Below are 576,716 nucleotides of genomic sequence, written 5' to 3' on the forward strand. Positions count from 1 at the left end.
TTTTTAAATGTTTCTTTAAAAAAATTCTTTACACAATGCAAATTATTGTTCCTAATAATCAACACTCATGCCAGACATCACATCACAAACTGGAAGGTGGTAAGATGTATTGTTTAAACCAGGCCTTATTTTTTTCCTGGGCATTACAAATGTATTCAGAACACAGCTGCAGCATGCAAAATTATGAGTCAATAAAGTGAGAACAGGGATAATAAATCCACTTGGCTGGTTGCTGGGGTTTTAGGGGGGGTGGTGTAAAAAGGGATCAAACAGCAGTTGGGGATACTTAACATAAAGTATTTGGGAAATTCTATTTTAATATAGGGAATGCAACCACTACATCATCCATTAGATGTCTTCTGATTATATGATTCTGAACAATGGCTGCCTTTTCCAGATATGTTTTGGAAGAATGGGCTGTTGCACCTATCTTTTAAACTGTTAGTCTGAGTCACAGTTTGACAGCTGGCTAAGTTACGAAGCTCTATGTAACAGACAGTTTAACTAACATTTTTGCTGAGGCACAATTAATTAATTTACATTAACTCTTCACATTCCCTACTGCAGGAAGATACTACTGCCCTTTCTTGAAACACTACTCATCAGAGTGTTTTCGGAAAGTGCTAATTTAAATGTCCTAATTTAAATGAGTAATGGCACTGGTAGTTAAATAAATAGTAAAATCAAATATTGAATAAAAGGCCAGCTTGACACACGATGACACACAACTGCAAAGGAAGGGAATGGTGGGTAGGCAAATGTACAGAAGCAACACATGAACCTACCTTTGATGCCATGACACCAAAGCCAATAAATATGGAAATCCTGAGGTCCACATCATGAAACTAAACATTCCTGAGCCATCATGTACAGCTCACTGGTATGCTGAAGAACTAAGTGTTCAGCTGTCCCGTTGATACTACAGTTGTGAATCCCATAACAGTTCAACATGAAACCCTTGTTGTACACTCCACTCTTCCACTTCCTTCCTTCTATGAATAAAAAATTCATTTTCCTTCTTTTGTCATCTCCTATTACACATTCCATGTGTAGTTGACCTAGACAGTAAAGCAAAGCATATCACTTCCATCTCCCACTGAATCTCTGATTTCCATGGAGGTGATAGATTTATCATTTGCCAGTCCCACCTTCTTGTTTTTCTGCTATGGACAAGCAGTGAGTGACTCCACAGTTAAGTTGACGACATACAGACACACACGCACACACTCGTGGGAATGCCTTTTTTTCTTTTTTCCATGAGGATTTTTTTCCTTTTTGCAAAAAAATGCAAGCAAAAGAAAAAAACAAGGTTTTCTATTGAAGGTACATCTCCTCTTCAATATGAAGACATTAACTGCATTGTTCTGGATCCCCCATGCAGTGGTCAGTGAAGTCCTTTGGTAACTGATGGAACATCTTTAAATACTAGTAGGTAGCTGTAGCTGTTGAAGAAAATTCCCCATGGGTTATGAACACAAAAGGGAAGTTGTGTGTGAGAAGGGCTCTGGAAGGAGAACTAAAGAAGAGAAGGAATATGATCACTGAAGATGGTTGTTCTGGGTTGCACCTCTGTTCTCCCCACTGGACCCTTTGACTACTGCTCACTGGTGGTGGGATTTAAGTCTCTTTTCTCCCAACACACATTGGTTTGTCTTCAGTTTTTTAAATATATGATTTATACATATTTATACATATTTATACACTGTTTCCCATGGCATCAGTAAGTGTGCTTCTGTTGGTGAGAAACGGAAGTTGCCACTTAAAAACAAGTCCCGCATATACTTTGTCTGTGGCTCCAAAAGTTCCCAGACAATAATCCAACCTTTGCAAACATCTCACTGTCTTGTCATCGTACCCTCCCCTCCCCCTTCCAACCCTCTGTTCAACCGTCTTTCCCCCCCATTCTTGTAAGAAGACATAGAGTGTCATGCCATTGAAGTTGGTGACTGGCTCATTTGCACTCTCATAGACTGCACGCTGTTCAGGATCTTCTTCTGGTGTCCAGCCAAGGTAACTCCTATTCTTAGAAGATCTCTGCAAAAGAGAAGAGACAGGATCATGAGTGCTGCAAAGAGGTTTATCCTGAAAACCTATTTTGGTTATTTAGTTGTGAGATGGCAAAATGTTGCAGCAGAAATTGCAGGCTGTTAACCCAAGAAGAGCAATCAGAACTGCTAAAAGACATGGAGTGAAATGTGTTTATGTTTATGATCCAAAAGCCACAACAAATATACACTTGAGTACAAAAGGACTAGGAAGTCTCTTTTCTTTTTCTTGAAGTGATTAATACTTCAGTTCTCTTGAGAAGATACAGTACCCTGTCTACAGTTGCAACAGCAGATATGTTGAGTAAAAACTTAAGGAGAAAATTCCCAGAGAAATAAAGACAGGTTGCTTACCTGTAACTGTGGATCTTTGAGTGGTCATCTGTGCATTCACACTCATGGGATAGAGCGCCTGTGCCGATCCGTGAATTGGTACCTAAAAAACCCGGGATTTTTTCGCGCTCGGCACCGACGGGCATGCGCAGGCGTCCCAGTGCGCATGCTTGCCGATGCCAGTGCAAGGATCCCGCCAGTTCCTTCCTGACCACTGGAAGCCCCTACTGGAGGGAGACCGTCAGCAGTGGGGAAGGAGGGCGGGTAGTGTGAATGCACAGATGACCACTCAAAGATCTACAGTTACAGGCAAGCAACCTGTCTTCTTCGTGGTCTCTGTGCTTCACACTCATGGGAGATTAGCAAACAAGACATACCTGGAGGCGGGAAGACGGTCAACCAGAAGAAACAGCTTGCAGCACTGCAGCTCCCAGACAAGTCCTCTGTTGAGCATGCAAGTCCAGCGCGTAGTGCTTCATAAAGGCATGTGGAGAGGACCAGGTGGCAGCCTTGCAAGTGTCCATCAGGGAAACGCCTTTCAGGAATGCCACTGACATCGCCATCACTCTTGTAGAGTGTCCGCGAATAGGCCCAGGTAACGGCTTCTTAGCCAACAAATAACACAGTTTAATAGTCTCAGTGAGCCATTTTGAAAGCCGCTGAGATGAGATTCTGGAACCTAACTTAAGAGCAGCATAAGAAACAAAAAGATGCTGGTCCTTACGAAAACTCTTGGAGCAACACAAATAAAACAATAAGGCACGCTTAACATCTAAAGCATGCAACCTACGTTCCTCATCCGAGGAAGGTGTAGGATAAAACGTGGGCAACCAAACTTCTAAGTTAAGGTGGAACTGAGAAACCACCTTGGGGAGAAAGGAAATATCAGGAGCTAAGGACACTCCAGACTCCTGAAAAGCTAAATATGGGTAGTCACAACGCATAGCTGTGAGCTCCCCTGCACGGCGTGCTGATGTGATGGCTACCAAAAAAGCAGTCTTCCAAGATAGGAGCTGTAATGAGCATGTGGCCATCGGCTCAAAAGGACGCCGAGTCAGCCTGTCCAACACTAGAGTCAAATCCCACAACTGTGGGGGTGATCTCGAAGGAGGATGAAGCCTAAGCAAACCCTTTAAAAATCTCTTAGAATGAGGGTGTGCAAAAACTGAATGCCCCTCCACTGGTTCATGGAATGCAGATATTGCTGCCAGATAAACTTTAATGGAGGAAAAAACAAGGCCAGCATCCACCAGAGATAACAAAAACTCAAAAATAACTGGGAGTCCCACCCTCTGAGGCGAAACTGTAGGATCAGCTAAAAACTGAAGAAACTTCCACCACTTCCTATCATAAGAAGCACGGGTAGACAGCTTCCTGCTATTCAGGAAAACGTGTTGGACTCTGCTGGAGAACTCACAGGGTCGATGAACCACGCTGTCAGCTTCAGCTGGGGCATGCTGTGATAGAATACATGACCGTCCTGAGCTGACAGAAGATCCGGTTCTGCTGGAAACTGGTAGAAGACCCCCCTCGCCAGTTGGCGCAAGATCAGGAACCAGTTCTGCCGAGGCCACCACGGAGTCACCAGGATGCAGCATGGTCTCTCTCTTGCGATCTTGTTGACCACCCTTGTCAATAGTGGCAGAGGTGGGAACAGATATAGGAACTGACCTTCCCACGGGAACAGCAGACCGTCTCCTAACGATTCTGGATCAGAGCCCCCTCTGGAGCAGAACAGAGGATGCTTCCGGTTCTTGGCTGTGGCAAAGACGTCCACCTGAGGATACCCCCAGAGCTGAAACATGGGTTGAAGGAAGCGCCACTGTATCTCCCACTCATGCGGGGAAGCCGCACCCCTGCTGAGAGAGTCTGCTTGCAGGTTGAGCACCACTGGGAGATGCGCAGCCTTCACAAAGATGTCATGGTCCAGGCACTCCGACCACAGTTCCAGTGCCAGCGCACAGAGCCATCGAGAAACTGTCCCTCCCTGTCTGTTGATGTAACACAGGGCAGTGGTATTGTCCGGAAGCAGAGTAACAACCTTCCCCGCCACCATGGGGTGGAAGGATCGAAGAGCAAAATGAACTGCCAGCAGTTCCAGGTAATTTATATGGCAATGAGTCAATTTCAAAGGCCAAGGGCCCCCCACACACAGAGCGTCCATGTGGGTGCCCCAACCCCATAAAGAGGCATCTGTTGTGATCATCACTGTTGGTACAGGCAGGTGGAAGGGACAAATGTTGTCCTTTGATTTCCACCACTGCAGTGTTTGAAGTGTCACAGGTGGAATTACAAACCTCTTTCGAGGCGAGTCCCTTAATGGTCGAAACTGATGAAGAAACCAAAGTTGTAGGCCTCTCATCCTCAGCTTCACAAAGATCAGCACGCTTATAGTCGCCACCATCAGCCCCAGCATCCGCTGCAGCTGCTGTGCCATGCCCCACTTTCGACTCTGCAGAAGTTCGACAAGGTTGATAATGTCCATCGCTCTCTGCTGAGGCAGGAAAGCGCGATGAAGGTTCGTATCCAGCAAAGCCCCTATGAACTGAACTGTCCGTGATGGAGTAAGGTGTGATTTCTCCAAATTGACCTGCATACCCAAGGTGTGAAGAAGACAAAGAGTGGTGGCAATATGGTTTGGCAAACTTTCCTTCGACTCCGCCACAAGGAGCCAATCGTCAATGTATGGAAAGACGACTATTGAAGCCGGAGGTGGGCAGCCACAATGCTCATCATCTTTGTGAACACCCAAGGTGCAGTGGACAGGCTGAATGGAAGGGCCTTGAACTGGAAGTGTTGAGAACCTACTGCAAACCGAAGGAAACGTCTGAACACAGGATGGATGCTGAAGTGGGCATCCTTGAGGTCCAGCATTGCCATCCAGTCCCCTTGGTTGATGAGGGGCAGAATTGTTTGCAGAGTGGACATTCTGAACTTCTGGTACAGAATAAACTTGTTCAGATTCCGAAGGTCCATGATTGGTCTCAAACCCCCGTCCCGCTTGGGAACCAGGAAGTAACGAGAATAGAAGCCTCCCTTCCTGGCCTCCACCGGGACCCATTCTATGGCGTGTTTCTGTAGGAGGTTGCTCATCTCTGCCAGCAAAGATGGGGAAGGGAGTGTGGTGATTACCACAGATTGGTTCGGAATCTGAGCAAAATCTATTTTGTAGCCTTCCGTGACGATGGAAAGCGCCCACCTGTCCGTAGAGATGGACTCCTAGGCCGACAGGAATGGGAGGAGGCGGATAGACAAAGAAATGGGGACGGTGACACGTGCTACCAGAAAGTCAAAGGCCCTGCTTTTGAGGGCGAGCACTCTTGGACTTGCCGGTAGTCTGTGCAGAAGCGTAGCGGTTTCTATTGTTGTCCCTGTATGGGGACCTACTCTCAGGTTGGGCAGAGCGAGGTCTCCACTGCTGTTCCGGGGAGAACTTTTGATATGGCTTCTTTGACCAAGGTTTGTTCCACTGTTTTGGTTTCGTAGCTCTGGAAGACATTGGGACACCCAGGTTCCTGGAAGTTTTTATGATTTTATCCATTTCCTGGAGTGCATTGTCAGTGGTCGAGCTGAAGAGGACTTCGCCCTCGAAGGGCAGATCTTCAAGGAAGGCCCTGGTGTCTTGCTGGAGGGCCATTGACCTGAACCAGGAGTGGCGGCGGAGGCAGACAGCAGAAGTGATGGTTCTTGCTGAGACGTCCACCATATGCTTTGCTGCAGCCAGTTGTTGTTTGGCTACAGCAAAGCCTTCCTTCTGCAACTTCTTTGCAGCAGACCTCTTCTCCTCACTCAGGGAAGACAAGAGGGGGGTAAGTTGTTCCCACGCTGAGTATTGGTATCTAGCCATGCACATAGCATAGTTAGATACCTTTACTCCCAGTGCCCCAGCAGAGTAAAACTTCCTCCCAACGTTGTCCAGCTTCTTTCCCTCCTTGTCTGGTGGAGAGGAGTGGGTCTTGTGGGCCTTTGACGAGGAGGATACGACCACTGAATTGGGCTTTGGATAATGAAGAGAAATTCAGCACCGGCCTCTTGGACGCGGTACATGTGGTCCAACCTTCTTGATGACACAGGTGTAGAAGCAGGCTTCGCCCAGGGCTCTTTCACCACCTTTAAGATGACCTTCGTAACAGGCAGGGCAACCATTGTAGATGTATCCCTCTGCATGATGTTGAATACGGTGTCATCTACAACGGGTTGCGGTTGTGTCACTGGGAGAGAGAGAGAGAGTGCCATCCTCTTAACCAGGTCCCCATACGACTTTAGATCCTCCGATGGTGAAATGGGAAGATCCTCAGCGGTATGAGACACTGGCGAAGGTTCCAAAGCCCTGTCTGGATCGTTGGTACCAACCTCGGAGTCCGACGATGAAGACTCTCTCCTCAAATAATGTTCCGAGAGCACCGGCGTTGACTCTCTGATGGGTGACCAGATCGACACCGACGACCTAGGCTGGACTTCCTCCACCACCACGCCGCGTCTTTCGGGCGGGATGGACATCAATGCCGATGGACACCGCCTAGAATGCTGGGAAAGCCTCGACATATGGGATGCCTCGGATTGCTGGTCCCAGTCTGCAAACTCCCGAGGGGGGTACCATTGGTACGGCAGGTATGGATAGGCATAGGGAGGCCACTGGTGCTGCTCCCATGGTGGAAACGGTGGGAAGCGGCGAGCTATGGTGGTCGGTTTCAGTTCTCTCTGACCTCTTGCCTGATCCAGCAGTGCCAACGGCTCCATTGGTGCTGACACCTCCATCTCCAAGACAGAGTCGCTCTCACTGTGACGCCTCGACCCCAAAGAATGGGAGCACTGAGTGAGGTCGATCTCTTGCTCCAATACTGATAGATGCAACTGCTGCAAAGCACAGCCTCTCGACACCGAAAGGCTATAATGTGGGGATGCCAAGATCTTCCTCGGAGGAACGGTCGACATTGATGTCGAAGCGTCATGAGAAGGAGAAGGAGTGCAGGACAATCTCTTTTACCACTTCTCCTTAGATTTCACCTTCTTCGGGGCGGATGATCGGGTCCCCGTGTCATCCCGACGCTTCTTAGCTGGGGTGTCCACTGACCCTTCAGAAGCTCACTTTGTGGAACGCCTGCGCTTGACTGGCATCTCGGTCCTGATCGGCAATGTATCGGTCGATGTGACCGTCAGGGCCGCGGCCTCTCCCATCGGTACCAACAGGCCCAATGCCATCTTTTGAGGACAAAGTGCCAACTCAACCAATGCAGCCGAAAGCCTTGCCACTCGATTCTTACGAGTTTGTTTGGAAAAACTCAGGCAGTGCGAGCAAGAATCCACACAATGTCCCTCGCCCAAACAAAGGAGACAGAGGGAATGGCCGTCGGGGGGGGGGCAATCTTCTTCCCACAGGAACAGCATCTCTTAAACCTGCCCCCCCCCCCAACGTCTTTCCATACACGCCAAGGAAAAAACCCACCCAGGAAAGTCTCTGAGGGGAAAAACGGGGGAAAACTGGGCCCTGAAGGGCAAGTCCAACAATTTTTTTTTTACAACACTAACTATCTAATAACTAACTAACTAACTACACTAAGAAAATAACAAACAGGCTATATACAACAAGAAAGGCAATCCTAAGATTACTTTACCGACCAGGGACACGAAAGGAGATCCTCTCAGCACAGCGGTCAGAAAGGAACTGGCGGAATCCTCACGCTGGTGCCAGCGAGCATGCGCACTGGGACGCCTGCACATGCCCGTTGGTGCCGAGCGCGAAAAAATCCCGGGCTTTTTAGGTACCGATTCGGGGATCGGCGCAGGCACTCTATCTCATGAGTGTGAAGCACAGAGACCACGAAGAAGAACCTGAATGATCAATCATATACACATGGTTATTCAGGATTTGGCCTGTTTTATTTTCTCATGGGAGACATTCCACAATATTTAGACTTAGTACATCTTAATAGCTATATGCAGGGGTCGTTCTGTAGAAAAATAGGTGGTGGAGCTCATCCAGAGCTTGTTATGCAGCTGCACATACTAGTCAATGGACAAGGAGGTGGAACTCTCAGAAAGGTTCAGGAGCTGTGCTCCTGTGAGCTCCCACTGAATTTGAGGCCTGGCTATATGGAGATCTGATGGTAGCAGTGGGTGAATATTGTGAAATAGAGGATGCTGTCCAAACAAGCTTTCACGGTGCATGAGTTTGACAAAGGTGGGCTGTGCATAAGGAACATATGGGAGCTTTGGAGTACCAGTGAATTCTGGAAGCAAGTGACCTCCTTTTCTGACATGTTCCTAGTACTAAAGATCTATTTTGTCCCCAAATTAAACAAATGGCTTCCTGAAAGTTTACAAAAGGTCCAGTTCCCTCTCCTCCTGACACTAAAGCCAATACCAGCCTATCAGTTAGCTGAGACTGAGGTTGAAATAAGAATGCACTACTTACTCTGATGTCATTTGTGCAACTAATTGAAGAGATGTGAATCCAGCAGTCAGAAAATTGTCTCTGTACTGGTTCATTTTGATGGCACTGAGCCAATCTTCTACTGAGGTAAAGGCAGTGAAATCAGGGATGGAGCGATCTAACAGTGGCTGAGAAGGCCTAGAGTATGACATAAACACAGAGTTAGGGAGGAGAACCCACTAGCTGTAAATCAAGATTAGAAAAAGAAAAGTAATACAAACAAAAACAAAACAAGGGTAATTGACAGTGCAATCTTCTGCAGTCACCCCAGTCTAAGCCCACTTAAATCAGTGACCTTGTGCAGCCTGTGCCTCTCCTGGCAGCAGGGCAGGAGCTGTGTGATTGTGGCAGCACACATCAAAGAACACTGGCTTTTGCAAAGTCAGGATACTGCTGTCCAAATTCCCAATGTGATCCCACCCAGTAACTAGTAGCTTTTGTTAACTGTAAATTACCTTTTGCTTCCTACTGTAGCTCAAGAGACACCTATTTAATGATTTGGTACGATGCAAATCCATTCAAATTTACTCATTTGATTAATTGGTTATAACCAAAGAAAGATGATGAACCAGCTATATATGGTTGTTATTTATTGTACTGTAGATACACATATAATCTATATATTGTTTTAATATTTTAACTGTATGAAATGTTTTATGAATGCTGTTACCCACTCTGTGCCCTGTGGAGGGAGGGCTATAAATTGAATGAATTAAATAAGTAAATATCTTTGGCTGGTTGGCAACCTTGTGCCAAATGCTGCCTTCAGGGGCTTAACTGCAGCCAAGCAAGTCAACTGGAAACTTACACAGCGGTGATGGTAGCCACAGTTTTGAGGCTTGCTGGGTTTCGGATCATTTTATCTAGGGTGTTAACTATTTCAGCAAAACGCGGTCGGGTGTTGCGGTCTTTCTGCCAGCAGTCTAACATTAGCTGATGGAGGGCAGCTGGACAGTCCATAGGAGGAGGCAGCCGATAGTCTTGCTCAATTGCATTAATTACCTACAAAAAGAAACGTATGTTGCATGTTAGAAAAATACAGATGCACAGAAAAACAATTCAGCAGGATTATGGAATTGGCCTTTTTTTTTTTTAAGGGCCAAAATTATATTTAATTTGAAGAAAAAACATCTCAATTTCTAATGGGCACAAATAAACTTTTTCATTGGAACCAATGGTAAGAGTGTGTGTATACATGACATAGGTACTTACCACTGATGCTAGGCATCTGTTCCTGTGCTCAGTATTGTTACGTCTGTTCATAATAAGCTTCTACTAAACAAAAATTTTGAGCAAAAGTGTATATGTCTGCACTCATTTACCATGTAAACAATCTAACGTTTTCATGCTGGAACAAATATGGCATTCTTTATCCACTGACTAGTCTCTAGCTTATGCAGTGTACACCAAGAATTTGATTTCACAAGTTAACTACAGATATGAGAAAGTATTTTTTGTTCACTTACTGCTCTGTGGGTGCAGAGGAAAGTGATGTGGGTGATCAGGGGCCTGAAGACCATGCCCTAGGAGGAAAGCCTGAGGGACTTGGGAATGTTCAGTCTGGAGAACCCGAGGCTGAGAGGGACATGACTGCTCTCTATAAGTATTTGAAGGGCTGGCACTCAGAGGAGGGCAGCCTGTTGGCGGCAGAGGATAGGACTCACAATAATGAGTTTAAATTAAGGACAGGAAGGTACCAGCTAGAAAAACTTTTACAGTAAGTTTTAGGGTTTTGTTTTTTTTTTACAATAAGTGTTATTCAACAGTGGAATCAGCTACATTGGGAACTGGTGAGCTCCCGCTCACACTTGTCAGGGATGCTCTAGGCCAGGGGTGTCAAACTCATTTGTTATGAGGGCCAGATCTGACATAAATGGGTCAGGCCAGGCCATTTGTGTCATAAAACGTAAAGTCAGGTAGTGGAGATGTAAAGTTTTCTAAACTTTATAAAGAACATAGACAAATACAATTAAATATATTTTACCAGTTTCTGGGTAAGCTTCAAGTTGGTGTGTCATCAGCACAAGGCCCCAGATGCAGAGGCATAATATAGTGGGTTCAAGGCAAGGAAGAGGCGAGGTGGTAGTGATCATAGCTCTTTATTAGGTACAGCATAGTATTGGGCTGCACGCTAAGACTAGAGAATTGGGCCAACGGGCCTAACTATGTGCAACTCAGGGTTCCCGTGCAAGCATGTTATTGGACCATTCAAACCAGCAGGGGGCTGTGATTGGAGCAGGGCAGCAGGGATTTGGATCCTACTGCCCATTGTTCCCAAGTCCCCAAGTACCGTCCTTCAGGCTCCAATGAGCCAGGCAGAAACACCATTACCTATACACATTAGCAGTTCACAGATACAACAAGAGGGAAATCCACATAGACAGACTGGAAAACCAAGAGAGCAGCACTGGGATGATGCCCCCATGTTTTCTAGAGTGGGAAGAAAACCCTTTCCCCAACCAGCTCTCATGGTCAATGTTCTGAGCCAGTCTAGGATTCATGAGAAAACATGAAACGGTTGGGCAGTGCAAGTTCCTCCCTCCCCCTCCCTAGTCTAGAGTGGCTCTCCAGAGTCTCAGGTTGAAGTCTTTCTTATAAGCCACAGCTTGGTTCTTTTAACTGGAGGTACCAGGGATAAAAACTGGAATTCTCTACATGCCAAGAAGAAGCTCTTCAGCTGAGCCCAAGGCCGGATCTGGTTGGGGGTGGTGCTTGCCGCAGGTGCCAATGGAGGGGGGCACCAAATTGGGTATGGAGTCCATTGTATTCTATGGGACCATAAGACAGAATGGCCCATAAGGGAGCACCATTTTTTAATTTTGCCCCCCCCCCCTCAAAAAACATGTCCTGGCTGAGCCACAATCCCCTCCCCCAATCTAGTCAACATTAATGAACCCAGCAAACAAAGAGAAAGAAACACACACTTCCCAGTGTAGCAAAAGGAAGCACGAAAGAGGCAAGGGGAAGGTAGAGCCAGTTACACCTAGGAGAGGAAAAGGCAGAAGAAGCCCAGTCCTCCCCCAAATAAAATAGAAACATGCACCCACTGTGGCAAAGCAAAGCACTGAGGAGGGAAGGAGAAGGCGGAGCCAGTTGCACCCAGGAGAGTCAAGAAGCCCAGCAAAAAAAGAAAGATATACCCCCACTGTAGCAAGGCAAAGCATAAAGGACATGGTGGGGAGGTGCAACCAGCAAAAAAGAAAACTAAACACACAACCCACTGTAGCAAGGCAAAGCACACAGGAGGGAAGAGGGAGCCAATTGCATTTGGGATAACCAAGGCAGAAGTCCAGAAAAATACACAAACTGTAGCAAGGCAAAGAATGGAGGAGCAAGAGGAGGTAAAACAAGTTGCACCTGGGAGAGTCAAGGCAGAAAAAGCCAGGCAAAAGGAGGGGGGGGGACCACAACCACTGTAGCCAGGGGTTATTTTGTAGAAAAATAGGTGGTGGAGCTTATTAGCATAACTAATTAGCATGTGCTGGGCCCCCCCCCCATCCAAAAGCAACCTGATACAAGAAAGGAGAGTTCCGAGCGAGCAAGGCATACTTGGGCTGCCTAGAGATCCAGCCAGCCCAAACAGGCCTCGCACGCCTGGGGTTCTCCTGGGCTGCCCCCCCCCCAGTCAAAAGGCCAGCAAGCCACCCACCACCCAAAATCACACAAGAAGTGGAGAAAGGGTAGCGTAGGCTTCTCCAGGGGTTAATGAGGGCTACTGGGGGTGTGGCAAAGCCCCAGGTGGCTGGCTGGCTGCCCGCTCTCCTAATCCAGGAATTATTATGCAGCCGCACCTACTATTCAATGGACACTAATACTAGGTGGGGGGGGGGAGGAGGGCTGTCAAAAAGATTCAGGAGCTATGCTCCTGTGAGCTTCTGCTGAATCTGAGGCCTGACTGTAGCAAAGCAAAGCACAAAGTGGCCAGTTGCAGTTAGGAAAGCAAAGGCAGAAGAAGCCCAGGCACACACCCCCCACACACCATAGAAATACCTACCTACTGTAGCAAGACAAAGCATGAAAGGGGCAAAGGGGAGCTGGAGCCAGCTGCATCTGGGAGAGCCAAGGCAGAAGAAGCCCAGCCCCCCTCCTCAAATAAAATAGAAACACCTACCCACTGTAGCAAGGCAGAGCACTGAGAAGGGAAAGAGAAGCAGACTCAAGCAGAAGAAGCCCAGCAAAAAATAAATAAATAAAAAGAAAAACCTACTGTAGCAAGGCAACACTGAGGAGGGGCGGGGAGGCATATCCAGCTGCACCTAGGAGACTCAAGGCAGAAGAGACCCAGCAAAAATTAGAAAGAATCACCCACCCACTATAGCAAGGCAAAGCATGGCGAAGGTAAGGGGAATGCGAAGCCAGCTGCACCAGGGAATATTGAGCCCAGCTTGTGGGCCATATTAAAGCCCTGGGTGGGCCAGTTCTGGTCCATGGGCCAGACTTTTGACACCCCTGCTCTGGGCTGATCCTGCATTGAGCATGGGGTTGGACTAGATGGGGTTGGAATAGTATACCAGATTCGTTACAAGGTGCTGGTTATTACCATTAAAGCCCTATATGGCCTAGGACCTATCAACCTTAGGGACCGTCTCTCCCCACATGTTCCCCAGAGAGTACTTAGATCTGGATCACAAAATCTGCTAGTAATCCCCAGACTGAAGGAGGCCCGACTGAAATCGACCATAGGGCCTTTTCAATTACAGCCCCCTGCTGGTGGAACCAGTTACCAGATGAAGTGAGGGCCTTGCGGAACCTTGGACAGTTCTGCAAGGCCTGCAAGACTTTCCTCTTCTGGTTAGCATACAACTGACTGGTGGAGGAAGAACTTCGGAGGAAACCCGTCACCATCAGATTAACACCAAATTAATAGACTGTTTCTGTTCCTTTGTCTTAACTGTCTTAATTGTTTTAACTACTGTAAATTATTTAATATATATTTTAATATTTATTAATGTTATTGTTCTATGCTTTTATATTGTAAGCCGCCCTGAGCCCACCTCGGTGCGGAGGGTGGGATATAAATCAAATAAATAAATAAATAGATGGCCTGTATGACCCCTTCCAACTCTGTGACTCTATGATAAAGCTTACTTATTAGAAACATTTTCCCTAACTTGCTTCCGGTTCTATAGGCAAAAGGTGCCCCTGTTACACTCTACTTACATTTTTAAAAAATTTCATATGAATCTCTATTGTTAGATTATATGTATTTTAAGCTGTTGAATCATTTGAATGTAGTGAATTCAGCACTGAACTCAACCAATGGATCGTTTGAGCTCCTCTGCTGATGAGCACACCCACCCTCTTTACTCTCAGAAGGGGATCCCTTTTTTCTGATGTTCTGCACACTAATGCCTTGGATGCAGGAGTAAAAGGAAACCATCTATCATGTGCAGGAGAAGCAAAGGAAGTGTTCTTGGCTCTGAAGGAAGCAGGGCACTCAGAGGTTAATTAGAGTGCAGATGCTTCAAGACAAAGGTAGTCCCTTCTCTGTTAGGCAGCCACCACTCTCATTATCTCTGCCTGTCATGCTGGAGTACAGGACTTGCTCGAGTCACTGCACCTGGCTCATAATCCTTCTGAACATTTTCAAAGGGCCTGCAAGATTCCTAGTACCCAATTACCAGCACACTGGCTTCGCTTCCCATTTCCTCTCCTTCTTTCATGCTGGAAACTCCTTCCTACTACAGAGGCTTCAAATAAAAAAGGCAAGTTGACATCTTGCAGCTAGCATTTCCTAGCTTTTCTTTAGAGCTCCAGGGAGAGGGAGATTGGAGTCCACAAACTCTACCCCTTCTGTCTTGCATAGGCAATAGTGGCTCAGGTAATTCTGGCCTCTCTCATCATCTCAGCTCTCAAGTTCGAGATAAGAAAGAAAACCTAACCTCCACTATCCTTTCTCCAATAGTATTAGGGATTCCCTGTACAAATTTCTGCCTCACCAAAACACTGGGCAAACCCCATTGTTACCTTTTATTTTTGCATATCTCAGTAATTCCTCTGAAGAGAAGTTTGGTGATTACTCATTTATTAAAATAGTTATACTCCCACCTTTCAATTAATTGAATCCACAAGGCAGCTAATCAAATTTTAAAACCACAATGCACATGTATGTTGATTTTTAAAGCAAAAGTTTGTGGAAGGGAAAATATCATGCTCTCTGTACTTTACTTATCCAGCATACAGTTGTGCTGCTTGCCCTGCTAGTAAATATATTTCTTCATTCAAAGTCCAGGTGTACAGTCTGCTATGAAAGTGGTAATGGATGTTTTCCCTTATTTTCTATGCTGTCAAAAGGGAAAGAGGCTATGCTGCTCCTGTGTACCTGAGTGGACAAGAGAATCCTCTTCTCTTTCTAAATCACTGGGGAGAAAAGGACAGGCCCCACCTTCCTATCCAGCACCTTTTTTCACCCCTGCAGAAGGAGTTCTGGGGCAACATTAACTCAAGAATGTGAGGTGGAGCCATGGCTCACTGGGATTTGTTGTTGTTGTTGTTCAGTCACACAGTTGAGTCCGACTCTTTGCAACCCATGGACGAAGTCATGCTAGGCCCTCCTGTCTTCCACCATCCTCCGAAGTCTGCTCAAATTCGTGTTTGTTACATCAGTAATGCTGTCCAGCCATCTCATCTTTTGCCGTCCCCTTCTTCTTTTGCCTTCTGTCTTTCCCAGCATCAGGGTCTTCTCCAGTGAGTGCTCCCTTCTCATTTGGTGGCCAAAGTATTTGAGCTTCAGCTTCAGCATCTGACCTTCCAGTGAACAGTCAGGGTTCATTTCCATTAGGACTGACTGATTTGATCTTCTTGCAGCCCAAGGGACTCTCAAGATTCTTCTCCAGCACCACAGCTCAAAAGCATCTATTTTTTTGTACTCGGCCTTCCTTACGGTCCAGCTCTCACAGCCATACATTACTACTGGGAATACCATCGCTTTGACTATCCGAACTTTTGTTGGCATGGTGATGTCTCTACTTTTCATTATACTGCCCAGGTTCACCATAGCTGTCCTCCCAAGGAGCAAACATCTTTTAATGTCATGGCTACAGTTACCATCTGCAGTGATCTTTGATCCCAGAAATGTGAAGTCTGTCACTGCTTCCATTTGCCATGATGTGATGGGGCCGGATGCCATGATCTTAGTTTTTTTGATGTTGAGTTTCAAGCCTACTTTTGTGCTCTCCTCTTTCACCCTCAACAAGAGGTTCTTTCTGCCATTAGAGTGGTATCATCTGCATATCTGAGGTTGTTGATGTTTTTCCCGGCAATCTCAATTCCAGCTTGTGCGTCATCCAGGCCAGCATTTTGCATGATGTACTCTGCAGATAAATTAAATAAGCAGGGTGACAATATACATCCTTGTCGAACTCCTTTTCCTATTCTAAACCAATCAGTTGTTCCATATCCCGTTCTGACCGTTGCTTCTTGACCCTTATACAGGTTTCTCAGGACACATGTGAGGTGGTCTGGTACTCCTATCTCTTTAAGGACACGCCACAGTTTGTTGTAATCCACACAATCAAAGGCTTTAGCATAATCAATGAAACAGAAATAGACGTTTTTCTGATACTCCCATGCCTTCTTCATAATCCAACGAATGTTGGCAATTTGATCTCTAGTTCCTCTACCTCTCTGAAACCCAGCTTGAACTTCTGGTAGTTCCTGATCTACATACTGCTGAAATCTAGCTTGCAGGATCTTTAACGTGACCTTGCTGGCATGCAAAATGAGTGCAATGGTGCGATAGTTTGAACATTCCTTGGCATTACCCTTCTTTGGGATTGGAATATAAATTGACTTTTTCCAATCCTGTGGCCACTGTTGTGTTTTCCAAATTTGTTGACATAATGTGTGCATCACTTTAGCAGCAGCATCTTTTAGGACTCTGAATAGCTCAGCTGGGATACCGTCATCTCTGTTCGCTTTGCTGTTAGTAATGCTTTCTAAGGCCCATTTGACTTCACGCTCCAGGATGTCTGGCTCAAGATCAGTGATTTCACTGTCATGGTTGTCAAGGACATTGAGATCCTTCTTGCATAATCTTCTGTGTATTCTTGCCACCTCTTCCTGATCTCGTCTGCTTCTGTTAGGTTCCTACCATTTTTGTCTTTTATCATGGCCATCTTTGCAGGAAACGTACCCTTGATTTCTCCAATTTTCTTGAAAAGATCTCTTGTCCTTCCCATTCTTTTATTTTCCTCTATTGTTTTGCACTGTTCCTTCAGGAAGGCCTCTTTATCTCTCCTTGCTGTTCTCTGAAAATCTGCATTCAGTTGGGTGAATTTTTCCTTTTCACCTTTTGCTTTCCTTTTTTCCTCAGCTATTTGTAAAGCCTCATCAGATAGTAACTGCTTTATACTGAATGCCATGGGTCCATCAAGGTCAGTACTGTCTACTCAAACTGGAGTTGGTTCTGCAGGATCTGAGGTAGAGGAATTTCACATCAATCATTGCCTGCTCCTTTTAACTGCATGCAGAAGCTCCCAGGTTTAATCTCCAGTAAAAAAAGGTTCAGGTACTAGGTGATGTGACCTTGTAGAGATATTGCCAGTTAGAGACAGCAGTACTGACCATGACTGACCAATGATCTAACTCAATATAAGGCAGCTCCATGTGTCCAGTATCATTTTGTAATACGGGGGAGAAGCTATGACTCAGTGGAAGAATCTCTGCTTTGCATGCAGCAGATCCCAGGTGCAATCCCCCCCCCCCCCAGCATCTCCAGTTAAAAAGACAAGGCAATAAGTGATGCCAAAGACCCCAGGAAAGCCATTACCACTCAGAGGAGATAATACTGAACTTTTGATGGACTGATGGTCTGATTATGTATAAGGCAGTTTCACATGTGTGAAATACGTTCTGCAGGTTAGCAGAATTCTCCTTAGAATTTGAAGTGAGATCATTGGTCAGGCAGGGACAGCAAAGAAAACTCTCACTTTATGAATAATGGAAAATATGGACTGAACATCCCTAGAATTCAAATGCTGCACTTTTTATTTTAGCAGATAAGGGCAGTTAACATCCTGTAACAGGACACAGGACAGAGTCACTATACAGTTACTGACCTATATTTAAAGACTGTCTGCAAGAACTCAACTTCAAACAGGAAGCTTCAGCAACAAGAACATAACAGCCAGTCCAGAGCATGCTAAGTAGGTAATATTACAGTCTGTGGAAGGAGAAGACCAGAGGAGTAAAGGCATACTCTGAATCCACACAATTTGCCTTCATTCTCACAACAGTCTACTAAATTAATGAACAAGAATTTATCTATACTAAACATAACCAAATTTATAACAGAGTGACAGAAAGAAAAATATGTGCAGGAGTGTACGGGAAACCCAGAGTGCTATGTAATTATCTCTGTGCTAGGTGAAGTAAAATGTGTTCCTGGATCCTAAGAAACACATTAATTCCCTTTAGGCTAATATGGTTGTTCTGGAGAAGGTCAGAGAGGCAGAGAACAACATACTAAAAAAGCTTACAAGAAGAGGAGGGGAAAGACTTTCAAGAGAGATCCCACTTCCATGATGAAAGCTCCTCAGTATCATGGGGAACAAAAGTCTTGGACACAAACATATTTGTAAAACTGGAAACAATGCCTCCTTGAAGGGGACTTACCTCTTAGGTGATAACTGCATCACCTAGCTCCAATAATATAGCTATTGGGAGGACAGAGATGAGGACTTAATAGTATAGTGGAACTTTCAATCATTAGGAACTTAGAGAAATGGACTTGTGATGGACCACAAGGTCAGTTGCCTGTCTGTTGCAAAGGATATAGACATCATATATTGTTTAGATAGGATAGTATCACAGGGAAGGAATAAATGAATATAGGCACCAATAACACTGGGAAATGTACGTATATACTCGAGTATAAGCCGACCCGAATATAAGCCGAGGCTTCTAATTTTACCCTAAAAATCTGGGAAAACTTATTGACTCGAGTATAAGCCTATGTGTGTGGTTGTGGGCTCCAGGTTGTGTCCAGGTTGTGGGCTTCCTGGCTGGATTTTCCTGGTCATTGGTGGAAACAGGATGCTGAACATGAGATGGATACTCCTTGATCCAGTGCGACTCTAAACAGTGCTACATTCTGCACTTGGAACACTGGCCCCCACACCCCCACAATGCCTAACAGCATTGCTCTTTACTCAAAGCTTCAGAGGAAAAAAGCCCCACCAAAGTCTTGCTGGAGAGTGGTCCTGATCAGCGTTCCCTCTAAGCTGCAAAGTCCTGTGAGCAAGAATTCTACTTTGTGAGCTACTGGCATTAAAGTTGTGAGCTACTGCATAAATGAGTGTGCTCTGGGGTAATACTTCCTGAGCTAAGACAAAAATGTGCGAGCCAGAGGCTAACTATCTGTGAACCAGCTCACGCTAACTCACCTTACAGGAAACACCAGTCCTGATCCTGGCTCACCAAAGGCTGAATATTTCCAGTTCTAAAATCTACATTATTATTATTATTTACACTTTTTTGAGGGGGGGGGGAGATAAAATTAGAACAGAAACAGAACAGACGCATACATGCCCTTGTTTTAGAGCAAGCCCTTCATGGGGAGGGGGTCTCCCATTTTTTGACTTGTAAAACGCATCAGCCTTCCCCCCTCCTCCTGATCCCTGTGACCCCCCTCCATTCCTGACCTGACGGGATGGCCGGTCGTCGGCCCGCCTCCCCCTCACGCTGCCTCGGCGTGCCTAACCGGTTCGCCTCTCCAACGCACCCAGGGTCTGGCAGTCCAACGCAGCCGCGTCGTCGCAGGCGCCCGGTCGGTCGGTTCCTCCGCCACAGACACCCGGGTCAATGCACGTCAGCACGTGCGCCAAACCCGCTCTGCTGGCCTCCCGCCCCCTCCCCTCCGCGCTTCCTGCCAGCGGCACAAAGACACCTTGATTGCTACGTTCCCCTGCCTCGCTCCGATAGGGGGAGGGCCTCCCCAGCCCGCTGATTTAGGCAACCTAGGCGCGTGCAGAGGGAGGAAAGGGAGGGAGGGAAAGGAGGGCCTCTTTTTTTCTGAATCAGCACGGCTCTCAATGGCACAGCAGCCGGGCGCCCCCCCCTTCTTTCCCTGCACCACACACACGTCATCCCCGACTTTCACGTTTGGGAACCCAGCGCAAGCATCTCCCCCCGACAGGGGAGGGAGGGAGGGGGGAGGCTTCTGCAGTAGGAAGCCGCCAGCTGCCCGAAGGAAGAGGGCATCAGCGCCTCCCCCGTCAGTGCCCCAGAGGGGGCGCGCGCACGAAGCCTCTCTCTTTCTCCCCCCCTCCCTCGCCGCCAAGGCCGGACCGGGGCGCTGCTGCCGAGCGCGGGGATGCGGCCACTGGGCGCACAACGCCACCGCCTCCTCCTCCTCCTGCTGCCCGCTGCCGCCTTCTGCTTCCTGCTGCTGCCCGTGGCACGTGGAGCAGCAGGAGAAGCCTCGAGCAGGCGAGGGTCGGACGCCGCTTCCCCCGCCCCGAGCTGGGACTGGCCGGAAGGTATGCGCGACGCTCCGGAGCCCTGCCGGGGAGGGGAGGCCGGATAGAATAGTGACTCGAGTATAAGCCGAGGAGGGGGTTTTTCTGCCCAAAATTTGGGCAGAAAAACTCGGCTTATACTCGAGTATATACGGTATATATTTTTACTCAGGGCTTTTTTTGTAGAAAATGCCCAGCAGAAACTCATTTGCATATTTGGCCATACCTCAATGTCAAGCCAGCCAGAACTGCATTCCTATGTGTTCTTGCTAAAAAAAAGAAAAGCCCAGTTTCTACTGCTCCTTAATCCAAAACTTCAGAAAAGCATCTGTTTTACACACCTAGAGAGACAGAGCTATAACACTGAAAGGTTTTAGATTTCCTAGGCACTTTTCATAAGAAGATGTCAGCACAAAATTAATGGTCTCCTCTTGAACCAAAATGAGTCAGCACAAAATTAATGGTCTCCTCTTGAACCAAAATGGAACTAGACTTCTGTTGCTCAAAATTAAGGCTGAATTAAAATGGGGAGAAATTTTGTGAAAAGCTTCATCTCCCCTTCCTTCCTGAAGCACCTCCCCCTTTGGTGACTTTTAGATGAAACCTGTTGCTTGGGGACACAAAGTTTGCTGATTCAGAAAAACAGCAGAAAGTATTGTTTTTAACTATGATCTAGCAGAAAGCATTCTTATTGTGTAGCTAAATCAAACTGATAAGATGTCATTAAGAAGTCTGTTCTAAATAAGGGAAATAGTTCCTGTCTTTCCCAATTTGGCTTCATGATGCTGTCACACAACCAAATCTGACTGGTTGCATGATGACATGATGTGATCACACTGGCTATGGGAACCCTGAGTGGCTGGAATTACTTCAGAAAGAAGTCTGTTACACTAAAGCTATAATTTGGTAGAAGATGAATGTATAAACAGTCTACAGAAATGGACCAAGGATGTGTGTGAAACTTTTCACCACCATGAAACTTCCCTCTGAAAATCTTATGTTTGGAAACTGAGCACCGTCCTACCTCAAATCAAAAACTTCACACAGCAATATTCATTTATGGAGACAGGGAGAACCACAGAATTTCTAGGAATCATCTTAGAATCCATAAAAATATTCTGTGCCCTCAAACTGAGAACAGGATAGACAGACATTCATTTAAAGAACAGGAGGAATAAAGGAGAGTATATAGCAAAAGTCACATGGTAAAAGACATAAATAATAAAATATATAGTTTATATGTTAGAAATATAAAACAGGGAAATGCTGTTCTTTGGAGCTGACCACAGGCATCTGACTGGCTGACTGAAAAATATGCTGGACCAGATGAATCCTCAGTGTGATACAGCAGGGCTCATCTTACACTACCTTGTACTTTATAATGGGAGACCCTAGATCAGTATACAAATCTTTGCTAAAGGACAAAGTGCATGCATCTGTGAGACTATAAAACTATCTTCCATTTACTAGCTCAGAAACAGAATATTGTTCCAGAAGAAATACACACAAGTGCTTGACCTTTTTCATATAAACAATTTTAGTGTGTGTGTGTGTGGGGGGGGGGGGGGTTGGAATTCAGAATGGAGTTAGCAATGATATTCAAGTGACTCTTCCTGCAAATGTAATTGCCATACTTGAACTTTGGCCTTGAAACTAAAATGCAAAGATATGATTGTTGTAGTCTAAGGAAAGATTCACACCACTCACATCTTGATTAGACATATCCCAATAAGGTCTTTCCCCAAAGGACATTACTTCCCACATGACAATGCCATAACTCCATACATCACTGGCAGAAGTGAACTTGCGGTACGCAATGGCCTCTGGAGCTGTCCACCTCACTGGAATCTTTCCACCCTGAAGCAGAAGGAAAGAGAAACATTAACTTTGAGTGGCCAAGTTCACCAACAGTCATTCTGAATAAAGTTTTGCTTAGTCCACCGTACATGCAACACATGCAATTTTCACACATGTTCAAATGTATCTTCTCTTATTGACACTAGCCTAATATGGCCCTGGAGGTCCCTTCCAACTCTATGATTCTATGACCCTCAGTGTTTCATTTCAGGCTGTGTTTGAGTGGCACAGCACAACCTGTTAGCAGAAAAGAACCTTGATCATTCTTGCCTTTACATTTCCAAACAGAAAGATTTTCAAATGTCTAACAGGTCCTAATGCTGGGGGAATTCTAAGAATCTTCATAAGTATCAGCTATTCCAGAAAGGACATAACAAGATCTGGCTGTCAAAATTCCACACAGTTTAGTACAGACTGGAGAAGATGATGTGGGAAGCAGGGAGGACCATGCAAATGTTGTCTCTGTCGTAGCTTCCCTGACCAAATCTAGGAACTGAGGATCTGAACATCTGGACCACAGGTCTGAACTTTATTTCTGTATTTGGGTGGTCAGTGGCACCAGAAGTGTGACAAGTATACTGAGTAGCCAAGCAGATAAGACAGACTCTCACCCTTGTCCTTGCTCTCTGTTATATGTAGGTTACTTATAATCCTAAATGGCTTTGCAGGTTCCACATTCTTCTGGTTCAATATAATGTGGTGGGAAACTGCAACTGAGGTATGTCCAAAAGGTTGTTTCATATGTTAAACAGTGGTTTTCTAGTGCCTGAACATATATGTATAGACATACAACTTTCTTATGTACCTCTTACTATGCACTTCTATGGATACATGTACACCAAATTAAAAACATGTGGCATAAAACTGAAGACCCTGCCAAGTTCCTTAAATAACAGCTCATGTTTCAACAGCTGCCCTTCTTGAATTCCTTTGCACGAATACCCAGGACAGTAGCCGTCAGTATTAATTTACCAGTATTACAAGGAAAACAGAGATTAAAGGTCCTTGAGTCATGATCAAAACCACCTACCCAAAGCTCTCATTGTTGCTGCCTTGTCCATCACACCTTCTGCATAAAGGATCCAACAACTTGGATTCAAGCAGGCAATTCAATGTCAGGCAATTCAATCTGGAGAGCTACCATTGGCCACCCCTGGCCTAGGGTTATCCTAATGCTTTGGGCTCACTGCAAATCCAGATGATGTTTTAAAAAGATGGGGGGGGGGAATTAACATATTTTCAGCCAAATTAGCTATTTTAGTGCAGCTATATTAAGCATGACAATTATTGGAATTTAGGTTTGCATTATAGATATGCCCAGCAGAACAGAGACCTCCATCTAATGCAGGGTGTCAAACATGCGGCCTGGAGGCCAAATCAAGCCCCTGGAAGTTCCTATCAGGACCCTGAGCAACTGGCTGTCATTTGCTTCCTTCTGCATAGCAGCTTGCTTTGCAAAGGCTTGCTCAATTGCACAGGAGCTACAGAGCAAAGCCTCTGTTTTCTCCATTGACTAAGGCTCCTCCCTTGAGGAGGAAGGGGGAGGCAGAGCTTGCTTTGCTAGGCTCTCTCAATCACACAGTATAGCAACTGGTCCCCTGGGGAAGGAAGGAAAGAGTCAGAGCTTCCTTTGCCCAGTTCCCTGGATCCCATGGGAGAAATACAAAGAAAGCATCTTTAAGACCAACAAGTACTAATGTTTTAAGCATGTATTAAGTTTTTAAAAAATCTTTGTGTTTTTGTCCTTTTTAAAGTTTATATTTCTGCTATCTAATCTTAAATAGGAACACACATGAAATGGCCCGACCCAATATGGCCCAGCCCAACAAGATCTCATTTATGTCAGATTCAGCCCTCATAACAAAATGAGTTTGACACTCCTGATCTATTGCTTTAGTTCAGGGATGGCTAGAAGGTCACTCAGGGGTGATCAATTCCTCTCCAAGCAATTAAAAGTAACTCTCCTTCCTATCAAGCTATATCATCAGCTTCTCTTCTCTTTTTCCATGTGAAAGAGGCACTCACATGTACACAACTATGCTGTGGATGAGAAAACCACAGCACCAGCATCCTTTCATAGCTGCTTCTCCTCCTCCTCCTTGATAAGTGCACCCTTGCTCTGGGTGATAAAAGAGTGTGCTATTGACTCTTTCCCCCCTTCATTAAAGCCACTGCACTTTTTCCAGAGGAAACAGAGCTAGCTCCAAGTTACCTTGTGAGGTAGGTTCAATTAAGAGCAAGTCACTGGCATGAGGTTATCCAGTGAACTTCAGGGCTCAGTTGAGATTTGAACCCTAACTTCCTCCTACCTATCCTGTTGTCTGAACCACTGTATCACACATGCCTGATTTACACAATGAACACGAGCATTGATAGTTATTCCAGCTATCTCTTAAATCTAAACAGTTGCTAAATTAACAAACTCTCATTCCCATGAATGCCAATGAACAGGCAAGTGTTTTGGAAAGGACAATGTGTTTCCCACAGAGAATATGTAGATGCTCTTTCACACTTCCTAGCCCCCCAAACAGTGACAACAGCAGCTGCTTCCATGCACTTTTTTTGCATATAAATGAGAAAGAATGGTCTTCAGGGTTTTGGCCTGCATGAAACTTTCTCACTTTTCCTGTTTTGTATTGGGAAACACGCTAACTCCCCCTGCTTCAGGCACCATGTCTGAAGGAAGATGGCAAGAAAAAGGTGAGAAAGTGGAGTTGCCCTTGGCACAGAGATAGTTGAGTGAGCATACCAGATGAAGAGCAACAGGTATTTCAGTCACTGAGTCTAAAATTAATTAACTTCAAATTCTGGGAAGTAACTTATATGGGTTCCCTTTGTCAGACTGCATAACATGTTTGCAGAGATACATATATGTGTGAGTACTTCTGATTAGGGATGTGCAAAAAACCCCAAAACTGGTAAAATCTGGACAGGGTTATTCAGGGGCAAGATATTCAGGAAGGCTGAATATCCCCAAATATCAGATTCGGCACCCGAATCTGATTCGGGAGATATCCAGCTATTCCCAAGTATATGGCTCCATTATAACCTATGGGTCACTGAAGTCAATGACAAAATAGGGTATAATGAATCGCAGCTGAGGGGGGCAGAGCATTTGAGAGAGAGGCCCCAAAATAACAGGCCAGTTGCAGGGGCCTCTCTCCCACAGAACCCTCAAGTTTCAAAAAGAATGGACCAGAGGGTCCAGTTCTAGGGGTACCCAAAAAAGCCCATTTCTCCCTGTGGTGGGGGGAAAAGCAATCAGTCACTTTCCCCACCGTAATAACAGTGGGAAAAGTGACTCTGGGGAGGAGGGGGTTTGAGGGAGAGGCCCCAAAATAGCAGGGCAGCTGCAGGGGCCTCTCTCCTACAGAACCCCAAAGTTCCAGTGGGGAGAGGCACCTGAAGTGCTTGGGAGAGGTGTAGATAATAGGCTTGGGTCTGTTAGCCTTTCCTTCATAATGCTCAGGAATATGGATTATCAGGAATCATAGCTGTTGATCAGCATGAGTATGATTATGCGATTGTGTATCTAGTGCAGCAGAGACTGCAGACAATTTTTGGTGATCCATGGACTGTCCCCAGGGCTCTTTGGATTACCCCTATTCTGTCCAGATACCAGCTTCCTGTTGAGTCCTGGATGGTATTTTTATTGTTAACAGATTTTGATCCAGAAATAACTCAGTCAGTTGCAAAATAGTTGGCAATAGTGATCTCTTTTAAATGCTGCTAAAATAAAACTAGCCACCTAGTGGGAAGGGCGGGATATAAATCTTAGATAAATAAAAAAAAAATAAAAAAAATATTTATCCTGCTGACCTTATGAGAAACTGTATAGATCCACGGTTATATTTTATTCAATGTATTTTAGACTTTTACGAGATGCATGTCTTTTATTGTTTTGGTAACTTTGCCTTTTTGCCTGTTCTGTCATGTTTTCTAACATTGTATTAAGAGCCCTGTAAGCTCTTGGAGAATTGGCTACATCAGGGGTGTGTGGTCTAATATGCAAACGAGTTCCTGCTACAAAAAAGCCCTCAATATATTGGTTTTATGCTCAAGACCTTTGATCATATAAGCTTAAAAATAAAGAAAAGGAGTTTCCTGGGAGTAAACCTCATCAATAGACTTATTTAGGACTGCTCTCTGGATAGTCAACTTCTTCCTACTGTTGCTGTGCTGTACTAGCAAGAACACTGAAGAACTGGCTGTATTTAGTTCACCCAGAGGCAGGCAAGCAGGATATCCCATATGTTTAACTGGGGGAAGGTGCACGATATCTCAACCCAATCCTGAGAAATCTTCTCAACCTGAAAAATCTTCTCAACAACAACAAAATCTGTTCAATGGACCTGACATTTATCACAAGGGTTAGCATGCATCTTCCTTGAGCTGTTCGTCTGTTCCTGGTTATTCTGCAACAAGAGGCATTACTCTGTACTGCTGCGTTACATTGCAGGAGAGAAGATACCAGGAAGGAAATAAGCAGCAGCCAGAGCATGTGCACTGTTAGAAAGCAATTATCTTGTTTCCATGTAAATGATTCATACCATAATTAAAACTAATGGGGGTGGAAGGGAAACATAGACAAAAAGTGTGACACTAACTTTGCTCTATTGGAACTACTGGCTCAATTTTTCAGTGGCTTTTCAATGATGCATGGCAAAACAGATTTGGTCTTTGTAATAAAATACCTATTTTAAATAACTGAAAAGGAGAAATTTGCTTAAAGGTTGTTTTCTTCTACCTTTTCCCCAGAGTGAGCTACGGACCTGCTATGGGAGGCAGTGATGTAATTGCAGGCAGTGCATCATTTCCCAGCTGCTGGGAAGACCATTTGTGGCATAAATTAACTGCAGAAATACAGATGAGAGAATCTGTTTTCTCTCCAGGAGTGGGAGAGGCCACTTTATGTCCAATTCAGGCAAGCAGTATTGGATATTTCAAAATTCACACTGATCTACTTAAATGGACCACAGTATGCAGCTTGGAGAAAACAGCAGAGTTCCCTGTTCAGCCATGGATGGCTGATTCAAAGATAGCTGCTTAGAGTCTCACTTGGTGAACAGTGATCTAGCTCTATTGACAATTCCATTGCTTAACATCAGGAGAGAACCAACTCTTCAGGACCACTGGAATTTATGTCATTTACATGAGCTGGCTGTGTGTGTGTGTTTGGTCTCAGACTTCCAACCTAGCATTCAGTTTCCAAGTGTACAGTGACATCAGTCATGTGCTTCATTTCAAGCTAGCCAATATAAATTCCAAGGAGTGCTCTTAAATCCTTTGAAGCAGGGACCATTTCTATCTGCTAACTGAACTAGTTAAAAGGCGTGTCTTGTAGGTCATTTGAAAGGAAGGCAGATGAAAGATTTAAGATGGGAAGGGAATTCTGGGGCTATTATAGATCTAAAGGGGTTCCAGGTTAGCAGGTTCTCTGACACAACCCATTAGGGTGCTTAAACTGCATTTTATCTTTCACATAAGATGTGATGTAGCGACTAGAATGTTGGATTATGATCAGAAAGACCTGGGTTCAAACCTCCATTCTGCTAGTGTCAGAAGCTGCTGAGATTCAAACTAACTGTCTCATAGGGCTAAACACCACACCAAGGATGTTTGTGCCAATTTCCTGTCTTCTCCTTTGCATAATGAAATTCCAGCAGGAAACATAATTGAGGATGCAGAATTCTGGCTGTAATATAAAACAACCACCAACCAGCTGCCATTTTATGGTATGAGGAACAAATCGGACAGGCCTAGAAAGTTTTCAGTTTTAAAAGGAACAAAATCAAAGTTTATTAATGATTAACATGGAGATATGGAGTTATAAATTTGAACACTGTACAAGCCAAGGAAGGAAATGGCTTACTACTATGTTACATTCTAAATCAAGATTGTTACCCTTAAAAATGGTTGTAATTCAACAACTCTTTCTCAGAATTGCATGGGATTAAATGACTAGTCTGATCTCTCATGCTATCTTTAATACACTCTCCCCTTCAGCTAACTCTTCAGCTATTCTCCAACTATTCTTTCCTTTAGCTATTCTCCAACTAATACTTTAAATGGTCAGAATCCAACCCCTGACAGACAAAATTAACTGTCAGTGCACATGTGTGCACGCACACACAACTTCTTCAGTTTTCCAGCATTCACTGATGTTCATTGAAATGAAAACTTTGCCATCTTCTGTAGTAAATCGCATAAGAGCCCTGCTAGACCAGAGCAATAGTCCATCTAGTCCAGCATCCTGTCTCACAGTGGCCAACCAGTTCCTATGGACAGCCATCAACAGGACACAGAGGCAAAGACCTTCCCTGATGTTGTCTCTTGGCACTGGGATTCAGAGGATTGGTGCTTCTGAATGTGGAGGTTCCCTTCAGCCACCATGGCTTGTAGACATTGATAGATTTATCCTCCATGAATCTATCCAGTCCCCTTTTAAAGTTGTCTATGCCTATATCCTTTGGCAGTAGATTCCACATTTTACTCTCTGCATAAAGCATTATTTTCTTTTACCTGTACTGCCCTTCAGCTTCATTGGATGCCCTTGAGTTCTAGTCTTTTGGGAGAGGGAGAAAAAATTCTCCTGGTCAACTTTCTCCTCCCCATGCATAATTTTATAAACCTCTATCATGTCACCCTTTAGTCAACTCTTTTCTAAACTGAAAAGCTATAGACTTTTCAGTCTTTCCTCATAGGGAAAGTGTTCCAAATAAGGGTGTGCAAAAAAAAAAAAAAATCCAGTAAAATCCAGATTTGGGAAGATATTTAGGAGGGCCAAATATCCCCAAATACCAGATTTGGCTATTCCCAAATATATGGGAGATAATTGGTTATTCCAAATATATGGGAGATAGTTGGTTATTTCCAAATATATGGGAGATAACTGGTTATTTCCAAATATATGGTCCCATAATATTCTATGGGCCATTGAAGTCAATGGCAAAATAGGGTATAGGAATTGTGCCTGGGGGTGGGAGGGTGTTTGATGTAGAGCCTCCAAATTTGCAGGATAGCTGCAGGAGCCTCTCCCAAACAGAACCTCCAAGTTTCAAAATGATTGGACAAGGGGGTCCAATTCCCACCACTGTTCTCTGTGGGCTATTGAAGTCAATGGCAAAGTAGGATATAATGAATGGCAGTTGGGGGGCATAGGGTTTGAAGGAGAGGCACCAAATTTTCAGGGCTGCTTCAAGTGCCTCTCCCCACCAGAACCCCCATGATCCAGAAAGATTGGACCAGAGGTTCCTATCCAAGGGACACCCAAAGAGAGTCATTGTTCCCTATAGTGGGAAAAACTACCTCAGGCAGCAGTCAGATTCTCCTAGAGGATCTCTGCAGTGGAAATTCAATTGTGGTGAGGGTGCCTGCTTACAAGAAGCATAATTGTGCTATATGCCCAGCAGAACAAGTGCCACTGTGGTAGTGGCAGTGCAATGCACAGGGCCTTAGTTTAAATTAGATAATCTCTGTGATTCACAAATTGGGGTAGGGGTTTTCTGCAGGGATTGCAGCACAGAACCAGTGCATTGAATGCACTAGTGCTAAGCAGCAGAGAAGAGGCATGGACTTTCTGCATGCAAAGCAGTTGCACAGCCCTACAGAACAAACACCTGTGGGGAATCCTTTAACACTAACTCAGCCTCCTTAGGTGCAGCTCAGTATATTACAGCAATATAACTTTCCTAGCAAAACAAGGTCTGCCCCCCAGCTGCCATTCATTATACCCTATTTTGCCATTGACTTCAATGGTCCATAAGGTATAATGGAGCCAAGTATCATCAAATCAGTATCTGGCGGCATTCAGCCAGCCATATTCAGCCCCTGAATAACATCAGACAAACTGATTTGGCTTTGTTCAGGGTTTAATACAGCCGAATCAGCTGTTATTTGGGGGTTTATTTGGTTCAGCTGAACCGAATGCAACTCTCTAATCATCTTGGTTGCCCTCCTCTGCTCTTGTTCCAGCACTGCAATGTCCTTTTTGAGTTACGGTGACCAGAACTTTACACAGCATTCCAAATGAGGCCACACCACAGATCTATACAAGGGCATCACAATATTGGCCATTTTATTCTCAGCCCCTTTCCTAATAATCCCTAACACAGTTTTGTGACATTTTCACTGAGCTCTCTACTATGACCCCAAGATCTTTTTGCCTCTTAATTTCAGCAAGATCAGACCTCATTAGCCTATACTTGGTGGGGATTTTTTTGTCCCAGTGTGCATCACCTTACACTTACCAACACCGAACATTATTTTCCACATTTTCAGCCACTCACCTAGTTTGAGGAGGTCCTCTTGGAGCTCTTAACAGACAGCCTTGGGTTTCACCATCCTGAATAATGTTGTGTCCTCTGCAAACCTGGCCACTTCACTACTCACCACTAGTTCCAGATGATTTATGAATCAATTAAATAGTACCAGCCCCAATACTGATCCTTGTGGGATCCCACTGCTTACTTTCCTCCATTGTGAGAACTGCCCATTGACTTCTACTCTTTGTTTTATGTCATTTAACCAATCCATAAGAGAACCCTTCCTCTTATCCCATGACTGCTAAGCTTACTCAGGGATCTTTGGTGAGATACCTTGTCAAAAGCTTTTTGAAAGTCTAGGTATATAAGAAGAGTTGGATTTATACCCCATTCACTTGGAGACTCGGAGTGATTTACAATCACTTTCTCTTCCTGTCTCTACAACAGACACTGTGTAAGGTAGATGGAGACGAGAGTGCTCTGAGAGAGCTGCTCTTAAGGGAACAGCTCTGAGAAAATTGTGACTGACCCAGGATCACACAGCTGCTGCATGTGGGGAATCAAACCTGGTTCTCCAGATTAGAGTCCACCACTCTTAACCACTACACCAAACTGGATCTGTAGAATCTGCTATCTTGGGTGGTTCTACCCCTGCCCCCCTCCCCTGCCCCCAAAAAGGTTAAAGAGGTATCAATCAGAGGTGCTTTAAGCATAGATTATTCTTACATAGAGCTAAGATGTCAAAACTAGATGATCCACCAGATTCTTTTCAAGTCCATGGTTGCTGTAATGCCTAAACTCTGTTAAGTAACAAAAGCTACTAGTAATCTATACTGATAAACTGCAGTACTTGCGGAACTTAGCTACAGAGCTCCACATTTCAGCAAGATATCCATCAGAGTCCTTTGAGCTAACTGTGAAACTAGAGTCTGCAAGGTACAATATGATCACAAGGTCAGCCAAGACCATACTGACTTGCTATAGTCATCTGCCAAGAAAAAAACAAGCTTCTCCCTAAATGAGAGAATTTATTGTAACAGCTGAACTGGACTGCCTGACTTTGATCCCATGCAGAGCTAATAAGATCCCAGGAGAATCAGTTTTGACAGGCAAAACCACATGGGGTAGGAAGGGCTAAACCCTCTTCTCCATACTGTGGCTCCAAACCAAATCAGAGGCCTTGATTAGGATTGTGCATTTGATTATATCTGAGCTGAAATTAAACCCAGAATTAGCTTTTTCAGGTTGTCTTGTGGATTTATGAAATGACCTCAAATTCTGTGAGTAATGAAAATTTATCTCCCAAAATTTCAGAATTGTTTTGGTTTCAGGGAGGCAAAGAACTAGGAAGAGAGGGAGAGAAGAATTTAAATTTTAAAAGGACTAGAAGCCTGCCTAATAGCTGATACTCAGGTAGACAGAGGCCCGGTCTACTGCCTTTGGGAATAAAAGTACCATTACTGTCTGAGTACTAGTGAGGCCAGGTCTACCCATATGAAATAACGGGGTACTTATTTCCAATGGCAGCTGCTGCAAGAAATCTCTCAACCCCACCTACCTTACAGGGTGTTTGTTGTGTGTGTGGGGGGGAGGGAAGGTAAAGGAGATTGTGACTGCTCTGAGACTCTGAGATTCAGAGTATAGGGTGGGATACAAATCCAATCCAGTATCTTCTTCTACCCAGTCATCAGTATTAGGTGGGGCTTCTAGAATCATAGGGATTAATAGAATTGTAGAGTTGGAGGGGACCTTCAGGGTCATTTAGTTCAACCCCCTGCACAGTGCAGAAAAATAACAAATACCTTCCCACACACACACACCAGTAACCCCAGATCCATGAGCAGAAGATAGCAAAAAACCTCCAGGTTCTCTGGCCAAACTGACCTGGAGAAAGTCCCTTTAAAATTTAAGAGATGGAGATGTTGACTAATAGCTGTCTGCTGAGGTCATCTTCTTCTCTCTCCCTCCCTGCTCCTACTGTCTCAAGGAGAGAACTGGAAAAATGGTCCCAAATTTGAGGGACTGGAGAAAAATCCCAAAATGGCAATGGGGGTTCAGAAACTTCAGGATAACAAAAATCTTGCCACTCCCAAAATCTGGACCTGAAATTAACATGAAAAATTTTGCCATGCACATCTCTCTCCCTGATTAACAGCAATTTAACTTTAAAAAGAACTGAAAAGATAGGATCATGGATCTTTCCACATAAGCTGGTTTGGTCTGTTTTGCTGTTATAACTCTCAAAAAGTGTGATCACTCTTATCTGATAGATTTTCATACAAATGGAGCATTTAAATTCTTCACTAAAAGGCTATAGTTGCTGTCTGAACCACACATTAAAACTTTTCCATGTACTTGTGGTGACGTCCTGCTCCCAACTTGTGTCATTATACCACTGAGAGGTGGCGTACACTGCAATAGGAGACCCTGGACTTAATGAGCTGTTGGCAAGCTCAGATGTGATAGAGGAGGAGTGCTATCTTAACATTAACATAAGATCCAGAAAGAGCACATTTCCAGTGTCTTCAAAATTTCATTTTTAGCTCAATGGCAGTGAGGTGGCTGTTATGATGAGCCTATCACATCCTGATCATGCATGCTATTTTGCTGTCCCCTTGAATTGCCATCTGCTATTGTCACCTGTTTTCTGGCAACAGTTTCTTAGGAGAGAGAGTTTTTTCTGTCCTCTTTACTTTTTTTGTCTTGCGTATTTAAAATTACATTTCTTCAGGAGCCAAGATTGTCTCTTAAAATATGAACGCCACTGGACCTGATTCTCATTATCTCCCACCCAATCATTTTGTGTAACAAACATCAGAATGAATGTTCACATCACTCCATTTTGTATGAAAACTAAAATGGGTGAGAATGTAATATTACTGCAGTTCTTATCACTGCTTGAATGTTAACTGTTAGAAATCACACAACTTCTCTTATCAGTCCACAGTAATTATTAAATGCAAAGAATGTGGTGGTACATACCAATGAACTGGTGTATGTTGGGTCCGAGGTATCATCTTGTAGGTAGCGTGAGAGTCCAAAGTCAGATACTTTGCAGACCAAGTTGCTGTTGACCAGTATATTCCTGGCTGCAAGATCTCGGTGGACATAATTCATTTCTGCAAGGTACTTCATACCAGCTGCAATCCCTCGTAGCATTCCCACTAACTGGATGACTGTGAACTGCCCATCATTTTGCTACATTTTGAAAGTGAAACACCAGAGTCAATATGTGTTCAGAGTTAACAAAGAACGCAGGCTCGGAAGAATCTGCTACAGGCTAGGAAGACATTTGACACAGGAAGGGCAATCTGGACAGATAGGGATGCTGAGGAATGATTCTAGGAGTTAGGGTAGCTCAGAGGCCATGGTTGAAAGAAGAGGTCAGAAGAGGCAGTAGGCTGACAAAGAAGGAACCTGAAGAAACCTCTGGTCAAGGAGAAACAGTCCTGAGATAAATGGCAAATAACATAAGGAGATGAAGAAAGGAAGTGGCAACAAAAAGCAGGATTTGTTCAAGGGCAGGAAAAACCCTGTAGTGGAGTCAGCAAGGGGATGGGAGGAGAGCTAACAATAACGAAGAGAGCTTTTGTGCTCAAAATCACAGCTGCTGAAATGTTGTAAAAGTTTGGAGGTTTGACAATCTTTCAATGCACGTTTACAGTGGGGCTTGACTTCTAATCAGCATTAGCTATTGTGAGCGTGGGATCCCAGTGTAATTGGCTTGGATCCTCTGACATCATTCCACTGGCACTTATCTCTGGCTACTGTGGGGGGCTTTCCTCCACTGCGCTGCTCATTTCCTTTGCCACTAGCACTTCTGTGAGTGCAAGATCAATGTTTCTCAAGCAGCCCTTATGCACACTGAAGGGTTAGTAGTAAAAAAGCAAGCCCTGCAGTGGAGGAAAGCCTCTGCAGTGGCTGGGAACACAAGGGGAATTATGTCACAGGACCCGAGCCATGGCCTTAGATTCATTAATTGAAGTAAAATGGTATGGATTTTGGCATGTAAGGCCTGATGTCTACAGGCAGCATTATCACGTGAGCTAATTCCTTGAATTACATTACTTTTTAAAAAGTTAACACTTACTCGTAGGAAGGAGTCCAATGCTCCATTTTCCATAAATTCTGTGATAATCATCACTGGTCGGCTTTTGGTGACCACCCCTTCCAGCCGAATGATGTTTGGATGATCGAACTGACCCATGATGCTGGCCTCACTCAAGAAATCCCGTCGCTGCTTTTCTGAGTAGCCAGCCTTTAATGTTTTAATAGCCACGTAGATTTCTCTCTTTCCAGGCAGTTTCAGGCGCCCTTTATATACTTCGCCAAACTCCCCTGTAATGGGACAGATACAAATCACAACTAATTTTGTCTAACCCAGCATTTTAAAGGGAAATGTCATGAATTAACAAACCACTCATTTGGGTGCCTGTAACAGCAAGGTGCTTTCTAAAATATTTAAAATAATCCTGGAAACCTATTTTTTTTTTTAAAAAAAATACCCACCCCTACGTAAGGTGGGCAGGTGAAACAGAGGATAAGGCCCTGGGGCCTTTATTAGCTGCCTAGAAGAGGATGGTTTTGGCAGGTTCAGGTTTTCCTGCCTCTTTAGTGCTAAGAGGTGACAAACTGTATTTACTGATTTTTCCCTGGCCTGTACAACTACAAAATATCTAGAAGTTCTGTCTTCGTTTCAACTTATTTTGCCTATCCAAGATGCCACAGAAAAAAAAATATTAAAGGCCTTTATTGAAAGGATGCTACCCTGACAGCTCTGTTTGTCTACTCTACATGCACACACATATCTTTGACAATTCATTAATCTGCATTGTACTCAATCAACAATTAATTAAACAGCATTAAACTTGATGGTGCAATTGTTACTTTTTAAAAAGGCATTGTAACACTGTGATCTTATGTATACTTAAGAGGAAGTAAAGCCCACTGAATTCAGTGAGATTTTTTTCCTGCCTGTTTTAGACCTTTTTTTCATGCCTGTTTTAGACCAGGCAAGCATGAAAAATTTAACTTTTCCAGGTGACAAAAGAGAAAGGCGAAAAAAGAGAAAGAAACAGAGGGCAGAAAAGTGTAAGTCTGTTTTTAAAGCACAGCAAAAGAGGCAGCTTGCTCTTGGAGCTTTTGTTCCCAGTCCTGGTGACCTACTATCTTCTTCTACCCTTTCTCAAAAAGTAAGAAAGGCACAGCTGTGCAGTGCTCAAAGGATTTGGTATGGTGACAGAAAGAGTGGAAGAGGAACAAAAGAGGCTTCCAGATAGCAGTTCCTCCAATGGATGCTGTGCCAACACAGGGAACATGCCAAAGAAGAGGCACTTCCTACTGGAAAGGTTGAAGCACTGATTGAGCTACCTTAGTGCCATCTTGCTGATGCTGCTGGTGCATTTTGAACTGGTAATTATCAGAATTGGGAATCAGCTTGCAGGAGATAAGCATACCAAACCAGCATGCCTGATCCTTGCAAACAGCTCCATCTGGAAGCACCCTTGGAAGAAAAAAAAGCAGATCTGAAGTACTGAAGGTACACAACAAGCAATGGATGCAAATGAGTTGGCTGTCACAGACATGCAACTGACTAGAAGAGGGCTTTAAAAAGCAGAGATGGATAAAAGTAGGGTTCAGACAAAATATGCATGGGGATAGGCCAAGGCAACAAGCAGATGTTAGTCTAACACCCATCCCTGATACAGACACCAGATGACACAACAATTGGTGTACAAAAGAGGTAGGCAGAAAGTAGGGTTGCCAGTCTCTCCTGGACCACCACCTAGGTAAAGAAAGCTGTACTGGGTGGACCCTGGCATTATACACCAGGGCACTCTTTATGTCTATAGTCAGGACAGTTTATGCCTTAATGATACCTTGAGCATGCTCGTTGGCTCTGTAAATTCAATGCACACTGGCAGACAACAAGGATTCTAGCAAATTCTAGATTGTACCATGTCTGCATCCAATATTGTGGAATCTTCCCCTAATAGTATCCCACCCCGCCGTGTTTCCCAAGTTTGTCTCTGAAATATCACCATATTGTTGATTGAAATCCCCAATTTTGTACTGTTTGTTTTTAAATATAACCACCAAGCCCTGATAATTTTGCTCAGTCTGGGGAGAGAGAAAGAATGTAACCAATTTCGCACCCATCCTACGCCACTCTGACGTTCCTCTTTTCAGCGTGGCATCCTTCTGATTTCCCACTATCTGCCCCAGGGCTTCAGCAAAGATTGGCATTTTTGCACGGCAAAGAGAAACTGGGTTTTAGCAGTTTCTCTTTGCCATGCAAAAATGCCAATGCAAGCTGAAGTCCCAGGGCAGATAGTGGGAAATCAGAAGGACCCCACACTGAAAAGAGGAACATCAGAGCAGCGTAGGGTGAGTACGAAATTGGTCTATATTGCTTGCTATTAACATACATTTAGTGGCAATTTGGTATTGTATTGTGACTGAGCAATACCTACAAAGCTGCTTTCTTCATGGGGATGGATCTCTGAGACATGGATCACCATAACTTGGTTAAGAGAACATGTGGGGCTAGTGATTTATGCAGGGCTTTTTTTGGTAGAAAAAGCCCAGCAGGAACTCATTTGCATATTAGGGCACACCCCCTGACACCAAGCCAGCCGGAACTGCATTCCTGTGTGTTCCTCCTAAAAAAAAAAAAGCCCTGGATTTATGTAAAATAAACATATTGAATGCTGTGATTGTCTACAACTGTTTTACGAAGCTTATTAGTATGAATAGCTAGAAATTCAGATGAAGGACATGAAGGCTTTTTCATCTGAAATCAGCTAACTGCTCTGAGAAAGTAAGATTCCTGCTATCGTAGACAGAGAGATGCCATAAACTAGGGAGCTATTGCCCTACCTATTTACTGTTAATTAAACCAGGGAGCACAACAATGTATTAAAGTGAGCCAATTAATTAAGAACAGACTCTTATATCACAGAAGATCTGGTTAGGCTTTCAGGAGGAAAAGTGTCAGTCCATTGTTAATTGAGCCAAATGAGCCTGAAAATTCAAAGTGGAAGAGGGAAGGAAGGAAAATGAAAAGGGGGGGGAGGAGAAGGAGAACAATGGCACTGAAAACCTTCCCAATGGGAAATGAGTCACACCTGCTCCAATGACTTCTTCAATCTTCACGAAAGACACATCAATTTCCTTGGCAAACTCACGAACAGCTTCATTGGGATCCTCGTAGGTAAAAGGGTCAATGTAGATCTTCATTCCTGGGGAGCCTTCTCATTTGAGAGAAGAGCCAGACAAACACAGGGAAAGAAAAAAATCATATTCATCTCTGGGAGGAGGCATCAACAGCATGTCTCCGTAAACCTTCTCCCTCTCCTGCCTGTCTTCACAATTATCTCCTTGTAGCTCCCCTATTCACTGTCCTTTTGATTTAGGGATGCTTTCAAATCTCTCTAATGCCCATTTCTTCCTGACATTCTGGAATTCTGGATTATGAGATTCTGAATTTGTAGATAGTACTGTTTATGAACAGTTTGCCACTCATGTCTTCCTGCCCCTACATTATCAATGCACATGTACTTTGATTAAAAAAAACTGCAAAAAACAAAACAATCTTTGTGTGGCTATATATACCAAGATTCTGTGTGTGTGCTACCAAGATGCAGAGTAAAGGTAGACTGATGCATTCACAAATTTGAGCATATCAAAGTTGCTTTTTTGCAGTGTTTCATTAATGTACATGAGCACACAGGTAATGTAGGAGGTAGAACGAACTGAAGGAAATTAAATCTCCAGCAACTTGCCTGTTACAATTCCAAAATTAATGTTAGAAATTCTGCTGGTGAGAGCAAAATTCAGGAGAATGAGAATATAGGACACAATACATATTCCAAACTGTAAAGGAACAGAATAAGAGAAACTCCTGATCCTCACATTATTCTCTACTTCTCAACTTTTCTCCTGCATTTCTCCTTGAGATTTAGAACATATTAGTTATAACTGGCAGATTGGGAGCAGACCATAGGTTGCACCCAGAAAGTGGGTGCACAGTGTTATTTATTGAAGTAGTAGCAAATCCATTAGCAGAAAAGTCAAGGAAAGAACTTCAGGTAGAGATCAATATTTATCAATCTGACACCTTTTCTGTGTAGGTCTGATTGCAAGGGTTAGACTGAGTAGCTGTGATAGCAGTGGAGTGCAGAGCAAAAAAATAAAGAGAATAGCAGCATGCTAGGAGGAGAAATGGAGTGGAGCAGAGAGACAGAGAGGGAAGAAAGAAGGAAACCACTTCAAAGAAAGTTTTCTCAGAAATACAAAAAGAAAAAAAAATCAAAAGGATTCAATCAGAGTAAAAGGAGATCATCACTGTGCCCTTCTGAAAGAGGAGGCACACACAAATAGATGAAAGACTTAAGAGAGTGGAGAAAGCCATTTGTCAGCTGTCCAGCATTCTAGGAGTCTTCCAGCTGATTCAGGCTGACCAGCCCTGTACCCTTTACTTAAATTCCTCCTCACACAGCTGTCTCTTTTTTTGAACTGAACATTCTACCCACAAGAGCAAAGTTACAAACCCAAACTATTTTGCTGGTTTTATGGCAAAGACAGTGGCAAGTTTATGATGCTTCCTGTCCATGCATAATTTAAGGAGGGTTTTTTGAAAAAATTACTCAACACACCTTAGCTCTGCAGCTGCTACTAAAATGACAGAATGCAGCAATTACAAACAAGTGAACATCCTAATGATAAAATACAGCCTCCATCATAAATTCTCCAGCTTTACTTTAGCCTTCTAAAAGTATTGCAAGGGCCCTTACAGCAGACTGCCAAAGTTTTACCAGACATAGTTGGGAATTTGTATGGTGCTGGAGGGAATTTGGGAGGCTGCCGGTAGGAATTAACTTTGGTAGAAACCTTGTTATTTCACTCATTAAATTTTAAGAGAAATCTCACACTCAGGAACTCAAATTGTATTGGTAGGAGTACTTCCTCCCATCTGGTGTACGTTAAAATCACAGTACCATGAATCTAACAACGACCACTCAAGTGCTATGCAATTGTGCTTTTCAGGTGGCGTCACCTGTTATAAAGGTGTCAGGGATGTTTCTGATTTGTGTCCACGTGGTATTCACGAGAAATGAGAAAGTCTCACGCGGCATATGCCTCTGGGGCCTTTTGTTGAAGGGTCATCCTATTACCTTGCTTGTCACACCCAGTAGCGTGCTGCTGTAGTTATGTTTGTAAAATCCAGAAGATTATAGCTGTAGTCCCCATTCCTTTGAGCATGAATGGAGGGGTTATGCTTATGCCCATGAAAATACAACCTGGCTCAGGTAGGGAAAGTGGCCCAAGACAGATAAAGTACCGTATGCATTATATTATATTTTCACCATTGACTTGGAAGTCAGAAGACCAAGCTTGTGTTCTTGACTCATTTAGGAACAAGAGTCTTCTGGTTCAGAGATATTCCCCTTATCTGAATAGCAGGTTCAGATAAAGAAATAAGGCATTCCTTCCCTTGTCTGAAGCTACTTTTCCACTGATCTTTGTACTGTAAACTAATTCCGGGAATGTTTGGTTGTGTACCTTCAACCAAATAATGGTATCATTATTTTGTTACTGAAAAAAACCAAAATATTGTGGATGATCTCTGTAATTAGCTTTTAGAATAAACTGTACATTTATTTTTTCACATATTAGCTATATGGGGAAAAATAGCACACGCTCTCTTTTCCCCTCCTATTATTCATTGTAGGCCACATCTTCCATCATCTCCCTCATTCAGGCCCAGATTTGTTCCCTCTCACCTTCCTTGTGTTTGAAATATTTTTTTTTAAATAGCAGAGGTCCTCTACTGCTCCTCCACCTCACCAGGTTATCTGGTCCTACCACCACCACAAGTGTTTATGCCAGAGACCCTTTGTTAAAAAACTCAAAAGTCAATATTATGCAGGTCTTATTTGACCAGGAGATATATGAATATAGAATTTAATGTTTCAGTCCTTATCTTCATAATTATTTCTGCTTCTTGAAATTTATGTAAACACACTGTACAGTTGCCAGATCTCAGGCTCTGACCCATGAACTCAAATTCTGAGCCTTAATCTCAGGGCCTCAGCGCAGCAGATGGAAGTGTCTGGGATGTTAAATAGCTAAGACAATTGATGGCTTCTTTTAAGACTTCTGTGCATGCCTGCTTGTGTCAAGTATTGAAATGTGCATTGGAGAGGAAAGGCAATCATCTGGCACTTAAGAGTTCAATGACATTTTATGCTTAGCAAATAGTTAATTTCCATGCCATTTTAATTGTCTTTTTTTTTTTAAATGAACTGGTGAATAGTGCCTCTACTCACAGCCATGTGATAGTGACTAGTCATATTTAAATGCATTGTACATTACTATTACTAGTAGGATGTGAAAGAACTATTAGTACTACTGTTCAATGTGACACCACTGGTTCTACCTCCTGACATAACCACCAGGCTCTGCCCCCTGAGGCTGGCAACTGTAGTCCTCAGCAAGGATGAAAGGTATACATCACAACTACTAGTGAAATAGGTTTCTAGTGTTGATATCCTGCATATGCCATTTCAGATTTTCAATTGCTGAAATTGGAGGAAGCTGTCTAGCCCATAAGCCAGGAAACAATTACTTACATGCCAATCTTAAGCATATTAACACAGAAGTAAGCCCAGCTAATGTCAATGGGACTTACATCCAGGTAAGTGTGTTTAGGACTGCAGCCTTAATTTCTATATAATTCAACTAATTAGAGACAAACAATACTCATTAGCTACTGAATTAATATAATTAACAGCTCCAGGGCATGTGATATATAAAGATCTCACTTGGAAATCCCAAGACTGGAGAGGAAGGAATATTGAACTATCATTTTATCTTAGGATATTTCCAGAAAGAGTGATTTTGCTTTGAGAGTCAGGAACAGTGATTCAGCATGCTTGACATCCACAAACCACATGGGAGTTTTGCATATCCCTGTACCAAGTGCTGCTTATTCTGATGGTGGGCCAAGTCTAGCAAATCAATGTGGGTGGCATTGTCCACAGCAGCTACTGCAGTGTAATCAGCTCCACCCCACATACAACCCTTGGTACCTCTTCCTTGAAGCTGCCCTGAGCCCACTTGCGGGGAGGACAGGATATAAATTTAATACAATACAAATAAAATAAATAAAAAAATAAGTATCCTTCTACTGCTTTTGGTTTGGCTCTGTAATAGTAAATCTACACACAGAGGAAATTGTTTTTCTGGATGCAGCCATAGGCATAACTGGGACCAGAGCTCTAGTCTTCCGCTGCCAGTGGTGAAGCTGCAAGGAAGCCATCTGTGCCTTGCCCAGTTCATAAATCTTTTTACAGCTTCATCACATACACTTTAACTGTTCCATAAATTCTTTTACAAGTGCAGCTGATGCTCTAGCAGGATTACAAAGGAATTTACAAGATCATAACCAAGGCTGGTTTACAGATTAGAAAAGCAAAACAAACATATAACACAGAAGGATCAAGCTGGGGGACACAATGACCTTGCACCTCATAACTGTAACCTTGGCTGGTCTAACATGGCTTTTCAGTGCTCAGCAACAGAGAATACCAGAGAGCAGACAGAAAGTGTTCACTGCATTAACAAATGGCTCGTTGCTCTTTACAAACATGAGGGAATTTGCTAGAGTTTAGAACCAGATGGTTTGACGTATTTGGAACAGCAGGTATGAAAGAGTAAAGATCACAGAACAGAGAGCCCATCCGATCAGTGATGGCAATAACATTTGAAGTTCACACAGAAGCCAGGGTGTGTATGCAATGTGAATCTCCCCAATTCAAAAAGTCTCATTGCACACTGAATCAGGCCCAGACCCCTTTGAATCCAGGTACGGCCCAAAGACTTTTCTGTACCTCAAATGTTGTATGCTTCTGCCTCTCCAGCGATGAAACAAACAAAATATACATCTCACCTATTCTGCTTCTCATTGTTTTCAGGGTCAATATCCTGAATCTTGCCCAAAAAAATTAGCAAAACTATGTTTGGCAACAGAAATTGAGTACAAATTCCCTGCCTGTGTGCATATGGGAGACAGTATTTGCACATAGCTCACTAGCACAGAGAGGCTGTATTCAGACGGGCAATTTGGGCAGACATATCCACCCCCACACCTGGATTAAAATGGTGCATTTACACATACACATCTGGGCCCCGCAATGCACTTACTTTTACCTTGCCGTCCAACATCTCTATGTTGCTTCAAAAAGTACCTCGTCACTTCCCTGGCACATTTCTGGCCTGTCTGAAAGGCCAGGATGCACCATGGAAATGCTCTGCAAGCACACAAGTGGTGTGGCTACGCCTTTGGGGCACAAACAGTCCATGCCTCTCTCAGCAGCTGGGTGTGCATCACCTGCTCAAGGCTGGGCACCTCAAACCGCGATGGCACATTTAAGGACTTCCCAGCAGCTTCCACATGGAGGCTTTTACAGAGGGTAGCCATGTTTGCCTGCAGTAGTATAGTTTGTTTTGTGTCCAGCAGCACTTTAGAGACCAACAAGATGCTTTCAAGAGTCAAGGATCACTTCGTCGGATCCTTTTCTGGTGAAAAGGGCTTTGACTCTCTAGCTTATATCCTGAAAACCTTATTGGTCTCTGCTGGACTTAAATCTAGCTGTTCCACATGGAGGCTGTAATGTTTCATCTGGCCTCAGCAATAGCATTCTTAAAAGGAAGCTGGTAACATTTTAGAGGGCAATCTGCTGGTAGGCTTAATGTGAGAGTTGTCATTTAGCTTGCAAACTGTAGATAATGCAGAAAAAAGGTGCCTACAGAAAACTTCCCTGTGGCTGCAGTCAGATGGGCAGTTTGGCCCAATATAGTTACTAGTCCCTAACAGATTAAAATGGGCACATTCACACAGCCACTTCTGGCAGCCATTCCCTAGTCATACCCTATTGTAAACCAAGTTGGATATGGAATAAATAGCCACCAGAGGAAGTCTGGTGCTTACGGATCCCCACATTCATCCCACCTTTCTGGATGTCTGAACTCCTCTCTTGTAAAGTCAAGCCATTTGGGAAGTCTGAAGCTTCCTTTCCATTCCTGCCTCTTTTTTTCTCTTTTGGATCAGGTAGCAATGTGTGCATAAGTGCATAATCGACCTGGCAGTAGTCATTCTGGATTGGGAGTACCCAGGGGAGTGGTTATGACAAATCCCCCCCCCCAAAAAAAACACCCCTCTCTCTTGTACTGCATCAGAGTTTCTGTTTGAGACCATTCAATGGCTGACACAAGGGTAAATGTACTAAAGTCAATGGGACTACTCTTGTGTAAACCTGCATTCCCCCCTCCCCCCGTTTATTCCAAGGAAGACAAGCAAAGAGAAGGAGGCTGAGAGGGGCCAGAGTACTTGGCAGAAAGATTGTGGCGCTGTCAAAAATGAATCAGAGTTTATGCATATGGGTGAAAGAAAAAAAAGGATGCCACAAGTTGACTTGATCGACCATGGGGCAAGTGTGTGGTGAAGCCAGTTCAGGGGGGAAATTAAAAACCAGTGCCTCCAGGTCCTGATGGCATATACCTGAGCATTCTTAGGAAACTCAAATGTGAAAATGCTTATCTACTAACAAGTATATGTAACCTACCACCAGTGTTTCCTCTAAGCTGAGTTAGCATGAGCTAGCTCACAGATTTTTAGCCTCCACCTCACACCTTTTTGTCTTAGCTCAGGAAAAATGGCCCCAGAGCACAATAATTTATGCAGTAGCTCACAACTTTAATGCTAATAGCTCACAAAGTAGAATTTTTGCTCACAAGACTACAGCTTAGAGGGAACACTGCTTACCACTACAATCAGCTACTATACCAGAAGACTGGAGAGTGGTAAATGTTACACTGATTTTTAAAAAGATGCCTAAAGGGGAATCAGGAAATTGCAGGCCAGTTAGTGCCTGATCTAACCTCCAGGTGGGTCCCCCAGAATTACAGCTCATCTCCAGGCAACAGGGTGGACTCTATGGCAATGTACCCCACTGAAGTTCCTGTCTTCCTCAGGCTCTACCCCCAAAACTCCAGGAGTTTCCCAATCTGGATCTGGAAACTCAACCCCCCATCTCCCACTACTGGCCAGAGGGTACCTGGCAACCCTATTCCGGGCAGATTAGTAGAAACATGTAGAGGAAGAAAGCACAAAGAGAGAAAATCAGCATGGCTTCTGCAAAGGAAGTCCTGCCTCACCAACCTTGTGGCATTCTTTGAGAAAGTGAACAAATATTTAGCTAACAGTGACCTGGTAAACATTATATACTTGGTCTTTCAAAACACTTTTGACAAGATACCTCACCAAACACTCCTGCATAAGATTCGCAGTCATGGGATAAGATAACTGGTGCTCTTATGGATTAAAAATTTGCTAAACAACAGAAAGCAGAGAACAGAACTAAATGAATGGTTCTCTCATGGAGGGAAGTAATCAGTGCAGTGCCACAAGGTTCAGTTTTGGTGCTATTTAATTTGTTCATAAATAGAACTGGGGGGTGAACTGTTTACTGGCCAAGTTTGCAGATGATACAAAATTCTTCTGGATGGTAACACCAAGCTCCAGAAGGATATCCACAGATGGGGTGAGTAGACAATGTGGCAAATGAAGTTCCATATCAGTAAGTATAAGGTGAAGCACTCTGCAACAAACTATCCCTACTGTAAATGGTAATGAAGTCTAAACTTGCTAAGACTTGCTTCGGCGGGGAGGGCGGGATATAAATATGAAAAATAAATAAATAAAGACTGAGAGGGCAAGAGACTTTGACTCAATGACAATGTTAGCCCAGTGTGCTGCAGCAGTGAAAAAAAGCAAACTCTATGCTGGGGATTATTAGGAAAGGGATTGAAAATAAAGAAGTGTAGTGTTCCTGTGTAGATCTATGATGTGGCCTCATGTAGAATATTGTGTGCAGTTCTAGTCATATGATGAGTCTGACCATGGATGTAAACTGTCTATAGCTCTGAATCTCACCACAGAGTTCTTGGATGAGTCAAGGAACATCTTTGCTGTGAAGGATTCATAAGGTGAGTTTGCTCCCCTTGCACTCTATAGTCACACTCCTAAGAAATGCTATAGATCTATTTATTTATTTAAACTGAGTTCTACCTAGTCTTTCTAGGATCCCCAAGGTGGTTTACACAGAATGAGACACAGCTGATTTGGAGATGCTTCCATCTCCTCTAACACAGCAAACATGCTGGGGTGGCATCCCACCCAATACTATCTCATTTAAGTCCTCCTGGCTGTTTCCATGCCCTTTCATCAAGTCTTACTCCTCTGGCTGATTACAATTGGATAGTCTGTTGTCAGGCTGTTTTTTATACCCTTCGCTCATGATGAGTGGTCTTTTTACTTGCTTGTGGCAGAGAGAAAGAAACCATATGGGGGGAGGCAGCCTTGCCTTAGGTGAAGTGCTGAATGATGGCACCTGATATCCAATATATCACAGACCTTGGTATCTCAGAAGATTTGGGGTGACCGGTCTCCTCTCTTCTTTGTGCCTACATGTTTCTTATATAGAACCTCCCTGGCATTTTCTGGCACAGTATTGCCACCTCCTGTACATATTTCCTTTCTCTCAGCTCCAACGGTTACAACAAATGAGACCCTCAGAGTTGTCAAACCCTCAAAATTGAATTCCAAATTCTCTCACATTTCCATTTATATAGCAAGCACAGGTACTTGAAGCATATATTGTCCCTTGCTGCTTAGTAAAAAAAAAAAACCTCCAATAAAAAGTTATGGTCTGTAAATGAAGTTTGTGAGCTTTCACTGAAATACCAGGGTTTTTTTATTTAGAAAGCTGATACCAGTGGAGCTTTATACCTGTAACTGTAAATTTTCTGTAATTTTAACAGTCCTTTTGTATAATCAATTGGTACAAATATGGCAGCATAGCATGACACTTACAGTGGAATCATATACAGAATTATTCCAGTCTAAATTCACTGCAGTCAATGGCTAGAGAAACTCTGCAGAGCATTACACTGTTAACCAATCAGAGTTTGAGCATATGTGTTTACACACTTCTTTTGAAACTGGCTGGGAAACACATAGTTATTATTTTCTGACCCAAACCCCCAAAAAGCTTAGAAACTGTCTAGGATGACAACTGCCGTCATCCCTATTATTTACATTGGTCTAAAAATGACTCAATTGATACTTGTGTTTTCAGTTTCATTTGCTTCTCTTTAAAAAAACAATCCAGAGATGTTTTGTCCAAAGTTAAAATTATGACAGTCTCAGGGCAATACAGCAAGGCAGGAAGTGCAGCAACAGCTAAATGTTTAACGTGACACCTTAATTTCCCCCCTTTGCAGCATACTTGTGGTAAATCTTTAATTCCATGGCTGCATGTTCATGATCCATCTATTTGAATTTCAATGAGTATGTTCTCTTCTAGACCTTAGGCTCACATTTTCTTTTTAAAGAAAGGGAAAGTCTGAGAGGCTTCTTTTCTAAAGTGCAAATTGGATTTCAGCTGCTCCCAATTTGGTTTTCTTCCACCTATCTCATTTCCTGCTTTGGCTGTGGTTTACTTAGGTATTGCTTCTGGCTGTAATCTGAAGAGCCCTAAAGAGCTGTGTGCATTTGTGTTGGAGATTTCCCCTGAAACACCTGGGAACTGTTGAATATAATTGTTTGCAGCTGGTACTGCATGCGCAGTAAGCATGTAAAGTATATGAAGGTGTAGGCAGATGAGGGTAGATGGGCAGTGATTACTCACTGGCCAAGATTGCTGCCTTGCTATTTTATTATCTTATTAACTTTCCTAATACAGATTATAAAGGCTTGTTTGCTGCTTTTTGCAAGAGTTCTGTTTGCATTCTGGGAAGGATCTGAATATGATCTGTTTATTAAGCTGATGAAAAGTCATTTGCTTATATTTCACTGTGACTAATGAATCTATACATTTTTAAAGGTGGAAGTTTTTAAAAAGGCAATTTGTAGACTGAAGAAAATAAAATGGGTTGTTTGTGGATTCCCACCAGGACTTTGTATTTGCCTGTCAATCAAACAATAGCAGGCATCCAAGCAGTTACTTTCCATAGTAATTCATGATGAGTTTCCATCCCTGGTGAGCTAAAGTCTACTTTCCAACCATTTTGGGGAGGGCTGTTTGCAGAAAGACTGACAAGGCTATAAAGTAAATAAGTGAATTAAGCACGGATGACAAAAATTTCCATATCCCCTGGATCTTCCATTTCTTGAATTATTTATTGGTTAAAAATAATACTAAATTCCACAAAGTTGCTCAAAAGCCCAACCTAAACAAAAACCAGGAGACCCAATTATCTGAGACTGAGGATTTTCTCCAGTGCTTTTTGAATCCTTGTTTTCTCCTGGGTTCCTTGATCTGTTCTTGATCTGCTCTACTGAACATATCTGAAGGAAATCTCCATTCTGATATACGCTTGAACTTTTCCTAGAACGATGCTTGCTTTTGCTTTAAGCTCCCAGGTGATATGTTCATAAGCACTATTCTCTATATTCCACTTTTTCAGGTCAAGGCACTTTTGGCTAACACTTCTAAAGTCAAAGGTATCTACAGCTTCCACAATATCAATGCTGTCCCCCACCCCAAAGATCTCACTTCTGTTGTCCATTTCCCCTGTCTCCCCTGTATGTCTTCCACTTCCACTTCTGCCTCTGAATCTGGTCTCTTTGTTTCATGACCTCTCCACATTGGACTGCAAACAATATTCCGTTTCCTAATCAAGTTCAACAGAAAACATTTGGATGGGGTTCCATCAACCTTTCCAGCTTGTCCCCAACTGTCCAGAGATTTCTTCATACTCACCTCGACCAGTGCTATAGTGCTGTAGCTTATCACTGTACACTGCCTCTTTACTGTAAGCTCGCTTCCTGGGAAAACAAAGTAAAAAATCTAGTTCAGTCAATGCCCACATAATATACTTTTACACAGACCTTATTGCCAAAATAGCATAAAGCTTGTTTACAGTATTGTAAACTGATATGATATTTGTTCAAAACCTTTTATATCTAATTCCTCTAATTAATGACAAATTACCTAAGTTACTCTGTATTTGGTTAACCCATGCCAGAAAGGTGTTCTGCAGTGTCTACCAGCATTGTTTCCTTTCTGTACTACAGTGGATGACTTTTGTTTTTCTGCCACCTTCCTATGACACTGTTCAAAACATCTCACTGAGGAAGGCACAACTGCTACCGCATTTAAACAATCATTACTGGGCAATATGGTGCGGATTTCTGCAGCTGTGTCAGGGATAACTTGGAAATCAGAATGCAACCTTTTAATTTGGTTTTAAATACCTTAGATTCACAGGTCAATGGAATAAGGTGGGGAGGGAGAATTCAAAGACAGGCCAATCTGGCACTATTCATGGCACCAAGATAGCCAACTATGGAATATTGTACTGCATGGAATACTCTGAACTTCCTTCCTCTACAAGGAAGCCATGATCTGTGTGATTTTAGCTCAGAAAGATCAAGATTGGTAGTCTGTCTAGCATTAGAAAAGAGCAAGAATCCAGTAGCACTTTGAAGTCTAACAAAATTTGTGGCAGGCTTTTAGCTTTCATAAAGAAGTAAGTAGTGAGTCATGAAACCTCATACCCTGCCACAAATTTTGTTAGTCTCTAAGGTGCTACTGGACTCTTGCTCTTTTCTACTAGCTCAGAAAGGATATAACAACTGGAAGGCATCAGACATACTGTTATCAGCTCTCTAGGAAAAGAGCTGAATACACTGACTTCAGAGTATCTTGCTACACATTGTTCTTTTGATCTGGCATCCTTTGTAAATGGAGAACACATACAAAATTCGGTCCTCACATTGTGCAAGAAAGTGTTTTCTAGCTGGAAAATTTCAACTACCAAATTCTTAGGACATTTTCTGTGCCACTATCAATCAGGTGTGGTGTAAATTCAATTCATCCAGCAAGGCCCTACTGTACAGCCATATAACATATACTTATGATGCAGCCTTACACCGAAAGAGTCCATCAATACAGTCTTATCCCAATGTCAGCAGCTCAGCAGGGTCTCAAGCAGATAAATATTTTTTCCTAACACTTCCTACCTGAAGACTCTTTCATTGAAGATATCAGAGATTGAACCTGGGACTTTCAGCATACAAGGTTTACACTCAATTAAAGAGCCACAACTCCTCCCCTTAGACAAGTCCATGGTCTTTACCCCCAAAAAATCCACATTTTGAAATGAAAAGGAAACACTAATTATATGTGGCAAACTGTACCTGCTGCAAACAATTGAAATAGCCACCAAGGAGACAATAAAGACAACTCCTGCAGCTGCAGACCCAGCAATCAATGGCAGTTGCTCTCTCAATTCTGACTTGTAGTCATCTGGAAAAGAACAAGAATTTTCATAATCTTCCTGCCTGCTTATAACAGCTCCCATCGCTAATTGTACATCTCTTCACTATAATTTGCACCCCATTATTCCTCCTAGAAGTTAAGAATGGCATAGATTGGACTATCCCTTTTAAATTTATTATTGATTATGTAGGTTAGGTTGAGAAATGGTGATTTCCCGACCCCACCCCCCGAGTTACCCATTGAGTTTCATGGTTCAGCAGGGATTTAAATCCAGGTTCCCTGGTCCAAATATGTCACTCCATCCTCTTACAGCCAGTTTCTGCCATCCTTGGAAAGCACTTTGCTGTTTAAGCCTCAGAAACACTTAATAGTTTATGACAACCCCACATCATCTGTTCATCTCAGACAGTCAGACAGTTTGAGGTACAATCCAGAGAAATGCTGGACATGCTGGAGTCCTGCAGAAATTAATGGGACTAAGGTCCCAAGCTAGACATTACAGGTGATACAAGTTGGAACATGGGGGCCCACCCTGACTTGTTGTCACATCTTAGAACTGTGTAGGTTACCTTAAAGTCACTCCATTGGTCCAGTGGACTGTGTGGCACTGTGAGGAGAGAAGACAACATGCTGTTTTTGTCAGCAAATAGCCATGGAGTCAGGGGCCTATTCGTCCATTTCTCTGGCTCCACATGTTCTTCCTCCTAACTTGCAGCACCTCACAATCCAATGGAATAATGGAGCAATTCTAAGGTAACCTTCAGAGTTCTTCCATACAACAGCAGTTCAGGATGGGCACCCACATCCTTACTTGTGTCTAGGGTTGCCCTGGCCACCAACAAGAGATAGGGGGTAGGATTGCCAGATCCAGGTTGGAAAACTCCTGGAAATTTAGGGATGGAGCCTGGGAAAGACAGAAACCTCAGAGGGTACAATGCCATAGGGTCCATCCTCCAAAGCATTCATTTTCTCCAAGGGAATTAATCTTTGTAGTCTGGAGATGAGTTATAATTCTAGGAAATTATACCAGGTCCCACCCAGAGGATAGTTTCTTATTCATGTCACACATAATGGATAGTTTGACCCTGAACTATACAGAAGGAATAAAGCCTTTTTATTTCAAGAAGACATGCCTAATATTCAAGAGGACATGCCTGTTGTTGTTGTTACCATTGCTACTACAAGGGCTGCCAAGTAGTAGCTAAAACATACAAGATAAAATTAAATTATAAAACCATTAAAGTCAACTCTCCTTCCAAACATTCCTCAAAACAATTTTAAAGTATTTTAAAAGTGGAGTTAAAATACATACAGAACAGTTAAAATATATTCAAAACAGTTAAAATACATACAAAACATAAAACATTGATTAGGAAGGAGGGATCACTGAGGGAATGCCAAACAAAACAAAAAAAGTCTTCACCAACAGTCAGAATGTGGCAACAGAAGGAGACAGACAACTCTCCCTGGCTAGAGAGTCCCAGAGCTTTGGTGTTATGATCTAGAATGCCTTCTCCTGGGTTGTCACCTGCCTGATCTCAGAAGCTGGGGCACCCAAAGCACAACCTCCAAAGATGACTGTAAAGGATTAGAAGATCTTTCAGGCATGTTCGTCCCAGAACACACAGGACTTTGAAGGTCAAGACCAGCACTTGAATTGTGCCTGGAAACAAATTGGAAGCCAGTGTAGGTGGGTTGACTGGAGTGATATGGTCTATACAGCCCCCTCGTCAACATCCTGACTGCAGCGTTCTGTACCAATTGAACTTTCCAAACATTTTCAAGGGTAGATGGCCATCTGACAGCAATGAAGATCCTGTGAATTTAGGGGGAGGTATTTGTGGGTTTCCTGCATTGTGCAGGGGGTTGGACTAGATGACCCTGGAGGTCCCTTCCAACTCTATGATTCTATGATTCTAAGGGTAGCCCTATGTAGAGCGCACTCCAGTAATCTAATATAGATGTAATTAGGGCATACACCACAGTGACAAGATATTTTCTATACAGGAAATACCATAGCTGACTAACCAGTAAAAGCTGGTAAAAGGCACTCTTGGCCACAACTGGCACCTACTTATTCAGCAGTAGGCCTGGGTCCAAGAATACCCCTAGACTATGGACCTGTTTCTTCAAGCGGAATGCAACCCCCTCAGGAATGACTGACACCATAAATCCCAGGTCAGACTTTCTGCTCACTAGTGGCACTTCCATCTTGTTGAAATTAAGCTTTTCTTTATTAGCCTGGATCCACTCCAAAACTGCCTCCAGGCACTGCTCCAAGGTTTCTACAGCCTTCCTGAGATTAGCCGGAAGTGTGAGATAGAGCTGAGTGTCATCCAAATATCGGTGACAACACAGTCCAAATCTCCAGATGGCCTCACCCAGCAGTTGGATATAGATGTTAAAGGCTAAGGGGATGGCGATGGATGTTAAAGGCCAAAGGCTAAGAGGCTGAACAGCAGTCCTCCAGCACCACTTTTTGAAACCTACGCTCTAGCAAGGACTAAAACCACCACAGAACGGTGCTTCCCAATCCCAGTCCGGAAAGATACCATGATCAATGGTATCAAAAGCTGCTCAGAGATTCTCCTTCTGCACATCTCTCAGGCACAAGTTATTCACCAGGCTGACCAAGCCTTTTTCAGTCCCATAACCAGGCCCAAAAACAGACTGGAAGGGATCTAAACAATTTGCTTCATCCATAGGGTTCCCAGCCTCCCACTGGGAGCAGGTTTTTCCCAAGTTCAGAGCCTCCAATCTGCTGGCACAGGATTGGCCAGAGGGGGAAACCCTCCCCTGACATGCATGGCGTGATGACATCACCCAGAAGTGACATAATCACACTGGGAATGTTGCCCAGGGACACTCTAGCATTTTGGCAAAAAACTCAATGGCACCAAAGAGGGTTTTTTACCAAAATGCTAGAGCGTTCCCATGCAATGTGCCCAGCGCAATTACATCACTTCTTGGTGATGTCATTGAGCCATGTGTGCAAAGCACACATGAGGAAAGTCCCCCTGCCAGCAGCCAGGTAAGACCTGGCAACCCTACATCCAGGAAGGCTTGTGTAAAGAAAATGGTTCCTTAAAAACATTAGTCATTTAAAAATCTTTGGTTCAGGCCTCAAATATGGCCTAGAGAGAGTTTCTAGAGATAGAAGAGACACAGCTAGCAAAGCAAGCTGGCCTTGTTATTCTTAGATAATACTCAGCTGTGTAGGGGAGTGAGTGCCTAGCACTAACTTCCAATTAACATATTCCAGCAAACTGAGGTCTATGGGTTTCACCTGTGAGAAAGGGGCTCAGACAAATCTGCGGTAAGTTTCATTTCTTTTCAACCTTGGCACATTACGCTATAGATCATTTGTCCAGCAACAGAGAGTTACATCACCTTTAAGGGTTTTCATTGGCTCTTCATGGCTGGAACCATGTTAGACCTTTATACATGAAGACAGGGTTTTTTTCAGTTCAGTGTGGTTGCTTGTGAGTGTACTACACACCATGTAGTTGCTTCAGGCAGCCATCTTGATTGCTGGCCAAACACCTTGTTGGCCCTAGCTGACTCTGGAGACAGAGCTGCTTGATGCTGAGAACCTTCAGCCTGAGATGGAATAACATCTGGTAACTTGGAATCATGTTATCACTGTAATAGGTAGTATAAGCAGATTGTATGCCTCAAACTTCCAAGTAAGTTGTTCACATGCTCAGACTGAATAAACTGAAAATATCCCACACAATGGGACTTTGGCACCCTGGCACCATCCAACCCTGTCACAGCTAATGTAGAGGACAAGGCAGAATATATATGAGAGATTTTATCTTCAAAGTGCTAAGCAAAATGGTCACAGCCAGCCATCAAGCATTCCACCTCCACATGCAGGCCAGATCCCAACAGGCCTCTGACCACCTGGAACAGCTCCACTGACCTATGCTGTACAGATGCAACGGTGGCAGAAACATTTCTTTGCTGTCAAGTATGTTTTAAAATAAGCTTTTGCTCATGTCCTATTGGATTCAGACCAAGTTTCCTCCACTCTCACTCTAGCCATCGCCCTTATCTTTTCATCACCTGAAGACCCTCAGTAAACTAAGGGGCTATCTGGGATCTAACACCTGAGAGAGGGTGCCTGCCCAGGAGCTACTGTATCAACCAGCTGGGTTGTCATTCCAGAGTTCAACCAGGATAGCAACAGCAGCACCAACAAAAAAAATCCCCTACAGTCATCAGAAAGCAATTTAGATCCATCCGGCTCTGGAGGCAGATAATCGCAATGGACACCTTCCCCCCCCCACACACACACACCTCTGCAGAGTCTTGGTATCCCTGTAAGACTAAACTCAAGCAGGCAGTGATCTGTCCAAGACAAAGGAACAGTCATCAATTCCTCTACCTTCAAATCTTTGCCAGCCACCCTCTGGTTTTCTTGATAAGCTGTTCAGATATAGGACACACTGTCTTTGTATATGTACAGTTTCTGCCACAATGGATCTGTTGACAGCATTAATTAAAAATAATAATTCCATTAACATTCTGACACTCAGTCAGTAATGCCCAACAGCTACACATAGCACACACACCATAGGCTTAAAATAAATTCATAAAATAGAAATATTTCACACCTACTTTTAATTTTCTTGTTCCCTATTTGCAGTTAATTGTTGGTAACCTGCTTTATCTCCTCCCTGATGCTTAAATCCTGAGAAAATTCTCATCTAGCAATCAATTATTATTTAATAATGCACAGTATCCATTCTTGTTAGGTTTCAATTAGCTGCTTGTATCTGACAGTTTTTCTCTGGGTCTGTCTAATTGTAAGTATTAGAAAAACTCATTTTTTGAAAATATCCTTCTATTCAGTCATGCAGTGTTTGTGCATGCTCCCCATTTCCTTATTCAATTACAATGCTTTGACATTAGATAAGGAAAATAGTCTCAACATAGTCTCCTGGTTAAAGCATTTAATGGAAGAAACCTCCCAGAAAGAGGGGGAAAGATATCAAACCAAAACTAGTGTAGAAATTAATACAGCTTGATCATATACTGAATTTACCTGAAATAAAGATGACCCTGAATGCAAGATGATCCCCATAATAAAATGCTATACACAAAATATTTTTATTACCATGCACACTTGGGTTCATATATAAGATGACTTTCTTTTTCTCAACGGCACATCTGGAGGAAAAACCCTACTCTTCCTTTTGGATAAGTATAGTAATAATTGAAATGAGACCTATTAAATACCCTGAATTTGGGAGGAAAACTTAACAGCCACTCAAATAGCCCCTTTGAGGGTTGCCAAGTGGAGTTGTGCTGCCAAGAGCACTTGGGAGGCATTCCAGGAGTGGACAGAGACATCGTTGATGCACTGACATGATTCATCTATGGTAAAATCAGCATCAAACCATGGACTTTTGCCCAAAAACCAGAGCATCACCCCCAGTGTCACCAACTCAATGGTGTCAGTTCTGTGTTACATCAGTATGTCAAGCTATTTGAGGGTGGGGTTTTTCCCACCAGCCAGCTGACCTACAGTGGGGTGGAGTATGAGAAAGCAGGGGATCCCTTGCCCAGACCTGGGGAATGGTAAGCCTAATTATGCCCTGCACCATGTTTCAAGCAATGCATACATTTAACTTAAGATCAGTGCTCTCATAAAATCACAGGAGTTAAAAAAATTATAGAGAAAGCTGCAATTGTGATCATGTTCTTAAATATAAACTAATTCACAACAGTGATAAGGCTCTGGACCTTCACATGTAGTGCCTTTGTCTTTCTAAACTGTAGTTTAGTAGAAGTTGGGAAAGGTGCACTATACTACATTCATGTAAAAATTCTCTGTACCGTTCAATAGCAGCTATTCTTGGAGGCAGGACTCGATGGATGACCATTCTGGCCCAGAGAGTCCATTGAGTCCCTATATCTTCCCAGTTTGCATGCAAACACTGAGAGCCCATTCATATGCAGAAAGCAAAACATTTTTAAAACAATCACTTAGACGCTCAGGGAGAAAACAGAGATAGGAGATTTCAACCAGATTAGTGCTCCAGCTGGCAATTAATCAAACATCTCTGTAAATCACCTGGCTCTCGCCACGCTACCCCACTGGGAGGTGAGGGTTTGGAGAGACAAGTTGATTTAATCCAATTACAGCTTGGAGGTTTGAAAGAAAAGTGCAACCTCCTTCTTCCTCTCAATCAGCTTTCATCCCCCATTCTTCCATCTCTTTTCTCTCACACTCACCATCCGTTAGTGTTTGGAAGCACATTTTCCCACTGTATTTCCCATAGCCAGCCACTGTCCGAGCCCGCACCTGTACCACATACACCATCCCTGGCCGCAGCCCATCGATCCGTGCTGTGTTGGTCTGGCTCTTGGCCATGGAAGAGTTGTACTCACTGTGGTCCTTCAGGGAACAGCAAATAAAGACAAAGTATTATGAAAAAGAAAGGAAACAACATTGCTTCCATCACTACTCCGTGTTGGCAGATCTTTAAAGCTACAGTGGCAATGAAGAACAATGATGCATTCATTACAGGGAGCATGCAAGTCAAGCTATTTTTGAAAACTTCCTGTTTAGCTCGATGCATGAGATGGAGGGGCATGATGACTGGTAACTACACTGTTCTATTATCTATTCAGTATCACAAAGATTCTGTATTGGCAAAAGGGGAGGAAGGGCTGGTGAAGTTGAGGCTTTTATGCAGAATCAAAGAGTACCTCTACTATATTTTCACCTATCTGCAATACTCCCCTCAGGATTTTTTTCCCTGTAACTATCTATGATATAACCTTCACATGTAATCAAAAAAGAAGTTAGTCATGTTGATAGCCTCCCTTTCAAAAATAAACACGGATAAATGAACACAAAGGGAACCTTTAGGTCTCCAAATAATTAAAAATAAGATGAAAATAAATCAAAAGCTTCACACACAAAAAGAACACAGCAGCAAATGGTTAGGTCTGCTGCTATATACCACATTAAAAAATAACTGGATGAGCATTTTTGTTTTGGTGGTCTATGGAGAAGCAATAGTTCTCTGGACAGTGATGAAGAATAAAAAAAAATCAATTCACCAAATATAGTACTAGCCTTTGAGGAGAGGAGTTATGTCACATTTGTTTGATTGTATCATTAAAGGTTGCCAACAGATGTCTGAGACACTGTACAACCACATTCTGCATTACATTTGCAACAGCAGTGAATGTTTTGACTGGGAGAGGATACAGACTATCGCATCTTGAGTGTTCAGAAAACGTGATATCCCTGCAACCAAAGTGCCCCCTAGAGTGAAAATGTATACTGTCTACAACAAAGGAAGAACAAATGTACATTTACAGTACAATCCTAAACAGACTTACACTGTGATCAGGATTGCACTGTTGGCATACAAAAATATGACTGCATAGGAAAGCTTTTAGCTGCAGAGTAACAAGTTCAGTATTCAGGGCATAGGGATTTTTGCTGGCCTGCCACCTTTCCTAAAGGGCAGCAGAAGCAAAGCTGGACACAAATCCACATACACAAGTTTACCACTTGAGAGGATACAATACAAAGTGATGACATACATGTGTGAAACAGCCATCGCAAACAAAATGCAGCAGGCGGAGCTTTCACATCACCTAACATCCCACGATGGCATTTTTCACAGGATGCAGTTCACACATTAAGTTGTGAGTCATCATGTGATGAGTCACTGAGCTGATCAAATGCATGTGTGAATTGGCCCTGTGGCCTACAAATATAGCTATCCCAATTGCCTACACTGCACTCAAAATAAAGACTCAAAAATAAACATAGGAGATAGGGGGCTGGGGTTATTTCAATATAAGAATTCAAATATTAATTGGAGGTATGAATGGGCATCTGTGTTCTAAATAGTTTCTCATTTCATTAGCAAATGTTCCATACCCTTCTTGAAATGTTGCCATGAGCTGCCTACAAAAAAAATCCTTTAGATGATCTTGCTGCTAAGATTTGCTGCTGAAAATGCAGGTTTTGACTAAAAAATGCAATTCAATATTTAACACTGTCATCAAATTTTCCTTTCACTCTCTGTTCCTAACCTCAACTCTGCTGTGATAACGGAGGGGAACTGTAAATAAACTTCCAGTTACAACAGCCCACTCCAGTGTTCTGACACAATGAAGACTGCATCAGGCATATGAGCCATCACGGTCTATTGTCTGTGTGACAAGGAAACCTGAAAAAACAATGCAGCTCTATCCATTGTTTTTGGCCTTCAGATTGCCATGTACCATTTCTTATACTTCATTTCCTAGAAAACTGTTTGACAGAAAACTGAAAGCAACAGTCAGTTGCCCAAGGTTACTACTGCTTGAATTTAGGACCCCCTGATATCTTAAGTTCTACTGGTTAGACCAGCATCACACTGAGTACCAACAACCCTCAGGCAGCTGCAGTAAATTTCTCCATATGTACCCATTTTTAACACAAACTTGGCTGGCTACCATTAGCATCTCTTGCATACATATGTTGATCTTTCCATATTCCATATGTTCTGTATCATATATTCCACACCATTCAGATATACTGGAAATTAAGGATTAATACAAATGTGACAATGCAAAGAGGTGCTTGCTGCTGGCCTCCCATATCTGTGTAGAGCATTTGCAGTGATAACCAATGCCAAGCATGGGCAACTAGTCTGCACAGTCACACTGCAATTGACACTTCCTTCTTGAAATTTGGCATTTGCTATCATTCACACTGTACCCCAGGGAGTCATGGGCAGAACTAGTTCTTAGCCTCAGCTACTGCAGTCTATGCTGGGTTCAATCTACCAAACTCTTACAAGATAATGAAACAGGAGTCATCTCTGGCTTTAGAAAGATATTACAGACACAGGAGAGTAGATCAGAGCTGACAAAGAATTTGCTATATGTCATCAAAGCTACCTCTGTCTGCAGGATGCCACTCCTAGCAAACTATTGACATCCGGAAACAATAATGCACAAATATGAGGAAATGAAACAAGTACACACAGCAAGCAGGAACCAATGGGGAGTCCCTGGCTGCAGTTATTTTCAACGTATTTTAAAACAACATGGCAGAAAAGTTTAGAGAAGTTTGGTATAGTAAGTCCCTTTCTGCCACAACTATATGAGGCAGGCAATTTAAAAGTAAGAGGATTAAAGAGGACAGATAAGGTGAGACTCTGGGTTCCCTGGTAGGGATGAGCATTCGGTTCGGCCGAACCGTATTTACAGCCGAATCACCACTGATTCGGCTGTATACGGAATAGGCTGCAGCCGATCCCCATAGGCGCCCATTATACGGCAGCCGAATACGGCTCGCCGTATACTTACGAATGGCTATTCGGAAGTATACGGCTGTCAATTCAAAAGGCGGGAAAGTAGCTTCTGCAGCCTCAAAGGAGCTGCTTGCCTACTTTCCCGCCTTTAGTTGCTTTTTCCCGCCTCTCCCATAGCCTCCCTGGGATCAGGGAGGGGGGGAGGGGTCAGAGGAGCCCCAGCAGCCAATCCAAAGCATGCATTTGCAAAATGCACTGCAAATGCATGCTTTGCAGGGCTTTTTAAGGAGTCTTCCTTCCTGGCTGGACTCCTACATTGCTGCTGTGTGTGAGAGATTGTGCTGCTGCTGGCTGGCCCTTGGCTTCAGCTGCTGCCTGCTGCTCTCTCATTCAGCCTTACCAGACTTCCCTGGACTAGAGAAGACAAGGTAAGACAATCTTGGGGTTCTTGTTTTTATTTATTGTTGGTAAAAGGACTTTTTAAGACTTAGAGTCCCTTTACTTATCCAGATTTGGGTGGTGGTGGGGTAGCTTATTTGGGGTTAGGGGGTTAGGGGTTTCTTCTTGGGGAGGGGGCCTGGGGTGGGGGGGTTGCCAATTTGCCCATATCTTAATTTAGTGAGAGGACTTTTAAAAGTGCAGTGTCCTTTTACTTCTCCTGATTTGGGTGGCTTGGATTTCTTGGGGTTAGGGTGAAGGGGTTTTTTTGGGGGGAGGGGTTGGCAAAGTTCCTGTATTGTTAAAAGTTAATTTTTTTACTGTTTTAAAAGTATTCAGTGTTTGATTTGTTGCTGCTGTGTTGTGCTGCTGCTGTTACTCTTCTCTTCGGGTTCTTGGGGGAGGGGTGCTGTTTGGCCTAATTTCCATTGTTTAAAAGGCCACTTTTGTCCCCCTTTTCCTGGTTCTGGTTTTAGGGGAGGGGGTGTTGTTGACTGATTTGGCCTGAGCTTTCTTATTGGTGAAAAGGCCATTTTTTAACACTTGAGTTGCTTGGCCTTTTCTCCTGTTGTCCCTTTTCTTGGTTTGGGGGTGGGGGTGGGGGTGTTGTTGACTTATTTGGCCTGAGCTTTCTTGTTGGTGAAAAGGCCACTTTTTAACACTTGGCCTTTTGTGATTCTGCTGGTTTTGTTTTGGTTTTTTTAAATTACCTCTGGTTGGTGTGGGGGTTGGCGAGGGTGTGTGTGGGCTGGGTCACTTTCTTGTTTTTATAGAGTAGATTGTGTGTTCTGTGGCAGGGAAGCTGGCACCTGGGTGAGAGACCCAGAACCAGCAGGCTTGTTGTGGTTGGCCAGCTCTCCCCGTGTTGTTTGGGGCAGGGCTGGAGAGCTGGCATCTGGGTTTGCTGTAGCCAGGTCTGCAGAGCAGACCTTGAGCAGATTGTGTTTTGTGTGGCAGTGACATTGGCAACTGGGTTTATATTGCTTCCAGGCCTGCAGGGTTCATAGAGTAGATAGAGGGATGTAGTGCATTTGGGTCCTATAGAGATTCTCTGATGTGGTTAGGTTTGGCTTTGGGTGCCCCAGGAATTGGACCCCCTGGTCCAATTTTTTTTGGCCTTGTGGGTTTTGTGTGGGACAGTGCCCTGAAGCTGCACAGCAGTTTGGGGGACTCTCCTCAAAACCCCCTGCTCCCCAGAGCCACTTTTCCCACGACAATTACAGTGAGGAAGTGGCTAATTGGGCTTTCCCCATCATTGTTGGCAATGGGCCTTTTGGGGAGCCCAAAGACAGGGACCCCCTGGCCCAATCTTTTTGGGGCTTGGGGGGTTGGAGGGGAGAGTCCCCTGCAGGTCCCCTGCAAATTTGGGGGCTCTCCCTCAAACCCCCTGCCCCCCAGTAGCCTCTAATTATGCCCTATGTTGCTATTGATTTCAATGGCCCATAGGGTATAATGATGGAATAGGGGCACCCTCTTTGGGTGCCCCTGGAATGGGATCCCCTGGCCCAATCTTTTTGGGACTTGGGGGGGTTGGAGGGGAGAGTCCCTGCAGGTCCCCTGCAAATTTGGGGGCTCTCCCTCAAACCCCCTCCCCTCCATGCGGCTTCAAATATACCCTATTTGCCATTGATTTCAATGGCCCATAGGGTATAATAGGGCCGTATATTCAGTCATAGCCGCGCATCTACCGTATATGCGGCTATTCTGAATGCGGTATTCAGGAGTGTACGGGGATTCTGAATTTTTTTCCCCCGTATACTTCCGAATCCGCGTAAAACCGAATTTTTTTTTTTGCACATCCCTATTCCCTGGCAGCAATAGCAGAATATAGTGACAGGCATGGAGTTAAGCACTACTGAAGGCTATATAATAAATCCCCCAAGGGAATTGTGTTCCAGGCACCACCATATGGCTAGATGGTACAGAACCCTGAAGGAACCAGTCCACAGAAGAGAGAAGTATCTGAGGCTTCTATTTTGACAGAATGAATATTTAACAGGCAAAAAAAAAAAGCCTTGTAGGGTGAACAGGAAGAATCCTGTGGTGTGATAAATCTGTACAGCAACGTAATTTAGCTGAAATCAGAAAAGTCAATAAAAAGAGTAACTAACTCCGTCTTACCCACCTCAGTGTCCAAAGGAAGGCTACAAGTTTAATTGGTATAGATTTTGGAAAAACATTTGGACTCTTTGCTAAGGAAAGTGCCTGGCTCAAATTTCATTGCAATCATTGGGTGCCTCCCCATTGACTTCAACCAGGTTTTGAATCAAATCAATACTAAACAGTACACAACACAATGGAAAAAGCAATGAGCTTCAGACCCCCAAGTCATGGCCCAGCCCAATTCCCTTCCCTCAAATACATTCAGGCTTACGGTGGCTGGTCTTGAGCCCATAGTGCTGCTAATCTCGGGGATGCAGATCCGGCTCACCTTCTCATAGTAACGGATCTCATAGTCCAGGATGATGCCATTGGGCTGTTCCGGCTGAGGCCATGACAGTGTGATGCTCCTCATGGTGGCACTTACCTGGTGCATGATGGGAACTGTGGAAGGAGCTATAGAGAAAGGAGGGAACAGGAAGTGCAAGAAAAGTGAAAATTAACTCAGGAAGAAAGGGTAAGAATACTCTGGTTAAAATAAAACACTGGGATAGGAGTAGGGGGAAGAAGGGGGCAGTGAGGGTGAGGGAGAAGAATTAATATTACATAAAATAATACAACTCTACAAAACAGCCAACAGTATTTATTATTTTATCTTATTTCATTAGATTTGTATCCCACCCTCCCTTTACGGGCTCAGTGTTTATTTGCACATATATGTGCAACAAACAACAAATAAGTGCAACAAACAAGATAATTTATTTCCATACTACAACAATAGGACAATGCTCAGACTTCCTTGTAAATGGTGCCAAGCCCACAACTGAAATTACCACAACACAGACTAGAGAATGTTAACATGAACATGACTGCCTGCCAATGTTATCTTGCTTTAACTCCCTCACTTACATGTGAGGTGAACATCTGATTGGATTGTCTAGATATTTTCTGTTTAAATTTGTCTTGAGCACTATGCCAAGGAGCTTTGTGACTACACAATAGACTACAAGACCCAGGTGTGCCTTGCTAAGAAGTCGCAAATTTGTGCTGCAGTTTGCAAGTGGTTTTACATTTGTGTCATCATGAAAATTATCCAGTATCCTAAATAAAATGTGATTTGATTTAGTATGTTTATTTGCACTTATATTTTATAAAGAAAGTACCCCATGTTTATTTTATGTTCTAATAGTAACAAATATTTGAACTGAAATATTTGATGGGGGAATAATATGTTTTAAATATTATATCAAAACAAATTCAAAGCTTTATGTAGAAAGTAACTTTATTAAATAATGCTTGTAAACATTTGATGAAAATATAGCATGCACTCCCCTTACATTACTTCAGTTTGAGAGGAAAAAATGCGCTGAAAAATGTTGACACATGAATTTTAGTACACACAAAGTGCATAGTGCATCTTATGCTGTGGATGTAGTTATCCATTTATTTATTTCATCAGAATTTAATTTTCATCCACAGAGATCACCGGGGTACCTTATCACTTGTATTTCTTGCATTATTTGCCTTGCCCTTTGTCTTCTCATAAACTTGTGGGGAGTGGGGTCTGCCACAAAGTGAAGTTTGGAGATTTTAAGAATGCAAATTCAGGGTTCAAACACACAAGAGGAAGACACATATTACTCCATCCATAAAATACAAATTCCAGGTTTGTAGCCTCAATTTACATCAAAGCTGTGCACAGACAGGAGAGGATCATTAATCCTTCAACCTCCAGTCTATTTGCTATTTGAAACTGGGCTATTTCCTTTGTTATTAGCATTTTAAAAGAAAAAATACAGCCTTTCTCTTTAAAATTGTAATAGCAAACCAGGGATTCCAGTTCAAACAACAGAACTGAATGGATGTTGAAAGGTTGAACACCCTCTCCATTCCCTGCCTGGCTCTGACGCAACCTTTGCATGAGACTACAATTTGCATTTTATTAATGGAACAAGACACACAATATTTGTCTGTCTGAGCCCTCAGAAATAATGTTTGTTTCATAATTTCTATCTTGCTTCATTCAGCAAACCTATTTGAGGCAGCTTACAGACAAATTAAAAACAACACAAACAACACTGGCATATTAAAATCACTTTAAAAATATTATCCATAGAAAACGTTGGTAAACAAATTTTTTTTAATGGCGTGCAAAAGTTAGTACACTTAACAGCAGCAAAACATCTGTGGGGAGTTGTATAATCAAGGTGCCAGCAAAGAAAAAGCCCTGTCTTCAGTGGCCAGCTATTTTCTTTCAGATGAAGCTGGCACATGGAGGAGGAGTTCATATGATGCCTGCAGTAATTAGGCAGGTTCATAGGGGAATAAGTGGTCCTTCAAATAGCCTGGGCACAACAACACCTGTTCATAATCTTGCTGATTGTTTTTCAACTAGTTGAAGCTTCTGAATAGGCAGTTTAGATGTGATTAATGTATGGATAGCGGTGATCAAATCACCTTTTTAAAAAGACCAGTTCACAAGTTACAATGAATGTAAGTATAGCCTTTATGTCTGTGCATTAGGGATAGGCACAGACCCACAAACGAACCCCTGTTTGAGCGCAAACTGGGCATGAACCTTCAAACCAGGAGTTCTGGAGAACATGCCTCCCACGAACCCTCCATGAACCTCCACAGAGGTTTGAGGAGGGTTTGTGAGGGCTCTGAAGGCATTTAAATACCTTTGGAGTCCTACCAGGTGAACTCTAAAAGGCATTTAAATGCCATTGGAGCCCACCAACAGCACTGTGACCTGAACTGAATGAGCACCAAAGAGATTTAAATGCGTTTGTGGGGGTTGGGCCAGCCTGACTGAGCTCCAAGAGTGAGCTTCAAAGGCCTTCTATAGGCCTCTGGAACCCACTCCCAGGTGGAGCCTGTCCATATATGGGCACATAAGGCCTATAAAAGCCTTCAGAGATCACCCTCAGAGCTCTGTCAGGCTGGCCTGACTCTCATTCAGGATGGGGCCAAACTCTTGAACCTGATGAATTATGAACCAGTTCATCCAATGGAGAATTTCATCGGAGGTTTGGAGTTCATGAAAACTCTGAACCGTGAACCTCCAAACAAACCTCCATTTTCCTGGTTCATGCCCATTTCTAATGTGCATACATATAGTTGTAAGAAAGAGCTAACATGCATTTGTTTTACAAATGAAACCAGGGATCAGAACCCGAATAAATGTGAGATTTCAATCACACATTCAGCTGTACAAGTACTGAAAATAACATGTGCGTTACTCAACATATATATCAAGAAAAATCAAGTATACAATGTAACAGATTGTATGTGCATTCACTGTAACTTGTAAATAGGTCTTAGGAAGGGCCACAGGTTGGATCCAGACTAAACTTTTCACTGATGCAAGGGACTCTGTCAGTGGAAGAAAACATTCCTCCCCCCTCCCTGCTCAGTGAAGCTCACTTATCTCCCCTAAAAGCTGTTCCTGGGAGATTGGGTGAAGACTTTGAGAGAATGGTAAAAGTGATATATACTGACCAACAAGCAAGACTTTGTATTAACGCAGACTTGACAGAGAAAATGGTAATTAGTAAAGGAACAAGACAAGGGTGCCTTCTATTCCCATTGATATTTACAATGACTTTAGAGATATTGCTTATGCAAATCCAAGAAGACAAGGAGAGAGAGGGTCTGAAATTGAAAGGTTTTTCTTACAAATACAGAGCTTTTGCAGATGATGTAATGTTTATAAATGAAAACCCGACTCAAGTTACACTGTTGCTGCTTCAAAAAATTAAAGAATATGGTGAACTGGCAGGTTTTTATGTGAACAAAGAAAAGTAAAAAATTCTGTGTAAAAATATGTCAAAGAGTAAACAGGCAGAATTACAAAATTTAACAAAATGTGAAGTGGTTTCTAAAGTAAAATATTTAGGAGTAGAAATCACAACAAAAAATATTGATTTATACAAAAATAATTATGAAAAGCTCTGGCGGAAAATTGATGGAGATTTATTAAAATGGAATAGGCTGAACCTGTCTATACTGGGTAGGATATCGGCAATTAAGATGAATGTATTACCAAGGATCGTGTTCTTGTTCCAGACAATTCCAATAGTGAAAGAAGATAAACAATTTAATAAATGGCAGAGGAAACTTTCAGAATTCATATGGGCTGGCAAGAAACCAAGAATTAAAATGAAGATATTGACTGATGCAAAAGAAAGGGGAGGTTTTCAAGTGCCGGATTTAAAATTATATCATGATGCAGTTTGTTTAGTATGAATAAAGGAATGGATAATGCTATTAAATAAAAAATTATTAACATTAGAAGGCCATGGAAATACTTTTGGTTGGCATGCATACTTGTGCTATGGGAAAAGTAAGATGGATGGTTTTTTCTCACATCATTATATAAGAAGTAATTTGTTAAAGATGTGGTTGAAATACAAGAAATATGGTGATGAGAGGAAACCGCTTTGGATTGTGCTGACAGAAGTAATAAAGTTATATTCTGATATTGAGAAAGGAAAACGGATAACATACAAACAATTGCTAAAAATACAAGGCGGCAAGGTGGAATTAAAATCAGTGGAAGAATTGGATTATAAATATAATTGGTTTCAATTGCAACAAATTAAAAGTCTGCTTGAACAGGATATTAGAAATGAAGGAATAAGACAGGATCAAACTGAACTGGATAGAATGCTATTTGGCGATAATGAAAACATGATTTCAAAGGTATATAAATTATTATTGAAGTGGTCTACAGAGGATGAAGTGATTAAATCTCAAATGTTAAAGTGGGAAATTAACATAAAGATATTCAGATGGAACAATAGGAATATTTATGGAAGAACTCTATGAAAATATCGACATGTAACAATATTTGAAAAAACTGTTTTAAAATGTTATACAGATGGTATATGACTCCTAAGAAACTTTTGAAAATAAATAACCAGATGTCTGATCGATGCTGGAAATGTAAAAAACATGAAGGATCTTTCTATCACATATGGTGGACTTGTGAAAAGGCTATACAATTTTGGCAAATGATTCAGCAAGAAATCTCAAAGATTTTGGGTTACAATATAAAGAAAGCACCCGAAATCTTTTTGTTGGGATTACAAATGGAAAGTTTTCTGAAACAAGACAGAACATTGCTTTGGTACATGCTTTCAGCTACATGGACATTATATGCGCAGTTGTGGAAGCAAAATAAACTACCAGAAAAATGGGACTGGATTATGAAAGTTATGCATTGGAGCGAAATGGACAAACTTACTAGAACTTTAAAAGAATTTGATATAGATAAGTATAACAAGGAATGGGAGAAATTTCAAAAGTATGTTGAAAAACAGTGGAAGGTGAAAGGACATTTGGTGATTTTTAACAATGGTTAATTTTTTTATTTTTTTAATGCAAAGTGGTAACTATAGATAAAGTAGAATTATGGAAATATACAGTGTTCTTTGCATATAAGGATTGGGCTTAATGGACGATAATTAAGATAGATAACACCAAAAATTAAGTATAGTAATATTATAAATAGACTATTAATTAAGATAGAAAATAATAGTAATAAGTAATTTTGTTCTTATTTGTATTTTATTATAGTTATAAGTGTTTTTAAAAGGTTCTTAAAGGGTTAATATTACCGTTTATTCTTTTTATATTTTAAGTTGAATGTACCGGGGAAGTCACAAAAATGGGGGAGGGAGATGGGAAATGTGATGCAATATGTTTGATGTTTATTTTTGAATGATTATTGATTAATGTTGCTGAATAATAAAAATTGTTTTACTCACAAAAGCTGTTCCTGGGCACAGGGACCTCAGAAATAGCATGAGATGCAAACTGGGGATTTGCAGCAGGAAGGGGCAATTAGTGAAAATTACTCACCTTCTATTAACAGAAAATTTAGTCTGGATTCTAGTTTACAACTGGTAAGCCAGTCCAATTAAGCCAAAGTTGTAACATGCCACAGACAAGATCAGACTCTCTAGTAGAAAATATTGGTCCAATATCATCCCCATCATTAACCCAATCTTTCTCAGAAGCGGACCCTCACCCACAACAGGCTGTATGCTCAGTCCCAGTTTTGGTGCAGAACTGACCAACTGCATCTCAATCTTGTCTGAATTGTGCTTCAATTTGTTGTCCTTCATCCACCCCATTAACTTTCTGTAAATCTCAGACAACCTCTCCCAGTGGTTCTTAGTAGATGTTGAATAGTATGGAAAATGCAATAGTGCAGGGGTGGCCAATGGTAACTTTCCAGATTTTTTTGCCTACAACTCCCATCAGTCCCAGCCATTGGCCATGCTGTCTGGGGCTGATGGGAGTTGTAGGCAAAAACATCTGGAGAGCTACTGTTGGCCACCCCTGCAATAGTGTCTTGAGTAACTCCGTAAAATAACTGTCATACTCCAATCAATATCCACCACCACCACCTTATGCTGTCATTCAGCAAGACAGGAATGAAACCAGTTTAGCATGTTGCCTCTGATACCAACCTCTTCCATCCTGTACAAATAGATATTTTGGTATCAAGGGCTGGTGAGCCTGTCAAGCCTGTCCAAATGTCCATGCGCCCTGGGATCAAAGGCTGGTGAGAGGTCTAGGAGAATCTGCAGGATTGCAGTTCCACTGTCTCTTTCCTGGCAAAAGTCCATCAGAGCAACCAAGGCAGTTTCTGATCCATTCGTCCTCCAATGAGCCTAGCTAATTTTGTTTTCAGTCCTTGAGATCACTTCAAAATAGATGCCAATGACTCTGCAGATGCAAACAGCAGGCCACATATCCTACTGGCAGTTTGAAATAGTTGACTTTAAGTGTGGTTTCTTATGCATTTTATATGTTTACACTTTATGCCACCTTGAGTGCCAGTAAGCAGAAAAGTGGATGATAAACATTACAAACAAACAAATATCTTCTACATCTAATGCATCTAGCTGCACAAGTGTAAAGGTCCTTGAGCAATAAACACCATTTTGCCAATGTAGTAGCGAAAACGCTCACGTGGAACAACATTCTCCAAAAACTGTGGTACAACTTGGGGTGTGTTTGCTACAACACTTAGCTGCTCAGCTTTGGGACTGGTGTATAGTACTGCAAAATACATGCTTCTGTGTGGCTCAACAGTCCCCATTTCCACAAACTCAATGTCCAACTCAATACAACAATAAGAACCATCATGTATGTATTAAACCCACTCTGACCTACTGGCCACCTACGCTATGCCACATTGCTCCCTTGCACCTCTGACTGCAAGCTGTTCTTCTTTGTGATTATAGAAAGGTCACTGAAAACAGAAAGTTGCCCATCCACAAAGACATAGCTGATGTGGGCCTATGCAGACTAATGTTCTAACACCCAGCAGTAGGATTTGCACAAATCCTGCAATCACAAATTTTCAATCTACCGAATGAATGGTTGTGAACATGGGTAAAATCAGTTCAATCCATATCTGATTAACACTAAGGAATGGCCTGCAGAATTTGACTTGCCACATAAAGCATGGAAGATGGCTAATAGAACACAGACAGGCTTTGGCAGTTGTTCAAACCTGTTGTTTGAATGGAACAAAATACCAGGACCTGAATGAGATTGTGGTGCAGCCCACCAAGCTATTTTCTATCTGCCACAGGAATGTGAGTGTTGTGCCTTCCAGGGTGATGTGATGGAGCTCTTTGCACTCTCGCCAGCTGCGACTGAGTGGATGGAAAATTTAGATATTAGTATTTAGTGGTATTATTATATGTTTCCTGTGTGTAACTCTGGCATATGATAATGATATTAACTAGTGTAAAGAAGGAACAAACAATGAGCAATTCTGTCCTTGACAAGTAATGAGGCAGCTGTGACCATGAAGGATACATTTCTCTGATAACAAAAGATTTAATTTCACGATGACACAAATGTAAAACCACTTGCAAACTGCAGCACAAATTTGTGACTTCTTACCAAGGCACACCTGGGTCTTGTAGTCTACTATGTAGTCACAAAGCTCCTTGGCATAGTGCTCAAGACAAATTTAAACAGAAAATATCTAGACAATCCAATCAGATGTTCACCTCACATGTAAGTGAGGGAGTTAAAGCAAGATAACATTGGCAGGCAGTCATGTTCATGTTAACATTCTCAATATCTCTACTTTCTGACACCGCTGTCCCAAGTTTAATGCCACTGGCCATGAAAAGCACTATTGAGCAATGTTACAGGAAAATCACAGGATAGAATAAGTAACTGTTTTCCTACAGCTACTCCCATTTAGCAGGGAGCAAATAGCAGGGAGCCTGCAATGGAGCCAGTGTTCCCAGCAAAGCACCCCTCCCTTTGCTGTGGTGATAAAGTTTCCCCTTATTTAATTGCTGTTTGAAGAACATTATTGCAGCAAGAGGAATGAAATGGAAACAGTATGTAAATAATAAAGTTTTAATATTTTAAAAGCTAGTTGTTTTTAATTAGAGTTTAACATTCCTGGGGACTCTTTATCAAAAGGAAGCAATACAGGCCCATCTGCAGAATGAATAAACAAGTTCCGAGATGGTTTCACTGGCAGAGCATCCCATCCTGCAATTCTTGAATGAGGACAACAGCTCCCTTAGAACTCTGCTGAAGTTTCAGGGGGTCCATTTTTCATACAGAGAAGTGCCCTTTGGGGGACAAAGTTATTTGCTCCCTTATACAAAATTAACTTTTGCTGCAAAGCAGTGATCCATTCCTTTCTCCAACTTTGGCAAAGCCCTGGTGGGGGCGGCAGGGGAATATCCTGCTGTGGATTGCTTTATTCCACAGCCAGTTACCACTTTAAAGGAATGGTCCACAGTGTAAAGTGCAGGATGGTCTTCCCCTGTCTCCTGAGAAAATGCTTTCCAAGAGAGTTGTGAAGAATAGCACCGGGTACAGTGATGTGGGCTGCTTAATTTAAAATGGCTGTTGCAATCATTTTTAAAGGAGGCACTGTGGTCAACACAACCCTCCTCCTCTCTTGGAAAATAATCTACAGTCAATAAAGGGATGGGATCATACTGCCCACATTATTGTCAAGAAGGAGCAAACAGATGTCCTCCTTTAAAGCGGATGCTGCATTTTAACTTGTTTGTGTGCATGTTCTTGAAAGAATGCCAAGACAGGGTCCTAATTTTGCAGAGGCAAAAATGTTCCACAAAAAGGGACTTAGCCCCAGCTACTCTACACAATTCTTTACAAGGTAAGAGTGGCGGCTTGTGTGACAATTCACACAACCAAACATGATGAGAAAATTCTGAATTCATATGGGCAGTTTGGCATTCGCTGGGGTAATATATGACGGCTTTAACGTGCCAGATTCATACTTTAATCTCTGTGTGTTGCTCCCTAATGCGATAATATCAATAATAACTTTCCATAATTTTTCAACAGCACAGCAAAAATGAATTGAGTTCTTGAATGGGCCCATGGGGAAGCCACCATATGACCACTACACTATGTGTCAGTCTCTGCATAGATCTAATCAACTAAAGCAGGGGTGGCCAATGGTAGCTCTCCAGATGTATTTTGCCTATAACTTCCATCAGCCCCAGCCATTGGCCATGCTGGCTGGGGCTGATGGGAGTTGTAGGCAAAAAACATCTGGAGAGCTACCATTGGCCACCCCTGAACTAATGATGATTCAGTTGTCCGAACTGATCCTCAAAAGATTCAAAGGAAGATTCAAATGGAAGAAGGGCTACTGACAGCAAGAATTAAAGGGACTAAATTCAAAGGACCTGCTCTTCCTGTGCATCCCTGGAGCCAAGCTTCATTTTATATTACTTGTTTAATGGTATTTGGATTGGTTATGGTTGGCGGGGGTGGTGGAGACATTTGTGGAGGCTCTCAGCAGCTCTGAATAGGAAGGGAGTAAATGCTAGTTAAATCTAGGATGTGGTGTCTTGGTATCACTCAAAATTCATGGAAAATTTACATAGAAAAGGTACATACTGATTCAATCACTACAACAAACTCCCTAAATATCACACCCCTTAGGGGAAAGGGTGTTTATGTGGGGGGAGGGGCAGGTGAGATCTTAGGTAGCATATGAAGCAGCTGTTTGCAGCTCTCTCTCTCCTGTTGGCCATACTTTCAATTTTGTTTGAAAACAAACTAAGGCATATATAGATATATGTTTCAGTTTCCTCAGTTTGTCATACAATATTATATGTTAACAAAGTCATGAATTATACATTTTATGCCCTTAAACCAGTAAAATAAGTTTAGGCTTGATAAAGTAAATATACCACATATTTAAATTTCCACCACATTTTCCATTTTCAAAAACCTTCAGACTTTCCATAAAGTGTGTGTCTATTGAGGAACAGCTTTGCCTGGCAATACAAAATCTGTACACGAGTCACAGAGAATATATGGACAGGTAATAAGGAGAAGAAAGCTACACCAAGATGGGACATATCTGAGCACCCTTTGCAGGCAATCTGTTGGAACATCTTCAGTCTCTGCAGAAGATCAGCAAAATAAGGACCCATGAATTTCTCATCTCTCCTGCCCCACTTCTGGTTGGCAAACTCTCCCTGGTTTAACACACTTTGACCACTCAAAATCCTGATGATAATTTGTGCTGTGCTGGGTTGACTGCATGGTGAAGGCAACTATATGCTGTGTATAAGGCCAGCATTACATCAGCTGGATTCCCATTTGTGTCTAGGCCCAATTAAAAGTGCAAATTTGGACCTTTGATGCCTTGTTGTTCTGTAGTGGCAGGGGTCGTTTTGTAGAAAGATAGGTGGTAGAGCTCAGTTGCATAACTCATTAGCATATGCCGCTGCTCCCCAGAAAAAAGGCAGCCCTATGCAAGAAAGGAGAGCCATGGGTGAGTGAAGCCTGCTTGGGCTGGCTAGAGATCCAGCCAGCCCAAGCAGGCCTCGCTCACCTGGGGTTCTCTTGCTTCCCCCAGTCAAAAGGCCAGCAAGCCACTCACTGCCCAAAATCACATAAGTGGAGAAAGAGTGGCATGGGCTTCTCCAGGAATTAATGAGGGCTGTTGGGGGTGTGGCAAAGCCCCTGGATGCTGGCTGGCTGGCTGCCCACTCTCCTAATCCAGGGATTGTTATGCAGCTGCACCTATTATTTAATGGACAAGGTAGGTGGGGAAGAGGAGGGGGAACTCTCAGAAAGGTTCAGGAGCTGTGCTCCTGTGAGCTCCTTCTGAATCTGAGGATGAATCTGAGGCCTATCTCCCCCAGATTAAACAATAATTTCAGTCCAAAGCACCTGACTGCCTCTACCAGTATTTATCTTAGGGTTACCAGACCCTCCCCCTCAAGTGGAGGTTGGGATCCCCTGCCATCAGGCCCTACTCCCAAATGCCAATTAGCTGGCCAGAGGGGGGGCTTACCAGGAGAGGGTCTAGGCCTTGTTGGTGGTGTCACACAGGAAGTGACATCATCATGCCAGTAACATTAAGGTATTTGGACAAAAACTCTATGGTAAAAACCAGTTTTACCATAGAGTTTTTGCCCAAATATCAGTATCACCCAAACATTGCTTGTGTGATGCTGCCACTTCCTGTGTGACACTGACAAAGAGGCCTGCACCTTTCTCTTTCTCCTCATAAATCCCCCCTGCCGCTGCCAGTTGCCTGGAGGGACCTGGCAACCTGCTCAGGTCCTGAGATCATTTGGATGTGGGGAGGGGATGCTGAAGTAACCTGATACTTCAGAAGTGCAATTAGCAGGGATCCACAGGAGGATCTTCATTAAGACTGATCTGTTGAGCTTGAGGTTTTAATTTTAGGTTGTTTTCCTGACTCTAATTATTCTTTGGAAGACAATGGATGTGATACAGCTATCTGATTTGAGCTGACAACTTGGCCCGACTCTGTTCTTACCATGTTTACTAGAATGGATTGTGTCTCACTCTGAGCCAGAGAATTACTGACGTCATCTCTGAATCTGCCTCCTGCATTTACTTTAGAGTTCCTGTTGGGAAGTCCACACAGAACCAAGGCAATATAACTTGCGCTTCATTAAACAAGTTAATTTCCTGTCTGGTCCTCCTGAGACATCAAAGTGTGGCATTTTAAAGCCCACTGAAGCATGTGGTGAGGGCTCTGCAGAGACTAATCCTTGGAGTCTCCTAAACGCTCTACTCCACATGTGTCTTTGGAACTCACTGTCTCCCAGGTCCCTGGTGAGTAGTGGTGCCAGCCTGTTAATTTAATGGTGCACAGAACAATGCTACTTATTGACAGTCAATTGCCTCTTCACCAGTACAGAGCAATGTGTTGTACAAGTGAAAGAGATGCTGATGATGACTGATTTCAAATGGGATTGCTGATCTAATGATATAAGATTCTTGAGCTGACCTTGTTACAGTTGAGATACCACTTGTGCTGGAGAATGACAATTGTCTGATTTGGCTTAAATTAAATGGTTTGAATGTCCCTTTTCTAGAAGAAATTCCCCTTTTTAATTTTAAAACCTGCTTTTGTCATTATACATTACTGAACAAATAAATGGATGCAGACTGATTTATCCTCATCAAGAAGATTTCTTCAAGCATGGAAGGCAAACACCTGAGAGCAGTTCTGCATTATATAAACAAATGAAGCCTGCCAGCATATTAGCTGTGCTCTCATTCCACTGACCATACACAGTCATTTAAGTAGAAAGATCAAAAGAAAGCGTTCAGGTCACACACTGAGGATCCGACTCCTACATTACATGGTTTGCAGTGAACATATATAAAGGGGCAAAGGGTCTGGTGGGAGATTTTGAGCCTAGAAGCAATCAGTGGAAGGAGGGTTTTGAGCCTGTTCCCTCATCCCCCTACTTGAAATGTTCTCCCAATCAGGAGAACAGCGGAGACAGGAAAGGGTTGCAGGTAACTTTTCAACATTTCAGACAGAAGCTCTGTTTAATAGGATGACTTTAAAAATGAATGTATTATGCCATAGTGGCAGCTGCTGCTGAAGTAACTTTTGAAAAATCTACAAAGGCAATCAAAACTCCAACAGCCAGTCAGAAGCCCTACTGGGCAACAAACCCACCTGGCCCTGAAAATTTTCTAAAAACACTTTGCGAGCATCAGGAAGGGTGCCAGTGGGTGTCATGCTATTCATGGGCACCATGTTGCAGACCCTTGCATTATGGCTTCAGCAACCTTATCAATCTGAGCCTAGATCAGTATACACAGTAGGGTTACCCCAGAAACCTCACCCATAGGCAATAGTGGTTCTGTCTTCAATTCTCTTAAAACTGTCTTCAGATCTAATAAACTGAGAATGGATTCTCCAAGATGTCTCCAATATATCATTATGTCACATTGAATTTATTAGTTTGTAATCTAAAGTATGATTTGATTCAGATGTCACTTTGAAGTCATGGTTTAATTAAACTAATTATGGTTGGTGAGGTTGCCTGAATATGAGCCATCTCACTAACACTGTACAATTAGGGTACATCAAGCCAGGATCTGAAACTGCAGTTTCAAATCGGTTAATTAACCACAACTAGTTGTAATGGAAAATTTCCAGAAAAATTGAAACCACTGGGGAAACCACATTCTTTTCCAGGGGTTTTGTACAAAAAGGGAATTTTGAGGTCAAATGGTAATATATGTAATACTAACCTTCTTATCAACCCAACCTTTATATTTTTAACAACATAAAAAGCATTATTTAGAACCTGCAGTGTGATTCTAATAAGAGTTATACACTAAAGCAATAGGCTTGGAAAGGTATAAATTCCGCTTAGAATGGCACTGTGAATTAGCAAATAAAATTGCACTGTTTGGCATATTTAAATGATTTTGTTTTCTACAAACAAAATTGTGAGCATATCCAATGGGGTGGGGGTGGGGGATGGTAGTATCATCAGATCTTAGAAACTAAGCGGGGTTGAGACTTGGTTGGGAGACAAGCAAGGAAGACTCTGCAAAGTATGGCAATGGCAAACCACCCATACCTTTCACTTGTCTTGTAAGCACCTTGCTGGGGTTGCCATAAGACAATCACAATTTGTTGACACTTATTAGCTGCAAAGCCCTATGCTACCAAAACACATATCTTTGGTTAAGTTTAGTAAGCAGTCCTGAGATACAATTTTAAATTCTGGGTTTTATGTTTTTAATGAATTTGATTTTATATTTTTATCAATGTTGTAAGCTGGCTTGAGTTCTGTAAGGAAGAAAGGCAGCTAACCAATGTTTTAAATAAACAAATGAAATAGGTTTTGGCCCCCAAAAAATCCGAAATTAGAAAACAAAAATGTAAAAATCTTATACCATCACAACAGAACTAATGGTATATTTGACTACTAAGTTAAACTCTGTAACACTGTAAACACTCAGCAGTATGTTATTATAATATAAACTATAGAATTTTTTGTTGTGGGCTTTTAAATAATAACTATATTCTTTCTTTATGTTTACAGCATATATAAGAATTATTATTCTCTAATGCTATAGACCAGGGGTGTTGAAGTTATTTGTTATGAGGGCCAGATCTGACATAAATTTATATTTCAAACTTAAAATATGCTTAAAACGTTAACTCTCATTGGTTTTAAAGGTGCTTTCTTTGTATTTCTCCCATGGGATCCAGGGAACTGGAGCTCTGGCTCTTTCCTTCCTTCCCCAGGGGACTGGGGAGGGAGGAGCCTAAGCCAATAGAAGGAAGAGAGGCTTGGCTCAGTAGCTCTGCTACTGAGAGAGAACCTGGCAAAACAAGCTATTCTTCCCCCCTTCCTCCCCAGGGGAGGAGCCTCAGCCAATGGAGAAAAGAGGTTTTGCTCTGTAGCTCCTGTGCAATTGAGCAAGCCTTGCAAAGCAAGCTGTTATGTAGAAGGAAGTAAGATATAGGGAGAATAATAATAATAATAATAACTTTTTATTTCTATCCCGCCCTCCCCGCCGGGGCAGCTCAGGGCGGCTCACAACATAAAATACATTATACATCAATTTACTTATAAAATCACAGTTAAAACAATTTACAAATTATTAAAATTAACAATAACAATATCAACATGGTGCTAAGCGTTAGATCTTCAGCAGAATTCAGTAATTAAAAGCATTTTCGATGGCACTTCCCGGTTTATCATTGGTTGAAGGCTATTTTGAAGAGGTGGGTCTTACAGGCCCTAGTAGATGACAGCCAGTTGCTTGGGGGCCTGATAGGAGCCCTCTGAGGGCCTGATTTGCCCCCCAAATTGCATGTTTGATACCCCTGCTCTACATGGTCTTACATTAAAATATGCAAACCAAACATTTTGAGTGAATAAAGTCTTATCTTAAAAAACATTTTACTCATTCTGAAAGAAAATATATCTCACGGGAAGCTCTCCCCAATTACTCCTCCAAATTTCCAGTTTAATGGAGGAAAATAATTCAAGGGAGGTGGAACCTTGAATTTGTCCGGTATTTTTTTCCTTCTGGTCCCACACATCTCTATTTAGTTCTCTTTTGTTCACCATTGGTGCCTTCATCACAATGCAGCGGTGGGTGGGGGGCACAGGCAATTAAACCAACAGTTGTCATGACTTAAATAAGTCATGGTTTATTAAATTAAAATAAACCATCGTTTCATGCTAGGTCTGAAATGACTGTAAGTATATCATGTTATACAGGGGATAGAGAAAAAAGTCCCTCCATGGAGGTGAATGTTGTTGTTATGTCGCTCTGCCTGCTTTGGGTCAGGCAGCCAGGAGGTGTTCAGGAATTCACTTAGTGAGATGCCGCTGCTGCTTTCCAGCGGGTGATGTTGACAGTCCAGCATTGCCTTTGTTTATACAGCACATTTAATCCTAGGTTTTTACTTTTTAAAAATCTTTCCACATCCGCTCAGAGAAGATGATAATTTCCCAAAATTAAACACTTAGCTTGATTGCTGTTTTGTTAATTGCCACATTCACATTCCTCCCCACCCCGGTGCTCCTGTCTGTTTAACATGGATAATGCTGCAAAGATGATCGGCATCAAAGTGGTGCGCAGGTGGACGGGCAGTAATACTGAGGCCACCTCATTCTTGCTCATTCAGATAGATTGCCCAGCATCCTTTGTTGCACAGAGCAAAATAATTACACTGAACAGATAATGGCTTTTCAAAACCACACAGATACACAGTCTGAAACAAGAATCAGGAGGAAGACATTTCCTTACCATACTAACACTGAGTGTGTAAAGAATCCTGCAAGATGGGGCTAAAACATTTTCTCGAGGTCTTTGTCACAGTGCCCTACTGCTACATTTTCATACACTTGCTCTGCATAAACATATGCACACCTCAAGTAGAGACTGCTACATGAGTGAAATGTGGGACAACTTTGTGTATATCAAAACCATCACTTTGGTGGCTTCCCAGTTTAACAATCTTAAAGACACTTTCCTGGGAGTAAATCCCATTGAACAGACCTACCTGAGATAAAACTATAAGCCTGCTCCTAAGATGTGGAGTATTTCCTAGCATAGGGTCCAAGCACCCTTGATGTCTTGCCCTTAGAAACTGATTCTGGTCCTAATAGAGCAGATGGCTTTGGCTCTGATGTACCACTGCTTCTGTCCCAGTTCTATGGCACACTGACAGAATAAAATCACCTCTGACTTCTGTTCACAGTATCTCCTTTTTGGCCCATGCAAGATACAGAGCAGAAGCCAGCACCTGGAACTAACTTTCTGACACATACACTTTTGCCTTTGCCCTCAGAACAATAAGCCTCAATGCCACAGTGCCATAAATTCATTATCACGATCAACATTTTCTGGGAGCATCCCTCCCTCCCCCTGCCTTAGAATGTTCCACTAACCGTTCCAAAAATCAGTATTTGAAGGTTTCTGCATAAAGGTCTACAACACTTGATACAATGGGATCTGCAGCCCTGTGTGCAAGCTCACTTAAATCAGAGTCCTTGGATTTAAGCCCATTTAATCCTAGAGAAGTCCACCAGCTGAAGCCAACTGACTGTGTTGTCTCAAATCCAAATGTTCTGGTTTAACTTCATTGAGGACTGGGCTGTTAAGCTTCTAAATCACACAAACAACTTGAAAAATCACTCCCATGGGCAATTGCTGTTATAATCTATTTGTTACAGTAAATTAGACATCCAGAAAGCTTAAAAGTAACCCATTCCCTAGCACTTCTGGCTTGAAACCAGATGTTCTACTTTTCTAATACAGGCAACTACTCATGATTATTTGATTTTGCAATGTATTGAGGGCATATATAATTAGCTACAGTCCCATCAGAATGACAGGGCCAAGAGCATCATTGATGATCCTGCAGTTCTCTCTTCCAGGAGAAGCCAATTTATGCCTCAGCCCTACACAATTATTTAGAAGTAAGTCAATCACTTCCTTTCTTTTAATCTCCTCTGCTGTTGCTGATCTTTCTGCCTGCCTTGATGACACTCCATGGTCACTGTGTGCTTGTGCTACATTTGCAAGGGAGTAAGAACTGTGTGGCTCTGCATAATGGCCCTCTGATGTCATCTCCCCTTCCCCCGTGCTGGCAGTTAGTTATCAGTATAGTGCTTCTAATGTCACAGAGGGCATAGAGCAGACTTGATCTAGATTGCTTTGTACTTAGAAGAATAGCAAAACCTCAGATATCAAACTGCCTAGCCATGAGTATTACATGCAAATTTCAATATCAACCTTGCAAGATCTTACCAAAATGTTATTCCAGTACAAGTTCTTGTGGGCTATGTCAGGATTGGGTTTTAGTTCACAATAACAAGTGGGTTTGGAAGGCAATGGCAAACCACCCCATAAAAAAGTCTGCCATGAAAATGTCGTGATGTGAAGTCACCTCAGAGTCGAAAATGACTGATGCTTGCACAGGGGACTACCCTTACTTTTTTAAGGTGCCACAAGACTCCTATTGATTTGGCTACCAGAGACTAACACAACTATCCCTCTAGAATAGCATGAAATTAAACTTCCTCTTATATGGCAGGTGAAATTACATCTTGTTATCTAACTCTCAGAGCCTTTCACAGGAAAGGGACAGAAATCTTTAGCTGATTATAACACAGGATTCAAGACCCTGTCCTTTAGACTCACGGCAGCAATTTGTGTCAGCAGACTGAGAGGACCATTTCAAGAATGAGCAGCAAATTTAGCAATTCATTCATTTGGCGGATGATATTTTAAATTCTACACTGTCAAGTAGCAAACTTAGCCAATGGATTGACATTCCTCAGGCTGTAATGGCAGATATTCTTTTTCTTACCAAGGCAAAGCAAAGGGTTCTGTTTCTTTGCAGTGACATGCAACCCTTTGCTTTCCCCTGCTTTTTGCAAGGACCTGCTGCTGGTGTGCTGTGTAGACAGCAAAGGTTCTGTGCCTCACCAAAGGATGATGAGGTGAGGTCACTCAGAGATAAAGAGCACAGGCAGGCTGACACAGCCCCCCCCCCAACAGCTCTCTCTTGCTTTCTTCCTCTTCCCCCCATCTGACACAGCCTTGCCTGGCCATTCTGCCTATTAGTCTTAAGTTTCCTGGCACGTGCTTGTTTAGAGTTTGTCCTAGTTCTCTCCTGGGGTATGAAGGTGGTTCCTAAGCCTGGAAAGGCTGAAGACTGCTAGATAGCAACAGATAAAATAATCAATATGAACAAAAACTGACAACACAATCCAGGGGTGGGGATAGTGGTCAGGAAGCTAATCACAATTCTCTTGAGCTAGTGCCAGAAGACACAGGCTCAGGGGCATGGCAGGAATTAGTCAGCTCCCTAGGTCACCCTGGCCTCGGAACACCCCCCCCCCCCAGTGTAAAGTTAAGGCACCCAAAAGTTCAGTGTATCCATAGGCACCTATTGTACAGAAAAAAACACAACACTACCCCCCCCCCCTACACAGGTGTAGGTTCAGCCACAAGCCCTGGTGAAGTACATGATGCAGACTATGTTCACAACCAATCACACCATTCCCAGCAATGTTCAACCCCCCTCCCCTGCAAATAGTCACAGCCTTTTCCTGCATTACATATAGATGAGCCAAGAGGCCCCATAGCTCAGATGACAGGGTGGACAGCATGGGACTCTGTCTCTAAGGTCTCCAACTTGCATACTTTTCACTCTGATGCTGAGGAATGCAAGACAGGCAGTTATCACCACAGAAGGAGCACTTAGCACTTACACCCAAGAGGAGAGAATTGCCATGTTCTGTGACTAACATGTCTCAGTTCACAATCCTGACAGGTACTCCACCTCTGGGGAAGCATACCAAAGCAACAACTATGCACTGAAAAGTAAGTGAAGGCAGGGCTCCAGGAAAGTGCTCCTGGAAGTGCAAGGAGGAAGGGGGATTCTGGCAGCTTCCTATTGGACTGTTAGCACAGTCGTGTGCCAGGACACACCCACCCACCGGGGGGTGGGGAGAACAGAATACAACTGTGCTCTGTGCATCTTCTGGCCAAGCAACAATGATTTAACAAATTGCTTTTTGGAGCTCACCGTGGCAGCAGAAACAGATGAGAAGATACAGTTGATGTGCAATCCACACTGTAGATCACTGCCATTTATATGGTTTTGCCATGAGCCATGCAGGGAATTCCCAACAAATGGGGTCCTCCCTCCATTGGGGAGGGAACCTCAGACCCTACTGGGCCCCCACCAGAATGGTGGAGTGGTCCAGACTCCAGATCATTCTGCCATTTGTTAACATTGCTTATGTCCCTGTTCAGCATCTGTGCAGATAATGATTCAACAGGGAGGAGTTCTGAAAGGATGACATTAACAGAGTAGTATGGACTGGCTGGAATGGCCAGTGGAGATCCTACCACTCTGCCATGGGGCTGCCATCCCACTGGTCCCAGTCCACTTCCTGAAGCATCTCAACTAAGGCAGCCATCTGTCTGGCAAGACCAGCCTGCTCATGGGCATACTGAGACCAGAGGCCCCATCTCCCCATGGCTTCCAGAGAAACTTGAGAAGGCACAGGGGCTGTATTGAGAGCCAGTTTGGTGTAGCGATTAAGAGAGTGGATTATAATCTGGGAGAACTAGGTTTGATCCCCATTCATCCACATGCAACTTCTGAGTGACCATGGGCCAGCCACAGTTCTCTCAGAGCTGTTCTCAAAAGAGTTCTCTCAGCCTCACCAATCTCACAGAGTGTCTGTTGTGGGAAGAGGAAGGGAAAGGAGATTGTAAACCACTCTGAGTGAAGGGCGGGTTATAAATCCAATCTGCTTCTTCTTTTTCTTCTTCCACTTCTTCTGGATAACTTGTTATTAGTTCCCTGATAAAGGTTAAAGTGATTTACAACTCTGTCCCTGTCTGTTTGTTATTCATTGGATGAGCCTTGCTCCTTCCTTGGACTGCTTCATAGCATGCCACTCTCTGTCTCCTTTGGTGATATTTTCCCCCTAGTGTTACCCAGAATGGTCTCTCCTTCACACATCTGAGTGGGTGAGCTCTGCTTCAGGGATGCTCATTACATTTCATTTCATTTCATTTTATTTGCTTTATATCCCGCTCTACCCCACCAAAGCGGGCTCAGGGCAGCTCACAACATAAAAATTCTAACAATAAAATTCAAGAATTAAAATACAATAATAATTTACATAATTAAAACGACTAATATATCAATCAGTCTCAGTGTGCTATCTTATAGTCTTCCGCCAGAATATTTCAATATTTCAATGGTAGGATAGGTGTTTTTAGTCTTCATGGCGCCACTGGGTCTCTGTTTTCTTTAGCTGCCAAACATAACACAATCCCATGGCACCTGAAAGAGTGATGACATGTAGTTCACTATAACCTTTAATGCATTGCAGCTAACCTTTTCAACAGACTGACATGGCTACCCCTCTGCAGTTCGCACTCCCTTCCCACTCACACACTCTATGGTGAGAGGAGCTGGGGGTGGTCCAAAGAGAGATGTCTCTGCTTTACCAAAGGCTTACGGAAAATGGGGTACAAGGCTGAGGTAAGGGATTGCGACAAGGTGCCTCAGCCAAAATGATAGATGTCTGGGGCTGTCCATCCAGCAAGGCTGTCTTGTTCACCCTTCTACAGTTTACAGGAGCAAAATGTCATCTCCAACACGTTTGCTTGTCTCTGGTCTCTACCCATGCGGAGAATCGAACACATGAGGCTGCCTCTTACTGAATTAGACCATGAGTCCATCAAGGTAAGTACTGTCTACTCAGGCTGGCTGTGGCTCTCCAGGTAGCAGTCTTTCATATCACCTACCCCTAGTTCCTTTTAACTAGAGGTGACAGGGATTGAACCTGAGAGCTTCTGCATGCCAAGTGGATGGTCTACCACTGAACCACAGGTCATGCTACCCCAGTGCCTTTTCACCAAGCCAAGCTTCTCTCTGCACTGTTCTCTGCCTGGCTCCATACAGCTGTTGATAACATCAGTTCTGCAGTAGTGCACCAAATGCCTGATGGCTTGGCTCTTTTGCACCTGTCTTCTCGGGCTACTAGTTAGATTGCTGATCTTGGGCGGGGGGGGGGCACACTGTAGATTAAAGCCTGACCTCTTTTTCTTCCATTCTTTTTCTTTATTTCAGGGGAAGGGGTTATGTGGATTGGGACAAAGATGATTGTGTGTAGGCAGCACTTCCCCTACCAGTTGGACCCTTGCCATGAGAACAGCTGGTCATCTTGTCTGTCATGGGGGTACCCTTCCCCTGCAGCCTGGGGGAGGGACACTCAGGCCACATGCCTCTGTTGGGGTTGTGATGTCAATTGGCGCTTCCTCCCTATCCTCTGGTGCTCAGTGGGGGGAACTGGGAGTGATGGTAAGAGGTAGGGGTCACACTGGCAGGAGGTGGTTCGCTGGGACTGTGTGTGTTACTCATAGGGATGTCAGTAGGTGCTGCTGCCTGGTTGGTGGGTGCTGCTGGGATTGCTATGGACTCTGGCATCCGCACTATAATGCCTGCACCTTGTAGAGGGGACAATACTGTTTTTTTCCCCTTGAAGAATGTTCATAACTATATGACTACTACCTCTGCCATTATGCTGTGAGCCATTGCCACAACTGCCTGCAGAACTGGGCTTTCCACATTCACATGACTGTCAAATACAAGCAAAACACATCTAAGTACTATTATTCTATTCTAGTCCTGGAAATGGAAGAATTCTTTCAACACAACTCTCACTTCAAACATAACTGTTTCTTATAAATATTCCATGGCTGAACTTTCTTTCATTGTAATATGTCAGAAAACAGCAACCAGAAAGTAAAATCATAGAGTTGGAAGGGGCCTCCAGGGTCATCTAGTCCAACCCCCCCGCACAATGCAGGAAATTCACAAGTACCTCCTCCTTACACGCACACACACACACACACACACAATCAGTGACCCCTGCTCCAAAACACAGAAGATGGCAAAAAAGAAAAAAAAGGGGGGGGGGCTCTCCAGGATTCCTGGCAAAACTGGCCTGGGAAAATATTGCTTCCTGATCCCAAAGTGGTCATTAGTATTTCCCTGGGCATGTAAGAAGGGGCTACAAGAACTAAGCACTGATACAACCCCCTTCTTGCCCTCCTTCTCATGATCTGCCTAATTCACATTGCTGTCAGATGGCTATCTAGTCTCTGTTTAAAAACCTCCAAAGAAGGACAGTCCATCACCTCCCAAGGAAGTCTGTTTCGCCGAGGAACCATTCTAACTGTATGGAAGTCCTTCCTAATGTTTAGTCGAAAACTCTTTTGATTTAATTTCAACCAGTTGGTTCTGGTCTGACCTTCTGGGGCAACAGAAAACAATTCTGCACCATCCTCTATATGACAGCTTTTCAGGTAATTGAAGATGGTGATCATATCACCTCTCAGTCATCTCCTCTCCAGGCTAAGCATACCCAGCTCCTTCAGCCTTTCCTCATAGGACTTGGTCTCCAGACCTCTCACCATCTTTGTTGCCCTCTTCTGGACATGTTCCAGCTTGTCTTGGACTTGGTGCCCAAAACTGAACACAATATTCTAGGTGAGGTCTAACCAAAGCAGAGTACAGTGATTCCATCACTTTGCATGATCAGGACACTATACTTCTGTTAATACAGCCCAAATTCACATTTGTCTTTTTTAGCTACTGCATCACACCCTAGATCCTTTTTGCACAAACTACTGCCAAGACAAGTCTCCCCTATCCTATAATTATGCATTGGATTTTTCCTATCTAAATGCAAAACTTTACATTTATCCCTATTAAAATTCATTTTTCCAGCCTGTCAAGATCATCCTGTATCCTATGTCTTCTACCACATTTGCTCCGCCTCCCAATTTAGTATCATCTGCAAATTTAATAAGCATTCCCTCTATTCCTTCATCCAAATAATTTATAAAGGTATTAAGTAAAACAGGTCCCGGGACAGATCCTTGAGGTACTCCACTTGTCACTCCTCTCCAAGAGGATGAGGAACCACTCACAAGTACTCTTTGGGTGGGAACTGTCAACCAGTTATATATCCACCTAACAGCAATAGGATCCAAACCACAGTTTACCAACTTGTCAACAAGAACAGTATGCGGAATCTTATCAAAAGCCTTACTGAAATCAAGGTAAACAATGTCTACAGCATTCCCTTGATCCAACAAGGTGGTAACTTTCTCAAAAAAAGATGGGGACAGCATTTGCCCGGCTCCAACCTTCTGGCACCTCAGCTGCTTTCCAAGAATTCTTAAAAATAATGGCCAGAGGCTCAGAAATTACATCCACAAGTTCTTTTAGTACCCTTGGATGCAGTTCATCTGGTCCTGAGGACTTAGTTTCAAAGAAACTAGGTATTTATGTACTACCCCAATGCAGTCCTAGGCTGCAACTCCCTTCCCTCATCATGTGTTCTGTTTTTGCCACATTGAGCACCTTTTCCCTCACAAGAGAAGACTGAGAAAAAGCAGAAATTGAGCAGTTCTGTCTTCTCTTTGCCACCTATTAGAATTTTACTTTGCTGTCCCAAGGTGCCTACCATGTCCTTGCTCTTTTTCTTACTTTGAACATAAGAAACAACAATTTTTGTTGTTGTTTGTAACCTTGCAGCATGATTGGAAGTGTTTAATATTGTGTTCATGCAGAATTTGTTTGACTTTACATAACCTGAATGTGCTAGCATGTTTGTTTGTATGTGATCCAATAGTACTAGTAATAATTGCAGCCAGCTGAGTTTGGTGGGCAAAAAAGTGAAATTTGCAAGAAAGCCTGGCTTACGCTCCTTCCAAAATGGCTCATGGGGTTCTTTGCACCTAGATCAAAAGGAGCATTGCAGCTTCTTCTTTTGACATCTTTGGAGCTGGGGCTAAAAACCTGCCTGCTCACAGAGGTATGTCAAGCAAAAAACATCATGCTGCGTGTGTGTGGGGGGGAAAGTGTGTGGATGCATCCTCAAACCTGAAAAAGCTTTGCTCCTTTTTTGCCAAGGAGGCAGAAGCTCACACTATATGAGTATTAAAGATATGTATGAGCCCCATGCAATAAATACAAAAATATCTGCCACAAAGGCAGAATTAGGTCAGCACTGAGCTTCTTGGAAAATCCCAACCAAAGTCTATGCAAAACTGATATGTAAAAGTACTGAAATGCATGGAGGCCTTTTAGCAAAAATCAAAATTAGGGATTGGCTTTAATGGTAAGGAGTGCAACAAATGCTCATTCACCCAGCAGATTATAGCAAAACATCAAGGCAGTAAGAAAAGTAACCTTTTCCAGCTTGGATGCCTTTTCCTGCAGGCTGTCCAAGGTGAGTGAGAGCAGCCTTCATAGCGAGCAGACCAACAGACACAATCTTTGTTTTTTGTTTTTGTTTTTTAAATAGATCAAGGCCACCTGAGTTCATTTACACTTAACCACTACACCAAACTGGAAAGCCAGTTTGGTGTAGTGGTTAAGTGTGTGGACTCTTATCTGGGAGAACCGGGTTTGATTCCCCACTTCTCCACTTGCACCTGCTGGAATGGCCTTGGGTCAGCCATAGCTCTGGCAGAGGTTGTCCTTGAAAGGGCAGCTGCTGTGAGAGCCCTCTCCAGCCCCACCCACCTCACAGGGTGTCTGTTGTGGGGGAGGAAGGTAAAGGAGATTGTGAGCCGCTCTGAGACTCTTCGGAGTGGAGGGCGGGATATAAATCCAATATCTTCTTCTTCTTCTTCAAGAAGCTTGTACTGAATTTTCAAGGTGCTATATTTTTTATAGTCCCATATACTCTTGGAGTAGGCCCAGTTTCCACCATTCCACAAAACACACCTTCCTGGCAAGTAGGCAAATTTGTGATTGTTGCAGAAGTTCTCAGGACCCTTTAAAAGAAGTGCCCAGGCTCAGAACATCCACAAAAGATAAAGAACTGAAGGGAGAGCTGAATGCACAAGCAATTAACTAGAAACTCAATGGGTGGAGAGGTATTTGGATGGCAAGATGGACAGATGGGGAGATAGCTGTTACAGAGGGATGAAAGAGAAAAATAATGTGAAGATGGATGGCTGGGTGAATGGGCAGACAGATGGTTAAGATAAGGATATTGATCAATTCTTATGAACCTGAGAAAGGCATCCAAGTTTGTTTCTGTTTAAAATGCTTAATTAGACTAATTAAAGAGAAGAGAATTGACACAAATACTATTTTTTCCCATGAACTTCCAACACACAATTTTCTCCATCATTTGTCATTACAGGCTGTCTGCTTTTCTCCTTCCCTCTCCCATGCATGATATTAATAAAGCCCCCTGCAGGTCTTGACTGCACACTCCCATTGCCAGACAGTCTATGGAGATATGGCTGCCTGTAATAACATGCTTTCCCCTGTTATTGTCTGTCCAGTCAGTGGCTCTTGCAGTTAGAGGTATATTACATGTTCAGGTCAGCAGTAAAACAAAAAAGAGTCCAACAAAATGAAACTCCTTAGGGATTGGTGACTGAAGCAGTGTCAAATCTGCACAATCTATTCTGCCTGCGCATTCTCATTAACCTCTCTTTAAATGCCTCTAGCACTCAGCACCCCATCTCAATCTGCTTAACGAAATACTGTTAACACTTGTATCAACCAGACAATATTTCATTTCATCTTTGTGCTCTCTCAAATAACACTTGCATCTTAATGCGCCAATAGTGTACACTAGATAATCACCAAGCATATCCCAATATGGTGCAAATAGATCAACTTTTAATAGTCATGACTTCATGATGGAAACAGGGAAGGAGACAAGTGTGTGGATGGACAGATGGAGAACAGAATGACTGATAGGCAGGCACAAAAGAAGCTTGTGAAACACCATTAAAATAACAAAGCAAAGGGTCTCTGGCACAAGGAGGAGGATGGGAAGAGCAGGGGTAGATGGGGCTCTGGGGAATGCGAGCACAGACAATAGACTATAGGGGTGTTTGACCTGTTCATGTTGAGGCCACTTCTAGGTCCTTTGCTTTCTGAGGGGAGGCAGCCACAGATGGATCGAGGAACAGATGGGCAGGTGGGTAAATGACTAAATGGAGAGAGGGAAAGAGGAGCAAGCAGGCAAAACACATAAAAGAGCATGGATACAAGTGGCAGGTTGGACTGTTCTTGGTTAGAGATAGAAGTGGCATTCAGGTGCAAACCTAACATGACAGCTTGACAGAATTCGTATCTGTACCATGCTTTTGTTGTGAATCCTCTCAGGGAAGTGGAATTTACAAAGGCTTCCCATTTTATATGTATCATACAAAGTGGAAATTATCATCTTCTTGCTGTAGTCAAGTCAAACTGATTGCCATCTATTGTTGCTGTCGCATGTCAATTTTTCCTTTCATTAAGTTTTAGGACAGGGTCACCACCTGCTTGCTAGGACTTCCCCACTATCCTCCTAGCTACACATATAGTACATGCACTTTACCGATCCATTGCCATCTGGTCTACCCACTCAAGCTCCATTATATCACCTCTCTGTTTTATCCAGGATTGCTCCTAGTTATTAAACATAAACCTGCGCAAAGAAGGTAAAGAGAAGACCAAAGGTTCCAAAAAGTTTAAAATGCAATCAGGAGTGAGTTTCCACTCCATTTGTACTTATTTTGGCAGAAGACAGAGAATAGGCTATAGAACTGAGGACACGGTCACCTGTATGTTAATAAATAATGTCCCCAAAACAGAGCTACTTAACAATTTGCAGTTTCCATTCTATAAATAAAAAGAGCACATAGAGTATAAAACAAACCCAGAAATCAACTAGTTTGGCCTTTAGGGTACTCTTTTACCCCACCCTCCAAAATGTATTGGTATTTAAAAAAAAAACAATGCTGGGAAGCATTTTAAGTGGTTTGGATATGTACAGTCCTTCCTGATAACCTAATAACCCTTCCAATAACCTGGCAAATGTCTACTTCACTGCTGAAATAACAAAGAGTGTTAGGAAATTATAAATATCAAATTATAAATATCAAATGTTTTCTGTCTCATGCAAATGTTTGCTTTCAGGATCAGGGTGTTTAAATATTTTGAAACAGTGTCTTTTGCCACCACAAACATATTGTAAAAAAAAAAATGGGATGCTTTTTGCACCTCAAGACACATCAGAATTTGGCTTGGGATATGAATATTCTCTAGAGTACTATTTGTGAAAGTTTTCACAAGCCCATCAATAGCATTAAAATCTCTTCTATATGATATTTGTGCTTTATGCCAATAAAGGCTGATGATAATGATGATGATATTGGTGCAATAATTGTAAACTTGTGCACCTCGTTCTGGCTTGCATCTAGCAGATTTTTGCATGTATTAGGGTCCACGTGCAAGCAGAAGTATGAAAATAAACATCCTCATGCTAGACCCTTGTACAGAGTGTAACTCAATTCATTGTTATGCTTTCACAAGATGTTGCACAAGCAATTTCTTGGTACTGTAAAATAAGAAGGGAAACAGCTAGTTGTTGTAGAAGATCTCACACAAGCAGAACAGTGTTTAAGTTTCAGGTTGGTAGCCGTGAGTAGTCAAACTACCTTATTATGCCATATACTAATTTGCTGCTCACCCTCTACCTGTATGTATGACTGGCACCAATGTTCCCTCTAAGCTGCAGAGTCTTATGAGCAAAAAATTTACTTTGTGAGCTACTGATATTAAAGTTGTGAGCTACTGCATAAATAATTGTGCACTGGGGTCATCCTTTTTGAACTAAGACAAAAATGTGTGAACTGAAGGCTAAAAATCTCTGAGCTAGCTCACACTAACTCAGCTTAGAGGAAACACTAATGGCAGCTTCCATTTCACTGTATCTGAAGAAGTGTGCATGCATACAAAAGCTTATACCTTGAATAAAACTTTGTTGGTCTTAAAGCTGGCACTCGACTAGTGCATAAGCCTGTTTACATTTTTGCTTGTGCACTTCCAGATCCAAGCTTTTGTCTCCTTTCAGCCAATGCTTCTGTTGTTATTTTATGGCCAAGGCTGTGTGACTGGCATGAGCTATTACTGAACAGTACTTGTGCCACCACTAGGGATACTAGCACAATCCCTCCCCCCTTCTGGTTTGGCTGGATCATCCTATGGCATTGAGATGACACTTAAGATTGATCCTGACATCAATCCTGAGTCTATATTCTTAGAAGAGATGAATCTACCAAAGAAAAGGCCTAGAGCAAACCTGTCCACAGTTCTATTTTCACTGTAAGCCTACAGGGCAAATGCCGGCACTGTCCATATTTATGAGGCTATTTAATTCTAACAGAGCCTTTTAAAATGCTGTACTTTTATCTGCAAGCTTAGCAAACTTTTTTTTCTGATGGGGAGACAATTTTAAAGAAGATCAGCAATAACATGTTAGAAAACTCATTCATCCTGTGCAATGAGCACACTACAGCAATGGAGAAGCGTTCAATGAATGTCACTGCTGGCCATGCTCCCAATTTAGTAAAAGCTACTATTAAGTAACCCTTTAATGATGTGTTCTTTTATTCTATGCCAATAAAAGTTTTGATTGATTGACTGACTGAACTTTTTTAAACTGGCATGACTCACATGGATTTGCCTACTCCTTCCAAACATTCTTAGCTGCACCTGAATTCTTGGACAAGATACCCACATAAATGGAGTTGGTACAATGTAATGGTTAACAGCATTAACTACAAGCACAGAATCCCCTATTCAAAACTCACTTCAGTCAAAAAACTCAGTGAGCATCCTCAGCAGGCAATTATCTGTCTGCTTTTAACCACTCCAGTATAAAGACATCGTAACAGTGGCATGCTTTACTGGGTTACTAAAAGGACTAATGAGACAATGTATATAAGGCATTTTGAATACTTTAGGAAAAAGCAATATCAGTTTCACACCAACAGACTATCCATTTCTTCATGATCATTTAAGTGAACGTGTCTAGGTACAGAAAAACCTGGCAAGAGGTATGGTCAGTAACACCCTGACCTGGACAACATGACCTAGCCAGATCTTGGAAGCTGAACAGGATCAGCCCTGTTTAGTATGTGGATGGGAGACCACCAGCGAATTTCAGAGTTGCTACATAGAGGCAGGCAATGGCAAAACAGGTCTCCTTGTGTTTTGCCTTATAAGCCCTGTGGGGTTTCCACAAGTCAACTATGTCTTGACGGTCAGTAACACATAGTAATGAATCAACCACATGTTTACATCAGAGTGACAAATGCAATTTCCTAAAGCACTGCTGTTCTTCTTTCTCCATGTCTGGAAGCGGATTACTTGGAAGGTCTCTGAAACTACTATTGGGAGACTTACCTGCTTGGTTGGTGGTGATGTTCACTGAGACATGCTGTGGTGGGAAAGGGCTTTTATTGGAGACTCCATTGACTGCTTGGATCTCAAAGGTATATGGCGTGTGGGCCCATAGATTGCTGATGAAGACCCGGGTTTCCGTGAGGCCCAGCTGCCTTGGCACAAACTCCACATTATCATCACAGCGGGAGCAGCTACGGCGATCAGAGCGACACTTCTTGCAAACAATGTTGTAGGTCACATCATCACGTCCGCCTGTCTCCCGAGGTGGATGCCATTCTAGTATAATCGATGTTTCATTGACAATGGAGATCACATTACGCGGTCCTGAAGGAACGCCTGTTGAAAAGCAATTGTAGATAAAGTCTTATGCAAGCAAATGTTTAGATATGATAAAACGTATAGTGTTTCTGAAATGCTGGCGTCTGAGATGAGAAAGTCTGGACTCCACAAATTTTGAAGCATCCTTTGTGATTGTCTAGTATAGTGCTCCTCTTTAAGTTCACTGGGGTGAAGGAAATTTTCCTCCTTCCTTGTGATTTTAAAGTTTCTTTACAGCATGAACTTGCACCCTCCTCCCAGCATTCTCTGGGGAAACATGACAGTCAGGTTTAGGCAGGGCTTTTTTGGTAGAAAAAGCCCAGCAGGAACTCATCTGCATATTAGGCCACACTCCTGGTGTCACCATTGTTCCTCATAGGGCTTCTTAATAGAAAGGTCCCAGCAGGAATTCATTTGCATATTAGGCCACACCTCCTGACACCAAGCCAGCAAGAACTGCATTCCTGCTCAAAAAAAGCCCTGGGTTTAGATCACACACAGTTTGAGTGATCATCTAAGCCAGGGGTGGTCAACGGTAGCTCTCCAGATATTTTTTTTTGCCTACAACTCCCATCAGCCCCAGCCATTGGCCGTGCTGGCTGGGGCTGATAAGAGTTGTAGGGAAAAAACATCTGGAGAGCTACTGTTGACCACCCCTGACCTAATTAATGAAAGACTTTCCCCACAGATCATAATGACTAGAGATTCTAGGGAGGTTTTTACCTTCTCCGGTAATATGGCCTGGATTTATTTATTAATTTTAGTTTTCCCCGAACCTATTTACTCAGCAGCTGGCATTCTGTCAAAATTTGAAATTTTCTTTTTAGGTGGTTAGGCTAATTATTATGTATGTTGATAGAATAGTAAGGATATTTCCGTCCTCTGTGTCTTGGCTCACTTATATGGACCACTGAGAACCATTTGTTCTGCAGGGACCTTAGTATCACACAGCACCTGCATTCTGTGTTTATATGGATTATTTAGCTTGGACTTTCAACTGTGGAGTTATAACTAGATGGTCTTTTGTCCCTTCAAGCTGTGATTCTACTAAATTATATCACCCCACTGTACCTCTCTGTGAAAGGCAACTTACACATGGTTTAATTTTTAAAGTCTTTCCTTCCTTGGCTTTATAGGCCCCTCTAGTTTGCTAAAGGTTTATGGGCTGTTGGATTTGGCTGTAGTTGCTAGAGGCCATCAAGTCACACAACACAATCCTCTCAGCTCTGTGAGGTCCCTGATTCTTTTTAATAGTCAGTCTGACAACCATAATCCCAGCTCGCATTTCCATATTCCCCAAACATTGCTGACATTACCCCTATAATTTCTGTCTTTATTTTCACAGGGCTGTCCAGAATATAGCTCTTGAGACCCATAAACTACCCCTAGCACCAAAGGTGTGGCTCCTGGGCAGTTCAAGAAACCAAACAGGAATGCAATTAAAAGAAAAGGCATATAATACCCTTCTTAAAAGGAAGGGAAGGGAGAGGGATGCAACAGCTGTCCTTCCAACCATTTCCCTCTTCCAGTTAAATGCTGAGGCTAAAGTATGGCTGAAAGAAAAAGAGATAAAGCCTTGTTTTATGTCCTAAAATATGGGGGAATACTGATAGTGGATTCTGACCATGAGACAGGTGTGAGAGTAGGAGAAACTAAAGGCAGGGAATGGGAGAAAGCTATGGAAAAGATTTAAAGGGAAAGGCAGCAGTAATGTGAAAGGGGACAGTGTGTCTTGTAGCTCCTGATTGGATGAAAATTATCTGAAGGGCGTCTGAAAGCTAACACTGAGTAGTAAAATATTTCTCTGTATAACACCAGGCATAAAGATTGTCTTAACCTTTCCTAAAGTCTTCTGACTCCAATAACTCAATATATTTCACTAAACACCACATTTCTTATTAAATTCTAGTTTTTATCAATACCTATTCTTCTACATTAACTAGTTGGAACCTACCATTTCTTTCCACAAATGGCTACTTTCCTCTGCTAACTTTCATTAAATGCTAGGGCTTCCAAGTACTGTCTGCATCTCAGTTCTGACATCATGTGGACAGAAGAAATCTGGTTTGTTGACATCTCATCAAGTCAGCCTCAGCCAATCTGTGTCGATAGCACTTTGCAGCGTGCTAGGATGAGAATTCAAGCTGCAAGTTTATGCTGTTGGAAATCTGCTATGCAAAGCTACACTCCATTGAAAGTCAAATCCAATCTGCAGGAATCATGTCATTTTAGACAAATAAAGCAGAGGTGACATAGTGCACATTTTACAATATTCCAAGAAGTATTATCATTGTTAGGGTGGAGGAACCCACTCCCCCACCCCTCCAGATACAGAACTAGTGGAAAATGTCAGAAACAGAACAGCTATTAACAGTTCAGTGTGTCAGCCAGAAAGGATGGATATTTAGTGGGGTCCTTCAAGGGTCTCCTTCTGCATCTGTTCTCTATACAGTTACTATTTATTAGCAACTTGGACACTGGAGTTCAGAGTATATATATCAAATCCATAGGCAGCAGCAACTTGCAAGTGCTTTGTAGGTTAAGTGCAACATTTTTATACATGAAAGAAACAGGGTTGAGATCAATTAATGGAGATTCAATACAAACAAAAAAAAAAGCCAGTGTGGGTCATGTTGGGAATAGGGTTGCCAACCCATTGTTGGGAAATTTCAGGAGATTTGGGGTGGGGGGAGCCTGGGGAGGTTTGGGGAGAGTGGGCCTCAGCATTGTATAATGCCATGGAGTCCACCCTCCAAAGAAGCATTCATTTTCTTTGGGGGAACTGGGGAGGGACGGTGGCTCAGTGGTAGAGCATCTGCTTGGGAAGCAGAAGGTCCCAGGTTCAATCCCTGGCATCTCCAAAAAAGGGTCCAGGCAAAAAGGTGTGAAAAACCTCAGCTTGAGACCCTGGAGAGCCGCTGCCAGTCTGAGAAGACAATACTGACTTTGATGGACTGAGGGTCTGATTCAGTATAAGGCAGCTTCATATGTTCATGTTCAACTGATTTCTGCCATCTAGAGATTAGTTGTAATTCCAGGAGATCATCAGGCCCCCACACGGAGGCTGGCAACCCTAGTTGAAAAGAGTGATAAAATGCAGACATATGCAACAGGGGGCAGCTGAGCAGGCAGCTGTGTCATCCAAGGCCAACTTATCCATTAGGCACAGTAGACACAGTGCCCATGATACTTTTAGGCAGGGCTTTTTTCTGGAAAAAGAGAAAAAGAAGAAGAAGAAATTGGATTTATATCCCACCCTATACTCTGAATCTCAGTCTCAGACTGGTCAAAATCGCCTTTACCTTCCCCCCCCTCCCCACACACACACATAACAAACACCCTGTGAGGTAGGTGGGGCTGAGAGCTCTTATAGCAGTTGCCCTTTCAAGGACAACTCATACAAGAGCTATGGCTAACCCAAGGCCATTCCAGCAGCTGCAAGTGGAGAAGTGGTGAATCAAACCCAGCTCTCCCAGATAAGAGTCTGCACACTTAACCACTAAACCAAACTGGCTCTCCAAACACCAAAAGAGGTGCTGGAACTCTCAAGAGGGAAATGAAGGAGAAACACATGGGTGCCCCTCATGAACTTTTAAATATTTTTTGAAAATTTTGCTTACACAAAAAGGTTCTGGAACTCCATTCTACCACATTCCTCCAATATAAAAGCTCTGCTTTTAGGGACCTACAAAAATGTTTTAATTTCTTTTAAAATCAGAAAGGAAAAAATGAACTTGTAGGGGTTGAAGGGTTTTTTTCTCACATAAAAAATGACATGTTTAAGTGCCCATGAAAATGTATTAAATTTGGTCTAAAACAGAAAAATGTCCAAGTATCTGAAGTTATATCAAAATAAGTTTTAATACTGATAGTATTATGGTGGGAGGGGCCCACAAAGGCAAAAGTGCCTAGGACCTATGAAAGTCATAATGCGCCCATGGTGCCATCAATTAAGATTTCAGGGTAACACCAAATGACAAATAGAATAAGTCAAGCATGTGGCACTGATACAAGCAAAGTAAACAGAAAAGTGGGCTAAAGTCTATTAACCAAACATAATAAACATTCAGTTTACGCAGAGCTATTGCTTCCTTCAAGCTTGAGTAGAGTAGCCACTAAAATGCTCAAAAGGATAACTGAGGCCAGAAATATTGCCTCTGGACAATTCCAAATCCTCCTCTAAAAATACTGGTAGTCATGTTGAAATCCACCACATTTTCAACAAATTCCTCTTTCTGGAACTTGACAACAACAACAACAAATTTTATTTGTATCCCGCCCTCCCCGCCGGAGCAGGCTCAGGGCCGCTAACAACATGGTTCAGAGTTAAATTATACAAGTAAATAAAACTACATTAAACATTATCAGCATTTAGTTAAAATCTGGTTAAGCTTTAAAATTAAATTAGTTAATTTTTAAAAGTGCTAGTGCTATGTTTACTTTTTCTGATGGCGGTTTCCTTCGCAATTTCCATTTTCATCAGGGAAGGCCAGTCTGAAGAGGAAGGTCTTGCAGGCCCTGCGGAACTGTTCTAGGTCCCGCAGGGCCCGCATTTCCTCTGGAAGTTGGTTCCATAGGCTCGGGGCTATAGAGGAGAAGGCCCGGTTACGGGTGCTTTGCAGCTTCACCTCTCTCGGTCCGGGGATAGTCAGCAGATTTTTCCCGGCTGACCTCAGTGCTCTCTGGGGTTCATATGAGGAAAGACGGTCCCTAAGGTAGACAGGTCCTCGACCATATAGGGCACTTGAACCTTTCTACCATTGGCATATGTAGATCAATGTGCACTACATATTGCTTCATAATCTACATTGATGTGATGTTTTAACCTATGTGCTCCAAACAACTATATTTCTCTTAGGATCTTAACACTGTTGTGTGACATCCTCAATCCTAATTTCACTAAATGGTGTGATACCACTTTTCCTGCCAAAATGATGCATGTTCATGTAAGAATGATAGATTTCAAAGCTTTAAGACTATCAATCAAATGATGGAGAACAATACTGAAAGAAAATGTAAATGTCACGCAAAAAGATGAAAAAAACTTTTTAAGAAAACAGCTTCTGTGAAAAGAGGGGAAGTGACTATGGAGCATGGAGGAAAAAGGAAAGATCATACAGTTGGGAACTGTGCTTTTTTGGATGGTGAAAAGTAGGGTCTGCACCTTGAAACACTGACATATGGTGAAATTACAGCTGACTCAATAATTTAAAAAAAATCAGAGCAACATTTACAATATTTTTTAAAAAAAAAACTTTTCAGGGCACAAGCTTTTGTAGGCTATTACCTACTTGATAAGATGCTAATGGAACTATAAAATGCAAGGTGGGGGAATCGGTGGAATGTTTATGTAGGAACTCCTCAAGGGATGTTCACTAAAAAGGATTATTAATGGCGAAGTTAATGTGCAAAAGCCGTATTACTCTCTACTCTTATGATGTGAAAAGAAACTGCAATCCCTGTTCTTAGCAAGTTCTGAACAAATTCCTGCTCCTCTATTTCATGTACCATACATCACTTGAAATCAGCTGTTTGAAGATATCTCCTCTCAGGCTTCTTATTTAATGGCATAAATCTGACATAAAGAATAATCATATCTTTAAAGCTGTTGAATGAATATTTTAACCTCCTATCATGGGTTGAACACAACATTTAGGTGGTGTGACAGCTCCAGGAATTTTAATGTAAGGACAAACCAGCAAGGTTGCTGAGTTCCTCGAGGAAAGTACATTCCTTGAACATGCTGACCAGTCTATTGAGATCAAGGAATATAATTAAGAGGCAAACGTTTCAGCACTTCGCTTGAAAAAAATGAATCCAATGCGGTTCTGCTGAAACGACCTACCTCTGCTCGAGCCCTTGAGGGTTTTTCGTCTGTTGTCCCCATTCCAAACGCCCCTCTTCCCTTCTCTCTCCCCTTTTCTTCATAATTACATTCAGAAAGGCACTTTGAGAGAGCTTCTCTGATCTGTTGCCATGGTTACTGCAGATGAAAGCATTTTGTTAAAATTGCTAGAAAAATGCTATCTTTTAACGAAAATTCCATTCCATTTCATTTTTTTTCCTGTCAGCACAGTTAAAGTATTTGTCATGAGCTATCTAGAAGCAAAAGGTTTTGCTGTGTACACAGTAGAGAGGTGATGTAACAAACGTGATGTCCTGAAGTAATGCAGTGCTTAAACTGTTATGTATGTGTGCACAGTAGCTCAGAGAATTTTGCAGAAGGCTTTATTCTAACTGGTTCAGGTGCTCCTGTGTCTTTGCACCTCATATCATCAACTGCACACATATTAGTGTATTGAGATTCTATCCAAATACAACCAAGCTCCCTGGTGCCTCCAGTCCCTTTCTTCAAGTCCTATTGTACTATAGTATCTCCTTCTTTTGTAGGTCACACCGCTCCCCTAAGAGCAGTACTTCATCAGGACACCTTTGGTCCTCTCATGTAAAACGTATGATATTCAGTCCCCATTACTGAGATCCAGCTTGCTGTAACGGCTAAGAGCGGTAGACTCTAACCTGCAGAACCAGGTTTGATTCTGCACCCTTCCACATGCATCCAGCTGGGTGACCTTCCTAAGTCACAAAGCTCTCTCAGCCCCACCTACCTCACAGGGTGTCTGTTGTGGGGAGAGGAAGGGAAGGTGATTGTAAACTGCTTCAAGACTCCTTTGGTTAATGAAGGGTGGGGTACAAAACCAACTATACTTTTTCTGTTCAGTCAGCTTCATTATCTCTTTGCTTGCTGGACTCTTCTCTGGGCCCCTATGACTGCACAGCTGCTTCACAAACAGTTAAGAGGATGCAGGCTGTGCCATGTCACTTCCTATTGCAACACTAATGCCAATATCATGTAAGCTTGATTGTATATATCTCGAGCCTCTGTTTTCTGCTTTCAAAGATTCAGCCTGAAGCAAGATTATTAAAAGTGATTCCATCAGCTATAGATCAGACTGTTTTACCATCAGGTTTGAGAGGCTGGTGGCAGACATTTGAGGTATAGGCATTAGCGCTCCATTGCCTTTCTTAACTTAATCTGGAGTATAAGTGTACTTTTGATAATTATTAGGTAGCTCAGTTTTTTAGCTAGTAAGTGGAAGTCATATAAAGTATATTTCCATGCTGCAACCAGAAGAGAGATAAGAACAACTGATGCTACTGTCAGATCCTGCTAAACAGAAATGGGAGCCCTTTGTGTCAGGTACTGCTTTCAGCCTCCTTATGGGTTCAGTCTACCAGAGTATTTCTTCTGACAGAAGAGGAGCAGTTTTAGCAAATCCAATCTGCAGAACCCCCCATCCTGTAGCAGATCTCCAACTCCCCTCTTATGGTGCTCATGGAGGTCCCATGACCCTGAGGAACAGCATTTCAGGTGGCATTTTGGGCTGCGGTGGGAAAAAGAGGAGGAGAAATCTCACTCTGGTTATGGATATTCAGTCACTGGAGATGTTGTGCATTGTATAGTCCTGTGTCTTTGTGACTGCTAGTCAAACCAGAGTATTGCAGACTGTTCCAGTTGAGCTTTTCCATCACAACCCATAATCTTCAAGTCAAGCTATCTGTTGTAAGGGGCAGTTATAATAAAACTCCCATAACTGCTGCCTGCTCTAAATCAAAGCAAATTGTCTGCTTGGTAGACCCCCAGATTCTCTCTTTGGGCTGTTGCCACCACCACACTACTGCCCTTCAGCCTGACTCTGCCTCCAGGCCCTGGACCTGTTATTCTTTCCCTCCCAAATGTATTTGTCCATCATTGGGCCTGACTAGTTCCAATGAAAAAGATGGCAAAATACCCATAACTTCAAAGAGATACAGGACTGAAGACCATGATTGGCATGGTTGTGGGAGAAGGAACTCATTCTGTTTTTTATAAATCCTTCTCTCTTATATGGAACAAACACACATTAATTCATCTCAGAGCAAATTTCAAATTCAGAATTATAAAAAGGGTAGGGTGAGAGGAAGTGATTTATAGCAGCATTTCTGACACTGTCATATAAAGCTGCTGTGGTCACACTTGGAACCACAGCAAAGATACAACAGATATGATATTTTTCCAGTGGGATTTTACTGCAATTTACCCTTCCCCTCATTTGTTGTCCACTCTTGATTTACTGGTGTAATACTGTCCAGCATGTGTAAGCACAATGCTAAAGCATAGCTAGAGGCAGAGGAGTCAACCTTCAATACATCAATGAACTCCTCCTAACAAGGATATGTTTAGGCTATTTAAGCTCAGGTAGGATCATGGTGTGAATGCAAATTAGAGCACAGTTCTGGAATATGCTTTAATACTAAACACTTATCCTTAAAGAGCAAGTTGCTATCTAAGAATGAGAGCATGGGATACAATATTTTAAATAAATATTTGCATCCCATAATGCACTTTCCTCCATGTCATGAAAGAGTCAGAATCTAAAACAAAGAACACACATGTAGGAGAAGAATGGGCTTTCAAATCAGAAGGTATAGCATACAATCCCCAGTGTCTTGTAAAGAAAACCATTAATAGCAGACTTTAAATCTTGGGACCTTGTTTGTCTTTCAACTAAACATCTTTAAAAAGAGAGAGAAAAATAAAAAGCCATAAAAATACAAGGCAGTGATCACAATAAATCATTTACTTCATCCTAATAATAGGACAGTGTTGGACTACTTCATACATTTAAAAGTTCCCTTATGGAACAGGAACTGTATGAGACCTGCACGTAGTTCATAATGTGGAATGATCACAGATGTGGGTTTTTTGGTGCTCCATCTGCCAGATTTTCCATCTGTCTCTATTTACCAGGGACAGTCCCTATTTTCTGACCCCCATCACTGGTAAACCACTGTTCCTGTTTGTCCCTATTTTTGCCTTTTAGAAAATGCCTTGTTAAAATGTCATTAGTGTGAGTAGCTAGAGTTGTAATTTTTGAGGATTTAGCTGCCTCTCCAGGGTCCCCTACAAGTTAAACCACTAAGAGAGAAGTAGATGCAACTTGCCATCTAGATGCATGGGCATGAACCACTAAAGTGTCGTGCAGCACACAATCTACCATATCATGACTGCCCCTGCAAGCATATATTTGGTACTGTTGCTATTGCACAGTAAATGAATCCACAAACAATATTCACTCTGGGTCTATATTTCAAAGTATCTCATATTTGCATTCTAATGTTGCTTTAAAGGTCCAGCTGTTGTGGATCTGCCTGGCTCAACCATTCCTGCAGTGGAAAATTCTAATAGTTTAAAAAAAATGTCCTTCTCCCACCAGAGGTTTCCACACTTGGGGACCTGTGCAAGGCTGCTAGCTGGCAGACATATACATGGTCCTGCAACTGCCATGTTGGGTGCTCTCTCTTCTACCTCTTTACTAACTGCACTCAGCAACCCCTTATTCTTTCATCTCAGCCCTTTATTTAAAAAGTGCCCTTTCTTGCAGACCTCTATCAGTCTCTGGAGCAACCTCTGTGCAAGTGGCTCTCCTCACGACCCCTTAGTATTTTCCCTTACTTACTTTCTTCACTGCCACCTCCCCTACATCCCCCTTCAATTCCTCCTTGTTGCCCTTCCTTCTCCTGATTTGAACAATAGCTGATCCCCAGCATCTTCACAACTAGGAAAAAAACTCCCTTTCTACAATTAGCTATATAGACATTGTCAGAGCTTTTTATCAAGGCAAAACCAGAACAGAATCTAGCAGATCACAACAGTTTGATTAGATCAGTAATGGGAGGGGGTGGAGAGAGAGAGAGAGGGAGAGAGAGGGAGAGAGAGAGAGAGAATGAATTTGTCTGGCTATAAAGTTTGCCCCGACATGCTGGAATGTGCTTTTACCAGTCAGATCAATAAGAACAGATGACTGAGTAGCTCTTACTATATAGCTTAGAAGAATGTACAGCATCCCACAGCAGAGTACCCTTAAATGGTTTATTTGGGATTCATACAGTCAAATTTCCATCTGATTCTTTTTTTTAGCATATGAAAGTTGACAGAACTCAGGGTATTTTTTAAATGGATGTGCACATGTTGACCTGGTCTTATAAACAGGTTTTATGCATCTGAGGTCAACTCCCCCTTTAAGAGACTTCTTTTCATGCTGTGTCAGTTATCTAGATAAGTGCTGAGTTATCCACATGACTAGCTCACTATGTGCAAATCCACTAAAGTCACATCAAATTCATGGAAAATGGTCCCTAATGAGATGCTACTATTGGCCTATTTTTCAGTAGCTGGCCTGTGAAATTCACAAAAGCGAAAAGAAAATTGTGCATATTGAGCCAGCTATGGAAATGCCATTCACACTCAACTGCAAAGCTCTACCTACCAGGGAATATACTGAAAAGGCAAAGACATGTTTTTATTACACCAGAGAACAGCAGCAGCACCCAAAGATACACAATACTAAATTTATTTACTCCTATGACACGTAACAACTTAGAAATTGAACAGCTGGCACCTCAAATTAGAACATTTTAAAATTAAGCTTTAACGAGAAGAAATAAAAATCAACAAATGGACTTTTTTATACAGTACTCCTCTTGTGAGGCATACTGTAAATCAGAGATATAACAAGAGGCAATAAAAACAGATTTATTTACTACTGCACTTTCCGCTATCAGTGATCAGGCAGGATATGGAAATTAATCTCTATTCCAGACACACATTAGACATCTCACATAACCATATGTGTATTGCTACCTAGAGAAGCATCACTGCAGAAGGGAGTATGCTGATGTGGAACTCTATAGAGGCAAGCTGCAATAAAGATCAGCCTCTTCCTTTGAGTTGCACAGAGACCCCACAGTGCAAGCCTAAGGACAGTAATCCCCATTGAGAGACACTTTTCTGGGAGTAATCTCCATTGAGCAGACCCAAGTAGGATTCTGAGGAGACCTGTTTAGGACAGCTCTTCCAGTAACCTCCTCACAGGAATAACACAGTTTTGCAAAATGTTATTTTCAGTAAAACTAAGCCAAGTACTGCTCAAAAACTGCCCCCATTTTCTTCCAAATGAAGATTCAAAAGGTAAAGTTAGAAATAAAACATTGAACACAACTTCTTAGGTAATCATAAAACACAAGGACTAGATAAGTTGAGAGTCCATCTTCAGCCCATAGACTCATAAGGCTGAAAAGGTATAGAAAGCCACTCAATCATTTCCCGAGCAGGATTATCAATATATAGCCACTGCTCCCCACAATCAACTTGAACATGATCTGGGAGAGAATGTACTGCCTAGCTCTCAAGATCCAAGTGCTCTAAACACATTAAGCAAAGAGATTTTCTACTATTATGATCACTGTCGCATCATTTTTATTCAGACAGCGGTCATAGCTAATGGGTCCACATGCAAATGAGTTCATAAGAACACATGGCCACAAATGGGCTGAAAGCTGTTCCAGTGTCACCAGCACAACATATCAATGCAACTCAAACCATGTTCAGTAACAGTTGCCATATCTTTGTTATTCAGACTAATTTCTGATTGTCATCATGGTGAAGGTGAAACTTGAACAACTAAATCAGAACAGGATGATCTCTCATAAGGGGGCCTTGCATTTCCACACCCTTTGCTTAGGTTTAACTGTACTTACTATAAATGCCATTTTTCTGTTGATCTGGAGACAAAGGATTAAGAATGCCTGGGAATTTCCATGACAACAAAAAGTGGCTGTCACAAGGGATTATGCCATATCATGTAGGGACAGCAGATAATTCTGAATGTCATCTACTAAACCCAATTAACAGGAAGAGTAATGGATCCATTGAAGTAAGACCAAACATTATTTAGAGATCTTTCACTGTACAGATTCTCAGAATAAGGGTTTGAGGCATGAATGTTTTCAGCAGTAAATGTTGTTTACTCACTGGTGCATGCAATCTCTGGTGGATCCGAATCAGCACGGTAATATCCATTGCGGCAAGTGCAGATGGGAGCAGCTTCTGATGTGGAACGACTGTTGGGGGGACATTGAGTGCAGATACCTGCACCTTGGTTTGCCTTGAACATCCCCGCTGGGCATGCTGGAATATCATGAAAAAAGGAAAAGAAACAGTCATTCATTTTTCATCAAAGTATACAGAGAAGATGAAAAAAGTCATATTTGGTTGCATTTTATCAATATACGTACTTTTATACAAAAAATTACAGCATTTAGAGCACAATCCTAAGGGGGAGGTGGAAAGTGTTTTGAGAGCAGACAATCCACTACGTTGGCGCAAGTATCATTTGCAATGGCGTAAGTTCAGCTCCGACATGGCAAAGGGGACTTACGTTGGTGTGGGGCTGCTGGAGCGCTGCCCTGCCCGAGAGCAGCAGCGCCTGAGGGCTGCCCCCAAGAATTGGCAGAAGTGTGGCACTCTACAGGCATTCATTGAAATCAAAAACAAAGGTTGCCCCCACCACCAGTGGAGCTCCAAACCCCTTAGGAAGTGGTGTAATTGCCTCACCAATCCCCTCACACCCCAGGCTGACGAGCCCCCTCTCCAGAGGCCAATGGTCATTCCCCCCTCCTAGAAATACGTCCACTCTGGTCTCACACAACTTAGTTGTAAGGGAAAGCTGTGTATGGCGAGAAGTTCTGTCAGGGAGCTCCCTGCCATGTGGACTTAGAGCGAGGGACAGGCATGTTGGTGACGGGCTCTTCATTGCGTGGTTGCTTTGACAGTATCTTTGACTTGCGAGGGGGAGAGCAAGGTCTCTCCCCTGGGGCTAACTGGTCTTGTTTCCAGGTCTCCACAGGTTCCTAGCTCCTGGAGGCTCAGCATGCAAGGACTGTTGCTCATGGGTGGGTAAGTGCAACTGTGCACCCCCACTGTCCTCCCCCTCCCCTCGCTCAAGACTGAGTGGTGTGGAAGCATCTCGAACCAGGCAGCGGGCTCAGGCCGGGGGCATTTGCTGGTCCCGCTTCCCTGTGCTGGCAGGGCATGGGGGGGGCATGCCTGGGAGGGTGGGCATACTTCGTTCTTGGGGGTGGGTGGGGAGAGGGCTATGAGCCACCACGCTGCCCCCACATGGCTGGACAGGAAAGGGGAGGTTGCTGCCTCTCAGCCTGGCTGGGCTGACAGCCTACCCAACCCCAAAGGGCTGTTGTGTGCAGGGCACAAAGGGATGCTGATGAAGTGGATGCATGCCCAGCGGCTTGTGCTCTGAGGCCCTTGGGGGAGGTGTTCCATGCATATGGCAGGGGGCATCAAGGCAACACAGGGGGTCTCTAGGTGGGTGGGGTGTCTGTTGGACTTGGTGGTCTGCTCACTCCCAGACACACATTCCAGCTGCTGTGTATGGTAGCGAACTCCTGCGCTTTGTGCTTTTTGTATGTCTGTGCATGCCTCTGCCCATCTGCCTGCCATTGGCAGAGTCTCTGACAGCAGGAGGGTGTGAGGGGATTGACGGCCTCTCAGACGCAGGCTTTCCACCCCCTCTCCTGGTCACATGTAACGGGCTGGCCAATCCCATAGTCCCACGCGACCCTGTCCCTTCCCTCCCCCTCGGCAGAGGGCCAATGGTGTGACATTCAATAGGTGACCTCAAAGTAGCTGTTTTATTGCAAAGGAACTTCAAGAACAGAATGGAAAGGAAAATTGCTGAATTACAAGTTATTACAACACCTGGAACAAACTTTTCTCTAGGACTGAACACGGATATTGGGTTTTTTAATTCTCATTACATACGCTAAACCCATTTTCACCAAATAGAGTTATACATCCACTGTATTATAATGTATTTCCTTTTTAAAGAAACAGAGTACTAGAATAATGTTTGTAATGTTAGCTACACATTAGAATAAATTAGGTGGACAGAAATATTTCTAAGAGAAAGATGTCAGTTTAACCCATGCTTGAGACGAGATGGAGCACAATAACAGACTAGAAATGTATTACTCTTTACAATTACGTAACCTTATGACACACTCTCACCTTCATTCTCCAATTCTGACATGTTTATTGCCTTTGCTGTTCCACCCCACCCTCACCCCGAAAAAAATGAACCCATTCAAATAATAACCAGACAAAGTTTGTCATTATTTTATTTTTTAAAAAACATTTCCTGCTACTTTGTATGCTAACTCACTACCCACTGCCTATATGTAGCACTGTTCACTGGGTTCCATTTCACTGTCCGACAAACTGAACATGCACACGAAAGGTTACACCCTGAATAAAACTTTGATGGTCTTAATGGTGCCACTGAACTGTCACTCTCTTCTATTAAGGTAACAAGAAATGGATTTCTGGAACTACTGGAAATATTGAAAACTGATAAGAAATTAGTAAAGAATTCATACGTGAAACTGTTGATCTTTTACCCAAGTTACATAAGTTGTCATTAAGATTGGTCTTTGTACTGGAGGAGTGAAAACCCAAAGCTGATTGTGAAGAGCTCCAGGAAGATCTTTCCTCCTGAGCAACAAATGAAGTTCAGTTTAGGTGCGTGCAAGTTGATGAACAGTGGTGCAAAAATCATTAACTGTTAAATAGATGCTGATGAGAGTTGGACAAAACTGAGAGAAACAGGTTGCTTACCTGTAAATGATGATCTTCGAGTGGTCACCTGTGCAGTCCCACACTTGGGTTTCATGCCCTGCATGGATCTTACCTTGGAGAATTCAAGAGCAGCGTCAGCATTTTCCTGTGGCAGGTCCTCCCCTCAGGCCTGGCTTGGAAGTGGTCAATGTGCATGACTGGGTCTGGGAGGAATGCCCACCTCCCACTCAGTTTCTTTTTCGCCACCGCCCTGTACACACCTTGTATACCTAGCACCAACCTCAGTGTCTGCTAAGTACATGAGGTCCGTACAGCGCGGTGGCAAAAAAGAAACTGAGTGGGAGGTAGGCCTTCCTCCCAGACCCAGTCATGTGCATTGACCACTTCCAGGCCGGGTCTGGGGGGAGGACCCGCCACAGGAAAATGCTGATGCTGCTCTTGAAATTTCCGAGGTCGGATCCATGCAGGGCATGAAACCCAAAGTAGGGACCACAAAGTAGAGATCTTGGAGCTGTAGTAGACAGTTCAATAAAAATGCTAACTCATTGTGCAGCAGAGGTTTAAAAAAAAATTAAATTCCTTGTTGGGGACTATGCTGGGGATTATAAGGAAAGGAACTGAAAATAGGGAAGTCAATATTGTAATGCCTTTGTGTAGTTCTATGGTTCAACCCCATTTGGAATACTGTATAAAGTTTGGGACTGTATATCAAGAGATACTGCAGAGCTGGGAAAATTCCAATCAAGATGAGTAAAGATTTGAACCACCTTTCCAATGAGGAAAGGTTAAATTGCATGAAGCTTTTCAGTTTAGAGAGAAGATGCCTCAGGGGAGTCAGTGCATGGTGGAGATTTATAAATAGATATGAGCATGAACTGGAAAAATGTGATTCAGTTCATGGTGTGCCCAGTTCATGAACCAGTGCACAAACTATAATGAACTTTTAGACATCCAATGAACTGGTTCATTTCATGAAATTTGTTAACTTGTACAATGCTCCTCTGGCCTGCTAGAGCATCAAACTCTCCAGCTGACTCTTCTCTACCTGCCTGCCAAGTTTGGTGAGGATTGGATTTACAGGATCCGAGTTACAGCCCCCCAAAGAAGGTGTCCCCAGGAACCTCTGTCTGGGGAAATACAGATGCAGGTTCAGGAGGTTCTTTTTTTTTTTTTGTCCGCCTTCTCCGTTTCCCCCCTACTCTTGTCAGTTTCAAATGACTCTTTGAGTGTCCCCCGCCTTTGCCTGGATTCCTTTGTGTTCCCATTTTCTTGCACAGAACTTGCAACCCCCCCCCCCGGGGGGGGTGGATTTCTTGTGTCACTGTGCTTTTGAGATTGGTTAGTCCTTTTATATTTGCATTGCCAGAATGATACTGGATTCTGCTGGACATTCTGTACAATGAGCTGGTTGTTCTGGTATTGCTAAATCCCCCCTCCCCCCAAACACACTTGAATTTTTTGTGACAATGTGCTTTAAGACTGATCAGTCCTTCTAAACTTGCACTGCCACAGTGGAAGTTTTTCTGCTGGGCATTCTGTACACTGAGCTGGTTGCACCAGGTTTGAAAAAATGTCCCTCCTGTATTTGTACTACAGGGATTCTATGGTTTGACATTAGTTCTCTTTACTTGCATTGTTGCAGTTACAGGAATCAATGGAAGGGCTCAGAAACAGGCTGTGACACTAAACTTACAAGAAACTCCTCCCCACCCCGCACTCGCCTTTTTTTTTAAGTTTGGTAAACATCCCAGTAGGCAGCCGTGTTGGTCTGAAGCAACAGAACAAAGCAGTATACAAGTGCACTTGTCTACTGCTTTGGTAAACATCTTAATTAAATGGGAACAGTTTGTCTGGGAATGTATCCATTCATGAACTGCAACAAACCTCTATGAACAGCTTTGAAGTTTGTGGGAAGTTTGTTCTGTTTGAGCTGTCACCAACTTGACCTTGCAAAGCACGAACAAGCCAAAATTCATCACAAATTTTAGAGAAAATGAATTACTTTTCCACTCAGTGACTATGAAATCGTGAGATTCACTGCCAGAGGATGCTGTGATGTCCATGTACATAATTTGCTTTAGAAAGGAATTAAGCAGATGTCTGGATCCACCAGCATCTACTAGCCATAGTGACTAAAGTAGGGGTGTCAAATGTTCAGCCTATCGGCCAGAACCAGCCTGCCCATGGCTTTAATCAGGCCCATGGGGCTCTTTTCTCTCCCCTCCTGTCTTCACCACTTGAAGCTTCAAGGCTGAGGAAGTTCCTTTATCTTTCAGTTTTCCCTGCCTTTCCTGCCTTGTCTTTGCAGGCTGCAGCACAGACAAAGCTGCAAAGAAAACATGGATCATTAAAGCTGCTGGGAGAACGTGGAGTGGATTTTCGATTAAGATCTCTGCCCAGATAGGGCCCAGGGACCTTGATAGAAGATCCATTCCACATTTTCCTTGAAGCTTTGTCTGTGCTGCAATGTGTTTCAATAGAGTTTCACTTTCAGTGTTCCTATATAGACAGCTGAAGCGCAGACTTCCTGGAGTTGTGTCCTTGTAAATCAAGGGTTGATGTTTTGAGTCAGTTTATCTCTGCTCAATGAACCTGACCTAGTGAGTTCTCTAACATGGGAATCTACAGCCAAAGGGCGATATTATACTGGATAGCCATTGCCAATCTGAGTAGACGGGGGGTGGGGGGGGAGCTTGCAATGCCATTTCATTGGGCGTTTTCGCACTGACCTTAATCAGAAGCGACGCCCCTCTTCACCGCACAGGATCGGCGCGGATTTCGCGCTAATTGCCGCGAAGCACCCGGAAGAGCCGGAAAGTCCCGCGGCTTTTGCGGCGCAAACAGAAACCGCCAAAAACCAGTTTCCATTTGCACCGCAAAAGCCGCGGGACTTTCCGGCTCTTCCGGGTGCTCCGTGGCAATTAGTGCGAAATCCGCGCCGATCCTGCGTGGTGAAGAGGGGCGTCGCTGCTGATTAAGGTCAGTGCGAAAACACCCTTTGTTTTCCCAGGCTCAGAGCATTTCATATTTTTAGTTTCTGCTGTGATCCTTTTCTTGATGTTTTATTTTAAAAATTGCATTGCCAAATTCCACCATCCCCCACCTTTCCATTTTAAACAAAATATTGCGAGAGTTTTAAGCATGTTTGTATTTTAAGTTGTATATTAAGCCGCCCTGAGCCTGCTTTGGTGGGGAGGGTGGGATATAAGGCTAATAAATCTAAATTTAATCTAAATCTAAAATATAGTATTTTTGTGTTTGTCTGTGTCCTTTATAAAGTTTATTTCTCCTAACAAATGAGTTGGACACCCCTGGACTAAAAGCAGCCACCACATTCAGAGGCAGTAAACATATGAACACCAGTGCTAGGAGGTGACATCAGAGGAAGGCCTTGGCTTCTATGCCCTGTTTGCTGACCATACTAGGCAATGGCCACTGTATTAAACAGCAGGCTTGGCTAGATGGTCTGATCCACCAGGGTGCTTCTTACATTCTTATCCAGTAGCAGTAATACTTCTCAGATATATTTGGTTTTCCAATGATCTTTTTAAAGTAATGAAATGAAATCATTCTTTATAAAGAAAATCTTTAAACATCTGATTAATTAGTTCTATTCTGATAGATGCTCACTGACATATAGGTATGGTTTGCTTAACATTTTCTATTTACTGCAGGTTGCCTACCTGTGCAACCCTAAGAAGAGTTATACCATTCCACTCCTATTGACTTCAGTGAACTTTGAAGAGTGTAACTATGTTTAGGATTGCACTGTAAGACTATTGCAGCTGTTTACCAGGCCTGATGTTTGGGCAATCCTATGACAGGTTGGTGGTGGGCAGACCAGTAAACATATTTTGTGGAATAGTAAATGTTTTGAGTACTGACCTACAAGGTTTGTAAAGAAGATCCATCGAAAGCTGTCCGTGGAGTCACACAAAGGATCACTAATTGCATGTGTTTGTTGAATCATCTATAACTCTGCAGATCTAGAAAGCTTTGGAGTCAGGGATCCACATCCATGTCAAATTGCTAATACCAGCCATAAACTTCAGGGCAGGATGAGTATTAAACAGCAGTGCACACAACACACATGTAATTATGTCACATTACATCAGGCTTGTGTCACAATATTCAACCACCTCTGCCCAGCAATAACTTGAAATTATTGCCAGTTATCACAACTCTAGTAGCCCACCACAAGTGGCAGCCCTAGTCCAGTTCTCTTAACACACAACTGCCTGCATCACAAAATGACATTGCTATTTTCAGTCTAATTGGCCCCTTTGACACATGAGCAACCCTTTTGCAGGCAAAATTTATTCAAGCCACTGGGATTCAGTGTTTTGAAGAAGCTGCTTCTAGGTTTCAAACTCCAAGATGCTAATGTGCAATGATATAGAGTGGGCCAAGGCAGCTGGGATATTTGTCTTAATGAGATGGGTGAACAGAAATGGGCTGTTGACATGAGTCCAGTGTGAAATCTTTGCATAATAGCTGGTTGTCTATGCAGCAGTATAAGGGTGGGGGATTTAGAAGCTGAAATATATTTATAAAGGTAAAATAAAGTTAAGCAGCATTAGTTTGACATGGAATTGTCTCATCTAATCATAATGATGAATGATGCGCCATTAAGGACAGGAAAAATCATACAGCTTACTCTCACTTACACAGTTCTTTTCCCTTTCATTGGTTGTGGGTATCTGATTTACATAATCACTGCATGGTAATGTGCTTTTGCATGTAGAATATTCCAGACTGTGTGACAGCAACCAAAATGGCTTATGAGATTTTTCCAATCCCTGTCATGACAGGTAAGTGCAGAAATTGCAAGGGGAGAGGGATAGAAAGAAGGGACAAGAAAACATCTCAGAGATTTCTACCTAGATTCATCCTAGTTCACTTTTGATTGTTTTCAGATCCATTTTCTTCATTTATTTGGAATGCCAGCGCATCAATGACAACAATATCCATAAGGGCCTTTTGATTATCTCCTTATAAACCCCATCCAGGGTTAATGCATTTCAAGGCCATCACCTCATAGCTTATTCAACCAGAAGCTACCAATTAATTCATAAATAGGAAACCTTCTCCAGTAAGAGGTATAATAATGCTTTAATCCTTGCCACTGTGAAGAGTCATTAATCAACCAGTTCTTTGTGGCTGACTATATGTACCTGCCCCCCTCCATCAATCAACAAAGAATTGCTCCCTCCAATATGGGTGTCAAAATGTGCAGTTAGAAGCTGAATTGGCTTTCCCCCCCCTCCCCTAAATCTTAGTTACTTACTTTGTGAAAACACACTTCATGGTTGCTGCAGAACAGATCTCAGGATTCCATTCCTGATAGCATGCGTAATTCAGTAGAAGCAAAAATAGGAAAGACCCTGCTGAGCTATCCAGAAGGGCAGAAAAGAACACTGACTGAAGTATTATGTAGAAAGAAAGAAAGCAGACTGTACATTTGTTATAGTAAGAAATAGAAAATCCAGACTGGAGACATGGAGAAGGAAAAAAGACAGGCCTTATTAATGCAGCCTGACTGAAAGCGCATCAATTCTCCAAATCCTTACTTGAGACACCCCCACAGTAATAGCTCAAAGACTCCTTTAGTGATTGAGATGAAACTGGTGACAAGGTAGACGGACATTATATTTGACAGCTTCAGGTGTTCTTTACCATATTTTGGCTTCCCAGTGTATTTGAGATGAGCTGCAGTAGATCATAGAAATTACTGACAAGTTCAACAGCTTCCAGATTGTGGTCAACCAAGAATACAGAGTAGAATGCACAAGTCTGTACTAAGAGCACTTTATATACTTTATCTCAGTGTTTCTTACTGTTAGTCCTGAACTCCCTCTCCCACCATTAAGGACTGTGATTCCCTGGCTCCTATGCCAGGCTTTCTATGGACATTCAGTTGCAATGGACTATAATCATTTTTGCTCTTATGCCAAACTCACTATGGACAATTAGTCTCACTGGTTTGCAAGCATTTGGACTCTGTGCCAGCCCCAATGTGGACATTTTCACTTGTATGGACTATGCAACAGTGCTTCCAGTCAGGCTTCAGCCAGCTTCCTGCCTGTGCCTGTTACTGTATGGCTATTTATGCCTGCCCCAATATGAGGACTCCAGAGTGCACTTCACAGACAAGTTGCTCAGCTGCAAAACAGAAACTGCACCCCTGTCATCCAGAAGACAGCACCAGAAGCAGCCCTGATAGAAGCCATGTTCCTGAGATGTCCCAAAAAGACAACACTCATTCCTGCAAACCGCCACGCAGAGGAGGTATCTCCAGCACATATTGTATTCCAGAGGCCAGCCATGCTTTAGAAATTTAAATGCAGAGACCAACGGTCAACAATAAGCTGCTGCAATATTTTTGCACTTAACAAAAGAATCTTCCTGTCACCCATCAGGACAAGCATCTTATGCAATAGAGTGAAGTTGAAGATGATCATAGGTCAACAGCTCTATTTGGCCATGTAGACCTCTTCCATTGTTTCAGTCAATAAGGCATGATTTGAGCAAAGGAGCACCAGAGGAAGAAGGAAACTTGTTCTTTCTTCTGCCAATTTTTTTACCATTCAAAATCACCCCTCCCCAAGCTGCTTCTTTGCCTGCAAGAAAATACTGATCTAGATAGCAAAAACTAAGTATTTGTTGCAGGCTAAATTCCTGCTCATGTCCTGCTCCGTTATTCTCACTCAGGTGAGAGGACTGGGACACAGTGCAAGTAGAAAAAGCAGAAGCTGAATTTTCTAGGAAGGAACAATCCCCAACTATTACTTATTTATTACTTATTACTTATTTTCTGTCAGCAGAAACTATGGTTTGCTTTTGCAGTCTTGGCTCTGCAGCCTCCAAAACACACAGGGTGGCCCATTCTGCTGTCTGAGAAGCCAGGCAGTAACCCTTACAACAAATATGATATAGGCAAGTAGCACCTGCTATTAAGATGGCTTAACTAACACCACTCAGTGTATTCATGGTTGACCTCTACAGGGGCTTGAAGCTCAGCTAGGGTGACCATAATGTCTGAAGGCCAGCCAGGGACACGTTGGGGGGGGGGGGAAGGTAGGGGTGCGCGCGCGCGAAGCGCGTTCGCCGGCGGAAACAGGAAGTGACGTCACTTCCGGTGACGCCATGCCACCACAGGGAACAGGAAGTGACATCACTTCCTGTGACATCATTTCCCCGCGTCACCTGCCGGAAATGGGAAGTGACATCACTTCCTGTGACATCATTTCCCCCAAATGACATCATTTCCCTGAAGCAGCCTGTCACTAATAACACAGGTCGAGATGCAGGACAGGAACCCGGAAGTGACCGACAGGCTGCTTCAGCGTGCCGCTGCGCCGGCCCCCTGGGCCCCACAACGATGGGACCGATGCCACAGGGACGGGCTCGAAACACTCTATAACCCCTCAAAAGAACAGCAGTCTAGCTCGCTTCCCCCGAGCCCTGCCGCCATAAGCCTCAAGGGGGCTCATTTTGCGGCATCTCCCGGCGGGAGGGTGGCACCCGCACGGGACACATATCAAATGAAAGAGGGGGCGCAGGGCTATCAGAAACAGCCGGCGGAGGGAGTCACGAGACCACCCCACTGGGGGATCCACACCCCGAAAGTGATGAAGGTGGCGCAGACAGAGCCAACAGAGCCAACAGGACAAAATAAATAGGCTGCATTATGCAGCACAGTTGAGAAAGTGCCTTATCCCATATACTGATGAAGTAAATACAGGATCTGAGAACAAAATTGCACCAGAAGACACAAACACAAAGCTCCCTTACACTGAATCAGTGCTTGGGTCCACCAAAGTCAGTATTATCTACTCCAGTCACAAACACAAAGCTCCCTTACACTGAATCAGTGCTTGGGTCCACCAAAGTCAGTATTGTCACATTAGAACATAAGAGAAGCCCTGTTGGATCAGGCCAGTGGCCCATCCAGTCCAACACTCTGCGTCACATAAGAACATAAGAGAAGCCCTGTTGCATCAGGCCAGTGGCCCCTCCAGTCCAACACTCTGTGTAACATAAGAATATAAGAGAAGCCCTGTTGCATCAGGCCAGTGGCCCCTCCAGTCCAACACTCTGTGTAACATAAGAATATAAGAGAAGCCCTGTTGCATCAGACCAATGGCCCCTCCAGTCCAACACTCTGTGCCACATAAAAATATAAGAGAAGCCCTGTTGCATCAGACCAATGGCTCATCCAGCCCACCACTCTGGTCACATAAGAACATAAGAGAAGCCCTGTTGCATCAGACCAATGGCTCATCCAGTCCACCACTCTGGTCACATAAGAACATAAGAGAAGCCCTGTTAGATCAGGCCAGTGGCCCCTCCAGTCCAACACTCTGTGTCACATAAGAACATAAGAGAAGCCCTGTTGGATCAGGCCAGTGGCCCCTCCAGTCCAACACTCTGTGCCACATAAGAATATAAGAGAAGCCCTGTTGCATCAGGCCAGTGGCCCCTCCAGTCCAACACTCTGTGCCACATAAAAATATAAGAGAAGCCCTGTTGCATCAGACCAATGGCTCATCCAGTCCACCACTCTGGTCACATAAGAACATAAGAGAAGCCCTGTTAGATCAGGCCAGTGGCCCCTCCAGTCCAACACTCTGTGTCACATAAGAACATAAGAGAAGCCCTGTTGGATCAGGCCAGTGGCCCCTCCAGTCCAACACTCTGTGTCACATAAGAACATAAGGAGGGAAGGAAGGGAGGAGGGAGGGAAGGGAAGGGAGGAAGGAAGGGAGGGAAGGAAGGAAGGAAGGAAGGAAGGGGGGAGGGAGGGAGGGAGGGAGGGAAGGAAGGAAGGAAGGAAGGAAGGAAGGAAGGAAGGAAGGAAGGAAGGAAGGAAGGAAGGAAGGAAGGAAGGAAGGAAGGAAGGAAGGAAGGAAGGAAGGAAGGAAGGAAGGAAGGAAGGGAGGAGGGAGGGAAGGAAGGAAGGAAGGAAGAGAAGGGAATGAGGGAAGGAAGGGAGGGAAGGAAGGTAGGAAGAAAGGAAGGAAGGGAGGGAAGAAAGGAAGGGAAGGGAGTGAGGGAAGGAAGGAAGGAAGGAAGGAAGGAAGGAAGGAGGGAGGGAGGGAGGGAGGGAAGGAAGGAAGGAAGGGAAGGGAGTGAGGGAAGGAAGGAAGGAAGGAAGGAAGGAAGGAAGGAAGGAAGGAAGGAAGGAAGGGAGGGAGGAGGGAGGGAAGAAAGGAAGGCCGCCCCCCACCCACCCCCGCTTTCGGCCCCCTTACCTGCTTCCAGGGCGGCGGAGAGTCCAGCGGCGGCGGCAGCGAGTCCTGTGGCGGCGGCCTCTCCTATGCTTCCCTGGCCTCCGCCGGGCCCCGCGCGCGGGCGGGGAGGCGGCGAGGGAGGGAGGGAGGGAGCTGCCGGCGCTGGCCTCTGGAGGCCTCCAGGGACCAGCGCCGGGCCTCTCTGCTACCGGCGCTGGCCTCTGGAGGCCTCCAGGGACCAGCGCCGGCTGCTCCGCGGCCTCCGCTGGTCGCTGGGGGCCCTCCAGAGACTCTGGAAGGCCCCCAGCGACCAGCGGAGGCTGCGGAGAGGCCGCGGAGCAGCCGGCGCTGGTCCCGGAAGGCCCTCCAGAGTCTCTGGAAGGCCTTCCGGGACCAGCGCCGGCTGCTCCGTGGCCTCTCCGCGGCCTTCGCTGGTCCCTGGAGGCCCTCCAGAGACTCTGGAGGGCCTCCAGGGACCAGCGGAGGCCGCGGAGAGGCCTTCGCTGGTCGGCGGTGGTCCCGGAAGGCCTTCCAGAGGCTCTGGAAGGCCTTCCGGAACCAGCGCCGGCTGCTCCGCGGCCTCTCCGCGGCCTCCGCTGGTCCCTGGAGGCCCTCCAGAGACCAGCGGAGGCCGCAGAGAGGCCTTCGCTGGTCGGCGCTGGTCCCGGAAGGCCCTCCAGAGTCTCTGGAAGGCCTTCCGGGACCAGCGCCGGCTGCTCTGCGGCCTCTCCGCGGCCTCCGCTGGTCCCTGGAGGCCCTCCAGAGACTCTGGAGGGCCTCCAGGGACCAGCGGAGGCCGCGGAGAGGCCTTCGCTGGTCGGCGGTGGTCCCGGAAGGCCTTCCAGAGGCTCTGGAAGGCCTTCCGGGACCAGCGCTGGCTGCTCCGCGGCCTCTCTGCGGCCTCCGCTGGTCCCTGGAGGCCCTCCAGAGACTCTGGAGGGCCTCCAGGGACCAGCGGAGGCCGCGGAGAGGCCTTCGCTGGTCGGCGGTGGTCCCGGAAGGCCTTCCAGAGGCTCTGGAAGGCCTTCCGGGGCCATCGCCGGCTGCTCCGCGGCCTCTGCCACCGGTGCCGGCCCCGCGCGCGGGCGGGGAAGGCGGCGAGTAAGGGAGGGAGCGTCCCTGCGCGTGCGCAGGGGCCGTGCGCAGGCGCAGGGACGCTCCCTCCCTCACTCGCCGCCTTCCCCGCCGGCGCCCGCGGCCCACCGCCTTCGGGGCTGGCTAAACCGGGACCTCTAAATGGTCCCGGTATAGCCAGCCCGGGAGGCGGGAATAGGGGGCCAGAACCGGGACATTCCCGGGCTCCTGGGACGGTCTGGCCACCCTAAGCTCAGCAGATGGGACTCCACAACCCACAACCCAACTGAAGACCGCCAATCTAAGGGTAAATGTGATGCAATCAGGGTGGATAAAAATCAATGTGGTTTTTTAGTGTTTTTTTTTAAATCAGATTTTTTAATTTAAATCGATTTTTTTTATTTAAATCAAATTTTTTAAAATTTAAATCGGATTTTTTAAAATTTAAATCGGATTTTTTAAATAAAATGCTCTTTGAGGAAAATATATTATCATCCAAAGGTTATTCCATCATGAAATAAGGATTAGTTTTTAATTCTGAAGCATAAGCCTGTATATTCATGCAATGTTTAAATTTTTTGGTAATAAATTATATTAATCCATTCACAATGTCATGCTCTTCCAGAGGTTTCTGTAAGATTACTGGGCAGTTTCTCTGTCTACAAAATATTATTACAGAACACAGATGCTTGTTTTTGCAGTTCTCAAAACTGTAATTTGTGTCTGCAGAGATCACATGCCTCTTCTACACAGCAAAAATGATATAAAATGAACAGAGTTGAGAAAAAGACCTTAATCTCATTGTTCTACAAACCTATGTACACAGAATCAACCCCTTAAGTGCGAAGTTTCAAAAATTTCAATGAATAGAAAAAGATTGCTTGGAGTGGAATAGATCTGCACAAGTAGGAACCTAAGTGCGAGGAGGGAGGGGCAAGCAGTAAAAATGAAAGTGAAACTTTTTGAGCAGAATACTCCACAAGTCTTTGGATCTTCTGTGTGTATAACCCAAGGTTTATCACATTATTCTTTCTCTGGAGGAGAAAACCTATGATGGCAGCAGGCCGTAAAAGAGACCCAGTTTGGAAACATTTTAATGAAGTTCCTCTATCTATTGGTAAGGCAGGCATGCATGCAAAATGCAAACACTACAACAAAGAGATGCAAGGCCTAGTGACCCAAATGAGACATCATCATTAGAAGTGCTATGATGAAGATGACAACAGAAACATGTTTGAACAGGCAGGATCTTCAGGTTGGTAAACATTTTTATTTAATCATATTTCTTAAAGAGTGCCTTGAATTGTCATGTTTGAGCAAATTATATTTCTTATTATTACTGCATATTACTGTCATTTTGATACAGTTATGAAGAAAAGTAAATATTCCTTTTTGGGCAGTGCTGCATGGCAATGAATACAATAAGCAGAATTTGTATAAATAATAAAATAACAGCATTGATTTTATTTGTTTAGGGGAATCCATCATCAACACTAAGGATTCTGGAAACTATCCACCTTCAAAATCACCATCCTCCTATCCACCTTCAAGATCACAGTTTCAGAGTTATCTATCCAGGATAGTGTTTCAGTTGCACCACATACATCATCATCAGACACCCGCAGTATATCACCTAAAAAAAGAAAAAAAAACCCTTCCCTCCTGGAACCACCATAGATAAGTTTTTTGATAAAAAACAGCAGATTAGAAAAACTTAATTGACAAAAAAATTGCCCAGTTTGTTTATGCAACAAATTCTTGTTTCCGTCTGACTGAAAACCAACACTTCATTAATATGGTTCAATCACTGAGACCAGGTTACAGTCCACCCAGCAGAGCAGATGTTGCAGGGAAACTGCTGGATAAAGTGTATGATAGAGAAATGGAGCAATGTATAACAGCTCTGGAGGGTAAAATTGTTAACCTAAGTCCTGATGGGTGGAGTAATGTCCACAATGATCCAGTTGTATGTGCTTGTATAACAACGGAAGAAGGGAAAGTCTTCCTTGCACAAACAATTGTTATGTCAGGAAATGCACACACAGCAGAATACTTACAACAACAACAATAATAATAATAATAAATTTATTTTTATATCCCGCCCTCCCCCGCCAAAGGCAGGCTCAGGGCGGCTAACACGACACGGTATACACCATGATTACAGTAAAATACAATATTACTGCAAAACAATTAAACAATTAAAATAGATAAAATTACATTCATAAATTAAGTTAAAATTAAATAGACAGACCATTGTAAATTATAAATTTCGGTGCTACAGTTCAAGCTATGTATAGGATGGCTAGATGATAGGATGGCAAGAAGTGACAGCAAAAGCTATAAAAAACCAAATGGGACAAGCACTGTCTCCAGCTCATTTTCTGGGAACTATTGTCAATATCCAGTACCAGGATCAAAACTTAAGTGTTGAGGAAGAGGAGTTAGCTGTGACATGGGTATCCAGCAATCATCCATCTGTATTGCCAACTTTAATAAACTTCAGAGCTAAGGGGGAACCATTCAAGAAATATATGTTTGCTGAAGATGTTTTAAAGAAAGTCACACCAGGAAACTGGTGGAAGTCACTTAAGCACTTGGATTTAGAGACTATTCAAATAATGATTTCACTTTTAACAGCAGTAGCTTCTTCTGCAGGCGTAGAAAGAATATTCCTTTGGACTCATTCATTCTAAATTGAGAAATCGTTTGGGACCCGACAAAGCAGGAAAGCTTGTTTTTCTTTTCCAGATTATGAACAAAGAAGAAGATGAAGATGACGAGTGAGCTAAAGAGGACAGTATTTAAGTTTTTCATGTGTAGGCTGGGCTAACTGTTTAAGTGTTTAAATATATATATATTTAACCACATCAGTTAACAAACATGGATGTTTAAGCAAACATATGGTATAACGTTATTCTTTTTGTTGAATAAAATGATTTAAATTATTATTATTAAGATGATTATTTTTCACCTTCCAATACAGTACAGCAGAAAAATTGTCCAAATATGAATGATTAATCTATTAAACTAGAGATAATTCACTTCATAATAATTTCATAATTACCTATAATGTGTTTTTAATACTATTAAAATCAATATTTTATATAACTGTAAAACTAATATGAACAACTGTTATTCTAAAAATGAAATAATCTAATTGTGAATATTAAGGTTATACCAGCAAAAATGAGTTTTTATGTAGAAAACTATGGTTTAAATCAAGTCTTACTGACTAGTGATGTAAGTCATGATAAATCAATTTGATTTAAATCAAATCCACCCTGGATGCAATGTTGCATTAAAACTGGATTCCATGGGGCATTCATTCCCAGATTGGCACTAGTGCCTATCATTCCCACTATTATTAAAGAGGTTGTCTTGTTTGCAGACACACAGAGCACCAATACAAGCTTAGGGAGACCGTGGCCTAAGAACCTGCTGACAGAAGGGACTCTGGAGCTTTTAAAGGATGAAAGTATTGTGTTTTTAAATAAAGCCAGAAATTAGGAAGAATTGATTTGGATGCACATATGCAGTTAGAAAATTCTAGAACAACACAGCTGAGGGCTGGGTATATACATGAATGTAAACCCAAACAAAGAGAGAGAGCGAGAGCACAGCCAGTGGGGGTAGGTTAGAAAAAGGGATGGGCGAGGGCCAGTTCATAAAATAAAGTCTGTAACAAATTTTGGCCGGTTTGTGGTTTGCAAACTGAAGTTTGTGGCAGGTCAACTGGCAGAAACTTTCCATGAACTTTCAAGCAGTTTGTGGCAGTTCATGAATGGATACATATCCAGACAGACTGTCTCTGCTCAAACAAAATGTTTACCAAAACTCAAGGCAAAATAACTTGGAGGGCATGTAGAGAGCATACACTCCTGAACCTGCACCTGTCATTTCCTCAGAAAACACTTTCCTGTGGACACCTTCTTTGGGGAGAACATAAATCAGACCCTATTAAACCAGTCCTCATCAAACCTGGAGAGCAGGTAAAGGAGAGTAAGCTAGAGATTCCCTATGAGTTTGGTGCCTCTAGCTTGCATAGGGTCTGTTATGTACACTCCTGAACTCCTGAACCTGTGCCTGTCATTTTCCTGGGGGCAGCCTGTAAATCCAATCCTCACCACATTTGGAGGGCAGGAAAAGGAGAGACAGTCAGAGATCCCTTCTGAGTATGGTGTTTCTAGCATCACGAGGGGCCATTCTACTGCATTATGAATCTCATTAACCTAACCAGGTCATTTGGCATCTAAAAGTTTGTGATGGTTTGTAGCTCTGGAATTGAACATACCACAAACTAAAAACTGAAATTAACCACATTTCCCCAGTCTGTGCCCACTCCTAATTTTAAAAGATTGAGGGCAAAGTAAGAATTTCTTTCAGTCTCCCTATACACTGTGGGAAAAACCTCCTCTCCTTCTTGCTGCAACCCCTTCCCTCACCATGTCCCAACACCATTATGATCTTGAGGTCCTTGAGGCAAGGGTGAGGGCAATAAGAGTAGCAAGCATTCCATTCAGTGAATCCCAAGAATTATAGTTCAGGTGAGTCAGACTGTCATTAGTTAATATAATCTTAAGGTTTTGTAGGTTCAAAACAAGAAACTCTCAAACATTAAGAATCTATACATTTCAAAAAAGCATTCATATAGATAATAATTTTGTACTAAGTCCCAAAATACCATAAAACAAAAAATGAGAAAAATATTATTTGCATGAACAAAAAAGTTTAACTTTTCATCCTCAGAAGACGGATGCAAAAGACTGGATTCAGTCCTTTCTTGAAAGAATCAAATCTGTCTCTTTCCCCAGCTCCTCCCTGTAGCCTCCCAAACACCATCTTTGAGGGTTTGAGAATCTTCAAGAACAGACTGGGATACAGTGGGAAGGAATGATGAAAGAAAGGGGAATTGGCAGATATCCTCCCATTGCTTGACAAAGAATGGAGCAAAAGTTCATACAAGAGGGGGTGGGAGATTTCTGACAACCTACTCTCCTTCTTGCTGCAGCCCCTTCCCTCATCATGTCCCAACACCATTGTGATCTTGAGGGGCCTTGAGGCATGGATTTTCTGGGGACATGAATGTGCTCTGTTTGTGGAAGAACAGAAGCCAACACATTATTATTGGAAAAGATTTTGAAAGGGGGGGGGTCTAAACTAAGATTCAGAACCCATAGATTGTCTACTGTTTCAATAAACAGAAAAAAGGTCATGTAGGCTGCACATTTCCAGGACAATGACAATGAAGCAAAGGATAAGCCTGATGCTGGAAAGATGTACAGGCAGATGACATTCTCTATTCAATTTGAATGTGACAGAATTCTGCATTGTTTACTAAGAAACAAGTAGAGTTACTAGAAGAGCTTCAGAGGTGGATGGGTTTTTTAAAACAGGAAAAGATCTATCTCCAGTTGAATTCTTCACTTTTAGAAATTCAGAAAACGTTTTTAATGTTTGAAAGAAAGGCTTTTAGTTGTTTGGTTTGTTTTTTAAATAGCAAACATTAAGAAAAGAAAGTTGAAAATTTTAATTGTTAGAGAGTACAAATGATGCAATTTTCAGCATAAAATATATATTACAGTTTTGTTTTAAACACAGCACATCTTGCATGGGATAAATAAAAACAGTTTAATTAAAAATGTCATATTTGACATATAAGAAAAATGGAACAGGAATTTAATAAAACAAAAAAGATGGGAACATTTTCTGACACAGGTTTCCATTTGGGTAAATTTAAGATCCATCTGAGTTTTATTTTTAGCCCCTTTGTGTGAAAGCACACCCACATGGAATCCATCTCCCACAGCCACATCACATCCTTAAGAAACATACTAAGTGTCTCATAAACAGTGCAGTGATTGAGATAATGGAAAGTGCCTCTTATCCCCTGTCTGCTGCATCAGGATATGAGGCATCTCCTCACAGCCAAGGGGAGGAAATTAACAAGAGCAAGCTGGAGCAACCACTTTGATGCAATTTCCTCGGGAGATAGTGGGCCATCTAATCTTTATTGGAGTCCTTTAACCTATAATTCAAAACACACACAGGTCTCTTGTTCTTCTAGTTATTTCAAATAGTAAAAAAGGACACAAAAATATCTATAATGAATGGGCATAAGCTCCATGTGAAGTTTTCTGGCAGGACAGATTGAGCTATTGCCACCAACTGTTTTTGAACATGGGCATTCTGGAAACTGCAATGTATACGAGGTAGTTCTCTGGCTTCATACATGCCTGGCACATAAACCTCTTTCCTCTAGAAAACACATTTCAAGCATTTGAAGTAATCTGCATGCAATATTGCAGTGAGTCTTAAAACACCTCTATATGGTTTGTCTGTATGATTTTCCTGGGGGAGGGAGAGGTCTGAGAGAATAATGGTTTGATTGACTGGCCAAACTGTGTTATGTGGGAGACTACGACCGATTTTCTGCTTGTTCCGGCATCGGAACTCTTTCCCCCCAATTTTGCACAAGCTGCTCCATGGCTACAACTTGGCCTGTGTCTCTTTCCCATAACAAGCAGAAACCATTTTTCAGAGGATCCTGCTTGCTGTGGGAAAGAGGCGGGCCAAGTCGCTGCAACGTGGCAGCTTATGTGAAATTGGACGGAAGCATCGGGGGAGGGGAGGAGAACTCTGACACCGGAACAAGCCTAGTGGGGAATCGGTCTGTGATTTCAAGTTCTAATATAAACATGAAAACCAGTAATGAAGACCCCAAATTGGATCAGGGCCACAATATTGGGGGAGGGGGGAGTGTCAGGTTGTACCTTTCTTCCTCAACACGGCTAGTAATAAGTCTGAGGAAAGGTGAAGATAAATAGCACAGGGAAAATCCACAAATCACAGTCCCAATTCAATTCACAGTATGTATTGTCAGAAAAGCTCTAAAGGAGGCAGTGATAAACTATCCTTCAAGAACACTTACTTGTGACATTTGTGTATAACTGGAGGTAAAGAATCCTTCACCAGCAGGGAAGTTTTCCTATATTACAGGATGTGCTGAAATCTTCCCAATAACTCTTAGTTTGGCCCTCCGTATTTCTGGCAGTAACATAAGCAAAACACAGCCACATATCCCTGCCACATATCCACAAAGACTAAACACATCACTAGTCTCTTCCCTCCCCATTTCTGAAAGAACTCAAAGTTGAACTTGTGGATCTTCTAACAAAAATCTGTAATCTTTCATTGAAATCTGCCTCCGTGGAAGGTAGCAAATGTCACCCCCATCTTTAAAAAGGGTTCCAGAGGAAATCCGGGAAATTACAGGCCAGTCAGTCTGACTTCAATACCGGGAAAGTTGGTAGAAACCATTATCAAGGACAGAATGAGTAGGCACATTGATGAACACGGGTTATTGAGGAAGACTCAGCATGGGTTCTGCAAGGGAAGATCTTGCCTCACTAACCTGTTACATTTCTTTGAGGGGGTGAACAAATATGTGGACAAAGGAGACCCGATAGATGTTGTTTACCTTGACTTCCAGAAACTGACCAAGAGAGATATCTTGGGGTCGTAGTAGATAACTCACTGAAAATGTCAAGACAGTTTGAGATTGCAATAAAAAGGCCAACGCCATGCTGGGAATTATTAGGAAGGTAATTGAAAACAAATCAGCCAGTATCATAATGCCCCTGTATAAATCGATGGTGCGGTCTCATTTGGGGTACTGTGTGCAGTTCTGGTCGCCGCACCTCAAAAAGGATATTATAGCATTGGAGAAAGTCCAGAAAAGGGCAACCAGAATGATTAAAAGGCTGGAGCACTTTCCCTATGAAGAAAGGTTGAAACGCTTAGGGCTCTTTAACTTGGAGAAACGTCGACTGCGGGGTGACATGATAGAGGTTTACAAGATAATGCATGGGATGGAGAAAGTAGAGAAAGAAGTACTTTTCTCCCTTTCTCACAATACAAGAACTTGTGGGCATTCGATGAAATTGCTGAGCAGACAGGTTAAAACGGATAAAAGGAAGTACTTCTTCACCCAAAAGGTGATTAACATGTGGAATTCACTGCCACAGGAGGTGGTGGTGGCCACAAGTATAGCCACCTTCAAGAGGGGTTTAAATAAAAATATGGAGCAGAAGTCCATCAGTGGCTATTAGCCACAGTGTGTGTGTATATATAAAAAATTTTGCCACTGTGTGACACAGAGTGTTGGACTGGATGGGCCGTTGGCCTGATCCAATATGGCTTCTCTTATGTTCTTATGTACACTCCATCTAATGCCAACAAAATAAAACACTGACTTTATATAACCTCTATGTTGCTAGACATTATGAACAACAGCTATTCTTAACAAAACATTGACAGAACTAGGGATGGACACAAACCAAGAAAATGGAGTTTCATCTCAGTTTTTTGGGCCTCCTGAACCTTCACAAACGTTTCTGTTTACTGAACTTGTTTGTTTCATGCAGTTCTTATTCTGCAGAATGCACCCCGCCCCCCCCCCCCCGGTAGGCTAGAGATGCAAAATTCGCAGTGAGTCTCCAGCTGACTCTCCTCTTCTACCAAAGGAAGATTGCCCCCCCTTTTCCAACCTGTGATCCTCAACTTCTGGGTCTCCTGGGGTCCCCATTTTTGGCTTGGTCTCATCTGCTGGCATCCCTCTGACTGCCCCACAGGCCAGTTTCCCAGAACTCCCACTGCTTCCATCAAAAGGAGATCACCCCCCTTTTCCTTCCAACCATGTGACCCTCAACTTTTGGGCCTCCTTTTTGGCCTGGCCTCATCTGCCAGCCTCCCTCTGAGTGCCCCATGGGTCATTTTCCCAAAGTTCCCACCGCTTCTTCAAAAAGGAGATTGTTTTCCCCTTTCTTCCCCAAGCCTCAGATTTCCGCCTCTTCTCTCTCTTGCACTGCTGCTGGCATTCAACCCTCCTCCACTTCTTCCTCTATCCAGCACATCTCCTTCTACCCCCCCCCCCCCTCCAGGCTCTTTCATGCTTTCATCAGAACATCAAGGTCCCACAAGGGCCACTTTTGTTTGGTGTTTGGAGAGCCACTACTAGTGTTTCAAGGACTGCAGAAGTCCACTCCTGTTGCTTTGATGCTGCACAGACTACCAACATGAACCTCTGTAAAAACCATGGAGGCTCACAAACTATGAAGCAAGCAACTTTCATGACAAATTTAGGTTTGTGATGAGGTTCATGCCCATACCTAGACAGAACCTGCCAAAGGGTTAACAAAAGTCCCTATTTTGAAAAATGGTGCTATTAAGTTCCCTACACTGTCTCTTCTGTTAGCAATCAAAAAGTCAAATACCAGCCAAAACCATTCATTTTCTTTTCCTTTCTGACTCTGGAATTTTTCTTCCATGGTTATTAAATTTATTTATTTTGGCTGCTATTCCTAATGGCAGGAAAGGAACAGTGCAACATAATAATACTGTGCCAAATGGGCTGGGATTAGAGAAATCAATAAAGATATTTAGGGCAATCAATTGGTCACTTGTCAGGCTGTTCCAACCTTTGCTTTTCAACATCTATAGATTCAGTTCCCAAAAGACAAAGTGTGGTAGCTCATGAACTGCAGGGACAAGTGATTTATGAAACCCTTTTGCACAGTCTCAACAATTATACTGTTATATGCTCCAAATTATCTTTTAACGTATGTGCTATCCATTTTATACTCATCCCCAAATGTAGTCTTCCAAAACTCACTGCAACAAATGCATGTAGTTACAGCAGAAACAATGATGCACAGGTATACACTTATGATGCAATGCTAAGCAAACTAATTATGGAGTCAGTTCAGATGAACTCAGTTATGGAAACTACTCAGCAGCCAAACCACATATGATACTACAGATCCAGGCTTGTATCTCCAGGCATCTGAACAAAAATCAGCTCAAGAAGCCTGATATGGATCAAGGCCATAGCAGGAGAAAAGGGGTTATTTCACTCTCCCCACCCCCACCCCTGCCACTCCTCAGTTGAAAATGTCCCTGCCCCAAATTACTTTGAAGCTCTGGTAGGGAAAACAGGTAGGCACAACACAGGTATCTCTCTCTTTCTCTAATAATACTTAAAGCACTGGGAGACATTTCAGACTGATGAAATAGCAGGTGAAGGAAATGTTTAAATTCCTTTGCGAAGGACTGAGCCCCCAATCCGTATTGGAAGGTTCAGGGCTAAACAACATATGTGGAGAACCAGCCACAGTACTTCAGGATTACGGGAAGTCTTGGCTCTAAGAGTCACTAAATGGCATCTCTGTCCAGGCCTCAAACACACCAACAGGAAACTTACTCCCCAGCACATAAGAAATAGAATGCAGTCTGTTTTCCCCTCGGAACCTCAAAGTAACAATGAAGACGCTTCTAGTCTTGAGAAATGATGGTGTGGAAGACTTAACCCTCACTTCCTCAATGCAGTAGCCCCAATCTAAATGATTATGCCCCATGAGTTTTCCCCAGTTCTGGAGTTGCCTACTTCCAAGTGAGGCCTGGAGACTCCTCAGAGTAGCAACTGACCTCCAGACTACAGAGATCAGTTCCCCCAGAAAAAAATGCTCCTTTGAAGGGAGGACTCTATGGCATTATACCTTGATGAGTCCCTTTCCCCAAAAAAATGTCTCCATCCTCAAGCTCTACCTTAAATCCCCAGAAATTTTCCAACCCAGAGTTGGCAACCATAAACTCAGCTCTGGGGATCTGAATATGGATTATAAATATCACATGACATTTTGAAGAAGGAAACATGTTTGAGATTATGTTGCATACAATTTTCTCTATGCATTTCTTCTTTAACCTTTCTATTCCAGATAAGCAGCCTGGCTGAACTTTTGAGCCAAAGCAGACAAGACACTGGGGAGATCTATAATCAGATCTTCCCAGTGCCTTCATAACCTGGACTACACAGCCAATTTTGGATCAGAGCTGCATTGGGAGAGGACAGGGGTTTTAACTCTTGAAGCCACATAGTTTTGCAAATCAAAACTGGGGTCCCCATACGTTAATGGAAGCAGATAGGCAAAAGGGGGGCAATCTTTCTCTACATATGGCCCTGACAGAAATTGGAGCTGTGCATGACTATAATGTACCTTTTAAAAAAAATTGTCCTTTTATTTCCCTTTCTGCTTGGTCACACACACCTAAGCAATCCTTGACACATGCTGAAACAAGGGATTTCCCACCAGCAACAACCCCCATCTACATCTCTTCCAATAAAGTAGTTTGTCCAATCTCCAGGTTTAATTCTATCAACTACTCAAGTGTTTGCAAGTAATTTATCTTCTCCGTTAGCTATCCCATCTTCTCTTCCTCTATTTTAAGACCACAGCCTCTTGCTCCTTCAGCTGTATAGGCTACCATTGGGCAGTCCTTCCCTTAAGTGTTCTGCCTTATCTTTTAATTCCCAAAGGTAGAAGCTTTTGTAATTTTCTTCTCATGGTCTTGTGCCTTGACAACACTACTGACCATCTTTTGAGCCAGAATTTGTCCGTTTCTTTCACACAATGTGCAGCCCAAATTCAGGTCAGGTTTAACCATTATGCATGCAGAATTCCATCTACACACATAGAGGAGGAGTGGGCATCGATATGCTGGTCTCACCCCACCTATGTGCAAATTGCTGGCTCAAGAGCACAGACAAGCAAGCAAGCACAGGAAGTGTACACACCTAGGCTTCCTCCTGTGGTTGGGAATGCTGCTTTTTTTAACAGTCCCATTCTTCGTGGGAGTGCCTATTTGTATATCCCTGCACATGTAGTCTTCACGATCATAGGCCAGTAACTCTGTATATATGGGGGCAGCACACTCATGTCCATTTCCCCTCTATACACATTGATATCAATCTGTGTAATGTCGGCTTCAAGCCCAGCAGTCTAGTGCCAAACACACACAAAATGACCACCCTGCTATTTTAGAGGGCTAATATAAAACAGGGTAGAATATTATTTCATGAATCCAGAATGTGATAGGGTGCAGTCAGACGTACCATTAGTAGTGACACAGTTCCGTCTTGCTGACGGATTAAGTATGTTCGTCCAGACATCCACATCAGGCAATCGAGCGTCATCCAGGGTCATCCCGGCTTGCTGCGGATCAATGCCGCATTAATTTGAAAGCGCAGAAAGTCTGGCCCTTTTCCAAAGAAGCGGCACAAGATCGGTTTTTTCCTGTTTGGACAGCTCATGCGTGATACTGCCCCTTGGAATGTTTACCACCCCTCCCACCTTTTTTAAAAAAAAGCCCCAGCAGACATGCACATTGCCAGATCATACGGGAATCTGAGGTGACGCTTCTGTTTCTCCAATCAACACAGGATTGGAGGGGGGTGGAATGTTATCCCACTCTTCAGAACAGGAAAAAAAAATCTTTTTTTCAATGTGGAGGATTTCCAGATATCATTGTCACTGCCAATTTCTAGGAAAGTAATTCCTGCAGTTCCCTGGTTTGAATCGGCAATGTCAATTCCGGAAACTCCCCCCCCCCCGGCCGCCTCTGAAGCATCGTTTGATTTCCCACCTCCAAACAGTTGGGCGTATGTTCAATGGACCTCCCTCTCCCAGAAATCACCATCTGATCACGCATGCGCCAAGAAAAAAGTGTGATAGTATTGGATGTCTGATCGCTCAACAACAGAATGAGTTGCATTCTTGGATGCTCGTCTGATCGGCCCTGCATCGAATCAATATTCAAATTTGAGTGCTACACACCCGCTTTTAATGCGACACGTGACCGCACTCATAGTGTATTTTATACTACATTTATGTTATGAAGGCAAAGCTGATTTCCTCTGCTTGCCAGCTGTGGCTGCTGGGCTCAGTTTTGCATTCTACTATGTGAGCAGGCTTGCCAGCAAGAGAGGACTATGCCAGTCTTTCATAGATCGATCTACTTTTTCAGAAAACTCCAGTAGGTGTAGTGGAAGTGAAGTGACAGCAGACTAGCACCAATGGTTGAACAATGCCAGCCTCACCTGCTGGTTTCTCTTCTGGAGAAAGTTGGCTTGGCACTGTTATTCCTCCTTAGCAAATGTCTGAGGGAAGTAGGGCTGTAGTATGCTGCACATATTTAGGCTGCTACAGCTTTTGAAATTGAGAGTAGCAAAGCTATCTAGCTGCATGTAGGATTGTCGCTAGCCTAGGTACTCACAGCTTTGCAGTTGGCTCCTGGTGGCTGCAGCCCTCTGTGCATTCGTCTAGAAATAAGAGCCAGTTTAGATGTAATTTGTCCCACAAGCAGGCCACAGAGACTGCTTACTTGTGGCAATGATGGATGCAGACAGAGGAACATTTAGAGGTCCTTTACTCTGTGTATGCTTGGTCCTTTAAAGTCTACTGTTTTGCCTAGAGCTGTAAATTAGACCTTTAACCAAAGGCTGCAACTGTCAGACATTTTGGGAACTTTTTTTGAGCTCTACATGGACAAACTATCAATCTGTTATATAAATCACTAGTACAGCTGTTTGTGTGCTCTAATGCAGTGTTTTCCATCCTCTCTGGTTGGGACCCAAAAACCTTTTAAAGTGGCTGCAAGGCCAGACATTCCAAGCAGGTGCACCTGCTCTTTGCATCACTCACTCTCATCTTCCTCCTTGCAAACTTCTCACATTCTGGCCTCTCCCCTCCTTTTGCAACAGTAAACAGAAAGGGGAAGCATTCTGGCAGCTTGTAATTTTATGGCTGTAAATAGCTGGAAGGAGTGGGGAAGGCTTCTCTGTTGTTAGGAGTGGAGAGTTGTTAGGAGCAGCTCAACAAATAGAAAAGCAAGAGGAAGAGAGAAAGAGGCACATGTGTGAGTGGACTCTGTCTTGGTGCTGCTCCTTCAAGGAACTGATCTCTGGCCTAGCCCCCTACAATGCTCTGCCTACTGTGAGAAATGTATGGCATGAAGACCCTCACTACCATCCCCTCTGCTGCATTTTTACACATTTCCTCAAATGGGTGCCCCCCTCCAGCCTGCCTCTTCAAACTCTGTTGTGCCCCAGCTGGCAGAGAAGTAGACAACAGAGAAAGGCCCAACACTCTCAAGTACTTGACCTCAGGGGGAGCCTTGTGAATTTTTTGCTCAGAAGAAGAGACGACTTTGTTGAAACTCCCCCCCCCCCCCCACATAAGCGACTTGTTGTATCGATGGACTTGGTTGGTCACTATAATGGAGACCTTTTAACACTCAAACAATCAGAAACATGTAGGTTAAATCTTTCCTCTTATCATAGTACAGGCGCTAATGGAGGTGGTTAAAGGTGGTGTAATGCTCAGTGCTAAGTAGTTTTGAGCAAACAGCTGTTGAGTCGCATCTACCCTCCCAGACGTGGTAGTTTTTATCTAAAGGTAACAAAACCATGCCTGCCTTCTAGGTTCAGAGAACCCCCTGCAAGGTACTGCCAACTGATGAATGAAGAATTAAGTCAAATGTGTCCTGGTGGTTACAAGAGTAGGTTTCTTAGAATCTTAGGGAGAAATAGAGAGCATAATGGAGATGAAGGGGGCTAGCATGTCTATATAAAAAGGGCATGTAGCTTGGGAAGTCATTTGCTTGGGGTAGCTGTGTCCTTTGTGCAATGTTTGCTGTATTTACAAAAACATTCAGTTGGCAACGGTAAAAACTGGAATGCTGCACTGGATTGATACTATGGTCATAGTTTGCCTACAAGTGCCAAAAAACCTTGGGCTAGCCCTGGATAGGTTACCATACCAAGTAAATTTGAACCAAAAAGCTTGTGAACCATTGCTGTAATAGGTAAGGCACAGTTAGCATCTTATTCACACCCTGCAGCAGCAGGACAGTTAAGGCTGTTTGCTCTTTGTTAGTCTTGGGTGCTACTAACAGGGCTGGTCAGAAGGAAGTACTGCAGATGGTTCACTGATATGCCATCCAAGGGGTCAAAGCAGAAATAAAGGGGGAGATAGTCCAGGGTTTAGCTTTCACTCCCAAAGCTGATTGGGAAGGGAACATAACCATTTTCCCACCATCAAATCAAAATCCATCCTCCCCAAGCTCTTTTTTTCTGGGAAGGGTGAGAAGCGTTAAAGAAGTTGGTTTTATGCCTGCTTTTCTCTAGACCAAGGAGTCTCAAAGTGGCTTACAAATGGTTTCCCCTCAGACTTCCGGGTTTGGAAAATGGCAAGCTGAGTTGTTTTCCCTAACGGGGGCAGGCTGGCACTTCTGTTCAGGGTAGTAAAAAGCAAATTAATGCCTTCTGCCTACATTTCTCAGCTAGAGAATTGTCCAAGATATGCACAGATACTTTGAGGAGACTTACCTTGGCTGAAAAGGAGTCCCGGGGGGGGGGGTGCTCCTTTGAGGCTTTGAGGGATCTCCAGAGAGAAGTTGCATATTCATCTTCTGCAGAAGTTTCCAGAGTCATCAATTTGGCATAAGCTCGACAGGATCCAAACCTTCTTTTACAATTTTAAACATCTAATCTACAAAGGACTGGTGTTGATTTGAATAAACTACAGAAAAAAGGTATTGATTGCTATCTCTACATTCCAGGACTAATTAAAGTTAAACAAAACAAAACAAAAGTAAAAGGTGGGAGTTGGAAATACTGAAAGCCTGAAAGGAGAAAAAGATAAGGAACTAAATTTGAACTTTGTAAACTTAAAAGACAGTGTTAAAAGAAGAAAGGAATTTATTGTTTAGTCTATCTGTGGTTGAGGAGGCAGACCCATCGTTACAGATCTGCAACGTTCACAGTTAACACAGGAAATACATCAGATATCGTCAGATGTCTCTACCAGTGATATGAGATTTGAAGGCAAGAAAAGCAGGAAGTATTGGAGGAAGAAGAAGGAAATCAACAAAGTAAACAGCCTATTCTAGGAATATAATACCAGAGAGAAACATCGGTGGCCATTGTTGTTGGGAGGACTAAGTTTTAACATTGTTTTTAAAGTGACTGGGACATTAAAGATTAGTGGAGTTAACAGATTTGGCAATTAAAAAATTACTACTGTTGGATAGTAGATAAGAAGATTTGAACTGGTAAAAGGGAAAAAAGAATTTTTTTTTAAAGTGAAGCAAAAGTTGTGACCACCATTTTGGGAGAAATAAAAGCTTTAAGCATTAATATCTGAGCCTGGGAGGCTCAGAGGACAGCGAAATTGGGTGCATTGGAAAGGGCAGGCTTCACTTTATCAAACCTGATGGTTCAAATTTAATTTGGTGAAATCAAAATTTTTGATCTTTTTTTACATGTCAGACTCGAAACAAACTCGTGCTAGGTCTGCTTCAATAGAGAAAATGCAAGCCCAATTAGATGCAATGGAAGCTAGGATAATGAAGGGGGTGAAAGAAATGATAACTGCCTCTAAAAAAGAAATAAGAAAGGATATTGAGGACGCAAAAAAAGAATTAAAAAAATAAATAGAGAATCTCAGAAATGACACTGTGGTAAAGAAAGTACAAGAAGTGGAAGAGAGAGTGAAAACACAAGACTCCACCTTGTTAAAATTACAAGAAAAAGTGACAATTCATGACTGCAAACTGATAGAAACTCAGATCCATCTGAGAGGTGTACCTGAAGATGAAGAATCAGACCTGAAAGAATACATAATAAAAATAATTGCAGAATTTTTGGAGAAAGATCCTGAAGGGAATAGAAATATGTATGACTCTATGTATAGAGTAAATTCACTCTATGCAAAAAAGAACAATCTGCCAAGAGATGTGGTCATAAGATTTATGACAAAAGAAATGGTGGGAAAGATCATGAATAAAAACTTTGAAAAGTCATTGATAGTGGGAGGCAGTAGAGTAAGAATTATGAAAGAACTGCCAAGACAAGTGCTAACTGATAGAAAGGCATATAAAAAATTGACAGAAAAATTACGTGACAATGGAATGAGGTACAGATGGATAATACCTGAAGGTTTGAGCTTTGAACTTCAAGGGAAAAGGATTACAATCACAAATGCACAGGAACTGCGTAGATTTTATGAAGAAAATAAAGAATTTGCACCATAATGGATTACAAATTGATATCTTGGAATGTAAATGGACTAAATTCACCACAAAAAAAGAAAGGCAACATTTTATTGGATAAAAAAACAAAATTGTAATATAGTATGTTTACAAGAAGTGCATATTAGACAAAAGGATTATAAATTTCTGTGGAATAAACAATTGGGACTAGAATTTTTTACATTGGCTGAACAGAAGAAGAGAGGAGTAGTCTTTTATATTAAACAAGAATTAGACCCAAAATTGGTATTTAAAGATAAAGATGGAAGGTATATAGCGGTAGAAATTACTTTTAATGCCAAACAAACGTTGTTGTTGGGACTTCATGCTCCAAATGGTGCTAAAGACATTTTCTTTAAAAATATTACACAACATCTTGATGAAGTAACCTATGAGCAAATTTTATTGATGGGGGACTTTAACAGAACAATTCAGAACACAATAGATAGATCTGAGAAGAAAAAAAATTATAAAGAAGGGAAATTGCCAAAGTCTTTTTTTGAATTGATTAAACAGGAGAGTTTGAAAGATATATAGAGGAAGTTTAATCCTTATGTACAGGACTATACCTTCTTTTCTGCTAGACATAGCTCTTTCTCTAGAATTGACATGTTGTAGGGTACTAAAGATTTGGGACATAACAAAGAAAATAGAGATATTACCTAAAATAGGAGCTGTTCATAACCCAATAATGTGGATTACAAAACTGTTGAAAAAGTCAAGAAGATGGAGATTAAATGAAGATTTACTACAAAATAAAGAAATAGTGACATCTCTAGAAAATGAAACCAAAGTGTACTTCTAAGTAAATGACAGAGAAGATATAGAATTTCAGATGGTATGGGGTGCCTACAAGGCAGTAATGAGAGGATTACTAATAACATTGAATAATAAAGACAAGAGAGCAAAAGATAAACAGATGTTGGACATTCAAAATGAAATTAAGAAAAAAGAAGGTGAATAAAGGAAAAGGCCAGGGAAAAAGAAAATTATAAAGGAGATTACAATATTGCAAGCACAAATGAGATATCTGTTAAATAAAGAATCGGAATGGAATTTGAAGAAATTAAAAAAGAAATCTTTTGAGGGAGCAAATAAACCTGGAAAATATTTGGCCTGGCAACTGAAGAAAAAGAGAGAAAGTAAAATTATTAATAAAATTGTGGCTGATGGAAGAGAGATGGTAGATCAAGAAGGAATAAAGAAAGAATTTTTTAATATTATGCTAAACTATTTAAAGGTGTTAAAGTAAAGAAGGAAAAGATGGAAGCGTATTTGCAGAAGATTAAAATAGCACCCTTAACTGATTATATGGAAAGTTTTGAATGATCCAATTGAAAAAAATAGAAATTGAAGTAGCAATTAATGCAATGAGAATTGGAAAGGCACCTGGACCAGATGGATTTATGGCAAAAAAATTTAAAACGTTTAGAGAAGAATTAATACCGAAACTTCAAAAATTAATGAATGTAATAAGAATAAATGGGAAATTACAAAATACATGGAAGGAAGCAGTAATTTCGTTGATTCCAAAGAAAGATAGAGATGTCACTAATGTAGAGAACTATAGACCAATCTCATTATTAAACAATGATTATAAGATATATACAAGAATCTTAGCAGAACGGCTTAAACAATATCTAATAAACTTTATAAAGGAAGGCCAAGCGGGTTTTCTCCCTAAAAGGCTAATAAGAGACAATATTAGAACTGTTGTAAATATTGTAGAATACTATGTAAGACATCCAGAGAAGGAAGTTGCATTATTCCTTGCGGACGCAGAGAAAGCTTTGATAATTTGAATTTGGACTTTATGTTTGCAGTAATGGAGAAAATAAAGTTTGGGGAAAACTTTATAAGAATGATAAAAGCAATTTATACTGAACAATGTGCAAGGTTATATATAAATGCAGATCTTACAGAAAAAATGACAATCAGCAAAGGTATAAGGCAAGGTTGTCCGATTTCACCATTGTTGTTTATAATGACTCTTGAAATCTTATTGCTGCAAATACAAGATGATGAAGAAATTGAAGGAATGAGAATTAAAGGATTTTCCTATAAATATAGAGCATTTGCAGATGATATAATGTTTATAAATGAAAATCCTATGCAATTAACATCTTTGTTGTTAGCCAAAATACAAGATTTTGGAGAACTGGCGGGACTTTATGTTAATAAAGAAAAGTCAAAAATTTTGTGTAAAAATATGCAAGTAAGTAAACAAAAGGAATTGCAGAGATTAACGGGATGTGAAGTTACCCCTAAAGTAAAATATTTGGGCGTGGAAATAACAATGAAGAATACTGATTTGTTTAAAAACAATTATGAAAAGTTATGGCGTAAAATGGACGAAGATATGATAAAACGGAACAAGCATAATTTGTCATTGCTGGGTAGAATAGCTGCAATTAAGATGAACATTTTGCGAGAATAATGTATTTGTTTCAAACTATTCCGATTGTGAAAGACAGTAAACAATTTAAGAAATGGCAAAGAAAGATTTCAGAATTTGTATGGGCCGGGAAAAAACCAAGGATTAAAATGAAAGTTTTAACAGATGCTAAAGAAAGAGGAGGATTTCAACTACCAGATTTAAGATTATATCATGAAGCAGTTTGTCTAGTGTGGATAAAAGATTGGGTGACGCTGTTGAATAAAAAACTTTTAACGTTGGAAGGTCATGGAAATAAATTCAGCTGGCACGCTTATATGTACTATGTAGGCTTCCCAATCCCAAGGTCCCAGAGGGGGATCCCCCGGTTTTACAGGCTTCCCCCCTCCCCCAGCCAGCTGGCCGGCGGGGGAAGCCCCGCCCCCAGAGCCATCATGCACCTCCATGAATGATTCCCATAGGGAATTATGGGGAATTGATCCGCGGGTATCGGGGGCTCTGGGGGGGGCTGTTTTTTGAGATAGAGGCACCAAATTTTCAGTATAGCATCTAGTGCCTCTCCCCAAAATACCTCCCAAGTTTCAAAAAGATTGGACCAGGGGGTCCAATTCTATGAGCCCCAAAAGAAGGTGCCCATATTCTTCATTATTTCCTATGGAAGGAAGGCATTTAAAAAATTGTGCAGTCCCTTGAAATGTGATGGCCAGAACTCCCTTGAAGTTCAATTATGCTTGTCACACCCTTGCTCTCAGCTCTGCCCCCAATGTCTCCTGGCTCCACCCCCAGAGACTCCTGGCTCCACCCCCAAAGTCCCCAGATATTTCTTAAATTGGACTTGGCAACCCTAGTACTATGGAAAGAAAAAGTCGGATGGTTTTTTTTCTCACCGTTATATAAGAAATACTAAATATTTGGATGAAGTACAAGAAATATGGCGATGAGAGAAAACCACTATGGATACTGCCAGCAGAAGTAATAAAAATAACAGCTGAGACAGGAGAGGATAAAGGGATGTCATATAATCAATTACTAAAAATACAAAGCAGTAAAATAGAATAGGAAACTGCTGAAGAGCTGAATAATAAATATGATTGGTTTCAAATGCAACAAATAAAAAGTTTGGTGGAAAGCAATGTTAAAACTGAAAGAATAAGACAAGAATAAACAGAAATGGAAAAAGTTCTGCTTGGAGATAATGAAAAATTAATTTCAAAAATCTATAAATTACTTTTAAAATGGTCTACAGAAGATGAAGTAGTGAAATCTCAAATGATTAAGTGGGCAATTAATGTAAATAAAGAAATACAGATGGACACATGGGAATATTTGTGGAAGAACTCTATGAAACTCTCAACATGTCAGAGTATTAAAGAAAATTGTTTTAAGATGATGCACAGATGGTATATGACTCCTAAAAAGTTGGCAAAGATGAACAATAAGATGCCAGATAGATGTTGGAAATGTAAAAAACATGAAGGTTCTTTCTACCATATGTGGTGGGCTTTTGAAAGAGCGAAAAAGTATTGGCAGATGATTCAACAAGAGATTTCTAAGATCTTGGGATACGAATTCAACAAAGTTGCAGAGACTTTTCTGTTGGGATTACAAATGGAAAAATTTCCAAAAGAAGATAGAACTTTAATCTGGTACTTGCTCTCAGCTGCTAGGACATTGTATGCACAGTTAACAAGAATCTTAAGAGACTATGATTTAGAAGTATTTAAGATAGAGTGGAAAAAGTTCAGAAGATACGTAGAAAAAGAGTGGAAAATAAAAGGACATTGGACAATTTTTGATAATAACTAAGTATAAGAGGGAGGAGGATATTAATTTTGGTTCTTATTAATTAAGGGTACCTTTAATATTAAGATTTTAAGTATATAACACCAGCGGGGGTCATGTAACGGGGGAGGGGTGGGTAGAAAGTAATATATGGGATAGATTAAAAACTAATCATTAATGATGTAAGAAATTGAAATTTATTACCATATGTTACTAATAAAATTGTTTGACACCACCTCCTCTTCCTGGGAGCAAGCTGGTGCTATGGCCCTTGAATGTGGAGAAAGGAAAAGGAAAAGTGGAGCAAGTGCAGCAAAAGCCCCCTGCCCAGGAAGGAAGGGAAGGTGATTGTAAACTGCTCTGAGACTCCTTCAGGTAGTGAAGGGCAGGGTATAAAATCAACTACTACTACTTCTACTCTCCCCAAAATAGTCACCTTGTGAGGCAGCTGGGGCTGGGAGAGTTCTGAGAGAACAGACGGCTTCATATGGAGGAGTGGAGAATCAAACCTGGCTCTCCAGATTAGAGTGGCTCTGTTGAGGATTACACCAAATTTACATAATAAGAATTAGACTGCTTCCTGTTTGGTTATTCCCCTTCCTTGCCTGCCTGCCCCTTTTAAAATTTATTTACAATACCTTTTTGCCACAAGGTGCTCAGGCTTTAAACAAAAACCCTTAAACATCAGAAAATCAAAAACAAATCCAAATAGATTACAATACCAAATCAGCATATTATTTTTCTCAATAAATAAACCAATCAGGAGGCTTGGTAAAACAAAAACAGTGTTTTGGAAAAGTCATAATGGAGCAGGAATTGCCTTGGGACGGAGATTCCACAGTAAAGGTTCCTTGTCCTTTGCCTCACTCTGGAGTCTGTACACTTGCTGCCCACTATCCACAATATGCCTTAACTGTAACTTCAGCCTGTCTTCACATTCAATACTCCCCTTACCTGCTAACTTCTCTGCTTTCTTTGCAAAAATAACTGATGCCTCCCTGAACCAGAGAAAAAGTTTAATAGTTTACTATATCATCATTATAGCACTGCAATACTGCAACTTTACAGCTCCTCGCTGTGACATTCATTGTGCAGATTACATTATGAAAGTTACTAAATACCATGCAGCAATTTGCCTGCTAGCCTGTTCGGAAGCCTCATCATAAAGAATTGAGCTACTCTTCTATGCAAAGCCTTCATACTCCCCTACATGTCAAGGTTGATGAAAAACAATCACAGAAGGGGGAAAAAAGCCAGTGGGGAGGACAGCAGGGGTACGGCAAGCCAATCCTCTTCCCCATATGGACAACTTGGTGACTCAGTTAATGGATTATGCTTGTTTATTTTTCATGACAATCTGAAAGACTCTTGTCAAAATAAATGAACAAAGTGCATTTTCTAACAGTGTATGCATTGGTTTCTGTTACTACTTAATTTGCTAATTTGCAAATTTCTCTAATCTGCAATGTGTCTCCATTATTATTACAAATTAGCATCTCTCTTACAGTCTGTCTACATTCCTCAGCAGTCTGAGTTGCATACATCATCTTTCACTTCCTGTCCTGAACTGTTTGACATCACTACTGAGGGATGTCAAAGCCTCTAGATTCTACTTGTACTAAGATGTAATATTTCTCTTCCTTCCCAAGGCCTGAGGCGGCACACTCCCTAAGTGGACTAGCACTAAGAAGCGCATCCTTTAACTAGTCACATGGCCACATGGTGAGAATGCTGTAAAACCTGGAAAAGAGGCTGAAGAGAGGCAAAAGAAACTGATCAAAGCTACAATGCCACTATTATCACATACATTTCATGTCAACGCTGGAACAAAGTTAACACTATAGTTATTATAGGTGAAGAAAGGTAACAGTGCTTCAGTAATAAGCCTGCTGCATCAGTACACTCACTGTGCTTGGCAAAACAGGAAACAGACTTCTTTCATGCGCTAAACTCAGGGGAGAGATATTCTTCCAGTTCTCAGCAGAAGCTGGATTTGGACAGTACTGATTAGCTAGTCTGAGTAACAGTCAGAAATTATCTTTTTCTTTCTTCACCCACCCACACTTTTCAAACTAGGGTTCTGCACGATGCAGAATGGATGACCCTTGTATCAATCCCAGAACCAATGTCCTCCTTCTCTGAACAAATTCTGAAGAGAACATGCCTGCTTTATCCTTGGACTCAGACAATTACTGCCCCTCCCCTTGTCACACATGAAACTGAGACTGAAGACTTGTCACAAGGAGGGCTTCCCCTTCAGTAGTTGTGCTGCTTCCATCTTGCTGTTCTCATGGCTGCTAGGCGCTCTGCCTTACCCAGGCAGCATGGAGTGCCGAAGGCAGAGAGAGGCCAAATCCCAGAGAGGTTTTCTTCCCTGTGACAAATAAAATAAGAACAAGAACTCTCTCCTCTTCACATGCTATTACAGCCTTTAGACTGCATTCTTACTACTACTCATACTATTCTCAGGCCCAATTTAAATATGGCATGGAGGAGCATCTTACTTTATATGCATCTAGATTTGCCAAGTCCAATTTAAGATATATCTGGGGACAATTCAAGATATATCTGGGGGGTGGAGCCGGGAGACTTTTACATTCCCTAAAATAAATAAGTAAAAAACAGCAGTGCAGTTCCCTTGAATACGGTCTTCATTTCCTCACGCCAACTAGCTGCACCTCCTCTGTACTCTCTCTCTCTCTCTCTCTCTCTCTCTCTCTCTCTCACACACACACACACACACACACACACACACACAGAGCAGCCAAAATAAACAGTTTGCAATCCCACATTTGTATGTTCTCACTAGGGCAATTTACTCACGAGTTGCTGAAGTTCCACGTTTTAAAAAATAACACAAAATTTCAGATTATCTTTTTTCTGTGCAAGATTATAAAACCGATGCAGTTTCTGGCCTCTTTCCTTTCCACCAGCATGTTGTTCTGCAGGCTCGCCCCACCCCCAGCCTGATCTAAGATTTAAAGGCACATGCACCATTCTAGAAAAAAAGCCATTCTTAAGCCTTCAAGGTTTGAAGGCACATGGGGGCTGTTGGGGCAGGGCTTCCCTCCTGCCAGCCAGCTGACTGAGGACCTGCAAAAGTGGGGGAACCCCTGCTGGGACCTGGGATTGGCAAGCCTATATGCATCCAGCATCTGATTGAAAATGAGCCCTCAGCTAGTACTAAATGGGCACTGCCAATTATAGGCCATGGGCTGAACAACAACACTACTGGCATGTTAACATTGCCTACAAAGCAAATAAGGGCCTGATTTTAATCAATGTTCAGATATATGCAACACCACACAGGTTAATTCTTCCAGTGAAATTAAGTATCATTCTCTCTTTTCACCATAAATTCATCAACTTTATTCCTCTTGTTGACTCCCCTTTTCCCTGTCATTCCATGTGGTAGCTAGAATTAGCCTTCCAATACTCTTATATATGTCCAGCTAGGATTAGCCTTCCAGTTTTCTAATATATGTTGTTTTCTCCTTCTTCTTTGAAAGCCTTCTAAGAACCCTGACCCTCACTGTAGCATTTCTGGACCCAAGGCCACAGATAAATGCTGCCAGATTGAGAAAAGTCAGAAAGCAGTGCTAATATGAGCAGCAACTATAATCCATTTTTTCCTCTAAATCAAATGATGCTAGGGAGAGTCAACAAATTATCAGGTTGTTTACCTCTGTAAAATATAAGGGAATATCACTAAATTGTAAATTCTATCACTACCTCTTCCCCTTCAGGCATCAATGTTATACAATAACAAAGTGAAATAATATAGAAAATAAAAAAAATCCATATACAAACACCATAAAAATATATTATTTATAAATATTATCTTCACCAGTTAGTATCATTACTTGCACTGTGCTCATCCTCCACTGATTTAACTCTAGTACTCATTCTGGAGGTTTGGACTTTCTATATTGGTTCATCGTGTATATTCATTGTGCACTCCTGTCAATGATCATATTTATGGCTGCCAGGTGAGGCTGACAAGCAGGTAGAGAATTTACCAGGAGATTCCAAGAAAGAGGAGGAAGGTTTTGGGAGAGGGAACTCCAAAGTGAGTTCTGAGTTCTGCTGTTGCATTAAAAAGGACAATGTTCTTTTTAAAATGCTTTTCCTCCATTAGAAATAAAAGAAGATGGAGGCACCTTCTTCGGGGGCTCAAATAATTGGACCCCTAGTCAGGGCCAGTGCTAGAGGTTCTGCTGCTCCAGGAAAGAGTCCCTCACCACTCCTGACTTCTACTCTCGCAGGGTGGAGACCCAGCTAGAAACTCCAGGCCCCTCAACACCACCTCACTCCCCCCTGTTGCAGTGAAGAAGAGATATGACATTTTGTTAATTCAACTAATATTTACACTGGGGCTCTGTGGAAATATTGCATACTTATAAGAGAGGAAGACTTCAAAACCACCAGCAAGTTCTAGATGTGGCGAGTTCTCTCCTCTTTTGGATTTATCTTGCCATGAGTGGTCTTGTCTCTTTTCAAAATTATTGAAGTCTTTATGACTCAAAACAAATCAACCTTTCTTATCTACAGAAGCTGCAGCTTGGAATTTAAAGTGGGACTGTTGGTCCTTTAAGAGACAGAAACCTGCGGAACAACGGAAGCTGTCGTTTGTGGATGGACTCTTTGTAGCTGGGTGTATATTATTTAACTTTGACTTTTTGTAATATAGGTACTTTGTTATCTTTCTAAAGTGTTGTCTTACTCCGGTGATTACTTTGCATTTACAGTATCATCTGGAGGTTGGCAATCCTAGTTCTAGAATATACTACGGTCATGTGGTCTTGGAGCAAAGCCACAAATTACCAATATCTTAACATATAAGCAAACATTCTAAACAGTAGATTCTGTCACTACAGTCATCAATGCTTATCTCTGTGCAATCTGCAGAACTTGCCATTACTTCTATTCCTGAGAGCCAGTTTGGTATTGTGGATAAGAATGCGGAGTGTAACCTGGGAGAACCGAGTTGGATTCCCCACTCCTCCACATAAAGCCCGCTGGCTGACCTTGGGTAAGTCACAGTTCTCACAGAGCTGTTCTCTCAAGAGCAGTTCTCGGAGAGCTCTCAGCCAGACCTACCTCACAGGGTGTCTGCTGTGGGGAGAGAAAGGGAAGGAGATTATAAACCACTCTGAGACTCCGAGTGAAGGGTGGGCTATAAATCCAATCTCTTCTTCTTTTCTCTTTTTCTTCTATTCCTGCCACTCCTTTCTCAGATACTATTTTTTGTCTTCTCTATCTGAGCTTCTACATCCAATTGGACAGAGCATTTCCACTGCACAGTGAAGACAACAAAGTAGTATGTGAGCTACTAATTACATCTAAAGTTACTCTTGGCCTGCCACAAAAATAGAACTTGTTCAATAGCCAGAGAGGTAAAATGACTCGGGGAACAGACATATTATCTAACTTTTCCAAATCAATATTACCCAGATAAAGAGTTGGCTTTGATACAGGCTTTGAGATGTACTGCTGTGCTGTCTGAAACTCCAGTCTGCTAAAACACAAGAAGGCAGCAAAAGAAAGCCCTGACATCTCAGAAGGTTAAGCAGTAGTCTAAACACCATCAAACAAATGGTCTGAGCATGAAGGACAGCTGCAACTTGACCATGAGTATCACATAATCGCCTATGCTATGGAAACATCAGCCACTCTGCAAAATGCCTTCACACAATGACAAAATGTCATACAACTGCTCAGACTAGAAAACCTGACAGAACATGAGAAAAAGCCTACCCTGTATACAATTACCATATATTCTTTTGCAAGGAGAATGTTCCTTTTGTGAGACAAAATATATCATGCAAATGAATCTGCAGTGTTTAGCTTGTAGATAATATTCTCACCACAAACAAAGGCAGCAGATTTTCTATTTTTATTAGCACTTTTTTGGGGGGGGGGGCGGGGGGGTGTTCCTTTAATCTCTTAAACAAAGTGTGCTGTAACCAAAAGGTTAAAGCAGCCTCACTTACATCTAACAATCCTTCTGCAATATCATTTGCTGTTTAAAGTGATTATTTTGGCAAGCCAGACTACAATAAGGAGACATTTAAATATGTACAACTTTCTATAAACAGCATTTAAAAAGTAAATGGGGGGGGGGGCGGGAGAGACGATGAAATTATAAATACATATGCTTACCCAAATTAGCAAATTAGTTTGTTTAGTGCAAAACAGCATCCAGACCAGATCGCAGAACTGTTTGTGGAAATATTTATTGATTCTTTTATTCCTCATGTTATGTATTTGATTATTCTTAAATCTTAATCCTTTATGATGTTATGGCACCTTGACCTTTCGGTTCTGTTTCTGTTACTGCAAACAGGAAGCTGCCTTGGGGGCTCCTATGCTGGGAGTTGGGGATATAATTACTTTGAATAATAAATAAAAACCCTAAGAGTGGCAGCTGTCATAATAATTTGCATGGCTTCATTGGATGCCTTTTGTCCACTTTTCACCTTAATCTGCACACTCCCCCAGAGATCATCAATTGAGTGGATTTTGACATTAATGTAACAGGGCCAGGTTAATACAAGCTATCTAACAGTGTTGAAAAGTTTTCACATAGATTCTTACTGTGGCTATGGACATAAATCTGTGGGCTAGCTGGATGTAGCAATGTGTAACCAATTTATAGGAACCTGCAAATGAAAAGCTTATAAATTGGTTATATGTCAATTCCACTCTCAAGTCCACTTGAAGGTCAAACTAGACCTGAGAGCAGCACCCATGCTTGCTTATTGGTCAGTTTGCTTGCTCATATAAATCTGGGGATGGGCAGGTCTGATTTTGATGCCAAAAAAGGCACAAGACTGAGGCAAGCAAAATCTTCCCTCCATTCTTCCTGCCTTACTACTCCATGGTCTATTGTTTCAAGCTCTTTCCTCCCAGCTCAGGCCAGTTCTAGTGAAGCTGAATCGGAGGGGGAAAGTGCTTGGTTTGCCAGAGCACAGGGTGTGGGAGGATTCAATTTCTTTTATCCACATGCCCCTTGAGAGGCAGAAAAAGCAAATCCACACTCACCCCAACTTTATATATGTGACCAAGCAGAAACATGAATTTAAAAAAAAATGGCGGACAGTATATCTACTTTGATCCTGACATGCAAGACCTTCAGCAAGTATGGGTGCAATTGCCAGTGCTGCTGTTGTGTTGACCTACGAGTATCCAGTGTATTGCTGACACTGGATTTGTTTGGGTCTTTTTGAGCCTGTGAAAACCTTTGGAATTTTGACACAGTGTGTTGGGTGCAGCCACAAAATGGCTGTCACAAAGGGCTGCTACAAGAAGGAGGGCATTCAGTCACACAGTCCTTGTGCTGTCATGGCAGCTGCTATCAAAGCAAGATTTTTTAAAAATAAAAATCTGCATGGACAATCAAACTTTTAGTGGCCAATGAAAAGCCTTGCTGAGCAAAAGCTTCATTTTCTAAAAGTTCTTGGCTAGTGCCAAGAAAGGTGTTGGTGGGCTTCACAAACCACACTGGGGACCCCCAGTCTATGCAATTCCTGGCTTCAGAAACACACACAATGTACCTACAACTGCGATTTCTGCATTAGAGATGCAGCATAAGGGAAGATGAAAACTGCCCATCAGTCAGTGTTCACTTTCATTTTGTGATTTTGGCACAGTTTTCTTTCTAAGGTTCCCTTCCCCATGGGCTGAAGGTACTCTTTTTCATTTGCTTTTTAAACTTTTTATGTTTACAGTACTGCTCTATTCTCTTTTGTTCCTTCTAATCAACAACAACAACAACAACAAATTTTATTTGTATCCCGCCCTCCCCGCCGGAGCAGGCTCAGGGCGGCTAACAACATGGTTCAGAGTTAAATTATACAAGTAAATAAAACTACATTAAACATTATCAGCATTTAGTTAAAATCTGGTTAAGCTTTAAAATTAAATTAGTTAATTTTTAAAAGTGCTAGTGCTATGTTTGCTTTTTCTGATGGCGGTTTCCTTTGCAATTTCCATTTTCATCAGGGAAGGCCAGTCTGAAGAGGAAGGTCTTGCAGGCCCTGCGGAACTGTTCTAGGTCCCGCAGGGCCCGCATTTCCTCTGGAAGTTGGTTCCATAGGCTCGGGGCTATAGAGGAGAAGGCCCGGTTACGGGTGCTTTGCAGCTTCACCTCTCTCGGTCCGGGGATAGTCAGCAGGTTTTTCCCGGCTGACCTCAGTGCTCTCTGGGGTTCATATGAGGAGAGACGGTCCCTAAGGTAGACAGGTCCTCGACCATATAGGGCTTTAAAGGTAATGACCAGCACTTTGTAACGAACCCGGTATGTAACTGGCAGCCAGTGCAGTTCGCGCAGCCCAGGCTGTATGTGCTCCCATTTAGGGAGTCCCAGCAACAGTCTAGCCGCTGCGTTCTGCACCAGCTGCAGCTTCCGGGTTCGGCACAGAGGCAGCCCCATGTAGAGGGCATTACAGTAATCCAGTCTCGAGGTGACCGTTGCATGAAGCACCATTGCCAGATCTTGGCGCTCTAGGAAGGGAGCCAACTGCTTTGCCCGCCTTAGATGGAAAAAGGCTGACTTGGCAGTGGCTGCAATCTGGGCCTCCATTGATAATGCAGGCTCCAGTAAAACTCCCAGGCTCTTAACTCGGTGCGCCGCTTTCAACGGCGCCCCGTCGAAGACCGGGAGAGGTATTTCCCCTCCCCGAGCGCCCCGACCCAGACAAAGGACTTCTGTCTTCGCTGGATTCAGTTTCAGCCCGCTCTTCCTCAACCAGGTTGCCAAATCCTGCAGGGCCCGGTCTAAATTCTCTGGGACGCAGTCAGGCCGGCCGTCCATTAGCAGATAGAGTTGGGTGTCATCTGCATATTGATGGCACCCAAGTCCATGTCTCCTGGCAATCTGGGCAAGGGGGCGCATGTAGATATTAAATAGCATTGGTGAGAGAACTGCCCCCTGAGGCACTCCACAATCCAGTGTGCGCCTCTGGGACAGCTCGCCCCCAATTGCCACCCTTTGTCCCCGATCCTCGAGGAAGGAGGCAAGCCATTGTAAGGCAGACCCCCTCACCCCTACATCGGCGAGGCGGCGGGTCAGTAGCCGATGGTCGACCGTGTCGAACGCAGCCGACAGGTCCAACAACATCAGCACCGCCACACCGCCCCGATCCAGGTGCCGTTGGAGATCATCTACCAGGGCGACCAGTACTGTCTCCGTCCCGTAACCCGGGCGAAAGCCGGACTGGCAAGGGTCTAGGATGGAAGCGTCATCCAGAAAGCTCTGCAACTGTGATGCCACTGCCCTCTCTATAATTTTACCTAAAAATGGTAAATTAGAGACCGGTCGGTAGTTTGCCAATTCGGCCGGATCCACTGTACTTTTTTTCAAGAGGGGACGGACCAAAGCCTCTTTTAGAGATGATGGAAAGCGCCCCTCCGAGAGGGATCTATCAGTGATAAATTAATCAGTGATAAATTCTGCAGGATCTACTGTGACCAAAATCAGAAGATACCTTTACAAGGCCCCGTTTAAAGTACTTTAAAAATCAGTAAAGAGTCATACTGTAATATTTCACCATGCCCAAATAAGCACTTGACATGTCTCAGTGAGCTAATCAAAAGTGTACGAAGCAATTGCTATCTCTATTTAAAACACTGAGAATCCAATGCTATTTTGGCATTAATAGGAAGCAAAGTATTTATTAAAACTAAGTCTCCATTCAGATACCACAAACGAATCACGATTTGTTCATGATGATGGAGTCTGGAATCTTAAGCTTATGAACTCTATCTGCTTGTCCATCTCCCTTCACAAGCACCCACAATCTGTTGTCACGTTCAAATCTGAGTGCTTCAACAAGTTTAAACCTTGTTTCTTGTTCACAAACTGAAGTTGTAAACCAGGACTGAATCATAGTTTCAACTCCCGGTTTGAATTGAACACTGGACCCAACTCTTCAAAAACAGTAACATTATGTTTGGCACTAAGGCTTAAGAACTATAACTACAATTTCCTTTTTTGTAATTGGTTTTATCTGAAAAACTATGTTTCAGAAGTGCTGGATGAGTCCTGCCTGGCTAAGCAAGCTACAGGGTTTGGAACCCCTGAATGAAGGGTTCTCAAACACCATCAGCTGTTCACAGTTCAATGTAGCCTAAACTAGATTGGAGAACCTTTATGCAAATTTTGTATTGCATGGTGGGTCTCTCTCCTTTTCCATCAGCTTCAATGATAAAAAATTGTGTCGAGTTTTCAACTAATACTAATTTCCCAAACATCTTACCATTTCTGCCCTTGAAAACTACCTCTTGCATGAATTAGTGTCAGAATCTATCTTCCTCCAAATCCTGTGGCATAATGTGATTTTGTTTTGCAAGACAAGAAGACAGAAAGAAGCATTAGAACGCTCTCGCAACATTTCAAAGGGAAGCTATTTGAAAGTTGGGTTTTTTAAAATTCTCTCAACACTTTCTAAACATATTTCAATTGTCAATAAAACTTAACCATAAACTTTGGTATACAGTAGAATTTATCTCCCTTATGGAAGCTACTATGGAAATAAATCAGCCCAATTATGTATAGTGAGGAATGATGCACCACACATCCCAACCATGTGATCACCCCAATCTCCAGCTGTTGTCCAAGGTTTCACAGAAAGAAAAGGAAGCTAGCAATTAACAACTATCTATACTCCTTCTCTCATCCTCTTGCTTGTTCTGAGAGGAGCTCTGAAGATCCTTCCTCTTGGTCTATTCCTTCTTCTGACTCCTATAGACAGATCTCCAAGATGCACTGATTACTCAATCCTCCCCAAGCTCATGTTTAGGATTTCACTCCAAAACAGGCCTTTCCTTAAGAGTAGGCATTTACTGTTGAGCAGACTGTAGCTGCTAATCCTAGCTGGAGAGTGGTTTATACTTCTATCTTGCTGGGTCAAGTTGCAGGGCAGACATGGTTGGAAGTCACCTGCTACCTCAATACCAGGTCAGTGCTCCCTGTGTTTACCCCTCCACCCAGCTGCCTTCAACTTTTATCATGATTCCTATTCCTGTATTATTTGGGTTTGGTTCAGCAGGGCTGATAACAGACTGGCACTTTGGGTTGACTCAGAGAAGTCGACCCAAAAAAATCTGTACAGACGGCAACATCTGCCACCTGTCCTCCTCCGGTCCTCACCCCATCCTCCAGGCTCCTGAGACAGGCTCAAAAAGCTACCACTTCCAAAGTGGTAGCAAATCTTTGAGCCGGATGTCAGTTGCCTCCCTGCCATCTGCATGTCCATCTTTATAAAAACCCAAACCCATAAACTTCACATCTTTCCTTTAAAAAAAAAAGTTATTCCTTTTCCATTTTTATCTGCTTATCAAAATAAAAGCTGAGTTCTTACTTTCAGCTTCAGTCCCCTAAGCACCAGTGTGCCAACAGAGTTACTGTTTCTTGTCAGAAGAATTAGAACCTTTTCTAACAAAGCAGCAAGGCTTCTGCACATATTTAGACAGTGTAAATATTATGAACAATTTTTTGGGGAGGGGGTTGAATCTCAAGACTTATTGTTTAAACTTAAGACTTCTACCAGGAAGAAAAACATTTCTTAATCATGATTATCATTAAATATTTTCAGCTGATCTAAATGGATCTTTCCCTGTGGAGAGCATCTGTGAGAATTATCCTTTGGTGTCTGCACAGAGTATTTCTAGAAATGAAGAGTTCCTAAATGGAGCAAACAGATAAGATGTTGGAGGTCTGAGATTAGATCTCCAGCTTTCTTTAATGTTCTTTAAAAGCAGATAGATATGTAGAAGTGAACTGGTGCTATGGTCCTAGGGTACAGAAGCATTATAACCCTATTCTAGAATTTTAGCTCCTAAAATCAGTATATCAACCTTTGTACCACAATGATCAGCCTACAACAGTCTTCCCCTTGCCTTGCAAAGCATCAAGAGTTCTTTCAAAATGGGACTATGATGGGAACACATTGGTGGAAGCAGAATCAAAGGACTGAATGGCTAAAGAGTGAAATTGGGAGCAGTGGTGAAATCCATACTTCTATTTCCTAGCAGTGTAGCACTAGTAATATGAGAAATCATGTCTCTACCTGATTTGCCAGTGCTGGGTTTAGTTTTACCTTGCAAACTATGCTTGTTGCTGCAGCACAAAGCCGATTTGCAGAATTGGGCCATCTAAACCGGAGCAAGCAAAGTACATAAGAATTAACAAATCTTTTCCCTCTGCTACATGATGACATGCAGGATTCTCTGCACTATTTCTGGAATCTAAAATTAAGGGAATTAGCAGTTGCCGCAAATGTACACTTTAAAAAGAGAATAAAATGTAACAGGATATGGGATAATTCATGTAATTTGTAGTTGATGAATGGTACATTAATTTATACAATCTCAACAATATTAGATAATATAGTAATGTTAATAAGAATGTTTCTATTTACGAAAAATGTTCGGTATTTATTATGAAATGGAGTCTGTTCAAATAATTGTGTTTATTCAGAAGTGTGTTCAATCAATTTCTGATTGCTTGCCTACTATGTTTCATTGACAAAGCCAATGCAAAAAATACAAATCTTACATGCATTTTTCTAATACCTATAGCGATATCCATTCACCTTAATTAAGTGAATGGGACATTTGCCCAAAGTGATGTAGCAAATGTATGTATTAGGAAGACACAAATGCTAAAAGTGCAAGGCCACTAATTACAAATGACTGTCATCACTTTGGGAAACTTGCATGCAGGTCTGAAAGAACTTTGAAGCCAAATTAATTTCATTCTAATTCATGCAAATTTAGCTGATGGCACAACATATGCTGGAAAACATGCATTGCAATGTCAGAACGATAAGCTGACTTTCCCTCACTTTAATTATTTCCTGCCAAGCAATCTCCTCCTCCCACCTCTGCTGTCAAGGTTGCTGGTTGCATTTGCCACATTTTGAAATGCTAAATCCTTAATAAATATCAAAGATGCAATTCAGACCATCCCCTTGAAAATGAATGTATGTATTTCTCACACGTGAAATAAAATAGTGCCCTCCCCCTTTTTAAAAACATTCTCTGCCATTAAATGTAAACCATGAACTGGCTGGAGTGTCACTTTCTGTCTCACCTTAACATTCACACATGCATACAAATCAGGAGTAAAGGATCCTATTCTTTTGTTGGAACAAATAGCATCCCACACCTGGTTTCCTTCTAGTTTTTTTTCCTCCTTCCCTTTGTCCTTTAAATTTGTACCTGTGATGACAACAGAATGGATCAGAGCTTTTCAGAATGACATCACAATTAGGTATGAAGTGCGCTGCCAAGACAATCCTATTCATTTATTCCTTTTTAGTTTTTCTTTCTACTGATGTAACTTTGTGAGTCAAGATGCACTAGACTCAAGGTACTGAGGCTGCCTTTATTTTGAGGAGTCCTTGAAGCAAGCAGACTAGATCCTCCTGCCAAGCTTCCCGGTACCTTAAAGACCCAGAAACAGCTGTCAGATAAGTACAGCCGCTCCTAGGCAATGTTTGCCATTTCCCCATCTTCAAAGGGCAGAAAAGGACTTCACTTGCCTTTCATCTCTCTCATTATTTTTTCAACAGAATAGGAGAAGTGAGTGTGGGTACTGATTGGCTAGGATTTAATTGGAACTCTGGGAAGGCACTTCTGATTTCTCACAATTATGTTTCTTTTAAAACAACTTTTTAATGATTTTATACCCTTTTATTTCAAGCCAGCTACTGCCTGCCTACTCCAAATCCAACACCACAGCACCACACACCGCTACTAGAGATAACAAGGCTAAGACTGAGATTTGTCAAATGCCAGTTGCAGTAGGCAGCCTGGTTAAAACCTCCAGAAATCACCTCTGAAACAGTCCTCAGTTCAGAGCAATCCTGTCAAGCTGGCATTTGAGGAAGGCTGTCACCAATTAAAGAAATCTAGACAATGAACAGTAGTCAGTCAATGGATTTATTAAATTTGCATGGCAGTAAAAGCAAAAGCACTGAAGAAAGCATACTAATAGAGAGGAATAGTTCTTCCTAGTAACCTTTGGTACAAATTGAAATTTTGTGGGTGGGGAGGGGCACACCTAGTACAGTATAATTAAGTCTGCATAAAATATCTTCCATCCCACCTTACAAACTGAAGACAGGAACTTGTTCACTATTTCCCATTATATCTCTTCCTCCCCCACTTCCTGTGGCCTGAAAAAGAGTTCAGGTGAACCTGAAAACTTGCTTATTATTATGTGATGTTGTAGTTGGTCCTAATAAAAAGATATAACCCTACTGTTAGATCTAACGTGCCGTTATTAACCTCTTCATATTGGGATGAATGCTATAGATCTCTGGAAATGTTTCATTCCTTTTTTTGCTTTGCTGCCATTGTTTGTGAAGGAATTGCAAGCTACATGTCTCTGACTCTCTAAAGCTCTATAAAATTGCCCCCACTATGGATTTGCAGCATGCCACCTAGGGCTGCCGAGAGCCACCATGGGCCCCCAGACAAAGATTCTGCCTAGGCCCCCCATATGACCCTGATCCAAACTAAATACCATAACAAAACAAATTACTCAGCTTGCTGCTACCATGAATCTATAGTAACAAAAGGATCAGCCTACCTGTCCATCTGTTATTTATTTATTTAATTTATATCCCACCTTTCTCCCTAATAGGGAGAGAGTTGTCAGCTCCAAGGTTGGGGAATTAGAGTTGCAAAGTCCTAGGCTCTTGCTGGCAGGGTGGGAGGAAGGGAGCCTTCCAGGAGAAGAGGGCAGGATGACGTCACCACATGCGGCATCCCCAATGTGATGCCCTCACTTCTATGTGACATCATCATGCAAGGGATGTTGAGCAGCAACACTCTGACAGAGCGTCACTGCACTGTTGGGATTACAAATGGAAAAATTTCCAAAAGAAGATAGGACTTTAAGCTGGTACTTGCTCTCAGCTGCTAGGACATTGTATGCGCAGTTGTGGAAGCAAGAACAAATACCAGAGAAATGGGATTGGATTGTAAAAGTTATGACATGGAGTGAAATGGACAAGTTAACAAGAACCTTAAGAGACTATGATTTAGAAGTATTTAAGATGGAGCGGAAAAAGTTCAGAAGATACGTAGAAAAAGAGTGGAAAATAAAAGGACATTGGACAATTTTTTATAATGACTAAGTATAAGAGGGAGGAGGATATTAATTTTGGTTCTTATTAATTAAGGGTACCTTTAATACTAATATTGTAAGTATAGTACACCGGCGGGGGTCAAGTAACGGGGGGAGGGGTGGGTAGAAAGTAATATATGGGATAGAGGGGAAAAGTAGTTATTAACGATGTAAGAAATTGAATATATTACCATATGTTACTAATAAAATTGTTTGAAACTAAAGAAAGTGCATTATTTAGTGGTGTGATCACAGTCCAGGTGAAGCAAACCACCACCACCCCGTGCTATTTACAATGGAAGCTAAGGGTCTCTTTTTGTGGCAGGCATGACTAAAAAAATAATGCTATATGTTTGAAAACTGGCCACCAAATAATTATGGAAGTTGCACTGCCAAAAAGAAGGGAATTGGAACACCCTGATCCAGGTTATCATCGTGATAGGCAACATGAAATAAGAGAGCTTTTAAGCAAGCTGTCTTTTGTCTCTAATACTCAGAACCCCCAACACAGCATTGAAGGTTGCTGGGTAACAACCTCTCTGCCAGGCCTACCTCACATAGTTGTTGTGAGGATAAAATGGAGAACAAAAGAACAATGCTTTGGGTCCTTTGGGGAGAAAGACTGGGTACAGTATTTGTCATACATCTAATTTTTAATGAAATTAAAAAGATTACTTCATCTGTCATACAGCAAAGTGGCCCTTACGAAGGGCTATTAGATCTTCCACAATAACAACCACCACCACCACCCAGTGCCTGAACTGGGAGTTCTGTGCCATGTATACAGCCACTAAAACAGATTAATGTTCCATTACCATGCATGTAAAAGGTGGAATGACAGCATTATGCTGTTAGATCATGGGGAAATATTATTCTCCCTACTTCTGTTCATTATATTAACAAAGGTTTGCTACTGTCTTACTATTAGGTATATTCTGATGACAAGCAGGATAGGGATGAAAAATACTTCAGACAAAGACTTGAAAATAAATGGGGGGGGGGAGACATGAAAAAATTAAGTGGAAAGAGAAAGAAATTAATAAGAGTATGGAAAGGATGGAGAGAAATTAAGGAAGAGAAGGGAAAGACATGTTATCTTGCTGCAACACCCTAACTACCACTTTGCAAGATCTGCTTGAGCTGGATGCAAGGAAGGGAACAGAGAAAGGCTAGACTGTTGAAGAAAACAATCTGCATGCTAGCAATCAGTGTATCAGCCATCAGTGTGCTTTCTTGTCTTGCTCCAGCACCAGCTTGGTTGATAAGCTTAGCATCTAAGGAAGTGTAGCAGATAGTAGGGTGCCTTCTACTGAGCTCAGATTTCTCTGTGCCCCTAGTGGCTAAAACCAGAACTCCATTGAAATAAATGGAAAGACATCTGGCTGGATGGAGCATGAGGCTGGCTTCAGAGGCCCTCCAGCTGACTTGAGCCTCCTGAATTTTCCTCCCCCCAGTTAGTGGCCCTGATGCTACCCAGATACAGAGGTATGGTAGAACGTGAACTAAAGAAAAATAAAAGCAATCTGGGTCAGGAAGAATGTTCTTTTCTATTTTTTGCAACAGCTGGCACTTCTTTTGCACACGACCAAACCAAGCTGGTACTATTGGAGCATAGTGGATGGGGTATGTTTTTCTGTATGTATGAGCTAAGAGAAGAAAGAAAGAAGAAACTATCCTTTTGACTAATCCACTGGTCAATTTAAATTTAGTATTTTGACCACCATACAAATCCACTCCTAGAATAACTCTTGCATGTAAATAATGAAGAGGCAAAGAAAGGAGACATAATACTATATTTGGGTAACTACATACAGTGATCTCCTGCTATGTGTGGTCCTTTGGACAGCTGCCACTTGAGACCTACAGCAGTTTAAAAACACATTATATGTGACACTCTATTTTTATGTCATGGAAAACTTGCCATTTGAAACATATAACTTAGCACTACATCTGTGTTAGATGTGATTCATGCTATTTTAAGGCTAAGCTGATTACCAGGAGCTATTTACAAGTTTGGAACCAAGAGCTGTTCCTACATATAATTGCAAACAGTGCTCAGTCATGGCACTTTTTTATTTCCATATTTTGAAAATATATACACAGAAACTCCTAAGAAAAACACAAATTTGAGAGCAGCTGGCTTTGTCCCCTACAGGCTATGGTACATATTTATCAGAGATGTAAAAAGGAAGAAAGGGTCCTGCCCTTGGTGACATTGTGGGTTAATTAAATCAGCCGGTTCCTCTTAGAAAAACAGGACCAAATCTGCCTTGAGTTATAAGTAAATTAAATTGCCTCTCAAGTTGGTCCACCACAAATGCTTGTTCATGTGTAAAACATGAAGTGTCCAACCAGGAATTTCTACAGTTCCTTTATTTACCAGCATGTGTCGTTAATTTAAGAAGCTTTTGGGTGGCATTTTGAAAAACATAAAGCAAGGGTGTTAGATGATGAAGTCAACTAAAAGACTTTGGTTTACCAGGTCCCACTTCTCATGCCTTAATGTGCCCCATGTTAAATTAATTAGAGAATACCTACTTACTGGCTTCACTAGGGAATACTAACATATTGGGCTAAAGAGGAAAGGGTAAGATATAAATATTTTAAATATCTAAACAAATATTTACAATGGACACAGCTTCTCAGATGTTAGAACCATGCACACCAACCAGAAGCTCACCAGTTGTGCATAACAACAGCATTCACTACCCACAATCTTCCAAATATATGTAGTCACCAAGACATGTATTTACTATTCATGTGCCTTGGTACACATGAATGGAAACCCTGAAATAACTCTCAGGCAGTTCATATGTACCAAGACTATATATGCATGGTAAAAACATGCATTGCCACATTCACATAACATGGCAAGCACACATATTGGGCAGATCACAGGCAGCACACACTCTCGTTATGTGTCAGCGGACTCCCCATACAAGTTGCTGTAACATCTGAAAAGCCCAGTGGTTAAGAGTCAGACCCTGAAGCTCTCCGCTTAATTTGAAAAGTCCAGCTATTATTTTAATGAATTTATACATGTTTCTGCCTTGCCTTCCTATGTGGTTCACAAAAAAGATAAAACCATTTAAATAAAACAGCAAAACAAAATGAGAACAGTAGAAATGAGGTAAAAAGAAATCTGATAAAGACATTAAAAACCTTAAGAATATTTAAAACGTAAAAACAGAGGGATCCTTTTCAAAACAATGAGGGTAAAATAAACAACAACCCAAACTCAAAATACCTGGGTTGTCCATATATACATCTGCAAGCACAACAGTTAACTGGAAAATAATGCAGGATCCCAGCACCTTCATAACAGTACCATTGCTACACCTAGTATAAAAGACTGCACAGAGCCAGTGAAGTGAATTAGCAGCACAGGAAAAGGAAAAAGCAGTCTAAAGATTAAAAAAAAAAGAATTTTAAAATAGGAAGGACTTTTGTCACCCATTAATTAACATCATGCCAACCTTAGCCAACTGAATTTCATTATTTGTAGGCTTTTCATCTTAAGATCTTGTTGATGCTGTGTTAACACTTATTTGTTCAATTTTGTGAGGGGCAGAAGGGAACATTTAATCATGGATGGGGGGAAAGGGGGAGCAGACAATGCAGATAATATGCTCACACTGTTTACAAGCTCCCGACAGTTCCTCAGTCTGCATATTTTTAAGCCACTACATCTGGGAAAAGTACATTGTTCATTTATTTTGACAAAAGCAATTTCAATTATTAATGATAACGCTTCTATAGCACATGTGTAAATGTGCTGTAGTATAATTTGTAAGACTATAAAAGGCTTTAAATCAAGAGTTATGCACTGACTCAGCCACAGCACTGAGCATCTACCATTCTCGGACTTCAGTGTCAATAAAATGCATTCAGCACTAGTAGGGCTGAATGCTCATATGGATGTGTATATGTTTGTGTTAACTTACGCTGAATATAAGGAAGTCAGTGGCTGCTCATTTACTGTAAGACAGGGGTTCCCAACTTTTTTGAGTCTAAGGACACCTTTGGAATTCTGACTGTGGGTGGTAAGTGCAACCACAAAATGACTGCTGGAGGCAAAGCCACACACAGAGAGGAAGCCCAAGTGTGGAGGAGAAAAAATAGTTTTTAAAAGATATTGGGAAAGAGGAGTGAGAGAGAATAAAACCCAGATTGTGGCAGCAGCTACCAATGGAATAAGGTTATTGTAATCTGTACAGCTAACCAGGTTTCCAGTATCTTGCTTTATAAACTTCCTTTTATGTACAACAATTTAAAACACAATGTAAAAATCTGAGTTGACATTATGATCAGATCTAGATGGTAATCAGCAGATCTGCAGTTCTGGTTGCCGCACCTCAAAAAGGATATTATAGCATTGGAGAAAGTCCAGAAAAGGGCAACTAGAATGATTAAAGGGCTGGAACACTTTCCCTATGAAGAAAGGTTGAAACGCTTGGGACTCTTTAGCTTGGAGAAACGTCGACTGCGGGGTGACATGATAGAGGTTTACAAAATAATGCATGGGAAGGAGAAAGTAGAGAAAGAGGTACTTTTCTCCCTTTCTCACAATACAAGAACTCGTGGGCATTCAATGAAATTGCTGAGCAGACAGGTTAAAACGGATAAAAGAAAGTACTTCTTCACCCAAAGGGTGATTAACATGTGGAATTTACTGCCATAGGAGGTGGTGGCGGCCACAAGCATGGCCACCTTCAAGAGGGGTTTAGATAAAAATATGGAGCAGAGGTCCATCAGTGGCTACTAGCCACAGTGTGTGTGTATGTGTATATATATATATAAATTTTTTTTTGGCCACTGTGTGACACAGAGTGTTGGACTGGATGGGCCATTAGCCTGATCCAACATGGCTTCTCTTATGTTCTTATGACCAGCAAAGGTCTCACTGTACAAAACAGTACCACCTTCCTCACATTGCATAGAGCACACAAGGAGATCAGAGGAAGCTAGATTCACTGGAAAGTTTCTGTGGGAAGAAGCCCAAAATCTTCATCCTTCAAAACACCATTCCATTTTGGGGGACATTTGGGGCTACAGAAGGTGCAGGAGGCAAGAAAAACATTCTCTGTGGTTGAAAATATTTCCATCCCTGGGAATATCCAGTGTAGCCAGTCCTCTGTTTGCCTCTTCCAAGTTAATTGAGCCCAATTCACATATCATGCTATGCTGCCAATATCTTGGAGTCAGGACTAGCTGATTATTCAAAGAAAGGAACTATGGAGTGAAGGAGTGAATTCAAAATAATAAAATGTATTTCCTATCAAAGTCCATTTATTTAATGTTGAGGGTCTAATAATGTAACTAGCAGCAAAGCCTGTTGTGGTAAGAAATACAATGGGCCCTGGAAAAATATTTGCGGGAGGGTGTAATGTATGTGTTGGTGGCAGGAAGGAAGGAAGATAGACAGAATGAAAGAAAAAGAAAGAGAGAGAAAGAAAGAAAGAATGAGAGACAGAACAGTAGGGAAAAGATGGGGGAAAGTTAGTGTGAGAAAGAAAAATGAAAGGAAGGAAGGTAGACAGAAAGAAATAAGAAGACAGAAAGACAGAGATACAGAGAAAGAATGAGAGAAAGAACAGAAGGGAAAGGTAAAAAAGAGGGTGAGAAAGGAGTGAAAGAAAAATTAGAAGAAGGAAAACAGAGAAAGAGAATAAATGAGAGGGAAGAAGTAAGAGTTATGGAAAAGTTGGGCTTTAGAGTTCAAACTCTACCAGAGCGATTTATATAACACCAATTTGTAACCAGTTCCCAAGGAGAAACATCAGATTTTATTTAGATAAGCTTTTAGCGGACAGAAACCAGGAAATTACCTTAAAAGTGGTATCATTTATAGTGCAGGCCATAAGACATTGGAAACAGCTGATAGGTGGAAATACTTAATTATTTTAGGCCTAATTTTCCAGATTTGAAAATTTTGGAAATTATATGTGTAATGTACTGAGTTACTAGACTTGTAGAAGGCAACATGCTTTATTGGCGAGTACATCACAAAGGGAACATGGCGGGGCCGGGTCCCCAATTATATACATCTCCTGGAACAACCCTCTTACCTGGCCAGGTCCAATCCTGGCCAGTTAAACTTCCCGCCACAGATCTTCATAGGTGGAGCATATTTATGTCCTTACATCCGGTGACCTGTGGTTTCCCACTGGTCACCTCTGCACGCACGCGCACGCACTGTGTTGTGAATTCAGGGACCGAATTGCAAGACACAACAATATACCCAATTTTAAATTGTGTTTATCTTGAGCTGTACATTTTGTTATATGGATGTTATGTGTTGTTTGTTGTTGCTATTTGATGGGTCTTTGACCGTATTAAACATTCATTGATGATGAAAAGTTGGGGAGAAAGGAGTGAAAAAAAGGAAAATGAAAAGAAATTAGGAAGGAAGACAGGGAGACAGAAAAATGAAAGAAAGACAGGCAGGCAGGCAGGCATGAAGGAAGGCAGCCATTAGAAGTCTCCCTTTCACCCCTCCCACTTGCTGGCGGGGGGAGTTAAAGAGAGCCTTCCAATGGCTCCTTGCCTCTTAAAGCAAGCAGCTGGCAGGCAGACCCACTTCACTGGTAGCTGTAAGAGGCAGGGAGCAATTGCAAGCTACCCTTTCAATTCCCTCCCACTTGCAGGCAGCAGGAAAGCAAAAGGGAGTCCATTCCATCTCATGGGGCCATAGAACAGAGTGGACTCGATTGTACCTTATGGGCCCATAGGACAGAATGGACTCCATTCTATGCTATCAGCCCTTAGGACAGAACGGACTGCATTGTATCCTATGAACCCATAGGACAGAATGGCATCCATTCCGTCCTATGGGCCCATAGGATACAATAGACTTCAGCCAATGGATATCAGGCAGCCTTGAATTAAATCAATAATTTCAGTCCACAACGTATATAATGCCATGTCTCCACTCAGAATCAAAATCACATGTCAACCAAATAGCTGTAATGGAAAGCATGCAATATTTGGCACAACTGGAAATTCAGGTACTCACTTACATAAGCTCAGAATCCCTTGATATACTATTTCCAATGTATCTCTTAACCACAAATAAAAACAAATGGGAGGAAAGTTAAAGATGAGAGAAATCTCAGCTTGAATCATACCAAACTCTTTTACCTAACATCGTACCAAAACTGTTTTACTTAACATAAAACTATCACATTGCTTTGTATAAACAGCTGATTCTACACTAAAAAACTTAGAAAACTATTTTACCTCTAAATAAAAATTTGTCTATCAAAGATTTCAGGTTTTCACGGCTGGTAACATCATTAAGGTTTGTAGAATCTTTCGGGCTCAAGTGTCGTGTTCTACTGGAGAAAGTTTTCCTTCCAGACATTTCATTCTCAGCTGCGGAGAACATCCTCAGTGGCGCTGCAGCCGGAGCAGGCGCTCTGACCTTCTTGGCTGCTGTGCATTGAGTGCACAGCAGCCAAGAAGGTCAGAGCGCCTGCTCCGGCTGCAACACCACTGAGGATGTTCTCCGCAGCTGAGAACGTCTGGAAGGAAAACTTTCTCCAGTAGAACATGGCACTTGAGCCCGAAAGATTCTACAAACCCTAAAAATTTGTCTATTTTTCAGACCTATCCTACTTCCACACGTTTCTATAGCAAAATGATAAGACCATCAACATTCTAAGACAATTCAGGCAGCTAGGAGAATAAGCTGTGAGATCATTGGTTCCAACATAAATTTCAGCCATGGATCCAATATGTGGCTTTCAGGAAGCCACTTTACTTTAGCCTAACTTCCCCATCTACAGAATAGTTTGAGTCCAGTGACACCTTTAAGACCAACAACAGCAACAAAAATAAAACTAACGTTTTATTCAAGGTATAAGCTTTTGTGTGCATGTGCACTCTTTCAGATACAATGAAATGGAAATTACCAGTCCATACATATAGGTAGAGTGTGAGCAGTAAATTAGCATATAGTATAATGAAGGTTGCCTCCATGCTTGAGAAGAGATGGATAATTACTCTTAGAATTCCACAATTAAGGATACATCTACCCATCAATCTCCAATGTTGACATATTTATTTCCTTTACTATGTTTTCCTCCAAATTAAACCCAAACAAATGGTAACCATATAAACTAAGCTTGTTATTCCTGTTTGGTCCCAGAATCTGTTAAACATTCTTCATTACTATACTATACAAACATACTTCATTACCATATGCTAATTTACTGCTCACCCTCTACCAATATATATGAACTTGTAATTGTTATCTGAAGAAGTGCACATGCACACAAAAGCTTGAATAAAACTTTGTTGCTCTTAAAGTTGCCACTGGACTCAATTTTTTTTTCTGCTGCTTCAGGCCAACACGGCTACCCACCTGAATTAGGGATGGGTATGAACTGGGAAAATGGTGGTTTGTGTTGATTCATGATTCATTTGGTTGCATGGACCACAAACTTACACAAATTTTACATTTCTCAAGCCAGTTTGTGGTTCATTTGGATTGTCTGGTTCAGGAAGTAGTAAAACAACCCTCTCACAAGTTAGAGATGCCAAACTCACAGGAAGTCTTCAGAAGGCTCTCCATGTTTGGTGAAGAATGGATTTGGGATGTCCAAGTTATAGCTCCCCACAAGCAGGTGCCCCTAGGAAAGCTCAGCTCTAGCTTCAGGTTTGATCCCTGAAACCATAGCAAAGAACACCTTCCCAGCAAGGAAGCATTTAAAAAATTGTCCCACTGTGTGTGGGGGAAAAGGAGTCTCTCAAGACTCCCCTAAATCAGCAATGCAGCAAACAATTCTGCTCTCAAGACAACTAATTCTTCTCTCTTTGTATTGCAAAATGAAAACGGCTGAGTCAGAGTGTGGTATTATATTGGTATAGAATATGCTCCCATAGAGCAGAACTGGAGTTCTGTGATTGGCCCAAAGAGCGGCCAATCAAGCTATAGACAATTGCTTTGGGTGTTTCTAGAGTTCTCCACAAGTCCACCCCCAGCATGGCCTAGGAATTGACTGAATCACTGCCAGGCTGTCTGGAGAATGAACTGCAAAAATAAACCACCCAAACCTCCATGGAAAAAATGCAGTTCATTTTTGGGTTCAGAAATGATGCAACCAAACGAACTGGTTGAAATGAGCCATGAACTGTGGTTCATTTTTCAGTTTGTGCCCATCCCTAACCTGAATCTTTCACCATCTACAATATAGGATTAATAATATCTTACAGGGCTGTTGTAATCATTACTGTGATTGTGAAGTGCTTTGGGCATTAAATGCATCAATCATCATCATCCAAAGCCACTGGCATTATAATGGGGGTGGGGAGAGAATCCATGAGAATACGGGAGAGAGGATACAGTGAGTCAGTCTAGATTATTCTTCATTTCTCCATTCATACTGAAATGTGCCCATCTTCATAAAATACACAAAATAGTTGTTGAGAAGCCTTGCACTCATCAATAATACAGCTGCACTGAAGGAGATATTTGCACTGTTTGCAACCATGTCCAAGTATCATATAGAGGTTTTACACAGGAGGCTAATTCAGCTTTGTAAAAAATTGGTCTGTAATGTAAATGTAGCCCATATTGGCTACAACGTACAATTTATTTCTCATTCTTTTAGGCATTAACAACTTTCACATAACAAATTCAGTTGAGCCAAAACTGTCTATTCATTTTCAGTTCTGTTATTATCAAAAACATCTCTGTTTTCCAAGTCTTTTTAATGCCTCCCTTGATATTGTTGCTATATTTTCTGTCTAAGACCTAAACAAAATACTACTGCTCACAGGAAACTATGCTGTAAACTACCGAGAGCCATTATTAAAGTTTCAGACACCTTGCAGCCTCTGAAGTAACTCTCAGAAGAATACAAAGGGAGGGCAGCAAGGGGCCAAACCACACATGGCACTGGAGATCCAAGTCTGATCCAAAAACAAGCAACTAGCTACAGAAAGCACTGAGGAAGTGGATCTATCCGTAACCCAACTATTTTTCATAACAGGAAATGCCCACATGGGCTTTTTTTAAACCCCTGGCGGTAGTACTGCTAAGAGTCAACATTCAACTTACTCAACTTCAGTACGTTGTGGTAAACAGGACACACACACACCGTCCCTCTAATTTCCGTACTATGGCCCTGCCTGGAGGAAAAAGGCAGACATAAAAGAGTCCTATTCACATGTCACATTGAACACACACACACATCCTGAATGAATGTGCATACATCAGTAAGAGTTGATGTGCTTTCACTTTGCAATTGAAACGAGGGACCAGTACCTAGATAAATGTGACATTCACATCACACATTCAACTATACATGTGTTGAATGTAACATGAAAGTTACTCATCACACATATTTTAAAAAACCAAATATATACTGTACACAGACTGTACATGTCAAGATACAGGATGATCTTGGCAGGCTGGAAAACTGATCTAAAACTAACAAATGAAGTCCAACAGAGATAAATGCAAAGTTCTGCATTTAGGTAAGAAAAAGAAATTCGGCCCACCCCGGCCGCGCCGCAACGCGGCTGCGCGCCGTGGGGCCGTCTTTTGCAGCCCCGGCAGGAGAGAGAGCAGCTTCCCGGGCATCCGGGGATTTCCCTGGGGGCGGGGGCAAAGGCTTTAAGTAGCCTCTGCCCCGGGCGCCTCCACGCAGTTCCGTGGAGTCGTTGGCCCGCCCGCCCTGCAGTAGTACAGGTTTGTTACCGGTCGCCTTATTAGGGGCCAGGTAGGAATTTTTTCACATCACCTAAATTAGCCTGGGTGGTGTGTTTTTCGCCTACCTTGTACTGCAAGCAGCGGTGTGGATTTGGTTAGGTAGCTAATTCGGTCACTTTGCGGAATTTGCATGGCATTCAGACCTTGCCGGTGAACACCCAGGCCTTGGCACCTGTTTTGTGCGTGCGATCCGTATGATAGGCAGATGGGCTTTACGGCTCAATGTCCTGGAATACGGATCAGGTTCATGCATCCCTTGCCGCCCCCTTCTGGTGATCGGGGCCGGGCCAGGGATGGCATGTTTGGTCTGCCGCCTGGATCACAGCCGCATGAGGATGGCTAGGACCAGGGGTTGGGTGTCTCGCCCTTGCAGGACTTGGCGGGGTCAGGGGTGACCCCAGGGCTCGTCCTCTCTGTTCACCTTGTCTTGTTAATGTTAATAAAGTGGCCCGTTTCCCAACTACAGTTGTCTGCCTCTTTATTCCATCTGGGGGTGCAAAAGCATAATTATAGGATTGGGAAGATTGGTCTTGGCCAGGGGTGGCCAAACTGTGGCTCTTTCATGCATATTGTGTGGCTCTTAAAGTCCCCATTGCCCTGTCTGCTGGCTTGGAGAAGGCATTTGTCTCTTTAAATCAATTCTCCAAGCAAAGCCAGCCAGCAGATTGGAGAATGCATTTAAAGCTGCTTTCTTTCCACCTCTCTCCCTCCCCACCTTCTCCATCCCTCCCCACCTTCCTTCCTTCCTTCTTACAGCTCTCAAACATCTGACGTTCATGTCTTGTGGCTCTCAAACATCCGATATTTATTCTATGTGGCTCTTACATTAAGTAAGTTTGGTCACCCCTGGTCTTGGCAGTAGTACATCAGATGGCAGTAGTACATCAGAAAAGGATCTTAGTAAACCACACACTGAACATCAGTCAGAAGCAGGCCCGTAGCCAGGATTTTTCATTGGGGAGGGGGGCCCACAGCCAGGATTTTCATTTGGGGGGAGCACATTTTGTTTAAATATATTATACCTAAAATAATGAATAGATTATGCAGAAAAGTCATTTATCACTCAAAAGATGTTTGAAATTTATTTTAAAAATGCTAACCATTATCCATATAATGAATATTACTAATAATGTTTCTGGCGAATCACTAAAACACTAACCATTACAGATATAATGAAGAAAAGTAAAAATGTTTGGTCTGTATTATGTTCCTCCAGTTGGCTGGCAACTGGCACTTTAGGTTTCTTGCAGGCAGCTGAAATGTTCTTGGTGAATTCATGGGATGCTTTCATCCCTCTTTTTTCCCAGCCTCCCTCTTGTCTAATTTCCTCCTTCCTCCCCTCCCTTTTCACATTGATTTGAGATTGAGCCTCTGGCCTTCAAAGCTTATAGATAAGGATTGTATTTCTTTAGCATGTGTTTATTGCACTAGAGACAAGTTTATTGTCTTTGCAAAGCAACATCTCTTCCAAGGTGTGGGGACTGAAAGGGGGGGCATAAGGGTTTCAAATATATTTGATTGGTAGGGCTAGTAACCCTCAGGCCCACCTCCTCGCTATGGGCCTGGTAAGGAGTATGATGCAGTAGCCAAAAAGGCAAATGTGATTTTGGGCTGCATCAACAAGAAATATAGTGGTTTGCTGGGGAACTGCTGTCTGTTTGGTTTGAGTGGGCTGAAAGTGATTGAAGTTGATTGTTGCTGATTGATTAAAAGTGGATGTGTTCCCCACCCTCTTTGCATTATTAAGCTGCGCCTTGCCAGAGGCACGAGCCAAAGGGCAAGAGCTAAAGGGCTCTTGGCCTGTGCCTCTTAGCCTGGGGGCTCTGTAAGGACCAGGAACCCAGATTCCTTGTGCTCCCAATAAGGTAAGTTGACTCTCCAGAAGGAGAGCCACATAAACAAACAGGATTTAAAAGGGGACTGTATCTTTTAAAAAAGCTATCATGAAGGTAGAATGCCAGCAGGGGGGTGGGGGGTTTCCTGTGTTTTGCACTGAGTGTCACACGTATGACTATCTGCCCACAGGACAGAAGTCTTGTGTGTATGCTCGATGCAAGGAGCTCCTGGTACTGAGGGAACGAATTCGTACCCTTGAGGCCAAGGTGACTGACCTGGAGAACCAGAGACAGTCAGTTAGGCACTTGTAGAAGACTCTCAGGGACGTATTAGATAAGCCCCACTCTGAACGTGGCAGCCCCGCTGCTACCAGGGAGCATGAGGGTCGAGAGGGAACAGGGCACCATGCTGAGGATAAGGGGAATGTGCCCTCAGAAGGGACCTCTTCTTCAGTTGGTGAGCGGGTATCCTTTCGTGCCAAGGAGCCATCCCTGAGCAGGGAGAGGGGGGGGGGTCTTGGTAGTTGGTGATTCGATCCTTAGGCAAGTAGACAGCTGGGTGGCAAAACCGCGTACTGAGCGTATGGTGACTTGCCTGCCTGGTGCGAAGGTAGCGGACATTACGCGTGTAGTAGATAGGCTGATAGACAGTGCTGGGGAGGAGCCAGTGGTCATGGTGCATGTTGGCACCAATGACATGGGGAAATGCAGTCGTGAGGTCCTGGAGGAAAAATTTAGGCTGCTAGGCAGGAGACTTAAGGCCAGGACCTCCAAGGTAGCCTTCTCGAAAGTGCTACCTGTTCCACCTGCAGGGCTGGAGAGACAGGCACAAATTAGAAATCTCAATGTGTGGATGAGACGATGGTGTAAGGAGGAAGGGTTTAAGTTTGTTAGGCACTGGAATGCTTTCTGGAACAAGCGGGAGCTGTACAAAAGAGACGGTCTCCACTTGTCCCGAGATGGAACCAGGCTGCTGGCGCTTAAAATCAAGAAGGTGGCAGAGCAGCTTTAAACTAAATCTTGGGGGAAAGCCGACAGGAGATGAAATGTCTCTGGATCGGGAGCTACTATCTCAAAGAGATGAAGAGTTAGCTGTTACTTTTCTACCGGGTAATGGATCAGAGTTGTCCACTGAGATGGTGACAAACAGTATGGCGTGTCTGCCAAAGTCTTGAGGCAGTAGGAGAAAGGTTGCGGGCCTAGCTTGCTTGGGAAATTATAGATGTTTGTATACAAATGCTAGAAGTGTTTGAAGTAAAATTGGTGATTGGAATGTTTAGTGTTGGGAAAAAACATAAGACATTGTGGGAATTTCAGAAACTTGGTGGAATGCGGAGAATCAGTGGGACACAGTGATTCCTGGATATAAGTTAGATCGGAAGGATAGGGAGGGAAGGGTTGGAGATGGGGTGGCTCTGTATGTCAGAGAGGGTATACAGTCCAGTAAGACTGAGGTCAGAGAATTAGATTCCCTTCTAGAAATGCTTTGGATTGAAATAGAGGGCCAAAAAGGAAATTTAACTATGCGAGTTTGTTATTGTACACCAAATCAAAAGATAGAGGACGATTATAATATGATGGAAGGGTTAAAGATAGTGGCTAGAAATAAAAACTGTGTCATCACAGGTGATTTTAACTACCCGCAGATTGATTGAGTCAATATGTGTTCTGGTCGAGAGAAAGAGATTGAGTTTCTAGATGCTCTCAAAGACTGTGCTATGGAGCAGATGGTCTCTGAACCTACCAGGGGTGGGGCAATTCTGGATTTGGTCCTAAGTAATGCCCAAGACTTGGTGAGAGATGTAAAAGTGATAGCACCGCTTGGGAGCAGTGACCATAACGTTATTGATTTCACCATTTGTATAAGCAGAGAGTTGCCCCAAAAGACCAGCACAACGACGTTTAACTTTAAAAGGGGTAAATTCTCTGAGATGAGGAGGCATGTGAAGAGGAAACTGAAAGGAAAGGTAAATACAGTCAAAGCCCTTGGGGAAGCTTGGAGGCTATTTAAAACTACAATCCTAGAAGCTCAGATAAAATTTATACCACAAGTTAGGAAAGGCACAAACGGGTATAAGAAAAGGCCTGCATGGTTAACAAAGTAATGGAAGCTGTAAAAAGTAAGAAAGACTCCTTTAAGCGGTGGAAGACTAGTCTGAGTGAGATTAATAAAAGGGAACACAGGCTGTGGCAAATCAAATGCAAGACTGTGATCAGGCAGGCAAAAAAAGACTATGAGGAACATATTGCAAAAAACATAAAGACCAACAATAAAAATTTCTTCAAATATATTAGAAGCAGGAAACCAGGCAGGGAGGCAGTGGGGCCCTTGGATGACCAAAGGGTAAAAGGATTACTGAAGGAGGATAGGGAAATGGCTGAGAAGCTGAATGCATTTTTTGCCTCCACTGTGGAACATGAGAAGTGTTTGCCCACTCCAGAACCACTTATTTTGGAAGGGGTGTTGAAAGACCTGAATCAGATTGAGATGACAAGAGAGGAGGTCCTACAACTGATAGATAAATTAAAAACTAATAAGTCACCAGGTCCGGATGGCATACATCCAAGAGTTCTGAAAGAACTCAAAGTTGAACTTGTGGATCTCCTGACAAAAATATGTAATCTTTCATTGAAATCTGCCTCTGTTCCTGGGGACTGGAAGGTAGCAAATGTCACCCCCATCTTTAAAACGGGTTCCAGAGGAGATCTGGGAAATTACAGGCCAGTCAGTCTGACTTCAATACTGGGAAAGTTGGTAGAAACCATTATCAAGGACAGAATGAGTAGGCACATTGATGAACACAAGCTATTGAGGAAGACTCAGCATGGGTTCTGTAAGGGAAGATCTTGCCTCACTAACCTGTTACATTTCTTTGAGGGGGTGAACAAGCATGTGGACAAAGGAGACCCAATAGATGTTGTTTACCTTGACTTCCAGAAAGCTTTTGATAAAGTTCCTCATCAAAGGCTCCTTAGTAAGCTCGAGAGTCATGGAGTAAAAGGACAAGTTCTTTTGTGGACCAAAAACTGGCTAATTAATAGGAAGCAGAGAGTGGGTATAAATGGGCAGTCTTCACAGTGGAGGATGGTAAGCAGTGGGGTGCCACAGGGCTCAGTACTGGGTCCCATGCTCTTTAAGTTGTTCATAAATGATTTGGAGTTGGGAGTAAGCAGTGAAGTGGCCAAGTTTGCAGATGACACTAAATTGTTCAGGGTGGTGAGAACCAGAGAGGATTGTGAGGCACTCCAAAGGGATCTGTTGAGGCTGAGTGAGTGGGCGTCAACGTGGCAGGTGAGGTTCAATGTGGCCAAGTGCAAAGTAATGCACATTGGGGCCAAAAATCCTAGCTACAAATACAAGTTGATGGGTTGTGAACTGGCAGAGACTGACCAAGAGAGAGATCTTGGGGTTGTAGTAGATAACTCACTGAAAATGTCAAGACAGTTTGAGAATGCAATAAAAAAGGCCAACGCCATGCTGGGAATTATTAGGAAGGGAATTGAAAACAAATCAGCCAGTATCATGATGCCCCTGTATAAATCGATGGTGCGGTCTCATTTGGAATACTGTGTACAATTCTGGTCACCGCACCTCAAAAAGGATATTATAGCATTGGAAAAAGTGCAGAAAAGGGCAACCAGAAGGATTAAAGTTGGAACACTTTCACTATGAAGAAAGGTTAAAACGCTTGGGGCTCTTTAGCTTGGAGAAACGTCGACTGCAGGGTGACATGATAGAGGTTTACAAGATTATGCATGGGATGGAGAAAGTAGAGAAAGAAGTACTTTTCTCCTTTTCTCACAATACAAGAACTTGTGGGCATTCGATGAAATTGCTGAGCAGTCGGGTAAAAACGGATAAAAGGAAGTACTTCTTCACCCAAAGGGTGATTAACATGTGCAATTCACTGCCACAGGAGGTGGTGGAGGCTACAAGCATAGCCAGCTTCAAGAGGGGGTTAGATAAAAATATGGAGCAGAGGTCCATCAGTGGCTATTAGCCACAGCGTGTGTGTGTATTTTTGGCCACTGTGTGACACAGAGTGTTGGACTGGATGGGCCATTGGCCTGATCCAACATGGCTTCTCTCATGTTCTTATAGTATTCAGACCCTGGTTAGGCATGAGAATAAAGTAGGAGGCAAGTTGCATCTAAGGTCAACAAAGTTTCATTCAGAACGTAAGCTTTTGTTTGCAGGCATATTTCTTCAGACAAGGGGAATAAAACTTTGTTTGGTCTTAAAGGTGAAACTTGACTCCTACTTTGTTCTACTGCTTCAGACCAACACGGCTGCCCACTTGGATCTGGTTAGACACCACTTGGAGTACTGTGTTCTGTTTTGGGCACAAGTTTTAGAAGGATGTTAACAAGCTGGAACATGTCCAGAGGAAAGCAACAGAGATGGAGAGGGGTCTTGAGAAGGTTGAAGAGAGGGGTCTTGAGAAGGTTGAAGCAGCTCGGTATGTTAAGTCTTGGAGAGATGACTGAAAGGTGATATGATAGCCATTTCAAGTATTTGAAGGGATGTCATATAGAGGGTGGAGTGGAACTGTTTTCTGTTGCCCCAAAAGGCAGGACCAGAACTAATGGATTGAAATTAAAAGAATTTTCAGCTAAACATTGGAAAGAACATTCTAACAGAGTGGTTTTTTGCCTTCTTACGGACATAGAACAGGGGTCAACGGTAAGAGTGTGTGTGTGTGTGGTGGTGGGGGGGGGGAGATAGCTTCCTGTGTTGTACAAGGGGTTGGACTAGATTACCTTTGAGGTATCTTCCAGCTCTATGTTCCTATGTATTTACTATAACTTGTGAAAAGAGCTAAAATGGGTGCCTTCTCTCATTTTAGGGCTTAAGCCAGCCCAGAAAAGCTATTGCCAGTCAGAGAAATGATGCAGAGAAGAATGCCCTCTTGCCCAGAACTGATGCTCCGATGCATATTTTCCTCACCAATGCATACTGTCCACACAAGTCATGGCCAACCTATGGTAAACCCAGTAAGGAGCTTTCAAGGCTAATGAGAAACCCAGATGGTTTGCCATTATGTTCCTCAACAGAATGTTCATTGGTACAAGTACCAAACCTTCCTATCATGCTGCCACAGTTATTTTCTGCAGTTCAAGTACAAATTTTGGGTTCTAATCAGGGCTGCCAATTATGGTTAGGAAAACCCTGGTGATTTTGGGGGTTGGGCCTGGGAAAGGAGGGGTTTGGGAAAGGGAGGGGTATAATGTCACAGAGTCCACCTTCAAAATCACCCAAGTTTGGCATTTACTAGAACGGCTACAAAATTTCACTTAGAGAGTAAATCCAGAGAAAATTGAACATACATCATCACAAGGAACATACAAGAAATTCTGAAGAAAGCTTAAAGAGTTTTGACCAGCCAAGCAAAATTCTGCAGGGAAATCTGAGGCATCTCCATCCACCACTAATTAAAATATATATTTATAGTGACACAAGGGGGAAGGAAACACTACTCGTTGCTTTAAAAGATACTCAGACCATTCCTTCAGACCAAATCACAAAGCCCCTATTCAACTGGAGCCTCAAGTAGGTTATTAAATGGTACAGAAGTCTTTCTAGAAAACATTTTGGCAATATTACTTTATCTCCTGTGAGACTCTTCTTTCTCTTCTCTCATGCCACTAATCCTGCTGTTTTTCTTTTCTTTTCCTTTTTTTTGGGGGGGAGGGGGTGTTAATAATGCAAGTTACAGGGTGGAAGAGGTTTCCTTTTCTGCAATTAAACTCCAGGCTGGCATCTTTGTGCCTTTAAGGGAATTAAGGTGGAGGATAACCAAAGTGAAAGAGTTTCAGGGAAACTGCTGCAAAGAAAGAGGGAAAATTTTTAATCCAGGATTTCTGTGCAAGTGCAGATAGTATTTGCCCTCCCAGTCGGATAAAGAGACAGACAAAGGAAGTTGGGTAAACTAAGGGCCACTTTATTACAATTCCAACGGCAAAGGCAAGTCATTAATTGGTGCACGGCCAAGGCCAGGAGTCCTTCCTGGACCCCTCCCTCACCAAGCAGTGGGTGAGCCACCCTGCCCCAGAATGAACCAACTCCCAGTGGCTCCTTTCTGGCTGGCACATTGCTCGGGATAAGTCCAAGAGATCCCCCCCCTCAAAACCGCACAGCTTAAATGAAGATCAATCTCAGCCATCCCTTAGGCAGTCTGCATTCTTCCCACCCCATGCTACACAGTCCAAGAGGGGACCCTGCCAGACCCCCAGCCCAAATGGGGCTGTTGAATGGTGCTCACCAAGCCACTCAATCCAATACAACCCACCAACGCAAGGGCCAAGCATCTGATTAGGACCCTGCTCCCACTTAAACCTTTAAGACTTGCCAAAGCCCTTGCCGTAGACCTGCCAGCAGCAAATCATTTCCCTCATTGGATAAATGAATGCCATCACTTCTGTACAAGTTCGGAGAGCTAGTCTGAATTAAAGGGTGAAGCAGATAGTGCTCTAACCCAGCTTCCAAAGCCTTCTGTAGTTCCCTATTTACCTTACGACATGCCCTCTCAATGCCCTTAGGGTCCAGAGCACATGGAATCATGGCTGACCACACAATCTTGGTGTCTGGCCACTGGACCCGTATGGCCCTCAGGTCATCCCTGGCCTGCAATACAAGGGCCTTACCCTATAGCAGGCCCAGGTTGTTGCCGCTCAAATGAATAACCAAGACATGTGGCGGGAGCTCTGCGCCTTCCCCAAACAGTATCGGCAAACCTCACCTTCCATACCACTTGACTGTGGCCCATTTACTAAGCCTCAACTGGGAGCCAATAGCTGATCTCTTGGCACAATGAGCCACCCAAAAGATATAGCTGTGCCCAAAGATCAGGACCCTTCATTTCTTGCCGTGTACCAAGGTACCTGAAAAGAAATGACAATGAAACACCAAAACCCAGCCACCTCATTGATTCACAGCACAGTTAGGGGGTGCACGTAGCTCTTGAAGACTGCTGACTGCCACCTACCCAAACGCTGAATCTCCATATTGGCATATCCCAAAGATGCTGCTGTCGAGGCAGCACTGATCCTAAAGGAGTGAGTACCAAACTTCACCCCAGACAGGCCCAGCCTCGGTAGGCCCTGCCAGTAACAGCCCAAAACTGATGCTTTGTCAATGGATTCCCATCCATGTGATGAAACAGCCAACCAGCATCGCCACCCCTCAATGTCCAATACTAAGATAGTGCTGTGACGGGGCATAGCTCCCTGTCTGAACCCGGACCCAGCTTTACCAAGGCACCCTTTCACTATTGATCGGTTTTGGAACCCCCATAATGTGAGCTTCCCCATCTACCAGTCTAAGATCCTGCTGCCTGGGAACTGTAGTTCAATCCTGTAAATGCTGAACATGCAGCAAGATTGTAAGCATGTGCCAACAGTGGCTACTCAACCACTCTCCATGCAAACAACTGCCACATTGCAAATGTGAAATTACCGTATTTTTCGGACCATAAGATGCGGGGGAAAGTGTGTGCATCTTATGGAGCGAAGGGACGATAGGACGTACCTTCCTCTGGGGGGGGGGGGCGATCCGCTGCCTCCGCCTCCGATCCCGGCCCTTCCCCCGCGCCTGTCTGCCTGGCTCCAGCTCTGATGCTTACAGTAAGCGCCAGGATCGCTCCCTCCGCCCTCCGATCCCGGCGCTTGCTTTAAGCATCAGAGCTGGAGCCAGGCAAACAGGTACGGAGGACGCATGCCGCCCCCTCCGCAGCTGGCGCTCACGAAGCGCTGGGTTTGCGGAGGGGGCGGGTGGAGCGATCCCAGCACTTGCTAGAAGCAGAGCTGGAGCCAGGCAGGCAGGCGCGGGGGAAGCACCCGGATCGGAGGCAGAGGCAGCGGATCGCCCCCCAGGAGGAAGGTGTGTCCTATGGTCCGGAACGTCTTATGGACCGAAAAATACGGTATTCATTTTGAATTGTGCATCAATCATCAGTGTGATCATATGAGATGCTTGAGAGGAAAGGGACACTGGGAAACAAGATAAGTTTGATATTTTTAATGCCTTACTTGTGAGATTTGAATCATTCCTGATTACAGGTGAAGATGGAGAAGGAACAAAATTCTTCAGGAAGCTTCCAATACATCCTCAGCCTTTATGGACAAGACTGAGGATGCATAGGTCCCTGAAGCTTTCAACAAACATAAAGCAAACAACCCATCATTATATGGTTTGCGACACTGCTCCCGGTAAGTAGTGCTTTGCATGGAGGACTCAGATGAAACACAATGGAACTGTTTCAGTTTTCACATCATTTGCCTAATAGTATCACCAAATATTTATCTGCGTCCCTTCAGCTAACAATCAGAATAGGCAATATTAGCCAATGGACTAACACTATCATGTGTTCACAGGGCTTTTGTAGAAAAAGTCCAGCAGAAACTCATTTGCATATTAGGCCATACTATAAACTAATTCTATAAAGAGAGAACAACTGTGGAAGCCACAAGCTCTGGGTTGGGAAATACCTGGAGGTTTTGAGGGTGGGGCCTAGAGAGGATGAGGTTTAGAGAGGGGAGGGACCTCAGCATGGTATAATGCCATAAAGTCCACACTACAAAGCAGCCATTTTCTTCAGGGAAATTGATCTTGGTTATTTGGAGATCAGCTGTAATACTGGGAGATCCCTAAATACCACCTGGAGGCTGGACCATCTGAAGGTTGCCCACTATGTCCATCCTGGTCCTCCATCAGGCCCATAGAAGAAAGAGATGTTTGGAGTCATTGCAGATCTAGTTTTTTCATCGTTATTGTATTTTATTGTAATTTTAATTTTGTTTTTAATACTTTGTAAGTATAAACTGTAGATGACTGGGGAAGGCAATGGCAAACCACCCTGTGAAATGTCTGCCATGAAAATGTCATAATGTGACTACACCCCACAGGTCGGTAACAATTCGGTGCTTGCAAAGGGGATTACCTTTACCTTTTTAACAATATTCGTAAGATGAAGTATGGATGTATGAATCAAATAAATAAATGAATTAGTCAGACGTCTTATATGAAAATGTCTGTAGAGAAGAACTAAAAATGCCAGTAGATAAACAGCCAATTTTACCTCCACAAACTGTGATTGCTAGGCTGCAAATCTGCCAGTTGCTTACTTTGGCGCATTCCCATTCAGTTCAAAAGGACTGCTTTGGAGTAGGTGCTTTATAGACTGCAGCTTTATTGCATTTACTAATACAAATTGGTTAGTAAGCAGTTTTAACCCAGTTCAGTCAGAAATAACTATGGTGCTGGTGTCTGACGCTGTATTTATTAGTTTGCACATTTAGCTATGCTCCACGAAGCAGATACCAACATGTGTGTGTGTATATACACACACACACAGTATTTTAAAAAACAGGGAGGCACTGGACCCTTTACTGCACCCAGCTTTATTGATTAAATGCTATATAATTCTGTGTAATTCTACAGTCTTGTCTCCTAGCTTAATAAATGGCTGCTGCTTAGCAACAGCAATGATAATCATCTGCTTGTGCTAACTGCTCTAACACTGACCAAGTTTATTAATCTGAATCAACAAAAACAAGTGATGATGTTCTCAGAAAAGATTTCAGTATACTTAACCTTCTTACTATTCAATATATACTTAATCAGCCCAGCTCAGCAACCTAGTATGTCCTTATCCACCTTGTAATGCATATAAAATCACAATCAAGTTGTTCTGTTAAGTACAATGAAATGGAATGACCATCTTGTCTAGGGTTGCCAAGTCCAATTCAAGAAATATCTGGGGACTTTGGGGGTGGAACCAGGAGACTTTGGGGGTGGAGCCAGGAGACATTGGGGCGGAGCCAGGAACAAGGGTGTGACAAGCATAATTGAACTCCAAGGGAGTTCTGGAGATCACATTTAAAAAGACAGCACACCTTTTTAAATGTCTTCCTTCCATAGGAAATAATGAAGGATAGGGGCACCTTCTTTTGGGGCTCATAGAATTGGAACCCCTAGTTCAATCGTTTTGAAACTTGGGGGGGGGGGGTCTTTGGGGAGAGGCACTAGATACTATACTGAAAATTTGGTGCCTCTATTTCAAAAAACAGCTCCCCAAGAGCCCCCGAAACCTCCAGATCAGTTCCCCATTATACCCTATGAGAATCGATCTCCACATAGGGAATAATGAAGTGCTCAGCAGACGTTCCCCCCCCCTTTTCTGGAGACTCTGAAGCGAGGGATTGGCGTCTCTACTCACGAGTTGCTGCCAACTTCTTCAAAGTAACACAGACACACCATCCCAAGAGGAAGCCTTTCAATCGAAGACTGAAGCCTCCGGAGGTTGCAAGGCACATGGTCCTCTGGGGGCCAGCTGACTGGGGGTGGGAAGGAGTCTGGGAAAGCGGAAGGACCTGGGGATTGGCAAGACTAATCTTGACAGGCCTACTCATTCCAGTACTGGAAGGTTGATTCCATATTCCACCTAACACTTTTATGGCCGGCCTCTCTCTCTCTCCCTCTCCCCCCCCCTAGAGCTGGACTAACAATTAGGCAAAGTAGGCACTGACCTATAGGCCCTCATGCCTTTAGGGGCCCTGGGCCAGTCTGCCTCTCCAAAGCCTTGTGGAGAAGCCTAAGGAGACGGAAGTGTGTGTTTGCCTTGCCTTGCATAAGCCCAGGGAGATCTGACAGTCAGTTTCCTTCCAAAAGCCCAGGGGGTTGAAAAAAAACCTCACCTGCACCTTGACTCTGCTTGTCTTTCCTTGGGGTGGGGAGAAGGGGGAATTTTTTCCGGCCTTACAAAATCCCAAGGAAATCAGAGTATGTGATGACTTTTTAAACTCATAGCGACTGAATCCCCTTGGGTGTTCCCATCTTTTGCCCACCTTGGTGCTTTTAAGGGGGGGGGGCGGTTACACAGAATTCTACTGGAGGCTGCCTCTTCCACCGTAAGAGCACCTGGAAGTCATGGTGACAATTCATCTGTTTTCAAAAACTGGTTATCTGTGGGGGGGGGGGTGGACACCAGAAATTATTTTTGCCTATGGTGCCAGATAGTCTAGGGTTCACCCTGTGCCTCTCTCTGCCTCTCCCCCACAGCTTTTGAGAAGGTGCCTGCAGGAGATATTAGGAGATAATTTGCGAGGGGGCCCCCCCAAGATTTCGACTGCCTAGGGGCCTCCACAGGTTTAATCCGTCTCTCTCTCTCTCTGTCAAACTTGGCTGGCCTGATTTCCACAAACCTGCACTATTACCCTTAGGCTCTTCAACAACCACTGAGAATACCTGCACAGGGGCATTTTTTACATTACATTAGGAACTCAGACCATCCAATATCCAAGAAACAAACATCCATGTTTTGCACCAGTGAAAAAGGGTTCATGCATGTATATATTACAGGTTTTTTCTTACAAATGCATGAGTGGGAGCCAGGAATGAACAGATAAGCCCTTTTTTCATTTCCTTATGTTCCAATGTGTTGTCATTGTTGCCTCAATCCACCCATCTTCACTGCTTGTGTTGAGGTTGCCAGCCTCCCTTTTAAATGATCTCCAGATAGCAGAGATCAGCTCCCCTGGAGAAAATGGCTGCTCTGAAGGGTGAACTCTGTGACATTCTACCATGCTGAGGCCCCTCCCCTCCCCAAACCTGCCCTATCCCAGATCCACCCTCAAAGTCCCTAGGTATTTTCCAATATTATTTATTATTTATTTATTTATCAGATTTATATCCCGCCCTCCCCCGACAGGCTCAGGGTGGCTAACATGATTTAATTTCCCCTTGCGAGTTAATCATCTCTTGATATGTTATGAAATCATTTTTTTCTCACAAGTTTATCATAATATGCATCTGTTAGTGACATTATAGGTGAGGTTGGAGGACTAATTCAACTTTTATTCAGTTCAATTCAAAGTTTATTTCAATACAAGATCAGTAATAATAAGAATAAAGAAAAAATAAAGCAAAATTAATAAAATTTTATTCTTCGTTTTATTTTATATTTATTATTACTGATCCTTACTATCACTGATCTTGTATTGAAATAAACTTTGAACTGAACATTTCTTTTATACATTTGCTATATAATTTGTACATACAATGTATCTTGCGTGTATATAATGTACAGTGCTAATTGACAGGCAAATGACACTGAAAAATGCATACATTTTATGCAAAAAGGTTGTTACAAAAAACAGTCAATAAAAACTCACAAGTTTAATTTGCATAAATAAGTAAAAGCAAAATGGGACTATTTGAACTGAACAACAACAAGGTTCCAGAATTTCATTTTGCCACATTCTCCCAGGGGGAAAAACCCTGGAACTTACACAAAATGCAAGTAATCTATATTCAGGTTGGCATCAATAAAGAGTTTTTTGGATAAGTTATAGGTCAGTAGCTCTGCTGTGCAATTGAGAGAGCCTGGAAAAGCAAACTCTGCCTCCCCCACCCCCACCTTCCTCCCCAAGAGAGGAGCTTCAGCTAATGGAGAAAATAGAGGTTTTGCTCTCTTCCTTCTATTGGCTGAGGCTTCTCCTCTCCCCCCACCAGTCCCCTAGGGAAGGAGGAAAGAGCCACAGCTTCCTTTGCCCAGTTCCCTGGATCCCATGAAAGAAATACAAAGAAAGCAACTTTAAGACCGAGTGTGAATGTTTTAAGTTTTTAAAATATATATTTGTGTTTTTCTGCATCCTTTATGAAGTTTTTATCTATGCTACTGTAGCAGTAGAATAACGAGGCCGCACACTTACTGATTGAAAACGAAGTATTTTACTATTTGGCACCAATAGCAAGGTTCATTTGAGCAGCAAAGCTCCCAAAAATAATGAACCCCTGCTCACTTCTCAAACCATCCGTTTTAAGCAAAGCAGGCCTGCGGGCTGGCCCTCATAGTTATCAGATTCACTCCCCCCCCTTTCTCCCTGGTAGTTTTCCAGTGTGTCTGCTTATCTATTCAACAAGGAGTTTCCTTATAGAAACGTTTCTGCCATCAATACACATCTGTGACTCACACCCATTTGGGCTGTCTGGTTTCTTATCACATTGCAACTTCAACATTACATCAGACGCCCTTTTTGCTTTTTAAACACAAGAGCATATTTTCATTTATTATTTTATAGAGTTATTCATTAATTATTCAGGGGTCTCCCCTTCATTCCCCCCTTTCAAACTCTGACAGCTTATTTAAGTCTGAAAGAGTATGACTACTATTACACAAATTAATGAAATATTGTTTCCTTTCCTCTGAGGACATGTACAAGATGCTGGCATTTTTTTCATGGGGAGTAAGTGCTTTTACAGCATTTCTAATACTGTACCTTATAACAGGAATTAAACATGGCAATAACCCTAAGCCTCCTAAGGAAATGCCAATTAAGAATAAAATCCGCTTCCAATCTCCCATAATTTGTCCAAACCATGACGCATCCAAATTTTTCCATGTTTGAACTGGTACATGAGCAATTTTACGAATTTCAGAATGATTTCTACCACAGCTTGCAATCTAATAATACAGTTAAGCATAGACACAGATGTTCTGTATCCCCAAGACCCATCTTGTGCCCAAGTAGCTGGGCCCTAGTATTCAATGATCCGCTGTGGGGGTCATTCATCTCCCCACTGCTTCCCTCCGATGTCCAAGGAACGTTTTGATCTAACACAATCATCAAACACTGGGGTCCCTAAAGCAGAACCAGCATTTAATGGCAAAAGAAAGAAGCTGGGACGTATTGTTCCAATTATGCATGTCCCATGCCATCTCCTGGGCAGGAGTGTATAAGCCCTTTTACTACAAATCCAATATAACCCTTCAGGAGTCATCCATTGCTCAGAGGAATCTGAAGCAGCATTGAAATATTTATTTAGACTGCTAACATTTTCCCATGGCTTGAAATCCTCTAAAACAGTGCCCTTTGCCTCTACCCATTTCGGTTTTTCTTAGTAGAGTTAACTAACAGAGTTCGGTGGCACAAAGTGTGCCCAACATGCTTTCCATTTGTCCACAGAACAGCCCGAGAAATACATAATTCTCCATTCACCACAGTCTGCAATTTCCAGACCTTTCTCTCTTCTGGCATTGACTCTGATCTAGGTTTATTCCATTGGACTAGGTCAGAAGGCAAGATCTCAATGCCAATCCAAGGCCATCTTTCACTCATTAGTGGACCTCCGCACACCCAACAGTTTGAAATATTTAGGGAGGCGGCTATTTGCTCAGCTAAGGCTATAAAAAGATTACTCCCAGGTTCTGTAATGACAAATTTTTCATCCTGAGCATCATTAAACACAGTCTTATACAAAATTTTCTTATTCTCCTGGACAAGTAGCTTAAACTTAGGGTTGTGCTTTTTACCCTGGTTTGACTTTAAATCAACTGGCCAGCATACCCACTGTGACGTTGGGCAGTGAATACTTCCTCTGAAAGTTATTGTTCTGCTTGATCCAGGATATTCTATTTTTGCTTGATAATAAGACACTCCACGTTCTACACGAACTATTTGAGTGTTAGGTTCTATGCAGACTCCATGCACTCCCCTAGATTGAACACGCAACATACGTTTGGAATCCTTTCCTTCCCAGCATCTAGTACATCTCACTGCTTGAGTACAGCACATTAGCATACTGACAAAAATATAGCAAAAAAGCGCAGCAATAAAAGCCTTTGAAGCATGCATGATTCTTTAAGTCCTACAGTAAATGCTTACAGCAAAATAGCACTATTGTAATAATATATTCAATACAGAAAAAATAAGTAATTCAAGAAATTCAGCAAACTAATACAAAGGAATATCTAGCTCTGTATGACTCCAGAAGACTTCCTGAGGCTTCAGCCGTGCGTAGACCAACCAGCTTCCAGGTGTGGCTAGAGCAGGGCTACTTGACTTTTAACAGTCTTCACTGAGTGGCATAAGGCCGGGTAGGGTCTTTATAAAGTTTCAAAGTTAATGGTTTCCCTGGAACTGGCTGAGCCTTCCAGTAATCTGCAACTTGCTTTAAATGTGTCCAATGGATCCACGCTGCTACGCCTTGTACCTTGACAGCTGTAGGGGAACTTAAAAGGACAGTGAATGGGCCCTTCCACCTAGGCTGTAAGGTCTTTGCCCTCCAGCTTTTTACCCAGACATTAGCCCCCGGCTGGTAAGCATGTACAGGAGAATAAATTTTATATGCAAGGTTTCGAACACATACTTATTCACCTTCTTTACAGCTTTGCCCAAGGCTTGCAATTCCTCAAAAGTTATAAGGCTCCCCAACTGTGAAAGGTCACCTCGAACTCCTTGGACTATTGGGAGGGGGGGGGTCTTCCATAAACAATCTCGAAAGGTGACAGACAGAGTCGTTTGTGTGGCAAACAGTGCAACCGAAACAATGCAATTGGCAACATTGTAGTCCATGGCAAATGGGTTTCCTGACAGAGTTTAGACAAGGCATTCTTCAAAGTTCTATTAGCCCTTTCAACTTTTGCTGAACTCTGTGAGTGGTAGGATGCATGCAATTTCCAGGTAATGCCAAGCAACATAGACACACCCTGTACAGTTTTCTCTATAAACGATGGTCCATTATCGCTCCCGATAATTACAGGTAAACCAAATTTAGGCAAAATGTCTTTCAATAAGGCTTTTACAATCTCATTGGCTTTCTCAGTACGTGTGGGGTAAGCTTCAATCCATCCAGACATTGTACAAACAAATACAAGCATGTAACGGTAATGTCCAGCTTTGGGCATCTCAGTGAAATCCACAACTAAGGAGGAGAAAGGTGTTGCTTCCGCTGGCTGACTCCCGGGGAGTTGAGTGGGACCCGACCTTGGATTATTCTTTGCACATGTAACAGATGCTTGGGCTGTCAGTGAACTCACACGATTAATATATGCCCACTGACTCACAGAGTGTTTTAGTGCAGTTTTCCCGTAATGTGTTTCCTCATGCAGTTTCTGAATTAATGGCCATGAAACAGCTTCTAAAATATAAATTCTGCCATCGGGGAGAACATATCAGCCATCTCTTCTTTTAGTTACTGCCCCTTGAGTTTGAACCCACTGCTCCTCAGCTTGTGAATACCGAGGGCTCCATTCGGTTAAGGAAACTTGAAAAACAGGCAGAATTTCTGTGCTTCCCTGATAAGGCTTTAGTGCTGCCTCCTTAGCTGTTAAATCTGCCTTCAGATTTCCTCTTGCTACCTGACTTAGGGGCTTCTGATGGCCTCTGCAATGAATGACAGCTATGTCCCGGGGTGCCCAGACAGCTTTTAGCAGTTCCAAGATTTCTGTACTATTCTTGATATTCCTGCCATTTGCAGTAATTAAGCCTCTCTCTTTGTATAGGGTTCCATGGGCGTGCAGTGTCATAAAAGCATATTTTAAATCTGTGTAAATATTTGCTTTAAGTCCCTCTGCTAATCGTAGTGCTCTGATAAGGGCAATTAATTCAGCTTTTTGTGCAGAAGTTGAAATAGGCAAAGGTTCTGCCTCTATCACGGCTTGTAGAGTAACTACTGCATATCCTGCTCTGCGTTTTCCATTCTGGATAAAACTACTCCCATCAGTATAATATTCAACATCAGGATCTGAAAATGGGACATCTTTCAGATCTGGCCGGCTGGAAAATACTTCTTCCATAACCTCTAAGCAATCATGCTCCAATGCATCATCAGAAATTGGCAGCAAAGAGGCAGGGTTCAGAGCTGACACAGTCACTATTTTTACTCTGGGGTTTTCACACATAAGTGCCTCATATCTGACCATACCGGCATTTGGTGAACCAGTAGTTCCCTTTGTGTTCCAGAAGGATTTGCACATAGTGGGGAACTCTTACTTCAAGTTGACTTCCAAAGGTAAACTTGTCTGCCTCCTTTACAAGTTCTAAAACAGCCGCTACCGAGTGCAAACGGGGGGGGGGGCACCCTTTTGCTACAGTGTCTAATTGCTTAGACAAATATGCCACTGGTCTGGGCCAGGATCCCAGCAATTGAGTTAAAACGCCTGCAGCTATTCCTTTTTGCTCATGCACATATAGAGTAAAAAGCTTGTCAGTATCAGGTAGTCCCAGAGCTGGGGCTTGCATGAGCTGACGTTTTAAATCTTCAAAGGCATTTTGACATTTCTCTGTCCATTCAAAAGGTGCTTTTTCTCCCCCCTTAGTGGCTTTGTATAAGGGCTTAGCTGTTATGGCAAAATTGAGGAGCCAAATTCTGCAGAACCCTGCTGCTCCTAAGAATTCTCTCAGCTTGCGTCTGGTAGTAGGCACAGGAATAGCACACACAGTCTCTTTTCGTTCCCTGCCTAGCTGCCGTCTGCCCTGGGATATATGGAAGCCTAAAAATTTCACTGTCTCTTGGCATAGCTGAGCCTTCTTCTGAGACACTTTATATCCAGCCTCAGTCAGAAGTGTTAGCAGAGCAGCAGTGGCACCTTGGCATGTCTGTAAGTCTTTGGCCCCCAGCAGAATATCATCAACGTATTGAAGGCACACAACTTCTCCTGGCACAGTCAGGAACCGGCTCAAGTCTTTACTGAGAGCATTACCAAAAAGGGTGGGCGGATTTTTGAACCTCTGAGGTAAACGGGTCCATGTGTATTGTAGCTTTCTACCAGTCTTTTTTTCTTCCCACTGGAAGACAAACAGTGGCTGACTTTCAGGTGCCAGTCTTAAACAAAAGAACGCATCCTTGAGATCTACCACTGAGAAATAAGTGGCTGAGGCAGGTATTAGTCCCAGTAAGACATATGGATTTGGAACGACAGAATGCAATGTTTGTGTGCAAGAATCTAGTGACCTAAGATCTTGTACTGGTCTGTAGTCATGGGTGCCCAGCTTCTGGACTGGCAAAAGGGGACTGTTCCATGGAGACTGACATTCTACAAGAATTCCATATTCAAGGAGTCTGTCAAGATGTTTCTGGATGCCAGTTACTGCCTTCCTAGGGATTGGGTACTGGCATTCTCGGACTGGAACAGCCCCTGGGATTAATTCTACTTTGATAGGTGCATGATTTACTGCTAGCCCAGGCAGATTCTCTTCTGCCCATACGTCTGGAAATTGTTGAACCCAGACTTCTGACATGGCCATTGCAGGAGCTGATTGGTGAAGCCTCCACTGCTCCTCTCTGGGGCATTCTAGAACATATACACCTTGATAATGTAATTTGCCTTCTGTAGTTATATAAGGCAGCTCAAAGTTCATTTGACTTCCTGATTCAAAAGTCAATCGGGCTCTTAACTTGGAAAGCAAATCTCTTCCCATTAGTGGCACTGGGCAATCAGGCCAATAGACAAAATTGTGACAGACCACATGGCCTCCTACTGTACAAGTTCGTTTGGCCAAAAGTGGTCTGAATTGTCTATGCCCTGTAGCTCCAATTATATTAATATACTTGCAAATTGTAGGGGCAATCTTATCAGGCACAACAGATCGCGCAGCCCCAGTATCCACAAGGAATGCGATCTCCTGACCCTCCACATCAACTGTGACCATAGGCTCTGCTGGGTCAGGAGTGTTGGTGCCCGGTCTGTCCTAGTCATCCCATCTTTCCAGCCCAACCAAGCCCTGGACTGGCTTTTTTTCGTCTCTCCTATATCTGCCATTCTGGACTTGGCCTCTTCCTCTTCCCCTCACACTGGCTCCTCTGTTCCCCCGGCCTCTGAACTCCAGTCCTGTCATCTGTCTAGGAGCATTTTGAATTTCTTGTGTGCGGAGAGAGGGTTGATGAATTTCTCCAGTGCCCAAAATCTAAACAAAAGGCACACTGATTTGGATCCAAATTGGTCATCATCATTCTTTGATTTCTGCCATTCATTCTTTGACCTCGAGGAGCCCCTCTTTCTCTTTTAGGTGGCTGCCCAGTCAAAGCTGCTGCCAGTAAATCAGCTTTTTTCCTCATTTTTCTTTCTTCCTCCCGCCTCTGGTCTACATCCCGATCAGCATAAACCTTCTGAGCAATCTCTAACAGCTGGGACAGATTCATTCCTGCAAAACCATCTTGCTTCTGAAGTTTTTTGCGAATGTCAGCATAGGATTGGTCAACAAAAGCTGTATTTACCATGCGCAGGTTCTCTGCAGCCTCAGGTTCGAATGGGGTAAACATTCTAAAAGCTTGCATTAACCTCTCAGCAAATGCTCCAGGGCTTTCATCTATTCTCTGGAGTACTTCACTGACTTTAGACATGTTAATAGGGTTTTTTCCTGCTTGTTTCATACCTTCTAAGATTGCCTGCCTGTATTCTGGCAGACGCTCTTTGGAAATCTGAGAATTGGGGTCCCAGTTGGGATCTGTTGGGATACAAATAAAATGTGACTGACTGACTGTTGCAGGAAAATGGGCCTTTATCCACCCCTCTCTGTCTGCAGTTCCCTGAGGAACTTTTTCTTCCACATGCTTTAGAGCATAATGCATGATACGGCTTCTCTCCTCAGTTGTGAAGAGAGCCAGTAAAAGCTGCTGACAGTCTGCATAGGTAGGCTGATGTGTAGCCATAATACTGATTAGCAGATTTGTCATTGGGACAGGATTATCAGAAAATGCAACAGTATGAGTTTTCCAGTTTACTAGATCACTTGAAGTGAAAGGCACATACATGTATCAGGTCTCAATACCAGGGCCAGGCTGTTGAGGGATATGAACTTCCCGAAGGGGAGCTAGCAGTGAGCTTTTGTACTGGATGTGAAACCTGGGAACGTTGGGGGTAACGCCATAGATGAGCTGGAAGTTCTCTCTGGAGTACTTGGTGAGAGTTCTGGATGCAAGGGAGATTCAGGAGCTGAATTAAAACTTGCAGCCAACCTCTGATTATTAAACATAGGCGTGGAATAATGAGGAGCTGTTACAGAAAATGGTTGCTCTGAAAACAACTGCTGAACCGAATTTAAAGTTTGCAGGGGTGTCGCCCATCCTTTTCCAGCTCTAGCTACTTCATTCATCTCTATTTCCTGGCTCCCTTCATCAAAGGATTTTAAAGCGCCCTTAGCTAGCTGTGCTTGCTCCCTGCCGTGAGTACCTCCTTCTGCTGGCTGCATCGGGAGTAGAGGGTATACTGGAACATATGGCGGGGGACTAGCCAAGGGGTCTTCAGAATCGGCATCTGACACTGGAGGCTTTTCCTTCTTTGGACGGATCATTGTTTTTACTAACACATCCTGATGCAAAGTCATAACTTGACTTGCAGCTTTATCAGTGGCTCTCTGAGCCCATTTTTTCTTCATGGTCTGTAATTTCTCTGGCCACCAGTAAGACTTCTGCACTGTAGCCGCCCAGCTATCAATGCAGGGAAACTGACTTTTACAAACTGGGGACTGTACCATGCTCTTATAAACTCACTGAACCAAGCCTTGGTCAAAGCTGCCCTCGGGTGACCAACCTACTTGTAAGGCCACCCAATCTTTCTGACAAAACGCTTTTAGAGTTTCAGGAGTCAATTTGACTCCATAATCATCACAAAAATGCTCCTTAAAATTCTTACACATATATTCTAGCGGAGTTTTTGACTGAATTCTACCCATGGCACCAGACGTTTAGACAAGACACACTTTGAAACACAGAGGGTAGGGAGGGTGAGCTGCCAGTGGGATTCTGACAGCTCCAGACACAAAGGAAGCCTTATCCAATCGCTTCCCCACTTTCCCGGCTCAGACACACTCACATGGCTGAGAACCTCGGTACCGATGGGTACAAAAGTCGCTTGGAGGCTATGCCTCCTTTCATTCACACACACACACACCACAGAAATCCTCCCAGTTCCTAGCCTTTGTGCTTCAGCGCCAGAATGGAGCCTACTGAACAAGGCTTAAGGGATGATCAGGCCCTTCTTCCCTCCTAAAGAGAGGTAATCCGATTTCCCAAACAATTCATACTCACAATCCTGAAGATCTTCCAATTCCCTACACACATCGGTTCAACCAGGTGCGGGATCTTGGCTGGCTGGCCGAATACCTTTCCCCACTGAGGCGGAAAATGCTGGACTCAGTCAAAAATATGACTGTGGCGCCTAGTCTGCTGTTCCCGCCACGAGGGTGGAAGGCAAACGGTTTTGCAGGCCTGGCCAAAGGGTAGGAAAAATCCTCCCCACTATTCCCGGCCAAGGCACCATGTTATGTAGCAGTAGAATAACGAGGCCGCACACTTACTGATTGAAAACAAGATATTTTACTATTTGGCACCAATAGCAAGGTTCATTTGAGCAGCAAAGCTCCCAAAAATAATGAACCCCTGCTCACTTCTCAAACCATCCGTTTTAAGCAAAGCAGGCCTGCGGGCTGGCCCTCATAGTTATCAGATTCACTCCCCCCTTCCCCTTTCTCCCTGGTAGTTTTCCAGTGTGTCTGCTTATCTATTCAACAAGGAGTTTCCTTATAGAAACGTTTCTGCCATCAATACACATCTGTGACTCACACCCATTTGGGCTGTCTGATTTCTTATCACATTGCAACTTCAACATTACATCAGACGCATTTCTGCCATGCAGATATTACTGAACTATTTCCCGACGACCTGGTCACTGACTCGTTGGCAGCGAAGATGGGCGGCACGTGCGATAATGATTGCGAAGCGGCTTATCCTGCTGCAGTGGCGTGTAGACTTCACCAGCACGATTACTACTTGGCTTGAGGGAATGTTTGCTTTGGCTGTGCAAGGAAGGATAGCATATCGCTGGCAATGTCAACAACAACAATTTGAAGAGATTTGGTCGGCTTTTTTAGAAGCATCTAATGCTTAAAGTTCTGCATCTTGAAGTCTGGGATTTGTTTGCCTGGGGGTGCTTGGGCTGGGGAATTGGCATGCCGGCATCTAATTAACTCGATTAAGTTCAGGCAGTTCAGATTAGGAGAATATATGGTGGCGGTGCACAAGGTGTAGGATGAGTGCCTCTGTTCGTTCGACGGAATGAATGTCTGTGATATGCTTTATGAAAAACTTAATAAAGTATAAATAACAAAAAAAAACATTACATCAGATGCCCTTTTTGCTTTTTAAACACAAGAGCATATTTTCATTTATTATTTTATAGAGTTATTCATTAATTATTCAGGGGTCTCCCCTTCACTACCTAATCTTAAATAGATACATACATGACCTGGTCTGATATGGCTCTGCCCAACCTGACATGGCCCGGCCCAACAAGGTCTCATTTATGTCAGATCCGGCCCTCATAACAGGTAAGTTATGTATTATTAATCTCCAAAAAAAAAAAAACCCGCAAGGCAGCTCAAGTCATGTGCAGTTATGTTGGAGATGGAGATTTTAAAATTTGGAAGGATTCTATCTACAAGATGGGTTGCATCTAGCTACAGAACTGTTTTGGTTGTTTGGCAAGGTTATGAAGCCAAAGTGCTTCATTTTAAAAAGGTAAATCAGCAAATGGTTGAGACAGAAAGGAGAAGTGCACATATGAGGGTCTTCATAGGAGAGTTACATCAGTTGAATTTATTTTGGATCTCGGATTAATTTGTGATGCTTTGCAAGAACTGTCAAAACTGAGGAGGAAGATATTAGATTTATAACCTTCCCTTCACTACTCAAGAGTCTCAGAGCAGCTTAAAATCTACTTCCCTTTCCCCTCAACAGACACCCTTGTGAGGTAGGTGGAGCTGAGATAGCTCTGCAGAAACTGCTCGAGAGAAACAGCTCTGCAAGAAGTTGTGACTAAATAAAGGTCGCATCAGCAGGTGCATGCAGAGGAGTGGAGAATGAAACCTGGTTCTCCCAGATAAAAGTCTGCACACTTAACCACCACACCAAACAGAAGCCTTGTTCCAAGTTCTTAGTGTAAGAAAGCACTTGAGGCAACATGAAATCTGCAATTTAAGGCTGTCCCATTACACAGGAAAAAATAGAATTGGTGAACCACCTATCTCCCCCGTTGCATTCTATGATCAACTTTAAAAAATTCTCTTCAGAAAAGACTGCTTTCAAAAGAAGGCACAGAACTGTCAAGGTGAAGAAGAGTCTGGATTCTAAGAATTGGCCAGAAAACTCAAGAGACAACATCCTCTATGGGGAAGAAGAAATACACACATTGGCAAGAAGATTTCAGCTCAATGAAAGAGAAGCCATTTGAGCCTTCAAAGAACATTTAACATTCATAGAAGAAATGCCCAAGGAGCTGTCTCAAATTCGGTGCATTCTATTTATTTATTTAATTATTTAATTCAATTTATATCCCACCCTGCCCACAAAAGCAGGCTCAGGGTGGCTTACACACTCATGTAAATACATGGAACATAAAATCACATATATAAATATAACTACTTCTTCCACTGAGTGTGAAAGGGAATTTCCCCAGATTAACCTGATTGTCACTTCAGAAAGGTCTTCCTTGTCAGTCAAAAAGATCATAACATCTCTATTGTTTATAAAAATTGTTGGACCTCCCTTAACAGTCTTTCATCCAACGAAGTATGTTAAAATACAGTTGCTTCAAGGTCATTACTAGTGTTAGGCACCAAAAATAAGACCCAAAAAGGAACTGAGGAAGTTGGTGATGTGTCTAAAGTTTGGAAACTGCTTTAAATAGAGGTAAATCCATAGTGCATGAAAATAATATTGTTTCAAAGAATCCTGTGTGTTTCTCCTTCGTTTCCCTCTTGAGAGTTCTGGCACCTCTTTTTCCAGAAAAAAGCCCTGCTCAAGTATCACAAGAAGCGTATAACATAACATGTAAGAAGATGCAATGCAAAGCTGTCTCCTCTTCATGTTCCATGTGATTACCATCAATAAGACAAGTCAACACAGCAAAGGAAAATAGAGAAGCAAACTCAGCTGCTGTCAGAAGGTGCTTAAGATCATTTTTTCTGGCCAGGGTTCTAGGAAGAAGCCTGAAACTGATAGAAGGTTAAGTTTTAATCTACATTTGTCGCTTTTTTTTATTGGCTCAAATATTGCTCTTCCTTGCTTCCAAATTCCAATCTGGAAATTCTGATAGCCACTCTGATTTCAACAGATCTACCTAAAAGATAATAGAAGTGCTTGCATGAGTTAGCATCATGTATTAGTATGATATGTATTTATTGAATTGGATTTGTCCACCCTTCCTGATAGTCCTTATTGTGATGTTTCACCCACCACAACCACCACCACCCCTTTTTGTTCCACAATATGGTTAGAAAATCACACAATATAGCAACCTTGCTTAAACCAAATAGGTCTGGATCTCGTCAGTGTCTGTATGAGAAACCTCCTGGGAATCATATGCATGCCACCATGGGTTACTTCTCTGACAAAAGAATGGACTATAAATATGTTTGCACACCTTTCTAACCTATCAGTGTACTGCAGTGATGTATTCACCCTGTCATTCCACATCTTTATATTCATCAAAAAATATATTTGCCCAAGAGGTCTATTTATGTGTTTAATCCTGCCCTTTTGCCAAGGCATTCAGGACAACACATGTGGGCTCTGGCATCTTCCATTTTATTCCACAACAACCTGTGACGTAGACTCAGTGAGAAGTAGTGGCCACCCTGAGCACACTTGTGGATATAAATGAAATAAATTCAATCCAGGGAGCTTCATGGCTGAATAGGGATATGAACCTGGCTCTACCCAGCCCTCCTCTAACATGACAAATTACACTGATATCTTAAGGTGCACTACAGTCTTACGACTACAAAGCCTATGATGCAATGTCAAAGGCATCTCATTCTGCTCTAGCAGCCAGAGCAAGCTTTGTATTTAAAACAAAGGTGGAGATTCCAAGACAGCAGAAAGTAGTTGAGTAATTGGAACACAAAAATACCTTCAAGAGAGAAAAGTGTTAACCTGCATCCTACAGCCTCATCAAATCCCCATGCATTTGTGGCATGAGAGCAATCAGGGGATTCAGTTTCTCTGATGACAGATGAACATGTAAGAAACAAGTCTTATTGACCCAATTGCTGTGAAAGTATCCTCCCTCATGAGAAAGGAGCCCCCCTTTTTTAAAAAAAATCCTTCTCATTTTCTGCTTCTAGACACCCGAGACACAGCTTATCACTGGCAGTAAGCTCTGCAATCAAGCTAAGAATGAACATCTCCTTTGATGCAATGCACACAGGCAGCAGGATGAGGCAGTCATCAAAAACTTGCCATACTGAGCACAGATGAGCCAGTAGTTGAAATGCACTCCTTCATCTCAATAGAGAGGATATACTGTAATAACAGCAGTCAATCAGCAGGGAGTGAAGGGTCAAGAAAAGCCAGCATGATAGGTTTTGATGTCTAGCATGGCCTCCCATTTTAGATCTGTTGTACCTGTGCATGCCTATTTGCTCAAGATGACATTGCCATTGAAGCACATAGCATTTCAAGTGCAGTGTACAATAATGACTATATAATCAGCAGTGTCTTAAAAGGCTGCAAAATGAAACTGAAATCCTACCAGTTAAGGCACATCCTGCTCAACCAGAGACACATTTATCATGAAGCCTATATTTTCATGCTTAGCAAGACAATTCCCAAATGGGAAATAAAAAGGGCATAAAATGCACAACACCATCATACTGTATTTTTCCTGGTAAGTCCTGAATTGAGTGTACCTCTCCTCCACACGCCCCCCCCCCCCCCCCCGCAACAGAAGAACTACTTTCTCATGTGCAAATGGGATCCCGGAGCAACTTTATGACATCTCTCCTGTTTACATTGCTGGCTTTCTGCAGTACCTAGGATTTATCAGAAATACACCCAGATTTCCAAAAGCTGAACACCATTTTTCTTTACAGACATTTATCACTGGGTGGTGCCTTCTATGCCAACTCCCTTTTCACATAAAAGGATGTAAGGATAATTTGATTGTATAGCCTTTGTTCTTTGGACCAGAGAAGCCACACCAAATCAAGCCTTCAGGAAAGAGTCCTTTACAATATTTCTTGCTCATCATTACTTCTCCTGAAGGCAGAACGTAACAGGCAACAAACTGCATTCCCCTAAAGCAGCAGTTTTCCCAGGGTAGGTCTGCAGCAGCCTCTTCCCCTTTATGTCCTGCAATTCCCCCCGTCAGCAAAGACTGCAGAACAGGAAGTTCAGAGTGTGGGCAGCAACATCACACAGGGGAATTCTGGTCTTCTGTAGAGTGTCAAGAGGAGAGATGCAGATACATTCTCTGCAGCTGTTATCTCATCTGCAATATCATACAACAGGGAGGGGGACACTTTACATGTGGGAAATGTGGAAGCAAAATGTTAAAAGCATGGGGGGGAGAAGAGACACACACAAAGAAAATGTACATAAAATGAAAGAGAACAGATGAGATATATTAGCAGCAAGAGTGGGGTAAGAGATGTGATGGTGCTGTACTGCAGTAAAAACAATCACTCAGAAAAACCTGCCTGCCATGACTTCATCTTCATTCACTGCACAATGACTGCTGGGTAAATATTGACCGAGGGTGTGTAGCAATAGCTCACTGCAGCTGTGAAGGGCTGATATGATATAGGCGATCAGCATTCAGAGCAGAGAAGGTGGATGAGGAATGAGCTCTTGAGGATCACCTAATCTCCTTTTATGAACTCTGTGGAAGCTAAATGAAGAGCACAGAGCAACATCAGGAGAGACAGAGACAGGTGGAATATATTATCTTGGGAAGAGCCGCATCCCCCTCCCATTTCATCCTCACACAGGCCTCCCCTTTCATCTTGCTTCCAATTTACTTTTCATTGTTCTTGATATCCAGCTACCCTTTTCCTCCTGCAACGCAAGAAGGTGCACAGCCTAACAAGGCATGAAGCCAGTGCTGGCCTTGAATGTTTGTGTACCTGGGAGGAAAAATCTCATAATGACGTCCTCGACTCTTTAGGCCTAAAGAGTTTCAGTGTGAAAATACAAATGGCAGCTCTCTTCAGTCTGCATCTTAGAGTTGGCTGCTGATGTTTACCCCTTTGCCATCCTTTCCCTCTGAGGCTCCTCAGGTGTACACTCACACACCAAACAGAAAAGTGCTGAGGCTTGGGGTGGGAAACCTCTCGCATGCCAGACCAGTGTGCTCTGCATGCAGGGCAAATTGTTGTGTACACACGCAATCAAGATATGTCATTCAAGTGCTGGTTTGCAAAATGAAGACAACTGCCATGGCTTATTCCAATCATTCTGCCATGCAGCAGCCAGCTTCTCTCAATCATTTATGACACTCATCTCTACCCTACCCTACCCTGCCTTTTGTTTGCCAGCACACAACATTTCCAAAGGCATATTCCATTTTTCAGCATTCAAACCTACCCCTGTGCTAAGGAAAACTGATCAGCCACAGCATGTGCAAACTTGCAGCTGCTGGCCTCTAATTTTTATCTATTTTATGCAGTGGCAATCAGAACAAAAGCAAGGAGGGGCAGACATCTGCAGAGGTCATACCTGCAATTCTACAGCTTCTGCCAGATGTGCAGGATTTCCTCCAATTACTCCGAGTACACCAGCTGCACAGCTGTGCAACTATTGGTTCTACTCCACACCTCTACACTTTGACCCTGCTAATGGAGCAGAGGAATCCAACAGAGTGTATAAGAGACAATAACCCTATAATCAGACAGCATTAGCAGATCTGGTGAACATTCTATATGGAGAAATAAAAAACAACGGCCAATCAGACAGCATACAGCAGAAAGGTATACAACTCATCTGATCCCTTCCCCTATTCCTGCAACACAGTGTTGTTGGGACAAATTACAAAGAGCCCTTTAACACATTAAAGCATTTGTTGTGCCATGAATTTTTACAGCTTAGCTTCTGCAGCACATGGAATGTTTTAGAAACACAAGATGGTTGTCAGTAAAGGAAAAAACTGCTTTGCACAATGAAAAAAAAATAGTATATCTGTACATATGTGGGGGATGCAACAGGATTAGATGCTGCCTCTGGATGCCAATCAAAATGAGAAGGGAATCGTTATCAAAGCTTTGCTATATGTTAACAACGAGAAAGGAGTTAGGTCTCTGCAAGATACAATAGTATTCTGTGTGTAAACTTTGCAGAGTCCTTACATACATCTTTGTGTGGCATATTACAGAGCGCTTGCACATTTGTGGTTGGTGTTAGAAAGAAGATGCTGGAGAGTTAGATGGCCACTCTGCTGATAGAAAAGGAAGCATGCACTCTAAGAGTCATTTGGTGAATGACAGACTCATGTGGATGTTGCTTGGCAGACATCTGTACACAGTAAAGGCCCACTGAGTCACTGAGACCTCTTAACAATGTGAGACTGTCACATTCTTATTTTAACTCATGCATATAGTACACCATGATCCAATTACCCATAAGTTTCATACAACCCAGTGCTAAGAGGACTTCTTAACAACATAAGAGAAGCCATGTTGGATCAGGCCAATGGCCCATCCAGTCCAACACTCTGTGTCATACAGTGGCTAAAAAACCAGGGCCATCAGGAGGTCCATCAGTGGGGCCAGGACACTAGAAGCCCTCCCACTGTGCCCCCCCAAGCAACAAGAATACCCCAAACAGAGAGTTCCAACAATATTCTGTGGCTAATAGCCACTGATGGACTTTTGCTCCATATATTTATCCAATCCCCTCTTGAAGCTGGCTATGCTGGCAGCTATCACCACCTCATGTGGCAGTGCATTCTATGGGTTAATCACCCTTTGGGTAAAGAAGTACTTCCTTTTATCCATTCTAACCCAACTGCTCAGCAATTTCATGGAATGTATTGCAAGAAAGGGAGAAAAGTACTTCTTTCTCTACCTTCTCTATCCCTTGCATAATCTTGTAAACCTCTATCATGTCACCCCTCAGTTGACGTTTTTCCAAGCTAAAGAGCCCCAGGCGTTTTAACCTTTCTTCATAGGGAAAGTGTCCCAACCCTTTAATCATTCTAGTTGCCCTTTTCTGCATTTTTTCCAATGCTATAATATCTTTTTTGAGGTGCGGTGACCAGAATTGTACACAGTACTCTGAAAGTGTCAGTGAGTTCAACAGGATTTGCCTCAAAGTAAGTGTGCACAGTGCTGCACCAAATACACTGTTGCTGTTACCATCACAGGCACTGGACTGATTTTGTACCAACTGGTTTCAGCTTCAGCATGATGTGATACAGAGTGAGAAGATGATTAACTAACTAGTGGGAAACCAGATAATACACATCAGCTCTGTGTAATTAAAATCCATAAATCTGATGCTTCATTCACCAACACTCATAGCAAAAGAAAACCCACTGCTGTTGCAGGCAATTCAGAGAAAACTACAGTTTATCCTGCATATAGTTGTACTTAAATGGCCTTTGTGACGGACTCAGGCCCTTAGCCTTAGCCTGAGTAGCTGAGAAACAGGCTTGCAGCGATTGGCTGGAATGTTGCCCAAGCAACGGAAAAGCATCCATTTGAGGTTTGCTCAGCAGAAAATCACCTCAGGATTTTTAGTCTTAGCCAGGGGGTCTTTGAGAGAAGTCTTCAGTATACCAGTCTGAAGTGAAGACAGTGTGCTTAGGCCTGGCAGTTGTAAAACCAACTGGACAAGGGGCTGAGAGTGGCCAGAGTGGCTGGGCTCCTTGTGGCAGACAGAGCTGAGTGGACTCTGTCTGGAAAAGGGAGTTTTCAGATGGTTTGAAACTCTCTGAGGGAGATTTTGCAGCGCATCAGGCAATCTCCAAGTGCAAACTAGGTCACACAATTACACACTGAGGGGAGAACTGGATTCTGGGGGGTCAGCAGAGGTACCCAAGACGCAGACCAGAGGACTAGCTGTGTGGATGAGATGCATCAGAATTGAGGGCTGCGAGTCCTGGAAGATAGCTAGTATTAAAGGGTCTGTGAGGGAGAATACTGACACCAGTCAGGAGTTCTCTATGTGTGTGTGGAAGAGTGATTGAAGTTTGTTATTTATATGATTTGGCACTGCCTAAGTTAGGGTAAAACATCTGAAGAAACAGCATTCTGAGTGCCCAGAAGGCACAGACAGCCTGTGTGAAGTAGAGTCTAGTGGGACTCTGAAACCTGCCTGGTTTATTGTTTATTTTATAGATATTCTGCCAAAGTCTTGTTATATTTTTACCTCAGCCTGAAAAATCTCTACTCTTTGTAATTGAATGATTCTGCCAACCTGCTGCCAACTGATTTGCCTCCTGCATATTGAACAGTCATAATCCATATTATTTCATCCCTCTTCCTTGCCTTTTGTTACCTAATAAATATTTTGTGGTTTTTAACTTTAAAACCATCTGGTGCCAATTAGTAATTTTCTGGGAGTGTTACGGAAGGGCGGAGGGAAGGTGACCGGGGAGAAATTTAAAGTGGTTGCCTCCCGAGTAAGCCTCTGACTGGGTTCCTCACAGCCTGGAAGGTGATTAATCAATTGTATGCCTGTGATTAATAGCTTAGGGGTGGGGGTGAACAATGAATTTGAAATAGGTGAACAACCAAACATAGGTCATGCCTCTGGCATTACTGCAAGACACTAGCATTATCCAGGGATGGTTCAGAATATAACTTCTTGTGTTGGTTGACTGATCTTTTCCAGGTCACTTTTGAAGTGTCAATTCTTTTTATTTGGTTTCTGGGTCATAGCCATTCAGAAACAAAGCAATCACATTTTTAAGATTATCCTCCCACCCCTAAGAACTAGAGACATCTGTTTAAAAGTGTTAGTGCCAATACTGGGGATTCTTGCTGAAACAAAGGATGAGTATCAATCTTAGATAAGACCCATTTTAAAATAGCAAAGGGGATCTTTTGATAAAGAATGATCCCCCTAGTGGTGAGTTGTAATTTTATAGGTGCATTACAATTAGGGGCAATTGAAAAAATTTCTGATGAAAATTTGGGGAGGGGAGTGTTTTCCAATGAAAAGATTTTGAGAATACAATTTTCTGAGTTAAGGCTGAGACCACAGTATCTTGCTACTTTTAAGGCACTACTACATTGAACAGAAAGCAATGTATTGAAACAAAGCAAATGAGCAAAATCCAAATGCCGTGAACTACAGGTAGGGAAAGATTCTGCCCACAGATGTGGAGGACTTTTCTGTTTCTTACAAAGATTTTTCTTTTTTAAAAAAAACAACAACAACCACCTGGTGTCTCCTGTTCCAGTTCATGCATCACCTTTTGATCCTCTTCCTCCTCCTCCTCCTCTCTCTCCCCCTCTCCCTTTCCCCCTCTAATTTTCTTAACTGTCATGCAAGTTATTCTGTAGGCTTTTCATTTCTCCAACTAAGCCAGCTCTGGACATCTATGATCATCTATTCCATGATAAACAATCCATTACTCCATATGATGCTCCCATTGGTGATGGCCCATCATCCTTCTCATTATCACTGGGAAACAGCTCAGCTCTACTTAGTGGTCAGAGTTCTTTTGGCTTTCTTTTAATACAGTTTGCCAATATCCATGCTGCTTTCTTGTGCAACTTACATAGCAGGTCCACTCAAGACAAAGTCTGCCAGTAATTGCAGCTCCATGAGGCAGCATTTCATTTCCTTCTCCCCAGCCCTTTCCAATCTTGTTGCAAGAACAATGAAGGCCCATCCAAATCCAATGGAAGAGCAGTATTGATGGGAAGATGCCTGCATCCCTACATCCACATAGCTACTCCTTTCCTGTGATTCACAAGTGCCAATCCTTCCAGTGTATTTCAGCCAGGCAGCCATACTGCATTCTTCACCTAGTGCTAAGACTCCTTTAACATTTGAATTATTGGGACAGTGAAATCCTCAATCACTGCTGCTTGTAAGGAATAGAAGAGATGGGCAGGGGGTGTCACTTATATAGCAAAAAAAGGAAGAAACATTTAGAAACAAAAGAGATAAGTATGCAGAGAGATGTGGTAAAATAAGAAGAAAAAGGGGTAACAAATATCGTGGTGCAGAGAAACGCTTGTGGCACATAAAGAGAAAGTGCTTTAGATTGAGAAAAGGAGTAACAGAGAGCATATGAACTTATGAAGCCCCCTTAGAGTCAGAACAGTTTGATGATGCAAGCTGTTTTGAATCCTGTTCATCAGGAGTAATATAGTATATAAATTTTAAAGTGAATAAATAAATTTGCTCATCTAGTTGAAAGTTAAACTGGAGCTGTCAGGAACTGAGCCCAGCACCTTGTATATGCAATTTCTTCATCTCTTTTATATGAGGCCATAACAAGCTGCCTTGTAGCGAGCCACTGCCTTGTAGCAAATCAGACTACTGATCCAGTAGTATCTCTACTTGGAACAGAAGACTCTCCAGGATCTTTCCCAGACCTGACAGTGAAGATTTAACTGGAAATTTTAAAATACTGAACCTAGAACCAGCTCTACCACAAACCTGTGGCTGGAGAAAGAAGATTGCATTATGGATTGTATGGAGGAGGGGAGAAGCGGTCATCATAGGTGCAGACAGACCTGTGGTTTATAGAAAGAGCAGGAAATCTAACAGATGAGGGTCAAACTTGAGGTAGTGTAGAACGAAAGAGAGTGAAGAAAGTATGCTCGGGTGGGGGGGGGAGGACAGGTAGAGAGAACAATGCAGAATGGAGACCAAAGAGAAAGCACTGCTAGAGAAAATGGGTCAAGGAGACCAGAGGTGGGGCAGTTAAAAGGAGAGTCTGTAGAGAAAAGCAGGATTAATGGAAGATTGGTTAAAAAGAAAAAAATCAGTTATAACTGTTACAGAAATGCTTTAAATGGAAAGACTCAGCTCTTCTCAATAAATTTATAAGAACGGCCCACAGTGCTACATCCCTAGACAGCAGAGACAAGCATCCAAGGGTAGAGGAACACAAGCAAACTTCTTGTCTGTCATCGTCTGTACTTTTAAAGTTACCAACCTCCAGGCAGTGGCTGGAAATCTCCCAGAAGTACAGCTAAACTACTGAACTACATAGATAGCCTATGTCTTATGTATTTAAAACATTTATTCCATTTCTCATGGAGAAAATAGTTGCTTTGAAAGGTGGGTTGTATAGCATTATACCCTAACAAGGTTCCTCCCCTCTCTAAACTCTACCCTCCCAGGCTCCATCCTCAGATCTCAAGATATTTCCAAACTAGGATTGCCAGCCCCCAAGCCCCAGTGGGGAATCCCCAGTTTTGGGGGCTTCTCCCCACCATGGGTCAGCTGGCCAGCAGGGGAAACCCCTCCCCTGAATAGGGACATTGCTATGTGACATCCTCAATGCAATGATGTCACCAAGAAGCGACATCATCATATGGGGGACATTGCATGGGAGAATGCTTTGGTTTTTGGGCAAACACTACGGTTTCAGTCCAACTTAACCATAGAGTTTGCCCAAAACCCAGAGCACCCCCATGTGATGTTCCCAACATGATGGTATCACTGCATCAGGGATTTCATGTGACATGCCTGCCCACCCCCAAAACACCCCCAAATCCCCCTGACGAAAAGACGAGGGGAGCTGGCAACCCTATTCCAAACCTAGAGTTGGCAACCCTACTACTTTTTAAAGAGGCTCACAAAAATGAGGGCCTTTCTAATAATAACAATAATAAAATTTTATTTATATCTCGCCCTCCCTGCCAAAGTGGGCTCAGGGCGGCTAACAACATTTTCATAAAATTATACAAAGTTTAAAAACACATTAACTTTAAAATGTTCCAGTTAACTAAATACAATACAAATTTCCAGGTGCTAATTCCATTTATAAATTATAGCAGCGAAAGTCACCCAATAGCAGTCTCTCAGTCAACAAAGGCCATCCTGAAAAGGGTGGTCTTGCAGGCCCTGCAGAACTGATCAAGGCACCGCAGGGCTCACACTTCTTCCGGGAGCTGGTTCCATAGGTATGGAGCTGTGATGGAGAAGGCCCGTATATGAGTGTTTTGAAGTTTGGCCTCCTTTGGTCCAGGGATAGTCAGCTTGTTCTTCCCTGCTGACCTCAGTGCTCTCTGGGGTTCGTATGGGGAGAGACGGTCCCTTAGGTAGGCAGGTCCTCGGCCATATAGGGCTTTGAAGGTAATAACCAGCACTTTGTAATGAACCCGGTAAGTAACTGGCAACCAGTGCAGTTCGCGTAGCCCGGGCTGTATGTGCTCCCATTTCGGGAGCCCCAATATCAGCCTAGCCGCCGCGTTCTGCACCAGCTGCAACCTCCAGGTTCGGCACAGAGGCAGACCCACGTAGAGGGCATTACAGTAATCCAATCTTGAGGTGACCATTGCATGGATCACTGTTGCTAGGTCCCGGCGCTCCAGGAAGGGAGCCAACTGCTTTGCCCGCCTCAGATGGAAAAATGCCGACTTGGCAGTGGCTGTTATATGGGCCTCTATTGATAATGAAGGCTCCAGTGGGATTCCCAAGCCCTTGACCCAGTGTGCCGCCTTCAGAGGCACACCGTCAAAAACTGGGAGAGGTATTTCCCTCCCCAGGGCGCCGCGACCCACGCAAAGGACCTCTGTCTTCGTCGGATTCAGCTTCAGCCCGCTCAGCCTAAGCTAAGTTGCCACGGCCTGCAATGCCAGGTCCAAATTCCCTGGAACGCAGTCAGGCCGGCCATCCATTAGCAGATAGAGCTGGATGTCGTCTGCATATTGGTGACACCCAAGTCCATACCTCCGGGCAATCTGGGCAAGGGGGCGCATATAGATATTAGCATCGGGGAGAGAAATGCTCCCTGCGGCACCTCACAATCAAGTGTGTGCCTCTGGGACAGCTCACCCCCGATTGCCACCCTTTGTCCCCGACCTTTGAGGAAGGAGGAAAGCCATGGTAGGGCTAGCCCCCCAACCCCTATGTCGGCGAGGCGGCGGGTCAGTAGCTGATGGTCAACCGTATCGAATGCAGCCGACAGATTTAATAACATCAGCACCGCCACGCAGCCTTGGTCCAGATGCCACTGGAGGTCATCTACCAAGGCGACCAGCACTGTCTCCATCCCATGACCTGGGTGAAAGCTGGACTGGCAAGGGTCTAGGATGGAAGCGTCATCCAGAAAACCCTGCAACCGCAACGCCACTGCCCTCTCAATGATTTTACCAAGAAATGGTAAATTAGAGACCGGTCGGTAATTTGCCAATTCGGCTGGGTCTACTGTACTTTTTTTTCAGGAGGGGGCAGACCATAGCCTCTTTCAAGGATGTTGGAAAACGCCCCTCAGAAAGGGATCTATTTATGATGTCCCGTAAAGGACATCTAAGCTTCCTTTGGCAAGATTTAATCAGCCAAGAGGGGCAAGGGTCCAAATCACAAGTTGTTGGGCATGCAGAAGAGAGAATTCCGTCGACTTCCTCCAGGCTGAGCGGGTCGAAGCGATCCAGAACAAAATTGGAAGACAGGCACAGAGCCTCAAGTTCCTGTACTGTATGCAATGTGATGAGCAGGTCCTGGCGGAGCGACGTGATTTTATCTGCAAAATATTTCACAAAAGCCTCGCAGCCTATCTCTAATTCCCTCACATTTGGTCTGCCTTGAGGCAGTGTGGTAAGACTTCCAATTATTCTAAACAATTGAGCTGGGCGCGAATGTGCAGACGCAATCCTGGCCGCAAAGTAAGCTTTCTTTGCGGCCTTGACTGCCATCTCATAAGACCTCATAAACAATCTATAGGATGTTCTCGTCGCTTCGTCACGAGTATGCCGCCACTGCCTCTCTAGTCATCTGAGCCCTTGTTTCAGCTGGCATAACTCCAAGGTGTACCATGGTGCCAGCCTCACACGAGGGCGTAGAGGACATCAAGGTGTGATCTCGTTGATTGCCCTGGATAGCTGGCTTTGCCAGGCCTCCACCAGGTCATCAAGGGAATCGCCAGGGGGCCAGGGATCCCGCAGGGCCATTTGGAACTATTCTGGGTCCATTAGGCTCCGCGGGCGAGCCAAAATAGGCTCTCTGCCCATACAGGGTTGAGGCGGTGTCTCCATACGGGCCTTGAGGGCTAGGTGATCCGGCCATGGTACCGCTTCTACTGCAATATCGTTCACCACAATCCCGGACGCAAACATCAGGTCTAACATGTGCCCAGCCTGATGCGTGGGTGTTGTGACAAATTGAGAGAGTCCCAGAGTCACCATGGACGACACCAGGTCCATCACCTGATTGGAGGCCGTGTCATCAGTGTGGACGTTGAAATCACCCAGGACCATAAGCCCTGGGTACTCTCAACACCCAGCCTGCCACCACCTCCATCAGGGATGGTAAGGTGCTGGCTGGTGCATTAGGCGGGCCGGGAGATCGTTGGGGCCGGGAGAGCCCGGAAGGAGTAACCCTCCCATATGAATAACGCCACCCCTCCCCCCCACCCACTAGTCCATGATTGATGAAAGACCAAGTAACCCAGGGGGGTCATCTGGGAAAGAGCCACTGTCTCCCCATCTCGCACCCAGGTCTCGGTCACGCAAGCTAGGTCCACGTCCTGCCAAAGCAGGAACTCCCTAAGGGTTGAGGTCATTATTCACGGACCTGGCGTTGCATAACACCAACGATGGAGACGGGCACTTCCTCTTGGCCCCACTATCTGTCACCATTGGGATGGGAAGTAGACTGGAAGGGGGCCAAGCACTGTTTTGTCTCCGCCTCCTTCCGTTACTCTTCTGTCTATTCCCACCGTCATACCTTCCCCTCTCCAGGAGCACTGGAATCCCCTGGCCCAGCATCCACACCTATGCCCGGGGTGATTTTTCTAATCCAGGACAGTCTCCCCCCTCCCATCCAGATTCTCAGTCTGCAACTTAAGTTCTTGCTGCGCCATCCACTTTACCCCCTTGTTGTCTGACTCACTATATAATAGATCAAATTAATTAATTTAAACCCACCCTACTACTCCCTCGAATTGATTAGTCAAATTAATTTATTAATTTCCATTTCTAGCGCATTAATAAATAATCCCCCCCTTATAATTTCCTAATCAATCTGCTAAAAATAAATATATAAATATATCTGTTTCACTATATAAATATATAACAACAATCCAATTACTAATCAATCCATTAAAATCTAATTAATTATTAATATATTCCAGATAGCGGTCAGCAGAGTCTTTAGTCCAATAAAATAGAAGACTAGGATATTAAAGCCAGGAGGTAGATAGAAGGTATAAGTCTTGAGATGTTATTTTAAAGTGCGGTGCTTATGGGTAGTCGCAGTTGTTCTCTTAGGCTGTGTTCTCAAAGTGCAGTGCAGTTCTCAAAGTGCCATGCAGGTCATAAGGTGCGGTACAGTTCATGTGGCGTGACTTCCTTCGGGGCCTGATATTAGTCACAGCTCAGGCAACCCGGGGGGGGGGGGGTGAGACCTCCCCTGTGTCCTCCCAGCTGTCCGAGTTAGCCCCTGAAACCTCCACCTGGGAAATCACAGCCCCAGTCGGGGAGCTCCCAGCTGCCAGCTCAGCCACGCCCCAACTAGCAGCCACAAGTTTCTTAGTTTCTAAGGCTACCACCTGAAAGAAGCACCTACTTATATCAATGCAATTGTTCTCTTTAGTAAAGTCTGAACTGCCCTTATTTTGATTCAGTCCATGTCCTCTCCCCAAATCTGCCTGCCACCAAAATCACATGGAACTGAACAGAGCAAAAATACAATAGCAAGGAAGCCTATAAAACTTCAAGTAGAGGCTCAACGCTTGTTCTCCTGTGTATTCGTTAGACATGCTAAAGGCAAGCAAAGCTCTCCCCCCTTTGGATTAGAGGAAGAAACATTTGCTCACCATTATTATTATTTCATGGCCCTGGAAATTTACTAGCATCTGGTATTTCCCTTGGTAGCCTGAAATGGAAAAGCTCACTCACACCTTGTACAGAGAGCCAGATATTTAATGCCTCATGCAATAAACCCTAAAGGCAAGGAATGTTTGTGAATCAGTGGAATTATGAGAGAGGTTGTTAAGGAAACGATGGACAGGACGCCAGTCTCCACTGCCATGAACATAAGCCCCCTGCACAAACCTCTGTAAACCTCCTGGATCCTTGGCTCACCAAAATCCAATGATGCTCATCATTTTTCAACTGAAATATGACTCCGCAGATACCTTTCTCCAATATCCCCCTATATGCTGCATATGTCAAATATAAGAAAGGTACCCCACCCAGGGCATCATGTTCTCTGCTGAGGCACAATCTAGTCCATTTCAATATACGTATTGGTTTAGAGACAAAGCACATAAGATAATGGGAGATTCAGGACTAGATCTTCCCAAGATGTTTAAAAAGGTTAAGCAGCAGCAGTGTGGGATCTTGATCCAGATCAGAATCAAAACACAGGGGAGAAAAATTTAAGAGATACACCATTTCCTTGCTTGTCTTCTTCCTTTTCCTGGTTAACATCAATATAGGGAACATGGGAAGTAGTGTTGGTTCTCCCCTTTGCCGCAGCTTCAATCTAAAGTAGGGTCCTCCTGTGTGATATACATTAGACTTTTAAAATGCTAGAAGATCCACCCACAGATTTTCCACAGTCATATCTGTTTTGGTTCCAGTCCACATTTGAAATGAACAACAAAACCCACTTGAGCTGAACCAGTTAGGATCATCATCCTGGCCTTACTAATTCTGACCGGAATCTGTGTTCTAAATTAGATGCTTCACTTTATGATTATATGATTATGTTTTATACAGAGCTAAATATTATATATCTCCCAAGCCTAGTCTAAACTGGCAACATTTTTCCAAAGTCAGGGACAGAGGCCTTTCTCAGTCTTGCTACCTGAAATTCTTTTAACTGGGGATACCAGAAACTGAACCTAAAACCTCATTCATACAAAGCCTGTGTTGAACTAATAAGCTATAGAATCTCTGTGGCCAAAGCAAGTGCATCACAATGCTGTCCAAACACAACCCCCAACATTGATAACATCGGTAACGTTAATTAATCCAGGATATGGATTAATATTTTAAAAGGCTATGTCATCTGGCAATGACAAATTGTCTGATCATTGCCTATGATATTACTTACTATTTGGGAAGAACATTACAATGGTGCATGAAGAAAAATATAAGCTATTCTCCTCAGAAAGGTATCATCAGCACTTTAACAACAACATTAAAGCCAAGATGTCCTAATTTGCTTATTATATTAGCTTCTCCTTTCACTCGTATTGCCCATAGCTCTTTTTTACAACTGCACTTGTCCTGCACCAGCATATGCAGGCTTGATGTATACCATGTTTAACCATGGATGTCCTTAACTATATATGCATCACCCAGTGGCAAATCCTTATTAAAAAGCCATCCATTCTCCTTCTGCTTACAAGACATGGCCCACTCCTTCCTTCACAGCTGCTAACACACACACACACACACACACACGGTAACACTGCAACATTATAGGTTCTGCCTGGGAGGCAAACAGTATGCACATTTGTTCTTCTCATCACTGGGAGGGAGCTTTCAATTTCCTCTGTTAGATTTGGAACAAGAAACCTGATGGCCAAGACTCATCACTCAAGTTATTAGAAGTGATTGTGCACAGGCCTTGGGTTTGAACAGCTTCCTGATTGGGGCGGGAGGGGAGGGGGAAGAGGGAAGGTTAACTGGTGCAAGGTGAAGGGCCCCTTCATGATGGCTAAATGAAACTTCCATGGTTTATCTATGGCAGGGGTGTCAAACTCATTTTGCTATGAAGGCCAAATCTGACATAAATGAGACCTTGTCAGGCCGTGCTGGACCATGTTGGTTTGGGCCATGTGTATACCTATTTAAGATTAGGTAGTAGAGATATAAACTTTATAAAAGACACAGACAAACACAATTCAAGTTTTAAAAAAAGACTTAAAACATGCTTAAAATGTTAGCACTCATTGGTCTTAAAGGTGCTTTCTTTGTATTTCTCTCATAGGATCCCGGGGACAGGACAAAGGAAGCTCTGGCTCTTTCCTTCCTTCCCCAGGGGACAAGGACAGGGAGGAGCCTCAGTCAATAGAAGGAAAAAAAGCTTGGCTTAGTAGCTCTGCTGTGCAATTGAGAGTGTCTGGAAAAACAAGCTCTGCCTCTCCTCTCTTCCTCCCCAAGGGAGGAGCCTCAGCCAATCGAGAAAATAGAGGTTTTGCTCTGTAGCTCCTGTGCAATTGAGCAAGCCATGCAAAGCAAACTGTTATGCAGAAGGAAGCAAGATATAGGGAGAAGGAAGCAGATGACATCCAGTTGCTTGGGGATCTGATAGGAGCCCTCCGGGGGCCTGATTCGGCCCCCAGACCACATGTTTGATACCTCTGGTCTATAGTATCTAACGGGGGGAGGGGGTTAACCCAGTCTTCCTTCAAAAAACTCAGTGTGACCTGATAAGTTTGGCTGACTGATTAGCCAAGGAAATTTCACATTAGAGACATAGTGGATCTAAACACAGAGGGTGTTTTCGCACTGACCTTACTCCGGAGCGACATCCCTCTTCACCGCGCAGCGTCTACGCGGATTTTGCACCAATTGCTCCGCAGAACCCGGAGGAGCCGCAAAGTCCCGCAGCTTTTGCGTCACAAATATAAACCGCCAAAAACCAGTTTACATTTGCGACGCAAAAGCCGCGGGACTTTGCGGCTCTTCCGGGTTCTGCAAAGCAATTGGTGCGAAATCCACGCAGACGCTGCGCAGTGAAGAGGGACGTCACTCCAGAGTAAGGTCAGTGCGAAAACACCCAGACTGATGGGGGCAGCTGTCACGAGCGGGGGCTGAGTCAGGCAAAGTCCAGGGGCAGTCCAAGGTCAGCAACTCGTGAGCAAGGAGGGTCCAAGGCACCAAAACAGAATCGTAATCCAGGTATCACAGGTCAGAGGTTCAGAAGCCGAAGTCAGGGGGTCCAGAGGTCCAAGCCAAAGTCAGGAATCCAAAAGCCAAAGTCAAGAGCCGGAGTGGATGCTAGGATGTCAGGTATGTGACTAGTTGCTTCCACAAAGCCTCCTCCCAAAGCCCACAGCTATATAGCCCTCTGCTGCCTGTTGCTCATTTGGGCTAATTGCTGTCTCAGAGCAGCAGCCAGGATCCTGCCAAAACTTAAGCATCCTCACACTTAGAAGGGCCAGAATCCTTTCACCACTCAGGGCTCAGGGAGCGTCTTGCTTGTGAGCGTGCCGCCCTCCTCCGATCCCTGAGGTCCTGACGAAGGCGGTCACGCACACGAGCCACCCGAGAGGGCGAGGCAGGGGGGCTTGGATCTTCTTCAGCAGGAGGCAGGGGCACTGGTGCAGGTGGCAGGGGCACAGTTCCTTCTGCAGGCTCTGCAGGCTCGGTTTCTTCTGCAGGGTCCCCAGCACCCATGACACTACCCCCCCCCAGGGCCCCCCTCCGTCGAGGGGCCTGGGAGGTCGGGGTGGTCGCTGTGGAATCGTTGCACCAAGTCCGGGGCATGAAGATTGTCCACAGGTTCCCAGGACCGGTCTTCTGGGCCGTATCCCTCCCAGTCCACAAGGTACTGGAGGCCTCCACGATGGTACCGGGAGTCCAGAATCTGGCGCACCTCATATTCTTCCTCGTCATCCACCAACACCGGTGGTGGCGGCGGTGGGGAAGGAGGCCGAGCTGGGTCAGGGGGTGCAGCTGGAACAAGGAGGGAGCGATGGAACACAGGGTGAATGCGGAGGTGGGGTGGCAACTGGAGCCTGAAGGCGACGGGGTTTATTTGTTCTATGACGGGGTAGGGTCCAATGAACCGTGCATCCAGCTTGTGAGACCGACCAGGCCGGCGCAGGTAGCGAGTTGAGAGCCACACCTGATCCCCCGGCTGCACTGGAGGGCCTTCTTGCCTCTTTCGGTCCGCAGCCCGTTTATATGTCTCCTTGGCCTGCTGTAGCTGCTCTCGGAGCAAGTCTTGGCTGGCGCGGAGTTCTTGCAGGTAGGCATCGACGGCGGGGACATTCGTGGGTGGTAGGATTGCCGGGAAGAACCGAGGGTGGTACCCGTAGGTTGCAGCAAACGGGGTCATTTGGGTGGATGAATGGACCGCATTGTTGTATGCAAACTCCGCTAGGGGCAATAGAGTGGTCCAGTCATCCTGCTGGTAACAGGTGTAACAGCGGAGATATTGCTCTAGCGTGGCATTGGTGCGCTCTGTCTGGCCATCTGTCTGTGGGTGGTAGGCTGAGGACAGGTGCACTCGAGTACCCAGGCTGGAATGGAGGGCTTGCCAGAACCGAGAGGAGAACTGAGGGCCCCGATCGGAGATCAGATGGGCTGGGAGACCGTGCAGACGAAAGATGTGTTGCAGGTGAAGCTGGGCCGTCTCCTGAGCTGTGGGAAGTTTCGGGCACGGAACAAAGTGGGCCATCTTGGTAAATAGGTCGACGACCACCCAGATACAAGTCTGACCCTTGGAGCGCGGAAGTTCCGTGATGAAGTCCATCAAGATGGTCTCCCAGGGTCCTGAAGATGTGGGCAAGGGCTGTAGCAACCCTGAGGGTTTGGCTGGGATGTCTTTGGCCCGTCGGCAGACGTCACAGGAGCTGACATAACGGGCAACATAAGTGCAAACTCGTGGCCACCAGAATTCCCTTGTCAGCAAGTGGGTGGTCTTATGCTGTCCAAAGTGCCCGGCGGGTAACGAGTCGTGGGTCAGGCGTAGCACTTCTGCTCGCAAGGGCCCGGGCGGCACATAGAGGCGTTCGCGGTGTAGCAAGAGGCCGCCTCGAGTCGTGAACTCGCCTGTTGGGTCATCTTGGAGAGCCTGGAGGTGTTGCTGGACCCAGGGATCATTGGCCTGGCTAGCCCGAATGTCCTCCACGAGTGCTGGTGAAGTGGAGGTGGCTGCAAATACTGAGGGCGGCAGGATTGGAGCAGCGGGCACGGTCTCAGTTGAGGCAGGGGCGTATTCCGGTTTCCAGGAGAGCGCGTCTGCTTTCCGGTTCTGGGTATGGGGGATGTAGGAGATCCGGAAGTCGAAGCGAGAGAAGAATAGGGACCACCGGATCTGGCGCTGGTTGAGACGGCGGGTGGTCTGGAGGTGTTCCAAGTTCCGGTGATCAGTGAGCACTTGAACAGGGTGGCGAGCCCCTTCGAGGTAATGTCGCCAAACCTCAAACGCCGCCTTGATCGCAAGCAACTCCCTCTCCCAGATGGTATAGTTCCTCTCTGCAGCAGTGAGCTGGCGCGAGTAATAGGCGCAGGGCTGGAGTGGCTGGGACGACTCCTCGCGCTGGGACAGCACTGCTCCCAGGGCCACGTTGGAGGCATCAGCTTCCACCGTAAAGGGAAGCTGGGAGTCAGGGTATCTCAGGAGTGGCCCGGTGGCAAAGCGAGTCTTCAGGGTGGAGAAGGCGTTATCGGCCTCTGGGGACCAGCGGAAGGGTTCTTTGGGGCGGAGTAGTTGAGTCAGGGGTGTGGTCAGGGATGCGTAGGCCGGGATGAATTGCCGATAGTAGTTGGCAAAACCAAGGAACCGCTGCAGGTCTTTGAGATTCTGAGGAGCCTGCCAGGTCAGGACCGCTTCTACTTTTTTCGGGTCCATGAGGATCCCTTGCGGTGACACAATGTGCCCAAGGAACTCGACGGAGCACAGGTCGAAGTCGCACTTCTCCAGCTTGGCGTAGAGGCCATGGGCTCGTAGGCGCTGCAGGACCTGGCGGACGTGCTCGGCATGCTGGGCAGGATTGCGGGAGTAAATTAGGATGTCATCCAGGTATATGATCGCGAAGCGGTCGAGCAGGTCCCGGAATATGTCGTTCATGAACCTCTGGAAGACAGCGGGGGCATTGGTCAATCCGAAGGGCATCACCAGGTGCTCGTACTGCCCGTATCGGGTCCCAAACGCGGTCTTCCACTCGTCTCCGGGCCGTATGCGCACCAAATTGTATGCTCCACGGAGGTCCAGCTTGGTGTAAATTTGGGCCCCCTTTAAGCGATCCAAGAGTTCAGGGATCAGTGGTAGAGGGTACCGGTCGCGGATGGTGATCTTGTTCAGGGCCCGGTAGTCATTGCACAGCCGCAGCTCCCCACTTTTCTTCTTCACGAAGAGGACTGGAGCAGACAGGGGAGAGGTTGAGGGTCGGATGAATCCGCGTTTCAGGTTCTTGTCCAGGTAGTCTCGCAGAGCTGCCAACTCAGGCTCCGACATCGGGTACAGACGCCCCACCGGGAGTGGTGCCCCAGGTACTAGGTCAATGGCACAGTCATAGGGCCGGTGAGGGGGAAGCTGATCCGCTCCTGTCTCTTCGAAGACATCGGCGAAGTCCGCATACTTCTGAGGGAGCTGAGGACCACCACTCGGGATGCCGGCTGCTAGAGTGGTGGGAGGAGTCAGATGGGGGCATGGGTCTCGGAAACGTAGTTCCTGCTGGGCCCAGTCCACGATGGGGTTGTGCAGCTTCAGCCAGGAAAGGCCCAGAATCAGCGGGAAGCGAGGCATGCGGGCGACATTAAACTGCAGCTGTTCTTGGTGCTGCTGGACGTGGAAGGTGATGGGGCAGGTCTCCTGGGTGACGGGGCCAGAACGGAGGAGGTGCCCGTCGATAGCCTCCACCAGCGTTGGAGTCTCTTTTGTCTGCACTGGTATCTCGTGCTGCTTTGCAAAGGCAGCATCTACAAAACAGTGGGCCGCTCCCGAGTCCAGCATGGCATATACAAACAGCCAGCGTTCATCAGGCAGACGGAGTTTGACTGGTAGCAGGAACGGGCCCGGGGTATCAGTCTGCTGTTCGGAGGACCCAGCTAGTCGCCCCAGGCTGGAGGGCCCACTTACGCCTGGGGCTGCTCTTTTGGCGGCGGTGGCAACGAGGGTCCGGGTATCCGACGCTTAGCAGGGCAGCCAGAGGCATAGTGGCCTGCCGTACCGCAGTAAAGGCACAGATTCTGCGTGCGGCGTCTGGCCTTTTCTTCTGGAGTCAGGCGGGGTCGAGCAGCTCCAAGCTGCATAGGCTCCTCCTCGGCTCTGGTACTAACTGGGGATGGGCGAGGAGCCAAGTGGCACGGCGCAGGGAGCTGGCGCCCTCTGGTCTTGGCTTGCCGGCGACTTTCCAGGCGGCCATCAATGCGGAGGCAGAGGGTGATAAGTCCTTGGAGCGTGGGTGGCGACTCCACCCTGGCCAGTTCATCCAGGACTTCCTCTGCCAGCCCCTCGGTAAACTGGTTCATCTGGGCAGCCTCATTCCACGCCAAGTCTTGGGCCAGGAGCTTGAATTCGGTGGCATACTGAGCCACTGAGGATTTGCCTTGTTTCAGCGCCCTGATCTTCCGGTTGGCTGTGGCTGCTTGGACTGGGTTTGAGAAGGCAGCAGACAGGTGGGCCTCAAACCCCTGGTAATCAGTCAGCAGGGGAGAGGACGCAACCAGCAAGGGTGTGGCCCATTTGGCCGCCTGCCCCTTTAACAGGCTGATGATGAAACACACCTTTGTTTTGTCGTTGGGGAAGTCCCAAGCTCTTAGTTCGAAGTACAGCCGGCACTGCGCTAGGAAAGCAGGAAATTCTTCCACGGCACCCCCAAATCTGTCAGGTGGTGGAACTGGGCACTTGGCTGGAGCACTGGCCACAGGTTGTTGCTGCAAGTGTACTACTGCCTGTGTCAGCTGCTGTACCTGGGCTTGGAGCGCAGCCAGTAGTCCTGTGGTTCCACTTGCTTTAGCATCCATCCTGTGGAATGGGTGTTGGTTGTGGGTGGAAGCAATCTGTCACGAGCTGGGGCTGAGTCAGGCAAAGTCCAGGGGCAGTCCAAGGTCAGCAACTCGTGAGCAAGGAGGGTCCAAGGCACCAAAACAGAATCGTAATCCAGGTATCACAGGTCAGAGGTTCAGAAGCCGAAGTCAGGGGGTCCAGAGGTCCAAGCCAAAGTCAGGAATCCAAAAGCCAAAGTCAAGAGCCGGAGTGGATGCTAGGATGTCAGGTATGTGACTAGTTGCTTCCACAAAGCCTCCTCCCAAAGCCCACAGCTATATAGCCCTCTGCTGCCTGTTGCTCATTTGGGCTAATTGCTGTCTCAGAGCAGCAGCCAGGATCCTGCCGAAACTTAAGCATCCTCACACTTAGAAGGGCCAGAATCCTTTCACCACTCAGGGCTCAGGGAGCGTCTTGCTTGTGAGCGTGCCGCCCTCCTCCGATCCCTGAGGTCCTGACGAAGGCGGTCACGCACACGAGCCACCCGAGAGGGCGAGGCAGGGGGGCTTGGATCTTCTTCAGCAGGAGGCAGGGGCACTGGTGCAGGTGGCAGGGGCACAGTTCCTTCTGCAGGCTCTGCAGGCTCGGTTTCTTCTGCAGGGTCCCCAGCACCCATGACAGCAGCAGTGAAGGAAGACTTGCCTCAGTGCTCACCTGTGGGCTTCCTGGAAGGATCTGGTTCACAACTGTAGGAAACAGGATGCTGGACTAGACCAACCCTGAGTCACTTTCAGCAATCTCCTTTCTTCTGTACCTCCAGAACAGAACACTATCCTCAGCTATTTCTGCACAGGTTATCTGTCCCAAGTGCAATGCTGCTGGGAAGTAGTTTTCTCCCTGCATACTATACAGCTGACTGTTTCCTTTGATATTTTCTTGCTTCTCAGGCTTGCCTCTGCTACAGAAAGAAAGGCCTGGACTACTCTGACAGATTGATATGGATAGAGTCAGCCGAGTGAAACTACAGCCAGGCACCCACCCAGTTAGCGATTAATAGTCACAGAAATTCCATACGCGGACGCAGAGGGTTGCCCAGCACTGAGGTGAAGACATATGGATGGACTGATTGATGGTGCTAGGAGATGTAGATTGATTGGGAAGCAGTGTAATAGACCAGCGAGCAAAGACAGATTTATGGATAGCTTTTAAGTAGATAGATGAATCACTGCAGCCTGACAGAGACAGAGCCACCAAGTTTTTCAACCAGTGTCTGCCAAAGCCACCATGCTACACAAAGGAAAGGTAAAGGTAGTCCCCTGTGCAAGCACCAGTCATTTTCGACTCTGGGGTGATGCTGCTTTCACAATGGTTTTACGGCAGACTTTTTACGGGGTGGTTTGCCATTGCCTTCCCTAGTCATCTACACTTTCCCCCCAGCAAGCTGGGTACTCATTTTACCGACCTGGGAAGGATGGAATCAACCTGAGCTGGCTACCTGAGACCAGCTTCCGCTGGGATCAAACTCAGGTCATGTGCAGAGGGCTCTGACTGCAGTACTGCAGCTATACCACTCTGCGCCATGGGGCTCTACACAAAGGAAAAGCCAAACTCATATAGCTGTTCCTCAGTCAGGCTTGGAGTATTAAAACCTCTCTCCTCAAACACTGCCTGCTGTCAAACATTTGGTGCAAGGGGACCTCCTTTCTGATCCCTTTTCATCAGAGTGCTCCATCACCTCGATATAAGCTGTTAGAAGGAGTCTAATTGGTAAAAATGGCTGTGAAGCGAGCTTGTGGAAAAATCAAAAGTAGAGAAGATGCTATTGTCCAGCTGGGTATTGTTTAATGATTATTGGCCCAACATGCATGAAATACCTGAGGGACCTAGGCTAGGACACCTAAGCTGCCCTCCTTCCCCAAAACAATTGTGAGAAGCTGCCAATTTCAAAGGACACAGCAGGAGATTGCTAAAATACTACTATAACCACTGGCCAACCCACCTTTTCCTGGGTTTGGCCCAGCCCAGGGGCTTCGCTAAATTTAGGGGGGTTCCCGCTAAATTTCTAAGAGGCTTCTCCCTAAATCCTCCATGGCCCCTCCCTGTGATGTCACTGGCTCCTCCAATGATGTAATTGGATCCCATTTCTTTTAGGGACATATAGCAATGCCTCTGGCTGAGCCCCAGCCTCCCCCCCCCCCGGGAAATTTGAAAGTCTATGCCCCTGGATAGATAGAGACAGGAGAATACTAAAGAAAAGCTACCAAGGGTAAGGGGGGATGGCTCCTGAACATTCTCTTCAAATTGTGTACTCCAATAGGCAACATTCTAGGCATAGTCCAAGTAGGATTGCCAAATTCCAGGTGGAGCCTGGGGTCCTCCCAAAATTACAACAGACTGCCGGACTACAGAGGTCAATTTCCTGGAGGAAATGGCAGGTGTGAAGGGAAAAATCTATAGCATCACATTCCTACTGAGCTTGCTCCCCTCTCCAAACTCTTACCTTCCCCAAATCTCTCGGAAATTACCAAGCCAGTGCCACGGAATTCACTTATTGAGTGTTGTGACCCTAGGCTGCAGACACAACTTGTGAGTTGCGTGAAGCAACAGGCTCATTGGATTGGCAACAGTAAAGAACCAAAGACCTTTGCAACACAGAGAGGGATGCCGTGATTATGCACAGGCTATATCTTCCAGAAAAGGAGGACAAAACTAGCACCCAACCCAGGCCATGCTCCAATTTGCCTTTTTATGAACATTTTCTTAAACTAGATCAAATCAATTGGAAGTATGCAAACAACTGAAAACTGGATCACGTATTATAGAACAAAGAGCTGTTGCTTGTGCTGATGCTTCAAATAACAAGTGCATGCACATAATCCTATCATATAAAGCACTGAAAATGTATCACCGATCTCCCCATTTGGAGAAGCAAACCACAGTAATAAAGAAATAAAGGAAGCTATATTCCAAAATACTTCGTCGATCTCCTTGCAACTGCAGTTTATAGTTTAAATAATGTCTTACAGCTCAGCAGTTAATGTGTTGAGAGAATACATTTTAGAACTATGGGATCTCATCACAGCACTCTTTTACTAAACCTTTACTGAGAAGCAGGGCGATACCACCAGGTGTCTCTTTAACAATTATCAGGTTTGGAGATTAGTAATGTTCTGCTTGAGAAGTATAATTATCTGGGCAGCATGTCAGTCTCCCTACCCAAATTACAATCAACTGCTTCTGCAGCAACGCCTCTCCTTATTTTTATATCAATCTTAGCAAAATTATTAATAAACTCAGACCATTGTTATGACAAAACAAGGTGTCAAAATCAAGCCCTGTACTTCTCTCTACCGTTTTAAATTTTAATACTGTATTATAAAATGATTCCTGGAAATTATGCTCTTTGTTCAGTTCTCATGTTCCTAATTTGAGAAATCCTTCCATTTTAAAAGCCTCAATTCATACCAGCACATGATTGCAAGCAAATGTTGGTTTTCATTTGAAAAAAAGAAGTTTATGGAAACCTCCATGCCTCCAGGCACAAATGGTTAGCTTAAAAAAGACCAAAACCATCAAGTTGGAAATATAGAAGGCAATTTACAAGAGTATCAACTGGATTCTTTTTGGTATTTTTTAAAATTATCAGTGGCAATCACAGCCATAGTTGGTAGCATATGCAATAAAGCAGATTACATGGATCAGACAAATCCCATATCTACAAAGCAGAGAGAACATCTACAACCATATCTAGCCAGGTGTAAGAAGTAGGGATTCATGGTCCCTGAGTTCTTCCACTGGCTTGCACACTGGAGATGTAGAAATGCTATGGGCTTTTTTTGTAGAAAAAGCCCAGCAGGATCTCATTTGCATATTAGGTAACACCCCCTGATGCCAAGCCAGCTGTGCATTCCTGCTCATAAAAAAAGGCCCTGGAAGAGTTTGGTATTTCTGTAGGTTAACAGACACTGAATTAACCTGTTTCACCTGCAACCCAACTGCATTCTCCTCTTTGCTAATTCATTAAAGTGCCTGTCAATTCAATTCATATGCTAATACATTTAAATACATGTCAATGTAATACATTATTTTTCTACTTCATTGTCCCTTTGCTATGACTGATCTTTCCTTCCTTTAGGTTTGCTCAAAAAGCCCAAAGCTTTCCTCTTCCCTCCACATTCCCTTCTTTTGTCTTGGGTTTTAAATTGGATTGTAAGCCTGCAGGCAAGTTCTTCTTTATATTTTTACTTGGTAAAGACTTGATATATCATGTGTATATACATGATGGAAGGAATGATGCTGTTTATATACCATCACTTATGGAGAGGGAGACTAATCATATTGGTTTAAACATCCAAGTGGAAACTACAGTAGTATACTATGGCTTTTGTCTGGGCAAAGATGGCCTGCACAGCTGGTAGAGTCATACTCTTCACCTTGACTCCCTCTGTGGATTTGGCCAGATCTGCTGACTAGTGAAAAATATGTGGTTTGGCTCCCCTTTCCTCCTGTCAGCACTGCAGACCCTGCTGAGCTCTAGGGCACAGAGCTTAGATTTTCTTTGTGCTTTGCACATCATCAACTGAATTGCTAACAACCAGTGTGTGCATATGCAGAGCTGGTCATGCAGTCCCCCTGCAGCAGACATATATCATCACATCACATGGCAGGAGATGCAAAGGAGGGTAGGCAGAATACAGCTATAAGTAAAATGTGGCACTGAAAATAGGCATGCCAGAGGGAAACAGAGGCCAACTTAAATAGATTATCAAAAAGAATCTGTATCATCAGAAGTGTGCACCTCAAAAGCATATCAGCATGAATGATACTCAGCGGGCCTAATCACTATAACTGATGTTAACTACATCTATTAAGAGTTCAGTTCACATACTGTAATGGTTCATGTGAGCACAGTCCCAAGGATGGATGTGACAATTTGCATAGATGGGAAAAAAACGTTTTGTGTAAACTATTTCTCAGTCCGTCATCCATTCCAGATCAGAATTTCAAACATGATGGCCAACTAGAGCTACTACATATGACAAGACAACCATATGGAAAAGACCGATTCTCTGAACAGCAAACACCATTCAAAATTAGTCTGCAGTGAAGAGTTGAATGGGTGGAGAACACCAGAGCTGGTCTCTTGAGACATGAGCTTCCCTGCAGCTTCCCACACAAAAATGCCTTGACTGGAAAGGAGTCTAGAGGTTTAAGGCATGCAGGGTGTGGCTGGAGCATATGGGCAAAGGGAAAGGTACCAGTCTTAAGGTGTTCTTGTTCAACCAGAGGCGAAAGCTGTGGGAAACCTCAGGGAAGCTTATTTCATAGAGTTATCTCCTTATTTCAGAGTATCTCAGCATTATATTTCACTACAATCTTAAAATGGAGGAAGTTTTCTAGACTGGAAGAATTCCTTATTTAAACTTTACTCAGCAGAGTGGGGAGACCCACTCCATTTCTCTTACGTAACATAAGTCACCAGTTTAAGTCCCAGTCCTTAACTTTCCAAGAACACCGAAGGGCTGTTAATTTGATGTTTTCTTTTGATTTTACAATACACAAGATCCTTCAGTGCATCATGGCCAGAGAAAATGGCAAGCAGAGCTCTTGACTGTAGCTAGGATCAATCTGCTTGCCATCATTCTTTTGGTCCATGATGCATTGTGGCTGCTCTATTAGAAGAGGGCAGCAGCCATGTCAAGGTTATTTTAGAAAGCATCTATGAGACAGTTTTGCCATGTGGGATCACCCATGAAAGTTGTGATGTCAGAAATCATAGGACTGTATTTTATTCTCTGGTAGTGTGGCAATAAGACTCATGTCTTGTGATATGTGATGCTGAGATGTCTGGAATAAAGAAGACCACCTTTTGAAATAAGGAATGTTTTTACAGATAAGGGATATTTGGTGACCCTAAGCCATAACTGCACTGACAACTGCAGAATGGATACCTCTCATCTGTCAGGATCAGAACTGCTAGCAGCACTGGCAAGTGGAAGTAACATCTTTTTCCTTGTAAATTTGCCACAGAAATTGCACAGAATGAAAAAAAAAAACAAAGCTTGCTCTCTCTGTATATATCCATTGGCTTTCCAAGCACAAATGCATTTTAATGAACTCTCATGCCAAGAGTAAAATAATGAAATACTGTAAACTCATACACTGATATCAAGTCTTTGTGTTCAGGGCTAGCCTAAAGCAGGGAGGGGAGATACACAATAACATGGCATAGTAATGCAAGGCTGCAGTAAACAGTATGGGCCAACCACGAGAGTAATATAAGAAATAAAAGCTCATTAACAAGGGAGCCGGGTCCTGTATTGCTAGTTCCATAGAAAGTCTTCCTCAGCCTGAAGGTCAACATGAGGTATACATTATGGAAAGCAACCCCCTTCTTGAAACTCTGGTTACACTCTTTGTTAGCAGTTTATACACAGAACAGTTGTCCATATAAGCTATTTCGCCCTCCAACAAACCAGAAGCCTTACATTCTGGGTTAGTTTTTTAGTATGAAATGTAGAGAATCATAATGAAGTTACCAGTTTTTGGTATATCTGTCTCTTCATCTCATAATCAGTACCATATTCAATGAAGCCAAAAAAGTTATTGAGAAAAAATACCCCACACACCAAATGTGCATGTTATTTCAATGATGTTTAACAACCTTTTGTTCTCTTGGCTGCTGCAGTTTCTGTATGCCATTTACCTTCTTCTTTAACCTCACTGTTCTTGGATCTCATTTACTCACTCTGCTGTTTAATATGATTGGCTTTACCATCCCATGCAGCTTAGTTTAAGACCATCTATGAAATCATTGTCACAACTGACATCATCAACAACAATGACAGAGGTCACTACCACCAATTGGATTAAACAGCAGTGAGAGTAAATGAAGCCAAGGGCAGTGAGGGTAACAACGAAATCAGTCAATAATTTATTACAGTCATGGATCAGCAAAACAAAACATATATTGGCCAAAGAGGACAGAAAAGGACACCAGAAATCTGCAACATTCTTAGGCTGGCATCACTATTAGAGTACAAAACTAAGTAGAATGTGAGCAAGGGATGACTACACCAGTGCAACTTTATTAAACTATTCATCTGTCCCAGAACTGTAGTTATATCAATTCTGGGTTTGGGGATGAGTAGCAAAAAAGCACAGATGCTACTGAAATCAGGAGAATGGATCCTTAGTATTCTCAAACTCAATCCAAAAAAGTAGCGTTCCAAGCACAGTCTTACAAGATGTACACATCTGTGCCAAAGCAATGGCACATGAAGCTACAAAAGCACACACAGATTGTTCTGTGTAAACCCACATAGGGTTTCCAGGCCTCACCTGGCCATTGGTGGGGGATAGGAAGTAGGGTTGCCAGATCCAGGTTGGGAACCTCCTGGAGATTTGGAGATAGGGCCTGGGAAGGACAGGGGCCTTAGTGGGGTACACTGCCATAAAGTCCACCCATCAAAGCATCCATTCTCTCCAGAGGAACTGATCTCTTTAGTCTGGAGATGAACTGCAATTCCAAGAGACCTCCAGAACCCACCTGGAGACTGGCATCCCTAGCAGATATGATTCCAAAGTTTAAAAATCATTTAGCTTTATTTTTACACTTATATCTAACACAAAAGAGACAAGATTGTATGGTTATTAATGGCATAGGTTACTCACATGGCAACATAGCAACTGTATGATACCGTATGATTCCACAGATACATACAACCTATCCAGTAAAGTGCTGGCTATGTTGCAAAAGAATACATATACAGTATGTCACAGAAGTGAGTACACCCCCTCACATTTTGTAAATATTTAAGTATATCTTTTCATGTGACAACACTGAAGAAATGACACTTGGCTACAATGTAAAGTAGTGAGTCTACAGCTTGTATAACAGTGTAAATGTGCTGTCCCCTCAAAATTATGCAACACACAGCCATTAATGTCTAAACTGCTGGCAACAAAAGTGAGTACACCCCTAAGTGATAATGTCCAAATGGGGCCCAAGTAGCCATTTTCCCTCCCTGGTGTCATGTGACTTGTTAGTGGTACAAGGTATCAGGAGTGAAGGGGGAGCAGGTTATCGCTCTCACTCCCTCATACTGGTCACTGGAAGTTCCACATGGCACCTCATGGCAATGAACTCTGAAAATCTGAAAAAAACAAATTGTTGCTCTACATAAAGATGGCCTAGGCTATTGCCAAGACCCTGAAACTGAGCTGCAGCATGGTGGCCAAGACTATACAGCAGTTTAACAGGACAGGTTCCACTCAGAACAGGCCTCGCCATGGTCAACCAAAGAAGTTGAGTGCCCATTCTCAGCGTCATATCCAGAGGTTGGCTTTGGGAAATAGTATGAGTGCTGCCAGCATTGCTACAGAGGTTGAAGGGGTAGTGGGTCAGCCTGTCAGTGCTCAGACCATACACCACACACTGCATCAAATTGGTCTGCAGGACTGTCATCCCAGAAGAAAGCCTCTTCTAAAGATGATGCACAAGAAAGCCCGCAGTTTGCTGCAGACAAGCAGACTAAGGACATGGATTTCTGAAACCATGTCCTGTGGTCCGATGAGACCAAGATAAACTTATTTGGTTCAGATGCTGTCAAGTGTGTGTGGCGGCAACCAGGTGAGGAGTACAAAGACAAGTGTGTCTTGCCTACAGTCAAGCATGGTGGTGGGAATGTCATGGTCTGGGGCTGCATGAGTGCTGCTGGCACTGGGGAGCTATAGTTCATTGAGGGAACCATGAATGCCAACATGTACTGTGACATACTGAAGCAGAGCATGATCCCCTCCCTTTGGAGACTGGGCCGCAGGGCAGTATTCCAACATGATAACGACCGCAAACACACCTCCAAAACGACCACTGACTTGCTAAAGAAGCTGAGGGTAAAGGTGATAGACTGGCCAAGCATGTCTCCAGACCTAAACCCTATTGAGTATCTGTGGAGCATCCTGAAATGGAAGGTGGAGGTGCGCAAGGTCTCTAGCATCCACCAGCTACGTGACATCGTCATGGAGGAGTGGAAGAGGACTCCAGTGCAACCTGTGAAGCTATGGTGAACTCTATGCCCAAGAGGGTTAAGGCAGTGCTGGAAAATAATCGTGGTCACACAAAATATTGACACTTTGGGCCCCATTTGGACATTATCACTTAGGGGTGTACTCACTTTTGTTTTAGCAGTTTAGACACTAATGGCTGTGTGTTGCGTAACTCTGAGGGGACAGCACATTTACACTGTTATACAAGCTGTAGACTCACTACTTTACATTGTAGCCAAGTGTCATTTCTTCAATGTTGTCACATGAAAAGATATGCATAAATGTTTACAAAATGTGAGGGAGTGTACTCACTTCTGTGACATACTGTATACACATACACACATATACACACTTACATACAGATAAAGAGAAAGAACATTAGAAAGAAAAGGAAATTAAGGGCAGCAACAATGAAAATCGCTGCTGCATAGCATGCTCTGCAGGGTACCAAACATTCAATCCACTGAACAGCACTGCTTGGTTGACAGTCTGTAAACAGTCCATTACCCTCAATGAGACAGTGTTCAACTTGGCCTTCTCTTGGCTGGTCATCTCAGGGACTGCTGTTTTAGACTTAAATGAAGGATTCTCAACTCCCTTACTCCTGATCTTATCAATTAAAAACAAAGATCCTTGCTTCACCTGGTTCATAATTGCCTTGCTCTGCCTGCAGGGAGTTTGACAATGGCTTTAACAGACCAGTTAAGGGAAGCCACTCTGTACCAAACCATTGGCGCAACCACTGTGCAAATCTGTTTAGAGAGGGAAGTTTGTCTGAGATCCAGCAATTATAAACATGATGCTGCCTCTCTTTCTCTCTATCCCCATCTGTGTATATCACTGACATGGGGTTGCCGTATCTGGCTTTATTGCCAGCACACTGCTGGGGATTTTAAGGAGAGGATTAATTCACCAGGGCTGAAACTAATCATCTGGGATATAATCATTCTCCCACATTTTTCACCCTCCCCACAAGACCCTGTATATGTAATTAATTTAAAAATAATTAAGAAATGTTCCCCCATGAATATTAATAATGGAAAAACCCATAATTGTTATTACATGGAACAACTTTATTTTTTTTTAAGAGGAGGGACGAAGGGGGAGGAATGTTGAGCTAATCGAGTGATCAGAGCAGCAGAATGACTATTATTGCTCTTTAATTTATTCACTTGCATGCATAGTCCATTTATCACAGGCCGCCACTGTTGCTGGAAGCTCTCGTTCAGCTTGGCACGGACATTTTTACCATCAAGTCATGCAAACAAACTTACAGAAGGCCAGATGAACACAATGTTGTTGAAAATGGCAACCCCCAAACTACTCAGTTCAGCAGAGCTTGGGGCCAAGAAAAGTCAAGAAACATCCCAATGCTGAAAAGCTCCCTGCTTCTCATTATTACTGTGGCTGGCCCTGCACTATACGTACAGCCTGGGGCTACAAAAGAAAGGCTGACTTGAGAACTGGAGAACCATTTCTCAGCAGGCATCCAATAGTTTTGCATGGAGTCCGTGCACAGCATGAGCACCTCAAGGCTGTCAGTGTGCTAAAGATTCTTTCCTTCCTGTGTTAAGGAAGATGGACTCACTGTGCTTTTATTGTAAATGTATTTTCTGTTTCTTCCAAGCAAACAGAATGCACATTAGATAAAATGACCTCTGCTGGCCTGGTATAAACCAGAAGCTCTGGTGGGAGAATAGAGTGTGAGAAACACAGATGGGAATCTCCATTGCCTACCTTACACCAAGAGATCGGGGAGAGGCATCGAGACCTTGTTGATGCTATGAAAGAAGTTTAAAAATCTGCATTTTACAAACTTTTATATGCAGGTACAGGAGTCATCATAGGCCCCTGGACGAAGATTCTACCTGGGCCCTAATCTAAACTGTGTCTAATTTTGTAATTTTATATATGTACAAAAATATGTACATGTACCAATATAGGACACACTTCTTACATCTGATGAAGTGGGCTATGGTTCACAAAAACTTCATATAACAATAAATCTTTAGTTAGTAAATTAGTAAAAAGAATCTATTCAGGTTTATCCCTGTACCTTCACCTAGCACAAAAGCATGCACAAACTGATTATGTAGTGGTGCTGGATGAGAAGTATTAGAATAACTGGGATTGATTTTGCTGACATATTTTCTAATAATATTGTCATTTGCAAGATAACATGAAGCTTAATGTCTATAGCAGCAAAGTAGCAATACAAATATATTTTTATTTATTTCTATTTATCCCACCCTTCCTGCAAGCAGGTATATTAGAAGTCCCATTAATACAATAGCCCACTGCCTAAACAGTGAATAAAATGCAATTAAATCTAATGGGGTGGGGGGAAATGTGAATTGCCAGTAAGAATAGGGATGAAGAGTTGAGGCCAAGACTGAGAAACAAGGTGAAGATTAGAATTTTTTTTGGGGGGGGAGGGAGAGGGGAGAGAGATAAACAAAGGCATATCTGGAAAGGAAGAGAGCAAAATGAAGAAAACTGTAGGGAAGAGGAAGAGAAATTAAGAAAAGAGGAAAGGTTGATTATTTTTTATAACATACAACAGGGAACATCTGGTTGAACAGGCAAAATATGGAGCTCGATGGAAGGAATGAAGAGAGAAACAGACTGCTGGGAACAACCATCTTGTTAGAAGGCTGCAGTCTGGCAATGAATGTGGCAGCCATGAGCTGTGCTTGCTGGTCACGCTTTGCTCCAGTGCTGGCTTGGTTGATGAGTTCAGCAGGATATGCAAGTGTTTGGCCTCCTAGCATGGCCTTGGGTCAGCCATAGCTCTGGCAGAGATTGTCCTTGAAAAGGCAGCTGCTGTGAGAGCCCTCTCCAGCCCCACCCACCTCACAGGGTGTCTGTTGTAGGGGAGGAAGGTAAAGGAGATTGTGAGCCGCTCTGAGACTCTTCGGAGTGGAGGGTGGGATATAAATCCAATATCTTCTCCTTGCAGCAAACTGCAGAAAGGCACCCTAAACAGAAAGCAGAGCAATTGCTATTTACTATGCTCTGCCTTCCCTGCTCCTCTAGTGCCTGCAATTCAGAACTACATTAGATGTAAAATAAATCGGATGCATTTCTGAAAGCAGCATGAAACTGGTTTCAAGAGCTCTCCAGCTGGCTTAGGCCCCAACAATTTTGTCCCCCCCCCCCATCCCTCTCTTGGCAGCACTGTGTGGATACATTTGTTTTTGTGGAAGAACTGTGGGAAATATATGGTGGGAGCAAGGATTTTTGTGCCATCTCCATATAACAACAATGGAGCAAGTTGATGGTAGTTTGCCAGCAATGGCCACTGTCTCTTTTGTGCAGCATAATATCACACAAAGCACATAGTGTAGAAATAGGGGGGAAAGCAATATCAAAAATGGTTGTGGTGGTACTGATTATGTACCACACTGAAGACATCTGGTCACCAGAGAACTAGCTATGTCAGAACATCCTTACTCAGCTGATGGGGGGGGTGTAATCCTTGTTCTACAGATCAAGAAACTGATTTGATACCTCTTTAGCAGATAAACATTGGACTACCACTTTTTTTGCAACAATGCAAACCATTTGAAAAAACATTTCCTTGCAATTGTGAACAAGTAATATGTGATATTTGACTCAAGAGAAAAGGACATTGTAAACAAACTACTTTCAGTTTTTGAGTATGTTACCTGTGAAAATTAAAAAACTGTTAGAATGGTGTTGATGCAGCTTTTTTATTTTTTATTTTTATTTATTTATTTTAGTATACTTATATTCTGCCTTTTCCCATAGGTGGGCTCAGGGCAGGTTACAAGCAAAAATAAATAACAATTAAAACACAACAAATAATAATAGAACAATATCAAAATTGGAAGCAACAGTAAAAGATAACATAACATAGTTCAACTGCAGTTTCTGACAACAGTGATGCATTATATCTGTGTTGCAATGATGAGTTGTAGGCAAAAATCATCAGGAGAGCTACTGTTGGTCACCCCTGCTCTAGCAGCATCTTTCCTACTGCAACTCTTCACCCTGCTTTCCCTGTTAAATTAACAGCACTAATCCCTTTGCCTAGTATAGAATGCCACTAGAGCTGTAGTAATTCTATAGGACTTGACTAGCAATTTGAGAGGTTATAGGGAAGATTAAATTAGCCAAGCCACAGCTAATAATAGAAGTTAATATTTACAGCATTTTTCTAAGTACTTAAAGCCCATCCCCTTCATTACCTCATTTCTACAGAACCAAGTCCTGGTATTTGCAAGCATCACACAAGTGCAGCATTTTTATTCACAACAGGCAACATTCCCAAAGTGAAAATAGAACACAAAGAGTTCTTAGCTGCTCCCTTCCTTTTCCCCAGTACTGTTACTTTTTAAAGATGCTTCCAGATATCAGTTTACCCAAATTGCATACAAACCCTGCTGAATCAAACCAGTAGTTCATCTGGTCCAGAATCCTGTTTCATACAGCGGTAGGGTTGCCAATCCCCAGTTTCAGGCAGGGGATCCTCTGGTGTGGAGACCCTCCTCCCACTTCAGGATTATCAGAAAGCGGGGGAGGGGGGAGTTTCCTTGAGCATCCCATTATACCTTATGGAGAACAGTTCCCATAGGGTACAATGGAAAATCAATCTCTGGGCATCATAGACTCTTGTGGGGCTGTGTTTTTTTTTTTTTTTTGAGGCAGAGGCACCAAATTTTCAGCATCTGGTGCCTCTTCTCAACCCCCCTCTCCCCCAAGTTTCAAAAAGATTGGACCAGGGGGTCCAATTCTGTGAGCCCAAAAAGAAGGTGACCCAATTCTCCATTATTTCCAGTGGAAGAAAGGTATTTGTTTGTTTGTTTACATTATATTTATATCCCGCCCATTTTATGCAGACTCAAGGCGGCTAACAACATACAATACAAGTGCAGCATAAAGAATAAGCAATATTAAAACAATAAAATGTTCAAATAAATTGCAATGGTGCTACTTCAGGCAGATCATATAATATTTTAATAGAACACAGTTGAAGATCATATAATATTTTAATAGAACACAGTCCTTTTAAATGTGATGGCCAGAACTCTCTTCAGAGTTCAATCATGCTTGCCACACCCTTGGTCCTGGCTCCATCCCAATGTCTCCTGGCTCCTACCCCAAAGTATCCTGGCTTCACCCACAAAGCCCAAAGATATTTCCTGAGTCAGACCTGGTAACCCTATATAGTGGCCAAGCTGCATTGTGGGGGCTAACAAACAAGGCATAGAGGCCAGAGCTTCCCCTGTTGCCTTCTAGAACTGGTATACAGGGGTTTTCTGCCTCTATGGAGGTCCCCTTTAAGTCACCATGGCTAGTAATTGATGGAGCTGTTCTCCATTAATCTATCTAATTCCACTTTAAAGACCTCTGTGCTTCTAGCCATCACAATATCCAGTGGCAGTGAATTACACAACTTAAAGATTCTTCAAGTAAAGAGGCATTTCCTTTTGTCCCTCCTGAATCTATTACCCATCAACTTAGTTGGATGACTTTGACTTCCACTATTCTGGGAAAGTGAAAAATCTCTCTCTATCCACATACCTACACTGAGTTTCATATGCCATGCTATTGCCAAGTCACCCAATTTACGGAGATCCTTCTGCAGCTCTTCACAAATGTATCTTGGTTTTCACCATCCTGAAAAATTTTGTGTACCATCTGCAAACTTTGCCACTACGCAGCTCAAACCCAATTACAAATCATTTATGAACAAGTTACATAGTATTAGTCCCAATTAGGGATGGGCACAAACTTTGTTATGAACCTAAATTTATCTTCAAAATCACCCAGTTCATGGTTCATAAGCCAAGGGTTGTGCGATCACAGCAGCAATTAACCTCCCACAAACCTCCATTGTTTTTAAAGAGTTTGTTCTGGCAGTTTGTGCAACAGACATGCTGGCTCCTGTGTTCCCTATAAGCTGAGTTAGTTTGAGCTAGCTCACAGTTTTTCAGCCTCTAGCTCACATGTTTTTGCCTTAGCTCAGGAAAAATGACCTCAAGGCAAACAAATTTATGCAGTAGGCAATTGCTTGCTTGCAACTTTAATGCCAGTAGCTCACAAAGTAAAAATTTTGCTCACAAAACACCACAGCTTAGACAGAGTACTGCAGAGCAATTGATTGTCAGAGCAAGGGCGGGGGGACTTCTGCAGCCTCTAAACACCAGTACTGGCCCTCCAAAGTTCAACAGGCAGTGCTGGCTGCCAATAAGAGAGCTCTCATTCTGCTTTATGGGGGACATGTACAAGGAAATCCTAAGGACGGTGAGCACTCATAGGCATGGAAATTAAGGCTCTGAGGGTCCAAAGTACAAAGGGAGGACCACCTAATGCATGAGGGAGGTGGAAAGTTGGAAAATCAGGATGAGGGGCAGGCAGAGCGAGGCCAGCTGGTAATGCCAAGCTATGGGGGTGGCACTCAAGTTGAGGACCCTAAGGCCCAAAGTACAAAAGAGGGGGACCTCCCAGCACATGTGGGGAGGGGGGTGGAATGTTGGAAAACCAAGACAAAGGACAGGCAGAGCAAGGGCAGCTCTGTCCAATTTCCCTTGAACTTGGCTTCTTTAGTAGGTCTCCCCAAATATTAATACTGTTGTTTAGTTTCTAAATCATATTATTTGCTGAAACTACCTAGCCATCCTGTTACATCTATTGAACCACCCAGCCAAGAAGCTTGCTTGGGAATTTAAATTTTACTTTATGGGATTTATAGCCTTTTTCTTTTAACATACAAATCTACATTTTTTTTTATTTTACACCCCCTCCCATAGTATTATAAATTTTCCCTACATGAATACAATATGAAGCAGTATCTTTTGTTGTTTTAGAGATACATAATAAACTCCTTAATATCTTCTGTATGCATTGATATCTCATTTTCAACAATTCTGGAGAAAAATAGCACCTTATTTCACATAACTGGGTACAATTTATTCTCTCCCTGTTATTTCTACATATGAACATCATTTATATAGATTTGGTGTAATTTGTCCCTTTTTTAATAACATTGTCTATTCTCCCCTAAGTAGTTAAATGGATCTTGCCAGGCATCCACTTCCATTGATTTCAGTTACTCCCATGGAGAAGCTATTATGAACCTTAATCTCGGGAACTGTTAGGTGCCAGTAAAGACTGGAAATACTGAGAAGCAATTTCTGAAACTTCAGCCTTCTTTCTCTTCTTTATACCTGCTTGCTTGCTTTCCTTCAGCTTTAAAATGGAAAAAAAACCCCATGTAAACTTAAAAAACATATATGTTCTTTCTGGAATCTGGATACATAACATATTACAAATGATTACATGCTGTCTTTCAACAGTCTATTGATCATGAATATTTTAAAGTGTGAAAAAGATGAGTCTTTTTTGTGTTAGCAAATCTGTTATCATAACAATGACAAATAATGGTTTAAGGATGCCAACATGTCCTCCTCAGGTTCTATCAAGAACCAGATCCCAACCTGGATCTGGTAACCCTAACCCTTATCCCCCACCAGCAGCCATGGGGGACTTGGCAACCCTATTTAAATGGCAACATTTGGAAGCAGTGCCAAAGCATATCCAGTCTTCCAGGAAACTCTTGAGCTAACTTGAAAAGTCATCATTCTTCATCAACAGCAATAATTATACTTCAATGGGAGGGAGATTCCAACATAAAACTAGTCAATGAGAGTTCATTGATCATCAGTTTTATACCATCTCATTAGGCCTTCATATACACAATGGACTCCTTCAAGTGGAAAGCCATGTTAGTCTTTAGAAGTAGTTCAAATTCAAGTTCACCTTTTTTGGCATAAAAATATCAGAACAAATTAGTTAAAAAGGTAAAATGGAACCATTGCATACATATACATCTGAGTGAGTATAAACAAATTGTTTCTATGAGATCCCTTGACGTACCTTTAAAACAGAGTGTCTTTTGTGAGAAAAAGACCCCTAATTTCAGAACATCGTAGTCACCCGTTTGGTTGCCAGGGTGCCTGGAGACTCAACTCACACACATCTGCCAGGAGAACATGGGTTTTGTCTACCAGACTGTAAGGGACTTACGTGAGTACTAACAGCCACAACGTTGCAGCAGCACTCAGTGTCTCTGGTAGAGTGCTAACCAGGAGAACAGATGGGTTTCCAGTCGCTCCGTTCGCTCACCATCTCGGCCGTTGCAGCAAAAGAAGTTGCGCCACCAGGAACTGTCCAGGCAAGCAATTTCCAGCTTTGACCATAGAATCCATATTGGTAGGCTAACATCACCAGCAGCTATCTTCCTACAGTGCCAGACTCCATTACAGCGAAGCGGGAGACTCACGTACTCAACAGATGTCACCTATGCATAAGGCAATCAAGCTTATCTTAGGCGTGGATCCTGTCAGACTGCCTAAGCCTTTGTCCAACGGAACCCAAGACAAAGGATGGTGCCAGTAGAGGAATGAAGAAGAAGAAGAAGATCTTCACCCAGAGCCAAGTTGCTTTGTATAGATCGGGTGTTACCTTAGGTAGCAATTTGGCCATCTATTATCACCTTTTAGATAAGTTTTGATAGCCTTAATCACCTCCACCCCAATAATTTCTCCCATTCTTTCCCTTAATGATCATCCTGGAGCCTCCCCCTTTGGCCCATTGTTACCTGGAAGTCCAATCAGGTAACCAGGGCCAAGTCTGCTCATTAGCCAGGTATGGGCATCCAATCAGGTGCCCCCAATAAACTGGCTATTGGCTACCACATAAATCCAGCCTTTATGGTCATTGCGGAGCCTCCCCTTTTTCTGAGGTCATATACCAGCTGACCACCTGTCATCCACCCCTGGACCTCCCATCTCCTAAGGGCTCAAGGTAGTCCTTATAACCTGTGACCCAGCTCCCCACAAGTGTGCATCTAGCAGTACCCCATTCCTGCTGCTTAGATACATCCCCAATTCTTGGCCAGTTGAGGGTCCCCTTCCCCATCATCCTCATTTGTCGCCACTGAAGCCTTCCTTGAAGACTACGATCGGTAAGTATCACCCTTTTTGTCCACCCTTATGCACTTCACCCTTATGCACACCTCTATGCACTTCTCTCTATTTTTATTAGGTCTGTATGTATGTTATATGAGTCTATTATCTTGTATGTGTGTGTTCTATATTTTTCTGTAATAAAATCATAATTGTTTTACTTAATTAGTGTCCTTGGCAAATTTAAGCAATAATTTCTGGAAGTGGAATTCTGTATACATAGATTCTAGATCCTTTTTAAGTCAAAGGTGCCCACCTATCAATTCCCCAACCTCTTTTGAGGGCATTTTGGCTTACACTTTAGAAGTAGAACAAAATCTGAGTCCAGTTGCAACTTAAAGTCTATTTTTTCTCAGAATATCCGGTTTCATGAGTCAAAGCTCTTCATCAGATATAAAAAGAATGCAGGTCCATCAGCCCTTGTACCCAGATCATAAGTTAGGAGGATGTTATAAAGAAAAGCCAGTTGGAGTCAGAATGTAGTCAGCTTGGTTAGAGCTGGGAAATATGCACAGAGGTGGGAAATGCAGAAAATTATAATCTGTTACGAGGTAAGAATTCTTTGTCTCTATTCAGCCCTAGGAAACCCTTTATCCCTTGTTAAATAATTCCAATATGTCCATTTCACATTATACTTTCCTTTTAAAGCTTCTCTGCAGGCAGGGCTTTTTTTCTGAGCAGGAATGCACAGGAACACAGTTCCGGATGGCTTGGTGTCTGGGGGTGTGGCCTAACTTACAAATGAGTTCCTGCTGGGCTTTTTCTACAAAAAAAAAGGACCTATCTGTAGGACAATTGCCACTGCCAACAATGCAACATCCTAGAAGACTAAAATATTCTTCCACTGGTTTCTGACTACTGTAATTTTCAATGTCATGTATATGTCAATGTATTATTTTACCTAGGGCTTGGCATGTTTGTCCAATGCAGAGTGCAGAAGAGCATTGTTAACATATCACAGTGCATATAGTGTTGAAAGATTAGCAAGTGAATTAATCTGAAATGGTATGGGTGTTGTTGTTAGGATCTGTAACTGTGTTGTTAGACTGTACATCCAAACAAGTTGGCTTCTTGGTTGATTGCAAGCTCTAGCACAGTCATTGTAGGGGAGTCAGGAGATGGTGAGGAACAGGGGGCCCAAACCAAGAGTTCTCCTGCTACTGTAGCCTGTGACCCCCATTTCCTGAAGCCACTCAGCAGGCAGGGGAGGAACTGGGAAGTGTCAACACTGTAAAATCGGAAGTGTTGTCATCACATTCATTTAGCACGCTAGGACTCTCTCAAAACTCTATAGTTAAGTGTGCAGACTCTTATCTGGGAGAACCGGGTTTGAGTCCCCACTCCTCCACTTGCACCTGCTGGAATGACCTTGGGTTAGCTATAGCTCTGGCAGAGGTTGTCCTTGAAAGGGCAGCTGTTGTGCGAGCCCTCTCAGTCCCACCCACCTCACAGGGTGTCTGTTGTGGGGGGAAAAGATATAGGAGATTGTAAGTAGCTCTGAGTCTCTGGTTCAGAGAGAAGGGCGGGGTATAAATCTGCAATTCTTCTTCTTAAACAAAAAAGTTTGGGATGAGTCCTAAAGTGTCACCCTAATGCAATGCCATCACTTTTGGTTTCATGGCAGAAGTGACATTGTGTGTCAGCACAATGTCAAACAGTTTTTGCCACCCTGATTCTCCCACCAGGGTGCCAGCTACAGCTGGCAACCCTTGTCTGTGTCCAAGTTAAGTAGTGCATTATTGTAAGTGAAAAGTTGTTTAAGCGTAAGAAGCTGTGAGCAAGAAAAGGTCTGCCTCCCACTGATTGTGAGACAAGAGTATCCACTATCATTACGTCATTAATGATGCACTGAACCTGTCTGAGCTGCAAGTGACTATCAGTGGTTGTTTTTGTTTGGGCTATTTAATTTTATTTAATTTGCGATTTATACCCCGCCCTATCCCACAAGGCGGGGCTCAGGGTGGCTTACAACATTATGTAGGAAGTTAGGTAGGAAGTTATCCCCAAGTAACATTTTGGTTTTGTCAGTCTGTTTCCTGACTACATCAGGTGAGTACTGCAATTCCAAAAATGTATGGTAATTCCAAAAATGGAATTGTATGTACTGTAATTCCAACAATGTCTTCCTATCACACTACAGGTTTTTAATTAGTTTCACTTTCATTAAACACTTAATAATGTAAGTGATCACTCTGCATATCTTCTGCAGAACTGATCCCTGCGTAGAAACATCACAGAGTGTATTTCATTGCCTTTTGTCTTCAGTGTTTACAGTTTTTGTCTCTCACACCTTTCTTCTAACTAAGGACATCCTCTGTGCATTTAATGAAGTTCAAGTTCATGAAAGCCTATATTTCAATACATCTTAAAGGTGCCACAATATGACCTTGTGAAGCGCCAGTGCTAGGCTGCTGGCACTTGGCTGGTGCCCCAGGCAAGATGCACCCCTCGCCCCTATAGTCCCACCCACTGTGTGCACTTCCACCCTCCACCTGAGTGTGGTGGCAGAGGGCCCCAGTTGGCGAACTGGAACGCGATCATCACTGTGCCACACCACTGTGCCGCCCCTGTTCCTGTTTGCTCCTGGGTTCGGTTGTTTCCTGTTCCTTTGCTCCCAGCTCCTCCATCCACCGATGCACACAGGCAAACAGAAAGAGGTGGTGGGGAGGAGCCAGGAGCAAGCAGGAAGATGCAGGCACAGTGCTCCCTCCCTGCCATGCCGCCTCTTGCCACCAGCCGGTTTTATCTGCACTATCACATCAGCCTCCCCCGTAGGCTGCTGGGACCACCTGCAGGGAGAGGGCGGGGGTGGAAGGGCATCTCCAATGTCCCTATAGGCCAGGTGGCTGCCCTAGGTGGCCGCCTACTTGGCCTACTCAGACACGCTGGGCCTGCCATTGTGTTCCTAAAAGCTAAGGAAAACAAATAAGATCAGTATTAGGATCAGTTTTTTAAAATAACTGAGACACCATCAGCACAATCCTATGCAGAGTTACTGCAGTAAATGTTTTTAGACTATGCAGTCTTTTCTCTTCTCCTAGAATCTGAAGACAATAATAATAATATCTGCATCTGCTCCCCTCTTATTCTTTGTCTGAAGTTACTTAAAAAAAATCTTTTCTTCTTCCGTTTCAATGGGATTGTAATATTGAAAGAATTTGACCAGTTACAAGTAACAATAAAGAGGCAACTTTTTATTTCATCTTCAGCAGTTGCTGACTTTTAGTCAGGAGTCACCACGACATTGTCCTGAAATATGCTCTGAAAGCTCAGATCCACTGTGTGATAATTAACAGAGAGACTGCTTCTTGAGGGCATTTTACTCACAACTAAGTAACCATGATCAATTTCTGCATGTGTTTGTGGGTCAAGACATCCAAGGTAGATGATAAAAAAAGAAGTCCAAGGGTACCTTAGAGACTACAAGAATTCATTCCAGCACATCTTCATAATTCAGAGCTCATTTCATCATTTTTTTTAGACTGGCTTTGATGAAAATTAACCAGTTTTCACCATTCTAAGCAATACTGGGGGTCTTGAATTCTGTAATTCATGCAAACCTAGGCTGCAGAATTTATTGAGAACCACAATAACAGTCCAGCTGTATGAGGGCACTGCAATACTTGCCTAATCTACTTCCCCAATCCATGTAAGGCTGAAGACAGTCAAAGCGTGTAAAACAATGCTATTGCTGGGGCACTGAGCCCTCCCATAAAATGAAAGGCAGCACATGCCACACCAGAAACGTCAATCCAATATGACTCCCTATAGTCTTCTCAATATCATTTTTAATTCTGTGCAATCAGCAGAGCAGCAAGATTCCCAATCCCATTTCCCAACCCCTGCAAGAAAATGTAAAAGCACTATAATTATAAATCATTATAATTCCATCAAGCATAGATTCTACCCTTGCTTGTAACTCATTTCTGAGCCACAGCTTGTTTACAGGCTGTTTCTTTTAATGTACAGTTTATCAAGGGGGATGCTGTGTTGATAGTCCAATAGCCAAGTCAACATTCTGCTTTGTGACCTTGCAAATATCATTTCCCTCCTTTGTTTCACATGTCCTGGAACTAAGTCTAATGTGAATGTCTGCACAGTTGACAAATAGCTATGTACTACTACTGGAAGCTGTCTGAAGAACCATATATTGAGGCCCCATCCTTCTCTAGCCCTGGAACCATTCCCACTCCCCTACGTCCTTTGCAAAAAAAAAAAAAAAGCGCCATGCTGCCAGTTTGGTATAGTGGTTAAGTGCACAGACTCTTATCTGGGAGAACCAGGTTTGATTCCCCACTCCCCTACATGCACCTGCTGATGTGACCTTGAGTCAGTTACAAGTTCTCACAGAGCTGTTCTGCTCAAGAGCAGTTCTGGGGGAGCTCTCTCAGCCTCACCTACTTCACAGGGTGTCTGTTGTGGGGAGGGGAAGAGAAAGGAGATTGTAAGCCACTCTGAGACTTCTTTGGATAGTAAAGGGTGGGATATAAATCCAATCTCCTCCTCTTCTTCTTTTTCCTCCTTACACAGCATCTTCATTTTGCTTCTCACACTTGGCAAGAATCTAATCATTCCCTTTCAACTTTTTCCAAGTGTTTGATTTCAGTACTGGGGCTCCTACCTGCTACTATGTATGTAATGAAGCTATAGCTCCTAGTCCCAGATGTGTGAGAGCTGGAACTTGTTGGACAATAATAACTGAAAAGGCATTCTGCACATGGTCAGAGGTACTTGGTTTTTGTTGCAGTTTTATACATCAACTGCTCCCTTGGCACAGTGTCAAGCAAAGTGCCTCTCTCTTCTCTCTTGTGAAAAGTAAGAATAAGGGCACTTGAAAATATATTCAGCCTGACAGAAATGGTCATCATGGTATAGTTGCAAGATCCAGCATACATGTTAACCCAACCATAGAACTTTCTTCCAATTTCATTCCACTCCAAATGGACTTCATAGTGCTCCATTCCTTCCCCCTTATCAGGGCCTATAAACTAAAGTCTTTCAAGCCTGCCTTTACAATGGTTAGGATATGTCACACTTCATTCTCTTCTATCAAGGTTAATAACATTCTTTCAGGGATTCCTGGCTAAAAGTTCTTTCTGGCCAGAATATGAAAAAGCACTTTGCTCTCCTTTAGGATTCTTGCCATAACTTAGCTTTAGCTCATCTTTATGGCAATCAGACTAGCCACTTTCCTGTAAGTGCACCCAAGCAGGAGAAAGTGAACTAAAAGGTCAAAGCTGGACAGGTGTTCAGCTTCCAAGATGTCATAGGAATGCACCAATCAGGGAGAAGGGACAGAAGAAGGATGCATCTCTTCAGGTTTAAAAGCAATGAACATGTTTCACTTTACCAGCACCTATCTTCTGCACATCTTTGGAATGCTGAGGGTTACTGATGGTTGGCAACATTTGGAAGGCACAAATCTGGCATGGGTGCTACCCAGGAGTAGAGCCAGTCAGGCCCACCCACACAGATGCAGGAGCAGTGGGAACATAGGATGCAGCAAAAGACTTAAGCACCAGACCCAACAGAAAATACCAATTCACCTAAAGTACACAGCTGTCTTTTCTCTGAGAACATAACAGGAGGGATGAAAACTAACATAGGAAAGACAACTGCTGTGCTCAGAGAAGCTGCTTTTGAGGCACAGAAAAGACTAATCTGAAAAGTGAAAGTTATACTGCAAATTTGTCTTAGCAAATGGTAAACAGTAACCCACCCACTCATACTTTCCATTATATGGGGGGCACCCTCATCTTGCAACTTGCCAGATGAGAGAAAACTGCATTCTTGGCAGTAGAAAACTGGTCAGTTGGCAGGGCAACCTTCCGGTCACCACAAACCCAATGCTGGATTCCAGATGCTTGAAAATGGTTGCCAAGAATGGAGGGAGAAGGTAAAGAGGACACCCAAATGTGATCCTCCTTTTGTTAAAAAAATAGCCCACAACTACAGGACATTTATAGGCCTGTGCATTTAATTATTCTATTGTTTCAGTACTTATTACTGAGGAAATACATGTGTCTTGAGGACTGAAAATGTGATTGGTTGACTATCTGTGGGTACAATTTTTAGCCTCTCCCCCACCTACATTTAGCAAAGTTATGTCACTGAAAATCATTATTAAAATCAGGAGCTCACATGGGTCTGAAGACACATTGCAAACAGAAGAGAGACAAGAGCAAAAGCTGGAGAAAGTCAACAGGGAAGAAAGATGAAGTGGGGAAAAGAAGGGCAGGAGAAAAGGCACTCACAGAGCTATTTAACAGGAGACTGTTCTTAAATTAAGACTCTGCCCAACTAATCTCCTCTCCCTGCCCTTCAGGAAGCTGCCACTGAGTCACCTTGATGATGCATTAAGCAACAGCAGCACGGTTTCTTGCCAGCTGAGAGACATTTCACTGCCAACACAGTTCACTCACAGGGATCTTTTTCCATTAAGCTGTTGGCCAAGTCTCCACCTTACTAACTTCTTTATGTTTGTGTGTGTGTAATTATCATAATGTGAGAAGTTCAGCCAGCTAGCCAGGATATTTCTCTTTTAGCATAAATGTCACTGCTAAGCTTCTTCTGAAATTCCCTCTACAGAAGGGAAAAAAAAAAGGAAAATGAGAAGGTTGCAATGCAGGCAACACATGCACAAAAAATACACACTTAGCACATTTGTTCCTTGTATACACCCTGACCTGGGTTCACACAGGTCCCCAACTAATTGCCACAGTCCAAACAAAGGTACATGTGGAAGCAAGAGCTGGCTGTTTTTGTTACCACCCACCTACCCCAAGTTGTCATGGCATGCTGCTTTTAAAGCAGTCATAAAAATTGACTGCAAATGGCTTCAGGGTGCCCTCACCTTGGAATTCTCCACCCCAGGTTGCAGTTATAATGTATGCTGCTGGTTTTTTAAGTTGATGTGTTGGGCCCTACTATCAGCAAAGGTTTTTTTAAAATATCTTTTATTCTCCCCATCCCCAAGAAGAAATAGAAGGGCAATATGGAAGTAACAAACAAGATTCAAACTACAGAGGTGCCCTGTCTAGTATAATCAAGAAAATGTTTTGTAGGAAAAGAAAAACAAGCCATCTATTACCAACTCGGAATAAAGTTCCACTTAAATGGCATAGCTGCAGTTTAACCATATCTCAGTGTTATTTTTCAAAAGCAACTGTGCTCAATTTTATTGAGTGTGGACACCTAGGTATGGGTGTTTTGTTTTATCTTTAGGTTCAAACTTAGAGGATAGATTTTCAAAAATGCCATAGCTGCCCTCTGCTAACTTGATCCCTGAACAGGGTCATTTCCCTTATTCAGAGAAACCCTTATATTACCACATTTGAGTTTATTCATGCTGCTCTTCTTATATCTCATTATATTTCTACTGCATATGCTTGGCAGGCAGCCTCTGTCCAAGTTTATAGATGGATCTTTGAATATTATTGCTGGGCAAATAATAGTGCTCATTTCAGAGGGGGGTGCGTGAGTGTGTGTGTGTGTGTGTGTGTGAGAGAGAGAGAGATAATTTCTTGGTTGCTCCCTAATCTTTAATTATTAACTCTTGTGGGTTCTTTAATCAACTTTTTCTTCCTCATGCTAGTTTGCCTGTTCACTACAGTAGATGGTATTCATTTCACTTAGCACCAATGAATATCTCTCCTTTCTCTTTCTCTCTTATCCACAATCTGCCTGGCCTTAATTTCCTCCACATGCCACAAGGAAACCTTGCTTATCTTTGCAAGGTATGGCATAGAAGTTGGCAGCCCTAGTCCTGGGACTAGGCTTCCCAATCCCCAGGTCCCAGAGGGGGATCCCCTGGTTTTACAGGCTTCCCCCCTCCCCCAGCCAGCTGGCCGGCTGGGGAAGCTCCACCCCCACAGCCATTATGCACCTCCAGGAACGATTCCCATAGGGAATGATGGGGAATTGATCTGCGGGTGTCAGGGGCTCCGGGGGGGGGCTGTTTTTTGAGGTAGAGGCGCCAAATTTTCAGTATAGCATCTAGTGCCTCTCCCCAAAATACCTCCCAAGTTTCAAAAAGATTGGACCACGGGGTCCAATTCTATGAGCCCCAAAAGAAGGTGCCCCTATCCTTCATTATTTTCTATGGAAGGAAGGCATTCTAAAAGGTGTGCTGTCCCTTTAAATGTGATGGCCAGAACTCCCTTGGAGTTCCATGATGCTTGTCACACCCTTGCTCCTGGCTCCGCCCCTAATGTCTCCTGGCTCCACCCCCAAAGTCTCCTGGCTCCACCCCCAAAGTCCCCAGATATTTCTTGAATTGGACTTGGCAACCCTAAGAGGCCCTCTGAAAGCTAGATTGCAAATTTGGTGCCTCTACCTCAAATTCCCTCCCCCAGACCATTGAATATGCCCTAGGAGATTTCCCATTGACTATAATGATGACTCCATAGGGTAAAATGGAGCTGAATACCGTATATTTATATTCCTGAATACTTCCCAGCTCTGAATACAATACTGATATTGGTATTTGGGAATATTCAGAAATACCCATATTATTCAAAATACTAGATTTTTAGGAAAAAAAAATTGGGCACACCCCTAGAACCGACTCTGCATTTCTGCTGTAAAAGGGGTGAATTATTGGGGTGAATTCATCTATCCTTGTTTGTGGGATAGGGCAGAACAGAAATCAGCAAAAATTAAAATTAAAAATTAAAATCCTTTAAGTAGCCTTCTTCCAGATGAAGGAGCCCTGTTTCAATTTCATAGCTTGTTCTCCAACAGAAGAAACTTCAGCCAAAAGGAAAGATGGAGTAAAATATTTTAATAAATAAACAATTGATAAATTTTGCTCAGTGGAGTGATATGATAGGGATAAGATTCATCCCATTATCCCGTTGCTGAACTTGATATTATTGCAGCTAATACACTGAGCTACAAATCTCAACTAACCCTTCCTCTGTTTTGTATTACATTCTCTTAATATTGTCACTCTTTTAACTTGGCTAGGCCGTAATATACTTGAACCAGTGTTTACATGAATTTGCATCATCCAGTCCAGTTCTTCACTAACTTCTCATTTATTCCTTCCCCTGCCTATGGTGACAGTGGATAAGCATATGCTAAGGAGTGTTGAGACAGATTGTATAGCAATTGCATCCGTAAGCTTGTAGGTTCTTTATAGACGCTGTCTCTTCAGGAGGACCTTAGCTGGAACTGATACCTGATTCACAACTGAAAATTATCCACCATCCCACCCCACCCCCCCTTTTTCCCCCATCATTGAAAGTTCTAGCTGGTCACATGGCAAATGCTCATTGGATTGTGCCTTTTTCTGCATGATTCATCATGGGCTTACTGAACCTTGTCAAGGGGTATATCACAACCTGATGACAATGTATTTAGGGCTGACTTTTCAGTTGTGTGAATAATCCTTTATGACGCTATGAACATAAGAAGAATTAAACTGCTGCTATTGACCCAAGGTAAAATCATGAAGATTACAACTGATCTTCAGATAACTGAGATCAGTTGCCCTGAAGAAAATGGCAACTTTGACAATGGTTGCAGGTGGACTCTATGGCATTACACCCTGCTGAGGTCCTTCCTGTCCGCAGACTTCACCCTCCCCAGACTTCAACCCCCCAAATCTCTGGGTATTTCCAACCCAGAGTTGGTAATCGAATTCATAGAGAAGGTATATCAGAGCTGAGATGAGGAGAAAAGAGAGTTTCAGGGTCAAACACAGTCTGAGGCCTGATCTATACACTATATTTATATCGATCACAGAATGAGATTTCCAAATAGGCAGCCGTGTTGGTCTGAAGTAGTAGAACAAAATAGGAGTCAATTGCACCTGTAAGACCAACTTAGTTTTATTCAGAACATAAGCTTTTGTGTGCATGCACACTTCTTCAGGCGGGAAATGAGGTACCTGGTACAGTAAGGTGTTGAGGTGTATTTGTAAGGTGTTGAGGTGGTAGTTACTACATACTGCTTCTATCACACCTTTGAGATCTTCTCTATGTTACAAACTCCTCAGATAGAAAACTAGCACATCCGAGAGGGGGCTTTCCATAAATTTAATCCCTGACATGTAGTTTTATTTTCAGGAAGTTTTCTTTTAATGTAGGGGAACATTAAGTATGGCATCTTCACCTGCAGCCTGTAATCAGATCTTCAGGCTCATTTTACTTCATGAAAGAAGAGAAAAGGGAAGCAGTATAGGAAACAGTGTGCCAAAAGGTAGAAAGCAAGTTGGTATAGGTTTCCTGCCTGGAGAAAGGAAAAGCAAATTCTGGTCAGTCCCAGGTAGGGTTGCCAAGTCCAATTCAAGAAATATCTGGGGACTTTGGGGGTGGAGCCAGGAGACTTTGGGGGTGGAGCCAGGAGACATTGGGGTGGAGCCAGGAACAAGAGTGTGACAAGCATAACTGAACTCCAAGAGAGTACTGGCCACCACATTTAAAGGGACAGCACACCTTTTTAAATGTCTTCCTTCCATAGGAAATAATGAAGGATAAGGGCACCTTCTTTTGGGGCTCATAGAATTGGACCCCCTGGTCCAATTGTTTTGAAATTTGGGGGATACTTTGGGGAGAGGCACTAGATACTATATTGAAAATTTGGTGCCTCTACCTCAAAAAACAGCTCCCCCAGAGCCCCCGAAACCTCCAGATCAATTCCCCATTATACCCTATGAGAAGACATATCCCTCTCCCCCCCTCCCCCTCCCCCCGCCCCCCCCCCTTTCTTGGAAATCTGATGCAGGGGACAGAACTCACTCACCTCCGGAGGTGCAAAGGCACATGGTCCTTTGGGGGCGTGGCTGGGCTCCCCTCCCTTCACCGGCCAGCTGACTGGGGGCGGGAAGCAGCCTGAGAAAACGGAAGAGCTCTGGCTGCTGCGGGAGCTGGGTGGGAAGGGCTGCCGTTCTCCCCCCTCCCCCCCCCGCTTTCCCTTTTATGGCCAGCGGGGGGAGGAGGCTCCAAATCAGGAGACTCCAGGCCTAGCGGGGGATTTGGGAACCCTAGGGCCTCTCCCCAAAAGAACCCCCAAGTTTCAAAAATAATGGACTAGGGGGTCCAATTCTATAGAATATGGGCACAGTCTGCCAGGGAATTCACCTGAATGAGAACTGTGCCAGAACACAGATTGCACTAAGATTCTAAAATAATCCACTGGCTGCAGACGTAGTAAATTAGTAAATAATTGTGTTCCTGGAGAGCCCTAAATTCAAAATTATACCTTGCATTCCAAGTAAGGGATAAAGTTCAGCTATACCTTTTAAGAGAAAGCTTGGTAATTGCTATTCCACCCCCCCCCCCCCAAATACTCTGCTAAAATTGAGAGAGGGAGGAGTCGGAGTGTCCACTTTCCTTCTGTTAAAAAGAAATAAGCATGCAAGTCAAAGACCTAAGACAAAAGTCTTGATAAGACATCTATAGGTACTGTAACCCAGGAAGATTTCAAGGAAGATCAGGGGCAAGTTGCCGCTGAAGGTAATGTGGTGTTTATCTCCTCTTTAGAATGTACTCACTGCAGAGGTGGGTAAATGGTCTGTACTAAGGCCAGAGACACAACAGGCAGGATGTCTTCAAGACCTTCTTTAATGTGCAGAACACCAAAACAAGGAACAACTTAGACTTAACAATAGCTGGAGTCCCAACAACCCAGTTCTAACTAGTATATCCCACTAATACGCACTAAGACGCACCCATTAATGTGAAGAGAGGGAGTTCCACTTAGGACTTAAGCCTGTCTCTTAAAGAGACAGGATCTATATACTACAAGTAATATTATTGGGCACTCATATAAACAAACACTTCTGCCTACAGTAGCTTAAGGGAGCTTTTTAAAGACAGGTTTGTTGTTCAGTTTGATCCATTCTTGTGTTAGGCATTTTATGTCTCAAGTAGAAATAAAGGTGCACAAGCTTCTCAGCAGGCTTCACTGGATGAATACTGGGACCAGTGTTCCCTCTAAGCTTAGTTAGTGTGAGCTAGCATGCAGTTTTTTAGCCTCACACATTTTTGTCTTAGCTCAGAAAAAATGCTCCCAAAGCAAACCAATTTATGCAGTAGCTCACAACTTTAATGCCAGTAGCTTACAAAGTACAATTTTTGTTCACAAGACTCCACAGCTTTGAGGGAGTATTGCTTGGGACCTGCTCCCCCTGTCATTGCCCCATTTCAAGTGGCCTGCTAGTAAAGTAGTTGCTGACCAGGAATCCTATAATTCACACCAAATCCAGATTTCTTTATGCTTCATTGATAATAACCAAGGCACTTGGGGTCTCTCTTAGCCATAGCCTTTAGCAGACATACAGCCCTATCCAGTTTCTAGTTATTGATCCGACAATATGTGCATATCCTTAGCATATTCAGATGATAAGCTAGGGTGCTGCAGGAAGTCACTATATATTATGTTGAAAATTTCTATAAATTGCATTTGGGGATTAGTCACTACTGCAAGCCAAACTTCTAATGCCATACATACACAAAATCTATATTTGGGATGGCAGAAATCAACATACTTCACAACATCCAACACCTGTCTGAAACATCCATCATTACTAAACACTAGCAATTTTGATGGAGGTAAAGGAGTGTGATGTGGCCAGATCTCAGAAGCTAAGCAGAGTTGGTACTTGGATGGTAGACCAGCATGTGCAGGCTTTTCAGAGGAAGGCAATGGCAAACTACCTCTATTTCTCACTTTTCTTGAAAGCCCCTTGCTGGGTTGCCATAAATCAGCTATGACTTGACAGCACTTTACACACACACAGTTTTTTGTGGAATTTTTCTATACCAAGCATGTAACCATGTCTCACTAATTTCTTTCAGTGAAACCCATCATTTGCACCACTTAGAAACAATTATAATACTTCATGTCAGTGCTTCTGTGGATGAGTTCTTTTTTGCTAAAATGAACTGAACTTTTAAAAATCCCATTTATGTTACAATGGATGGGACAAAGAAGCTCGCCAATATCAAACCCAATCAGGGCTTTTTTTGTAGAAAAAGTCCAGCAGGAACTCATTTGCATGTCACCATTGTTTTGCGCAGGGTATTTTAGTAGGGAAAGCCCAGCAGGACTTCGTTTGCATATTAGGTCACACACCCCGACACCAAGCCAGCCGGAACTGCGTTCCTGCTCAAAAAAAGCCCTGAACCCAATAATTTTTATGTAGAAGTTGTTTTATGCCCCATGGCTTTCTTTCTTGCTTGCTTGCTATATTGGGAGTACTGTTTATAAAGGTGTAGGTAACACTATCCTAAATGGACGAAGTTGATGAGCCACTTCTGCATGCATTCTACCAAAAAACTGTGAGTGGGGTGTCTTTAACCTACATGTTTAACTTTTGTTTAAACAGTATATACCAAATGAATTTCAAGATATACTTAAAGTACAGTATTGCATCTCTGTAGTTTTGTGTGTTTTAATCTGTAATCTTTCATTGAAATCTGCCTCCGTTCCTGAGGACTGGAAGGTAGCAAATGTCACCCCCATCTTTAAAAAGGGTTCCAGAGGAGATCCGGGAAATTACAGGCCAGTCAGTCTGACTTCAATACCGGGAAAGTTGGTAGAAACCATTATCAAGGACAGAATGAGTAGGCACATTGATGAACACGGGTTATTGAGGAAGACTCAGCATGGGTTCTGCAAGGGAAGATCTTGCCTCACTAACCTGTTACGTTTCTTTGAGGGGGTGAACAAACATGTGGACAAAGGAGACCCGATAGATGTTGTTTACCTTGACTTCCAGAAAGCTTTTGATAAAGTTCCTCATCAAAGGCTCCTTAGAAAGCTTGAGAGTCATGGAGTAAAAGGACAGGTCCTCTTGTGGATCAAAAACTGGCTGAGTAATAGGAAGCAGAGAGTGAGTATAAATGGGCAGTCTTCGCAGTGGAGGACGGTAAGCAGTGGGGTGCCGCAGGGCTCGGTACTGGGTCCCATCCTCTTTAACTTGTTCATAAATGATTTAGAGTTGGGAGTGAGCAGTGAAGTGGCCAAATTTGCGGATGACACTAAATTGTTCAGGGTGGTGAGAACCAGAGAGGATTGTGAGGAACTTCAAAGGGATCTGTTGAGGCTGGGTGAGTGGGCGTCAACGTGGCAGATGCGGTTCAATGTGGCCAAGTGCAAAGTAATGCACATTGGGGCCAAGAATCCCAGCTACAAATACAAGTTGATGGGGTGTGAACTGGTAGAGACAGACCAAGAGAGAGATCTTGGGGTCATGGTAGATAATTCACTGAAAATGTCAAGACAGTGTGCGTTTGCAATAAAAAAGGCCAACGCCATGCTGGGAATTATTAGGAAGGGAATTGAAAACAAATCAGCCAGTATCATAATGCCTCTGTATAAATCGATGGTGCGGTCTCATTTGGAGTACTGTGTGCAGTTCTGGTCGCCGCACCTCAAAAAGGATATTATAGCATTGGAGAAAGTTCAGAAAAGGGCAACTAAAATGATTAAAGGGCTGGAACACCTTCCCTATGAAGAAAGGTTGAAACGCTTAGGGCTCTTTAGCTTGGAGAAACGTCGACTGAGGGGTGACATGATAGAAGTTTACAAGATAATGCATGGGATGGAGAAAGTAGAGAAAGAAGTACTTTTCTCCCTTTCTCACAATACAAGAACTCGTGGGCATTCGATGAAATTGCTGAGCAGACAGGTTAAAACGGATAAAAGGAAGTACTTTTTCACCCAAAGGGTGATTAACATGTGGAATTCACTGCCACAGGAGGTGGTGGCGTCCACAAGCATAGCCACCTTCAAGAAGGGGTTAGATAAAAATATGGAGCAGAGGTCCATCAGTGGCTATTAGCCACAGTGTGTGTGTGTGTGTGTGTGTGTGTGTGTGTGTGTGTGTATATATATATATATATATATATATATATATATATATATATATATATTTGGCCGCTGTGTGACACAGAATGTTGGACTGGATGGGCCATTGGCCTGATCTAACATGGCTTCTCTTATGTTCTTATGTTCTTAACTACAGTCAAATCACTTCCAATTTATGGTAACCTTCTGAATTAATATCCTCCAAAATGTCCTATCATTAACAGCCTTGCTTAGGTCTTGCAAAACTGAGGGTCCTGGCTTCCTTTATAAAGGGCCTTGAATATCAATAAAAATGTTGCATAGAAGAAATTTGCTAGTCTCTCGGTATATTTAAAGATGGAATAGCAAGAAAATATTTGTGGTTGTATGGCTGATATTTAATATTTTTAACTGCTGAGATCCACATATATCTATAGCTGCAGGGGCACCACACACACACACACACACATACACACCCAAATTTGCAGAAGAAGTAAAAACATTTTCTCAGCGTTTAACATATCATGAATGACTTTTCCTGCATTAATGCTATTCCCCTCTTATTCATATACAACATATCAATTGTCATTTCTTGCCATCGTCTTCCAGGAACGGCATAAAGAATGGATGGCCTTTCTAATATTTAACATGTACACCAAATTATAATAGACCTGTCCAGTGTGCAAATGTCAGGCACAGAAGTACCTGAATATTTCCAGTCATGTTCTTTGTGAAAAGGATTGGAAAGCAAACTGTCTCTGCTTAGCAATAAAAAAAATTCCCTCTCATTTATCATCTGCTGCACATATGATAAAGCCATATGAGATTGTGGGGATTTAGTACACATAGGCAGCTCTGGAAGCAATTCTTAGTTGTGAAATATAATTTGCATTTTGAGTTTGATCTCCAAAAACTAAATTAAAAAAAATATGGTTAGGAATTCTTACAGCCTCGCCCCACAAGCCAATTAAGATAGAGGTGTTTGGATTTAAAATGCTTTAGTCTCACTGAAGTCAACAGGATCACTCTGGTTTAAAATCTGAGTTTTCTCATTTAACTTGGTTTTGGATTGGGTTGCATGAATAAGTTTGGGAGAGGAAGCTAGAATGTTCTCAAGATATGGAACGTACCTCCCCCCCCAATACAGACATGGGTACTGGAGACAAAGAATGGTTTTCAAATTTTCTGTATTGAAAGAATACTTTCCACACTGACTTGTCTACCTAAGGAATTGCAGTTCTGCTAACTCCTAAGTGCTATGAAGGATTCTAAGGATTATTGTAGTTCAGGGTGCACCATTAGTTCACACAGTGTATGGACCAATCATGCTGGGCTATATTGCCACTAACAGTGCAACCCGAAACAGTTACCTACCTTCTAACTGCATTGAAGTCAGTAGGCTTAAAAGGAAATGGCTCTGTTTAGGACAGAAAGGAATGTGTGCGTGCGGACAGACGTTATACTAAAAGCAGATGTACCACGCTCCAATTTGAACCGCCCAATTTTGAATCAGCACATTTCTGATCAGACGAACACTCCCGGAAGAGAGAGGTCCTGCACTGGTCCCATATTTGAATGATCAGACATCACAGATCTGTATCGCTTATTTCTGTGGGCATGTGCTTGAAATAACAAGCAAAATCTGGAGCGGAGAGAGAAGCAAACACATGCACACACTTGGGGGGGGGGGTTGAAGAGATTCCGATTGCCGTTTTCTTTCCCCCCTCCCAACGCGCGCACACACATACACACCCCACACACCTCCTGTGGGGGGGGGGGGTGCGGGTTGCAATCTCTTTGTCAATATGGTTGCTCTAGAACTCAAGACATTTGTAGATGGACGGAAAGGGAAAAGGACTTGGATTCAGACCTCGGGTGGCAGGAAGAGCTTTCTTGCTTTCCATACCTCCTGCATCCCTCCCCCCTCCCATTATTAGTGTTATTGTTGATGATGAATCACTTTCCAAGAAAGAAAAGCAGCTCTTTCCAAAACTTTTTTAAAAAGAGAGTCAAATCCAGATGAGCTGAAGGATGGAGTTAAACTTTTGGAAGAGAGTGCGTGGGAAAGCTGGAGCATTTCCTGGAGAATGACAATTTCAGTGTGTGTGTTTGAAAAAAAAAAAGCCTGAGGTAGTTACAATGCATTTCGTGCAGCTGAAAAACAGCTGTTGTGGGAAGGGATCCTCATGAGGGGAGGGGGGAGAGAAGCCTAGTCAGACGCATTCAACTGCCGATCAGCAGAGAACTACTTTCAGGGAGAAGTGGGACTTGACGTTGACACATGGAGATCCCACATGATGGGGATATTATATTCCAGTTCCTCTAAAAAAGAAGGATTCTGCTCCCATGTAGCCTGTATTGACAGGAAAAATGCAAAACTCTGCTAAATGGTTATGTGGTCATGCGCATGCATGAATTCACCTGTTAATAATGGCGCCAAAAACGGTCGCAGTTTGAGGGAAGTGAAAACCGGCTGCATCGCGGATGAGCCGTTCAGACAGAAATAACCCAATTGTATGACGCACCAAGCAGGAAGGACCAAACTTTCTCTGGGGTCAAATTGCGGCGAGATCAATCCAAGGCAAGTCAGGATGACTACGAGTTGCTGCCGAATAACAGATATGGAAGTCTGAACGTGCTCAGGAAATACAAATGGGAAACGTGCCTGTGTCAGAACTAAAGGAGCATCTAAACGCACCCTGAGTGTATGCAACATTCTCTTGTGGCACCTCGGCTTTGCAAGGGAAGATGCATGGTTGTCAGGCACACTGCCTTTCTAGGAAGTCTGTCATTATTGATCTTATCCATGAGAAACTCCTTGAGAAGCTTGTGAAGAATGCAAGAGTTCCCTGGGACACAGTTTGAAAACTGCTAGGAGTGGTGTGAGGCTAAGCCTTCAGGAGGGACTCCTTCCTGAGTGAGTAGGAAAGAAGGCCAACAGGCCATAACGAGAAGTAGGGTTGCCAGGTCCCTCACAGCTAGGCTTGCCAATCCCCAGGTGCCAGTGGGGGTTCTTTCACTTTCCCAGACTCCTTCCTGCCCCCAGTCAGCTGGCTGGCAGGGGGAAGCCCCGCCCCCAGAGGACCATGTGCCTTTCCACCTCTGGAGGCTTCAGTCTCCGATTGAAAGGCTTCCTCTTGGGATAGTGTGTCTGTTTTACTTTGAAGAAGTTGGCAGCAACTCGTGAGTAGAGACGCCAATCCCTCGCTTCAGAGTTGCCAGAAATGGAGGGGGGGGAGGGAAACATCTGCTGAGCACTTCATTATTCCCTGTGTGGAGATCGATTCTCATAGGGTATAATGGGGAATTGATCAGGAGGTTTCGGGGGCTCTGGGGGAGCTGTTTTTTGAGGTAGAGGCTCCAAATTTTCAGTATAGTATCTAGTGCCTCTCCCCAAAGAACCCCCCCCCCAGTTTCAAAACGATTGGATCAGGGGGTCCAATTCTATGAGCCCCAAAAGAAGGTGCCCCTATCCTTCATTATTTCCTATGGAAGGAAATTTTAAAAGGTGTGCTGTCCCTTTATATGTGATGGCCAGAACTCCCTTGGAGTTCAATCCTGCTTGTCACACTCTTGTTCCTGGCCCCGCCCCCAATGTCTCCTCGCTCCACCCCCAAAGTCCCCAGATATTTCTTGAATTGGACTTGGCAACCCTACTCACAGCAGCCAGTGCGGGATGGCAGGTACACTTACCTGAAATGGGGAGGAACTCAAAATAACATGGAAATCAAAATAACATGCCTACGTGACCCAGAAGTTACATAGATACATCAGGGAGAACTCTGGTTTTTGGTCAAAACTTTGTCCCCATACCAAAGTGTTGCCCCCCCCCCCCAATGTTCCTGATGTGCCTACTTCTCCGCATGCAGCTGCTGTTCCTCTCAAGAGCAGTTTCTGTCAAAGTTTTCTCAGCTCCACCTACAGAGAGGGGAAGGGAAAGGAGATTGTAAACCAGTCTGAGACTCCTTTAGGTAGTGCAGGGTGGGGTAAATCCAATCTCTTCTTCTACTACTACTGCATCACTTCTGGGTCACATAGGCCTGTCACATTAATTTCTGGCAATCCTCCATTTGGTGGGGGTTAACCCCCCTGCCAGCCAGCTGGCCAGCAGTGGAGAGGTGGGAGCTGAAAGCAGGAGACCCCCCCCCACCCTCACTGGGGGGTCTGGCATCCCTAACCAGAAGATCTGTCAGACTGAGCTCCAGAAAACCAAAGAAAGAGGGTTTGCCAGAAAGAGTCAGAAATTCGGAGGAGATACTCAAGAGACGCACATCCACCATTCCTGGACAGGAAAAAGAAAATGGACAAAGGAGAAAATGGTTTAGAAGAGGAAGCAGACATAGACTCTGGATAACTTTTAATGGGTGGTAAAAGCACATAAGAAATGTGGAAGTGGAACAGGGGCACATTGCTTGCAGGGGATTATGAAAGCTGCCCAAGGGAGAAAGCTGTGACACAGCAGAAAAAATGTGGACTTCTAAAAAAAAAAATTAAATTTGATTTTGAACTGCCCTCACTTCCGAGGCAGGACTCAGGGTGGCGTACAACATAGTAAGTAACACAGTCTAAAGCAGGCGTGGCCAAACTACAGCTTGGGAGGCTCTCAAATACATATTGTGTGGCTCTCAAAGCCCCAATGCCCTGTCAGCCAGCTTGGAAAAGGAATTTCTCTCTTTAAATTGCTTATCCAAGTCAAGTCAGCCAGAGCCTTGGAGAGTGTAAAGCTGCTTTCTTTCCACCTCTCTCCCCCTCCACCTTCATTCATTCCTTCCATCCCTCTGTCTTGAGGCTCTCAAACATCTGAAGTTCATGTCTTGCATCTCTCAGATATTTGATATTTATTCTATGTGCCTCTTATATTAAGCAAATTTGGCCACTCCTGGTCTATAATAAAACAATTTAAAATCATAAAAACACAGCAACAAACTAAGAGATGGTGGTAAAATTTTCAGTAGTGCCAACCACCAAATGGGGTTGAGGGGATGGGAATGAGAGTGCCAGAAGGATGCAGCCATCACTGACCTCAACCAATGGCCTGGCAGAACATGTCTGTCTTACAGGCCCTGCAGAACTGCACCACATCCAACAGGGCACAGATATTATTCAACAGAGAGTTCCACCACATTGGAGCCAATGCAGAGAACTCCCTAGCACTGGTTCAGGGCAGCAGAATTTTCCTCAGACTGGGGACCACCAACAGATTTTGATCTACCAAGTGCAACACTCTTCTGGGGGTATACCAGAAGAGGCTGGATTTGCTGATCCAAGATGAAGGGAGAATAACTTCTGATGGGGGTGGGAACCCTGGTTTCCATAGCTGTTGTAGGAGAGCCAGTTTGGTGTAGTGGTTAAGTGTGCGGACTCTTATCTGGGAGAACCAGGTTTGATTCCACACTCCTCCACTTGCACCTGCTAGCATGGCCTTGGGTCAGCCATAGCTCTGGCAGAGGTTGTCCTTGAAAGGGCAGCTGCTGTGAGAGCCCTCTCCAGCCCCACCCACCTCACAGGGTGTCTGTTGTGGGGGAGGAAGGTAAAGGAGATTGTGAGCCGCTCTGAGACTCTTCGGAGTGGAGGGCGGGATATAAATCCAATATCTTCTTCTTCTTCTTCTTGTTCAGTTGAGTAAAAAGCAGCAGCAACGTCACAACAGCCAGAGCCTCATAAACCCGCTGAGAAAGGGGATCCTGGGCTCAGGAAGTAAATATGGCTATGAAGCCTAAAGGGACAAAACCAAGCTAGTCAAGTGTTGTATATCTCCCCTCAATTTATTTCATTGTCTATATAAAATACAGTGTATAATCAGCTCCCTGTCTTGTTCTGTGCATTTTGTCACAGCAGTTGGTTGCACTGCATTTGGCTGTCTTTTTAACTCTAGGAATTATAACAAAGAGGAAATTTAAAAAATAACCTACAAAGCAAATGTTTTCAAAGTCATTTTAGAATCAGATTTCTTCTTTAGTAATTGAAACTGGGAAGGGGTAAAAAAGATCAAAGCGCAACGTATCAAGCTATTTCCTGCGAAATCACAATTACAGTTTCATGCAAGTAAAGCAAAGACTCCCCGCAAGCAGCATTATTATATGCTGGATACAATTGCATGGTAAGAATAGTGGAAATTCCCCACCGGGTTGAGGGTGTGGGGCCTCACTGTAGGCTGTGTCTGTTTGATGCCAACACAGCTTGAGTACACCAATCATAGAGGAAGGTTACAAAAAACCCCTGGGAATTTCTTGGTACAGACCACCTTGGCAGAAGATTCAGAAGCAGGAGGCTGATACACTACAGATTTTCTAAAGAAAAGCCCTGCAAAAGAAACATGGATGTGGACTGGAAGGTCCAAGAGTTTCATAGTAAAGCTATACCTCCAAAATTTCCCCATGCCCAGTGGTGCTACAGACAGGAAGAATGATGCATTCAGAGGGTCCAGCAAATAACTGGGGCTAAAAGCCAGCAAATAATTGAATTTGAGCTGCATCCCATGGAGGGTAGAGGAATGGAAGAAAAATAATCAGACAGGCAGGCATCTTATCATGAGACTGGGCAAGAGGCAGTGGAGGGCATGGAGAAGATGCCAAATACCAAAACAACATTGTGCCAAATATCAAAATAGCAAAACGACTGTGCCAAATAGCAAAACACCCTTGGCCACCATTGTATCACTAGTTTACATTTGGGGAAGTCCAGGGCAATGGCCTTCTTTCCACCTCCACCACCCTGGACCTTTCTAAATAAAATAAAAGCATCAATAAAACAGAGAAAATAATTGAAAGAACAAATTTGGGTGGGTACAAAAGTTTACTTAGCAATGGGGATTCTGAAACAAGCCTGCATTAGCTCCATGTTCTTCCTTTGTCCTGGGCTATTTTGTTTCTTGTTTTAAACAATTTTATTGATAACATATGGTAACAATTTCCATTAATAACTTCTTTTCATCTATCCCATATGCTTCTTTCTAATCACCCCTCCCCCCGTTACTTGACCCCTGCCAGTGTTATTTACTTAAAATACTAACATTAACAGGTACCGTTAATTACTAAGAACTAAAATTAATATTCTTCTTTCTTCTAAAGTTTAATCATTATAAAAAATTGTCCAAAATCCTTTTACTTTCCACTCGTCTTCTACATAACTTCTAAATTTTTTCCACTCCCTTTTAAAATCTTCTAAATCATAGTCTCTTAAAGTTCTTGTTAATTTGTCCATCTCACTCCATGTCATAACTTTTACAATCCAATCCCATTTTTCTGGTATTTTTTCTTGCTTCCATAACTGCGCATATAGTGTCCTAGCAGCTGAAAGCAATAGTTCTATCTTCTTTTGGAAATTTTTCCATTTGTAATCCCAACAGAAAAGTCTCTGCAGCTTTCTTGAATTCATATCCCAAGATCCTAGAAATTTCTTGTTGGATCATCTGCCAATACTTTTTCGCTCTTTCACAAGTCCACCACATATGGTAGAAAGAACCTTCATGTTTTTTGCATTTCCAACATCTGTCTGGCATCTTGTTATTCATCTTTGCCAATTTTTTAGGAGTCATATACCATCTATAAATCATTTTAAAACAGTTCTCTTTAATACTCTGACATGTTGAAAGTTTCATAGAGTTCTTCCATAAATATTCCCATGTATCCATCTGTATTTCTTTATTTACATTTATTGCACATTTAATCATTTGAGATTTCACTACTTCATCTTCTGTAGACCATTTTAAAAGTAACTTATAAGTTTTTGAAATTAATTTTTCATTATCTCCAAGCAGAACTTTTTCCATTTCTGTTTGCTTTCGTCTTATTCCTTCAGTTTTAATATCATTTTCCACCAAACACTTTATTTGTTGCATTTGAAACAAATCGTATTTGTTATTCAACTCCCCAGCAGTTTTCAATTCTATTTTGCCACTTTGTATTTTTAATAGTTGATTGTATGACAGCCATTTTTCCTCACTTGTCTCAGCTGCTATTTTTATCACTTCTGCCATAATGGTTTTCTTTCATCACCATATTTCTTATATTTCATCCAAGTAGTCAACAAATTATTTCTTATATAATGGTGAGAGAAAAAACGATACATCTTTTTCTTCCCATAATACATATAAGAGTGCCAGCCGAATTTATTTCCATGACCTTCCAACGCTAAAAGTTTTTTAATCAACAGCGTCACCCAATCTTTTATCCACACTAAACAAACTGCTTCATGATATAATCTGGTAATTGGAATCCTCCTCTTTCTTTAGCATCTATTAAAACTTTCATTTTAATCCTTGGTTTCTTCCCAGCCCATACAAATTCCAAAATCTTCCTTTGCCATTTGTTAAATTGTTTACTGTCTTTCACAATCAGAATAGTTTGAAACAAATACATTATTCTCGGCAAAATATTCATCTTAATTGCAGCTATTCTTCCAAGCAATGACAAGTTAAGCTTATTCCATTTTATCATATCTTCATCCATTTTATGCCATAGCTTTTCATAGTTATTTTTGAACAGGTCAATATTCTTCATTGTTATTTCCACATCCAAATATTTTACTTTTAGAGGTAACTTCACCTCCTGTTAGTCTCTGCAACTCTTTTTGTTTATTTACTTGCATATTTTTACATAAAAACTTTGATTTTTCTTTATTAACATAAAATCCCGCCAGTTCTCCATATTCTTGTATTTTAGCTAACAACAAAGGTGTTACTTGTGTAGGATTTTCATTTATAAACATTATACCAACTGCAAATGCTCTATATTTGTAAATAAATCCTTTAACTCTCAACCCTTCTATTTCTTTATCATCTTGTATTTGCATCAATAAAATTTCAAGAGTCATTATAAACAACAACCTTGTCTTGTACCATTGCTGATTATCATTTCATCAGTAAGATCTGCATTTATACATAACCTTGAACGTTGTTCAGTATATATTGCCTTTATCATTCTTACAAAGTTTTCCCCCAACTCTATTTTCTCCATTACTGCAAACATAAAGTCCTAGTTCAAATTGTCAAAAGCTTTCTCTGCATCTGCAAAGAATAATGCAACTTCCTTCTCTGGATGTATTTCATAATATTCTACAATATTTACAATAGTTCTAATATTGTCTCTTATTTGCCTTTTAGGGAGAAATCCCGCTTGGTCTTCCTTTATGAAATTTATCAAATATTGTTTAAGTCATTCTGCCAAAATTCTTGTATATATCTTATAGTCATTATTTAGTAATGAAATTGGTCTATAGTTCTTTACATTTGTGACATCTCTATTTTCCTTAGGAATCAAAGAAATTACAGCTTCCTTCCATGTATTTGGTATTTTCCCTTTTATTCTTATCATATTCATCAATTTTTGAAGTTTCGGTACTAATTCTTCTTTAAAAATTTTAAAAAATCTTGCCGTATATCCATCTGGCCCAGGTGCTTTTCCAATTTCCATTGCATTATTCGCTGCTTCAACTTCTATTTTTTCAATTGGATCATTCAAATTTTTTTCATATATTCAGTTAAGGGTGCTATTTTAATCTTTTGCAAATACGCTTCCATCCTTTCCTTCTTTACTTTAACACCTTTAAATAATTTAGCATAGTACTTGAAAAATTCTCTTTTTATTCCTTCTTGATCTACCATCTCTCTTCCATCAACCACAATTTTATTAATAATTTTACTTCCTCTCTTTTTCCTCAGTTGCCAGGCCAAATACTTTCCAGGTTTATTCGCTCCCTCAAAAAACTTCTGTTGTAATTTTTTCAAATTCCATTCCAATTCCTTATTTAACAAATGTCTCATTTGTGCTTATAGTATTGTAATCTCCCTTATATTTTTCTTTTTCCCCGGCCTTTTCCTCAGTTCCCCTTTTTTTTTCTTTATTTCATTTTGAATGCCCAACATCTGTTTTTCTTTTGCCCTTTTGCCCTTATTGTTTAATGTAATCAATATTCCTCTCATTACGGCTTTATAAGCATCCCACACCATCTGAAATTCTATATCATCTTTATCATTTATTTGGAAGAAAGCTTTAGTTTCATTTTCTAGAGATGTAACTAATTCTTTATTTTGTAGTAAATCTTTATTTAATCATCTTCTCACTTTTTTAGACAATTTTGTAATCCATAATATTGGGTTATGTTCTGCACCTATCTTGAGTAAGATCTCTATTTTCTTAGTTATAAGGCCTAAGCCCTTTGTACCCCATAACATGTCAATTCTGGAAAAAATATTATGTCTTGCTGAAAAAAATGTATAATCTCGTACTTCAGGATTAAATTTTCTCCATATGTCTTCCAAGTTTTCTTGTTTAACCAGTTCAAAGAAGGATTTTGGCGATTTTCCTTCTTTATTGTTATTTTTTTTTCCCAGATCTGTCCAATGTATCCTGAATTGTTCCATTAAAGTCTCCCATAATCATGACCCAGTCATATGTCACTTCATCAAGTTGTTTTATAATGTCTTTAAAAAAACATCTTTTGCACCATTTGGTGCCTACAGTCTTAATAATAAGGTTTTTTTGCATTTATTATTACTTCCACTGCCACAAATCTTCCATCTTTATCTTTAAATATTATTTTTGGGTCCAGTTCTTGTTTAATATAAAAAATCACAACCCTTTTCTTCTGTTCAGCCAATGAAAAAAATTCCAGTCCCAATTGTTTATTCCATAAAAATTTATAATCCTTTTGTTTAATATGAACTTCTTGTAAGCAAATTATATTACAGTTTTGTTTTTTAATCCAATAAAGTATTGCCTTTCTTTTTTGTGGTGAATTTAATAATAATAAATTAGTGAATTTAGTCCATTTACATTCCAAGATAATAATTTATAATCCATCATGGTGCAAATTCTTTATTCTCTTCATAAAATTTATGCAGCTCCTGTGTATTTGTAATTGTAATCCTTCCTTGTAGCTCAAAGCTCAAACCTTCAGGTATTATCCATCTATACCTCACTGCATTGTCACGTAGTTTTTCTGTTAATTTCTTATATGTTCTACTGTCATTTATCACTTGTCTTGGCAATTCTTTCATTATTCTTACTCTGCTTCCTCCTACTATCAATGTCTTTTCAAAAAATTTATTCAAGATTTTCCCCACCATTCCTTTTGTCATATATCTTATAACCACATCTCTTGGTAAGTTATTTTTCTTGGCATATGATGAATTCACTCTATACATATAATCATACATATTTCTAGTCCCTTCAGGATCTTCCTCCAAGAAATCAGCAATTATTTTCTATTACATGTTCTTTTAAGTCTGTCCCTTCTTCTCTCAGACGTATTTGTGTCTCCATCAATTTACAGTCATGGATTGTTATTTTTTCTTGCATTTTTAATAAGGTGGAATCCTGGAGTTTAACTTTCCCTTCCACCTCCTGCACTTTTTTTGACACCACCACTGTTTCCTTTCTAAGCTCTTCCATTTCTTTTTTAAAGTCCTCAATATCTTTTTAAAGTTCTTTTTGCAAGCATTTATCATCTTTTCCACCCCTTTCATCATCCTAGCTTCCATTGCTTCCAACTGATCTTGCATCTTCTCCAATGAGGCAGCCCTTGCAGGGTTACCTTTGACTCTGACATTAAAAAAAACAGCAAAAAAATTGATATCACCAAATTAAATTTCAACTATCAGGTTTGATAGATTAGAACTTGTCCTTTCAAATGAGCCTAATTTCACCATCCTCCGACCTTCCCAGGCTCAGATATTAATTTTTTAAAAAATTTAGCCTCCCAGTAATGGCCGCCGATGTTTTTCTATTGTAGAACAATCCTAGAGTAGGTTCACTTCTTCAATAGTTACTTCCTGCTTTGCTTGCCCCAAGTCACGTTCTCACTGGTAACAAAGTATCACGATACTTGACGTATTTCCTGTGTTGACTGTAGAAACTGCAGATCTCTGACGATGGTGCTTTCACTCCACGACCGCAGGTAGACAAAATAAATTCCTTTCCAATTTTTAACACTGTCCTTAATTTAACAAAGTCCAAAAATTCACCCCTTCTCCTCTTCTTCTTCCAAGCTTTCAAACTTTCTCTTTCCCACCTTCTAATATTATTTTGTTTGCTTTAAAATAGTCCCGGAATGGATAACCTTTTTCTAAGGTTATCCAAATCAACACTGGTCTCGTACAGCATCAGATGTTTAGCAGTCTCAAAGAAAATTAGGATCTTGTCAAGCTTATGTCAAATAAATGACCCTGTAAGCTTCTGCAGATGATGAATATGCAACTCTTCTCTGGGGATTCCTCAAAGGAGCCCCCCCCCCCCCGGGATTCCCTTTTAGCCAAGGTAAATCACCTCAAAGTTTCCTGTGCATATCTTGGACTAATCTCTCACTGAGAAAAGTAGGCAGTAGGCAAAAATTTGCCCTTTACTACCCTGAACAGAAGCTCCAGTCTGCCCCCCTTAGAGAGGCAGGTCAGCTCAGCATTCTCCAAATCCCAGAAGTCCTGGGCTATTTTGTGTTTCATAGTCCTGATCCAGCATATTAAACTGTGTTTCTTTCCAAGCCCCCTACAGTGGAAGGGAATCTGGCTGTGTGATAAGAGTCTTGCACATGCTTGCTATTGTGTGGCACAATCATGCTTGCTACTCTTCACCTGCAGTGCTTTCTTTCATAATAAACTGGCATTCATTAACTAACTATAATAGATTTAAGCCATGCCACAAGCTGTTCCATCAAGTTACTTTATGATGACAAATATCCTTCCAGCAAAGCCCATCAGATTGCATGCTGGCATAGTCTTTTAGATAAGGTGGCAGCATGACATCTCCTTGCAGCCGGCCCCATCAGATCACACCGAACTCCCCTGCCGCAACAAGAGTTGGCAGGTTGCATTTTAAGCAGAAACATTCTGTTGCAACCTGTCACCACTGTAGGAAGCCCTCTGCTGTGGAATCATGATATGCTGTTCTTGGGCACATTAAAGCACATTTCCTTTTTATGCAGACTGTTGCAAATACACTTTAAAAGCAAAAGTAAAGCAGTGTTCAGTGGATATTTATTGACTGATTTTTAAATATGTCCTTCAACTTGTAGAAGGGGAAATAAATAGATGAAAAGTGAAATTCTGTCTAATTGGCTGACATCAGCAACACATGAAATCAATCAACAATCGCTTGTTAACTGAAGCTACTCTGTGTGCCATTGCTCCCAGGGTCAGAAATTTAAAAAAAAAAAAAAAGCTAGGCTTTTAAAAACACTTCTTCATTTTCTCTCACAAATGCACTTCTACAGAAGCATTATAAACTAATAAGTATTTACACACTGCAAACATTGTTCTCCACCTCCAAGTGGAATGATAAGTCCTGTGTTCAACAATGCAGTTCAGTTATTTGCTTTGTACTACACCCTATTCAACATCCTTTTGTCTAATTATTGTCTCTTCAAATGTACTCTCATGGGAATTGTGGACATATCTACCAGATAAGCAGGTTCCTTGTGTCTAGTGCCTTCATTCTTGAAGCCAAGGGTAAACATTTGCCTTCTGGAAAAGACATTAATTATATCTTACAGTATAAATTCCCTGAGCTAAAGGGTGTTTTTACACTGACAGTTTATGACTATCACCGCATTGGAAACTCACCTTTTTACATTACCTAATGTTCTCACAACTATCAAAGATTTCAGGTTTTCACGGCTGGTAACATCATTAGGGTTTGTAGAATCTTTCGGGCTCAAGTGCCGTGTTCTACTGGAGAAAGTTTTCCTTCCAGACGTTTTGTTCTCAGCTGCGGAGAACATCCTCTGTGGCGTTGCAGCCGGAGCGGATGTTCTCCGCAGCTGAGAACAAAACGTCTGGAAGGAAAACTTTCTCCAGTAGAACACGGCACTTGAGCCCGAAAGATTCTACAAACCCTAATGTTCTCACAACTGTTTTGCATCGTTGCTGCCTGAAGCATCTACATTTGTTTCGGTGAGATGAGTTCCGGCGCTGCTGCTGCAATGATTTTCTCAGAACTAGTTTTGATCCGGTCATTTCTCTACAGGCGTTTCAAACTTATATTGGAGAAGTTTTCATGCATTTTAAAGGACTCCACCAAAAGCCACAAGGTGCAGTAATTTGCATGAGAACTGACAGCACTTGAAATTTTTACATGTCACTGCTTGCCTCATCTTGTAATTTAAATTTGTATTGTTTTTGCAGTGTTGACACGATTAAGCACTGGTATTCTGCTGCCCTCTGATCAGAGACACCCCCCCCCAAAATTGAAATGCTTTCAGCAGGAAATATAGAAGTTTGGCTACGCAAAATGAGCAGAGCAAATCCACAATTGTAAAAGGAAAATAATTAAAGCGGAACGGTGGCAGGCGATTTGAAGACTCTAAAACTATGGATCAAACTGAATGTAAAAACACCCAAAGTATCAGGTGGGTTCCCCCGCCCCTCCCTCACATGCAACTTCTGTGTATATAGTCAGTAGTGTTTTGTTGGTCTGGTAGAAAGGTAACTTTGGGATGAACTACAGTCTCTTTACAACAAGATGGATCCTTAACTACTTGCTGACATTTTCTCAGGATATGTCATGACCAATAGAACTTTACTTTCCCCTTCATCTCAGTTTTGGCTGTTATGAGACAAATATTGTTGATAAGACAACTGGACTCTATGCTAAAAAGGCTGCACTATCTTAAAGTTGATAGACGAGTACTGGATCATTGTTTCCCACCCTTCATGTTGAGGCCTGAATGCAGGTAATTTAAGTTGAATCCAAATACCAGTGGCTGAAGAAGGCCTAATGACCTGTAGAATCAAGAACACCCATTAGGAGACTTGATATGTCTGGCATCCATTTCACCCATCTCTGTGATTCCTGTAAGTCACAAAAGATGCTTTCTGCTGGGGAAATACTGATAGCTTCAATGGAGTTCATGTAGCTATAGTATCTAGCCACCAGCTGTGAACAATGTCATCTCTTATGGTTAGGCTTTCATAACCTTACATATTTTGAAGATAAAATGTTGGAAAATAACAGTGGGTCAGTTGAAACATGCATATGCATTAAATGATCTTTCATTACTCAAAGCAGAAGGTATAAACAGCTTACATTGAAAAATGTCTTCAAAAGTATATGAAATCCTCATTCTGTGGTTGATCACTGATGGCGCTTTCACACATGACAGTCATCTGCTATTGCAGTCATTTATGAACTTGTGTGTAGTAACAGAGCTACAATCTTGGGGTAGGGCTGTATATGCCATTGTCTGTAGTTGTGGCTGTTTTTCACAATCTATGAATTTCTAGAAGTATTTTGGAACAAAATATGGAATACATTTATGGACTGATATATAGTCCCCAAAGCAGCTTGCAACATTGCAAATGCACTATACAGAATTTTAAACAAAATAAAATATGCCTTAAAAGCAAACAGGTGAATGACTTGCAGCATAACTTGAAAGAGCCCACAGTCCAAATACTTGTGAAAGCATAAAGGTTTTTACAGATTTTTCTAAACAATTCTGAGTGGTGGAACTGATTCCCATTTCTACTTCATGAGCTACTGGCATTAAAATTGTGAGCAAGCAATATGGTACTGCATAAATTAGTGGCTGAACCACAAACTGAACCATGAACAGATAAACCAGTTTGTGAGCATTTAAACCCCTGCTTTCTGCACACCACAAAAAGTGGTGGGAGCAGCAGCAGCAGAAGATGATAATGGTTTTATATCCCGCCCTCCACTCTGAATCTCAGAGTGGTTCACAAAATCTTTTATCTTCCTCCCCACAACAGACACCCTGTGAGGTGAGTGGAGCTGAGAGGACTCTCACAGCAACTGCCCTTTTAAGGACAACCTCTGCCAGAGCTATGGCTGATCCAAGGCCATTCCAGCAGGGGCAAGTGGAGGAGTGGGGAATCAAACCCAGTTCTCCCAGATAAGAGTCCAAGCACTTTACCACTACCCCAAACTGGCTCAGAGCTATTTCACTTCCCGCTTTCTGCTCACTGTGGCTCCAAACCATTTAACCATTTGCTTTCTGCTCCCTGCCACTTTTCGCCCCAAGCCATTTAAAGCAAACAGGAAGACAGCTGTTTTTTGTGAAGATCAGAAGCCATTTAAACCCCTGCCTTTGGCTCTTCACAAAACACCATAAACCACATTAAAACTGGTAGAAGTTCGTGGCAGCTCTTCAGTTTGCCCACATCACTTTGCAAACCATGAACCAGCCAAAATTCATGATGAATTTTAGTCCATCCCTAATTCAAAAGGAGGAGTAAATGACACTGTTTTCCCCCTTCCTCTACCTTGGCTGTATACTGCCTCTGAACATAGCAATATCTAATGTGATAAGCTTACTTCTCTTCACATGTATCAGGAATTTGTCCGCTGACAGCCAAATTTTATGCTGATAGAAAGCACCCTACTAACAGATAAAGCTTTAATTGGAACTAAATATACATATCTATAGGACAACTGGAAACAAGGTTTGCTATGAGAGAAGGAGTACAAGTCCTCAGCCTGATGAGTTCCTTCTGTTGTACTAGAAGGCCTTACATGGGAAACAAAATAGTAGCACTATAGGTTAAGTTTCCAGAACTACAGTTCTTTTCTATATGACTTAATCCCAGTATGAATTGCAAACACATGTAAGAATCTCACACTTTAAAATATGAAGTCCAAGATTTTGCTGGTTACTAGCACTCCTACTCAATCCTAAACATGGACATAATTAGCATTGTCAGCTTTTAAATTGCTTCTCTAGGTATCGCTTTAGTATCAGTTGGGTCTGCAGCAAATACCAGGTGATGTTATTTAACTTAATACCATGAAAAACTTTCACTGTCCATTGCCATTAGTTAATCCTCTGTTAAAGGAACAGGATAATATTTGTTTCTTAACCAGCTGGCAACCTCAGACATAATCAAAGCAAACCAAAAGCACTCTAAACTCCCACTAACTATAGTGAAAGAGTTACAAGTATTAAAATCAATAGGTGGGTTTAACTCTGGGACCAGGTCAGTCCTGCTGAGGCTGCATCTAAGAATTTTTTCTTGAGAGTAAGCCCCATTGAATAAAATGGGACTTGCTTCCAAGTTCAGCTCTGAGTATGCATATTTAGCAATGCAGCCTCTCTTTACCTGCATTGTAGTATGGCTGCACAGCATTGTTCATTTTTAAATCTCATTATAAGAAAGGCAACTCTTCTTTTTTAAAAAAAATTACAAGGCAACTTGGATATAAGATGAGAGGAAATGAGCTGAGATCAGCTACTGACACTTGACATAATACTGCCGGCTGCACACAGAACTCTTTCCCCAGGGGCAGGCAGGCAGGACCCTCAATGCTTGCTGTTATGGCCCATTTGAACTTCAGTCTGACAAAACAGCCAGGGCAACACAAACCCATCAGTGAAAGAATTTGGGAACATTGTCACCAAAATGAGCCAAGAAAATGGCAGGAGTTGCCAAAACATGTGGCTGGTGGAAAAGGAAAAATATCCCCCCTCCATCTTGTCCTCCAAGAGTGTAGACAGAGGCTCAAAATCACAGCACTCTTCATCACCTGCTCCTCCACAAAGCCATCCATCATTCCTGCTTTTCCAGGCTTCTTTTCACCCTGAGTAGTGGAGGAATCTCGTTGCTTAAGCAGCCTAATTGCTCAGGACCTTGGAGCTCCTTGCACAGCACATCCCATCCTGACAGCAGGCTTTCACAGGAACCCCCAGTGCTACTTTGACTATGTCTGACCTAGCTTTTCCCGTTTCCTTTTCACTCTCTCCTCAGTTTGCAACTTGGGCCTTCCCTCTTTCTCCCCCTTTCCTTCCCACACCATTTCCTTCCCACACTGGCTCAGGAGAGCCAGTTTGGTGTAGTGGTTAAGTGTGTGGACTCTTATCTGGGAGAACCAGGTTTGATTCCCCACTCCTCCACTTGCACCTGCTGGAATGGCCTTGGGTCAACCATAGCTTTGGCAGAGGTTGTCCTTGAAAGGGCAGCTGCTGTGAGAGCCCTCTCCAGCCCCACCCACCTCACAGGGTGTCTGTTGTGGGGGAGGAAGGTAAAGGAGATTGTGAGCCGCTCTGAGACTCTTCGGAGTGGAGGGCAGGATATAAATTTTTTTTTTTTGGATCCAATATCTTCTTCTTCTTCTTCTTCTTCTTCTTCTTCTTCTTCTTCATCCTACGAAACTGTTTGCTAAAGAAGTTCCTGCCAGGCAGGAGCCAAGAAGCCACCTAGGGATATGGAGAGGAGCAAGGAGAGGCTGGTCCTATTTTGGTTCTAGGGGACTTGAAGTGTGTGTGGTCAACAGGCCTTCCAGTTGCTGAAGACTGCATTCTTTAAAGGGGAGAATTGTCCCTACCTCAGCTCCTCTCTCTTGGACTCACTTTCAGGCCAAAGACCAGCTCCTTTCTAGTGGAGGAAAATCTTTGCTTAAGCAGTAAGAACAGCCTGTGAGGAGCCAGGTCTGTGCCAGGCTGCGCTGGCTGCTGCTGCCTCCTCAGAAGTTGGGTATCAGGATTTGCTTGCACCAGCTTCATCTCTCAGCGAGGCACCCCTCTCAGCGAGCCACCCCACCTGGACCATCTTGCACCCCTTATCACCTGCACCCAGGGCAGATCACACCTATTTTTCCACCCTTGGTACACCACTGCATTTATGTGCTCGTCTTCATCTGTAACCCTTAGAAGACTAGTCTCTGTATACCTTTAAAAATGTTCCTTGTCCAGTTGCAATCTCTAATAGTCAATGTTCCTCTAATATTCGTCCAGTTGCATCCTAATAGCTTTGCTGCCACTGTGTTTAAACAAAAAAACCTGCTGAGACTACAGGCATAGAACTATACTTGGTGACACCACTAAAATTCTTGAACTCCTTCATACTGGAATTCCAACACATACTAAGTTTTTTTTTTAAAAATTAACATTTTGTATAATGGGCAGCAGGCCTCGGATTCAGTGGGAGCTCACAGGAGCACAGCTCCTGAACCTTTTTGAGAGTTCCTCCTCCTCCTCCTGAGAGTTTCACTTCCTTGTCTATTGAATAATATGTGCAGCTGCATAACAATCTCTGGATGAGCTCCACCACCTATTTTTCTACAAAATGACCCCTGATGGACAGCACAATCCTACACAGAGCTACATCCTTCTAAGTCGACTGACTGAAATGCATTAAGAAAGGTGTAGCTAGGAACCCTATGGCACAGAGTGGTAAGCTGCAGTACTGTAGTCCAAGCTCTGTTCACAACCTGAGTTCAATCCCAGCAGAAGCTGGGTTCAGGTAGCTGGCTCAAGGTTGACTCAGCCTTCCATCCTTCTGAGGTCGGTAAAATGAATACCCAGATTGCTGGGGGTAAAGTGTAGATGACTGGGGATGGCAATGGCAAACCACCCCATAAAAAAGTCTGCCAAGAAAACATCATGATGTGAGGTCACCCCATGGGTGGGTAATGACTCGGTGCCTGCACAGGTGACAACCTTTGCACCTTTACTTTATCTGTGCTTACGACTGTACTGTAAAGAAGCCCTCATACAAAACACATTTTATATATTTTTTGTTATACTTGTTGGTGTATTTTAGCAGTGAAAAGAAACCAATGCTGGTTTGAAGAAAGGCCAGCAACAGCCTTTGAAGACCACTGAAGACCATTATTAGTACAAAACAGAGGAAGGCCTATAAGAGTAGGAGTTAACCAGTGGTGGAGTTTTCACTGAGATGAGGAAATGCCAGCCAAAGATCATAAAACATGAATGTCTCCAGTCTGTCATGAAAATTGCTTAGCTATAATGCTCAAAAATTGTTTGCAAAACCAAAACAGGGCTTTAAGCATGTTTTAGAATGGGGGAAACAGCTTGCCCCTTAACACTCTATGAGGAATCATTTCTCATTCAGAAGGATACTAAGCAGCTGTTTTGAAATATACAAAGGGTTCATTTTTTCCCAATTAGAGTTGGTATAATGGGAATAATGCTAATAGAACATGCATTTTTGGTCCAGTTACGCTCCATGTCTACATCAAAATATAAACACCAAGTGCTTCTGTTTCGTGTTTTTATCAGCTGTGGCAGAGTCCATTATGAGGCATCCGCTCGTATCCCATTCATGTTGCTCAAATGCAGATGGAAATGCTGGTTCTTTGTACTCCAGCTATAAATAAGACTGGATGACTGAAGGAAGCCTCAATTTAAATTTCTGTAATTGCTGAGAACAAAATCCTTAGAACTTAGGGTTCCCAGTCTCCTGCTGGGGGTGGGGTTTCCCCCCGTTGGAGGGCTCCCAACCTGCCAACATGGAGCTGACCCCCAGGGATCCCTGCCCCCCAAAAGCTCTGTCATGTGTGACATGCCAGGCACAATGACATCACCCAGAAATGAGATTATCATGTCAGGGACATCATGCAGAGGACACTCTAGCAATTTGGGTAAAAATGTGCCTGGTGTGATGATGTCACTTCTGAGTGACGTCATCTCACCACATGTGCTTTGCACATGCAAGAATCATCCCCTGCATAAATGTGACTGAATCTCTTCTCAGCATGCAGATCTCAATTTTTTTTGCTCAGCTGATGCTAACCAATCAGATTGCTTGGAGCAGCCTGTCATTCACAAGGCCCTCTGTTCCTGTGAAGGATTAACCATTCACAGTTCTTCAGCTGTTTGTACAGCTCTTCTAAGCTTTTTTAAAAATGCAGTCTGTCACAGCTTGTTTCCCCTTGAATTTTAGTACCTCATTTGGTAGAACAGCCCTGTACAATAGATTCTGAAAAAAATCAATGGAATGTTGTCAGTTTAATTCTTGCTATAAGGAAGGTGCAAGGAAAATTAAATGTAATGGAGCTCTTCAAGTAAGTAGGTATCACAACAAAGGCAGATATAAGAACTACCTGACCACTCTGGACATCTTCAGACTGGCTTTGCTCCAGGTGCCCCTGTTATCTGAGGCTAGATGGAAAGCAATCCAAGAAAAGGCCATCTTGGTTGTAGCACAAAACTTTGGATCTTCTGCCCCAGGGAGAATCACCTATTTCTCTCTATCATTGTCTTCTACCAGCTGGGGAAGATTTTGTTTGGAGTTCCCTCACTTACTTTTATTAGCCCTCCTTATTGGTGTGTTTTAATGTATTTATGTGTTTATATTATGCTTTGTTTTAAATATGTGTGTGTGTTAGATGTTTGAAAAGTTTCAGTATTTGAAAGATTTTAATGTCTGAAATGTCTGAATGTTTTAAATGTTTCCACTAGGGCTGCCAAGCCCCTGGAACAGGCGGAGGTTCCCCCACCCGGGAGGTTCCCAACCCACATTGGGCCATCGAGAAGAACTTCCACTGACATCATCAGTGCGATGATGTCACCCAGAAGTGATGTCATTGCACAGACGATGTTGCACAGTGGCCACTGTAGGCATTTCCGGGAAAACTCTATGGTTTTCCCGGATGCTCTAGCCATTTGGGAGGGAAAAACTCTGAGGTACTCCCAAATGGCTAGACCATAGTTTCCCCGGAAATGCCTAGGTACCATAGAGTTTTCCCCTCCCAAATGGCTAGAGCATCTGTGAATGATGTCGCCGACATGATGATGTCACTTCCAGGTGACGTCATTGCATCATGCAGAAAGTCCGCCGCTGGAGAAGGCTGGGGACTTGGCAACCTTCGTTTCCACATTGGGTAACATGAACTGAGTGGAAAGGTGGAATAGAAACATTTGTGTTTTTTTTTAAAGAAATAACTTTACATGGTAAGATTTCAAGTTAGAATTGGGGGGGGGACATAATAATGATAAAAAACAAGTCAGCAATTGCCACTACTTTAAGCAGGCATACAGATTGGGGGTAAAACCAGGGAATTGGAATCTCCCAGTCAGCCAAGGCTAATGGCTGAAAGCCAATTACTGCCATACATGCCTTCGATGCTGAATAAATTACCTTTCTGTCAGGGAACAATATTCCGGAATCAGGAGCATCTTTGGCTAAATGTAATCAGTAGTCAGAACCTTCATTAGAACCAGCAGAAACACTGTTGACACACATTCTGCAAGAAACCCCAGAATGGATGAGCCAAGAACTCCAGGGGCCTGGCCTTTAGCCCCTGGCTGCCAGCAGAGTAGAGATCCTGGCCTGTTGAATTAAGCATACCTTGTCTGGGGAAATGAAGGTGACATTCTAAGCTCTTTACTGAGAGTGAGTCACATTGAATAAAATGGAACTTATTATATCCAAATAAGCTTGCTTAGGATTGCTCCCAAGTACCTTCAACTGGCCCTGTTCCAGAACTGGAGCTAGCGTGATATTTAGCAAGTCTTATATCATGCAGAAGTATGCTAACTAAAATAGTTTTTCTTTTTAAAAAGACAATCCACACTTTTAAATACATGCTGCAAAGGATTTTACCCACAAACCTATGAAGACTTCCCTGGGAGTAAGTCCCATTGAGTAACTCAGGATTGTTCCCTCTGTGATATTTTACAAGCTTTTGTGGCTTGGTTTCATCCTTTCTGTGATGATTTAAAGTCATATGGGCCAAGGGGCATTGGGGGGGGGGGAGGCTCGAAAGCAGTTGATTGTTATTTTGTTTCTTTTTTTAGGAGAGATTCCACAGCTCTTCCCATTTGGATACATTTCTAGTATTATTTGACACACACACCTTTCCCCTACCTCCCAAAATGTCCTTGTCTTTCCAGGTTTGTCTGAAAATCAATTGCTTCCCTTAGCAGGAATGAAATGTCAAGTCTCAGAATGTATAAGCACAGCTACTGATGATTTTATTGATTGGATTCTTGGTTCTAATGTTCTAGTTCTGAATGGGCACATGAAGAAGCAAAATGTGTGCTTCCTTGCTTTACATGTTCTCTTGACCTGTATTTTAAAGGTTCGTAGGCATATTTTCTATTATAAAAATGGAGACAAATGGTTCAAATGGCTCAAGGTGTTAAGTATCTTGCACTTGAACAGATTCTGAAGAGCCAACTAAGACTGACAGGGCTGTTTTTCTAGATAGTTTCATCAATGACTAGTTTATGTCAGCACACAAGTCTTTTTTGTCCAAGGCCTGAACTATAATTCTAAATGCATTACAAAAGACATGGAAGTTCCCCTTAACCTCTTAAACTACCGCCCCCCAAAAAGTTTGTATCGACTGCTAACGTAATAGAACAAAGTCAACAATTTTGAAACAGCTTTATCCCACCATTTTTTTAAATAAGCTCGTGAAAAGTCCCCTGGCAAAAAAATCAATACAAGCTTTTTTAAGGCTAGAAATCAATATGACATTCAAACGTTCTCATTAAAACAAGAGAAAAGCCCCTGCAGTATCCAGTGCCATTGAGAAGAGCACCAGAGGAGAAAAAAAGTAGCAGAGCCACCTTTCAGGTCATCCTCTTGACTTGCAGGGACCATTTTTTTTCCAAAACAACAAAAAACTATGAGGCTATATTGCTTCCCAAAGTCTTGCCATTGATTTTACTTCATGACACATTTATGATCAAAGGTGTCAATGTTACAGCATCTCTACTCGACTCAAGCACATGCTTTCACACCAAGGACTGGGTGTCCAGTGGAACTCCTTTAAACTTCACAGCATCAAAGAGCTCACGCTGTCTAGATTGTTTGCTTCTGTATTCAGATGAGGGCATCTAAGAGCATCCCTTCCCCCACACCACATATATACACATGAACACCCTGGTCTGAAATCATAGGACTGGATTTGAATACAAGGTACATTTTCCAAACTGCTCCTGAAAGACACAAGAGTGATCATATTATACAAAGAACAAATGAAGTTCAGATACCAAGAGTGACTGCTATCTGAAGAGAAAAGTTCATTTTTTTGTATTAAAATGCTACACAACAGGAAAATATACAAAGTCATGGTAGCACTTATGACTACTGGTGCATTTTAACTGTTGACTTAAGTGGATGAAGAAGGGTGTATCTCTGTTTCGGATTGCACTATATATGTTGCAGAGAATGAAGTCTAGGGATGCCACTTGTTCTGTAGCAGCAGTGCAGCTCCATCTATAGTGTTAACAACCAGAGAGTTCAATATTCAGTCATTTTAAACATGAACACCTCTTTTAGAACACGTGAAAAAACAGAAACCAGGGCAGGAGGTTAAGAACCAAATATGATTGCTCATGCAATTCTGAGGGAAAGTGAACCCAACAGAAGGAGACTGCATACAACAGTGCCCAATACACTACTATGGTTTCTGTCCAAACCATATGTAGTTCATACAATGTACTGTATGCTAAATGCTAGGAGTTAAGCAAGAAAATAAAACTGTAACAGAAATGGCAACAGAGGAATACATCCTGGGCTACTTCCACACCAATGAGTTTTCTCATGCAAATGCAATTGTTTTTCGAGCAGCAGTCGCAACAGAGATTTCATTCTGTACATGGCAATCTGTTTTCTCCTCATGGTTTACATTTCACACCAAAGATGCATCTTCTCTCTTCCCACCCCCTTCCACTGCAACATTGTCACATGACCTTCATCTTCACCCACTTTTCAAAAAAGCCATGGGGCACAATGTGTAGCTCTGCATAGGAATAGCACAATCCTTTAAAGACCTTCCCTTGGCTGTGTTCTTGAACTTTCCTTGAGTGATGCTAGAAATGGAAACTTGTGTTCAGCCTCCCAGGGAAGAGGATGCTGCAATTGCCCTTAGCCTTGAGGTTGTGCAAGGAGTCACTCTGCCTGCTCATCCTTTGGCTGCCACTGTCTAGCAGAAATTCAGGGATGCCTTCCCCTCATCTAGGGCATGCTGACATGGCTGAGCTGCCACTTCATGCTTCTCTTGGGGTGGAGGTGGGGCTCATCTGCTCCAGCTGCCCATCTTGGTATCCACAACCAGCAGCAACATCAGCCCCTTTGCAGCAGCTGTTATTGCCTCCTTCACTGCCACTGCTGCCTCGTCCAAGCCACTAGAAGCAGCCTGAGCCCCAAGGAAGAACTGTACTCCCTGCTTTTTCCTCATCCTCTGTTTTATCAGTTGCCAGCCACCCACCCCTACTACCCAGAGTAGCAGCACTGTAGTTGTCATTGTACTGTTGGTACAATGCTGCTTAAAAGCAAACAAAAATATTAAATTCTGATTCACTGAAGTGCCAGCAGGGACACCAAGCAGTTCAACATGCAGAGGAAAAGAGGGGAGGTGGCATTTCCTTTTACCCAAATCAAAGTGTAGCTTCCCTTGTAGACACAAGAAACAAATCATATGGAAAATGTCATGTCAGGAAAATAATCTTTTTTTCAGGTGTAAAACAAAGCGGCATTTTCGAAAGAATAGCCAGGCTGTTCATGGTTTGAACATGACTGGAGGATGATGTCATGAAGAGACAGGAAAAACACATTAATCAGGTGGTTGAAAAGGGGGAAATCCTCCATGTGGACTCAGCCCTGGAGAGAGATTGCAGGCTACTACCTCTAAAGTGAATGGGGCTGTACAGTGCAACACTGTACACTACTGGTCAAAGCATAAGAAGTTTTATGAAAAACCCAAATACCTACAGAAATCTACCCAGATCTTCCTACTTTCTTATACCTGATTCTGCCATGTTTAACATATTTGCTTAGCAGAGATTTGCAGAACCCATACCTGATCACAGACTAGGCTAATTTTAATGGCACAATTTTGTATCCATCTAAGATGTCAGAAATAGGTGGATTTAGCATGATGAGTGGCCAGTGCCAGAGGCACTGTCTTTCTTGTTGTTCATGATGATAGCCCAGAGACATTCTGTGCTTCTGCAATGGTTTTCACTGAAACCCAGCATTCTGAATCAAGGAACACCCATTATGTTCTCTGGGAGCTGTAAATTTTGTGGAATATGGAAAACCCCTCTCAAATAAGTCACTCCAAAATATGAACCTAATATGGCTATCATTTTTCTGCTTGAAACCACTTACCTTTTGAGAACACTGAAGACGTATAAATGAACAGACAAGCAAACAAGTGATGCAGCATCACTTCTTCTTTCACCCTCCTTCACTTCTATCCTCATACTTCAAGAGTTGGGATACTGACAGGATACTTTCCTTCTAATTCCATACTAATAAAGACAGCAGCACATAGTTCCATTTCATCAACTGAATCTTTCAAGGTGTGCATCATACATTTCCAGGAACACAAAGGGAAAAGGCCTCAAATCACTGGTGTAACATTTGTACTAATAATGTCCAATTAAGACCCCCATTAAAACTCATTGTACTCATTAGTAAAAATGGAACTAGGTTTTCTTGGCCATTTTCTTCATGAAATTATTACAAGTGTTAATGGATGTGTTCATTAACACATCATTTAAGAAAAATTACATCTGGGTGGGGTGTGTGTGTGTGTGTGTGTGTGTGTGTGTGTGTGTATAAGCATGATGTTTCAAAGTCATCCAGTACCTAAATCTTACTGAAACTTGAGAGACAACCAAGAAAACTGGCCTGCCTGTTCCACCCAGTGGTGAAAATGGGCAAAATTGTGAGGAGAAAAAAATCAGGGACAATGGAAGAACTCTCCTATGTGCCTTAAAATCTATCAGTAACATTCTTCATGCTAAACTATTCCACAGTGGGTGAATGCCAAGAAAAACAAAAGTGGGATAATTAGGACATTTCCTTTCCTTTTCTAGAATCGCGTGAAGATAAAGTGCAAATGACCAGCCAAGAAAAAGCAGTCAGTCATGATTAGCAGAGGATACAGGAAACAGCAAGAAGGATGCAACATTTGCAAATGATAAAGGTAATTAACACCAAGAAACACTATTATACTTTTGAACATAAACAAGCTATCAGTGCTAATTAATAAATATCATTTGGATTGACTTAGAATTCAGTAAAGGTTTAAACTGGAATAAAATATGTATAATTTGGCCACTTGTAGATGTTTAATCATTATTTATGGGACAGCACAACACTGTAGCTCAGTCATTAAGCCCACTGTTTGAATTTTAGCTCTGCCATGAACTAAACTGGTAGCCTTACATAAAACACTAACCTCTCAGTGTCAGCTTGAACTTGAAATAGGGGAATTGTCTCAGAACTGTTGGAAGGATTTCAGCTAGACAATGTACACTGCAGCCTACATGCTATGCATTATAAAGCACTAAAAGTTAGTGGGTTATGCAGAACTGATGAGAGAACAACTTGGAGACCTCCCAAATCTCCCCCTCCAGGATATCCAAGCTGAAGGGGCTTGAGTAAGGCTGATTTCTCTCACAATCAACCTTTTTGCCCTTCAACTGGCACTCAACATTGTGGTCTTTCTTCAGTATGCTCAGTTCTCATTAGGACATTTTTTTCTGCATACCTGGAAACTAATAGATTTCCCTTCTTTGTCTGTAGGTAGTCCAGTTTTGGGCTTTCAAAATCCACACCAGGGCCAGACAGTTTACTACTAGATGTAGTGATCATTATTATCTGTCATTAATTAATTAACTACATTTTCTTAGTTAATTCTATTACATTAACTGCTTCCATTCAGGCATAATCTAAGCAAATTTCGGGACGTTTTAGATGTTCATGTTTGTTTCAGCTGCCCATGGAAACAACTAGTTGAACCCTACCAGATTTCCCACTCAATCTTGCCTAATTCCCTTCCTTGCCACAGAGCTGGTTCCATGTGACCTTGTCCATAGGGGTCTCACAATCCCCAGTAATTTGATTTGGCAGTGAAAAGAACTCTCCTCTTTCCTGCTTCACTAGTTAAAAATCTGACAGAATTCAGTCTGATATGTTAACTACTACACATACAACATGAAACAGGGAAATGCCCTGTGCTGCCCCAGTGATGTCTCTCAGATGTACATGTTTAAAATCATACAACTGGCTACTCAACTCATACTCAGCAGCCACTATGGAAAATGTGTCTCATAGTCCATTAAGCAGTTCTTCCTTATTTATCAAGCAGCAAGACCTTTCATGCTTCATAAAGCATACAGAGTGCTCCTGACTGACCCAACAATATATTTGTTTAACAGAAAGCAACATGGCAGTCCAGCTAGTGAAGTTTATTCCCTACACTAACAGCCATAAGGATGACAGGCAGGTGGGTAAGGAGGCTGAGAATCAGCTACAACTACAACCTACACTTTACCACCTGAAATTTAAAACTGTTATGGCCCTTTGGTGAACAAACTCTGTTTGATTCCTAATGCCATCTAAATGTGGTATACAACATAAAGGCTATTCCCTGTAAATCTTACAATGACACATGGTGGGGAGCCAAAATCTCTATCCACATTCGCCTTTGTCCTGGTCTTGTTCTTGGCTCCTGAGTTTGTATGGGGCAGGGAGCAAGCAGGGAACATGCAACCCTGCTCTAGAAATGTCAATGCAGAATACAGGGGGAAGAGTTGCTGTGAGGAGCCCTGCACAGAAGGGAGGCAAGTGCTAAGTGTGGAATCAGTCAGGGAGTCAGTGCTGTTGCTAAAGCTCTAGTGTTGTGTGTTCCCATTGATTTTATCATATCAAGGACGAGGAGGAGGAGGAGGAGGAGGAGAAGGAGGAGGAGAAGAAGGAGAAGAAGGAGAAGAAGGAGAAGAAGGAGAAGAAGGAGAAGAAGAAGAAGAAGAAGAAGAAGAAGAAGAAGAAGAAGAAGAAGAAGAAGAAGAAGAAGAAGAAGAAGATGATGATGATGATGATGATGATGATGATGATGATGATGATGATGATGATGATGATGATGATGATGATGATGATGATATTGGATTTATATCCCGCCCTCCACTCCAAAGAGTCTCAGAGCGGCTCACAATCTCCTTTCCCTTCCTCCCCCACAACAGACACCCTGTGAGGTGGGTGGGGCTGGAGAGGGCTTGTGTTCAGCCTCCCAGGGAAGAGGATGCTGCAATTGCCCTTAGCCTTGAGGTTGTGCAGGGAGTCACTCTGCCTGCTCATCCTTTGGCTGCCACTGTCTAGCAGAAATTTCAAAGACAACCTCTGCCAGAGCTATGGCTGACCCAAGGCCATGCTAGCAGGTGCAAGTGGAGGAGTGGGGAATCAAACCCGGTTCTCCCAGATAAGAGTCCGCACACTTAACCACTACACCAAACTGGATCTCAAGATATAAACTACCACATTCCTGCTAGCTGTAGTTTTCACAGGGCCTTAAGAACATAAGAGAAGCCATGTTGGATCAGGCCAATGGCCCATCAAGTCCAACACTCTGTGTCACACAGTGGCAAAAAATTTTATATACACACATACACTGTGGCTAATAGCCACTGATGGACCTGTGCTCCATATTTTTATCTAAACCCTTCTTGAAGGTGGCTATACTTGTGGCCGCCACCACCTCCTGTGGCAGTGAATTCCACATGTTAATCACCCTTTGGGTGAAGAAGTACTTCCTTTTATCCGTTTTAACCTGTCTGCTCAGCAATTTCATCGAATGCCCACGAGTTCTTGTATTGTGAGAAAGGGAGAAAAGTACTTCTTTCTCTACTTTCTCCATCCCATGCATTATCTTGTAAACCTCTATCATGTCACCCCGCAGTCGATGTTTCTCCAAGCTAAAGAGTCCCAAGCGTTTCAACCTTTCTTCATAGGGAAGGTGTTCCAGCCCTTTAATCATTCTAGTTGCCCTTCTCTGGACTTTCTCCAATGCTATAATATCCTTTTTGAGGTGCGGTGACCAGAATTGCACACAGTACTCCAAATGAGACCGCACCATCGATTTATACAGGGGCATTATGATACTGGCTGATTTGTTTTCAATTCCCTTCCTAATAATTCCCAGCATGGCGTTGGCCTTTTTTATTGCAAACGCACACTGTCTTGACATTTTCAGTGAGTTATCTACCACGACCCCAAGATCTCTCTCTTGGTCAGTCTCTGCCAGTTCACACCCCATCAACTTGTATTTGTAGCTGGGATTCTTGGCCCCAATGTGCATTACTTTGCACTTGGCCACATTGAACCGCATCTGCCACGTTGACGCCCACTCACTCAGCCTCAACAGATCCCTTTGGAGTTCCTCACAATCCTCTCTGGTTCTCACCACCCTGAACAATTTAGTGTCATCCGCAATTTAGTGGCCTTCAACATTAGAACATAAGAGAAGCCATGTTGGATCCAGTCCAACACTCTGTGTCACACAGTGGCCAAACAACCAGGTGCCATCAGGAAGTCCATCAGCGGGGCCAGGACACTAGAAGCCTTCCCACTGTTGCCCCCTCCAAGCACCAAGAATACACAGCATCACTGCCCCAGACAGAGCGTTCCATCTATACCTTGTGGCTAATAGCTACTGAAGGACCTCTGCTCCATATGTCTATCCAATCCCCTCTTGAAGCTGGCTATGCTTGTAGCTGCCATCTCCTCCTGTGGCAGTGAATTCCATGTGTTAATCTCCCTTTGGTTGAAGAAGTACAGTACTTCCTTTTATCTATTCTAACCCAACTGCTTAGCAATTTCATTGAGTGTCCACAAGTTCTTGTATTGTGAGAAAGGGAGAAAAGTACTTCTTTTTCTACATTCTCTCTCATGCATAATCTTGTAAACCTCTATCATGTCACCCCTCAGTCGACATTTCTCCAAGCTAAAGAGCCCCAAACATTTTAGCCTTTCTTCATAGGGAAAGTGTTCCAACCCTTTAATCATTCTAGTTGCCCTTTTCTGGACTTTTTCCAATGCTGTAATATCTTTTTTGAGGAGATAATACAAAAACATCCATTCCTTTCTCTGGCGTGAAGAGATGAGTTACAATATGCTTAGTCCTTAATGGATCAAAAAGTGCCTACAAGTCACTAAGGCGGAAACTGAACTGCATTCATGATGGGAGTCCCTATTTGAGGTCACAAAGCCTCACAGCCATCATTACAAATATATGAAATCTGGGAGCAAAGTTTTCAAATCTTCTATACTGAAATAATACTAGCCTTACCGTTTACTGCTAAGACCATAATGCCCAGTGGGAGGAGGCATTTTTGGACACTTGAAGATCAAGGTCAAATACAACAAATACTATAATTAAGATTAAAGCATGAAGCAAGAACCACCAGAGAGGGGGGGGGGGCGGGATGCAAGGAAATAAGATTTAGAAACAACTCAACAATGTTTGGGATTTTGGCCAGTTCTTGGCATCTTAGCAGATCTAATTCTTGGAAGCCCTCAATATTTCCTCCTTTACAAAGATATCACGGAAAGCCTCCAATATTCAAATCCGCAGGCAGCCATGGGAGACAGGGGGAAGCATCCACATGCATATACTATATACACACCAAGCAATTGTGAAATTGAAACACTTTACAGTTCTTTTAATAGACACAATTGCAGAATGCATCCATTGAGAGAGTTCAGCAGTAGGAGTTTGTAAGAAACATTCTTTTTTGCATCTTTTTTTTTTATCTTTCCCCTTCTTTTTATGGTGAAAAGTTTTTTTAAGCCATCTTTTCACATTAGAAAGACCTTTGTCACTTGTTTTGTCAAAATAACCCACTCCCACTCCTTTGGAAGAAAAGCCTTCTCCCCTCTGCCTTTAAAGGCTGATTGATTTGCATAGAGGCAGAATTACTCCCAGATCCCCTCTTTCTCTTCTCTGCTCCCTCTTTCTTTCGCTCTAATTAGCAATTGCTTTTCTGTATGGATGTTCACACACACAAAAAAAGAAAGAGCGAGAAAGAGCAGAGAATGTGTGTGAAAGACAGAGGCAGATGGTGTCTTCTTAAGCCCCTCTTTGCGCCTGAGCCATCCTGTTGGCAAATAATGTACAATGTCTATCTAAAGATCACAGCATAGTGATGGCAGTGAGTCTGTGATGGGCTGCACCCCATTCAGACAGGAAAAAAGAAGAAGGAAGGAAGATGAAAAACTATGAAAGCATGGAAATGGAGGAATGAAGGAGGGGTGGTGATGAGGGAGCCTGGAAATAGAATTGTTTCCCAGCTGCTCAAAAATAAGTGGGTCACCAGCCCAAAAGCAGAGGCCTAGATCAGCCACTGAACCAAGCATGTAGCTCTCTGCACACAGACTGTATTCCTCACATGCCCCAAAACTGCACTCAGTAGCAGATTCAGCTCCATAGCAACAGCTTTTGGTTATCTATAAGTGTAAATTTCAGAACTGTCTGACAACATTTCCTAACAGTGAATGGTCGGTATTTGGGGTTTATAAAGAGTTTGACTGCTATTCATTTAGGTCATGAAAAAATTCAATTCAATTGAAGTTTGCAAGACAGCATTGCTACATCACTGTTCTTTCTGGTATCTAGAAGCTTGGGGGCCACTCCAGTGGATCTGGGGCAGACCCAGTGATATGTCATTGCCATCCTTTGAGACAGTTAGCGAAATCGAGGCCCCGAGCCTGTCTTCGGATTATACGCTGGATGGCTTCGACCTCCTCAGCCTGGAGGAAGTTGACAGGATTCTCTTATCTGCTCGCCCAACTACTTGTAAATTGGACCCATGCCCTTCCTGGCTTATTAAATCCTGCCAGGGTGACCTTAGATATCTTATACGGGATATCATAAACAGATCCCTGACGGAAGGGCATTTTCCAACGCCGCTCAAAGAGGCAGTGGTCCGTCCCCTCTTAAAGAAACCATCTTTAGATCCGGCCCAATTGGCACACTATCGGCCGGTCTCAAATTTGCCCTTTCTGGGGAAACTTATTGAGAGGGCAGTGGCGATGCAGCTACAGACTTTCCTGGAGGACGCTTCTGTCCTTGACCCATTTCAGTCCGGCTTTCGCCTGGGACACGGGACGGAGACGGTGCTGGTTGCCCTAGTAGATGACCTTCAACAGCATCTGGATCGGGGCGGCTCGGCGGTGCTGATGCTGTTAGACCTGTCGGCTGCGTTCGACACGGTCGACCATCGGCTACTGAAGGGCCGCCTCGCAGACGCAGGGATTCAGGGGTTGGCCTTACAGTGGCTCTCCTCTTTCCTGGAAGGTCGGGGACAAAGGGTCGCAGTTGGGGGGGAGCTGTCCCAGAGGTGCACACTCGACTGTGGTGTGCCCCAAGGGGCAGTCCTCTCCCCGATGTTATTTAACGTCTATATGCGGCCTCTTGCCCAGATTGCCCGAAGGCACGGGCTAGGGTGTCACCAGTACGCTGATGACACCCAGCTCTACTTACTGATGGACGGCCAGCCGACCCACGCCCCGGAAAATCTAGATCGGGCATTACATGCCGTGGCTGAGTGGCTCAGACTGAGCGGGCTGAAGCTTAATCCCGCGAAGACAGAGGTCCTTTGCCTGGGTCGCCGCGGCCCGGGAAGGGGAATCCCCCTACCAGCCTTTGACGGTGCGCCGCTGGTAGCGGCGGACAGGGTCAAGAGCTTGGGGGTGTTATTGGAGCCGTCCTTAAAGATGGAGGCTCAGATAGCAGCCGCTGCCAAGTCCGCGTTTTTTCACCTTAGGGCTTTAAAGGTGATAACCAGCACCTTGTACCGGACTCGGTATATCCCACTTTGGGAGACCCAGTAACAGCCGGGCCGCAGCGTTCTGCACCAGCTGCAATTTCCGAGTTCGTGACAGCACTATCTTCAGGACACAGACTTATTAGGTAGACTCATGAAAATATCTGTTGTCCACATGTGCTTGTTTTCCTCTCACAAAGACACACTGACATTACTCTAACTGGAGATGGTACTTCTTTTGTCACCTTTCTATTATTGCTGCAGTGATCCTTTACTAGTCCCTCTCCATTTTTATTCACCATGCTTTACATAATAGTCTGAGCATACGCCCACCTGTTTTCTTGTGGATCCTTCAAACATGTTATAGATTGCATATCTTTTTAGAAATCTACCCATCAAAGCTACCTAAAGACAGCTTTGATCATGGTGGATGGTTTTTTTGGCGAGGGGGTTTGTTTGTTTTGTTCTTTGTTGTTTTGGTCATTATTGTTTTTTACTTTCTCTAGCTTTTTTCAGTTCAGTTCAGAACCTTTATTGTAAAGTAAAAAGTAAAGTAAAATTTTTATTTATACCCCGCCCTCCCCGCCGAGGCAGGCTCAGGGCGGCTTACAAGCTATTGGCATACAAGCTTTTTTTATTCATTCATTCATTGTTAGGATTCTTCTCAGCAAGTTTTCCAAAGCAATTTATAGGCCTGGGGACCAACCTCAATATTATAGGCATGGTTACCTATATCCATACTATTTGAAAACTGGGTTTCAGTTCTAAATTACATAAGTAGCCTTGGTCTCATGATTTACAACAGTGTGAAAATATAAATATGTAGTGAAATTTCTGTATGCATGAATGGCTGTGCCAAATCCTGGGATATTTATTTTTAAAAAAAAAAAGAGAGAGAGAGAGAGAGAGAATCCAAAAAGTATGCTCACATGGCTCAAACATGTAGAAAAGTGTCTTGAATGATGATACTTAGAAATAACATAGCAAAAATCTCACCATCGACAAATTACCGGAATTGCATTCTTAAATTTGAATTTCTTCTATTGTGCTTTATGTCTAATTAAACTGCATGCTGCTCTTAAACAGCAGGCGCTTATTTGCATATTAAGCCACACCACCTGGCCTGTGAGCACATGGCTGCCACGTGGCGGGTTGGGCCAGCCAGAGCCCTGGCCAGCTCAGGCAGAGCTCCACTCCTGTGGGCTCCAGCAAAAAAAAAAAACCCTGGTCTTAAGACTGTAATAAACAAACACCACCTACAAACTGAAAAGAGCAGCACAATTACTACGGGAAGAGGAATTTAATGTGTACTGTCTACTATTGCATAACATGCAAGGCTCCTGGGGGACATAAAAACATACAAATATATGCAGACAATAATGAACAGTACACTGCAAGCACAGTTACTGGCAAGTGCATAAACCCATCCTGAAAGACAGCTAGGCCTATGCTAGCCACCAAGAGCAAAGCAAAAGACATACTCTTATGATCCTGAAGCATCTGCCTCTCCTCAAAAGTGGTTTGAAAGTTTCAAAAGAATACAGAACTATACGCCTAACTCAAAACACATCAAAATGGAACTTAAATGGAAAAGAAAAACAGTCATAAAAAGGAAAATTTGGGAAAGACGCCTTGAATTTTATGCTTGGCATCCTGAAGCAAAGATATAATTCTCGCCATTTGACTGATAGCAAATTGCTCCCTTGGCAATTACAGAATGTCCATCTTTCCTAAAGCAAACACAAACTGTCACTCTATAACTATTAACCATAGTATTGTTTCCATCTGCCTGCACACTATAAATGCAGGAAATCAATCATTACCAACACTGTTCCTGAGAATGGGAACAAGAGATATTGGCTAGGAATGTGGCTACCCTGTCATTAAAATTCTACCAACGGACTGTTATCCCTTTCATGAATCTGGCCTTGGGAGTGAACCAAAGACAGGCTAGGCAGAAAGACAAATGCGAATGGCTGACAAAGACAGCAAAGACAGTGGGGAAGTATTTGGGGAGGAGTGTGTGAGAGACAGTAACATGGAAAAAAATGCAAATAGAAAGACAGCTTAAATAGGGAAGCTAAACAGATTAGAAAGAAAGAACACCTCAATCAGTACTGAAGAAGTAGGGAATGGAAAACCAGCAAGGGCAACTAAAATTCAATGAGACAAAGCTCAGATATAACTTTGAGACCAGGGGACAATTATATTATGCCCTGTTTTGCTCACTGGAGGTTGAAAACCTCTGGAGAACCAAGCTCAAGGGAGGAAAATTTCACATTCACAGAGTATATTAAAAAAAATGGGAATCACTGTAAAGAAAAACGGCAAAGGTAAGCATATTGACATCATTTGTATTGCCCATTGCTATGTTAAGGAGTGCAGCAGCCCATGCTGTTTTCACCAGGGTATGGGAGACTGGATAAGAACAAACTTCCAAAGACATATCTATCGCATTTTTACCCTACTAGTCTCCAAAGGAGCTCAACCTTGTGAGGTAGGTCAGGCTCATATATAGAGAGAGAAAACCCAAGAGACTCAGTGAGTTTCAGAGCAGAGTGAGGACTAGAACCTGGATCTCCCCAGTCCTAGTCTGATACTCCAACTGTTACATCACAGTAGCTCTTGTCACACTGTCATCTCATTAATTATCCTCAGGATGTGTCCCTGCCCCCCATGACACCCAGCAAAAGGAGAAGTTTCAAATCAAAACTGTCTCTTGGTGAACTCTAATAAATTTGTATACACTCCTCCTTTCATGTGAGCTTTCTATCCCTATATGCAAGAATGGTCACTCATGCCTTCAGTGGTGCTAAACAGCTGTGGTGTATAGAAACTAGAAGCAAAAAACTGAAAATGCCACATTAATGTCAGACTGTTGTAAGCCCTGCACTGCTGAAAACAAGTAGTGTTTCTACACTGTGCTACTGTCATTTGGAGTCTGAAGTGAACAAGTAAGCCAGGAATTGGGTGTTCGCAGAAGGGTTTTCCACAGGAGAGGTCTGGTTAGAACTCTCCAAAAACAGATGACAACACAGGAAAGCATAATGTGACTGGATGGATGGATGGATGGATGGATGGATGGATGGATGGATGGATGGATGAAGAGGAAGAAGAAGAGATTTGATTGTCCCATCCTGGTCAAGGCTGGACTCTTGAGTAAAGTACATCAGGTAAAAATAAGCAGGATTAAACCATTAGTAGAGTTTAAAACAATAAAACAGTAAAAATTCCAGCCCCATGGCGTCCTGCTAATTTATGATCATTCTCACCTGACTGCTGGAGCATATGGGGGGAGGGAGAAAACTTCTCGGGGGGGGGGGTAGGCAAAAAAGAAAGGTGCCAAGCATCACTGTCCTAGCAGAACAATTCTCCCTTACAGGCCCTGTAGAATAATGGATGGATGAATTCACTGGAATATGCAAGCTTTAAAGATAGAGGAAAACCAAGAGGATTGCCAGCTTGCCCTTAGCTGAATTGGACTACAGCAGCATCACACTTTTTTTTCCAGTTTGCTGGCCCCATTGATTTAAAAATCCAGCTGTGTTGACGAACAAAATCTATCTTCCACTCTGCAGTGTATCATTTGAAACTTCTTACCTGAGTTACAATAAGAATTAATAAAATCATTCCTTGTTCTCTGTCATTTCTTTTTGCATTTCAACATGAAAGCTGAAAATTGCTTCATACAGTGTTTATGTTCACTATATATATATATAAACCGTGAAGGAGACATATCTCCAAACTTTCAACAGACATGCACTAGGGAACCACAGCTTAACCACATTTTCCTAGTACACATCCATTATATAGGGCTGCCAGCCTCCAGACAGTGGCTGGAGATCTCCTGGGATTACAACTGATCTCCAGGTGACAGAGATCAGTTCACCTGAAGAAAACATCCACTTTGGAAGGTGGACTCTGGCATGGTATCCCACTGAAATCCCTCCTCAGGCTCCATCCCCAAAATCCCCAGGTATTTCCCAACTCAGAGCTGGCAACCTTACCATTATGTCACACATTTCTCACATTTACTTTATATACATAGTCCCTAACACCAGGGTGACACATGTTTAGCTGCAGCCCACCACTGATGAGTATGGTGCAAAGTGAATCTAAGGGTACTTTTAATAGGAATTTCATCTAACAGAGAGTATGAACAATTTATAAAAACTCACAGAAAAACTTAGCAATTACTAAACAAAACTCTACATTTTGTCCCACAACTGGAGAACTTCTAATATAATCAAGGGTGAGCTCCCACAGTCAAAATGGCCAACAGAACATGCTCTCTCCCTCAACTAGTTTTTCAAGTTGTGGGAGAGCTAGTTTGGTGTAGTGGTTAAGTTTGCGGACTCTTATATGGGAGAACCGGGTTTGATTCCCCACTCCTCCACTTGCACCTGCTAGCATAGCCTTGGGTCAGCCATAGCTCTGGCAGAGGTTGTCCTTGAAAGGGCAGCTGCTGTGAGAGCCCTCTCCAGCCCCACCCACCTCACAGGGTGTCTGTTGTGGGGGAGGAAGGTAAAGGAGATTGTGAGCCGCTCTGAGACTCTTCGGAGTGGAGGGCGGGATATAAATCCAATATCTTCTTCAACACTAAAAGGTGGGAATATCAACTTACAGGCAAGGAAGCCATTCCACAGAGGGCTCTCTCCTTCTTCTTGGGTTTAGGGTTATGTTTTTGCCACCTAACTCTCTCCATGCCAATACAACAAAAGTGAGTTCACCAAATTGGGCATTCACAGCACTCCTGATGGCATACATGTCTTAGATTCCATGAAATGAGTTTGCAAACAGTGCATTTCAATACTGGAAAAAAAACCTTTCAATGACGAATTAAATTTCAGCCAATACAAAGTGGCTGATGAATTTCAAAGGTATGCTAACTTCAAACCCAAGATAACACAGTAAGTTTCAAGACAAAAGATAATTAATACTCCCTGGATTGTATTTCTCATTTTCTATTTAGTAGTACGTGAACCTTGATTTTCAGTTCAATTCAGTGTCTTCTTCTAGTGCTAATGTTTCCTAAACTACTTTTTTTTGCCACTCAAGCCCTGCTCTCACATTATAGTCCACAGAACAAGGGCTGTGAATCAGAAACTAATGGCATGCACACATGAAGCTACCTTATACTGAATCAGACCACTGATCCATCAAGGCCAGTATTGCCTACTCAGGGTGGCAGTGGCTCTCCAGGATCCCAAGTAGAGGTCTTTCACCTGCTACCTGATCCTTTTAACTGGAGATGCTGGGGACTGAACCTGGAACCTTCTGCAAGCAAAGCAGAGGCTCTTCCACTGAGTTACAGCCCTTCCTTACAATGACATTGATTGTAGATGTTAGTTTATGCAACTGTATGAATAGGTGACACTATCTTGGCTTGCTGAAGTCCCAAAGCTCCCTATAGTGAAACTTTTGCAATCCTTTCCTTGTTTGCCATTTTGGAGTGTTGCAGGGTATTATTTGCTTCAAAAGCAAGTGTAGCACTTTTCAGATTCCTCCCCGACAGGATCTGCAAGCTATGAAATTCAAAGAAAGCAAAAAATTACTAAGAGTGCTTGTGCAATAAAATCTAAAAAATAGCTACCTTTGCAAGTAGCAGAAAATACAGAATATACAAATAAAGGTGGGAAATACCAAAACAACCATTTTCCTTCTAGGGCTACCATGGTAATGGCCCTGGTCACTCTGACCCAAAATCACACTCCTGGTCTCCTAGGAACTTGAAATACCTCAGAGGAAGATTGTGCTCTGCCTTTGCCTTTCACTCAGGGACTCTGAGTGAGCAGCTAAGTGCCGATAAAAGCTGGTATTAATGGCTCCCAAAGTGCCCCCTGAGTTTGGTTGTCAGCATGAAGCGCTCTGGTCTAATAGACCCATGATATCTGCTGCTTTTGTTCTAAGTGGGGGAGGGGGCAGGGGGAGAAAAAAACTAAACAATGCAGGCCTATTTCTCCCCCAATAGTGGAATTAGCCCCATTTTCTCAGCCTCCATATACCAGGAATTTTTAGAGACAATTCCCCGAGGCTTATTAAGTGGCTCATCTCAGCTGCTCAGGTTGACAGTGGCTTTGAACAGATGTCAGAGTGTGTGCATGCCTCTTGGGAGCCTTCAGAAAAGGGAAGGATGAATGTTCCAACTTACTACACAAGGTAGATTTCACTCTTGCTGGGAAATAGGAGCGCCTCCGAGGCAGTCCTGATAGTCCTTGTAACAAACCAAACCTGCCAACTCTGCTCTGCTCCATCAGCATTAAAGCAGAACAAGCCTTGCCCTACACATTAGTTTATTGCAAATCAGTGCAGAACAAGCCACAGCATGTGAGGGTTTAATTACCTTCGTATTCTATAGCAGTGCTTATATAAAGGGTCTCTATAGAAGAAGAGCTGGTTTTTATACCTCATTTTTCTACTACCCAAAAGAGTCTCAAAATGGCTTACAATTGCCTTCCCTTCCTCTCCGCACAACAGACACCCTGTGAGGTAGGTGGGACTGAAAGAATTCTGAGAGAACTGCGACTGACCCAAGGTCATCCAGCTGGCTTCATGTGGTAGAGTGGGGAATCAAACCTGGTTTGCCAGAGACTGTTGCTCTTAACCACTACACCACATTGGCTCTCTAGAGTTTGACTGTTATAATCTTATAATTTTATATAATACATAATTTTATTATAATTTTAGGGATTGGGTGACCCAGCAATTCTTGTCTCCTCAGTTCTCATGTGCTGGATGCTCCAGTCTACTTTGGCTACCCCACACAGCCCTCACTGGTCTAGGTGGTTGACTAAAAACAGCACTTTATGTGGCTAGCTTGCTGCAGTAATTGATGGAGAAGGGGAGGCCTCAGGGAAAAGCCGTCCCAAACTGTCAGTGTATGATACAGTAAATTGAAAAAGCTAGAAGATGTTAATCAGATAGACACCTGGCAAGTGCTCAGAGAAATGTGAGTCTTCTCTTCAATGTATGCATATGTTATTGTCAATGGACATAGGATCTACCTATAAGCCCACTCCAAACCATATTATACTATATCCCATTCCTTGTACTGATCATCAGGGATGCAACAACAGAGCAATCATCTGTTTTTCATTTCACTGTATGTAAATACATAGATTACATAAATCTGGAGTGGGGAACGTCTGTCTCGAGGGTCGTTTACAGCCCTCAAGAGAGTCAAGACCACTTGGTCTGACCCTTGGTAATTGCTGGGCTGAGCCGAGCCACATGGCAGCCTCCCTGGGGTCCGGCTGGCTGGTGAGAATTGTAAGGTGCAGCCACACTGTCAGCAGCCTCCCTGGGGGCTGACTGACTGGCAGGGATCCCTTTATTTCCCTTCTCCAAATTTATTTTTTTCCTTTTCTTCTCCCCTTTATTTTCCTTTCTTTCCATTTCTTCCCCCCCATTTCTTCATTTCTCTTTATTCTTTCTTCCCCCTTTTCTTTATTTTCCTTTATTACCCAACTACCACCAGTTCATTTTGCACTTGATTATCCCAGATGGAGTGGCCTAATATGCTAATGAGTGTGTGACCTAATATGCTAATATTAGGGGATGTGGTCTAATATACTAATGAGTTCCTGCTGGGCTTTTTCTACCAAAAAAAGCCCTGGACCTAGGCATTTGCCTAGGGCAGTGGGTCGTGTGTGTGTGTGTGTGCCAAATTAGGCTCTCCTAACATGACTTCAAATAGAAAAACAATTATTTGCATTAATTTTGCCGGCCTGAATCATTCTCCCTCGACTGAGCACTACTTTTTAAGCTGATAATTTTGTATGGCCCGCAAATAATGTTATAAATATCCAAATGGCCCTTGGCAGAAAAAATGTTCCCCACTCCTGACATAACCAGGGGTTGTTTTGTAGAAAAATAGGTGGTGGCGCTCATCCAGGGTTTGTTATACAGCTGCACATGCTATTCAATGGACAAGGAGGTGGAACTCTCAGAAAGTTTCAGGAGCCGCACTCCTGTGAGCTCCCACTGAATCTGAGACCTGACTATTACCATTAGGCAGGCTTGAACATTACTGGTTACAAAGTCTGAGAAGTCCTGAGTGAAAGGCATGAATTAGTGATGGCCCTGAATCCCATAATGAACTGAAATATGGGTTTCCACTGTTTGTGATCATGGGTGACACAGCAGCTACATTTAGGAGGGAGTTCTGCTTTACTGGCAGCATCCATGGAATTATAGCTGAAGGATGGTAAAAGAAATTGACATTCAGTTATTGTGAAATATTTCCTGAATACAAAAAAAAAAAAGGATGGAAGTAAGTGAAACTCAGCAGCCAGAAACTTTGAAAAACAATAAGCCCATCCTGCCATTGAGCAGAAGGCTGATTGACCAGCAATGTAGGATGAAACACAGCATTTCAAAGAGGGATACTAATGGCAAGGTTAATGCCTCCCCAACTCACACTGCCTTCCCCAACTCACACTGAAATCTGTTAGAAGCTCAAAGGAAGAAAAAATGAGGTAGGTATGCACATATTTCATATCATACAGTTGAGGGTGTTGCTATTTTCTAAATCCTGTTAACTCGCTAGCCACTTTCACGCCTTGTTTTAACTGTTTGCATTATTACAGCCACTATCATAATCCAAAGAAAAGACATGCAGCCAATCACAGTGATGTGCTACCACACTGTGCTTCATGTGCCTCCACACCTGATCCACAATTCCTAGTGTTCACGTGCAAAAATATGAAACTAACAATTACCATGGAACAATGTGATGATGTAGGATGTGCCACAACATTCCACTTCACTCCTCTTCAAAAAAAATAATAAGCAATAGGATTTTAGTTTGATTCTGTTTTTAGTACTTCCTCCAAGTATCACACTGCACATTGCAGAATGCAAATTATAAAGTTTAGGTCTATTTTCTATCTGTAGCCTGATCCTATGCATGTATATCCTGGGAAAATTCCTATCATGTTCAGTGATGTAAGGACCCTGTCCCCTCTTCTAGCTGAGACCACCTTGGTTAGTGGGGCCCCGTGGCGCAGAGTGGTAAAGCTGCAGTACTGCAGTCTGAACTCTCTGCTCATGACCTGAGTTCGATCCCGGTGGAAGCTGGGTTCATGTGGCCGGCTCAAGGTTGACTCAGCCTTCCATTCTTCTGAGGTTGGTAAAATGAAGACCCAGTTTGCTGGGGGGAAGGTGTAGATGACTGGGGAAGGCAATGGCAAACCACCCCGTAAAAAAAAGTCTGCCGTGAAAACGTTGTGAAAGCAACGTCACCCCAGAGTCGGAAACAACTGATGCTTGCACAGGGGACCTTTCCTTTCCATCTTATTTTAGACTTAGGCTGTAAAAGGGGACACCTATTAAAACAACTGAGAGCCAATGGGACCTGAAATCTGGAGAGTTTCATAAAGGCACCTAGGCACAGTCATGAAGGCCCAGGAAAGTGATAGCATCATAAATTGATTAAGTGTAATATTCTCCCAGATCAAGGTTCTCGGTAACAATAAGAACTTCACTTCATTCTCAATAACAAAAGACTTTTCAATACTAGAAGAGGCCTAACATACCCCAGAGGTGATTGCCAACCCAAAGAAGTTACTATTAGAATCACAGGTCGTTTTCGCACTCACCTCCAGCCGGCGCAACCCCCCTCTTCACCGCACAGGATCTGCGCGGATTTTGCACTAAATGCCGCGGAGCAGCCTTTTGCGCCGGAAACTCCTGTCGCAAAAGCCGCGCAAACGCCAAACTGCTTTTTGGCGATTTACATTTGAGCGGCTTTTGCGCCGGGAGTTTCCAGCGCAAAAGGCTGCTCCGCGGCATTTAGTGCGAAATCCGCGCAGATCCTGCGTGGTGAAGAGGGGGGTCGCGCCAGCTGGAGGTGAGTGCGAAAATGACCACAGAGTTGGAAGGGAGCTCCAGAGTCATCTAGTCCAACCCCCATTAACCAGTGCCCAGTCCTCTTTTTCCCTTTTATACTCAATCAAGAAGGCCAATCAAAGCATTAATTTAAGCTCCATTCTGTTTCAGGAGTTATATTGACTCATACAATTTTTTCTTCCAATACAGATCTAGCTCATTTCAATCTAATTATTGATTCAGGTGAGTATCTGTGTTGGTCTGAAGCGGCAGAACAAAGTTTGAGTCCGGTGGCAACTTTAAGACCAACAAAGTTTAATTCCGGGTATAAGCTCTTGTGTGCGTGCACACTTGCCAGAATAAAACTTTGTGGATCTTAAAGGTGCCCGGAGTCAAACTTTGTTTTGCTAATTAGATTATGTTAATCATGTTGCCTCAACCAGGCTCTTTGTGCCCATAAATATTTCGTTCACAATGGCTTAATCAAAATATTTTCCCACTTGTTTCCCAGCAGAGTTTGACTGAAGTTAACTTTAAACAAGCCAGTGAGATGGAAACTTTATATCTTGGACCTGGGAAAGTGGATTCCCATGTCCAGCTATTCCACATAAAGTGACCATCCCAGGTCAGTGAGATGTGAGTCAGCTTTCTCACTACTATCTAAACACCCCTGCAATTGTGTTGCAGGCTGTTCTCCAGACCTTAAGCCCAGGATCCCAAGTTGTATGTCCCTTCTCTAAAACTTTCCAGTTTCCACCCTTTTCGTTTATATCAAGTGCACCCTCTTGCTGATATGTGTGTGTTTGTGTTATGAAGAAGAAGAGATTGGATTTATACCCTGCCTTTCACTACCCGGTGGAGTCTCAGAATGGCTTACAATCTTCTTTTTCCCTTCCTCTCCCCACAACAGACATCCTGTGAGGTAGTTGGGGGGTGAGAGAGCTCTCCCAGAACTGCTGTTGAGCAGAACAGCTATGAGAGAACTTGTGGCTGACCCATGGTCACATCAGCAGGTGCATGTGGAGGAGTGGGGAATCAAACCTGATTCTCTCAGATAAGAGTCTGTGTACTTAACCACTACATCAGACTCTCTCTCTCTTTTTCGTCCCTCCTCCCATTTTCACTTTGTTTATTTTGTATACAACAAAGCTATTGTTTCTGTTTACAACTTTCTTACTTTCTTCATAATTTTATTGTGGGGTACCCCTACCAAGATCCACCCTGGTATACACAGACCAATTTTCCTGTTATTCCTTTCTGGAATCCTTTTAAAGCTTATTTCCCCTTCTTTGGGTCCAGTTTTTGTAATAGTGGATCTTACTCCAAAATAAGTGCACAATAAATAGTGCAGCTTAACTTTTCTTTAATCAATGTCTTTGCTGCAAAAGGGAAATTTTTAATGTTTTAAAATTTACTACAATTGCATTCTTTTTCAATAGATAATAGCAAGCTTTGAAAGCTCTTTCTAATGAAGCCTCATTAGAAAGTCATACATTTGGACAGTAAATCCAAAGCTGGGGTATAATTCAGACTGTTTTTTAAAAAAATAATAATTTCATCATATCACACACAGCAGGCCAATGGTATGTTGTAGTGTGCTGAAGAATGTGATATGATTAAGGAACCCTGATGAATCTCTCCCTGTCATGTTGGAGGGATTTGAGGAACATTCCAGGGGTGGCCAGGACATCACCATGATGACATCACCTGGAAGTGATATCATTGTGTTGGCGACATCACATGTGACACTCTGGTTTTGGGACAAAACTCTATGGATTTTTTGCCTTCAAAACTCAAGAGTGTCAACCATGTAACATCCCTGTTTGGGGGTGGGACTCAGTCCCCAAAAGCAAGGAACCCCTGCTGGGACCAGGGGGCTGGCAGCCCTAAGTCATCATGACATACCATGCTCCAAATTCAGTGCACACACTACAGCAATAGGATTGCCAGGTCCTGCCTCATCTCTGGTGGGGAACTTTGGGAAATTTTCCTGGATGGGGTAAGGATGTCCCCAGCATGATGACATCACAAAGAAGTGACATCATAATGTTGGGGACTGGTACACCAGATACCTGAACTCCAAGTTCAACCCCCACTTTGTGCAAGCAGCATTTAAAGGCTGCTTTAAATTTAAACCTTTAAATGCTTTTTGCAAAAAGCAGGAGCTGTGTGCACCTGAACTCCAGGCAGCAAATTAGCTGCAGGAGGTCAGGTGCCCCCCCCCCTTCTTGCAAGCAGCATTTAAAGAGATCCTTGAAATGATGTTTGCAGTAAGTGGGGGCCACGTGTGCCTGAACTTCAGGTGACAAATTCACTGCTGGAGTTCAGGTGTGTGTTCCCCACCCCACCCCACCCCCAAGCTTCTTGCAGCAGCAGACAGAAGCCCTGGAAATCAAGGGATCCCCGGCCTTCACCTATCAGGACATCCTAATCTATTGAAAAGATAAGGAACAATTTTTAAAAATGCACTAGTAGAAACACAACATTTGCCAACGTGTTAAACCAGGAGAGGATTCCCATTCAGAAAGTGATATTTTCTAGTCACCACAAAATGAGTTTGGTGAACACTGATGGAAAATGAATCAAATGGCAGGAGCCAATTCAGCACAATATGAAGTCAGAGTTTGAAGTGCCCCACCACTGGAGGATGGCCAACAGCTAAAAATACCTGCAAATAATAAAAGCCACCTTCAAATCATGTACTTCTAAAGCATAGCAATAGAAGTGCAGCTTTCATTTCATTGCGCTTTCAGAAGGCTTGACCTTCTACCCCACAAATATTTATTTTTATTATTGCTAGACAAGTGGTCTAGCATCAGAGTTCTCAGCTCAGAAGAAAGGACAGTATTTCAAATATGCCTGACAGAGTGATAGGGCAAGTACCAATACCAATATTTTAGCACATCAGTATTGCAATTTCATATTTCTAGATTGGCCTGGAGACATGCAAGGGAGTCAACAAAGCACACTATATGGAAAGTTTGCTTCTGATTTGTATGAAATTATCACTGAAGTTACTTTTTTTTTGGCAATGCAGCTGAGTGCAATATTTCAAGAAATCAATAATTGTTCTTTTTGATATACTTTTATTTTGTTCGTGTTACTCCCAAATCCAAGGCAAAGAGGGGGGAAAAGACCCAGCTTGCCAGCAGGGACAAATAATAGCTTCTTCGGAGCACAGGTCACATGGTGCATTCATCTGTATAAGCTCTTGGCTGGAAAATTATCTGAGGTGTGGCCCATCTGCTGTCACTGCTGTGTCCTGCCATGGTCCCTGCTGGAAAGATAAGGATTCACAGCCCATACTGTGAGTCCTTTGGATTCACTCCCAAGTCCTGGCAAACAACAATAAATGCAATCCATGAGAGCAAGTAGCATATTGCCAACATGAACAGATGTTTAAAGGGCACTCTGGTTTTATAAGAGCACCCTGTAGGTACACCCTTTGGGGTTTTCTGTTAAAAATAACTCCTTTATGCAACTTTGAATCAGTTCAGTTCTTACATCCCCAGTGTTTAATATGGCTTAGTGGGAAAAGGCCACCACATTCTAATTGTTCTGTGCCCAGTTTGCATTTTCTTGCTGTTTGTGACTAAACTTTTGTCAGACAATGACCAAAACATTTTCTTGAGCACTCAGGGAAATCTATGCACAACAGATTTCAGTACTCAGTACCCTTGGGAAGTAGTTCAGCATTTAGAGAGAACTAGTATCAACAGCATAGTGCAACCAATTAGCCCAACAATTAACAGATGAAAACAGGGACAGTTTTACAGCACTCCTACCCTTGTACTAAGGATCACTGCTCAAGCACCCTCCCCATTAAACATGGCTACTACTGTACTCTGCCTATTACATGCTGTATTTGCTTTTTCTCCAAAAGCCTTTCTTCCAATTATTTAGAAGTCAAGAGGGTGACAATTCTTTTCATTAAACCTACACTTGGGAAAGTCTACATGTCCTACAATCTCATAGTATCCATGCAGTTGCACTACAAAGAATCACATGCATAAATCTGCATAAGTGTGTATCACGCACAAGATTCATCCATACTTCCAGAGACCCAAGGAAGAGAGCCAAACTGTGAATGACAACAACTGTAGGAATTCACACTAACACTATTCGATCAAGATATCAAACAAAGGACAAAGCTAAAGACAAAACCATAGACAGTGATTTAGCAGGGACTGGTACAGGAAAAATAGGGACAGTAAATAGAATGGTCCTTAGTAAATAGAAATAGCTGATGAGTATGTCAGCCACAACACTGCCTGTTGTTCAAAAACAATCATGTTGGAAAGATAGAGGAGATCAGTGCAGCTCTGAGTACAGGTCACATCATGGCTTTACCAACAGCAAACACAATGTCTAGCACCATTTTTTGCTTTCTGTATTTCCAAGGAAACTGGAAAAGGGGCTCTTGTATTTATTATTTGCAATTGGTGTCGAAGGATGTCAGACAAGAAAGAAAATCATGCCCTAAGCAAAATTTCTGAATGTAGATTCTTTTATCCCATTTATATCAACCAAACGAAGCATATCCCTCTCCCCAGGAAAGCAAAAAGGCTTGATTAAATCTATGTTCTGTACAACATGGAAGCATACTACAGAGCAACTAAATTTGAACTCTCTCATTAAAAGTATTTTAATGCCCCCAACATTTTCCAAGAAATATTAACCATTTTTACCATTTTTGTTAGAAAACCAAATATTTCTGATTTGCATTTTTTACCAATGAAAAGAAAGCTTCTACAACTTCAAGAGAACAAAAAACCAATTTGGGAAGGGCCTACAGAAAACTGATGTATGCAATATATGATTTATATTTGAAAGTAGCAATTTTGCACTGGGAGAGCAATTTCAGCCTTGCTTGCTCTGTCTGGTACTAGAAGAACCTTTTGCACTGGATTAAACTGCAAAAATGCCACAATGGGTGATTGCACGGCTGTGAGCAGCATGCTGAGGCAGTGTGGTAATTGACATTAGGATAAAGTACAGGCAGATGGAAAGAACTGCCGAGTGTGAACTGGAATAGGGCCCTTTTGTCAGCTTTACACCCTTAGTCTTCTTTGCAAAACACAAATAAATCTTTTAAGAAGATTATACTTTCACGCCTTGCCTTGCTCCCCAGAGACTGGAAGATCTTGGAAACGTGTAGACAGACACAGAATCACACTTTTTGGTATTACGGTTTTATAATTGAATAGACCGGATGAGATCTTCCATCTTTCATTAAACAAATGCAGACTTGTGTGATTCTTTTTGTGTGCATGTTTGAGAGACATGAGCCTGTCCAGGTCTCAGAATGATCACTGTATAAAGGATAGGATTATTTGTATTTAAGGCAGCTTTACCTGTAAACAAAACAAAGGTTTCCACACACCTTGAACTCTGCCTCTTTCTTCTTTGTCTGCGGCAAGACACACCCTCTATCTAACTCCACAGAGTGCACAGAGACATCTAGTGACTCAACATCATACTGCAACATAGTTTATACCAGGTACACATCGAAAGCCACATTTTTTGTGGCTAACAAAAAATCTGTCCAAATTTGAGTAATGAAAACATGATCTGCTTCAGAAATATAGCCAAGGAGCTCAGCTGTAGCTGAAAAGCAATAAGCCATACTTTGAGGGGACATTCAGTATTTGATCAAAGATGTAACAGTCAGGCAATTTCAATAACTGAAACATTCATAAATTGTTTCTATTTGTTGCTAGTGTTCAGAGCACACAGCAACCACTAATCTTGACTGTTCCGAAATACCTATAACTTCCAAGAATGGAGTGATAAAAATTAAACAGGAAATTTATTATTCTCATATCTGTGACACTGCTTTATGTTGTAAGACAAACAGGAATACCTAAAGGTTTAACAGAGCTAAAAAGTATTAGGTCCAAATGTTTAACATCTTCACAGAAGGAGCAGTAGAAAGTTGTATTTTGAAGAAATTTCTTCAACTATGAGATATAGAAAGTTTTTTTAAAAGATAGCAATAATTTTATACCTACCTTTATAATCACAATTTTTAAGATTGGTCAATACAAGCAGGGGACTCAAAAGGACTTGGAGGGGGCATCTCATATCCTTATTCCTCTTTTCCTTCCTTGAAAGCACCCAACAGCTTTTCTCCTTTTTCCCCGCTTCCTTCTCTCTTTTCCCACCAGCCAGAACGCATATTTATCTCCCCCCCCCCCCCCCCAAGTCTTCAGTTTTCCCTCCTTTCTGCACACTGGCATCCTCTACCTGGGAGAACTGTGGCCCAATTACATACTGCCAGACACCAGGCCTAGTTAGACAATGCCAACCAAGAGGCTCAGTTGTTCAGTGGGAAACCTGCAATGACTTGTGAGGAGCATCACACTTTCTCCTGTATCCCACTCTCCATACTATTTCCTCTTTCCTGCTTCCTGGAAGCCCACATATTCTCACTGTTCTCTGCTTCCTTAACTCTTTCCCAATCACTAATCAACCTACATTTTCCCGTACACAACTTCAGCTATATTTATTATTTATTTGCTACAGTTATACTCTGCATTTCCCCACAATGTGGACCCAAAATGGCTTACATCATTCTGTACCATTTTATCTTCACCACAACCAGGGCTTTTTTGTAGAAAAAGCCCAACAGGAACTCATTTGCATATTAGGCCACACACCTCTGATGCCAAGCTAGCCGGAACTGCATTCCTTTGTGTTCCTGCTCAAAAAAAGCCCTGACCACAACCTTGTGAGGCAGGTTAGTTCAAGAGTGTGTGTGACTGGCCCAAGGTCACACAGCAAGATTCCATGGCAGAGCAGTGATTTGAACCAGCATCTCCCAGATGCTAGTCTGAAACTAGGGTTGCCAATCCCCAGGTGGGAGCAGGGGATCCCCCGGTTTGGAGGCCCTCCCCCTGCTTTAGGGTTGTCAGAAAGTGGGGGGAGGGGAGGGAAATGTCTGCTGGGAACTCTGTTATTCCCTATGGAGATTTATTCCCATAGAAAATAATGGAGAATTGATCCGCGGGTATCTGGGGCTCTGGGGGGAGCTGTTTTTTGAGGTAGAGGCACCAAATTTTCAGTACAGCATCTAGTGCCTCTCCCCAAAATATCCTCCAAGTTTCAAAAATATTGGACCAGGGGGTCCAATTCTGTGAGCCCCAAAAGAAGGTGCCCCTATCCTTCATTATTTCCTATGGAAGAAAGGCATTGAAAAGGTGTGCCATCCCTTTAAATGTGATGGCCAGAACTCCCTTTGGAGTTCAATGATGCTTGTCATAGCCTTGATCTTGGCTCTACCCCAATGTCTCCTGGCTTCACCCCCAAAGTCCCCAGATATTTCTTAAATTGGACTTGGCAACCCTATCTGAAACTCTAACCACTACACAACAGCAGCTGTTGTGTGGTGGCTGCTGTTGAACAGTATTGAGGAGCTGGGTCTGGGACCTCATGTGCCATCAGTTGCCCACGGCTCCTGCCAGACCAGGCCCCAAATAATTCTCTCTTAAAGACCAAACCAACCCTGTAAAAGGCCCTATCCCTCCTCTTGCATTTTACTGACAGAAACCATAGCTTCAGCTGGCACTACTGTTGAAAACTGAAATGCAATTTCAGAGTATAGAAAATGTAAGTAAAGCTAGTAGGCATACAGTAAAATTTGGGCAATTTTAATAAAAAGAAAGCAGTGACAGAAAAGAAGAAATCATATAATTTCCATATTTATAATCCAACCCCTCTGAGGATTCCAGCAGGCAGTATCAAATTGACAGCACGCATAGAAAAGTCCAAAACAAGAGAGAGAAAAGTTCCAATTAAGAGAAAGAATCAGAGTGTCATTCCCGGAGTTCCATTTAAATCAGAACCAATCAAGGCTTGTTCTGATTCCTGCAGCTTTGCTCAGGAAATAATGAGAAAGATGAAAGAGGCCCAGCCAGCCAACGCAGTCCTGCACAGCCCTTTGAAGCCAGGAAATCACAAACATCACTTTGGAGAGTTTTGTGTTTGTGTGGCAGCTGTTGCACAGCCTCCTTCAAGAGCATGATCTGCTGCTTGATTTTCCCTCACTGCAGCCCCTGTTCCTCAGCATTAACAAACAATCAAGGCAAAGCTTTAGGCGCAATAGGTTTGAAACTTGGAAGGGGAAATGCACAGCCTTCTGAAGAGGCATGCAAAAATTGCTCAGGCTGACACTAATAGTGCAGCCTTGTATAGCAGTTGGAGTGTCAGACTATGATCTGGGAAACTCAGGTTCAAATCCCTGCTGGGTGACCACAGGCCAGTCACTCTTCCATACCCTAACCTACCTCACAGGGTTGTTGTGATGATAAAATGGGGGTGCATTCATTTATTAAATTTAGTTCATTTCTAATCTTCTAGTCTGCTTTTCTTGCTGAGACTGAGGGCAGATTGCTCAGTTTAAAATTATGCAATAGAAATAGTATCAACATTGTAAATTGATTTGTGTCCTCACAAACAGACATCCAGAGAAGAACTGAGAGCCATGGATTAGTTCTACCAAGCTGAAATTTTCCCATCTATAGTTGGGCTTCCCACCTCAATATGATCTGGAAACCAAATATGTACCAGACTTTTTTGAATGAGTCCTAAATCATCCCATGCTGAGTGAAACTACTCAATATGTGTCCATCCTTCACTTCTACTAAGGCAGATTTTGATACAGTAGGAAATGAAAACGCAGCAGTCTTGAAAGGGATGGGGGTTGCATAATGGCAGCAGAATCCACAGTACAGGGAAAAAGGGAGGCCTGAGAACCAAGCTCAGCATTTGGATTTTTAACGTTGGTTCCCTGGACCTAGTTCTGGTTTTCCAATGCCACACAACAACTGTGGGTAATGTTTTTTTTAAAAATAAAGAAGAACCCAAACGGCTCTGGAATGTTGCCACAGGGGAGGAAGGGCTCCTGCCTAACCCCTCCCCCAATCCATTTTCCCATGTGGAAACAATGCTGGTGGAGTTGTTTCCCCATTTTTGCTGCTCCATATGCAGGAAATCCAGAGAACCTGGACTCAAACTTGTTAAAAACCTAAACAATCAAGCTGGCCTTCAGTTCAAGGCTAGTCTAAATGACACATTGATCATGGGGGAATTTCCATTTTCATGTGACATGCTTGCTTAGAAGAATCACCTTGTGCATCTGGTGTACTGAGCTGGCACCTTGCCACCTCAAGAATCCATCACAAGAATTCCACATTTATTTTACATTGTTTCTTTTCAATAGTGTACAAACTGCCTTTTTATTCCATTTTAGTAACTAGCTGCTAATGTAGAAAAGAATAAGAATTCAATATCACTTTAAAGACTAACAAAAATTGTGGTAGGGTCTGAAGAAGTAAGCAGTGACTCACAAAAGCTCATACCTTACCACAAATGTTGTTAGTCTTTAAGGTGCTACTGGACTCTTTGCTATAGACAAACACAGCTGCCCACCTTCATCTATCTCCATGGCTGCTAATGGATTTGTTCTATCATTTCAGACACACCCATTTTAGTAACCAGCTGCTAGCGGAATTTATTTACTTGTCCATACAAACCTATTTGCATCAGGTTAGCAAAGCTTGGTTGAGCCGATTTTGAGGGAAATTGCTTTCTTCCACTTTCTATGCCTTCATTGTGCTTCTGAATCATTCTACTGTGCTGTTTAAAATGTCCATAGTGGTTCTTGCAACACCATTCCCCTCCCCTACAGTCCTTTTTTCTCCAATGGAGTCAAAGCATCTCAAGTGCTATGTTGATACAGCAAGATTGTGGCTGTTATTACCTGGAGAAGTGGTTCATCAGGCAATGGGTGTTCAGGGTATCAGTGGTTGATATGACAGATGTTGCTAACCTAAGAAAGTATCTGTAACAAAAATCCTGATGTTCACCCATCCATGCAGCCCATTCCTGCCAAGATGTGATTGCCTGGTAAGTGACTTGTTGCCAAGTGGATCACAGGTATACATCTCAAGGAGACAGACTTCTTGTCTTTGTGGGTTGAAGGTGGCAAGTGGTTTGTGTGCTTAACTGTGTTGCTAGTCTTGTTGGTCAGCTGCAAGAATAATGAGTGGGGAAAGGGGGTAGCTTGAAAAGAGCAGGAAATTCTTGACCTCCATACATTTTTTTTGGGGGGGGGACAGAATCCAGCAAGCCCTGAGACTCTCTCACAGGAATTATAACTGTTATAAGAGAATTTCAGAGGAGATGTCTAGGCATGGCCATAAACAGAAGCCTGAAGAATGCCACACAAAAAACAAAAATGTTGTGGCTTGAGTACAAGCTAGTGGTAGCTCATAATTCACATTCCGGTAATTCACCAGCCACATGTCTCTATTATAGAGAGTTACACAGCTTCCTGAAAGGAGATGCTAGCATGAAGTCCAAGAGATTGGAATGCAGGACCAGCTTCTTCTGTTCATGAGGTGTTTTCCCAATAAGTGTTTTGATGAGGCTCCCAACAACAGCGAACTTGGAGGACATCCGCCCAAATATTCCTGGTAAGTCATGCATGCATTTTTCAACTGTGGTAGCATTCTGAAGGGCTGTTTGCCTATTTGTCTTTTCTGACAGATTATTAAACCACAGGAGCTGCACTATTAACACACTGTCATTTGTCGCACAGCATATCATATCTAGTATTAGTAGATGTTCTACAGGTTGTCATGACGGAGAATGATAGGAATAAAGCAGTTTCTGAAGTTTAATGTGCTGTGTGTGGGGTTACAAACAAGCATATGCTATTGCTTCCTGTCTACTGAGGGGTACAGTGTAATGAATTAAAGTGGTGAGGTGGCCACCTTGCTTCCTAGGGCCAACAGGCTTTGTGTGGGGAGGAAGTACACTTCCAAAGTTAACACACAGAGGAATGTAGTGTGCATGTTTAAGTTTGCATAGTCTTGTATTATGTATATTGCCTACTTTACTGGGTTGTGGTTTTGCTCTTAAATGTTAAACTTACAGTGGTAGAATGCTAGCTTATTTTTTGTTCACTGTCTGGCTGTACTACCAAATAAATAAAGGCTGCAAGTGAGAATCCAGACAGGCAGCATGTCATAGGACTATACATTTAGGGTGGCCATAATGTCTGAAGGCCAGCCAGGGACACCTTGGGGGGGGGGAAGGTAGGGGTGTGCGCGCGCAAAGCGCGCGCGCGCCGCCGGAAACAGGAGGTGACGTCACTTCCGGTGATGTCATGCCACCACCGAAAACAGGAAGTGACAGCACTTCCTGTGACATCATTTCCCCCTGCACCACCTGCCGGAAACGGGAAGTGACATCACTTCCTGTGACATCATTTCCCCCGCGCCACCTGCCGGAAGCAGGAAGTGACATCACTTCCTGTGACATCATTTCCCCCAAATGACATCATTTCCCCCAAATGCCACTGCCGGAAACAGGAAGTGACTTCACAGCACTTCCTGTGACGTCCCCAAAAATCCCCCAAATATCACCGCCGGAAACAATTTTGTTCTCAAATCCTGTATATACTTCATCAGTATATGGGATAAGGCACTTTCTCAACTGTGCTGCATAATGCAGCCTATTTATTTTGTCCTGTTGGCTCTGTTGGCTCTATCTGCGCCACCTTCATCACTTTCGGGGTGTGGATCCCCCAGTGGGGTGGGCTCCCGACTCCCTCCGCCGGCTGTTTCTGATAGCCCTGCGCCCCCTCTTTCATTTGATATGTGTCCCGTGCGGGTGCCACCCTCCTGCCGGGAGATGCCGCAAAATGAGCCCCCTTGAGGCTTATGGCGGCAGGGCTCGGGGGAAGCAAGCTAGACTGCTGTTCTTTTGAGGGGTTATAGAGTGTTTCGAGCCCCTCCCTGTGGCATCGGTCCCATCATTGTGGGACCCAGGGGGCCGGCGCAGCGGCCCGCTGAAGCAGCCTGTCAGTCACTTCCGCATCTCGACCTGTGTTATTAGTGACAGGCTGCTTCGGCAGGCCGCTGCGCCGGCCCCCTGGGTCCCACAACGATGGGACCGATGCCACAGGGACGGGCTCGAAACACTCTATAACCCCTCAAAAGAACAGCAGTCTAGCTCGCTTCCCCCGAGCCCTGCCGCCATAAGCCTCAAGGGGGCTCATTTTGCGGCATCTCCCGGCGGGAGGGTGGCACCCGCACGGGACACATATCAAATGAAAGAGGGGGCGCAGGGCTATAAGAGACAGCCGGCGGAGGGAGTCGGGAGACCACCCCACTGGGGGATCCACACCCCGAAAGTGATGAAGGTGGCGCAGATAGAGCCAACAGAGCAAACAGGACAAAATAAATAGGCTGCATTATGCAGCACAGTTGAGAAAGTGCCTTATCCCATATACTGATGAAGTAAATACAGGATCTGAGAACAAAATTGCACCAGAAGACACAAACACAAAGCTCCCTTACACTGAATCAGTGCTTGGGTCCACCAAAGTCAGTATTGTCACATAAGAACATAAGAGAAGCCATGTTGGATCAGGCCAATGGCCCATCCAGTCCAACACTCTGCGTCACATAAGAACATAACAGAAGCCCTGTTGGATCAGACCAATGGCTCATCCAGTCCACCACTCTGGTCACATAAGAACATAAGAGAAGCCCTGTTAGATCAGGCCAGTGGCCCCTCCAGTCCAACACTCTGTGTCACATAAGAACATAAGAGAAGCCCTGTTGCATCAGGCCAGTGGGCCCTCCAGTCCAACACTCTGTGCCACATAAAAATATAAGAGAAGCCCTGTTGCATCAGACCAATGGCTCATCCAGTCCACCACTCTGGTCACATAAGAACATAAGAGAAGCCCTGTTAGATCAGGCCAGTGGCCCCTCCAGTCCAACACTCTGTGTCACATAAGAACATAAGAGAAGCCCTGTTGGATCAGGCCAGTGGCCCCTCCAGTCCAACACTCTGTGTTACATGAGAACATAAGAGAAGCCCTGTTGGATCAGGCCAGTGGCCCCTCCAGTCCAACACTCTGTGTTACATAAGAACATAAGGAGGGAAGGAAGGGAGGAGGGAGGGAAGGGAGGGAAGGAAGGAAGGAAGGAAGGAAGGAAGGAAGGAAGGAAGGAAGGAAGGAAGGAAGGAAGGAAGGAAGGAAGGAAGGAAGGAAGGGGGAGGGAGGGAAGGAAGGGGGGAGGGAGGGAGGGAGGGAAGGAAGGAAGGAAGGGGGGAGGGAGGGAAGGAAGGAAGAAAGGAAGGAAGGGAGGAGGGAGGGAAGGAAGGAAGGGAAGGGAGTGAGGGAAGGAAGGGAGGGAAGGAAGGGAGGAGGGAAGGAAGGAAGGGAAGGGAGTGAGGGAGGAAGAAAGGAGGGAGGGAGGGAAGGAAGGCCGCCCCCTCCCACCAGCCGCCCCCCCCCCCGCTTTCGGCCCCCTCCCTCCCTGCCCTGCTTACCTGATACCAGGGCTGGTCCAGAGGCCGGGGAGGCGGCGGAGAGGCCGGCGCTGGTCGCCGGAGGGCGGCCTCCCGGTGAGTCAGGGAGGGAAGGGGAGCCCAAGGGAGGCCGCCGCCGGGCCGCGCTGCGGCCCGGGCGGCCTCCCGGTGAGTCAGGGAGGGAAGGGGGGGAAGGGGAGCCCAAGGGAGGCCGCTGCCGGGCCGCGCTGCGGCCCGGGCGGCCTCCCGGTGAGTCAGGGAGGGAAGGGGGGGGAAGGGGAGCCCAAGGGAGGCCGCTGCCGGGCCGCGCTGCGGCCCGGGCGGCCTCCCGGTGAGTCAGGGAGGGAGGGGGGGAAGGGGAGCCCAAGGGAGGCCGCTGCCGGGCCGCGCTGCGGCCCGGGCGGCCTCCCGGTGAGTCAGGGAGGGAAGGGGGGGAAGGGGAGCCCAAGGGAGGCCGCTGCCGGGCCGCGCTGCGGCCCGGGCGGCCTCCCGGTGAGTCAGGGAGGGAAGGGGGGGGAAGGGGAGCCCAAGGGAGGCCGCTGCCGGGCCGCGCTGCGGCCCGGGCGGCCTCCCGGTGAGTCAGGGAGGGAAGGGGGGGAAGGGGAGCCCAAGGGAGGCCGCTGCCGGGCCGCGCTGCGGCCCGGGCGGCCTCCCGGTGAGTCAGGGAGGGAAGGGGGGGGAAGGGGAGCCCAAGGGAGGCCGCTGCCGGGCCGCGCTGCGGCCCGGGCGGCCTCCCGGTGAGTCAGGGAGGGAAGGGGGGGAAGGGGAGCCCAAGGGAGGCCGCCGCCGGGCCGCGCTGCGGCCCGGGCGGCCTCCCGGTGAGTCAGGGAGGGAAGGGGGGGGAAGGGGAGCCCAAGGGAGGCCGCCGCCGGGCCGCGCTGCGGCCCGGGCGGCCTCCCGGTGAGTCGGGGAGGGAAGGGGAGGCCAAGGGAGGCCGCCGCCGGGCCGCGCTGCAGCCCGGGCGGCCTCCCAGTGAGTCGGGGAGGGAAGGGGAGCCCAAGGGAGGCCGCCGCCGGGCCGCAGTGCGGCCCGGGCAGCCTCCCGGAGGGTCGGGGAGGGAAGGGAAGGGAAATGGAGGCCGCCGCTGAGCCGCAGCGCGGCCCAGGCAGCCTCCCGGCGGGTCGGGGAGGGAAGGGGAGGGAAATGCAGGCCACCGAGTGAGGGAGGGACCGTCCCTGCACGTGTGCACGGCATTTGGCGCATGCGCACAGCCCGCCAATCGCCGTGCGCACGCGCAGGGACGCTTGCTCCCTCACTCCCCGCCTTCCCTGCCCGTGCGCGCGGCCCGCCGGCTCCTCTAGCTGGCTAAACCGGGACTTTTAATGGTCCCGGTATAGCCAGCTCGGGAGCCGTGAATTGGGGGCCAGAATCGGGACTTTCCCGGGCAACCGGGACGATCTGGCCACCCTATATACATTTGAATAACATTTGAGTCCAGTGGCACCTTTAAGACCAACCAAGTTTAATTCTGGGTATAAGCTTTTGTGTGCATGCAATCACTGATGCCCTGAGTACTCACCGCCTGATGATGCCCAATGAGCTATTTCTCTCCTCTTGTTTTCAGGTAATAGCTGTAATCTCTCTGCATCAATATAGTGCATGAGATGCCTTGACATAAAAGTCAGTGGAGTCAAGGCATCTCAGTGGTGCAGCTATAGCACTATATAAGTGCTATATTGTTTTAGTCTTATAGCGCTCAACTTAAAATATTTTTTTTAAAGTCCAAGAAAGATCATACAGCAAAAAAGGGTGGGGAAAAAGTCACACAGTTTGAAATGACAATAGCGCTTCAGAGATAGCTCATTAACGGAAGGAAATTCACTGTATGAAACCCCTGTTCGGCCAATAACGAATAATATCTGGTTTAAAATGGTAATGTGAAAGAGGCCAATATGTTCACTGGGAATAAGACTCCACCATAGAGGTCTGATTCCATATGGTCTGAGAAAATGAAGATTTTGTAGTCATACATGTCTATTGTTCTCCTAAAATACTGCCTGCAACAGCTTCCTTTAAAAACCTCATCGTGATGTATGGGATAAAAAGTCTTCAGAATTCTGGGAAATGGCAGGGAGGAACATTCTGATGGAAAAGTCTTCTTTTTTAAAAAAATGACACTACTTGACACATAAAAACTACACTACTCAACACAAAATGAATGTTTTCAACAAGCAACACACACTTCAAGACTGAGAACTTGGTAAACTGTATTATTTAGACTTAGCCTGAGTTCCAATAGCTTGCATGCCAATACCATTACCACCCACTTAGCCTATCCACTCCAACCCCCTGTTCCTGCCAGAATCCTGATCATCATCTGCCAGTGGAGAACTTGCCCCATCCTCCAGGATGCCAGTTCTCCTCCTCTTCTAATATGTGCAATACAGAAGATCACAAAGCTCATTCTTTTCAGCGGATTGTCAGCATTAGCAGTCAAAGGGCAACATATGGGCACCCACCTAGGAGGATCCCTGCATAATCCTTACTCCTTTCTTTCTTTCTGGTAAGGCCAGGCTGAGGTCAAATTAAATTGTATCAGAGGACTAAATTTTTTTAAAAAAACATTTCATGAGCACAGACTTGTAGAAAAGTTAGCTCAAAATGTAACATTTCCAGGAGAAACACTGTGAGAAAGTTTGCCAAAGGAATGTAGAATGCCACTGATTGACACAAGAAACTACGGTTGCCAGGTCTACTTTTTGCTCCAGCAGGGGGATTTTGGGGACATTTCAGGGGGTGGGTGGGACATTGCATGATGTCCCCAATGTGATGATGTCACCCAGAAGTGACATAATTGCACTGGGGACATCACATGGGGACATTCTGGTTTTTGAGCAAACTCTATGGTAAAATCAGGCTTAAACCATAGAGTTTTGCCCAAAAAAACAGAACATCCCCTGCATGATGTCCTTGTTTAGGGTTTCCCCTGCCAGCCAGCTGGTCCATGGCAGGAAGAAGCCCTTGAAACCAGGGGATTCCCCCATTGGGACCTGAGAGTTGGCAACCCTACAAGAAACTGAGGCCATGTCATAAGAATCATTTTCAGTTATTATATGTCTACTAAAAATGCAAAAATTGCATTTCAAGGCACATTTTAGGACATGAGCAACATACTTACATGCCACAAGGGCATTCAGTTCTGTGACTACTTGCAGTGTATGCACACATATTTTCTTGACATACATGTATGAAGCAACTCTCATTCCAGGGTAAAGTTTCCTGCGATTTCTTAGGATCATTTCATACAGCCTGTGCATGCACCAGAAGTTACTCTGAAAAAGAGGGAGGATTTCTATTCACATCAATATCTTACCTATCACCATGGTTGGCAAAAGTGTATACATGACCTGTTCATATTTGGAAGCTGTTCAGCATGGACGTAATGTTCCCTCTAAGCTCAGTTAGCGTGAGGTAGCTCACAGATTTTTAGTCTCCAGCTCAGGAAGGATGACCCCAGAGCACAATATTTATGCAGCAGCTCACAACTTTAATGCCAGTAGCTCACGAAGTAGAATTTTTGTTCACAAGACTACAGCTTAGAGGGAACATTGCATGAAAGTGTCCTTGAGAAAATGGCACCATCTTTCTCCATGCTTCTAGCGATGCATCACAGCATCATACCAGAAATATAGAGAGCTGAGATTTGGACTTTGTTAGGGCTGGGGAAGCTTGAAATGTTTTGTTCCAGGCCTATGGGGGCCAATTAAGGTCAATTTTAAGCACTGAGGCTTTACATCCAGAATCCTTCTATGTTTTTTCTCTTCTTCAAGTTTTACTCCTCTTGATTATTCATATTTAATCTTTGTATGTTATAATTTGCTTTCAATTTAATTCAGCACCTGCTCATGATGCCACTAGATGATGAGTATGATGTGGCAATCAATTATCTCTTATGTCTTTTATGGCCATTTTACATTGCATAGGATATAGAGAGAGTTGTCACTATTATTTTACTGGTTTTTATTCACTGCACTTTATCATGCCAGGGATCTTGCACTTCAATTATTAAATACTAATAAAGCACGGCTGATGTTTCTGCAGCATAAAACAGCTTCCATTTTCTTCTAAAAACAGACAGGAATACTGTTGTTAAGGGCAATTTGAACCTCTGCAATCGGAGGAAATATCCCACCTTTAGAAAACTTGAAATTCTAAGAAATTTTATCTGTTCAGCTTTCTGATTACCAGATATGGGGGGCAATTAATTCAGAATGGATCTCTCCATTCAGACTTGTTTTATGAGCTTCCCAGGGACACCTGGCTGATTGCTGTTGGAGGCAAAGACTAAGATCCTGTGGAGAATTCCTGCTAACAGAAAGGGGACAATTTTTGCTAATTTCTCTTTCTGCTCTAGACCTCCATTGCCATTTCATGCTTTTTGGGGGGAGAGGAGCTGTCTGCAGTAGCACCGTTTCAGAGACCATTTTAAGGCTGCCATGGCAGAGATGAAGTAAGGAAGCCCTGTTTCCTGGAGAGAAATGTCCTCTGCTAGAGGAGATTTACTGTGGGATTCGTCAGCATGCTGAAACTGGAAGGACTTTGGTTCTGATTAACAAGGCAATTCTTGAATTATTACAATTTCACAAAAAGCTTGCCAGAATCAAGCAAAAGAATTAAAGGAGGACTGTGAAGAGTCCATTGTGAATTTTAGCTACCATAGACATATAACCTGAAAAAGTCAGTAGGCATATTCAGTTCTTCCTGTGACTCTTGTGAACTCAACAGTTTTAGACAGCAGTGACCAATGCAACTTTGAATTCAAGTTCCTCCAGTATAACTTCATAGAATCAAAAAGTGAAAGGAGGCTTTCCTGATTAAGGTAGGATATCTAAAGCAAGGCAGTCTCCAACATTTGCCATTCAGTCTCTGCTTGCAGACCACTAAGCAAAGGATACCTTATGTTCCCCATAGATATCTAATTTCAGTGTCAAACTGCTAACTGTTAGGGAGCTTCTACCAGTGGTCTGTTAGGGTTGCCAGATCCCTGGTCTGGCCAGAGGATCCCCCAGTCTTCAAGGCTCCAATTTGCCAACCCCCAGCTGGCTGACAGGGGAAATGCCACACCCAAACAGGGACACTGCTTCACGATGTCCCTGATGTTATTGTGTTGCTGACGTCATGTGACAACACTCTGAGTTTTGGGCAACTCTATGGTGATGTAACAAAAAAAACCATAGAGTTTTTGCCCAAAACCTATGTGTTGTGTGTAACATTAGCAACACAATGATGTCACTTCCAGGTGGCATGAAGACTCCCAGTCCAGGTCCAGGATTGCCCCACTAACAGCAAGGTAGGACCTGGCAACTCTATGGTGTATTGAAATCTACCTACCTGTAACTTGAACCCATTAGATCTAGTCTTGCCCTCTGGAGCAACAGAGAACTAATCTTTGTTCTTTTGTAAGCAAAAGGCAAGTATGAGGAGAATGTTTTGAAGTCCCTTCCTCAGTCTTCTCTGTTACAGGCTATGCATATACTGCCCTCAATCTTTTCTCAGGGGACACATTTTCCAGAACCCAGACCATCCTGGTCACCCTCTAGTAAGCCAATGCCAATTTATCCTCTTTATCCTCATACCCAAAACTGGACTTGCTACTATTTGCATTTTTAAAATCTATACATAAACTAAATAGCATTAAAAACACATTTAAAGTGAAGCATGTTTATTGACATTAAATGGTATTGTCAGGATTTACTTTACAGAGAAGTTTGAACTGTGGATGAGAAAATAAGGTCAATTAACTTTCTACTTAATATATTCCATTTTAAAAACCACGTCTTTTGCTGTTCCTTGAAATATTTACTAAGCGGTTCTCTCAGGGTTTTAGTGGAAATATTCTTGCAATAAATATTCAGAATGTACTCTCTTGGGCAGCCAAGGATGTGCTGCTTTTTAAATGTTCCCATGCATTTTTAGTGATAACTTTGTAAAATGTAGTTGCACCCATATACATTTCACCTCATTTCTCAATGAAAATTCCCTATTGCATGGCATTGCACCTGCAGAAGCTGGGTTGTTGACATTTTTCTGGTGTGTTCCATGCTTCCCTATCTCTGTAGAGCAGTTTCTTGGCAATGCTACCAATGGACAAAAGCATATCTGCTTTGTTCTACTTTTGGTCCTTACTTTTGGTTCTACTTTTGGTCCTTACTTTTGGTTCTACTTTTGGTCCTTACTTTTGGTTCTACTTTTGGTCCTTTCACTGTTATTGTTCTCAGTTACTTATTCAGTCTGGACAAGACAACTCTCTGAACAGCATCCAAGGTTCAATGCATGCAGTGTGGCAGAGCCATTCCATTCAGAACAGTAATGTATCATCACTCATTTTAGATTACCTAAAGCAGTGGTCCACAACCTTTGTTGTGCCGGCCAGCCCACCCATCATGGCCCCAGGGCTGGTAGGGTGGGGGCACCAAATTCGGCCTTGCCCCCCACGGCACCATGCAGCCCCTCCTCCCCGCAGCCATGCAGCCTCCCCGCCACTCCCCCGCAGCCATGCAGCCTCCCCACCCCCCATGGCTGTGCAGTCTCCCCGCCACGCCTCCCTGCCCCATCTCTCCTCACGGCACCTCCTCCACCACCCTCCATTTCTACCATTTTAAGACAGAAGAAGGGGTGGTGAAGTACCGCCTTCCTTGGCTCAAGGGCTGACCCTGCCCCCTGTGCGCCAATCTTGGCAGGAAAAACCTCTGTAGCAGCGGCTGGCAACCCGTTGAAGAAGCGACGCTGCCCTTGTCTCCACCCCACTTCCTTCCCATGCCCAGGAAGGAAGGGGAGAGGAGGCAAGGGCAGGGCTGCTTCTTCAGCGGGTTGCCATCCACTGCTACAGAGGTTTTTCCTGCCAACATCGATGTGGGGCTTAAGGACCTTAAGGTCAGCCCTTAAGGAACTGGGGAAGGCAGCGCTTCATCACCCCTTCTTCTGCCTTAAAATGGTAGAAACGGAGGGTGGTGGAGGAGGCGCCGCAAGGAAAATACGGGGTGGTGAGGCTGCACAGTGCCACCGGGAGGCAGGGCAGCCAGGCTTCGCAGCCCAGTTCCTGACAGGTTGCTGACCAGTACCGGTCCATGGACCGGGGGTTGGGGATTCCTGACCTAAAGTATACACCATTTATAAAGGAAAGTTCACTGCAATGCACAGGCCAGAGAGAGGGATAGATGGGCTCTTTTCCTATTTTCACTGAGCAAGAAACAAAAGACCCTAAGAAAACTTCCTGAAAATAGGATGTTCATATGTCACAATAGTGTCAGTGGATCAGTCCAATATGGGTCACTCTGAGTCTGACTTTGTGAGATTCAGGAAACGTAGCAAGAATAGTGAGTAATAGTGATTTCAGTCCTGGATAGGTCCAGGCAAGGACCATGTTTGAGCACTACAGATACAGAAAAATATTGGAACATATGAATACAGTAATGCTTCAATTCTCTTCCCCCAAAGCTCTTTCACAAATATGATGCTAATAAAGCGGGTCCTGCAAAGTATTTGCGAATCAAAAATGAAAAAGGGCAGGAAAAAACACTGCCAGACTTCTGAAGTATAAACTAAGCTACAACCATTCTGCAAACATGACCTACGACATTGACCAATCACAATTTTGCTTTGACCACAGATGTTTCACAATAGGTCATGAATCATCTATGAACACAGGCAAATTTGCTGAGGCTATTGATGGCCCAGCCCTATCAGGGACTTCGCCACAGGATAACAATATAACAAATCGGATTTTCTGCTTTAGCACTGTTACATGGAAGTCATAAGGCAAAATACATTTGACGGATTCAAGCACATAGCAAACACAAGAAAATCATGGTCACTGCTCAGCATACTTCATCTGTTCTCTGTATTAATTTGTTAAGAAAGATCCCAATTTGCTGCCTGATTTGGGGTTGAGGCACATACAACTAGAAGCCAGATCGTAGCAATCTTTGTCACAACAGCTCTTAAACAACAACCTTGGTCCAATTCCATACTGAGGACTTCTGAACAGTCCTTTGGGTGAAAAAGGGCACTCACCATCAAACAACATTTGAGGAAATCATTATCTTACCTTTGCAGGCCACATTGTTCTCAGGCTCATATCCAGCCTTGCAGGTACAGCGGCCAATGGGAACCATCCATTCCCCATCTCCGTTACAGTACAATTTAATGGGTACATCCACTTCCTCAGCATTGGGGATGCATGTACCTCGTGCAATCACCAGTGAGGTGCTTTCTGCTCCAGTCATAGTCTCAGGGAAGATGGCAAAATTTTGCACCACACTAGGGCATTTCTTAAAGAAAACCCTTACTGACAGCAGTGACATGCATGCCCCATAATCCTGAAAGGCAAGGTAAAAGCCATTGCGATTTAGAGGTCCAAAGCTCCTCACCTCTGTGTTCACTTTCATCAATCTACCACCAAAATCCACCTGAGAGAAACTCTCATCTGCAGCAATAGTGTCCACTTTGAGGTAGGGGGCCTCTGTCCAGAAGGCAGACTTCTTGGTGGCAATGACAGAGTCTGTTTCATAATAGTACAAGTTGAATGTTTCCTTACAAGACCCAGGGACATTGGGAAGGCTGCTGCAGTCCCGCACAGTGAAGCGCATCTCTATGTAAATGCGGTGTGCACCCCGTCGGTTTATAAAAGTGGTGAGAAGCCAATTGTTCTGGTTGGGTTCAAAAACATTGCACACCTGGTAAGTACGGATTGTGTTGAGGTTCTCATCATAGCCGCTCACTTCTTCCCACTGTATGGAACAAATAAAAAAGGATGGAGATAAAGAAATGGAGGGAAAACAGTAATTAATCATTGCAAACTGGCGAGGATACACAGACTTGGAAAATCAGTGTGTCCTACTTTACAAGTTCTGCAAATGTGAGAAACATCTCTAATTTTAGGGTCTGTAACAATGCTCAAGAGTATGGAATCAGCTAGCAAAACTCTTGGCCCAGTTTCACACATCCACAAAATACTTATCTGGAACCAGCCAAGTCACATATACACAAGTATGTTTTGTGCTCATATGATAATCAGCATCCTGATGCAGCTCTGAATCATCTCTTGCCCTCAAGATTCTGTGCAGTGATCATAACATTTTTGCTCTTCTGGTAGTTTGACCTGTTTTAACTCCTCAATTGGCAAAGACTCTTAAAAATTTGGCAGTTTCCTAAGAAACACTCTTTTGAATGCAGAGCTGGCAGATATCCTTTTAAACCGGAATTGTCAGCCAGAATTAAATTAAGTTACCAAATGTTCCAATACAAATTACTGAAATCTAGCTGATGATTCAATATTTTTTTGAAATTACAGAATATTTATTTCTTAAACAAAAGGAAAAAGCTGTAACTCATAATTGTAGGTAGTTTTCATAGGAAATGAAAATGAACAATAAAAATGTTCTCACTTAGAATTGCAAATTGCTGTTTATTAGGCAAACAAGAAAGGATGGACAGAAACTATACTGCAACAAAGGAGATGCCTTTATAGGAATAACTTTTTGAGATGGAAATTGTTTTTCTGCGCTATCCCAAGCAGAGTTACACTGCAGTCAATGAGCATAGAATAGTGTTGCCAGCCACAGGTTGGGAAATACCTGAAATTTTGGAGGGTGGGGTTGGGGTAGGGAGGGGAGGGGAGGGACTTTAATGGAATATAATGCCATAGAGCTCACCTTCCAAAACCAACATTTTCCGCAGGTGAACTGATCCCTGTCACCTGGAGATCAAATTGTAATTGTAGGAGATCTCCAGCCACCACCTGGAGATTGGCAACCTTAGCTTAGAAGGGTGTAACTCTGGTTAGGATTGCACTGTTTGAATGCATATGTATGAATGATTGGGAGGAAACAGGACCAAGGGATTCACTACTTGAAAATAGAATGAAAAAAAGTGGGGTGGCAGCATAGTATTATTTTATATTTGTTTAAAAAAATCAAAATAAATTGGAAGTTCATTGACTGAAATAACCAACAGATTGTCTGTACCCCTGGTTCATGCTAGACAAAGTACAACTCAACTTGCTTATTTTAAAAAAGAGAAAGCAAAAAGCAGACCATATTGTGGCACTTTAAAGAACACGATTTATCATAGCATAAATTCTGATGGACAGGACCAAGTTCTCTTCATCAGATGCATCAAATGTAATCCTCACTTAGAAGATTAGATATAGACAGACACATGTGAATGCAGGCACAGAAAAATGCAGACAGTAGGGCCAAAAGGCCATGAAATAGAGTGACCCATCCATGATAACAGTTACTGTAATTTTTCTAATAAGCATTAATATATCTACAAAGCACTAGAAAGCTTCAGAATCTTCATCCACAGTTGGCCTGTGCATGCATGGTCCAAAGTCTGCCTGCACAGAAGATCACTCAATGAACAACAGTTACAGGTAAATGAAACCCTGTTTGTCATTCACCAGGGTCAGTTCCTTATTATAGAGTTCAACCAGTGCACTAACAGATGCACCATCCGTATCAACTGGAAAATTTCCTTGAGCTCTCAGAAAGCCATTTGGATCCATCTGACTCCAGAGGTGAATCATTTTAATACATTCTCAACATGTCACCATCTGTGGATACTTAAATCTGGATCCTGGGATCAAGAACAAACAAGCCAGATTTTTCTGCAAACCTGAAAGAAAGACCCAGGTTTCCACAAAAACCTGAAAAAAAATACACTGGGGGCTTAACTCTCAAAATGATAGAAGTTGCACCTGTGCCTTTAAGGAACAGATGCTTTCTGAGTTCTCAGTGGCTACTGTGCAGGTTGATAAGCAACCACAAAAATATTGCCAGCCTTCACACTTTGGTTTCTGTCAGTAAAAGGCAGGAAGAGGGGCAGGACACTTTCCAGAGCTGTTCTGGCCTCAGAAGCCACTGCAGCTCCCCTCCCTCTTGCCCTGGATGGAGGAATCATCAGGGCCAGGACTGGCAGCAGCCACTACACAAGATGAGTCACTACCACACAATTTGCATTCACCGATAAGCACATGCTAAATATTCATGAGAGCCAACTACAGTGCTACTAGATCCAAATTCACCACTGACCCATGAAAATTGGACTACCACAATGTCTACTTGGGAATTTTGTTGCACCTCAGCTCCAGATTCTTTTTGCCTCAGCATGCTTTTGATAATTAATGAGATTTACTGTGTTGTGCTGCTTTATTCTGTTGTTTAAAAAACCACACTTGTTTGCTGGTTTTTAATATTTGTAAACCGTTTTCTGAATGGTTCCAAAGAGAAGATGGTGAACTTTTTTTAAAAATTGAAAATGGTATTTATCTGTTAGATGATTACGCATCTCTGACAAATTGGGTTCACATGCATTAAAAACAATGTGATCATAAATCTGTGTTTTTAAGGCATTCTAGTTTTGCAGCTACAAGCTAAGGTTAAGCTACCCAAACCAGCATATTTCAAAAGGAAAACGGTATAAAGTATTTTATGCAGGCTATAGCTATTTGGGGAAAACAGTTACCATAAGGATTTTAAACTACAACAAGCTAGTTTCAAACAGGACTGTGAAAGTTCTATCCGTTAATCATGCCAACAAAACAAGTCTGTCCTTCTTGTCTACATCTACTAACATACTAAAATGCAATGTCTATCAAATATTACAAGATTCAGTTAATGGTTTTATTTAGTAGGTGTTATGCAAACCTGAATTGGGGTGAAAGGGAAGGTCATCTATGCAATCACATGTAGGAAGTAGAAAGAGTGAATTTTGTTGTCCACATGTTGTTTGGGGAATGGGGGCAGGAGGAAGAATATGAGAAAACTTGCTCCAGGCAAAACTCTCGATTCCTCACTTTTATGAGCACCACATCCATCAAAACTGACAGGAGAGAGTGTGCTGATATGCAGGTAGATTAATGAAAGGGCATTAATGTAACATTGGCTACTGTGGCAATTAAGAGACAGGAAGAAAGTGTTTCAGGGTTTGCATCAGCATTAGAGTATCACAGTCCAATTTATAAGCCATTCAAATTGCTGTGTTTACAGGCTGATTGTTTGCAACAGCATTATTCATGCAGCAGCCTTTAAGTGCTGCTCTGGATGTGATGCATAATTCCAAGGTGCTCCAGTGCCACTGAAGCATGAATTAATGGCCGTATCATAGCACGTTATCAGGAAGGATTTTAATATTTTTATGGAGATGAGAGTATTACATATGTAAGCAAAACTGTACAGCGTAAAATGCTGCACTGTCATGTACATCCACTGAAGTAAATGCGGTAGCAAGGCAGGAGGAGATTAGTGTACACTATAGAGTGCTGTTCATCTGCAGCCTCAGGTTGGTTTTAAGTTGTTATTACTCTGCTTAAACAGTCAACCTACAGTTGCTCCACTATCTGGCAAAAGATGCTGAGCAGCAGCAGAAGCTTTACAAGACTATATATTTAGCCACCGATGAATTGCTTACTTCCTTTGGGTGATAACAATCACATTAACAGCAACCCTCACTACCTATATGGGTAACAATATAAAATTTATTCCAGGGGCATTTAGACACATTATTATGCTAGGTTCTCCAAAAAGTGCATTTGCTGTAAGGCCATTATCTCAGCCCCTTTAATAACTTATTTATACATAGCAATGTCATGCATTCTTAAGAAAGAACCCAGCATGACCAATGGAGATGTAATATTAAGAGGCATTTACCCTCTACATCAGCATATCTTTTGAACTGCGGCTGGGGGTGGGATATAACTTATTTGCCAGATAAGAACATAAGAAGAGCCCTGCTGGATCAGACCAATGATCCATCAAATCCAGTGTTCTGTCTCACACAGTGGCCAACCAGTTCCTCTGGAGAGCCAACGAGAGGGCATAGAGGCTGAGGTCTTTCCCTGATGTTGCCTGCTGGCTCTGAGATTCAGAGGTTTAATGCAGCTCTGCTGAGAAACAGGTGCCTCCTGCACTCTCCCAAACTCCATGGTTATTAGTCCATGCACATCCCCATCCTCTGGTTGGAAAGGAGTAAGAGGAATGCAGGAAGAATCCACCATCCATTCAGGAAAACAACAGTCCTATCTGAAGTTTGTTCCCCAGCACTTGATACTTAGTAGTACACTGTGCTTGAGCATGAAAGTTCCATTTAACTGTCACAGTTAAGAGCATTCATTTACCTATTAGTCATAACTTTGCATAATCCCTTTGAAAATTCATCCAATTGAGTGAACATCAAATTCCAGAAGCAATTTCAACTTATGTGAAAAAGTACTTTCTTTTGTCTGTCATGGTTCCGCAGCCCATCTATTTCATTGGGCGATCTCAAGTTCTAGTATTATAACAAAAGGAGAAAAGTGCCTCTCTATCAACTTCTTCCATACCAGGCATAATTTACAAACCTTTGTCAAGTTTCTCTCCCCCTCACCTTCCCCTCCAAATCAACCTTCCCCACCCCACAACACTAGTGATCAACAGCAATGTGCTCCAATGGCTTGATCATTTCAATTGCTGTGTTTTTACACATTTCCAATTCCATTTTTGAGATTAGCCATCCAGAACTGTACACAGTATTTTGCATGGCAAGCCCCACCCATTTATATAATGGAGCTATGATGCTGGCCATTACTTTCCATTTTTTCCTACATATTCCCATTTTGGAATTTGCCTTTTTTGCCACTTTGATAATTGTAAGCATAGCTACGGTAATTGATTTATAAGTTATCAATGAGTTCCAAAGCTTCAGCTTTTCGATCTTGAGCACAGAAGTTTCCAAAAGTCCACCTAGTTTTTACTCAGTTGATTTTGCAATTTGATGACATTCATAACCTTTTAAAAAATCACATTGTTTCAGATTAAATTATCACAATTTCCAGCCAATTTATGAGAAATGGAATAGGGATTCATGGATTGGACCACCATATTCAAAACTTGGTTTGATTCATGGAGTGGGGGGACAGATATCAAAGATCATGCTGCAGCCACAACATGCCTGCTGTCATTCATTTTTGTCTTGGTTCTGCTCTGCATTGACCTCTCTTTAAATACCAACATCTGGTCTTTAAAAACTTCCATTTGGCAAAGCATCTCTTATAATTATGATATACTTATAAAGGGAGTTGTAGCTTTCCAAGTGGCAAATCAAAGATAATGACAATAAAGGCCCATTGAAATTTAAAAAAGGACTGTAAGAATAGCAGAAATGTTTCTGTATGGATATCTTCCCTTTGTCTTCCCAATCTCACTGAAAACAGAGCAGCTCATAAGAACATAAAAGAAGCCATACTGGATCAAGTCAGTGGCTGATCCAGTCCAACACTGTGTCACACAGTGGCCAAGACCCAGGTGTCATCAGGAGGTCTACCAGTAGGGCCAGAACTTCAGAAGCTCTTCCACTGTGGCCCCCAGAGCACCAAGAATACAGAGCATCACTGCCCCAGACATAGTGAAGAAGAAGAATTGCAGATTTATACCCCGCCCTTCTCTCTGAATCAGAGCGGCTTACAATCTCTTTTATTTTCTCCCCCCACCAACACCCTGTGAGGTGGGTGCGGCTGAGTGAGCTCTCACAGCAACTGCCCTTTCAAGGACAACCTCTGCCAGAGCTATGGCTAACCCAAGGCCATTCCAGCAGGTGCAAGTGGAGGATTGAGGAATCAAACCTGGTTCTCCCAGACAAGAGTCCACACACTTAATCACTATACCAAATTGGCTCTCGAAGGACTGAGAGTGCAATGCGCATTTAAAGACAACTTTCTTAGTGTTCCATTTATACCTTGTGGCTAATAGCCACTGATGGACTTTTGCTCCATATGCTTATCCAATCTCCTCTTGAAGCTGTCTATGCTTGTAGCTGCCACCACTTCCTCCAGCAATGAATTCCACATGTTAATTACACTTTGGGTAAAGTACTACCTTTTATCTGTTCTAAACCTACTGATCATTAATTTCATTGAGTGCCCACAAGTTCTTGTATTGTGAGAAAGTGAGAAAAGTACTTGTTTCTCTACCTTCTCTATCCCATGCGTAATTTTGTAAAGCTCTATCATGTCACCCCTCAGTCATCATTTCTCTAAGCTAAAGAGCCCTAACTTCTTTAACTGTTCTGCATAGGGAAAGTGTTCCATCCTCTAAATCATGTGCCTTTTCCAATGCTATAAAATCTTTTTTTTAAGTGCAGTGATCTACACAGTATTCCAAATGAGGCAGCACTATTGATTGATATAGCAGCATTATGATACTGGGTGACTTGTTTTCAATCCCTTTCATAATAATCCCCAGCATAGCATTTGCCTTTTTTTTTTATTGAAGTCACCCACTAAGGCAACATTTTCAGCGAGTTATCTACCATGACTTCAAGATCTTGCTCCTATTCAGTTACTGCCAGTTTGGACCTCATCAATGTGTATTTATAGTAGGAATGCTAGGCTCCAATGTGCATTACTTTGCACTTGCTGGTGTTGAATCTCATTTACCATGTTGATGCCCACTCACCCAGCCTTCGCAGTTCCCTCTGGAGTGCCTCACAGTCCTTGGTTTTCACCACCCTGAAAACTTAGTGTCATCTGCAAACTTAGCCACTTCATGGCTTACTCCCAATGCCCAATTAATTAAAAGCACCAGACCCAGAACCAAGGCCTGCTGTACCCCACTGTTTACCACATTCCACTGGAAGTCTAGATAAACATCATAATCTGTTCATAATCACTCTGTTTCCTGTTAATTAACCAGTTTTAAATCCACAAGAGGACTTGTCCTCTTATCCCATGACTGATGAGTTTACTTAGGAGTCTTTGATCAGGAACTTTATCAAAAGCTTTCTGGAAGTCTAGATAAACAAAATCTATTGGGACACTCTTGTCCACATGCTTGTTCACCCCCTCAAAGAACTCTAAAAAATTAGTGAGACAAAATCTCTTTCGGAATCTATGCCCATTCTTCCTCATTGTTCATCAACGTGCCTACTAATTCTATCTTAAATAACAGATTCTTACCCAGTATTGATGTTAGACTGACCAGCCTGTAATTTCCCGGATCTTATCTGGAACTGTTTTTAAAGATGGGGGTTATATTAGCTACCTCCGAGTCCTCAGGAATAGAGACAGACTTTAGTGACAAATTGCATATTTTTGTCAGGAGAACAGTTTTGCACTTACCTGTATCTGTTGTTCACTGTGGTGTTATCTATGTAGGCCAACCACTAGAGGCTCTCTTACAGCTATTCCAGTATATTTTAACACTCCGAGGGGAGCCCTTCCTCTTCAGAGTTTGTTAGAGGCTATCTTCCCACATAATGGTCATGTGCTCCACATAATGGTCAATTCTCCTGAGCCTCCATGAGCGTCATGAATGTAATTACATTCTATGAACTCACAGCCAAGTAGGAGGGAGGGAATGTTTGTCTGCACAGAAGAAACCTCGATGAACAGCAGTTACAGGTAAGCACAACACTGTTTTCATCTTCAGTCTTCTGTGCAGACCCACAATGGGAGACTGCAGAGCTCCTTTCCTTGGAGGCAGAATGAGTTTCAGTGGAACAAGGAGTGTAGCATGGCTCTGCCAACTGGTGAATCTCTACTTGTATTCACATCCACAAAATAGTGCTTGATGAAGGTGTCTGATGATGACCACATCGTTGCACAGCAGATGTCCTCCAAGGGAGTGCCACTTTAGAATGCTGCTAATGTTGCCTGCACCCATGTTGAATGCACTCAAAGATCAAACCCTAACCAAATAGCTGAGACTATCCATCTAGAAATGGTCTGTGCCAAGGCTTGCGTCCCCCTTGAGCTACCTGAGTAGCAAACTGAAAGACACAGGAACTGCCTGAAACCTTTTGTTCTGTCTAGTTAAAACAATAAAGACCTTTTTACATCTAAGGAATGTAGTGGTTTTTTGACCTCAGAGGTAGGAGATGAAAAAAGTACTAGAAGGACAATGTCCTGAGCAAGGTAGAAATTAGAGACCACCTAAATTAAAAATGTAAACTGAGTTTCAGAACAACATGACTACCATAGAACTTGATAAGTGGATGGTCAGCTCTCAGACCTGCCAACTCTGAGCCACTTGTTGGGAAGGGCGGGATAGAAGTCATAAAATAAATAAATAAACTCTAGAAGACTGAAAATGAACAAGTTCACATTTGAGTTCTTTCAGAACTCTTGGATGTATGTCATCTGAGCCTGGTGATCTGTCAGTTTTTAATTTGTCCATCAGCTTTAGGATCTCCTCTCTTGTCACCTCAATCTGATTCAGGTCTTTCAATGCCCCTCCAAAAATCAGTGGTTCTGAAGTAGGCAAGCACTTCCCATCTTTGACAGTGAACACAGAGGTGCCAAAAAAAAAATATGCAGCTTTTCTGCCATTTCCCAATCATCCTTTAGTAATCCTTTTACCCCTTGGTCATCCAAGGCCCCCAGTGCCTCCTTGCCTGGCTTCCTGCTACTAATGTATTTGAATACATTTTTCTTATTGAGCTACTTTGGTGTAGTGGTTAAGTGCGCGGACTCTTATCTGTGAGAACCAGGTTGATTCCCCACTCCTCCACTTGCAGTTGCTGGAATGGCCTTGGGTCAGTCATAGATCTCATAGGGGTTGTCCTTGAAAGTGCAGCTGCTATAAGAGCTCTCTCAGCCCCACCCACCTCACAGGGTGTTTGTTGGGGGAGGGGGAGAACGTAAAGGAGATTGTGACCACTCTGAGATTCAAAGTATAGGGTGGAATATAAATTCAATATCTTCTTATTCCTTTTTGCAATATGTTCCTCATAGTCTCTTTTTGCCTGTTTGATCACTGACTTGCATTTCATTTGCATAGTCCAGGGGTGGGGAACCTCCATCCCAAGGGATGTATACAGCCCTCAAGGTCACTTGGTGTGGCCCTCGGGGATTGCTGGGCCAAACCGAGCCATGAGACAGCCTCCCTGGGGCCTGGCTGGCCAGTCAGAATTGCTGCAGGGCCTGGAAAAGTTACTGTCACAGTTCAGTTTGCACTTGATTTATCCCAGATGGTGTGGCCTAATACGCTAATATTAGGGGATGTGGTCTAATATGCTACTGAGTTCCTGCTGGGCTTTTTCTACAAAAAAGCCCTGGACCTAGGCATTTCCCTAGTGCGGTGGGCCGGGTATGTGTGTGTGTGTGCCAGATTAGACTCTCCCCACATGACTTCAAATAGAAAAACAATTATTTGCATTAATTTTGCTGGCCTGAATCATTCTCCCTCAGTGGAGCACTGTTTTTTAAGTTGATAACTTTTTATGGCCCGCGAATGATGTTATAAATATCCATATGGCCCTTGGCAGAAAAAAGGTTCCCCACCCCAGGCATAGCCTGTGCTCCCCTTTATTTGCCTCATTTGGACTAGCCCTTCTACCACTTAAAGGAATCCTTCTCACCCTTTACTGTTTCCATTACTTTGTTCGTTAACCATATAGACCTTTTTAAATACCTATTTGTACTTTTCCTAACATGTGGTATATATTTTATCTGAGCTTCTAGGATTATAGTTGCAATAGTCTTCAAGATTCCTGAAGCTGATCTGGACTCCTATTTATACCTCTATACACTGAAGGACAGGCAGTTCACAGGTAGAAGCCAGTGTCAGCAAGATTCCAGAAAATTTCCATGTTGACTTCAAGAGTTATATTTATTATACAAGTACTAAAGTTGATCATCCATCTCTAAAATGAGAATGTTCCTCTATCACAGATAAATCTGGAAAATTCAGTGCTTCCTCTCAAACACAGATATTATGAATTGCATCATCATTCAGATACTAGTCCATTTTTGCAGCATAGTTCAGGGTCAAACTGCAAGCACTACTGGAGTCCCATGATCAGAACTCTTAACAGTGACATTCTATGCAAAGTTACACTCTTCTAAGCCTAGTGACTTCAGTGGACTTATACAAGGGTGTAACCCTGTTTAGGATTGCAGTGCCAGTCTCTTACTTGACCCTTAAAAAGCAGCTGTACAGTGTGTATCCAGGCTGTAGTACTAAAGCAGGAGACTGTGAGACAAAGCAAAGAAAATGGTAGAACTCCCACTGGTCACTCATTTGAGAATATTGTGTTGAAGTATAGCTTGTGACAGAGCTGGGTCATGTTTTTGTTCAAATCATAAAGAAAAACTGGCAGATGCAACATTTTTATAGTCTGGATTTATCCCTTTGATAACAACTTGGATTTCATTTATAGCTGGTTTAGATGTAGCTTTAGGCTTGGGCTCCGAACTCTGCTCAATCATAAGGAACACTGGGTGGCGTGAAGGAAGTACTGCCTCACTCTGTACCCTAACTCAAAGCCACAAGGGTTGAAGTAAACAAGGACAAGACTTATTTTATAAAAGCAATTTATGTATTTTGCTCATTCTTTTACACACACACACACACACACATCCCATCACTGAAAGAAGAAAAAGAATGAGAAAAAAGCAGGTACAAAAAAAATTCATTATTTTATTCTTCCGCTGCATCCTCAGCCTTTCACAGCCTGATCCTACTAAAGAGATTAACGAACTGAAGCAAACTTCTGCATGCATTTGTTGGATCAGGAACTGGGAACTTAAACTGGATGTACATCCAAATGTACATTCCAGTGTGGATTTTTAAAAATCTGTACTTCCTTATTTTCAATGGAATGTATACTTCAGTGCTTCTTCCAATGCACCTCCTAATATGAATGAGAAAGAATGTATTTATGTGAGCATCTGAGTGTGAATGCGACTGAACACAATGCATTTGTAAAAACTGCAGCAGTATCCAGATGTGCACTTGGATGTGAATCCAATATTACATGTCCTCACAATTTAAAGGATCCTATGTAGGGATGGAATATTAATATTGATATGTATTCTCCAAGCTTTAAACTGTGTTGAGGCTATCCTTCTTCCAGTTTTAAGAACAACAGTCTGGGGGAGGTGAAAATAAGAGCCAGCCTCTTCACAATTAACTGATTCCCCCATAACAGTTACAGTTAAACTACTCACAGTTCGTAGGATCTTTTGGGGTCAACAAATTAGGTTATTTGCCCTTTCATGCCCTTTAAGAATAGTTTTAAGAATCCTTTAATAATCCCATAGTTTTAAGAATCCTTTAAGTCAGGGGTGACCAACAGTAGCTTTACAGATGTTTTTTTGCCTACAACTCCCATCAACCCCAGCCAGCATGGCCAATGGCTGAGGCTGATGGGAATTATAGGCAAAAAAAATCTGGAGAGCTACCGTTGGCCACCCCTGCTTTAAGTAAAGCTTGGTGGAAAATTCACCTTAGGGTATGTCTCCTCCAAAGCCAGATTTTTCGGTTGTAAATAAACTCTTTAGATTGGAGGGTGACTACCCATTCTCTAAACATGGTAGAAAGGCAGTCCAATACAGTCTCCCACCTAATGATACTTTAAACTTTCAAAGAACCAAGAAGTAAATTAGATGCTTATCCATATGTGCAGCCAAGTACAGATATGTTCTAAGCATCCCCGCCTGCGTTGCCTCCTTTATTATATCTCTCCTCCTCCTCTTACTACTACTACTATCCTTTGCACATACCCACAGTTACTGATTTTCTGGAACCAGCTACCAGAAGAGGTGAGGGCCTTGCGGAACCTTGGGCAGTTCCGCAAGGCCTGTAAGACGATCCTCTTCCAGTTGGCCTCTAACTGACTGGTACCTAAAAACTGCGAAGGAAAGTTGTAGAATAGCTCCACACTGTTAGATCGTTTTGTTTTATTGTTTTAACTGTTGTAAATTATTCAATGTATTTTAATATTTATTAACCTTATTGTTTTGAATTTTATGTTGTAAGCTGCCCTAAGCCCGCCTTGGTGGGGAGGGCGGGATATAAATCGAATAAATAATAAATATAATAATAATCTGAAATGAATTTAAGAAATCATAGTGCAAAAAATCTGAAAAGCAATCCACTGATAATTGATGGAAGTTTGGGTGACACTGGGTAGCTTACTGAAAACATTTAATGAATCTTGAGATGTAACTGAATATCAGTGAATAATAAGGTTTGCTTCTGCCTTTTATACCAAGACTCTAATACAAGAACATGCAAGAAAAAGAGCCAGACTCTGAACTGAATCGGTTGAAATTAAATAAAAAGTGCTAAACAGTAGGAAGAACTTCCTGACAAAGTGGTTCTGTAGTAGAACAGGCTTCCTCAGGAGGTGGTGGGCTCTCCTTCTTTGGAGGTTTTTAAGCTAGATGGCCATCTGACAGCAATGCTGATTTTGTGACCCACTATGAATTTAGGCAGATGGTAATAGGGAAGGCAGGAAGCGATAAGTCACTGCTTAGCCTTATGGCCCCTTTTTATATGCCCAGTGCAATGTTGATCGCCAGTCTGAGGTCAGGAAGGAATTTTCCTCCAGGGATCTTGGAGGTTTTTTGCCTTCCTCTGAGTATGCAGCAGGGGCCACTTGTGGTGGTGGTGGTGGTGGTGGTGAGGTAGCTGTGAATTTCCTGCATTGTGCAGGGGATTGGACTAGACATTCCTTGGGATCACTTCCAGCTCTGTGTTTCTATGTCTACCTGGTAAAGTCCCTGCAAAGGCTGAAAAAGTAAGAAGTATAACAAAGGCTGTCATGTTGTCTCATAAAATAAAATCCTCACACTGAGTGACATAGAGTTTGAATTATTTTATCTTGTTTTACTTTGGGAGCCATTCCAAGCAATTCTCTAAAGAGGAAGTATAGATATTTTCTAAACAAACAAGTAACAAAGCTGACAAAATTCGAAGTGAATGAATCAAGAAAAGGATGAGAAAGAAAGGGAACTCATGCAGGCAACTCATTTAAGGAACTTGAGGAGGAGATGACATGTAATGATGGCTAGAGAAGAAGAAAAGTTATTGTTGAGGACAGAAGAGGAAGTGGCATGTATGAAGTTTAAAGGATCCAAAGAAGATAGTGTGCAGCCCAAAAGAAGGAATGGTAACAAGGGTGGTGGTTGGGAGGCAGAAAGGAGAGGTGGAGAGTTTTATCAAGAGTACAAGTGGCCGGAGTTTCTTCCTGACCCTACACCTGCACCCTAAACAGCAACTGGACACCAGAAAATCTGGCAGCTGAAGCTTTGCATGGCATGGCAATGAAGTGATGAGGAATATTTCACTTGTTTGATTTGGCTACTTTAAAGAACAAAAGCAAGGCAGATAAAAATGTTGGAAATCCTAGTTGGTGGTATAGAGGTGGGAGGAGATGTCATCAAGGCAAAAAAGTCAGGTGAAAGGAGAAGTAGGTCTGGGAACAAGAATCAGCCTGCTCTTATAGGAGGCAAACTTCTGAAGGGACAGACCATGGAATGGGTTGGATTGTGTAAGAAATAGATTAGAATTACAAGAAAATAAATGTGGAGTTCAGAGGACTGTAACTCTGAAAACACTTTTGCTTTCCAAAGGAGGGGGGGGTAAACCTGGATTAAGGACAAAGTTGGGTTTTTTCATATCGCCTCTTAAATTTGGCAGTGATAGAAAAGCTGATTCTTAAGTACAAATCCATAGCTCAATTACATACCAGATGTGTACCAATGTGCATCTCCCCCAATAAACCTGTATTGTGCAAAGCATGGACACATAATCAGGCCACACAATCTGGAATTCAGATGAGCACAACACCAAGAGCAGAGTGATGTATCAGGAACAGCATCTGTGCTGGGTTTGCTTGTACCAGACTGTTCTTTTTTTAAACAGTGACTCTCTGCCAGGAGGTACAGCTTCCCTTGACTGCATCGACACAGCCACAGATGGCAACACACCTCCATCTCCCTAGGAGCGTGGTAAGCCATGCTGTGCAAAGGAAAGCATTTCACTGGCACAGAGTATTTTTGATTCTAAAGAAGCAATCTGTACAACCCTCTGGATATCAACAGCCCCCTTTCTGAAAGGCCTGCAAATGCTTTCCCCACCCCAGTGCACCATCTCCTACCTGTGGCAAAATCCCAGAGCCATTCCGACAGCTGCCTCTGCTGTTGACACTGCAACAATGACAAATTCATTGTTCCAACAAGATCCCTTTAAATAATTCACAGGGCGCTGAGGATTAAGACAGTGTTTTTCTCTGTCTCTGTTGAGATTTAAAACACTTCCAGCTGGGAGATTTAAAAAGACTATAATGGCCTGTTCCACCTCCTGGCCCCCTCCCCCTCACTATCCCAGAAGCCAGCTCAACAACAATAACACACATACACAAAAATCTGAAGGGAGAGAAGAAAAATTGAGGAAAAGCTTGGCTGGTAACCATAGAAATATCAGCCATGCTATTCAGCTGTCATTACTCCAACAGCTCATACATGTCATTATCTAAGCCGTCAAATAAGTGCTGTCGATCATTCCTGTCCTTCATAGACTGAGCACAAACAAGACAAGCAGAGGCTAGAGGGTGTCTCCCTAATAGCAGTGCTCTAAACAGCATCTTGCCACCCAAACAAACACACAGTTATTTATATATATTTGCGCATGTATTCCAGAAATGGTAGGAGGTTTCCTACATGGATGACATTTCTGATGACTTAACAATATTAGTCCTTAAGAAAGACAGGCAGTGAGTATCCAAACTTGATTATGTGATAAATCTGTTCCAAAGTTATGACATGTTTCAGTTGTATAGAACTCATCCCCCTGTGTAAGAGATGTATACAGCTCAAACCTTGCTATTCTGTCAGGGCAAGTGATGTGGCCTTTATTTATTTGTAAGGCTTTGTACCACAGTTTTTCATTAAAAGAGTTGGTTTTTATATCCCACTTCTCTCTACCCAAAAGAATCTCAGAGTGGCTTACAATTGCCTTCCCTTCCTCTCCCCAAAACAGGCACCTTGTGAGGAGGTGGGGCTGAGAGAGTTCTGAATGAACTGTGACTGGCCCAAAATCACCCAGCAGGCTTCATATGGAAGAGTTAGGAATTAAACCTGGGTCTCCAGATTACAGTCTGCTGCTCCTCCTAACCACTATATCACACTGGCTTTCACAAAGCTCAAGATTAAGATCAAAGTGGCTTCCAAAATATATTGTTATGAAAACCAGAACCAATACAAGAAACTGACTAATATCAAGATCACAGTAAAAGCATGGGAGGGTAAACCAGTTATCCAACAAGAATTATAACAGATACACCTCCCCCCAAAAAACTATCTATCCCAAGCCTACTGAAATGAGACTATTTTATAAACCTTCCAGAAAGCCAATATGGATGTACCACTTATAGAAACCCATTCTATATCAGTGCTACCATTTAAAAAAGCATAAGAGGAATGAGTCATGAAAGAACACACTGATGACAGCACAATCATAATAAGCTCTTCTGTGGAAGAACACAGTTGATTGGGGGGGATTCATAGAGTGAGAAATAGTCCTTCAGATGTGTGAGTCCCGTAGGGTTGCCAGCCTCCTGGTCCTGGGTAGGGGTTCCCCCACTTTTGTGGGCCCCTCCCTGCCAATGGCCAGTTGACTGGCGGGGTGGACCCCACCTGCAAATGCCCTGAAATGTGGCACAATGGTGTCACCTGGAAGTGATGTCATTGTGTCATCGACATTGCATGGTGACACTCTAGTTTTGGGGCAGAACTAAATTTGGGTTCAAACCACAGTGTTTTGCCCAAAAACTAGAGCAATGCTATGCAACATTGGCAGCATGATGACATCACTTCTGGGTGACATAACCATGCCATGCATGTGGGAAAGAACTCCCAGAGAAGACCTTCAAGCCCCCTGCCAGAAGAACAACAGGACCTGGCAACCCTAGAGTTTCAGGTCATTAAGTAAGATCTAGAACCTTGAGTTTAGCCTTGGTGTATATCACCAACAAGCACAATTGTTGCAAGACCCCATACTACTAGCAGCTAGCCCTAGTAAGAAAGTGGGCTGCCATATTTTGCACTAGCTGAATCATCTGTTTCGGGGAGCATATCTGTGTTGTCTTCAAGGCAGCCCCGTATACAGCACACTACGGTGATCCACCTAGAGGTTATAGAAGCATGTGGCCTGATGCAGCTGGCAGTCAGAGAAGTCATTATTGCCATCCTCAACACACTCCTTCCAAACAAAAAAATATATTTCCTGAGCTTTGTAATAAAGTTTTCCTCCCCCTAGTCTCCTTTTATCTCTTATCTGGGAGAACCCAGTTCTCTTATCAGGGAGAACTGGGTTTGATTCCCCACTCCTCCACTTGCACCTACTGGAATGGCCTTGGGTTAGCCATAGCTCTTCTAGGAGTTGTCCTTGAAAGGACAACTTCTGGGAGAGCTTTCTCAGCCCCACCTACCTCACAGGGTGTTGTGGGGGAATGAGATACAGGAGATTGTAAGCCGCTCTGAGGCTCTGATTCAGAGAGAAGGGCAAAGTATAAATCTGCAGTCGTCTTCTTCTCTCCTAGAATTGCCAGGTGCAATTCAAGAAATACCTGGGGACTTTGGAAGTGGAACCAGGAGACACTGGGGGTGGAGCCAGCAGCAAAGTTGCGACAAGCATAATTGAATTCCAAAGGGAGCTCTGGCTTTCACATTTAAAGGGACCGCACACCTTTTAAATGCCTCCCCTTCATTGGAAATAATGAAGGATAGGAGCACCTTCTTTGGAGCTAATAGAACTGGACCACTGGTCCAATTTTTTAGAAACGTAGAGGGTCTTTTGAGGAGAGGCACTGGATGTTATGCTGAAAATTTGGTCTCTCTACCTCAAAAAACAGCCCCTCCCTCAGAACCCCAGATACCTACAGAATATTCTCCACTATACCCTATGGGAATCGGTCGCCATAGGGAATAATGGAGTGCCCAGCAGACATTTCCCTCCCCGACCCTGTTTTCTGATGACCCTGAAGTGGGGGCAGAGCCTCCAAACCATGGGATCTCCTGCTTCCATCTGGTGATTGGCAATCCTGTTTTCTTCCTTGCTTTTGGCAGCCCTTCCTTTGATCTATTACAATTAGCTTATGAATATTTATACTTCCCTAATTATATTTTACTATTTTTCTATTCTTTTGAATGCTTAGATACATTTCTCCTACCTTTGTTTTGTATATCAGTACCTAAACTTCCTTTTCTCCCTTTTCCATAGGGCTTAGGAGACTAAGGCCGTTTTCCCACTGAGCTTACCTCAGAGCGACGTCCCTCTTCACCGCACAGCGTCTGCGCGGATTTCCCACCAACTGCTCCGAGGAACCAGGAAGTTCCCGACCTTTTGCGTCGCAAATGGAAACCGCTAAAAACCAGTTTACATCTGCGATGCAAAAGCCGCAGCTCTTCCTGGTTGTGCGCAGCAGTTGATGGGAAATCCGCGCAGACGTTGCGCAGTGAAGAGGGACGTCACTCCGAGGTAAGCTCAGTGGGAAAACAGCCTAATTTTGGTTTGCTGGTTCCATAAAATATATTTTCTCCATTTGATTTAAATTTATTTTTTGTGCTAAAATTAACTTTATTTTTTTTTAAAAAAACTTTATTTAGTAAACTAAATTTATTTCTAAAGGGAAGGCATAGTGTATTTTTCCCCCTCTCTTTTGCTTACCAAACTTCTCAAGTATTCCAGACATCCATGGTCAAATTGCATTTCTCCTCTTTGTGACTTTACTTAATTCTCTAATTATCCTATTTCTATCAGTTATATTTTCATAAAGCGAATATGTGAACTGATTTTGCATGGTATTATAGAAAGCAAAGGGCATAACTAAAAGGGTTAGAAATACAACAGAAATTTCATTTTAAAAAACTTAGGCATAAACTGGAAATAGTAGATCTCTATCCAAAACAATCATGACTGCATTCCTATGCACACTTGCCTGAATCTAAGTCCCACTGATTACAATGGAACTTTCTTTAGTATAAATGTGAACAAGAATGAACTACGCAGCAGTTTTAAAATGAGACCATTAAAAAGGCTTTAGAATGTCAGGCTTGACTGTGGTATATGAACTTCACTCCACACTGCTCTTTTGTTCATTCATCATTTCATTTTTGTACTTCCTAGCAATCCTAAATCAACATTACCTATTAACAAGTTTTGTATTTTAGTTCCCTTTCCATGGTTGGTTTAAGCTTAATAGTTGTGATATTCTTACCTGCTTATATAGTCAAGTGGATAAGGTAAACTGTCTTACTATTTCTTTGTTTTATAGATACACTTTAAATTGATCCAAATTTGTCTGCCTTGTTTGAATAACCACACATCCCTTCAGTGCTTCCAGTAAAAAAAAGGTAAAGGTAGTCCCCTGTGCAAGCACCAGTTGTTTCCAACTCTGGGGTGATGTTGCTTTCACAACGTTTTCATGGCAGACTTTTTGTGGGGTGGTTTGCCATTTCCTTCCCCAGTCATCTACACTTTCCCCCCCAGCAAGCTGGGTACTCATTTTACTGACCTCGGAAGGATGGAAGGCTGAGTCAACCTTGAGCTGGCTACCTGAACCCAGCTTCCACCAGGATCGAACTCAGGTAGTGAACAGAGTTTAGGACTACAGTACTGTAGCTTTACCACTCTGCACCACTACCATGACCATTATTTATTCTTTGGTGCCTATTTAGACATTTAGGTATTTGCCATCCTGATTTTTCTCATTATGTCATCTAAAGTTTTCTAGAACTGAGCTGAATTTATATGCAATTGATGCAAAACAACATTGAACAATGGATAGATTTTAGTGGTAAATTTCTGATGTAAGGAAACAAGTGATGTGAAAGTAAAGATGAGTTTGATTCAGCCAAGAGAGTCGTGAAAATGAAATGAGGTTGTCATGACAAACCCTAAAGGGATGAGGGCATACTGCTTGGATATTGCTTGAATTCCACTTCCTTCAGCTGCTTACCGAGCCTTTTAAATTTAATTCAATTTAATTTTTTATACCCCACCCTATCCCACAAATGGGCTCAGGGTAGCTTACAACAGTAAAAACAAACATCAGAATTAAAACATCATAAAACAGTTTAATAAATCAGAACAGCATATTCAGAAGAGACAGGCACAATTTCAGGCATAAGCGGCAAACATATAATAGCACATATGGCCAATGACTGTCAATGACTGTCTGTGTAAGCACCATGAGTGTAAAATGGTGGGGGCAAGTGATGACATTCAAAGGGACACCCGCTGGATCAGTACCCAGTAATCTGATTTTTTAAATGTACCAAGTAATTTTTTATGTACTCAGTAATCCGATCTGGAGATCATGAACCCAACTCTCTTTTGAGGAGAGTGTTATGATAGAAGAATGCAGAATACCTTGATTAACATACTAGAGATATGAGCCCCCAAATAGCTCACTCTCTTTTCTGGGAATGAAACCATAAACTCCCTGAATTTCATGTTGAGAGGAGATGGGTTCTCTTTATGGAGACAAATGGGCAGGATGCAGATGACCATTTGCCTACCTGGCAGGAAGAAACAAGACAGATCAATGTTTTGGATATCCTGAGTCAGTGCAATAGAAGTGCAACTTAATATGATTGAAGAAATGTGCAGGCCAGGACATATGGAAACTCAAATGTAATTCCAGGATAGGTTAGGAAGAAAAACCCTTTTAAAGAAGGTCACACTTTTTTCCATTCCCTGGAATGGAATACCAAGACAAAAACAGTGACTTAACTTAGTTACCCTCACGTTTAGTATTGTTTTCTTAGTTCTGTAAAACCTCTGTAATGTTTTGATATTGCTTTTTCAGTGCTCTTGTGCTCTAGTGAATAGAGATGTATTTTAGTAAAAAAATATTTTTTATTTTTCCATCTAAAGATATCAGACCTAGGTGTTCAAAGTTCTCACTCAGGTCACATAGCTCTTGTCCATGCACAGACCAAAATCTCTTGACTGAGCAAACATAAGTTAGTAGGCAGGGGAAGAGAAGGTGCATAAAAGCTCACAAGCACACATATAACTTCTGTCAGCACCTCAGGCCACAGGGAGCAGAAGAACACAACATAGTTTGTGTGGTGGCAAGCTACCCAAAGCAAAGAAGAAAGGAGAAGTTTGATGGAAGACAAAACCCTCTCACACATGCAGATTTCCCATGACCTCCTGGGAGTTCTCAGGCAAGGAGGGCAAGAAAGGAGATAGGGGGGATCTCCAGAGAGAGAATGCTGAACTGTACATTCTGTTTAGCTATACATCTGAAGGTCATTTGTAAACTAAACACTATTAACATTACTTGTAAATTACTACCACAGCTGATGTGTTTAGCTGGAAGAATAGTATTCAGATGGGATTCCTTCAAAGAATATCAGGATCATGAGTAAGAGGTAGGCAACGGTAAACCATCTGTGAGTCCCTCACTTCTTACTTTTTGGTGCCAAATTACACTTACGGAGTTCCAATCATAGAACTCCAGCATCACAGATAGGCTGGTCCTCTGGGGGTTTTTTTAGTGGTTGTTCACTCATGCAAGTCATTTGACAAATGGTCAGTGTCCCTTAGTGTCACATCTGAACTCTGTCCAAAACTGCCTTTGTTCCTTTCAAGGGCATTTGGTTATTCTGCATTAGGAAACTAGAGATAGGACTGTAACTTTGAAAAACTGAGTTCTTCTGCATCTTTTGGGGTCCCATGGTCACCAACAAAGATTTACTCCTGTCCTGTCTTGGAGCCTGTTTTGGAGCCCTGCATGCCTACATTATTAATAAGTGTACTGACTGATTAATGGCTTTTTAAAGTAATTTCCTTTCTTGTTATGAACACACCAGATCTGGTTATTGAGTAATTATCTAAGCAACTTTACTCATGTCACTGCTGCCCAATTAGATTCGTCCTGCAGACCAGGCCATTTTTGATCATTAATGTCATGTAGGGAAAGGATGGCCTTCTTCTTCCAGATAATTAAAGCCTACTTCAGATAAGATTACCCATAGGATGCACATCCCTCCTAACCTCAACCCATTTCCCTCCAGATCAAGATGATCAAATAATGAACACAATGAATCTGTGTAATGTGTAATAACAAAAAACATTTTCAAAAATGTATCCCTGAGGTTAGCATTTTAAACCTATCTGCAGTTTCAGCCTCCCATTCACTTACTGGTTCAGTTGAGCTAGTAGAATTAAGTCCATTTAAAAGGACAATCTGAAGTCACTCTGAATGGGACAAATTCACCACATGCTACCCAACTTTTACTTGATGTATTATGATGCTATTTCACATTCACACTCGCTCTCTCACACATACAGAGTGAAAAAAAATTACATTATCTCATTGTGGTTGCTGCTAGGAAATTAGGGACTCAACAGCTTGACTAATATAAGTCCAGATATCTTGAGCTCCTGACTCCTCTTTAAACCAATAATAGTATGATGACAATGTGAGAAAGATGTGATGCAATATATTAACTCATAAGAATGACAAAGTAGGTTCATGTAAAAGCAGCAGCCTGTGTGGAAACATATCATTCTGAGCTCAGGACATAGTTTCACAGTATCCATGAATTGATGATAATGCCTTTTGCCACATATAGTCAGCCAGAGACATGTGAATAAGGGTCCACTTCCCAACAGGAGCTGCCCACATAATGGCACTAGAAATCAAATGTGGAGAAATCATTCATCCTCCATAGCCATTCTACTCTTAACTGTAGAGCTGCTGTCTCAGATATTAATACTGGGGGAAGTGTGGGTAGGGATGGGCACAAACTGGCTCACAAGCCAAAGTTCATTATAATTTTGGCCAGCTTGTGATTTATGAACTGAAGTTCATGGCAGGTCAACCAGCATGAACTTTCAAGCAGTTCATGGAGGTTCCAGCCTTCATGAATGGAGACATTTCCAGAAAGTCTGTCTCTGTTCAAACAAAATGTTTACCAAACATAAAAGCGACTGGGGGGGGGTAGAATTTTCCTGCTGTAGAAACACTTGTCAGTTTTTAAATTAGTCATCTCTGTTTCAAGAGGAGTTCTCTCCCCGACCCTTGCCTGGCCTTCCTTTATAAACCCTTCCCATTTTCTTGCACAGAGCTTGCAGAATCCCACCCTCCTTGCTTGCATTTGTAACTCTGTGCTTTGAGATCAGTCCTTTTAAGCTTGCAATACCAGTGGCAATGAGTTCTACTGTGCACTTTGCACATTGTAACTGGTTGTGCTGGGCTTACAAAAAGGCACTCCTCTTGCTTGGACTCTGCTTTGAGATCATCCTTTTAAGTTTGCAGGGCCACAGTGGCACTGGGTTCTGCTGGACATTCCGAACATTATAACTGGTTGTTCTGGGTTTGAAAAAATGCCCCCCTTTGGTATGTATTACAAGGATTCTCTGGTCTGACGTTAATCCTCTTTTACTTGCATTGCTACAGTGCCACTGGGTTCCTCTGGATATTCTGTACACTGAACTGGTTGTACTGGGCCTGAAGGCCCCCTTGCTTGGATTGTGATTCTGTACGTCACATCAGTCTTGTTGAGCTAGCATTACCACAATGACAATGGGTTCTGCTATGCTCTAATACATTGCACTGGGTCTGCTTAGCTTGCAACCTCCCCCCTTGGAGTGTAATTCTTTGCTAGACATCAGCCCTGTTGAACTGGCATTGCCACAATGGCACTGGATTCTGCAAGCCACTCTTTAATTACACCAGTACTGCTGAACTTGCAAAAATGCCCCCTTCAGTTTCTACTTCTGAGATTCCCTGACTTAACCTTAGTCCTTTTGGTACTGCACTGCCACAATGGAACTGGTTGTGCTGGGCTTGCAAAAATGCTCCTCCCACCATCTTCAGTTTCTATTGCAAAAATTCTCTGTTCTGCTGGGCTTTTATTGTTCTTGCTTTTTTTTTTTTTGCTTTTTTTCCTCCACTGAAAACAATGGAAGATGGGAACACCTTTTGGGGGATTGTAACTCATCCAATCCTCACCAGACTTTGTGGGCAAGTAGAGAAGAGTCAGCAGGAGATCACCTGCAAGTTTGGCGTCTCTAGCACATCAAGGGGCCATTCTACCATGTCATGAACCTCACAACTGAACCAGTTCATTTGGCTCTTTAAAGTTTGTGATGGATTCACGGTTTGCGAATCAGGCATGCTACAAACCATGAACCATTACGAACCACATTTTTCTGGTTTGTGCCCATCCCTAAGTATGGGCTAATATTCCCAGGAGTATTACCTTTACACACTCCCCAGAATGAAATAATCTTCAAAACGCCAACTCAGCACAGTAACCCACATGCCAACAATAATGATATCTGACAGAGTGATAAAGTATCCCACTTAGATGGAACTGAAAGCAGGAGGGAGGGATATACCAATCCTGCTGTGATGTAATGAAGAAACCAGCACTAATAGAGAACATCCAGGTAGCTGGACATCTATTATATTCAAGGAGCAATGCCAATCACTCTGTGTCAGAAGGGAGCTCAAGGACATCCAGGAGGGCAAACATAAGCACAATTTGGGGAATGACTCTGTTCCTTGTTATAGGGCAAGTAGAAAAAGGCAGAGGCCAAGTTGTCCAAACTGTATTAATGGGCGAGCTCTTGAGCTCAGGAGCAAATTCATATTGGAGATGGCTAGGTCCAAATAATGGACATGGTTTTGAAGTAAATAAGAAACATGCAAAGAGAAAAAGTGCAATTACAGGAGATTCCTAATTGTGACCTTAGTTTCCCTGAGAGGCACTCTTCTGGATGAGGTATTGTCTGAGATTTCCTCCAGGCTTTGTCTGGAATTTCCTGTACAGTCCCAGCTAGTGTGAATGAATTAAATGCAGTTTCCCCCTCCAATCCCAGCTCGTTGTTCTGTGCAGACTAGAATTCTCATGAACCTCCTCAATCCAGGTCAGAGCCCAATGTAGTAGCAGCAAACATCAACACCAGAACTAGGGGTTCAGGGTAACATCCCCATTGGCCCTAGTCAAATATGGCAGTTTTTGCAGGGGGAAAACAGAATGATGACCAGAGAGCAGCACTGGAGTAATATACCACATCATGCTAGAAAATGTATTTGGGGGAAGAGCAGTCATTACTTTCTTCCTCCCTTCCTTCCTCACACTTACCTTCCCAGCACCTATTTATTTATTTAATTAATCAGATTTGTATCCCACCTTCCCCTTACATTTTAAAACAACAATTCAGCTTAAAGACAATATAATAAAACAACAATATAACAATTTACAAAACTATAAACTGATCATCCAAGTGCATAAGCCACGGCTGCTGAATCATTGTCCTTTACTGGCCAATCAAGGACTTTGTGTGGCAGCAGATGCCTCCTACAGACTGAAGGAGATGCTAGATGGAATGCTTAGGACTGGCAAAGACTTGGAAAAGAGGGGAAGGAAGGTGATGATGGGAAAGGCCATGGAGCAGAAAACAAGTAGCATCACTGGGGTCACTGCCTTGGCATGGGCCACTGTTGATGCTCAACAATGCTGACCAGTAGTAATGAGGTCAGTACCATGGATATATGCAAACCAGAACATGAGAAAGGAAGAAATAAAAGTGCTCTATTTTCGCTGTGTCCCTTCTGTTCTTTGGAGCTGCTTTTCCTTGTTATTTCCTCTTTTTGCTACCTGTCCCCTCTCTTCATATCTTCCATCTGCTTTCCTATCTGTTCTGCTTTCTATCTCAGACTTTCTTCTTTTCCTCTGCAACCTCTGAATGTGTATTGTATCTGCCTGCTTATCCATATCTTTGGGGCTAGATAGCGCATTTATCTATCCACCTGCTCTGTTTTTGTCTTCATTCACATATCTCATTACTATCCAGTTGATGAAATCTTTCCCTCACAACTCCTCTCATTTTCTCTGAAAAACAACTAACTCTGTTTCATGTCACTAATAGTATTTTCCCCAGAACTATTGGACCAGGAAGTTCTGATAGTTTCCCAGAGTGATAGCACATAACAAGGAAAAAGAGCATTCACTGAAACTGAATCGGAGTCTCTGCTGAACATCTTTTAAAAGTGATGGAGGGTACAAATGCAGCAATGAAATAAGCAGAGAAGAGGTGTTTAATCCTTCTCCTCCCCTCAGCTACTTTTCAAGCTGGTGCCCCCAGGCATTTGTTTTCTGCAACTTGTAGGAAAATAGTAGTGTGAAGGAAGTGCAGAAGAAAACTAGCAGTAGGAAAAGTAAGAGGCACCTGTTGCTAGGTATGAAGAATCCCTCTTCTGCCCTATCTCTACTCCAAATAGGTCTTTCCAGCACTGGTTTTTAGATAATCAGAAACCCAGGTTTCCACTGTCAGTCCTCCCTGAAACAGCTGGTTTGTCCTTAATGTGGGTGGAACTACATCTATCTTACCATATAAAACACTGCAGTGCAAATCTGCAAATATTTTTCTCAGCTTCCAGGTTGCTATCAGAACCCTCAAATTTAAATGCTGTGCACCACATGGGAGAGTGCTTAACAGCAATTTCCCTCAAAATTTGTTGCCATTCTAACACTGTCTTCCTAAGCAGAACAACTTCAGCCTAAACACACTGAAGTCAAAGGATTTAGAGGGAGGTAATTCTGCTTAGCATAGTGCTGTAAATTATGAGTGCTATCTCTAATGCTGAAACATTACAACCAAAGGAACCTTTGTTCCTTGTTCAGAAGGTTTGGAGGTGGGGGGACAGAAATATCTTTGAGGAAAAGTTTAAAACTTTAACAATAATGTTCAGGTTTGCAAAAGTTTATTAAGTTTATCAAATCACACTTTGATAGTGATTTAGAGACAAAGTTATACAAAATAGATTTATTTGAAGTCACTGCAGAACACTGAAAAGTTCCTGTCAAATGTATCTCTTAGGTACAAAGATACAAACTGAAACATACACTGACAACTCTATTTGCATTTCTTTGACCATTGGTGAATCAGTACAGCTCTGAGCTAATAACTCAACACAAATTCAGTATTTTAGATACATAACCATTTGCAACAGCTCAGATAAAATATATACAACAAGTCAGGAAAGACACAAGCAGGTATTTAAAAAAGCCTGCATGGTTAACAAACCAAGTAATGGAAGCTGTAAAAGGAAAGAAGGATTCCTTTAAGTGGTGTAAAGCTAGTCCAAGTAAGGTTAATAAAAGGGAACACAGGCTGTGGCAAATCAAATGCAAGACTGTGATCAGGCAGGCAAAAAGGGACTATGAGGAGCAATTTGCAAAAAAACATAAAAACCAACAATAAAAAATTCTTCAAATGCATTAGAAGCAGGAAACCAGCCAGGGAGGCAGTGGGTCCCTTGGATGACCAAGGGGTAGAATCATAGAATCAAAGAGTTGAATCCAGGGTCATCTAGTCCAAACCCCTGCACAATGCAGGAAACTCACAAATACCTCCCCATAAATTCACAGGATCTTCATTGCTGTCAGATGGTCATCTGTTTAAAAACCTCCAAGGAAGGAGAGCCCACCACCTCCCAAGAAAGCCTGTTCCACTGAGGAACCGCTCTAATGGTCAGGAAGTTCTTCCTAATGTTGAGCTGGAAATTCTTTTGATTTAATTTCAACCCATTGGTTCTGATCCTACCTTCTGGGGCCACAGAAAACAATTCTACACCATCCTCTATATGACAGCCCTTCAAGTACCTGAAGATGGTGATCTAGGCTTCCCAATCCTCCCGCTCTGGCGGGGGACCCCAGGATTTCCACCCTCTTCTCCCGCTCCCCAAAAAAACGGAAGCGGGGGGAGGGGGAAAACGGCGGGCACCAGTTCTGGCAGCTTTAGTTGGTCTCAATAAAAGATACTGCGTTGTTACTATATGGATAGTACGTGGTACGGTATTTTTAAAACAGAGACGTCAAAATACACAGTGATGCCGTTTTGTATCTCCGGAATATCATGGCCAAAAGCGGTATTTTTTTTAAACTGAAGGTTTAGTTTGTGTCTCACTTCACTTCTTTTTCTTCCTTATAGAACTTAGCTTCAGTTCCTGCTTGTGTGACTATTTCCTCCTGCGCAACAGTTAGAATTACGAATGACAGCAGTTTTTTGAGTGAAGTGCTTTATGGGAGTTGTAGTCGTAAAACGCTTTCACTGCATTTGGTATATGAGCAGGGAAACTACTTGTCCCAGCATCCATCGCCAGCGAGGGGTTAAGAACATAAGAGAAGCCATGTTGGATCAGGCCAACGGCCCATCAAGTCCAACACTCTGTGTCACACAGTGGCAAAAAAATTTATATACACACATACACTGTGGCTAATAGCCACTAATGGACCTGTGCTCCATATTTTTATCTAAACCCCTCTTGAAGGTGGCTATACTTGTGGCCGCCACCACCTCCTGTGGCAGTGAATTCCACATGTTAATCACCCTTTGGGTGAAGAAGTACTTCCTTTTATCCATTTTAACCTGTCTGCTCAGCAATTTCATCGAATGCACACGAGTTCTTGTATTGTGAGAAAGGGAGAACAGTACTTCTTTCTCTACTTTCTCCATCCCATGCATTATCTTGTAAACCTCTATCATGTCACCCCGCAGTCGACGTTTCTCCAAGCTAAAGAGTCCCAAGCGTTTCAACCTTTCTTCATAGGGAAAGTGCTCCAGCCCTTTAATCATTCTAGTTGCCCTTCTCTGGACTTTCTCCAATGCTATAATATCCTTTTTGAGGTGCGGCGACCAGAACTGCACACAGTACTCCAAATGAGACCGCACCATCGATTTATACAGGGGCATTATGATACTGGCTGATTTGTTTTCAATTCCCTTCCTAATAATTCCCAGCATGGCATTGGCCTTTTTTATTGCAGACGCACACTGTCTTGACATTTTCAGTGAGTTATCTACCACGACCCCAAGATCTCTCTCTTGGTCAGTCTCTGCCAGTTCACACCCCATCAACTTGTATTTGTAGCTGGGATTCTTGGCCCCAATGTGCATTACTTTGCACTTGGCCACATTGAACCGCATCTGCCACATTGACGCCCACTCACCCAGCCTCAACAGATCCCTTTGGAGTTCCTCACAATCCTCTCTGGTTCTCACCACCCTGAACAATTTAGTGTCATCCGCAAACTTGGCCACTTCACTGCTCACTCCCAACTCCAAATCATTTATGAACAAGTTAAAGAGCATGGGACCCAGTACCGAGCCCTGCGGCACCCCATTGCTTACCGTCCTCCACTGCGAAGACTGCCCATTTATACTGACTCTCTGCTTCCTATTACTAAGCCAGTTTTTGATCCACAAGAGGACCTGTCCTTTTACTCCATGACTCTCAAGTTTTCTAAGGAGCCTTTGATGAGGAACTTTATCAAAAGCTTTCTGGAAGTCAAGGTAAACAACATCTATCGGGTCGCCTTTGTCCACATGTTTGTTCACCCCCTCAAAGAAATGTAACAGGTTAGTGATGCAAGATCTTCCCTTGCAGAACCCATGCTGAGTCTTCCTCAATAACCCGTGTTCATCAATGTGCCTACTCATTCTGTCCTTGATAATGGTTTCTACCAACTTTCCCGGTATTGAAGTCAGACTGACTGGCCTGTAATTTCCCGGATCTCCTCTGGAACCCTTTTTAAAGATGGGGGTGACATTTGCTACCTTCCAGTCCTCAGGAACGGAGGCAGATTTCAATGAAAGATTACAGATTTTTGTTAGAAGATCCACAAGTTCAACTTTGAGTTCTTTCAGAACTCTCGGATATATGCCATCCGGACCCGGTGACTTATTAGTTTTTAATTTGTCTATCAGTTGTAGGACCTCCTCTTTTGTCACCTCAATCTGACTCAGGTCTTTCAACACCCCTTCCAAAATTAGTGGTTCTGGGGCGGGCAAAAAGTTCTCGTCTTCCACAGTGAAGACGGAGGCAAAAAATTCATTTAGCTTCTCAGCCATTTCCCTATCCTCCTTCAGTAATCCTTTTACCCCATGGTCATCCAAGGGCCCCACTGCCTCCCTGGCTGGTTTCCTACTTCTAATATATTTGAAGAAATTTTTATTGTTGGTCTTTATGTTTTTTGCAATATGCTCCTCATAGTCCCTTTTTGCCTGCCTGATCAGTCTTGCATTTGATTTGCCACAGCCTGTGTTCCCTTTTACTAATCTCACTTGGACTGGTTTTCCACCGCTTAAAGGAGTCCTTCTTACCTTTTACAGCTTCCATTACTTTGTTTGTTAACCACGCAGGCCTTTTCTTATGCATGTTTGTGCCTTTCCTAACTTTTTATGACGACTGCTGCTTCTTCCTCGTGTATCCCTAGTTGTGCGGCGAGCATGTTTCTGGTGCATCAACATGCCGAAAGTGAAGACATGGGGCCCAGCCATGCTGTGCAGCAGCCTCCAGGGCTAGGCAGGGATCACAGGGCCCAGATGTACTATGCGGCAGCCTCCCTGGGACCTGGCTGCCTGGCCAGAATTGCTGCAGGGCCTGGAAAAGTTACTGTCACAGTTCAGTTTGCACTTGATTATCCCAGATGGTGTGGCCTAATATGCTAATGAGTGTGTGACCTAATATGCTAATATTAGGGGATGTGGTCTAATATGCTACTGAGTCCTGCTGGGCTTTTTCTACAAAAAAGCTCTGGACCTATGCATTTGGCGGTGGGCTGTGTGTGTGTGCGCGCACGCCAGATTAGGCTCTCGCCACATGACTTCAAATAGAAAAACAATTATTTGCATGAATTTTGCTGGGCTGAATCATTCTCCCTCGGCGGAGCACTGTTTTTTAAGTTGATAATGTTTATGGCCTGTGAATGATGTTATAAATATCCTTATGACCCTTGGCAGAAAAAAGGTTCCCCACCCATGCTCTAAGGTCTTCCTTATGGCATGCTTTGTATTTTTATGCACAAAATCATTTTTTATAACCTAAATGCACTGATCTCAATAGCATTGTCGTTTACTGCCATGTATTACCACTATCCTTTTCATTGAGAGGTTACTCTAATTTTTTCTAATTATTTGGAAATTAGAATGGAGATACCTACAGAAGAGCACTCATTGTGGTTATACAACTCAACAGTGTTCTACATTTCCTTCTGAGGCTAAAATGTTCTTAACCCACTTGCATTTCTCTTCAAGCAAGACATACAGAAGATAAGACTCCCAGAGTTATTGGGGGGAGGGGAGGAGGAGGTGTGTCAAGAGTTTTCTTCAGAACAAGTGAAACTGCATTCTACTGTCCATCTGGCTCAGGACTGTCTGAACTGGAAACAGTTCTCAGGTCAACAAAGATCATTCCCAGCACCTGTTAGCTGAGATCTCTTAAGCAGAGATAATACAGACAGAATCTATAACCTTCTACCTGCATAGAACAATGTAGGAGTCAAGTTGCACCTTTAAGACCAACGAAGTTTTATTCAGAATGTAAGTTTTCATATGCTCTAAGCCAGGGGTGCCGAACTCATTTGTTATGAGGGCCAGATCTGACATAAAGGAGACCTTGTTGGGCCAGGCAATGTCAGGTTGGGCCAAGCCATGTCTGGTCGGACCATGTGTGTACCTATTTAAGATTAGGTAGCAGAGATGTAAATTTTATAAAGAACACAGACAAACACAATTTTAAAAAAAACTTAAAACATGCTTAAAATGTTAGCACTCATTGGTCTTAAAGATGCTTTCTTTTTATTTTCCGGGCAAAAGAAGCTCTGACTCTTTCCTTCCTTCCCCAGGGGACTGGGGGGGGGGGAGCCTCAGTCAGTAGAAGGAAGATAGGCTTGGCTCAGTAGCTCTATTGTGTGATTGAGAGAGCCTAGCAAAGCAAGCCATTCCTCCCCCCTTCCACCTCAAGGCAGGAGCCTCAGCCAATTGAGAAAATAAGAGGTTTTGCTCTGTAGCTCCTGTGCAATTGAGCAAGCCTTGCAAATCAAGCTGTTATGCAGAAGGAAGCAAAATATAGGGAGAAGGAAGCAGATGACAGCCAGTTGCTTGGGGGCCTGATTCGGCCCCCCAACTGCATGTTTGACATCCCTGCTCTAAGCACACTTCATCAGATGAGGAATCAGGTACAGTGAGCAGAGCCACATATAGCTGGTAGGCAGTGGTTTAAAATGCAAATGGTACAAATTTAAGATCCAATGACAGAATTTCTTCTACCTGCAAAACATTCTCTATCATCACAAACTCTGAGACTCATGGGGTAAGACCTGATGATGTCATACTGAGTAGCAGTAATAAATCTAGTACTTACATTTATTGTTTTGTACTAGATGGTATCTGTGAATGTGTCTAGTCACAATTGTGTGACTTTGCAAAGGACTATTTTCCAAAGAAAACTTTTTTTAAAAAACACCTTGAAATTAACTACACTGAAGTCAAAATGGAGTACAGCTGTCAATAGCAGATTATGGTGTCCTATCTCTAATTTAGATGTGCAGTAGTTATCAGAGGCAGGCACACACAAAAGGTTTTAGAAGAAGCTGCCAAGTGAAAGGGCCAGTTAACAGTACTGAGATCTTGAGGATGAGCCCTATATCTCAGTCTTGGGGCAAAAGGGAGACTTGGGAAACCTACCTGGGGTTGATGCTTCTCATAGCCTTGTCCTCCATGAGAAACAGTTTTCAGTACATATTGAATGTGAAGTAAGAAATGGAAAATGAGGGAGGGAGGGAGGCGGTGATAAAATGGACAGGTAGGAAACAACACATCCACCCAATATATGTAGATTCCAAGACAGTGGTTTTCACTGGCATAATCTAATGCAACTATTGTGAAGAAAATAATAGAATCTAGTATTCTTCTAATGGATTTTTTTTCATTTAAATCTCCTTGGCCCTTCAATAGTGGCTTTGTTTTCTTCCCACATGTTTCTCCACAAGAATAATTCCCACTCCTGCAGAGAAGTCATGCCCAAAACAGGTACAAAACAATTAAATACTGAGGTTTTAAGAATCATACCACAGCATCTTAGGCACTTCCAAATTAAACAGAGAGAAGAAAAAGCTCAGAAATAATAGGGAAGGGACCCCAAAGGAAATGGAGTTCAAGATTATATGAGAGATCAAATTATTCTCAACTATTTATTTTCTCTTTGCTTTGGAATTTATCAGTCCTTATATCTTTGTTCTTTTGATAAAGTCATCCGTCTCTGGTCTCACCACTGCCTGACAGGACAATCATGTCTGGTGAGGCGTCTCTCTACAGCTAGCCCTCTATCACCTGTTTAAGCCAACCTATTAAGCCAGCAACCATCTTTCTAACTGATCTTTTTCTCGTGCACCCGTCCCTGTCTTTGTTGATCACTTTCTCTGTCAGGGGAATGTGAGTCAAGGTATTTTATGCTCCCATTCCTCAAATACTTATATTGTACAAAGAAGATGTTTTAAGTGCCTGAAGGTGGTTTGTTCCTCATTACTTCATAGAAGTGACATTAATAGCCAGAGAAGAGCACTGCTGAGTGCAATTATGAATGGTGTTCAGCTACGAAAGCTGCTTTGAGCCTGCTAATGTTTCCTAATTACAAACCTGTACATAGAAAGAGCAAGAGAAGCAAGGAGAGAAGAAGGGATGCTGACTTATGCACACATAGTTCACCTAATGGGTGGCAGTAGACAGGGGGGATTGGGCTGGCCTTTTGAGAGGCAGAAAGCCCAGTTCCAAGGAACACAACTCTGTGCAATGATAATGGCATACTGAACCATTGAAAGTGTGTAGCTGATACTAACGTAGTGAGAACTATGCTATATACTGTGCCAAAGGCATGTGGTAAACCACAGAAAGGATGAATCCTCTCCACAGTTATTTGATAAAACCAGTTAGGGCAAACTTCCCAGAACAAAAGACACAGAAAAAAAACAGCATTTGACAATATCAGGATGACTTACAAGAATATCCTCAAGGAATACGTGCCCTAACCTGGATAGCCCAGGTTAGCCCGATTTCATCAGATATTAAGTATCTTTCATCTTCTGATGAAAGTATCTTAAGTAAGATCTTTCATCAGAAGCTAAGTATGGTTGGCCCTGGCTAGTATTTGAATTGGAGACCTCCAAGCAATACCAGACTCATGAGCAGGAGGCAAGCACTGGCCACCTCTGAACATCTCTTGCCTTGAAAACCCTATGAGGTCACTGTGATTTGACAGCACTTTTCTTTCTCACTCTGACCTGGATAGCCCAGGCTAGCCTGATCACATCAGATCTTGGAAGCTAAGCAGGGTCAGCCCTGGCTAGTATTTGGATGGGAGACCTCCAAGGAAGTCGAAGGTCATGATGTGAAGGAGGCAATAGCAAACAACCTCTGAGCATCTCTTGCCTTGAAAACCCTATGCAGTCACCATAAGTCAGCTGTGACTTGACAGCAGTTTCCACTACCATATAAGCACACGCTCTGGATTTCTTAGATGGCATTGTCCATGCATCATAACCAGGGTGAAGGAAGGTTCCTGGTAGTGCTGGCAGGTCTCCCCAGCCACCAGCAGGTGATGGGAGGTAGGGCTGCCTGATACAGGTTGGGGAACTTCTAGATATTTGGGGATGAAGTCTGGTGAGGGCAGAGTTCTCTGTGCTGTACAATATCATACAGTCCACCTTCCAACACGTTCATTTTCTTGAGGGGAACTGATCTCTGTACTCTGGAAATGAGTTGTAATTCTGGGGGACCACCCCCCCCAGTCCCACCTGGAGCCTAGCATTCCTAATTCCTGCCCAGAATCTGTTCCCCCAGGAATTAGTCTGCAAACCAAAACCAAAAAAATCAATGTGTGCGCTAAGTGCTGCCAAATTACTTCCAAGTTATGGAGAACCTATAAATTAATGACCTTCAAAATGTCTTATTGTTAAAAAACCTCCTCCATGAATTAATGGCCTCTCAAACATTCTATCATTAACAGTCTTGCAAACTGAGAACTTGTAACTTCCTTGATTGAGTCCATCCATTTCATGTTGGGGCTTCCTCTTTTCCTGCTGCCTTCAACTTTTCCTAACATTATTGTCTTTTCCAATGACGTCTCCTTATAAAGTGACCAAAGTAGAATGGTCTCAGTTTAGTCATTTTAGCTCCAAGTCAGGTTTGACTTGGTCTAGAACCCACTTATTTGTCTTTTGGGTGGTCCATGGCACCGGTAAAACTCTCCTCTATCACCACATTTTAAATGAATCAACTTTCTTCCTGTAAGCTTTCTTCACCGTCCAACTGTTAGCTTTTAAATAAATCAACTTTCTTCCTTTCAGCTTTCTTCACCATCCAGTTGTCCCACCCATATACAGTAATGGGGAATACTATAGTATGATATTCCTCTGTTCTGTGTGTCCTACCACCTGCGGTTTGGACCCATGTCCGTCCTGGCTGATTCGAGCTTGCCAAACAGAATTATGGATCCCACTGCAGGAAATCATTAATAGGTCCCTGCTAGAAGGGACCTTAAGGAGGGAGTGGTTCGCCCTCTCCTTAGAAAACCATCTGTGAACCAGGCTGAATTGGCCAACTATAGGCTGGTGTCGAACTTGCCCTTTCTGGGCAAAGTCACTGAGAGGGCTGTGGCAGCACCACTACAGAAATTTTCGGATGATGCTTCCGTACTAGACCTATTTCAGTCTGGCTTCCACCCGGGCTATGGAATGGAGACAGTCGGGACTTTTTTTGTAGAAAAAGCCCAGCAGGAACATATTTGCATATTAGACCATACCCCCTGACATCACCATTGTTTCACACAGGGCTTTTTTGTAGAAAAAGACCACCAGGAGCTCATTTGCATATTAAGCCACACCCTCTGATGCCAAGCCAGCCAAAACTGTGTTCCTGTGTGTTTCTGCTCAAAAAAAGCCCTGGAGATGGTACTGGTCACCCTCATGGACAATCTCTTAAGACATCTGGATCGAGGCAGTTTGGCAGTGCTGTTCCTATTAGATCTGTCAGCTGCATTTGATACAGTCAACCACCAGCTACTGTCTCAACACCTTGCCAACATGGGGATACAGGGGTCTGCTTTACAATGGTTTACCACTTTTCTCCAAGGCTGGGGACAAAGGGTGGCTATATGGGAGCAATCATCCCAGAGGCATCCACTTGTATGTGGTGTCCCCCAAGGGGTGGTTCTCTCCCCAATGTTATTTAACATCTACATGTGCCCCCTTGCCCAGATTGTCCAGAGATTTGGGCTGGGATGCCATCAGTATTCAGATGACACCCAGCTGTATCTATTGATGGGGGGCCAGTCCGGCTGCGCCCCAGAAAATCTGGACCTGGCATTACAAGCCGTAGTGAAATGACTCAGGTAGAGTCGATTGAAATTGAATCCAACAAAGATGGAGGTCCTGTGCTTAAGCCATGGCGGTCTGAGAAGGGAGATCCCTCTACTGACCTTTGATGGGGCGCCTTTAGCACCAGCTTCTAGGGTCAAGAGTCTAGGGCTGCTCCTAGAACCTTCATTAACTATGGAGGTCCAGGTGGCAGCCACTGCCAAATCCGCATTTTATCATCTTAGGCAGATAAGGCAGTTAGTCCCATACCTAGAACAAAGCGACTTGGCAACAGTGATCCATGCAATGGTCACCTCGAGAACAGACTACTGTAATGCCCTCTACATGGAGCTGCCCTTGACATAGATTCAGAAGCTGCAACTGGTGCAAAATGCAACAGTTAGGTTGCAAATGGAGCTACCTTTATGGGAGCACATTCAACCTATGCTGGAACAGTTGCACTGGTTGCCTATGGCATTCCAAATTCACTTCAAGGTGCTGGTTATGACCTTTAAAGCCCTATATGGCCTGGGACCTGTCTACCTCCGGGACCACCTCTCCCTATATGAGCCTCAGAGAGCACTTCAATCAAGTACTCAAAATCTCCTTATGATCCCCGAGCCAAAAGAAGCACGGCTGGCCACCACCAGAGTAAGAGCTTTTTCGATGGCAGCTCCTGCTGTGTGGAATGCCCTCCCCCAAAACATCAGGGCCCTGCGGGACTTGGCACAATTCTGCAGGGGCCTTAAGACAGAATTGTTTAAACTAGCATTCCACCATTCCATAGCATTGACACCTGAACCATCCCAGTACAAATCCAGAGCGCCAAATAACATCTTATAATATCATTACATGTGGCACTCAATAAGAATTAAAACCTGCCATCTGGATCCTGCTGAGTGAACCTGAAACAGTACTACGTATTTTAAATTGTATGAACTGTTGAAATATTTTAATGTTTTATTGTACTTTGATTTTAACACTTCGTTATTTTAACTGTTGTTAGCCACCCCGAGCCTGTTAGGGGGTGGGATATAAATGCAATAAAATAAAATAAATAAACTTGGTTACCAGACACACATTTTTACACTGAAGATCTTTTCCAGCTTCTTCATTGGTCCCCTTCCAAGTCTAATCACCTTATGTTTTCTTGGTTGCAGTCTCTTTTTTGATGATGGAGCAAATGAATAGAAAATCTTGAACAATTCCAATTTCTTCATCATCAGTCTTTAAGTTGTATAATTCCTCAGTAGTCATTACTTTTATATTCTTGATGTTTAGCTGTAAACCTGTTTTAGCACTTTCTGCTTTAACCTTCAGCAGTAGTTGTTTTAAGTCTTCACTGTTTCCTGATAGTAATGTGGTGTCATCTGCATACCTCAAATTGTTAATGTTCCTTCCACTTATTTTTACTCCACCTTAATATAAATCTAATCCAGTTTCCTTATAATATCTTCTGTATGTAGTTCAAAAAGACAGAGAAATAAAATAACATACTTGTTTGACAGTCCTGCCAATTGGAAACCATTCTGTTTCTCCATATTCTGGCCTAACACTAGCTTCTTCTCCAAAGTATAAGTTGAACATCAAAACAATCAGATGTTATGGCACACTCATCTCTTTTAAAACCAAGCACAGCTTTTCATGATCCACACCAGTGTTCCCTCTAAGCTGAGTTAGTGTGAACTAGCTCATAGGTTTTTTTTAGCCTCTAGCTCACACATGTTTGTCTTAGCTCAGTAAGGATGGCCCCAGAGCAAACTAATCTATACAGTAGCCAAAGCGCTTGCTCACAACTTTAATGTCAGTAGCTCATGAAGTAGAATTGAGGACAGCCAGACCTCTTTAGGGCCGGGAAACCACCAGTAGATTTTGACCTGCAGTGTATAATGCATAGAATGAGCACTGAAGGAACATCTTAAGGGAACTAATCTGCAGTAGCATAGCCCAGTACTCCAGTACCATCACTGTGCGGGTAGCCAAGATAACACCCAGCCTTTGATGCTGCTGCAAGGTAGCATCCTCCAGTAAATGCACAGACTCTATACCTTCTCTCTCAACCGCCAATCAGCTGCAAGATTCCACCACACCACATACACCAACATGATTTTGAAGCAGATCAGACACATGGAGCACTGAGACGTGTTCACACCTGCATGCTTGAAGTGGATCTACTTCCATGTATAAAATTCTCAACAGCTTTACTTCACAAGCTGCTGCCTTCCTCCTTCTTCACACTCCAGACTTCTTATCTTCCCATCTTCTTAGCTCTCACACAATGTTCAGCCCTACTGCTGCTACTCTTACAGCCGTCCTCATTCTCACTTTCTTCATTGTCCTGATGCCTTCCCTCTTCCTAACCTGCTTTCAAGAGGTCTTCCCACTTGTAAATCAGCTTTCCTTCATAAGGCAGCAGGTGTGAAGGGATTCCCTTGGGCACATAAATGAGATTGTGATGTTTCCTGATGAAATATATTAGGAAGCATGGTTAAAACACAGGCGGGGTCTGACTCATTGCTGTGCAAAGTGATTAGAAGTACATATCCAAACAGTGGCATGGACCTGGAGTTCCCATTCTCTCTCAAGCAGCAGTTTACAAACACCAGCCTCTTCCCAGCTATGCTCTGTGTGTCACCAGAAAGTTGGCTTCATGGGGGACCACTGCCATCTGAGCACGAGTCGGCAAAAAGCCACACATCAGGGAAAGATCACTGTGTTGAAGCTCATCAATAAACATCATTAGCAGTGCCCAGTCTGCCTCCACTGTGTCAAGGTGTAGGTCTGGAAAGAGGGTGACACACTTGCCACAACAAAGCACAGTCATTTCTGGGAAATGCCATGGCTGGCAAATCAGTGTGTCATTTGCTTCTTTCCCTATCACACTGTTATGCATGACCAGAAAACTTGTGATAGGAATTAGTTATTACATACTGGGAGTTCATGTAGCAAGTGGGATTTCTTTTCATTTTCAACTTTTTTCAATGAGGAAAAAATGACATTTTCACTCCTGCTGTGAGGCATGAATCAAGTTTCCTTCTTATCTGTGATTTGGAATAATTTAATTCTATCATCAACCCCCAGCTTTAAAAAAAAATGCCCCAACCCCCAAAAATCAAAATCAAAAAGTTGCTTTTTAAAATTCATAACTGACTGAAAAATACTCCACCTTTTAAAGCAGTCCTGCTGTTAGAAAAAAAAGACACAGATTTGTGTTTGCATAAAATGACATGTCAGTTTTGCTTTTGTTTGATCGGACATCTAAAACGGGAAATTAGTAATTCTGTTAATCAAAGACAGATTTCACACACACACATGCAATTTTATTAGCCATTTCGATGGAAGTGGAAGTAACAGTCATCCTACTCCCACCCCCAGTCAATTAATATACAAAGACATGTCAAACAGTCAACATCCACTTACCCCTGAAGGTGGATTTGCTGTCCAGCCAAGTTCAGCTGTGGCTGTCCGAGTATCCATTAGGGTTTCTGGGGGTAAATTGGAAAAAAACATTACTGGGAGTAAACTGGGAAAAAAAATGAACAAAATGGCTAATATATTACAAAGGTATACTTAGGATACCATGTGTCCATCAAGATCAACACAAATTCCAGATAGTGGAGGTCACTACAAGTTTAGGTAACTTTCTGAGGCTTAGAAAATGGATCATGTGTCTCTCAACACATACATTTCGTTTCAATCAGAATTTCTGTTTCTCCACGCATGAACTAAGGATGATCAGGCTCTATATTAATGCTGACATTACTTTCAGCTAAGGGCTTTACAGATATGGCCAGGGCTTTTTTTTGTAGCTGGAACTCCTTTGCATATTAGGCTACACCCCCCTGATGTAGCCAATCCTCCAAGAACTTACAGTAGGACCTGTAAGAAGAGCCCTGTAAGCTATGGCGATCAAATATTATAAATCCGCATGATGTTCATGGGTGTTGTAGTGTCCACCAATGAATTTCCTGGTGCCCATTTGCTTCTCTGAAGAAAGAGAAGATACTGGATTTATATCCCACCCTCCACTCCGAATCTGTCTCAGAGCGGCTCCCAATCTCCTTTATCTTCCTCCCCCTCAACAGACACCCTGTGAGGTGGGTGGGGCTGAGAGGACTCTCACAGCAGTTGCTCTTTCAAGGACAACCTCTGCCAGAGCTATGGCTGACCCAAGGTCATTCCAGCAGGTGCAAGTGGAGGAGTGGGGAATCAAACCCGGTTCTCCCAGATAAGAGTCCGCACACTTAACCACTACACCAAACTGAAGAAAAATCATCTCTTCTCCAAAGCAAAGTACCTGTCCTGGCTTCCCTCTACCTCCTTGGTCTATGACTGTTTCACAAGAGCCCATCACCTTTGTGTCTGAAGTGGGCATGCATTCAGTAACAGCTGCCTCCATTGCAGGAAGATGCTTGTCATATAATCTCCCAACATTTTGTGATTGGCTGAAACACTCAGATTGGCTGAAACACACTTTGAGATTGGTCTGCCTTCCATGGCAGACAGGATGTGGTGGCACCCATTCCCCCATCTACAAAAGTCCAATGACCAATGGTTAAACAACACTGGGGACCCCTCTTACAAAATCAATTGACGAAGGGAGTGAGGCTGGAGATTTATTATGCTTTGGCTTCTCAGAATACATATGGCACAGCAGCATGCAATTAGATTTTAAGATATACTGGGAGGTCCCTGCTTTTTCTCCTCACAAGGTAAACAGTATACAATATCTTTTATCACTCTTTGCCAAGGTCACAATGGGACCAGATATAATTGATTCACTGGATCCATCCCTTGGGAAAATTAAATCTTGGACAACCCTAATATCTGTTGGACACCTGACAAATAACTTTTGCTGTTTCAGAACTTACTGGCAGTTTACACTAAGTTTTTTCACATGGTAGCAAATACAAGGTAGATTACATTATAAGAAATAAATAGCTAGCTCATATGTACAAATAGATCCTAAGTGTAGGGCTTTAGCAAAGTCCTCACAGAAACTGCTGTGTCAATTGCAAAGCAGCAATTAAGATATACCCTGAACATGCCTTTGTTGCATGGATTTGGTATATGAAGTTTATGTATGTAGATTTAGGGTGCATATAGCACACTATTAATGCAAGTGTACTCAAAAGTAAGCCCCACTAAATTCAGTGAAGCTTAGTCCCAGGAAGTGTGCACAGGGACTGCAGCCTTAATCCTGTTAAAACCAATGTATCTAAATCAGTTTAGATTCTAGTACTTCAGAGTAAAAGGGTGACAGATTGGGTCATTAGACACCTAAATAACTGTCAGATATCCACCAGAGCAGAGCATGCAAAGTGTAAAATGCATCCAGAGACCTTTTGAAAGCAAGATCCAGGTCAAGGATTCAGATCACCTATTATCTCAAGCTTGCACTTCTGTTGCTACTCCTCTAGTACCAACAAAATGCAATGACTTCAAAGACAACAGAATAGTGGATATAAAAATGCCAGGAGCTGCATGTCTGATGTCAAATGGCATTGTTTTGCCTAGCAGTGAAGAGGAGGAAGGTACACTGAGATTATCATGGCTCTGTGTTAGTAGATGGTTGCCTGACCAAGTCTATCTTATTCTTTTTCTATTGTCTAGATTGTCATGTTAGCTATATTAATTTGTTGCACAAACCAATCCATTTTGGACCCACAAATCAGAAACATATATCTTAAGCAACACTATTGGAATGTGTTCCCTCATCTTTATTGCAATACTTTTTTTTCTGAACACAGGAAAGAGCTGTAATATTGTTAACATTTTCCCCCCAGCTTTCATCTTTTAAGGGTAACAATAACAACAAAAACACAGCAAAACAGATGGGGTAGGGAGGCATAGGGAGGCTCCGGGTTTTATTTATTTGTGTTCAACGGATGAAGTTGTGTTTCTGCTGTAATATCACCAAATGTGGCTATAAAAAGATATTTAATTTGTCACCCATGCCTGGTCAAGCAGCTCCTTCCATGGCTGTGTAGAGTATTTTTACCTTCCCTTCAAAGTGATTATCTCTAACCTCAAGGCAAAGCACCCCCTTCCCCTTCTAAGCATAGGTGGAAACACACAGCCTGGGGTCTCAAAGAACACGCACCTTACTACCTTGACCCCCACTGGGTTGCCCCCTGAAGAGCTTTAAAGTAAGGAACACAGTGAGATAGAAAGGAAACTATGCGTGTGTCAGAACTGCAAGCCAGTACTTTATTAGAATATACCTTCCTTGAGATGTATTGAGGTTACTTTTCACAGTTCTGGTCCTTTTTTTAAAAGAGGAACATGTTGATTTCAACATGGCAGAAGAGCACCAATGTCAGAAGGGATTGCCATCAGAAGAGCACAACTTTCTCGCCTCCTCTTCCACCATTGCTGCAGCCCAAAATGTCCCCAGGAACACTTGAGCGAGGAGCAGAGAATCAGAGGAAAACTGCCACCCTTCAATCTACAGAAACCCTCGGCTGGATCCAACCCTGTCCTTTAATAAGGAATCATTCCTTGAGATGGTAGCATGTTAACCAGGGCTTCTTCCCCCGCCCCCCACCGGCCAGACTTCTGTCTAGTGTTGCCAACTCTGGTTTGGAAGTTCCTGGATATTTTGGGGCAGTGGCTCAGGAGGATGGAGTTTGAAAAGTAGAGGGAGTCCAGAAGGGAGGTAATGTCAGGCCAATTCCTCACTAGCAGTTGCTCTGCCCATGGGCTTCTGCTTTTTCTGGCTCAAGCAATCACTTTCCCCACCAGCTGCTACATGGGTGCATTTTGATCTGTGGCTCCCTCCAACTTCCCTTCCAGAACTCTAAAAAAAAGAGAGAAAGAGAGAGCAGGAAGCTGTGAGGGAAACTGGAGGTAGTCGTAGATCAAAAGGTGCCCATGCAGCAACTGGTGGGGAATTGATCACTTGAGCTGGAGAAAGCAGAAGCTCAGAAGCAGAGCAACTGCTAGCAAGGAATCTGTCTCACTCTAGGACTTCTGTTTCTCCTAGACTTTATGGTTATGCAATAAAGCTCACTCCTTGAAGCTGCCATTTCTTCCTGAGGAACTGACCTCCGTAGTCTGGAGGTCACCTGTAATTCCAAGAGAATCCCATGCCCTACCTGGGGATTGATAACCCTTCTGCTATTTACCAGCAAATATCATGCTTTAGTCCCCCATTCCCACTGCTCCTTTAACCACACCTCCCTCTATACATCCCCTTCTTCCTGCAACCATTTGTTGAGCAGCTCAAAGCTACTGGGTCTGAAACAGTTGTATCCTCTCCTTCTCAGTAATACCAGTAATACCAACAAGCCCGAGCCAAAGCCATCTCACTCCCTGGGTTTTCTCACAGCAGTTTTCCACCCACCCTCTGTGTTTTGTGTTTCTATTGTTACAAGTCATGTTTTGGGACTTGTAATTTTGTTTCTTCCTTCACAGCTTGGGCGTTTCGGGCATTAGAACAGATCATTTTGAGGGAGAGGTCAGGCCTGCATGTTGGTCTCTCCTGATTTGGCAACTCCCTTAAGGGGTCTTGTGGGCAGAACCTATCAGCCTCTTGCCCAGTTGGAGGCTGCCAGCTGGCTTCCACCACAAGATGGAAAGAGGACCATGCAGCAGCAGGTGCCCACATGGATCCCAGGGTCTTGCCACTCCCAATTTCATCCCCTGGCATGAGGGCTAGGGGGAGTTTGGTTATCAGGAACAGGCAGGTTGCAAAGCACTGGATCTGCCCCCATGATGTGCCTATGCCCCTTTCAGCAGTATACAATAAAAAGCTGTGGCTGTGTTTTCACCAATATGTGTCTGTGTTCCTTCTGCTGCATCACCTTCTATTTCCCCTCCCCTGACCCTGCAACTGCTGGAGTAATTTGTGCCTTATCCCAATTGGTGTCCTGATTAAAAAGGTAAAGGTATTCCCCTGTGCAAGCACCAGACATTTCCGACTCTGAGGTGATGTTGCTTTCACGAATTCAGGCAGACTTTTTAATGGGGTGGTTTGAGATTGACTTCCCCAGTCATTACACTTTCCCCCCAGCAAGCTGGGTACTCATTTTACCAACCTCAGAATAATGGAAGGCTGAGTCAACCTTGAGCCGGCTACCTGAACCCAGCTTCCACAGGGATCGAACTCAGGTCGTGAGCAGATCTTAGGACTGCGGTACTGCAGCTTTACTACTCTGCACCATGGGGCTCTTCAGTGGTGTCTTGATTAGGGTTCTCCAAGGTCTCCCCAAGGTATTGTGGGGAACATTGCACCTTGCCCAGGTTGCTTCTTAAAACAGCAGGTGAGTGTATGAAGCTGGCTTGCTTAACCAAAGGCAGAGATAAATGGTCTTGCCTGCCATGTCAAGCAATAGGCAGGACTTGCTTGTGCATGGATCTGCAAGCAATGAATATTCCAAGTTGCTTTTTCAAGTCACAACTATAGCCCTTCTCACCAGTGCATCTGCTGATATGTGTGAGCGATCCAACTTCATATGACAGTCAGAAATCTCTCTGCAAATAGATAAAGGTAGTCCCCTGTGCAAGCACCGGGTCATTACTGACCCATGGGGTTTTCATGGCAGACTTTTACAGGGTGGTTTGCCATTGCCTTCCCCAGTCATCTACACTTTACCCCCAAGCAAGTTGGGTACTCATTTTACTGACAGAAGGATGGAAAGCTGAGTCAACCTTGAGCCGGCTACCTGAACCCAGCTTCCACTGGGATCGAACTCAGGTCGTGAGCAGAGCCTGGACTGCAGTACTGCATCTAACCACTCTGCACCATGGGGCTCCTTTCCCTGCAAATACTTCTAAGATAATCAGTGCCTCTACTCAGTGTAGTTACTGAGGAGTGATATTTACATATACATGAACTGTATCTACATCAGGCAAAGTACAAGAAACTTCCAGTACAAGAGGATGCAGAAGTCCAAACTCAGACTGTGATTTCTATGCTAGTCAGGCCTCAGAATCAGCTCCTGAACTTTTCTAAGAGCTCCACCACCTTCTTCTTAGAGTTCTTCCTCCTTGTCCATTGAATAGTATGTGCAACTGCATAACGATCCCTGGATGAGCTCCACCACCTATTTTTCTACAAAATGACCCCTGATGCTAGTGAATCTATACATTTATCCATTCTCTTTGCTATCCTCTCTATCACTGAATTGACAGTGTCTCTCCCATCCCACCACCCACCAAAGGAGTTGTTTATTTCAGAAGGATTTTCTCTCTTTCATCTTTCCTTCCTGTCTAGCAGTTGAGCATGCTTCTGACTGGCTTCCCCAGAGAACTTTTTTTCCTGGCCTCAAACTGAGGGAGGAATGCACTTTCGATAAACTCCAGCCAGCAAGGTGCTTCCTCTGCAAACAACTCTTAACATACTCTAGTCTTGGCAGTACTGGATGTTTTTGAAAGTGTTGTCTCTTGCAGTTCAACGTGGCGAGGAGGGGGGGGGGGGCGGGATTTGAAGGAAAAATATCTCCATTGAACAAATGTGTTTTTTTCCATCAGCCCCTACCCAAGGAGGGAGAGGTTGATGGTGTGTTCCCCTGAGCTCAGCTTCCTTATCTGTGCTGCAGTGCATGACTGTAATACACAGGGGGATTAGTGTTAGCAGACAGAGCTTGTCACACAGCTTTGCTCTAACATGACAAATGAGCGCTTGGTTCTATTACAGCACGGTTTGCTCCTTTTCTTTTTCCTTTTAGTCTGTTCAGCCTCCTCAGCCTCACTCATTTATGATGGATAAAAGCTTCTGAAGACAGTGGATTAGAACCTGACCTCTGGTAAGCCTCTCCAAGGCAGGGGAGCATGTTACCTAGCCACAGGTCACACCTGTGGTCAATTAGAGTGCCCTTTGCTCCAGGGCTCCATAGAAAACATCTGCAGAGCATTAGGCTGAGAGTTTCTCTCCTGATGACTGAACTTTATTGTGAATGAAGAGATGCTCACTCTCTCTCTCTCTACACTTAAGAGGTACCAAAAAGGTTTGTCAACTCTTTTACTGATTTTGCTTCTGAAAAAAGCTGTTCCAAATGCAGAAATCAAGATGGTAAAGCTTTTCTTAGCATAAGAAAAATGAGAAATAACATTATCTATTAAATGGTAGACTGCAGGTAAGTTACAGGGTTAAGGGAAAAACTTATTTTTAAAATGGCTGATTTAAACACACCATTTGCAAATATGAATTTCTGAAAAGAGAAATGTTGGACTCAAAGGTGTATAGACCACATCTTCTGCTATTTAATCGTACAAGCAGTGTTCAGCTATGAGATAGCTTTAAAATGGGATTCAGAGCACATGCATTATATTTTTAAACTGCTTCACCTTTAAAGCTCTTAAAGAATTAGCCCACATGTTCAAGCACAAAGTCATGTATACCCTGTCACTCCATCACAAGAACTTTAAGGTGGTTTACAGTCTAAAATAAAATAATGTTGAATATAATCCACAAGAATTAAAACATAATAAATCTAAAAATAAATTAGACAGTAACAGAAATAGCAACAATAAGGTAGTCAGGATTGTTATTCCATACCATGGAAAGTTTTACCTGCCTATTTCCATACATGAAGCCTCTAGTATCAAGAGACCAGACATTTTTCTCCAAGCCTGTTGGCAGCTAACTTCTGAAGGTGGAGATATTTTGGGTCAGGGTCTCAAATAATGACTTTGATTAATGAGTAGATGCATACGTGAGAGGGCATTCCTTCAAATACTCTGCAGTCTCAGGCTGTTTGCAGCTTTTCTTGTCAAAACCAACATTTTAAATTCTATCTAGAAACATAAGGAAGTAGATGTTTAAGCATCAGCAAGACAGGAGGTCCTAGTTAACAACCTGACCAGTTGAAATTTCTGAATACTATTCAAAGACAAATCTCAATTTATTTGCAGGAATACAACTTGAATATTACCAATACATGATTAAGTCATCACTTTCCAGGAGGAGATGCAGCTAGAGCCCGAACCAAAGTTGATGAAATATTAACACTGGATATTCCTTGGGATTCATGCTCAGAGACCATCCTAAAAGCACAACTGGATTTCAGATTTAGTCCTTAAAGCCACTACTTTCTCAAGCACTGGTTAAAAGCTAATGATTGTGACAAAACTATGACATTGTGCACCTTGTTCAATGATATTTCCAAAAAACAGATCTAGAAAGAACCAAGAGGATTGCTGAACTACTTGCATACTTGCTACAATCCAGTGGCGTGTTTTCATGTCAACACAGAAAGTCTTGTGCACGAGAGGTACATGACCCTATTTCATTGGAAACAGCAACTTTTTATGCAGTCTTCCCTGAAATGAAGGCAGCAGCATCTACAGAAACAGAAACTTTTTTTACCTATATCTAAGAGCTCCTGCTACTCATAACAATCATTGGATTGTGGCATTTTTTTGTATAAAAATATATTTCAGATAACAAATTCTTTGTAAAAACAGAAGTGCTACTTTTCAATTCCAGAAAGTTTTAATTCAACTTCAAGAAATTCTTTCTTAGAAAAATAAAATGGATTTGTTAGACTACATGTAGCTGTTGCTATTCAAGAATGTGTCACCTTCTTCCATTCAGATGTAGCTCCTAAACACTAATTTCATGCTACAAACATCCACCCATTTCATGATACAAATATCCACTAATTTCAAAGTCCATGAACAGTTGTCAGTTGGCTGATCTGAATCTTATGCTTTTCCAGGAAGGACATCAAGTTTGGCACCAACTAATGCACCACCTTGGCCATGTGTCCATCTGGACAACAGAAAAAGGGGTAGGACAATCAATCACTAGTAGTGAGGAGAGGACAGCAGAGGGAAAGGTGGTCAGGGGCCAGTGTAAAATTACTTTTCTCAGCTTGCTAATGAGGGGATTACAATGGATCACAGCCTGAGCATCATTAATCAGGCAAGAAGCTTCAGAGCCATCTTTCCAATTCCCCTCTATGCCTTTCTATTTCATTCTCAGTAGCTCTTTCATCTGCTTTCTTGCTGTCAGAGGATTCACGCCCTTTTTCCTGCCTTTTCCCCCTCATCCCCAATTTCCATCCCATCCTAATAGCCTGTTTTCTGACCCTTTAATTAGAATCCTTAGCACCATTTGCTGCTTTGCTGAGTTGACTGCAATGCACCGCTACTCTCAGAAGGATTCTCTTCCAAGATCCTTTGTTGTCTTTTATACTAGCAGTTAATTTAGAATCCAAGGTATATGTAAAGTGGGGGGGATGTTCCAGTGTGTTGAAACTAGTACCAAGCAGCATGATTGGCACAGCAGAATGAAATGCATGTGTCACTATTCTGGGGATATTGAACATGCCCAAGATATAATCTGTGACACAATGCTCAAGATGCTCAAGCAGTTTCAATTTCTTTTTCCTTTAACATGTTTCATTTTATGGCAATAAAAGATATGCACATATCCACTTATACAATTTGATATATCATACCCAGGAATCAAAATTATCGAAAGTTCAGAGTCCAATGCCCAATAGCAAAGTATTGGAAGATTTCTCCCTCATGACAGACAATAGATGCACGTGGCAGACAATGTTCAAAATCAGGTAGACATGATGTACTCACCAGCAACTTGAATATTCAGTAAGAAAGCTAAACTGCACTGTGAATGTTAAACACATACAACTGGAGAGCAGGGAATAAGCTAGATGTCCAAATGGCTGGAAAACAAGATGTTTTGCTAGTTTAACCCAAATCAAGTATTCGGCCAAATAAGCACTGTACTTCTGCATAAGAATAAAGCCAAGATCACAGGTCGGTCAGTACAGAAGGAACTCTTATGGAAACCCCAAGCACTGACATGAGAGACCTAACATTCTCAAACAACTGCTACCCCAACAGATCACCCCATTTGGTAACTACTAGGCCGAAGCAATACGAGAGATCACTTTTCCATTATGACTGCAAACACAATGAAAGCAGAGATGGGGGGGGGGGGGAAATCTGATTTTCCACAAAGCACAGAAGTCTGAGTTGTTTCTCTAGCCAAACTCTTGGAAGAATGCACCACTCTTTTCAACAAAGAGGTGTTATTAGAAATCATTAGCTCATTCTGCATAGTCAAACCCACCAAACATTTAAAAGCATGAGGAAGAAAGAAGAACAAAAAAAGATCCATACACATGTTTTAAAATATATGATCAGTAGCCACATTTGTGCAGGATATCACCCACATTCTGTTCAGAAATGTATTCTGAGCCTCTCAGCAAACCTCCATCATCACCTACTCAAGTCACCTACGCAAAGATTCCCACGTCCCTCTTAGTTCCACAGCCCAGAAAAAAAAAGAAATCTTTGTGGTTATTCTTATGTGTTTGTTTTTCCCTTGGGGAAAGTCCATGAGCAGTATCATACAACATTGCAAGGTGCATTTCTGCTTGTTGCATCTGCAGTGCAGCATCAAACCTACACTAGCTAGAATCAGCATTCAGTTTAAAAATGTTCCTCGTGCTTTCTCACATGAACAAAATGCACAAAACCGCACAAAGACCACTGCTAATGTCACATCTCAAAACACTCTTCAATGTGCAGAAGAGACAGATATTCCAGAGAGCCCAGATACTTTCTCCTTTTTCTCAGAAATCCTCATTGTGGCACTTGCTGATCACAAGCAAAGACATAGGGTGCTTTCACATGGCGACTGTTTGCAAGTGGATTTTGCTATTCTTACCCAGTAAAAACCCAGTTGCAAGTCGTGCTATTTAATGTGTGTGAACGCCCCTGTCTTAACTCCAAAAAGCACCAAAGCAAAGCCAATATGTGCTGCTACTTCATTTTCAAAGTGCAAAAAGTCTCATACATCTGATGCTTTGATACTACCTCCCAACAGAGATGTTATGTTCCTTCCCGTGAAGTTGCTATGCTGTCTGGAGATACTGTTCCTGCTGGATACTCCTAAATATTCTCCATCAAAAGTTTCAGTTCTAAAGTGACTCCCCTTGAAAGCGTTCGTCATAGCAATGGATTGTATGATCTTTCTCTGTCCTTTAAAGAGTATCAGAGGTCCTTCCAGGCCTCAAATTCAGCAGGAGCTCACAGGAGTGCAGCTCCTGAACCTTTCTGACTGTTCCCCCTCTTCCTCCCCACCTACCTTGTCCATTGAATAGTAAGTGCAGCTACATAACAATCCCTGGATTATGGCAGCAGGCAGCCAGCAGGAGCTTTGTAATGCCCCCAGCAGCCCTCATTAACCCCTGGAGAAGTCTGTACCCCCCTTTCTCCACTTCTTATGAGACTTTGGGCAGCAGGTGGCTTGCTGGTCTTTTGACTGGGGGGGGGGGTTGCAGCCCAGGAGAGCCCCAGGTGAGTGAGGCTTGCTTGGGCTGGCTGGATCTCTAACCAACCCAAGCAGGCCTTGCTCATCCAGGGCTCTCCTTTCTTGCATTGGGTTGCTTTTGGCTGGGTGGGGGAGCGGCACATGCTAATAAGTTATGCTAATGAGCTCCGCCATATATTTTTATACAAAACGACCCCTGGGTCTTTCCAAGATTAGGCAAACACAAGACTGCAGTAAGCCATACGGTAGAGGTATCCTACAGGGTGCCCTTCCCTCATCCTGCAACTCCAGGCACTTTTATTAAGGAAAGCATTGCCTTTTAAAAAGCACTATAGAGCAGAAATAGGGCACTGTTCACCATAGTATCCTTTGCTACTTTCCTAGATATTCATCCCCACATTTCAGATGATGGAGCTTCCCACGGCACAGCAAAGCCTTCCTAGGGATTCACCAGGGAGTTTGGTAGCGAACTGATGCTGCTTTACATACTGCAAGTGAGCCAATTTATCAGGAGGGGACAAATTGGGAGCCTTGGAGGATTCATGGGGTGTGCTCAACACTTTTCTTCCCCAAACCAATGGTTGGGAAGATAAACTGTGGTAGTGCAAGGATGGTATATGCAGTGACCCCCTAGAGTGATGGGTTCAATACAATAAGGGGTTGATTACTGTTCAATTAGCCCTCAGTCCTAGCACTATTGCATTGAGGGCTGCTTTGTTGCTGAATGTGCAGCTCGCAGCACAGCCTTCCAGTCTGAATAATTATAGAGAAGTGAGAGGGGCTGAAGCTCCTCCTCCCCACACCATATTGGAGTTTGAGGCTGGATGTGCAGCAAGCTGGTCCATAAAACTATTTATGTTAAAGAGACTCATCCCAGATGCCCACTTGCCTCTGAGCTGCTACATATGCATTAGACTCCTGCTGTAAATTCAGGGGGGAAATAAATGCATACTCCCTATATTCTGGATGGTTTACCCCTAGAGATCATTCATCAGAGGCAGATACCACCCTTGGCTAATCTTAAGCCACTCTACCAGAGATATAAGGACTGTTCAGAGCACCCGGGTTTTGCTAGAGTGAAGACTCATCAGCTGCATACAGTAGATTTCCTTTAATGGACACATTACTTTAAACTAAGCCTTCGCCATCTGTTCTACTCCCTAATTATCAATACAAAAACAAAGTCTACTCACAATTACACCAGTAACAAGTAAGGATGCCAGCAATTAAAATGCACGAACATACTCTTTGAGGAGCAGAATATCCATCTGTGATGTTCTTCTCACGTTCCAGAGACAAATCAGTACGGGCGGGGGGAGAAGGGAAAGATGGCAAAGGTGGGAGGGGGGAATTGGTTCATTCTCAAGAGGCGTCAGATTCCACACAACTTGCATGTTGGTAGCTTCCTTTGAATCATGGTCCTTCTGGGGCTGAATGAGGTCTTGTGAAATTTATTCAAAATGAGAGAATCGTAAAGGACATATACCAAAGGCACATTAGAAGAAACAGCAAGGCAGTCAAATGCAGAGAAAATGGAGAATGGGATCAATCATGTCCATCATCCTGAGCTTCCTAGAGGCAGGGCAGATAAAAACATGAAAGAAAAGAATAAAGCCAGTTGGGGCAGATAATATAGGCTACAATGGCCAAAGCAAAGCCTGCTTTACCTCATCTCTTTCTTTGCTAAGGTTGCCAATCCCCAGCTGGAGGCAGGGGATCCCCTGGTTTAGAGCCCCTCCCCCTGCTTCAGGGTTATCAGAAAGTGTGGGGGGACGGTAATGTCTGCTGAGCACTCCATTAGACCCTATGGAGACCAGTCCCCATGGGGCAGGGTGTTGAACTCACTCGTTGTGAGGAATGGATCTAACATTAATGGGACTTGGGTGAGCCAGGCTACGTGTTTCATAAAACGCAATGCCAGGTAGCATAAACATAAACTTTATAAAGGACACAGTCAAACACAACAAAAAGATATCCTTTTTAACTTAAAGTACAAACATGCTTAAAACAATGACACTCTTGTTATATTTTGTTTATTTAATAGTCTCTGACAACTGACACCTCCCAAACCTTCCCTCCCCCTGCCACTCTTAAAAGATGCCTACCTAATATGGAAGGCTGGGGAATAGTAGGATTTGGCAATGCGATTTTTAAAACAAAACATCAAGAAAAAGCACAAGCACCACAGCAGAAATTAAAAATATAAACTAAAAATATAAAATGCTCTGAGCCTAAGAAAATATGAAATGGCTGGGCATTGCAAGCTTCCACCTCCAGGTCTATTCAGAGTGACTGTAGCTCTCCAGGATTTCACGGTTTTTTACAGGTTGGTTTGAAATCATAATTTTGGTTGTTGTCTTCAGCATTTGTTCTGCATTGGAGCCCCATATTAGGAGGGTGTGTGTGTTAAAATTAATATTCCTCTGCAAAACTGGAGTTCCTTGAGTTTACAGAACTGTGGTTGGGCCCAACCCCCCTCACCCTTAAAAAAATGCTTGTCTGAAATGGAAAGGTGGGGGAAGAGTGGGATTTGGCAATGCAACTTTTAAAAATAAAACATAAAGAAAAATGCAAAAATCACAGTAAAAACTAAAAATATAAACTAAAAAAATATAAAATGCTCTGAGCCTAGGAAGACATGAAATGGCTGGGCACTGCAAGCTTCTCCACCCCCCCCCATCTACTCAGAGTGCCTGTGGTTCTACAGGTGTAATGCTCCCGTTTGGCTTTGGTTGCAGGTTCCCATGTTAGAATACTCATACAGGCACCCATTCTCAGGTCCATTCAGCAGAGACAAGCTGGCTCAAAACATCAGCAGTTTGCAAGGAGACAGCTGGTTGTTTTTTGGAGTTAACATACAAAACTGGAAACTAAAACAAATGCTCTACCCAAAAAGACCAAACTAAATCATACAGATATTGGGGGGAGGGGGGGCAGACTGTTCCACTACATACAAAAAGTTGCAAAGAAAATGTGTAATGGATTTCCCATTAAGGTCTCTGGGGACAGACAGACTACTCGGGGAATGGAAAATCCATTTTGCATTTTATTTGCAACTTTTTCTGTGTTTCAAAGGAGCCCAGAGGAGAAGCCAGTGATGACAAAGGCAGCTCTGTCTTCTGCTTCCTGCAGCAATCTTGAAAGGTGAGGGCAGGCAGGGGAGGGAGTGGTGGAAAGAGAGCCATAGGACAGATTAAAGCCGTTTGTGGAACAGTTCCAGCCTGCGGGCTGTGAGTTTGACACGTCTGCCATAGGTACAATGGAGAATGGGCTGTTTTTTGAGGTAAAGGCACCATATTTTCAGCACAGCATCAAGCGCTCCCCTCCAAAAAAAATATATTTCCAATGAAGGGAAGGCATTTAAAGGCAGCCCTGTCTATTAAATGTGATAGCCAGAACTCCCTTTGGAGTTCAATCATGCTTGTCACAACCTTGCTCCTGGCTCCACCCCCAAAGTCCCCAGATACTTCCTGAGTCGGACCTGGCAACCCTATTCTTTGCTATCATTCCTGCTTCGATGGTTGTGCTCCTTGAGGAATCGCCACTAAAACTCCATGAAACTGAGATAATTGTACTCAGCTGTGATCCACTCCAAGGGATGCATATCTGTATTTCAGGCTTTCCTCACTGAGAATGAGTCTGCCAGTTACAGGGGAAGGAATGGATAATGTCTACAGATGGGAGAATAATGAAGCAAGACAATGCCATGAATACTTTGGGAACTTGACAACTGACAGACCCCAAGCAACCAAAAAAGAAAAGAAAAGCAGCAGCAGCAGTGAGCTCTAGGTCTCCGAGAAAATTTAAGGAGCAAATGGTTGCAGGAAATGTGACTGTGTATGACTTCAGCTGGCAGCAACTAAATGTGATTGATATTAATTAACACTATTTTTTGGCAATATTGTTCTGCTTATAAATAATAAAGATCGAGAGTTCAGAGTCTGTGAGTGTTTCAACAGCCTTTGATAACTTAAATGGGTCAAATGCTGTTAACAAAAAAATAAAGGCCTGGCAAATGTGCTTTCAGTGGGGTTGGGGGGGGGGGGAGAGACAGCTTGTCCAATGCTGAAAATTACATCTTTTTGCATTATGTGCTGCTAGTGTACTGATTTCCACAACCAAGGAACATGTCATCTCTGGTAAAACAATATTTCAGTTTCCAATAGGATAAAACATTGATGGCAATTTTAAAAAATTTAATGCACAAAAAAGTTTTAAAACCCATTTTTTTTAAAAAAAAAAATCTTATTCCTATTTAAAATATGGAAAGCAACAGAATGCATATCTTAAGTTCAAAGGAATATGAGATAAGAGATTCTAAGGCAGGATGGGAAGACCAAAGAGGGCTGAGTGTGTTTCATTACAAGCTGCCAGCATCCACAGGAAGATTTGGTCATCCAAAAAGTTTGCAAGAGTTTAACTTTGGCTTCTGAATCAATGAACTCCTTGTAAACAAAATCTGAGTCCAAAAAGCTCTTTAGTTCAGAATACAATGTGTTGTTCAACCCTCCTCACATTAAGAATTATCACAATTTATTCTGGTCTTGAGCAGAAATACCCTTTTTTCAACTGCAGCCTCAGAATGAGACAGAAGAAGTCTTCTTTGCCTGTTTGGCCTAAACTCTTCAGATTTGGAGACTTCTCTGTAACCTGAGAGGCACTTTGGGACGAGTGGTGCTTTTTAGGATCATTTGAAGAAAGACTGCATATACTTTTTTAAGGGGGAAAAAATCAGTCTATATATAGGCAGACCTATCATCTGCACAGTACTACAGGGGCTGCAAGACAGCCAGAAGGAAAACTCTGACCTACAGAAAGTGTGTTCCTGGCTGAAATCACTGTGGTTTTCCTCCCATTCTTAATTTGGAGGAAGAAAGAGTGCAGCTGTATTCTCAGCATCCCATCTTTTGCATTCTGGATGAACTGGCCTCTCCTAAAGAATAGCATATTTTGAACGCTTTGACATGAGTCTTCCAGAGCTCTCCCATAACTGCCAGACATTTTAATTATGGCTCTGGAGAGGCAGACGGGTAAGAGCAGGATGACCCTTTTTCATTTGCTAAGCACCGCTATGTTTAACAGTTCCCTAAGAGCATCAGTTCCCCAAAGAGGCGCTTACAATATCTATACACATTCAATCAAAACTATTACAGCAACAACTAATTATGGACCATCATTCCCCTGGCTCTTTGCTTTTAATGGTGCATTTTGCTGCTCCAGAATTGCCACAGAACAACTCTGAGTACATAACAAGCAATCCCTATCAATCTCCTGCTGATTCATTATGATTGGGAATTATTCACAGAATAAGCAAACAAATTTAAAGTGTGGCAAAAGCTTTAAACACAACAATCCATCACAAGGTTTTGTGCTCACATTTAAAAATGCAGCCTGTTCTAACACCCTTTATTTATTGTGGATCTAGAACAGAAGAGGTAGTGACCATGTCATTAAGACACTGACACTGTTAGTATAGACCTTGTTCACTTACTTGAGCATACGCAGAGTATTAAAGCACAGAGAGAGAGAGAGAGAGGTGGGAAAGGATAATGCATAGTGTACAAAAAATGGCCAAAGATTGCTGGAACACCTTCCTTCAAGCAATCCAACCTAGCTGAGACATCTTTCCCCCAAGAACATTTTTAAAATTGAATTTTAGTTCTCATTTGTGTAAGATTCCTGTGGGTCATTGTGGGAGTCAATGCTCGGCTGAAAAAGTAAGATAAAATATAATACATAAATTCTAGCTTAGACTTTTTTTAAAAAAAGGTTAGACAAATTCACAGAAGATAAAATCTAGTGATGACTATTACCCATTTCAGCTAAATGGAGCCTCCATCTTCAGAGCCTTCGTGTGTCATACACTGAGAGTGGAACAGCTAGACCTGGCCATCACCACCATGACCTGCTTATGAGGGCAGAACTACATACTACATATGTAATGCATCCACAGCCCAATGGCCTTTTTTCTTTGTTTTGAAAACCTCACTTCAGGAATACAACAGTTGCCAATGGAGAAAATAGAGGCTTTGTCCTGTAGCTCTTGCGCAATTGAGCAAGCATTGCAAAGCAAGCTGTGATGCAGAAGGAAGCAAGAGAGAGGGAGAAGGAAGCAAATGACAGCCAGTTGCTCGGGGACCTTTTAGGAGCCCTCCAAGGGCCTGATTTGGCCCCCAGGCTGCATGTTTGACACCCCTGCCCTAAGGTATAATGGAGAATCAATCCATGGGTATCTGGGGTTTGGAGGGGGGGCTGTTTAAGGTAGAAGCAGTAAATTTTCAGCATAAGATCTGGTGCCTCTCCTCAAAAAACCCACCAAGTTTCAAAAAGATTGGACCAGGAAGTCTAATTCTATGAGCCTCAAAAGAAGGTTCCCCCATATTACAAATTATTTACAATGAAGGGAAGGTATTTAAAAGGTATTCTGTCTCTTTAAATGTGATGGCCAGAACTCCCTTTGGAGTTTGATCATGCTTGTCACAACCTTGCTCCTGGCTCCACCCTCAAAGTCCCCAGATACTTCCTGAGTCACACCTGGCAACCCTAAAATGATAGCAGAGATGATGCAGGGGAACAAACTCATAATTCTTCCCACTCCAAATTGCTCATAACCCCATAGCTCCCCCTGCCTATGTGTGAAAGTAAAGCAGAAAAATGAAAGGTAGCAAAACAATTAAGTTAAAGCATTCTCTGTTCGCCAAACACCACCACTGCATGGCTACTCATCAGGAGCTCCTGAAGCAGCATTTTTCTTCGCAGCCCTCCTCAAAAATTTCAAAGAAAAATGACTGGTCCTAAAGAGTTCTCCCCTTTCAATTAGTAGGAACCGTGTACTGACTGAACTCCTTTCTCAATAAGCTATACAAATATCTTCCCCAGAAGGGACATGGAAAAAGCATGTAATATGCAGAAAGGATGCCCCTGGTGGTCACAACTTGCTATGTTCTCACCATTGAAGGCAAAGAGGAGCACAACCACCTTTAGAACTGAACACCAGGCACTCCACTCCACACATTTATCAGTCACTTTCCCTTGCAAGAAACAAGCCAGGAAAAACAAACAGAAAGGGGCAACACACTATATAACCACACTGAGTTAACCATCTTCAATCGCCCTCCCAGCTTAAATCATTCCTTCCACCCAGCATGAAGAAAAATAAAGTAACAGATGCAGCATAGAGAGGCAACGATTGTGAAAGGTGCACCTTTTATCTGTCACTCTTCCATGGATCTCTCCTGGGCATGGGACAAAAAGACAGGCTACCCCATTCATCTGAGATGTGGTCAGGACTCCATCCACCACTGAAACTGTAATCTTTGTTCTAATTATGATTCCAGGTGACCCCTGATTTACCCACACTAGTCACTCCTGTGCTGCAATCACACATGCTAAATAATGTAGTTTCAATCCACTTTCAAACTGGATGTTGCTAGTTCACACAATAAAATCCAGTTGGAAAGTGCACTGAAAGTGGATCGAACCTGCATTATTTAGCATGTGTGATCACAGACCTGCATTGCTTTTCCCATGAGTAAGCATTATCAAGTTCTATAAGATCAGGGCATTATTTAATGCCAATATATAAACATTCTTTATGGACTAGAACAGGTTTGCCTTTTCCCCCATAAACCGATGAGCTGTGCAGCATTGCTTTTCATATGTAAATCGGTCTCGTGTAATGTTCAGCACTTTGTTGACAATGGCAGCCAAAGGGTCACAGTTTATTGCAATGAAAGCTCAGTTCATTGTAGGACTGGTGGGGGGCAATTACAGGTATGGAATGTAAGAGAAAGACTAGGAGATGAGCTCCTCTGTTCTGTGTGCATGGGCTTGACCTAGCCTGAGTAAATAGTGTTGGTACAGCTCTCGCTGAGCAAAGCAATCCATTTATCATAATCCTATTGAGAAAAGACACAGTAAATCAAAGAGACAACCTGCCTGCAAACAAATTACAGAGAGATGTGTTGGTGAGAGGGGAAGATAAGAGAGCAAGAGGAAAACAGAAAGAAGGAAAATTGAGAAAGAAACAAAACATCTTGGGAGATAAAGGCAGACAAGGAATAGTTCAAGAAACTAAAGCAGGAGAAATGGAGAAGACAATTTCAAACCTCAAGCATCTGAACATCTCACACAGAACAGTATTCAGTTCTTATATCAAGATCACAACTTTTCCCCACCATATAGACAAAGTTATTCCTTAAGAGGCTCATGTTTTCAGGAATTTAAAAGGCAAAGAAACTTTTGGAGGAACCTCTACAGGGTGATTGCAAAATTTACAACACACAGGGAAGTAACTGCTGATTGGCCCCATTCTGAGTTACACTGTTTGCAGTGCAGGAAATACAGAACACTGGGTTTTTTCAAATTTCATTAATGGACAATATGGCTTACCTGCAAACCCCCCCCCCCCCCACTAATAAATCTCTCTCTCCTAATGCAACTGACAAGGCAATAATTCAAAGAAATCTTCACTGAGGCACTCAGTAATGCTCTACCTTGGGGGCAATGTTCAAAAAGAGCTAAAATGTGGAATAAGTTCTGGATATGTGTCGATTTTGTTTCTGATGCACAAAAAGAATACTGTCCACTAAATCAGGAATAATATGATAGTCTTCATGAAGACCCAAAGTTAGAAGGTTGTGATAGATGAAGAAATGCAATCTAAGATCACTCACAGTCAATGTATAAGGAGCTCAATGTGTTTCTCTGACCCAGTGGCTCAGTGGTAGAGCATCTGCTTGGGAAGCAGAAGGTCCCAGGTTCAATCCCCGGCATCTCCAAAAAAGGGTCCAGGCAAAATGGTGTGAAAAACCTCAGCTTGAGACCCTGGAGAGCCACTGCCAGTCTGAGAAGACAATACTGACTTTGATGGACCAAGGGTCTGATTCAGTAGAAGGCAGCTTCATATATATATATTAAGTAAAAAGGAGACAGCCATATCTAAGGACATATAAGCACTTGAAGTTTATCCCAGAAAACACACCACCAAAGGAGTATTGGTAAATAAACTCGATAAATAAAACCATCTTGATAAATAAAACCACCTTACCAGCTCTATTAACTGTGGCTGAAGAAACCCACAGAAAGTCTTAGAACTGTTGATTCTGGATCTTTAGGACCTGTAATGGTTTTTCATTCCTTCCTTCAGAGAGCCACCACAAAATGACAGTCATGTCTGACACTGGTGCTATTCTGTGGTCTTATCAGAAGCCACCCATTTATCACAGATGTTTGAAAGCAATGATATATATAGGATTCATTTTTAAAAGGTATACTTCAGTATTTTTTGTTCCCTCTCTAGACAACAGATAAAAGATCCTTACAGTAGTTATGTATGGTAGGCTTGTATTATAGGAGAAGGAAGGTGGGGAGAAGGCTAGGCTGAAAGATCATGTCTTGCCCCATACCCAGATGACATTTGAACCAAGGCCTTCTAGCTCTTAAGAGCTTGTGCTATTAACAAATATACTCTCGGAAAATGTGTCATTAATAGCTGCTTTCTCAACTGCAAAACTACAGAAGATGATAGACTGGTAGTGTTCTCTGTAGTCATGGAAAACATGTGAAGAGTCATCACATGAATACACAAAGCTGCCTTCTACTGAATCAGACCACTGAGCCATCAATGTCAAAAGCAGCTCACCAGAGTCTCAGGCAGAAATATTTCACATCACCTGCTCCTTTAAACTAGAAATGCCAGGGATTGAACCTGGAACCTTCTGCATGCCCAGCATGGGCTCTAACACTAAGCCACCGCCCCTAACTAATGGACATATTGGATAATTTTAATTCTGCAGTAATTTTAACTTTGTCATTGTTGATGTTACATTGATATGTTGTTGTAGTGTTGAAAAATATTTTTAAAGAAAAAAAATCTAATGGACAGTGGCAGGACAACAGGCATTATTGAACAATGGAAAAGAATGAACCGTTACAAAATCCTGACAATGAGAGTCGGGGTTCTGCAAAGATAGTAGTAAGAAATTCATTTTTTTAAAGCTCAAGAACACTGTGGGAAGCATATAGACAAAGCAGAAGAGAGGATATTGCAATTAATTTACAGTACAATCCTAAACAGAATTACACCCTTCTAAGCCCACTGATTTCAATGGATTTAGAAGGTAGTAGCACTGTTTAAGATAGCACTGTCATTCTCTGACCTGAGCTTGAACAGAAGCATTTTCATCTTCTTTTGACCAGCTAAAAGATTAAGGAAGCATAGGGGGAAAGATGCAATTATTTGGAGATATTTCTTAGTATTTTGTATGCCTCCTCCCAAGCCTGATGTGCCAATATACATCTAGAAGCACTGGAAGTTTGCTATTGCTACCTTTCTCTTACAAAACACTTGTAATTGATAGAGAGCTATAGGGTTCTCAGCTTTTTAATCACATTGCCTCACAAGGGTTACCCAATGAGCTGCAAGGTTATGAACTTGGGCCTCTCATTGACAGACCACACAATTTTCTGTGTTACACGAATAGTTTTCCACCATCACTCCTCTGGCTCCTGCCAGAAAAGAAAAAGGCTGCGAGGAGTGCAGTAATGTCAAAACATTTATTCCCAGATTCTCAACATTTCACAGTTTACTTAGCAATTCAAAATGATTCATTTTCTTGCACCATCTTTTCTAGAAAAGCTTCACACTTTCTACAGAAACAGGTCTACAACACACACACAGTATAAATAGGAGCTACAGAACAGGAGGGAGACAAAATGGCCCTGTAAAGGGGAAAAGATGTTTTTACAGCGTATCTTGCCTCAGTCCAAACAGACAGCATTTTGGAAAATAAATAAAAGTGCACATCTCTGTATCAAGGATATTTTTCACAGAATGTGCATTTGCAAGGGTAGCATGGATGACAGAAGCGGTGTCTTAAAAGGATTTCTGTGCATCTGTCTGAGGCCCTAATTGGCTCATTGTTCAACAGTAGAAATACCTTAATGGTAGATGATACACACTTCAACTGTATCAAACAAGGGTGTGACTGACCTGACATCTTCCTTGGCTGCCATCATTATTAAAATTATTAACTAGGTGATCACCATGTACAGCTGGTGTGAATATTGCTTACATGGTATACTTCTGATTTTTGCAGGAGTTTTTGCATGAAGTTTCACATGCAGTTTGTTACAAACTGTATTTCACATGTGTTTCCTTCCCTGTATTTCACATTTGTGCGTATATACAACTGACTGAGAATCCATTTCATACATCCAACAAAATGGGTTAAAACCTGTGAAAGTATATGCTTCAATCAATGTCAAATGAAACACAAGTCTCCTTTTTGGGCTTTTTGCTGCTGTAGTTACAATTACCAGGAAACTGAGAGCCTATTTTTGCTTCTTTATGAACATCTTTAAGCATTTAAGTTGCTCCTTTTTTGTTAATTTAAAGCTACTCTTACTGCACACTGAAGACAAAGAGAGACAACACACAAGCAACAGCAGAGGAAGTAAAGACACAAAGACAGGAAGAAAAGCAGGAGACAATGCTGCACTTTGTCATTTTTCTAGGTGACAGTTACAATAACGGGGGTGGTGGAATATTTTATTTATATAGCAACATTTTTCTTACAGTGCCTTACTAACAAAATTTTTCTAAGAACACACAGAAGAAATGCCACACAGAAATTCATTTCTACCAACGTGCCCTTTTTTGGAGAGCCAATTTGGTGTAGTGGTTAAGTGTGTGGACTCTAATCTAGGAGGACCAGGTTTGATTCCTCACTTCTCCACTTGCACCTGCTGGAATGGCCTTGGGTCAGCCATAGCTTTCACAGGAGTTGTCCTTGAAAGGGCAGCTGCTGTAAAAGCTCTCTCAGCACCACCTACCTCACAGGGTGTCTGTTGTGGGGGGAGGGGGGAGGTAAAGGAGATTGTGACCGCTCTGAGATTTTGAGATTCAGAGAATAGAGCAGGATATAAATCCAACATCATCTTCTATTTCCAAATTCACTATTATTTGATCCCCTTAAGAAACTCATCTGTGGGTGTAACACAGTACACAACTTCCTCTCACTTCCATTGGTTTTATCCAGCAGATCCCTTTCCAAAGTCTCTTTTAAGAAATATAGCACAGAGTCATAAGAAACCTCTGAGGATCCAATCCAATTTCTCTGTCCTGTCAAGAAAACATGCATTGATTTAGAAAGGGGGAAGAGCCAGGTAAGATTATATGCCCTGAATCAATACAGAGCATCTTATCTTTCTTCCCACTTTCCAGCAAGCTCAAGAGTTGCCAGGGTCTTGTTTGTAAGTTCTGCCACTTCCTACCTTTTAGACCAGGGGTCCTCAACCTACGGCCCGCGGGCCAGATGCGGCCTGCTGAGGACGTTTATGCGGCCCGCTGGGTTATGGCAAAATCAGACCGGAAGTGACGTTCGACCTAAACTCGCGTTAGCAACGCATGCTTCCGGCACTGGGCTGAGGCGGCGGAGACAGAGTGTGAGGCGATACCGAGGTGAGGTGAGTTCCCAGGCCGGGGTGTGTGGTGTGGGGAAGGGAGAGAGATGCAGAAGACGGAGAACTGACGGCCCGTGGCCTTGTGCAGTAACGGCAGTCCGGCCCTCCAACAGTCGGAGGGACAGTGAACTGGCCCCCTATTTAAAAAGGTTGAGGACCCCTGTTTTAGACTGTCAAAGCAGGCAGGCTGATCAATAGCTTTTCTTTGATCTCATCTTCCCAGCTGTTCTGAGCCTATCTAGGAAGATTACAGCAATTGCATATTTTGGCACCATTCCATCTTCCTCCATGCTTTGCTTCTTTCTTAGCAAAGAAACTGACCAAGTCAAGCCAGTCAGCCTTCTGTTTCTCTGCCTTTCAGCTGGTCACACACATATCACAAGCAATGTATCAGCAACTGCTGAGCTGCTTTCAAGGAACTTCCTGAGCATCTGTCCTACCTTCCTCTGTCCTATCCGTCCAACCTCCAGTTTCGTGTCATGATTAGGAGTGTGGACTCTAATCTGAGAGAACCAGGTTTGATTCCCCCCCACCCCCCACCCCCCACATGCAGCTGCTGGTGGGACTCCGGGTCAGTCACAGTTCTCTCAGAGCTGTTCTCTTAAGAACAGTTCTCAAAAGAGTTTTCTCAGCCCCACCAACCTCACAGGATGTCTGTTGTGAGGAGAGGAAGGGATTATAAACCACTCTGAGACTCTGAGTAAAAAGCGGGGTATAAATCCAATCTCTTCTTCTCTTTGATGTGCCCTTTCCAGTAGATAAACTAAGAATTCATAGCAGCTATGTCAACTAGGCAATCAAACATCATCCAGCTACTGCAGTCGCAACTTGCAAGTAAAGCCTCAGCTCAGCTTGTCTTGCCTTCACTATTCCCTGCCCAGCCTGAGCATTGTACCAGGCATCTTTATGTATGTGCAGTACCTCTGGCAGATGAGCTGCATTTCTTTGTCTTGTGGCCATTTTTGCATTTGCACAGTTGGGAAAATCGGTTTTCTGCTAGGGCCATGGTTGGCTCAGATAATGAAAGAGCACAAAGCACTCCATAGGTCCAAGGATGTACTTCTCCACCTAGGATTGTTTTGCATCGGGAGAAAATATTAGGAATTTGCTTGTCAGAGCTGATTTAAGAACAAGACAGAAGACCTTGGATATGCCAACCAATGGGAACCACAGATACGGTCATTGCAAAGCATGTACATTTATGTTGACTGGTGATGTTTTTGAGGACAGTGAAAAGGACATCAATTTGCAATTTTCTTTTTTTTGCCACCTGTGTAACAAAACAAGTTAATATTTAATAATCTGCCCATGTGGGTGATATTATGTGGGCATGTCAATGAGATCTGTAAGAACTCATATATTGGAGCACCAAAGTAGGATCAGACTGGCTAATATGGATTCACCCATGGTGGAACATTTTCTGAGTATGGGACATAAAGCAGAACAACTTAAATTTTGTGTACTATTAGCAACCACATTATTATACTACAGAAAATATCCAATGGATATTACTTCAAAAGGAGACTCAGTTTACCTTTAGGTTAAAATCTTTGCACCTTTTGGTCTTAACATGGCATTAAATTTTTCACCATTCATTTAAAAGGTGTCTGTCTCCTTACATTTGGAAACATACTTTATCTGAGTGTGTGATATAAGGGGCATGGGTAAGTCATCTTTAGGAGAACCCATTATACCTTGAGGACTGAAGCTGGTGCTGTGATAATACTTTCAAAAATCTGGGGGTAAGGCTGGCTATCTATATATATTTAAAAAATCACGATTCTGTATATCTTGAGTGTTGAAATATCTGCATTTTAGTTTCATACTTCTATTTTGCAGTTCCAATCATAAGAAGTGATTGACAAAGGAAACAAAACACATTTAGAATGTGGCCACATGTCTTTTTGCCCTGAGCCTGCCATTGGCGGGGGAGGGCGGGATATAAACATAATTTTATTATTATTATTATTGTTGTTGTTGTTGTTGTTGTTGTTGTCTTTTTTCATGGGTACTTGGCAACCAGAAGGCCTACAGTCTGATTTGAAGGAATTTTGTATACTTTGGTGCCTTTGATAATTTGGCAAACTGTTTTGTGAATTACTTTTTGAGATTTGTGCAGCTTCTGAATTTCTTCCAGGGGCACTTGGCAACTAGAACATCTACAATTTGATTAGAAGGATTTTTGGCTAGTTTTGGTGCCTTTGTTTTACCTGGAAAATTATTTTGTGAACTGCTCTTTGTAAATTGTGCAGCTTGGGATTCTTGTTATTATACATGTACTACACCTTTAAATAAGTCATTGTGCTTTGGTATATGTTGTGCCTGGCTCTTACCATGAACTATTGTGAATAATATATAAATACATATATGAATGCTTGTATGAACATTTTGAATAATGAAATATTTTTTGACAGTTCTACTCCCCAGTGGTTTCTTTTTCCTCCTGGACCTGGGGACTGGCAAGATTGAGCTCTTTGTATTCTTCCCAGCTGTGACTGAGTGGATCGACAATTTTGATGTTAGCATATAGGGGGATTGCCCAAATGGTCTGCATTCTTGTTGTATCAACTTCGTTACATATTTTATGTTATTATATGGTTCCTGTGTATGCCATAAAATAAATAAATGATGATAGATAAGAGAGAGAGAGAGTCTTGAGGGGGAGGGAGTAGTTTGATCGCTAGAGTACAATAATCAAATAATAGGCTGGAGGTGTCTGGGAGTGGGCAGAACAAAGAAAACCAACAGAAACATTATGCACAAGGATAACGCCAACTCAAAATCAGCTCTAGAAAAACACTGGGGCAAAAATGGTCTCAAAAGAACCAGAAAAAAAAGCAAGGGGGAAACAACAAAAAGTTAAAACTGAAGGCACAAAAAATGTGTGTGGAAATCAAGGGATAAACTGAAACAGGAAGGGGCCCGAACTGACAGAAATATCCCATTCAGAAAAGCCCAAAGACAGAAAAGCCAGGTTTCCAGTATTCATACCAATCCCATCCAGTCCAGAGACTTTAATATCACATCTGATGCATACCTTTATTCCACTATGTGAGAGTTTTGAGTAAACACAGTTCTGGGCCAGTCATATAGTTAGGTCCAAGTATAAGGCTATGAAAACTCCAGCCTTAAGTCCCTGACACTTACTCAGATGCAGTAACTATATCACTTGAACGTTTGTAGGAATCTCTATGGAAATAACTCTTGTCTCTCCACATATTTCAGCTATGCTGCATCTATAAAGATGATAAGCTTTCCTGTCCAGGTGCTCACCAAAGCTACACAACAGTGGGATTTAAATCATAAACAGTGGATCATATAAATCATAAATCAACAAGTTTTCAAATGTACAGTCATTAACTTGGTCTGGAATCCATAGAGATTTCCTTCATGAGATTCTTCTCTGCAATTCCTCTCTTCTTAGTATCCAGTCTATATACCTGTCTATACTAATTATTTATTTTTTCTAACCTGAGCAAATCTTATCAGATCTACAAATGTCATCATCTCTTTTCCCTCCTCTCAATTTATTCTAGCAGATTTAAAGTGACAAAGAAAGAAAGTTAAAGTTAAAACTTATTAAAATTTACAAACATTGCTTAAAAAATTAAAACAAAAACTCACTGATAACCTCTCAGGAATTTAGAGATGCCAGCCTTCAGGTGGAGTCTGGGGACGCTCTGGAATTACAGCACATCTCCAGACTACAGAGATCAGTTCTTCTGGATAGAATGAAAGCTTTGGAGGGTGGGTTCTATGGAATTGTACCCCACTGATGCCCCGCTCCTTCCCAGGCTCCATCTCCAGGAATTTTCCAGCCTGAATCTGGCAACCTTACCCCCCATTCCCTGCCAGTGTTGGGATGGGGCTGGCAACCCTAGTCAGGATTCCAGAAAACTAACAGAAAACTAAACAGAATCAGTTGCGTAGGTCAGTCTAATGCACCAAATGCCACCTGTAACAAACACAGAAAAAAAAAAATCAGGAAAGGAATAAGTGACTCTAGGAAGGGAATTCCAGAGTTCTAGATATCAGACTTGGAGAACATTCATACAGGAGTAGACTCCCACTCAGTACCAAGCAGCTATATCTTGCTTTCCCTTTTGCTCTTTCATCTTTTCTCCAGTTACAACCACAGCCTAAAATGAAAAATAACACTGCAAACTGAGATTTGCAGGATTGCAGATGCAACATATTCCAAATGCTGCAGAGATATGTGGCATCTAGCCACTTCCCTGTTGATAGTTTTCATCTTTTCTTGAACTTTTTATACAGTTGTGCACAGCTGGTTTTCTCTTCATAATAAGAGCAACATTTGGCGATTTCATCAGTGATGCCATATGACCCCAGAAACTTGTAAATACAATGATCAAAAAGACTCTCAAGAGTTGGTGTTAACAGAGCATGAAGCATTTGCTGTACGTGCAATATTTAAGATCAATACAAATGCAACATACACTTGGGATTCATTGCCAACAAAAAGTCTAACGTCCTCGTTAAATTTTCATCTCCCACCAGATGACTTCTTAGGTTCAAACAAACAAAAAAAAAGATCTGATCACTCCCATCACCAATCTTTTTCGACATAATGACAGTGGTCCTTTCTAACATTCAGCCCTGGGGGAAATCTGCTGCCTTTGCTGTTATCCAAGTAAACGAAGCATTCCTTTCCAGCCTTAATACCTTGGGTCACAATCACTTATTCTGTAAAAATCCCATCTGAGAACTCTGAAGTCTCAATACTTACAGCTGCTTTTTAAATATGTTCTTTAGCCCATATCACTATCATAAATGCTAACAATCAAATATCTAATGCTTCCAAACGTGTTTTCAAATACACATTTGACACTGATACATGCATGCTTCAGGGAACTCCAGAGAATGGCTACAGCTTTCTGTGTCATGCACCTAATATCTGAAGACTCATATTATTGGACAATATCACATTAAGTAGCCCTTGTGCTTAAGAACTCCCACTAATCTTTAAAACATCCAGACTAAAGGAATGCAGAGCATTGAGTGTTTACTGCTGACAACATAGAGAGGGGTACTATGTCCACCAGGAGTAACAGAACGGGAATTGGGAAGGAAGTACTTCTTAACTACAGACAAAAGACGATTGTATTCTACAAACTAGAGACGATAATACCCCCAAATCACCCTGGCTCTGATGGAAGCACAAGTGGACAGACAGTTATGACAGAAATGCTTGAGAATCACTATGAAAACCCACCGTGCCCGCATCTCCTACTAATGCAACAATATAAATTTTGGTACGAAGCATCTCAAAGAGTAAGCAATTGATGCTAATTAAATACCTTTTCCTATCCATACTCCTACTGAAAGAAATTGCATGACCACATGAAGTTGCTTTACACTAGCCCTGTTCACACATCATACCAAATCCTGCATCATGCACAAATCATTGTTGTTTTTTAATGAAACAGTCAATGTGTATTCACTTCACATATAAAATTGGGGACCAGTACCTGGATAAATGTGTGCCTTCAATCATTTGTTCAGCTATGCTGAATCCCACAGTCAGGAGCGAGAAGGGAGAAAGAACAAAAAAGAGCAGGGGGTGGGGAAGAAGACCTCTGTGAGAAACCAAAGGGAGTACTGAGGCTACACAAAAGAAAAGATTATGTACTGGATTGTGTGCAAATCAAATATTAATATATAAACTGCAAAAAAAAGTGTGGTGAGTGAAAACAGCCCCTATATATAGTGCAAAATACAGTAAAGTATGACCATTCAGATAGTTACAAAAAATATTTTAATATAAGTTTTATTAATAATTCAAACAAGATATACATAAAAAGACAAAAAGGAAAAATCACAGAGAATAGGATTAGGAAAAGACATAAAAAGAATAAGAAAAAAGAACGGAGTATATTTTGATCTTCATCTATGAGCAGTACAACTTAGTTTCTCTATTCACCCTCTCTACAGCTACATAAAAGACCTCTAATTTATCTATAATTTATTTTCCTCCTTCTTCAAAACTGTAAATCATCAGTTCATTTTTTTCTGTTTCCTGCAAAAAAAACCTATAAAATCAAATGTACTCTGCAATCTGTGAACTGACCTACAGAGTCAGACCATTGGCCTATCAAGGTCAGTGTTGTCTACTGAGACTAGCAGTGGTTCTCTGGGTTTTCACGCTGCTTCCTGTCCCCTTTAACCAAAGATGTCATGTACCAAAACTGAGACTTTCTGCATGCAGTGCTCTACCACTGAGCCCCAGCTCCTCCCTTTAATACTATAATGGAATAATGCACACATTAAAGGAATAGTTTAAACTATGAAATAGAACTGAGAAAGATAAAAACTGGTACACTGAAACAGCAGGGGAAAGTATCATACAAACTGCTGTGGAATCAACTCCCGGAGGTACGGGCCCTGCGATGTTTAGACCAATTTCGCAGGGCCTGTAAGACATACCTCTTCAAAATAGCCTTCACCCATACTGAGCTAAGATAATGTCGCTGTGTATGTTTTCTTTTTCTTCCCACTGAACGTATGAAGACCTATTTAGCACCTTAATGTTAATTTTAATGTAACTGTATATTGATTTATGATGATTTTATTGCTATGTATGATTTTATTGTATTGTATTGCATTTATACGTTGTGAGCCGCCCTGAGCCTGCTTGTGCGGGGAGGGCGGGATACAAATAAAAAGTATTATTATTATTATTATTATTATTATTATTATTATTATTATTATTACAATTTAACCAAGATCATCGGGAGAAAGCTCCCTGTCTCCTTTTCTCTGTACAACATACACTTTATCAATTTCTCCCCTGCCCAAGTTGGTGAGCATTCCAAACATCTTTCCAATCTCTTCACCATATGGAGTTAAGTGTGAGAGCACAAATGGGGCAAGGAGCATGGGAGGCAATGAGAAATAAATCTGTATTCTTAGCATGGTGACACTGATGCTTATTAGCTACTATTTGAAACTCAGTCTCAGGAAGCAAATACAGGACACCAAGTCCTTGTGGAAGCTTCTTCCATTCCTATATTTCCCCATTTTCTCCCTTGCATGATCACTTTGAGCATATATTCAAAATGTGCATAATTAATAGATGGGGGCCTTTTTCACACAGAGACAAGCTTCTGCATGTGACAATACAGCGCAATGGCAACAGTGCTTCCACATGGCAAGTTTCCGCAGGGTGACCCAGGGCAAATAATCTGTGGAAATTGCCAGCATCTGTTCTCTGGATCAGATGCAGGTATGTATGGAATTTGTATCACAGACTGAAGATTCCCTGACACTTCTATTTTTATGACAGTCATTATTAAGGTTGCCACCAACAAATGCCAGTAGAGGTAGAGTTTCAGAGATGTGATGTCACATCCTCTGTGACACTCCAGGAATCTCCTAATTTTTATGACAAATACTATACCAACTGAAGTAATTCTCAGAACATCATCCAAGTAAGGTTCTAGGAGTCTTGATGATCTGTATTACAGAGAAAGGGAAAATTCCTAGAGCATCATCATTGAGACTATTTCCCCTCCTCCATTTTTTTCTCATCAAATCATCAAGAGTAGGGGATTGAAGGTAGGGGTAGGGGACTGCTGCTGTCAATGGGCAAACAGCAAGCCTAGTCATTGTAGTTCTTGTATGATTATTGAGTTGCACAAGCAGGGCTTGGGTTCATAAGATCAGCCGTCGTGCAATCTATGCAAAGTTGTTCCAGTCTACATCCATTCACTTCAATGAGTGTAAACTGAAATAATTCAGCACAGGATTCACTGTAAGACATTCTGCATAAGTTAGCTTTTCATTCTAATTTTCCCAAGCATTTTAAGAGAGATATCAGAAAACACATGGAAGAGGCTCACCTATAAGACGTGTTCAGAATCCAAACATTAGAACAAGGCTGAATTAATCTTTTCATTCATCTAAAATATACTTGAGAAAATGACCACTTCAGAAAGTGTACTCTACGGCACTGAAGTCCCCCGTCCCAAATTCCACCTGTCTTGGCCTCCACCCCAAGATTTTCAAGTATTACCATACCCAGAGTTGGCAACCCTAATCATCAGACACCTTGGCAAATCTGGATACCATCCCATACATTTGATGGAAGGAGGACCATAAGGTGGCAGAAAATTGTACCCAATGTTCATAGAATCATAGAGTTGGAAGGTACCTCTAGGGTCATCTAGTCCAACCCCCTGCACAATGCAGGAAACTCACAAACACTTCCCCCTAAATTTACAGGATCTTTATTGCTGTCAGATGGCCATCTAGCCTCTGTTTAAAAACCTCCAAGGAAGGAGAACCCACCACCTCCCGAGGAAGCCTGTTCCACTGAGAAATCGCTCTAATGGTCAGGAAGTTCTCCCTAATGTTGAGCCAGAAACTCTTTTGATTTAATTTCAACCCACTGGTTCTGGTCCTACCTTCCGGGGCCAGAGAAAACAATTCCACACCATCCTCTATATGACAGCCCTTCAACTACTTGAAGATGGTGATCATATCATCTCTCAGCCACCTCCTCTCCAGGCTAAACATTCCCAGCTCCTTCAATCTTTCCTCATAGGACTTGGTCTCCAGACCCCTCACCATCTTCGTTGCCCTCCTCTGGACCCATTCTAGCTTGTCTATATCCTTCTTAAAATGTGGTGCCCAAAACTGAACACAATACTCCAGGTGAGGTCTTACCAGAGCAGAGCAAAGCGATACCATCACATCACGTGATCTGGACACTATACTTCTGTTGATACAGCCCAAAATTGCATTTGCCTTTTTAGCCACTGCATCACAGTGTTAACTCATGTTCAGCGTATGATCCACTAAGACCCCTAGATCCTTTTCACACATACTACTGCTAAGACAAATCTCCCCCATCCTATAACCATGCATTGGATTTTCCTACCTAAATGCAGAACTTTACATTTATCCCTGCTAAAATTCATTTTATTGATTTTAGCCCAGTTTTCCAGTCTGTCAAGGTCATCCTGTATCCTGCTTCTGTCTTCTTCTGTATTTGCAACCCCTCCCAATTTAGTATCATCTGCAAATTTAATAAGCATTCCCTCTGTTCCTTCGTCCAAATCATTGATAAAGATGTTGAACAAAACAGGTCCCAGGACAGATCCTTGAGGCACTCCACTTGTCACTCCTCTCCAAGAGGATGAAGAACCATTCACAAGCACTCTTTGGGTGCGATCTGTCAACCATTTACAGATCCACCTAACCGTAACAGGCTCCAAACCACATTTCCCCAACATGTCAACAAGGATTGTATGTGGAACTTTATCAAAAGCCTTACTGAAATCAAGATAAACGATGTCTACAGCATCCCCCTGATCCAACAAGGTAGTCACTTTCTCCAAAAAAGAGATCAGGTTATTCTGACATGACTTGTTCTTGAGAAAACCATGCTGTCTCTTAGTAATCACATCCATTCTTTCTAAATGTCCAGGACTGACTGTTTGATGATTTGTTCTAAAACTTTTCCAGGTATAGACGTCAAGCTGATGGGTCGGTAGTTACCTGGATCGTATTTTTTCCCCTTCTTGAAGATGGGGACAACATTCACCCGCCTCCAATCTTCCGGCACCTCTCCTGTTCTCCAAGAATTCTCAAAAATAATAGCCAGAGGCTCAAAAATTACATTCACAAGCTCTTTTAGAACCCATGGATGCAATTCATCTGGCCCTGAGGACTTAGTTTCATTTAAAGAAACTAGGTGTTTATGTACTACCCCTATGCTGATCCTAGGTTGGAACTTCATACCCTCCTTATATGTTCTCTTTTTGCCATGTTGAGCACCGTTTCCCTCAGAAGAGAAGACTGAATTAAGTAGGAATTGAGCTGTTCTGCCCTCTCTTCATTACCTGTTACAATTTCACTTTCTTGCCCTTGCAATGGGCCTACTGTGTCCTTGCTTTTTTTCTTACTCTGAACATAAGAAAAGAACCCTTTTTTGTTGTTTTTAGCATATCTGGCCAGCCTAAGCTCATACTGAGCTTTAGCTTTCCTAACTTTTTCTCTACAAGGACTGGTGACTTGTTTATATTCATCCTTGGTTATAAGACTTCCTAAAGGAGTCTTTTTTATTTCTCAAGTCTTTAAAGAGCTGTTTATGGAGCCACTTCAGCTTCTTTAGGCTTTTTCCATTTTTTCTTCTCATAGGAATCGTCTGTGATTGCACTTTCAGTATTTCGCTTTTAAGAAACTCCCACCCCTCCTGAACCCCTTTCCTCCTAAGTATTTCTATGTAAACAATTTTATTACTTTTGCAATATATTGAAAAATATACTTCTATCAAAACCCAAAAATAGACGGGGCGGAGCGTCGCTGAGCAATGGTGGACACGTTTTAGAACGGCTCCTCTACCTTCCCAACGAAATCTGGGCCCTACAGCCAAGTCGCAGACCTAGAATCCAGTCCCAGATGGGAAAATCTTTGAAGTCAAAGGCAAAGGTTAAAGAAACGCCAAAAACAAAAACGAAGGCAACTCCAGAGACAGCGCCGTCGGTAAGAAACTTTTTTTCCCCAAACGCTTCTCCGGGGCGGGAAGACCATTCTGTGCCGATGCGTATTATGGCGCCAGGACAAAACTCTCCTGTAAAGGACCAGCCGAACAATGAAGAAGCCCCCTTATGTAAAAAAGACCTATTACAGTTGAAAGAGGATATCCATGTTTATTTTAAAGAGACTGTAGAGAGTCTATTGGCCCCAGTTAATAAAAGAGTGGAGGAAATAGCAAACGACCTGGAATTAACCGCCAAAATGGCGGAGCGCACAGCAGAAGCTTCGCTGGCGTTGCAGTCAGAAATAAAGCAGATAAAAGTTAAAGAATCTCTGCTTACTACTAGAATTATCACTTTGGAAAACCGTTGGAGGGCCCCAACTTGAAATTTAGAGGGATTAAGGAGGGGGCGGAAGAAAATATGGGCACTGAAACTTTCATCACCAAATGGCTGACGGGGGTATTGGCTCTAGAAAATGGCGCAGCTCCTGTGATCACAAAAGCCATGCGGCTGGGACCGTTGGTCTCGGCGCGGAATGGGAAGCCAAGGGATATACTGGTCCAGTTCGTGTATCCTACAACCAGAGCCAAGATACTCCAGGAAGCCAGAAAAAAAGGTGCCTTAAATCATGATGGACAAAAAGTCCTGGTGTTATTGGACCTGCCGGCAGAGGCATTAGATAAGAGGAGGAAACTAAAATTTTTTGCAACTAAGCCATACAATGAGAACATTCGATTTCGGTGGAGCCCTGTTTCTGATATTATAGTCTACAAAGGAGGTGCTCTTCTTAAAGCATCGGATCCAGACACAGGAAAACTGCTCTTAAATAATCTGAACATTAAACTATCAAAAAGAGAAGAAGAGGCATTACAGGCCCTTTTTCCCGGGCCAGAAGAAGAAGAACAAAGCCCCGCTGCACCTCGTTCTGATGACTAGAACATTGTAATTGCTACGTGTCTTAATGTATCATAAGTAGTCAGAAAAGTTTATTGAACTGTGATCTAAAATGTTTACTATTAATCCTATTATTTATTACTTTTGAATGTATTTTATGTTTTAAAGGTATGGTTAATAAGTTTGTTCCCTACAAGTCTTTGATTTTAGAGAAGTTCCTGACTGATATAAGCCAGGAAAACGCGATAGGAAGACCAGCGCGCCCTTTTCTTTTTCCTATCGGCGTCAGAAGACAAGTAATCCCAAACGGTAGCCTGTTTCAAGCACGAAACCACAAGAGGGCAGCGACGTCTCGACTGACTCTGAACGACGTAAATATATACAGACTAACTGAAGCCCTGATATATCTTCTAGTTAATGTACAGTTGGTTAATGTTTTTTATAAACGTAATGGAGGAATTGATGGGTATAGGGGGTAAAATTAATTTAATATCTAATAGATATAAATTTAAGGAATTTGACTTCTGATAAAAATCATTTTTATATATACAATGTATAGAAGAATTAATACGAGAACCAAAAGCTAAATTAAGTATTAGATAAGGAAACTGAGATGAGTATTTAAGGACACCTTTTGAAGTATGATTTTGAAATCACATATTTAAGAAATTTATGTTTGAGATTAAGGAAAATTTAACTCTTACTTTGGGAAAAGTACATTAATGTCTAATATAGTAGATATTATTAGGCTATTTTTAATTTGTTGGTGAGTTAGTTATATGTTAAAATATTATTATTAAGACTATTTTATTTATTAAATTTTAGATATAACCCAGAATTATATATGGGATAGGATTGATTTTGTTAGAAATTTATATAATAGAAAGTTAAAAGTCTTTTATTTGTGCAATGTGGAGTATAAATTAGTCTGCTTGAACCCTTCAGAGAGGGAAGGAAGGAATAATTTAAATTGTGTTTTTATTTACGAAAGAGTGTTGTAATATATGAACAACGCCCCCTAGTGGTGGTGGTGGAGGAGTCGTTAGAAAGAGGGAAAGTTAGTCTTTTCAGACAAGAAAGCATTGTAATAGCTTTCTTTTTTCTTTTTGTTGTTCTCCCCTTGATCCTGTGGTGTGAGGGGAGGAGTTTCTGAAAAGCTTCCCTAATTAGGAGATTAAGTTGAAGCTTTTGGTTTTGGTTGAAGTTTGTAAAGTGGTGTTGTGTTGTGACACCACTGAGTTTTTGTTTTGTTTTTTCTTTTTTTCAATTAATTTGAAAGATGACACGCTCATATAAGCTTCTCAGTTGGAATTGTAGAGGCCTCAATAATATCGTAAAATGCAAAAGACTTCTCAACACTATGCAGAGAGACAGAGCAAATGTGGTATGTTTACAGGAGACGCATTTAAAGAATACAAATGGAAAATTATTATCTTCAAATTGGTTTAATCAAAGGTATTTGGCAGCAGGGACATCAAAATCCAGGGGAGTAGCAATTCTGTTTTCAAAATCAGTACCTTTTCATTGCCAAAAAGTAAAAGCTGATCCTAGAGGTCATTATATTTTTGTTAGAGGAGAACTAGATGGCCAGCCATTAACAATAGCATCTTTATATGCCCCAAATGTAAATCAGAAAGATTTTATTAGGACAACGTTACAACTATTATCAGAATTTCAGATGGGGGAAACTATAATTGGTGCTGATCTAAACCACATAGTTGACCCCAAACTAGATAGAACACACAAACCAGGGGAAAAGGTGGTGAAATCAACAGGTCTATCAAATATATTAGATACATTTAATTTGGTGGACATTTGGCGTTCACTAAATCCCGGGGCAAGACAATACACTTATTACTCTACTGTGCACCAAATCCATACAAGAATTGATTATCTCTTAGTAACAAAAAAGATAGCTAACCAAATTCAGGAAGCAGATATAGGCCCACGGATAATTTCGGACCATTCGTGGGTCACAGGGACACTTTCTGCTCACAATGAAGATAAACAAGGTTACCACTGGACATTAAACAAATTATTGTTACAAGACGAAATGATCTGCAAAAAAATAACAGCAGCAATACAGGAGTACTTTAAATTCAATACTATTAAAGATGTATCACAGGAAACGTTGTGGGACGCCTTCAAGGCAGTTATAAGAGGGCAATTAATTGCAATGGCATCTAATTATAAAAGAGAAAGGCAATCATTATTATTAGAAATTACAAGTAAAATTAAACATTTGGAACTGCAATATGCTAAAAAAGGGGGGGGGGAACTGTTGAGGACATTAGAACAGGAACGTAAAAAGTTAGATTTGTTGAAAACCTCCCAAATACAAAAAAACTTGTTGATACTAAATCAAAGATACTTCACTAAAACACCAAAATCAATAAAGCTGCTTAAACAAAGGACCACACAAAGAAAGGTGTCGCATCTTATCCATAATATGCGAAATCATCAAGGATCTCTAGTTACAAAATCTAGTGAGATAATCCAAATATTTCAGAAATTCTACCAGCAACTCTATAAGTCAGGGAACCCGGAGTGTAACAAAATTAAAGAGTATCTCACCTCTATAAATTATAATATAAAACTATCTCCCAAACACAAGGCCTATTTGGAACAAGATATAACACAGGTGGAGTTATCTGAAACCCTAAAACATATTAAAAGTAACAAAGCCCCAGGTAGAGATGGTATCCCCATTGGATTTTATAAGACATTTGAGCATGTGTTGGTGGACCCATTAGTGCAGACTTGTAATTCGGTTATGCTTGGAGGAGTCATGCCTGGCACATGGTCGGAAGCCAGAATTACAGTAATCCCCAAACCTGGAAAAGATAAACAAAATCCTGCATCTTTTAGACCCATATCTGTTTTAAATAATGATTTCAAGATTTTCTCTGCTCTAATGGCCAATAGATTGAATAAAATCATTGCAAATTATATACACAGTGACCAGTCGGGGTTTATTCCCACGAGAACCTTAACAGACAATATCCGTAAAACATTGGATTTAATTTTTTTGGGAAAACAAAGAAAGGAGGAATCGATTATTTTGGCCATTGACGCAGAGAAGGCCTTTGATAGGGTGGAGGTCCCTTATTTACTTACTTTGTTACAATATATGGGTTTTGGCCAAAAAATTTTAACCTCCATTGAAGCATTATATGCTAATCCAAAAGCACAAATTTACATGAATAATTACAGATCGGAGGACTTTGATTTGCACAGGGGTACAAGGCAAGGATGTCCCTTGTCTCCTATTTTATTTGCCCTTTCTATAGAACCACTGGCCTTTGCTGTACGTAATGAGACTTTAATAAGTGGTATTTCAGTAGGAAAAGAAGAATATAAATTAAGTTTGTTTGCAGACGATGCTGTATTTTATCTCACTAATCCCTTCCAATCCATTACTTCATTACTTCACCATATTCAAAAATTTAGTGCGATATCGGGATTTACTATCAACTATACAAAATCTGAACTATACCCTATTTCTCTGTCCCCAGTTTCTAAATTGCAATTAGCAAACGCCTTTCCCTTTAAATGGGTCCAAAAATCTATTAGGCATTTGGGTATTCAAATCCCATTGAATTTGCAGGACCTTCATTCCGTCAATTATAAACTAATGGATAGCACTATTAAAACATATTTAGAACAATGGAATAGACTTAATTTAACTTTATTAGAAAAAATTGATATGATTAAAACCTTTGTTTTGCCTAAATATTTGTTTTTATTTTATAACCTACCCTGTGAGATTTCGTCTAAAGAATTTAGAGACAGACAAAACTTTATTTCTAAATTTTATGGTCATATAAAAAACCAAGATTTCAGTTCAAACTAATGACGAGGCCAACAAAACAGGGGGGACTGAGTTTACCCAATTTAGAAGCGTATTATTTGGCTACTAATTTAAAAAATATATTATGGTATGCAGTGAAAGATTGTGACAAACCCTGGGTACAAATTGAGGCATCTTATTTAGTAGGGGACCATTTATGGGAAGCCATTTGGAATACACCAAAAGATAGACACTTTATTATTGATGATAACCCATATCTATCCCTGACTTTAAAAATCTGGGATAAACACAAAAAAACTTTAATACCATCCATTTCACCGATGGCAAGTTTTTTGGGACAAGCATTGTTTAAACCAGGCCGTGCAATTGGAGACTTTGGAGTCTGGAGTCTGGAGAGAGGCGGGTATATATCAATTTCAAAATATCATCAAGAATAAACAAATGCTGACAAAAACACAATTGGAAACCCAATATAAAATATCAATTCCATGGTTCCAATATCAACAAATACATTTCATTTTACATAATCCCAAAATTGTGGATGTAATCGATAGGCCGCTAACAATCTTTGAGAATCTGCTGAAACAAATCCAAAACAAGCCAAAGCTTTGCCATCGACTATTTATAATTTACTTAATGTTAAGGATTGGTCTGAAATTACAAGCCAGCAGAAGGCCTGGGAGAAAGATTGTAGTATTTTATTTACTCTAGAACAATGGCAGACCATTTGGGAATCTCCACTCTATACCACATACTCACTAAATTTGAAACTCCAAAACTACAAACTCTTTTCAAGGTGGTATCTAACACCTAAAAAACTTTTCTTAGCACATATAAAGCCTACCCCTGAATGTTGGAAGAAATGCAAGCAGGAAGGGTCATTTCTGCATTGTTGGTGGCTGTGCCCTGAAATTAACAAATTCTGGAGGGAAATTAAAACCATAATAGATACTATTGTAGAAGAAGATATTCCCTTTACTCCAGAATCCCTTCTTCTAAATTATTGGCCCAATGTAAAACTTTCTCAATTGAGAAAGGAATTAGTAACTCTTTTGTTGATGGCAGCAAAGCTTTTGATAGCCCAACACTGGAAAAGAGAGGTGTCCCCTAATTTACAACAATGGATGACTAAAGTATGGGAGGTAGCAGCACTAGATAAATTAGCTTTACAAATAAGAGTATTGGATTTACAACATAGAAATAATAATTTTATTGAGAAATGGTATCTTTTTTTTAATTATATAAATTCGGAAGAAGACCCTGAAAAATATATTCCAAAAAAATATATTGATTTCTCTTATTATTGATGATTATTTTTAAATAGTAAATTATATATTGTTTGATAGTGCATTGGATGTTTGTAATGGAGTGAAGTGATGGAAGGACTTAGAGGTACTCTAATTAATTTGGTTTAAATGATAATTAAGCCATGAATATAAAGTATGTATATTACTATATTTATTTTGCTATTGAGTGTGTATCAAAGTTGTTGGTTATTGTTGGAAAAATTAATAAAAATTTAAAGTTTAAAAAAAAAAACCCAAAATAATCAGCCAATACATTACAAATTTTCTTTCCCCCCGCCACCTCTAATTCATTACTTCTGCCGATATTTAAAATATATATTAAAAAAGTCTAAAGGTAAAAATCATAATTATAGAATCTTCACTTAAAATTACCATTATCTTAACTCAAAGATGCTTATTATACATTATCCTCTACTTAATTCTTATCCTCCTAAGTATTTCTGACCATGGGGTTTTACCCAGCATAGTTCTAAGTTTATCAAAGTTTGCCTTTCTGAAGTCCAACCTATAAGTCTGACTATGTATAGTTTTTCCTTCCCTAAGACTGTAAATTCCAAAATCACATGGTCACTACTGCCCAGGGTGCCCACTATCTCTACTTCTTCAATCAATTCTTCCTTGCTGGTGAGAATCAAATCCAAGATAGCAGATCCCCTTGTTTCCATCTTCACTTTCTGGAAAAGGAAGTTGTCAGCAAGACAAGTCAGGAATCTATTTGACTTTTCATTTTTAGCAGAGTTGGACTTCCAACAGATGTCTGGGTAACTGAAATCTCCCATGATCACTGTGTCCCTTCTCTTGGAGAACTTTGCGGTCTGCTGTAGAAGTATCTCATCCAAGTTCTCTGACTGACTTGGAGGTCTATAGCAGACCCCCACAATAATATCACTGTTATTTCTTACTCCTTTTATTTTTACCCAGAGACTCTCAAATGAGCTGCCATGCTCAGATTCACATATTTCCTCACAAGTATATACCTCCTTCACATATACTGCTACACCTTCGCCCTTTCTCATTTGCCTGTCCCTTTTAAATAAGTTGTACACCTGAATCCTAATATTTCAGTTGTGAGTGTCATCCCACCAAGTTTCAGTAAGGCCTATTATGTCATAGTCTACTTCCTTTATTAGGACTTCCAGTTCCTCCTGTTTATTTCCCATACTCTGTGCATTAGTGTAGAGACATCGGAATCCACGTTTTATGTATCCCGAGGGTTTGGTTTCCGTACAAGCCTGCAAGTTAACATTACCTAGCGTATGCACCACTCTTTGCAAATCTTTAATCTTCTTATCCCCAGTTTCTGGCATCATATGAGACTTTGAATTATTGCCTTGCTCCCCCATACAATTTAGTTTAAAGCCCTCCTTATTATGTTAGCAATTTTCCCTACCACCGTAAGGTACAGACCATCTCTCGATAGAAGACCACCATTTCGAAAGCGTAAACCATGGTTCAGAAATCTGAATCTTTCCTGACAACACCATCGACGTAGCCAGTTGTTTATTTGAAGTATTCTTCTTTCTCGTCCTAAGCCACGGCCTTCAGCAGGAAGCACTGACGAGAACACAACCTGTGCGCCCAGCTTCTTCACCTTCTGACCAATAGTCCTTTCTAATATGTTCAGGGCTATGACGGGCAGTATCGTTCATTCCCACGTGGATCAGCATGAAAGGATAGTAATCCATGGGCTTGATAAGTCTTCCAATTCTTTCTGTCACGTGCTGGATACGTGCACCTGGCAGACAACGGACCTCTCGGGATGACAAGTCCGGTCGGCACACTTTGGGCTCCACCCCTCTGAGCAAGGAGTCTCCAATTACCACCACCTTCCTCTTCCTATTCTGGGGAGCAGAAGCTCCAGGCTTCTTATCCACAGGATCCTGAGAAACTTTCTTCAAGCTTCGTGGAGGCTGGGGAAGTAGCCCTTGTTCCAGTGGCTCAGAATCAGTTACTGTGGGGAGATCCCAGAACATATTGCTGAGCAGCAGGGGCTCAGAACATCTCCTGATTTTCTTTCTCCTTCAGGTTACATTTTTCCAGGAACCCTCCTCCTCTTCTAATTGCTGAGATACCATTTCCTCTCCCTCCTTTTGTCCTTTCAAGAGAGCCTCATACGTTTTGTCAAGGAAATCCTCATCTTCCTTTATACTCTGCAGTGTGTGTTATTGCCTTTAGGTGACTCAGCTGATGAGTTTTACAGTTAAGTCTCTGACTGCAGTATTGCATTTTCTTCCAAACCAAACAGGCCAGCCATCTTGATGAGCAGGGAATTGTCTTTCCTTTCAACACATGGCTTGGCTTGCTCTCATGAATCACCTGGAGTGACTGTTTTGTACCTCTTACCACCAGCTGGTGATACAGTATGATCCCAAATTGCATGGGCTCATTCATAGAAGACTGGTGCATTGATGGGATCTACCTCTAGGCAGGGGAGTTGGCCTAAATGATCTTCTAGAGTCCCCCTCCAATTCAAAGATTTGTGGAAGGAGAGGGTGCTTTGTGACCTCCTCTTTGTATACAGAATTGTTCAAACAAATAAAGCAGGGAATGTGGCACTGTGCAGAAAGCGAAACTGAGAGCACACAAAAAGAACAAAACTTTGGTGTGGATGCAGGGAGAACACAGGCATTACCTGTGTCTGAAAGGAACAAAGAGGGAAAGAGAAAGTTTGTAGAGGTTCAAAGTGAAGGAATTCTGCCTGACGCCTAGCTAATGAAACATGAGCTTTCAATGCTCTCTCTCCCTGACATTCCAAGACTGCTGAACTCAAATACAAACCTGCAGAACAGGGGATTAAATGGGGGGGGGGGAGTAAATGAGCTTTAAACAACAAAACTAGCTGCACCCAAAGCAGGAATAAAGTAGGAGAAAGAACAGCAATAAATACCTCAGCAGCACTCTAGTAGAAAAAGGTTTATAGTATTTTGAGTATTTCACAATAAAAAAATGGTGCTATTTTATTGGCAATGGATGGGTGACTCAACAATTTGAGATCAAACTGGGATAGCAGCCCTGTGCTTCTCTAATAAAACACTGTTATTTTTTACCATCATTGTAACCTACCAAGATCAATTCACACACAAAACTGGTCTTTACAGGATAGCAGAGAACATTAGCTATATCTCAGGCAGCACCTACACTGTAGGGATTGGAATGACCAAGTAAGAAGAGGCTGGAGTGGCAGGTATGCTGTATTTCTTAGGACAGCCATAGCCCTGTGTTCATATTAATGCAGCAGTTGCACCAGTAAACACACTACACTGCATTGTGGAGCTGATGACTCACTTGCAAACTGGTATGGATCTACAAACCAGCATATGCAAGTTGTCACTAAAATCAGATATTGTACCAAAGACTGGAGAGTAGCAAATGTAACAGTGATTTTTTAAAAAAGGAACCAGGAAGTAACAGACCAATTAACCTGATGTCTATCTCAAGCAAATTAGTAGAAACTGTAAATCAAAGATAAAATTATTAGGGATATTGAGGGACAAAGCCCACTAAGGGAAAATCACCACAGATTCTGCAAAGGGAAGTCCTGCCTCACCAACTTTGCAGAGTTCTTTGAGACACTGAACAAATATGTAGACAATGGTGACATGGTTGACATTATAACTTGGGACTTTCAAAAGGCTTTTGACTAGGGTTCCCAGTCCTCAGGTCCCAGAGGGGATTCCCTCACTTTCTGGGCTTCAATCCACCACCAGCCAGCTGGCCAGCGACTGAAGCTCCATCCCCAAACAGGGACATCACCAGGTGACATCTTTGACACAATGGTGTCACCCAGAAGTGACATCATCACATCACCATCATTGGGGAGGTGACACTATTTTGGGGGCCAACTCCATGGTTTTGAAAGGAAAAACCATAGTTTTGCCCAAAAACTAGAGTGTCACCCTTCTTGACATCAGCAACACAATGACATCACTTCCAGGTGACATCATTCTGACACATGCACAAAGCATGCACAGCAGAAGATCTAGGAAAGGACCCAGGAGCCTCTGCCAGACAACCCTACATTTTACAAGGTACCTCACCAAAGACTCCTGCATAAGGCTAGCTATCATGGCATAAGAGGATACGTCTTCATGTGGATTAATAATTGGCTAAATGGTAGGAAGCAGAGAGTAGAAATAAAGGGACTATTTTCACAATGGAGGAAAGTAAGCTGTAGAATCATATCGGGCCTGGTTAGGCTTCCCAACCCTCCCGCCCTGGCGGGGGACCCCCCAAATTTTCAGCCTCCTCCCCCGCTCTTAAAAAATCTGGGGGCGGGGGGAGAGAGGACATACCTGTAGGCATCATGTTGTTTTACAGCTTGGGATCCGTTTTTAAGGCTGCATAGGAAACAGGAACGGCCCTTTAAGGCTGCACAGGAAACAGGAATGGCCCCTCCCTTTCTTTTCCTGTGGAGCCTTACTTTCATTTTCCCAGCAAGCACATTCTGCTGGAAGAAGACCAAGTACGGTAAGTGTTTGTGTGTGTGAGAGAGAGGGAGGTGGCAGGGAGGGGGATTCCCTGGTATGGAGGCCCTGTCCCCCCCTTTAGAAAGCGGGCGGGGGGGGAGGGAAATGTCTACTAGGCACTCTATTATTCCCTATGGAGAACGATTCCCATAGAGAATAATAGGGAATTGATCTATGAGTATTGGGGGCTCTGGGGGTGCTATTTTTTGAGGTAGAGGCACCAGATTTTTAGTATAGCAGCTAGTGCCTCTCCCCAAAATACCCCCAAAGTTTCAAAAATATTGGACCAGAGGGTCCAATTCTATGAGCCCCAAAAGATGGTGCCCCTATCCTTAATTATTTCCTATGGAAGAAAGGCGTTTAAAAAGGCGTGCTGTCCCTTTAAATGTGATGGCCAGAACTCCCTTGGAGTTCAATTATGCTTGTCACATCCTTGTTCCTGGCTCCACCCCCAATGTCTCCTGGCTCCACCCCCAAAGTCCCCAGATTTTTCTTTAATTGGACTTGGCAACCCTAGGCCTGGTGCTGTTTAATTTTTTTTCACAGGTGACATGGAACTGGGGGTGAGCAGTGTAGTAACCAGGTTTGCAGATGACACAAAATTATTCAGGCTGGTGAAAAGCAAGGCTGACTGTGAAGACCTCCAGGAGGATCTGTACAAATTGGGTGAATGGGCAACAGTGTGGTAAATGTAGTTCAATGCAGGTAAGTGCAAGGTGGTACACACCGGAAGATAAAATTCCAGCTTCAAGTATATGCTAATAAGGTCCCTACTAGCTGAGACACAGAAGGAAAGGAACTTTTGGGGCGTAGTGGTTAGTTCAATTAAAATGTCAACCCAGTATGCTGCAGAAGTAAGAAGGGCAAATCCCATGTTGGGGATTAGTAGGAAAGGGACTGAAAATAAAACAGCTATTATTATAATGCCCCTGTATAGATCTATGGTGCAGCCTTATTTAGAATACTGTATGCAGTTTTGGTCACTGTATCTCATAAAGGACACTGCAAACCTACAAAAAGTACAGAATAGGGCAACCAAAATGATTAAGGGATTTCTGGAAATGCTAAAGACTTGATCAATGGCTATTAGCCTTGGTAGAACAAAGTTGGAGTCCAGTAGCACCTTTAAGACCAACTTTGTTGTATTGCTTCAGACCAACACGGCTGCCCACCTGGATCTATTAGCCTTGGTGATTAATGAGCACCTCCACACTGAGACAGTAAACCTCTGAATTCCAGTACCAGGAGGCAACACTGGGGAAGCCCTTGGCCTCTATGCTCTGTTGATGGTCCTCCAGAGTAACTGGTTAGTCACTGTGAGAGACAAGATGCTGGATCAGATAGACAACTAGTCTGATCCAGCAGGGCTTCTTCTCATGTTCTTCTGTTTTTATGGAAACCAATGCACAACCAGCCCACAACATCCTTCCTATTACTCCAAGCTCAATAATATCTCATTGGACAGCCAATGTACAGCCAGCCAGCTGTACGCTGCTGCTGATGACACTGAATAATCCTTACAAGATGACTTTCAGCAAGACAAATTAAACTTTCTAATATATTTTCCAATATTTCTTTTCAAGAGGTGAAAGTATCAGGATTATCATTCTATATTATGGCAGCAAGCGGCAAAATAAGTATCTGTTTTAACCTCATGTTTACCTTTCTCAATCATTTTTAAATGCCATCTTGAAAATATAGTTTCTGCAAAACATATTTTATGTGTCAATATCACCAGTTTTATATAGCTATTGGGTCAAGCAAAATCTCACTATAAAAGCCAACACCTCAAGCACAAGGAAGCCCAGTAATTTACCAGAAATTTAGAAATAATGATGGGATTATGGGTTTTTTGTTTGAGAATTATTGTTTCTACCCACCTAATTTCCAGAAAGCATAAATATTCTAAAATTAAACATTTTTTTTAATAGGAGGAACTTTTCAAACTTATTTCTAAATGCAAACTCACTTCTAAATGACCTGGATAGCCCAGGCTAGCCTGATCTCTCCGGATCTCAGAAACTAAGCAAAGTCGGCCCTTGCTTGTATTTGGATGAGCAACCTCCAAGGAATATCAGGGGTGTGATGCAGATGCAGACAATGGCAAACCACCTCTGAAATATCTCTTCCTTAAAAAAAAAACCTAGCTTGCCACCTAAAGGTGCCTAATGTTAAAAGAGCTGACAATCTTAGGATCTACACACACTGCCATATGATAATTATTATTTCAGAATGTGAAGGCATTTCTCTTGTTTCTCCCATTTTGTTTAGATCACTTCTAAAATCAAACTTGAATTTAAAGCTACTTCCCCCCCCCCCCCGCAAAAAAAACTAAACTGAGAAAGTAGATACCATGACATAGCACGAGAGATTTTTAGAAAAGACAGGAAGCTAACAGAGTCATACCAGAGTCATGTTACTCACTTCTAGCAGTCATGGCTGATTTATTGTGCAATCTCATTCTTAAATTATGTTATAAAACTAGCAGTGCAATCTTAAACAGAGCTACATTATTCTAAATCCATTGGGCTTAGAAGGGTAGAACTCTGCTTAAGATTACTCTGTAAATTTCTTTGTGCTTGCAAAATTTACAACAGCATAGTGAAATTACAATTACATAGTAATCAGAGTAGATGGAAACAACTGATGATGTCATTTGCCATCAGGGCCACTAAGTGGCTCTCTATTCAGGCCAACATCTGCACACTGGCCAAGAAGAGAGGCAACTTTGAAAGGTATAGCTAGCATCAAAGAGTAGAAGCTCTGTGGAGAATCTCAGGTTGCATGCAGCAGCTATTGAGCTAAATAAGTCATCCATACATCGTAGTTCCTCTTCCCTATAAGCCCTTTCATTGAATAAAGTCTAGCACTTACTGAAGCTATTGCAGGATCAGTTAAAAGACTGGACAGGAAGAGAGACTTGGGAGTCCAGTGGCTGGTGCATGAGCTGCATGTTGTGTGCTTTCAGTTCTTATGAGTTTGTTTACAATAAATACAAAAATATAATACTATAACAAATGCATTATCCTCATAGTATTCATTAAATTTTTCCCAGGGGTTAAGTTGGGAGCCATTCTATTATACAAATACTTTAATTTGCAGCCTCCCCTAACCCAGAAGGATAAATTTAACTGCTCCATTTTACACTCAGTTCCTGTATCATTTGATGTCACTCTCAAAATTCTGTAGAGCTCCTGGGCTTGTATCCAATCTGAGCCCACACAAATTTTTGAACGTAATTTTTCTGAAATAAATTTGGACCGCTAGCTAGGTTCTTTACCAAAACACACACACACACACACTTGCAAAATGGATAAGAAGAAAACATAACACAAAGCAAAGTGTAGTAAGACAAAAAAGTGACAAAGCAACACATATGAGGCCAACAAGTGTTCTAAACTAAGAGACACCCTAAACTACAAAGCAAGCTAACAAGAAAGACAAAAATGAAGAATCTGTATAGACTACAACACTGGGTGTGAAAACAAACATTATTATCCTGTGTTCTTAGTTGTAGCCCTATTGAGTTAGATAGAGAATTTTTAGTAGATGCTGCTTCCTGATCCACTGGGCTCTACTCCAAGTTGGGCTGGTAGCTGAATATTGCCCAGATCTCTCCAAATCCATCAATCCATTACCCATAGTGACATCATCATACTGTCATAATCTTTGGGCATTGTATATGATATGATGTTGGTTTCAATGGACTTAGAAGGAGATAGCTCAGGTTAGGATGACACTGTAAAAGAGGGCACAAAAAGAATTGGAAGGTGTAGTGGGGCAGATAATAGGAGTGGCAGCCAAGTTGGCACTCAATCATTCTCCGGGGTTCCAACCATTTCTGCCAGCATGAAGATATGGCAAAAAATTAGATTAGATGTTGCTAAATAGTCCTGTAGTAGTCAACAGACAGCCCAGATAACAGCCCAGCCACTTCCAGACTAACTCAGGAGCCAGCCACAGAAAAGGAAACAGGATTATTTAGTTCCTGCTAAGGAACACAATTCACATACATCAAGACACATGGCATGCAGTGCTCTGTTCCAGTGTCTAAAGAACCATTAGTATACTAACAGGAACCTTGATGATGGGAACTTTGATGAAAGGCACTTTGCACAAACAAAGCACCTGAAACAGCCAAGGCTAAGACAGATACAGTAACTCTTACAGGAATGCTGCCTCAAGCTTCCAGATATAAATACCAGCTAGAAAACTCAATTCTACTCTATCAACTGGAGCACAGCACCACATAAGAAAGGGGAAAAAGTCTAACTTTAACAAGAGGAATATAACACGTAGAGCTATCCACCATTTGGGGTGCCGTTATTACGAAAGCTGTGCCTTCTACACTGCTGTCACAAAACTTACAACAGTTCAGGAACACTGCTACACACACACACAAAATTAAAACTGTTTCTCTGTAGCCAACAGAATTTACACTATCATTAATGCTGTACAAAATAAGCTCTAACTGCTTTGCCTGATTTTCTTTTACTGGATAGTTACGAATCAGAGAATTACCACCTGCATTACTAACATCAGCAGTCCTCATGAGGGGATGCACACACTGTGAAGGGAGCAGCAGTAGACTCTCTCAGGCTGCAGAAGCCCATTGCTGAGGGTCCATTGCACCAGCAAGACTGAGAGAGCAGGATTCAGCAGCCCACTATTTTAATGACATTCCTCCCCTACCCAAACAAAGCTGCAGAATCCGTAACACAAGTCTCATTTAAAAATTGTTTCTATGCAGAAGCTGAATTGCAGTTTGTGGTCATGATGGAGCATTCAAACGACTGTTTCACCAAAACTACACTTAATCAGTGCAACTCATGCCAATCTGCTAGGCTGGTATCTAGATCTGCTGTTATTTAATGAAATACCCTTGCTGCACACCACCCAAGCACAGTGTGTTTTCAATTTACAGGAAAGTACAAAAGGTTTAAGGTGTAGAATTAGAACATGGGAAAGCCTCAAAACAAATTAAGAAGCTCTTCATATAAATCATAGCCTTTTATTACTTTGATCTTTTGAACAGTGCTGGTATGATTATTTGAACAGTGACAGTATGATTATTTATGTAAAAGATTTCTAGCTCATCTTTCAATCAATTGATCAAATAGACAGCTTACAACAGATTAAAGACAAGACAATGCGACACAGTCCATGGCACATCTCTTACTGGTAGTGAAAATAAGACAGATGCTGAGGGTTTGAAATACTTCTGTTTTGAAATTTAGTATGACTTCAGAAGCAGACTGGAACATTTAAAAAAAAAAAAAACAGCCCCAGCAGCAAGCCAAGTGGCCCCACCAATACAAGCAGCTTTGCAGGGTATACCTGGTTCACCGCAGGCTAAGATGGCATTGGGTGAACCAATACCTATTGCTACCATTGCCACAGCTGAGGATTTCAGCTGAGTGCAATGTTCTTTGAGAGTATTACCAGAACAAGTGGAGACACTTAGCTCAACTTGCTCCAACCACCAGTGCCCCCCCCCCCATGACAATGGCCCAAAGATAACATTTTGGAAAATTCAAGGGCCAAACCACCTGCTTGGCTTAAAGTGAATTATGTCGATTTATTATTTATTTATTATATTCAATGTATACCACTCATTCCCTAAACAAGGCACAAGGTGGCATACAACAAACTAAAATCTCAAACACTAGACAACATTTTTTTAAAAAAATAAACATCCCAGTAAAATGCATAACAGCAATACAATTCAAACAGATGGTGGTCAATTTTCTAGTTGTGCTACCACCTTGCAGTGGGGGGGGGGGGCAGAGTGCCAGCCAGGTGGACGTTGTTGCTGTCCTCAACCAAATGCCTGGTGGAACATCTTTGCCTTACAAGCCTTGTGGAACTGTAACAAGTCCTGCAGGGCATGGATATTATTTGGCAGAGAGTTTCACCAGGCTGTGGCCAGGACACTAAAAGCCCTGGCCCTGGTTGAGGACAGCTGGATATCTCTCAGGCTGGGGATTTCAGCTGAGTGCAATGCTCTTTGAGGGATATACTAAGAGAGGCAATCCCAGAGATATATGGGTCCTAGACCATTAAGGGCCTTAAAGGTAAGTGCCACAACCTTACACCTGGTCCAGTGTTCAACTGGTAACCAATAAAGCTCATACAATGTGTGTCAAATATGTGCTGGTCACAGGGTCCCTGTGTGGACTCACATTGCTTCATTCTGGACCAACTGAAGCTCCTGGGTCAGTCTCAAGGGTAGGCCCTTATACAGCAAGCTACCATAGTCCAATCTGGAAGTGACCATTGCATAGATTACTGTGGCAAGGTCCATATGATGGTTGCACCTGCATGTACGTTGCACGTATGATACCTATTTATGCATCACAGTCAGTAAAATAAAGCCCTAAATTTAAGTTAACAATTTTTCATTAAGCATTATTAAATATCAGCATTGGTGTGCATAATATATTAAAGTCTACCCATTCCCAGCTTTTTAATCTAACAAATGCACCACCAAATTTAAAGCACTAAACCCAAGTGAGTTTTCTGTAAGGACTTCTCTTTAAAAATTATGAGATAATTTTGGGTCCTGAAGTGTGGTTCCCAAGCAGATATGCTGCCTACCAGACTGTTTTCTCCAAGTTTTGATAGGGCAGAAGGTGGGATGGGGGCGGGGGGAGTAGATGTCAAGAGATGAGAATAGTATTTTGAAGGGATTTTGTTTGTTTTCTTTTTGCATTTTGTTTGTGTTTTGTATTTTTGGTCTCTTGGCAGAAATGAGTGGATTCTCAGTGTCAAAAACATGACACAAGGTGCACTTCAGAAAAAGAAGACATTAGTACTTGATCTTCTTTAAACAAAATTACTGTCAATTTCAGTAGTCTTTACATATACATTTGTGAGAGCTGATTTATTGAGTAAATAATGCATGTGTCAAGAACTCTCAGTACTCATAGTCAAAATAAAATATATCAACAATAAAGAGGAAATAAAGGCGTGTTTTAAAACACAGAAGACAACAATGCTGCCAAGAAAAATTAAAAGAGAGTTGTAGGGTGAGTAATCACAGCCTCCAATGAGAGCTTTCAAACTTTCATATGTTGTGGACTCCAATAACAATATATGGTTGCACATTTTAAGATGCTACAGGCCACCTTAAGCACTGCATACTTCTGTACAAACCAGCAGAATATGCAAGCACAATTAATGTTCTCCCCCCCCCCCATTTGATTCTGCCTCTATGTGCCTACTACCAATGTGCCCACAAGGCAAATGATAGAATTTGTCAGGGAGGGGGCTGCTTTGCTTCTAGAAGATAATACTGCCCATTACATCTTCATTTTAAAAAGAATGAGCAAAAAAAAGTAGATGAGCATGCCAGCACTGGGAAGGGGAGAATGCAGTACCTTCGTAACAACATAAAAGCCTTTAAACATTGTAAAGGAAAGGCTGGTGAAACTGAGGGGCATTCCTAGGGATATCATATGATACCACTTCATCCAGCAATGTGTTTTTGCCTGATTCAGACCTAGGACAATCAAACAAGAAGCATAGCAGCTACTCTAAAAGCAAAACTACTGGCAGCACACACCTCTTTGTAGTTTCTGTGTTTTGAAATGAAGTAAATTGGTAAGAAGCATCACACTTTCCCCTCTGCAAACCCATTTTGAAATTATCTTTAATGGTAACATAAAATACACCAAATTTCATTTCTGGGCAGACTTACCATGTCTCCTATTTATTATTGCAGGTATTTCCAGTGGGTACTCTGTTACAATTTATGGAGGACCAGGAGAGATTTTGTGGGCTCCAGCCTCTGCACTGCCCACTGGCTCAGCTTTGCTGCTCTCTCTTAGTCAGTGTACCTATAGCATCCACTAGTGATCTTCACGTCCATTTGTCAAATGAGTCTTTTGCTCACAGACAATACAATCAACCCCGGTGGCCTCCATTTAGGTCAGTGACAGGATATAAACCAGCTAGGACAAAATAGATGAGGATTGTCCTTCTGCAGGGAATGGGGACAGTCCAGTGAGACCCAGGAATTGTGAAGGAGCTTACAAGAGTCTTGCGTATGTTGATGCAGCTGATGGTGGAAATATGGCAGTTTGAAATGGGAGTTGAATTTCACATTTACAAGCTTTTGACATGTAATCTGAGCTGTGTTATGAGCAGCAAGTGGTCTGATGCCTGCTTTTCCCTCTTTCACATTCTTTACTATGTGTGCATTTATAGTAGTAGAATGAAACCAGATCAGTTGGTTGGGATAGTTTGGGGTTGCCAAATTCCAGGTGGGGCCTGGAAACAAGTTCATACATACTCCTAACCAGTTCTATGGGGCATTGAAGAGTTGGGTTGGGAGAAAAAAGAAAAACAGATAAGGTGGTGATCCAGTCTTGAGTTTGCCAGCCTCCAAGTGGGGCCTGGAGTCCTCCCGGAATTACAGCTAATTTCCAGACTAGAGGAATCAGTTCCTCTGGAGCAAATGGCTACTTTAAATGGTGGATTCTATGATAGTACATCTCTGCTTGAACCCCCTTGCCAGGTTCTACCCCCAAATCTCCAGGCTTTTCCCAACCTGGAGTTGGAAACCATAGCTAGAGCAAAGAATGGAGGAGCCAAGCTGTTTACTCCCTCCCTCGAAATTGCTGTTGCCAGTTTAGGCTTACTGAAAGTACAAGAATGTAGCACTATTTTCCCTAGGAGGGGTAGGAAACTTCTAGGAATGATGCTATTACAGTCATTTTCCATCTGCCTGACCATCCTGAAGCTAGGTATGAGGCCACTGGCTAAAGCCAAAAGTCTTCATTTAGTGGCTAAACAATGGATAAGAGTCCAGACGATAAACCAGGAACCTCCAGCTTCTCGTTACTGATTAAGAGAATACATGTACTTCCTAAGGTACTTACTTCCTCTCCTCTAGAGTAGCATGATGAGGGGCAGAGTAGCTCTGCTCTTGATGGATTACAGCATAATTCATATTTATGGAAGGGTTTGTCACAGTAACCACCAGCAGAAACCCAGTTACATCTGCACGTAAACCAGATTCAGGGTGGTTTGCAATTAACATTTGTTGTGGTTGATCCTATTGCAGCCTAACTAGCACACCTTTTCATTGGCTGTAATCCACTATTTTTTTTTCAGAAGTGTGAGATCTTACATAGTACCTGACTGTACACCACAGGATTGTGTGTGTAGAAGCCTATATCTTTGTACAGGAAACATTACACAATACCTTGATAATCAAGAGAAGTACTGTACAAGCTATAGCTTCTATGCATTCTCATATTTACACAGAAAGGAGAATGTCAGAAGATGCAGATTGTTACACAGAAGTATGGGAGGAACCATACTCATAAAAATTCTGCTATCCTTACAAAATTCTGTCTTTTATTGAATCTGGCAATTTTATATTAACAGCATTCATGACACACAGCCCAAGCTGGAACATATGAACCCAAATAAATGTGGGTAACTTTGCAAACAGTTTGAGAATGTGGGAAATCTGGGATTCCCATGCAAGAGAATGGTTAATCCAAATAATGAGGCAGAGACTGTTCTTTTTCTTAAAGAAAAAGAGCAACTGTTTATATTCCTTAAATTCCATTAGAAGGGAAGCCAAATACCTCACAAATACTAGAATCTCTTCTGTTTAAAAAGCCTATACTTCATTGCTTCTATTTCATTTTCAGGGCAGAGTGTTAAATGGTCAAACTGATTGCAAGACCAAAAATCTATACGATTTTCAGGAGCCAAGTATCTAATGGCCTCGCCTCGCAGCACAAGAGTAATGGGGTCTAGCACAAAACCAGTAGTCTTATCACCTAGATCCAAATGTTTTTGTGTAATGTATCATCCTGGAAATCAGAGCCAGTTTGCAACCATCAGAAGTATCAAGTTTTATAGATTGCTTCTGTTCTGTTTAGTCCAGGCAGTGCTCTAAGGCTGTCTTTCAAGTTTCTAACTTGAACCTAAAACCTGTGTGGTAACAAAACATACCGAGCTACATAACAACATGCCTGTTCAAAAGTTCCAAAAAAGAACTGTACTTGGTATGCCTTCCCCATCCAATTGGAAAGATTAGGGGGGTTTTAGTGTTGCTGCTGCTTGTTAAGAAAGAGAACAGAGGAGGAAGTTTCCCCTCCTGCCTTATACTCAAGGTAAACAAACACTCTGAGGTGGTGGGTGGGCACTCCTCCCTCCCAGTTGCTGCTTTGCAGAGAATGCCACCTCTTGCTGTGCCAAGGATAGATTACTAAATGTGGAGATGTATAGGAATACAGAAATGTTGGATGTGTACATTTGCTGTTTGAGTTTTTGGGGTTTGCTCTTCGGAACACAAAAAGCATACTTGTTAGAGAAACTGAGACCGTTTTCAGAATCCAGCATGCTAAATTTCAATACAGTTGAATCCTAGTTTTTCTTAAAGTTTGAAAAAAATGAACATCTGCATATTGACCTTATAATATATTGCAGAGTTCCTGAACATAGTAATTTTAACAAAATAAGGTGAAGGTTCTGATCATATTAGTAGCTCCATGCCTGTTGCAACACACAAACACAATCAGCTCTCTCTATCCCACACACATTGGCTTCCTATAAGGCTTTCCTGTCTATAATCTTTGGGGAATTAGGAAGAAAAAGCTGGCAGGACACGATGTTTGGCACCTTTCCTGCAAAGCACACTCCTGCCTTCAGCATAGACGCCTGTGCAAGTGCACACTGGGGGAAAAACTCCAAAGGAGCAAGCACGGGGAGAACCATCTGCATGCTGGGACAGAGGCCAAGGCAGTTCCTTTTATTTGTGAGAAGAGCTTCCTTTGTAGATGTAAAACTGCTGGGAGATACAATCTTCTTGCACCCAATTATTCATGTTCACAGGCTGCTTTGCACATTAGGCAGTGGCAAACCCAAACTTATCACCATGTGTACGCAGGAAGCCAGGGCCAATCCCAGATTGCTGCTAGCTGTACCTATAAAGGGAATGTCACATTCACAGGTTATTTATGGTTATTTAAAAATTATTTACATTTACCTGCTCCTTCCTTCATTCAGAAGATTTTTACTCCACCTTTGGATCAAATGATATCCAGTGAGAATCATAACATTTAAGCAATGCAGGAATAAACTGCAAAGTAAGACATTTAAAATTAGCAGCATAACAGCATCTGCCTAATAAGTAGCACAATTATGTGCCTCTATAAAAGCATAAGCAAGCAAAGCAGCTATAACTGGTTGCCTGTGTAACTGTCAGGCAAAAGCATTGTGGTAAGAGTGACTAGCTGGGGTGCTGCAACAGAATAAGAAAATACCATACCCTGTTCACCAGTCACAAACAGGGAGCCAGTTCTTCAACAGAACATTTGCCTGTTCATTGACCTGTTTGTGGCTGTTTAACAAAAAAGACCCAGTAATCAGCTCACAGCTAAGTGATGAAATTAAACACAGTAAGTTCAACATCACAATAGGTTTGCTACAAAATTAATAGCATCTGTAAACATCAGTGAATGCCAACAATTCTTGGAAGGCTAAAATGTCCTTCTGCCTGCAATGACACTTTCAGTTACGTAACTGGGAGTGATATTATACATTGCCATGATGCTCTAGCATCATGGCAACATGTGATGTTGCTTCCGCTTACATTATTGAAAGTGCAACATTTACTCCTGCGCTGCCTCCACCAAGTTAAGGAAGCCTGCACTGTGAGAAAAGGAACTTGACACATCACCCTCCATCTCAGTGTGAACTCCTGTAAAGTTAGTTGCTGAACAGAGATGTGCAGTGCAATCCTAAACGAAGTTACATTCTTCCTGTCGATTGCACTGTAAGTCTAACTAAAAACTGCAATTTTAAAAGAAAAACTATATGGAATTTCTCTTGAAATTAAACCAATGAGAAGCCTGGAATACAATCAAAAATTCCGAAGAATAGCAAGGACATTCCTTAGTCAGTTCAAGACTGGGAACTGGCGCAGATTTCATTTCGCATGAGAAATCATTCCTTCTACGTGCAGATTCTCTGTGCTACAGCAAGAAGAACTCCATTAGACATGAAACCTCTTGTTCTATTGCAATCTACAAGCCCAATTACCAGAGCTAATGGACCCCAGGACCTGCCGATCTTGATGATCTATAGCGAATTAGTAATGATTTGGAAAGAGAAAAATCTTGCTGCCAACATTATTCTGTTATGCATTGAGAATGTTGTTCCTTTTTTAAACAAGATCTAATGATCAACTCAGCAGCATGTCTTCTTTTTTTAGTCATGTTCTGAATCTTGTTAGTTTACCATCCCTACTCTTTGTTCTGCTTTCCTTGCTGACATTTTATGTATAATACTATGGTTAAACAGTGTCATCTTCTGGGAATTTACAGGCAGGTTTCCCATCCCAAAGCCTGGTCATCCTCACTAGCCATCTGTGGTGAATGGAAAGAGTACATCAACTCTATAATAGGCTCCCTTTCCAATGGCTCTAATTATCAGTAGTGTTTTAAAACTTTATGTCACAGATATTTTATATGCTGGTATCATATTATGTACATTCCCATTGTAAATCTATCCTCTAGTCCATATGGCTTCTTATGCTCAGATGTCGGGCTCAGGGAATGGTCATCCCCTTTCCAGCCTCCAGATGGGGCCTGGAGATTTCCCACTTTTACAACTGATCTCCAGCTGGCAGAGCAGATCCCCTGGAGAAAATGGCTGCTTTGAAGGGTGGGATTTATGGTATTGTACCATGCTGAGGTCCCTCCCTTCCCCAAACCCTGCTCTCTCCTAGATCTACCTCCGAAGTCTCCAGGTATTTTCCAACCCAGACCTGTCAACCCTAAGCCCTGCCTGTGAGCCTCCAAGAGCATCTGGCTAGCCAGCATGGGAAGCAGAAAGTAGAACTACATGTTATGACAGTCAAAGAGTTTCTTCCAAAATGGCAGCTATGCACTGTGTCCTACACTCTCAGGTTGACATCCTGACATGGCACATTTGGTCTAACCTCATCAGCTGCCAATGATGTTAGTACAAGTTATGGAAAGGAAAAAATGATACAAGATAGGCTGTTTTCAATGGCAGGCTCATCCTTGTCTTCCAAATATGCACTTCCATTCAGAATGCTGAACCAGATTCATATTGGTTTCATAAAAAAATGCTTATGTTTGTTTGATTTACCAATGTGGAAAACTCAAAAACTGATTTAAACATCATTTGAGAAAGCACTCCAAAATCTCACTGTCCATATTCTATTGTTATACTGGTGTAAACCCACAGTCATCTGAGTTACTCCAATAAATGAGAGACTGGAATTTAGCTTCAAAATACCATTCTACTTTAATAAAAAAAAGCAAATACTTTATTGCTTTGTGACAGCCATATATTTGCCCATGGCAGTGCATGAAGAAAGGAAATAAAGATTTAAAGATATTGTAAATATTATACTATAAATACAGCAAGCAACTCATTGTAACCATCCAGTATAAACCATGATACCATCAATTTTCTAGTCAGTTTAACTATACTGAAATGTATTTGAGTTTTCTGACATGATCAATGTTGTTTTTCATTGATACTATAAAACTCTAAGTTGCGGCTAGTGGTCAGAAAGGAACAATCCCCAATTTTGTCTAAAGTCTCAAAAACTGGCAATGTGGGCCCTTGTCCTAAACCAAGCCCAGCGCTGCCTGCTTCAGGTGCTGATCATTACTCTCTGTTGCTCCAACTAAATCTCCTCCCACAGCCTATAAAGCAGGGTAATACAATCACATACACAGGGAGCAAACAGAATAGCCTACATGGAGTCACACCGTTCTAGATCCATTCATTTAAATGGAATTTGAAAGGTGTAACTCTGTTTAGGATTGTGCAAAACAAAAAGGCGGGGGGGGGGGGGTTGTACCAATCCTGCTGGCAGACACTGCTTCAGCTCTTCCGTACATGGTATAGACAAGCATGTGGCTTGCAAGTGCAGGTTGTCAAGGCTGATGTCTCAGGCTCTGCACAATGGTAGCTGGTCTCGAATCTTGTGATTCCTCCATTGTGTAGCACTCCTGTTGTACTCTAGTCTAAGTACACTAAAATAATGAATTTCATTTCCTTTGACTGCTGTAAATCTTCATAGAATTGTGCTTCAAATGTACCAAAACATGTTGTATACCTACAGGCCATAAGTATTTTACATCAGAATGCCTGGCACCTGCAGTATAATATATTACCATACAAATTAATACAATTAAACATGGCGAATGATATGAAAATTTCACTGAGGGAGACATTTGTTAGGATAATTCAAGGAAGTCGGGGATGTTTATAAACACTAGACTTTTATGAGACATAAAAACAGACAAATGTTCTCATCCTTGTGCTGCATTTATAAAGATTCAATCATCATTCTGATGTTCAAGATCTGGGAACATGCTGCACCAGGTAAAACAGCTAAAGGAAGTAGCACATGATTGCTATATAATTTAAATTTCAACAGGTAGCCATCACAGCTTCAAAGAACTGTATGAAGCTGTCAGCTACCTTCAAACAGAAATAGATATTGTGACATGTGTTAATTTTGATAAAGATGAAAAGAATCAGTGTGCCCTGTGAACCTAAAACAAAAAAAAGATTCAGATGATAGTATTGTGTGTACATATGTGATAATACTGAAAATAATTCTTTAAACCAGTAAACCAGTAATGAACCAATGAAACACTGTCTTGATCATTGTGTCAGCATGGCCATTATTAGTTTGAGAAGATACAACACAGATATTCTTGCAAGGAGCTAAAGCTTTCTCCTTGGGATAACATGGCTCTCAAGATAATAATAGTAGTAGTAGTATGCATCATGTTTATGACTGCTTTGTCTCATCACATTATAATATGACCAACATACTGAAGCCAAGATAAAGCTAGGCAAAGAGGAATAGGAAACTTTACAGATAAGAACAGGCTCATTCTCAGTGGATTTAATTCTATGAAACAATGGGCACTTTCACACATGCTAAATAATGCAGTTTCAATCTACTTCAGCAACCATTCGCAAGTGGATTTTGACATTTCACACAGTAAAATCCAATTGCAAAGAGCACTGAAAGTGAATTGAAAGCGCCCATTAATGGGCTATAACTGACAAGACTCTTGGAGGTGCAAAATGTTTTCTCCTCTATGGCACCCTCTAACCTGAAATCAATTGTGTCTTTTTCTTTTTCATGTATAAAAGAATGTCTTCTATTTTGTCCTATGGAGAAAAATCAAGTCATCACTGGCAGAGCACTTTTTGAGGTGCGGCGACCAGAACTGCACACAGTACTCCAAGTGAGACCGCACCATCGATTTATACAGGGGCATTATGATACTGGCTGATTTGTTTTCAATTCCCTTCCTAATAATTCCCAACATGGCGTTGGCCTTTTCTATTGCAAGCGCACACTGTCATGACATTTTCAGTGAGTTATCTACCACGACCCCAAGATCTCTCTCTTGGTCAGTCTCTGCCAGTTCACAACCCATCAACTTGTATTTGTAGCTGGGATTCTTGGCCCCGATGTGCATTACTTTGCACTTGGCCACATTGAACCTCATCTGCCACGTTGACGCCCACTCACCCAGCCTCAACAGATCCCTTTGGAGTTCCTCACAATCCTCTCTGGTTCTCACCACCACCACCACAATTTAGTGTCATCCACAAACTTGGCCACTTCACTGCTCACTCCCAACTCTAAATCATTTATGAACTAGTTAAAGAGCATGGGACCCAGTACCGAGCCCTGCGGCACCCCACTGCTTACCGTCCTCCACTGCGAAGACTGCCCATTTATACTCACTCTCTGCTTCCTATTACTAAGCCAGTTTTTGATCCACAAGAGGACCTGTCCTTTTACTCCATGACTCTCAAGCTTTCTAAGGAGCCTTTGATGAGGAACTTTATCAAAAGCTTTCTGGAAGTCAAGGTAAACAACATCTATCGGGTCTCCTTTGTCCACATGTTTGTTCACCCACTCAAAGAAATGTAACAGGTTAGTGAGGCAAGATCTTCCCTTACAGAACCCATGCTGAGTCTTCTTCAATAACCCGTGTTCATCAATGTGCCTACTCATTCTGTCCTTGATAATGCTTTCCCGGTATTGAAGTCAGACTGACTGGCCTGTAATTTCCCGGATCTCCTCTGGAACCCTTTTTAAAGATGTGGGTGACATTTGCTACCTTCTAGTCCTCAGGAATGGAGGCAGATTTCAATGAAAGATTACATATTTTTGTTAGAAGATATACAAGTTCGAGTTCTTTCAGAACTCTCAGATGTATGCCATCTGGACCCGGTGACTTATTAGTTTTTAATTTGTCTATCAGTTGTAGGACCTCCTCTTTTGTCACCTCAAATCAAATTGAGGAAGAAATTCCATTTAATGAAAGGAGACAATAATAACATAAGAGAAGCCATGTTGGATCAGGCCAGTGGCCCATCCAGTCCAACACAGTGTCACACAGTGGCCAAAAAAAACCAGGTGCCATCAGGAGGTCCATCAGTGGGGCAAGGACACTAGAAGCCATCCCACTGTCCCCCCCACACCAATCACCAAGAATATAGAGCATCACTGCCCCAGACAGAGAGTTCCAACAATACTCTGTGGCTAATAGCCACTGATGGACCTCTGCTCCATATGGTTATACAATCCCTTCTTGAAACTGTCTATGCTTGTAGCCCCCACCACCTCCTGTGGCAGTGAATTCCATGTGTTAATCATCTTTTGGGTGAAGAAGTACTTCCTTTTATCAGTTCTAACCTGACTGCTCAGCAATTTCATTGAGTGTCCACGAGTTCTTGTATTGTGAGAAAAGGGAGAAAAGTACTTCTTTCTCTACCTTCTCTATCCCATGCATAATCTTGTAAACCTCTATCATGTCATCCCACAGTCAACGTTTCTCCAAGCTAAAGAGCCCCAAGCATTTTAACCTTTCTTCATAGGGACAGCGTTCCAACCCTTTAATCATTCTAGTTGTCCTTTTCTGCACTTTTTCCAATGCTATAATATCTTTTGTTGAGGTGGAATGACCAGAATTGTACACAGTACTCCAAATGTGGCCGCACCATTGATTTATGATACTGGCTGATTTGTTTTCAATTCCCTTCCTAATAATTCCCAGCATGGTGTTGACCTTTTTTATTGCAGTCGCACACTGTCTTGACATTTCCAGTGAGTTATCTACCACAACCCCAAGATCTCTCTCTTGGTCAGTCTCTGCCAGTTCACATCCCATCAACTTGTATTTATAGCTGGGATTCTTGGCCCCAATGTGCATTACCTTGCACTTGGCCATGTTGAACCTCACTTGCCACAGAGAAGCCCACTCGTCAAGCCTCGACAGATCCTTTTGGAGTGTCTCACAATCCTCTCTGGTTCCTGAACAATTTAGTGTCATCCACAAACTAAGCCACATCACTGCTTACTCCCAACTCCAAACCATTAATGAACAAGTTAAAAAGCATCAGATCCAATACTGAGCCCTGCGGTACCCCACTGCTTACCACCTTCCACTGACAAAATTGCCCGTTTATACTCACTCTCTGTTTCCTATTAATTAGCCAGTTTTTGATCCACAAGAGGACTTGTCCTTTTACCCCATGACTCTCAAGTTTACTTAGAAGCCTTTAATGAGGAACTTTATCAAAAGCTTTCTGGAAGTCAAGGTAAACAACATCTATTGGGTCCCCTTTGTCCACATGTTTGTTCACCCCCTAAAAGAACTCTAACAGGTTAGTGAGACAAGATCTTCCCTTACAGAACCCATGCTGAGTCTTCCTCAATAACTTTTGTTCATCAATGTGCCTACTAATTCTCTCTTTAATAAAGGTTTCCACCAACTTCCCAGTATTGAAGTCAGACTGACTGGCTTCTAATTTCCTGGATTTCTTCTGGAACCCTTTTTAAAGATAGGGGTGACATTAGCTACCTTCCAGTCTTTAGGAATGGAGGCAAACTTTAATGAAAGATTATATATTTTTTCAGGAGATTCACAAGTTCACCTTTGAGTTCTTTCAGAACTCTTGGATGTATGCCATCCGGGCCTGGTGATTTATCAGTTTTTAAATTGTCTATCAGTCCTCCCTCATCACCTCAATCTGACTTAAGTCTTTCAACACCCCTCCCAAAATGAATGGTTCTGGACTGGGCAAATACTTCTCATCTTCCACAGTGGAGGCAAAAAATGCATTCAGCTTCTCAGCTATTTCCCTATCCTCCTTCAGTAATCCTTTTACCCCTTGGGCATCCAAGGGCCCCACTGTCTCTGTGGCTGGTTAATATTGATAAATTTTCTGTAATTTTAATTCCAGGATAAATTGAGACATAGTTCTTATACTATGACCCCTACGGACAATGGCCTGGATTTTATGCATTTATTTAATACTTCATTTATATACTTCCATTCTCCTCAGTGAGCACCTCAAGTGGCTTCCATTGTTGTCCTCTCCTCCATTTTATCCTCAAAAACAACCCTGTGAGATACATTAGTCAAAGAGTGTGTGACTGGACCAAGGTCATCCAGCAAACTTACATGCAGAGTAGGGATTCAAATCTGGCTCTCCCATATCATAGTCCAACACTGTAACCACTACATCACACTGAACCAGGAATGAACAGTCGAAGGAAGGAATCTCAACTACTTCCCCACCGAGGCCCCGTGAACGTCTCAAAAGCTATTCCTGAGGGCTGGAAGAATGTCATGGGATGCAAAGGAGGGGTTGTAACTGGAGGAAGGAGTTTTATTATAAACATTTATATAGCTTGTATAAAACCCTCTGCAAACCTAGCCATGTTACACGTGGTGTGTAATGTGTGTGTGTGTGCATGTGTTTTAAAGATGGTGCTCATTATGCATAGGTAAAAGTTTCTGAATTGAAACATCACTTATTTTTTAATTCACTTTACATATTTTCTGACCCTAATGATTCATAGACTGGAAAATATACATAGACCGTTTGGCATTCTGTCAGGGTTATAGTAGTGTTAATTTTCAGAGGGTTTTCATTCATTGTGAAGTGCCATTGGAAATGTGGCATTTCCTCTCAGTGATGAAAGATAATGCCCCCCAAACTGCCACAGAGATCAGGAAGCAGTATCATAGTGTAATCCTAAGAATGCTTAGAAGGGTGTAATGATTCTTAGGATTGCACTGTTTAGGATCACATTTTTAACATCCTGTCTGGCTTCTAGACAATCTTGCAAGCACCTATCATTTGGCAAAAAATAAAATAATAAATTGAAGCCTTCAATGTTTATTTATTTGCACAATTTATATTCCACCTTTCTGTCCTTACAGTGTTATTTTTATAAGCAATTCAGCATTATATATTGTAATTTAAGACATTCCTCCTCTTATCACAACAGATATTGGAGCAGGGCCATAGCCAGAATTTCAAATTTGGTGGGCCCACAGGCAGGATTTTTTGTTTAGGGGGGCCAGGCTCAAAGTGTCAACTCTCAAAATATTCTATGAACAGCCCTTTAAAAATGTCATGTTATCCCTTTTATTATCACAAAATTATGCACAAGCTCTCATCTTTCCCTGCACTTTTTATCAGGCTGGATGATAAGGTGGGAGGAGGAGAAAGAAAGGGGTTAAGGCCTCTTGAACAGAGTGGTGACGATGGATTGGTTGGGCCAGAATGGTTGCACAAGGGTTCGATTGGTGGGATCTGGACCCCTGGGGCCACACCATAGCTACGGGCCTGTATTGGAGGGGGAAAGCTAGTAACAGAGAGGGGACATATTATATGAATTTAACAATGAAAATTAAAAACCTATAGAAATACAAAACAGAAATAGCTCACATAGTGTGTGCTGGCACAGCGCATAATTTGAAGAAGAGTGGAACAGACCAAGCCATTGTTGAAATGCAAAACCTCCCAGAAACACTCCAGAACTCACAGCAGAATTTAACCAATGTGCTGTAAAAAGAAAAATCTCAATTACCTAAAACCATTATAAGCAATTACTATGAATAATTAGAATACACAAGAATAACCAATTACTTAAATAATCAGTCAGTGGTAGCTTGTCTTTGGAATCACTTCATTTGGCTAGCATATCAGAATAGTTTTGCTTTGTTTTTAAATCAGGAGATATTTCAGCTCCCTGCAATAATGAAGCAGAGATCTCAAACAATCTAGACAACCCACAGAACATAAAACCTCTTTACTATTCATTTTATCTCTGAGAGTAATACTGAAGCAAACCATCCTGGAAGGATATGTATTTTACCTCGGCTGCACTAGGAAGAGGAGTTGGTTTTATACCCCACCATTCGCGACTCAGAGCAGCTTATAATCACCTTCCCTTCCTCTCCCCACAACAGACACCCTGTGAGGTAGGTAGGGCAAAGAGAGAACTGCTCTTGAGAGAAAGCTCTGAGAACTGGTACTGACTCAAGGTCACCCAGCAGCTGCAAGTGGAGGAGTGGGGAATCAAATCCAGCTTTCCAGTTCACTGCTCTTAACCACTAACCAAGCTGGCTCTCTATGGGTGGGGGAATTTAAGCGCTCATTCAGAGAAGAATTCTGAACATTCAGGGCAGCTACAAGAAAATTTAGCTTGAGAACAATAAAAGTAAAGCCTGGGCATGCTAATAAAGAAACTACAGAAAACATGATAAAAAGAGATTTGGAACTGATATTCCACAATGTTACCTCCTGCTCCATTATTTCTCTGCTCACCCCAAAGAAAGCCTCTAAACTCTCACATTATGTTTTATGTTTGTCTCAGTTTCCACTGTGCAGATCTAATGAGACCAACACTACCCTATGCTCCACTTTGTGGCAGCAGCATATTTGGCAGCCAGACCACAGAGATTCAAAAAACAAATTTATGCCAGGGAGATTCACTACAAATGAATAGGCTACCCACATGTTTCAGAAAACCACTAAAGGCTTTATTATTGTAACTCTCTAATATGACATGTGTGGATGATTTATTATTCAAATATTTGGATAATTTAGTAAATCAAGACAAAGCCATGAGGGATGTACATGAAATACCATCCCAACCACTAATTGTTGCCCACAGATATTGGTTAGAGCAATTATTCCTGTGGAGTCAACCAAGACATGTATTCTTGGGTGTGTATAAAGATTGGCTTCTCCACTGATATAAACCTAAGTCCCATCCACAAGCGTTTAAAGTCTACTCAGAATTATTTTATAGAATATTTCTTCTGCATTTGCATCAGTCAACTCCAGTTTTGTTTAGGTTTGAAGGTTTTGAGTTGTTTCTCTAGAGTTGTTTCAGCTAACTGATTTCAGGTTCTAAGGTGGGGCATATATCCGGTTACATTTCATATTACAAGAGTTATCAGAAGGGCAACCACTACCAAAATCACACAAACATATCCAAAGTAATAGAAGTACACATTGACTCTCACACCTAACTTTTAAGTATTTGCAAGTACACCTACTTGGAAAATGCTCAGAAATAACTTGAGTATGCACACACCAAAAGAAAAAGAAAAAAAGCACCAACTATTAATCTGAGCAAACCAAAGGAAATGAAATCATTATGTCTGCAGCTACAACATCCAGAGGAACAAATTTCCTGCCAGGATAATAAATGGATTCTTTTGTTTCATGTTGGCCCCAGTCATGTGACTTACCTTGGCCTATTCTTCATCTGGAAGATTTTGCTTTATAAATACCCAGATGGCTTTGAATTTCAACTGCTAAAAACATATTAAATCTCTCTCAGACAATCTCCAGTCCCCTTCTTGAGCCTCTTAAATAAATTCAGACTATTTCCAAGGTGAGAAAATAAAACAAGAGCACTCCCTTAGTAGCCAATCTGAAAGGCATACTTTCAATCAGAAGAGTCTAAAGATAATATAAAAACGACTAGATGGATTTGAGACAAAGAAAACATTTTAAGTATCTCATTGTTGCATTCACATTTTAAAGGATTACTTCAAGTTGCTGACATTTAGTTAAAAAAGACTCAATATATTTTACCTTGAAAAATAATAATTAAAGATAATAAAGTTCTGTAAGAAAAAGCCCCCTACTTTTCATACACATGGACATCATGATCACCAGTATGGTTGCCAGGGTGCCTGGAGTTTTCACTCGCACACATCTGCTCTAAGATGCCCACAGTTTCTAAGGCTTATGTGGATACTATAAGCCTCAGCTTTGCAGCAGCATTCTACATCTCTGGATGGGTCTTAGCCAGAACTACAGACGAGCTTCTAGCTGCTCCTTGCGTGCCCAGTCTTGGCCGCTGCAGTGAAAGAAGCCACGCCACCATGAACTGTACAGGCAAACAGTTTCCAGCCTGTTTCCATGAACCAAAGGCTAACACCACTAGAATCCATCTTGTTTTCCTGACTCCATATCCAACAGCTGCTTCAACTTCTGCATAAGGCAATCAAGCTTATCTTAGGCGTGGATCCTGCCAGACCACCCAAGCCTTTGTCTAACAGAACTCAAGACAAAGACTGGTGCCAAGAAGAAGACTGAACAAGAGCCAAGTTCCTTTGTGTAAACCAGGTGTTACCTTAGGTAGCAATTTGGCCATCTATTGTCACCTTTTTTAGGGGGGGTGGGGGGTGGGCTCCCTCTGGGAATCCTACCCCCCCAGGGAAAGTGCATGCGCAATACATAGCCTCTCCTCTCCCGGTGTAGTGAATGCCGCATGGTCACTGTCTAGCTATGCCTGGCAGATGGTCACTGCAATGGCCTCTCCTGCATTACTGCATCCGTAGCAACACCTTCTCGCTGGTCCCCCCCGTTTTCACAGAGTTTGCTACGTCATGGTGCGACCGAATGTCCGGCGGTATAACCGGATGGGCAGGCTGGGCCCACCAACCTCGCCAGCCTAAGAGAAGGAAAACTCTAACATCAAACCCGGGCAGATAGAGCTCGTTAATGTAACACCTACCACCTGGAGGACTCGCTGCCGGCGTCCCGGCTTACTGGGCCATGGCAAATGACCCCCAGGTGAAAAGGTGGAGCCAGTACCGCGCACACTGCGCTTCACCTAAAAAATTCCTCTGCGCAGGCCTGAAGGGCATATCCACATACACAACCCACAACGCATCAAGTCCTGCAGCGATGGGCAAGGGGCGAAACGGCAGGTGGAAGGTGCCACTGGAAGCCGCAGTCCCGATCCTGCATGTAGGCGGTTCAGGGTATTGGTCGCCTGATGCTAACCCGGAGACGAAAGCATTTTTCGGCAGCACCCTGAACGACCAAGCAGCCTTATCTAGGGACAGCACTGCTTGCTCCACACGGAGAGGGGCCTAGAAAAGGTGGCCTAAACAAAGCTCGTCTCCCCCACCCCAGTTGTCTAGCCGCGGTCAACGGGCATCCTTACTTGCGGTCGAAAAATAACAACAAAGAAAAGGCATGCACCTGCCTCACAAAGTGTGCAAAGACTAAAGCTTGCGTGTTGGAACATCAGAACCATGCTTGACACAGTAGGCAGTGGTCGCCCTGAACGACGCTCTGCTCTAGTTGCCCACGAACTTCTCAGGTTGAATATCGACATAGCAGCTCTCAGTGAGGTCCGTTTCCCTGAGGAAGGTAGTCTTCAAGAACACGGTGCTGGCTATACCCTCTACTGGTCGGGTAAGTCAAAGGCTGAGAGCCGCCTTTCTGGCGTTGGCTTCATGGTCAGGAACTCCATTGCCTCCAAACTCAAAAACCTGCCAACAGGTCACTCAGATCGCATCATGTCCATGCGCCTCCCACTTCAAAACAAGCAGCATGCAACACTCTTCAGTGTGTATGCCCCAACCCTTCAAGCAGATCCTGCAGAAAAGAACAAGTTCTATGCTGATCTACGCAACCTCGTACGGAAGACCCCTACAGAGGACAAGGTGATCATCCTTGGCGACTTCAATGCCAGAGTAGGTAAAGACTCAGAAGCCTGGAAAGGAGTACTTGGCAAACACGGCATTGGCAACTGCAATGACAACGGGCGCCTCCTACTAGAATTCTGCATGGAGCACCAGCTCACCATCACCAACACTATCTTCCAGCAGAAGAACAGTCTGAAGACAACCTGGATGCACCCACGGTCCAAGCATTGGCACCTTATCGACTACATTCTGGTGCGCCAGAGAGACCTTCGAGATGTCTTACACACCCGAGTAATGCCCAGCGCAGAATGTCATACGGATCATCGTCTTGTACGCTGCAATCTCTGTCTTCACTTTAAACCCACACCCAGGAGAGGAGGTATCCCTCGGAGGAAGTTTCAGGTTGGCAGCCTCCAGTCAGCCGAAGTTAAAGCTGCCTTCCAGGCAAAACTCCAGTCAAGAATTGAGGACCCCAGTTGCCCCACAGACCCTTCTCCAGAAGCACTCTGGGAACACCTAAAAACTACCGTCCTGCAGATCTCTGAAGAAGTCCTCGGGTTCTCCACAAGGAAGAACAAGGACTGGTTTGATGAGAACAATCAAGAGATCCAAGAATTACTGGCAAAAAAGAGATCTGCCTACCAAGCACATCTTGCTCAGCCCTCCTGTCCTGGGAAAAGAGCAACCTTTCGCGCTGCATGTAGCAACCTCCAGCGCAAGCTTCGAGACATTCAGAACGAGTGGTGGACCAAGCTTGCAGAGAGAACCCAGCTGTGTGCAGACACTGGTGATTTAAGAGGGTTCTACGAAGCCCTGAAGGCAGTATATGGTCCATCATATCAGGCTCAGAGTCCCTTGCATAGTGCAGACGGCCAAGTGCTCCTCACAGACAAGGCATCCATACTGAACCGGTGGTCGGAGTATTTTCAGGTTCTCTTCAGTGCCAACCGTGTAGTTCAAGATTCAGCAATCCACCTCACCCCACTTCAACCGGTGAAAACAGAGTTGGATGAGATCCCCACCCTAGAAGAGACTGTTAAAGCCATCAAGCAACTGAAAAGTGGCAAGGCAGCGGGAGTTGATGGAATTCCACCAGAGATCTGGAAGCATGGGGGCACAGTACTACATAGCTCACTTCACAAAGTACTTGTCACCTGCTGGGAACAAGGCAAATTACCACAGGACTTTCGCAATGCAATCATCATCACCCTATACAAGAACAAAGGGGAAAAGTCAGACTGCTCCAACTACCGGGGGATAACCCTACTCTCCATCGCAGGCAAAATCCTTGCCAGAATACTCCTGAACAGACTGGTGCCCGCCATTGCAGAAGAACTCCTCCCAGAGAGCCAGTGCGGCTTCAGAGCTAACAGGAGCACCACCGACATGGTATTTGTTCTCAGGCAGCTCCAAGAGAAATGCAGGGAACAGAACAAGGCTCTGTATGTGACTTTTATCGACCTTACCAAAGCTTTCGATACCGTTAGCAGGAAAGGCCTGTGGCAAATCTTGGAACGTTTAGGATGTCCCCCAAGGTTCCTCAGCATGATCATCCAGCTACACGAAGACCAGCGAGGCCAAGTCAGACACTGCAACGACCTCTCGGAGCCCTTCCCAATAGGCACAGGTGTAAAGCAAGGCTGCGTTCTCGCGCCAACTCTCTTTACGATCTTCTTTAGCATGATGCTTCAAAGAGCCGCAGTAGATCTAGATGATGACGATGGTGTATACATCCGCTATCGCACCGATGGCAGCCTGTTCAACCTGAGGCGACTAAAGGCACACTCCAAGACAATGGAAAAACTCATCCGAGAGCTACTGTTTGCTGATGATGCTGCACTCGTCTCCCACTCGGTATCAGCTCTGCAGCATATGACGTCCTGCTTTGCAGAGGCTGCCAAGCTATTCGGCCTAGAAGTTAGTCTGAAGAAGACAGAAGTTCTCCACCAGCCTGCACCCCAGGAAGATTATCACCCCCCCTGCATCAGTGTGGGTGAATCAGTTCTGAAGACAGTCCAGCAGTTCAGCTACCTGGGGTGCATCATCTCCTCAGATGCCAAGATCGACAAGGAGATTGACAACAGGCTGGCAAAGGCAAACCGTGCATTTGGCCGACTGCACAAAAGAGTGTGGAGCAACAAGCATCTGAAAAAAGGCACAAAGATCAATGTTTACAAAGCGGTTGTGATGACAACCCTCATCTACGGCTCCGAATCGTGGGTTTTATACCGTCACCACCTGCGACTCCTTGAGCGCTTTCATCAGCGCTGCCTTCGCACCATCCTCAACATCCACTGGAGTGACTTTGTGACCAACACTGAAGTCCTCAAGCGGGCGGAGGTTACCAGCATTGAGGCACTGCTGTTGAAGACGCAGCTGCGCTGGGCAGGGCATATTTCTAGGATGGAAAACCACCGCCTTCCCAAGATTGCCCTGTATGGCGAACTCTCCACCGGCCATCGAAATAGAGGGACACCAAAGAAGAGGTACAAGGACTCCTTGAAGAAATCCCTTAGCACCTGTCACATCAACCATCACCAGTGGTCTGACCTAGCCTCAGATCGCAAAGCATGGAGGCACACCATCCACCAGGCTGTCTCTTCCTTTGAGAACGCACGCATAGCTGGTCTTGAGGACAAAAGGAGATTGAGGAAGAATCGCACTGCTACAGGACCAACCCTAAATCAGACTTTTCCCTGCAGCCGCTGTGGCCGGACCTGCCTGTCCCACATTGGTCTTGTCAGCCACCAGCGAGCCTGCAGCAAATGTGGACTATTGCACCCTTCTTAAATCTTCGTTCACGAAGCCAAGCCAAGAGAGAGAGAGAGAGAGAGAATTTGATATAGAAGCTGGTTTCACGTGGGGCTTTTTGCTTTTTGTTTCCTTATTCCTTTCTGCCGTGATACTCTTTATATGTTGTACTTGCCTAATAGAATATATGGGACAGCATAAATTTTATACCTTTTCACACAACTGCATCTAGCACCTTTTAACTCAAATTTGCATTACAGAAGTGCACAGGCCACCCAATCCACGCATGCACCAGTTGACAAACTGAATTTGTTCAGCTACAGAAGCTACTCTGCACTTCTGCAGCATACAGTTTGTGTAGCACAGTGGTTAGGTTTTGCACCCACACCTGTTCTGAGCACACGAATAAATTTGTTCTCATTTTGCTGATCTGAAATATGCCACATATTTATGCCACACATTGTTTGCATAAGAGGCAGAAGGCCGGGGCTAATAATTCCCACTAGTCTAGTCTGTACGGCTCTTCAGGTTTTAAATGGAGCAGGTTATGGAAGCTAGAGGTCTTCACTGCATGCCCAAATGCACTTCTGATCATAAAAGTCAGCAGGCAGGTGTCTGGAAAACTGATGAGGAAATCAAAACACTGAAATTCAACAGGTATCTTCACTGCCAGACCTGCCTGCTGTAAATTGCCTGCAAAAAGCTGGCAAAATTTCTTTCTATTGTCTATTAAGTACATGCATTTGATCAAATGTTTCAGTGTTGATTATTTAAGATGATGGAAGATGCACACTGCACATATCCACCAATTAATTGAAGGGAAAGGCATTTAAACTCCAGCTACAGGAAGGGAAGAAACCTAACCCAGGATGGCCCCTGTGAATCATCCATCAGTGCTGACAAAATGAAATGTTTTCATGAATTCATCACTCAGAGAGTTAGAGAAAATGCTTGTTTGATGCATCTGCTGCAAAGATGAAGGAACCAGGCCAGAACAGCTGCTTAACTGAGACAGGCAGCTAGAAACTTAGCCGAATGGAGAATGCCCCAATTGCTTTCAGATTTCATAGCACTGCACATAAAGTTGCCAAAGATCTTCTTTTCCAACCATTAAATCATCTTCCACTCATCTTTACATAAAATTAGCTAGAGCATAGATTCATAGATTTGGGGAAGTTTTCCAATACAACCCTTTGAAATCCCAAGTTTCTCTAGACCTGTGGTCCTTGACCTTTAATCCACTGTCACTAAACATGCAAAATTATGCAGTGTACAATTCTTAATTCCCACATCCCAAGGGCTATTTTTTATCATGTGAAGTAGTTGCTGGTGACTTCGGGATGGGGGTGCTATTCAATCGCTCTCCTCCAGACATTTTCCCACTCAGAACTCTCACTCATTAGAACAACCACACTGGATCAGGCCAATCTACTGGCAAACCAGCAGCCATGGAAGGCCTGCAAGCAGAGACACACAGGCTGAATCACCCTGCTGTTGCCCTCCAGCACTTATAAGGAGGTTACTGCCTCGGAGCATTAAGGTCCCATTGAGTTATCATGCCTAATAGCCACTGGTGAATCTATTCTTTGTGAACATGTCAGGTGCCCTTTTAAAGCCAGTTCAGTTAGTGGCCATCTCATCCTATGCAGCAAACTACACAAGTTAAAGAAGCATTTCTCTTTGCCTGCTCTGAAGTCAGCTATCCATTGTTGTATGCAAATTCTGCTATTGTGTGAGAGGAAGAAACAAAGTCTCTACCCACTTTTCCGCCCCATGCTTAATTTTATAAACTTCTATTATGTCCCCTCTTAGTCATCTTTTCTCTGAACTGAAAAGCCCTAAATGCTTTAGCCATTCTTCATGGGAGAAGGTGCTCCAACCCTTTCATCATTTTCGTTGCCCTTTTGTTCACTTTGTCCAGTGTTACAGTATTCTTTTTCAGATATGCCAACCACAGCACTCCAAATGCAGTTGCACCATAGATCTATTCAAGGGCATTTCGATACTGGCTGTTTTGTTTTCAATCCTTTTTTGATTAATCCCTAGCAAGAATTTTCCCCTTTCACTGTTGCTACACTCTGAGTTGGCATTTACACTGAGCTATGCATCAGCCCCCCCTTTCCCCAAATTTCTTTCCTGCTCTGTCACCCACCAACAGCTCTGCTTCCCCAAGGATAAAAGATCTGATTTTGAGCAAACAGCTAGAAAGAAAAAGGGTGAAATAGCTGTTCCCCAACCTCAGCTCTCTCAGGCCTCAACTCAACTGCAACTGCTTTACATGATAAAAGAAAGACTTCTGGAGGCAAAAATTACAGAACAGCACGTAATGGCCTGGATCCACTGTGCATGCAAAGGGGGGGGGGTGATTTTCCATCTAATTCCCCACCCACTCTCTCTCTCTCTCTCTGACTCTTTGCTTATGCTTTTCCTGGATGTCCTTCTGTCCCTGGGCATTCTGGGAGGGAGGAGGGAGTGAAGTTATACTGAATTGACAGAAATTCATCCCCCCTGTGGAAACCGTCTGGTGGCTCCAGACTAAGGTTTAGTTCTTCCCTCAGAAACCGCCAGAGAAGATTCACACACTTGAACAAATGAGATTACTTATGATGAGGCAGCAAACCTGGATTGAAAAATCTGAAACATCTTGGAACCTGGGGGAAATCACTCAACCTACTTGCTCAGTAACGATTTAGTTATGAGAACACCATGATGAACTAGAGCAAAAAAGAGTGCTAATGCCAGAAGATTAACCAATCTCTTTAGAAATAGATGTTTCAACATTCTTAGTGTTTTCTCAGCGACAGCCATTTAGCTAAAGGAGTTATAAATTCCCAGGTCCTCCTCTTCCCCCTTTGGATAGCAAGGAGAGTTTGCCCTTCACAAATCTTCTGGAACTTCATTTGTCTTCCAAGACTTCTCAGAGATGATTGCTGGCAGCCTTGAGATTTGTTCAAGTATTTCCTTCAGCAGCCACTATTGTAATTTATCACAGTTTAGTTTCATTCAAGGTAGCTCCTGCTTTGGGGGAATCAACTCTTTTCCTATCATGACTTCACTGCTGAGTGTTAAGACAAAATATTCAATAGGCTGGATGGAGTTTTCAAAATCCCGAAAGACAGAATCAGAGTTTTAGACATCAACTATGCTTAGAGATGAATAAAGATTTCAGATCTCTATAGCAGCTGACACTGGCTTTCTAGATGGATTTTCCAAAAGCTTTCAAATAGATAATGAAGAAAAACAGTTGTTCGCATAAACAAATTCACAAAGAAATGTATATGCAGCCTCCAAAAATCTGTATCAGTATCTGCATATAACACCTGACTAATTTACCATGGAATTAGATATTATATATGATACAAGGCTGCTACTGTAAATTGCAGCTCTGTGCTACTTGTTCTCCCCATAACGTCTTGGCACATTTCTTTGCCCCACCTGACATCAGTGGTTAGTTGTTAACAGTAGAGCACAAAAGAGCACAATATGGTGATATCAACACACACAGGGTTGCCAGGTCTGTGTTGGAAAATATCTGGAGACTTTGGGGGTGGATCTGGGAGAGGGTAGGGCTTTGGGAGGGGCCTCAGCATAGCACAATGCCATAACATCCATCCTTCAAAGCACCCATTTTCTCCTGGGGAACTGATCTCTGCCAGATGGAGATCAGTTGTAAAAGTGTGAGATCTCCAGGCCCCACCTGGAAGCTGACAACACTACCACACCAGTAAATGTGCCTAAGCATTGGGGGGGTGGGGGGGAGAGAGAACAAAATGCAGGGCGGCCTTTTCAGCAGTACTACCCTGTGTAACATCTAGTCCCATCTTTGTTCAGAATCTCTCTGGAGTAAATATATTCAGATGATGGTCTAAAGCTCCCATCCACTTTGTATTCAGTCTGTGCTCAATTTCCTGGCACCTGTAGAGCCTACATTTTGCAATAACTTTCCAATCACTGTACAGGCTTTCAGTATATTCCTATTATAAAAAGGAACAAGCAACCCTTTTTATATACATCATAAAGAAAACAAACAAACAAAAAGGGACAAATCCAATTTTATTTTCCTTTGAGGTCACCTTTAAGGTGGCACAAAGAGACTCAGCCTTGTAAGGAATGTCTGAACAACCCAGCTGCCGTCTGGTTTCAATTTTCTAACAATGCTACTTCTCTGAAAGCTTCATTAGAAACCAAATATTTACACACATACTTGCTGTATGTATACATGCTCAACAAAGATCAAGAGAATTCCTGGAAATATGGACAAAAAGTATAGCCTCTTCAGAAGCAATTCACAATGAATCAGTTAATCAATTGGACAACTAAATAAACATTTGTTTGCATAGATTACTTGCATGTACAAATAATTTTAATAGAGGTTTCTGTTTTTAGTAATCAACATATGTACTCATACAGATGAGGCAAACAGAAGCAAGATAAAAGGTTTTCTTTCACTATTCACCTCTTGGTGCTCCTTCTATCTTTCTTTTGAAGCTTTCTTTGAATGAAGGGGTTCAAAGAAAGACTATGTGTGTGTACACACAAACCATGTGTGCTGCACCACGGATTTTTAATTTTAACCCAGGACATTCCCAATACTAGTGAGACAAGCCATTTCTAACTGAACATCAGTTTGCCTCTTCAATAGAGGAAACTGCTCCAGCAAAAGGCAAAATAAGATCTTCATCTCTGAAGATGGCTCCTTTCTACATAACACTCCTTTGTATTCAGCCTTACATTATGATCCAATCAACATAAAGTATTTTAAACCTAATTTCTAGAGGAGTATACAACTCTCACTACTGAAATCAAAGGGTCTTGACAGTGCTTAATTTTGAAACAGTCTTCACGTACTGCTGAAAACAGAGAAGGAGCGAGTATAATGGGCTGGAAGCAAAGATCTATGGATGCATCTTTCCCATGCCCCGTCCATTGCTATTTCTGACCCAACAGTGGCTGCAGTGAAGGAAACACTATTCTCTTCTCTAGAAAAAAGGGCAATCCTGCCCCCCTTCTGACTGTAACCTCCTGGCCTGCACAGACCTGTTAGTTCATGCTGGGCTGGTTGCAAATTGGGGGGGGGGGGCGCTGGGAAAACAGTGCCAAAGGCCACCCTCTGCCCACCACCAGGGCCCCCTCATGCCCTCCTTTCCACCCCCACACCTGCATGCTCCCACCCTGCCTGTGCATCCTTCTTCCCCTTGCAAGCCCTCCCACTGTCCATGCTCAGTTGCCCACACCACCAGCATATCCTTTCTCCAACAGCACTGGCCAGTGTCTGCAGCTGGAATTGCTGCTGTCATTGTCATCAGGAGAGTCACCACTGTACACAACCCACATGCCCTTCCTCAATGACTCTGGGCAGCTGGAAGCACAGATACAGACAGCCAACAGAGGAGGTATGCGGGTGGGAGTCGGAGGTAATGGACCCTACCAAAAGTCCTGGGTCCTGACAGCTGCCTCACCTCAGGATATGCTGACACTGAATTCATCCCAGGAATAAAATTTCTGGGGTCAGCAAAGACTGCCACAGAGAGGAACATGGAGAGGTCAACAGCCATCTGCCCCTTCCAATAATGTAGTGTTTCGCTCAACTGAATTGCCACAGTTACTGCACTTCTGGATCTCACAGTTACTGATAGGTGTCAAAATAAGACTAAAAACTACTTCATAAATCTTTCTTTGTTGTCTGGATATGATTGTTTTCACTTAAGGCTGCCAGGTCTAAGTCCTAAATATTTACTAAAAGCACTAGTATTCCAAAAGAATATACTACTGCTGTCCTTTCCAATGCTCAAGTTTTAGGATAGCACAGCTATCCTATGCTACCCCCTCCCCCAATCTACACAACTGCCCGTTGTCAGTAAGGTGTAAGCAAAATGTTTGCACATGTCTGTCCTCTTCAGTAATAGTACTGACCTGTTACTAGGAAGAGGAATTAATTTCTAATATTCCCCCATCTATAGCACTGACAGTCTGCCTACTAGTCTGTGCAAGCAAAATGTTTGCTCCTGTGCCTAGCAGGATGAACAACACAAGCGACAATGCAACAGTAAGTAAATGCAAGTCACTGCTTCGATCGAATCAAATAAGAGCTCTCCCCAGATCAGTGAACCAGCAAGGTGATGGATATAAAGAACGTTTTATAAAGATAATCCTCATTCAGTAACAAAATCTGTATGTTCCTCTACTCATGGGAAACTAACTGGGTCATATATCTGCTGAATCATTCTCTTTTCCCTTTCCCTCTCAAAGACAGACAGGTACCAGAATAACACTACATCTGATTATTCACAAACTCTATTGTTATTTTTCCCCCAGTTTGGATTAGTTATAATAACCCTATTAATACATTTTCAGTCAGGGTTTTAATTAGTGAACATCTGAATGCACATCCCTATAATCAGTTTATCATATTTGACAACACTGCCTTTACACCATGCAATAATCATTTTTAAAAGTGACTCATTTGAGTCACCTTATCACCTCTGCAATTCAGCATCTCAATATGGATAAACTGAGAAAGGACCTTAACAGCCCACACAGTTTATTGCAGGCATTATCTGCTGCTACCTATTTGTCTGTGTCTGATAGCAGATAGATAAGTTTAAATTGTGAAGGCCAACCAGTCATCAGCAGGAAAAGATTCCAGACATGCCTCTCTAAATCATCACATAAGGGGGAGATTAAGAAGAAGAAGACTGCAGAGTTATACCCCGCCCTTCTCTCTGAATCAGAGACTCCGAGCAGCTTAGAAGCTCCTATATCTTCTCCCCCCACAACAGACACCCTGTGAGGTGGGTGGGGCTGAGAGAGCTCTCACAGCAGCTGCCCTTTCAAGGACAACTCTTGCGATAGCTATGGCTAAACCAAGGCCATTCCATCTGCTGCAAGTGGAGGAGTGGGGAATCAAACCGAGTTCTCCCAGATAAGTGGTTTGCACACTTAACCACAACACCAAACTGGTTCTCTTAACCAATAGAAATACCTAAGGAGTCATTCCATGACCACTACCCTCCCCCTCAAAAAAGTCTTCATTATTCACCACCACTGCTGAGAAGAGTCAGGAGTCAAAGAAAACCAGGGATCCCCTGGTTTTACAGGCTTCCCCCCTCCCCCAGCCAGCTGGCTGGCGGGGAAGCCCCACCTCCACAGCCATCATGCACCTCCATGAACAATTCCCATAGGGAATGATGAGGAATTGATCTGCGGGTATCGGGGGCTCTGGGGGGGCTGTTTTTTTAGATAGAGGCACTAAATTTTCAGTATAGCATCTAGTGCCTCTCCTCAAAATACCTCCCAAGTTTCAAAAAGATTGGACCAGGGGGTCCAATTCTATGAGCCCCCAAAGAAGGTGCCCCTATCCGTCATTATTTCCTATGGAAGGCAGGCATTTAAAAAGATGTGCAGTCCCTTTAGATGTGATGGCCAGAACTCCCTTTAAGTTCAATTATGCTTGTCACACCCTTGCTCTTGGCTCCACCCCAATGTCTCCTGGCTCCACCCCCAAAGTCCCCAGATGTTTCTTGAATTGGACTTGGCAACCCTATTTGCTCAGGATAAGTCATCTTATAACAGCAGAAAGAATGTGCTGCAGAAGCAGCTACCTTGAGATGCCACCAGCAGTGTGAAATGAGTACTGTTCTCTGTTCTTAGCCCTACTGATACGTAGTATGGGTGATATTAATGGACACACTACTGAAAACAGCTGGACTAACTCCTTTTCATGTACATCACATGGAGATCTCTATGGTTTTTTTAAAAAGTGTTCTTTAGTGCACAAATTCACCATCCATGCTTCTAACCTTAAAACCTATTGATTATTTGAGTCCCTGCATCAAAATGGACACCACATCAAAATTATTGCTTATGCTCAGCATTATTTTTAAGACACATTAGTGATCAGAGGCATGTCGATTAAGAAAAATACTAAAGACTCTGTTTTAGGAGACTAATCTCACATAACTCTGTGAGGCAGGATGTAACTGGTAAAAGCCTTCTTTCATATGTAATCCATAGAACAGCTCTATTTTCCATCTATACTTGAAGCTGCATTTCCAAGTCAATCCATTAACTTTTCCTGAACTATGGAAAGATAGCAACTTACAGAGCCCTTGTGAATTAAGAAGGAATAGCTATTGCTCATTTCAAAATAATTAAAGCAACAAAATTGGCGGGGGCAGGACTCCTCATCATCATTATCCATGGAAAACTAAGCAGCTTTTTATCAGCTGTGTACAGGGTGATCTGCTGCAGCTTAGAAAATTCCTGGAAAATTAGGGACAGAGCTTAGGGAGGGCAGAAAATTCAGGAATGTGATGCCACAGACCCCAGCCTTCAAAGCTGCCACTTCCTCCAAGGGAACTGATCTCTGTAGACTGGGATAACTCTAGGCCTCACTTGGAGCGTGACAGTCCTAACTGCGGCTGCGGTATTCTGGCTGAGGAGAGCAGCAAGACAAGGGGTCATGGGGAATCTTGCAAGAGCAGAAACAGTAAATGCACCCTCATGATGCAGCTGAGCCCTCTCCAGGGGTGGTTCAGGGAACTCCTTGCAGGAAAGGTCTAGGTCCCAAGCCAAATTTGAAGAGGAGGTAGAAATGCTCAAAAATATAAGCCACAAATTCCGTAATCTGACATGCATCACATAAATATGAATTTATGCAACGAAAACAAATATTTATTGCACAAAAATGTTACTACACCATTGAAGAAATCCAACAGTCCTTTCTTTTAAAAGATAACAATAGAAACTGAAGCTCTCAGGAAATAATCTGGGTGCTGTGTCTGTTGGATAGTTGACCTGGATCCAGGACTGTTTGTTTGATCCTCCCAGTATCTTCAACCCACCATATGGCTAACACAAATGGAAAATAATTTCTTTATGGTAACTCAGCATTTTCAGACTGGGTTCTGGGTCTATGAGGGTACTTCATGAGTCCTTGTCAAGACACAGGGCAGCAGACCCTTCTTAAGTCATTTGGCTTACATGAAAAAAGAGCCCTCTGAGTTTTCTAGGAATTGAGGCAGAAACTCTCCATCTCAAAAGAAGAGGACAGGATTTACTTTTTCCTCTTCCAAAGAGTCACTGTTGGCCACTGTCACATCATTTCCATTCCAGATCACCTCAAAAAACATGCTGGGAACCAATAACTCAGCCCTAGTAACTCTAATGCTGGATTGTACCAAAGCGGGACAATCACAAAGCAGCCATCATAATTACTTACAGTATAAAACTGAACTTGTGTACCCTGTATTTTCCAATGCAACGGATTTCTGCAGAGAGAGAGAGAGGATGTTCTACATCCACGGACAATATTAGCTAATGGTAGTTTTCAAGTAAATGCCAGACATACATATTTGTGTGACACTCTTCCCCCCCAACATTTCAATGAAAAGTTCTGAATGTTTTCCCAGGCCCCTGTCAATCCTGTTGAGCTGGTTTCTAGCTACAAATTATTAACCAATCAATAAGTTCTTTCTGCCCTGACATGGATGGTCCAGGCTAGCCTAATCTTGTTAGCTCTCAGCTGCTAAGCAGGGTCAGCCCAGTTAGTATTTGGATGGGAGACCACCAAGGAAGTCCACACCGAGTTTCTTACAGTTCAATTCTAAGCAGAGTTATATCCTTCTGAATCCTACTGGCATCACTGATGAGCTTGATCAGAGGTTGGGTCGGAGTCCCACAGAAGCAGCTACTCTCCAAGTCCTAACCTCACAGGCCCTGTGCAAACATTTTCTAAACCTTACTTTTAAACTGCAGCTGATAAGCTGTATTGTTCTGTTATGAGAGCGGGCAGGATATGAGCAGAATGCTACACACACTTTAAAAAGGGGCTGTCTGGCATATGATGTTTGCTGGTAAAGGAGGAAAGGAAGGTTGGGAGGGGGCTGCAAAATTTTTAAAATCAGAATGAAGGTCCTTAGGTGACTGAGCTTGACAATTGCTGTGGTAGCGCATTCCCTGATGGGGCAAACTGTGGCCAATGGCAAAATTTGTACAAGTTTCAATTCCATCTAATGCTAAATATATAAAACTATCAATTTCAGTTAACAAACATTTGGAAATGGAAGCCTAAAGCACTTAATGTGTTCCTTTAAAACATACCCTTGAGTAGATAGTCAATATTCTAGATCAATATTTCAGAAAGTTCTTCATATTGGATTTGAGTTACAACAGAAAAAATGGCATTGATATGTGCCCTCCTTCGATCTAACAATAAAGAATAGGAACCTACTTCAAGCTCTTTGGCATGATTTTGTTACTTTTTGATGCAGCAGAAATGTACTCTACTAAATACTTCATTAAACCTTTTATGCAAAGGTACTCAATGGCCCGAATACAAAGATGATATTATTTTGTGCCTTCCTGTGAATTTGCAGTGGTGTCTATGGAACTGTATACAAAGAATCTGGCACCCCTTTTAAGGAAAACAAAGGCACCTCTTGAAAAACACAACCCTAGTTCTTTATTCCCACAAGTCACTGACTCAGACTTTGCTTCCTGACAAGTCCCATACTTGATACAGTAGCCTTCCAAAGGGACTCAGAATTGTCCCTACACGCAGGTCTGCATTTTGATTCAAAACAAAACAAAACTGCAAAGCATGACTGCAAACACCAAAGGGAGATTAATCTGACAACAGAGAGCAAAGGTGCCATCATTTTTAGGAGACAGAGTGTCCCTGTAAGTATTCAGCTGTCGGCCTGGCAGACAGAGGCCCTGAATGTCCACCAATCTGATCAAGCTACACGGTGGCAGCAGAGAATTCTTCAAGCCCCTCCTGTCAGTCCTTTTCAATACTTTGGATTTCTGCTGAAATAACTATGGAAAAAAACCCCTATTGAAAGTTTGTGTTCCAGCAGCCTGGGAGACCAACCCTTAGTTTTGTCTGTTTGCAATTAATTAAAATATGACTTACTACAAGTTCAGTTATCTGAGGATGGATGCCAGGAGCTCAAGGGATCCTGAAGAGCAGAACAGTGAGGTTTATGATTTGGAAAGCCCAGAAGATCCTATATCCATAACACTCAGTAGCTCAGGAGTTGATTTTCTTGGCTTTTCTTTAACAATGAGTGCAGTCACACGCACTAAGGGTGATTACAGATGGCCAGCTCAGGGCGGCATCAAGCTGCCCCAAAGAGAGCCATGTCTGTCAAGATAGACAGCTTATATGCCCCAAAGATAGCCGACAGGAAAAGGAGCAGACCAGAAGCCTCCAGATGGCATGCAGCATGCCCCCAAAACAGGGGCGGGCTGCATGAGCCCTGGAGGAGCTTCCAGAGCGCTCATGTGCCTCTCAGTCACTCCCTAGGTGCTTCCCAGCCTTCCAGATGGCTGGGAAAATTAGGCCCTGGAAATTTCTGAGGTGGCTTCTACCCAGCCCCGGGTGGGCTGCAGTCGGAATGGAGACAGCAGGCAGATGTGGATGCACTTTTTTGATTCACCTGCCTCCCGTCCCTGGAGCCGCTTAAAACACCCATCTGTTATCACCTGTAATGTTTCAATCCACTTGAGAAACTGTTTGAAAGTGGATTTTGCCCTTTCATACAGCAAAATCCAGTTGGAAAGTGCCTTGAAAGTGGACTGAAATTTAATTATTTAGTGTGTGTGGCTTCCCCCAATGAGAAACAGACTTTTAGAATAAGATGAACTCTGGCATTATAATCATTCTTGCTTGTGCAATTTGAAGTAGAGTTGCCAACATCCAGGTGGGGCATAGAGATCTCCCAGAACTACAGCTGATCTCCAGACAACAGAGATCAGTTCCCCTGAAGAAAACAGCTGCTTTGGAGGGTGGACTCTATGGCACTATACTCTGCTGAGATCTCCCCAAACCCTATTGTTCTCAGGCTCTACTCCCAAACTTCCAGGAATTTCCCAACATGGAGTTGGCAACCCTAAATTTTGAATACAAGTGTTCAAGAGCTACAATAAAATTATGGTAGCTGGGCAAGCCTTCCCCATCCAGACAGTAGTACAACTGTGGAAACAGATTATGCCATCAGGGCAAAACAAGATACCACATGGGAAAGGGTATCACAACCATATTTACTTGCCTTGCTAAGCACTACACTTTAGACCCTTTGCTCTCGCAAGATCTATACAAGGGAAAGAAGTGTGCCTCTTCTCCTCTTTGAAACTCTGGAGTGGATAGTAGCTCTACAGATACAGTTTGAAGGCCCTTTGACAAAAAGTACTCATTTTAAAAGACAATCTGTCTCATGTATGCAGTGGGACACTCATTTATCTGAAGGCCTGCACTCCATATGCACATCATTAAGGAGCTTCAAAAATGTAATTTCCTCCCACTTTATGACCATTTTGAAATGCCTAAGTGGGACAAAATGAAAGAAAATGGAAATGAGATGTTAAGATATCTCTGGATTGTCTATTATGGACCAATAAGAAGAACTGGAAATGTATATTCCCCAATAATTTTACAATTTCCTTATCATCACGGGCATCATCAGTCCAACAAAATCACTTTTGACAGCACATTTGTTTACACCAGACTTTAACTCAGAAGTTAGATTGGGAGTATTTTGCATGCCTGAAAAAAGGCGTGGCAAGAAAGAGAAACACCACAATCAAAGTCAAATACTGACAAAAGGCGGCTTCTCAAAAGTTTAGTTAGAAAACATTGTTTTACCTGGAATTTCAGGTTAGGTGTACCAAGGCTTAGTATATGAGAAAAAGGTAAAAGAGAACTATGATACAACAAGAGGAGACTTTACTGAAGATAAGTTGATTTAAAAAGGGGGGGGGGGAGAGAGAAGAATCTGGATGAGCCAGACAGCAATCTCCTACTCAGGTCCATTCAGTACAGCCTACTACCAGGAAAGTGTTTTTTAGAATTGCATTTCAAGAATCTGAGGGAAAGGGATCTAAAATCTGGACAGCAGAGAATGCATTCTCATTCTGCAAAGACCCACTTTAATGTCCTCTTTCATTGTTCCCTCTGCCCTTAAGAAGTTCCATAAACAGCACAGGATCTTTACTACTGAAAAGAGAGCTTTTGGCAGATGTAGCAATCCTGTTGATTTCTGGAACAAAGCTCTTGTTTTTATAAATAGGATAATGGAAATTAATTTACCAAGGGACCCAATTATACTACTGTTGAGTTATCTTAAAGATGCTGTTCCTAAAGAACAACAGGAACTGAGAGTAAATTTACTGATCGGAGGAAATGTTTTAACTGCACAATATTGGAAGAACAATAAGAAACAAGGAATTAATAAATGGCTTTACAAGATATGGGATGTTGCCAAAATGATGAAGCTGACTTATTGTGTAAGAGTTTGTGAAGGCAGACAAACCCTGGACAATTTCCAAGCAAGATGGAAGTCATTTATTACATTTTAGGGAACATTTTTAATATAATACCAGAGTTTGATTTTTTTTTCTCCCCTCAGTGCTGTGATTTCTGGCTTTTCTATTGAAATTTCTTTATAGCTGACTAGTTTTTACTGACTAGAGATTCCAGTGTTTTCAGAAATAATAAATAATAAATAATGAAGCAGCAGCACCTGGCAGCAATCAGAGCCTGTTAACTTCCTCTGCAGAATGTTTATTTTTGTTTCACCTGCCTTGAAATGGGCATTGCAAGAGCTTTGAAACCTGACTGTATAGTGTACTGTGTCTCCCTTGCACCGTCAGTGCCATTCACAAGAATGATAGCACAGGATCTTCTATGCATTCTGAGAAGCAGAGAAGACCGACAGGCCCATGACTGCCTGCACAGAGATACGATCCTAAAATGTTCTGGTATGCTGCAGTCTGTCCTGCAACAGAAAGAACGCAGGTCTACTCAGAAATAACTCCCATGTTATTCAATGGCACTTACTCCCAGGAGAGCATCCTGGGATTACAGCAAAAGGGGAATAAATATACACAGAATATTGACATGCCACTGATAAAACAATCAACACATTCGCCCTACCATGGTCTTACTCAAAAGCCATTGGCATAAATCTAAATCTTCTGCTGTCCAGTTTAGTACATGTTGATTCTGAACAGCTTCACAGAGGCTTCCCCGTTGTCTTTAAGGTTGCCAGCTGCCTGGGCCAAGGCTCCCTGTGACATGACAAGATGAGACAATCAGAGCGGATGGAGGAAGAAAAGAGCTGGATTTATACACACACACACACACACACACACACTGTGGCTAATAACCATTGATGGACCTCTGCTCCATATTTTTCTCTAACCCCCTCTTGAAGCTGGCTATGCTTGTAGCTGCCACGACCTCCGTGGCACTGAATTCCACATGTTTATCACCCTTTGGGTGAAGATGTACTTCCCTTTTATCCGTTCTAACCTGACTGCTCAGCAATTTCATTGAATGCCCATGAGTTCTTGTATTGTGAGAAAGGGAGAATAGTACTTCTTTCTGTACTTTCTCCATCCCATGCATAATCTTTTAAACATCTATCATGTCACCCCGCAGTCGACGTTTCTCCAAGCTAAAGAGCCCCAAGCGTTTTAACCTTTCTTCATAGGGAAAGTGTCCCAAACCTTTAATCATACTAGAAGCCCTTTTCTGCACTTTTCCCAATGCTATAATATCCTTTTTGAGCTGCGGTGACCAGAATTGCCCACAGTATTCCAAATGAGATCGTACCATCAATTTATACAGGGGCATTATGATACTGGCTGATTTGTTCTCAGTTCCCTTGCTAATAATTCCCAGCATGGCGTTGGCCTTTTTTTATTGCAATCGCACACTGTCTTGACATTTTAATAATAATAATAAATTTTGTTTATATCCCGCCCTCCCCGCCGAAGCAGGCTCAGGGCAGCTAACAAGACATGGTATGTACCATGATTATTATACAAGTCAATTATAAAAAAACAGTTAATAAATACAATTAAAATACATTTTCAGTGAGTTATCTACCACGACCCCAAGATCTCTCTCTTGGTCAGTCTCTGCCAGTTCACAACCCATCAACTTGTATTTGTAGCTGGGATTCTTGGCCCCAATGTGCATTACTTTGCACTTGGCCACATTGAACCTCATTTGCCATGTTGACACCCACTCATCCAGCCTCAACAGATCCCTTTGGCGTGCCTCACAATCCTCTCTGGTTCTCACCACCCTGAACAATTGTCATCTGCAAACTTGGCCACTTCACTGCTTACTCCCAACTCCAAATCATTTATGAACAAGTTAAAGAGCATGGGACCCAGTACTGAGCTCTGCGGCACCCCACTGCTTACTGTCCTCCACTGCGAAGACTGCCCATTTATACTCACTCTCTGCTTCCTATTAATTAGCCAGTTTTTGATCCACAAGAGGACCTGTCCTTTTACTCCATGACTCTCAAGCTTACTAAGGAGCTTTTGTTGAGGAACTTTATCAAAAACTTTCTGGAAGTCAACATCTATTGGGTCCCCTTTGTCCACATGTTTGTTCACCCCTCAAAGAACTGTAACAGGTTAGTGAGGCAAGATCTTCCCTTACAGAACCCATGCTGAGTCTTCCTCAATAACTTGTGTTCATCAATGTGCCTACTCATTCTGTCCTTGATAATGGTTTTTACCAACTTTCCCGGTATTGGTTAGACTGACTGGCCTGTAATTTCCCGGCTCTCCTCTGGAACCCTTTTTAAAGATGGGGGTGACATTTGCTACCTTCCAGTCCTCAGGAACGGAGGCAGATTTCAATGAAAGATTACATATTTTTGTCAGGATCCACAAGTTCAACTTTGAGTTCTTTCAGAACTCTTGGATATATGCCATCGAGACCTGGTGACTTATTAGTTTTTAATTCGTCAATCAGTGTAGGACCTCCTCTCTTGTCACCTCAATCTGACTCAGGTCTTTCAACACCCCTACCAAAATTACTGGTTCTGAAGCAGGCAAACACTTCTCATCTTCCACAGTGAAGACTGAGGCAAAAAATGCATTCAGCTTCTCAGCCATTTCCCTATCCTCCTTTAGTAATCCTTTTACCCCTTGATCATCCAAGGGCCCCACTGCCTCCCTGGCTGGTTTCCTGCTTCTAATATATTTAAAGAAATTTTTATTGTTGGTCTTTTATGTTTTTTGCAATATGCTCCTCATAGTCCCTTTTTGCCTGCCTGATCACAGTCTTGCATTTGATTTGCCACAGCCTGTGTTCTCCTTTATTAATCTCACTTGGACTAGCTTTCCACCACTTAAAGGAGTCCTTCTTACCTTTTACAGCTTCCATTACTTTGTTAACCATGCAGGCCTTTTCTTATACCTGTTTGTGCCTTTCCTAACTTGTGGTATATATTTTATCTGATCTTCTAGGATTGTAGTTTTAAATAGCCTCCAAGCTTCCCCAAGGGTTTTGACTGCATTTACCTTTCCTTTCAGTTTCCTCTTCACATGCCTCCTAATCTCAGAGAAGTTACCCCTTTTAAAGTTAAACGTGGTTGTGCTGGTCTTTTGGGGCAACTCCCTACTTATACAAATGGTGAAATCAATAACATTATGGTCACTGCTCCCAAGCTGTGTGATCACTTTTACATCTCTCACCAAGTCTTGGGCATTACTTAGGACCAAATCCAGGATCGCCCCACCCCTGGTAGGTTCTGTGATCATCTGCTCCATAGCACAGTCATTGAGAGCATCTAGAAACTCAATCTCTTTCTCTCGACCTGAACACATATTGACCCAATCAATCTGTGGGTAGTTAAAATCACCTATTACGACACAGTTTTTATGTTTAGCCACTATCTTTAATCCTTCCATCATATTATAATCATCCTCTATCTTTTGATTTGGTAAGCGATAACAAACTCCCATAGTTAAATTTCCTTTTGGGCCCCCTATTTCGACCCAAAGCATTTCTAGAAGGGAATCTAATTCTTTGACCTCAGTCTTACTGGACTGTATACCCTCTCTGACATACAGAGTCACCCCACCTCCAACCCTTCTCTCCCTATCCTTCTGATATAACTTATATCCAGGAATCACCGTGTCCCACTGATTCTCCTTATTCCACCAAGTTTCTGAAATTCCCACAATGTCTATGTTTTCCCCCAACACTAAATGTTCCAACTCACCAATTTTACTTCAAACACTTCTAGCATTTGTAAACAAACATCTATAATTTCCCAGGCAAGTTTGCCCCGCAACCTTCCTCCTGCTGCCTCGAGACTAGGGCAGACACTCCATACTGTTTGTCACCATCTCAGTGGACAACTCTGATCCATTACCTATGCATGACACCAGCAATTTGAAAGCAATATAAGGAATGGCTGTGACAACCTGCCCCTAGGGACTAGATAGAGTCCATTGCCCTACAGGAAGCATCCCCTGCTTCCCTGTTCCCTCCTAGCCCGTCCTGGGTTCTTGTTCAATTACTCTAGTCTAGTGGTTCATACCAAGTTTGTTCTGGCTAGAACTAACTGGGACTAGTAGTGGCTGCTGGACCATGGATCTAACAAGGCCTATCCTCAACTGACAAGGGCCCCTAACAGAAATTTTTTAAAAATGCCAACTCCAAGTCCTTCAGCCACACCAACCTCAGCACTCAGGTTTATTTATAACTCCATTGAATTCTCGTTTGCAAGGGGATGGAGAGGTGAGTAATTTGCACCACTCCAAATCTTCTGTGGTGATTTTATTCTTTTTATTACAAAAGTAATTATTCTTGCTCCTGTGAGGATGATAATGAGGCATTTTAGACCCTGCAGCTAAGCATTTCAAGAGAGTGGTTTATGCCAGTGCAGACTTCGAATAATCAAAGGAAGTCTGTCCCCTGCTTCTAATCATATGAATGATTGCAACTTTCAGTCAAAGCAACTCCCCTTCTTTCTCTTCTAGGGTTTCAACTGAACCCAAGTTGGAATTCAGTTTTAATGTAAATGAGACAAGTGCTGCTCACTGCCATGGGAATTACAGGCATTCTTATTCACTTAGTGGTTGTAAAAAAAACCCCAAAACCCTAGCAATCACAACAGTGAATCTGTGCAGATCCATACATGGATGTAAAGCAGTCCATCATGCATCACTTAATCCGCAATTGAACATTTGTGTTGTTTAGGAAACATTACAGACAAGCACTGCTTTATCTTGCTGTCTGTGAGCAATATGTGTGCTTGCATGAACATACCTCTGGCCTTAAAGCAAGGCACAAGTAACTAAAACAACGGAGCCTCCGGCAGCCCGCCACATCGCAGCGTGGCTGCCGGGGAGATTTTGCTCCCCCCCAGAGGGAGAGCGGACTTTTCGGCGCGCTTTCAGTGCGTCCTGAGGGGGCAGGGCTTCCGCGCCTGCTCGGAAGCTCCACTCCGTGGATGTCAGTCCTCTTCGGGTGCTTGGGCAGCAGGGAGCGCATGTTCGCACTCCTGCCTTGTACCTGGGGGGATTAGCCCTGGGTGAGGTTGTTCGTTTCAGTTTCGAGGCGGCTTGAGAGCGTCGTGGGACCAGTAGAGGCTTGCTTTTGACGTTTGGTTCCCCCTCCTCTGTGTTGATAAGGGCTGCTGGCCTCGTGCTGCAACCCAGCGGGGCTGATAAGTGGTGACAGGGGCTGATTGCAGTGGTGGGGGAGAGGGGAGAGGTTGCCTCGTTTGTGAGAGGCAACAATTTTCCCCCTGCGAATTCTGCTCTTTGGGCTTCTTTGTAGTGGCAGTGGGGTGGGGAGAGTTTGCCTTGTTGGTGAGGGCAATCATTTCTCCCTGCAACTCTGGTTTTTGGGGGGTTGGGGAGCTCCCTTAAGGTGGCATTGTTAGGCATTTTAAGAAACACTGAGGTAGTTATTAGGGGGAGAGGGGTTCGGCCATCTTGTAGGAGCCTGGGTGGTTGTTCTTTTGCCTGGGGCTAGGCGGCCATTTTTGTTGGGTTCTTCTCCCTTCTTCTTGGTGGCCATTTTAGGTCTGGAGAGGCGGCGGCCATTTTAAGACTGAGTGAGCCATTTTAAGACTGGCCATTTTAGGTGTAGGCTTTGGCCCTCTCCCCCCCCCTCCTTTTTCTGTTAGGATAATTGAAGGGTGTGGTGGGTTTGTCTGTGGCTCATCTTTTTGGCTCTGAGTGGTTAGCGGTGTTACAGCTGTCCATTCTCCCCTTAATTTGATTTGGGCTGTGCTCTTTAGTGAGCATGTCTGGGCGTAAAGGTAGTGGAAAATCAAAGGGGAAGCAGCTTGTCCCTAAGGCTCCTAAGCCGCCCCCAAAGCGTCCTCCGCCCCCTTCGTCTTCTGATGATGAGGTGGAGGATGAGGTGAACACAGCCATTTTTCAGAGGCTGCGGGCCCTGGAGCAGGCATCGGGGTTTCCACCTTCCCAGATGCCTAAGAAGGGGCGATAAGGGTGGGACCTCTTGAGCAGTGGCTTCATAGGTACCCACGTAGGGAGGACGGTTTATATTTGTTGAATGGTTTTACGTTGGGTTTTAGAATTCCCTTTCAGGGTTCTCGGGTGCCAACTTGGTCTCGGAACCTCAGTTCAGTTATGGGTTTAAAACACGTTGTAGAGGCTAAGATCGCCAAGGAGCTGGCGGAGGGCAGGATTTTAGGCCCATTTTCTAGTCCTCCAGTGGTTAATCTTAGGGTTTCCCCGTTAGGTGTGGTGCCAAAGAAGGCGCCGGGTGAATTTCGTTTGATTCACCATCTTTCTTACCCTAGGGGTTCCTCTGTTAATGATGGTATACCTGAGGAGCATGCTCCATTAGGTACACTACATTTGATCAGGCAGTGGGCATTGTTCGACGCTGTGGTCAGGGGGCTGAGTTGGCTAAATGCAATATCAAATCGGCATTTTGCCTTCTCCCTGTCCACCTGGACAATTTTGAGCTTTTGGGTTTTTCTTTTGCAGGGCAATTTTACATGGACAGAGCATTGCCGATGGGCTGCTCTGTATCATGTGTGGCTTTCGAGCGTTTCAGCGCTTTTCTTGAATGGGCTGTGTGTGAGAAAGTGGGTTTGCAGGATGTCGTTCATTATTTGGATGACTACCTGTTTGTGGGCCCTGCTGGTTCTGGACGCTGTGCTCAGTTGCTGTCCGGATTTATTGAGTTGGCCGCAGAGTTAGGCGTGCCTTTGGCTGAGGAGAAAACCGAAGGCCCTGCTCAGTGCCTTGTGTTTTTGGGGATCGAGCTGGATACGTTAGCGCAGTCTTCCAGGATTCCTTGCCAGGAGCTGGTGGATTTGAAGGAAAGGATTGGTTCTTTCCTCCTCAAGAAGAAGGTTACGCTTCTTGAGCTGCAGCAGTTGGTGGGGCATCTTAATTTTGCCTGCAAAGTGGTTGCCCCGGGTAGGGCTTTTCTCCGTAGGTTCTGTGATGCGATTGCGGGCCTTCGCCTGCCCCAACACAGGACCAGGGTGACTAGCAGCATGAGGGAGGATCTGTGAGTATGGCAAGAATTTTTGGAATCCTTCAATGGGATTTCGTTTTGGAGAGAGGACATAAGGCTTGAGGCGGAGCTTCAGGTCATGTCCAATGCTGCTGGGTCATTGGGTTTCGGGATCTACTTCCGTGGACATTGGTGCATGGAGGTGTGGCCAGAGTCATGGGTCCAGGCTGGTTTGAGCCGGGATCTCACGTTTTTGGAATTTTTTTTTAACATTTTGGTTACGGTTTGGCTGTGGGGAAGAGATATGGTTGATTGCACTGTTCATTTTTGGTGCAACAACATGGCCGTTGTTCATGTGATTAATTCCCTTTCATCCAAATCGCAGCGGGTTATGAGGTTGGTGAGGGCCTTCACTCTGCATTGCCTGCGGCTTAACATTTTGTTTTTGGCCAAGCATGTTCCTGGGGTGAATAACGGGGTGGCTGACGCTCTCTCTCATAAACAGATGGAGAGGTTTCGTCAGCTGGCCCCGGACGCTGATCTGGAAGCGGCGCCAATGCCCCAGGAGCTATGGCTGATTGGCAAGCCGAGGCCTGCAGAGCAATAGGCCTAGCCATTGCGCCTAGCACCAGGAAGTCTTACGAACGTGCTGTACGGCAGTTTGAAGACTTTAGGGCTGAGGTAGGGTATCGCATTGTTTGGCCCCTCCCAGTGGAGCAGTTGCTCCATTATTGTGTTTCCTTAAGAGGTAAGGGACTGGCCGTGCGATCGATCAGGGGACGCTTGTCTGCACTGGCCTTTGCTAGCAAAGCCTTAGGGTATAAGGAGGAAACAGCAGATTTTCGTATTCGAAAGATGCTGGAAGGGTGGTCCAGAGAGGTGGGGCCTATGCCTGATACTAGGACCCCTATGTCTCCTGAGATTCTTAGGAGTTTGAAGGGCGTGTGGAGCGCAGTCTGTGCGTCTCATTTTGAGGCTGTTTTGTTTCACGCAGCCTCTTTAGTGGCCTTCTTTGGGGCATTGAGGATTAGTGAATTGGTGGCAAGCTCCAGGTCTGATGTTTCTGGTAGAGCTTTGTCACTAAGGGACGTTTATTTTATTTATTTATTTTTATTTATTTATTTATTTAAGATTTATATCCCGCCCTTCCCACGAGTGGCTCAGGGCGGCTTCCAGTAGTAGATCCAGCAAAATTACAATATTTAAACATATAAAGGGATCAGCATTTAAAACAGATAAAAACAGATAAAACCATAGTTATCAATAAACATTAATAAATATTTCAACTGTATATAAAAGAAATCCGGCAATTTACGTTAAAATTCTCAAGCTAGGTATAGGCTAGCCGGAAGAGGGTCGTCTTACAGACCCTGTGGAACTGAACAAGGTCCCGCAGGGCCCTCACCTCTTTCAGCAGCTGATTCCACCATGTAGGGGCCATAACAGAGAAAGCCCTTTCTCTGGTGGATTTCAAACGGGCTTCCTTCGGCCCAGGGATAGTAAGGAGATTTTGTGTTCCCGACCTCAGTACTCTCTGGGGAACGTGCGGGGAAAGACGGTCCTTCAGGTAGACAGGTCCCAAGCCATATAGGGCTTTAAAGGTGATGACCAGCACCTTGTACCGGACTCGGTATATTACTGGAAGCCAGTGCAGGGTCCGAAGACCCGGCTGAATGTGTTCCCGCTTTGGGAGACCCAATAACAGCCGGGCCGCGGCATTCTGCACCAGCTGCAATTTCCGAGTTCGGGACAGGGGCAGCCCCATGTAGAGGGCATTACAGTAGTCTAACCTCGAGGTGACCGTGGCATGGATCACTGTTGCTAGGTCGTCGCGCTCCAAAAAGGGGGCCAACTGCCTTGCCCGCCTAAGATGAAAAAACGCGGACTTGGCAGCGGCTGCTATCTGAGCCTCCATCTTTAAGGAAGGCTCCAACAGCACCCCCAAGCTCCTGACCCTGTCCACCGCTATCAGCGGCGCACCGTCAAAGGCTGGTAGGGGGATTCCCCTTTCCGGACCGCGGCGACCCAAGCAAAGGACCTCTGTCTTCGCAGGGTTAAGCTTCAGCCCGCTCAGTCTGAGCCATTCAGCCACGGCATATAGTGCCCGATCTAGATTTTCCGGGACGCAGGTCGGCTGGCCGTCCATCAGTAGATAGAGCTGGGTGTCATCAGCATACTGATGACACCCTAGCCCATACCTTCGGGCAATCTGGGCAAGAGGTCGCATATAGATGTTAAATAACATCGGGGAGAGAACCGCCCCTTGGGGCACACCACAGTCAAGTGTGCACCTCCGGGACAGCTCCCCCCCAACTGCGACCCTTTGTCCCCGACCTTCAAGGAAAGAGGAAAGCCACTGTAAAGCCAACCCCTGAATGCGTTAGGTTGCAGGGGGGTATGGCAGCTCTTACCATCCGTCGATCCAAGACGGATCAACTGGGCATGGGGACCGTGGTGGAGTTGGGTCCATGTTCAGAGGTGGAGCTTTGCCCAGTTTCAGCATTGGCCGATTACTTGGCTGTGTAGGGAGGTTGCGAAGGGTTGTTGTTTTGTCATTTTGGAGGCAGTCCTCTGATAAAGCATCAATTTTGGGCGGTGACGTCCAGGGCTTTAGGTTTATTGGGGTTGTCGGGGGTGAGGTTTAGTACTCACTCTTTCAGAATTGGAGCGGTCTCTACGGCCTCTACGGCCACGGCCTTCAGCGTCCATCCAGCGACTGAGCCGTTGGCAGTCTCAGGCTTTTAAGGGTTATGTTCGCCCTTTGCTCCACTCTTAGTTGTGTTTGAGGGAGCCGGGGTGGGTTAAGGTTGGTGTTATAACTCGTTTGTTTCTCTTTTTAGATGCTGTTGTTCCTGGCCGGAGGAGCCAAGTTCTCATCTGAGGGCACAGTTATGTGTTTTGGGCGGCACATCAAGCTCGGAGAACTGCTGTTGGCTCTCAGCTGGGGCTCAGAAAATATGTTACAGTTGAATGGCGGGGATTCCTGGGTCTTCAGTGGCCTGGCTTGCTCCCCCTTTTATTTCATGGGTGTGTGGGCCCACCTCCACAGGTATTAATTGTTCACCTGGGAGGGAATGATCTCGGGCTGATTAAAGGCAAGGCGTTGATCTTGCAAGCCCGAGATGATTTCAAGTACGTAAGGAACAGACGGCCTGGTACCATTATAGTGTGGTCGGCCATGATTCCGCGCTTGGTGTAGCACAGTGCTTGGAATCCAGCTGGGATAGAGAGGCTTGTTACAGAGCGAATAAGGAGATTCGCAAGGTTTTGGAGGGTGGTTTGGGCCACTATTTGCCTCATCCGGATATTTCTAGGGAATGTCCCGACCTCTACAGAGGGGATGGGGTGCATCTCTTGGAAAAGGGTAATATGCTTTTCCTGAGGGATCTTCGGCAAGGGCTTTTGTTGGCTTTAGGCCTTTCGGTGGGTGCTAAGCCCTAAGTAGAGACTTGGCCTCAGTTGTGGCAGGTTTTACGGGCTTTATAGCACCATGCGGCCTAGGGAAGACCGGTTAGCCTCCCCCGTTTGGGGAGTTAGGGGTCTGGCAGGATCAACCTTTGGGTATGGCCCGAGGTATGTGAATGCAGACTGTCCTGGAGACTCGATTGGATGGGTGCCTTTTGCTGAGACTCGCGTCTGGTGTCTGGGCCCTCCAGTGCGAGCCTCCCTGCTGGGCCTGCCTTACGGGAGCTGTGACACAGCTCCGGCCGAGGGGCCGGGTCTCTCGCCTGCTGAAAAAGGCAGGGGAGCGGTCTGAGGAGACCCCTGGCCCTGACCTGGCCGCAGTTCGGTTGCCCTTGCCGTTGCAGTGTTATTTAATAAAGTGGCCCATAGTTTTACCAATCTAATTGTGTCCGCCTCTTTATTCCGACTCGGGGGGACAAAGAACTAGACACTGTATCCAAGATTACTCCAGGAGGCCAAAGCAAGGATTGCACCAAGTTACTTGAGCCATCCCAGTACAGCAATTTTTCTTCCAGACCTTCTAGAATCACATGTGGAGACATCACTACATGCAAATCCTGCTTTATCCAAAGCAACATTAATCAGGTCCAGAAAATGCAATGCTGAATCTTCATCTCAATGATTGCAACCTGTCTCTCCTTACCTGTTAGGAACCATTAGAAAACAAGAGAGTGCTTATCAGATAAGAAACTGCAGTATGGCTCACAGTCCCATTCTGGCACAGGGGTGGGGAGGGGGAGAAGGACCAGGGACCAGACGTTTCCTACTGGCTGCCAACTGGTCACTCTGATCTTGAATATATTCTTTGTTGGAGGGTGTTCTGCACTCTTGCAATTAGAAAGGCAAATACCCTTAATTACCAGATTAAGCTGCTGCTGCTTCAGCGCACAGAGTAAAATTTTTAAGGATGCAATGAGATGACGCATTAGAGACCTGTGACTGGAACTCAGAGCTCCTTAGCAGGCTATAAACAGAACCTACAGGGGTCTTCAAACTGGAAATACAACAGCCATACTATTTTTCCATGTCTATTTATTTACAGTGTTTTTACCAACTTTCTCCCCAAAGGAGACTCAAAGCAGCATCCCCTTTTGCATTTTGTCCTCACAAAAACCCTGTAAGGTAGGTTACACTGAATGCATGTAACTGGCCCAAGGTCACCCAACAGGCTTCCAAGGTCACACAGCAACTACCTTGGAATTTGCTGCTATATTTCCGAAAAATAATTATACAGTGGATTTTGGAAAGGACACAGAAAAGCTGTGGGAAAGCCAGAAAATGCAACATAAACTTTTGTGGAAGCGGGGGGGGGGGAACATTTCTAAATCCTGACCAAACAGCTGGTGTGGAAATTACTACAGACTGGCCCTATATTCATCTGAGCAAAGGCAAGTTGGTTTTGGTGCTATAGTGGAAAGAATTCAAAAGTTTTTCACTTCTTAAAGTAACACAGAGACACACCTGCATTCATATATGGACACAAAAACATAGCAAACTGATTTTCTTTGAAGTCTGTTTATTCACTGATGATCCTGTCTTTGCTTTGTGATCAGAACATTTTTTTAAAAGAGAATTGTTCTTACATGTTTGAGGCATCAGCTTTTGCCCAAAGCCTTTCAAGCTAAATAATCTCAGGCAGCAGAACTGAGAACGATAGCTGCCTATGATCCCAAAGAGTTTAGCTGAGTGCAGAATTTGGTGGTGGATTTCATTCAATCCGGGAAAATGTAAAATATTTGTGAATAATTTAATTACAAGTCACAGCATGTATATCCTATGGAGTACTGAAATGAATGAACAGAAAACAACAAACTTTTAGAAGGAGAACAAGAAGCAAATGTTCTTCAAGACAAGGTGCTATAATTTATAAAAACTTAGATGAAACCTCTACTCAATTGTAACTAGAACAGTGTCAGGGAATTTTACACTCCAAGTGGTACAGACTGACCGGAATACAGTATTCTGTTCTAGTCACTGTCTGAATTATAGGATGAACAGTAAAACAAAACAAAACAAAAAATCTAGAGAGAAGTATAATGGAAAGGATTCTTCTATGAAAATGTGGAGCAAAAAGGCTTTTAAAGTTTTAGGGAGAAGAACAGTGACTGGAAATGCAAAGCATTCTATCACAGGAAGCCAGAAGTAATCCAGTGAGTCTGCTATGCCACATATTTCTTGTCACTAAATAACTGCTATTTGCCCCCCAAGTTGGAATAAAGAGGCAGACACAAATGAGTTGGTAAAACTATGGGCCACTTTATTAAATAAACACAGCAACAGCAAGGGCAACCAACTGCGGCCAGGTCAGGGCCAGAGGTCTCCACAGACCGCTCCCCTGCCTTTTAGCGCACCAAGCATTGCCAAAGGACTGACAAGAGGGGACGGAGGGCCTCTAGAGGCATGTTCAAGCCCCGCTCCCATAAAGACACGCCTAAAAGCGCGCAAAGAAATCCGCTCTCCCTCCAGGGAGGCAAAAGATCCCCGGCAGCCAAGCCGGGAGGCGGCAAGCTGCCGGAGATTCGAATCTGTGAAGCAATTGTTTGGGAAATAAACCATGGCTGGGTCCTTCTTCAGAGCTGAAGGACCGTGAAAGAGGCATATCAAGTCCTTTGAGCTGTACACTGGCAACACATACTATGCAATTCCCAACACAGCCAGGTGGTTATGGTGTTGAACTACAGAGATCTGGGTTCAAATCTCCACTGGGTCATAAAGGTCATTGAGCCAATCACTTCTCTCAGCATAACTTGCCTAACAGTGCTGATGTGAGCATAGAGAGGGAATGAGGAAGCCACTTGAACTCCTTGGAGCAAGAGCAGGGGGTGGGGAGTGAGAGATTTTAACACTGTACTTTTAGTCTGTTAGTTTCATGTGCCAGAAATAACACCTGGATGCTACTCTGATATTAAACCCTATCTGCACAGTACAAGCTTACAGACAACTGAAACCAGAGCTGCTCATCCATTTGGCATCCAGCCTTACAATCAGAAAAAAAGCAAAATAAATTTAATGCTCTTTTTTCCCCCTCTCAGAAAAATCTTTGAAAGGAAGCCACCTGCTTATTAGGGGTATGATTGTCAAAGAAGATAAACAAATTACTGTCATTATCTGAAACTGTTCCTCATCCCCTCCCTTCACACTTTTTTTAGCTCTCCACCTGTCTTCAAAAGGAGCATACATATTAAGGATGACACTTTCTGCTCACTGAAGAAAAATTATTTTGGTTCTCAGGAAGGGGCTGGCACAGTGGAATTTAGCAAGGATCTGTACTGCTGGCAGAAGGCCCAAGTGGTTCCACTTTGATCTTCTTCCTCTTCCAGGGGTGATTCAGAAGAGGGACAGAGAACACATTTATTAACCCATTTCAGCTGGGAAAAGTCAGCAAGCTTCCAAGTTTCACAGCTCTCATCTTCAGATTTATTTATTTAGATATTTAGACCCCACTTTTTCCCCAAATGGGGATCCATTTTCTTCCACAACAAGAACCCTGTAACAGACAGTGACTGGACCACAGTCATCCAGCAAGCTTGAGTGGGGATTTGAATCTGGGGCTCCAAGATCCTAGTATGACACTCTACAACTGGTTGTACAGTTTTAAAGCTCATGTGGTTCACTGACAGATGGCAGACAATGTTCCCACATAATGTTAGATCCAACATTCCTCTCGGGAAAAAAACCTTACTGCTAGGGTCAGGCACTTCTTTTGTAATATATGTCTATCATTGCTCAAACTGTGTATTTTGCAACAGAACCTGGAATTAGACAAAAGATTCAGAATTGTGACAGTTTTACACATTTATAGGCCTTGTGATCAAAAGAGGAGTGGCACAGCTCTACTCCATAGCTAACAGAATCATATTGTGCAATTAGGCAGAGATTCATAATGTATAAATGTTAGAATGTATACATGCAACTTATTTGTTCAAGATTTGGAAGAATTTTTTTTAATTATTATTTGTAGCATATGTGTCCAAAGCTACCAAAAGTCCTTACATCCATCTCCTCTGAGGTGCAATAGCTGCCTGGAAACTCAGGTAACTTTCTCAGCCTTTAAACTCTGAAACAACAGGCACTGAACTTGACCTGATGTGAGCCTTACTTGTATGATTAACTGCTACTGCTGCTGAAACCAGTACAAACAACCACTTATTTGTTTCATTTGTTTGTTTGCATTATTTATAGTCCACCTTTCTCACTGGGATTCAAGGTGGATTACACAGAGTGAGTCAATGCAGTCAACAGGATGGGACATCCAATAAACAGAGCAATAGGATTCAGATTGTAGAAATCTGAGACCAACCAGAAATCCGAAACAGACCTGAAGCAAAGCTTAGATATTGACACAAAGCTCAGGTATTAATTTTTGCATTAAACAATGCAAAAAAAAATATTACCAGAGTGTCTTTCAGATCTGTTTTGTTATAGCACAGCCCTGTTACCTGCATAGAAAAGCCCTCTTGAATGACAAGTACACTAATGAAATATATATCCTTTTCAACGGTATTTCTGCCAAATGCATAACTAATCCATTACATTAATTCACCTAATTATTATGGAATTCCTGCTGGAGATAAAACACTTTGGGGGGGGGGAAATGGGAAAATGTGAAAGAAAAACTGTTTGTGGGGTTTCTGTTCTTCCCTCTCTGATAAATTGCTCCAATATTTTCCCAATGAGAATATTGGAAATTTTAGAGAACACTCTTTTTTTGGTGGTGGGGGGGAGGAATTTATTTTTACCCCTTGTTTGGAATTAATTAAATTATTTGAAGGCCAGATTTCATTCACTCACAATATCTACCGTGACTATATTAAGTTATTTCTGGGCAAGTAACACTTTTCTTTAAAGCAAAATTTATGTTATCTGTTTTTTACTTTTATTTTTCCTGCCTCTCAGATGGCAAAAGTAAGATAAATGTACTCAGGTAGCATACAGTGTAGCAGTTCACAGTGCATGCATTCTCTCATTGGTATCGGATGTACTTGCAATGTTTCTGGTACAAAACAAAGGTATTTATATTTTTAAATAAACCAAATAATACCATTTCATATGCTAACTAGGAAACAGATTATGTATTTTATACTATTAAAGCAGTAAAATGTGGTTAGGGCTTGGTAAATAAGTATTGCAAATATTTCCATTTTTCCCAACATTTCTAGGCTTCTTTTCCTGGAAAAAACTCACATGGCTTCTTTATTTTTTCAAATAGATGAAGCCAAGTGTATGTGAGAGACAGAGAGAAATGGGGAGGGGGAGATTGTATGTGCGCCAAACAATTATCTCACAAAGAAGAAATCCATGTCCCTCTATATGCTGTTATCAAAAAATAACCACCCACTCTGAGACTTTTACTAAAGAGTTTTCTGAGCCAAATTATAAAAATAGGAAGAGAGCACATGAATTCTCATAATAATTGGGTCATCTGGGGTTACAGGCTTAGTAGACAAAAGCTATAATTATTTAGCCACATCAAGTTTCAGTGCCTATGCTTCTTAATTGAGCTCAGCTCATTAACCAATTTTAGCTAACAACTGATTAATAAAAATCCATGGTAGGCTGGAGCAAAATTATCTTCTTTTAGGAGGCTTTTCTCCCGCTGTCATGCATATTATCCTACATTTGAAAGAAGGCCTACATTTGAAAGAAGGTTGGGCTCACACTAACCAAATATTATCAAAATGAAATATTGAATGGTGTTCTTGTTCAATTATTCAAGGCAAGGATAACAATTTTGTTTATCATTAGTCCTTTCTTCAGCTGAACAGATGCTTTTCTCTTTGTGTTTTATTGGCAGGCGCAAATTGACACTAACTGGCATGTTTTCATTATGATGCACAGAGATTCTGCCTCAAGACTCCCATGAATATTATATTACTTTCAGCAAAAACAAGCCTTCCAAGAAGAGAGGAGCAGAGACTTACGGGTCCCAGCAGCACTTCACAAACTCCCAGCCTTAGCTGGCCGCAACAGCCAAGCAGGCACTGCACCTCACTGTACACAAACCTCCTATAGCAGCATGCTAAAGATCACCAGTTCAGATGACAGCCCTTTCCTCATTTGACAAAGACATTTTGCCTTTGAGGCTTTGCACACAAATACATTCTGAAGCCTTTGTTCCAGGTTAAATTGGTTTTGTTCCCATTATAGTTGCCAGGTGAGAGAAAGTGTGCCTCTGTACATCAGACATGGCTTTACTCTCAGTCAAATCATTGAACCATCTAGCTCACTGCTATGTAATTCAGGGGTAGGCCTGCAGCTCAGGAGCCACATGTGGCTCTTTCACACATATTGTGTGGTTCCCAGAGGTCAAGAAAGAACTTAATGCAGGCTTACTCTCAAGTAAGCGAGCTTAGCATTGGGAACTCAGTCAGCCTCTGAGCTCTGACTCATAGGTGACTATTTCTGCCATGTGTGAAGGGAAGGAGAGGGAAATAGGCAAGTTAGCAAGCTCCTCTATCACAGAGGTCACCTGGAGACCTAGAGCAGAGAAAGAGAGTGCAAGAGCCGAGGGAGACACTGGAAGAAGGGCCAGAATTATGAAGGGAGGCGCAAGGTTCCCCCTTAGTTCTATAGCTCTTGTAGGAGCTGTATTTACTAAATTTTGTGTCAATGCAAAGACAGGTGCATAGTGATACAAACAGTGGCCAGTGATTTATATGGTACACGTGTGTCTCCTTCTCCCACTGGTGCCAAAAAATAGTTCCCTAACCCTTCCTTCTGCTGGGAAAGGGACTATTATTCCCAGTATTTGTTTTTTTCTGTGTCTCCTTCTAGCATGGTCACATTATAAAGTGCATACATGTATATTTTACCTTTCTGTGCGAAGAAAGTATTAAGAGTTTAATAAAGACGTGTTCATGTCTTGAGTCTCTCAGACATCTCACATTTATTCTATGTGGCTCTTACATTAAGCAAGTTTGGCCACCCCTGATCTTATCTAACTGGCAGGGGCTTTCTAGGACCTCAAGCAGGGAAGAGTCTCTCCCAAGCCTGCTACCTTGAACTGGAGATGCCGAAACTGAAGCTGGGACCTTCTGCCAGGTGAAGCATGATGTCCTCTGCTACTCAGCCACAGCACTCACTCACCCTACTCTGGTGGGTAGAGTCATCCCTTGATGTATCACTACTTGTTTTATCTACAGCTACTGATAAGAGAACAGTTTGCACCTATCCAGAAGCAAGTGCAGCTACTACCTTCTAGCACAGCAGCCAAAGGGTCAAATGGGGCGGGGCATGCAGTCCTTCCCTATTTTGCTGCTTCTATTCGGGGCAATGGTAATGCCTACAATCAGTTGATAGTTAAAAATAACTTCATAGTCTATTTCAGAGGTGCCTGAAGTCTTCTAGAATGGGGGGCAAAGTACAAGCCTGCATATCTCTGCCTGTGAAGAGTGACTCTTATTCATGTGCTAACTGCCATGCCTGTTCCAAAGATATCGGATGATCCTGACAGGTTGGAAAACTTGACTAAAACAAATAAAATAAATTTTAGCAGGGATAGATGTAAAGTTCTACATTAGGTAGGAAAAATCCAATGCATCATAGGATGGAGGAGACTGTCTTGGCAGTAGTATGTGCAAAGAGGATCTAGGGGTCTTTCCAGGTTTCACAATTTTGAAGTTGGAGTATTCTCCTACTATTAAAAACAAAGGTAAATAAGTGAGGCTATGAAAGACCCTAGTCTCTAGTGTATCATGACATTGCAATGTATTAATAAAATGGCAATATTGTATAGGAAATTACAAATTAGCTTTTCTTTTGCCAAGGGTAAGGTGGTATTTGGATTGACTATCATGCAAATGCAGGATCTGTCAACCTCCACAGTGGTCCCACTTTCAGGGAAATGAAACAGTAATAAATATTGAACAAAAGGAATTTAATCTCTATCCAGTGCTGCTTAATAATTGATAAATATAAAATAAAAAGGCTAGGCCCTTTCTTGCTTGTCCAATTTTTCTTACTAGTTCTCATTATGTGTATTCTTGGGAAATTGGTTGTGCTGAAAGTTGCAATCAGTCATACCTAGGAACTACCTACAATTTCTCTGCTAGCAGGATTGGACGCCTATATTTGTTACCAGTTTGGAAGAACTGATGGCTTTTCCTAAGATCAGAATTCTATAGATGGACGGGGTTTTTTTAACATGAAATAATACGTTACTGCTTGCCTATGGACAGGATTTCTTTCAAGCTCAGGGCAGTCCAATGCTTTTAACACTACAGGGCCAAATACGTGTGGCTGACTCAAAGATTTATATGCCACTTTTCTCCCTCATAAGGGGCTCAAGGTGGTTACAGAACACAAACAAACAAGCATACAAGTAATAAACATTAAACCATAACATTCATAAAACCATTTAAAACACAATATACCAAAACTTCATACACACCCAGCAGCCCACCGGTCTAAACTCAAATGCAGAATATTTCTCTGTCAAGGATACTTCTAAAAAAACATTGCCTTACATCATTTCCTAAAGACCAACCATGAAAGTGAGTCTCTAACTGCCTTTAGAAGGTAGGGTTGCCAAGTCCAATTCAAGAAATATCTGGGGACTTTGGGGGTGGAGCCAGGAGACTTTGGGGGTGGAGCCAGAAGACATTAGGGGCGGAGCCAGGAGCATGGGTGTGACAAGCAGAATTGAACTCCAAGGGAGTTCTGGCCATCACATTTAAAGGGACAACACACCTTTTAAAATGCCTTCCTTCCACAGAAAATAATGAAGGATAGGGGCACCTTCTTTTGGGGCTCGTAGAATTGGACCCCCTGGTCCAATACTTTTGAAACTTGGGGGGTATTTTGGGAAGAGGCACTAGATGCTATACTGAAAATTTGGCACCTCTACCTCAAAAAACAGCCCCCCCAGAGCTCCCAATACCCGCAGATCAATTCCTCATCATTCCTTATGGGAATTGTTCATGGAGGTACATAATGGCTGTGGGGGTGGGGCTTCCCCCGCCGGCCAGCTGGCTGGGGGAGGGGGGAAGCCTGTAAAACCGGGGATCCCCCGCTGGGACCTGGGGATTGGGAAGCCTATTAGAAGGCCATATTTCATAGAACAGGGGCATCACCAGAAAAGGATATATACAATTTAAAGCCAGTATCACATTTATTTAAAGTGGAATGGTTAGCTGTAATTGTTGCACAGCTTAAATCAGAGTACGACAGGCTTTAGAACGCTCCTCTACCCAGTCTGTGGGGTGCCAGGCCTTTAACCATCAAGCTGTAACACGAAACCCATACTTCCTAGTTTGGAGCACTTTTCAGCCACATGTCCCATCCGACTAAGGCCTGGGCACACTTTGCTGAATCCCAGATTCCTAGTTTTGGAAGGACACAGCCAGGTGCAGGTTCGATGGAAAGGATCTACGGATCACAACTCAGAGCTTCAAGAGCAATGCAAGTATGCACTGAAAACAGTCATATTATCTTGCCTTCCTGCATGCTGAAGGCAGCTAAGATTCAAGTAAGTTAAATCAATACTCTTGAATATAAATATAGGTATTTCATCAGCATACAACACTGCACAAAGAGAATCAGGCCACTGAGCAGCACAGCCAAGGGAAGCACTGCAATTAAAAATATAGTTATATTTGCTTGCTTTTGTCTTGAAAAAGAAGAAATCACTTTGCAACCCAGAACTAATTTTCCCCACCTGATTCCAAAATCTTGGGGACTGACTGAAAAATTATTAGATAATTAAAGGAATTCCTGAACAAATTTCTCAAAATGATTGCTCATGCCCACCCTGCCTATGGCCCATTCTCTTATTTTATCAGCAACCAAGAATATATAAATATAGCCAGATTTTAATCCAGCAAGTATTTTTAACTTTGTGAGCTTTTGTGTAAATTGTAGGCATAAAACCTTGTGGCAAGCAAGGGGAGGGAGAAGAAAGTTTGTTTTATTAGTTTTTATTGTTTATACAGTGACCATGTAATTTTATTCTTATGTGCTGCTTCAAGACACTTATAACTATGAGTAAGTATGTAAATAACAATTATTTTGTTCATTAACTAATTGTGAAGTAGGAGTGCATGCAATGCTATTAAACCACTGCAGCACAGTGCTCTTAGCAGAAGCCTTACAGAACATTAATTGTACCAGTGTTCCTATTTTACCTATGAATAAAAGGTAAAACTAAAATCATTCACTCTTTCACCACCAAGTACTTGGTTAGTTTGGCTATTAATGACATAGTTAAGTAGTTTGTGCTCTTATTTTGCAATATCAGGAACTTGGTTTCCCTTCCACTCTTTTCCACAGAAGATTATGGCAGCAGTAGTCACATCAAGCTCACCTCTGTGCTTTGTCTTTAAATGTTTAGTGTGGCTAAGGAAAATCAGCAAGGGACCAAAAGGCAGGCCTTTTTTAAAGCAGGAATGCAGTTCCAGCTGGCTTGGCATTAGAGGGTGCAGCCTAATATGCAGATGAGTTCCTGCTGGGCTTTTACTACAAAAAAAAAGAGCCCTGTGAAAAATTGGGTTGCCAAGTCCAATTCAAGAAATATCTGGGGACATTGGTGGTGGAGCCAGGAGCAAGGTTGTGACAAGCATAACTGAACTCCAAAAGGAGTTTTGGCCATCACATTTAAAGGGACTGCACATCTTTTAAATGCCTTTCATCCACTGGAAATAATGAAAGATAGGGACACCTTCTTTTGGGGCTCATACAATTGGACCCCCTGGTCCAATCCTTTTGAAACTTGGGAGCGTATTTTGGGGAGAGGCACTGGATGCTATGCTGAAAATTTGGTGACTCTAACTAAAAAAAGCAGCCCCTCCAGAGCCCCAGATACCTGCACATCAATTTTCCATTATACCGTATGGTAATCAGTCTCCATAAGGAATAATGGAGTACCCAGCAGACATTTCCCTCCCCCATCCCACATTTTTTTCAATATCGAGGTATATTATATGGAATTCTATGTTTTCATATCTTGCATGTTTCATAAGATTTTTATTTTATTAATGCTGTCATTCAATTTAATCTAGTTAATCTTTCTATATATGGAAAGTACTTTATATATTCATTGCCACAATCAGTTCAATTTCAATAAATATTTTGTGATTGGAATCAAAAGTGATAACAGGCCTAAAGAAGGAAATTAACAATGGATCCTTGTTTGGTTAAAGTAATCACTAGTCCTTGGGTTTCCCTCCAGGATTTTGGAACAGTACTACTAAGCAGTCATTTATTAGATCACCTAATTATGTCACAAGCTTCTGAAACGTCTTATAAGTAGATGTGTTTATTATTAATTTTTAACTTTCTTATTGCTTCAGCTAATCAATAACTTTATAGTTTTTCCTGAAGTAGCTTATCTTAGGGTTGCCATGTCAAACTCAAGAGAATATCTGGGGACTTTGGGGTGGAGCCAGGAGACTTTCCTATTCCCTAAAGTAAATAAATAATAATAAAGCAGTGCAGTTCCCCTGAATACAGTCTTCATTTTCTTGTCCCTCAGCAGCTAGCCACACTTCCACTAAATGAAAGTGAACACACCCACCCACACCCACAAAGCAACCAAAATAAATGCAGTTTACAAGCACAAAATCTGTGATCTCACTGGGGCAATTCACTCACCAGAGTTGCTGAATGTAATCATCTGCTGTATTTCCACCAACTTCTTCAGACTAACTCAGAAAACAAAAGGCTCTAGTGTACTCTTTACTATGCAAATGATTTCTGAAAGGAATGTAAAACAAATGGGAGGAATGGACTCTCTTCCTTTCTCACAGCTTCACAGATTCACCAGGAACAACCACATGGCTCTGCCAGTTTGCCCCACCCTCATTCAGCCTTGTTCCTACTGAGATTTAAAGGCACACACACCTTCCAAATTTCCAAGCTTCTTCTAAGCTGGAGGTGTCAAACATGTGGCCCAGGGGTTGGATTAGGCCCCTGGAGGGCTCCTATCAGTCACGTGAACAAGTCTGCTTTTTTTTCCCTCTCTCTTGCTTTCTTCTGTGTTGCAGCTTGCTTTGCTAGGCTTGCTCAATCACATGAGCAAAGGCACTCTTTTCTCCACTGACTGAGGCTCCTCCCTTGGGGAGGAAGAGGGAGAAGGAGAGCTTGCTTTGCCAGGCTCTCTCAGTCGCACAGCAGAACTACTGAGCCTGGCCTACTGCCTGAGGCTCCTCTCCCTCCTCATCCCCTGAAGAGGGAGGAAAAGAGCCAGAGCTTCCTTTCCCCATTTCCCTCAGTCACAGGGAGAGATACAAAGTACCTTTAAGGGCAACAAAGTTTTATTCAAGGTTTGAGCTTTTTGCCTTGCTACAGAGAGAAAGGGGAGAAAGGAAGAGAGATTGTGGGTTATTGGCTCATTATGCCAGGGCTCTTCTGGGTACAACTGGGTTTGCCTCTCCCTTCGCACTGTATTCATGCCTTCATGATTTAGTCTTTCTCAGTAGGAAAGCAACGTGAACCATTTAGACGAGAAATAACAGCAAGCCAGTGAGATGGATTAGGCTAAGAGTGTGTGTCCAGACAACGTTCACCCAGCACATTTCCATGTATACTAGGGGTTTTTAACCTAGGCTTCTCAGAGAAGTAGGATGATACTGACGACTATATATTGCTGTCTCTCTAATCTTGCACTGCCTCGTAAAAGCTGCAGTTATTTCTCTGGGGAAGACTATAGTTTTATAGAGAAACACATAGCCCTCAGTCTGTGTCATGATGCTGTCACATTTCCTTGACCAGCACAAGAAGCAACTTAAGTACAAAAGCTGGCAATGCCCAGCCATTTCATGTTTTCCTCTGGGTCTTAGGCTCAAAGCATTGACCATGAGATTTCTGTAATGAATGTTAATAAATCAAAAGTAGGTTTGCAAGCAGTGTTCCCTCTAAACTGAATTAGCGTGAGCTAGCTCACAGATTTTTAGCCTCCAGCTCACACATTTTTATCTTAGCTCAGTAAAAATGGCCCTAGAGCACAATAATTTATGCAGTAGCTCACAACTTTAATGCCAGTAGCTCACAACTTCAATACCAGTAGCTCACAAAGTAGAGTTTTTGCTCACAAGACTCTGCAGGTTAGAGGGAACATTGTTTGCAACTTACAGAAATACACTTGAATAATACCTGAACAGCATACTCAAGATTGCTACACCACTTACATTGTCTCTAGATTTTGATGCAATAATTCAGAGCAAAAGGTGTCAGTTATCGGAGACCGTTAAATAAACAAAATATTGCAAGAGTGCTAATATTTTAAGCATGTTTTATTTTAAGTTTTTAAAAAATCTTTGTGTTTCTCGATGACCTTTATAAAGTTTATTTCTCTGCTACCTGGCATTACATTTTATCACACACACACACACACACACATACGGTCTGACCCAACAAGGTCTCATTTATGTCAGATCTGGCTCTTGACACAAATGAGTTCGACACCCCTGGTCTAAGCCTTCTGAGGTGGAAAGGCACATTATGGCTGTTAGGGCTTCCCCCCACTGGCCAGCTGGCTGGTGGTGGGGAGAAACCTGCAAAACTGGGGGCTCCTCCGTCAGGATCTGGGGACAGGCAATCCTACTTATCTTTGTCTTCTATATCTGGAATTGGTAGCAAACTACAACAGCCTTTAATTTCTCCCACCTTCATTTTTTTGTTAAATATAATTTCTTATGATGTTTGTATTGAAGTTCAAAGTGCACTTTAATACAGTTTTCTGTATTATGTCTGTATTTTCTTTTCAATATTTCAGTTTTCTGTATTGCTAGCACAATCTTTTCTTATTTGTTGACAAGTGTTCTTTCAACATATGCCCTCTTTCCCACGTTTATTTTCTTATAGGTGCTGCATATATTTAAGGATTAGGATTACTTTCAAGCTTTCCATGTTCACTCTCTTACTCTGTAATTTAAAAAAAAAACTTTAAAAAAACCCAACAATTTTGGTTAAGCACTATACTGTCCTTTTAAAAATTATCCTTCTCAACAGACAGGCTACTTTTCCCTTCTTCTCTTCCCAAAAATACAATGCCTGATGAATACATCACTCTAGCAAAAGCTTTCTACTGTTTTTCTTTACAAAAACTTATCTCCTGGCTCTAAAACTTTTGCCTTTGAGTAATCATCACACTCAGACCCTTTTAACCAATTACACTCTGTCCATTTTCTATCAAGCACCCTTTAACCTTTTCGCTGTTACAAATTTTTTACATTGTCTCTTCCATACATCAAAGTACACTTTGAACTTCAATTATCAGCTACAGTTGACTACTTAAAAATACCAATTGTAAACCATGTTGGATCTCAATTGCTCTCAAGATGTATAAAGTAATTGTTCACTGATTACATTAAATTGTTCATTTTCACATCTTTGTCAGTAATTTCTACTAAAATGCTTAGAAGTACCCTCCTCAGTTCCCATTCACTTCGATTGCTCCATGAAGGAAAGCTTCATTTAAACCACACTTTGTTGTGTGAAGCTAAGAGTCCTTCTCCAATTGCTTATGCCTTGCTGCAGCTTCTGAAGTGCAATGCCAAAGAGCATACTCTGCTACTCACACTTCAGTGGAGGTGTTGCTGTAGTCACTTCTACATTTAAAAAGGTAGAAGGAAAGGAAGTGACTGACTGGGGCAGGGTCACTCACCACTGTCAGATGTAAGAATGTAGAAGGGCCTTACCAGGTGTGGAGCCACAACAGCTGCTCAGTTCTCTGATCACCCCAGCTATATTACAGGGTGAGGACCTAGTGCATTTGCAGTGGGGATGACAGAACACTATAGCTCATTCCCATCTTGCTGCATCTCTGCCAACTCCTTCCTCTCCAGGTTTAAGAACAGAAACAAGAAATGCTAATGGAGTCACCAGAACTACATTGATTCTCCTGGCTCTATTACAGAAACATAATTACACTCACTTGACTTGCAGCTGCTGGGGGTGGGGGGCAACAGGAAACTAGGCTACTCTTCCACCCTACTCCTTCTCTCTCCATCAGTACATTTTAAAAAGAAAAGCCCATTATCCTTTCACATGCCCACAGTTAAAGTGCAGATGAGAGAATAATGGCTTGCTTACCACACTAGTGTAGAGTTCTCAGCTTTTGTAGCTAACATCTGAACATCAGATTTTGTCATGACTAATAATCAGTTCAGACAACAGGTACTGCACAATACAAGCACCCTGTGCACAGAGTGAAGGGACACTTTTGAAGGTGACACCAAATGAACGTGATAGAGAACCACAGTAAAGGATTTTCCCATTTCTCTCACCTTCATAAAGGCCCATTCTCCCTAACTAATCATCCCAGGTTTGCTGCTCTTAGACAGCTTCTGATTACATGGGCTTTGAGTTGTTTCAGCCATATTCCTTTGGTATTCTTCAGAGGACATTTGTCTAGGAATTGTGAGTCCCATTCATTTGAGAGATCAACACTGTTGTTCTTTGCATGTCCATATGGGATAAGTGATCACTTCTAGGATAAAAGAGGAGGAAGTCATGGACTCTACCTTCCTTTCAGCTCACTCCATCCTTTTGTTTCCCCACATGAACACAGAAATCAGTTATTGGATGAAGTGATTTCCAAGGTTCTTAACGCAAGATAGCTACTGACAGACTCTCGCAGCATCTGCCCTTTTCTTCTGTGTTGTTGTGCTAAGGCATTTCAAGTAATTTGGCAGTCAGAGCAGGGTACAATGACAGAGATCAAAAGAAGGTGAGGTCAAGTCAATCACAATGATCTTGCAGGAGGGATCTTAGAGCAATTACACCTGAGGTTTGCATTAATCGTTAATGTGCCCAAGAGTGCCAGTGCACCTCCGCATTTCAATTAATCAGTCACCTTCAGGAATTTAATTGCTGGCCAAGTCCCCAGTGGAACTTACAGGGCATGGTGGAACAGCAGTACCCACAATCAGACACTGCTATGAGGGGGGCAGCCTGAACAATACACATTTGCACTTGAGCTGGCATTAGCTCGCCCTGTCAGTCATGCATGGCAACACAGAGTGAACAAACATCTGCATATGAATGTGCCAGTCTTTCAGGGATGGCTGCATCAAGGTCACCCCTGCATTAGACAGAGTCTTGTTTTCTGAATGTCAAGACAAAAAAACCCTTTTCAGTCTTTGCAGTGTTTAATAACACTGAACAGTAGGAGTCATCAGGGTCATCTGTAGTCTAGAAAAGCACCTTCTTTGCATTGTTCCTCCTTAATACCAGAACATACAAATCAGCACCATTACATATGAGCATACATTTGTCCCACATACTCAAGTACCTGGTAAAATCTCTTGCCTGCTTTGTCTTCCTTTCATCCCTATGCCCTGAAATGAAGTGTTATCACACACTACATTCCAGTGTGTGGAATTCTTCCTCCCCCTTCCAATAGTCGAGGATGTTAGGCTGAAAATGGAAACAATATAAATAGCCTAGGCTTGGTATACAATAGCAATTGAACTGCTTTTTTAGATAGAGAATTGTTTGAGATGCCAGCTGTGCAATGGATGCATCACCTAGATCCTGAAGCGCTGGATGTATTACCTAGAATCTGCACTTTGAAATCTCCTTGGGTTTACTCAGAGTTGATCAGATCTATTTTTATCTTGTTAACATGCCACAAACAGACGTCAGCCACCATTGATTCAGGTGCACTGGTCACATTTAATACTAGCAAGGCAAAAACAGAACAGCCTGGACTAAGAGCTGTGTATGAGATGGTGCAGGGGTACTGATGAAAAATTCCTAGAAATCCAAGCACTGGGAAAATTGAAATCTAGGCAATACTTTCTTATTAACTACCTAAACAACATAGCATGGATCATTTCAAACGTCATTAGCATGTGACATTGTACTGCTAATGTAAAATGCTTAGAGACCACTCTTAAGTACTGTTCAGTCTTGTCAAAACCCACTGTAGTTAATTGGCTTAAAATGGAATAACTTTGTTCAGGATTGCAGTTAGTTTCTACAAGCAAAACTGTAAATATACCCATTATGAGAGGGAAAGAGAGCTGCCACCTGCTGCACCGTATGCTACCTTAACACATGTATCCCAGTTTCTGCCATCTGAGAGAGGTAGGAAAAACAGAAGTTCAAAACAAACACAAATTTTGTCATAAGCAAAACAAAGTGTGTGATTTGGAGAAAAACAGTCTTGTACAATTCACAATAGAAATCACAGCATAATTCAATGCTGAATTACACTTTATAATTACTTAAAACACTGAAATCTTCAGTAATGTATTATCATTGTACTTATCACACCATGTTCACTGGGGACAAAATTAGTCACATTTAAATAACTGTATGCTAAAATATTGCATATGACTACAGTATAGACCAGAACTATAATTTTCTAAAGCCCTAGATTATCTTATATAAAAATATTCATACCACACATTTTGTGAAAATCTTGAAAAAATATATAGATTCTCATTTTAGATTGCTTTAGACTGTGCTGGTCTAAAGCAGCAAAACAAAGTTAGAGTCCAGTGGCACCTTTAAGACCAACAAAGTTTTATTATGAGTACAAGCTTTCATGTGCACGCAAACTTCTTCAGATACATTGAAACAGAAATCACCATTACATATAGTGGGTATTGGCCAAGAAGGGCAAATTTAATTCATTTCAACAAGGAGACTATTTCATGGGAGTTTTCCCCCCCAATGGTCCTGAACATTTCTACATTTTTCCACTGGAAAAATCTGGAAGGAATGACCTTGGGAAAAAGGGTCTCCCCTGCCATGCTCTCCTCCCTGGGCATTCATATTTCTATGCAGGGATTAAATGCTGAGAACATGTGTGAAATCAGAACCTCTAAGAGCCTCTGATATTGTTGCTGATACTATTTAATTTGTTCATAAATGATCTGGAACTGGGGGTGAGTAGTGTAGTGACCAAGTTTGCAGATGACACAAAATTATTCAGGGAGGTGAAAAACAAAACCAACTGTGAAGAGCTCCAGGAGGATCTCCACAAACTGGGTAGTAGGCAACAATGTGGCAAATTAAGTTCAATGTAGGTAAATATAAAGTGATGCACAATGGAACAAAAAATCCCATCTTTAAGTATATACTAATAGGGTTTACTTGCTGAAACCTGGGGTTATAGTGGATAGCTCAATAAAAAAGTCAACCCAGTGTGCTGCAGCAGCAAAAGGGTCAAACTCTATGCTGAGGATTATTAGGGAAGGGATGAAAATATAATGACACTGTATAGATCTATTACATGGCCTCATTTGGAATACTGTGTGTAGTACAAAAGAGGGCAACCAAGACGATTGAAGGGTTGGAGCACCTTCCCTAAGGAGAAACATGATAGAAGTTTATAAAATTATGCATGGGGTACAAAGAATAGGCAGAGGTAACTTTCTCCCTCTCCCCAAACGGTAGAACTTGAGGGCATCCAGTAAAGTTTGATAGATAGTAGATTCAGGATGGACAAAAGGAAACACATAATTACTCAAAAAATGATAAAAATGTGGAATTCACTACCAGGTGATGTCATCATTGTCATAGGTACGTTGGCTTTAATAGGGGATTAGAGAGATTTGTGGATGATAAATCTGTCAGCAGCTACTAGCCATTATAAGTAAAGGCAGGACTTTTTGTGTAGAAAAAGCCCAGCAAAAACTTATTTGCATATTAAGACACACACCCTGACATCACCTTTGTTTCACACAGGGCTTTTTTTGTAGAAAAAGCCCAGCAGGAAATCATTTGCATATTAGGCCACACCTCCTGACACCAAGCCAGCCAGAACTGCGTTCCTGCTCAAAAAAAGCCCTGACTAAAGGGAAACGCCGCATTCAAAGTCAGTAAAAGTCTAAATACCAGTGCTAGAGGGCAACATCAAGGGAAGGCCTCATCCTCTATGCCCTCTTGCTGGCCCTCCAGAGTAACTGGTTGACTGATGTGCGAGATAGGATGCTGGACTAGATGGACTGTTGGTCTTTTCCTGCAGGGTCTTCTTATGATGTGTTCTTGTATCTTAAAGCCTTGTGCAGACTGCCATATATGATGATCAGCTGTATGTCATTTTGCTCTGTGCACATATAGCAGTATAGGAATACATACACCAACCATGTGACAATCTACAAGTGGTTTGCACTTTCTCCTATGAGGGAGTATTCTCTATGCTGAGGAGGAGCAAGCAAAGTATCTGTATCTGTTCCTCTCATCCATTCTTCCAGCTCTTCTAGTTAGAGGAAACAGCCAGGTACTACTAAGGGGAAGCCCTTTCCTTCTCACCCCAGTGCTTTCTCCAGACTGGAGGAAGAACTATAGTGCTATTCTAACTCCATTTAGGAGCTACTACTCCTGGGAATAGCTGGTAGGACAGCCCTGTTCTGCTACTTCTAGCAAATGTGGAAAACAGTAACAGCTCACAGCTTCCACAGCACTTCCTGCAAGACTATCCCAGCTGCATAAATCCCTGTGTTGGTCCAGAGAGGGAAGAAGTAGAGACTGCTGGAAGACAAGAGCAAGCAGGTCAGAAAGCAGTGGGCTGGGCAGCTCCCATTCCACAACTACTGGGAGGGCTCCGTGATTTAAATTGCTCAGTTTGGGGCTGATTCACATTGTATTCTAATGAGGCTATCTCAAGCTGACTGCCAGTATGGCAACTGCTTTTGGGGATGTTCCAACACATCTATAATGTTTGGTGAGATCACCATTGCCCACCTTTTCTTAGAAAGGCTTCAACATAAGATTTGACCCAGAAGATGGCAAGTAGCTACAGTGGTATGTGTTGGAAATATGTTTAAGCATTCCCAGTTACAAAATCATTCAGCATTCCCCTCCTCCCCTCCATCTTTGTTTTTAAAAACTGATCATAACATGCACCCTTTTAGTAGCCTCTTGCTATAAAAACAGGAATCCATACTTTGTAAAAAAGTAGATATGTTCAAAGGTTGAAGAAAAGGGGTGCAAGAATTATTTGAAAGCTGGAAGACATTTTCTAGTGAAAGATTTACTACTCTCAGTCTCCTGTGATAAATAGTTAACAGATGATTTCAACTTGGCCACATTCTGAATTTAGGCTCATACATTCTCCCCTGCCTCCCTCTTTCCTCCCACATGCTCTGATTCTCTCTCGGCCTTTCTGGTTTGGGCAAACTCTAATTTGCCATGATATTCAAAGTGGCAAACTAGGATAGTTTGCTCTCCAAACCAAAACCGGAAACCAGAGTCAAAGCAAACCCTTGTCTGTCATGACACAGGATCCTAGCCAGACTTCCTCACTCAGTGCAACCACATTTCCAGGGAATACTTAAAGAAATGAATGGGGAAATCAGAGTTTTGCCCACAGACAACAGAACCCATGGAGCATGAAGAATTGCAGCATGCTCTATAAAGGGCCTTTTTTGTTATAGCATTGACCAGTACTGAGTACCAGCACCTTTTTCAAGGCTCTCTGAAGTCCATGGGGGGGTGGGAATGGGTGAAAATTGATGAATACTGGCTCCTTCTTTTAACAACTCCAAAAAAGCACTGACCAAGAACATGTGCTTATGTGCATTTGAGTGTCTATGAATGGTTATGTGAACAGAAATATATTTAGTGCTTCAAAACTTTTACTTTCTTATAATGAACACCTTCATCAATCAAACACACCTTTAATGGCATAGTAATACAATAAAGAATAAACAGTCAAAAAACTAGAAACCTAAAAATATAAAAAAGGTTGTCACCAACCAGGACTCACTGAAATTAAAAAGGCAGAGCAGGCCAGCAGAATAGAGCTATATATTATATTCTCTAGTCCAGGTGTGTCAAACATGTGGCCCAGGGGCTGAATCAGACCCCCAGAGGACTCATATCAGGCCGCTGAGCAACTGGCTGCCATCTGCATCCTTCTCCCTTTCTCTTGCTTCCTTCTGCATCACAGCTTGCTTTGCAATACTTGCTCCATCACACAGGAGCTACAGAGCAAAATCCCTATTTTTTCCATTGGATGAGGCTCCTCTCTTGGGGAGGAAAGGGGGGAGGGCAGAGCTTGCTATGCCAGGCTCTCTCAATCACACAGCAGAGCTACTGAGCCAAGCCTTTCCTCCTTCTATTGGCTGAGGCTGCTCCCCTCCTGGTCCCCTGGGAAAGGAAGGAAAGAGCCAGAGCTTCCTTTGCCCAGTTCCCTGGATCCCATGGAGGAAATACAAAAAAAAGCACATTTAAGACCAATGAGTGCTAACGTTTTAAGCATGTTTTAAGTTTTTAAAACTTCTTTAATTGTGATTTGTCTGTATCCTTTATAAAGTTTATATCTCTTCTACCTAATCTCAAATACGTATACACATGAGTTCCGCACACATGACAGAAACTCAGCCACAAATGCAGTGATTTCAGGGGACTTGTCAAATAACAAAAAGGCTAAATCATTAGTCATAGGTTTTGCAGAACACCTTCATTCAATCAGAACTTCCTTAAGTTACCTTTTGTCTACTTTAAGCATTTTTTGCCATGTTCAAAATCTTAGTCACTAAAAAGGGTAGGTTTTCAGCATAATTTAAGCATAATGAAAATGAGAGGTGAAATGTTGGATGGGCAAAGCTGAGCAACTCGAGTGGGCAGAGTTTGGAATACTGCCATGTTGGGGAATGCAACTCTAGGTCTCCTTTTAAAATCAGAAATCTTCCTATTCTAAAAATGAGCTCTTGCTCATTAAAATCCAATCTACAGCGTCCTGTACAGAAAAGCCAAGTTTTTGAACAACTCATAGGTAAGTCAAATCAGTGCTCCAGCTGGGGCAATGGCACTGGCCCCACTCTCACCAAATTCCTGCTGTGATGGGAACACAGAATCAAAGTGAACACAAAAGGAATGCACAAAGCACTCCTAAGAGACTCCTGGAAAAAAGCCTCCTACATCCTTCACTGAGCAAGTGAGAAAATATCCTGACTCTGGGAAGATTTAAAAGAATTAAGTGTCATAAAAGGTGTTTTCTTTATAGGACCTAGGAGGGAGGCACTCAGTTTGACTTCACATCAAATCAAACGGAATAAATTGCTCTACTACACTTCAGATATACTTCATCCAAAATTTCCCTTTCAGTTGGAAATATCTCCCCAGATATTACTTTATTATCAATGTAATTTCTTCAATAGACTAGAAATAATAACACACTTCTTTGTCAAGTTTGGGAAAGTTATGATTAAAGTTGTCAAGATCCTAACAAGGACCATACAGTGCAGGGAAGCATAAAGATGTGTTTGGAACTAATTGAGAGGCCCCATTACTCTGGCTCCTAGACAAAGGAGATAGCAGGTAAAGAGAGAATGTAGGCACAACTGTTTCACATGGAGCATGAAGAATTGCAACATGCTCTACAAAGAGAGGTTATTAAAGCAGTATTCACTAGAACCACTATTTGAATGATGAGTTTTTAAAAAGTACAGTCATTGCTAGAGCTACTGAGAAAGGCAGTTCATGACAAATTTTGAAAGCAACTAAACCATTTTAATCTCACTAATGTCCTTAAACCCATTTTAATCTCACTAATGATCTTGAGTCCTGATCTGGATAGCCTAGGCTAGCCCAATCCTGTCAGATCTTGGAAGTTAAGCAGAGTCAGCCCTGGTCAGTCTTTGGATGGGAGACCACCAAGTAAGTCTAGGGACATAACACAGAGGCAGGCAATGGCAAACCACCTCTGAAAATCTCTTGCTTGAAAATCCCACAGGATTGCCATAAATCAGCTGTGACTGGAAGACAAAAACAAAAAAAAAGAGCTTGATCCCATGGATCTGACTGCCGCAGATGTAGCATCAATTGTGGTTTTGCACTACTCCAAGTTTACAGGACACATATCCAATCAAACCTGAAGGGTGGGTACAAGTGCTTCACCATCACACCAACATGCCATGCCACTTCCAGTGCAAAACCAGAAAGACAGAATTGTGTTGGGGCAATAATTTAGAATTCACCCAAAACTCTATGGTTAAACTATAAAGTTTTGAGTGAATCCTAAGAAGAAGAAGAAGATATTGGATTTATATCCCGCCCTCCACTCCGAAGAGTCTCAGAGCGGCTCACAATCTCCTTTACCTTCCTCCCCCACAACAGACACCCTGTGAGGTGGGTGGGGCTGGAGAGGGCTCTCACAGCAGCTGCCCTTTCAAGGACAACCTCTGCCAGAGCTATGGCTAACCCAAGGCCATGCTAGCAGGTGCAAGTGGAGGAGTGGGGAATCAAACCCGGTTCTCCCAGATAAGAGTCCGCACACTTAACCACTACACCAAACTGGCTCTCATCAATGCAAGGAAGCCACTTTTGGTTTCCCATTGGAAATGATGTCACATATAAGTGTGATACCAAATACCCCTCCCTTATTTATCCCCAACCACCCTGTCAAGAGGTGGCTGGGAAGGCAGGTAAGGCCAGGAGGTCTCTGGCTCATTGGCTCTAGCCTCCCTTTGGCTGTCCCCAGACACCATCCTATGCCACTTTCTTTGTTGCTGATGAAAGCAGAGCTAACCCCACCCAGCAGGAAGCTCAGGAAGAAGGGGTGAGTTTCCCAAATCAAACTTTGACCCACAGCTCATGTGTTCTGTCTCATTCCTAGATTCTGCTTTCAAACCATATTCCAAATCTCAAAGCTGTCTTTCAGAAGTTACTAAGGTACCTTCCACTTTTGTCAGGTCCATCCTGGTCACTGGTGAGGGATGGGTGATATGGTTTCCAACTCCAGGCTAGGGAGCTCTTGGAGATGAAGGGGTGGAGCCTGTGGAAGACAGGGTCCTCAGCAGGATACAATGCCATAGAGTCCATCCTCCAAAGCATCCATTTTCTCCAGAGGAACTGATCTCTGTACCCTGGAGATGAGATATAATTCTAGGAGATTCCTGGGTCCCACCTGAAGGCTGTCATCCCTACTCCTTCCTAAGGAACTATGAGAGGTGGGGGTTGTTTTGAGTCACAATGCAGGATAAATGTTTCCTGTGTGCCACCAATTTTAGCAGCCACCCTGCACCCATGCCTAAATGAGGCATCTTCCTCTAAAACCTCTACAGTATTTGGGAGATTTAAGAATATATACAGAATTCAATGACCACTAAAATGTCTATGTATTGTCCCAGGGTTTTAGTTCTCAAAAGAAACTCTCTCTCTCTTTTTTTTATTTTTAGAACTGAGCCATGCGTAGTTAGTTGGAAGAGGAGAAAATCAAAAATTATTGCTTGCCAAAGTAGACATAGTGGCCCTGTTAAATAAGTATAGTTGGCATGTAAAAGGGCAGCAGGATTTCAACAGCAGACCCTGCCCACCTCCACAGAGCTTCTACACACAGAGCATCTACATAGGACATGCCCATGAACATATGCTCTATACACAAGGAAGAGCAAGGGAAAGTTCAACATATGCCATCTTACTCTCCTTTCACTTCACTGACTATACCTAGTTCAATTTATATACTACATTTTTATCCTGCACTTCCCCTCAGAAGCGTAGGGCAGCATACATCATTTTCCTTTCTTCCACTCCATCCTCACAACAACCCTGTGAGAGTGTGAGACCATCCCAAGGCCACCCAACAAGTTTCCATGGCAGAATGGGGACTTGAACTTGGATCTCCCAGATCCTAATCTAACACTTTAACTACTACAGCGGGGCTAATGTCAAAATCCCCCCTCCAATATAATACACTAGAAATAAGGTCCATTGTGAATAAATACAACAGGCTCTAAAAGAGGCTCTGGGTGAGTGCTTTGGCCTTGGGCAAACAGGGTCAATTTGCTGTGGCATCATAGCATGATGACGATCACGCAGAGGTGGAAGCTCAGCATTTCTTTCATCTGCAGTGCGTTGTTGCCACCTTTTCTGATCTGCCTCCTTTCCCATGTAAAGACCCAACTGGCCAGCTGGGTCTTTACATGGGGAGGGAGGCAGATCGGAGCTGCAGGGCTGCTTTTGCCACTTCTCCACAAGACAGACAGGCGGCAAAAGTAACCAATCTGCCTCCTCCAGGGATGGGGCAGGGGGTCAGATTTGCTGCTGGCTTGCTCCCCCCCATCCACCCCCTGGGGGCGCCCAATTTAGCACCTCCCCAGGCAGCACACCCTCTGCCCCCCCCCAGATCGGGCCCTGGAAAACAGCCAGGCCTAGTTAAATCATGCCAGTCAGTTGGCATTAGGACACCCAGAGGGTGCTGCCAGGCTTTGGGTAGCCAACCTCCAGGTGGAGCCTGAAGATCGCCTGGTATCACAACTGAACTCCAGACAACAGCTCTCTCTCCACCTGGGAAAAATAACTGCTTTGGAGGGTGGACTCTTTGACACTATATTCAGCTGAGGCTTCTCCCCTCCCCAAACTCTGGCTTCATTAGACTCCACCACAAAATCTCCAGGAATTTCCCACCAACCTGGAGCTGGCAACCCTAGTCAGGACTGGTCCCAATGAGTTCTCCCTCAAAGGCCAAAATAGGCCTGGAAAGGGCCTCTCCCCCACATATTATTGACAGAAACAAGCTTGGTTGCCTAGCAACAGCCACTGCCTAGCAGCTTCCCCAGTGGCCCAATCCTCGTCTGTCCCAAGGTTGGAGGGTGGGGTTGCTTTTTGAGTGACACACAGCTCAGCCAAAGGGAGGGTAGGTGAGTTGTCACCAGTACAGCTTGGCTTTTATACCTATATAATTCTATATTTGGTATCAGTTTGCCATTTTTAAAAAATACTTTTTACCACAAAGTTGAGCAATTATAAAGCCACACCTGAAGTCCTTAGAAAGACAGTCTAGCCACAGCACATAGAGTAGTCCAGGACAGCTACCTGGAAACCTCTCTACCTGGTATTACATAGAAAACACTCTCAAACATATTCCAAGCTCTCTACATGACATACCAGAGAACCATGCTATTTCCCAGGAGAATATCAGAGCCTCCCTGTCCCCTATTCTTTGCTGGATATCCCCAAATTATCCATGTCAGCCATTCCCGAGGATCTGAGCAAGTAACCCTATAACCAAAAATTGTGCAGTAACTTCTTTGTTTCTTGGGAATGTGACGAATTTTAAAATACAGAGTTTAGCACAATAGGATTCAGAATCCATCTTGTTCCACTCCTACTTCTGTTAACCATTAGCCTGAAACAAAGGGCAACAGCCTCTTACAGGAAAAGGGGAACCTGATCTATCTCAAGCATCAAGTTCCCCATGGAAAACGTTTGCCAACCATTTACTCAAGTCCCAGACAGAATGAAACTGCCACTGAAATCAGAACATGAAAACGTGCTGTGCTCAAGCAGCTAACTTACAGTCTCTCCCCAGTCTCCAGCAAGAAGACACTGTTAACATGTGCAACCAGTTAAGGATTAGCAACAGGCAGGATGCTTTTGCTAGCTAAGGTCAAGAGGTTAGATATTGGTTGATATGCAACACAGTGAACTAACCAAAATGCTTTAATCAGCAGTTTAGAATGCTAAGGGGAGGGATAGTAAACTACCAACAGAACATCCTGATTATGCTATCACCAGTTCATAAGATACAGTAGTTTAGAAAAGTCTGAACTTTTTCTGTCTTTGAACTCTCTACCCTAAACCTGAAAGAAAAATATGCTTATACCTGAGATTCTGAAATGGGACTGATCATCTTGACAGGAATGTTAGTACCCAAGATTGCCCTCTTGATGTGGTGAGTATGTGGACTTTTATTGATTACTTGGAAATTAACTACTAAATCTGTAATTAGCTAATAAACATTCATACGCTTTGCTTCAATCTGAAGGGAGTACTATATTTGAATTAAGGGACTGGATAAGTCACCAAACCTCATCAAGGTAACAATCCAACCTTACTGTCAACTATAATGGTAAAGGTAGTCCCCTGTGCAGGCACTAGTCATTTCCTACTCTGGGGTGACATCACATTATGACATTTTCACAGCAAGCTTTTTATGGAGTGGTTTGTCATCCCCAGTCATCTACACTGTCAGCTACGAGTCAACTTATGGCCTAAGACAATTCGCTTCAAGGATCCACTTCAAGGTTCTAGTGCGAATATTTAAAGCCTTACGCCGCCTGGGACCAACATACCTGCGGGACTGTCTCTTTCCATATATGTCCAGGAGGTCGTTACATTCAGCCTCCCAACATCTGTTGGCAGTCCTCAGCCCAAGAGATGCCCGCCTCGCCTCAACTAGGGCCAGGGCTTTTTCAGTCCTGGCCCCAACCTGGTGGAATCAGCTTCCTATTGAGATCCGGGCCCTACCTGGCTTGTTAGCCTTCCATAGGGTCTGTGAAACAGAGCTGTTCTGCCAGGCTTTTAGCTGAGGTTGTGGGCGTCTAGTCTTGATCTGGTTGGCCTCCCCAGCCAGCACTGTCATCTGTGCTAGGAACTGGAATAAAAACTGCCATCCCTATGAGATATCATGATGTGAGCTAGGCTGTGCAATATGTGATGTCATGGTAATCTGAGTGCTGTTGAGTCATCTGTTTATAAAATGTTTTTCTTGTATTTTCTTGTTTTATTATATGTTGTACTCCGCCCTGAGCCCTATGGGGAATGGGTGGAATAGAGACTTACTAAAATAAATAAATAAATAATTCCTTGATGGACAACAGCCCTGGCCATCATTTGCAATGGTGAGATATAAGCATCACTACTGCCTTGTCCCACTCGAGGTCCAACGAGCAGATCAAAGAAGATGAGATGCTGGAAACCAGCATTAACTGGGCTAATATATATTTACAAGAAACAGTTCTGGGAGCTGATCCAAGAAAACATACAGGGAGGGTGGTATAAGAGGAAAGAGTTCCTCCTATTCTACTCTAGGAGAAAAAAATGTGCCTCAGCTATCAAAAGTCTGAGAAAAGCTGCACTAATGTTCACAGGAACACAGGATCCTGCTATAATCTTAAATGTCTTTAGCTCTACAGAAACAACATTTGGGAACCTAATTTTATCAGAAATCAATGGCAGCCAAGCGAGTCTGATGACTCCAGTCAAACTGAGCTGCTCCACTATTTCTTATGGCTATAAAGAAACGGCCCAGCTGCTGCTAAAGATTCATCCATCTGCCCCTAACCCCTTTCCTTTTTTTCCCAAGGCCTGATCTACAACATCCTGAAAATTCTGAAAACCCTTTGTAAATCCAGGTGGCCCAGTGCATGACACCTCCTTATGCTTTTTGTGTAGTCCAATTTCAACTACTCAGTAAGAGCCTTTAGCAATGGAATGAGACATCCTGGGCAGCTGTGAAATTTCCATTGTTGGAGCTTTCAAGGGAATGCTGGAACATGTTTGGGAGGGAAGATGCTTTATACATGGGACACATTAGGGCAGTGAGTTGGAAATGACCCACTTAACCCCTTCCCAAACTATCCTTTAGCAGTGACTGGTCCCTGGGCCAAACACGGTCCTCTTGATTTGCTAATTGCCACATTCATGGCAAATTCAAGTTCAAGCAAAATTGGGTGCGGGGGTGGTGGAAGGGGGCTTGAGAACAAAAGGCCATGCAGATCTAACATTCTTCTTTATCTTCCCCTTGATGATGGAAGGAAGTATAGGAGAATTGAGAAAGTTGGGAGGTTCAAGTACCATAGCACTTTGCCTTTCATGACTTCTCAGAAAAACTGGCTGCTAACCTGATGGAGGGGGATTGGGCTTTGAGGAGACAAATTTTTGAGCTTTCCCACCCTTTATGCCATCCCACAATCTTGTTATGAAACAAGAGCTACACGGCAAGGCGTTTCTTGTCATAATGGCTGAGATGAGTCGGTCTCTGCATCGTCTGATCATAGATAAAATAAACATTTAGTTTTGCATTGTTTTTGAACTGAGCCTGACAATGGAAAAGGGTGATGAGAAGATCCTCTGGAGAAACTGGGGTGAGGGAGGCATCTTCCCTGCCCTATCACAGGCTTTGTTTTTATAGAATTATGATCAGTGACAACCTTACTGTAATCTGTAATTCTGAAAGGGAGAGGTGTCTTGGATTGGTTCATGCAGATTCTTACTTTCTGTGTGATCAAGGGTCATGACCCACCAGCAGACTTCCCCACAGCTCCACTGGAATAACTGCAGGCTCTTTAGCAACACAGCAAATTGGTTTAAATCAAGGCAAGTTAAAAATAGTGATTTTCACCACAATAAAGGACATTTGAAATCATTAAATCATGTTACATATCACAACCTACACTACCTGAACAGGCATGAACATTAATTGGTTGCTGTAACAATTAAAACATATTAGTATGCAGTTAAATAGAACTTTTTATTTTACCTAGAACCATTTTTGTTCATGTCAAACTCATGGCTACAATCATGTGTGCATTCACCTGGAAGTAAGCCCCACTGACCATACTGGGACTAACTTCTCAGAACTTGCATAGGATTTCACTTAAGCACCTGCACTACAGAAGTATACCTATTTAGACCCTGATGTGTGTGACTGTGTATATAAAAATTTTCTTTGGGTCTCTCTACACACACTGAGACACTAAGAAAGATCACTTACTTGAATACTAAATGGCTAGTTTATAATAAAGAGTTAGTGCCCGTGGCATAGAGTGGTAAGCTGCAGTACAGCAGTCCAAGCTCTGCTCGCGACCTAAGTTTGATCCCAGCAGAAGCTGGGTTCAGGTAGCCTGCTCAAGGTTGACTCAGACTTCCGAGGTTGGTAAAATGAGTACCCAGCTTACTGGAGATAAAGTGTAGATGACTGGGGAAGGCAATGGCAAACCACCCCGTAAAAGTCTGCCAAGAAAATGTTCTGATGTGACATCACCCCCTGGGTCAGTAACAACCCAGTACTTGCACAGGGGACTATCTTTACCTTTTTAGTTACTAAGCAGAACACTGTTTCTCCACAGGACCAAAAGTAAGCCTCCTCTGTGTTTGTTTAGCAGACTCATAAATGCTAATAAAGGTAAAGGTAGTCCCCTGTGTAAGCACCAGTCGTTTTTCAACTCTGGGGTGACATTGCTTTCACAATGTTTTCATGGCAGACTTTTTATGGGGTGGTTTGCCATTGCCTTCCCCAGTCATCTATACTTTCCCCCCAGCAAGCTGGGTACTCATTTTACCGACCTCAGACGGATGAAAGGCTGAGTCAACCTGGAGCCGGCTACCTGAACCAGCTTCTGCTGGGATCGAACTCAGGTCATGAGTAGAGGGCTCCGACTGCAGTACTGCAGCTTTACCACTCTAGTGCAGTCATAAATGCTCTTGGCCCTTGTGGTCTGGAGTCAGCCAACCCAGTTAGATGTCAGACCAGTCCTGAAGGTCTACTGAATCTTCCTTTTGTTGGTAGTTCTTTGTTGTGCATTTGTGGGTCTTTTGCAAGTCACTTTGGTTTCCCAGTGGAGAAAAAAGCAGGATACAAATACTTGAATAAACGTTCGGAACTTGACAACTAAATATATAAAAGGCTGTAAGATAGAGGGTGGCTTCACACTGGGAAATTGATGCAATATTATCCTGTTGGCAAAAAACCAGCTTGGGTTTGATCTGTTTCAGAAGGATCAGACACTGGCCGTTGAAGCAGCAGGATCCCAGCAGTGGTCCGTGGTTGCTCATTCAGACTGCTAGCGTGTCTCAACCACAGACTCACCGCAGAAAAGGTTGGTTTAAAAAAAAATCCCCAGGTGTGTGTGCTCAAGCAGAGAAGTGCACAAGCACTCCTTGGAGGGGGTGGGGGGGGGAGGAACAACTGTGCTGGAAATGGCTTGGTGTGATCACACAGCTCTTCTGCTTATGAAGCATACCAGGGCATTCAGACAGACTGCGAATAGTGCCCTAAACGCGATTCAGGGGAAAACTACTGGAAGGATCCAGGTGGCTTTTTAATCCAGATATGAGGTGTCTGGAGATGGAGTGAGAATGAGTGCAGTTCGGAACGCAAATGTGCTTGTGTGATCGTGCACATTTACTCTGAATGGGAGGCGTGACTAGGTTAAGCCAAATCTCTTGTGTGAAAGCACCCAGATGTACAAGATCTAGATGACCCTGGAGGTTCCTTCCAACTCTATGATTCTATGATCTCTCAGGCAAGGTTTATTTTGTGATATAGGATCAGGCCTCCTTCATCCTAGCACCAGTTATGATATACTGGGTTTTGAGTCAAGTATAGAAGTCACAGCAATAAATATAGTACATGCTTGACTATATCATATTTACTATGCTCACAGGCCAGGTAAAAAACTTGTTTGTGGAAAAATGGTTCCATTTTTTTGATTATGTACAATCTGAACAAAATACACTGTGTAAATTGCCGGACAAGTACTTAAATTTTGCTTTATATTAGAACAACACTATGCTTGGCATGTTTAGTAATGTGATGGCTCATGGATAGACTCTATGTTTGTTAGTGTTATAGTTGATGTTTGTTAAATGTTATATATGTTATTATTCTAATAAAAATTTAAAATTGGAAAAAAAATTCAGATGTTTTCCCCTGATTTATTCTTTTATACAAAAAAGTAGGCTTTAACTCAGTCTGTCAAATAAAAAGTCTTATATTAAGAGTACAGTATTTTTTGCACCATAAGACTCACTTTCCCCCCCAAAAAAAGTGGAGGGAAAAGTGTGTGCGTCTTAAGGAGCGAATACTGCAAAAAATTCACACAAATGCCTCTAAATTCACACAAACGGCTCTAAAAACTAGGTGCGTCTTATGCTCAGGTGCGTCTTATGGAGCGAAAAATACGGTACATTTTTTTAGATTTTTTGTTAAACTCATCTTTTAAACAAGAATATATAACTGAAATGTTTCAAGGTTTTAAAACCTAGTTTAAAAAGGGAAAAAACATATACTTTCTCTCCTATTTTTATCCTGCCTGTGAAAAGTTACATCCAAAATCTCTTTCCCTCCTCCCCCACCCCCCACCCCACTTTTAAGGAAAATACAAGGTATTTCTAAAGTGGGAGGAGGAGGAGGATTTCTATAGAGTGGCTTACGATCTCCTTCCCTTCCTCTCTCCACAACAGACATCCTGTGAGGTAGGTGGGGCTGAGAGAGCTCTTTTGAGAACTGCTCTTGAGAGAACAGCTCTGAGAGAACTGTGACTGAAAATAAGGTCACGCCAGCAGTTGCATGTGGAGGAGTGAGGAATCAAACCCAGTTCTCCCAGATTAGAATCTGCACTTTTAAACCACTACTCCAAACTGGCTCAGACTAGGTGTCTGAGTGTCAAACTACGATCACAGAGACCCAGGTTTGAGTACCCACACTGCCATGGAAAGTCGCTGGGTGACCCTGGGCCAGTTACTCCCTCTTATTCTACATCATAGGGCTGTTGTGATGCTAAAGTGGAGAAAAACATTGCAAACCACTTTGGTTCCCTATTGGAGAAAAAATATACATGTACATCTCTTTAAAGTTTCAGCCGTGACTAATAACTCCAGAAACAAAATAATACACAGTGGGCATTTTGTATACATACATTATCATAATAAGCAGGGCACATAGGATGCAACTTCAGGTTCTTTCAGTAAAATTCAAGGGTATTTATGAAGGCCTGTGGCCTCTGTAAGTGCAAATTAGATCCCATCTTCCTAGGAGCATGCAAAACCCTTCCTCACTTTGATGAGTGCTAATTGATGAAGCTAGCACCTCTAAAGTCAATAGGGCTATTTGTTTTAGTAAGGGCTCATTAACCTGAATTAAACTGGCATAATCTAGATCATGGCAATTAATGAATGCATTTCAGAAAGAATATGGAAACATCAAAGAAAAGCTAGACAAAATGCAAAAACAAAACCAACATTAAAAGATCATAACCACAAAACCCTACAACATTTCAATTGATTGACATGTTCATTTCTGTGATTGGTCCTGAAGCAGCAGCATCACTAAGACAAATGATGCTCTTCACAACAGCGTTTCTCACACTGAAGGGGACAATGGAATTTCAAACTGCTTGGGCTGTTTATTTGATCCAATACAGCTACCCTCTCTTACCAACACCAACATCCTTGTTGAGGCAGGCAATTGTTACTGTGCAACCTATGGACATCCACTCAGAAGCAAGTCCCACTGTGTCCAGTGAGGCTCATTCCCAGTCAAGTATGCACAGGACTGCACTGTTGGCACTTTCAGAATGTCAGCTCTGTCACAAGGCTCTGTCACGAAATTCTTCATCAATTTCTGAACCAGACTCTAGGCTTCAAAGCAATGAGGGGATCTTACTATTTGTATCTTGCATTTTTCCCCTTTTGCTCCTGGGCTTTCTAAATACCATGACATCAGAGCTTTTTTTAAAAAAAAAAAATATCCAAATTTCCAGCAGTGGTTGCCCCACCAATTCACAAAGAGGCAACTGCTCTATATCTCCAGTCAGGCCACATTTGTCAAATGTAGCAATGAATATGTGCAGGATCAAACTTACAGTGCAATCCTAACTAGAGTTATATCCTGCTAAATTCACTGAAGTCAATGGATGTAGAAACCTGTATTCTTTGGACAGCACAGTTAGCTGATCTGAACGCTCTGAAGCAAGATAATAGGGACCTCCACACACCATAAAGTAGACCCCAAAAGGCTCCCAATTTATTACAAAAAATCTCAGTCATCCAGAGTTCTTCATTGTGTCTAGAGTTTGCACTTGCAACATTTTTTTCAAATGCAATATAATTCTGCTAGACAACTTTCAAGACATGGTTGAAGCCCTCCATGTTTCCAAAGCAACAAGACAAGCATTTATGGTTGTCCTCTAAATGACAAAACCAAACAACACAGAAGCACAGATTATGATTAGATGACTCAACAAAACAAAGATAATGAGAGAGGGAAAACCCACCATATGTATTTGAGCTGGTTATTATTCCCCACCTCACAAAGCTGGCATCAAGATGAGCTTCAACCACTCAAAAATGCAATAAGAGACCAGTCTTCCTTTTGAAGGGGACTAACGTCTGTCTGGCATCTCCTAGGAATTGAAATATGCATTAAAAGCCAATCAATCGATCACAATTTTAAGTCTGCCTTTTCTTCAAGGAGTTCAGAAAGCAACTGATCCTCCATTTTACTATCAGAACTCTATGAGGTATGTTAGGCTGAGAGACGAAGGAGGGTAACCAAGGTCACCCAGTAAATTTAAAGACTGAATCGGAATTTGAACCTTCATATCTCACTTCCTAGTCCAACACTGTAACCCAGGTGTATCAAACTCATTTGTTATGAGTGCCAGATCAGACATAAATGGGACTTTGTGGGGCCAAGCCATTCATATCATAAAATGTAATGCAAGGTAGCAAATATATAAACTTTATAAAAGATACAGAGAACCACAATTAACAATAATATGTTTTACAAGATACAAACATGCTTAAAACTCTTGCGATGTTTTGTTTAAAATGGAAAGGTGGGGGAATAGTGGGATTTGGCAATGCAATTTTAAAAATAAAACATCAAAAAAAGCACAAGAATCACAGCAGAAACAAGAAATATAAACCAAAAATACATAATGCTCTGGGTTTAGGAAAACATGAAATGGTGGGGCATTGCAAGCTTTTTCCCCTGCCCACAGGTCTACTCAAATTGGCAATGGTTCTTCTGTGTGATATTACCCTTTGGTTGTGGATTCCCAGGTTAGAGTACTCACCATGCACCCGTTCTAAGGTCCATTTATCAGAGACATGCTAGCTCACAGCATCAACCCTTTATTTGCAAGATCACACAACTACAGCAAGGAACAGCTTCTAACTGGCCACATAAACACTGAAAAGCGAAACTGCTTTAGCTCCACTGCATTAAAATACATTGCAGCACAGACAAAGCTGCAAGAAAAACATGGAATGGATTTTCCATTAAGGTCTCTGTGCCCAGACAGACTTGTTCCATAGTCGTCTATCTGGGCAGAGAGATCTTAACTGAAAATCCATTCTGCATTTTCTTTGCAGCTTTGCAAGCTGAGAATTGCTTCCTGCTTCAGCCTGCAAAGACAAGAAGCAGATGGGAACTTTAGCAGCCTCAGAGCTTCAAGGGTGAGGACAGGAGGGGGGAGAAAAGAGGCCTGTAGGCCTAATTAAAGCCCTGGGCATGCCAGTTCTGGCCTAAAGGATGGACATTTCAAACCCCTGCTGTAACCAGTATACTATACTGACAGATCTTAAGACCAGTCTTCATTTGTCCAGGATAATGTATGCAACGAGATTCCTCTGCACTTAGACAAATACAAAAAAATGAACCAAGAGACTGGCAGGTATGGGTCCTATTTCCCCCCACGCTTAGCATGCTCGCCCATCCATTTTGGGGCTCCCACTTCTCCCCCACCCCTGGACCCATGAGAAACACATGTGGGAGGAGGCATCTTGCCCACGTGCAGCTCTTCCTACCCTCCTGCCTGCTCCACTGCCACCTCCCTGCCACTGCCTAGCCAACTGCCCCCCATCATTCTGCTCACTTGCCTATTTCCTTGTGCTCTGTGGGGAGCAATATGGGGGTGGCAGGGGCAATGGCAGCTTCCCCTCTCCTCCCCCTGCCCACCTGCAGCAATAACACCAGTGGCAGTGGCTGCTCCTTCTCCTCCATTCCCCACAATGCGCTAATGCAAGTAAAGACAATGTTCCTCTGTTGAGGGGGGACTTCAACCTTTCATTTTTACTAAGGTTTCGTTTTGTTTTTTGCAAACTTGGTTATCCCCCATGGTGTGTAGAAAGATCTCCCTTGTCTCTACGTGGCCCTAATGTGCAGATATAAGTATCTGCAGATGGGGCTATGTTCAAAATATTACTGTATTCTCTGATGGCAAACCTTTTTCAGCCCAGAGGCACCTATGGAATTCTGACACAGGGTAGTGAACACAACCACAAAACAGCTGACACAGGGAGTGCAGCAAACCACAAAAGGTGTGTTGAAGGCCCAAGTACAGGGAGAAAGGGGGGATAATTTTAAAAAATACACTGGAAAAGAGAAGTGACAGAAAATAAAAGTAACAGAGGGGACAGCTATCACTGAAACTATGTTATTGGATCTCCAGGGGCCAATCAGAATCCCTGTTGGGTAAGTGCCCAACCCTGCCTCATCCACTTTCTAACAACGCTTGATGGGCACCAGGAAAGTTGTCAGTGGGAGCCATGGCGCCCCTGGCTCTGCTCTTAGACTTCTGCTCAAAGTAAACAATTGAGAGCTCAGCCTTAAGTGCCTAACTATTCTGATCTTGGCAGAATCACAAGCACATAATAGCCTAACAGTACGCAGGAATAATCTGTAGGCTGGATGGTAATTTTAGCCTGTGTTGAATGATAAATAGGGATTCCATGTCCCACATTATTCTTTTAGAGCTTTTTGGACAGCTCCATTTTCAACCCAGCATGGAGTAATAGTTAAAATGTCAGACTAGGATCTGGAAAACCCAGATTGGAATCCCCCTTCTGCCATGGAAGCCTCCTGGAGGACTGTGGGCCAGTCACTGATACCAATTTCACACTAGACCTTTAATTCTGGTTTAGCCCTGTCCCCAAAGTGACATTCTACACTAAAATCAGAGAAACCAACTCTATGACTAATTTCGCACTATACTTTTAATCCTGGTTTAGCCCTGTCCCCAAACTGACATTCTACACTAAGATCAGAGTCATAGAGTTGTTTTTTCTGATTCCAGTGTAGAATGTCAGTTTGGAGACAGAGTTAAACAAGGATTAAGGCTCAAATGCAAAATTGGTCTATGATTCTATGATTTTAGTGTAGAATGTCAGCTTGGGGACAGGGCTAAACCAGGATTAAAAATCTAGTGTGAAATTGGTTGACTCTCAACTTAATCTGCCTCACTGGGTTGTTGTGTAGATAAAATAGAAGAGGAGGGAAAGCTGTTGTATGTCACTTTGAGTCCCCATTGTGAAGGAAAACAGGGTAAGTGTGCATCAATCAATCAAAGAAAAACTGGAAATAAATCTTAGTGAGACACCCTAAGGAAGAAATATCCTGTTTTAGCAGAGAGCAGAGTGATTTCTGTAGCCTGGTTCACACAGATGCTCATTATTCAGGAAATGCAACATCAACCAACATCTTCCATTTGTGGATGGGACACCACAGCCGTAACGCTCAGTGCTGACCTTTTCTATCCCTTCACACAAAACATTTTTCTTTTATAACTTTATCACTGAAATTATTTTAAGTACAAAGATTTTTATAATGAAATATACAAATACAGGAAATGAATACATAATTAAATATAACACTGCCAAGATATCTAGAGCCTTCTTAGTGGCGGCCCCTACCCTCTGGAATGCTCTCCCTGAAAACACCAGGGCCCTGTGGGACTTGCCACAATTCTGCAGGGCCTGTAAAACAGAACTGTTTAAACAGGCTTTTAACATCTAATGCAGGTGACCAGCTCTTCACCACCCCGCAGCACTGATATCCTAACCCAACCCAAACAGAAAGGTAATGCTCTAAAAAACATCCAATAACATCAAGGTAAATAGCGCTAACCAAGAACTAATAATAATGCCATCTAGGGATTAGAACTGTATATGTTTGAGATGTTTTAATGATTTTATTGTAACGATTTAATTCCACGTTGCTTTAACTGCTGTTAGCTGCCCTGAGCCCATCAGGGGAGGGCAGAATATAAATACAAAAAAACAAATAAATAAATAATATGAGCAACAGCAACATGGGTTACACAGAAGACAGGAATGAGTTTTCAAATCAAAATGATCAACTGCTAATTTACAAAAAATAAAAGGTTTTTATTTTATTGTTTCAGAATGGCTATTTGGCAAATCTAATAAAAATAAGCCCATGCAAGTAGGTATGTAACTGAGCTGGTATGCATTCCGCCGCCACCACCACTCCACTATTTGTAAGTCCCAAGTTTTCCTATACCATATTAACAAAGAGGGCCCTGGTATGAAATTCTATTTTCTACCCTGCATGAAGGTAGCTGCCATTAAGAGGAGAAAGATTAAATCCTTCTTAGTACTATATAAGAGAATGATCAATGCTGGATCCAGTGGCAGCAAATATCCATTGATATTTTTGGCAATAATGCTTACAAATACAAAAAGATATAATAAGGCATTCCCACCACATATGTAATTAAATACTTTCCAGCAGAATCAGGTCACAAATTTGCTGCTCATCAAAGGGCTTTTCATGCATTGCGTTTAATGAAATGTGGGTCCGTTCATGTCTGAACATTCTGATTTTGTAAACAGACATCAGTGCTTGAAAGAATCTAGGCAGCAAGAACTACTCAACATATGTATACATATATTTTATGGCCGTGCATGGGAAAACAAGCAATGTACACTGGATGAATGGAAGGGGCTCAGGTGTACAGTAATTCAGTATGGAAAAATATAAAGAAGTTGCATACTAATTTATGCATTTTCAGGGGATGGCGTGAAGGGTTTTGTTTATTTTTAACCAGCATGTGCTCTCAAAGGGTTGAACATTTTTGTCACAATATTCTCCTTTCAAGTTTCACTAGTAGTTCCAAAATCTCAACCAATGGGTGCAAAAACAAAAAGTAGCTGTGCTTGCAACCACATGCCATCCCACCTTTCCTCCCTCCTCCCCCCTTCTGCAAAGAAAACAGGAACGTATTCACAATCCCTCCACAGGTCCTGTGGCTGAGTCCTAAATCATCGGAGCCTGGCTTTGTAACTTCACTGAGCACATTCCCTCCCTTCCCCTTGTGTTTTCTACAAACAGCAACAGCCACAGACTCATGCCAATGAAACCCAGCATCAGCATTTACTAACTCCCCTTGTCCTCTCCCCACTCCCACCAACCCTGGACTCCTTAGACCTGCATTTGGATCAGCTCTACCATCAACGGTGCAGGTATTGTGCAGGCAGGCAGGTAGGCAGCCTGGCCAGCCCCTGCCACTCCCAGCTATTGTTAGTTTTTGCTTTGCCAAGATTTGGGCCGTTTTAACTGTGGTTGCTGAGGAATTAGCTGGGCAAGCAAAGCTGTTTGCCATGGGATTAGCTTGACGCTGCTCTCCTGAGATTTCCATAACAAAAAGATGGGGAGGAGGTGGGGGGGGGAAACAAGCTGCAGTGTTCATCACACTTTGGTGTGGAAGCCCAGGCTGGCTCAGGTCTGCCATCCCTCTCTGCAGACAGCAGGGCTCCTGATCTGCGGTCAGTTTCACCTGTAGCAAAGTGCTTGGAAGGTGCCAGGGAAAGTCAGGCGCTGCCTAAAAGGGAAGCTGCTTCCTTTTGTGGATGAAAGCCTTTGCATTTTCAAAACACAACTTTCAAGAAGGCCTCTTACAATACTTAACTAACCCATTTGGGCCATTAGCGGAGTCCGCAGCACAGAATTGAAGATGCAGTCAGAGCACATCCCTCCTTGGCTTTTAAAAACTTCTCCATGCAGAAGGCATTTGGCACACAATGCGAAAGGCGGGGGATACAATGGACAGCATTACAAAGAATGACAGAGCAGAATAATGCAAAGGACCGTTTCTGAGATTACCCTCCGTGGGTGCTTTGTGTGCTTTCCCTGAGCAAGCAGCCTGAGCCAGGTGGGTTCGTTTTGTTTTTAAATCAAGCTTTGCACACACCAAGAGTATTTTTAAAAGGCATCTCTCCTCCTCCTCCTGGACAAGTCAGAGAGGGAATATAATCCATGAATCCCCAGCCACATCAATCAGATGCTTTCAATCTACCTACCAGGAGCATTGTCCGATCTCCTCAGCATGCCTCTCTGTCCCACCCACCCCTACATTCAAAAGGGCAATAAAAAAGTGAGGGAAGTTAGACAAATGAAGCTGCCGAGGTCTTGAACGCCAATGAAACTGGCCTCTACTTTCTCTCCAGGCAGGCAGACTCTGCCACCACTCCATCCCTCAAGGCTGGGCTTTCCTTTCCAATGCCCCAAAGTCTCGAAGCCAAGAGCTGAGGGCTGCATGGGATGCTGCTGGCAACCCCTTTCTTCCCCTCACCCTCTATTTGCCAACAAAACCAGGATCCGGCCTTATCCAGACCAGCCCCCCCCCCCCGCACACACACACACACGCCCTCTCTTTTCAGTGGGCAGCCTCTACCTGCCCTTCACCTGGCAAAGCGCAGCAGCCCTACAGGAGAGCGAGCGCCTTTTGAACCAGGAACCAGCCCGGCTACATCGTCCGCCGGGGGGGGGGGGGGGGTTGGCGGAAACCCTCAGGCCTCCTTAGCGAACATCAGAGGAGCTTTAGCAGTCGCGGGGTTCTTCGTGGAAGATGGCCTCGTCCTTAAGAACGACCACGTCGCTGTGGATCCCGGCTTTCCCAAAGTTTCACCGCCCTGTTGCACGGAGGCAGCAGGCGCAGCTCAGCAGCAGGGAGTACCGGCTGAGCATCTTGCTGGGAATGGTCACGTCTGGCCAGTCCTCAGGCCAGCAGCGCCCACGCCGCTCCCCGCCCCTCCCCTGCATCCGGAGACGTGCCTGCCTGCCCCAGCCCGTCCCCGCTGCAAGCTCCCTTCACTTGTGGGGACCCAGCGTCACTCCGCCTGCACCCCCTTCTTGCAGGCTGCTGGCAGGAGCCCTTGCCTTTGTGCGGCTGCAAAAGTTTCCCGAGCTTGGCTGCCTCCTGGCTGGGCAATATAATCGGAGGGGGAGGGGGCAGGGCACACGCACAAGGTCCCCCCCCCCAGCCCCTAGGGAGACAGCAGAGACCCCCGGGTGGGCGTCCGACGTGATTCGTTCCGGAGGCGGGGGGGGGGGAGAGCGCTGGGGCAGCTCTGGCGCCCCCCCCAGCAGCGAGGAGGCGGAGCGGCGGCAAGGCGGGGGGGGGGGGGGGAGGTCTTCCGATCCCAATGATAGATTCGCGACAATAAACGCCGCCGCGACCGTCTAGTCGAGTGATCGATGGCCACCGGCTACGGCGAACGCGGCATTAGGGGGAACTGCGGCGTCGGAAGAGGCTGCGGTCGGCGGCACCGCCGGGGCATCTCTCGAGGCCAGAGGCAAACCGGACCTGCGGCTCCCTCCCCAACCTCCCCCCCCCCATCCGCCTTCGCCGGAGACGCCCCCCCCCTTGCAGGGGCCATGGGGAGGAGAGCCTTCTGCCGTCCCCCCCCCCCCCGCCAGCCTGCGGCTCTTGCTGCCCGCCGCCCGGGAGAGAGGCGTGCCCCCAAGAGCCAGGCGGAGGGGCATCGCGCTGCGCTCGCCTGGCGAAGAGCTCGGAGCCCCGGGAAAGCCCCGCTGGGAGGTCGGCTCTAGCCCCTGAACTCCAGCCCAGGAAGGGCTTCCCTCCCCCGCGCCGCCCCGTCCCATCCCATCCCACCAGAGGGCCAGCAGCTGCATTGCAGCCGGGGCCAGCCGGGCCCTGGCACGACTTTTGCCCGCCCTCCGGAGCCGCCAGGCTCGCCTCTTCTCGTCGCCGCCACCCCGACCGAGGAAGGCGCGAGGGAGACACCAACCCGGGCATGCCGGTCCCCAGCAGCCAACACCGAACAAGCCAGCGAAACAAAAGTTTTGCCCCCCCCCCCGCCTCCTCGCAGTTCGTATTTTACCTTCCACAGCTGCAATTGCAGATGCCAGGCAGAAAAGCACTACAAAATCCAATGCCATGGGAGCCCCAAACATGATGCAGGAGAAACGGGGATGGAGTTTTAAAAAACAAAGAAGAAGAATAGTTCCGACTTGGACCAGATTTAGTTCCTTTCCCGTTGCTTGCTTAAAGATGTGCACACATGTAGATCTCCTCTAACTAGAAGTCAGTCCACTTTGGATTGCCCGGTCCTCCGCGTGGGTCCGTGTGTGCGTGCGTGCATGCGTGTGTGCCAGCGTGTGTCGGTATGTGCGTGTGGCTGTATGCGTGCGTGTGTGTGTGTATGGGGTGTGATGTGCGTGTGAGAGAGTATATTTTAGTGTCACATTGCAAGCTATAGTAAAGTGTACAGTGAGAACAAGATCAGCCAGTGAAGCTGAAGGGAGGGGGAGAGAGAGGTTGCCCCCCCCCGCTCGCACATCAACACTCTTCCCACCCCCAACGGCTCCTGTCCAATCAAGGAATCAAACCTACAAAAATCCCCCGTCCAATCAGCGGCGAGCACTTCCTTTCACTGGTATTGTTAGTTTTAGAAAAACTTTTGCAGTAAACCACGGGAAGAGGGCGAGGAAGGATTCGAGAAGGGAAGAGAACGAGCTCCCCCTAGTGGGCACTTTGCGACACACACTTCGTATTTTCTCTAATACGGCATTAATTCAGGTCACTCGGCGCAGAACCTGCCCGTTTTTCCTAACGAGAATCCGCCTATTTTTATCTTCAGCCACAGCCTGCTTTATTTACAGCGCGCTTCCCTGTCTTCCGGGGTCTCCTTGCCTGCTTTAAAGATTTCTCCTTTCGTGACGATAAGAGTGAACTAGCAACAGTATAAACTGAAAACAGAACTGACATGTACAGTCAGGCAACCTTCAGACTAGGCCTAATCCCACAACTCTCCAGGGTCCCCGCGCTTTCTAGTACCTGCTGCTCCTGTTGCTGACAAAGCCCTTCCCTAGCTGTGGACCATTTTAATCTCACTAATAACCCCTGGGACCAAAGGCCCTTTTGAAAAAAAAATCTAATTGCATTTGGGCTTTACACAGACCATTTCAGTACAGCTGAATCACAAGATGACAACTCTGATTCTAATAACCTGTGGAGCATATCTAGAGACGCCGAGTGACATCAAAGCACGGCCATATGTTGAATTTTAATTGCATGCTTTTAAAAATGATTGGGGTTGGCTTCAAAGAATTCCAGTCCCTCTTGTCCTGTTCTCTTCCATCTGATTCTTTTTCACCACTGTAGTGTAACTTCTGTACCTAAAGTCCCTTCACGTGTGGGAACAAGCAGCTCCTCAGAGAAGAGCTGTGATTCATTGGTCCTAAGCATGTGTTGTGTGCACACCCCTGTGGCCCCTAGTGCTGTTTCAAACGCATAAGAACTAAGAAGTCTCCTGCTTGACCAGACCAAGGTGCCCATCTAGTCCAGCATGCTGTCTCATGCAGTGGCCACCCAGTTGCCCTGCAGGGCCAGCAAATGGGGCATAGAGGCTGAGGCCTTCCTTTCATCAGGCCTCCCCGCTGTGCTGGCAGCCTGTGCTTTCCTTCAGCTCTCATGAGTGTGCATGTGTATTCCTAAAATACAAAAAGAACGAGGCCAAGCCACAGATATAATCTCCTGTTCCCAGTTTGTTTCATCTTTACCAGACTACTCTAGATGAAGATGTTCTCTCTTTTCTCTATATTGCTTTCCAAGCAGTAAGATGGATAACAACCATTCTAATGTCTGGGGAATGAGAAAAGCAGGAGGGTGGGAAGAATCTGGAGTCATATTTCCTAGGGAGTTTTTTTTCACTTCAGTCCCCAATCTTATCAAGAACATGGCTTTCTTTTATTGACTCATTTATTTTATTTAAAAATTAAGTCCATGGATAAGGGACCTCAAAACTGAAAGATAAGATTTCATTTTCAAAAATACAGCTTGGAATCATCAAGTTGGAAGGGTCATTTAGTCCAACCCCCTGCACAATGCAGAACATTCACAACTACCTCCCCACCACACACCCCTAGTTACCCCTGTTCCATGCTCAGAAGATGGCAAAAACAACAACAATCCTTCAGGATCCCAGGCCAAACTAGCCTGGAGAAAAATTGCTTCCTGACCTCAAAGGGCCATGAGAACTCAGCATGATGCAACCCTTCTTGCCCTCCCTCTTATGATCCGTCTGAGTTCACAGAATCAGCATTGCTTAATCCCCTACATGTTTACTCAGAAGTAAGTCTCAGTGCTTTCAATGGGGTTTGCTTCCAGGAAAATCTGAAGCGTTCATCTTTTTGTGTCTGTTTGTCAGAACATCCGTCATGTATTGATTTCAACTAATTATATTCATCTTGTTTTATTTAGGCTATCTGCATTATGGCTACATATATCTAGACATTCACTTACTTATACAGAATCTGCCCAGACTCACTTTAATTAAGGGGAGGGAATGTACCCTGGGTCCTAAGTTCTTGAGCTATGGGGTAGGCGAGAGCACTTAAATGGGCTGAGTGATCTACTGGAAATGATGGATCACTGCCAGAAGACAAGCAGTAGCTGAAGAGGAAGTCACTTGCTCCCATGAGCATCTCTCTCTCTCTCTCTCTCTCTCACACACACACACACACACACAGGGCAGTTTCTACCTTCAGATGCACCACAAAATGTGAAATCCATAATGAATTGCACCAAGACCCCTTATGCCTCTTTCTGCAATGTGGAAAAATTAAAGTCTGTATGCAGTAGTTGGCACAACTGAATTTGGCACCTATTATTTTCTTGCCTTACATCAGGAAAAAGGAAGAACTGAAAATATGAAGTGTCCCAAAAGATTTGGGAGGGGGGGTGTTGCCATGGTCTAGCCAGCACAAAACTTTCAGTTCTAATCAGACTATTCAAAGCCAGTCTTCCGCTTTCCAAACCTAGCACACTCGGCTCTGGAGAGAAAGACTGAAGGGAAGGAGCGGTCCACTTTGTTTTTCTTTAGGATCTGACATAATCCTCTGATTTTTTTTCTTTTTTAAGGATTTTGTCCCCACTCTGACATTGGATCAGAGAGCTAGCTTCCTGAATGAAGCAAATGCCAGCTAATCAGACTCTGCACTCCTGCATTCTGAGAAGAGGTGAGGAAAAGTTGTGTTATGATTGACACAAACATAGGCTTATCAGTGCTGTGCAAACCTGACTTTGTCAATAAACAAAGCTTCTGCCTAAACCTGGACAGAAAGCTGTATGGGTGTCATAACGGCAGTACAATTATGGCTTGTGTCTGCATTGTATATTGCAGGGGCTCCTATTTTCAGCTTTCCAAGTTACCTGGTAGATGAGTGCCCTGCCAACATAAGAGAGTGAGGTGGGATGATTTGCCAGCTGAGAAAGGGGAGGAAATGAGATAAATGACTCTATTTTAACATTATTGATGTTTGCTTAAGCAATATTGACACAAACACTCAACAGTTAGCTTGAAGGAGGTCAAATTAGTAAACTGCATCAAGGGACAAAACAAACCAATGAAAACTGTCTACTTACAATAAACATTGGAACGATCCTGAATTCTGACTATGATTGAACTGAGCATCCTGAACATTCTGCCATCCAGATGCCTTCAATGGCACCTGAACTGAGCTTTGGTACCAAAGGGCCAGTCCTCTTGGTGATGGTCACTACGTATCCAGAAGCCAAGGAACAATTAAGAATCAAGAGGCAAGGAACAGCAGCACAGGTTTAAACAGATTCAGAGTTTACCAGTGAGCTTACCTCTCTGTCTAGAGTTGAGAATAGCAACAACTGAACTAACTTGACTCTAGAATCCCCTCTGATCAGCATGGTGAACTCAGGGCAGTCTGAAACACAAGAATGGATCAAGGCATGGAGTTGTCACAAACACTATGGTAATAACGGAGAAATCTCCTTTGGTTGCTGTTTCTTGGAAAAACTAGCTTCTAGATTTGTGACTGATAGATAACTAATAATTTCTGCCAGGAAAGAGCCTGTCCACTTGCCTAGTTGGAGCAGCTCCTTAAACTTCCAGCTCATTAGACCCTAATGAGCATTACTAACCCCACTCCTGCTGCAGTTTCCCTCTGTAGTCACTTCCTCTGTGGTCCTGTCCCATCTTGTTATGATGAAACTCACATGCAGTTCCATCCTTCTCTCTGCCCACTGCAGTTTTGCAATCTCCTCTCTTCTCTTTGGTGTGCAACATGTTCCAGGAATGTCTTCTCCAAGGAACTCAGCGCACTGTTGTATATTCACAACCACACTGTGAAGTTGGTTTTGCTGTGAAAATAAGAGCCCTCCTGGATCATGTCAACTGTGCATTTAGTTCAGCACCCTGTTTCACACAATGGCCAACCAGTTGCCCTAGAGAACCAACAAATAGGGCATAGAGACTTCATTGTAAGAAATAGAGTTATCAGTTTGGTGTAGTGGTTACGTGTGCACACTCTTATCTGGGAGAACCAGGTTTGATTCCCCACTCCTCCACTTGCACCTGCTGGCATAGCCTTGGGTCAGTCATAGCTCTGGCAGAGGTTGTCCTTGAAAGGGCAGCAGCTGTGAGAGTCTTCTCAGCCCCACCCACCTCACAGGGTGTCTGTTGTGGGGGAGGGAGATAAAGGAGATTGTGAGCAGCTCTGAGACTCTTCGGAGTGGAGGGCGGGATATAAATCCAGTGTCGTCTTCTTCTTCTTCTCCCAATGACACAGTTTGCTTCAGTGCTAAGAATGGATCTGCTTCAACGTCCTCTGTAATCGAGACCAACTTCACCTATGCTGTAACTGCTGAGGGTCTCTTTCTTTCGGCTAATCTCAGAGAGATTTTTATGTATTTCGAGGGTTCTGTTCAGGCACAGCTGAACAGTACAATAAGAAATTACAGGTCTGAACTGCATTTTCCTTTAAGAAAAGATTGATCAGGCCCAAGCAGCTTGCATTCCATTGGCAGAACTGAACGGAAATCTATGTTTTTGTCTATGTCATCATTGCCATTAACTCAAAGGAAAAAAATTATTCCTACCTGTTCGCAACTCAGACAAAATGGAATAGCTCAATAAGGATTGCATAAATATGGAGAAGGCTGGGTTTTCTTTTCTTCAGAGAATAGCTGGACTGGAAATGGGAGAGCAAGAGTGACAGATCATTGGGCAGAGCCCAGCCTCCTTATTAATGGGTGCCCTGTGTGCTTTGATTTCCATGCCCTTCCCAAGAGAAGAAGCGAAATGATGCCACTAAATCAGTTACTACTGTACAGCATGGTGATATTTTATGTCTCTACATGTGTTTTATGATGATAGAGAGACATTATATCCTTTCTGTTCAATCAAAATGCATAAATAAAAGAGAGCAAACAGGAAAAGCTTGACTTCCAACCCTTACCAAATTCAGTTAACTTCTCCAGGGCAGGAAAATAGTATGCCCTAATATTGCACTTACCACTCAAGATTTTAGCATTATGCAAATAGAGTCTCTCTGTGTTGTGAAGGGTGCATATGTGTGTATCATATATATACATATATACACACACACATGTGTAGCCACCAGCCACACATATCATAAGCACACATGTCCCTATGATGCACATAATACATGTGATCACCTTGAGCAATGTGTGGTTTTTCCACATGGGTACAGCTTTCATTCACGTGAATCAGGAAACACACATGTTGTCCTTTTCACATGATGTGGCAGCTATTTATATCACACTCCCCAAGTGCATATTTGCTGGGCTACTGCATCATGTGAAGTGTAACATCTGTGGAGGGCTTAGATGTATGAATAAAACTTGTGATGTTATTGCAGATTTGTTACAGCCCTCTGGTCCACCCTGGCTGGTCTGAATACATGCAAAGCAGTATTTTCTTCTATCGTTGTATTCCTCTAGTCTCTTTACTAATTTCTCATCACCATCAGGAGAGAGAGAGGACCCAACAGAATGAGGTCTCTTATGGAGAGAATGGCTTTGGGTCAGAGTTGAAAACCAAAGAAGCTATGTGACAAGGCAATAACCCTGCTTAAACATAGCCTGTGGCCACTTGCCCTCAATCTACTTCCCCTGCTTCAGTTGTCCTTCCCTCTTTATATCCTACCCACAAACACACCCCTGGCCACAAACACTTGGAACCCCATATGCTCCCATATGCCACTGTTTTCAGTTGCCTGGAATGGAACTTGAACCAGCCAAGCTGCCATAGGGGATCATGGCAAAGAGTAGCAGGTCAGTGGCTGTGATACTTTGCACTTCAAATACTAAGAAAGCAAGAGGCATAACTCCAAGTTGCAAGCTGTGAAGCCATATTGGCCTGAGCTGTAGTAGGGCAAGGCTGAGGAAGGATGCCTTCCTGTGATGGTTGTCTTCATGAGGTAAGCACCTGGTCTCTATGTGGATGAGAATGATTCCCCCCGCCATATGACTACAAATTTTAAAGGCTGCAGTGATGTGAGGAAAAATCAGACAGTTTGCTAGGTGAAGTCGGGTATCATGGTGCCTCTGTTAACCATCTCACCCCATAATGGGTGGAGCATCCAGACTGACTCTAATTATGGGAGGTACTACTGACCACAACCAGAAAACAGAAGGCATGAAACTGCCTTATACCATGCCAAAACATGGGTCTATCAGGGTCTGCTCTGACTGATCAGGTCTCCAGGGTCTCAGTTAGATTTTTGGAAGTCTTTCACATCACCTACTACCTGATTCTTGTTTTCAGATGGAAACACCAGACATTGAACCTGGGACCTTCTGCATGCAAGAAAGATGCTCAGCCAGTGAGCTACAGCGACGGCACCAGCCTTACCCCAGACCTCACAGCTATTACATGCTACCCAGTAGTCATTTCTGTAATAGAAATTTCTTAAGTACTAACTGCCAGGGCTTTTTTTGAGCAGGAATGCATAGGAACACGGTTCCGGTTGGCTTGGTCAGGGGGTGTGGCCTAATATGCAAATAAGTTCCTTCTGGGCTTTTTCTACAAAAAGCCCTGTGTGACAATTTATTTTTTATTTATTTATTTTTTATTTGTATCCCGCCTTTCCCACAAGTGGCTCAGGGCGGCTCACAACAATTAGCCAAACATAAAATTAAACAAGTATTTAAATATATAAGCATTTAAAACATTTAAAACCTTAGAACCATTAAACGTTACAACAATATGTATAACAGGAGTCAATGGTGATGTCAGGGAGTGTGGCCTAATATGCAAATGAGTTCCTGCTGGGCTTATTCTATAAAAAAGGCCCTGCTAATTGCAGTTAAGATAATAAAGACAAATTTGCCAAGACTGAGCTAAAAAAATCATAACCAGAGACTGACCAGATCGGTCTGGGAACTGCAAGAAGTGATCTGCAAGTGAACTGAGATTCACATGTTCAGAAACAAATAAGTCTGAAGGCTACAGCGTCAGTCTAAAAAGCAAAGCAAGGAAAAGGCAATAATATGGCTCGTAAAGTTTACAATAACATAAGAAATATAATCTAAAATAATGCAAACCATTTGATCGAGTCCATGCCTCCTGGGCAGGTTAGAATTGCCACTTTGCATTGGCAGGATAAAATGTCGCACTAGCAGAGAACATTAACGGTGGCAAAGCTGTGATACTCTAGGCTGCTATGCCCGAGAACCACCACTAGTCCAAGGCAGAAATGGGAGGCAGGGGTAGGAAACGCAAAGGCTCATTTGGAATCTTATGCTTTCTTGAGTTCAGTTCTACTCTCATCAATTGCAGAATATTACACCTGCAAAAAAGAGCAAGAGTCCAGTAGCACCTTAAAGACTAACAAAATATGTGGCAGGGTATGAGTTTCTGTGAGTCACTGAATCTGAAGAAGTAAACAGTGGCTCACAAAAGCTCAGACCCCGCCACATACCTGCAAAGTAGAAGGTGAAAGTAAACAGCATTCTGGTTGGAGTCCACAGAGAACCTCAGATTACTGACTGTTCTCCAGGGTACACTGCCTATATACTGGAAGGTTTCTGGTGGGCTTGGAGGGCTGCTTGCCAGAATGAAAGAGAGCTAAGCCCCAGCACTTCTGCCAGTGCCATAGCGACTGCTTGGCTTAGACCCTTCAGCAGGAATGTCAAAACGTTACATGAATATAGGGAAAGATGGGAGGGGATTACAGGGCTGTGTAAAATGAAAGGCACCTGGGGCAGCACCAGTCAGTTCAGCCATCACCTGATTAGTTTATTAATCTAAAAGTTAATTGCTGTAAAGGTCTGATGGACTCTGGTGTGTATGCCTGACTCCTCTAAGACCTGGGAGTGAGACCTGTGAGTGAGACCTGACCTGGAGCCTCTTATATGATAGGCCTGTGTTGCTCTACCAGTCTGTAGCTCTGCATTGGATGTTTTTAGTACTTTTTATATGGCTTAGATACTTCAGTTACATATATAAGGATGGAGAGAAAAGGAATGTGAAAATGGGCTAAGCCCCTGCCAGAAGACCATGGCCTATTACGCACAAGTGTTTTCCCTCATTTTCACCATAGATGTTCATCAGGTTCTCTTTGTCATTCTGCATTGGTTTTCCTCCCTTCAGCACTCAGTTTGCTTGCTGGTTGCTGTTTCTCTGGATTTTCTGAGAATGCTTTTGTGCAGATTTTTCCCTTGTTTCACTTCCAAGTCAAAGCTAATTCAAAAGAGTACAGATTCCCTTGGATTTCCTCGCACCCATTTGCCACCCCTAAAGGTCACTCCTATGCCCACACTGAGGTCATTCCGCTCACTTTGCACTTTCCACCATCCTCCCCCTTTCAACAGTGTACAAGCTCCATTTCCCCCTCATTTTAATTTTTTTTTTTAAATTTACAAGTAGCATCAGTCTAGTGATATGAAATTATTGCTAGTCTTAGATCACAGGAAAAAAAAAAATGATGGTGGGGGGAGTTTAAATGAAGCTGCATGAGGTTACATTCCCTGCTGGTGTTGACTTGAAAGGGGATCAGAAAGGAGGCAAATGGCAGCATCCCCAGTTGGGGGTGGGGAGAGGGAATCATTTTAACAGTCTCTCAAAGTCTAACATTAAAATGGCAGCTGAATTACATGGAGCTTCTGCAAACTGCCAAACTTAAGAATTGCTTGGGATTGTTCCATTTTGGAGACAGAGTGCAATCTGCGCAGGACAGGTGCTAAAAAACTGCCAAGATCACACAATTGTGGTGGATCAAATTAGAAAATCACAAAGAGAAAACAGCACAAATGTGCAAGAAAATTAGCATCACTATGCAGCTGCACTAAGGTACTGGCAAAAATAAACACACACACACCAATTTTTTCAGTTTATTGTGACAACTGAAAAAGCTTTCCAGAGCTTCTGCCGGAGGACTCCTCGCCCATACAAGTTGCAGTCCTGTGCAAAGCACTGTGGAGTTGTAGCCAACTTTACACAGGCATGCTTGCACACACACATTGCTAATTATCACAGCTCACAATGCCAGTGTTAGTGGGTTCTACTGCCATACCATGCACACTCAACATGTTACCCCGTATTATGAGATCATGTGACTCCCATTTTTCACAGTGGCCAACAGAGGCGTAGACTTTTCAATTTCTCGGGGGGGGGGGGAACATTTGATCCAGTGACATCATAGGGAGAAACAAGTGACATCACAGGGAGGGGCATCCATTATCACTACCTATGAATTTATGGAGAAGCTCCCTCCCCATAAATTTAGGGAGCACACTCCCCCAACAATGCCCATGGACTGAGCCAAACCCAGGAAAAGGCAGGAGTTGGCCAGTGGTTATAGTGGCATCTCAGAGGTCTCTTGCTGTGTCCTGTTTTTGAAATTCACTTTTAGAATAGTCACTTTAAGATCTGCAAATATACATATCATGTGCATAGGACAAACTAATGGTCACAAATTTGACAGTAAAAGGCAATACAGAAAAGCTTTAGGGGAACATTTTATAAGTTTCCCTGGACGTTCACTTACAGCAGACACTTCCCTTCTCCCTGCTGTTTTCTGATGACCCTGAAGCAGGGGGAGGACCTGCAAATTGGGGGAATCCCCTGCCCTCAACTGGGGGTTGGCAACCCTATGCCTAGGTGGTGAACAATTGTCAATACACACCTACTTGACCAAGTCTTTAAGAGTGTAGTCATTTTGAAAAAAAAAAAAAAGGCTTGCTGGGGCCATTAATTTTCAAAACGATCTGGTTCAGCATCCACTTAAATGAATGTAAACAATCACAGGCTTGAAGAAGACACAAAATATCTATCTGCCAAAAGAGCCCCCAAATACTATAGCAATATGTATGCAATATAGCAATAGTGTTATTCTTCCCCCCAATTTCTTCTCCAATCATTAACTAGTTGAACAAAGTTTGAGTTCAGTAACACTTTTAAGACTTAAATTTTATTTTGGGTATAAACTATCCTGTGCTAGCCCACTTCGTCAGATATATTGAAAAGAGTTTCCTCAACCCTTGCTTTCAGGGATTGGGTGGTTGTCAGAAAAGCCAAGATGCATAAAATACTGGGTGGTTATAGCTGATTACAGCTGAGACTGGATGTGAGAAAGATCTGTGAATTGCATAAAATTAGCATGCAAACACAAGAGTTAACAAACAAATATGGGAATAAGGTTTGAGGTTTCAGTTTTTACCTACAAGTCAAACAACATTCCATTATGGGTACAACTGAGAAGCTTAGTATGTCCACTCCTTAAGATTCACTGAAACAGATTTCCTCAAGTATTACATATAGGTAAGAAATTGGTATACAGATCGGTTTACAGTAAATTGGTATACAGATAATAAAGTAAAGGTGTGTACCAGTCGTTTCTGACTCTGGGGTGCCATTGCTTTTGCAACGTTTTCACGGCAGACTTTTTACGTGGTTTGCCATTGCCTTCCCCAGTCATCTACACTTTCCCCCCAGCAAGCTGGGTACTCATTTTACTGACCTTGGAAGGATGGAAGGCTGAGTCAACCTTAAGCTGGCTACCTGAAAACCCAGCTTCTGCCGGGGATCGAACTCAGGTTGTGAGTAGGGAGCTCAGACTGCAGTACTGCAGCTTTACCACTCTGTGCCACGGGGCTCTTACAGATAATAAAGCAGTCAACAAATGTGAGAACTGAGTTGGAGCCCAGTGGCACCTTTAACGCCAACAAAGGGGTGTCTATAGCCCCCTTCACAGTGCCTTCTTACTTTTTGATTTTTTTTTCAGACACTATTCTGGGGGTACATACAAATATTTCTCTGACATGAGGCATGGGTATTTTTTTTGCTAGGGGGTAGGATGGGGTATAAATTGAGATGAGGAGGAGGAAGAAGGAGGAGGATATTATTATTGGATTTATATCCCGCCCTATACTCTGAATCAGAGTGGCTCACAATCTCCTTTACCTTCCCCCCCACCCCGCCAACAGATACCCTGTGAGGTAGGCTGGGCTAAGAAAGCTCTTCCAGCAGCTGCCCTTTCAAGGACAACTCCTACAAAAGTGATGATTGACCCAAGGCCATTCCAGCAGCTGCAAGTGTAGGAGTGGGGAATCAAACCCTGTTCTCCCAGATAAGAGATGCACTTAACTACTGCACCAAACTGGCTGTCATCAACTACATGTTGGGTTCAGTATATGCTACAGTTTACAGCTGCTGTTGATACCTAAATCATTCAGTTTTCACTTATACTCAGAAATCAAACTTTCATTTCATGTATTCAACATATCCTGCCCTACCCACAAAATGGGCTCAGGATGGCTCACATCATAAAACCAACAGCAGCAAAACAATAAAAAAAATCAATGATTAATAGCAAAAAAAGGGCTTGTCAGATAAAATAAGGGTTTGCGCAATCTAAATGAAACAGTGTACATGCACACAAAAGCTGATGCCCAGAATAAAACTTGGTTGGTTCTTAAAGGTGCCACTGGGCTCAAATTTTGTTCTTAAAGGCCTCTGATCTTCATGTCCACCCATATTCAATCTCACTTTCCCCCAAAATGTAAATTGGAACCAAGCAAGTATTCTGAATCCACCAAAGAGAGCCTGCAGTCTGACTGTTGGTACATTAAAAGTAGGTGTAGTCAGTCAGGCTTTATTTTCCAACAGACACTAAACTTATAAGTATTGATATGTGCTGGATATCAATACTTCAGGAATTAATCCAGAGAATCCAAAGATACAAGTGAAAACTTTTGCAGATCTCAATTACCTTACAATATCAAGAGTCTTTCAACACTCTAGATCAGCTGGATGGATGAAAAAAATAGACACTTTTCTAGATCTCAGAGAGGTCTGTATTTCATGTGTGCTGCGAGGGCTATGCCAGGAAAGAAAGTTACCAGATCTCCTCTCCTCACCCCCTTGACTCAGGTCTGCCAATGTATTGATTTACCCAATTAGAGCTTACCAACACTGGTTAATATGCATATTGACACCATCCCTCTAATTCATTTGTGTCTGTTTTAGCTCAATTAGCATTTCTAAGAAGCTGAAGTTGTAAAGTCATTACACTGACTTTGCAGCTCAAAGGGAAAATTACACATAGCCTTTATCACCCCATTCATGCCTTTGAAGCCCCAAGTCCTGTGTTGGTCTTTGAAATCTGAGGGGGGGGAGCTCCAGCCCCTGAGCCCGCGTAGTTTACGCCTATGGTGGCCAATAACAAAGCAGAGAATCCCCTAGTGTTCAGCAATATGGAAACCAGGGCTTCTCAGCTGCCTGTCACTTGCAGAAAAAGTCTGGTCAATTTCAACAGTGGGTTCCCCCCCCCTTTCCCTCTTTCCCTTTCATTCATCCAATTAACACTAAAATGCATGCATAAAACCTGAACCACAAGGACTGAAATGGAAGGCATGTGCTGAACACTATTGCACAGTTGTGATAGGACAATTGTGTAATTTTTTTAAAAAACTTTGGACTCCACCTCAAAGATGTTAAAGGTGATGTTCTATGCCAATTTAGAAATGTATGTTTTTAAAATTGTACCTGCAGAATAAATACACTGGAGGGGGGGGGGGGAGAATGGTGTGTAAGGCAGGCACAAAATCCAAAGTCAAGGTTAAAGGTTAACTGCTCTGAAAATCTGCAGTAAGATATGTGTGTGATGGGCCTTTGAAGGCCCCATTTTGAGTGATATGATTACATCTTTGTGGTTTCTGTGCTGTGTGATTGTGGTGATGCAGAGGCCACATTTAAGAATTGAGGCATATTATTCAAGCCCACATCTATTACAATGTATTATTCTTCCCCATGGAGCTACTAGCCAACCCATAGTGTTGCCTTCTGTGAGGTTGGTGTTTTAGCATGTGTGCTTCCCTGTCCATCTGATTCCTGTTTCTGTCAAAAACAGCCCTCCTCCAAACAGACACCATTGTCAATGCATCATACATATTGCATGGAATCCCTCTTTCTGGAGAATCTCTTGCCTCTGGGTTCTTAATGTAGTGCTCCTAACCACTGAACCATGAGAGACTCCGATAGAGGAGGCATTGTGGTTTCCTCCTGGAATCATGCTTGTGCTTTTGTGTAGAATGGGTTTCATTATGATATCAAGGGGCCCCTGTAATTGCTACATGTCGATTTGTTCCTCCTAATATATGGGGGCATTATTGGCAAGTGTTGTTGTGAAGGGAGGACAGCAGTGGAATAGCAATGGGCTCAGTGGAACTACCTATCAGTATTAGGGTTTCTTTTTTCAGCTGCAATTATTATGTTTTTGATTCTTTGATTATGCTGAACCAGTGAACCAGCTAGTATAGTCACTGCCCAAAATAGTAGGATCATAGGACCAGCATGAAAGTACACCTGGCTTTCTTGGATTTATCCCAGGCTCACAACTGAGACTGAGACACTGGGATCACAGTAAACCTATATTTAAAGTATGAACAGTAAGGCTTTATGGACAGCAGGCTACAAAAAGCAAAACGGCAGCAGTTCACAATGCAACATGGTCTTCTTACTTTCTGCCAGCGTCCCAGGTGAATTTGAGGGAGGGGGGGCAGTTTGTTGTGTTTTGGTGTAAACTTGCAAGCTGCAGCCAGTTAGCTGCTGCTGATGTTGATGTCTACAGTCTAGCAGACATTCCTTTTAATGCTGATGACCAACATGATGATAAGAAGGCAAGCCCCAGATGGACATATGGTGTTAGATCCAGACTAAATTTTCGATTACTAAATGGTACTTTCTTGCCTTCCCCTTCCACTGCAATCCATTGATTCCCCCAAAATACTGCTTCTGGAGGATGGGACCATCGGGGGAGGCGTGAGAGATCAAATGGGGACCTGCAGCAAAAATGAGGAACTGACAGAAATTACATATCCCCTTCCATTCTCAGAAAATTCAGACTGGATCCAACCCATGTATTCTTATTAAGAAAACTGTTTCTAAAGATTAAGGACAGACCAGGCAGGAGGGTTACCATTGTTCTTCTGGACAGATGTCTGTTTTGATATGTCAAGCAAAAACTCAAATGGTACAGCTTTTCTCGCTGCTGAAGGTGCAGAGCTTCATTCAGGAAAACATTCTGGCCACACTGCTTCCTGCCATGCACGTGGGACCTTGTTGCAATGAGGCCTACTGAAAATACACTGGTTGGGAGAACACTGACTGCTGTAGATAGAAGGAGAGCCTCTTGTTTGGGGTCCTGTCACATTCTTTAATTATCCTCACTACGTTTCAAGACTCCTTCCAGCAAAAACATGCACTTAAGGTTAAAAACGCCAACCATTTGCATTTCCAAGGTGAAGCAATAGCAACAGTGCATTTATAAAGTATTATTACCTTTCTGGTATGGTTTATTTCTTAAGCTTTATCCTTCTGTTGTTAAAGTAGAACTTCACTGACAAAAACAGAGCAAGTCTGTTAACATTGTTTGTAACTTGAGAATTATGAAGTCAAGAAAATGTCAGGCCCATAATTATCTCAGCAACTCAACAATTACCACTTCTTCAACAGACATTTGGCCTGTGCCTCAGACTCATCCCACATTTCCCCATAAAAGTCTCTCCAACAAGGACCCCAAATGCCTAAATGAACAATGTTCTCTAATTCCTGAGTCCAGAGTGCACTGGAGTACCAGCAGTGGTTGAGTCAGTCAGTCCCTATGCATTGTCTGCTGATCCAGCCAGCTTGTGGTTTTTCTCAGAACGCAAACCAGATCAAACTGGTGTGGCCATTAGGAAACCAGCCTATTAGCCTGTGGTTCCTTTTGCCAGGCTAGTGGCTTCTTTATCTCTCAATGAGAATGTGGTTTTGTGTTGTTACTAAGAGTGAAAACCACTAAGAAGAGCTCCTGGCCAATTTCTTTTTCCACAGCAACTGTTCTCCATGTAAGGTTCCTCCACCCGGGCAAAGAGTGCTCCCCAGCAAGCCATTATTGTGGCTGACAACTGCCAGCATGTTTAACATCAGTCTGCTTAGTCCTCCCTTGCTCAGAAAGGGAAGCTAATCCAAGCAATGTATTCTGGGCCAATACATGTGGCCATAGAGCAAGGACCATCTGTTTGGCATCAAAAGATTTCATTTGTCTTCCAGAAGGGCATCAACAGTTTTGTTCCCAAACAAAGGGACAGGCACAGCATCCAGGTGGCTGGCTAACGCAATACAAGAATCGCACTGGAAGGCTAAGTAGCTTTCTCTTGTCAGGCAAATGGCTCAAAAGTCTCAAGGCCTGCAGTCATTTTTAAAATACAGTTTGAGGCCTATCAGAAGGTGTGTCCTTGGAAAGCCCCTCTCCAGACCTTGGCACAGAAAGACTTGGGATTGTGCCTTCTTAATGCCAACAGGCAGGGAGGACACCTGGTTATTTTATTCTTTGATTGCTCTCACAGTGTCTCCATAGAAGAGGGAGAAAGAGAAAGAAATCCCTTCTATGGGACATCCAGAATAAGAATAATAATTTTGAAACATTATGTGTTTGCACATCCCTGTCGTTACGTGATTTTGAAGGATGGGAAAGAGCCAACCTTGAGTATTAGTGCACAGAGGAGGAAAAGGACACTAACCATCTTCCTGCTTCTCACACATTTGCAGAACAGTGAGATGTTACAGGAGCCCTTGGAATGGATGGTTGCCCCAAACTGAAGCAACCAAAAATTAGTTTCAAAGTACAGTGACCATCTGGTGAATAAAGGTGGCCACTGTTATCTTTCTAAGATCTCTGTTAGGCTTCTTTAAGCCCTTTCACAACTTCACCCAGATTGTAAACTGTATTTGGTTCAACAGATTTAACCCCTGCACTGCCAATCCAAGAATGATATTGCTGCAACACACTGATCAAAAATGGACAAGTGGGAAACTGGAAAATGCAGATCCATTTGTCTTCTAATTCTTGTAAGGAAATGGCTTTAATTCAAATATACTGTGCTCACTCATTCTCCACTTCTGATACACTGTAATATTTCTGGGTCCAGAGAGAGAGTAATAGAATGGGGAACAGCTTGAAACAGCTGAAATGTCTTGTATAGCATTATCAGTACCTTGTTCTAGAACAAACTAAAGTCATGTGATCTTAGGGGAAGTCCACAGTTCGTTAACACTATAAAATATAAGAGGCAGTTTCCATCATTGCACCTGGGATCTGGCAGACATATGGTTATCCCATCTTTCTGACTTAGCTCATGAAAATTTCAGTCATGAAAATTAGAGTCTTAATTGTTTAAGACTAGACTGTAGGGTTTGTTGAGCACCTTAGACAAGATTTTTGATGACACAGAAAGAACTCAAATATATTTAATCAAAAGCAAGATTTTCACTCAAGAAAATGCAGGTCTCAGGCATTTAAGAATAAAAAGAATAACAAAAGTGTTATGGATGTTAATAAGCAATGACTTTATAAATCTTAATTTCAGTGTGAGAATAATTGCATCTTCCAGTGACTCACCACCACCACCCTGTCTGCAATTTATTGATCTGGTTCTTTTTACTACATAACTAAAAATAACTGAAATAGAATTGAGACTTTGCCTTTTATAGAGCATGCTGACTGTAATCTGGACTCATTTCACACATGCCCTTTGAAGCATTTGAGTCATTCTCTCACTGTTCATGGAATCTATGATATACATAAATGGAATTTTGAATGCATTTGTATCATGTTCTTTAAATTGATTGATGGCTAGGTAGAAAGATAGATTTTTCAATCACATTTCAACATTCCTGTATTTTTCATGTCACTTGCCGATAGAAGTGTCTACCTGATGCTCATTTTCCCCTTCCATCTGCCATTATTTCTATACAATTGTATACATGTGGATATTAAGCTCTCCTACCTACAGGGAAGTATCTTTTCACTCGCTATTAATAGATGTAGTTCACCTACTTCTGATTCCCATTATGATCATTTTCACCAGGTCCTCTCCTGACCTTGTCAGTTTCTTAACCAGAGCATAAGAGGAGCTTTAGTGGAATTGACAAGTATTCCTTCAACATCGTCAATGTCACAGGCCCACTAAATGGTGGTGAGTGAGTAGGCCTGTAAGGACAGAAGAGGATTACAGGGATTTTTCCCAAACACATCATGATGAGACTGCATCCAAGTCTAGTCCCAGGGTGACATGGGCAGGTGGGTGCCTTCTTCTGCACCATGTAGAAGGCACATATCAACATTTAAAACTGGAAGAACACATCAGTGATGTATGATCAGTGATAATGAGCATTAATGGGAAGGGGAGGGGAAATTAGTGAGTGATCACTAATACAGGTGAGATTCTGTACAGAGAAAGCTAACCCTTGCATTTGAGCAAATCATAGTAGTTTCCCTAGAAAGATCACTTTGATATCAACTAGAATTAGCTATTCATAGTAGCAGAATAATGGAGATAGATGAGGCAGCAAGAAATAGACACATCTCCCTATAGGAGGTTACCTGCCAGGGACTGAAAATGAATAGGCAGTACTTAAGGCTTGATGGGCCATCATCTGGCAAGGAAGAAAGGAGTTTAGTAGACATATTATCTGTAAAACTGGAGAGCTTTGATCAGGAGAAAGACCTTCACAAACAAATGGCAGTCCTTGCTGGCACAGTTTGGCCTGACAGGAACAGGTCACAATGAACAAAGAGATGCTTTCAAGCTTTTTTACAGAACAGAAATCATGGCTTCCCTTTGGTCGAGAGAAATTCAAGATTAAAATACAGATTATCCTATTTCTAATACAGTATATTTCTTCACTTCATGCCACAACCAATTACTGTCTGACAGTTTGTCTCTTGGCTGACACATGCTTGAAAGGAAAAGCTTTTAGGTTCAGTCAAAAATCATTTTGTCATAACTGAACAGCAGTACAGAGATTAAAAACAGTGTAAGCGTAAAACCATTTTTCTTGCAGTGGGCATTTTCTGATCAATCTAATCTGTCTGATCCACAAACTGGGTGTCATACTGCATCTGCTACGGTGCCTAAGGGTCCTGCTTTCCTAACTGGACCTATGGAGATGCTGGGCACAGTCCAAGAGTTCCTTTAAGTATGTGCAAATATTTGCATGCATTCATCAGGACTTCTCAATTTTTCTCTGACAACTGCTCCAAGCATTGCAGTGAAGGATGACTGTGAAGCTGCCTCACATTTCAGAGTCAGTTTTTTAGATACTGAGGAGGAATACTGTCAAAATGTAGAAGTTTTCTTTGTGCATGACTCTCATCATACAGCACTTTGGATTGTGGCCTTTGTTTCTTTGCTACTGTAATTCACTCTGAGATGTAGAGGCTGATATGACAAAGAACAATGCAGTTCTGATTCTATAATAATAAAGATGCTTTAGCAGTGTCAATAACAGTGAGCAAACAGCTTCCAGAAGGAGTGTGAGTCACCACCATCATATCTTTTCCAGAAAGAGGCTTAAGTGTTTAGCAGGTACTCTCATTGGGGTACAGCTGCACAAAGGGGTTGGGGGGGAGAGAAGACTACATATATAATGAGGGATATCACTGATCTTGCCCTGAATAGGTTAGGTAGGCAAATACAATGTGTTTAAGATCTGTGGTCGCCTGTGAGCTGAACCTCAGATGTGTTTGGTTCACTGTCATCCAAGCTGAACATCTATTGAACAGCTTTGCAGCTGTACAGTAGCTGGAGTTTTATTTCCTTGTGGTGATGGAATTTCTTGGTCTTGCCTTGCAGGCACTTTTGTGTCTTCATAGAAAGTGAAATGGATCTGCACCCCCACCCCCGGTCATGGATGGCCAGGTCAGGTAATTAAATGGTGTGGGAGGGGAACTATGCCTCCCATAAAGATGTGCAAAAATGTGTGTGCATGAAATAAAATTATTTACACAAACTAAAATGGACACCAAACAGTTTGGTATCAATCTTCAACAAGGAGAACGGCATTCATCTCTTTGTTTTTCTATTGAGTGGCCCTGATCCTAACATTCCACTGATCAAAGTGGATTTATTTAAGCTTTTATATCCCCACCTTTCCTTTAACTCACGTTTGAAGCTTTTCTTGACTTAAGTGGCTCTTTCATTAGAGGAAGAGCTGCTTAAGGTAGAAGGAAGTTCATCACCCTGGAAGAAGGCTATGTGGATGATGGTTGGATCCACCAATTTGTGTAATTTCTGGACAGATCAGTCATACGTTTTCTCAGCAATTCCACACAAATTGCAATCCATTCCATACTCCATTTCATACAACTGCAAAGCTCACATTGATTTTAATAGATCTGGACTGGAGCGCAACTTTAGCCATTGTTATTAATTTCAGCATCATTTGGAAAGGTTTGTCTCACATAGAAACTATAGAGTCTGTGCATCTCTCTGACATCCTTAATAAAGACTGTGAGATACTTAGATGAAAGGCATGAACAACACTACTGAATATGCTACTGCTGTACTGCACAGTCAACACTGAAACATTCTAGAGCCAGTTTGGTCTAGTGGTTAAATGTGTGGACTCTTATCTGGGAGAACCGGGTTTGATTCCCCACTCCTCCACTTGCAGCTGCTGGAATGACCTTGGGTCAGCCATAGCTCTTATGAGAGTTGTCCTTGAAAGGGCAGCTGCTGTGAGAGCTCTCTCAGCCCCACCCACCTCATAGGGTATCTGTTGTGAGGGGAGAAGATATAGGAGATTGTAAGCAGCTCTGAGTCTCTGATTCAGATAGAAGGGCGGGGTATAAATCTGCGGTCTTCTTCTTCTAAAATAGCCCAAAAATGCATTTTGAGAAATGAAGCATGCACAAAGTGAAAACAGTTGAGGCTCAAATTTGTTTAGTTCACTGTCATCCAAGCTGCACATGAAACAAAAGGACTATAAGCAATCAATAGATATGCAAATCACAACTTCTGCATACATGATGTTTTCATCACAAGAAGTCAAATTATTTAAACTGAAAATATAGATCAAAAAAAATCGGGGATGAGGCATCCAAGTGCCATGATCTAGATCTGCCTCCTTGTCTATTGGGCCCCACAAGGTGTTCCACTACCTCTGCTAGGCCTCAGATGGAGGGATTTTTGTGCCTCCCTTGACTTCTTTCTCTCTCCAGTCCTGCCACTCCACAGCCTAGAGCAGGAACCAACATAACATTGTCAGAGCTGCCTCCTTCCTCTGTCATGAAACAAACCCAGACAGGACTTCTGGGACTTGGGGGGAGGGTGGGGCCTTATAAATCAAGGTGTTAGCCCACTATTGGCCCTGCTGTACCCTGACCTTTGGCCCTCTACCAGTTACCACCAAACAGATGAAGATAGGGTTGCCAAGTCCTCTTCATCCCCCGGTGGGGGACATTTGCGTGCGCAATGTGCGAGCGTAACGAAGTGACGTCACTGGAAGTGACATCATCAAAATGGTGGTGCCCATGCGGGGCTGCTCTAGGCATTTCCAGGAAAACTCTATGGTTTTCCCGGACTCTCTAGCCATTTGGGAAGTTAAAACTCTATGGTACCTATTGTACCATAGAGTTTTACTTCCCAAATACCTAGAGCGTCCCAGGGAGGGGGACCATAGAGTTTTCCTGGAAATGCCTAGAGTGGTACTGCACGGGCACTGCCATTTTGATGACATCACTTCCGGGTGATGTCATTGCACCAGCGACGGAGGGAGAGGTTCCCCCCGCCAGGCCAATGTGAGCCGGCAAGTTGAGAACCTCCCAGGAAGGAGATTCCCCACCCCGACCGGGGGCTTGGCAACCCTAGATGAAGAGTGAACAGGGTTCTCCTCCAGGCCAGCTACCAACCACCTATGTGGTAACTGAGTTCCCCCCCCTCCAACCAATAATCAGCTGGATGGGTGGGAAGAGCCTCACAGGGCCCCACTGCATGGAGGGCAGAGGCACCTGGCCAGAGCTGGGGACTGCCCCACAGCTCAGAGAAAGAGTTTCATGTACATTCTCCACTCCCTGAGTCAAGCTGTCCAAGGCTGCAGCCCAATATAGTGATTCTGAACATACAGCAATATTCTTAAGTGCATTAGAGGAACAATTCTCATTAAACAAACTGGGTTTTCTCCATGTTGAATGAGACCAATGATAGGGAATCCATCAATTATTTCCATTGGAGCAACAGTTGGTCTTATTGTATGTGATGAATGCATGCACATTTGGGATATTTTGAAGTTATTGCCCTGGAGTCTAGGGAGTGGGATATGGGTTGACATACAGTATTTTTTGCACCATAAGACTCACTTTTCCCCCCCAAAAAAGTGGAGGGAAAAGTGTGTGCGTCTTAAGGAGCGAATACTGCAAAAAATTCACACAGATGCCTCTAAATTCACACAAACAGCTCTAAAAACTAGGTGCGTCTTATGCTCAGGTGCGTCTTATGGAGCGAAAAATACGGTAAATAGTGAGGGTAAAAAGCAACAAAAATGAGGGGAACATCACTGTCACCCAAACTGTACTTTTGTTTCATGTGATATGACAGTAATGCTGCCAGAAAAGCCCAAAATAAAAATGTTCTCACCCCTTTGTCTAGGCAAAGGGTCAGTATAGGCCACATCAAATCTATATAAGTAAAATAATCTTTTCCTATGCTTATCAGGCAAGATCAATTAAGTTATCCTAACCTGATTTTTCCAGGCACAATTGGTTTAAACCAAGGAGATTCTCTCTACAAAAATCTAGGGGGAGGGCAAATTTTGAAACAAGGGAAGTGTGGCCTGATGTTCCCCCTAATATTTCCCTACTGAGTGGAGCAGTTCACATCCTGAGCAGAATATAACCACTATAATCTTAAAATGGGCAATAGGTAATGCAAGACCCTGCATGGCTCCAGACTGCTGCTGAGTGGGGCTTCCTGTATTAATTAGCAGCTACTCACATACAGAACTTAGAGGGAACACTGGCTGCGGCCCCATATAAAATCATGGGGAAGCCGGTGAATAAAAAATCAGTACTGGCAAGTAGAAGATACGAATTTGGTCACACTGTCCATCCAAAAGCACAAATTAGAAACTTTAGCATGTTTATTAATGAAAGATGCAAAAATTATGTATCTTCTGCATGCTTATAAATATGTATGTAGTACATATGCAGGGAAATATCTAGCATGTTTTTAAATGTTCCGAACACATCCAACTTACATCAAATCAGTGTTCTGCCTACAAGTGCAGCTGTAGGAGGATCTGAGGGAGGAGAAAGGTGACTCTGTGAAAGCCTGGGCTATAATTTTCTTTAATGGCTAATTTTGTAATAACAGGTAATTTCTAAATATTTTGCTGTATGTGTGCTGTGGATCTGAAATAAAGCACAGAGATGATATACTGCAGCAGAGCTGTCATTCATATCTGACCTTCTTGAGAATCCTCCAGAACTACCAATAAGATGGGATGTTCATATACTGGGTCAACAAGAATCATATTGGCCATTTGAATCTATTATATATGATTACATGCCTTTTTTAAAAAACAAACAAACAAACCCAGACTGATTACCTTCAGAGAACACTATGCCTTGCCAAAGGAAATATGACTACGGGTGGTAGAAGTAGTGTGCTTCAACCATTAGTGAAGCAACAGCCTTGCTTGCAGGGAAGGGCAACATAGAAGTTCAAATAATAAATAAATAGAGTATTAGCTTTTGAGAGTCAAAGCTCTCTTCATCAGGTACAAGTAGGAATGGAGATCCCTGAGCCCCTCTATCCCAGTCAGAAGGTGGGAAGAGTGTTACAAAGTCAGGATGCAAAGGTATAGTGCAAAATGTGATCACCTTGATTAGTCCAGGGGAGAAATGCTTAGAGAAAGAAAATTAGTGTCTGTGGTAAGATAAGAATCCTTTGTGCTTATTCAGCCCTGGGGGGACCATTGTTCTAAATCTGTGAATTAACTCAAATTCAGCAATCTCACATTATAATCTCCCCTTGAAGCATCTCTGTTTGATGACCACCTCTCTTAGGTCAGCAATGAAGAAGAAGAAGAAGATATTGGATTTATATCCTGCCCTCCACTCCGAAGAGTCTCAGAGCGGCTCACAATCTCTTTTACCTTCCTCCCCCACAACGGTCACCCTGTGAGGTGGGTGGGGCTGGAGAGGGCTCTCCCAGCAGCTGCCCTTTCAAGGACAACCTCTGCCAGAGCTATGGCTGACCCAAGGCCATGCTATCAGGTGCAAGTGGAGGAGTGGGGAATCAAACCCGGTTCTCCCAGATAAGAGTCCACACACTTAACCACTACACCAAACTGGAATATTCTGGAAGACTGCAATGTTCTGGCCTGCTTCTAACTGATAAAAGGAGCTTTGATCCTGAAAGCTTATATGCTGGAAATTTTGTTCTCTTTAAAACAGTAAATCTCTTTAAAACAGCGAACTGACCGTCTCGTGAGATTAGGAACATCAACATATTTTAAAACTGGCCAGATAATGCCTTTAAAAACCGTCTCAAATGTTCATCTGAGTCTGGTCCCTGGTTGATCAAGAGGCCTTATAAGTTTCCTAGTATATGCTGCTATGTGGGGGAAAGGAGAGCCCTGACCTGGAGAGCCCAGGCTAGCCTGATCTGGTCAGATCTCAGAAGCCAAGCAGGGCTGGCCCTGGTTCGTATTTGGATGGCAGACCACCAAGGGTCGCAAAACATGGCAGGCAATGGAAAATCACTTTTTGCCTTGAAAACACCACAGGGTCACCATAAATCACCTGTGATTTGATGACCCAAAACAATGTGGAGGGAAAAGAGTATTGCTTCTAAATACTGATCCCTCCCTGCTACAGATATTGTAATTCATGTTTCCAGTTCACAGAGAGCTCTCAGGAGTTGTTATCAATATACTGGCAGATACAAGTATGAAGCAAGATCAGTTCTCCTGTGCTCTGATCCTTTTCAGAGACTGAGCTGTGCGCAAGACAAGGTGAAAAAGAACCCATGAATTACAGTTACTGATCAAGGGGTTACTTGGGGGGTTATCCATAATTCTTTTGTGAACTTTTATCAAAATTTGTGAATTTTTATCAAAAGTTTTATCAAAAGAAGCCTGGAAGAGGACGATGATGAAGAAGAAGATGATGGTGGTGGTGGTGATGATGATGATGAATTGGATTTATATCCCACCCTATACTTTGAATCTCAGAGTCTCAGAGCGGTCACAATCTCATTTATCTCCCCCCCCCCCCCCACAATAGACAATCCTGTGAGGTAGGTGAGGCTGAGAGAGCTCTTACAGCAGCTGCCTTTTCAAGGACAACTCCTACGAGAGCTATGGCTAAACCAAGGGCATTCCAGCAGCTGCAAGTAGAGGAATGGGAAATCAAACCCGATTCCTCCAGATAAGAGTCAACACACTTAACCACTACACCAAACTGGCTCTGTTATTATTCTTCATTTAACACAAATGTGGGACTGCAGTTATGACACATGAGACTGAGTTATTTCACAAGATTTTTTAAAAAAAGAAAATCACAAGACAGTGCCTTCTTAGCCCCAAAGTAGCAACTGGGATAATAAAAACAATCATTTAGGTTTAGATTTCACAACACATCCCATCTAAGGGGCAGCAAGAGCTATGCAACTAATAATAATATGTTATCCCAGGCCTATAATTTTCATATCAGTTTGTAAGTTTGTAAGGATACAAACAGCAGAATGCATGTTTACAATTATTTTGACAGAGACATCCAGTAGGCAATCCACTGTTGACTTTAATCCAAACCAGTCTTATTATACAAATATTGCATTTTTCCCTAATAGCATAAAGACTTTTAATGAAGGATACTTATTATTAACACCCCTTTAAAATCCAAACATCTCTAATTTGGAAACAGTTTTTATTGTTACAGGACCCTGTTGACTCCTTTGAGAACTGGATCCTGGTTGTTTAATAAATTAGGAGAGGTAGAATGGTAGCTGCATCAAGATTTCTTAATGGGAAGACTTCAAAACAAGAATGTTACATGAACTTGCAAAGTTAATCACACATCTAGAACCCCACAGGAGGCAAAGTAGCTGGTGGAGGAGAGCTACAGTGAAGGAGGCAGACATCTAAAGGGTTGGGATAGCATACTATTATTAGTTGCAAAGCTCCTGGTGGCCCTTAGATGAGGTGTGCTGTGCAATATAAATGGAATATCAGCATTCAGAGACAGGAATACCAGTGCTTGAATACAACATTCTTGTCTCTGAACATTGAAGACAATATCAGCGGGAGGACTTGACTTCTATGCCTTGTTTGTGGCCCTCCTGGATACCCACTGTTTGAAATAGGATGATGGAATCAATGGGCCACCAGTCTGATACAGCAGGATAGCTCTTATGTTTTGATGGGGATTAAGCACTTCCCTCTCACCATCATTTCTCCATCAATAACCACTGCATTACAATGTTGTCATTCAGTGAAGAAGCAGATCACTGGGGGATTCTGACATATAAATGTGTAAAATGTATACAGATGGGTTTTCTTTATGTTCACGGTCATGGTTTTTGAGGGTTATAAAACTTTCACCCATGTTCAATGGGGTTGTGGGTCCATTTTGTATTTTCTAGCAGCATGCAGCTAGCTAGCTTTCCTCCCTTCAGTAATCTGAAGCTCTTTGATCTGGGGATACCTTGCATCAGAATGACTGCATGCATGACAGGTCATTCCTATTACTCAGGGGACTCAAACAGCTTCCTATAATTTGAAGGGAACTAGGTTTATTTTAAACTAAAATCCTTCCCCTCAGTTACCAGGTATTCTAAAAGGTGGTAAATAGGGATGGGCATGAACTGGGAAAATGGTGGTTCATTTGATTGCACAAACCACAAATTTACATGAACTTTTCAACTTCCCAAACCAGTTCATGGTTTGTTTGGTTTGGGAGGTAGTAGAACAGCCACTTGCAACTTAGAGATGCCAAACTCACATGAAGTCTTCAGCAGACTCTCCTCCACCCACCCTCCAAGTTGGCAAAGATTGGATTTGGAATGTCCCCCCAAAGCAGGTGCCCCCAGGAAAGCTCAGCTCTAGCTTCAGGTTCAGTCTTTGAAATCACAACAAGGAACACCTTCCCAGATGGAACAGGTGTTTAAAAATTGTCCCACTGTGTGCGGAGTCCTTCAAAGCCTCCCATAAACCAGTCACACAGCAAACAGTTCTTCTTTTGGTTCCACAACAACTAACTCTTCTCTCTTCATGTTGCAAAGTGAATGCAGCTGAGTCAGGATGTAGTCTTATACTGGTAAATAATCTGCTCCCATAGAGCAGAATGGGAGCTCCATTTTTGACTCCCAGAGCTGCCAATCAAGCTATGGACAACTGCTTTGTGGACTCCACAAGTCCACCCCCAGCATTGCCTAGGAATTGAATCAGCACCAGGCTGTTTAAAGAAAGAATTGCTCTAAGGAACCACCCAAATCTCCACAGAAAAAAGGCAGTTTGTTTTTGGGTTCAGGAATGATGTGACCAAGGGTGCGATCACACGTCACATTAAAAGCAGGTGCGCAGCGCTCAAATTTGAACCGCTGAATATTGATTCGATGCAGGGCCATTCAGACGAGCATCCAAGAATGTGACTCATTCTGTTGTTGAGCGGTTAGACATCCAATACTATCACGCTCTTTTCTTGGAGCATGCGTGATCAGATGGTGATTTCTGGGAGGGGGGGTCCATTGAACATGTGCCCAACTGTTTGGAGGTGGGAAATCAAACATTGCTTCAGAGGCCGGGGGGAAGGGGGGAAGTTTCCAGAATTAATGTTGCCGATTCAAACCAGGGAACTGCCAGGAATTACTTTCCTAGAAATTGGCAGTGACAATGATATCTGGAAATCCTCCACATTGAAAAAAAAAGATTTTTTTCCTGTTCTGAATAGTGGGATAACGTTTCCCCTCCCCCCTCCAATCCTGTGTTGATTGGAGAAGCAGAAGCTTCACCTCAGATTCCTGGATGATCTGGCAATGAGCATGTCTGCTGGGGCTTTAAAAAAAAAGGTGGGAGGGGCGGTAAACATTCCAAGGGGCAGTATCGCGCGTGAGCTGTCCAAACAGGAAAAAGCCACTTTTTTGAAAAAGGGCCGGACTTCCTGCTCTGTCAAATTAATGTGGCATTGATCCGCAGCAAACCGGGATGACCCTGGATGACGCTCGATTGCCAGATGTGGATGTCCGGACGAACACATTTAATTCGTCAGCGAGACGGAGCTGTGTCGTCACTAATGGTACGTCTGACTGCACCCCAAATGAACTGGTTCAAAGCAAACCACAAACTGGCCTGGTTCATGTTCAAACTGCAATTCATTTTTATGTTTGTGCCCATCCATAGTAATGAGTGTGTAAGCCTTGGGTTAACTGCTGTAAGGTAAGTTTTGTGGTGCACAAGTAGAATATAGAGTTCACTGAGGCGGGACTTGCAAGTGAATCAGATAGAATATTTATTTATTTAAAGGAACAAATCAGCCGTACAGGACTCCAGATAGACAAGGAGGAACCTGGCTGAGATAATTTTCTTTAATACTTTCAAGCATAAACAGAGTTTTACCGATTAGCCATTAGGTTGGATCCTAAGACACCAAAGGAATCCACTCACACTAGCCTGCCCTCTCCCAAGAGTTGTAAGACTAAATTGCTCAAGGTCTGCTCATTGCCAGAAACAGGCCTAACAACTGGGTACTCTATTCTCTGTCAGAAGTACAGCCAACCACTCTGCCACCCTACCAAGCAGAGCTTGGTACTGTTGTTACTCACTCAGAGCCCATCTGGGAAAGGGCGGGCTATAAATCGAAAATATATAAATAAATAAAAGCTACCTTTCACTCGGTCTGCTCTTGTCCTGGACCAGGCCGGCATTCTCACTCTTTCCCTGAGACAGAACTGAACAGAATTGCTGCTGTGTTTCCCTCCAACATTCCAAACCCCCTCCTCAAAGGTGATTGGATGCTGGAGCAGCATTTCCATAGGCTCAAGTGAGTGACTGCTTTCCCCTTCATGGAGCCAGACAGCCTTCTGTCCATCACAGCTTAATCTGTGCTGTGATGTTGGATGATCCACCTCCAAATCACAGAGTTTATCCCAGGTAGGCTCTTGGCTCTTTCTAATTCTGTGAATGGCTTCTCTCTCTCTCTCTCTCTCCCTCCCTCCTCCCCTTGCTCCCTCCAATGAACCATTGCATAAAACCAGGGAACTTCATTATTTGGCAACTCAAAGCTCTAATTTTTATTTTAAATGTTCATTTCTGGGGGAGGGGGGACACCGCAGGGTGCAATCCAGTACACAGTTGGGAGTGTTCTAAAAGATAGCAAAATAATTTGGAGTTCACAATATTCAATTCTGTTCTGGATTGCATCCCAAGAATGATTCAGTTTTTACTGTAAATAAACCTTTGAAATATGTCAATGTTTACAATTAAATAAGCAATCAAATCTCCTTTTCAAACATCTATGACATGAGAGAAACATTAAATCTGTCACTAGAGAAGGATTTCACACTTTCCCTAGGAAATTAAACAGCTGTTAAGACACTGAAGCAGAATTAGCTGAGCAGTTTGGTAATAAAATTCAGAACTATTATGTCAGGATTCTGAGTTCCTCTACTCACATGCAAATCAAATTTGCAATGTGGAGAAGCCAAAAACATTTGATCAGTATGAATCCAACAATCATTTTCTCTAATGGCAAAGATGTTGGTCAAATGCCTGTCAGTGAATGGGCAAAACAAGGCTATCTTCAATTCAACTGGGCATTTTTGTATATTTGAGGGACTTTTCAGGTTTGCACAAAAATACTGTCAATTTTAAAAAGACCTTCCAAAGTGACTTGCTGAAGACTGGGAAGACTTATTGCCCTCTACACAGTTTAGGAATCTGAAGACCAAGAGTGCTTCTTCCCCTCTTGGAGGTCCAGAATGTTGAGGGCAGTTGGGGAATCAAAGGAGGGGGGCGGGGAGATTTCTCAATTGTGAATGCCCCCTGCAAGGAGTGTGTGCTCCTGAGAGTCTTCATTATCATCACCTTCCTACTACTACCACTCAAAACAACAGCACTTCTTAGTGCTTTTATAATAGCTTTTCAGCATAAAGTCAAAGTTTCAAAGTTCCATATATACTATTTAAATAGTCCTTGATATAGCCCCATAGAAAAAAATATTGTCCCCATAACACAAATACTTCAACTTCCCTGAATTATAGGCTAGATTAACAACCTACTCCTGTACCTGTTTATTTGGTGGTTGGTCCCAAGTATTCTTCCAAGTAAATATGCATGGGATTGCATCCATGGAGACTTTGAGCATTTTCTATGTACTGTCAAGATACAACATCTTCTTTATGATACAGCAAACTGATTATGAGAAGCTATATTTTTCCTACAGGTCAACTGCAAATGTTGAACCCCTTTTGTATATACAAGCCTATTTTTCTACCCTACAAAATTCTGTCATGTTTATTTCATGAATAATAGCAAATATGGATTTAAATTACCCATCATCTTGATGTATTATAGTGAATATGACATGTATCATCTTAGTATTGTGCTTGTGCTCTTTACAGAAGTGGTCTCACCAGCTGACCTGTATACAGTTAGCAGAGACACAGCAGAGATCAAGTATATTGTGGAAATTCTTGTTTTTTTGTTTACAGATGTACATCTGCCCTCAGACACAGATAGTAAATGCAGAAATGAATATAGATAGGGATGTGTGCCCAGAGAAAAACTCAATAGTTTTCAGATTTGAATTTTGGCCATTGTAATGTATGGGGATGGGATTTGGATTTTGGGAAGGGCATGGTACTTGGAACCACTAGTACTGTTTCCAGATTTGAGTTCAGGGTTTTCCAGAATTCTCAAATTATTTGGGTTCTCTTATTCCCTGTCAGTAAGAGAGTTTCAAATAGAGAGCAGTGGGGAGTAAAGACAAACACAGATCCTCTAGTGTGTGAAAGCAGGATAAAATGGCAGAGAACTACAGCCCTGCCCCAAAGCACACACACACACCCCAAAAAAACCCAAAGAGCAACCCCTTGTTTTACTGCAACCCAAATTAGGGGGGGGGGGTGTTAAATAAAATTAAAAGAAAAAGGAAGGGGAACCATGAAGGAAGCAGACAGCAGGAAAATCCCACTAAACAAATATGGTATGTGAAAGAGAAAGTTCATCCTGATTTTTCCATCCTTTGCAGAAAACAAGCTAACAAAAACTGAATGGCAACACAGAGGAACCCATGGCAAAGCAAAACCCCACCAGTAAGCTAGCTAAGCAACCCCCATCACCACGCCCAGCAGCAAAGCACTTTATCCCGTCACAACACCAACAAAGAGAACACATGCTTGTCCTACTCTTATGTAGATCTGAGTTCCATAGCAATGTATGGGAACTCTGTTATTGGCAGGCAGCAGTGCCTGTCAAGAGGAGGAGGAGACTGGATTTATATCCCGCCCTTCACTATCCAAAGGAGCTTCAGAGAAGCTTGCAATCTCCTTTCCCTTCCCCTTCCCCTTCTCACAACAGACACCCTGTGAGGTAGGTGGGACTGAGAGAGCTCTCCAAGAACTATTATTGAGCAGAACAGCTCAGAGAGAGTTATGATTGACCCAAGATCATTCCAGCAGTTGCATGTGAAGGAGTGGGGAATCAAACCCAGTTCTCCCAGATAAGAGTCCACGCACTTAACCACTACACTAATAGGGTCCCTATTTGTTTTTCCAAGGCTGAAAAACACCACTCCCACCATTGTCTAGTATTTTTGCACCAGAGTTTCTGAGTGAGTTTTTCCCCCAAGCTGTGCCCAAAAGCTTGAAGATTTCTTCTGAAACCATATTTGTGCTGAACATCACTTCCCACCTGGCCAGAATTTGGCACAAGTTTTGGCTTGTCACTCAGTTTGTGCCCATCCCTACTCTCCAGATATATAAATTAAAACCCTGAATCCTTCTTCATAGGTCAATATTTACAGAAGAGGTTTTTTTCAGCCTCTGAAAATGCCTTGGTTAGACTCCTTTGCTTTGTAAAAGGAGGTTTCAGTGACAGCATGTACTACATTACACTTGCTAGAGTTAAACTGATAGAAATCTACATGCAAAGGAGACTTATAATCGCTTAAGTAGGTGGATTTCCCTAGACAGAAGGTGCTTTGCCTGTCAAATGAGACCTGGTCATACAGTCAATAATCACACAGAAAATGCTGGTAGATAGATACCTGTCTTTTACTGCAGAAAAAAGGCAGAGTGGTCATTCCTTAAGTTCTTCCCTCACCTATAGATTCACTGATGCCTTGGAAGATGTCCCTTGGTACGTCAACCAACTCTTCAGGTTGGTAGGTGCTTCTGAAGTATAATGAATTAGCATGTGTCACCTGAGATGAAATACATGAATGAGACAAGAGCTGGTCACAACTTGACAGTAATGTATTCCAAAACGTTACCAGCCAGGCTGGCAAACTATAGCAAAGCTTGAGAAACAGACAAGTATGATTTCTCAAACAGGGAGTGCAACCAGCTGGAAATTAAAAGATCACACTTCTAAGTGACAGCAACCTTCTAAGATTTCTGACTCTGGATTTCTAATGTTTCATTTGGAGTCTCCCATAACCTGGTCTACAAAGACCAGGATAAATAAAGACCCATTTCTTTCTCCCCACTCTATGGGTAGCTTCCTCCAAGGAAGCCAGGGCTACAGAAGACGTGACCCAATCCTCCCTTTTGCCTGAAGCACAATAAGATCATTACTCTGGGAAAAGGACTAGACCTGTCCTGCTGCCTGAGACAATGACAATATAATCATCATCATCATCATCATCATCATCATCATCATCATCATCATCAGGGTCTTTTTTGTAGAAAAAGCCCAGCAGGAACTCATTTTCATATTAGGCCACACCCCGACATTACCATTGTTTAGCATAGGACTTTTTCGTAGGACTTTTTTTTTACTACTTTGATGGTTGTACATAGTTTTATATTGTTATGTTATATTTTAGCTTGGTGTTGTGTTGTACTGTTATTGATGAGTTGTTGTTGTTGTTGTTGATTGGCCTAGAGCCGCAATAAACTGACTGGCTGACTGACTGAGAAAAAGCGTAGCAGAAGCTCATTTGCATATTAGGCCACACCCTCTGATGCCAAGCCAGCCGGAACTGCGTTCCTGTGTGTTCCTGCTCAAAAAAAAAAAGCCCTGATCAACATCATCCTGTTAAGTTGTGGGATAACAGAGATGCTGTTTTCTGTGGATCTCTGTTTCAAATTGTATTTTGTGGATTTTACCATGTAAGCTGCTTTGAATCTTGCAATGTGGAAGATAAAAAAGGTGCTGGTTGTTGACACACCATCGAGTCTGACTCTTCGTGACCCCATGGACCACATCACACCAGGCCCTTCTATCTTCCACTGTCCTCCTAAGTTCACTCAAATTCACGTTTGTTGCATTGATAACACCGTCTAACCATCTCGTCCTTTGCTGCCCCCTTCTTCTTTTACCTTCAATTGTTCCCAGCATCAGGGTCTTCTCCAGGTAAGGTATTTTAAATTAATAAATCAAATAAGGCATTGTCTAAACTCTGTCTTAGATCCTCTACAACAAACTGCTTCTGCGTAATTAGAATAAATAGTACCTTTTCCATTCCCGCCCCCTCCTCCAATTCCAGGGCTTTTATGCCCTGGTTTTTCTCATTGCTTCTGGACCCATACTGCTTTAGTTTGTCCCCTGATTTCTGAATGCAATTTTGTGCCTTTAGTTTTCACTTCATTTGGGATTTTCCCCCTCTCTTTCCTCTGAGACCACTTTAACCATGACATTTTCCTGGAATTTTGAATCAGCTTCTTCCTAGTACATAAAGTTTATATCGTTTGTTTGTTTTGTCCCACCAAGTCCATCCCACTTTTCAATTATGGACTTACGTCATCATTAAACCACTCACTCTCCCTCCCCCCCAAAAAAGAGTGATTTCAGGAGTAGATATATTGCTGTGGTGTGGTGGTAGTAGTTTAAGCAAAACAGCAAGGACCATGGGGCCGTGCTGCTTATCTCATGGCAGTAGTTTAAACAGGTTCTCTGAATTCACAGCTTTTATTTTTTTAAGTATGCCTCTATCTCCTTTTCTCATGGAGATATAAGGGGAAAGGCATATCTCCACAAGGGAAAGAGCTAGAGAGAAAGCTGGAAATTCCAACAATCTGCTTAAACTGTCATCTCAACACTACAACAATATATCTATAGAATCATAGAGTTGGAAAGTACCTCCAAGGTCATCTAGTCCAATCCCTTGCACAATGCAGGAAATTGCCAAATACCTCCCCTACACACACACACTCCTAGTGACCCCTGTTCCATGCCCAGAAGCTGGCAAAAACCCTCCAGGATCCCTGGCTAAACTGGCCTGGAGAAAAATTGCTTCCTGACCCAAAAGTGGTGACCAGCATTTCTCTGGGTAAGAAAGGGCCATGAGAACTAAGCACTGATGCAACCCTTCCTGTCCTCTCTCTCATGATTCACAAAATCAGCATTGTTGTCAGATGCTATCTAGTCTCTGTTTAAAAACCTCCAAGGAAGGAGAGCCTCCTGAGGAAGCCTGTTCTACTGAGGAACTGCTCTAGCTGTCAGGAAGTTCTTCCTAACGTTTAGCCAAATCTCTTTTGATTTCATTTCAACCCATTGGTTCTGCTCCAATCTTCTGGGGCAACAGAAAATAACTCTATACCATCCTCTATATGACAATACTTCAAGTTGGAAGATGGTTATCATATCTCAATAATCTCCTATATTTTAGAGCCTTTTTTAAAATAGGAGGGGGCATTAATGATGGCATGACAGCACCCTCCTTTGAAAATACTCATTATTTAAGCCATGTGCAGAAGAAAATTAATGGACTCCACAACTGTGAAAATTCACAAGAAGGACAGATGTGCAAAAGAACCCTGCCCAAACTGATTCCAGTGCTTGTGGATCAACTTCCAAGAAAATCAAGAGTATCTCCAGCATGCAGAAAAGGTCCCATTGACCCTCAAAGCTGTGCCTCTGCAGGTTACTGGACCACCACAGGGGACTGAACAGGGGTGGGGCTGCAGAGAGAAAGTTATCAGCAGATATCACCCTCCTCTTCTTCTACAAGCAGAAGTCTCTAACAAAATGGAAAGAGAGGTTAGGATTAAAGCCTGTGTATGCTGAGTTGGATGATTTTGTCAACTCTTGGAAACACTGAGGGGAAGCCTAAATGAAAAGCATTTGATAATTGCTCCAATGATTCCCTCCTATCTGGTAACAATAATGCAACTGAAGGCTAGTGTCCTTTGGCAACAGAAGCATGTCACTATAATCTTGAGAATAGTGTCCTGAAGTCTTTCAGTGATGCACTGCAAATATGAATGTAACCAATTTTCTCCCAAAATGACTCCACAATACTGTCCACTCACAGTATTTCTGGCAAAACTGTAGTTATGACTATATAACTGTGAATCTAAACAAAGGTCAGCAAATTAAGGTAGCAGTGGTTTAATGTTGAAACCAGCTCTGTCTTAATAGATTTGCTCTTGCTGTGTTGGTGGTGTTTTAAGTGATGCCAAGCCATTTCTAAAGGATTAAGCTATGGAGTCTTAATGAAAGGAAATGTGGAGTGTTAACACACACTGCAAGGAGCATGTCCTCCTGTAAATCCATTTTAATTATCTGCAGGCAATGATGATACTCTTCGTGACATTGGTGTGAGCTCCTAAGCCTTTCTGCCTGCCCTCAGTGTTGCAAGATATCTTCTGCATACTAGATTTTACCCTGTAAAATCAGCTCTCTCTTTTGCAGTGGAAACTCTGTGGAGACTCATTTTATTGCTCTCAAATGCTATGGATGCTTTCTGGTAGTAGCAGAACTATTGGGTTTGATTCAGACTTAATTGAAAATTTCTATTGATTCCTCCTTCCTGCTGCAAGCTCTTCTCATGTCATTTCTCAGGGTCCCCTACCCACAACAGCATCATTTGCTAAAGATCAGTTGGCTGCAGTGGGAGGTGGAGGACAGGAAAGTTCTGTTCCACTGTTGAAAAATTCAGTCTGAGTTCACAATTATATGTCTGACCCAGAACTGCATATACAAGAGAGCTAAAACCATCATGCTGCCTATCTCCTTCCCATTCCGAAGTAATTCACAAATATGCAGTTCTTTTGGAACTAATATTAGCATTTGCTACATAGTGCAACTTTCTATTTATTATTGTTCTTACATAGTGTGGCACCATAGATAGAGATAGGTACAAACAGGAAAAAAGTGGTTTGTGTTTGTTCATGGTCCATGGCTGAAACACAAACTGAACCATGAACCAAACTGAACCAGGAGGAATGTTCACAAACTGAACTAGATTGTGTTTCATGGCCCTGCAAATCTCATTGAAAGGAACCACAGTCCCTTTAATTGGAGTTTGCAGAAAGCCCAAAACACAGCTTGTGCAGTCCCTTTAAAGTTCAAAGGGACTGCACAAGAAAGTCCAAAACAGCTGAGCAGCAGGGAGCAGGCTGCTCCCCACCACTCAGCTATTTTTCAGCTTTTATGGGAAACAGAAAGGTTTTAAAGGGACTCTGATTCCCTTTAAATCCCTGCTTTCTGCTCTATCCACAAACCATCGTGAACTGTTTCAAAAGTCTGTGGAAGTTCATGATGGTAGACCATTAGGAATTTTGGTTCACAGATAACGAACACGTTTTGGTTCATGCCCATCCCTAACCATAAATATACACAAGTGCTTTAGAAAGTAGTATTGGCACAGTTAAGTCTTTGCTCCAAGGAGCTTATATCATTTTAGAAAGTAGTCTGAGAGGAAGGGATAACAGCAGAGAGGAAGAATCAAAGAGATAAGTTTTAGAAGGGAAGATTATGACAGATGAAGCAACATACCTTTAGGCTTCACATTGGCTTGGATGAAAACTGAGGGACTGATATACTAAAACAATTTTTATAGAGTGGCAGTCTCAGACTGAATGCAAAGATATCCCTATTGAGCATAGACTTCAAGCAAAATTAACTGTTTGCTCTGCTTTTTTGTAACAGTGGGTTAGATCCAACCAGCTGGTAAAAAAAGAAAAAGAGGTCTCATCCAAAAAGGCTATTCCGGAGATGATGGGATCTAAAAGCCATATGAGACAGGAGCTTAGGTAGGATTGAATTTTAAAAACTGTAGCCAACACTGTATTTGCTAAGTCAATAGTCTTCAACCGCTGGGTGGGTCTCAGAGTCTCACATACTAAGTCATGACACCGCCTAGAGCTGCCACATCTGCTGGTTTTTGAAAGGACTTTCTGCTAGTGTGTGTGTAGAGAGCACAAGGGCACAATGCTGCTTGCCTCCCCTTGTATGCATGAACATAAGACCATAAGAGAAGCCATGTTGGATCAGGCCAATGGCCCATCCAGTCCAACACTCTGTGGCCCAAAAAATAGTAATAATAATTATATATATAAATATACACACACACACTGTGGCTAATAGCCACTGATGGACCTCTGCTCCATATTTTTATCTAACCCCCGCTTGAAACTGTCTATGCTTGTAGCCACCACCACCTCCTGTGACAGTGAATTCCACATGTTAATCACCCTTTGGGTGAAGAAGTACTTCCTTTTATCCATTTTAAACTGACTGCTCAGCAATTTCATCGAATGCCCACGAGTTCTTGTATTGTGAGAAAGGGAGAAAAGTACTTCTTTCTCTACTTTCTCCATCCAATGCATTATCTTGTAAACCTCTATCATGTCACCCCCCAGTCGACGTTTCTCCAAGCTAAAGACCCCCAAGCGTTTTAACCTTTCTTCATAGGGAAAGTGTTCCAACCCTTTAATCATTCTAGTTGCCCTTTTCTGCGCTTTTTCCAATGCTATAATATCCTTTTTGAGGTGCGGTGACCAGAAATGCACACAGTATTCCAAATGAGACTGAACCATCGATTTATACAGGGGCATTATGATACTGGCTGATTTGTTTTCAATTCCCTTCCTAATAATTCCCAGCATGGCGTTGGCCTTTTTTATTGCAATTGCACACTGTCATGACATTTTCAGTGAGTAATCTACCATGACCCCAAGATCTCTCTCTTGGTCAGTCTCTGCCAGTTCACACCCCATCAACTTGTATTTGTAGCTGGGATTCTAGGCCCCAATGTGCATTACTTTGCACTTGGCCACATTTAATCTCATCTGCCACGTTGACGCCCACTCACCCAGCCTCAACAGATCCCTTTGGAGTTCCTCACAATCCTCTCTGGTTCTCACCACCCTGAACAATCTAGTGTTATCTGCAAACTTGGCCACTTCACTGCTCACTCCCAACTCCATATCATTTATGAACAAGTTCAAGAGCATGGGACTGAGTACTGAGCCCTGCGGCACCCCACTGCTTACCGTCCTCCACTGCGAAGACTGCCCATTTATACTCACTCTTTGCTTCCTATTAATTAGCCAGTTTTTGATCCACAAGAGGACCTGTCCTTTTACTCCATGACTCTCAAGTTTTCTAAGGAGCCTTTGATGAGGAACTTTATCAAAAGCTTTCTGGAAGTCAAGGTAAACAACATCTATTGGGTCCCCTTTGTCCACATGTTTGTTCACCCCCTCAAAGAACTGGAACAGGTTAGTGAGGCAAGATCTTTCCTTACAGAACCCATGCTGAGCCTTCCTCAATAACCCATGTTCATCAATGTGCCTACTCATTCTGTCCTTGATAATGGTTTCTACCAACTTTCCCGGTATTGAAGTCAGACTGACTGGCCTGTAATTTCCCGGATCTCCTCTGGAACCCTTTTTAAAGATGGGAGGAATGGAGGCAGATTTCAATGAAAGATTACATATTTTTGTCAGAAGATCCACAAGTTCAACTTTGAGTTCTTTCAGAACTCTTGGAAGTATGCCATCTGGACCTGGTGACTTATTAGTTTTTAATTCATCTATCAGTTGTAGGACCTCCTCTCTTGTCACCTCAATCTGACTCAGGTCTTTCAACACCCCTTCCAAAATTAGTGGTTCTGGAGCGGGCAAAAACTTCTCGTCTTCCACAGTGAAGCCGGAGGCAAAAAATGCATTCAGCTTCTCAGCCATTTCCCTATCCTCCTTTAGTAATCATTTGACCCCTTGGTCATCCAAGGGCCCCACTGCTTCCCTGGCTGGTTTCCTGCTTCTAATATATTTGAAGAAATTTTTACTGTTGGTCTTTATGTTTTTTGCAATATGCTCCTCATAGTCCTTTTTTGCCTGCCTGATCACAGTCTTGAATTTGATTTGCCACAGCCTGTGTTCCCTTTTATTAATCTCACTTGGACTAGCTTTCCACCACTTAAAGGAGTCCTTCTTTTCTTTTACAGCTTCCATTACTTTGTTTGTTAACCATGCAGGCCTTCTCTTATACCTGTTTGTGCCTGTCCTAACTTGTGGTATATATTTTATCTGAGCTTCTAGGATTGTAGTTTTAAACAGCCTCCAAGCTTCCCCAAGGGTTTTGACTGTATTTACCTTTCCTTTCAGTTTCCTCTTCACATGCCTCCTCATCTCAGAGAATTTACCCCTTTTAAAGTTAAACGTGGTTGTGCTGGTCTTTTGGGGCAACTCTCTATTTATACAAATGGTGAAATCAATAACGTTATGGTCACTGCTCCCAAGCGGTGCGATCACTTTTATATCTCTCACCAAGTCTTGGGCATTACTTAGGAAAAAATCCAGGATCGCCCCACCTCTTGTAGGTTCTGAGACCATCTGCTCCATAGCACAGTCATTGAGAGCATCAAGAAACTCAATCTTTTTCTCTCGACCAGAACACATATTGACCCAATCAAACTGCGGGTAGTTAAAATCACCTATTACGACACAGTTTTTACATTTAGCCACTATCTTTAATCCTTCCATCATATTATAATCGTCCTCTATCTTTTGATTTGGTGGGCGATAACAAACTCCCATAGTTAAATTTCCTTTTGGGCCCTCTATTTCAACCCAAAGCATTTCTAGAAGGGAATCTAATTCAATGATCTCAGTCTTACTGGACCGTATACCCTCTCTGACATATAGAGCCACCCCACCTCCAACCCTTCCCTCCCTATCCTTCCGATATAACTTATATCCAGGAATCACCGTGTCCCACTGATTCTCCTCATTCCACCAAGTTTCTGAAATTCCCACAATGTCTATGTTTATTCCCAACACTAAACATTCCAACTCACCAATTTTACTTTGAACATTTCTAGCATTTGCATACAAACATCTATAATTTCCCAGGCAAGCTAGGCCCACAACCTTCCTCCTGCCGCCTCGAGACTTTGGCAGACAGTCCATACTGTTTGTCACCATCTCAGTGGACAACTCTGATCCATTACTCAGTAGAAAAGTAACAGCTAACCCTTCAACTCTTTGAGACGAGTCCTCCCGAACCAGAGACATTTCAACTCCTGTCGGCTTTCCCCCAAGATTTAGTTTAAAAACTGCTCTGCCACCTTTTTGATTTTAAGAGCCAGCAGCTTGGTTCCATCTGGGGACAAGTGGAGACCGTCTCTTTTGTACAGCTCCCTCTTGTTCCAGAAAGCATCCCAGTGCCTAACAAACGTAAACCCTTCCTCCTTACACCATCGTCTCATCCACACATTGAGACTTCTAATTTGTGCCTGTCTCTCCTGCCCTGCACGTGGAACAGGTAGCTCTACCTTGGAGGTCCTGGCCTTAAGTCTCCCGCCTAGCAGCCTAAATTTTTCCTCCAGGACCTCACGACTGCATTTCCCCACATCGTTGGTGCCAACATGCACCACAACCACTGGCTCCTCCCCAGCACTGTCTATCAGCCTATCTACTATCTACTACATGCGTAATGTCTGCTACCTTCGCACCAGGCAGGCAAGTCACCATACGGTCAGTATGCAGTTTTGCCACCCAGCTGTCTACTTGCCTAAGGATTGAATCACGAACTACCAAGACCCCTCCCCTCCCTGCCCAAGGATGGTTCCTTGGCGCGAAAGGATACCTGCTCACCAACTGAAGAAGAGGTCCCTTCTGAGGGTGCATTCCCCTTACCCTCAGCACGGTGCCCTGTTCCCTCTCGACCCTCATGCTCCCTGGCAGCAACGGGGCTGCCACATTCAGAGCAGGGCTCATCTAAGATGTCCCCAAGAGTCTCCTCTGAGTGCCTAACTGACTGTCTCTGTTTCCCCAGGTCAGACACCTTGGCCTCAAGGATACGAACTCGTTTGCTAAGGACCAGGAGCTCCTTGCATCAAGCACACACCCAAGACTTCTGTCCTGTGGGCAGATAGTCATACATGTGACACTCAGTGCAAAACACTGGAAAGCCTCCACCCCATGCAGAGAGGAGCAGCAGGAAGATAAAGGCAAGACCACTCAGCAGAGGAGAGGAGACTCTCAGCTTGCTCTCCACTATCATTCATCTCTTGGTACTCAATTTGTCCACAGCTCTCTTGATCTGTTGCCCACAGTTCTGGTTGTGACACCAGTGAAATCATAACTCCAGCTCTCCCTCTTCCTGTTGCATAATTTTGACCCATGATTTTTTTTTTTGCCACATGCTTATGGTTCACTCAGTTCCATATATCATGGATCTTATATCTGAAGACCACTGTGCTAAATGAAATAAATGTACATAGCTTTAGTGTACCAGATCTCATGATATTGTCACTGATCGTTCCTCTCAGTGCCTGACTCTCCTGCCTTGGATGGCTGTCCTTTCCCCAAAGGGACAATATCTGAAGTGGATATACATGCGCACACAGGTACAATTTTCTTATAAAACTAGGGAATTAACAAAACAAACTATATGCACATATGCCCAATTCAACTAAAAGGCCAGTATGGATGTTTGGAGATGAAGTGAGTCTGTTGGATGGAAGGGGTAGGCAAGCATACTTTCATTCCCCATCACCTACAGAAGAGATTTGGCCAGATGCCATTGTCAGTGAAATCTGTTATTCACTGGGTATTATTTTTCAACACCTTGAGCATTTTCACCTAGAATGTGTTAAGCTTTCTTCCATAATCTGTTGCTTCTAGGTGAAGATAATATAAGGATCTAAGCAACTGGGGGAGGGGTTGCAGATAAGGTTCCTTTGCAGATAAGATTCTTTTAAACAATTGACTGGAAAAGATAACCAGATAAATATTATTGAGAGGTGTGGCCAAGCCAAATAGGTGAGCTAGAAGTGGACAAGCTAGAAGGTTTAGAAAAACAGAGTCCTTGGCTTTAAAATTATTACTATAAAGCATTTATTATTAGCATACAAAAGCTTCTTACAAAATTCACCAGACATGCACACAGCACCAGGAGCAGAGTCCAGAGTGCAGTACAGGTGGTCATCTCACAACACTACATTAAGATTTGAAGAAAGAGGGCAGAGAATAGCAAGTATCCTGAATGAACACACTTTCTCAACGTAAAAATAGATCCCAGTAGGCAGCCGTGTTGGTCTGAAGCAATAGAACAAAGCAGTAGACAAGTGCACCTTTAAGACCAACTAAGTTTTATTCAGAATGTAAGCTTTCATATGCTCGTAAGCAGACTTCATCAGACAATTGAGAATGGAAGCAACAATTCTTAATATAAGTGGGCAGTGTGGAATCATGGGAATGTTTCTGCTAAAACATTCCCATAAAATGTTTCTGCTAAAACATTCCCATGATTCCACACTGCCCACTTATATTAAGAATTGTTGCTTCCATTCCCATCTGTCTGATGAAGTTTGCTTAAGAGCATACAAAAGCTTACATTCTAAATAAAACTTAGTTGGTCTTAAAGGTGCACTTGTCTACTGCTTTTTTCTCAACATAAGTGGCTTTGTATTATTTGAGACTGTCATTCTGCACAAATCAATTTTTGAAAGATCAAGTGATAAATTATTATTAATACTAATTAGTGCTAGTAATTTAAATATGTTTCCAGTGGGGCTTTGCAGTTTCACAGGCTGATCTATTCATTGCTAAAGCTGCTCCAGACTGAAACAGCCTTGGGGTGATATATGGGAAGAATAGAACTAGTCTCACTACTGCTGAAGAAGATCATGCCCTTTCTTGGCAAGAAATCCAACTACAAGATGCATAACTGCACAACTGGAAAACAAAACTGAAATGCAGCACAAAAGAAAACTAGGTGAGATGAAGGTTAATTTAGCAGCTAACCTGGGAGTAAGGAAGAGTCTAAGATGAAGAAGAATCTAATATTTCCTTTAGCTAAGACAAAATTGGAACAAAAAAGTGCAAGACTTTGCCCATTTCTCAGTAAAAAAAAAATAAAGATAAATTATGTCTGTTTCTCTTGAACAATGTGTTGGAGAGACTGAGTACAGATGCAGAGGAGATCTGCCGATAAGAGCTTTAATGTCCTTTCAGTACTTCAGCATGAATTAATCACTCTTGATTGATAAGAACATCTCTACAAAGTGCTGTAGCTGAGCCAAAACCATCCTTTTATATAAGTAACTTAAAAGTTTCACATTTCATATCTCTGCCTATTTATTCACAGATCCTGTTCTGTGGTGTAACCCTGAAAAGGCAGGCAGAGAATCCTTTCCAGGCAAAGAGTAAATCCAGATAGAAAGGAAGTAAAGAAAAACAACTTCAGATCCATCACAACCAGTGCCTGCTGATCTGCAAAGCCCACAAGCATGCACAATCAATGACAGTGAACCACTAACATGAAGATGGAAAACATTGTTTATTGATTTGTGTTATTAACCAGGTACTATCGTAACTATCAATACCAGATTTCTCATCAATAGGAGCCAGGCAGGTACAGCCTGCCACATGACCTGTACAAAGAGAATATACTACCCACCATGTAGATGGATATTTTCCCTCTATGTTCTTACAGATGGTGAGTCAAAGAACAAAAAAAAAATCTGCTTTGGAGAACATTTTGAACAATTATTTCAAAATAAGAGGCTTCCATCTCTAAGGAGGTGAAGAGAGTTGCTGAGATGGGCCCTGTCCCAGACACTAACCCCATCAATGCATCAGTGCAATCTGATTGATGGTGTCCCCCATCTATTTGGTTGATATTTATTGTTGGACTACCTAGGAGGCAGTCATTAATCTCCTTGAAGCTATCTGAAGGAGGAATTCTATGGATTCAGAAATGTGCAGTGCTTTCATGCAGCCTTACTCCATTTTTTCTTTGGTCTCCTTGTCTGCCTGATTATTTTTTTTAAAGGCACTGCCAGGTACCCTAGCTGTCATGTTCCTGCTTTAGAAATGCTGCTTATGACAAGGTTTGAGAGCCACTGCTCAGGGATCTGTGGTGACAGGAAATCACTTAGAGATTCTGTTGCTGTAGAGAACAGGCAGACCATAGCAAAGGACAGAAGGGCCAGTAGTTCCTTTAGCATGGGGATGAGCTGAAACTGAAAATATTCACGGTGTTCTGTGTGGAAGAGTTACATTTAGAGAGGAAGGAAAGAGATACAGTGTCAAAAAGAGAGAGACTGATTCCTCACTAGCCTTTGTCCCAATCTTGTGCTCCTTTCCCGCCCCCCCAGCTCTTCTGCCCAATTTTGCACAAGCTGCCGCAGGGTCACAACTTGCCCCTCCTCTTTCCCAAGTTCCCTCCACCACTTCAGGATCCTGGTTTTCAGAGAATCTTAAACTGCAGAGGAAACCTGGGAAAGAGGCAGGGCAAAATCAGACAGCATGTGCAAAATCAGACGGAAGAACTGTGGGGGAAAGGAGCATTGAATTGGGACAAAGACTAGTGAGGAATCAGTCAGAGAGAGAAATTTAACAATCAGAAGGTAAGAAATGGCCATAACCTTGAGGTACACTTGCATGGTCATCCTAAGCAGCTTCAAGTTTTTTTCTCCCAAACCAAAGAATTGGGAATGACCCAGCTGGCTCAAAAGGTATTTCCTCTGAAGAGTACAAGAATACACCATGGTGTTTCAGCCCTGGGGGGTGGCTGTGAGAGTTGTGGGCATGCTTCCCTTGCTTGTTTGTTGTTGCTATGGTGCCCAGCAAACTGCCATGGGGTTACTTTGAGGAGCCCCTATTAGAACTCTTGGGATATCTGTCTTTCTGTCCTTCAGAAACTACCATTGGAGACTTGGCGGGATTGCAAACCTGGGGGGGGGGGGGGAATGCTTGCCTTGCTTCCAGTGTCTGTCTGGGGAAGTATATCCAGGTGAAGTTCCCTTGTGAGTTTGGTGCCGCTGGCTTGTTCCTGAGCCATTCCATAGATTCCTGTTACTGCAGTTGTCTTTTCCAGAGAGACCACTGGGGAGACTTTTTGGAGGGGTCCATAACTGGGACCTCAAAAATGTAATCTGCCCCCAACATGGAGAGATAGTAGAGAAGCAGGCAGCAGGGTGAGGTTCCCTGTGTGTTTGATGTGTGTAGCTATTCTAGACTTTTGAACTTGCACCTGACATTTTTCCTGGGGGTATTTTCTTTGGGGGGGGGCATAACTCAGACCCCTAGGCCAATCTGTACATAACTTGGAGGACATGTAGAGGAGAACCAGTCTGTGAATTTGATTAATCTAGCTTGCCCAGGGTCCGTTCTACACACTCCTGAACCTCCTGACCTGTGCCTGTCATTTTCCCAGAAAGCACTTTCCTGGGGTACCTTCTTTTGGAGGGTCATAACTCAGACTCTGCACATCCAATCCTCATCAAACTTGGAGAGCAGGTATAGGAGAGTGCTCTGTGAGTTTGGTGTTTTTATCACACCAGTGGGGGCATTCTATCACATCATGAACCACACAAACCAAACCAGTTCACTTAGCACCAAAACGTTGTACAGTCCATGGGTGCACCAAAAACTGAACTGAATTTTCCCTGTTCATGCCCATCCTTACTTCCCACCTCCCAAGCCTCCTGCTTATACAGAGATGGCAGCTTTCCTTAGGCCATGAGGAATTTTTCTCCTAGACTTTTCTCCAAAATTAAATAGAAACATCCTGTAACACCCTATTTACCTGAAAGGAAGATTGGCATCCCCCTCCCACCTGTGCTGTCAAGAGAAAGAGAGGATTGTCTAAAATTCACATATAAGCAGGGCTTTTTTTGTAGCAGGGACTCCTTTGCATATTAGGCCACACACCCCTGATGTAGCCAATCCTCCAAGAGCTTACAGGGCTCTTAGTACAGTGCCTACTGTAAGCTCCAGGAGGATTGGCTACATCAGGGGTGTGTGGCCTAATAGACAAAAGAGATCCTGCTACAAAAAAGCCCTGCGTATAAGTTACAGTTATGTATTAATTTAAAAAAACATTTTTAGGGTAATTGTTTTATATTCAGGGTTGTCTTCCTTTTGAGTGAATACAACATATCACAGATAGAGGGTCTTTTTTAAAAAATGTACACATTGACTGATTAGTTACCTCATAAAAATATTAAACAGTGAGCAGACCTAAATAAAGTATCTTTATACCTACTAATTAGGCCATTCACTTCAGGACAGTCTTATCTTCTGAATCAAAACAGCAATAACATTTTATATCAACCAAAGTATATGTTGCAGCTTCACTCTATAATTAGCAACCAGTGACATTTTTTCATAATGACTAAAGGTTCCAATTGGATGCATCAGTCACATGGTTATCATACCATTCTGCAGCTGACTGCTCTGCTGACTGCTGGCGTTTTGCTTTTTTCCTGTCACTAAAGGTAAAATCTTTTGTTCTCTTCAAAGATAAAGGATTACCAAATGCAGATGTAAATGTAAAACTTACTTCCTCTGAAGACAGATGGCTTTCTGCCTTATCTGGCTTCAACTTTCATTTCCGTCACATAAAAAAAAATAAATCTTAAGATTAAATTTTATTGAAAGGCTAGAAATAAAAAGTGACAGAAACGTTTGGTGTTGGGGAATTTGTTGGTTCTGTCTAGTTTCCAAAATGAGGAAAGTTTCCAAAATGAGGAAAGCAACAGTTCGACAGAAACACACTTTAAGCGGAGATTTAAAAAAGACAAAAAACCCCTAAAAGCTCTTCTTCTTTCCAAAAGCAGAAGCATTGGGAAAATATTGCTTTCCTCCCTGGAAATGTCCTTATCTGGCAGCAAAACATAATATATCTTTTGAAGCCTAGGAAACAAACAACCTCAGGAAAATGTCATCAAGCAAAGCATTCAGCTCTATTCAGCCAGGTTCAGTTTCAAGTCATATACTTACCCTTAATAAAAATGGTACATTTTAAAGAATCATATCCAGAGAGGCAATGAGAGTGGGAAAATAAAACAGAGATCACCTTGTTGCCTACTTCTGCTTTTGCTGCAGATAGTTTCCTAAGGCACTTGTGTTGTGACACGAAGGCTAGCTCTGATTGGCTGCACTGGAGTCAATTAAGTCTCTCCCTTTCATTCAAAGGAAGGCTCCTGTCTTCCATTCTGTGATTAATTTCCAATTGTCACCTTGATCAATGGCTCTGCGCTTGCTATCATAACGATAATGTGATTTTGCCCCCTTCCTATCAGTCATAAGATAATTACATGGATGATTGCATCCAAGGGCAAAAATGTGTCTCTTGAACACTTGCACACAAACATAGGGCCCAATCCTGAAGAGATCACAGATGCATAATAGTAGATGAATTCCTTTCTTGGGAAAGTCCAAGCTGATCCCACACATATCTACATTTGCAAAATGTGTGTTCATGCATTAATGCCAAGTTTGTTCAAAATGTGTTGTCACATAATGGATTCAGAGTTTTCTGTAACAGGAAGAATATTCATTAGCAGGGCTTTTTTTTTTAGCAGGAATGCATATGAATGCAGTTCCGGCTGGCTCAATGGCAGGGGGTGTGGCCTAATATGCAAATAGATCCCTGCTGGGCTTTTTCTACAAAAAACCCTGTGTGAGACAATGGTAATTAGGCTGTGGCCTAATATGAAAATGAGTTCCTGCTGGGCTTTTTCTACAAACAAAGCCCTGTTCATTAGCATTCATGGACAAAGCCCTTTGCCTAAAACAGAGGAGAGATTTTCAGCCCAAGATGCCTGCTTGTAACTCAATAACAAACTGGATATGTTTGCCTTTCAGAAAATGCTGAGGTATGAAACTGTCTTTGTTCAAAATTCTAAGTTTAAAATGAGATATAAATCAGAAATCCCCACAATGCTTTGCTATGGTCCAAAAAGAATGAAAGCCCACTGGCCCATTGCAAAGTACATTCTGCCTCACTTGCAAACAGGGTTTTTCCCCCCTAAGGGAACACAGCGGGACAGAGTTCCAGACCATTTCGTGGAAACAAAATTCTCAAAAAATGGTTTAAAGTTCATGAGGGGCACCCAGGTGTTTCTCCTCCATTTCCCTCTTGAAAGTTCCAGCACCTCCTTTTCCAGAAAAAAAAACCCTGCTTGCAAGTATTCACTCAGATTTTCTCCTTTTGATTTCTGTTCTGTCATTGGCTGCCACTTTTAATCAAGATGAAGACAGGTGAATGGCAACATCTCTCAGCCTATATGTACTTATCAAACATTTATTTATATCTGCTTGCAAAGTATGAATTTGGACTACCTACAAAATCAAATCCTTTCTCCTCTTTAGCCGAAATCTGGCAGGGTGGCTTTGTTAAGGAAAGGGAACAATCTCAAGGGAATTTTCAATTGGGTAGTAAACAATACTTCCCCCTCCCCCCAAAAAAATACAAAATGCAAATTACCAGTTGTCAAGAAAGGGACTATCTAGCTTGGGATCAGTGTTAAAACCCTGACCAGGGCAGTGGACAGAGCATTAGATTTGAGCTTTTTCTACAAAAAATAGCCCAGCAGGAACTCATTTGCATATTAGGCCACATCCCCTAATGGCACCATTGTTTTGGACAGAGCTTTTTTGTAGAAAAAGCCAAGCAGAAACTCATTTGCATATTAGGCCACACCCCCTGACACCAAGCCGAAACTGTGTTCCTGTGAGTTCCTGCTCAAAAAAAGCCGTGGATTTGGGTGTTTTATGTTCATGGCCTTTCCAAATACAGGGGGTTGCCCAATAACTTCATTAATTCAGCTACAAAAGTTTGCACTGTAGGAAAAGCCTAGACTTGAATTTTTTAAAAAAATCAGCCTCTCAGTGTGGGAGTGGGGAAGGAAGAAGGAAAGATCCAACTAGTGAGGGCAAAGTGCTCCCTGCTAACTGTGATCTCTGTGCCTTCAGAGCCTTTCAAAGCCCAGTCAGCAATTCCCAAACCTCCACTTCAACCAAGCTTCTTGGTAGTGGGGATCCTCATAGCCAAGAATTTGCATTCTAGCCCAGCAGAGACTGTCAGCTGTTAGTCAGGCCTCATCACTTTAAAATTTAAAGGAATGAGGTACTACTTATCATCTGTTTGCCATGGTAGATAACTCTCTCTCTCTCTCTCTCCATGCTACCACAAACCCCAGAGATTCCCAGAATTCTAGAAGATAATTTTTTGTTATTCCTGGAATTCTAGGAGTCTTGGAGATAGCTTTGGATATCCCCAAGCCAACCCCAAATGGGAAATATTAGCTTTAATTTCAGCTCACAGATACCAGCATACACACCCCTAAGCAGTCTTCTTTTTTAGTCCTATTATTTTCCTTTTTGGGTTCAGTATAGAAGGGGGAAAGACTGGTTCTGTCCAGGTGAGCAAAATGAACTCCAACATACAGAAGCTGACTTTTCATCCTTTGTTATAAACACTTTGTTATAAACAAAGTAAATATCCAGTGACAAAAGTTACTGGAAAGGATCAGAATTCACAGGAGGATTTAACAATATTAACTATGTTAATAGTTAATAAAGGAGCTTTAACCTTTTTTTGCAGAATTCCATAAATTGGATTTATAGATATTTAATTTGCATTGTTCATTTGCAGTTCAACAATACTGTCAATATTTTATACACACCACTTCACTTGTCCCAAAAATCTAGAGGTCAGTAAGGTGCAGCCAACAGAGATCCATTGTATGTTTTCCAAACAGTGTGCTATTTTTAACTTCACCTGTTCTTATTAGTTGTCCATTCAGATGTGATATCTAGTGCCAGAGTTCAGCATGATGGTTGGGGGGGATTGTTGGATTCTGTAGGAGGGAAAATGGTGAGGAATGCAGCAGTGAAAGCCTAGAATCCAACGAGAACACAAGTAGCTTTAAGAAAGCCATTTCAAAAGGACAAACCCACAAATATAGGCCAGAGGCACTTGCTTAAAAACCCATCTGTATCCCAGCAGCCTCCATTTTAATAGCACTAATGAGATTCTCTGTGTAAGGTACTTTTCTTGCCTGGTTCCCTCCTCTGTGATGTATCACCCCCGCTCTCCTGCAGCATTGTCTCACTGCAGGGTGAAAAGGGTGGGGAAGAAGAAGGAGAAGAAAAGGGCTAGCTCTTTTCCTCACTTTAATCTTCTTGCATGATTAAAATGAATATTTGAGCAGCACAAACTGATCAGAGCAAGCTCCCATACTAACCAAGAGCACTGACAAAGAACTAGGAGAGAGATCTGACTGCAAGAGGAAGCTACCTCAGGAGTCAACTTACCAGGCTTACTGATCAGTAGACTTACCAACCTCAATGTGGGGCCTGGAGATCTCTGAGAATTGCAATTGATGTCCAGACTGTAGAAATCAGTTCCCCAAGAGCAAGGGGGGCCACACTGTGGCTCGGGAGCCATATGTGGCTCCTTCACACATATTGTGTGGCTCTTGAAGTCCTCACCATCCCATGGGCCAGCTTGGTGAAGGCATTTAAAGTTGCTTTCTTTCCACCTCCACTTCCCTCCTTCCTCCCCCATCTATTAGCCTGTCTTCCTTCCTTGCAGCTCTCAGACATCCGACATTCAGGTCTTGCAGCTCTCAAATACCTGATGTTTATTCTATGTGGCTGGTTATAATGCTCCAGCATACTATAATGCTCTAGCATCCTTGAAAAGAGTAAGGAAGCTAAACTAGATAAACCTTAGCAAGAGACTGTTAGGCCACTGTGACCTTACAGCTGTGTTCTCCTGGAGGTGGCTAAACAATATCAGATGACTTAGAAGGCTTTGGGGGACAGTGGGAAGGCATGAATGGTATATATTATCCAGCGCATGGAAACAGCAAAGTTTACTGGTTTGTATTTATAATATTTGTCCACATGTCATTTTGATCACTACCTTAAGTGAACCACACTTTCCTATTCGTTTTATGCATGAATATTCCCATACTATAGGGCCCATGAGGACAGAGCTTTTCTTATTTCTCTGTAGGACTTCTGACACAAAGGTTACTTTGCACCATTAAAGAGTATACTTCTGTAATTAGTTGGAAGGGGAACTGCACCCGGGTTCTACACAGAACTTAATATAGTGCTGTGTACAAAACACATCTAACCATACTTTCTTCCCCCTAAGGCAAAATCCTGCTATCTACCTACTTCAGAAGTAAATCTGATTTACAAAGGTCCTGCTCTCTCTGCATTTTTTCCTTTAATTCCTTTGTTTTGAACCTAATTAATTGCTTTCTGCTCTCCTGCAGCTGGATGTATGTCTCAGCACTCATAGATAATAGTTTACCCAGTATAGCGTAGTGGTTAGAGTGTTTAACTAAAAACTGAGAGTTGCAAAGTGTCCTAAATAAAGGCTTATTTGTTCTGTATCAATGGCCCATTACGTACGCACATCTTACTGCAGATTTTCAGAGCCCTAAGCCTTTAAGCTTGCCTTTGGATTCTGTGCCCACCTTATGTACCATTCTTTTTTCTCCAGTGTATTTATTCTGCAGCTACAATTTTAAAAATTCATCACTTGTGACTTTGGGGGGGATAGCATCTAAAGGTGTGGGTTTTTTTCCCACATTGCTGTATTGCAGCTGCACAGTAGCGTCCGGCAAGCACCTTCCATTTAAATCCTCCTGGTTCAGGTTTTGCAAATGCATTTTAGCATTAGTTCATTGAATGAAAGGGAACAGAGAGAAAAACAGGCAGAGTGGGGGAAAACCCATTGTTGAAACTGACCAGACTTTTTCTGAAACTGACAAGCAGCTGCAAAGTTCCACTTTTCATATTGCCAAGTGCTAGGGGAGTCTTTGCTGCAGGAAAGAGTTATGTGATCTCATAATATGTGGAAACATTTTGAGTGTACAGAATGCACGGTAGAATCCACTGACTGGTATTGCAAGCTGTGATCATTGGCCATGTGCATGCACATGAACATCTGCGCAGTCATTTGCAACTCCACCGGATGAGATTTAAAGGCAGCAATTTGTGTGAGGGAGGAGTCCTCTGACAGAAGCTCTGGAGAATTTTTTTTTAGACTTGTGCCACTAAATTAAAACAATGGGGGGTACTTTTATCAATGCCCTAGTGCTGCTGCACAGTAATACTGATTTTTTGCTCTTCCTTACAAATTTGCATTATTTTCTCTTTTGATTCTCTAATTTGATCCTGCACACTGGTCATGATCTTAGCAGTTTTTTAGAGCCTATCCTGTTTGGATTTCACTCTGTCTTCCAAATGGATCAATCCCAAGCAGTTTGCAGAAGATCCATGTAGTTCAGCTGTCATTTTAATGTTAGGCTTCCGGAGACTGCCAGAATGGCTCCCCCCACCTCACTTTGTTCACTATATCATTGTTTGCATGTGGGAGGGGGGGTTGCACTGGGGAATGCTGTTGTTTGTTTCTTCTCCAATCCCCCTTTCAAGTGAATATCAGTTTCATAGGGAACTAAACCTTTCACAGTTCCTTTAAAACTTTTTAAAGTTCTAATCTTCCATTTCTGGGTAAGGCAAGTCTCAAATCTTCTGATTCTGGGTACGGTAATTGAGAAAGTGGTGGCGGAGCAGTTTCAAGCTTTCCTGGAGGGCACCTCTATCCTCGACCCTTTCCAGTCTGGCTTCCACCCTGGGCATGGAACAGAGACTGTCTTGGTTTTCCTCACAGATGACCTCAGAAGACATCTGGATCAAGGCGGGTCAGCGCTGCTGCTATTGCTAGATCTTTCAGCAGTGTTTGACACAGTTGACTACGATCTAATGAGCCACCGCCTTGCCAACATAGGAGTCCAGGGGATTGCCTTACAGTGGTTTTCCTCCTTTCTCCGTGGTCGGGGTCAAAGGGTGGCCCCTGGTGAGCAGATCTCTTTGCAACACCCACTTGAGTGTGGTGTACCGCAGGGAGCTATTCTCTCACCAATGACGTTTAACATCTTTATGCGCTCCATTACCCAGATTGCTCAAGGTTTTGGGCTGGGCTGTCACCAATACACAGATGATACCCAGCTCTATCTGTTGATGGACGGCCATTCAGACACCACTCTGGAGCATTTGACCGGGGCCTTGGAGGCCGTGGCTGGATGGTTGCGACAAAGTCATCTGAAACGCAATCCAACCAAGACAGAGGTCCTGTACCTGACCAGTGGGGGACTAGAGTTGAACCTCTGACTTTCAACCCTGGACAATCCCTCCAGGATTTAGCTACTGTGATCCATGCAACGGTCACTTCCAGGCTGGATTACTGTAATTTACAGGCTTACCCTTGCGGCTGATACAGAAACTCCAGCTAGTGCAGAATGTGGCAGCACGGCTGTTAACTGCATTGCCTTTACAGGCAAGCATTCAGCCAGTGCTGTGCCAGCTGCACTGGCTACCTATTGAGTACCGGATCCGCTTCAAGGTTTTGGTACTGACATTTAAAGCCTTACGCGGACTGGGACCAACATATCTAAGGGATCGCCTTTCCCCATATACGCCCAGAGGTCATTGCGATCGGCTACGCAACATCTTCTGACCACCCCTGGCTCTAAGGACATCCGACTTGCCTCAACCAGGGCCAGGGCCTTTTCAGCCCTGGCCCCTGCCTGGTGGAATCAGCTCCCTGTGGAGATCCAGGCCCTACCTGAATTACTGCCATTTCATAGGGCCTGCAAGACGGAGCTGTTCCGCTGGGCCTATGGTTGAGGCAGCGGGCGTCCTATTATTCCATCATTTGGCCTCCCTTGTGGTGACATCGTGCTTTATTACAGTGCTGTCTTATTGTTATTACCATAAGAACATAAGAGAAGCCATGTTAGATCAGGCCAATGGCCCATCCAGTCCAACACTCTGTGTCACACAGTGGCAATATATATATATATATATATATATATATATATATACACACACACACACACACACACACACACACACACACACACTGTGGCTGATAGCCACTGATGGACCTCTGCTCCATATTTTTATCTAAACCCCTCTTGAAGGTGGCTATGCTTGTGGCCGCCACCACCTCCTGTGGCAGTGAATTCCACATGTTAATCACCCTTTGGGTGAAGAAGTACTTCCTTTTATCCGTTTTAACCTGTCTGCTCAGCAATTTCATCGAATGCCCACGAGTTCTTGTATTGTGAGAAAGGGAGAAAAGTACTTCTTTCTCTACTTTCTCCATCCCATGCATTATCTTGTAAACCTCTATCATGTCAACCCGCAGTCGACGTTTCTCCAAGCTAAAGAGTCCCAAGCGTTTCAACCTTTCTTCATAGGGAAAGTGTTCCAGCCCTTTAATCATTCTAGTTGCCCTTTTCTGGACTTTCTCCAATGCTATATCCTTTTTGAGGTGCGGTGACCAGAACTGCACACAGTACTCCAAATGAGACCGCACCATCGATTTATACAGGGGCATTATGATACTGACTGATTTGTTTTCAATTCCCTTCCTAACAATTCCCAGCATTGCGTTGGCCTTTTTTATTGCAAACGCACACTGTCTTGACATTTTCAGTAAGTTATCTACCATGACCCCAAGATCTCTCTCTTGGTCAGTCTCTGCCAGTTCACACCCCATCAACTTGTATTTGTAGCTGAGATTCTTGGCCCCAATGTGCATTATTTTGCACTTGGCCACATTGAACCGCATCTGCCACGTTGACGCCCACTCACCCAGCCTCAACAGATCCCTTTGGAGTTCCTCACAATCCTCTCTGGTTCTCACCACCCTGAACAATTTAGTGTCATCCGCAAACTTGGCCACTTCACTGCTTACTCCCAACTCCAAATCATTTATGAACAAGTTAAAGAGCATGGGACCCAGTACCGAGCCCTGCGGCACCCCACTGCTTAGCGTCCTCCACTGTGAAGAGGAACTTTATCAAAAGCTTTCTGGAAGTCAAGGTAAACAACATCTATTGGGTCTCCTTTGTCCACATGTATGTTCACCCCCTCAAAGAACTGGAACAGGTTAGTGAGGCAAGATCTTTCCTTACAGAACAAATGGACAAATAGGAGCGCAACTAGCTGCAGCTACTTCTGAGCCTTTCTTACTTTTTGGGTAGACATAGGCTGTTGTGCCAGGTTCTGAAGGAATATAGTTGCTAGGCAACTACAGGTGCTGATCTCTCTAGCCTAGACACAGTGACAAGTCCAGTCAGACTTTGGCAGCAAAGGAATATAGGACTGCAGCATGGGGCCTCCTGCCTGAAGTGTTGAAAGTCCAGGTCCAGCCTTTATAATAATCAATGAGAAATGTGAATAGGTCTGCATTATAGCTGTAATCAGTAAAGAATGCCGTTAATGAGTTTGACTCTTTTAGAATGTTGAAGGCTGCTTTGTGTGTGTATATGTTGATTAAAGGAAAATAAAATAGATTTTAATGTTTGAATATGGAAAATAGAAAGTGGTGTGTAGGAGGCCGCGTGGCTTGAATTTAATTGGCTCATTATAGTAATGGTTTTTCAAAGAAAAGTAGTGTTAAAATCTGTGTGTTTGGTGGTGTCTTGAAAAATATTATAGAATGCAAATATGTTACAGGATGATGGATGCGGTCAGGTGGGTTTGTTCATGTCAAAGATATCTGGATAGCAGTCCAAGTTTTATTTGGGGGTTATTTAGAAAATTGTTCTGTGACTGCACATGAGTGAAAAATATAGTCCCAATGGGAGTTTATCCTGTTCCAGAGACATGATAAATGATCCATGAATTCATTTGTTAATTATTGACATGGGAAAAAAGACTGTATTTAAGTACGTATTTGGTTTTGGATGGAATGAAAGGTGGTTTAGTGATGTGTTGGTTGTGGTAGTTGTTTCTGATGAGGTTGCAGGAGAACTACTAAGTCTTGGTAGAAAAAGCCCAGCAGGAACTCATTTGCATATGAGGCCACACCTCTAGCACCAAGCCAGCCGGAACTACATTCCTGCTCATTATTCATCTATGTTCCAGTGAAGTGAATGGTGAGTCTTCCACTGAAGTGCATCTGGCTGGATACCCCTTACAGTTTTGAGCAGTGCTTGGCCAATCTGGGGCAACACTACAGTTTCATGGGATCATATGAGACCTTCACTGCTCTGAGAAGCACAGTCTTTGTCTGGGCAGCTGCTGCATAAGCCTGTTTGTGCACTTCATATTCTACACTGGCTTCTTCCAAAGCAGAGACAAGGACAGGAGGAAGGAGAGGGCAAGGATAATCTACGTGCTCTGCAGATTGAGGAAAGGCTTTGTAACTCCAGGGCAAGGAGGTCCTGCACACAGCACAAAGTTCGCAGGGTGTAAGCAGGCATTTGCATTATTCATTCTTAGATGGAAATTTGTATGGAAGCAGTTTCAGTGTTTAATTGGTTTGGGATATGTTTATTTAATGGGATATTTACACCAAGTATGCATATGCATATGACCATAGGAGCAAGTCTAAACAGGCCTACGCAGAAGTAAGTCCCATGTTATTAAGTGGGACTTTCTCCCAGGAAATTGTTCACAGGATCATATCCCATCTTACCTTTGTTTAGCTGAAAGAGGAATATGGTAATAATATAGTGTTCAGTGAGAGATGATTAAAATTGTTTCATTTATTTGTACTGCTACCTGTAATCTTTCTTTATTAGTGCTTGATTGCAACATGTTGCCCTTTAATTGATTTTAAACTGAGTTTTATGGATGATGCCCCCCCAACCCACATATTAACATTCTCTACTATATTGCTACAAATTATTGTTAAATATCAGAAAAACAGTTTCTAACCGTAAATGTAATTGGATATAGGGAGATAATCCCTAAGAGACATTAAAAGAAAAAAAAGTGGTGAGTTCTTAAATTCACCCAGCAACACTCTTCTATCCTAAAGTTGCCCGTATTTTGACAGGCCCGTCCAATACCGAGTTTTATGTGAGGTGGTCAGGCCCCCACATGCAGAACAGGCAAAACAGAAATGTTCAAGAGGGCTTTTATACAAAGGGATTCGACCAGTAGTATAATGAAAGCTCAAGTGGCCTCTTCTGCACGGGATAATATTGTAGCCTATTGCAATGGTTGTTCATATCAGCTCCCTTTCTTAACTGCATAGTCCACTGTCTTTGTAACCCCCTTTATTCATTATGGTATGTCATGCCTTAGACTAGTCACTTAGTGGTACTCATTCCATGTCTCATGGAGAACTGCATTCACAATTACCATCAACCCAAAGAAGTGCATTTACTTCCCTTCCTGGCACGATGCCGGCATCACACAGAGGCTTAGCTTACCCATTCTTTCAGCAATGGGTTTTCAAGGTGGAGGCCAACTGCCAACCATGAGGTCCTCTGGACAAGGGCATTACCCACTTTCCTGAAATATAAGGCAGGTGCCACAGAGGAGAATAGTGCTCAGAAAAGCCATGGCTGGCATGATGAAGAGCCACATATGGCTCCTGAGCCACTAGGTGAGTATCACTGCTTTAGTTGTTGTTGCCTTAGGGTCAGGGTTCTTGAGCCTTTTTGAACTTAGAGGTAGTAGGCTTGCCAGCCCCCAGGTCCCAGTAGGGGATCCCCTGATTTTGAAGGCTCTTATCTGCTGCCAGCCAGCTGCCCAGTGGAGGGAAGCCCCACCCCAACAGCCACCATGTGCCTTTAAACTTTAGCAGGCTTAAAAGAACCTTGCAAACTGCTTGTGTTTTGGACTGTACCTTTAAATCTCATCTGGAGGAAAGCTGCATGGGCAGGGTGAGCAAGCAGAGCCAGGTGGCTCTTCCCAGTGAGTGGGTGAACCATGGGAGAAATGAAGCTAAGCCAGTACAGTTTCTCTGTTTGTTTTGCATTGGTTTCAGAAGTTGTGTGTATAGTAAAATAGAGTTAACTAGAACCTGATTATAGAATGGAGGAAAACTTCACCCCTAGGCTGCTCTCCTTTAGTTGTCCTGTTAGTCCGAAGAAGTTGGTTGAAATACAGCAGACTCTTACACTGAGCAACTCCCATGAGTAAATTGCCCCAGTAAGATAATAAAAGTCTGTGCTTGCAAACTGTTTATTTTGGCTTCTTTGCAAGTGTGTGTATGTTCACTTTCATTTAGTGGAAGTGCATCTGCTGGGGGATGAGGAGATGAAGACTGTATTCAGGGGAACTGCACTGCTGGATTTTTATTTATTTATTTTAGGGAACTGAAGTCTCCAGGCTCCACCCCCAAAGTTCCCATATATTTTCTGAGTTGGACCTGCCAACCCTAAAAGGCAGATGGGTGCAACCACAAAATGGTTCCCACATGAGATAAAGCAAACCACAAAATGTCAGGGAGGAAAGTTATATACAACTCTAATGGTATCTTCAACATTTCAGGCAAAGGCTCTGCTAACAGGAGCCTTTTTAAAAAAGAACATATTGTTTTAAAGTATTTTCTTGCATACACAGACACAGCTTATAATAATAATAATAAATTTTATTTGTATCCCGCCCTCCCCGCCGAAGCAGGCTCAGGGCGGCTAACAGGACATGGTCTACACCATGATTTGTATAAAACAATTTTAAAATACAGTTAATAAATACATTTAAAAACAGTTACATAAAAATTTAAAACTACAATAAATTAAGGTGCTATATTCAATAGATGTATTCCGATGGCTAGATATCGCTTTCAGGGTTCCTTATAAGCTTGCAGAAAGAGGGTGGTTTTGCAAGCCCTGCGGAGCTTATTCTCAGTCACATAGTGATGATGGATCAGCTATGGTCACAGCTACTGTAGAAGCATTTTTTAAAAAAAATCTGCACAGCAAATTTTGCTGGGCAAAAACATTTGGCAGGCACCATGAAAGATGTAGATGCACACCACTCAGGTGCCACGTTGGGATCCCTGGACTTAGGCATCTTTTATTTACATTGGTTTTCCGTTTCTGTAGTCCTAGTCCTACTGGATTGTTTATTGGAGGTCTTTGCTATCTGATTGAATTGCTTTTTGTATTGTACAGTCTGTCTTGAGCCTCAGTGAGAAAGGTGGGCTATAAATGAAGATCATCATCACATACTAGAGATATTTCTTGTGTATGTGTGTAAAGTGCTGTCAAGTCACAGCCAGCTTATGGTAACCACACAGCATTTTCAAAGCAAGAGACATTAAGAGGTGGGCTTCTTTGATCATCTCCCACCCAAGGACTAACCCAAGCTGACCCTCCTTTGCTTCTGAGACCTGATGAGGTTGGGCCAGCCTGGGCCATCCATATCAGGGTAGAGATATTTCATACAAATGTCAATAGGTATCTGCTTCTGACTTAATGAATATGCATAAAAGCAGCTGTTTAACATACCTTCCGCACACACATCTTTTCACAACCCAGCCTGAGGCCCATATCACCAAAGATCCCAATTCACATGTGAGTGTGACAATTGTTGCCCAAAACACAAATTTCACACTTGTCAAAGCAACCAATCTGGTTTGTAATAAGGATGAATGCAATACACCTTTCCATAAATACAATAGCATTTTACGATCAACCAAGTTGTTAAAATAAATAAATAGAGTGGAGGATGTTATATAATAGCTGAAGTGTTCTGGAAATTTTCCAGAATTTTAGATCAATTATAAAGAATTCTTAGAGCTAGGTCTAATTCAACTTGGCTCTGCTCTTTGGAAATCAATGAAGCTATGCCAATTAGAAGGTATCTCAGGACTGGCCTGCGTATTTGATATTGGCTTTTCTGTGTCCTATCATTCCTTTTTTGAGATAACTGTATCGGTAAATTTGCCTTCATAAATCAAGTCAACTTAGACAATTTCATAAATAAAACATAAATGGCTGTCTTGGGAGCAAGGAAGTGAATAGTAGCATAACAGACCAATGCATTAGCCTTTGAGTTTTAGAGACCCACATTCAATGTTACTTCACACACAAGTGAAATTAATGGAGCAGTCTCAGCCTATCCCCTAATGGATATTTGTCTGTAACAAAAAACCATGGCATAGTTGGGAGACAATTAAGCATGATTGGCATATTCAGTGATAGGACACAAGGGAGCCATGGGGCCGTCCATTAAAACTGTGTCTGCCTCATCAGTGCCTTGCTCTGGTCAGTGCTCTTACAATCTGATTCTGAAGTGTGTGTGTGTGTTTTTTCCCACCCTGGCAAGGGAAAAGCAGGAAAGTTGTACAAACATTTGATAGTAGAAGACTAGTAACCTGTTCATAGATTTTTCTATTTCCTTAATCCTTCCCAGTATTTTTCTTCACATTCAACCATGAGGGAAAAATTACTTTAGATAACATCTGACCCATACCTCAAGCTCAAAAGCAAGTAATGCTTCCACAAATGCTTCTACACTAATTGTTCAGCCTGGGATAAACATTCTTGATTTCTATATTTTTATGAAGAATTGAGATAAAGTAGTTGCTAATCTGTTGTATTTCAGTGTTTCTTATATTGTTTTCCCATCTTTTCAGCCTCTATCAGGGTGACTTTTTGTTTGTTTGTTTTTACTTAATATGCAAAGTGTAATGCCAGTTGGTCCAATGCAGGTAACAAGTTGCTGAAGCTTTCCTTTATTGTTCAATACAATTTGTCCTTGTTGCAAACAACTTTGGCTACTTGACCTAAGTAGAAGCTTTCTGTTCACTTTCAAATTTAACTCTGCTTGGGATTGAATCATTAGTTGACCAGAACATTACTGATTCAGCCCTTAATTAGTGTTTGTGGTAGATTTTGCATTATTATTTTCAGACAAAACAATGGCTCCTTTTTTGCTTTATTTTTCAGGTACATATCTGACAAGAAACACAAATTCCTTGAGCATTGGAGGAAATTTTAAGGGGGAAGGGAAAAGTGGAACCTTTGCTGAATGGAACATACTACTTCGGTGCTGTGTAGTACCATCTTTCACCTAACTGCAGAAAAGAAATAAAACAGTAAAAGGTGGAGGGTGTCTTAGTGTGAAAACAGTCTATTTCCTCCTCCAAGGAAATTGTGTCAAAATTATCTGATGAAAACAAAAACCAAAGTGCATCGCTTATACTGTAACCCAGAGATTCTCTGAGCCTTTTGGGTCATCATGCAAAACTATTTATACAACTGAATGCATAACTCACTATGATCTTTCATAATAATGCCACTCGTGTAATAATTGTAGATTATCACTAGATGATCTGAATGAGAGAATGTGCTATAATCAGTACTTCCATTATGAGATATCACTTTTTATCACCTCGATGCCTCTTATGGCTGATCAGGAAATTATGAGATCAGCTAGAGTTTTTTCATGTGAACATGGCTGACCTGCTTGGGAATACAAAGTTCATAGGACATATCTATCTATCTATCAGTCTACCACTTTTATCCTTTCCTTGTTCCAAGGAACTTGAGAAGGTGAGCTATACTAAGACCCTGGTAAGGCTGTCCCTGAAAGCATCCTTCAAGTGAGCGTGGGTAGTCCACACTTTATTTTGGCAAGGCTAATCTAGCCCCAGTGATCCATGCTATAATTACATTCAAGTTAGATGACTGTAATGTGCACTATGTGGGGCTGTCTTTGAACACAGTCCAAAGACTCCAGCTGGTTTAAAATGTAGCAGCCAGTGGAGGGATACAAAGCTTGTATCACCCAAGTGCTGAAAAATCTACACTGGCTGCCCATTTGTTTCTGGGCTCAATTCAAAGTGGAGGCTCTCATCTATGAAGCCCTAAGTGGGTGAGGCTAGGATGCTTGAAGGACTGCCTCCTTCCATATTTTTCAGCCCATCAGTTAAGATATGCCTCACAAGCCCACTCTCCATGCCCCCGCCATCAGAGCTGAGGCGGCTGCCAAACAGAGACAGAACTTCTTCAGTAGTGGCACCTTGCTTACCGAATGCCCTTACATAATGCACCAGGCCCAAACCTTTCTGTTATCCAGGTTTTCAGTTAAGAGGTTGATGTTACACTACTATTTTAATAGTGTGTTGTAGTCTGGAAACTGACATTCATTTAAGATGCTTAATTATCTGTGTTTTATGCACACCTGGTTTGTTGTTTTATGTTTGGATTTAATTAAGAATTCATATTATTTTATGCTTTTATTATGTTTTATTTTTGTAAGCCACTTCAAGTAAGGTCTCTGCAGAAGCAGCATTAAAATTCTCTAAGTAAATAAATAAATAAAATGAGCCATCTTTGGGGATTATTTCTAATTTCTCAAGTTTTCACTTGATTGTCAGTCTTTTGGATAAATAAATAAATACTTTTATCAGCAGAATATGTGAAAGACCAAAGCACTATACTGAAAAAAGTGGTCATTTGTAACATAGAATGCAGGTGTCACAACTACTAGCAGAGCAAAGTTGTATGTGTAATAGTTTCCTTATACAGTCAACTGCATTCTGTAAGCAGAGCAGTAGGAGGCAAAAGACCACAGTAACTCCACTGTGTGTTTGAACCCAATTCACGCTAATCCCAAAGTGAGCTGCTGTATCTGGAATGAATCTGAGCCATTTGTCTGACTTCAGCACTTGGCACAAAGGGGCAAGAAGTGTAAATATCTCTACTGGCCAATGGATTTTCTAAGGTCACTATGGACTTTCTCCTGTCAACAGTGGAAAAGTGAGTAAAGAAGTTCTGGTTGGTTTGTTTTTTTCTTTTTTAGAAGAAGCCTCATTTCCAAATAAAGCTACCATGTTAGTGTTATTGTAGTGCAGCCTTACTACATTCCCAGAGGTATGAAAAGGCTATTTCTTATGTGAATCTCAATGCATTTAAATGGAGGCATGAATTTACATAACTGCACATTGGACTAGAATTAAAGCTAAAATAAAAACAAAAAGGCTGACCAGGAGTGAGAAACCCCAGAAGAACAATCAGTTTACAAGCAAGCCAGGTGGCGACCTTGACAGGTATGCAAAAGGCAGGACATAAAGAGGAAGCTTAATCCTTGCTTCCAGACAAAGGCATACAGGCAAATCCCCCTGCATGTGAATGCCTTTACCAAGATAGGGTGTCTGTAATGTAATATCAGTGTGTTAGTAAAATCCACAATTGTGAATTTGTAGATTCGATGTCCATTTTCTGTTACACAATGAGAACTATTTAAGAGGAGGGTACATGTGATCCTGCCCTGACTTGGATAGCCAGGCTAGCCTGATCTCATGAGATATGGAAGCTACGCAGGGCCAATCCTGGTTCATACTTGGTTGGAAAACCATCAAGGAAGTCCATGGTCACTACACAGAGGCAGGCAATGGCAAACTACCTCCGAGTGTCTCTTATCTTGAAACTCCATGGGGTCACCACAAGTCAGCTGTGACTTGATATAAAACAAACAAACAGATAACAGAAAACAAACAGATTTTTTGGCCACTGTGTGACACAGAGTGTTGGACTGGATGGGCCATTGGCCTGATCCAACATGGCTTCTCTTATGTTCTTACGTTCTTATAATGCTATCCTAATCACCTACACTTGAGATAAAAGTGCACTGTGCACATTCAAAAGTACATGGTTAATTATCACTTTTATCTTCTATTTATCTTCATAAACCTTACCATATATCAGTAGTTGTCCACTATTTATTTATTTATTTATTACTTTGCATTTATATCCCGCCCTCTCCGCAAGCGGACTCAGGGCGGCTTACAGTATCATAAAAACAATCATTCCATAAAACATATAAGACCATAATACATTTATCAGTTTAAAACTATTACGCTATCTCGATCCAGTCTGGCGGTATTGGGTTCAGACTATGACCACCAGCTTCTGTAGGATGTCCGGTGGCAGCTCATTTTCAGTCAACCAGAAATGCCTGTCTAAACAGTTCGGTCTTACAGGCCCTGCGGAACGCCAACAGATCCCGCAGGGCCCTTATAGCTTCTGGGAGGGTGTTCCAGAGTTCTGGTGCTGCCACCGAGAAGGCCCTAGATCTTGTTGCGCATAGTCTGGCTTCTTTTGGGCCAGGGGCAGACAGCAGATTTTTTGTCCCTGATCGCAGTGCTCTCTGGGGGATATATGGGGAAAGGCGGTCCCGTAGATAGGCAGGTCCCTGACCATAAAGGGCTTTAAAGGTTAATACCAACACCTTGAAGCGAACTCGGAACACAACAGGCAACCAGTGCAGCTCTCTCAGCACTGGCTGAATGTGCCCCCGTCGTGGTAGCCCCATTAACAGCCGTGCCGCAGCGTTCTGCACTAGTTGTAGTCTCCGGGTTAGCGTCAGGGGTAGCCCCATGTAGAGAGCATTACAGTGATCTATTCTTGAGGTGACCGTAGCATGGATTACCGTCGCTAGGTCGCTGCGGTCCAGGTAAGGGGCTATGATGTTAAAAGGCAAAGAGAAAATTGTGTGTTCATAGATGAGATGTAGGACCTGCCCCAGCAAGATGAGTGCTTGGCTCTTAAGCTCATGGGGTGGCCCACCTTGACCAAGTCATCGGTCATTTCCATATATTCAGGATGGAGAGGGAGAATGATCATGCTTGCTGTCCCTGTTTTCAAACTCCACACATTCAGCACCCCTTTGAGAACAAAGTATGTGCTTGTAGAAAATCTACATAGTGCAATCCTAAACAGAGTTACACCCTTCTGAGTCTACTGAAGTCAATGGGTCTCAAAGCATGTAATGCCTGCCTAGGATTGGAACTGAAGGCCTTTATTTTTGGAGGGTACCTGTGTAGGTTCACAGTCACAAAAGGACACTGAATGCATGATATCTGGAGTGGTGACAAACCGCATGATCCTATTTCCTCTCAGTGCATTTACTCTACCCATGTTTTGTCCATGTGAACTGGACTAAACTGACTTAATTTGTGTCAATTCAATCTGTCAGCCATTATTTATCAATCTAACACAGTATTATTATAACTATAATATTGGTTAATCCAGGAAACATTGCCCTGTGCTCCTTGGAGTAAGAGTAGAATACAAATGTGAAAAACAAATATTACCAGGTAAAATTATTTACTGCGGGGGGGGGCAGTACCCTGAACTTTTGCATGTTAAGGCAACCTTTAGCATTACGTCCATTTGCCCTCAGCAATATCTGAATGCAACCAAATCTTACTTGCAATGTGACTGGGATTTTTAATAACAGATAAAATGAAGGTATTTAAATTTTAAAAAGTGAAGATTCAGAAACCAGCCTAGGCTCTGAACAGACGTAGTTGAGAGCAATTCCTCCAGAATGGACAGACAGAAGGTTATTCAGGGCATGGACTTTTTTAGTCCCCTTCCAGGCCCTTCTTAATAATCACTGAAAGAAACAAGCACATATCTCAGGAGAGCAAAAAGTTTGTTTAGTTGGTTTGGGTGTGTGTGTGAGAGAGAGAGAGATGCTGTTCTGATTTGACCTTAATTTTCATACCCCTTCCATTCTGAAAATAGATTTTTTAAAAACAAATTAGAAAATTACTTGTAACTTGGTTATAATTTGCTAGTTTGGACTTTTGAAAAAACAAAAGAGATGTCCCACCTTGCAGAGAGTTTAGGAAAATACCCTGTTTCCTTGTTTTTATTTACCAATGCTAAATTTATGCTCAATGCTGTCAACTTTCACTCCAAATTTAATAATGTTTGCCACGAGGGCAGAGTCTGCCAGCGGCTGTTTTGCTCCAGTTCCTTTAAGAAGCGTGATGGAGTTTAAATAAGTCTGCATGAACAATGTATGCAGATGATTTCCTATGAATATTCATTGTAGACCATTAAATACAACTTTACTGCCCACACCTAGAAAATGTAGTAATTGGTTGAATACTGCAGGTAAGATTGTAGAATACAATCAGGAGGCCATAGAGCTTTAAAAATATCTTCTACTATACAATATTACTGTATTGTCTAACATTTACTGAAGGACAGCATAGAATCTGAGTTGGGGAGCCTATCTATGAATATAATGCTTCCACAGATGTCAGCCAAGGGAAGAAGGCAAAACAATCCACCTTCAGCAAGGAACATGCTCCCCTTCTATTTCCTTATACAAGGAACTGTGGCATCTGGAAGGTGCCCCACATATTCATTTAGTGGAATTGTTTTAGCCCATTTGATTTCAGAGGTTCTGGAATAAATTTACACTGAAATCACACATGCACTTTAAAGCAGTGCAAGGCTGAAATATGAAAGTAACTCATTCTTCCTGCATGGCTAGACTGCCTGGCACCTTAACTTCTGGTGCCCCTCCCCTCCACACTGATAACATCAGTGAGTCACATGGAGGCACCCAATTCGGCACTCCCAGAGGGCCGGTGCCCTAGGCAATTGCCTAGTTTGCCTAGTGGCAGGGCCAGCCCTGGATGCACAATGCAACCACTTTAAAAACTATTCTGTTTTTCACATACCAGCAGTGGGACAAGGGTTGCTCCCAGTGAGCATTTCCAGTGAGCGGTGAGAAACAATTTGGTGTAGTGGTTACAAATGGTGGGTTCTAATCTGGAGAGCCAGGTTTGATTCCCCAATTCTCCACGTGCAGCTGCTGGGTGACCTTGGGTCAGTCATAGTTGTCTGAAAGCTGTTCTCTTAAGAGCAGTTCTGAAGATCTCTCTCAACCCCACCTACCTCACAAGGTGTCTGTTGTGGGCAGAGGAAGGAAAGGAGATTGTAAACTACTCTGAGACTCCAAGTGAAGGGTGGGGTATAAATCCAATCTCTTCTCTTCTTTTGTGGTTAATCAGCCCCCAAGAATCACTGAGGTAAGGGTGCAAGTTTATCCAACCTGGACCCTAGAAGTAATTACTCATTTATCCTTTATTCCCCCCCACCACCAATAGTTCAACACTCATAATATATATTAAGCAAGGAACACACAAACTGCAGGACAGCTCCAGACATCTTACTTGGGTTTTTAAAAAAGACCATAAAGAGGGGAAAACAGGAGATGTGAAAGAGCCAGCCAATTAAAGTACTGATTTGTTTATCTGTGTTAATATTATCTCCAACCACTACACCAACAGGACCCCGAGCTGCATTCTAAAACCCTAAAGAACATTTTTTGTGCCTTCATCAAAATTATCCTCACTTGTTAATAGTTTAGAGCTGTATAGCCCTTGTGTCATTTATGTTTGTGCTGCAAAAAGTGTAAATGAATGTCTGTTTTTAAATGAATAGAAGTGTCTCATTCATGTCACAGAATTGAACTGTAAACCAAAATTAGGGTTGCCAGTCCCCAGTTGGAGGCAGAGGATCCCCTGGTTTGGAGGCCTTCCGCCCGCTTCAGGTTATCAGAAAGCAGAGGGCAAAGAGGGAAATGTCTGCTGGGGTCTCCATTGTACCCTATGGAGATTGAGTCCCATAAGGTATAATGGAAAATTGATCAGTGGCCATCTGGGGGTGCTGTTTTTTGAGGTATCACATCTTCATCATAGCATACAGTGCCTCTCCTCAAAACACCCCCTAAGTTTCAAAAAGTTTGGACCAGGGGGTCCAATTCTATGAGCCCCAGCAGAAGGTGCTCCTATTCTTCATTATTTCCAAATGGAGGGAAGGCATTTAAAAGGCATGCAGTCCCTTTAAATGTGATTGCCAGAACTCCCTTTGGAATTCAATCGTGCTTGTCACACTCTTGCTCCTGACTCCACCCCCAAAGTCTCCTGGCTCCACTCCTAAAGTCCCCAGATATTTCTTGAGTTGGACCTGGCAATCCTAGCCAAAATTATTAGGGGGCACTGATCCAAAGTTCTTTAAAGCTAATTTACAGGCCTTTTCCCAACCCACTAATGATGCTAAGGGAAAATGAATACACATGTGGGGCCAGGAGCCTGGCATGTATATTTCAGAAGCAGCACCACATGCACACTCTATAGGCTTTGTCACCCGCAATGTGCTTCTCTTTCCAGTTCCCTCAGGATAGGTACATAAATAAAGCTGGCATAGCACTGCACATAAGTGCTAATATATTGCCCCTGAGCTGATACAAAGAACTCTTTAACACTTCACTTTCTGCACTTTAAAGTGTTCCTTTTCCAGTGTACCTCAGTTTAGAATACACTATTTGTAGCAGTGGCATGAGTACAATAATTAATAAACTGAACATTGAATGGAATTGTCTTAAAAGGGAGCAATCAGTGAAAGAACTGCATAGCAATCCAAATAGCTATTTTGTTTGGTGTTTAAAAATAAGCTAAGCGGACTATTTTGTATAGTTTCTGGAACTAGTGGTTTTTAAATAATTTGCTCATCTAATTTGTGTCAATACCGATTCTCTACTTCTTTATGGAAGAAATGTGTCTAACCATCACTCATTTGATGCCTTTTTTCAGGAAATGTAGCATTCTGTACCTCTTAGGAGCAGACAGCCCTCAACTATACTCCCTATCCACTGAAAAAAGGCAGAGCTGCTGCTGAAGTGGACATCTTGTTTACTGCCTTCTAAACATTTTTTCAAGGCCTGAGAAATAAGGAAGGAAATTGAGATGGTTTTAAACCACCTTTTAAAAAAATCTCACCTCAGGCTTAAGTAAGCTCCAGGGAATGGGGACAACAGGAATGGTATTCAGAATATGAACTGGTATGTCTACCTCTTTGAGATATGCCTGCTGGAGAGGCTACAGTTATAAAACACAACTTCAGTATGACCAGAGACATGCTTTCACCCACATTCATTCTTCAGTAAAAAAAAAAAAATAAACCTCACAATGAATCCAAAATTCAATACTGAAACTATAGTGAGGGCTACCAACAGAGGAGAACCAAGGGGACAAAAATCTGGTGGTCTAGAGTGCTGGACAAGGCACCACTGGTATGTGGCTATACATTCAGTGACTTCTTTATTTGGGGAAAGGAATTATGACTCACTAGAAAAGACAACAATACTAGGAAAAGTTGAAGGCAGCAAGAAAAGAGAAAGACCCAGCATGAGCTGGACTGACTCAATAAAAGAGCCACAGCCTCAGTTTGCAAGGCCTGAGCAAGGCTGTTAATGATAGAACATTTTGAAGGTCATTAATGCATAGGGTCACCAGAAGCTGGAAGCCTTGATGGCATGTAACACAAACACATTATGACCTTGGGCAAGTTACTATTTCTGTCTAACTTTCCTTACATAGTTACTGTGAGAATCAAATGTGAGGAGAATATGCACAGCCCAGAGGATGGAGTGGAATTTAAATGTGGAATGGGGAAAGTACATGGTGTATATAGATATGATCAATTATTATCATATTCATGCTAACGGGAAGCCATGCAATGAGTAGTCTAGTGATATTTGAGTTATGAGGAGACCCAAAGGGAATCTTTGGATACTTGTGGTGCTTCTCAGAAGCTTTGGCTACAGTCTGCAGTTTTGCCAAAAAACAAAACTCAAACTAGGGCACAGTTCTTTCTCTCTTCTCTTGTTTTCTGTATTCAGTAAGGGACAAGAAATGCCAGCTAAAACATCATATGGCAGCTTGAACATATTTGTGCTTAATTTGGGAACAGTCACTGAGACAAATTTTGAGAATTCCTTCTATAGCCTGCTAAAGGAACTAAGACCACTTAGGCCACACAAAAATAGATATTTTTAGCTATCCCCTTGATAAATCCAAGCATATTCTGAGGCGATTTACTTGTTCATTAATAATCAAATAACACCTACTCTGCTCACATGGCTCTGGACAGTCACTGTGGATGAGTGTGCAAAAATTATTCACTGTTCTGCATTTAGTATCATGGATTATTAACCAGTATGATTTTGTGGTATCTGAAAAAAAATTAAATAAGATCTTGTCCGTGTTCACTCTGCTTTCAAATATATGCTCTCAAAAAATCTAATATACTGAATGTCATTAGCCCTGATCATAGTTAACACTTCAATAAAATTCTGTGAGTAATCTTGTCTGCAGTTCAAGTCTGTAGTTTTACTTAAATTCTACACAAAAATATCTGTTCATATATTTGTCTTGCATTTACAGCTATATAATGGATCCAGACTCCAGGTGGTTTTACCTTGACAATAATTTCTAGCTTGACTGTGTTGTGAAGATGAGCAGCTGTTACTCCTTGGAACAAATGGAATTTTTACTAGAGGATGGATCCCCAGAGTTACAGTTGGTTTAGGCAAAGAATTCTTCTTCTAGACACCACAATCCTTCAGCCATCTCAATATTCTCTTCTGCTGTGTATAATAGTCCACATTCCCACATTCTTGCAGTCTCCCACAGTTTCCCACATTCTTGCAGTCTCTATGATGGAGCTGGCAACCCTCTTAGAGAAGAGAGAGTATATATAAATCTTCCCTGTCCTAAGTAGCTGCCTACAGAATGTACAAGTGCCACCTTGCTGCACAATAGAGAGGCAGCTTCCATGGCTGCAGATGAAATAAATTGCCTAGAACAATGATACTCAGTGGCTCAGGAGCTACATGTGGTCCTTTGACATGCTACTTGTGGCTTTTCTGTGCACAGTTCCCAATTGTGCACCTGTCCAATCTTCCAAGAAAGAGGGCAGACCATTGCTTGGCAGGGATGTGGCTCCACCTTGAAACAGCTGCTGCCAGAGGGACTGGAGGATCAGTAAACTGAGAGGCTCCCTGAGTTGTTTCCCCTTGGTAGGGAAGGAAGTAAAGGGAGCTCTGTAGAAACAGGAATAATTTCATCCTTAATATGAGCCTAACATAAGCTAATGATTTTATTTTTACAGCACAACACAACTCGTCTGTGATGACTGTATTAAGGCTGTGGAGACACAGGGGTTCTTTGTATGAGGCTGGATCAACACTTGCAGCTGAATGAGATAGCAGAATGGGGCATACACTGATGAATCCTCCTAACCCATGAAATAAAACTGTCTACAAGGAGAGAATGGAAGGTTCTAACCACCTCCTCTCCTGCAGCACTAGAGTTCAACTTGAAGGGAACTGTAATGTACTCAGTGACGAGACGTGCAGAAGGCAACATACTTTATTCAAAGGTACATCACAGAATGGGGCAACGCAGGCCGGGACCCGCTTTATATACACTCAGCCCGGAACGGCCCCCCAGCTGGCCCAGACCAATCCTGACCAGTCAAACTTCCCGCCACAGATCTTGATTGGCGGAGTCTTTTCGCGCGCTGTGCCGAGTGACCAGGGGATTCCCCCTGGTCGCCTCTGCTGCATGGCCGCGCGGTGCTTTACTAAAGCACAATATATTACACTCCTCCCCCCCTAGTTCAAGTCACATAATCCTGCAAGTAGGCTGGGGCCCGGCATTCCCGGGTTGATTGCCTTGGGGCATTGGGGCGGCCCTCGCAGAGGGGCTCTCCTCTTGGCGATTCTCTTCCGGCGGCTGGCGGGCCGCCACAGGTGGCGGTTTTGGGTCGGCCGGTCTCGGGGAATCGTATGTTGGCAGGGTCGGCGCCGGCGGGGCCGCTTCAGGTGGTTCCGTTGTTGGCTCGTTCCCGCTCGCTGCTTCCCCAGCCCCTGTTGGCTCCTCCTGCATGGTGCGGCGGCACAGCTGGTCGATGTGTCTCCGGAGGATCTGGCCCCCCTCCATCGACACCTCGTACGATCGGGACCCCGTCACCCACAGAACCCGGCCTGCTACCCACTCTGGTCCGCTTGCGAAGTTCTTCGCAAAGACTGGGTCGCCCGGGAAGAACCCCCGTGCCGCTTCCCTGACTTCGGGGGAATTGCGAACGTTGGTAGCCCGGTCTGGGTGCAGCCTGTCCATCCTGGTTATCAGTTTCCTCCCCATGAGTAGTTCCGCGGGGCTCGACCCTGTTGTGGGGTTGGGGGTAATCCTGTTGTGGAACAGGAAGGCTGCCAGGCGGTGGTCCCAGTCCCCCTGCACTATGTGACCCAGGGCCACTTTGGTGGTCCGCACCATGCGTTCTGCCTGGCCGTTGGTGGCCGGATGGAAGGGGGTGGATCTAATATGCTGGATGAGGTACCGACTGATAAACTCCCGGAATTCCCGGGAGGTGAATGCAGTCCCATTATCCGTGACCAGGGTGTCAGGGATCCCGTGCATACAAAAGACCCTCCGCAAAGCCCTGACGGCCGCTGCCGTGGAGGTGGATGCAACCGGGATCACCTCCAACCATTTAGTGTAGGCATCGACCAGGACGAAGAATATTTGGCCCTGGTATGGCCTGGCAAAATCTAAATGCAGGTGGGACCATGGCCGCCGGTTGGACTCCCAGCGGTGGACGGGGGCGCTTGGCGGATCGGGCCGGGATTCTTGGCAGGGTTGGCACCTTCTCACCCACCCCTCAATCTCCTCATCCATGCCTGGCCACCATACGTAACTGCGGGCCAGGGCTTTCATTCTCACAATCCCGGGGTGGGTTTCGTGTAGGGCGTCTAAAACTTGCTTGCGCATGGGGGGGGGGACCACCACCCTGCTGCCCCAGAGTAAGCAACACTTGTGAGTGGATAGTTCGTCTCTGCGTGACGCGAATGGCCTGAACTCACTGTCCACCTTGCCCGTAAGCCACCCCCTCCCCACCCAGTCCAGAACCCGTGCGAGGATGCGGTCCCTGCCTATAGCCCGAGCCACCTCAGCGGCGTGGAGTGGCTGCTCAGGCAGAGACTCTATGAGCATCACCTGGTGGGCCGGGGCGGGATCTGGGTCCGTTGAGGGGAGCGACAGGCGGCTGAGGGTGTCCGCGTGTCCCATGGCTTTGCCCGGGCGGTGCACCAAGGTGTAGGAGTAAGAGTTGAGGAATTGGTTCCACCTCAGGACTCACTGGGACAAGATTTGTGGGGTCTGCCGATCGGGGGCGAGGAGGCCCAGGAGCGGTTTATGGTTGGTGGCAATGGTGAAGCGCCTACCATATAGGTAGTCATTGAACTTGTGCACCCCCGACACGATTGCCAGAGCCTCCTTGTCGATCTGAGCGTAGTTGCACTCCGCGGGGGCTAGGGTTCTTGAATAGTATGCCACCGGGACCTCCCTCCCGTCTGGGAGTTGGTGCCCCAGAACTGTGCCCACCCTGTACAGGGAAGCATTGCAAGCCAGGATCAGCGGCAGGGCTTCGTCGAAGTGGTGGAGCACAGCGTTGGAGACAAGGAGGTCCTTGACTGCCTGAAAAGCTGCAGCTTGGCGCTTTCCCCAAACCCACGGGGCTTGTTTATCAAGCAGCCGGTGGAGTGGTTCCGCTATGGCCCCCTTGTGGGGCAGGAACGAATGGTAAAAGTTCAACAACCCCAAGAAACTTTGGAGCTCTGCCTTGCATGTGGGGGCTGGGGCTTGGACGATAGCCCTGGTTTTGTCCTCCGTTGGGTGATCCCCGCTGTGTCCACGGCGAACGCCAGGAATCCACCCGCGGTACCCCTAGCAAGCATTTTTCCTTTTTGACCTTTAGTCCCGCTGCTTGGAAGCGGCGGAGGACCTCTCTCAGGTGGCTGCTGAATTCCTCTGCATCTGGGGCGGCGATTAGAACGTCATCGAAAAATGGCTGCACTCCGGGGATCCCTTTAAGGAGAGAGTCCATTATACTCTGAAAGATCCCCGGAGCTACGCTAACCCCAAATTGTAGCCTCCGAACCCTAAAAGCTCCCCGGTGGGTGACAATGGTCTGTGCCTCGGCGGTCTTGGCGTCGACCGGTAGTTGCTGGTATGCTTGTGCCAAATCCAGCTTCCCAAAAATTTTGGACCCTGCTAGGGCCGCCAGTATGTGGCTGACCACCGGGACGGGGTAAGGGTTGTCCTGGAGCGCTTTGTTGATAGTGCACTTGTAGTCAGCGCAAATTCTCACCTCCCCATTTGGCTTCACAGGTGTGACTATGGGGGTTTCCCAGGCCGCATAGGACACTGGTTCTAAGACTCCCTGGGCTGTGAGGCGGTCCAGCTCTGCCTCAATCTTTGGTTTTAAGGCGAACGGGACCCGCCTCGCCTTGAGCCGGATCGGTCTGACCAGGGGATCGAGCGGCAGGGTGATGGGCAGCCCTTTGTAACTCCCCAGGGACCCATCGAAAATGGCTGGAAACTCCCGGCAGACGTCCTCAAAGCTACCCGCCTGTACTTGCTCTACCCCCACTAACTGGATCCCCAGTGGTTGGAACCAGGCCAGCCCCAGTAAGGTGGTGAGCTGGCGCTTGACCACCAGAATGTCCAGAGGTCCCCTGAATTTCCCTCTCTCTACCCGTACCCGGGCCCAGCCCACAATGTGTACCCGGTTTTTTTGGAAGTCCCTCAGAACAAAGTCAGCCGGCCTCAGTTGGAGGCGGAGGCGGGGGCACAGTTTCTTTAGGGTTTCCTCCGAGATTATGGAGATGGAGGAACCAGAGTTCACTTCCATGAGGCATGGGGTGCCGTTGATGAGGACCGTCATTTTAACCTTGGCAGGGGCGGAGAGGGGCAAGTTCAATACCTGCAGGCTGGTTGATGCTGTCGTGTGGGCCTCAGTGGAGTTGTGATGCGCTGTCAGTCGCCGATGGCTGTTCTTGGACCGGCAAGCCCGAGCGATGTGGCCCATCCTTCCACAACTACGGCAGTCCCTGTTGCGATATGGACAGTCCCTCCTCTCGTGGGGGTCACCGCAGCTGGCGCACTTGATGGTGGAGGGTCTCTCCGTCGCTTGTTGCCTCAAGGGGGCTCTTGGGTCTGCTCCTTGTGGCCGCTGGAGCTGGAAAGCCTCTTCGCCCTCCTGGTCGCCCGGCGCCATCTCTTCCTGGTGGACTGCCTCTCCATGTGGGTGGCTGTATGCTTTTGTGGCCCTCTCGAAGGCCGTCGCCTCGTTGAAGGCTTGTTGGAGGGTGAGCTCTTCCTTAGCGAAGAGCTTCTGTTGCAGCCTTTCATCTCGGAGGCCCCAGACGAATCGGTCCCTCAGGGCCTCCTCCCACTTGTCGAACCCGCAGTTCCCTGCGATCTGGCGGAGGGCGGCCAGGTAGACTGCAGCCGTTTCCCCAGACTTCTGGTCCCTCTTGTGAAAGAGGAATCTGCGGGCGACGATGGACGGTTGGGGCGAGAAATGCCCTGTGAGGAGTCTGACGACCTTTCCGTATGTCCTCTCGGTGAGCTTCGCTGGAGCAGAGAGACCTCGTGCGATCTTGAAGGTTGCCTCTCCGCAGACGCTCAACAGGACGTCCCTCATTCGGTTGTCATCCGTGATCATGTTGGCCCACAGGTAGCATTCGACCCGTTCGGTATAGGTCTCCCACCTCTCGGGGTGGTCTGGGTTGAACTCAGCAAGATGGCCCGTCGTTACACTAGAGTTCGCCATCGCGGCGGCGGGCGTCCCAGTTTCTTGCGGTTCTGCGCCTTTCTCGTCTCCAGCCAGGTCAGCTATTTTCCCTTGAGAAAGCCTTCCTAGCCAGATCCCATCCTCGTCGCCGGTGTAATGTACTCAGTGACGAGACGTGCAGAAGGCAACATACTTTATTCAAAGGTACATCACAGAACGGGGCCGGGACCCGCTTTATATACACTCAGCCCGGAACGGCCCCCCAGCTGGCCCAGACCAATCCTGGCCAGTCAAACTTCCCGCCACAGATCTTGATTGGCGGAGTCCTTTTGCGCGCTGCACCGAGTGACCAGGGGATTCCCCCTGGTTGCCTCTGCTGCATGGCCGCGCGGTGCTTTACTAAAGCACAATACACTACAGGAACTTTTAACAAAAGGGGAGCATTTATTTTTTCAGCATCCAACCTAAAAAAAAAAGCTCTGGAGAACTTGACAGCTTGCACGCTGTTTTGTGTTCTAAATCCAACTTTCAAGGCCTTTCTCTCACTCCAGACACACAAGAGCCAACTAAGTTTCAACAATAGTAGGGGGAGACAACCCTATATGCTCAGAAGTAATCTGGGAATTAGAAGATCTCCAGGCATCACCTGGAGGTTGGCAACCCTAGGAAAACCCAAGTACTATTCCATTGATTTGAGGGAGAATATGTAAATTTCATAGTGAGCACACTCCTTAGGTTTTAGTTCCACCCTAGACTGAACTCACAGGAAACCTCCCCCCCCCCAGTTTGATTTGTAACAGATGGCCAGAAATGACTGGCTGACCCTTGTGTCAGTCACAAAACTACCTCTGCCCTGTTCTTGGAGCAGTTTTTGAATAGCAAAGAAATGTAATAAGCGTTTTAAAGCTTTTTTTTTTTTTTTAAAGGCATCAAACAAATTTTTGATCAGATACAGAGGTTGTTCTGTAGGAAAATAGGTGGACTGGCCAGCTCAAGACATTTTTCTGCTTCAAGTGTCATGGAAAGAGCTGTGCCATGACATTCTCTGCAACATGGGAAGGAATCCTGGGGCTCACCTCCTCTATGGCAATTTGCTGGCATCCCTAACTATCGTCCCCTCAAAGCAAGTACATGTTTGTGCAGACAGACTGCCTTTGCTTCTTGTTCCCCTTGAATCAAAACCAGACACAATATTTATCAATCTAACTGCTAGTTTTAATGAGATCTCTTTCCACCGTTCCTTGAGACTGCGTAGGTGTGTAAGATCCAAGTCTGATAATTTGCTGTGGTTTAATTCATCAGATTGCTCTAACATTGCTCAGTATGTTACTTTAGCCTCTGACAGACCCACATTTTTATTAAACATGGAATGAAGGCATATTCCCCGACTTCCTAGGAAGTGATGTAGTGTTGTTTTATCCACAGTTGTTCTGCTAATCCTCCCTGCTTGATATGACATTCAGTAATAGGTTTCTACTGCCCTTGAACATGAAATGTATTCTTCTCAGTCTTAATAAATTTGAGACAATATAGGTTCTATACAGGAGTATGATGTCAGATTTTGCTTGGCTATTTATATGCTAAACGGTGCCTGTTTTAACCTGCACTCACTTATAGTAGCATAGCATAACAGGCACACATGAGGTGATAAATGTTTTTATTCACTGCTTTTTCATAGGTGTGAGCACCAATAGTGTATTAAAGATAATTCCAGTACTAAAGTACAGTAAACTTTCCATATATGTGTACTTCTTAGTCAAATAAAGCTTATTGTCTATTTCAAGAATGCTTGAGGAGTAGGGTTGCCAATCCCCAGGTGGGGGCAGGGGATCCCCCAGATTGGAGGCCCTCCCCCCGCTTCAGGGTCATCAGAAAGCGGGGGGGGGGAGGGAAATGTCTGCTAGGAACTTTGTTATGCTATGGAGACTTATTACCATAGGGAATAATGGAGAATTGACTGCGGGTATCTGGGGCTCTGAAGGGGCTGTATTTTGCGGTAGAGGCACCAAAATTGCAGCATAGCATCCAGTGCCTCTCCCCAAAATACCCCCCAAGTTTCAAAAAGATTGGACCAGGGGGCCCAATTCTATGAGCCCCAAAAGAAGGTGTCCCTATCCTTCATTATTTCAAATGAAAGGAAGGCATTTAAAAGGTGTGCAGTCCCTTTTATATGTGATGGCCAGAATTCCCTTTGGAGTTCAATTATGCTCATCGCACCCTTGCTCCTGGCTCCACCCCCAAAGTCTCCTGGCTCCACCCCCTAAAGTCCCCAGATATTTCTTGAATTGGACTTGGCAACCCTATTGAGGAGACATGGAAGAACACACAGACTTCAGGAAATCTTTCTTCTCCCATCCAACATTGAGAATACTGAGAAGGAAGGGGGTTATAAAGTTAAGGCCCACATGCACCGCTTGTATGGGACGCTGATTTCTGCAACCCAAACTTTATTGCACTGTTTTATTGGATGTCTCATGCTGTTGATCATATTTTATGCTATGCAACCTGCCTTGAGTCTCAGCAAGAAAGGCAGACTATAGATAACCTAAATAAATAAATAGGCCAGTTGAATCTTCCAGAAGGCTGCAGTTCTGTGGTATATTTATGTTTATTTATTTAAACTATCAATCCGCTACTTTTCTCCCATAGTGTGACTCTCAAAGCACCATATGAAACACCCTGGCACTGAGTGTGCTTGCAACTTAGTTGCAGATAGCTATATGGAACTGAGATACAACCTAAGATACAAGTGCCACAAACAGCACAAGAATTTATATTGTATAATACCTGGAAAGGAACAAAAGAGCTTGAAGCAGGGTTGGCAACAGAGCTCAGCCTGATAGGGCAACAGCTAGGACACCAGGAGGACCCATCACTGACTCCTGACTAATGGTTGGACTTTGGAAACAGCATGTGTACCTTACCGAGTGTGTCCCTCCTAGTTGGGAATGAGTCATTACCCTAGGACCCCTCCTACAGCAGCATCCCTGTGAGTGAGGGCAAGGAGCACAAGCTCTTTCAAGGTCTCCTGAAGTGCAACTATGTAGCTTTAAGGACAGCAAGAAAAGACAGCTCATTCCTCATCTGCTATGTCTTCTCCTTTCCTCATCACTTCAGGCAGGAATGGGAGATCCATGAGGCTTATACAATCTCCCGTTTCTGGCAGAAATAAGTACAGCTCTCTGATCCTCCTTTAAAAAGGTAAAGGTAGCCCCCTGTGCAAACACCAGTCGTTTTCGACTCTGGAGTGACATTGCTTTCACAACGTTTTCATGGCAGACTTTTTATGGGGTGGTTTGCCATTGCCTTTCCCAGTCATCTACACTTTCCCCCCAGCAAGCTGGGTACTCATTTTACTGACCTTGGAAGGATGGAAGGCTGAGTCAACCTGGAGCTGGCTACCTGAACCAGCTTCCACTGGGATCGAACTCAGGTAGTGAGCAGAGGGCTCCGACTGCAGTACTACAGCTTTACCACTCTGTGCCATGGGGCTCTTTTCATCCTCCTTTACTGGTATATATTTATGGGGATTGAAGGCACCAGACCAAGTTCCTTTCCAGGGTACCCCTTCTGGGCTGGAAATGTTAGGTTGTTTTAGGGGGCTGTCATGTCATGATGGGGCTCAAAGCAATCATGAACTTAAAGCAATTATGAATCACACTGTACTTCCTCAGTGATGTGTATATGTTTACCTGTGTGCACATAAGGGTGTCTGTGGCTGTGCCTGGGGTCTGACAAGAAGCTATATGAGGCCTCCCAAGAACATTTTTGCAGGCCTGGTTATAACATATTGCCAAGTCTATATTTCCCCTGCTTCTCCAGCATTGCATTGAGGTTTGCTTCCTGAATAGCAAAATCACTGCAGGCATAGGGTGGGGTGGGGGTTCAGATACTGTTTCATGCTCTCTCTATTTCCTCAAACAATGAAAAAAATCATGAACAACACTACAACATGGGGTTTCCCATGGGTTTTGAGAGCCAGTTTGGTGTAGTGGTTAAGTATGCGGACTCTTATCTGGAAGAACCAGGTTTGATTTCCCACTACTCCACTTGCAGCTGCCTTGGGTCAGCTGCTGGAATGGCCTTGAAAGGACAGCTCCATTATACTCTCTACAAGGGCCTTAGTTTCATCCAACTTTATTGTTTTAGGCAACACCTTGATTTGGTGTTACCCTAATGACTTCATACATCCACTACACTGCCTCAGACTTGCATTCAAGAGCAACAGTTGAGTGGGTTGTGAATTCAGAATCATTTTTAGAATTAAGAAATCGGTGAGGTCTTAAGAAACCTGACCAAGGTAGAGTGACTTGCACACTTTAGCTCCTACAAAAATGTTGCAGCACAAATATCATGTTGTTTTTAAGCAGTTGCCAATTTGTGCATGTTTCCCTTTTTATAAGTTAATGTTACTAGCAACTTCAGAACAAAGAGCAAGGCTGGCTAGGAGCCCAAGGCTACATCTCTGCATCTTTAGGAAAATACCAGCAGAAAGTCCAGGAACTTAGCAAATAAAGATACAAGAACAAAAAAAGCCTCCTCACTTAAGAGGTTCTGCAAATCTCAGCATGCAGTAGGCATCAGAAAACTCTGCATTCACCATTTAATAGCAACAGGCACAAGGCGAAGGTATGTTGTTCTGAATGAAACCCCCTGAATTGCTGCAAGTGGCACCAGTTACAGTGGCAGAGAAGAACCCACTTTGCATTAAATGTGTTCACAGATGTTATTTTTTTTGGGGGGGGGGAGAAATACTTCAACTTCTCCTCCCATTTTATTCTCTTCTGAAAAGTATCTCCAGGCTATGCCACATCAGTTTCAAAGGGAATGTAAGATGCAGCTCACAGTGAAAGGGATAGAATGAAATGGCTATTGCTGCCAGCTCTGAAGTGAAACTGGCTGCAAAGCAAGTAGAGGTTTTAGACTTGTTCAAATGGATGCTACTACCTACTTGTTACATCACGGTACATGGCTCTATCTAGAGCAAAGTCCTGTTACTTTAGACGTGATCTCTGCCCTGAAGATTTTACCGCCTACTAAAATCCTTCAGAACGGGGAACAGGGCATTTTCTATTGTCTCACACAACTAGACTTCTCTCTGTTAATAGATGGTTAAGTAGCACAACTACAACTGCCTACAGAACACATACGGAGCTTTATGCCTGGCGTAAATTTCTAGCAAGACTGCTGCAGGTCTTACTATTAAATACTGGGTTCGATAGGAGGGCGAATGTCAGGCATAGTGATCAGCTCTGTTAATTAGTGATTTCAGCTAACACCCACAGTCACACACAGGCCTCACCCTGGTTATATTCCCTTAGACTCCTCCTGCTCCCCAAACCATTCAAGGCTTAGAACTGCCTTCCTGCTCCCTATTGGCTGCTAACAACTGCATGCCCAGTCAGCAGGCAGATTCCAGAATCCTGGTGGTCTGTTGTTCAAGAACTCCAAGCTCCTCTAATGCTCCTGGAGAACAAGTCCAGGCATGCCTATTTAGGAGCCACTACAGCAAAATGTTAGGTGACAAGCCCCGCCACAACACTTACCAATTGCCTTAATCCAATCATAACTCTATCCCTTGTGAGCCAGTTTGGTGTAGTGGTTAAGAGCAGCAGACTCTAACCTGGGGAACTAGGTTTGATTCCCCACTCCTCCACATGCAGGAGCTGGGTGATCTTGGATTAGTCACAATTCTCTCAGAGCTGTTCTCTCAAGAGCAGCTTTCTCAGCCCACCTACCACACAGGATGTCTGTTGTGAAGAAGAGAATGAGATTATAAACTGCTCTTAGACTCTGAAGCTGAGTACAGGCTTGGGGCGGCAGCCTCCTGTCCCAGAAGTAAGTCGGTGGAAACAGAAGCACTCCAGGGTGGTCAGATGGCACGCAGCCTGATGCTGGAAAGGGACAGGCCGCATGCACCCCAGAGGAGCAGCCATACCACTCACACACTTGACCACTGCTTCCTGGACTCTCCCTGGCTGTTCAGAAGGCTGGGAAAGGCGCCCGGAAGCACCTCACCAATTTGAAACCACTTTGTATGTGGTAGCTTTTTGAGGTGGCAGGACAATAGGTAAGAATGGGATGAGGGCAGGAGTGGGGTGGAATCCAGATGTACACGTTTGAATATTTTTTTTGTCTGGTCGTGAGGCATCCCTGAGGCGACTTATACTGGCCGTCTGGACACAGCCTGAGTGAAGGATGGGGTATAAATCCAACTCCTTCTCCTCTTCTTCACAACATTCTTCTCACAAACTATGTGTAATGGTTGGTGACTCTGTTTCAATGTATCTGAATAAGTGTGCATACACATGAAAGCTTAAACCCAGAATAAAACTACATTGGTCTTAAAAGTGCCACTGGACTCAAATTTTGTTCTGCTGCTTCAGAGTAACACAACTACCCACCTGAATCAGATCTATAAGATGTTACTGTCACTTCCTGGAACTTGGGCATCAGATGAAAATCCCCTTTTCCACTTTCCTGTGTGCTACTGCAGCTCTTGTGCAAACATTTGCTTTGAAGGGTAGGATGGCAACTTTTGGAAGGGTGACATTGTCAGTGATGGTTCCAGTAACAAATTCATTGTGTAGAGAAACAATGGGTATCCTAAGTGCAACATTACAGTTTGAAACATTAGCTGGTGACATCAGCATTATCTCATTGTTCACTGGTGGCAGATTGCTGTGTTGTTTCATTTTCCTAAAAGCATGGGAGTTAATTAGGGGTTTACCAAGAGAAAGGATTAACTGCAGGGGCTTTCAGTAAGCACAATGCAAGTAAATAGTGCAAAAGTGCTCCCAGCCACTTCTCTGCTGTGGCACACTAAAATGTATTCCTCGAGGTCAAGAGGTTAGATGTCTTGGTGACTTGTCTAGGGCCAACTAATACAAGCTGTCATTGTTTTAGCATAAATACTAAATAACTGAGTTGATCAATGATGACTTCATTAAAGAATGCATTTATGTAGGAATTACTTTTGTCAGACCTTATAACTTGACCCATTTTCCACCAATACTCAGTAGCCTTTAACACTTATGAGAGTGTATGGGTCCAGGGAGCTGACTCCTGCATGTATCAACACCATTGGTGGGGTGGGGGGAAGGGGACGGGGGCGGGGAGCAAGCACCTGCTGCCCAGCTCATTCTGTTGACATGCCTTTGCCCCCACTGCTGCCTTCTGGGGAAAAGCTGGCTGGCACAAGGACAGCAGCAGCAGTGGGAATGCCAGAGGCACAGGTGCAGCCATGAGATCACTTTGAGGAGCTGAGGCACCTACCAGATGAGTGGTGGTCCTTGAAGATGGCTGGAGGAATTCCTCAGCCAGAGAGTGGAACACACCACTGCCTGAAGTTTCACAGTACTCCATATCCTCAAAATATTTAACTGTTATTTAGAGGGTTCTGCACATGGGGGTTTCATTTATTCTTTGCAACCACAGACAGACATCCTCAAATAATTTATCTGATCCCAACTATGCTACAGGCCATTATCACATCCCACTGCAGCTAATTCCACAAGCCAATCACCCTTTCTGGTCACTCTTTACTGCACCCTTTCCAGCACTACAGTACCCCTACCATCATAGCTCCATGCCAGGCACAAGCATATGATCTAACTGTAGAGGCTTAAGTATCTGCCAGTTAGGCTTATGTGATACTTACCCACCACAAAAAGGGAGCCAGTGGTTTAGTGGGCATGCTTATGAGCAGCTTATGCCTGGTTGCCAGGTTATCCTCCGTACATACATCCAGGGGTCATTTCATAGAAAAAGAGGTGCTGGAGCTCATTAGCACAACTCATTTACATATGGCACACATCCCTGACACCAATGGAAGGTGTACTAAATTATATCAGCTCAGCATCTACCTTAAAATGCTTCTTGAATTATGATTGTCATAATAAAACCTTACTCCCATCATACTTTTAAAATTACTTTCTCCTATGTGGCCACAGTGGATTTTCATCTACTTTATTTGATTTGGTTATTTTTCCATTTTTTGTGGGGAAAATGTTAGAAAGTTAGTCAGATCTTAAGAGTTCAGCAAAATTCTCACAGGGGGTTTGAACAATGGAGCCCAGAAGCAAGCAAGTATTAATGGGGGAGGGCAGTAAGAAAGAAAAAGCACGATAAAATTTAGAGCTTTCAGAGCTCCACTCCAGTGAGCTCCTGCCCAAAATGAGGCCTGTATACAGCCATATACAGGGCACATTGCCTCACCACCTGTGGCCACAGCCTCCCTTCACTGTCAATGAAGTATGCAGAAAAACAGTCATATTTTAAACAGTCACGATGTGTTTAAAAAAATAATTCTTAGTTTGATGTTCTTCTGAGTTTGTTGGATGAACATCAACATTAATGGCAGCCAGTCTGTCTGGATATGCAGCAGTTTGTAGTTTTCCATAACCATCACCAACCCCATCATAATTGTAGTTTTCCATAACCATCACCAACCCCATCATAATTTAATTACCTGACCGAACCAGGACTCTGTAAGGAAAACTCTATTCCACTACCATGCCCATGCATGAGTGGTCATAAAGTAGAAGTCACTGAAACCTTACCAGCTTCAGTTATATGCTTACATTGTAATTAGATATTTTTTATGGTCCAGCAAATTCAAATTGTTCTGATGCTATATTCTGAAGTTCAGTACATTGTTGATGCCATATGCGCTCTCATTCATTTGCCTTTTTTTGAGATTTTTCTTGTTGTTCAGTTATCTAAGATAGATCAGCAAGCATTAGCTTGGTGAAATTATACTCCTTAAGGACTTCTTATTATGTCATCTTTCTTTACATTTTCTCACAGGTGTCACAACAGTTTAAGGGGGGGGAAGTTCAGTCATTGTTTTTCTTGGCCACTAGGGGGCGATATGAAGCTCTCGTCAGCTTTTCTGCCTCTTTCAGCTGCCCCTCCTCAACAGCCATTCTCTCAGTCACGATGGCCGGATGAGAACAGCACCAAGACCTAGACTCCTGTTTATATAAAATATGCTCTTTTCCAAGGCTAAATGACCCCATTCTTTGTGCATCAAGACCACAGCATAATTGTCCCCTTTTTTTCTACCTTAAGTCATTTTAATAGTTTGTGTTAGTTCTGTTGTCATCATTGTTGACTTATTTGCTTTGTGTTCTCCATTTATGGAAACAGATTTCTTCCATTATGGCGTTAGCATGATATTTGAGGCTACTGCGTGCAGAAGAACAGCCACTTTAGTTAGTTTGTTGATGCACCAGATGACAGAGAATTCATTGAATGAGGTAGATCCTTGCCTATGAAACTAATGCTAACTATATGTTAGTTTTTAAAGTGGCAGAGATCTTTCAAGAGATGTCAAAGTATTTAAAGAATTGTGTTGTTGGCAGCATTTAAATCATGAATCACAAAAATAATCTGGTAACATTGCAGCAAATTATTTTAGCGGCCTGGTCATGCAATAATTGCCAGAGCCTGGTGAGTATGTCTCATCCAGGTGTCCAGAACAAGAGGAAGGTAAGTGCTGTCACTTACAGAGTTAAATAGGGAGCTCATCATCACCACTTCTCTCTTATCCATGTGAAGATTCAGTCTAGTGATTGTCTGATTCAGCCTCTAAAAGCAGGATCCAGACACTTCCAAGGAAGCAATTGCTGTTCCTGGAGGCAAAGAACAGGAAATAGTACCGGCAGGGCTTTTTTTTTTGAGCAGGAACGCACAGGAACACAGTTCCAGCTGACTTGGTGGCAGGGGGTATGGCCTAGTATGCAAATTAGTCCTTGCTCGGCATTTTCTACAAAAAAGCCCTATGTAAAACAATGGTGACATCATGGGGTGTGGCCTAATATGCAAATGAATTCCTGCTGGGCTTGTTCTATAAACAAAGCCCTGAGCACTGGTATACAAGCTAAAAAAATGGGCAAGTTAATAACTTTTGTGTGAAGTATTTGTTGTCCACTAATGAATATTTACATTGACAAACAAAAAAATGACAATTTGTCTATTGTGTAGCTTGTCAATAAAATGACCAAAAATGAAATTATTTTTTTAATTAGAGCTGAGTCAGGGTGACCTGCTTCCCTTCCTTAAACCTGAGCTCTGTCCTGTCCTATTTATGATTTGTTGATTTGCTTTTAATTGGCTTCAGGGACAATAGATTTGCTTACACTTTCCTTTGCTGTTTATGGCTCCGTCACTGTGTCCTTTAATTTTGCATGATTCTAGAACGAATCCCCTGAGCTGCTGCACCAGCCATGGAGTGTGGGGAGGTGCTGAGTGCTCAGCTCAGCTGCTGCCAATGAGGGGAGCGGATGGCACCTACTTCCTAACAAGAGCTGCTGAGCAGCAAAAGGAGGCAGCCTCTGTTAGTGTAGAAGATGCTGCAATGCAGAGCCTGAGAAGTGGTCTGTGTTTTCCATCGCAGGTGCAGGCAGATGGCACAAAATTATATTCATGATAATGAGACCCCAAGCAGATTGTGAAGAGTTCTAAAAGGTTCTGTCTAACCTGGGTGAGTGGGTGGTAACAACTTGCTAAATGAGGTATTGCGGCCTATGTTTAAACATATATATATTGATGGGTTCTGAACAGACAGTGACTAACCAGGAAAGAGATTGGGGGTCATGGGCAATAGTTAGATGTACATCTCTACTCAGTGCACAGCAGTGATGGGGGGGGGGGGGGAACCACATTCTAAACCAGGGAGAAAAGTGGTTGAAAACAAAATGGATGATATTGTGAAACTCTTTCATAGATTTATGGTATAGCTGCATTTGTTTTTGTCACCAATGTGATGAGATGAGGGGCAGGAGGCAAGAGATGCCTTGACAGTTAGGGTGATGGAAAGAGGCCCAGGTGTTTCTGTGGCTAGAGAGAAGGGGAGAAGATGCTCTTTGCTGGATTCAGAGCATCCCCTTCCAACTAGGAGGGATAACACCCTAGCCCTTTGAGGTGTTAACAGCTCTTGATTGGCGAGTCTAGTTTCAGTGATCTGGAGTCCCAAGGCTTGCCCGCAGTTTGACTGAAGGCCCTACAGTACATGTGGGGTGGGATCTGAAAAGAGCTGTTCCTTTCTTTGGGGGGAGGGGGGTCCTTGCTTGGAAACTTTTGGAGCATGTGTTTTACCATGATGGATGACAGAGAAGAATGATGCTAAAGAGGTTGCAGGTATACTAGGGATGGCAGCATCCTGCAATTGCTAAAGATCAGGTGTAATATGGATTGTAAATTTCAGAGACAGCTGTTACAGAAATCAGGCTAAACACCTTTATCTGATCCTGATAGGTGACATCTCGTCTGGTAGAATGAGGTTAGTTCTTAATTTAAGGAATTGTTGATTATGAGCTGGGCATAAATATATAAAAATCAATACATTCTTTGTTTTTATGTCTAGTAGGATAATTGTATTCTAAAAAACTTCTGCAACTGGGGAAATATCTGCTGTTTCCATTTCAGGAGAGAAAGGAACAATGACTACCGTATTACAAGTTTTAGAGAATTTTCCAAGAGCCCAGTGCAGAAAACCTGAAAAGTCCCCTCTCCAGAGAGATGTTCTTACCTTAATATACTGCAGCAAGTGTCCCAATATCGCGTATGCCCTAATCCATAGTATCCCTTGCAGAAAGCTTAATCTAGCCCTGTGAAATGTTTGCTACAATACTAATGTTTCCATAGCTCCTAGATTAATTGGCATTTCTAGTTATTCTGTAAGTATGAAACTATCCCAAAGGGTATCAAGAGACTGGCATACAGCCAGGTCACCATGTCCAGGGGTGTAACACACCTTCTACAAAGTGTGGCAGAAGAACTGAGTGACCTGATCCATGTTGTAAGGTGTCACACGCTTAAATCCATGAAAAGCTGGTGCCATGCAAAACCATTTTTGGTGACTTCTAAGTCAGAGCAGTACCCTTTGAACCAGGTTCTCAGTTGCTCTGATAGAATAGGAAACAAGTGTAACCTCTCTCTATCTAAGCTTTTCAATCTGGATATTTAGCTAAGATGTCCAAAACACATAGCCAGAAAGACAGAGTCAGCTCCTCTGCAAAGTTCCAGAGATCCAGTTACTGCCAGAGCCCCCAACATCCTGTGGCATACCTTCTCTTTATAGAAGCCGTTGGCTCAATGCAGCTGAGAGCAGATGGTCATAATGACTTGGCTGACAGGAGCTGTCAGCACCAATCCTCCTGTCTCACATGATTTTAAAAATGCCACCTGGGGAGTGCAAAGTGTCTTGCTGCATGCATACAAAATTACTGTCCATGCCATGTTTTGTGACCATGGCACCAAACAATATATGCATGCTACAGTTACTAAAGGTTATTCATCATTCTCAGCAGAACACTATGATAGGCTGAAAATAGTTTTTCATTTATTGGATTAAATACACAGTATAGCTCACTGCAGTGGAGCCGATGGTCTCCCCTGGCACATGTGGGATTTTGGCACATTTCTGAAAAAAAACAGAATATGCAGTTGGGCTCTTTGTAAGCCTCAGGGTGAAATGGCAGAGCTGGGGCCAAAATTGTGCATCAAACTTTCTTCACTCCAGTTAATGTGCTTTACTGCTGTTCCTATATTTTGCATTTTCACCCATTATACATCAGTTTACACTGTCTGGGTACTTGAAGAGAAAACATTCCCCACTCCTCCTTCAGTCGGATACTTTGAATACTAGCCCATACTGCCTTGCAACTATACTCCGTTGTAGTGATAGTCATTCACTAGTCTAAGTATAAAATCTCCTTTCCTATTAAATTTATTTTACTATGTTTATAGTCCATTCTTCTCATTGTGGCTCAAGCTAGCTTATACAGTGTAAACAGATGTTATCAATAGTAAGTAATATTTAGTTATATTAGTAAGTAAGTAATATTTAGTATTATTGCGAAGGCATTGGCAAACCACCCTGTAAAAAAAAGTCTGCCGTGAAAACGTTGTGAAAGCAATGTCACCCCAGAGTCGGAAACGACTGGTGCTTGCACAGGGGACCTTTCCTTTTCCTAATATTTAGTAAGTAAGTAATATTTAGTACTGCCTCTGTGCCAATGGGGGGGCACAGGGGCAGTACCCACTATGGAATCTGCAGCACCCCCACCCAGTCTTCCCCAATCTTCCCTTTTACTAAAAGGTGCTGCATAATCTATATGGGGCACCGCCCCTGTGCACCCCACCCACCCACCCCCCACGCTGGCCACGTCCCTGTATAAATTAGTAAGCAAACAGAGCCCCACCTTGCCTGTTTCAGGCATGTCCCGGTCAGGCTGAAGTGGCTGCCAACTTCAGGCAAGGGGAGTTGCACCTGCAAGTCAGGCCTCTATGCTGAACACCACCATCCCTTCCATTTATAATTTTTGTTCTGAATCATTCTGATTATAGTATAGACCTATTATCTTTATAGAAATGCTATTCTGAATAATTTTGTTTTGCATAGTTTGCTGAACTACAGGACCATGGAAGTCCTCCTGTCTTCCCCAGGCAGGGCTTTCCACACAATAGGGGCCAGAACAGAGCATGCACATGAATGGGAAGTTGTTGATCTTGCCCATTAGCAAGATGGCCCTGATAATATAAGTGAAATTGTCATGGCAAATCATAGGACGATAGGCAGTCCTGTAAATATGAGTATCCAAGGCCATGTGATAGTCAGTACCTTGAACTGAACCTGGCCACTGACGGGTGACCAATAGAGTGACTGCAGGATGGGAGAAGAATACAGTACGTACAACGCATCATCAAACAGAAATCAAAAAGTGACAGCTGCCCCTCCCCCACAATTTCCTCATTAAACAGCTGCCCCTCCCCCACACCAGCCCCCACCTCCTGATCAGTAAATGAATGCCTGACGTAGTGGGATTGTACTTTTTTGCTGCCCCTTCTAATACATTAATTGTAACCATCCCAGCATTTTCTTACACATTAAATCCTAACATTTACCTAGCCACCTAACAGCATTTTAGATGCCTATTCTAATACATTAATTGTAAACATATAGCATTTTCTTACACATTAAATCCTAACATTTTTCTATCATCTTCAGTGCCTGTTCTCAGAGTGAGACAAAAGTATTTGACCTTAAAAGGTCAAGTGCTGAAATGTATATCTCGCAGACGTGGGAGGATATTCACCCTGTGAGAGAGAGCAAGAATCTTAGCAAATTATTTAATGCTGACACAGTTTAGACCTGGACAAAATAAACAGATGAAATTAGGTTCTCACGCAATAAATTTCCTGTTCTTATGGTCTGTGATTTAAAATAGCTTTTCCATCAAATTTATGTATGGGCTAATTGTGAGAATAGTGTTTGACCCCCAAAAATGGTCCTAAGAGGTCAAGGGGTTTTATGGCTGTGAAGTGCAGAAAAATGTAGACTTAAGAAAAATGCAAAAGCAGGACAGAGATATACAATTTAGGTTATTTTAAATATAAACAAAGATAGGATTTTCTGACATGTATAGAAACACACAGGTTACAGAATGCCCCATTGGTTTTTTTGTGGATATACTCTGACTGTGTCCAATATGTAGATAAAATAAAATTTTAAATAAAAACAAGCAACAGTAAGCAGTGTTTTAAATGATTTTAGTTCTACATGCCCTGTTAAATGTGCATTCACCCCATGTTCCCCAAGTATTGTTGACAACACAAATATTTACTGCCAACTTTGGTGATTTTTGATATGGTTCCACCAAGATCAGGATCTGAGCCTTTAATTGTATTCAAGTAGGCATTCATTTGCTTTTGATGGAACTCTTAACATCAGAAGATCTGGGGCTTAGTTCTGAGCCATGCAGCTCACTTAATATCTTGGCACACAATACAACTTTTTTCCATCGTCAGCATCCTCCACCTGTTAGCACTCCAAGGAGCTGTCTGGGGGTTACTTGAGCAATGAACAGGGCCCCGGCAGTAGGAGGTTGCCTAGGATTCTATAAGAAAAAGAAGAGCTTATCGTTGCTGCTTTAGGGAGAAGAGGGGGTTGTGGGTCACGGGCAGCCTAGGAACTGATCTCCTTGATGAACCAAGGGTGCAGAGAGAGGAGCGAATTCCACATTTTAATCACTCTCTGTGTAAAATAGTATTTCCTTTTGTCCACCCTGAATATGCTATCAGCCTCGTTGTATTGAGTTCTAGTATTTTGAAAGGGGGAAAAAGTTCTGTTTGTCAACTCTCTCCACCCCTTGCATAATTTTATAAACCTCTATCTTGACCCCACACCCTCCCCCTCCCCTAACATAGCCATCGCTTTTCTAAACTGAAAAGTCACTCATCAGCCTTTCCTCATAGAGAAGGTGCTCCCCCCCCCCAACCCCCCCAATCAACTTTGCTGCCCTTCTCTGTACTTTTTCTAGCTCTGCAATGTCCTTTTGGAGATACGGTGACCAGAATTGTACACACTATTCCAAACAAGGCTGCGATATAGATCTATATGGGGGCATTACAATATAGGCTGTTTTATTCTCAATCCCGTTCCCAAGAATACCTACCACAGACTTTGCCTTTTTCACCGCTGCAGCACACAGGGTTGACACTTTCACCAAACTATCCTCAACACACTTGGGATTTTCCCCCCTCTCAGTCACAGCAAGTTCTATCCCTATTAGCTTATACGTGAAGTGGGGATTTTTTTTGACCCACTATGCCATCACCTTACACTTACCAGCACCTCACCCCTAGTTCCTAATCATTTATGAATAAATGAAATAGTCTTGCCCCCGTACCAATCCTTATCGGACCCCGTAGCATACTTCCCTACATTGTGAGAATTGTCCACAGATCCCCACTCTTTACTAACAGTCATTGAACCAGTTTTTTAATCAGAAAGAGAACCCATCCTCTTATCCCATGACTGCTAAGTTTACTCAGGAATCTCTGGCGAGTCTTTCTCAATGAACTCTAAAAGGTTGGTGAGGCAGGACTTCCCTTTGCAGAAGCCATGTAGGTGAAGAGTAGGTGGAATTCACTGCCACAGGAGGTGGTGGCGGCCACAAGTATGGCCACCTTCAAGAGGGGTTTAGATAGAAATATGGAGCACGGGTCCATCGGTGGCTATTAGCCACAGTGTATGTGTGTATATAAATTTTTTTGCCACTGTGTGACACAGAGTGTTGGACTTGATGGGCCGTTGGCCTGATCCAACATGGCTTCTCTTATGTTCTTATGTTCTTAAGATTAAAAAAACCAAAACAAAAAAACCTGGCACGATTGTGATCTGAGGGTGGAAAAATGTTTTTGTTTCAAACAGTCTTATTAGTAACATATGGCAATAAATTTCAATTTCTTACATCATTAATAATTACTTTTTATCTATCCCATATATTACTTTCTACCCACTCCTCCCCCGTTACTTGACACCCGCCGGTGTTATATACTTAAAATCTTAATATTAAAGGTACCCTTAATTAATAAGAACCAAAATTAATATCCTCCTCCCTCTTGTACTTAGTCATTATCAAAAATTGTCCAATGTCCTTTTATTTTCCACTCTTTTTCTACGTATCTTCTGAACTTTTTCCACTTCATCTTAATTACTTCTAAATCATAGTCTCTTAAGGTTCATGTTAACTTGCCCATTTCACCCCAGTGTCATAACTTTTAAAATCCAATCCCATTTTTCTGGTATTTTTTCTTGCTTCCACAACCGCGCATACAACGTCCTAACTTTTTCCACTCCATCTTAATTACTTCTAAATCATAGTCTCTTAAGGTTCATGTTAACTTGCCCATTTCACTCCATGTCATAACTTTTACAATCCTACCCCATTTCTCTGGTATTTTTTCTTGCTTCCACAACTACGCATGTTATGTCCTAGCAGCTGAAAGCAAGTACCAAATTATAGTTCTATCTTCTTTTGGATTTTTTTTTTTCCATTTGTAATCCCAACAGGAAAGTCTCTGCAACTTTCTTAAATTCATATCCCGAGATCCTAGAAATTTCTTGTTGAATCATCCGCCAATACTTTTTTTTTGCCCTTTCACAAACCCACCACATACGGTAGAAAGAACCTTCATGTTTTTTTTTACATTTCCAACACCGGTCTGGCATCTTATTATTCATCTTTGCCAATATCACCCAGTGAGTTGCATTTGAACACGAGTCTCCTAGGTTCTTGTTTAGCACTTAACCCGCTAGAGCCAGCGGAGTATTTTACTTACTTTACTGTAGCCCCCCCTTTTTTGTTTTTGTTTTTTTGCTGAGACTGAAATGTAAGAACAATGTTCTCAACTAGGATAGGCATTAGAGGACCACACTAGGATCCGGAACCATCAAGTTCAAATCCTGACTCTGCCACGCAAGATTGCTGGTGACTTTGAGCCTATCACGCTCTCTTGCCTTAGCCTACCTCACAAGGTTGCTGTTGCGAAGATAAAATGGAAAAGGAGAAAAACAATTGATAAGCTGCTTGGTATCATGATTAGGGAGGGAAACAGGATGTAAAAACTAAGCACTACACCACAATGGTTTCAATGAAATGTGGAGGCTGGACAGTTGTAAGAGACCGCAGAGGCTACTGTTACACGGCTAACCCTACTGACGTCCAAGCTCTGACAAAATTGGGCTAGTCGGTTATATTCAGGCTTCCCATGAAACATTTACATGCGGATAATTAGAGAAATAAGAGCCCCAGTGGTGCAGAGTGGTAAAGCCGCAGCACAGCGGTTCTAACCTCTGCTAACGACCTGAGTTTCACGGTTAAAACAATTTTATTTGGTAACAAATTATATGTCCTGCATCATTAATAACTTCTTTTAACTATCCCACATATTACTTTCTAGCCATCCCTCCCCCATTACTTGACCCCCGCCGGTGTTATTTACTTAAAATACTAATGTTTAAAGGTACCCTTAACTAATAAAAAATGAAAATTAACATTCTTCTTTTTTTTCTAAGACTTCATCATTATCAAAAATTGTTCAACGTCCTTTTATTTTCCACTCCATCTTAAAAACTTCTAAATCATAACCTCTTAAAATTCTTGTTAACTCGTTCATTTCACACAATGTCATAACTTTTACAATCCAACCCCATTTCTCTGGTATTTTTTCATGCTTCCACAACTACGCATATAATGTCCTAGCGGCTGAAAGCATGCACCAAATTATAGTTCTATTTTCTTTTGGAAATTTTTCCATTTGTAATCCCGACAGAAAAGTCTCTGCGACTTTCTTAAATTCATATCCCAAGATCCTAGAAATTTCTTGTTGAATCATCCGCCAATACTTTTTCGCTCTTTCACAAGTCCACCGCATACGGTAGAAAGAACCTTCATGTTTTTTACATTTCCAACATCTGTCCGGCATCTTATTATTCATCTTTTGCCAATTTCTTAGGAGTCATATACCACCTGTACATCATCTTAAAACAATTTTCTTTAATACTCTGACACGTTGAGAGTTTCATAAAGTTCTTCCACAAATATCCCCAAGTTTCCATATATATTTCTTTATTTACATTAATTGCCCACTTAATCATTTGAGATGTCACTACTTCATTTTAAAAGTAACATATAGATTTTTGAAATTAATTTTTCATTGTCTCCAAGCAGAACTTTTCCCATTTCTGTTTGTTCTCATCTTATTCCTTCAGTTTTAACATCGCTTTCCACCAAACTTTTTATTTGTTGCGTTTGAAACAATCATATTTATTATTCAACTCTTCGGCAGTTTTCAATTCTATTTTACAGCTTTGTATTTTTAGTTTATACGACACCCTTTTTCCCTCTCCCATCTCCGCCGTTATCCTTATTACTTCCGCAGGCACTGAGGATAGAGAAATGTTACGACCGTTCCTTTGTCATAGATTGCTATTTGATCATGTTTTGCGCGCTTCGGTTTTAATACAAAGGCACGCAAATCGGGGCCCTCGGCGGTAGTTTCTAAAGCATCCGCGCAATTCGATGTTTTGATTACGCGTGTCTTAGACGGTCGTTGTATATAATCGAATAAAATATAATACGCGATCGCGATGTATAACGTTAGACAACCTTGTTACTCTGACTTTTGAAAACCCCGAGATAGGCCCCCTTCTGCGAATTCGGCTCAGCGGCCCGCCACCAATAGGGGAGTCGCCGTTGTTCAAACGCGCCAGCGGGTGCGGGGGGGTCGGCGCAGGATTCTCTTTAAATACGGGAAACCCGAGCGCCGTTCTGACGGCTCCGTACCACCATGGCGAATACACCCCTGTCTGTTTTTAATCCTGTGGTCCCTGGAGCACCCGTGAGGAGGAAAACTACAGCGAGGATTCAAAAACCTAGCACCGATTCTGACAAGGAGAATGTACAGCCGGTTCTTGCTAAACGCCTTTTTGCTTCCCCCGAGAAAATGAAAGATGGGGCAGAAATCTGTACACCGAAGCGGAGTAGATGTTTCCAGGATGGTGAGAGTTGTGACTCCGTGAATCCGTCACAACAAGATACATTTAAGGTGGGTAGAACAACATGGGAAAGATGTGTAAAAGGTTGTGTTGTTTCTGTTTAGGCTCCTTTTCTCATTTTGTGTGTTTGTGATTTTTAGAAAATTTG

The 576,716-nt window shown here is 42.9% G+C and overlaps 1 protein-coding gene and 1 long non-coding RNA gene across 6 annotated transcripts; one reads left to right on the forward strand and one right to left on the reverse strand.

Annotated features, from left to right (window-relative positions):
- Nucleotides 1-1,897: 1,897 nt before the first annotated feature.
- Nucleotides 1,898-483,226, reverse strand: EPHB1 (EPH receptor B1). Of its 5 annotated transcripts, none has more exons than XM_060242063.1 (16): nucleotides 482,805-482,994; nucleotides 346,933-346,997; nucleotides 307,639-308,320; nucleotides 103,328-103,483; nucleotides 91,156-91,491; nucleotides 61,885-62,009; nucleotides 55,984-56,146; nucleotides 49,659-49,767; nucleotides 48,220-48,284; nucleotides 37,519-37,641; nucleotides 34,482-34,729; nucleotides 33,374-33,589; nucleotides 21,978-22,127; nucleotides 9,620-9,813; nucleotides 8,794-8,949; nucleotides 1,898-2,034 (listed from the first exon to the last, which is right to left on the reverse strand). In XM_060242063.1, exons 1-16 carry the CDS (start codon nucleotides 482,875-482,877, stop codon nucleotides 1,926-1,928), a joined length of 2,970 nt encoding a protein of 989 aa, XP_060098046.1. In that variant the 5' UTR covers nucleotides 482,878-482,994; the 3' UTR covers nucleotides 1,898-1,925. The 5 variants fall into 5 exon arrangements, with proteins under 5 accessions (XP_060098046.1, XP_060098045.1, XP_060098048.1 ...); XM_060242062.1 differs by having other exon boundaries at nucleotides 61,828-62,009; XM_060242065.1 differs by lacking the exon at nucleotides 37,519-37,641 and having other exon boundaries at nucleotides 482,805-483,226.
- LOC132574001 (uncharacterized) lies at nucleotides 353,055-361,705 on the forward strand. Its single transcript, XR_009555585.1, has 3 exons — nucleotides 353,055-353,462; nucleotides 358,148-358,257; nucleotides 361,381-361,705. It is a non-coding gene; the product is annotated as an uncharacterized LOC132574001 (long non-coding RNA).
- Nucleotides 483,227-576,716: the final 93,490 nt, after the last annotated feature.

Source organism: Heteronotia binoei, chromosome 6 (assembly GCF_032191835.1).
Source record: "Heteronotia binoei isolate CCM8104 ecotype False Entrance Well chromosome 6, APGP_CSIRO_Hbin_v1, whole genome shotgun sequence".
Classification (NCBI taxonomy): Eukaryota; Metazoa; Chordata; class Lepidosauria; order Squamata; family Gekkonidae; genus Heteronotia; species Heteronotia binoei.

Bases quoted from the DNA above. Each gene is read 5' to 3' on its own strand.
- EPHB1 (XM_060242062.1), bottom strand. From the start codon at position 482,877: ATGTTTGGGGCTCCCATGGCATTGGATTTTGTAGTGCTTTTCTGCCTG. The intron at 91,492-103,327 runs GTGAGTAAACAA...GCTTTTCAACAG, and splicing joins ACCAGAGATTGCATGCACCA to GCGTTCCTTCAGGACCGCGT. The intron at 22,128-33,373 runs GTATGTACCACC...CTTCTGCTTCAG, and splicing joins CAACATACACCAGTTCATTG to GGTGGAAAGATTCCAGTGAG.